This window comes from Trichomonas vaginalis, chromosome III (assembly GCF_026262505.1).
Source record: "Trichomonas vaginalis G3 chromosome III, whole genome shotgun sequence".
Classification (NCBI taxonomy): domain Eukaryota; phylum Parabasalia; order Trichomonadida; family Trichomonadidae; genus Trichomonas; species Trichomonas vaginalis.
Window position 1 is genome coordinate 23,597,540 of NC_067205.1, and position 563,709 is coordinate 24,161,248.

Below are 563,709 nucleotides of genomic sequence, written 5' to 3' on the forward strand. Positions count from 1 at the left end.
ACATTTACGATGAAGAAGTCATGACAAAGCATATACGATGAAGTTTCGACAAATCATTTACGTTCATGTTTGACAAAGCATATACGATGAAATCATGACAAAACATTTACGATGAAGTCATGACAAAACATATACGAAGAAGTTTCGACAAAACATGTACGATGAAATCATGACAAAACATATACGATGAAGTTTTGACAAAACATATACGAAGAAGTCATGACAAAACATAAACGAAGAAGTCATGACAAAACATAAACGAAGAAATCATGACAAAACATTTACGAAGAAATCATGACAAAACATTTACGATGAAGTCATGACAAAACATATACGAAGAAGTTTCGACAAAACATGTACGATGAAATCATGACAAAACATATACGATGAAGTTTTGACAAAACATATACGAAGAAGTCATGACAAAACATAAACGAAGAAATCATGACAAAACATAAACGAAGAAATCATGACAAAACATTTACGATGAAGAAGTCATGAACAAGCATAAACGAAGAAATCATGACAAATCATTTACGTTCATTACGATGAAGAAATCATGACAAAACATGTACGTTCATGTTTGACAAAACATTTACGATGAAGAAATCATGACAAAACATAAACGAAGAAATCATGACAAATCATTTACGTTCATTACGATGAAGAAATCATGACAAAACATGTACGTTCATGTTTGACAAAACATTTACGATGAAGAAATCATGACAAAACATAAACGAAGAAATCATGACAAATCATTTACGTTCATTACGATGAAGAAGTCATGACAAAACATCTACGTTCATGTTTGACAAAACATTTACGATGAAGAAATCATGACAAAACATAAACGAGAGAAATCATGACAAATCATTTACGTTCATTACGATGAAGAAGTCATGACAAAACATCTACGTTCATGTTTGACAAAACATTTACGATGAAGTTTCGACAAAACATGTACGTTCATGTTTGACAAAACATTTACGATGAAGAAATCATGACAAAACATAAACGAAGAAATCATGACAAATCATTTACGTTCATTACGATGAAGAAGTCATGACAAACATCTACGTTCATGTTTGACAAAACATTTACGATGAAGTTTCGACAAAACATTTACACTCATTACGATGAAGAAGTCATGACAAATCATTTACGTTCATTACGATGAAGAAGTCTTGACAAAACATTTACGCTCATGTTTGACAAAACATTTACACTCATTACGATGAAGAAGTCTTGACAAAGCATATACGTTCATTACGATGAAGAAGTCATGACAAAGCATATACGATGAAATCATGACAAAACATAAACGAAGAAATCATGACAAAACATTTCCGATGAAGAAATCATGAAAATTCATGAGGTGAGAAAAGAGGTGAGAAAAGAGGTGAGATCTCACCTCTTCACCTAAACATTATTTTTGGGTCATTTACGCTCATTACGAAGAAATCATGACAAAACATGTACGAAGAAATCATGACAAAATATAAACGTTCATTCCGATGAAGAAATCATGAAAATTCAATGAGGTGAGAAAAGAGGTGAGATCTCACCTCTTCACCTAAAATATATTTTTGTCTGATTTACGCTCATTACGATGAAGAAATCATGACAAAACATTTACGAAGAAGAAATCATGACAAAGCATATACGCTCATTACGATGAAGAAATCATGACAAAACATTTACGATGAAGAAGTCTTGACAAAGCATATACGTTCATGTTTGACACATTCATTTACACTCATTACGATGAAGAAATCATGACAAAACATATACAATGAAGAAATCATGAGATTAGAAATGAGATTAGAAATGAGGTTAGATCTAACCATCTACCCTAAACATTATTTTTAGTCGTTTACGTTCATTACGATGAAGAAGTTTCGACACATTCATTTACGCTCATTACGATAAAATCATCATGACAAAACATATACGTTCATTACGATGAAGAAATCATGAAAATTCAATGAGGTGAGAAAAGAGGTGAGATCTAACCATCTACCCTAAACATTATTTTTGGATCATTTACACTCATTCCGATGAAGAAGTTTCGACAAAACATTAACGATAAAATCATCATGACAAAACATTAACGTTCATTACGATGAAGTGTTCTGATGAAGTCATAACTGCCTTCCTCCTGTGTTGTTGTCTAAATGTCATGTTGTCTCATTTTTTCAGAGAAGTTAAATGACCTGGTAGCACATGGTAACATGGTAGCACCTTCAGTTCTTCAAAAATAATTAATTATTGAATGACCTAAAAACCATTAATGAAAACATTATTTTTGGATCATTTACACTCATTACGATGAAGAAGTTTCGACAAAACATTAACGTTCATTACGATGAAGAAGTTTTGACAAAACATATACGTTCATTACGATGAAGAAATCATGAAAATTCAATGAGGTGAGAAAAGAGGTGAGATCTCACCTCTTCACCTAAACATTATTTTTGGGTCATTTACGCTCATTACGATGAAGAAATCATGACAAAACATTTACGAAGAAGTTTTGACAAAACATATACGAAGAAGTTTTGACAAAACATATACGTTCATTACGATGAAGAAATCATGACAAAACATTTACGAAGAATTTTGACAAAACATATACGTTCATTACGATGAAGTTTATTTCCTGCTGTGTTGTCAAAATGTCATGTTGTCACACTTTTTCAGAGAAGTTAAATGACCGAGTGACACATGGTGACGTAGTGACACCTTCAGTTCTTCAAAAATAAGTCATAACTGCCTTCCTCCTGTTTGTTGTCTAAATGTCATGTTGTCTCATTTTTTCAGAGAAGTTAAATGACCGAGTGACACATGGTGACGTAGTGACACCTTCAGTTCTTCAAAAATAAGTCATAACTGCCTTCCTCCTGTGTTGTTGTCAAAATGTCATGAGTTAAATTACCTGGTGACCGAGTGGCACCTTCAGTTCTTCAAAAATAAGTCATAACTGCCTTCCTCCTGTGTTGTTGTCTAAATGTCATGTTGTCTCATTTTTTCAGAGAAGTTAAATAACCTGGTGACACATGGTGACGTAGTGACACCTTCAGTTCTTCAAAAATAATTAATTATTGAATAACCTGAAACCATGAACGTAAACATTATTTTTGGATCATTTACGCTCATTACGATGAAGTTTTGACACGAAGTGAAGAATTGCACTTCGTCAAAAAAGTGAAGGTTCCCGACGGTTTCAAACCGCCATACTTTACATTTTGTACAAAATATTGTGAGTAAATGAACTCATTATTTTTTGCATCATGACAAAACATATACGAAGAAATCATGACAAAACATTTACGCTCATTACGATGAAGAAGTCATGAAAATTCATGAGGTGAGAAAAGAGGTGAGATCTCACCTCTTCACCTAAACATTATTTTTGGGTCATTTACGTTCATTACGAAGAAATCATGACAAAACCTATACGAAGAAATCATGACAAAACATTTACGATGAAGAAGTCATGACAAAGCATATACGATGAAGTTTCGACAAATCATTTACGTTCATGTTTGACAAAGCATATACGATGAAATCATGACAAAACATTTACGATGAAGTCATGACAAAACATATACGAAGAAGTTTCGACAAAACATGTACGATGAAATCATGACAAAACATATACGATGAAGTTTTGACAAAACATATACGAAGAAGTCATGACAAAACATAAACGAAGAAGTCATGACAAAACATAAACGAAAGAAATCAATGAACAAAACATAAACGAAGAAATCATGACAAAACATTTACGATGAAGTCATGACAAAACATATACGAAGAAGTTTCGACAAAACATGTACGATGAAATCATGACAAAACATATACGATGAAGTTTTTGACAAACATATACGAAAGAAGTCATGACAAAACATAAACGAAGAAGTCATGACAAAACATAAACGAAGAAATCATGACAAAACATTTACGATGAAGAAGTCATGACAAAGCATAAACGAAGAAATCATGACAAATCATTTACGTTCATTACGATGAAGAAATCATGACAAAACATGTACGTTCATGTTTGACAAAACATTTACGATGAAGAAATCATGACAAAACATAAACGAAGAAATCATGACAAATCATTTACGTTCATTACGATGAAGAAATCATGACAAAACATGTACGTTCATGTTTGACAAAACATTTACGATGAAGAAATCATGACAAAGCATAAACGAAGAAATCATGACAAATCATTTACGTTCATTACGATGAAGAAGTCATGACAAAACATCTACGTTCATGTTTGACAAAACATTTACGATGAAGAAATCATGACAAAACATAAACGAAGAAATCATGACAAATCATTTACGTTCATTACGATGAAGAAGTCATGACAAAACATGTACGTTCATGTTTGACAAAACATTTACGATGAAGAAGTCATGACAAAACATGTACGTTCATGTTTGACAAAACATTTACGATGAAGAAATCATGACAAAACATAAACGAAGAAATCATGACAAATCATTTACGTTCATTACGATGAAGAAATCATGACAAAACATGTACGTTCATGTTTGACAAAACATTTACGATGAAGAAATCATGACAAAACATAAACGAAGAAATCATGACAAATCATTTACGTTCATTACGATGAAGAAGTCATGACAAAACATGTACGTTCATGTTTGACAAAACATTTACGATGAAGAAATCATGACAAAATATAAACGAAGAAATCATGACAAATCATTTACGTTCATTACGATGAAGAAGTCATGACAAAACATGTACGTTCATGTTTGACAAAACATTTACGATGAAAAGTCATGACAAAACATGTACGTTCATGTTTGACAAAACATTTACGATGAAGAAATCATGACAAAACATAAACGAAGAAATCATGGACAAATCATTTACGTTCATTACGATGAAGAAGTCATGACAAAACATCTACGTTCATGTTTGACAAAACATTTACGATGAAGTTTCGACAAAACATTTACACTCATTACGATGAAGAAGTCATGACAAATCATTTACGTTCATTACGATGAAGAAGTCTGACAAAACATTTACGCTCATGTTTGACAAAACATTTACACTCATTACGATGAAGAAGTCTTGACAAAGCATATACGTTCATTACGATGAAGAAGTCATGACAAAACATATACGCTCATGTTTGACAAAACATATACTCATGTTTGACAAAACATATACGCTCATTACGATGAAGAAATCATGACAAAACATTTACGAGAAGTAGTGACAAAACATATACGATGAAGAAGTCTTGACAAAACATTTACGCTCATTTTGACAAAGCATATACGTTCATTACGATGAAGAAGTCATGACAAAGCATATACGATGAAATCATGACAAAACATAAACGAAGAAATCATGACAAAACATTTCCGATGAAGAAATCATGAAAATTCATGAGGTGAGAAAAGAGGTGAGAAAAGAGGTGAGAAAAGAGGTGAGATCTCACCTCTTCACCTAAACATTATTTTTGGGTCATTTACGCTCATTACGAAGAATCATGACAAAATATAAACGTTCATTCCGATGAAGAAATCATGAAAATTCAATGAGGTGAGAAAAGAGGTGAGATCTCACCTCTTCACCTAAAATATATTTTTGTCTGATTTACGCTCATTACGATGAAGAAATCATGACAAAACATTTACGAAGAAGAAATCATGACAAAGCATATACGCTCATTACGATGAAGAAATCATGACAAAACATTTACGATGAAGAAGTCTTGACAAAGCATATACGTTCATGTTTGACACATTCATTTACACTCATTACGATGAAGAAATCATGACAAAACATATACAATGAAGAAATCATGAGATTAGAAATGAGATTAGAAATGAGGTTAGATCTAACCATCTACCCTAAACATTATTTTTAGTCGTTTACGTTCATTACGATGAAGAAGTTTCGACACATTCATATTTACGCTCATTACGATAAAATCATCATGACAAAACATATACGTTCATTACGATGAAGAAATCATGAAAATTCAATGAGGTGAGAAAAGAGGTGAGATCTAACCATCTACCCTAAACATTATTTTTGGATCATTTACACTCATTCCGATGAAGAAGTTTCGACAAAACATTAACGATAAAATCATCATGACAAAACATTAACGTTCATTACGATGAAGTGTTCTGATGAAGTCATAACTGCCTTCCTCCTGTGTTGTTGTCTAAATGTCATGTTGTCTCATTTTTTCAGAGAAGTTAAATGACCTGGTAGCACATGGTAACATGGTAGCACCTTCAGTTCTTCAAAAATAATTAATTATTGAATGACCTAAAAACCATTAATGAAAACATTATTTTTGGATCATTTACACTCATTACGATGAAGAAGTTTCGACAAAACATTAACGTTCATTACGATGAAGAAGTTTTGACAAAACATATACGTTCATTACGATGAAGAAATCATGAAAATTCAATGAGGTGAGAAAAGAGGTGAGATCTCACCTCTTCACCTAAACATTATTTTTGGGTCATTTACGCTCATTACGATGAAGAAATCATGACAAAACATTTACGAAGAAGTTTTGACAAAACATATACGAAGAAGTTTTGACAAAACATATACGTTCATTACGATGAAGAAATCATGACAAAAATTTACGAAGAAGTTTTGACAAAAACATATACGTTCATTACGATGAAGTTTATTTCGCTGTGTTGTCAAAATGTCATGTTGTCACACTTTTTCAGAGAAGTTAAATGACCGAGTGACACATGGTGACGTAGTGACACCTTCAGTTCTTCAAAAATAAGTCATAACTGCCTTCCTCCTGTGTTGTTGTCTAAATGTCATGTTGTCTCATTTTTTCAGAGAAGTTAAATAACCTGGTGACACATGGTGACGTAGTGACACCTTCAGTTCTTCAAAAATAAGTCATAACTGCCTTCCTCCTGTGTTGTTGTCTAAATGTCATGTTGTCACACTTTTTCAGAGAAGTTAAATGACCGAGTGACACATGGTGACGTAGTGACACCTTCAGTTCTTCAAAAATAAGTCATAACTGCCTTCCTCCTGTGTTGTTGTCAAAATGTCATGAGTTAAATTACCTGGTGACCGAGTGGCACCTTCAGTTCTTCAAAAATAAGTCATAACTGCCTTCCTCCTGTGTTGTTGTCTAAATGTTATGTTGTCTCATTTTTTCAGAGAAGTTAAATAACCTGGTGACACATGGTGACGTAGTGACACCTTCAGTTCTTCAAAAATAATTAATTATTGAATAACCTGAAACCATGAACGTAAACATTATTTTTGGATCATTTACGCTCATTACGATGAAGTTTTGACACGAAGTGAAGAATTGCACTTCGTCAAAAAAGTGAAGGTTCCCGACGGTTTCAAACCGCCATACTTTACATTTTGTACAAAAATATTGTGAGTAAATGAACTCATTATTTTTTGCATCATGACAAAACATATACGAAGAAATCATGACAAAACATTTACGCTCATTACGATGAAGAAGTCATGAAAATTCATGAGGTGAGAAAAGAGGTGAGATCTCACCTCTTCACCTAAACATTATTTTTGGGTCATTTACGTTCATTACGAAGAAGTCATGACAAAACCTATACGAAGAAATCATGACAAAACATTTACGCTCATTTCGATGAAGAAGTCATGACAAAGCATATACGATGAAGTTTCGACAAATCATTTACGTTCATGTTTGACAAAGCATATACGATGAAATCATGACAAAACATTTACGATGAAATCATGACAAAACATTTACGAAGAAATCATGACAAAACATTTACGATGAAGTCATGACAAAACATATACGAAGAAGTTTCGACAAAACATGTACGATGAAATCATGACAAAACATATACGATGAAGTTTTGACAAAACATATACGAAGAAGTCATGACAAAACATAAACGAAGAAGTCATGACAAAACATAAACGAAGAAATCATGACAAAACATAAACGAAGAAATCATGACAAAACATTTACGATGAAGAAGTCATGACAAAGCATAAACGAAGAAATCATGACAAATCATTTACGTTCATTACGATGAAGAAATCATGACAAAACATGTACGTTCATGTTTGACAAAAACATTTACGATGAAGAAATCATGACAAAACATAAACGAAGAAATCATGACAAATCATTTACGTTCATTACGATGAAGAAATCATGACAAAACATGTACGTTCATGTTTGACAAAACATTTACGATGAAGAAATCATGACAAAACATAAACGAAGAAATCATGACAAATCATTTACGTTCATTACGATGAAGAAGTCATGACAAAACATGTACGTTCATGTTTGACAAAACATTTACGATGAAGAAATCATGACAAAACATAAACGAAGAAATCATGACAAATCATTTACGTTCATTACGATGAAGAAGTCATGACAAAACATGTACGTTCATGTTTGACAAACATTTACGATGAAGAAATCATGACAAAACATAAACGAAGAAATCATGACAAATCATTTACGTTCATTACGATGAAGAAGTCATGACAAAACATCTACGTTCATGTTTGACAAAACATTTACGATGAAGTTTCGACAAAACATTTACACTCATTACGATGAAGAAGTCATGACAAATCATTTACGTTCATTACGATGAAGAAGTCTTGACAAAACATTTACGCTCATGTTTGACAAAACATTTACACTCATTACGATGAAGAAGTCTTGACAAAGCATATACGTTCATTACGATGAAGAAGTCATGACAAAACATATACGCTCATGTTTGACAAAACATATACGCTCATGTTTGACAAAACATATACGCTCATTACGATGAAGAAATCATGACAAAACATTTACGATGAAGTAGTGACAAAACATATACGATGAAGAAGTCTTGACAAAACATTTACGCTCATGTTTGACAAAGCATATACGTTCATTACGATGAAGAAGTCATGACAAAGCATATACGATGAAATCATGACAAAACATAAACGAAGAAATCATGACAAAACATTTCCGATGAAGAAATCATGAAAATTCATGAGGTGAGAAAAGAGGTGAGAAAAGAGGTGAGAAAAGAGGTGAGATCTCACCTCTTCACCTAAACATTATTTTGGGTCATTTACGCTCATTACGAAGAAATCATGACAAAATATAAACGTTCATTCCGATGAAGAAATCATGAAAATTCAATGAGGTGAGAAAAGAGGTGAGATCTCACCTCTTCACCTAAAATATATTTTTGTCTGATTTACGCTCATTACGATGAAGAAATCATGACAAAACATTTACGAAGAAGAAATCATGACAAAGCATATACGCTCATTACGATGAAGAAATCATGACAAAACATTTACGATGAAGAAGTCTTGACAAAGCATATACGTTCATGTTTGACACATTCATTTACACTCATTACGATGAAGAAATCATGACAAAACATATACAATGAAGAAATCATGAGATTAGAAATGAGATTAGAAATGAGGTTAGATCTAACCATCTACCCTAAACATTATTTTTAGTCGTTTACGTTCATTACGATGAAGAAGTTTCGACACATTCATTTACGCTCATTACGATAAAATCATCATGACAAAACATATACGTTCATTACGATGAAGAAATCATGAAAATTCAATGAGGTGAGAAAAGAGGTGAGATCTAACCATCTACCCTAAACATTATTTTTGGATCATTTACACTCATTCCGATGAAGAAGTTTCGACAAAACATTAACGATAAAATCATCATGACAAAACATTAACGTTCATGTTTGACAAAACATATACGCTCATTACGATGAAGTTTATTTCCTGCTGTGTTGTCAAAATGTCATGTTGTCACACTTTTTCAGAGAAGTTAAATGACCGAGTGACACATGGTGACGTAGTGACACCTTCAGTTCTTCAAAAATAAGTCATAACTGCCTTCCTCCTGTGTTGTTGTCTAAATGTCATGTTGTCTCATTTTTTCAGAGAAGTTAAATGACCGAGTGACACATGGTGACGTAGTGACACCTTCAGTTCTTCAAAAATAAGTCATAACTGCCTTCCTCCTGTGTTGTTGTCAAAATGTCATGAGTTAAATTACCTGGTGACCGAGTGGCACCTTCAGTTCTTCAAAAATAAGTCATAACTGCCTTCCTCCTGTGTTGTTGTCTAAATGTTATGTTGTCTCATTTTTTCAGAGAAGTTAAATAACCTGGTGACACATGGTGACGTAGTGACACCTTCAGTTCTTCAAAAATAATTAATTATTGAATAACCTGAAACCATGAACGTAAACATTATTTTTGGATCATTTTAGCGTCATTACGATGAAGTTTTGACACGAAGTGAAAGAATTGCACTTCGTCAAAAAAGTGAAGGTTCCCGACGGTTTCAAACCGCCATACTTTACATTTTGTACAAAAAATATTGTGAGTAAATGAACTCATTATTTTTTGCATCATGACAAAACATATACGAAAAATCATGACAAAACATTTACGCTCATTACGATGAAGAAGTCATGAAAAATTTCATGAGGTGAGAAAAGAGGTGAGATCTCACCTCTTCACCTAAACATTATTTTTGGGTCATTTACGTTCATTACGAAGAAGTCATGACAAAACCTATACGAAGAAAATCATGACAAAACATTTACGATGAAGAAGTCATGACAAAGCATATACGATGAAGTTTCGACAAATCAATTTACGTTCATGTTTGACAAAGCATATACGATGAAATCATGACAAAACATTTACGATGAAGTCATGACAAAACATATACGAAAAGTTTCGACAAAACATGTACGATGAAATCATGACAAAACATATACGATGAAGTTTTGACAAAACATATACGAAGAAGTCATGACAAAACATAAACGAAGAAGTCATGACAAAACATAAACGAAGAAATCATGACAAAACATAAACGAAGAAATCATGACAAAACATTTACGATGAAGTCATGACAAAACATATACGAAGAAGTTTCGACAAAACATGTACGATGAAATCATGACAAAACATATACGATGAAGTTTTGACAAAACATATACGAAGAAGTCATGACAAAACATAAACGAAGAAGTCATGACAAAACATAAACGAAGAAATCATGACAAAACATTTACGATGAAGAAGTCATGACAAAGCATAAACGAAGAAATCATGACAAATCATTTACGTTCATTACGATGAAGAAATCATGACAAAACATGTACGTTCATGTTTGACAAAACATTTACGATGAAGAAATCATGACAAAACATAAACGAAGAAATCATGACAAATCATTTACGTTCATTACGATGAAGAAATCATGACAAAACATGTACGTTCATGTTGACAAAACATTTACGATGAAGAAATCATGACAAAGCATAAACGAGAAATCATGACAAATCATTTACGTTCATTACGATGAAGAAGTCATGACAAAACATCTACGTTCATGTTTGACAAAACATTTACGATGAAGAAATCATGACAAAACATAAACGAAGAATCATGACAAATCATTTACGTTCATTACGATGAAGAAGTCATGACAAAACATGTACGTTCATGTTTGACAAAACATTACGATGAAGAAGTCATGACAAAACATGTACGTTTCATGTTTGACAAAACATTACGATGAAGAAATCATGACAAAACATAAACGAAGAAATCATGACAAATCATTTACGTTCATTACGATGAAGAAATCATGACAAAACATGTACGTTCATGTTTGACAAAACATTTACGATGAAGAAATCATGACAAAACATAAACGAAGAAATCATGACAAATCATTTACTTCATTACGATGAAGAAGTCATGACAAAACATGTACGTTCATGTTTGACAAAACATTTACGATGAAGAAATCATGACAAAACATAAACGAAGAAATCATGACAAATCATTTACGTTCATTACGATGAAGAAGTCATGACAAAACATGTACGTTCATGTTTGACAAAACATTTACGATGAAGAAGTCATGACAAAACATGTACGTTCATGTTTGACAAAACATTTACGATGAAGAAATCATGACAAAACATAAACGAAGAAATCATGACAAATCATTTACGTTCATTACGATGAGAAGTCATGACAAACATCTACGTTCATGTTTGACAAAACATTTACGATGAAGTTTCGACAAAACATTTACACTCATTACGATGAAGAAGTCATGACAAATCATTTACGTCATTACGATGAAGAAGTCTTGACAAAACATTTACGCTCATGTTTGACAAAACATTTACACTCATTACGATGAAGAAGTCTTGACAAAGCATATACGTTCATTACGATGAAGAAGTCATGACAAAACATATACGCTCATGTTTGACAAAACATATACGCTCATGTTTGACAAAACATATACGCTCATTACGATGAAGAAATCATGACAAAACATTTACGATGAAGTAGTGACAAAACATATACGATGAAGAAGTCTTGACAAAACATTTACGCTCATGTTTGACAAAGCATATACGTTCATTACGATGAAGAAGTCATGACAAAGCATATACGATGAAATCATGACAAAACATAAACGAAGAAATCATGACAAAACATTTCCGATGAAGAAATCATGAAAATTCATGAGGTGAGAAAAGAGGTAGAAAAGAGGTGAGAAAAGAGGTGAGATCTCACCTCTTCACCTAAACATTATTTTTGGGTCATTTACGCTCATTACGAAGAAATCATGACAAAATATAAACGTTCATTCCGATGAAGAAATCATGAAAATTCAATGAGGTGAGAAAAGAGGTGAGATCTCACCTCTTCACCTAAAATATATTTTTGTCTGATTTACGCTCATTACGATGAAGAAATCATGACAAAACATTTACGAAGAAGAAATCATGACAAAGCATATACGCTCATTACGATGAAGAAATCATGACAAAACATTTACGATGAAGAAGTCTTGACAAAGCATATACGTTCATGTTTGACACATTCATTTACACTCATTACGATGAAGAAATCATGACAAAACATATACAATGAAGAAATCATGAGATTAGAAATGAGATTAGAAATGAGGTTAGATCTAACCATCTACCCTAAACATTATTTTTAGTCGTTTACGTTCATTACGATGAAGAAGTTTCGACACATTCATTTACGCTCATTACGATAAAATCATCATGACAAAACATATACGTTCATTACGATGAAGAAATCATGAAAATTCAATGAGGTGAGAAAAGAGGTGAGATCTAACCATCTACCCTAAACATTATTTTTGGATCATTTACACTCATTCCGATGAAGAAGTTTCGACAAAACATTAACGATAAAATCATCATGACAAAACATTAACGTTCATTACGATGAAGTGTTCTGATGAAGTCATAACTGCCTTCCTCCTGTGTTGTTGTCTAAATGTCATGTTGTCTCATTTTTTCAGAGAAGTTAAATGACCTGGTAGCACATGGTAACATGGTAGCACCTTCAGTTCTTCAAAAATAATTAATTATTGAATGACCTAAAAAACCATTAATGAAAACATTATTTTTGGATCATTTACACTCATTACGATGAAGAAGTTTCGACAAAACATTAACGTTCATTACGATGAAGAAGTTTTGACAAAACATATACGTTCATTACGATGAAGAAATCATGAAAATTCAATGAGGTGAGAAAAGAGGTGAGATCTCACCTCTTCACCTAAACATTATTTTTGGGTCATTTACGCTCATTACGATGAAGAAATCATGACAAAACATTTACGAAGAAGTTTTGACAAAAACATATACGAAGAAGTTTTGACAAAACATATACGTTCATTACGATGAAGAAATCATGACAAAACATTTACGAAGAAGTTTTGACAAAACATATACGTTCATTACGATGAAGTTTATTTCCTGCTGTGTTGTCAAAATGTCATGTTGTCACACTTTTTCAGAGAAGTTAAATGACCGAGTGACACATGGTGACGTAGTGACACCTTCAGTTCTTCAAAAATAAGTCATAACTGCCTTCCTCCTGTGTTGTTGTCTAAATGTCATGTTGTCTCATTTTTCAGAGAAGTTAAATAACCTGGTGACACATGGTGACGTAGTGACACCTTCAGTTCTTCAAAAATAAGTCATAACTGCCTTCCTCCTGTGTTGTTGTCTAAATGTCATGTTGTCACACTTTTTCAGAGAAGTTAAATGACCGAGTGACACATGGTGACGTAGTGACACCTTCAGTTCTTCAAAAATAATTAATTATTGAATAACCTGAAACCATGAACGTAAACATTATTTTTGGATCATTTACGCTCATTACGATGAAGTTTTGACACGAAGTGAAGAATTGCACTTCGTCAAAAAAGTGAAGGTTCCCGACGGTTTCAAACCGCCATACTTTACATTTTGTACAAAATATTGTGAGTAAATGAACTCATTATTTTTGCATCATGACAAAACATATACGAAGAAATCATGACAAAACATTTACGCTCTTACGATGAAGAAGTCATGAAAATTCATGAGGTGAGAAAAGAGGTGAGATCTCACCTCTTCACCTAAACATTATTTTTGGGTCATTTACGTTCATTACGAAGAAGTCATGACAAAAACCTATACGAAGAAATCATGACAAAACATTTACGATGAAGAAGTCATGAAAAGCATATACGATGAAGTTTCGACAATCATTTACGTTCATGTTTGACAAAGCATATACGATGAAATCATGACAAAACATTTACGATGAAATCATGACAAAACATTTACGAAGAAATCATGACAAAACATTTACGATGAAGTCATGACAAAACATATACGAAGAAGTTTCGACAAAACATGTACGATGAAATCATGACAAAACATATACGATGAAGTTTTGACAAAACATATACGAAGAAGTCATGACAAAACATAAACGAAGAAGTCATGACAAAACATAAACGAAGAAATCATGACAAAACATAACGAAGAAATCATGACAAAACATTTACGATGAAGAAGTTCATGACAAAGCATAAACGAAGAAATCATGACAAAACATTTACGTTCATTACGATGAAGAAATCATGACAAAACATGTACGTTCATGTTTGACAAAACATTTACGATGAAGAAATCATGACAAAACATAAACGAAGAATCATGACAAATCATTTACGTTCATTACGATGAAGAATCATGACAAAACATCTACGTCATGTTTGACAAAACATTTACGATGAATTCGACAAAAATTTACACTCATTACGATGAAGAAGAAATCATGACAAATCATTTACGTTCATTACGATGAAGAAATCATGACAAAACATGTACGTTCATGTTTGACAAACATTTACGATGAAGAATCATGACAAACATAAACGAAGAAATCATGACAAATCATTTACGTTCATTACGATGAAGAAATCATGACAAAACATGTACGTTCATGTTTGACAAAACATTTACGATGAAGAAATCATGACAAAACATAAACGAAGAAATCATGACAAATCATTTACGTTCATTACGATGAAGAAGTCATGACAAAACATGTACGTTCATGTTTGACAAAACATTTACGATGAAGAAATCATGACAAAACATAAACGAAGAAATCATGACAAATCATTTACGTTCATTACGATGAAGAAGTCATGACAAAACATGTACGTTCATGTTTGACAAAACATTTACGATGAAGAAATCATGACAAAACATAAACGAAGAAATCATGACAAATCATTTACGTTCATTACGATGAAGAAGTCATGAAAAACATCTACGTTCATGTTTGACAAAACATTTACGATGAAGTTTCGACAAAACATTTACACTCATTACGATGAAGAAGTCATGACAAATCATTTACGTTCATTACGATGAAGAAGTCTTGACAAAACATTTACGCTCATGTTTGACAAAACATTTACACTCATTACGATGAAGAAGTCTTGACAAAGCATATACGTTCATTACGATGAAGAAGTCATGACAAAACATATACGCTCATGTTTGACAAAACATATACGCTCATGTTTGACAAAACATATACGCTCATTACGATGAAGAAATCATGACAAAACATTTACGATGAAGTAGTGACAAAACATATACGATGAAGAAGTCTTGACAAAACATTTACGCTCATGTTTGACAAAGCATATACGTTCATTACGATGAAGAAGTCATGACAAAGCATATACGATGAAATCATGACAAAACATAAACGAAGAAATCATGACAAAACATTTCCGATGAAGAAATCATGAAAATTCATGAGGTGAGAAAAGAGGTGAGAAAAGAGGTGAGAAAAGAGGTGAGATCTCACCTCTTCACCTAAACATTATTTTTGGGTCATTTACGCTCATTACGAAGAAATCATGACAAAATATAAACGTTCATTCCGATGAAGAAATCATGAAAATTCAATGAGGTGAGAAAAGAGGTGAGATCTCACCTCTTCACCTAAAATATATTTTTGTCTGATTTACGCTCATTACGATGAAGAAATCATGACAAAACATTTACGATGAAGAAGTCTTGACAAAGCATATACGCTCATTACGATGAAGAAATCATGACAAAACATTTACGATGAAGAAGTCTTGACAAAGCATATACGTTCATGTTTGACACATTCATTTACACTCATTACGATGAAGAAATCATGACAAAACATATACAATGAAGAAATCATGAGATTAGAAATGAGATTAGAAATGAGGTTAGATCTAACCATCTACCCTAAACATTATTTTTAGTCGTTTACGTTCATTACGATGAAGAAGTTTCGACACATTCATTTACGCTCATTACGATAAAATCATCATGACAAAACATATACGTTCATTACGATGAAGAAATCATGAAAATTCAATGAGGTGAGAAAAGAGGTGAGATCTAACCATCTACCCTAAACATTATTTTTGGATCATTTACACTCATTCCGATGAAGAAGTTTCGACAAAACATTAACGATAAAATCATCATGACAAAACATTAACGTTCATATTTGACAAAACATATACGCTCATTACGATGAAGAAATCATGACAAAACATTTACGAAGAAGAAATCATGACAAAGCATATACGCTCATTACGATGAAGAAATCATGACAAAACATTTACGATGAAGAAGTCTTGACAAAACATTTACGTTCATGTTTGACAAAGCATATACGCTCATTACGATGAAGAAGTCTTGACAAAACATTTACGATGAAGAAGTCTTGACAAAGCATATACGTTCATGTTTGACACATTCATTTACACTCATTACGATGAAGAAATCATGACAAAACATATACAATGAAGAAATCATGAGATTAGAAATGAGATTAGAAATGAGGTTAGATCTAACCATCTACCCTAAACATTATTTTTAGTCGTTTACGTTCATTACGATGAAGAAGTTTCGACACATTCATTTACGCTCATTACGATAAAATCATCATGACAAAACATATACGTTCATTACGATGAAGAAATCATGAAAATTCAATGAGGTGAGAAAAGAGGTGAGATCTAACCATCTACCCTAAACATTATTTTTGGATCATTTACACTCATTCCGATGAAGAAGTTTCGACAAAACATTAACGATAAAATCATCATGACAAAACATTAACGTTCATTACGATGAAGTGTTCTGATGAAGTCATAACTGCCTTCCTCCTGTGTTGTTGTCTAAATGTCATGTTGTCTCATTTTTTCAGAGAAGTTAAATGACCTGGTAGCACATGGTAACATGGTAGCACCTTCAGTTCTTCAAAAATAATTAATTATTGAATGACCTAAAAACCATTAATGAAAACATTATTTTTGGATCATTTACACTCATTACGATGAAGAAGTTTCGACAAAACATTAACGTTCATTACGATGAAGAAGTTTTGACAAAACATATACGTTCATTACGATGAAGAAATCATGAAAATTCAATGAGGTGAGAAAAGAGGTGAGATCTCACCTCTTCACCTAAACATTATTTTTGGGTCATTTACGCTCATTACGATGAAGAAATCATGACAAAACATTTACGAAGAAGTTTTGACAAAACATATACGAAGAAGTTTTGACAAAACATATACGTTCATTACGATGAAGAAATCATGACAAAACATTTACGAAGAAGTTTTGACAAAACATATACGTTCATTACGATGAAGTTTATTTCCTGCTGTGTTGTCAAAATGTCATGTTGTCACACTTTTTCAGAGAAGTTAAATGACCGAGTGACACATGGTGACGTAGTGACACCTTCAGTTCTTCAAAAATAAGTCATAACTGCCTTCCTCCTGTGTTGTTGTCTAAATGTCATGTTGTCTCATTTTTTCAGAGAAGTTAAATGACCGAGTGACACATGGTGACGTAGTGACACCTTCAGTTCTTCAAAAATAAGTCATAACTGCCTTCCTCCTGTGTTGTTGTCTAAATGTCATGTTGTCACACTTTTTCAGAGAAGTTAAATGACCGAGTGACACATGGTGACGTAGTGACACCTTCAGTTCTTCAAAAATAAGTCATAACTGCCTTCCTCCTGTGTTGTTGTCAAAATGTCATGAGTTAAATTACCTGGTGACCGAGTGGCACCTTCAGTTCTTCAAAAATAAGTCATAACTGCCTTCCTCCTGTGTTGTTGTCTAAATGTCATGTTGTCTCATTTTTTCAGAGAAGTTAAATAACCTGGTGACACATGGTGACGTAGTGACACCTTCAGTTCTTCAAAAATAATTAATTATTGAATAACCTGAAACCATGAACGTAAACATTATTTTTGGATCATTTACGCTCATTACGATGAAGTTTTGACACGAAGTGAAGAATTGCACTTCGTCAAAAAAGTGAAGGTTCCCGACGGTTTCAAACCGCCATACTTTACATTTTGTACAAAAATATTGTGAGTAAATGAACTCATTATTTTTTGCATCATGACAAAACATATACGAAGAAATCATGACAAAACATTTACGCTCATTACGATGAAGAAGTCATGAAAATTCATGAGGTGAGAAAAGAGGTGAGATCTCACCTCTTCACCTAAACATTTTTTGGGTCATTTACGTTCATTACGAAGAAATCATGACAAAACCTATACGAAGAAATCATGACAAAACATTTACGATGAAGAAGTCATGACAAAGCATATACGATGAAGTTTCGACAAATCATTTACGTTCATGTTTGACAAAGCATATACGATGAAATCATGACAAAACATTTACGATGAAGTCATGACAAAACATATACGAAGAAGTTTCGACAAAACATGTACGATGAAATCATGACAAAACATATACGATGAAGTTTTGACAAAACATATACGAAGAAGTCATGACAAAACATAAACGAAGAAGTCATGACAAAACATAAACGAAGAATCATGACAAAACATAAACGAAGAAATCATGACAAAACATTTACGATGAAGTCATGACAAAACATATACGAAGAAGTTTCGACAAAACATGTACGATGAAATCATGACAAAACATATACGATGAAGTTTTGACAAAACATATACGAAGAAGTCATGACAAAACATAAACGAAGAAGTCATGACAAAACATAACGAAGAAATCATGACAAAACATTTACGATGAAGAAGTCATGACAAAGCATAAACGAAGAAATCATGACAAATCATTTACGTTCATTACGATGAAGAAATCATGACAAAACATGTACGTTCATGTTTGACAAAACATTTACGATGAAGAAATCATGACAAAACATAAACGAAGAAATCATGACAAATCATTTACGTTCATTACGATGAAGAAATCATGACAAAACATGTACGTTCATGTTTGACAAAACATTTACGATGAAGAAATCATGACAAAACATAAACGAAGAAATCATGACAAATCATTTACGTTCATTACGATGAAAAGTCATGACAAAACATCTACGTTCATGTTTGACAAAACATTTACGATGAAGAAATCATGAAAACATAAACGAAGAAATCATGACAAATCATTTACGTTCATTACGATGAAGAAGTCATGACAAAACATGTACGTTCATGTTTGACAAAACATTTACGATGAAGAAGTCATGACAAAACATGTACGTTCATGTTTGACAAAACATTTACGATGAAGAAATCATGACAAAACATAAACGAAGAAATCATGACAAATCATTTACGTTCATTACGATGAAGAAGTCATGACAAAACATCTACGTTCATGTTTGACAAAACATTTACGATGAAGTTTCGACAAAACATTTACCTCATTAGATGAAGAAGTCTACAAATCATTTACGTTCATTACGATGAAGAAGTCTTGACAAAACATTTCGCACTCATGTTTGACAAAACATTTACACCATTACGATGAAGAGTCTTGACAAAGCATATACGTTCATTACGATGAAGAAGTCATGACAAAACATATACGCTCATGTTTGACAAAACATATACGCTCATGTTTGACAAAACATATACGCTCATTACGATGAAGAAATCATGACAAAACATTTACGATGAAGTAGTGACAAAACATATACGATGAAGAATCTTGACAAAACATTACGCTCATGTTTGACAAGCATATACGTTCATTACGATGAAGAAGTCATGACAAAGCATATACGATGAAATCATGACAAAACATAAACGAAGAAATCATGACAAAATTTCCGATGAAGAAATCATGAAAATTCATTGAGGTGAGAAAAGAGGTGAGAAAAGAGGTGAGAAAAGAGGTGAGATCTCACCTCTTCACCTAAACATTATTTTTGGGTCATTTACGCTCATTACGAAGAAATCATGACAAAATGTACGAAGAAAATCATGACAAAATATAAACGTTCATTCCGATGAAGAAATCATGAAAATTCAATGAGGTGAGAAAAGAGGTGAGATCTCACCTCTTCACCTAAAATATATTTTTGTCTGATTTAACGCTCATTACGATGAAGAAATCATGACAAAACATTTACGAAGAAGAAATCATGACAAAGCATATACGCTCATTACGATGAAGAAATCATGACAAAACATTTACGATGAAGAAGTCTTGACAAAGCATATACGTTCATTGTTTGACACATTCATTTACACTCATTACGATGAAGAAATCATGACAAAACATATACAATGAAGAAATCATGAGATTAGAAAAATGAGGTTAGATCTAACCATCTACCCTAAACATTATTTTTAGTCGTTTACGTTCATTACGATGAAGAAGTTTCGACACATTCATTTACGCTCATTACGATAAAATCATCATGACAAAACATATACGTTCATTACGATGAAGAAATCATGAAAATTCAATGAGGTGAGAAAAGAGGTGAGATCTAACCATCTACCCTAAACATTATTTTTGGATCATTTACACTCATTCCGATGAAGAAGTTTCGACAAAACATTAACGATAAAATCATCATGACAAAACATTAACGTTCATTACGATGAAGTGTTCTGATGAAGTCATAACTGCCTTCCTCCTGTGTTGTTGTCTAAATGTCATGTTGTCTCATTTTTTCAGAGAAGTTAAATGACCTGGTAGCACATGGTAACATGGTAGCACCTTCAGTTCTTCAAAAATAATTAATTATTGAATGACCTAAAAACCATTAATGAAAACATTATTTTTGGATCATTTACACTCATTACGATGAAGAAGTTTCGACAAAACATTAACGTTCATTACGATGAAGAAGTTTTGACAAAACATATACGTTCATTACGATGAAGAAATCATGAAAATTCAATGAGGTGAGAAAAGAGGTGAGATCTCACCTCTTCACCTAAACATTATTTTGGGTCATTTACGCTCATTACGATGAAGAAATCATGACAAAACATTTACGAAGAAGTTTTGACAAAACATATACGAAGAAGTTTTGACAAAACATATACGTTCATTACGATGAAGAAATCATGACAAAACATTTACGAAGAAGTTTTGACAAAACATATACGTTCATTACGATGAAGTTTATTTCCTGCTGTGTTGTCAAAATGTCATGTTGTCACACTTTTTCAGAGAAGTTAAATGACGAGTGACACATGGTGACGTAGTGACACCTTCAGTTCTTCAAAAATAAGTCATAACTGCCTTCCTCCTGTGTTGTTGTCTAAATGTCATGTTGTCTCATTTTTCAGAGAAGTTAAATGACCGAGTGACACATGGTGACGTAGTGACACCTTCAGTTCTTCAAAAATAAGTCATAACTGCCTTCCTCCTGTGTTGTTGTCTAAATGTCATGTTGTCTCATTTTTCAGAGAAGTTAAATGACCGATGACACATGGTGACGTAGTGACACCTTCAGTTCTTCAAAAATAAGTCATAACTGCCTTCCTCCTGTGTTGTTGTCAAAATGTCATGAGTTAAATTACCTGGTGACCGAGTGGCACCTTCAGTTCTTCAAAAATAAGTCATAACTGCCTTCCTCCTGTGTTGTTGTCTAAATGTCATGTTGTCTCATTTTTTCAGAGAAGTTAAATAACCTGGTGACACATGGTGACGTAGTGACACCTTCAGTTTTCAAAAATAATTAATTATTGAATAACCTGAAACCATGAACGTAAACATTATTTTTGGATCATTTACGCTCATTACGATGAAGTTTTGACACGAAGTGAAGAATTGCACTTCGTCAAAAAAGTGAAGGTTCCCGACGGTTTCAAACCGCCATACTTTACATTTTGTACAAAAATATTGTGAGTAAATGAACTCATTATTTTTTGCATCATGACAAAACAAACATATACGAAGAAATCATGACAAAACATTTACGCTCATTACGATGAAGAAGTCATGAAAATTCATGAGGTGAGAAAAGAGGTGAGATCTCACCTCTTCACCTAAACATTATTTTTGGGTCATTTACGTTCATTACGAAGAAATCATGACAAAACCTATACGAAGAAATCATGACAAAACATTTACGATGAAGAAGTCATGACAAAGCATATACGATGAAGTTTCGGACAAATCATTTACGTTCATGTTTGACAAAGCATATACGATGAAATCATGACAAAACATTTACGATGAAGTCATGACAAAACATATACGAAGAAGTTTCGACAAAATGTACGATGAAATCATGACAAAACATATACGATGAAGTTTTGACAAAACATATACGAAGAAGTCATGACAAAACATAAACGAAGAAGTCATGACAAAACATAACGAAGAAATCATGACAAAACATAAACGAAGAAATCATGACAAAACATTTACGATGAAGTCATGACAAAACATATACGAAGAAGTTTCGACAAAACATGTACGATGAAATCATGACAAAACTTACGATGAAGTTTTGACAAAACATATACGAAGAAGTCATGACAAAAACATAAACGAAGAAGTCATGACAACATAACGAAGAACATGACAAAACATTACGATGAAGAAGTCATGACAAAGCATAAACGAAGAAATCATGACAAATCATTTACGTTCATTACGATGAAGAAATCATGACAAAACATGTACGTTCATGTTTGACAAAACATTACGATGAAGAAATCATGACAAAACATAAACGAAGAAATCATGACAAATCATTTACGTTCATTACGATGAAGAAATCATGACAAACATGTACGTTCATGTTTGACAAAACATTTACGATGAAGAAATCATGACAAAACATAAACGAAGAAATCATGACAAATCATTTACGTTCATTACGATGAAGAAGTCATGACAAAACATTACGTTCATGTTTGACAAAACATTTACGATGAAGAAATCATGACAAAACATAAACGAAGAAATCATGACAAATCATTTACGTTCATTACGATGAAGAAGTCATGACAAAACATCTACGTTCATGTTTGACAAAACATTTACGATGAAGAAATCATGACAAAACATAAACGAAGAAATCATGACAAATCATTTACGTTCATTACGATGAAGAAGTCATGACAAAACATGTACGTTCATGTTTGACAAAAACATTTACGATGAAGAAATCATGACAAAACATGTACGTTCATGTTTGACAAAACATTTACGATGAAGAAATCATGACAAAACATAAACGAAGAAATCATGACAAATCATTTACGTTCATTACGATGAAGAAGTCATGACAAAACATCTACGTTCATGTTTGACAAAACATTTACGATGAAGTTTCGACAAAACATTTACACTCATTACGATGAAGAAGTCATGACAAATCATTTACGTTCATTACGATGAAGAAGTCTTGACAAAACATTTACGCTCATGTTTGACAAAACATTTACACTCATTACGATGAAGAAGTCTTGACAAAGCATATACGTTCATTACGATGAAGAAGTCATGACAAAACATATACGCTCATGTTTGACAAAACATATACGCTCATGTTTGACAAAACATATACGCTCATTACGATGAAGAAATCATGACAAAACATTTACGATGAAGTAGTGACAAAACATATACGATGAAGAAGTCTTGACAAAACATTTACGCTCATGTTTGACAAAGCATATACGTTCATTACGATGAAGAAGTCATGACAAAGCATATACGATGAAATCATGACAAAACATAAACGAAGAAATCATGACAAAACATTTCCGATGAAGAAATCATGAAAATTCATGAGGTGAGAAAAGAGGTGAGAAAAGAGGTGAGATCTCACCTCTTCACCTAAACATTATTTTTGGGTCATTTACGCTCATTACGAAGAAATCATGACAAAACATGTACGAAGAAATCATGACAAAATATAAACGTTCATTCCGATGAAGAAATCATGAAAATTCAATGAGGTGAGAAAAGAGGTGAGATCTCACCTCTTCACCTAAAATATATTTTTGTCTGATTTACGCTCATTACGATGAAGAAATCATGACAAAACATTTACGAAGAAGAAATCATGACAAAGCATATACGCTCATTACGATGAAGAAATCATGACAAAACATTTACGATGAAGAAGTCTTGACAAAGCATATACGTTCATGTTTGACACATTCATTTACACTCATTACGATGAAGAAATCATGACAAAACATATACAATGAAGAAATCATGAGATTAGAAATGAGGTTAGATCTAACCATCTACCCTAAACATTATTTTTAGTCGTTTACGTTCATTACGATGAAGAAGTTTCGACACATTCATTTACGCTCATTACGATAAAATCATCATGACAAAACATATACGTTCATTACGATGAAGAAATCATGAAAATTCAATGAGGTGAGAAAAGAGGTGAGATCTAACCATCTACCCTAAACATTATTTTTGGATCATTTACACTCATTCCGATGAAGAAGTTTCGACAAAACATTAACGATAAAATCATCATGACAAAACATTAACGTTCATTACGATGAAGTGTTCTGATGAAGTCATAACTGCCTTCCTCCTGTGTTGTTGTCTAAATGTCATGTTGTCTCATTTTTTCAGAGAAGTTAAATGACCTGGTAGCACATGGTAACATGGTAGCACCTTCAGTTCTTCAAAAATAATTAATTATTGAATGACCTAAAAACCATTAATGAAAACATTATTTTTGGATCATTTACACTCATTACGATGAAGAAGTTTCGACAAAACATTAACGTTCATTACGATGAAGAAGTTTTGACAAAACATATACGTTCATTACGATGAAGAAATCATGAAAATTCAATGAGGTGAGAAAAGAGGTGAGATCTCACCTCTTCACCTAAACATTATTTTTGGGTCATTTACGCTCATTACGATGAAGAAATCATGACAAAACATTTACGAAGAAGTTTTGACAAAACATATACGAAGAAGTTTTGACAAAACATATACGTTCATTACGATGAAGAAATCATGACAAAACATTTACGAAGAAGTTTTGACAAAACATATACGTTCATTACTATGAAGTTTATTTCCTGCTGTGTTGTCAAAATGTCATGTTGTCACACTTTTTCAGAGAAGTTAAATGACCGAGTGACACATGGTGACGTAGTGACACCTTCAGTTCTTCAAAAATAAGTCATAACTGCCTTCCTCCTGTGTTGTTGTCTAAATGTCATGTTGTCTCATTTTTTCAGAGAAGTTAAATGACCGAGTGACACATGGTGACGTAGTGACACCTTCAGTTCTTCAAAAATAAGTCATAACTGCCTTCCTCCTGTGTTGTTGTCTAAATGTCATGTTGTCTCATTTTTTCAGAGAAGTTAAATGACCGAGTGACACATGGTGACGTAGTGACACCTTCAGTTCTTCAAAAATAAGTCATAACTGCCTTCCTCCTGTGTTGTTGTCAAAATGTCATGAGTTAAATTACCTGGTGACCGAGTGGCACCTTCAGTTCTTCAAAAATAAGTCATAACTGCCTTCCTCCTGTGTTGTTGTCTAAATGTCATGTTGTCTCATTTTTTCAGAGAAGTTAAATAACCTGGTGACACATGGTGACGTAGTGACACCTTCAGTTCTTCAAAAATAATTAATTATTGAATAACCTGAAACCATGAACGTAAACATTATTTTTGGATCATTTACGCTCATTACGATGAAGTTTTGACACGAAGTGAAGAATTGCACTTCGTCAAAAAAGTGAAGGTTCCCGACGGTTTCAAACCGCCATACTTTACATTTTGTACAAAAATATTGTGAGTAAATGAACTCATTATTTTTTGCATCATGACAAAACATATACGAAGAAATCATGACAAAACATTTACGCTCATTACGATGAAGAAGTCATGAAAATTCATGAGGTGAGAAAAGAGGTGAGATCTCACCTCTTCACCTAAACATTATTTTTGGGTCATTTACGTTCATTACGAAGAAATCATGACAAAACCTATACGAAGAAATCATGACAAAACATTTACGATGAAGAAGTCATGACAAAGCATATACGATGAAGTTTCGACAAATCATTTACGTTCATGTTTGACAAAGCATATACGATGAAATCATGACAAAACATTTACGATGAAGTCATGACAAAACATATACGAAGAAGTTTCGACAAAACATGTACGATGAAATCATGACAAAACATATACGATGAAGTTTTGACAAAACATATACGAAGAAGTCATGACAAAACATAAACGAAGAAGTCATGACAAAACATAAACGAAGAAATCATGACAAAACATAAACGAAGAAATCATGACAAAACATTTACGATGAAGTCATGACAAAACATATACGAAGAAGTTTCGACAAAACATGTACGATGAAATCATGACAAAACATATACGATGAAGTTTTGACAAAACATATACGAAGAAGTCATGACAAAACATAAACGAAGAAGTCATGACAAAACATAAACGAAGAAATCATGACAAAACATTTACGATGAAGAAGTCATGACAAAGCATAAACGAAGAAATCATGACAAATCATTTACGTTCATTACGATGAAGAAATCATGACAAAACATGTACGTTCATGTTTGACAAAACATTTACGATGAAGAAATCATGACAAAACATAAACGAAGAAATCATGACAAATCATTTACGTTCATTACGATGAAGAAATCATGACAAAACATGTACGTTCATGTTTGACAAAACATTTACGATGAAGAAATCATGACAAAACATAAACGAAGAAATCATGACAAATCATTTACGTTCATTACGATGAAGAAGTCATGACAAAACATCTACGTTCATGTTTGACAAAACATTTACGATGAAGAAATCATGACAAAACATAAACGAAGAAATCATGACAAATCATTTACGTTCATTACGATGAAGAAGTCATGACAAAACATCTACGTTCATGTTTGACAAAACATTTACGATGAAGAAATCATGACAAAACATAAACGAAGAAATCATGACAAATCATTTACGTTCATTACGATGAAGAAGTCATGACAAAACATGTACGTTCATGTTTGACAAAACATTTACGATGAAGAAATCATGACAAAACATGTACGTTCATGTTTGACAAAACATTTACGATGAAGAAATCATGACAAAACATAAACGAAGAAATCATGACAAATCATTTACGTTCATTACGATGAAGAAGTCATGACAAAACATCTACGTTCATGTTTGACAAAACATTTACGATGAAGTTTCGACAAAACATTTACACTCATTACGATGAAGAAGTCATGACAAATCATTTACGTTCATTACGATGAAGAAGTCTTGACAAAACATTTACGCTCATGTTTGACAAAACATTTACACTCATTACGATGAAGAAGTCTTGACAAAGCATATACGTTCATTACGATGAAGAAGTCATGACAAAACATATACGCTCATGTTTGACAAAACATATACGCTCATGTTTGACAAAACATATACGCTCATTACGATGAAGAAATCATGACAAAACATTTACGATGAAGTAGTGACAAAACATATACGATGAAGAAGTCTTGACAAAACATTTACGCTCATGTTTGACAAAGCATATACGTTCATTACGATGAAGAAGTCATGACAAAGCATATACGATGAAATCATGACAAAACATAAACGAAGAAATCATGACAAAACATTTCCGATGAAGAAATCATGAAAATTCATGAGGTGAGAAAAGAGGTGAGAAAAGAGGTGAGATCTCACCTCTTCACCTAAACATTATTTTTGGGTCATTTACGCTCATTACGAAGAAATCATGACAAAACATGTACGAAGAAATCATGACAAAATATAAACGTTCATTCCGATGAAGAAATCATGAAAATTCAATGAGGTGAGAAAAGAGGTGAGATCTCACCTCTTCACCTAAAATATATTTTTGTCTGATTTACGCTCATTACGATGAAGAAATCATGACAAAACATTTACGAAGAAGAAATCATGACAAAGCATATACGCTCATTACGATGAAGAAATCATGACAAAACATTTACGATGAAGAAGTCTTGACAAAGCATATACGTTCATGTTTGACACATTCATTTACACTCATTACGATGAAGAAATCATGACAAAACATATACAATGAAGAAATCATGAGATTAGAAATGAGATTAGAAATGAGGTTAGATCTAACCATCTACCCTAAACATTATTTTTAGTCGTTTACGTTCATTACGATGAAGAAGTTTCGACACATTCATTTACGCTCATTACGATAAAATCATCATGACAAAACATATACGTTCATTACGATGAAAGAAATCATGAAAATTCAATGAGGTGAGAAAAGAGGTGAGATCTAACCATCTACCCTAAACATTATTTTTGGATCATTTACACTCATTCCGATGAAGAAGTTTCGACAAAACATTAACGATAAAATCATCATGACAAAACATTAACGTTCATGTTTGACAAAACATATACGCTCATTACGATGAAGAAATCATGACAAAACATTTACGAGAAGAAATCATGACAAAGCATATACGCTCATTACGATGAAGAAATCATGACAAAACATTTACGATGAAGAAGTCTTGACAAAACATTTACGTTCATGTTTGACAAAGCATATACGCTCATTACGATGAAGAAGTCTTGACAAAACATTTACGATGAAGAAGTCTTGACAAAGCATATACGTTCATGTTTGACACATTCATTTACACTCATTACGATGAAGAAATCATGACAAAACATATACAATGAAGAAATCATGAGATTAGAAATGAGATTAGAAATGAGGTTAGATCTAACCATCTACCCTAAACATTATTTTTAGTCGTTTACGTTCATTACGATGAAGAAGTTTCGACACATTCATTTACGCTCATTACGATAAAATCATCATGACAAAACATATACGTTCATTACGATGAAGAAATCATGAAAATTCAATGAGGTGAGAAAAAGAGGTGAGATCTAACCATCTACCCTAAACATTATTTTTGGATCATTTACACTCATTCCGATGAAGAAGTTTCGACAAAACATTAACGATAAAATCATCATGACAAAACATTAACGTTCATTACGATGAAGTGTTCTGATGAAGTCATAACTGCCTTCCTCCTGTGTTGTTGTCTAAATGTCATGTTGTCTCATTTTTTCAGAGAAGTTAAATGACCTGGTAGCACATGGTAACATGGTAGCACCTTCAGTTCTTCAAAAATAATTAATTATTGAATGACCTAAAAACCATTAATGAAAACATTATTTTTGGATCATTTACACTCATTACGATGAAGAAGTTTCGACAAAACATTAACGTTCATTACGATGAAGAAGTTTTGACAAAACATATACGTTCATTACGATGAAGAAATCATGAAAATTCAATGAGGTGAGAAAAGAGGTGAGATCTCACCTCTTCACCTAAACATTATTTTTGGGTCATTTACGCTCATTACGATGAAGAAATCATGACAAAACATTTACGAAGAAGTTTTGACAAAACATATACGAAGAAGTTTTGACAAAACATATACGTTCATTACGATGAAGAAATCATGACAAAACATTTACGAAGAAGTTTTGACAAAACATTTACACTCATTACGATGAAGAAGTCATGACAAATCATTTACGTTCATTACGATGAAGAAGTCTTGACAAAACATTTACGCTCATGTTTGACAAAACATTTACACTCATTACGATGAAGAAGTCTTGACAAAGCATATACGTTCATTACGATGAAGAAGTCATGACAAAACATATACGCTCATGTTTGACAAAACATATACGCTCATGTTTGACAAAACATATACGCTCATTACGATGAAGAAATCATGACAAAACATTTACGATGAAGTAGTGACAAAACATATACGATGAAGAAGTCTTGACAAAACATTTACGCTCATGTTTGACAAAGCATATACGTTCATTACGATGAAGAAGTCATGACAAAGCATATACGATGAAATCATGACAAAACATAAACGAAGAAATCATGACAAAACATTTCCGATGAAGAAATCATGAAAATTCATGAGGTGAGAAAAGAGGTGAGAAAAGAGGTGAGAAAAGAGGTGAGATCTCACCTCTTCACCTAAACATTATTTTTGGGTCATTTACGCTCATTACGAAGAAATCATGACAAAACATGTACGAAGAAATCATGACAAAATATAAACGTTCATTCCGATGAAGAAATCATGAAAATTCAATGAGGTGAGAAAAGAGGTGAGATCTCACCTCTTCACCTAAAATATATTTTTGTCTGATTTACGCTCATTACGATGAAGAAATCATGACAAAACATTTACGAAGAAGAAATCATGACAAAGCATATACGCTCATTACGATGAAGAAATCATGACAAAACATTTACGATGAAGAAGTCTTGACAAAGCATATACGTTCATGTTTGACACATTCATTTACACTCATTACGATGAAGAAATCATGACAAAACATATACAATGAAGAAATCATGAGATTAGAAATGAGATTAGAAATGAGGTTAGATCTAACCATCTACCCTAAACATTATTTTTAGTCGTTTACGTTCATTACGATGAAGAAGTTTCGACACATTCATTTACGCTCATTACGATAAAATCATCATGACAAAACATATACGTTCATTACGATGAAGAAATCATGAAAATTCAATGAGGTGAGAAAAGAGGTGAGATCTAACCATCTACCCTAAACATTATTTTTGGATCATTTACACTCATTCCGATGAAGAAGTTTCGACAAAACATTAACGATAAAATCATCATGACAAAACATTAACGTTCATTACGATGAAGTGTTCTGATGAAGTCATAACTGCCTTCCTCCTGTGTTGTTGTCTAAATGTCATGTTGTCTCATTTTTTCAGAGAAGTTAAATGACCTGGTAGCACATGGTAACATGGTAGCACCTTCAGTTCTTCAAAAATAATTAATTATTGAATGACCTAAAAACCATTAATGAAAACATTATTTTTGGATCATTTACACTCATTACGATGAAGAAGTTTCGACAAAACATTAACGTTCATTACGATGAAGAAGTTTTGAAAAACATATACGTTCATTACGATGAAGAAATCATGAAAATTCAATGAGGTGAGAAAAGAGGTGAGATCTCACCTCTTCACCTAAACATTATTTTTGGGTCATTTACGCTCATTACGATGAAGAAATCATGACAAAACATTACGAAGAAGTTTTGACAAAACATATACGAAGAAGTTTTGACAAAACATATACGTTCATTACGATGAAGAAATCATGACAAAACATTTACGAAGAAGTTTTGACAAAACATATACGTTCATTACGATGAAGTTTATTTCCTGCTGTGTTGTCAAAATGTCATGTTGTCACACTTTTTCAGAGAAGTTAAATGACCGAGTGACACATGGTGACGTAGTGACACCTTCAGTTCTTCAAAAATAAGTCATAACTGCCTTCCTCCTGTGTTGTTGTCTAAATGTCATGTTGTCTCATTTTTTCAGAGAAGTTAAATAACCTGGTGACACATGGTGACGTAGTGACACCTTCAGTTCTTCAAAAATAAGTCATAACTGCCTTCCTCCTGTGTTGTTGTCTAAATGTCATGTTGTCACACTTTTTCAGAGAAGTTAAATGACCGAGTGACACATGGTGACGTAGTGACACCTTCAGTTCTTCAAAAATAAGTCATAACTGCCTTCCTCCTGTGTTGTTGTCAAAATGTCATGAGTTAAAATTACCTGGTGACCGAGTGGCACCTTCAGTTCTTCAAAAATAAGTCATAACTGCCTTCCTCCTGTGTTGTTGTCTAAATGTCATGTTGTCTCATTTTTTCAGAGAAGTTAAATAACCTGGTGACACATGGTGACGTAGTGACACCTTCAGTTCTTCAAAAATAATTAATTATTGAATAACCTGAAACCATGAACGTAAACATTATTTTTGGATCATTTACGCTCATTACGATGAAGTTTTGACACGAAGTGAAGAATTGCACTTCGTCAAAAAAGTGAAGGTTCCCGACGGTTTCAAACCGCCATACTTTACATTTTGTACAAAAATATTGTGAGTAAATGAACTCATTATTTTTTGCATCATGACAAAACATATACGAAGAAATCATGACAAAACATTTACGCTCATTACGATGAAGAAATCATGAAAATTCATGAGGTGAGAAAAGAGGTGAGATCTCACCTCTTCACCTAAACATTATTTTTGGGTCATTTACGTTCATTACGAAGAAATCATGACAAAACCTATACGAAGAAATCATGACAAACATTTACGATGAAGAAGTCATGACAAAAGCATATACGATGAAGTTTCGACAAATCATTTACGTTCATGTTTGACAAAGCATATACGATGAAATCATGACAAAACATTTACGATGAAGTCATGACAAAACATATACGAAGAAGTTTCGACAAAACATGTACGATGAAATCATGACAAAACATATACGATGAAGTTTGACAAAACATATACGAAGAAGTTCATGACAAAACATAAACGAAGAAGTCATGACAAAACATAAACGAAGAAATCATGACAAAACATAAACGAAAAATCATGACAAAACATTTACGATGAAGTCATGACAAAACATAATACGAAGAAGTTTCGACAAAACATTGTACGATGAAATCATGACAAAACATATACGATGAAGTTTGACAAAACATATACGAAGAAGTCATGACAAAACATAAACGAAGAAGTCATGACAAACAAACGAAGAAATCATGACAAAAACATTTACGATGAAGTCATGACAAAAGCATAAACGAAGAAATCATGACAAATCATTTACGTTCATTACGATGAAGAAATCATGACAAAACATGTACGTTCATGTTTGACAAAACATTTACGATGAAGAAATCATGACAAAACATAAACGAAGAAATCATGACAAATCATTTACGTTCATTACGATGAAGAAATCATGACAAAACATGTACGTTCATGTTTGACAAAACATTTACGATGAAGAAATCATGACAAAACATAAACGAAGAAATCATGACAAATCATTTACGTTCATTACGATGAAGAAGTCATGACAAAACATGTACGTTCATGTTTGACAAAACATTTACGATGAAGAAATCATGACAAAACATAAACGAAGAAATCATGACAAATCATTTACGTTCATTACGATGAAGAAGTCATGACAAAACATGTACGTTCATGTTTGACAAAACATTTACGATGAAGAAGTCATGACAAAACATGTACGTTCATGTTTGACAAACATTTACGATGAAGTTTCGACAAAACATTTACACTCATTACGATGAAGAAGTCATGACAAATCATTTACGTTCATTACGATGAAGAAGTCTTGACAAAACATTTACGCTCATGTTTGACAAAACATTACACTCATTACGATGAAGAAGTCTTGACAAAGCATATACGTTCATTACGATGAAGAAGTCATGACAAAACATATACGCTCATGTTTGACAAAACATATACGTCATGTTTGACAAAACATATACGCTCATTACGATGAAGAAATCATGACAAAACATTTACGATGAAGTAGTGACAAAACATATACGATGAAGAAGTCTTGACAAAAACATTTACGCTCATGTTTGACAAAGCATATACGTTCATTACGATGAAGAAGTCATGACAAAGCATATACGATGAAATCATGACAAAACATAAACGAAGAAATCATGACAAAAACATTTCCGATGAAGAAATCATGAAAATTCATGAGGTGAGAAAAGAGGTGAGAAAAGAGGTGAGAAAAGAGGTGAGATCTCACCTCTTCACCTAAACATTAATTTTTGGGTCATTTACGCTCATTACGAAGAAATCATGACAAAACATGTACGAAGAAATCATGACAAAATATAAACGTTCATTCCGATGAAGAAATCATGAAAATTCAATGAGGTGAGAAAAGAGGTGAGATCTCACCTCTTACCTAAAATATTATTTTTGTCTGATTTACGCTCATTACGATGAAGAAATCATGACAAAACATTTACGAAGAAGAAATCATGACAAAGCATTATACGCTCATTACGATGAAGAAATCATGACAAAACATTTACGATGAAGAAGTCTTGACAAAGCATATACGTTCATGTTTGACACATTCATTTACACTCATTACGATGAAGAAATCATGACAAAACATATACAATGAAGAAATCATGAGATTAGAATGAGATTAGAAATGAGGTTAGATCTAACCATCTACCCTAAACATTATTTTTAGTCGTTTACGTTCATTACGATGAAGAAGTTCGACACATTCATTTACGCTCATTACGATAAAATCATCATGACAAAACATATACGTTCATTACGATGAAGAAATCATGAAAATTCAATGAGGTGAGAAAAGAGGTGAGATCTAACCATCTACCCTAAACATTATTTTTGGATATTTACACTCATTCCGATGAAGAAGTTTCGACAAACATTAACGATAAAATCATCATGACAAAACATTAACGTTCATTACGATGAAGTGTTTGATGAAGTCATAACTGCCTTCCTCCTGTGTTGTTGTCTAAATGTCATGTTGTCTCATTTTTTCAGAGAAGTTAAATGACCTGGTAGCACATGGTAACATGGTAGCACCTTCAGTTCTTAAAAATAATTAATTATTGAATGACCTAAAACCATTAATGAAAACATTATTTTTGGATCATTTACACTCATTACGATGAAGAAGTTTCGACAAACATTAACGTTCATTACGATGAAGAAGTTTTGACAAAACATATACGTTCATTACGATGAAGAAATCATGAAAATTCAATGAGGTGAGAAAAGAGGTGAGATCTCACCTCTTCACCTAAACATTATTTTTGGTCATTTACGCTCATTTACGATGAAGAAATCATGACAAAACATTTACGAAGAAGTTTTGACAAAACATATACGAAGAAGTTTTGACAAAACATATACGTTCATTACGATGAAGAAATCATGACAAAACATTTACGAAGAAGTTTTGACAAAACATATACGTTCATTTACGATGAAGTTTATTTCCTGCTGTGTTGTCAAAATGTCATGTTGTCACACTTTTTCAGAGAAGTTAAATGACCGAGTGACACATGGTGACGTAGTGACACCTTCAGTTCTTCAAAAATAAGTCATAACTGCCTTCTCCTGTGTTGTTGTCTAAATGTCATGTTGTCTCATTTTTTCAGAGAAGTTAAATGACCGAGTGACACATGGTGACGTAGTGACACCTCAGTTCTTCAAAAATAAGTCATAACTGCCTTCCTCCTGTGTTGTTGTCTAAATGTCATGTTGTCTCATTTTTTCAGAGAAGTTAAATGACCGAGTGACACATGGTGACGTAGTGACACCTTCAGTTCTTCAAAAATAAGTCATAACTGCCTCCTCCTGTGTTGTTGTCAAAATGTCATGAGTTAAATTACTGGTGACCGAGTGGCACCTTCAGTTCTTCAAAAATAAGTCATAACTGCCTTCCTCCTGTGTTGTTGTCTAAATGTTATGTTGTCTCATTTTTTCAGAGAAGTTAAATAACCTGGTGACACATGGTGACGTAGTGACACCTTTCAGTTCTTCAAAAATAATTAATTATTGAATAACCTGAAACCATGAACGTAAACATTATTTTTGGATCATTTACGCTCATTACGATGAAGTTTTTGACACGAAGTGAAGAATTGCACTTCGTCAAAAAAGTGAAGGTTCCGACGGTTTCAAACCGCCATACTTTACATTTTGTACAAAAATATTGTGAGTAATGAACTCATTATTTTTTGCATCATGACAAAACATATACGAAGAAATCATGACAAAACATTTACGCTCATTACGATGAAGAAATCATGAAAATTCATGAGGTGAGAAAAGAGGTGAGATCTCACCTCTTCACCTAAACATTATTTTTGGGTCATTTACGTTCATTACGAAGAAATCATGACAAAACCTATACGAAGAAATCATGACAAAACATTTACGATGAAGAAGTCATGACAAAGCATATACGATGAAGTTTCGACAAATCATTTACGTTCATGTTTGACAAAGCATATACGATGAAATCATGACAAAACATTTACGATGAAATCATGACAAAACATAAACGAAGAAATCATGACAAAACATTTACGATGAAGTCATGACAAAAACATATACGAAGAAGTTTCGACAAAACATGTACGATGAAATCATGACAAAACATATACGATGAAGTTTTGACAAAACATATACGAAGAAGTCATGACAAAACATAAACGAAGAAGTCATGACAAAACATAAACGAAGAAATCATGACAAAACATAAACGAAGAAATCATGACAAAACATTTACGATGAAGAAGTCATGACAAAGCATAAACGAAGAAATCATGACAAATCATTTACGTTCATTACGATGAAGAAGTCATGACAAAACATGTACGTTCATGTTTGACAAAACATTTACGATGAAGAAATCATGACAAAACATAAACGAAGAAATCATGACAAATCATTTACGTTCATTACGATGAAGAAATCATGACAAAACATGTACGTTCATGTTTGACAAAACATTTACGATGAAGAAATCATGACAAAACATAAACGAAGAAATCATGACAAATCATTTACGTTCATTACGATGAAGAAATCATGACAAAACATGTACGTTCATGTTTGACAAAACATTTACGATGAAGAAATCATGACAAAACATAAACGAAGAAATCATGACAAATCATTTACGTTCATTACGATGAAGAAGTCATGACAAAACATGTACGTTCATGTTTGACAAAACATTTACGATGAAGAAATCATGACAAAACATAAACGAAGAAATCATGACAAATCATTTACGTTCATTACGATGAAGAAGTCATGACAAAACATCTACGTTCATGTTTGACAAAACATTTACGATGAAGTTTCGACAAAACATTTACACTCATTACGATGAAGAAGTCATGACAAATCATTTACGTTCATTACGATGAAGAAGTCTTGAAAAACATTTACGCTCATGTTTGACAAAACATTTACACTCATTACGATGAAGAAGTCTTGACAAAGCATATACGTTCATTACGATGAAGAAGTCATGACAAAACATATACGCTCATGTTTGACAAAACATATACGCTCATGTTTGACAAAACATATACGCTCATTACGATGAAGAAATCATGACAAAACATTTACGATGAAGTAGTGACAAAACATATACGATGAAGAAGTCTTGACAAAACATTTACGCTCATGTTTGACAAAGCATATACGTTCATTACGATGAAGAAGTCATGACAAAGCATATACGATGAAATCATGACAAAACATAAACGAAGAAATCATGACAAAAACATTTCCGATGAAGAAATCATGAAAATTCATGAGGTGAGAAAAGAGGTGAGAAAAGAGGTGAGATCTCACCTCTTCACCTAAACATTATTTTTGGGTCATTTACGCTCATTACGAAAGAAAATCATGACAAATATAAACGTTCATTCCGATGAAGAAATCATGAAAATTCAATGAGGTGAGAAAGAAGGTGAGATCTCACCTCTTCACCTAAAATATATTTGTCTGATTTACGCTCATTACGATGAAGAAATCATGACAAAACATTTACGAAGAAGAAATCATGACAAAGCATATACGCTCATTACGATGAAGAAATCATGACAAAAACATTTACGATGAAGAAGTCTTGACAAAGCATATACTTCATGTTTGACACATTCATTTACACTCATTACGATGAAGAAATCATGACAAAACATATACAATGAAGAAATCATGAGATTAGAAATGAGATTAGAAATGAGGTTAGATCTAACCATCTACCCTAAACATTATTTTTAGTCGTTTACGTTCATTACGATGAAGAAGTTTCGACACATTCATTTACGCTCATTACGATAAAATCATCATGACAAAACATATACGTTCATTACGATGAAGAAATCATGAAAATTCAATGAGGAGAAAAGAGGTGAGATTCTAACCATCTACCCTAAACATTATTTTTGGATTCATTTACACTCATTCCGATGAAGAAGTTTCGACAAAACATTAACGATAAAATCATCATGACAAAACATTAACGTTCATGTTTGACAAAACATATACGCTCATTACGATGAAGAAATCATGACAAAACATTTACGAAGAAGAAATCATGACAAAGCATATACGCTCATTACGATGAAGAAATCATGACAAAACATTTACGATGAAGAAGTCTTGACAAAACATTTACGTTCATGTTTGACAAAGCATATACGCTCATTACGATGAAGAAGTCTTGACAAAACATTTACGATGAAGAAGTCTTGACAAAGCATATACGTTCATGTTTGACACATTCATTTACACTCATTACGATGAAGAAATCATGACAAAAACATATACAATGAAGAAATCATGAGATTAGAAATGAGATTAGAAATGAGGTTAGATCTAACCATCTACCCTAAACATTATTTTTAGTCGTTTACGTTCATTACGATGAAGAAGTTTCGACACATTCATTTACGCTCATTACGATAAAATCATCATGACAAAACATATACGTTCATTACGATGAAGAAATCATGAAAATTCAATGAGGTGAGAAAAGAGGTGAGATCTAACCATCTACCCTAAACATTATTTTGGATCATTTACACTCATTCCGATGAAGAAGTTTCGACAAAACATTAACGATAAAATCATCATGACAAAACATTAACGTTCATTACGATGAAGTGTTCTGATGAAGTCATAACTGCCTTCCTCCTGTGTTGTTGTCTAAATGTCATGTTGTCTCATTTTTCAGAGAAGTTAAATGACCTGGTAGCACATGGTAACATGGTAGCACCTTCAGTTCTTCAAAAAATAATTAATTATTGAATGACCTAAAAACCATTAATGAAAACATTATTTTTGGATCATTTACACTCATTACGATGAAGAAGTTTCGACAAAACATTAACGTTCATTACGATGAAGAAGTTTTGACAAAACATATACGTTCATTACGATGAAGAAATCATGAAAATTCAATGAGGTGAGAAAAGAGGTGAGATCTCACCTCTTCACCTAAACATTATTTTTGGGTCATTTACGCTCATTACGATGAAGAAATCATGACAAAACATTTACGAAGAAGTTTTGACAAAACATATACGAAGAAGTTTTGACAAAACATATACGTTCATTACGATGAAGAAATCATGACAAAACATTTACGAAGAAGTTTTGACAAAACATATACGTTCATTACGATGAAGTTTATTTCCTGCTGTGTTGTCAAAATGTCATGTTGTCACACTTTTTCAGAGAAGTTAAATGACCGAGTGACACATGGTGACGTAGTGACACTTCAGTTCTTCAAAAAATAAGTCATAACTGCCTTCCTCCTGTGTTGTTGTCTAAATGTCATGTTGTCTCATTTTTCAGAGAAGTTAAATGACCGAGTGACACATGGTGACGTAGTGACACCTTCAGTTCTTCAAAAATAAGTCATAACTGCCTTCCTCCTGTGTTGTTGTCTAAATGTCATGTGTCTCATTTTTTCAGAGAAGTTAAATGACCGAGTGACACATGGTGACGTAGTGACACCTTCAGTTCTTCAAAAAAAGTCATAACTGCCTTCCTCCTGTGTTGTTGTCAAAATGTCATGAGTTAAATTACCTGGTGACCGAGTGGCACCTTCAGTTCTTCAAAATAAGTCATAACTGCCTTCCTCCTGTGTTGTTGTCTAAATGTCATGTTGTCTCATTTTTTCAGAGAAGTTAAATAACCTGGTGACACATGGTGACGTAGTGACACCTTCAGTTCTTCAAAAATAATTAATTATTGAATAACCTGAAACCATGAACGTAAACATTATTTTTGGATCATTTACGCTCATTACGATGAAGTTTTGACACGAAGTGAAGAATTGCACTTCGTCAAAAAAGTGAAGGTTCCCGACGGTTTCAAACCGCCATACTTTACATTTTGTACAAAAATATTGTGAGTAAATGAACTCATTATTTTTTGCATCATGACAAAACATATACGAAGAAATCATGACAAAACATTTACGCTCATTACGATGAAGAAGTCATGAAAATTCATGAGGTGAGAAAAGAGGTGAGATCTCACCTCTTCACCTAAACATTATTTTTGGGTCATTTACGTTCATTACGAAGAAATCATGACAAAACCTATACGAAGAAATCATGACAAAACATTTACGATGAAGAAGTCATGACAAAGCATATACGATGAAGTTTCGACAAATCATTTACGTTCATGTTTGACAAAACATAAACGAAGAAATCATGACAAAACATTTACGATGAAGTCATGACAAAACATATACGAAGAAGTTTCGACAAAACATGTACGATGAAATCATGACAAAACATATACGATGAAGTTTTGACAAAACATATACGAAGAAGTCATGACAAAACATAAACGAAGAAATCATGACAAAACATAAACGAAGAAATCATGACAAAACATTTACGATGAAGTCATGACAAAACATATACGAAGAAGTTTCGACAAAACATGTACGATGAAATCATGACAAAACATATACGATGAAGTTTTGACAAAACATATACGAAGAAGTCATGACAAAACATAAACGAAGAAGTCATGACAAAACATAAACGAAGAAATCATGACAAAACATTTACGATGAAGAAGTCATGACAAAGCATAAACGAAGAAATCATGACAAATCATTTACGTTCATTACGATGAAGAAATCATGACAAAACATGTACGTTCATGTTTGACAAAACATTTACGATGAAGAAATCATGACAAAACATAAACGAAGAAATCATGACAAATCATTTACGTTCATTACGATGAAGAAATCATGACAAAACATGTACGTTCATGTTTGACAAAACATTTACGATGAAGAAATCATGACAAAACATAAACGAAGAAATCATGACAAATTTTACGTTCATTACGATGAAGAAGTCATGACAAAAATGTACGTTCATGTTTGACAAAACATTTACGATGAAGAAATCATGACAAAACATAAACGAAGAAATCATGACAAATCATTTACGTTCATTACGATGAAGAAGTCATGACAAAACATGTACGTTCATGTTTGACAAAACATTTACGATGAAGAAGTCATGACAAAACATGTACGTTCATGTTTGACAAAACATTTACGATGAAGAAATCATGACAAAACATAAACGAAGAAATCATGACAAATCATTTACGTTCATTACGATGAAGAAGTCATGACAAAACATCTACGTTCATGTTTGACAAAACATTTACGATGAAGTTTCGACAAAACATTTACACTCATTACGATGAAGAAGTCATGACAAATCATTTACGTTCATTACGATGAAGAAGTCTTGACAAAACATTTACGCTCATGTTTGACAAAACATTTACACTCATTACGATGAAGAAGTCTTGACAAAGCATATACGTTCATTACGATGAAGAAGTCATGACAAAACATATACGCTCATGTTTGACAAAACATATACGCTCATGTTTGACAAAACATATACGCTCATTACGATGAAGAAATCATGACAAAACATTTACGATGAAGTAGTGACAAAACATATACGATGAAGAAGTCTTGACAAAACATTTACGCTCATGTTTGACAAAGCATATACGTTCATTACGATGAAGAAGTCATGACAAAGCATATACGATGAAATCATGACAAACATAAACGAAGAAATCATGACAAAACATTTCCGATGAAGAAATCATGAAAATTCATGAGGTGAGAAAAGAGGTGAGATCTCACCTCTTCACCTAAACATTATTTTTGGGTCATTTACGCTCATTACGAAGAAATCATGACAAAACATGTACGAAGAAATCATGACAAAATATAAACGTTCATTCCGATGAAGAAATCATGAAAATTCAATGAGGTGAGAAAAGAGGTGAGATCTCACCTCTTCACCTAAAATATATTTTTGTCTGATTTACGCTCATTACGATGAAGAAATCATGACAAAACATTTACGAAGAAGAAATCATGACAAAGCATATACGCTCATTACGATGAAGAAATCATGACAAAACATTTACGATGAAGAAGTCTTGACAAAACATTTACGCTCATGTTTGACAAAGCATATACGTTCATTACGATGAAGAAGTCATGACAAAGCATATACGATGAAATCATGACAAAACATAAACGAAGAAATCATGACAAAACATTTCCGATGAAGAAATCATGAAAATTCATGAGGTAGAAAAAGGTGAGAAAAGAGTGAGAAAAGAGGTGAGATCTCACCTCTTCACCTAAACATTATTTTTGGGTCATTTACGCTCATTACGAAGAAATCATGACAAACATGTACGAAGAAATCATGACAAAATATAAACGTTCATTCCGATGAAGAAATCATGAAAATTCAATGAGGTGAGAAAAGAGGTGAGATCTCACCTCTTCACCTAAAATATATTTTTGTCTGATTTACGCTCATTACGATGAAGAAATCATGACAAAACATTTACGAAGAAGAAATCATGACAAAGCATATACGCTCATTACGATGAAGAAATCATGACAAAACATTTACGATGAAGAAGTCTTGACAAAGCATATACGTTCATGTTTGACACATTCATTTACACTCATTACGATGAAGAAATCATGACAAAACATATACAATGAAGAAATCATGAGATTAGAAATGAGATTAGAAATGAGGTTAGATCTAACCATCTACCCTAAACATTATTTTTAGTCGTTTACGTTCATTACGATGAAGAAGTTTCGACACATTCATTTACGCTCATTACGATAAAATCATCATGACAAAACATATACGTTCATTACGATGAAGAAATCATGAAAATTCAATGAGGTGAGAAAAGAGGTGAGATCTAACCATCTACCCTAAACATTATTTTTGGATCATTTACACTCATTCCGATGAAGAAGTTTCGACAAAACATTAACGATAAAATCATCATGACAAAACATTAACGTTCATTACGATGAAGTGTTCTGATGAAGTCATAACTGCCTTCCTCCTGTGTTGTTGTCTAAATGTCATGTTGTCTCATTTTTTCAGAGAAGTTAAATGACCTGGTAGCACATGGTAACATGGTAGCACCTTCAGTTCTTCAAAAATAATTAATTATTGAATGACCTAAAAACCATTAATGAAAACATTATTTTTGGATCATTTACACTCATTACGATGAAGAAGTTTCGACAAAACATTAACGTTCATTACGATGAAGAAGTTTTGACAAAACATATACGTTCATTACGATGAAGAAATCATGAAAATTCAATGAGGTGAGAAAAGAGGTGAGATCTCACCTCTTCACCTAAACATTATTTTTGGGTCATTTACGCTCATTACGATGAAGAAATCATGACAAAACATTTACGAAGAAGTTTTGACAAAACATATACGAAGAAGTTTTGACAAAACATATACGTTCATTACGATGAAGAAGTCATGACAAAACATGTACGTTCATGTTTGACAAAACATTTACGATGAAGAAATCATGACAAAACATAAACGAAGAAATCATGACAAATCATTTACGTTCATTACGATGAAGAAGTCATGACAAAACATGTACGTTCATGTTTGACAAAACATTTACGATGAAGAAATCATGACAAAACATAAACGAAGAAATCATGACAAATCATTTACGTTCATTACGATGAAGAAGTCATGACAAAACATATACGCTCATGTTTGACAAAACATATACGAAAAATCATGACAAAACATTTACGCTCATTCATGAAAGAAGTCATGAAAATTCATGAGGTAGAAAAGAGTGAGATCTCACCTCTCACCTAAACATTATTTTTGGGTCATTTACGTTCTTACGAAGAAATCATGACAAAACCTATACGAAGAAATCATGACAAAACATTTACGATGAAAGTCATGACAAAGCATATACGATGAAGTTTCGACAAATCATTTACGTTCATGTTTGACAAAGCATATACGATGAAATCATGACAAAACATTTACGAATGAAATCATGACAAAACATTTACGAAGAAATCATGACAAAACATTTACGATGAAGTCATGACAAAACATATACGAAGAAGTTTCGACAAAACATGTACGATGAAATCATGACAAAACATATACGATGAAGTTTTGACAAAACATATACGAAGAAGTCATGACAAAACATAAACGAAGAAGTCATGACAAAACATAAACGAAGAAATCATGACAAAACATAAACGAAGAAATCATGACAAACATTTACGATGAGAAGTCATGACAAAGCATAAACGAAGAAATCATGACAAATCATTTACGTTCATTACGATGAAAAATCATGAAAAACATGTACGTTCATGTTTGACAAAACATTTACGATGAAGAAATCATGAAAACATAAACGAAGAAATCATGACAAATCATTTACGTTCATTACGATGAAGAAGTCATGACAAAACATCTACGTTCATGTTTGACAAAACATTTACGATGAAGTTTCGAAAACATTTACACTCATTACGATGAAGAAGTCATGACAAATCATTTACGTTCATTACGATGAAGAAGTCTTGAAAAACATTTACGCTCATGTTTGACAAAACATTTACACTCATTACGATGAAGAAGTCTTGACAAAGCATATACGTTCATTACGATGAAAAGTCATGACAAAACATATACGCTCATGTTTGACAAAACATATACGCTTCATGTTTGACAAAACATATACGCTCATACGATGAAGAAATCATGACAAAACATTTACGATGAATAGTGACAAAACATATACGATGAAGAAGTCTTGACAAAACATTTACGCTCATGTTGACAAAGCATATACGTTCATTACGATGAAGAAGTCATGACAAAGCATATACGATGAAATCATGACAAAACATAAACGAAGAAATCATGACAAAACATTTCCGATGAAGAAATCATGGAAATTCATGAGGTGAGAAAAGAGGTGAGAAAAGAGGTGAGATCTCACCTCTTCACCTAAACATTATTTTTGGTCATTTACGCTCATTACGAAGAAATCATGACAAAACATGTACGAAGAATCATGACAAAATATAAACGTTCATTCCGATGAAGAAATCATGAAAATTCAATGAGTGAGAAAAAGAGGTGAGATCTCACCTCTTCACCTAAAATATATTTTTGTCTGATTTACGCTCATTACGATGAAGAAATCATGACAAAACATTTACGAAGAAAAATCATGACAAAGCATATACGCTCATTACGATGAAGAAATCATGACAAAACATTTACGATGAAGAAGTCTTGACAAGCATATACGTTCATGTTTGACACATCATTTACACTCATTACGATGAAGAAATCATGACAAAACATATACAATGAAGAAATCATGAGATTAGAAATGAGATTAGAAATGAGGTTAGATCTAACCATCTACCCTAAACATTATTTTTAGTCGTTTACGTTCATTACGATGAAGAAGTTTCGACACATTCATTTACGCTCATTACGATAAAATCATCATGACAAAACATATACGTTCATTACGATGAAGAAATCATGAAAATTCAATGAGGTGAGAAAAGAGGTGAGATCTAACCATCTACCCTAAACATTATTTTTGGATCATTTACACTCATTCCGATGAAGAAGTTCGACAAAACATTAACGATAAAATCATCATGACAAAACATTAACGTTCATGTTTGACAAAACATATACGCTCATTACGATGAAGAAATCATGACAAAACATTTACGAAGAAGAAATCATGACAAAGCATATACGCTCATTACGATGAAGAAATCATGACAAAACATTTTACGATGAAGAAGTCTTGACAAAAACATTTACGTTCATGTTTGACAAAGCATATACGCTCATTACGATGAAGAAGTCTTGACAAAACATTTACGATGAAGAAGTCTTGACAAAGCATATACGTTCATGTTTGACACATTCATTTACACTCATTACGATGAAGAAATCATGACAAAACATATACAATGAAGAAATCATGAGATTAGAAATGAGGTTAGATCTAACCATCTACCCTAAACATTATTTTTAGTCGTTTACGTTCATTACGATGAAGAAGTTTCGACACATTCATTTACGCTCATTACGATAAAATCATCATGACAAAACATATACGTTCATTACGATGAAGAAATCATGAAAATTCAATAGGTGAGAAAAGAGGTGAGATCTAACCATCTACCCTAAACATTATTTTTGGATCATTTACACTCATTCCGATGAAGAAGTTTCGACAAAACATTAACGATAAAATCATCATGACAAACATTAACGTTCATTACGATGAATGTTCTGATGAAGTCATAACTGCCTTCCTCCTGTGTTGTTGTCTAAATGTCATGTTGTCTCATTTTTCAGAGAAGTTAAATGACCTGGTAGCACATGGTAACATGTAGCACCTTCAGTTCTTCAAAAATAATTAATTATTGAATGACCTAAAAACCATTAATGAAAACATTATTTTTGGATCATTTACACTCATTACGATGAAGAAGTTTCGACAAAACATTAACGTTCATTACGATGAAGAAGTTTTGACAAAACATATACGTTCATTACGATGAAGAAATCATGAAAATTCAATGAGGTGAGAAAAGAGGTGAGATCTCACCTCTTCACCTAAACATTATTTTTGGGTCATTTACGCTCATTACGATGAAGAAATCATGACAAAACATTTACGAAGAAGTTTTGACAAAACATATACGAAGAAGTTTTGACAAAACATATACTTCATTACGATGAAGAAATCATGACAAAACATTTACGAAGAAGTTTTGACAAAAACATATACGTTCATTACGATGAAGTTTATTTCCTGCTGTGTTGTCAAAATGTCATGTTGTCACTTTTTCAGAGAAGTTAAATGACCGAGTGACACATGGTGACGTAGTGACACCTTCAGTTCTTCAAAAATAAGTCATAACTGCCTTCCTCCTGTGTTGTTGTCAAAATGTCATGAGTTAAATTACCTGGTGACCGAGTGACACCTTCAGTTCTTCAAAAATAAGTCATAACTGCCTTCCTCCTGTGTTGTTGTCTAAATGTCATGTTGTCTCATTTTTTCAGAGAAGTTAAATGACCTGGTAGCACATGGTGACGTAGTGACACCTTCAGTTCTTCAAAAATAATTAATTATTGAATAACCTGAAACCATGAACGTAAACATTATTTTTGGATCATTTACGCTCATTACGATGAAGTTTTGACACGAAGTGAAGAATTGCACTTCGTCAAAAAAGTGAAGGTTCCCGACGGTTTCAAACCGCCATACTTTACATTTTGTACAAAAATATTGTGAGTAAATGAACTCATTATTTTTTGCATCATGACAAAACATATACGATGAAATCATGACAAAACATTTACGTTCATGTTTGACAAAGCATATACGATGAAACCTTGACAAAGCATATACGATGAAACCTTGACAAAACATTTACGATGAAGTTTATTTCCTGGACTGTTGTCTAAATGTCATGTTGTCAGTAATTTTAAGAGAAGTTAATTAACCTGGTGACATGGTGACGTAGTGACACCTAAAACCATCTACCCTAAACATTATTTTTGCTGAATTCAGCAACAAAATGAACGAGTGTCAGATGTATGCAAATACCTTTGAATTCATTCATAACGCCTTAGTAAGCTCATAAAATGCTTGTTTTGAGGTCGAGCCACTTTTGGCTTGACCGTATTCTTTCAACCAAAACTCAAGAATTTTCCTGTGTGAATTTTGTATAAAAAGCAACCGTCTGAATTCAGGCGATTGCTATATTCTTCACAAAATGCCTTATAATACTCTTCGTTCTACAAAGCAAGCATATCATTGGTTTGAAAACCAACAGACAAAAGAACTTTTAGAAGAATTTCCTCATATGATTGCTTCCCTCGGAAAACCGAGGGAAGAGATTCCGTATGAAAATTCAAGAGGGTGAAAAAAAGAGGGTAGAAATGAGGTTAGATCTACCCTTCTACCCTAAACATTATTTTTGGGTCATTTACACTCATTACGATGAAGTCATGACAAAACATATACGATGAAGAAATCATGACAAAACATTTATGTTATACAGTAATGTTAGTCATGAATGTTTGTCCTACGTGTTGGCGTTAGTGTTGAAAAATAATGTTTGTCCTACATGAACCCGTACAAGCGTTTGAATTTGTTTATGCATAAGATTACTCTCTTGTTTTCTGTATCTATCATATACTATTGTGAACAGCATGAGATTGAAGTAATGAGTAAAGGAGACTTTGAAACGCTTATGAAAGACAGTAAGGAGGTCATACATGCAATAATGAAATAGTTCATGAGAACAGTGAGGAGGTCATACATGCAATAATGAAATAGTTCATGCAATAATGAAATAGTTCATGAGAACAGTGAGGAGGTCATACATGAGAACAGTAAGGAGGTCATACATGAGAACAGTAAGGATGTCATACATGAGAACAGTGAGGAGGTCATACATGAGAACAGTAAGGATGTCATACATGAGAACAGTAAGGATGTCATACATGAGAACAGTAAGGATGTCATACATGAGAACAGTAAGGAGGTCATACATGAGAACAGTGAGGAGGTCATGAACTTTGTCATGGTCTCTGTCCCTAGTAGTTTTCATTATCTCACAGAATAAATGAAAGTCATACTTTCTATCAGATGAAGCATGCAGATGAACATAATGAAAGTTAGTGAGTTTGCCACGAGTTATGAATAAAATATTGGCATATTAGATGAGATAGCTGATGAAACAGATGAAGATAAATTAAATCTTGGACTTTGCCACACTCTGTCCCTAGTTCCTCAAAATCCTTGACAACATTGCTTAGAAATTTTGGTTCAAAACCTCATCTGATTTTAATCTGTTATGCTACCTGTTAAGTTTCGCGAGATTATAAATGTCATGGAGTTATATAAAAAGGAGGGACAGCTAGCGATACTGGAAGTACTTGTAAGGCTATCTGTTAAGATTGCATGAAATACTAAAAAGTCATGAAATCCATTATCGCTGTGCTAGCTTCACCTTTGATTGAAATGACGACTAAAGTCACTGAAGCAATGAAACAAAAGTTTTTGGTAGAATACATTAAATCAGGAACTATTCCAGAAGGTTTTTACATTCATACTATGAAGGATGGTAGAGTTCAGTTTAGAAAGATAAAGCAACCATTAGATAAAGAAGGAATTTTGAGAAAGATTAAACTTCATGAGGACAACATTGCTTAGAAATTTTGGTTCAAAACCTCATCTGATTTTAATCTGTTATGCTACCTGTTAAGTTTCGCGAGATTATAAATGTCATGGAGTTATATAAAAAGGAGGGACAGCTAGCGATACTGGAAGTACTTGTAAGGCTATCTGTTAAGATTGCATGAAATACTAAAAAGTCATGAAATCCATTATCGCTGTGCTAGCTTCACCTTTGATTGAAATGACGACTAAAGTCACTGAAGCAATGAAACAAAAGTTTTTGGTAGAATACATTAAATCAGGAACTATTCCAGAAGGTTTTTACATTCATACTATGAAGGATGGTAGAGTTCAGTTTAGAAAGATAAAGCAACCATTAGATAAAGAAGGAATTTTGAGAAAGATTAAACTTCATGAGGACAACATTGCTAAACTTAGGAAGAAGTTAGAAGAGTTGGAGAAAGGAAGAGAGTTATAAAGCAATGAATTCAACAGGGTGAAAAAAGAGGTGAAAAAAGAGGTGAGATCTCACCACTTCACCTAAATTTATTTTTGTGCTATGTTTTCATACGTGTGAGGGTGGTGATATCATTTATTTTTAAGTTTATTTTTTATTTTATTTTTATATAAATGACGAAAACTATTGAGATAACAAACTACAACGGTCATGAGTTCAAGAATTTGTTCTTCGTTCCTCGTGAAAATACATTCTATCAGATACGAGGGAGAAAGGGTAAAGGTAGTTTGAGCGTTTATGACAACAAACATAATGGGAGATATATAAAAGCAATAGATACAAACGGTAAGCGTGTTTCATTAGCTTTGTCAAAACTTACTAACATTTATTTTGACAGTGACTTTGACTCTGACGATTGGAGTGACAGCAGCGATACTGAAGAATATGAACTATTGTGTGAAGCACAGCAATGGGAAGAGTTGCAATACTTTTGTAAATGAGAACATTAGTGGGAACGTTAGTGAGAACGTTTATTTTTTCATTAGTGAGGTGAAGTGGTTGGCGGCTTTGTAAATATTTAAGGTTAAGTTAGTGTTGTCGTTTGTGTTGTAAAATATACGTTAACGGTTTTGTAAAGTGTCAAATTCACATATAATGGGTAAGGAGGCGCGCAGTGCCTCCGTACCCAAGATAACCATACTAACTATTATTAGTATCTTCAATAATGAAACCACAATCACACAAAATTTTATAGGTTCCAATGGTTTCTTTTGATATTTTATCTAATAAATCAAAAACTTTATCAACACCCGTGCATTTATTTAAATAATAATTTGTGTAAATATCATGATCTTCTTTCTTAATCGTATTAGTTGCATATGTCACGTTTTTAAGAGCTTTTTTGAATTTTTTGGAATCTAAAGGTGGTGAAAGTAGGATACAGGGGTATTCTTCATTATCAATAAATTGTAACTTATGTTTACGAATAAATTTAGTTCCTTCTTCTGAAAGTGTTTCGTCTATTTCACCATCTAATAAATTTTGTGTTGATTCTGAGACATAATTTTTATATCTTTCTTCATGAGATTTCTGAACTTCTGATTCTGAAGCTGGGATATTCATTAAACCCTCTACTTCATTTTCATTATATTTTTCAACTTCTCTTAATTCCTTAATTTTTTCATCTATTTCATCTCTTATTTTTTTCAGTCTTTCAATTTCATCGTATTCATCATCTTTAATCCGTTCTTCATAATATTCAGGGAAAACATCAGGTTCTTTAGGTTTTTCTTCTTCAGATGTGGGATATAAGAAATTTATAACATCATCTTTATTCATTTTTCCATCATAATCTAAATCATTTAATAACTCGGCAAATTTTTGACAATTTCTTAAATAATATTTATCAACCTCATAACCCACCTCCTCTAATATATCCTTTATTTCCTCGTTTGTGAATCCCAATTTTTTAACGTTGTTAGTTTTGACGCTCATTTCAAACAAAATAAAAAAATAAAATAATAAACATAACTAAGTTTTAATTTTTCGTAAGACATGAATTTCTAATTTCTTTTACCCGTTTATGAGGTCTTTGATTATGACTTCATTGATTCCATTCAGGATTTAAACAATGTTTAATTAATCGTGGAATATCTGACATCATCTATATATAACTTCTTTTATAAAAGATGAAAAAATAAATTATTTTAAAATGATTTTTAAATTTTTTTATTTTTTATTTCATTATGTATGGGCTGAGTGTAAATGTCTTACAATTTTGAAAATTTTTTAAATCTTGATTTATTCAAAAACGTAAGAATAAAAACCGTAAGAATCATACATTTTTTACTTCATATGTTAAAAAAAATGATACAAAATCGCTCGATATTGTATGAATTCTTACGTTTACAAAAAAAGTCACAAAACCCATCCTATCCTACTACTTTTTATTCAGAAGATTTAGAAATAGTTAATGTTAATGCAATAAATATAAAACCAAAAATAATTGTTATAATTTAAATGAAGAAGTAATTTAAAACGATTTTATTTATGATCAAATTTTATATATTTTTTTGGATCAAATCCATTTTAATAGAATTTATATACTATTCATCTATTAGTAAACACTACCGTATATTATTTTTTAAGCTATCTTATTTTTTGAACTTTTATTCAAATCTTTGGTCGCAAGAAGAATTGCATGATAAATAAAAACATTTAATCAAAGTCAATTTTATTTTTCATATTCAAATGGACTGAGTGTTAACATTTAACATTTTTTGCTAATTGTCGTCAAAAATTAGGCGTAAAGCAAAAATTGATATTTCATATGGTTTTATGATAGATAAGCATTATATTCCCACTCATTATATTCGTAAATTTTGAGGTTTATCCTTCGCTTTTAAGATCATTGAATTTGATTTTTATATAAAATAGTTATATATTAGAAAATAATATGAGTTTATGTGATATTATTTTTCAGAAGATTTCATTCTATATGCCTATGAAAAGTACTCTCAAAACTAACTTTTTCCTAATTATAATTAAATCTAGAATATTGTATTATGCTTAGTATTATTTCATTTTTCTCATTCAATTTAGAATTTACAAATGTCAAAAAATTGAGAGCTGTCACTTTTGATGAATTTTTTATCTGTGAAAGAAAAAGCAAATATTTTGATAATCATAAATAAATTGAAATAAATGCAATAGAATTACATTTGATAACCATAATAAATGAGCGTATTATTCAGATGTTTTAACATGATTTCAGCTAAATATTACAAAAAAATAGCAGGGATTTTATTTAGAAGATTTTGAAATAGTTAATGTTAATGCATAAATTGTTTTAGGAATCGAAAGGATGTTCTTGTGTTTGTTGTCTTTCAGACTGTTAGGAATAACAAAAAATGTTAATGGTTGATGTGATGATGTTTTATTAACATCATCAACAACATAAAGATAAATTGAATGAAATACACATGAAATAGAATCAATTCCAATTGATTCGGTGAATGGACGTTGATTATTATCATAAATATAAAATGTTGTTAAATCATTAAATGTTTCTTCATCAAGTGACTAAATAAGTTAAACAGCTTACTGAATATGTAGCTCTTTTTAGAAAACAAACGGTTTGACAAAGATCTTCATGGATACCTTTTGTCTTGATAAAGTATAAAATAGGGCTGTAAACAAATAACACTAATAAAATCTGACTTAATCCCATCAAATAATTTAATTTTTCGCAAGACAATTCAGTATTTTGTACTATATCTTCGCAGATTACCATTTCAACTGCTCTTAGAAATTCTCCAATCATTTGAATCAGAATTAATATGATATCTGATTTCTTAAATTGTGCACGTTCAATTTTGATTTTATTAATTATAATAATAGTGAGTATATCAATAAGAATCGTAGAAAAGATCTCATATCCATATACTTTCTTCTTAAGAATATTTTTTTGATAATTATTAAGGGTGCCCTATAGACGATAGACCACCCTCAGAAAAGCACTTTTAAGGCTATTATATTGAGAACTAGAATCTGGATAATCCATTCATTCGAGTTCTAATAAGGTTAATTTTGTGATGTTTACATTATCGTTATAGGGCACCCTTAAGGAGGCTGTTGAAAAGACTACAATAATTGATCCAATTGAGGTTGAGATATACAATATAGTAAAATTTAATGCAAAACACTCAAACTGATCAAGTATTGCGCATAATGGTATCAATAAATATGTTTTCATTGAAACATTTTTATGAAATTCTTTCACACTAGTTTTCTGTATTATTATATGCGGGAAAATGCATAGTGACATTCCAATGGCCATTACTAAATTTAAAAAATTTGAGGAAGGCTGAATATTCGAGACATAGGTACGTGAATAGTGTGTTAGCACCCCAGTAATTAGGTAAAATGCATAAAACCACCTTCGTTGGAAAGAATTAATATCTAAAATAGGCCCTGTCGATTTTAATAAATTTGACACACTTTGACACAATTTTATTTGGGCGGTGTTAGATCTCTTCCTCTAACGCCAAAACTTTAAAATATTATATCGTTTTTAATTTTTATTCATTGACGGTTTCAGATTTTTCAATTAAGGTTGAAAATGGGTTATACCAATTTTGAGTATTTTAATGAATAATGTTGTCTGAAAGTATCGAATTCACTGTAGGGGTACACTTAAATGCACTTCTGAATTTTAATTCTAATTTGGTCATTGAAAGTTTACTTAAAAATGCATATCTTAAGGTAAGGATGTCAATTTGGAAGAAAAGTGAGAAAATTCCTAAAATGCTAAAAATGAATTTTCCAAACGTATTTTTATACCTCATTTTTTTGATTTTGAAAAAAATTTGGAGAGAAGAACTCTTCGTTTTTGAATTTTGTCACGATGGTTTTAAAGTATATTAGACACATGTATTGATATTACTATTTTTGTATATTTTGAGAGAAAATCCCTAAAAAGTGAGAAAATCTGAGACGGTTTGAGAAAATATATAAACTATTGAAAATTTGAATTAAACTTCTAATTTGGAAAAAAGAAATTTGGAAAGAAGAAAATTCAAAAATCGAGATTTAGACTCAGTATCAAATGGAGAACAAAATGTTTCTTCATATGAAGGAAAAAATTTTCTTGAGAAGAAATAGAATTTTTAAAATTTTATTGTATGTAATAAAATAAACAAATATTAAAATTATTTTTTGATAACAAGAAAATTCCCAACAGAAAATATTTGAGACAAAGAAAAAAAGAAAATTGAAAAATATTACTCTCCTTTACATTTCATGAGATCTTCAATTTATTTTCATAAAATTGACAATTTTATACGTTTAGATGAAAATAAGTGATTTTGCTTGAAATAAAAATTATTGTTTGTTTACAGCTATCAAATAGTTTTTTGCTATTTTGATTAAAATTTGTTAATCAAATTAATAATTTTTTTTCTAAATATCTTAAATATCTGGATCACTCACTGATACGATGAATTAAACGATAAAAATAATACAAACTCAACTAAGTTTCCTCTCTTTCAACCAAAAAATATTATGCAATTTAAATTAAATTGTTTATTCAAAGATAAAACAAAGATAAAGTAATTATAATTATCATATACTTTATGAATAACTCTCTAATTGGATAAGATTTTCGTACAAATATTTTTATTAATATCGATAAGAATATGTTTAACTACTATCACCATATGTCGATAAACGAGAGTAGAGTGATTTTTATCATCGAAACTTTTTAAAAGCTGTAAGCAGGAAGTAATAATCTTGTTTTTTCTGAGTTAGTTGTAGAACTATTGATGCCCGAGTTATCATTGTGATGCAGAAGGATATCAATGTACTGACTGAAGGATATGAATTGAATTGAATTTTATTGAATTTCAATTTGATCAAAATTTGTTGAAATGATATGAATGTGTCAACTTCTGTATCATTCTCCTTCACTCCTTCCTTATTCTTTCGAGAACGAAGCTAGCTCAGCTTTCGCTGAGCGAATTGACACTTTTCATGCCCTAAACGTACATACTCTCAAATTTATCGAAAAAAATTAATACCACCTAAACTAGTATATTCTTATTTTAAATATGATATTATCCTTATATTCCACACTAAAATTCATTTAAATCAACTTTTTTAAAAAGTTCGAATCCTGCGCGTCTCACTTTTTAAATTTTCCAAATGGAAAATTATATTCTCCTAAAGTGAAAACAATTTTCCAAATTGACTTCCTTACTTAAGGTCACAGGAAAAGAATTTTATTATATTTTTTAGCTCAAAATGCAAAAATGAGTATTCGAATTAACAATTTGAAAAATATTTCAAAAAATTTATTCAAACATGGTGAAACAAACAAAAATTAATTAAACTTTGGAAAATCTATCGCAGTAGAAATAATCCGCTTTTTCCCCGATCAATTTACCGACATCTTCAAGTAATTCTGCATTTAGAGTAAATCCTTTATCAATATAATCTAAAATTATATAAGCATTTCCGTAGCTGCATGCTTTTTCAAATATTTGAATTTCAATTGATTCTCTTCTTTTTTCTGAAACTTTGTTTTCTAATAGCCATTCAAAAACATCATTTCTATACTGCTTAAGGGCAATCAGCAGTAGCTTTGATTGAAACTTTTCATCGAAATCTAAAGATAATTTCAAAACTTCTAAAGATCCTCCTTGAATTGCATATCTAATGCATCTATTCATTGGAAACTTATTGATTATCATATACTTAAAGCAGTTAATTGCGCCAAAATAAGCAGCAAACTGTGGATATTCTAATTGTGAGTTTAAATTTGAAGGCTCAAATTCTGAAACACTTGTTAAATTGGTTGGATTAAAATTAATACTATTAGCATGCACCTGGAAAGCAATAAGGTCATCATATTTTAAAGAATATTCAATAGAATTCTTTGGATAACCGTATAAGACGTATTCTGTGAAAATCTTATTGTCTTGAATAATTTTGTAGTGCTTCCAGTTGTCAATAATGTTGAGAATAAATGAATCATGAAAACTTTGAAACAAGACAGGTTCTTTCGATTGTAATTCATTATAGAAAACTTCATACAATGGAACATTATCCATTGTTTTGGGTGGATAAAAATTAATGTAAAAAAGAATTGAATCCCAACTTACATATTCGTCATTGTAAAGTACAAACAGAAAGTGCACATTGAAATAAGGTATTACACTTTCTCTATTATGATTTAAAAGGTTTTTGCTGCAAAAATTGCTTAAAATATCATTAAATTGCTGCGTTTTACTTAATTCGTATAATAATTTGGCGTATTGATGTATAAACAATGTTCTAATATGCGCAATTTCAAATATAAATTTTCTAACGAATCTTTCTTTGACAGTTCCTTCGCTAATAACTTGAGTAACTTCATTCACATTGCTATCCGATAAATCCATGAGTAAGTTTTGAAGAGTTGCTACTTTTTCAAGTTCAGCACGAGCAATTGTAAAATTATCATCCATCCAATATAATTTTGGTAATAAATAATATCATTGAGTTAACTGCAAATCTTAACATTTACTTCATAAGATCATGTCAGAGAAGGATTAAATTTTGAAAATTGAAATTGGCTGACATGTTTGAATATTAGATAAGTAGATAATGCAACTTAGGCTTATATTTATGAATTTAAGTATTTCTTTAAAGGTAATTCCAATCTTTTTCCTATAGCTTTAGGAAAGACCGAACTTTGGATAATATAAGAAGTAAAAACATATATGTAAAGTTTGGTGAGCTATAGCCCAAGAGGAAAGCTATTTTTTTTCCCGAATTATAAACTAAATTTTTAGATTACATAACAAATGATAATATATCATATTTCACTTAAGCTAGTAATAAATTTGCTTGCTTGTGGGTATTCGAACCAAGGAAGTTCAAATACTTTTGTAAAAACTAATAATGCAAAAATTATAAGTAAATAAGCAAAAATTTTCATAATATACTAGTTGGTCCATCCTTTTTCGGATTTGATTCCTTTGTATGCTGTTTCAATGACCCATATAAGTGCAGCAGATACGGCATCAGACACATTAATGGATAAACATGTTGAGTAATAAATGCAACGCATGAAGAATATATTAACAAATACAGAAACAAATAAATATGTAAAGCAACTAAATATTAAGGCGTTAGAAAGACCTAAATTTCTGAAATCCTTACAGAAATCTTCATGGAAAGGATTCTTGCAATTGAGAAAGTTCAAAGGTGGTGCTATTATGAACAAGGTTGCTGATATTTCATATAATCCTGCAATTGAGTTAAATCTTTCGCATGAAATATCATAATTTTCGTATATATATTCAAGAATCAATAACTTAACGGATCTTAAAAGTTCGCATATCAAGTGAATTCCGATTAACATTAGAAATTCACTATGTTCAAAATTTGTGTCATTTTTCGGATCTTTAAAATCAGCAATAAGCACCAACATCATGGCAGCATCCATTAATAAGACTGCAAACAGTTGAAATCCAAATATTTTTTTCTTTAATATGAATTTTTTCGATAAAATAATTACCAAAGTGTCGAATAGGTATAAAATAGAGCCTGTTGAGATAGAAACTTTTTTGATAGTTACACTGAGCACGAGACTTTGAATTAAATCAATCATAGCACAAATTGGAATGAGAAGTAACGCTTTCATTGGAATTTCCTGATAAAATTTTTGATTTTCTCTCTTTCTACGTATCATATCTGGAATTATCGATAAAAAAACAGCAACTGCCATAAATAAATTCAAGAAATTTGGTGTTGATTCGCTATTTGCAATGACTTGATTCATTTGAATGGTCTTACGTGTGCATTGAGAACATACTCTGCAAATGATGTAAAAAATATATGACCAGTTCGTATCAAATGAATTGATTTCAATCACCATTTCTTCAGTCTGATTCCAATTGAATTATCCTCATTTACAATTTCTTTCAATTTATTTTTTGATAATATTTTGATTATCGTTATTTTAATAAAACATAGTGCTGTTCTTGTAAATTAAATTGAAATTTTGAATGGTAAGAATTTCAGATCCACAAAAAAACAATTTAATGATTTTTTTAATAATTGATGATTTTTTTTATTAAAAAAGTTACTTTTTTCAAAGCAATTGAAAAGAAATTTCTTTTAAAAAATGATCGCTTCAAGGATGATATTTCGTTGTTTTAATGATCAATATTCTAATATTTGACTTTTGATTAAACAGAAAACTTTAAAAATTCAAATGTGGTTATTTATATTAATTAATCTTTATTGTTAAATTTAGAGGAAAATCGTCATTTTTAAAATTCAATTGAAATTAATCGTCTTTTTTATTTATTACTCTAGAATTACCCACCCAATTGGGCCTCTAATTTCAATATTAATTAATTTATTAAGCTAAATAAACAAATATAAAAACAATTTATAAAATAACATGGTAAAATAAAAAGATAATAAAAATACTTATCTTGGTGGAAGAAAAGCTCTAACAGAAGCCATTCCCCATTGAATTGGATTGCCACTGCATTTGAGATCGATGAATCCTAAGCATTCATTTCCATCATAAACAGCAATCGGAACAACAGAATTATTAGGATCTGGGAGTTGTTCAGTTGAACTCATATTCAGTTGTAAAGATTTTGTTGCGTAAATTGTTATTTCATCTGTTCCAATGATTGTCAATTCGTCATGATTCCAGTATGCATTTGATAGTTTCACGTGTTCAATCTTGAGACCATCTTTGCATTCTTTGATGCAAAAACATTTCTTTTCTCCGAGAAATTCTTTCCATTTATGATTTTTGTAAATGGAAATGTCATCTCCAAAACTCAGCATCATGCACGAATTGTTAAATGTCGGAGGTACTTCTGATCCAAAGTAAATCGAGTTCTGACTATCAACATGCGCTAAACCAGGAATACTTGGTTCGTTTTGTCTGAAGAAATACTCGATTTGTTTCACCAATGAATTCTTGTCAACAACATCTCCACAAATTGTTTCGATGTAGTTGATGAAATAGTTCTTCCAAAGTTCCCTCAGATTGAAGTCGCCAAAATAATTCTGTTCAAAGAATGAAGTCGCCAAATTAACAGTAGGAATCAACATTTGCATTGGGAATTTGAAATCATTTCTATGACTTAAAATAGAGAAGAAAAGAAGCAAAGGTCCGCAATAATGCAAACATTCATTGACATTTTGAGTAATGAATTCTGAAAGGAAACTAGAAACACCATTATTTGTAAATGGTCTGCTGAAATATCTATAAATTGCATGAGGTAAAATTGGAAGTTTTTCTAAGTCACTTTTTGATGTAAAAATTGCAAAATCAACGAAATTCAAAACGTTTGAATAATAAAGAACAGAATAAATAATCCATTTCGGAAGTGCATCATCAAATAAAATGATCACTCGTGAACCATTTTGTTCACATAAATTGAACAATGATAAAACAAAATCTTCACTTTTTGGAAGTAAAAAAGAAGTCAGAAAATAACATTTTTCAGGATACAACAATCTGGCAATGAAATCAATAGGTAATAAATCATCAACTATGATAATAGAAGGATTATCAGCTTGTGAGTTGAAACTAAATGTTGATTTGCTTGCAGTAATAAAGAAAGTTCTTGGAAAATGTGACAATTTCTGCAAAATATGATTCACAACTTGAGGCAATAAGGGATAAATATTTCTTTCATGGAGTTTAGGAAATTGATCTTCTATTAGGAAATCTTTTGCAGATTTGTATTCGATGAGATATTTCGCTTCGAAATTAGACAAAAATGAAACTCTTTCTTTTGGTTCCAAAAATTCCAAAAAATACAAAATAATTTCTTCTAAATTATTAATCGCTGTTGTCTGATCCATTACTTTTGTATTTTTCAAGTAGTTCTTAATAGTTGATAACAACTGGAACACAGAGAACTTGTTGTTAGCCATTTGTACAACGTTCCTCAACAAATAATTCAACTTAGAAAATTCATTTTTCTTCTTTTCAATTGTATTCATTTCTTTGATGGCTTCATTCAATGATTTATCCAGATTAACGAAACCCTCTAGATTAGATCTTAATTGAAGCATTTTTGTATTGTTTTCGAAGTATTCTGGCCATGATTCATGACTTAATTCAACCAATCTTCGCATTGAAGTCAGAAAATTTGAATTAATACTCGATACATTTCTCAAAGAATGAATTAACTCCGTACAATAAGTTTCATTGACGTAAGAACAAACTAAATGTTCAAAGAATGTTGTATTTTCTAATTTGCTTGCTGAGTAATCATGCAAAATGATGTTTGGATGTTTGAAATCCTGGAGATTTGTGAAAATCAGCAATTTGAATGATAATTCAATTGGTTTTCTTTGTTCTCCATATTGTACATAATGCATTGCTTGTATCTGCAAAGTTATGTGTCTTACGAAATCAATGAATTCATATCCTTTCTTTAAATCATCAATAAACGCAAAAACAATTTTTCCTGATGCAATTGAATTAATCAATTCTTCTTCATAATTATAATCATAAATAATCTTTGTGTTCATTGCATATTCAACTAAAAAATGCTGCAAAGCAATAGATTGTGGATCATAGTAAACATCAATGCAATCATCAATTAAACTATCACTTTCTGATCTAAAGAATAATTGGTCGTAAATAACCAAAGTATTAAACATTTGGGAAGTTCTATCACTTAAATTCCTGGAAGTTAAGTTTGATGATGTGGAAGAACTGAAGTAATTCAATGAACCAGATTTGGAATTATTCAATAAATCAAGTGTAATTCTCTTTTCAATTAATTTGAAAGGAGTGTCAAACTCTTGTAATTCACAATCTTTTAATATTTGATGGCGTTTTTCATATGAAAGAGAACAAATTCCATATTGATAAGCAACTTGAACTGCTGAAAAATTCTTGTTCTTTATGTCAATTCTGGCGGCTTCTGATATAATTGAATCTAAAATTTGTTCTGCACTTTGTAAAGTATTAAATAATTTTCTGACATCATCTTTATCATTTTTCCAAGCAGTTAATAACCAACTTGGACATTCTGTTTGTTCATCCCTTCTCTTCAGAACAGCCATTGCTGAAACATGAGATTCGGATAAACCATCGAGGAACTTATTGTTCAATCTAATTCTGTTTTTAATGTTAGAAATTTCGTTTGAAATTTCATTTTTGGCTTTGTTTTTCTCAACAATTTGTATTACAACAGAGAACCATCTAATGAAATAATCAACAATTTCTATATCTGTTATTGGAGTTATTTCGTTTTCTTTTATAACGAAATTGATCTCCGAATTGTTGTATTTCTGGATTTTACTCGATATCAAAGGATCAATTTTCTCAAGATTTAAATTGAGTAAACTTTCAACAATGTTTGTTTTCGTTCCATCAATTATTGGATCAGGAAAAATGGAAATAGTTACATATCCAAATATGTCTTTGAAAGCATCGCATAAAACGGAGGTTTGATCTCTTTGAGAAATCCATCTCAAAACTTGTCTTTTCTGATTATCAATGTCAATTTTAAGGATAAGTGAAGTGACCACTTTAATTCGATTTGGCAAATTTTGTTCCAAATCTTTTTTGATCAAATCAAGTTTACTTGTGAAATCTTTGATTTGTTCTTCGAAAATTGTGTTCTTCTTTTTAGTTTCTTTGATTTTGATGTCTAATTGTTCTGCTTTCTGTGTTATATCTTCGTCATCATCTTTTGGTAAATCAAAATCAATTTTTGGTCGAAGTGAAGTCAAATTTCCGAAAAATGAAGTAATTGATTGAATTTCTCCAATGAAATCTTGAGTTTTCTCATTCAATAACTTCTGTCTATCCTGTGTGAATTTGTCGTAAATTGACAGATTCAAGTTTGTGTATTTCACGAGTTTATTTACGTAATCATTATTTGCCATTCTTGCTTGGTTCATCAATGATTTGTTTATTTCTAAAACTGGCATCTTCTGGCGGAAAATCAAAGGAATTTTCTCGTAATTGTCTTCACGACAAACAATCAAGAAATTGATGTAACTTTTGAGTGTTTCAAAAGCTTTTTCTAGTGTGAGATTTGTGTTCAAATAATTCTTGAAAATCTGCAAATCTGTCAAATCAAAAACTGTTGAACGAGTTGCGTATTCAGAACAATACAAGAAGAAATACAAAATATCAAACAATTCATCATCAATTTGCGATGCTTCGATAATAAATGTCTTTTTGTTTTTCGTTTGTGAGATATTAACAAGAGAAGTGAAAATTTGTCCATGAGAACTTTTGTCTAAAACAACAAATTCTGTTCCTTTTATTCCAGCGAAAATTTTGTATTCATCTGTTTTAATTATCGTTGGAATTTTTGAAAAAATGACTTCACTTATCAAAGAACCGAAATTGAACTGATAAATGAAATCAGAAACACAGAAATGATTGTTTTGGAACTCAATGACTTCGTTCTCTTGTAATTTGAATACATCAGAAGTATTTTTCAATCCAAAATAAATAGAAAATATTCTTGAAATATCCGAAATTTTTGTCATGTTAAAAGTTAATGACAAAAACTGTTTGACAAAATACAAGTTTTGTTTCTTGAGGAATTCTTTAATATTGTCTAATATTTCGTCATTGAAATGGAACAAATCAACTTGATCAACATCAGCTTCTGTCACTTTTTCCCAACTCAAAAAGTGACAAGGTGCAAAACAAAACTTATTTGGATTTGTTGTTGTAATGATCAATTGGATATTTGATACTCTTACGTATGTGTTTTCTGGTGTTTGAATTGATCTAAAAAGTAAGAAACTTTTGACAAAATTCTTGATTTCAGGTGAACACAACTGATAATCGAAAACAACAATCCAAAGTATTCCTCCTTTCAAGTTTGGTTTGTATTCCATTTGTTTTACAAATTTGAGTTTGTTGAAAACAACTTTATTGATGTTTTGGTTGAAAGGAGAAACGTAAATAAATGAATCCTTTGGTTTTTTGTTTGTTGCCAAGAAACCTTTTGCGAAAGTTCTTTTTCCACATGACATTTCTCCATTAATTACCAAAGGAATTCTTTTTGATAAAATGAAAGACAAAAAGTGTTCATTTTCATCAAAATCAGAATTGAAAGTCTTTTCTATTAACTCTGATAGCAAAATATTTTGTTTTGCTAATTGTCTGAGTTTGTTTAACTTCTTAATCATCAACAAATAAATTGTTTTCTCGTTTTCTTTGTATAAAATCTTCCTTTTTTCGATCAAACTTTCTAAATAAACAATTATTTCGTTGAAATAAGGATTCAAACTCTTCTCTTGTGCCATGATAAACGCTAAGTCTTTTAAGCTGATATCTTCTATAAATAAACCGTTACAACATTTAAGTGTCACTTTTTTATAAACTTCGATACATAACGGTTTATAACCATGAACAAGGAATTTAATTTTTTTGTTTTTTGATTCATTCCAAGAGAAATTTAATTTGTTGATTTGTTCACCGAGAGAAACAAAAAACAAACCAAGGAAATGATAGAAAGATTTTGAAACAATCTTAAGAGATTTCGCATGAACACGTATTGGATTATCTGGCGATTGACTTCTTGGAGAAATAAGTTCATATTCTTGGAACAAATTATTGATTTTTGTCATTGTTTGGATCAAATTATCAGGTAAAATCAAAGAAATTGGATCTTCAAGAGCTCTTACTTCTCCTGTCAAGAAATATTCAGGAAGATTGAAGAAATATCTGTTTTTGTTTTTGATATAAATTTCATTCTTTTGCATTGTTTTGTATATGAAAGGAACAGGATCCAAATTAAAAATCGATTTAGAAATGATGTCTAAATCAAGCTGGTTATTGATTTTCAGTTTGATTTCTTCTCTTATTTCACTTATCTTTTGAACTAATAATTCTTTTGGTTCTTTATTCAGATAAATCGGTCGATATCTTTGTTTCAAATATCCTGGAATTTCGCAATTTTCTGAAAAAGTGACAAGAAATTGTTTCTCAAGTTTTATGTCTTTGAAACAATTGTTGACTTTCACTTGTCTCACATTGTTTTCAATGATTTTATAGAAGTCATTAAAACTCTGTGAAGTGCTGCTTTTCGTGATATTATAAATGATTTTATTGTGAGAAATCAAATCGATTAAATTATCACAATTTTCAGATTCGAAATAAAGATATCCAATGAAATCAGCAAAAACTTTTGACAAATTTCTGTTTGAATTGAAAACTTTTGTTAATAACAATTCGAAATTTGACATGCCAATAAACATTGCGGATAAACCATTTTCTTCTGTGTCAGACAAAGGAATAATAGAAGGATTATCAATCATTTCATATCCATATGTCAATGATTGATTCATATATGAAATTGTGACTAATTCTGCAGAAGCAATTTGAGAAATATTGATCCACAAATGTTTGTTTAACATGAAATCTCTGTTATCCATAATAAAATGGTTTTCTATTTCTGTTGCAATTTCTCTTTGTCTGAGTTTTAATGATATAATGTTGGCGAGTTTTGTTGTAAACTCTGGTTTTCTCTTCATTTCATCTCTTAAGTTTTTGATACTTTCTTCGATTTTTATCCTCAAAAAAGTAAAATCATTTCTTGTGAAATCTTTCAACATTATTTCATTGAGTTGGTTCTTAAAGAAGGCGGATTCTGATACTAATATTGCTTGTAATGGATATTTCTCATATAATTTTGTTAAATCAGTATAATCTCTTGTACTAAAACAATCAGAAATTGATCCTTTCACAGTATTTTTCAGTTCACTTTCTATTTTCATCAATAATTCGGTAAAAGAAAGTTTTGGAACAATGAATTCACTTGAAAACGAATAAGTTTCACCTAATTTATTTGAAATTCCAAGTAATCTTTCGCTGTCTGCCATAGAAATGTGGAATTTCGAAATTGCTGGGAAAATTGGTTTGAAATCATTTTGAGAAAATCTCAAATTCGAACAAGCAATGATTATTCCAATTAATTCATCATCATTACACAAATATAATCTTGGATAAAGCTGTCTCTGTTGGTCTAACAAAGGATGTATCAATTTCATAATAGTTTGGCATCTTTTCTTGCCTTCAATTAAACAATTTACTAATAATTCTCCAATAACATTTTTCTGATCCGTTATCGGCTGATTATCGTCATTTGACACTTTTGTTTTATCTTTATTTCCTGACATTACGAAATCCAAACTTGATTTAGACGAGAATGCTGCTGTATCATCAATTTGTTCATTGAACCTTTTCTCTGGTTCTGGAACTAAACTAAAAACAGTTTGGTTTTTCGAAACTTGACTCATAAAAGTGTCATAAAAATTATTGACAAATTTAAGTTTTTGGAATAAATAAGGATAATGGAAACTTCCAAATAAATTCTTCGTGATACTTAAAACATAAACATAATCTGTTTGAAATGACCTCAAATTTGTCAAAATTTTGATTGCAATGTTTAATTTTTCTGTCCATTCTTTTGATTGTAATCTAATTGAGTCGAAATAATCATTATTCTTAAGTCCTTTCAAGTACAACATGTAGTTCTCGCATATTTGATTTGCATCGTATAAACAAGGAAAAGTAACAATATTTTTGCCAGCCATTTTTGAGTTTACAAATTTAAAACTCAAATTCGAACATTCTTCAATCATTTCGTTGAAATGTTTCATTAAGTTTTCTCTTTGTTGCATTGTTATGATGAAGTCTCTGATCTCATCAACTTTGTTGATAAATACTGGTTTGAGAAATTCTAAAACGAATAAAGGTTTGATTTCAAAAAATTTCAAACCGCAAATATCACAAATATTTGACCATCTGACATCATTCATTTCTATTTTTGAGATTGTTGTGAAAAATGGTAAATACTGAGCGATATTTTCATAAACATATGCCATTTTGTCATACAAAACATGGTTAACAGATCGAAGCTCCCTTTCCGAATAAGAATTAATGAATTCAATCAAAGAAGGTAAGTTACAATCGACCATTCTTTTGTCAATTATCGATTTCAATTTAACAGTAAATTCTTGATAATATTTCCAATGATGCAAAATGACTTTTAAGTCGTTTTCTACTGTCTTTAAACTAGAGAAATCATAATCAGAATAGTTCATTCTACTTGAAACAGAAGTGAAATCTTTAACCATTACTTTGACATTTTCTAAATTTGACAAAGCCTGATTTATATCAGAAATTGCAACTTCAGGAGATTGATTTACATTACAAATAGCGAATTGACGTTTCATTTGGCGTTCTAATGTTTTAATTTTAGAATCAATTTCTTTCTGTTTCTCTTTCAATTCGTTCAAAGCTCTGATTTTTGCTCCTTCCATTAAATTCTGAGCTCTTGTAAGTTTTTTGTCAAATTCGTTTGTTATTTCTTTAACTTCTTCAAGAGATTGACTCAAAACAGGTAACAAAAGTTCCCCGCATTGTATTGCTCGATCAATAATTCCATTAATAATTGTTGTATTTTTGTTTAATTCAGGAATAAAAACAATCGCATTCGAAATATTCAAATTAAACTCGGCAATGTTTTCTAAATTATATCCTTTGAGTTCTAAAGTAGAAATGATATGTTTGACATCTTCAATTATGTTCTCACAAATTGTTCTAAAATTAGAAAACAAGATGGAATTATTATCTTGTATCAAATTATCAGTGATTTCAATTAATTCTTGTTTCAATGTTCTTGCATCCAAAATTATTTTGTTATGATGATAATTCGAATGTAATTTTTTAACAGATTCTTTGAGATTTGTAAAATCTGTCAAATTTTGGACAAATTTTTGAGGATCGTTTACAATTTCCCTCATTTTGTGCCAATTGTTTTTGAATAAATTGATTTGATGTGCAGGTTCTAGATATAACTCACTTGATTTAACAGCATCTTCATAAGAAAATTCGATTTCTTTTCTCATTTCTTCTCTTATGTTTAAAATAATTTTGTTTTTCTCTAAAAATTGACAAACATTTTCACATTTTTGAATTTTGTGTTTTCCTGTTGAATCGATTTTTAAAGGTCTCACGAAACCATCAAATATATTTACTAAGCTCTTGATGTAATTATTAAATAACTCTGTTAAATCTTTGAGAGTTGGACTAAATGAAATTTTTTCGGTTTCGTAAACTAAAAAAACTCTGAAAAAATGTTCTGAATTTTGATTACGAAAAAGATCAAACAACTTATTCATTTCTCGTTCGAACAATGTTGTGAAAACTTCAATCATCATTTTATCACACATTTTCAAGAAGTTTTTTAGATGATTCACATTTGTCAAACAATATTCTGTGTCACTTTTATGTTGTTTTTCAATTTCTCTTTCTGCAGCAATACTTAAAGAAGCCTTATAAGCTAGAGCACCTCCAGCTAATAATGCTTGTGGTATTTTCTCTGCTGTTATGAAATCTATGCTTCTTGGTGTTGTCATGAAATGATATTTGTTATTTATAACAAAACAAAAATCATCTAAAATTTTGTAGATTTTTTTCGATTTTTCGTAAACAAAGTCTTTCAATTCATCAACTTTTGTATCAAATATGTGTTTGACGACATCGAATTCGTGATTGTTCGTGTTTTGTACTAAGAAAAATTCGAGATTATAAAATTCATATAAAATTTTTCGAAATTCTAATAAAGTATTAGGAAATGATGGTCGAGCATTCCAACCTATAACTGAGAAAGTGTTTTTCTGTTTCAAAAACTTCTTTTCTTCTGTCCGAAGTTTCCATAAAAAAAATGTTTTGTAAGTTTTGAATTGGCTGAATAATTGGATCGGTTGCAACATTCCATATTGTATTTTCGATCTTATATATACGTCTATTGGTATAAATTCGGAAGCTCCAGATTGAGAAATTTGAAATACTCCTTTTCTTGAAATTGTTTGATAATCTGTATTGGAAATTGGTGGTGCTTTAACTACATCGAAAGAATATCTGTTTGAATGATCAAGAGATCCGTAATGAAATAAAGTATCGTCTGTTTCAGGATTTGCAGCAGAAAACTGTTGTATAGCTTGCATGTCATCTTTTATATTGTCTGACATTTTAATTGTCCTTCGAAATGAAGTTGATAATAGTATATTTTGCGAATTTTCAATTTTTGGAGTTTCCAAAAACTCTGTTTCTATTTTTCTTAATCTCCGTGCAGTATTTGGTCGTGATTCTTCCTCAATTTCCTTGGTTGGTACTGATTTTGAAGAATGACGCCTTGGATTAAATCTCGTTAGATCGATTTCTTTGATATTTGCCTTGTAATTATGACGTTTTGATGTATATTCTGTCGTTGGAGGTCGAATTTTTACATTTGAACAATGCTCTTTTTGCTTAGATTCAAGATGATATTTGTATTGAGTGGAAGGAAAGAGTTTGTAGAAGGTTTTCTCGGATAAATATGTATTAAAATCATGTTGGGATTTAATTTTCGCGATTAATCTCAATGTTTTCGTAACAGGTTCATATCTTTTATTTTTATTTACGAGGTCAATTAGAAAACTTCGTAGATTTGACCACAGTGATGTTCTGTCTATTGAACTGGATGAAATTTTGACCAGGAAATTCTCAAATTCATAATGCACTTTATCAAGAGAATCATCCATAAATCAAATTGCCCTTAAAAAGAAGAGAATTGTAATAACTCCTGCAATATACATTAAATAATTATATTATTTAGTAAAGAAGTTACCTGCTTCAAAATTTGATCCCAAAAAATTGCTAAGTTTACCTGTTTTCAACAAATATTTGAATATACAGCTTGTTTTGGAATAATTCGTTTGAAAATTGTAATAAAAAACTATCATATTCGCTGAATCAAACCTCTAATTCTTGACGTCGAGAATGGAAAAATAGTGAGAGCAAAGAGCAAGCATTATATTGGTTCATTGATTTAGGTCGAGTATGGGAAAATAGTGAGATCAAAAAAAATTGTGAAGAAAAATTGAGATTGTGGGTCATTCAAGATAAAATGTTCGAAGCCAAGAGAATGGTATTATTTGATGATTTGATTTTACATCATAATTGATTTTCTATTGTGATCCAAAAAAATTGAGAACAGATCCATAAATTTTTGTGAGAATTTTTCAATAGTAAATTTAATTCATTTTTAATGGAAAGTAAGCAAGAATCAGCTGAAGATATTAGATTGGGTAAATTATCTCCGTTTTTAACAATCATGAAACTATGTATGGGTCCTCTCTTGCTCAATATTTTATCCTCATTTCAAGATTCAATTGATCTTTACATCATCAGAAAAGGATTTGGACAAAAAGGAGTTACCATAGTAAGTATAGTAGGAGGATTAAAAGGGATGATGACTGTATTGCCGCAACAATTAAAACGAGTGAACTTCTTGCGAAGCATGAATTCGAAAAAGCAGGAAAATTTTTCGTAGAATTTGTCAGATTTGGTCTTATTTTAGGAATAATTTTACCAATCATATTTATGACAGTCATTCCTAAGTTATTATCGAACATCGGTGTTCAAGATGAATACAGAGAAGAATCAATAAGATATTTATATCCTGCATTTTTTTATTCCTTAATATCATTTATATTTGGTTTCATTAATTGTCAATTATTAGCAATGGGTTATGCAATATTACCTACTCTTATTCAAGTAGTTGCTATTGTACTTACAATTGGAATTGATTTTTTATTTATTTACGGATTTCATGTTACAATTGGTTGGATGAGTTTGGCATCAGTTTTAGGTCCAACACTTGTTTGTTTGTTCATGTTCATGCTATTTGTATTTAATAGATTTTCTGTTAAACCGGTTTGGAAATCATTCTTCCAAAAACCGAGTTCTGACTTTTGGGAAGCACTTAAATTAGCTATTCCAATGATTATCATGATTACTCTTACCTTATCTTGTCCTATTGTTGTATCTGGATTCTTTGTTCAAGCAGCGAAGAATATTAACAAAGAAAAGATCATTACTACTGTTTATTCGACTGCAAACAAAGCATATAATATGTTAGTTGCATGTACAACAGGAGCAATGACAGGTTTTGTTCCAGCAGCAACTTGGGCATACACTAAAAGAGATTACTCAAGAGTTACAAAGTTAGCTTTTAATACTTTGATTCTTCCTGGAATACTTATTGCATCTGTTTGGCCTTTGATGATCTTTAAGCCAAAAACCATCCTCAAAATATGGATTGATGATCAAGAAATGTTAAGTTGGGCTCCAAAGCTAGCTCCAATTGTATTTTACACAATAGTTTTTGATCCATCTTCTTATATTTTATCTATGCTTTTATTGTTAACAAAACATGAAATTCTTTGTTCTTTAGGTATGATTTTAAGGAATGTTGTCTTATTATTAAGTGGAGTAATTTTGTATGAAACAAATAAGTTCAGACCTTGGAATATATTGTATAGCAGCACATGTCAAGATTTAGCATACTTATTAACCAATTTATTATGCGTGTTATTTACAATAAGAAGGCAGAGAAGAGAATTAGATGATTATCAGCAAATTTCTTCTAATCTTTTATCAGAAGAAAATTAAGAATATACAATATCATGCACTATCTCAGACAATATATTAAATAAACATATTTTATATCAAAATTCTTTTATTTCTTATTAATTCCTGTATGGTGCTGTAATATTCATGCAATAATCCCATAGCTTTTGCTCGCGTTCTTCTGTGTATGTTTTCTCATATATTTTATCTTCTCCTTTAGGACCGAAGTACTTTCCTGAAATGCCTTCAAGTGTGGGCGATGTTGCAGCGAATATCTCGGGGTCTGCTGCTTCAGCCATTGTATTATTGAATGGCTTGAACACGGTGTAAAGGAACTTCATTCCGAAGCCTTTTGTTGACTCTCTTCCGAGGTTTGTCGTGGTCGATCCAGGATGGACAAGGTTGAATGTAACATTCTTGATTCCTTGTCTTTCAACTTCTTTTATGAAATGTCTCATTATCCAGATGACATAAAGCTTCGAAAGTCCATAGGATCTTGTGACAGAATAGTTCTTATTCATCTCAAGGTCTTTGAGGTCTGGTTCTCCTCCAAGATTGTGGCTTGCTGATGTTGTAGTTACAACTCTTCCGCTCTTCGATTTCTTGAGTGAATCAAGCAATAGTGTTGTGAGTAAGAAGGGAGCATATGTGTTAATCATCATTGTTTTCTCATAACCTTCTTTTGTAAGCTGTCTCTCTGTTCCAAACTGGGCCCCAGCATTATTAATGAGAACATCAATGTGGTCATATTTCTCTTTGATTTTATCTGCAAATTCCTTGATTGACTTGAAATCTAAGAAATCAGCAAGGAAATAATCGACTTTTTCGTTCCCCGATTCTTTCTTTACTTCCTCATATGCTTCTTTTGTCTTTTCAGGATTTCTACCGTGCATTATGATTGTATGCTCCTGTTTCGCAAGTATTTTAGCGGTATATCTTCCGATTCCATCAGAAGAACATGTGATGACAATAATCTTTGATTGCATCAATAAAAAATGAAGTAAAATTTTTTATTGAATATTTATTTCCCGATATTCATTCTGAAATTTTTCTATATGTTCAGAAAAATTTGAAAGGCAAAAAAAATGAAAAAAATTTTCGTCAATGGCTAGAATAATGTATGCTTTTACATCGACATGATAATTTTATATTTATCCGTTACATTCATTAGTCAATATTCTTTTGAAAACAACTGTGAATTTGTTATTTGACAAAACTAATGCAAAAATAAGAAAGTATTCTAAATGTATCAATATACTAAATGTATCAGTAATCAGTACAAACGCAAGCTAACATGGCAATTAATAAATAAAATCACATTTAATAATCAAACAATATTTTTTAGAAAAAATATCATGGTTTTGATATATCAAATATCATCAATATTAGTACATATCATGTTAAAATTGAAGTTAATACATGTAATTTTAGTGAACTCCTGATGATTCCTTTTAAATTAAGAAAAAAAAAATAAATCAAAGCATAAAATGAAATGCATTAAGTATAGAAATACAATGTTATAAATTAATGAGTCGCCATAAAAAAAAAAAAAAAAAAAAAAAAAAAAAAAGGTAGTGGGGCTCCCAGGCACTTCGTGCCTTCTAGCCCTGAGGATGAATGGTATAATGAAGTTTTTTTTTCTTGGGGTGGGCTTCCAGGCACTTCGTGCCTTCTAGCCCACATAAATGAAGTTTTTATTCGGAAAATTGTTATTCTTTATATAAATGTTTTGTCAAGACTTCTTCGTAAATGTTTTGTCAAGACTTCTTCGTAAAGACTTTGTCAAGACTTCTTCATCGTAAATGTTTTGTCAAGACTTCTTCATCGTAAATATTTTGTTGAGATTTCTTCGTAAATGTTTTGTCAAGACTTCTTCGTAAAGACTTTGTCAAGACTTCTTCATCGTAAATGTTTTGTCAAGACTTCTTCATCGTAAATATTTTGTTGAGATTTCTTCGTAAATGTTTTGTCAAGACTTCTTCATCGTAAATGTTTTGTCAAGACTTCTTCGTAAAATCAGACAAAAATATATTTTATGTTAGAATGTTAGATCTAACCTCTTTTCTAACCTCTTTTCTAACATCGTAGAAAACTCATGATTTCTTCGTAAATGTTTTGTCAAGACTTCATCGTAAAGACTTTGTCAAGACTTCATCGTAAAGACTTTGTCAAGACTTCTTCATCGTAAAGACTTTGTCAAGACTTCTTCGTAAAGACTTTGTCAAGACTTCTTCATCGTAAATGTTTTGTCAAGACTTCTTCATCGTAAATGTTTTGTCAAGACTTCTTCATCGTAAATGTTTTGTCAAGACTTCTTCATCGTAAATGTTTTGTTGAGATTTCTTCGTAATGAGCGTAAATGACCCAAAAATAATGTTTGTGTTAGAATGTTAGATCTAACACGTTTTCTAACATGTTTTCTAACATCGTAGAAAACTCATGATTTCATCGTAAATGTTTTGTCAAGACTTCTTCGTAAATGTTTTGTCAAGACTTCTTCATCGTAAATGTTTTGTTGAGACTTCTTCGTAAAGACTTTGTTGAGATTTCTTCGTAAAATCAGACAAAAATAATGTTTATGTTAGAATGTTAGATCTAACCTCTTTTCTAACCTCTTTTCTAACCTCATGAATTTTCATGAACTTTCTTTACAAAGTCTTTACGATGAAGAACTTTACAAAGTCTCAACAAAACATTGACAAGAAAGTTCATGAGAAAGACTTTACAAAGTCTTTACGATGAAGAACTTTACGAAGAAATCTCAACAAAGTCTTTACGATGAAATCTCAACAAAGTCTTTACGATGAAATCATGAAAATTCAAGAGGGTAGAAAACATGTTAGAAAAGAGGTTAGATCTAACATTCTAACATAAAATATATTTTTATTGAATTCCGTATGAAATTTCATGAGTTTTGTATGTTTTAGACCATGTTAGAAAACATGTTAGAAAAGAGGTTAGATCTAACATTCTAACATAAAATATATTTTTATTGAATTCCGTATGAAATTTCATGAGTTTTGTATGTTTTAGACCATGTTAGAAAACATGTTAGAAAAGAGGTTAGATCTAACATTCTAACATAAAATATATTTTTATTGAATTCCGTATGAAATTTCATGAGTTTTGTATGTTTTAGACCATGTTAGAAAACATGTTAGAAAAGAGGTTAGATCTAACATTCTAACATAAAATATATTTTTATTGAATTCCGTATGAAATTTCATGAGTTTTGTATGTTTTAGACCATGTTAGAAAAGAGGTTAGAAAAGAGGTTAGATCTAACATTCTAACATAAACATTATTTTTATTGAATTCCGTATGAAATTTCATGAGTTTTGTATGTTTTAGACCATGTTAGAAAAGAGTTAGAAAAGAGGTTAGATCTAACATTCTAACATAAACATTATTTTTGGGTCATTTACACTCATTTACGAAGAAATCTCAACAAAGTCTTTACGAAGAAGTCACAACAAAACATCTGTCAAAAACCGCTTTTTAACTTCACTTAAAATGCCACGTAAGCTACGTAAGAATATACGTAAGAGGAAGAGAGCATTGAAACATCCAATAGTAAAACTGACACCACAACAACAGTTGCAACAACAAATGCTGAATGACCCCACTATGTTGCAACAAATGTCAAGCAACCCTATGCTTTTAAACCGAGTTCTTGGGCACAGAGTGGAGGTTTAAGAGCGGCACTTTTAGCGAAAATGGCAGGCTATGGTGGAGCTGCAGACGGAACAGCCTATAACCCTCAAAGTCAAATGAATTGAGTTCACTCAAAAATCAAATAACAGATGTCAAAAAGTCAAACATAGACATACAGAAGCAAATAAGTGAAAAACGAAAAGAAACTAGAATATGACAGACACACAAAGAAACTCAATGAGTTAAACGTAGAGAAAAAGAAGAAAGAAGAACAACTGAAAGAACTAAGTACAGAGGAATATGCGAAAAAAGTGTCAGAAAAAGCAACAGAAGTAGCAAAAATGGAACAAGATGTCATAAATTTGAAAAACCATACTACTCAATATAAAATACTGAAAGATGAAGAGATAAAACAAAAAGCCCTGAAGACATATATGGATAGCGATGAGTATAAAAAAGAAGTTGAAGCAAATGTAAAGGCAGAAAAACTTTTACAGTTGCAAAACCAAACCGTACAGTATGAAAACTTAGCACAAGAAAGTAAAAATAACGACGCGGCTATGCAAAAGGCAATGAAAAGCGCAGAATATATAAAAGCCAACAATGACTGGTTAGATGCCCAAGCCAACGCTAAAGCAGCCCAACTCATAGGGTCAATAAGGACAAAAATACAAGCGGATGAAGACAGTTCAAATGAAGCTTTAACAAATGCTGACTTTAAGAACGCCTTCGAAGCTCTTCATAGTAAGGTGAAACAAGTGAACGACTTCTCATCTGGAAAGAAACTGAAGTCTGAAGGTTTCGACAACGAGTTAAGAGAAGTAGCACAAAATATGACGAAAATAACAGATGCAGCAACGAGACAGGCAGTTCAAAGTGCCTATGACGCCGTTAGAGCAACTGTTGTGAAAAGTCAAGAAAAAGAGTTACAACAGACCAAAACAGACCTAGTAAATGCTTTCTTAAAAACGAAAAGTCAGGTAGGACATTACGCTGCAGATGGAACATATGTGCCAGCTGGTGGAACTTATATACCACCAAACCCTCCAAGAGAAGCACCTGCACCAGGACTACCTAACACATTTACATCGTCACATGGACACAGACACAGGCATGCACAACAACCAGCACAACAACAACAACAACAACCAACACAACAACCACAAACAGAGCAAGGACATAAAAGAAGTAGAGAACAAGGAAACCAAGAATTCTTAAAAATGCTTAAAGAAGAGTGTGGTTTTCCAGATACTGTTGACTTTAGTGACAGATATAAAGAAGCTATTAGAAAGTTCAAGGATGGAAATACTGACCCGAACCTATTTAGCTTTATGGCTCAGCACCAAAACGGATATAATCTCAAACTGGAAAATACAAGCTCGCTAAGGATATGATTTAATAGCATATCATCAAATGACATGGATGAATTTACTCCGAGATATTTGATGTCAGAGCTAAATGACAATTCAACTTCGTCATGAAACGCGTAAAAAATAGAGACGGAACGAAAGAACAAAAGCTTATGAATGCGGATGACGTAGATAGGGAAATTGTTGAAAACGGTCTCGGAATATATGAAATGCCAGCAGATGAGGTACAAGAAACTCACAGGAAGAAGTTCAGATACAACCAGACATGGAAGAAATAGTTCAGCAACAACAGCTAGAAGAGCCTGAAGGAAACGAACAAGTCCCTCCTTTGGAAACTAACTTCACAGAACTAGATGAAGATTTGGAACAGCCGAAAAATCTTGACCCTCAACAAGAGTATGCGGAGAATATGGAATATTTCCAAGAGTCTAAAAAAAAATTCGGCTGACATAGTAGAAGAATATCGAAAAATGTTTGCCGACATACAAAAGACTCCAACATCAGATGAAAATATCCAGCATAGAATGGAAGAACTGAAAAAAAATGTACACAAATACAACAACACCTTTTTACTTACGAGCATTTAACGTTCAATCTTCCGGATGAACTCGGTGAAGATAAAAGGTTAAATTTCAAGAAAACATATAGAAATGAAACATTGTTTAAAGTTCATTCAGAACCTAACCAAGATGGAAACAAACCTACTTTTGTTTCTGCAGACGATGGAACTACAATGAGATGGGGTCATAAAGCTAATCCAGATAGGTGGTTCATAAACTTACAACCACAATTCCAAGAAGTTGTAGACGCAATGGAAGTCAATGGTGAACCAGATATAGCTGGTATTTTAAGCGCGGCTTTAATGCCATTGAAAGATATGAAAGATGCAGATATTTTGGACCAGTATGAAATGAACATGGCTGATGGAAATATAACACCTGACGTTCTAGAACATTTATCTCAAAGAACTACACAGAACCATAGAGATGGTATATTTGGTGAAGAGTTTAGAAAGAAAGTTAGGGAGGGAGAAGGAAGAAACCTATTGTACATGACCTTGCAAACGAAAGTTTACAAAATGTCATAAAAACTTACTTTGCAGGCGATGAATCGAGAAGGGATGAATATTTAAGAAAACTCAAATGGACAGTACCAAATGAAATGTTAGTATTGAAAAACATGTTCCTTGACAAATAAAAACCAACTACAGAAATAAACGACGCAAGACTGAAAGATTGGGTAGAAGCTTTCCCATTCACAAAAGATATAGTTGGTAACATGGAAAGAAAACCAGAATGGCTACAAAAACATATATTTGGAAACGAGCATATTCCATATGGACAGGCACTGTTTGAAGAGCTTGAACCAGAAACTCAGGAAAGAGTCATGAAACAATACGCGAAGACTCAAATACAGACTATGACAAACTCTTTCTAGGATATAGGTTACCTGAGATGGGCGACCAGAGCCAAAAGGCAAAAAGGAATGGAAATTTGCAACATACTAGATGAACATAATGCAAAGATGCAACAACTTCAAGCAGAGGGCAATGAAGGAAAAGAAGAGTTAAAACTCAGTCAGGAAGAAAGTAAAGCTTGGTCCACGTGGGTTCTATTATGACAATATAAATCCAACTATTCTATATTTTACTCATATGAAATGTACGCCGCTCAGAATATAACGCCAACAGTTTTTGGATGCCATGAACGGAAATGTTTCCGAATGGTATAACGAATGCGACAATGCCATTAGAAGGTCAGAAATAGTTCCTGGAACTTACGAATATACAACTGCTGTTTCTTATGGAAACGTAGGTGAGTTGGAGAAGGTTCTTTCAACAACAGTAGATATTGCTTGCGACAGGTTTCATATTATTTCTATTGACAACTCTTTCTTATACGTGGAACAAGACATTGAAATAAAACCTTCTTCCAAGTTGTCTGACAAGAAAGGTTGCAATGGAATTTTCTATGTCGGATACCAATATGCTCCAGAAGTTTTCATGGATATAAGATATATTCTAACTCTGACTTAGTTCAAACAGTAACATGGGCAAACTATGAATGGTTCGCTTTGAGAACTCAGTACAACCACAAGCTAGAGAACAAACAGACCAATATGCAACTATTGAGAAAATAAGAAGACTTGACCCTAACGTTCCAGGAGTTTATGTTGACCTTTCTGGACAAACTGCAGCAGCAGTAACCAAAGTAAAACTGAAACTTAGAGTTCCTTTGTCATCTTTCCTCATCTTCAGGTTTTTAAGATACTTGCCAAACTGGGCAGGAAAAATTTCTATCGAACTTACTCCAAGCAAAAATAACTTAGTCATTGCACCAACACAAGACCCATTCACTCTTACAGAAGTAGTGGGAAACAAATCAAACGTCATTCGCCGAATTTTGCAAAGACAAAGTTGACTTAGACTTTGGTTTCTCAAACCTCAACACTGAAGTAAACTATTATTTCAATGCTGCTGGAACTGCTTGGGACCCAGTTAAGTTCACATGCGAAAAATTTGAATGCAAGAGAATAGAAAGCAGACTTGCAGTCTAATGTTGGACCCAGATATTTCAAATGCTTTAGCTGCCAAATATATTGCAGTTCCACTTATGTTCCCTATACACCAAATATCTGTCAAAGACTTTGCAGGTGAAGTTGGAAACCAAAGTGCTGACCCAGGTGCAAGAACAGATATTGCTTTAACAACTGCAATAAACATGCAGATACTATGTTTGTACTGTTCAGACGAACTATAAATGACTATTCTTGCTTCTACAACCCTGGTATTAAATACCATATAAACATAGATGGCAAATACTATCCAAGAGAAGAATATTCTACAGTTGAGGATATGAGGTCATACAACTTGACATTAGATGCTATGACTTTAACAACAACTTCACAACAACCATTAACCCTGAAATGCAAAGTCTATTATGCCATATGTGAAAGTATGGACTCATACAGGAGCTCAAAAAACTCAATATACAAATGGAACCGTTCAAACTTTTGGCTTGGCATTCCATTTGCTGACTCAGAAGACTTTATGGGTGGTATTTCAACTGTTGGTACAGTTCAAATACAATATACTGGTGACAGAGACGGTCCAGATGAATTGAAAGCAAAGAAGTTTACAAAACCAATAGCACTTTTCACGGAAGATGCTCTTTTGAAGATTCGTTCGATGAAACCTGCTGGAGCTCCTCAGATTGGTATAACGACAGCTTCCATCGAGCAGATTTTGGCAGCAGGTCAGTAAGTTGTTCTTGAACTGACTTCTCTCCGTCAAATATTGACAGTACGCCAGTTTTGACATAAAATTGTATTATAAACTTACCTTTAGAAATATCTGTAAGTTTTGTTGTTATATTTTTGTCTGCTTCAAGAACTTTCACCATTTCAGTTATACCAACTTTCTTTGCTTTATGAAAATATTTTGGTTCAGCAAAGACTGCTATTCTATAACATTTACCATTGTTTGTATAAAGAACTATTCTGTCAATGTATTTGTATTGTTTGTGTGTGTAAACTTTGTTTTGCTTCAATTCGAAGAGATACTCAAATACGTCCATCTTTTTATTCTAAGTAAAATGTCATTTCCGAAAAATAGAAGCGTAAGTGTTTCAAAAGGTTTAATGGCGGTGGCAGATGTGAAGTTAAATTCACCAACTCAAACAAACAGTCAAAGTGTTGTTGTCAATGTCAAAGAAAGAGATGTTGAAGTGGGGAAACCATACGAAGACGAAGATGTAAACAATTGTTCCTGTAAAAGAACCAACATATCCTGAAGTTAACAGAGACTTAAGTTCTGTTGCAGATATTCGAAACGACTACCAACAACTGAAAGACAAACTTCAAACTCAGGAGAGATTTGTCAAGCTTTAAGTATAATGTTAAACTTGGTCGAACACAACCCTGTAAAAAGTGAACTCATATGTCATTGCACCTCATGAAGTTTTGAAAGAACTATTGAAACTTTTGACAGAGGCAGACGATATAAACATCAAAGAAATAGAACCGACATTAGTTGCTGTGGTGTTTCATATAATGCCATTGACAAGATATACGTTATGAAAGGAGGTGAAACGTTGAACTTAAAATATAGTTTCCCAGACGTCATAAAAATATTTGACGACCACAACATTTCATTAAAATTTAGTTGCTAAGTAAATGGCAGAAGACATAGTGGTTTATACTATTACGACTAAAAACCCTGAGTCATATAATTCTATATAACAAACAAACTTACAAAGTCCTCAAGGACGATATTGTAAACTGACCTTAAAACACGATGACGACTAAAGCCTGTTTTGCTCTTTTGACACCAGAAGACTTTGTTGTTGTGAATGGTAAAAAATACTTCTTTGAAGATACTTACTCAGATATACCACCAACAGTTTTGTTGACTTATTTAATACTTTAAGGACGGATGTAACATGTGCTGCAACTAGAGCAGGTTTCATTATGTTTGGATGTCCGACTGAGTTTAGTATAAACGATATGAGCTATAATACAAAACTTATATCTGGTTTTTACTACCAACAGTTTCCTATAACAGGAAAAGGTGTCATACAAGGTCTATCCGTTCCATTGACTTTAAGTACACCTATTTTATATATTGTTTCAAACTTAGGTTCAAAGTGCTATTCGAATATCGACAGAAACTACTATGACCAAAAGATACTCATGCGTATAAACAATACTTTCTCTGCTGGTTTGCCTATTGTTCATTCGAATGCAGAATTTTCAACCTTAGTGAACTCAAACACTTTAGCAAACATAACGTTGACATTAGTCGACGCAAACTTTGTTCCTGTAAAACTTTTATGTCCTATGTATTTGTCAATGACGGCAGAAAGTTTCGAATTGGAAGATGCAACTGGTGAAAGTATTGTACTACAAGAACAACTTCAACAACAAATAGCTCAAGAACAACAAATGCAACAAATGGAACAAATGCAACAACAAAGTCAAGAATAAAAAATAGCTCAAGAATAAAAAAAATCTTTTTTTATTTTATTTGAAATGTACGCTGAGTTTGTTGGAAAAGACTGTTGGGAAACTTGTTTGTTAGATGAGAAATATGAAATTCACTGTTGTGAGTCATTTGAAGTCAGAAACAAAAAGACAAAAAGAGTTTTAAGCGGATGGGAGCGAAATGACGGATATGCTATGATGAGGATGGGTGGAAAAAACTATTTTAAACATATTGTCATTGCAACTCATTTTATACCGAACCCTAACAATCTACCTCTTGTAGACCATATAAACCATATAAGAAACGACAATAGACTTGAGAACTTGCGTTGGGTCACATGTTCTGAAAACAATAAGAACATAGGCAAATTTCGAGATATTGTATTCGAATTTGTCGACGAACTAGAAGATGAAGCAATTGAAATTACAGACTATGGCAAGCATGCGTTTGAGTTTTACTACTACAGCGAAGAACAAGACTCTTTCTACTTTTATACCGGCGTAAACTATAGGAATTACAAGTATATTTACTAAGACGGGCTATGCTCATGTAAACGCTAGAGATACAGATGGAAAATACGTTCGAATACTTCTTAACAAATTCAAGAAGCTATATGGCATACCATTTTAAAACGTTTTTTAAAAAAAATATTTTTTTATCCGATAGAAAAGATGACGAAATATATTTCAGTAAACAAGTACATGTCAGGACTTAAAGAAGAACTAGACCCATTCATATATTTGAATGTTTACTTCTACCATTTTGAAAAGTCTTCATTTGACAAAGTTTGGAACATCGAACCGGTTAAGTTTGCTATTGTGACTAAAAATGGTGCGAAATTTGAAGACTTAGACATAGAAGGTTTGTTAGCAGTCAAAGAAAATTTTGACAGAAGGTTTTCAAACCTTAAAGAAGGCAAAGCATACAAACTTGTTATACCTTATGAACCAAAGAAAGCAGACGACTATGAATATTATGAGTCTAAGATAGTTGAAGTTCAAGGTAAATTGGGTAAAAAGATTTTAGAGTCTAAGCCAGTGTTTGCTCCTAAAGAGGAAGAGAACATTGACATTGACCCAGAAATGTTCTAAAAATAAAATTTTATTTTTACATGTCATATCTCCCCTTCTCTGGCTCTGGCTCTGGCTCTTTCTTCTCTTCTTCTACTTTCTTTTCTTTCTTTTCTTTCTTTTCTCTCTTCTTCTTCTCTGGTGGAGTTATGTCAAACTTCTCAGAACCATATTTATGTAAAAGTTCTTTGTCCTTTAATAGCTCTTCTATTCTGTTTCCTATTTCATCTTCAAGAACAGCGCATGTGTCTTCTTTGCATTCTAAGAACTTTTGTTGGACTTCATCTTTCCAATCGGCGTCATCTCTGTCAACAAGTCTGTCATTGACAAACTTAAAGACTTCTCTGCCTAATGTTTTATGGTTCTTGTCATATTCCCAGAAACAGAACTTTAGAACAAATTCCCCTTTCTTGTTTACACTATGTAAGATTTTATGGTCGACAGATGTTTTGCTGTCGAAAAGCTTGTCTCGAATATAGATAGCGAAATCGCTAGACATTTTCAAAAAGATAAAAATTTTAATTTTTCTAAAAATATGTTAGAAAAAAAGTTTGCTGACATTGACAAGAAATTTGAGAATGTTTTAAACAAGAACAAGAGGAAGTTAGAAAATGCTCAGATAAAACCCATACATGACAAGTTCTTATTTGCTCAGAATGGTATAACAGGTCTAATTGCACCGCCTGGTCGGGTAAGACTTTCACTTATCTTAAAATGGCTGCACAACAACAAGAACTAGATGAGAAGAACCCATTTTATGAGTTAGTTGTCATTTGTAGTACTTCGGGTCAATTTGACCAAACCGTCAATTCGTTCAAAGATATTATAAAAAAGTCTAAGTTAGTATGTATAAAAGACTCTGAGTTGTTAGATTGGATAAAGAAGTACCAAAGAAGAGTTTTGAAGTATAATGCTATAAATGAGTATATAAATTCTAAGTTCAAAGACCCAAATGAGGAAATGCAGAGAATATTAGAGAAGAAACACTTCAGAAACAAACAGAAAGAGATAGAATACATTTCGAAGAAATTGCAATCTTACGATTGGAAGACATACCCTCATAGATGTCTTCTTATCTTAGATGACTTTGCTTCTCATCCTTTGTTAAAGAACAGAGAACAAGATATGTGTCGAATTCTTAAGAAGCTCAGACACTTTAACATCTCAGTTGTCATTTGTGTACAGACAGCAAAGAGTTTAAGTAAGGATGTTAAAAGAATACTTACTGACATTATACTTTTCCCTGGATTGTCCGAAGACGATTTCATGGAACTTATGAAAGAGTCCATGGCAGGTAAGTTTGACAGACATGAACTATGGGAGAAGTACAAAGTCATACAAGACCCTCATACTTCTTTCAGAATTCATATCTACGCAAACAAAGTTCAAATTGTAAAAAGTCAGCAAAAATAAAGAGTGCAATTTACTCTGCTTGTTTGAAGTTGTCAAAATACTCTGTTATTTTTCACTGTTTTCATAGAGTTTTGGCGACTGGGGTTTCTTCCCTACTCGCTGTGCTTCACGATTTTCATACGGAATCTCTATCCTCGGTTTTTCGAGGGTAGCAATCTTATGAGGAAATTCATGAAATTTGGTCATTTTTCAGCAAAAATAATGTTTATGTTAGAATGTTAGATCTAACATGTTTTCTAACACGTTTTCTAACATGGTCTAAAACACACAAAACTCATGAAATTTCATACGGAATTCAGTAAAAATAATGTTTATGTTAGCATGTTAGATCTAACATGTTTTCTAACACGTTTTCTAACATAACTATTTACAAGCGTTTTACATGGTATATGTTGCGATGGTTCATGACTCTAAACAATTTTGTAGCTTCTATTTCTTCTGTCAGTACATCGAATGTTTTAACGATACCGAAAGTTTCTTTATACTTCTTCTTGACATCAGATAGAAGGAAATCTTCTGCAGTTGGATAGTTTTTGTTCAGAAATGCTAACATGTCCATTTTATCTTCTGCTGGCTTTTCTGCTTCTTTCTTTAAGTCTGCATAGTCGTTTCTCATACGTTCTATCTCTTTGACGGAGTAGTTATATTTCCTCATTGCTGCTTTACATTTAGAACATTGCGGGTTCATTTTTGCGTTATATTCTGAAACCTTACCTGCTAAAACAACTAAGGCGTCAATGGTTTTCTTCATCTCGAACATAGCGGGTTTTATTTGTTCGTTCCATACCTTACCCCTACTATCTTTATCTCTTATTTCCCAAACACATTTTGCAACTAACGAAACAAAGTTGTCGTAGGTCTTAAATTCTTCGGATTTGTAAAGGTCAGAGATGTTCTTATATACCATGTCGCAATCTTTGTCCATAACCTTATGGTTGCAATGAAAACCAAGGAATTCATAATTTACCTTTCGTATGAACTTCTTTATTTCTACTGAGTCAGTTGCTTTGACTTCTATTTCGTCAAATTCGGGAATGGTTAGTTTTTGTTGTTGGATTTCAGGCAATTTGGGTAAATGGTCAATAATGTCCTGCATTTCATAAAGATACTGTTCATTTGTTTCATCTTTCGCACTACAGTCTAAATTACTTGTTAAAAGTTCTTGCTTTATCTTCTGGATTTTTGTTTCGAAAGTATATGAAGAAGGAATGAAGTTTTTCATCTCTACTAACATAGATGTTGGATTCATAACTAGCGAGTTTGGTGCTGTTGTTGCTAACATGTTCTTACAATAAAAATAAAAAAATATTTTTTTAAAAAAACCAACTTTATTTTTTATTTTTGGTGTAAATTTCATGAAAATTCAAGAGTTTTAGACCATGTTAGAAAACATGTTAGAAAACATGTTAGATCTAACATTCTAACATAAACATTATTTTTGCTGAAAAAGTGTCATTTTTTCATGTCCGAAGACTCGAAGGTGCAACACTTCCAAAATACCGACGAACTCAGAAGAGCAGCATGGCAGTATCTTCTTGACAACTTCTTTGAGTTCTCCAGGAACACCTTGGAAAATGCTGAAGAACTCCGACACAGAGAATTTGGAGAAATTGCACTCCAATACTACCTTGACAAACAAAGGGTAAACAAAGGGTAAACAAAGGGTAAAATAAGACTAAAAACTTAACGTTTAAAAAGTGACATTTTTAATGAGCTCCGAGTCACCGAGAAAACTTGGTCAGATGTTAGCAGCTTACTTCCCTGAGGAGGATGGAAGCGTTACATACGTAAGGTTCAAAAACAACGAACCTGGAATTGCGTACCAAATTCGCAATTACATGACCATGGAAGAGTACGAAAGGTTCCTACAAGAGAAACCAGCTCTAAACAACTCAGAAAAGAAAGAATAAAAAGTTTAACTCGTAATTGTTTATTTTTTTACTTGTATGGGCAAGCTGCAAGAATGAAGTCGACTATCTCAGTCTTTGTCTTGACCAGTTGGACTGCTCTTGCGAGTACGTCTGTTTTGCGGTCTCCAGCTGGTGTCTGACCTTCGTAATTGCGCATGTTCTTGAGAGCTCCAACTGTAAATGGTTGTAGGATGAAGAGTCTTCAGACTGCTTGAGGTAGTCTTCACGGTCACGAACCGAATCTGTGGTACGAGTCGAATCGGTCGATTTGAGGGAAGAGACTGAAAGCCTGTCGTCTTCCATAGGGGCTGTGGCATAATCTTGCGTAAGCGGTTCAGACCTTCTTCGAACTCTTGGTCTCTCTTCGATTTGGATTGAGATTGGAATTGCTGGGGTGGAGCTTGCTGGAACATCCAAGGGTTGGGGAAGTAAGGCATAGGCTGAGGAGGGTAGTTCGGGAAGCCTTGTGTGGGTAGTAACCTTGAGGTGGAAATTGGTAGTAAATCGGAGGTACTTGCTGGAACTGAGGTGCAGGGGCTGGTGCTTTAGGTTCCTCTGGTTTGGGAATGGGCTCGGTTGGTGGGACGTCGGACATTCGTTTGTGGCTTAACCGTCGGACCACAACGATAAAAATCTCTGCTCCTAGCAGTACTGCTACTGACAGTAGCAGTACTTTTCTGACAGTAGCAGTACTTTTTCTGACAGTAGCAGTACTTTATCGTCGAAACCCTCTCAAATTTTCCTTTTTTACTGCTCGTAGCAGTACTTTTACTGCTCCTAGCAGTACTGCTACTGAACAGTAGCAGTACTTTTACTGACAGTAGCAGTACTTTTTCTGACAGTAGCAGTACTTTTACTGACAGTAGCAGTACTTTTACTGACAGTAGCAATGGTCGAGGTCGAACCTACCGACGAGGCAATTTACCTAATTGAAATTAACGAGCTTGTTAAAGACTTCCTCAGGCAGAATGTAAAAGGCAAGCTTGTTAACTGTTGGATAACGGGAAGGGCTGCCTTGAATCTCGAGACTTCGACTGGAATTCCAATTCAAATACCAGACGGGACAGCCTACGACGACATAAAGCAAGCAAAGAAAGAAGCTCTTCTCAAGTTCTTTGCCAAGCGTCCTTGGATACAACTTCCAACCAGAGAGAACCCTTTCCCAAGAATGAGCCAAATTCTCAAGGGTCTCCTTCACTTCTCGGGTCAGCCGTTCTACATAACCTGTGAAGGCGACATCCAACCAGTTCAGTAAACCTTAACGTTTAGAGTAAAAACATTTTTTCATTTTTTGAATGAAGCAAGTTAAATTCGTCCCACACCAATCTCAATGGACCGATGAAGAGTTTCAAGCTATAGTTGAAGGCGTTGAGAACGACATAGACGGCGAACTTGAAGGAGCTCAAATCACAATTGCAACCAAAATTGCAGAGGTCAAGGAACAGATAGCTCCACTTAAAGCTACCAAAGCTACTCTTGACCTCATGGATAGTTACCGTTTAGATGTCAAGAGTGGAATAAGACAATTAAAATTGAAACTTCTAAACTACGAAGCTATACTCCAAAAGTTAGCAGAAATGAGAAGACTTTACCAGAGCTACTTACATGTAAGGGACTTACCTTCAAGCAGTCCGACCAAAGATGAATTTTCTGACATTGTCCCAATTTTGTCCGAAAGTCAGCTCAGATGTTTTGAACTGCTCCCAACATATCCAGAATATGAACGTTTGCCTGAACTCTTTCGCAATCTCAAAAAACGTTTTTTGGTTCTCATGTTCGAAACTTTTATCGGAAGAGACAACAAACGTTCAGAAGAAGAACAAGATATTATTTTAAACTTGTTGTATGACTTAACCGTCATAACAAGCTTTTTGAAGTAAAACCGTCATTCTCAAACCACTTCATTTTTTCGATGTCCGAACAAGCACCGAAGCCGAACACAATGGCAGATGTCCTTTCAATGTTGCCAGACAAGCGCCCAGTTCAAATTCAAATTTTGAATTTGAAAGCTCATCTGACAAACACCGTTAAGACTCTCCAAAGTAGTCTTATGGAAGAGATGACCAAGCTCAAAGCCGATGTCCTCATGAACCAAGCTTCCAATGAGAAATGCCTGAATGATTTGACGGAAACCTTGCGCATTTACGCGAGAGAGAACCGAGACCTTGCCAGACTCATCTACCGTTTCTTCGAAGAGATAGATGCCATCTGGAAGGTACTCGGAAAGGACAGAACATGCAACACCGTAATTCGTGAGTACCAAATTGAAGAAGGAATTGTCGAGGAAGAAGAGGAAGAAAAGAAACACGAAGAAGAAGAGGAAGAAGATGAAGAAGAGAAACACGAAGAAGAGGAAGTTTGGGCAACCCTTGTTGCCGATGACGCTTACGAAATTTCCCAACCCTACCCATACCAAATCCGCAACAAGGAGACAGGCAAGGTTCTTACCCCAGTCCTCAACAACTTGGGACACTTGAACCTTAACCTTCGGAATCGCGGTTCAATCTCCATGGGCAAGCTTGTCGCAATTCAATGGGTTCCAAATCCAGACAAGAAGACGAGGGTCAGACACATTGACGGTGACAAGCTCAACAACCGTAAGGAGAACCTCGAGTGGTTCTAAGAGTAAAAAAATTTTATTTTAGGGGGAAACCCCAAGTAAATTTAAGTTTTTAGTTGCGTAAGCGGCTTAAATTAATGGTCATTTGCAAAATTAGTTCCTGACCTCTGAATTGAACTCTTTCGTCATCCCAGTTGCGTAGGAGGTCGTCCCAGAGGAGTTGGTAGAATTGCCAATCCAAGGACGATTTGTCCTCCCAGGCATTGAGGATGTACTGCTCGTAGAGTCTCATGACCTCTGCCTTGCACCAGACACCCTCTCCCTTGGAACGTAAGGCTTCTTCGAAGTGCTCGAATGCGATTGGCTGCGGGACCATCCGAAATGACACTTTTTGTCCGTTTGGTCAATGTTTGTGTCTCGTGCCATAGTCGACGAAAATACAAACAAACAGGTTATATATGAGTTTGAGACCAAGAATGGTGTAACTCGACCTGTCCGATTCAAATTCGAATAAAAATTTTTTATTTCATGCAATGTTTAACTATTTCACCATCTTCTTTAACACCCCAGTACTTCCTTTTCGATATTACATGAACTTCGGTGAAAATTTTGTCCAATTTGAATTGACCCATCTTCTCACCGACCATTCCCATTTCAATGAGTTTGTTGTATCCTTCTTCGTTCGTCATGAGTGCGTCAATGTTCTCATAGTAAACCTTCACTTTGGATTTGACCTCAGAGAAGAATTTGTTGTAGTTGTCAAGGACTGCCTTTGCGAACTGAGGGTAAGACCAATGTTCGACAATAGGTTTTAATGTGGTTACTAAGCCACTTTGACCTTGAGTGAATTCGTACTTCAAAACAAAAGGAGAAAACCTTTCAACAAAGTTGTCGACCTTCTCATAATGTTTACTCTTCATCTCTTGAGGTTTTTAATGGAATATCCCCATGTCGAATTCATAAGCAATTTCAGTGTCATTGCGAGTTTGGGGTTTGAAGCTTTCCTAATATCATAGAGTTGTTGTATGACTTTTCCAACTGTATAGTTCCTTCCTGGGAACTCTCCATCTTCGTTTGGAATTCCAGTCGGGATATATTGGACAAACCTCATGTATGCAGCGTTAAGGTCGACATAGTATATCTTTTCATCTGAGTCGAACTTGTCGCAACCAATTGGTCCAGTTTGTGGAAATTCAAGTGAGTCTCTTATCTTCTGAGAAACTTCTCCTGTTATCTCATAAACATCGTCGAAGCAACCTGTTTCATATAAAACCTTCTGACCTAACTCAGATGCTCTCCAATACAATTTGACGTCAATTGGATGTCTCAATGGAAGTTTGTTTATAGCATCTTGAAGTTCTTGCAACCTCATTGGAAGTTCTTCTGGTTCAGGTTGGTATCCGAACAATCCAACTCCTTGTGGAATTGTGTACTTCTTTTGTGCTATAACTTTGTCTGGAACAACTTTTGGTCTTGCTAACAGTGAAAAGTTTGTTTCGTCTTTTGGTACAAAAGTTTCTGTCAGCTTGTCATCTGGAATTGGTTCCAACAAACCTTTCTCGAAAAGAATGTTTACAGCTCTGACAATGTTGCACTTGCCTTTTCCGAACAATGGGTTTGTAAGACTTTCGTTCAACATGAAGTGGTTGTGGACAATTACAATCTTCAACCATGGTAAGTCTTTGTCAACAACATAGTCGTCATGTGAAGAACCTTTCTCAGTCGGAATGTTGACTCGGATATTCACATTTGCCAACGGTGCAATTTTTGACAATTGACCTCTGAGCATGTACCTTGTTTTCACACATGACTCAAGATACTTCATCTTCTCATCTGTAACAAGACCAGAGTTCCTGAGACATGTAAGAATACAAGGTTCATTGACAATTGTTTCGATTGAATTGTAAATTCCATACCTTGTCAAGTCAATGTCAGACTTATTTATGAACGGGAAGTATCCAGCATGTTGTCTGACTGCTTGAGGGTTAGGTTGGTACCATTCGAACTTGACACTTGCAATTCCTTCAATTGCATTCAAAATGTCTGAGTCGGAGTCAACCATTTGTTCTCTCTTTGTAGTCTTGAAAGCGTCAAGAAGCATTGCAGCTGTTGTGACATTGCCATGTGCATAGTAAATATGACCATCTAAATCTGTTACGGTTAGTCTGAGATTGTATCCTTTCTTATTTCCGTCTTGAATTGCAGCAAGTACACCCATGAAGCCTTCTTTGTTCTTTCCTTCGTCAAAGTTTACTGTAAAGGTTCGACCAGATGTAATTTGACTTCTAACTTCACGATACTTCTCATATGCATATCTTGTTCTTTCCATGGGAGCATGTTTGTCTTCACCCTTCCCTTTTTTCCTTCTCAAAGGATGCAATTGTTCGTCATGTTTCCAGTAGAATCTGGCAAAGCCGTCGTGTCCCTCAACTTGAGGCTCAGAAACATCGAAAGGCATGTCCATAAGACGTTCTTCTTCTAACCTCTCGAGTCTGTTTGGATAATTGGCGCGCGCGGTTTCTAAGTCCATCTCGTAGCGAAGACCAGACAGTTTGTCATAGACTTTTATTGGCTTTCCCTTCCTATATTTAAACTTCTTCGAAACTTTCCAACCATATCTTTCTAACTCTGCTTTTATTCTAGCAGACCTTCTGTCCATTCTATATGGGGGCATTTTTATAAAAATAAAAAAATATTTTTTTTCTTTACTTTACATAACCACCTGCTGCCATAAGTCTTTGACGCCAACCCATACCAGCTAATGAAGGTTGACTTGGTTTAGTATTGAAACTAAACTTTGGTTTTGGTTTATCTTCCGTTTTTGGTTTCTCTTCTTCTATCGGTTTTTCGTCACTTTTCGGTTCCTCTGACTTTACCTCACCTGCAGGAACAGTTGTGTCGTCAACATCTTCATAAATATCATATGCCATTTGTTTTTGTTTTCCTTTCAACTTTTTGTGTTTGTTGTAAAGTTTAGAATATTTCGACTCTAAGTCAATGAGATGTTCTATAATGAACTGTTGGTCGGTAAAATATACTTTCCCATCTGTTGTCTCGAAAATTCCTTCAGACTTCAATATTTTATTTGTGAGAGTCTGTTTCTTTTTTGAGATACTAGCCGTTCCATTTCTATGAAAAGTGACTTTGTAGTTAGGGTTTGCATTTCCAGACCTGGCACTTTCTATTATTGAATTTTTCTCTTCATCTGTAAGTTCTTTGACAGGTTTTGACAATGGTTCTGAACTTTTTGTTTGTGGTGTCAAATCTACCGTTTCAACTTCTTCGGTCATTTCATCTCAGTAAAAAATTTTAGTTTGGTTTGTTTTCAACTGGTTGTTTAGGTTTTTTAAGTCGGTCTAAAACTTCTTGAGGTATAGGAAGAACTTGACAAACACGTGGTTGTGTAACTACTGGAAGTCGACAAATCCATCTTGAACCCATTTGTCTCAATGCTGTATTGTTCATTTCATCTCAGTAAAAAACTTTACATTCCCCAAGTTTGAGGTGGTTGCGGTTGGTTATTGTTTACCCACTGTTGTGCATGGTTATATCCTCTGTTAAAGAATCTTTCACCTTGGTCCATATAGTGTCCTGCTTGGTTATAGTAGTCATTTGCTTTGTTATAATAGTTTCCTGCTTGTCTTCCTACATTGTCCATCCATCCTTGAACTTTTCCTCTTGTTTCAGGATTTGGAATAAGATTTGCTGCATCTCGTGCTACATCCCAACCTTTCTGTACAGTTTGTATAATAGGCTGTGCTTTCTCTTTCAGTATACCTAATGTACTCAAAATCTTCCTTCCAATTCCAAATGCACCTCTGGCTAGTGTTCCCACTGCGGGCAAAAATCTGGATGCAACTCCTGCTAATGCGCCAAATAAACCCATTTCTTATGGGTTAAAAAATGACGAATCCAAACAAGGACCCCTATGTTTCTAAGGCAACAAAGAAAGCACTCATGATAAAAATCTTTAGTTCAACACCAAATGCTTGGTTTATGGATATCTTGGAAAACATTCCGAGGTATAGAGAAGATGGACCACCATACTGGCTAATATTTGTTGGTCAAAACACAAGATACTGTGAAGCCATACCATTACAGTCCAAAAATATTTTAGATGTGAAAACTGCTTTGACAATATTCGTTGACAAATACCATCCAACTAAACTGACATCTGACTGTGAAAGTTCTTTCAAATCAGATGATATTAAAAACTATCTGCGTTCAAAAAATGTAAACCAATATTTCATTGTCGACCAAAACCATTCTGCTCTTGGTGTCATTGACAGTTGTATAAAATCTTAAGAGACTTAAACCAACCACAAGGTGGTGAAGCAAATGAAATGTCATATGATGACAAATATAGACACTTCTCCCAGGCAAAGATGAGACAAGTTTTAAATATTTACAATAGCCGTAAACAAAAAGGTTTGGGAAACCACTCCCCTGAAGAAATGAAAAACAACCCCGACTTAGAGAAAGACTATATATTTAATAGTTTAGTCAAAAGAGACAAACAAGAAAGAATGCCAGGCTTCAAACTTAAGAAAGGTGACAAAGTAAAAATAGAAATACCTAAACGCGACCCATATGAAAATACTATTGACTATGACAACAATGGGAACTCGACAGGTACTCACCTTCGTGTTCGTAAAAATAGAAGAAAGTATACAAGAGAATATTATGAAGTTTTAGGCAAACATGGCAAAATGTACAGACTGCAAGCAGAAGATAAAACTACTATTGTCAGACCTCGTTTCAAACTTGTCAAAGTTCAAGGTGGTATACTTTCAAAGACAGTTCCTAACAAATATAAGACAACTCCTGACGAATATGCTAAAGAAGTTGAAAATGACGACTAAGCAATTCTATACCATGCGTAAACTGTCATGTAAGGTGGCATGTAGTCTTTACTTTGTCCCGTTGTTTGTGTATACCCTGAAACGCGATGTGTATGGTTTCCTCCTCCCTCAGTGTTACTCCAGTAACAATCTATAGCAAACTTAACGTTGTCTTTAACATCATATCCTTTACCTTTTGTCATTCCTGACCAATCCCAATATCTATGCTTATGCCAACCTGCTTGAGATGTACTTAAATCTATGTAGTGACTGTGCGCAGGTAAATTTTCACCTGAAATCGTTTTACTTCCTCCTGTTTCCTTTGAAGAGTTTGCACAATACAAAAACCTGTCGACTATTTGAGTCCAAGTTCCAAAACCAAGTACTACTTCTGGTCTGGTAGAGTTCATTGACGTATAAATAGAACCTATAGGATATACTGTTTGAAGTATTTCTGTCTTTAATGTTTGAAGCTCTGTTTTGTCTGCTTTTTTATATAACTTTTCTTCAAGTTCATTTACGTCAGAGATGCTATGTCTATGATATTTTTGTGGGTATGTTCCTTCTGTCCATGCTAAAATACGTTCTTTTGTTGCATCTACATATCCAGCTATCCATGTCGAGTCTGCTTTTGTATTCCTTAACTCTGTAACACCTTTCTCAAGCTCTTTCAACTGTTGTCCATCTTCCATTAAACCTCTGGTATGACTTGAAACCGTTTGTGTCAACATATCTACAGTTTCTTTGTCGGCTTTAAGGTCTAAACATCCTGAAACCCATCCTGTATCAGCTTTAGTTTTTAAAATCTTCGATGTCCGTTCATTGTACCATTCAACCCTTTCTTTAATTTCATTGTCTTTTTCATCCACATATTCCTTATCTGCCTTCTTCACTAACCCACTAGCCAGATATGCTAACTCATCGTCAACATACTCTTTGTCAGCTTTTTTCAACATCCTCTTTTGTTGCATATGTTGCATCTGCTCTGTCATGTTCTTCTTGAACTTTTTCAATGACATACTCTTTGTCAGCTTTGTTGTCAACATCTGCTTTCAAAAGAAGTTCATCTATAGGTTTCTCGTTTAAAGTTCCTTTTGTTGGATTTACACAGACAGTATGGTTCTTACTGTCTTGAAACAGAAACTCGTCTGTCATTGGGTTTATCGTCAGTTTTAAGTTTCCTTCTTTCAATGACTCAGATATCTTAGAATAGTTTGAAAAGTTTGTTGTGTTCTTATTTAGAGCTTGCAAAATGAGTTGTCGGTTGTGTTGTATTTCTCTCATAGACGCTGTTTCTTTCGACATTTTATTCTAGATAAAATATGCTTTCAATAGAAAAAGAAAATTCAAGAGTTGCTACAACTAAACCATTAGATGAACTTTTTACTAACGTAGGTCAAAAGTTTGAGACAGAGACCGTAAAGCATGAAGGCTATCGTTTTGACTACCCACTAAGATGGTTAAGAGACCCATCCGTCACAAAAGCTATTGGCTTTCGTAGAATGAAATTCATTTCAGAAGCCATACATGGTTTCCCATTTACGGTCGCTTTTGAAATTCGATACTATAACAAAGAAAAACGTACGTATGAGAAATTTGAACAGGGAAAACTTTTACAAGTGAATTTGCTTGTAAACTTAGAAACAACTCTTCAAGCTTTTCAAGAAAAAATAAACGATATCTATCTCGAATATGCAAAACAGTACAACATTGACGAAGGAGAGTACCATCTCGATATTATATATGACAGGAAAAATGCAACTGTTAAAATCAATAGAATAGAAGACCTTGGAGAAGACGTTTATATTTCTACAAAATATAACAACTTGGCATGGTATAGATTTTTGAGGATGTTAAATCAGCCTGCAGCATATCCAGTACACCCGAACTTTTATGAAGTCGAAAACCCTAATGGAACATATGAAAATGTTTTCGACTCAGATGCTATTATCGTTCATGCTTCATTTTCTGGCGCACAAAACTCTTTTTTATGCTTGGCAAATGACTTTTACGAAAAACCTACAAAGTTATATGAACCACCAAGTGGAAGTATTTCAGACTTTCAAGTATGGTTTACTACAGATGGAAGAAAAAGAATAATTCCATTATACCATGCGTTTTACTTAGAACTTAGTTTCATATACAACTACTATCGAACGGTAAAAATATAATTTTTTAATACGGTTGAGGTGTTGGATTTGGTTGCCAACTAGACTGTGGTGCAGGTTCAGGCTGTTGTATAACAGGAGCTTGTTCTTCTGGTTCAGGGTCTTTAGGTATAATACCAACAAACTGACCTACTCTTTTACCAATATTTTTGACTCCGTTCCAAATTCCTTTTCCGACAGATTTTATTCCATTCCATATACCTCTTCCAACATTTCGAAAGAAGTTTCCTATCTTACTGAAGAAACCCATTTTACTATATGTAAAAATCTAATGTCCGCCTAGTCTCTTACGTTTCCTGTTGAGTTCCATAGCATTCTTTAACTGGAGCTCATACATTCTGTTTCTCCTCTGGTAGAAAACATATTCTGGGTCAACTCCTGTGTTCGCGTCATCTGCATAAAGTTGTTTATATCCCACTTCAGGGTTTGTATAAAACTCTTTCCATCTCATATTTGCATACCATGGTGGCAAACCTAACGCAGCGTCATTTGACATGGCAGTTTGCATTTGTACATCTGTTGGCACTTGACCATAGTTTGCCATTGCAGTTTGTATTCTAACTTCATTTGGAATATTCTCTGGGTTTGGTTGTCCAGGTTGCTGTGCATTCGCTAAGTTCTGTGCGTCCATTTAATATTAGATAAAAATATCTCTTACGAGTACATATACTGAACATTTGCAGGCATTGGTTCATCTTCATATTCTCTATATCTTTCTGCCACGTCAAATAAGTAAATGACACAATGGAAAAAACCTAAAACAAGTAGTCCTATTTCAAACCACATTTACTTACTAGTAAAATTTCTTTGTTATGACACTTTCTCCAGTTTATAGGACCTCTCTCATATTCTATCTTGTCATATATAAACTCATAGTCATGTATGTCCTCTAACCATCTCATGACACTTTCCAAACCACTTTTATCGGATGTAAAGTAAAAGCATGGATGGTTATGTAAAACGTCTAAAGTTTCTAAAGAGTCTCTCAAAGTCCAGTCTACTTGGTATTGAAAATCCCATGTGTTATAGAACGGCGGGTCCACTATAAAGAAAACATTTTCCTTGTCTTTATATTTTTCATACAACTCTGTCCAATGACATCTCACAAACTCTATACCCTCAATATATTTTTCTATGTCCTCTTTGAAAACATTTGTATAGTTAAGATATAAAACTTTTGACATAAGTGTTTCAATGTCATGAACTCTTATAGCACCACTATATAATAGTCTAGCAGATATACTATCCCAGTCTATATATTCTGCTTTTTTCAAAACCTCTCTCACAATATTTTTCTTATCTAATGGTATACGTTCCATCTTACCTATAGGTATCTTTTCTTTTAACTCTTTCAATATATTGTTTGTGTCTGGTATATGTTTGAGACGGTCCATATAGTTGTCGAAGTCATTGCATATAATCTTTGAGTCTGGGAATATTGTATGGCACAAATGGGATATATAGAAACTTCCACCGAACAAGTCTACAAATGTTAGACCATTCGGTAGTTTCTTAAGTTCTCTCAATAGAATATCTTTACATTTACTCTTATTTCCAAAGAACGGTAACGGTGGTTTTGTAAAATTCATTTATATATAATAATAAAAATGTTTTTCCCTGAAAAGTGACAAAATTTCTTAGGGGCTAGAGGGCACGAAGTGCCTGGAAGCCCCACTGCCTTTTTTTTTTTTTTTTTTTTTTTTTTTCATAATTATATTAAATTTAAATACATTTTTACAATTGAAGATAATTTTTTTTTAATTTTCAAATAGAAAATCCTTTAATGAAAATTGTATTTTTATCATTATCAGCTATTAGTTAATCTTTATCAATTGAAAAGATATCTAAAAAAACGATTCGAACATTTCAAATATTATTAGTTATGATGCTAAACTATCAATAGTGCTATATTTAAAATTATTTTAATTTTTATATCTTTAAATTTGACAAGCAGTCCAGCTTTTCGATGTGATTTATGAGATTATTATATATATATTGCTAATAAGGAATAAAGTTAACTGCTTAAAATCGAATTTTGAGCATGATTTATTTTTGAAATTATTTTATCATTGAATTTTCGGCGATTTAAATGGATCAATCCGCAATATAATATAACTCAAATTGATAAATGCTATTAGTTTAAAAACGATTAAAAATTGCAACCGAAAATGGTCAAAAGTAAGTCACGAAAATATGAAATTTAGATAGCTAATTTGATTTAATTAAAGACGACGAAAAAAATATTTTTAGTCTTATATATATAGCGTATCTATCGGCGCGCGGCTTCGCCGCGCGCCAATATAAGCTGACAACCCATTCATCACAATTTTTGAATAGAATTACCAAACCTTCACAAAATTTTTCAATAAGATTTATGAAAAATCTATTGTCACTTAAAATACTTTAATATAACTTATTATTAAAATACTTTTTTTTGTTGGACTACCTTTCAAATATCTACGATATAAAAAATTTACGCTACAAATTTTTTTCATAAAAAAAATCATTTTTGTTGATGGAATCAAAGATTATTGTCATCACAGGTGCTTCCGATGGTATTGGAAAGTACACAGCAACACAGCTTGCAAAGCAGGGACATACAATCATCATTCATGGAAGGAACCCAGAGAAGACTAAAGCAGCAGCAGAAGAGATCATCAACGAGACAGGAAACAAGAACGTGAAATACTATCTTGCTGACTTCCTTGACTTCACATCCATCAAAGAGTTTGCCGAAAAAGTCAAACACGACTACGATCATATTGATGTTCTAATCAACAATGCAGGTGCACAGTTTGGTAGTGCTCGCGAAACTACCCGTGATGGGCATGAGAAGACTATGATGGTTAATGTCTTTGCACCTTTCATATTAACGCATCTCCTCTTGCCTTCCCTCAGTAAATCACAAGCAGCAAGAGTTGTTACAGTTTCTTCTGCTTCGCACAACATGGGAGGACAACCTGCTCTTGACGACATTGAACTTGAGAAATCATACACTATGCCAAGAGCCTATGGATTTTCAAAGCTTTACGTCATATGGGTAATGAGACACTTCATTAAGTTCGCAAATGAGAAGGGAATTAAAAATATAACATTTAACTGTGTCCACCCAGGATCCACAAATTCTAATCTCGGCCGTGAGTCAACAAAGAACTGGCTCTGGTGGTTCATTTATTTGCTTTGGAAACCAATGATGAATTCAATGGAAGATGCTGCACGTCCAAGCATCACTTGCGCAACATCGAAAGACCTCGAAGGTGTCACTGGAAAATATTATGGTCCAAAAGGTGAAGAAGCTGTTTATGATAAGTTCTACACAGTTGAAAATGAGCAGAAAGTTTGGGATTACTGCATGGATATCACAAAACAATATTTGTAAAAACATTCATTTTTATTGAAACTAAACAATTAATTTGAATTTAATTTTTTTTTCGTAAGGTAATAAACATATGATTCATGATCTTTCTCATTTCTTTCCAAACTATAGTACCATACGAAATTTACTTATCAGCCTATAATACAATCATATTTTCTGAATAAATGATAATAAGAAAAACGTAAAGGTGGCAAAATAAAATTATGTTTATTCTTATTTTTATTTAGTTAAAATAACTGTGCATACAAACTCACCAGTCTTAGGGCAATTTGGATGATTTTCTAACTTGATCATTTCCGTTTTATATCCTTCTGATTCATACTATTCTGCAATAGTTCCAAGAACAATTCCGATATCAAACCATCCATTATTTGGAAATAGTGCAACACCGTTTCCGTTGATGAAAACATGAATATTTGGTTCTTGGAATAAAATTCTGAAGTTATGAGGTTTCATAACACATGGTATCTTATGAAGCCCGAGACAGATGTCAGTTCGCTCTCCAACGTTATCGATCTTCATTGGAAACTCGTATCTGTCAAAGAATTCTTCCTCGTACACACTCTCGCCTCTGAATGATCCAAACCATTTAACAACGGATTCGACCCAACGATCCTCGCCTTCAACGCCAAATGCAAAACCGATGACAACATCATACTTGTTCTCAAAGTACTCGATGGCTTTTGATCTGTTGAAGCCTCCGAACCAGTATGTTGCTATGTCCATGCGAGTCAGTTCAAGAATGCATCGTTCGAACATGTATCCAATCTCTTTATACTGCTCACGTGTCTGGTTTACATCGAGATTTCCCTTCTCGGTGCGCGCAAGAACCCATCCTGCTTCGTTGACAAGCATATTCATTCTTCCGAATCCTGGTGGTGTAACAACAAGTTCAATCTTGTATCCAAGGTTTTTACCTACTGAATTAATCCTTTCAACTGTACTTTCAACAAAATGCTTCTTGCTGTCTTCAAATTCAGCTTTAGTGAATGCACGTGTGCTGTGCCTCCTCTTGAATGCTTCTGGCATTGTCCTAATGTATTCGACACTCATATGTGAGCTTCTTTAATAAAAATGAACTAAAATTTATTTCAATAAAATTTTATTCAAAAAAATTTTTACCCATTCTGTTCAATTTTTCTGAGGTCTATCGAGATATCAATTGAGAAACATAACTTTGCCCAAGCATAATCCCTGATATGTGTATTAAAATAAATAAAATACACAATTTCTATTCAAAGAATCGAATTTTTGTAATTTTTGCTGATCAATAATATTTTAAATCATTTATTATTATTTATTTTAGAAAATGGATGTTTTATGATAATTTATGCAAAGTATATTATATGTATTCGACATGTATATTATATCTGAGTAGATATTTTTTATGATTTGCAATTAATTTAGCTGAAATTGAAAATTATCATAAATCTTATAAGCTTATTAAATTTTAATAATATTTATCAATACAATTTAATGATTAATGTACTATATAATTTATTTTTATTATGAAATTAATCTAATTTATTGGAGTTCAAGTAAATTACTTCTAATTTAATTCATATTTTTATAATTTATATCTATTTTCATGATGTTTCGAGTTAAAATGCAATCATATTTTTTCAAAAAAATTATTTTCATTCAAAATGTTTTACTATCACATCATATGCAATTATTTCCTATGAAAAGCAAAATATTTTCATAAAATAATATTATATTTTTAACATTTTCAATTTGATTTTTGTTACACAATAATATCACAATTTTTCAATATAAAACTAGTGATTTAAAAGTAATGATCTCTATCAAAATAATGTTATTGGCTGATTGATTCAATACAGATTTAGTACATATATTTTTCACATAAATTTGAATTATCGCAATTCAAATATTTGAGAGGGTAAACAAAAATTTTAATAAGTTGACTGAGATTATGTCAACAAAGTTATTTTTATCAATTTTGTAATTCGTTGACTCTCAAATAATATCATTGATAATATGAACAATATAAATTTTATGACAATCATTTTGAAATGATCGTTACCAAATAAAATAAACGATTCTAACAATCCGAATATTATTATTTATAATGCTATTAAGTTAATAGTATTGTTTATGTAATTATTTTTGTTTTTATATCTATAAATTTGATTACCCATCAATCACAATTTTTGAATAAAAATACCCAAACTACACAATTTTTTCAATGAGTTATTCAAAATTAAGAGAAATAGGTAGATTGTGATAAAAAAGATTTTAACGCAAAACCATAATATATTAATTATATGTTAATTATTTGGATAATTTTCAATAAAAACCTCTATTATATCAAAAATTTTTTTCAAAGAAAAATCATTTTTGTTGATGGAATCAAAGATTATTGTCATCACAGGTGCTTCCGATGGTATTGGAAAGTACACAGCAACACAGCTTGCAAAGCAGGGACATACAATCATCATTCATGGAAGGAACCCAGAGAAGACTAAAGCAGCAGCAGAAGAGATCATCAACGAGACAGGAAACAAGAACGTGAAATACTATCTTGCTGACTTCCTTGACTTCACATCCATCAAAGAGTTTGCCGAAAAAGTCAAACACGACTACGATCATATTGATGTTCTAATCAACAATGCAGGTGCACAGTTTGGTAAAGATCGTCAAGAAACAGCTGCGGGTCATGAGAAAACGATGATGGTCAATGTTTATGCGCCATTCCTTTTGACACATTTGTTTTTACCACTACTCCAAAAGTCTCATTCAGCAAGAGTTGTTACAGTTTCTTCTGATTCTTATAAGCTTAGCGGAAAGCCTCTTTATGATGATTTTGAACTTAAAAAGAATTATTCTCTGACAAAATCATATGGATTATCCAAGTTGTACGTAATTTGGATAATGAGACGAGAAAAAAACATAGCACACATTTGCACACATTTTGACACTTTTTCTGACAAGCATCATTCAAATTTGAAGAAAAACCTCTAAATTTCATTCAAATTTCTGTCAAAATGTGTGCAAAATTGAAATAGGCACACATTTTGACATACGATTATTTATATACGTTATTTTAATGGTTTCAGAGAAATCTTCGTTACACATTATTGAAGATTACTCAATATTTAAGTGAATGACTCACTACCACCTGTTTAGAAAAATGGTAGCATAAAATCCAAATGTCACATATATTATTTCTTATTTCATACAAATAAACTTACAATTATAACCTCAACTTGTTTGCAAAGCAGAAACTCAATATAAGCAATCGATCAGTAGTGTATTTAAAAGTCGAATTTAAATTTAAAAATTTATAATCTTATTTCGGAACCAAATAGTATAAATTTAGGACAAAAAGCTACGTGGTGTTGATAACAACTATTAAAATTCAAATATTACTACCATGAACAATACAATGGCTCATATTGATAATTGATAAACGTGCATATAAATTGCATATATCATCAATGTCATTAAGTAAAATACATGTATATAAATAGATTAGAAATATTTTTCGGTTAGAATTAAAATCTATGTAATAAAAAATAAGTTATAAAAATAAATACCGAATTTTTATTTGTAATATAAACTGCTACAATATGCTAGTGTATACAAATGTATTTGTCGTATTGATTTGAAAGATCTTCAACATGGTTCAGATCTAAATTTGAAACTCGTAAAATAAAGCGAATCTTTATTTATAATATAAACTGCTACAATATGCTAGTGTGTACAAATGTATTTGTCGTATTGATTTGAAAGATCTTCAACATGGTTCAGATCTAAATTTGAAACTCGTAAAATAAAGCGAATCTTTATTTATAATATAAACTGCTACAATATGCTAGTGTGTACAAATGTGTTTGTACAAATGTATAACTCTTTGTCAATTGTTATGGCACCTTATAACTTAAAAATCATTTTCATTAACAAATATAAAAAGTGACAATTAATATTTTCATTAAATGCATATTTAATTATCAAAACAATGTCGATTTAGCTTGAATGTTCATTATAAATGTGTAAGTTTAGGAAAACAAAAAATAATTAATTCTCGCAAAGAAACTTATTTTAAAAGAACCTAAACAAAAGTTCATATAATAATAAATCTAAAAATAGATATTAATTTAAACGAAGATAATGAGAGAATGGGGATGTTGTAAAACAATGAGACTTAATGATCAAATAATTAAAATAATAAAATTAATTAAAGGAAAGCTAAAATAGTTTAATGAATTTTTATAGATTGATTACACAATCAATGTTTCTGTGTCAATGTACATCAATCAACATTGTTTCATTGAATTTTGTCTTTCACCAAGAAGATTCAAGAACAAAGTTTTGTAGTTTCAATAGATTGATTACACAATCAATGTTTCTGTGTCAATGTACATCAATCAACATTGTTTCATTGAATTTTGTCTTTCACCAAGAAGATTCAAGAACAAAGTTTTGTAGTTTCAATAGATTGATTACACAATCAATGTTTCTGTGTCAATGTACATCAATCAACATTGTTTCATTGAATTTTGTCTTTCACCAAGAAGATTCAAGAACAAAGTTTTGTAGTTTCAATAGATTGATTACACAATCAATGTTTCTGTGTCAATGTACATCAATCAACATTGTTTCATTGAATTTTGTCTTTCACCAAGAAGATTCAAGAACAAAGTTTTGTAGTTTCAATAGATTGATTACACAATCAATGTTTCTGTGTCAATGTACATCAATCAACATTGTTTCATTGAATTTTGTCTTTCACCAAGAAGATTCAAGAACAAGTTTTCCTCTTTTTCTTTTTTAAATGATTAAAATATTACCTTGCTTCAACTTTACACGTTTTCGTTTACTAAAATTATCTTTTACCTTCACTTATCTTATCATACCCAATTATTCATTTAATTCTATATTTTTCTGACCAAAAATCCTCTCAAATCTCCCTTCTTCTTTCAAAAATTCTATGAGTTTATTCAAATTTCCTTTAAATCTTTGCTAGTCCTTCTATGAGATTCATTCTAAAATTTTTGAAAAAAATTTAAAATTTGCTAAATATATTCTTTATTACTTTGCACTATTTTCCAATTGAAAAATCGTCGATTTTAATCAAATGTAAGATCATAATAATAAAAATTATGAAACTTACCGTGTTTATTAGTAAATTTCAATATGAAGTTGTTATACAAACAGCTGGGACTTTAAATTGAGAAATTGCATAATTCCATCTACAAATTTTGGTCTAGACAATAATCATTGATAAATTATAATATATGTATTATGTGTATTTACATTGCATATATAACAATTTCAATTTCTATATTAAATTGTTATTTGATATCAGCTATATTTGTTCAGGTAAAATGAAGTGTAAAAATATAACTCATGAATTACATATATATATATTATTTTTATTATTAAAATCAAATTCAGATTTATAAATTAAGGTTATTCATTTTTGATATGGTTATCACGCTCAAATATGGAAATAAAATTAAAAAAAGTCAATACTCCTCAAAAAATACATTGTCTATCATTATATCTATATGCTTCCAAAGTATTTCATCTTAAACTAAAGACTTTTATATTACAAAAAGATTCAAAGAAGATACAATTGTTTAATTATGTTAAACATTATTCAGATATGACAATTGAAATAAAAGAGTCAAAAAAGCCTCTAAACTATTTGACAATCCAATAATTTCTTCAACTAAACTATCAAATTTGGAGGATTTAATAAAATGTGGATATGATATGGATATTTCACAAATTGCATTGTTTTCAGCCAGAAATGACATTGATACTGCTATGAAAATACTGAACATGGATTCAATCGAAGAATATGGATATGAACTTAATTGCTTATTAAAACAAGTAAGAGAATTTAGAAGAAGTGATATAAAAGGTCAAATGATTGCAATAAGGACAGATAGCAATGGTAAAAAATACACAGAAGTATTAGCAGAAGGGATTTTTAAAGCAGATAGCGATGTTGATTGATGTACATTGACACAGAAACATTGATTGTGTAATCAATCTATTGAAACTACAAAACTTTGTTCTTGAATCTTCTTGGTGAAAGACAAAATTCAATGAAACAATGTTAATTGATGTACATTGACACAGAAACATTGATTGTGTAATCAATCTATTGAAACTACAAAACTTTGTTCTTGAATCTTCTTGGTGAAAGACAAAATTCAATGAAACAATGTTGATTGATGTACATTGACACAGAAACATTGATTGTGTAATCAATCTATTGAAACTACAAAACTTTGTTCTTGAATCTTCTTGGTGAAAGACAAAATTCAATGAAACAATGTTGATTGATGTACATTGACACAGAAACATTGATTGTGTAATCAATCTATTGAAACTACAAAACTTTGTTCTTGAATCTTCTTGGTGAAAGACAAAATTCAATGAAACAATGTTGATTGATGTACATTGACACAGAAACATTGATTGTGTAATCAATCTATTGAAACTACAAAACTTTGTTCTTGAATCTTCTTGGTGAAAGACAAAATTCAATGAAACAATGTTAATTGATGTACATTGACACAGAAACATTGATTGTGTAATCAATCTATTGAAACTACAAAACTTTGTTCTTGAATCTTCTTGGTGAAAGACAAAATTCAATGAAACAATGTTGATTGATGTACATTGACACAGAAACATTGATTGTGTAATCAATCTATAAAAATTCATTAAACTATTTTAGCTTTCCTTTAATTAATTTTATTATTTTAATTATTTGATCATTAAGTCTCATTGTTTTACAACATCCCCATTCTCTCATTATCTTCGTTTAAATTAATATCTATTTTTAGATTTATTATTATATGAACTTTTGTTTAGGTTCTTTTAAAATAAGTTTCTTTGCGAGAATTAATTATTTTTTGTTTTCCTAAACTTACACATTTATAATGAACATTCAAGCTAAATCGACATTGTTTTGATAATTAAATATGCATTTAATGAAAATATTAATTGTCACTTTTTATATTTGTTAATGAAAATGATTTTTAAGTTATAAGGTGCCATAACAATTGACAAAGAGTTATACATTTGTACAAACACATTTGTACACACTAGCATATTGTAGCAGTTTATATTATAAATAAAGATTCGCTTTATTTTACGAGTTTCAAATTTAGATCTGAACCATGTTGAAGATCTTTCAAATCAATACGACAAATACATTTGTACACACTAGCATATTGTAGCAGTTTATATTATAAATAAAGATTCGCTTTATTTTACGAGTTTCAAATTTAGATCTGAACCATGTTGAAGATCTTTCAAATCAATACGACAAATACATTTGTACACACTAGCATATTGTAGCAGTTTATATTATAAATAAAGATTCGCTTTATTTTACGAGTTTCAAATTTAGATCTGAACCATGTTGAAGATCTTTCAAATCAATACGACAAATACATTTGTATACACTAGCATATTGTAGCAGTTTATATTACAAATAAAAATTCGGTATTTATTTTTATAACTTATTTTTTATTACATAGATTTTAATTCTAACCGAAAAATATTTCTAATCTATTTATATACATGTATTTTACTTAATGACATTGATGATATATGCAATTTATATGCACGTTTATCAATTATCAATATGAGCCATTGTATTGTTCATGGTAGTAATATTTGAATTTTAATAGTTGTTATCAACACCACGTAGCTTTTTGTCCTAAATTTATACTATTTGGTTCCGAAATAAGATTATAAATTTTTAAATTTAAATTCGACTTTTAAATACACTACTGATCGATTGCTTATATTGAGTTTCTGCTTTGCAAACAAGTTGAGGTTATAATTGTAAGTTTATTTGTATGAAATAAGAAATAATATATGTGACATTTGGATTTTATGCTACCATTTTTCTAAACAGGTGGTAGTGAGTCATTCACTTAAATATTGAGTAATCTTCAATAATGTGTAACGAAGATTTCTCTGAAACCATTAAAATAACGTATATAAATAATCGTATGTCAAAATGTGTGCCTATTTCAATTTTGCACACATTTTGACAGAAATTTGAATGAAATTTAGAGGTTTTTCTTCAAATTTGAATGATGCTTGTCAGAAAAAGTGTCAAAATGTGTGCAAATGTGTGCATTTTATCCATCTCTAATGAGACACTTTATCAAATTTACTGCAGCTAAAGGTATCAACAGTATCACATTTAACTGTGTCCATCCAGGTTCAACACCATCAAATCTCGGAAGAGAATCAACCAAATTCTGGTTATTTAGTCTTATCAACTTCCTCTGGACTCCAATGATGAATTCAATGGAAGATGCTGCACGTCCAAGCATCACATGTGAGTTAGTATACATATCTTGTGTACTGAGGCACTGCGCGCCTCCGTACACCACTTAACCTTAAATATTTACAAAACCATTAACATATATTTTTACAACACAAACGACAACACTAACTTAACATTAAATATTTACAAAGCCGCCAACCACTTCACTTCACTAACGTTTTCACAAACGACTTCATTAATGTAAAAAATAAGCGTTCTCACTTACAAAAGTATTGCAACTCCTCCCATTGCTGTGCTTCACATAACAGCTCATAATCTTCTGACTCACTTTCTTCTTCATATAGGTCAAAATCACTGTCAAAATGAATGTTAGTAAGTTTTGACAAAGCTAATGAAACACGTTTACCGTTTGTATCGTATGCTTGTATAAACTTTCCATTCTTCATTCCTTCATAAACGCTCAAACTAACTTTACCCTTTCTCCCTCGTATCTGATAGAATGTATTTTCACGAGGAACGAAGAACAAATTCTTGAACTCATGACCGTTGTAGTTTGTTATCTCAATAGTTTTCGTCATTTACATCCAAATAAAATAAAAAATAAACTTAAAAAATAATGATATCACCACCCTCACACGTATGAAAACATAGCACAAAAATAAATTTAGGTGAAGTGGTGAGATCTCACCTGTTTTCTCACCTGTTTTTTCACCCTGTTGAATTCATTGCTTTATTCCTCACTGTCGTCTGCTTTCTCCAACTCTTCTAACTTCTTCCTAAGTTCAGCAATGTTGTCCTCATGAAGTTTAATCTTCCTTAATATACCTTCTCTATCTAATGGTTGCTTTATCTTTCTAAACTGAACTCTACCATCCTTCATAGTATAAATGTAAAAACCTTCTGGAATAATTCCTGATTTAATGTATTCTACCAAGAACTTTTGTTTCATTGCTTCAGTGACTTTATTTGTCATTTCAATCAAATAAAAATTTTAATATTAAATAAAAATAACGTTATTTTTTCAGTAAGGAAACGCAGGAGTTTTACGATTTATTTGAGGAGTAGGTTCTGGTTTAAATGTTGGAGTCGGTTTAGGAGTTGACTTTTGAACAGGAGTTTGTACTTCCATAGGTTCAGGAGTCATTGAAGGTTTTGCTTGTGAAGGTGTCGGAGTTTGTTTAACTTCAGCTACTTCAGTATTATTTACAACATTTGCTTTATTTCTTTTCAACATCATTACTGCTACTGCTGTAGCTAGCAAACCTAGTGGGAGACCATATCTTATATAAGGACTTGACCAAATGCTATTTTTGACAGGAGCTGGTGGAACACCTAACCTTGGTGAGACTGCTCTTTGCCATTGTGCAGCTCGTAAGAAATATTCAATAGGTGCTCCATAATCGTTTGGTAAAGTTTGTTTCATAAATGGTGAAGGTTCACGAGAGCTTGATGAAGAACTCATTTATAAGCTTTAAAAATAAACGTTCATCCTTTATTCCTCACTGTCGTCCGTGGCTAAGTTATAGTCATCTAATCTTATTATTGGGATTCCATTAGCACGCACCTGAATGGCAAAGCAACAATCCCTCATAAATCCAATAAGTGGCTTTGGTACGTTTTCAGTTGCTAGTTCAATAGGTCCTTTAACAGACAATTTGTATGTTATTGGAGCAGTAGATGTTTGACCTTGCTGGAAGCAAAAGTCCACTTCTGTTGGAAAACCACATAAGAAATGTGTGTTGTCATAGCTATCCCATTTATGTTCCACACTACCATCATCCACCAATGACCTCATAACATCTTCATTAAATCCTATCATATCATTGTTTGTATTGCAGGCGTTCGCAACCATTTCATAAAATACAGGTCCATATGATTTTTCAGGTTCTGCAGGCATATTTCCATAAGCTCCCATGGAAAGCTGAAGATATTTAAACTTAGGGTTCTCAAAATTAACATAATAGTTGTCTTTCTTTCTAAATAGTGCCCAAATACTTTTAACATTAATAGGCGTATAAGCTGCTGTAAATGTTGCACTTGAACTATCTGTATTCTTTGAGAATGAACCATCCATAGGAATCCAATCCATAACTTTAACAGGAAAACATAAAGCCTCGTTTGTATAATGTTCTACAAGTTCTGTATAAATGTTAGGGTCTAAAGAGAATGACTTTTGATGAATGAAACATTCATTAAAATCCATCTTTGTTCGAAATAGTTGCTGGGTTACAGTTGTAATAGTAACTGTTCCACTAGCTTCTACTGCCTTCGTTATCATAGTGAATGGTTCATTCCATGGAACAAATTTATTTGTCGGTGGATTTGAATCTGAAGCAAATGCAACTTTAAGAGTTGGATTGAAAGCAATGATATCATTTACAGATATAGATGTGCATTGTAAGGCGTCGCTACTGAACTTTACTTTAAGCTGAATGTTACCAGCAAATGCAGGAATAAATCTTATAGCTTCTAATGGTAAAAACTTTCTAACAGGAATTCTTAAACGAAGCTTAAAATCAAATGATTTTCCTGCTGTAATTGGACCACTAACAATTTGTCCTGTTCTGCATGTTCCCGAACGACTCCATACATCTTCATGTCGAGTCTTTGAGAAAACATCTACTTTCTTTATTTGTTCGGTAGTTTGTGAGTTTGAAGTTATATATGCTTCTTCTCTTGCGTTGTCTTGAGAATATACGATACGACCATTTGCAAGGATTTGATATCCAGCAACTGCATAGAAAGCGTCATCGAAACCAATCCAAAATCCTGGTGGGTTTGTTTTATTGGAACCTGAACCAATTTCTTTATCTACAATAAATTGACCTTCCATTTTATACGTAATGAATGTATTGTAAAGGTCCAACATATTTTCACCAGGAGGTGAGAGATTGAATGTTACCCATGTGTTATCTTTAGCAGTTCCAGGTTGTGATGGAATCTTTGCGTCAGAATATTTTCTATTAGTGTCACCAATTTGAACTGCATTGTCTATGATATCGAAATATGAGCGAATCTGATGAATATGCTCTGCTGGAGTAAATTCGTTTAGCTGTTCGTTCTGCATGTATTTACTTCAGATAAAAATATCTATTTACTTCATTATTCTCACTCTTCTTCTTGGCATTCGTGGTGGAAGTTGTTTCTTGACATTTTCAATGAACTGTACATTCTCTTTTGTCTCAACTTCTTTCACTGGTGGGTCAGGGTTCTTTGACTCGGTTTGCTTTTCAATGAAATTCACGAACTTTGCAATAAGCTCTTGGTTCGTTATTGAAAGAACATCTGGCTTCTTTTCTTCTTGTTCTATTGACTTTTCAGTTTGAACAGAAGGCTTAACATGGGCTTCGTGGACTTCACCCTTGCCATGCACCTTAATGTTGTCGCTTTCTGCATTCGCTAATGGAACCTTTCTTTTTCTTACATATATTTTACCATCTTTACTCTGACTTACGTAATAGAAAGGATGTTGTATTCCTCTGGCGTCATTTAATATAATAGACTCTCGTTCTGATTTTGACAAGCTCATTTTACATCGGTTAAAGTTTTAATTTTGTTTTTTATCTGCAGTCAAATGACTCAGACAAGCCCTACGGACAAGACCCAAGGGGTCATAGATGTTGAAGCATTGAAGAAAGAAATTCGTGAGCAAATTTTATCCGAACTGAAGGAACAAAAACAAGAACAAAAGCCAGAGAGACCAAAGAGAAAACTTAGTGAAAAACAACTTGCTGCATTAGCTGCTGGAAGACAAAAGAACCCACGTTTGCTGGCGAAGAAAGCTAGAGAAGAAGCTGAAGCAAAAGCTAAAGAAGCTGAAGCAAAGAAAGAGTAAATGGTTTATTTTTATCCGAATTAAATGTATAGACAAATACCTTTAACTGTTGCGTTCAGTAGTGAAAACCCTGACGTCAAAATAAAGGGGAACAGAGTAACGTTTAAGTTTCCAACAGACTGGATTGTGAACATAAATGAAGAGAAGTACATTGGCATAACATCTATGTATATAACACGTGCTTTCAGAAAGGTTGACTTTATACTTCAAGTCGAGATAGAAAATGACGAACAGTCTTTAAGCGCCCAAACATTCACATATACAAATACTTTAAAGACGATACAACATTGTTGCAATGTATGATTTCATTTAATGAGATGTTCGAGAAAAAGTTCAACATTGAAGTACAAACTTTACAGCCTTTACGTGAGTTTCTTGCACAACTGAAAGAAGAAGGTAGTCAGCCACAACTTATAGACTTTCATTATGAATTTAATGAAAATGAAGATGGAACTCATGACTGTCAGTTTGTTATATATTCACCATTCAATGAAGTAGCTAAAAAAAAAGAAAATCCATTACGTATAAGATTTCAAATCTCTGAACCCAATGATGATTTCAAAAATGTTTTCAATTATAATGCAATGCTTCCGAGGAAAAATGAATTTTCAAAGATTGTAACACCTGGCATTTGGATAGAAAGCAAGCTATATTATATTCAAACTTAAGTAAGGGAGTTGAAAATGAGTTCATTGGTCATACAAGAACTTCACCACTTCCTAACCTAAATACTATAAATTAACTGGCTTCAATCGTGAGTTTTGGATAGACATGTTCTCCACTCATGACCATAACTGCCCAGTGTTCTTACCTCCAGACCATAAGGACTGTCTCTACATTGAAGCACAACTCTTAAACTCTACCATCGCAGTATTGTAAATGACCATAACTGCCCAGTGTTCTTACCTCCAGACCATAAGGACTGTCTCTACATTGAAGCACAACTCTTAAACTCTACCATCGCAGTATTGTAAATGACCACATGGGCTTCGCCCTTGCCGCTAGCGGCTTATTTTTATCATGAATGACCTCATTGCTGACAAAAATAAATGACCTCATTCATGACCTCATTGCTGACCTCATTCATGACCTCATTGCTGACAAAAATAAATGACCTCAGAACTTCAACTTACGAATAAAGCTTGTTTTAGTCGTTATTGAGAAGTTAAACTTTTCAGCAAAGCAAGGACTAGAAGACTTACATAAGTCAAATCCAATCTCTTGACCGTCATAAAGTGCTTTATAAAGTTTCATGACACTGAACTCAGAGTCTTTGTCAAATTTTCCTTGCGGAACCATTAAACCTTTATCTTCATTGTAATAGCATTGTATAGCTTCAGGAAACATTTCATTAGCGGTTAAAGCAATAACATCTTGCTTCACGCCTTTCATTCTGCAGTGAAATGCAACTTCATTTAAATCGTTAGTGAGTAAGTCTATGTAAGTCTTCTTTCCACAAAATATTGACTTGTATGCTAAACTTTGTTTCCAGGTGTTATTTCTGCGAAGTCAGAATGGAACTGACCAAGGTTCTTACCAATGAGAACTCTTCCATAACGTTTCTCAAACTCTTCAGCTAAACGAGGGATATCTTCATTGTAGAGATGCATACTGTCGGTGTCGCTATAAAAGATGTCCATTCCTAAGTCCTCAGCAGTACAGAATACTTCACACATTATTCTCTTCGACATAGATAGAATATTAACACCAAGTGGACAGAAGTTAAAGTGTCTGCAAATGCTTTTCGTTAGCTTGAAAATAGTTTTATCTGAACCATCCAAACCTTCGAACTTCACTATATGGTTGTAGTTTCTGATGGCATATCTTATAGCATCTTTGTCATTTACTATGGTTATTTTTGACTCAATAGGAGATAGAATAGTTTTGCCATAAATACTGTTCAGAATGAGCTTTATATTTTCTTGCAAAGGATTTCCTTCTTTCTTATACTTTAACCTTAACTCAAACAACTTCTTTACTTCATCTCTTATTCTCATATCTCTGTTTCCATCGTAATAGTATCCTTGCAACACTTCACATTTGACACCTTGATATTTTATGAGGTCTTGTAATGTTATATGGTCAACATACATGAGACAGCAAGTGTTTGAACTTCTGGGAACGTTAAGTTCTGGATTTAGTTCAGGGTCACAAACTATTAAAGGAAAGTGTCTATGTATTCCAATCTCTGTTATCTTAATGAGAACAAAGAAGCCAGACATAAACTTTTCACCAATGGGTTCCTTTTGGTCGTCATCGAATAAATGCTTTAACAAATATTCAGAACTTAACATCTCATCCTTCAATACTTTTGGAATTCCTTCTAAAGTATACAATCTTGCTATAGCGGATGGATATAATGAAACAGCGTCGAAGTCAGCAATGAGTTTCTTTTTGCTCTTTTGTTTCATGTTATCTGACAGCATACATCTTCCACCTTGAATGCATCTCGAAATAAATTCTCTTGGTTTATTTGAGAGGTCATAAAGATTTCCATTCGGGAAGTACACTCTGTTCTCAAATAATTTGTTAGCAATAGAACAAATACTAACGTAGTCATAAACGTTTAAATCAAACTCTTTCAATATGTCATTGCGGAACTTAACAAAACCTTCTCTTAAAATTCTTACATCTTGTTTGCAATAAAATGTGCTATACTTTTCTAAGTCGAAATGGTTTTCATCTATTCTGCAACCTTTGATGGAATCTATGTTTTTCATGAACGTTTCAATATCTTTTACAAACTTACATGCTTCAGAAATGACACCAGTTCTGTTGTCATTTGCTAACAAAACACTGCTGTAGTAGTTATATGGAAATACTTCTTTCGGTCCTGTTTGTAAGTTAAACATAGCAGGAAATAGTTTAAGCTTCTTATTTATAATACTGTAAGAGTCTTTTATAATAATTGCCCGTCCTTTATATAAACCAGTTATTTGCATTGTTCGTGAACCTTTAATGATGGGAGTTCCTTTCACTTCTGTCATGTGTCTTAAGATGAAGTTTATATCATAGCTGAGGTTATGGAAATATATTAAACTCTTGTCAGGAAGTCGCTCCAAAAATTCTGTTGCACAGTTTTGACCCCATATGCTTTCACTCACTGAACCATCTTCACTGTCATAACAGATGTTAAAAGCTTTATGAAAGCCATCGTACTACACTCAAAGTCAGCAAAGAAAACGTGCTCAGGAATGAACTTGCACTTATTTTTATTTACTTCTTTTGACTCGGCTTTCTTCTTCAGTTGTACACAATACTTTGGAGCATATGTCAAATCTTTAAATGGTGCAAGGTTCTGTTTATATAAGTCAGTCGTATATGTGAAAAGTTCTCCATAAGAAATAGGTTCGAAATATTTGCACTCCCACAATGTTTTCATAACATCCCATAGCGGTGTAGTTCTATCCATGCGAACAATGTATTTATCATCTCTCATTGTATATATTTCATCTGTTTTTCAATGTTCATTCCACCACACTCCTTCAAGATTTCTATATAGTTGCGAATGAAATATGTTGTCATTGGTAATCTTTCGTTTAGCATGTAGTGGTCTTCAACAAGAAGTAAGTCAATAGTTCGAACAGTTTTACATTCTTTTGGTATGTATCTCTTTATTTCATTATGTCTTGAGTCATTGAAGTAACCAATGGTAACATTAAATGCTATACCTGTTGCGTCAGAAATTTCTTGTACTTTACTTTGAGGAAAGTCTCTAACACGAATGACTTCTCTCATGTGGTCAATAGTCTCTCCATCTACTCCAGCCTGAATGCAAGCATAAACGAAACAATTGTCTTCTGTCATAAGTGTTGCAGTTCTTTTGTTCAGTTCATTGAAGATTTGGTAGCGTTCAAGATTTATAGGTAATGTGCAAAGATACTTCCAGAACTGACCGCTTCTCTTCTTATAAAACTTCTTTTCACCATTATCTTTCCAAAAGCTTTCTATAAGTGCTGGGTTTCCTGTTTGCTTAAGAGCTTCCAAAATGGCTTTCTGGTCATTTGTCAGTGTGCTTTCATCTCTATATGGTCTCTTTTTTGGTTTGCCTTTCTTTACATCTGACATCGTTAAGCCTTCATATTCTGTTAAATCATACATCTTTATTTCGGTAAGATTCTTTATGTTTGTCAAGAAGAAGTCATAGTGCATTTCAACAATACCTGCAGCATTTGCTTCTATCTCTGATATAAAGTTCTCCTTCAAGAGCTGATGTAGTAGTGTTCCAATATTATTGAGGTTTAACGTAGAACATTCATACTTTCCACCAAGTTTATAACATACCATCCATCTCTGTTGTGAGTTTATTTTAATTTTCTCTAAGAGTCTCATGAAAACCTTACCGAAATGTTTGTGTAAGTAGTCTCTGTTTGGTTCATCTAAAGCTTCGATGTTAAAGTCAATGAGTCTATTGCCTGACTTCACATTTCTCTTCCTATTCTCTTCATCTTTCTTTAACCATCTCTCACCTTCTTTTGGTTTGTCGTCAATGGAACGAATGACATCGTTAGCTTTACGAACTTGTTCTATAGCACTTTTAAACATCTCTCTTCTCTGTTGTTTCAGTGTGTCGTCTCTTCTTCTTGTTTCACCAACGTTTGCATTTGTTATGTCAAACATCTCTTGACGAACATCATGCGAAAGAGCTTTACGAGTATGACCAACGTTTGCATTTGTTATGTCAAACATCTCACTTACTTCATGAGGTACTGAACGTCTATGATATAAGTCAATAGCAACGTCATTTAAAGGAAATGCTCTTGCATGGACTTCGTCCTCGCCGCGTTGCGGCTTTATGAACTCATGAATTCTATCATAACTTATTGCACCATTATAGTCTTGAATGTCAGCGAGTGCTTTTTTGTTTGTTGCGTAATGCTTTGCAACATCTATATTAGCTTCTGTAAGAAGTTGTTTTATTTCCGAGTGTTCTAACTTAGACAACTTCCGATACATCTTTAGTAGGAAATAAAAAATATTTTTTGAAAAAATTAGATTAGATTTTTTAAGTTATTTTAAAATAATTTAATATTTTTATTTTAATGAAACACATGCAAGATTGCAAGTTCTTTTCATACAATGCTCTCGCTAATGCCATCAAGAATGAGTTCAATAATGCTTCAAATGTTAATGTTATCTTTAACAAGAAGTTTGTGAAAGAATCTAAGTTTGGTCAGTATGTCAGACCATTAGCTATCGTCATTGACCGCAAACGTTATACTTCACAAGAGTTAGCAGTAGTTTTGAAACAAAAGAGTTTCTTCGTGTGAATGTCAAAGATACTCATTATACTGTCATAAAGAACTCTAACATTGACTTCTTCAGTATTGCTTTAAATCTTTCCGAACAGAAAGAATATAAGAAAGGTGAAACAAATGTGAAATATTATCCTTCATCTCTGAAGACAATAACGAACAAAAATGTTATACAGAAATTCTTACCAAAGGTTGAAGAAGCTTCTATTGACATTGACGAAGGAAGTGAAATGGTTGAAGAAATAACCCTGAAGCTATTTAAGCAAAAATATATTTTTGGTTAGTATTCATATGATATTTTACAACAATTCCCCAATGTATAAACTTTTCATACGCTTTTTCATAAGCTTTATATACCTTCAGAAATTTTGCATAATCTTTAGAAGCATTTAGATATTGTTTAAATGCTTTGTATGTCTTCAGAAATTTTGCATAATCTTTTACATGTTGTTCGTTCTCTTCTTCTGTCATGAGTTCCGAATATTCTAAATTCATGTTCTTTCATATGAGATAAAATTTTATAAAAAAAATAAATTAGCTTAGATTTTTTTCATTCTTCCTCTTTGAAGTTATCGAAATACTCTGTTATTTTTTCCTTTAACAATGGTAAGTCTTCTTTGAATGTAAGTATTGTGCAACCTTTGATGTCATAGTGTGTTTGAGGAAGAGTATTTTTGACAATTTCCTTTATTTGCTCATTCGGTGTCATTGAAATCGGTAAGTTTTCACGATAGAACCAGTTTCTGTCAGATTTATATATCTTAGCTAAGTCATAAAAGCTCTTGTTGTTTCTTCTCACTAAATGCAACATAACCATATCTTTCTTCTTCATTTTCCATCTCTTCAGTATATATCATATACTTATAACTCTTTTCCTTTCCTTTTGGTACTGAACGCGGTATTCTTTTCTGTATGCTTTTGTCTTTGGATTCAATGACTTCATCTTTTGCTTGAAGTTTCTTTTCCATCTCTCCACGTTCTGCTTTATATAGTTCATCTAACATCATGAAAATATAACAGGCATAACGAGGTGAAGCCCACATTGCTACAGCGTTTACTAAAAGTCTATGAACATAATAACCTTTCAAACCAGGAGCCAAATTCTTGCGATTTTCGTACGGAATCTCTTCTCTCGGTTTTCCGAGGGAAGCAATCATATGAGGAAATTCTTCTAAAAGTTCTTTTGTCTGTTGGTTTTCAAACCAATGATATGCTTGCTTTGTAGAACGAAGAGCATTCATTATACTTTGCATTTGGTACATGTCATCTTTGACCGAACGAATGAGGCGAAGTTGTTTGTTATATTGTATGTACTCGTATTCTTCATTTATGGCTTCATGAACGATAGCAATTGTTGTGTTCTCTAATGTTGACATTACTGTCTTTACATACAAAATAAAAAAATAAATAAAAATAAAATTAGCGTTATTTTTTCTGAGATAAACACTATTTCTTCACAACATTAAATTTTATCCTGTATGAAATGACTTTAAAAAGATTATTGACTGACTTCGAATACTATCTCATTGACGCACTGACAGACCCTCAAAACTGTGTTGAAAGTTCTTTAAGCTTTAAGATTGAAGGTACGACGCATTTTGTCTTCACTTACGTATTGAAAGAATATGACCGTTATCATAACGAAGTGAATCAAACACTAATAAAATTTGTAGATAAAAAATTGGTTAACAATGAATATTTTAAACGTGAAGACCCAAACACTGCTGGAGATGATGAAGAATACAGACAAGTTATTGAAAAAAATAACGCAAGATTAGATGCAATAGAAAAGAAGTTTAATGAATGTCTTACAAACACGTATGAATATCTTATGCGGTGGGAAGCCAGATGGAAATAAATTTACGTCAAATATGCAATTTATAAAATCTTATGTCGACAGGCTACGTAGCACAGTGGTCTAAGGTGGTGTTATGGGGGTTAGGGTCTGTGGTTCGAACCGCGACAGCGCCGTATTTTCTTATTTTCTTTGTTTGTCTTGTTTGTCGTGAATAAAAAGTGTCATAAAAGTGCTCTATCTTCCACGGGAATAAATAAAAAATTTACTTTATTTCTTCTTTATTTCTTTGTTCCCGTGGAAGAAGGGTTTTGCTGTTTTTCTCAGCCGAAATCAATGATTTTTTCATTTTTGGAATCCTTAGCGAATGAGGAATCTTTTCTCTCGTGGAAGCTTTGACCAAAAATATAATTGAGGTGAAGAGGTGAGATCTCACCTGTTTTTTCACCTGTTTTTTCACCTCTTTTTTCACAAGCGTTTTACATGAATTGTACGATGTATATTTGAAATCCTAAACAATTTCGTAGCTTCTATTTCTTCTGTCAGTATGTCAAAAGTTTTAACAATACCGAAGGTTTCTTTATACTTCTTCTTGACGTCAGACAGAAGGAAATCTTCTGCTGTTGGATAGTTTTTGTTCAGAAATGCTAACATGTCCATTTTATCTTCTGCTGGCTTTTCTGCTTCTTTCTTTAAGTCTGCATAGTCGTTTCGCATACGTTCTATCTCTTTGACTGAGTAGTTATATTTTCTTATTCCTGCTTTACATTTTGAACATTGCGGGTTCATTTTTGCGTTATACATTGAAATAAAACCAGCTAAAACAACTAAAGCGTCAATTGCTCTCTTCATCTCAAACATAGCGGGTCTTATTTGTTCGTTCCATACTTTGCCTCTTCTATCTTTATCTCTTATTTCCCAAACACATTTTGCAACTAATGAAACAAAGTTATCGTAAGTCTTAAACTCCTCAGATTTATATATGTCAGAAATGTTTTTATAAACCATGTCGCAATCTTTGTCCATAACTTTATGGTTGCAATGAAAACCAAGGAATTCATAATTTACTTTACGTATGAACTTCTTTATTTCTACTGAATCAGTAACTTTAACTTCAATTTCGTCGAATTCAGGAATAGTTAGTTTTTGCTGTTGGATTTCAGGCAATTTGGGTAAATGTTCAATAATGTCCTGCATTTCATAAAGATATTCTTCATTTGTTTCATCTTTCGCACTACAGTCTAAATTACTTGTTAAAAGTTCTTGCTTTATCTTCTGGATTTCTGTTTCAAAAGTATATGAAGAAGGAATGAAGCTTTTCATTTCTACTAACATAGATGTTGGATTCATGACTAACGAGTTTGGTGCTGTTGTTGTTTGAATTGTTGTTGTGCCGATTGTTGAAATCATATCTTTTATACAAAATAAAAAAATAAATAAAAATAAAACTAACTTTATTTTTTCTGTCTTAAGGAAATTCATGAAAATTCACGGGGGTGAAAAAACAGGTGAGATCTCACCTCTTCACCTAACATTATTTTTGGTGAAAAATGACCAAATTTCATGAATTTTCACAAAAGACCAAAAATAAACGCTTTACATGTATTTTTCAGCAACTTCGTCAAATAATTTTATAGCTTTATCTATCTCATCTACTTCAAACGTTTCTTTACCTTTCATGGGAGCACCATACCTTTTCTCAAACTTTTCAAGTAGTTCTGTTTCTGCAGCTCTCATATCATTAACGAACACAACCTTGACTCTATTGACTGTAGAGTCATATCTTTGAGTTATATTATATGTTCTTCCTATCTTATATCTCTTTGTATTGAAGTCCTTCGGTTTCTGAACGATGTAAAGTAAGCCTTCACTGCAACGTTCTGAGTCGAATGAACCATAAGTTATGAAGTTATATCCAACAACTGGGTCAATCCATAACAAAACTATTGGTATAAGACTTTTGTCAATGAGATATGCTCTTGTTCCATGAAATGCTACTGATATCATAAGCTCAGGATTTCTTGTCAAAATTTTCTGAGTTGAAGCATTTCTAACCCAGTCGTTTGTTTTCTTTCCAGATGGTGTTATAATGTCTGACAAAGAATATTTGTTGTATTTCTTTGAGTATCTTACGTTTAAATCACCTATTCTAACCACTTTGGTGTCATTGTCTATCTTTCTAACTGTTTCAAACTCAATGTTTGTCATTACTGTCTTTACATACAAAATAAAAATTTTTCTTAGAAAAAATTAGCGTTATTTTTCTAACTAATGAAATTCATTATTTTTGTGCTGAATTCAATAAAAATAAAGTTTATGTTAGCATGTTAGATCTAACATTCTACCCTAAAAATTATTTTTTATTTTTTCTATCTTAAGGAAATTCATGAGAATTCATGAGTTTTTGACGAAGTGCAAAAGTTCACTTCGTGTCATAATGCAAAAAAATAATGCTGAAAACACACAAAATTCATGAGTTTTTGACGAAGTGCAAAAGTTCACTTCGTGTCATAATGCAAAAAAATAATGCTGAAAACACACAAAATTCATGAGTTTTGTGTGTTTTAGACCATGTTAGAAAACAGGTGAGATCTCACCTCTTCACCTAAAATATATTTTGTCTGATTTACATCTAATGAAAAAGTTTAGAAGAATTTTCTTATTCTTTCTGGCATATTTTTGTCTTTCCAGTACTCCCGCTCTAATGGTCCCAGATGTGTTGGCTTCGACTCTCTCAAGTTCTTAGATGGTATAACATCTTCAACACCTCCTTCATATCTTACTTTATAAGTGTCATCGTTTATGTTGTAGTCAAGTATTTCAATAACCACTCCTCGCTTTGCTTCGTCAATGGTTTCAGCAAGTTTGCCATTACTACTTTCAACTAATTTATGACGAGGATAAAACGCAATAGAGTCGTCAGCAGCTTTTATAAGATATCCATTACCTTGCGTAGAGTCTACGATATAATAGTTTCTACTTAACCTTAAACGTTTCTTTGTCAACGGTTTGTCGTCAAGAACTACACGAACTTTTGTACCAGGAATGAGGGTAAATTGTGTTGAATTTCTGATATTTTGTGTTTGGCTTCGTTTCTTTTGTATATACTTTTCTTCTTGTTGTTGTGTCATTGAATTTGGTGTATGTCCTGTTGTAGAATGTGTTGAGGAATTATATACTTCGAGAAAATGTTTCATTGTTTCTTCGGTAAAGTCTCGCTCTTGATTTAAATCTCTGAGCGTTCTTATGAAGCGGTTTATGATGCCGAGTATGTTATGGTTATGGTCTTCAGTAGTGTAGTGAGTTATGTTATGCTTAATGAGAAAATCTGTGATTTCATTGCTGAGATATGCACTGTCTTGGTCTGATGTTAAAGTACTTGGGCTATGTTCTGCTACAAACTTTTGTAAAACTCTTAACACTTCACGAGTTCCTTTATTTTTCATTGGATATGCATATGCTTTACGAGTGTTAACATTAATGAAGATGAGGAATGGTTTATGTCCTCCTTTTCTGCTTTGAATGAGTGTGTCAAATTGGTATGCGTCAGGAGCGTTGGAGTAAATTGGTAAAAAGTAGTCGTAAGGGTTTATTTTTGTTTGATGTACAACATTTTTGTCAAAGAACCTTTTCACTTCAGCTCTGTTAGTAAATCCCCAACTCTTTGCAGCTTCATTGAACTTCTTAAATGACCTCCATGGATGTTGTTCGAATACTTCTTTCAAGCTCATTTATGTAAAGTTAAAGATTTTATTCTAGGCTCAAGCGCGTTCATTGAACGCGGTACCATGCGAATATAGTCACAAATGGTGGCATATAATCTGCACCCGAGCCTGTTGGATTTGTTGTGAAAGTATGTGAATGATTTCCTCCTGGTTCAGTTGGTCGAAAAGTCTTTTTTGCTGCATTGTTATAAGATGGAGATAAAACGTCATTGCCAGCTTCATACTCTGAGTTTTATAATGGGTGGTCTCTTAATGAGTGGCTATGGTCGCCAGAAAAGTTTGTAGTTCCTGTATGAGTGTGGGGTGGAAGGTTTGCTTCAGTAATTTTCTTCGAACCTCCTGTTTGCTTTGAATATCTAGCACAGTATAAGAATTTATATACAATCTGTTCCCCGTACCGAAACCCAGAACTGTTGCTGGATTTATTGAGTTTCATTGACGTATAAATAGAACCTATAGGATATAATGTTTGAAGTATTTCTGTCTTTAATGTTTGAAGCTCTGTTTTGTCAGCTTTCTTATCTAACATTGCTGGTAGTTCATATGCTTCAAAGTTTCTGGCATGATCTTCAATATTCCTGCAACTCTTATCTAAATTGTTAAGAGTATCTTTTACGCTTGTACTTGGATTTTCTAATGGTGCACTTGAACCAAGGTCAAAGTTCAATATTATGTCGTCTGCTCTAACAGTAGTGAAGGATTTATGTGTATGGTTCTTGTCAGCTTTACTGTCTAACATTGCTGGTAGTTCATGTGTTTCAAAGTTTCTGACATGACCTTCAATGTTCATACATTTACTATTTAAGGAGTTTAGTGTATCTTTTTACGCTTGTACTTGGATTCTCTAATGGTGCAGAAACCAAGGATATAGTTCAATATTATGTCGTCTGCTCTAACAGTAGTGAAGGATTTATGTGTAGGTTCTTCTGTCGGCTTTACTGTCTAATGTAGCTTGAAGTTCATTTATATCGGAATGTTGTGTTTATGAGATTTCAAAACTTTGTTCATTGCTTCGAGTTCAACTTTGTCAGCTTTACTTTTAATAGCATCTTCAAACGTTATTTTTGCCTTAACTCTCAAAGTAAATCTTGGTTCAACTAATACACCGTTAACATTGAAAGTAGAGGCATAAATTTCACCGGTATAACCAAATGCTTCTGGTGCTTTAGCTACATCATACTGTACAGTACAGCTTATGTCATAACCTTTAGCACGAATGTATTTATATCTTCTTTCATTAACATTTTTTGTCTTCGCTTCATCACTTCGTGTTAAATATCCATGGTAGTCCGTTATAATCTGTTCGTCTGAAGTTATATAATGAACATGGTTTTTATCTGCTTTACTATTTAATGTAGCTTGAAGTTCATTTATATCGGAGATATTGTGTTATGTTCTTTATCTGCTTTTTCGGCTAATTTTCTCTTCTATCTCATTTATTTCAAGTTCATGCTACCACCACCTCCCGAAGAAGTATTTTCTTCAGCTCTTGAAGAACGTCCACTTCGCCATCTTTGGTGTCAATAATGAGACTTTGAGTTAAAACCTTTCCTGTCTTAATGGATGTTTGTAAAACTTCTTCTTCACCGTGTTCGGGGTCATGGTCGTCATCATATCTTGTGAAATCAGAGATGTTGTCATACATTAAGCATATCTGTCTCAAAAGTTCTGCTATTTGAAACTGGAACGAAAGATATACAGAACTTTCATCATCTCCTAAAGTCAAGTCTGCTTTCTTAAGTATTTCTTGAATGTATGCAATGAGAACAGAGTACCTTGGAAAATATTCGAACAATATTTCATTAGCTGTTGGTTTTGGTGGTTCTTCTGGAGTTTCTGTTGTTTCAGTTCCTTCTGTTGGAGTTTCTGCATCTCTTGACTTCAATGCTCTTGCTCTCAAAGACCTAAATGTTAGAGCACCGGGTTTTACAAAGGACTTTATAAATGCTTTAATAGTTCCTGGTAAGTTATTGTTTAGCATTAAGTAAGTTCCTTATGCTTCCATCATGTACGTCCATAGCACTATGTAAAAAATCTATACTTTTCTTGTAGTCAGCAATAGACTGACTGTGATTTTTTAAAGATTTGTCAATACCTTTAAGCCAATCTTCATGCATGTCTGATACTGAGCCAAGAATATCATTTGCTTCCTTTAGTGTATTTTGTGCTTGTCGTAAAGTATCCAATCCCGTACGTGCATTGTTTGCTATACGTCTTACAGTATCTATTTGACTCCTTGTTTCTTGCATCCAACCAGATAAAGTTTTAATAGTATCCGAACCATTTGAAATGAAGTTCAAAGCATTTTTAACGTCATCTAAAGCTTCTTCACCAAGTACTGCCCATATCTTTCCGATTTGGTATTGAAGAACTCCATATGAAGCAGCTGTTAAACCAGTATTTATAAGGTCCCATATCCATGATTTAGCAGTTTTTCCATCCTTTCCATCCAAACCGTTCTCGCCTTGAGGTCCTTGTATTCCTTGTATTCCTTGTATTCCTTGTGGTCCTTGTGGTCCGGTGTCACCCTTCTCTCCTTTCAGTTCATCTTTATGTTCGTTATAATATTCTAATGTCATAAGGTGTACATCATTACTGCTACCAGCAACGCCGAGAATTTGTTTCTCATTCATGACTAAATTCTTTAGGCATTTAATGTTGTCGTCAAATCGAAAGCTTTTTAACAATTCAATGAGAACATTCAGTACTTTCACTATTGAGGCATCTACTGTAGAATTTATATATTGCACCGTTCCATCATTTATGATGGGAACCTTGCTTGTTGTAATGAATGGGTCATAAGTGTTAAAAGTATCGAAATCAATGACTTTTTTAGTTTTTCCATCGTCAATGACTAAATCATTGCCTTCAATGGTTAAAGTTGAGTTTTCGTTTACTAGTTCATGTGCTCTTCTTGCTTCATTTGTTTCATACGCATATGCAGCAATAGTCATATTTTAATGAGAATAAAATGTTGTTCTATTTGCAAAGTACAGACCCAAACGAATACGGGACAGTAAAGCTACAAACAAACTTAGGTCTTCAGAATGAAGCGCTTGCTTTCAGAGTTGTTGACTTCAATACTATCGCAACTTTTGTCATAACAGATGAAACAGATTTCATGGAGTTTGAAATAGATGACAAAAGAAGTTTTATAACATTTCCTAACAGAGCAGAGTATAGAATAGATAAAATTGCTGGAGTGTTAAATGCTCTCATAAATGAAGAAACTATTGACAACATAGATGTCGAACTCTCTTCTGAGGGAACATTGAAGTTCAGTAGCAAGAAAGAGTTCAAGATAACACGAATGAGTCATAGAGTTCAACTTCTTTTAGGAGCATACCATATGACATTTCCTTTGAAAAGTGTTGACAAAACGATTGAGATGAAATCTGTTCCATATGTATGTTATGGTAATTGTTTGTACATTGAGTCAAAAATAGCTAATGTCACAGGCATTTCAGGAGTTAATAGTAAAGGTTCAGTAGAATATAAATCTTTCTGTTATGCAGTCAATTCAATGTTCATTCCAAACGTTCCTGTCATAGCAACTCATTTAGGTAAATGGGTTCGCATTAGTCCTCATAATTTGAAAGACATGCAATTCAGACTTGTTGACTTTCAAGGAGAGCCTGTAGAACTGAAGGCACCAGTGCGAATGACTGTTGAAGTTGACTTTTTAGAAAATATTAAATGCAACAGCTTACAAGAGAACTCAGAGCTAAAAATATAAAGTATGAATGTTATGTATTAGGTCATGAACTTTGGTTGTTGCTGTTTGATGAAACAAATGAGTTAGTTATGTCAGTCAAGAGAACAGAAAAATATTGTGTTAGTGAAAACTGCACCAAGTCAATAAGATTAGGTTTGCATTATGAAGATGAGTTCGATACTGTTGAAGAAGTTTTGGATAGATATTACAAATTGCTAACTTGAAATTTTTTGACTGACGGCGCAAAGCGCCAAGATGGGCTCAAAGAGCCCTCCTGACTGCTTTAATTTACTAAAACATATTTCAAACAAAGTTTATATTCTGTTGAAAGTTTTGTATACTCGTTCGAATATTTATACTTAAACTCAACTCCTGGAGTACCTGGTGTTTCAATGATGCGGATGTTACCTATTTTCATGAATGGTGGCGTTTGACCACAGCATTCGATTTCAGGGTCGAGATAGTCAATGACACATTGTTTCCCTGTTATTCGTGATATAACATTTTCAAGGTCCTCCTTTGTTAGAATTATTTGGTTCTTGCTTATAAGATTTGTCAAAAGCTTCTTATCGTCTTTGAGTAAAATTGTTTGGTATAACTGAAGAAGGTAATGGTCTACGTTATCTGAAGGATTTGTTTGAACATTTGTGTAAGGGTTGTCGTTGGCTTCTCTTGAAAGAATTTGGTCCAGTGGTGGATACTCTAACTTAACATCTGATGTAGCGTTAGCGTTTGAAGCTGAGTTTAAATTCACGGATTTCAGTTCTGGTTCTTTTTCTTTCAAACACTCTGAACTATAGTTCTTTATGACAATATTGTTTGTCGTTCGTGAGTCAACATTTGATGTTGGTTCAATTGGAACATTAACGGCACCAGCTAAGATGGATTTGCTTCTCATTTCATATAGAATAAAAACCTTTTATATGTATGAAATGAACAATATACTCGACAAGGGTTTTGAATGTAAAGCTAACGAATGAAAATATTGTTGAATTCACTGAGACAGGTGCTGTGTATAAAGATGTAGAACTACTGAACAAAAGAGCTAAGGGAAGAAGCAGGAATATGAACAAAGGGTGGAAGCCTATAAAAATTTATGTCAATGATGGCTCAGGAGGTTCAAACATAAAGTATGCAGAAAGTTATAGAGTTTATGCTCTCAAAGGTGAAAAGCCTTCATTTAAGAACAGCTATTCTAACGCATATCCTCAAAAGCTAACGGATGGGGAAGTGGATGATATGAATGACAGCAAAAATATTAACAGAAATGGCGACAGAGATGCATGGAATTTGTTTACCATCAGTCAATTGAAGGTTAAACTTTAAAACAATGTTGGTCGTTCCCATGGAATATTTTTGACTTTAATGGTATTAGTCATGATATGAATCTCAAGGTATGAACGAGGAGAGATGAGAGACTTATATGCTTCCCAAATTTCTTCAAAAGGTAATGTTATACCTGACTGTTTCCAAATGAGTTCAATATCATAACGTGAGAAACCTTGAAAGATAACGAAGTCAGTTATGAGACGTTTTATGTTTAAAGCTAAAAACCTCCATGTTTGCATAAGTATTGCTACAGTTAAATGGTAATGTCTGACTTTAGTAATGATGTTAGCTAATGGTGAGTCAGGCTTTGACACTAAACCTTTTCCGGCGAAGTCGTCGCAAACGAGCAGAGTGTTTGAAGGATATTTTTTGAAGGGGTATTTTGAAAGTTTTGATAGAATGTAGTTTGTCAGTCGTTTCATATCGTAAACTCCTGAGTATTGACGTAAGTGGTGTTTGTCAATAATTCTTTCCATCTCCTCAGAAGTCTTTTGCATTCCTGACTGTATAAATTCAACGATGGCATAATATTTCCTCTTACGTCGAATGTAACGTTGAAGAAATTCAATGAGTTCACTGTCTGGAACTTTAACGATAGAGGCTTGAACTTTTGACATGAATGTTTTCGCTGTTGAGTCCATAGAGTCTGAAGTTGCTGATATAATGATTTGGTCATAGTAAGAGTCGTTTCCTAAACGCTCTGTTATGAGTATATGACGAATGAGGTTAAATGTCTTACCTGAACCCATCTTTCCACAATAGAAATACACACCATTTGAACAGAATTCATAATCTTTGCTGAAAGGAAGAATGAGAGAAGAGTTAAGTTTGTCTGTAGTTTCATTCATGTCTTCATCTACGTCATGTATTAAATGCTTCATTTTATCTCCATTAAAAATGCAAGTCAGAAATATTCAGAACATAGCACCGAGTCTAACTGACAAGAGTATAAAGATATACTATGAACACGTTATGATGAAACCAACCAAAATTCAAGAAAGTCAGTATACTTATGAATATCCAAGACACTGGGTAGAGTATGTAGGAGGTGAGAAAGCTATTGAAATCAGACAGGTTCGAAGTATTCCAGCAGGAAGGACAATATTATTGAAGAACTTTAATGTTTTGAGGTATAATGATGAAACAAAGAAGCAAGATAGTTTTCCTGTTGCTGTGTATGTGAACTTAGATACAGGAGATGACATGAAAGTTTTTAATACAAAGCTTCAAACGGTAGTGAGAGAACAACTGACTGCGGAAGGGCATCCATTACCTTCAGAAGTTACCATAGCATATAATTTTGAAACAAACTCAATAGATTTTAAAGTCATCTCTGCAAAGAAGTCAGGATTTACATTTAATGAAGCAGATGTATATTCGAATGAAAACTTCAATGCTATTGCATGGTTAGATAATGACGATTGCTTTAAGAAAATCTTTAAATTCAGTGACTCAAAGATGTCAATAGATGACCTTCGTGGAATGTTACCATCGACGTTTACAGTAGAAGGTTCAGCAGGATTGCTTACAAGATTGTCAATTGGTGGTATTTGGTCTCGTGAAAACATTGTTATAAAATCCAGTATAAGTGAATTTGCTGAAGAATCTATATTATGTCTTTCAAACTACATGTATTCGCCGCCGAAGCATTATAGTATAACAAACTTTGTCAGTAAGTTTAACATAAGACTTGTCGAACCTTCTTCAATGAAAGATGTTGTGCTACCTAAAGATGGAAAGGATGGACTCATTATTGAGATGATTTTAATAGCATATTAAATGAGCTTGTTCTTGAAGGTCGTTCATGATGAAATAACAGTTGTAGAAGATGTTAGCAATTGTTCAGATATTTTGAAGCGTATAGATGATATAAGAAAGAAGTTAGATAGACCGCAAAGCGGTGAGGGCGAAGCCCGTGAGAACGCTTATGTTTCATTGACTTTCTCCAGTAACGAGAACTTTTATGAGATAATATTGAAGAGAGATGATTTTAATATGGTGTAAATGGTAGCTTGGGCAGCTTTAGGCGCAATGGGAACAAAAGCATTAGCATTTGGAGCAAAAGCACTTGGAGCTTATGACGCAGTAAATAAAATGAGTGGAGGAAGGTTTTCGAAGACATTAGATGCAAATAAAGGGAAGATTGGAGGCTGGGTTGCAAAGAAGTTAAGATTAAATAAAATAGGGCTCATAAATAAAGCATCCAATTTGGTTGCGACTGAGTCAGAAAATGCTTTAGGAAAGGACGATGAGTTTGCAAAACACGCAAAAGACTTTAATGACCAGATGAAAGGTGAAACAATGCATTTAAATAGAGTCGATGGAACTAAAGAAAATGTTTCTTCTCCACCAGTAGTTCTTCCGTATGGTCCCTATGGAATGTATGGAAACCCTTACGAAAGACCATTTGACCCATTGACTGGTGGAAGTAACTGGTATCATTACGGCCGAAGAAGAAAGATAGTCAAGTTGGAGACAGACGTGAAGAAAGCAACTAAAAAGAAACCAAGGAAGAGAGTTATAAAGCAATGAATTCAACAGGGTGAAAAAACAGGTGAGAAAACAGGTGAGATCTCACCACTTCACCTAAATTTATTTTTGTGCTATGTTTTCATACGTGTGAGGGTGGTGATATCATTATTTTTTAAGTTTATTTTTTATTTTATTTGGATGTAAATGACGAAAACTATTGAGATAACAAACTACAACGGTCATGAGTTCAAGAATTTGTTCTTCGTTCCTCGTGAAAATACATTCTATCAGATACGAGGGAGAAAGGGTAAAGTTAGTTTGAGCGTTTATGAAGGAATGAAGAATGGAAAGTTTATACAAGCATACGATACAAACGGTAAACGTGTTTCATTAGCTTTGTCAAAACTTACTAACATTCATTTTGACAGTGATTTTGACCTATATGAAGAAGAAAGTGAGTCAGAAGATTATGAGCTGTTATGTGAAGCACAGCAATGGGAGGAGTTGCAATACTTTTGTAAGTGAGAGCGCTTATTTTTTACATTAATGAAGTCGTTTGTGAAAACGTTAGTGAAGTGAAGTGGTTGGCGGCTTTGTAAATATTTAATGTTAAGTTAGTGTTGTCGTTTGTGTTGTAAAAATATATGTTAATGGTTTTGTAAATATTTAAGGTTAAGTGGTGTACGGAGGCGCGCAGTGCCTCAGTACACGACTTAACCATACTAACTCATGTGCAACATCGAAAGATCTTGAAGGTGTCACAGGAAAATACTTTGGTCCCAAAGGCGAAGAGCGTCTCTCTGAAAAATATTATACAGAGGAAGGCGAACAGACAGTGTGGGACTACTGCACAAGAATTACAAAAGAATATATTACTAATTAAAATGATATTGAAAGTAAAGAAAATAAATTTTATAAAATTTATTTTATCTCATTGTTTCGTGCCTAAGCTTTAGCGATCCATTTGAGATATGGACATGAAGTCATATGATATGGTCTTCCAATTCTTGGCATATGTTCTCTGAACATTTGGAACCTTGGCTTCATGAATCTTTTAAATTGTGGATGTTTATGTGGAAGAAAGCGACGCCTTATTGGAAAACAATGTGAGGATGTTAAATGGCAAGGTCTTCTTGTTAAGAAACGATGGCGTCTCTGATTATGATGGCAACACCTTATTGGGGATTTAAATTTATGTGTGCAGTTTTGCAATTTCATTGGGCAATGTTTTATTGAACGGTGAGCTTTGTTAAGAGAAAATGTTTCAGGATACAATGGAAAGATTGCTCCATTAATTGGCATAAACTCATCATAGTTTGATTCTGGAGTATACTCATTTCTATGGCCAAAGAGGTACTTCAGTGTTAGTGGGAATGACTGCAATGCTAATAAGAAGTCCATAAATGATAACTTTCAGAATCATCTCAATTTGAAATCCGATGAAATTCGCATAAAATCAATTATAAGAATGTTTTAAATGAAAAAAAAATTTTTCAAAAATGGCAAATGACAATTTTGTTTGAATATAAAAATATGAAAACGTGACGGATCTTGAATCTATAGAAGGAAGCATTTTATCATACTATTATTTAATATTGCGCTTGGGTTCGAGATTGATAATAAAAAAAACTCTTTTGAATTTAAAATTTATAGCAAAAACACCTTTATTATTCTTTCTATTGTTCCCATTCTTCTCTTTTGAGCCAAATCTACTAGATGCTAGTTAAAATTTACGTTCATGATGCAAATAATTATTTGATTTCCAGCATCTAGGTGATTTATTCTTGTAGTACTTTCATTGATTGGAAATAACAGAAAATTATTCCTTTTCTGTGTCACTTTTAAATCAAATGTGAGGCAATAAGTGCTTATATTGCAAATAGTAAAAATCTTAAATCACATCAAAGAATAAGTTGTCAAACCTTAAGACATGTGACTAATTCAGAATATAAAATGCAAACCCTACATCCCAAATTGCATTCAAATGAAAAATGGATAAAGTATTTGATTACATGATGAAAAATTAATACTAATATAATTTCATAAATATGGAAATTGATTTGCATATTAGTTTTTTTTGTTTTTAATAAGTTTGGAAGGTAAATTGCTTGTTTTGAATCTATTTTTTAAATTTAAGATGTTTGAAGATGCTACACACTTTATATCGTATTGTACTTTAATTTTGGATAAGTTTATATTATACCCCTTATTTGATTAACTATGAAAAAAAAATGTAAAGGGTATGTATGCATTTAAAGGGACAGATAGAATCACATTGAAAAGGTAAATTAAAATATATTGAGATAATAGTATAAAATATGAAGATAATATTACTCAATAATAATAACATGTTTATAAACAAAATAAAAGCTACAAAATAAATATAAATATGTTAAAGCTGAATTCTGCATGAGTTAATTCTTGGCTTACAGATCATCATCGATCGATGAGCTGAAATCTTCCTTCTATTTGCCATTTGTAAATTAATATTTTCCCTTCTCTTAATAATAGTAGCAGATGTTTCATGAAACATCGGTAAATCTAAAAGATCTTCGATGGTTGGTCGACAATCCGGATCGAGATTTAAGCAAACTTTAATAATTTGAGCATAAGCTTGATCTTTAATATATTCGAGGCAAGGAGCCTTTGTCATTGAGTTTTGACAAAGAGTATGTCGATCTTTTCCTGGCCATGGTAATCGACCTGTGGCAAGCATGAAAAATGTTACGCCGATTGACCATATATCCGCCTTCAAAGGGTCAACAAGTCTATTGCAAATTATTTCTGGTGCCATAAAAGGTATCGAGCCGCCACAATGGAAATCATGCTCGTTATCATTGTAGATTGAAGACATCCCAAAATCGCAAACTCTAATTCTATCGTATTCATCGATCAAAAAATTACCCGGTTTTATATCTAAATGGGCTATGTTGCAGCGATGGCAAGCGCGCACTGCTTTAAGAATACCGATTGAATACTTTTTGATTTGTTCATCTGTTAAGTTTGGATTCTTTCGTAAAAATCCACCTAAAGATATAGGGCAGTATTCCATGAGCAAGTAGACAGATCCATCATAATAATCATATCCATAAAGGCGGATTATATTCGGATCGTCTACTTGTTTCATGCAATCAATTTCGTTTTGTCTGAATTTTTTTTCGAAAATCGATTTTAAAGCAAACTCTCGTTGATACATTGGGTCATAAACTTTATAAACGACTCCATTACCTCCTGCACCTATAACTTCCCGGAACTCCAAAGATTTTAGCTTTATATATGACTCATCTCTTGCATTCATTTATTTTTAATATTCAATTGAAAAAAATGAGAGGCTTTCAAAATTTCATAAATTATATTTGGGTTAAAATTTTATGAAATTTAATGGAATAGGAATAGCAGAATAAAATATCTAGCTCTCAAAAATTTTATAACGATAGACAACAACAATTGGAAATAAAAGTATATCGTTATTTGCAATTTGTCAATAATATATTGTTCAGGGAATTGAAAAGCATAAACAACAAGTATTCAAAAGTTGTTAACAGCATATGAATGTATATTCATATTATGTTCATAAATAGCAAATAAAAAATTTTTTGAATAGTTTGATAGTTTTTATATAAATGATAATATTTAAGCAATATCTTGTAGTTTATCATTGCATTTTAATAATGATGGATTAGATTTTTCAAAAGTGACATTCAATTTTGAGTGAATATTCAATTTTATAAGACTTGAGAAAATGTCTTCCCATATCCATTTAATGAAAATATCAAATTAATCAAAATAAGTTTATTGATTTTTGAAATTAAGATTAACGATATTATAAGATTGAGATTTTTGTAGGAATTTAGCATATTTTTGCACATTAAAAAGCAAATCTGATGCTTTCGCCTCATTATTTAGGAAAATTGAATTTGATTTCATCATCAAGTTAAGGGTCCACTCTAAGGCCAAATAAGGCCTATCGTCATCCCAAAAATATTGCTCAAGATGGTGTTTTACTAAGACCCAAAACTTAAAAAACACAAAAAAATTAACTTTACTCTTTTGAGATCCTTATCGGATGTGCAACAATTTGATGCAGTATCGCAATTCGAATCCGATTTTTTAATGTAGATGTACTCTAACATTCTTGAAAAAATGCAAAATGATATTAATTAAGCTTTTCATTTCTGTATCATACACGAAACAAAATCATTTATTATACTAAAATTTATCAAAGTTTGAATAATGAAAAAAATAATATCTAAATTTTTACATTGAGTCGGCTATTGATATGGTCAATATTAAATCGTTTAAAAATGGGCATTGGCCAGAATAATACCCACTAAAATACACTTTTTTTTAAATGTTATCAATTTGTTATGGTATATCTTTATGATAATGAATAAAATGCTTATCTTTCATAAGTAAATACATAATTTATGCTGAAACACAAAAAATAACACGAAAATTTTTTGCCAACATTTCAAAACTAAGGATAATGTTTTGAATATATAAACAATAATACTTTGTCTGGAGAATTAAATTTGTGCTATCCAATTGTCAATTCTTTGAATTTTTTATAAAATGCACGATATTCCGACATTAGCCTCTTTAAATATAAACTACATGCATCACAATATTAGTATGAAAAAAAAAAAAAAAAAAAAAAAAAAAAAAAAAAGGTAGTGGGGCTTCCAGGCACTTCGTGCCTTCTAGCCCTGAAGATGTTTAATATTAATGAAGTTTTTTATTCGGAAAATTGTTAGTCTTCTGGGTCGAAAACATTATATATAATGTGTCGCTTTTCACAAATTATATATGTTTTCATGTTTTGTCAAGACTTCTTCGTAAATGTTTTGTCAAGACTTCTTCGTAAATGTTTTGTCAAGACTTCTTCGTAAATGTTTTGTCAAGACTTCTTCGTAAATGTTTTGTCAAGACTTCTTCGTAAATGTTTTGTCAAGACTTCTTCGTAAATGTTTTGTCAAGACTTCTTCGTAAATGTTTTGTCAAGACTTCTTCGTAAATGTTTTGTCATGACTTCTTCGTAAATGTTTTGTCAAGACTTCTTCGTAAATGTTTTGTCAAGACTTCTTCGTAAATGTTTTGTCAAGACTTCTTCGTAAATGTTTTGTCAAGACTTCTTCGTAAATGTTTTGTCAAGACTTCTTCGTAAATGTTTTGTCAAGACTTCTTCGTAAATGTTTTGTCAAGACTTCTTCGTAAATGTTTTGTCATGACTTCTTCGTAAATGTTTTGTCAAGACTTCTTCGTAAATGTTTTGTCAAGACTTCTTCGTAAATGTTTTGTCAAGACTTCTTCGTAAATGTTTTGTCAAGACTTCTTCGTAAATGTTTTGTCAAGACTTCTTCGTAAATGTTTTGTCAAGACTTCTTCGTAAATGTTTTGTCATGACTTCTTCGTAAATGTTTTGTCAAGACTTCTTCGTAAATGTTTTGTCAAGACTTCTTCGTAAATGTTTTGTCAAGACTTCTTCGTAAATGTTTTGTCAAGACTTCTTCGTAAATGTTTTGTCAAGACTTCTTCGTAAATGTTTTGTCAAGACTTCTTCGTAAATGTTTTGTCAAGACTTCTTCGTAAATGTTTTGTCAAGACTTCTTCGTAAATGTTTTGTCAAGACTTCTTCGTAAATGTTTTGTCAAGACTTCTTCGTAAATGTTTTGTCAAGACTTCTTCGTAAATGTTTTGTCAAGACTTCTTCGTAAATGTTTTGTCAAGACTTCTTCGTAAATGTTTTGTCAAGACTTCTTCGTAAAATCAGACAAAAATAATGTTTAGGTGAAGAGGTGAGATTTCACCTGTTTTTTCACCTCATTTCTCACCTCTTGAATTTTCATGAAATTTACACCAAAAATATATTTTAGGTGAAGAGGTGAGATTTCACCTGTTTTTTCACCTAATTTTTCACCCTCTTGAATTTTACACCAAAAATAATGTTTAGGTGAAGAGGTGAGATTTCACCTGTTTTTTCACCTAATTTTTCACCCTCTTGAATTTTCATGAAATTTACACCAAAAATATACTACTAGGGTCATTTACGAAGAAATCTCAACAAAGTCTTTACGATGAAATCTTGACAAAACATAGACAAGAAAGTTCATGAGAAATTAGATGAAGAAATCTCAACAAAGTCTTTACGAAGAAATTCATGAAAATTCAAGAGGTGAGAAATGAGGTGAAAAAAGAGGTGAAATCTCACCTCTTCACCTAAAATATATTTTTGGTGTAAAATTCATGAAAATTCAAGAGGGTAGAAATGAGGGTAGAAAAGAGGTTAGATCTACCCTTCTACCCTAAAATATATTTTTGGGTCATTTACACTCATTTACGAAGAAATCTTGACAAAGTCTTTACGAAGAAGTCACAATAAACATCTGTCAAAAGCCGCTTTTTAACTTCACTTAAAATGCCACGTAAGCTACGTAAGAATATACGTAAGAGGAAGAGAGCATTGAAACATCCAATAGTAAAACTAACACCACAACAACAGTTGCAACAACAAATGCTGAATGACCCCACTATGTTGCAACAAATGTCAAGCAATCCTATGCTTTTAAACCGAGTTGTTGGTGCACAGAGTGGAGGTTTAAGAGCGGCACTTTTAGCGAAAATGGCAGGCTATGGTGGAGCTGCAGACGGAACAGCATATAACCCTCAAAGTCAAATGAATTTGAGTTCACTCAAAAATCAAATAACAGATGTCAAAAAGTCAAACATAGACATACAGAAGCAAATAAGTGAAAACGAAAAGAAACTAGAATATGACAGACACACAAAGAAACTCAATGAGTTAAACGTAGAGAAAAAGAAGAAAGAAGAACAACTGAAAGAACTAAGTACAGAGGAATATGCGAAAAAAGTGTCAGAAAAAGCAGCAGAAGTAGCAAAAATGGAACAAGATGTTGTAAATTTGAAAAACCATACTACTCAATATAAAGTACTGAAAGATGAAGAATAAAACAAAAAGCCCTGAAGACATATATGGATAGCGATGAGTATAAAAAAGAAGTTGAAGCAAATGTAAAGGCAGAAAAACTTTTACAGTTGCAAAACCAAACCGTACAGTATGAAAACTTAGCACAAGAAAGTAAAAATAACGACGCAGCCATGCAAAAGGCAATGAAAAGCGCAGAATATATAAAAGCTAACAATGACTGGTTAGATGCCCAAGCCAACGCTAAAGCAGCCCAGCTTATAGGGTCAATAAGGACAAAAATACAAGCGGATGAAGACAGTTCAAATGAAGCTTTAACAAATGCTGACTTTAAGAACGCTTTCGAAGCTCTTCATAGTAAGGTGAAACAAGTGAACGACTTCTCATCTGGAAAGAAACTGAAGTCTGAAGGTTTCGACAACGAGTTAAGAGAAGTAGCACAAAATATGACGAAAATAACAGATGCAGCAACGAGACAGGCAGTTCAAAGTGCCTATGACGCCGTTAGAGCAACTGTTGTGGAAAGTCAAGAAAAAGAGTTACAACAGACCAAAACAGACCTAGTAAATGCTTTCTTAAAACGAAAAGTCAGGTAGGACATTATGCTGCAGATGGAACATATGTGCCAGCTGGTGGAACTTATATACCAGCTGGTGGAACTTATATACTAGCTAGTGGAACTTATATACCACCAAACCCTCCAAGAGAAGCACCTGCACCAGGACTACCTAAACATTTACATCGTCACATGGACACAGACACAGGCATGCACCAAAACCAACACAACAACCAACACAACAACCAACAGTTCAAAACACTGCACAACAACCAACAGTTCAAAACTGCAGCCACAACCAACAGTTCAAAAACACTGCACCACAACCAACAGTTCAAAACACTGCACAGCAACAACCACAAACAGAGCAAGGACATAAAGAAGTAGAGAACAAGGAAACCAAGAATTCTTAAAAATGCTTAAAGAAGAGTGTGGTTTCCCAGATAGTATTGACTTTAGTGACAGATATAAAGAAGCTATTGGAAAGTTCAAGGATGGAAATACTGACCCGAACCTATTTAGCTTTATGGCTCAGCACCAAAACGGATATAATCTCAAACCTGGAAAATACAAGCTCGCTAAGGGATATGATTTAATAGCATATCATCCAATGACATGGATGAATTTACTCCGAGATATTTGATGTCAGAGCTAAATGACAATTCAACTTTCGTCATGAAACGCGTAAAAAATAGAGACGGAACGAAAGAACAAAAGCTTATGAATGCGGATGACGTAGATAGGGAAATTGTTGAAAACGGTCTCGGAATATATGAAATGCCAGCAGATGAGGTACAAGAAAACTCCACAGGAAGAAGTTCAGATACAACCAGACATGGAAGAAATAGTTCAGCAACACAACAGCTAGAAGAGCCTGAAGGAAACGAACAAGTCCTTCCTTTGGAAACTAACTTCACAGAACTAGATGAAGATTTGGAACAGCCGAAAAATCTTGACCCTCAACAAGAGTATGCGGAGAATATGGAATATTTCCAAGAGTCTAAAAAAAATTCGGCTGACATAGTAGAAGAATATCGAAAATGTTTGCCGACATACAAAAGACTCCAACACCAGATGAAAATATTCAGCATAGAATGGAAGTACTGAAAGAAAATGTACACAAATACAACAACCCTTTTTACTTACGAGCATTTAACGTTCAATCTTCGGATGAACTCGGTGAAAATAAAAGGTTAAATTTCAAGAAAACATATAGAAATGAAACATTGTTTAAAGTTCATTCAGAACCTAACCAAGATGGAAACAAACCTACTTTTGTTTCTGCAGACGATGGAACTACAATGAGATGGGGTCATAAAGCTAACCCGGATAGGTGGTTCATAAACTTACAACCACAATTCCAAGAAGTTGTAGACGCAATGGAAGTCAATGGTGAACCAGATATAGCTGGTATTTTCAGCGCGGCTTTAATGCCATTGAAAGATATGAAAGATGCAGATATTTTGAACCAGTATGAAATGAACATGGCTGATGGAAATATAACACCTGACGTTCTAGAACATTTATCTCAAAGAACTACACAGAACCATAGAGATGGTATATTTGGTGAAGAGTTTAGAAAGAAAGTTAGGGAGGGAGAAGGAAGAGAACCTATTGTACATGACCTTGCAAACGAAAGTTTACAAAATGTCATAAAACTTACTTTGCAGACAATGAACTGAGAAGGGATGAATATTTAAGAAAACTCAAATGGACAGTACCAAATGAAATGTTAGTATTGAAAAACATGTTCCTTGACAAAAATAAAACCAACTACAGAAATAAATGACGAAAGACTGAAAGATTGGGTAAAAGCTTTCCCATTCACAAAAGATATAGTTGGTAACATGGAAAGAAAACCAGAATGGCTACAAAAAACATATATTTGGAAACGAGCATATTCCATATGGACAGGCACTGTTTGAAGAGCTTGAACCGGAAACTCAGGAAAGAGTCATGCAAACAATACGCGAAGACTCAAATACAAACTATGACAAACTCTTTCTAGGAATAGGTTACCTGAGATGGGCGACCAGAGCCAAAGGCAAAAAGGACATGGGAAATTTGCAACATACTAGATGAACATAATGCAAAGATGCAACAACTTGAAGCAGAGGGCAAGTTACCAAAGCGACACCAAAGAAGAAGAGTAGAACAAAGTGAAAGTAGTGAAGAAGTAACTTCATCTAGTGAAAGTAGTGGCAATGAAGGAAAAAGAAGAGTTAAAAACTCAGTCAGGAAGAAAGTAAAGCTTGGTCCACGTGGGTTCTATTATGACATATAAATCCAACTATTCTATATTTTTACTCATATGAAATGTACGCCGCTCAGAATATAACGCCAACAGTTTTGGATGCTATGAATGGAAATGTTTCCGAATGGTATAACGAATGCGACAATGCCATTAGAAGGTCAGAAATAGTTCCTGGAACTTACGAATATACAACTGCTGTTTCTTATGGAAACGTAGGTGAGTTTGGAGAAGGTTCTTCAACAACAGTAGATATTGCTTGCGACAGGTTTCATATAATTTCTATTGACAACTCTTTCTTATACGTGGAACAAGACATTGAAATAAAACCTTCTGCCAAGTTGTCTGACAAGAAAGGTTGCAATGGAATTTTCTATGTCGGATACCAATATGCTCCAGAAGTTTTCATGGGATATAAGATATATTCTAACTCTGACTTAGTTCAAACAGTAACATGGGCAAACTATGAATGGTTCGCTTTGAGAAACTCAGTACAACCACAAGCGAGAGAACAAACAGACCAGTATGCAACTATTGAGAAAATAAGAAGACTTGACCCTAACGTTCCAGGAGTTTATGTTAACCTTTCTGGACAAAATGCAGCAGCAGTAACCAAAGTAAAATTGAAACTTAGAGTTCCTTTGTCATCTTTCCTCATCTTCAGGTTTTTAAGATACTTGCCAAACTGGGCAGGAAAAATTTCTATCGAACTTACTCCAAGCAAAAATAACTTAGTCATTGCACCAACACAAGACCCATTCACTCTTACAGAAGTAGTGGGAACAAATAAAATGTCATTCGCCGACTTTTGCAAAAACAAAGTTGACTTAGACTTTGGTTTCTCAAACCTCAACACTGAAGTAAACTATTATTTCAATGCTGCTGGAGATGCTTGGGACCCAGTTAAGTTCACATGCGAAAAATTTGAATGCAAGAGAATAGAAAGCAGACTTGCAGTCTATATGTTGGACCCAGATATTTCAAATGCTTTAGCTGCCAAATATATTGCAGTTCCACTTATGTTCCCTATACACCAAATATCTGTCAAAGACTTTGCAGGTGAAGTTGGAAACCAAAGTGCTGACCCAGGTGCAAGAACAGATATTGCCTTAACAACTGCAATGAAACATGCAGATACTATGTTTGTACTGTTCAGACGAACTATAAATGACTATTCTTGTTTCTACAACCCCGGTATTAAATATCATATAAACATAGATGGCAAATACTATCCAAGAGAAGAATATTCTACAGTTGAGGATATGAGGTCATACAACTTGACATTAGATGCTATGAACTTTAACAACAACTTCACAACAACCATTAACCCTGAAATGCAAAGTTCTATTATGCCATATGTGAAAGTATGGACTCATACAGGAGGTCAAAAAACTCAATATACAAATGGAGACCGTTCAAACTTTTGGCTTGGCATTCCATTTGCTGACTCAGAAGACTTTATGGGTGGTATTTCAACTGTTGGTACAGTTCAAATACAATATACTGGTGACAGAGACGGTCCAGATGAACTGAGAGCAAAGAAGTTTACAAAACCAATAGCACTTTTCACGGAAGATGCTCTTTTGAAAATTCGTTCGATGAAACCTGCTGGGGCTCCTCAGATTGGTATAACGACAGCTTCCATCGAGCAGATTTTGGCAGCAGGTCAGTAAGTTGTTCTTGAACTGACTTCTCTCCGTCAAATATTGACAGTACGCCAGTCTTAACATAGTATTGTATTAAAAACTTTCCTTTAGAAATATCTGTAAGTTTTGTTGTTATATTTTTGTCTGCTTCAAGAACTTTCACCATCTCGGTTATACCAACTTTCTTTGCTTTATGAAAATATTTTGGTTCAGCAAAGACTGCTATTCTATAACATTTTCCATTGTTTGTGTAAAGAACTATTCTGTCAATGTATTTGTATTGTTTGTGTGTGTAAACTTTGTTTTGCTTCAATTCGAAGAGATACTCAAATACGTCCATCTTTTTATTCTAAGTAAAATGTCATTTCCGAAAAATAGAAGCGTAAGTGTTTCAAAAGGTTTAATGGCGATGGCAGATGTGAAGTTAAATTCACCAACTCAAACAAACAGTCAAAGTGTTGTTGTCAATGTCAAAGAAAGAGATGTTGAAGTGGGGAAACCATACGAAGACGAAGATGGTATAACAATTGTTCCTGTAAAAGAACAACCAACATATCCTGAAGTTAGCAGAGACTTAAGTTCTGTTGCAGATATTCGAAACGACTACCAACAACTGAAAGACAAACTTCAAACTCAGGAGAAGATTTGTCAAGCTTTGGGTATAATGTTAAACTTGGTCGAGCACAACCCTGTAAAAGTGAACTCATATGTCATCGCACCTCATGAAGTTTTGAAAGAACTATTGAAACTTTTGACAGAGGCAGACGATATAAACATCAAAGAAATAGAACCCGACATTGCTTGCTGTGGTGTTTCATATAATGTCATTGACAAGATATACGTTATGAAAGGAGGTGAGACGTTGAACTTAAAATATAGTTTCCCAGACGTTATAAAAATATTTGACGACCACAACATTTCATTAAAATTTATTTGCTAAGTAAATGGCAGAAGACATAGTGGTTTATACTATTACGACTAAAAACCCTGAGTCATATAATTCTATAACAACAAACTTACAAAGTCCTCAAGGACGATATTGTAAACTAACCTTAAACACAATGACGACTAAAGCCTGTTTTGCTCTTTTGACACCAGAAGACTTTGTTGTTGTGAATGGTAAAAAATACTTCTTTGAAGATACTTACTCAGATATACCACCAACAGGTTTTGTTGACTTATTTAATACTTTAAGGACGGATGTAACATGTGCTGCAACTAGAGCAGGTTTCATTATGTTTGGATGTCCGACTGAGTTTAGTATAAACGATATGAGCTATAATACAAAACTTATATCTGGTTTTTACTACCAACAGTTTCCTATAACAGGAAAAGGTGTCATACAAGGTCTATCTGTTCCATTGACTTTAAGCACACCTATTTTATATATTGTTTCAAACTTAGGTTCAAAGTGTTATTCGAATGTCGACAGAAACTACTATGACCAAAAGATACTCATGCGTATAAACAACACTTTCTCTGCTGGTTTGCCTATTGTTCATTCGAATGCAGAGTTTTCAGCTTTAGTGAACTCAAACACTTTAGCAAACATAAACTTAACCTTAGTTGACGCAAACTTTGTTCCTGTAAAACTTTTATGTCCTATGTATTTGTCAATGACGGCAGAAAGTTTCGAATTGGAAGATGCAACTGGTGAAAGTATTGTACTACAAGAACAACTTCAACAACAAATGCAACAAATGGAACAAATGCAACAACAAAGTCAAGAATAAAAAAAATATTTTTTTTATTTTTATAAAAATGTACAGAATAGATGTTTCAGATTTTTATGACTTCCAAGCCTTCAGAAATATGTGTCCATTTAGAGACTATAACAAAGCAGTCGAGAATTTGAAACGTTTAGTCATTTATGTTGACTCTGCCCCAGAATGTTATGTCATGAAAGAATGGGATGTAGTCTTTAACAAACCAAGAGCAACAATAGTTTCAGAACAAGAATGTAGACAGAAACTTAAGAAAATAAAAGTTGTACAAGTTGGCATGAAGATGTTAGATGCTTGGGATATCTTATTGTCAAAGTTAGAAGATTTTTCAGTTCGTGGTATAAAGTTCTATACACCATCTCCAAACTTCTATTCTATCTTCACTGGATATAAATATGAACAAGTAGAATGGAAAGAAAATGTTATAGAAGCTTGGTTAGACCATGTCAAAGAAATTATATGCAATGGAAACGAAAGAGTCTATGAGTATATCTTATGTTGGTTTGCAAACATCTTACAACATCCAAGTGCTAAAAATGAAACTGCTCTCATTGTAATTGGAAAACAAGGAACAGGTAAGAACACTTTCTTTACAGATATTTTGTGCAAACTGTTAGAGGGCTATTCGAACCCGAATATGACAAACTTAGAAAACATCTGCGGTAAATTTAACTCCTCAATAGAGAATATGAAACTTATAGTATGTAACGAACTTCAAAGTATAGATACAACAAAGGTTTTAAACTCAGATGCTTTGAAGAGTCTTATAACAGACAAAGTTGGAGTTGTTGAAAGAAAATATAAAGACCAAAGAGTTTGTGAAAATGTTGCAAATTTCATTATGGTTTCAAACAACGCCGTTCCGATGAAGTTAGAAAGTTCTGACAGAAGATATGTAGTTGTCAGAACGTCAGATTCTCATATGCAAGATACAGAATATTTTGACGCTTTGTCAGAAACTTTGACATCTGACTTTTACAACCACTTGTTCTCATATTTTATGACATTAGATATTTCTAAGTTCAATCCAAGACAAATTCCACATACCGAAGAGAGACAAACATTGTTAGAAGCAAACAAGAGTGTATATGAACTGTTTATAGAAGAAAGCGACTTTGAGTGTTTAGATGAAAGGTCATTGTACGATGAATATAAACAATATTGCCAAGAGTATGGTTATATGACAGCGTCTAAACGAACATTCTTGGCAAATGTCAAAAATCTTTTAGATGTTCAGAACGGCGTATATACAAAGAAAAATTTTTCTGAGTAAATTTTAAAAAAATATTTTTTTATCCGATAGAAAAGATGGCAAAATTCATCTCAGTAAACAAGTACATGACAGAAGTCAAAGAAGAACTAGACCCATTCGCATATTTGAATGTTTACTTCTACCATTTTGAAAAGTCTACATTTGACAAAGTTTGGAACATCGAACCAGTTAAGTTTGCTATTGTGACTAAAAATGGTGCGAAATTTGAAGACTTAGACATAGAAGGTTTGTTAACAGTCAAAGAAAATTTTGACAGAAGGTTCTCAAACCTTAAAGAAGGCAAAGCATACAAACTTGTTATACCTTATGAACCAAAGAAGACAGACGACTATGAATATTATGAGTCTAAAGTTGTAGAAGTTCAAGGTAAATTGGGTAAAAAGATTTTAGAGTCTAAGCCAGTGTTTGCTCCTAAAGAGGAAGAGAACATTGACATTGACCCAGAAATGTTCTAAAAATAAAATTTTATTTTTACATGTCAAATTTCTTTTTCTCTGGAACTGGCTCTGGTTCTTTCTTCTCTTCTTCTACTTTCTTTTCTTCTACTTTCTTTCTTTCTTTCTCTCTTCTTCTTCTTCTCTGGTGGAGTTATGTCAAATTTGGCGCAACCATATTTATGTAAAAGTTCTTTGTCCTTTAATAGCTCATCTATTCTGTTTTCTATTTCATCTTCAAGAACAGCGCATGTGTCTTCTTTGCATTCTAAGAACTTTTGTTGGACTTCATCTCTCCAAGAGGCGTCATCTCTGTCAACAAGTCTGTCATTGACAAATTTTAAGACTGCTCTGCTTAATGTTTTATGGTTCTTGTCATATTCCCAGAAACAGAACTTTAGAACAAATTCACCTTTCTTGTTTACACTATGTAAGATTTTATGGTCGACAGATGTTTTGCTGTCGAAAAGCTTGTCTCGAATATAGATAGCGAAATCGCTAGACATTTCCTAAAAGATAAAATTTTTAATTTTTCTAAAAATATGTTAGAAAAAAAGTTTGCTGACATTGACAAGAAATTTGAGAATGTTTTAAACAAGAACAAGAGGAAGTTGGAAAATGCTCAGATAAAACCCATACATGACAAGTTCCTATTTGCTCAGAATGGTATAACAGGTCTAATTGCACCACCTGGGTCGGGTAAGACTTTCACTTATCTTAAAATGGCTGCACAACAACAAGAACTAGATGAGAAGAACCCATTCTATGAGTTAGTTGTTATTTGTAGTACTTCTGGTCAATTTGACCAAACCGTCAATTCGTTCAAAGATATTATAAAAAAGTCTAAGTTAGTATGTATAAAAGACTCTGAGTTGTTAGATTGGATAAAGAAGTACCAAAGAAGAGTTTTGAAGTACAATGCTATAAATGAGTATGTCAATTCTAAGTTTAAAGACCCAAATGAGGAAATGCAGAGAATATTAGAGAAGAAACACTTCAGAAACAAACAGAAAGAGATAGAATACATTTCGAAGAAATTGCAATCTTACGATTGGAAGACTTACCCTCACAGATGTCTTCTTATCTTAGATGATTTCGCCTCTCATCCTTTGTTAAAGAACAGAGAACAAGATATGTGTCGAATTCTTAAGAAGCTCAGACACTTTAACATCTCAGTTGTCATTTGTGTACAGACAGCAAAGAGTTTAAGTAAGGATGTTAAAAGAATACTTACTGACATTGTACTTTTCCCCGGATTGTCCGAAGACGATTTCATGGAACTTATGAAAGAGTCCATGGCAGGTAAGTTTGACAGACATGAACTATGGGAGAAGTACAAAGTCATACAAGACCCTCATACTTCTTTCAGAATTCATATCTACGCAAACAAAGTTCAAATTGTAAAAAGTCAAGCGTAAAAAATAAAGAGTTCATTTACTCTACTTGTTTGAAGTTGTCAAAATACTCTGTTATTTTTCACGATTTTCATACGGAATCTCTTCTCTCAGTTTTTTCGAGGGTAGCAAGCATATGAGGAAATTCATGAAATTTGGTCATTTTTCAGCAAAAATAATGTTTCGGTGAAGAGGTGAGATTTCACCTGTTTTTTCACCTCTTTTTTCACCTCTTGAATTTTGTATAAAAGATATGATTTCAGGGATTTTTTTTACGAAGTGTCAAAGTTCTCTTCGTCACTCATAACAGTTATATAATGAAATTTGGTCATTTTACTCAGAATTCAGCAAAAATATAATTGAGGTGAAGAGGTGAGAGATTTCACCCATTTTCTCACCTCTTTTCTCACCTGTTTTTTCACAAGCATTTTACATGAATTGTACGATGTATATTTGAAATTCCTGAACAATTTCGTAGCTTCTATTTCTTCTGTCAGTATGTCAAAAGTTTTAACAATACGAAGGTTTCTTTATATTTCTTCTTGACGTCAGATAGAAGGAAATCTTCTGCTGTTGGATAGTTTTTTGTTCAGAAATTCTAACATGTCCATTTTTATCTTCTGCTGGTTTTTCTGCTTCTTTCTTTAAATCTGCATAGTCGTTTCGCATACGTTCTATCTCTTTGACGGAGTAGTTATATTTCCTAATTGCTGCTTTACATTTAGAACATTGCGGGTTCATTTTTTGCGTTATATTCTGAAACCTTACCTGCTAAAACAACTAAGGCGTCAATTGCTCTCTTCATCTCAAACATAGCGGGTCTTAATTTGTTCGTTCCATACTTTGCCTCTTCTATCTTTATCTCTTATCTGCCATACACATTCAGCAACTAACGAAACAAAAGTTGTCGTAGGTCTTAAACTCCCCAGATTTATATATGTCAGAGATGTTCTTATATACCATATCGCAATCTTTGTCCATAAACTTTATGGTTGCAATGAAATCCTAGAAACTCATAGTTTACCTTTCGTATGAACTTCTTTATTTCTACTGAGTCAGTTGCTTTGACTTCTATTTCATCGAATTCAGGAATAGTGAGCTTTTGCTGCTGAATTTCAGGCAATTTGGGTAAATGGTCAATAATGTCCTGCATTTCATAAAGATACTGTTCATTTTTTTCATCTTTCGCACAACAGTCTAAATTACATGTTAAAAGTTCTTGCTTTATCTTCTGGATTTCTGTTTCGAAAGTAATGAAGAAGGAATGAAGCTTTTCATCTCTACTAACATTGAAGTTGGGTTCATGACTAACGAGTTTGGTGCTGTTGTTGCTAACATGTTCTTACAATAAAAATAAAAATATTTTTTAAAAAAACTAACTTTATTTTTTATTTCGGGAAAATTCATGAAAATTCAACGGGTGAGAAAAGAGGTGAGAAAACAGGTGAGATCTTCACCTCTTCACCTAAATATATTTTTGCCGAATTCTGTATAAAATTCATGAAAATTCAACGGGTGAAAAAGGTGAAAAAACAGGTGAGAAAAACGGGTGAGATCTCACCTCTTCACCTAAAATATATTTTTGCTGAAAAAATGACCAAATTTCATGAAAATTCAACGGGTGAGAAAAGAGGTGAGAAAACAGGTGAGATCTCACCTCTTCACCTAAAATATATTTTTGCTGAAAAAATGGTTCATTTACTCACAATATTTTTGTACAAAACGACCCCAAACTTTAACTTCTTTTCTGCAGCTTCTAATGCTATCTTAGCGAGTTCATATTCTCTAAATTCTCTCTTTAAATCTTCTTGTTCCCATTGGTCTAGTTCGTATGGAGAATCTCTATAACCAGAACATATCTCACGTTCATGTTCTATTTGTTTAAGCACATTTTTTCTAACTTCTTGTTCGAACAAAGGTTTTGCATTCTCTACTGTATCTTCAAGTTCTTCTTCATCTAATTTCTCATGAACTTTCTTGTCTATGGAGTCCAGAATTTTTCCAACTGCTATACAATATTTTGGAGAAGCCCACATTGCTATATAGTTTACGAGTCTTGGGTCTACATACATTCCTCTAACCTGTTTTGATTTCATCAGGAATTCCTGCATGAATTTTGTATAAAAAGCAACCCGCTGTTTCCGCGGGTTGGTATATTCTTCACAAAATGCCTTAAAATACTCTTCCCAGGACTTATTTTCCAACAACCTTCTAAAGTCTTTCCTAAACTGCTGACACATCTTTGTTGCATTTATATAACCATCCTTGTCTCTACGTAAGACTTCAATACCGTTGTAAGTGCCTTTTGTGAATGTTTCGCCATTAGATTTGTTCGTGAACGTTTTTGCTTCGACTGACATTTCTGTTTCTTACAATAAAAAATAAAAATATTTTTTTTAAAAAAACTAACTTTTTTTCTGTCTTAAGGAAATTCAAGAGGGTGAAAAAACAGGTGAGAAAACGGGTGAGATCTCACCTCTTCACCTAAAATATATTTTTACTGAATTTAGCAACAACTTTTCTCAATTGGAGCTGTGGCATACTCTTTGCGTAAGCGGTTCAGACCTTCTTCGAACTCTTGGTCTCTCTTCGATTTGGATTGAGGTGGAAATTGGTAGTAATTTGGTGGAGGGACTTGCTGGAACTGAGGTGCAGGGGCTGGTGCTTTAGGTTCCTCTGGTTTGGGAATGGGCTCGGTTGGTGGGACGTCGGACATTCGTTTGTGGCTTAACCGTCGGACCACAACGATAAAAATCTCTGCTACTAGCAGTACTGCTACTGACAGTAGCAGTACTTTTACTGACAGTAGCAGTACTTTTTCTGACAGTAGCAGTACTTTTACTGACAGTAGCAGTACTTTTACTGACAGTAGCAGTACTTTATCGTCGAAAACCCTCTCAAATTTTCCTTTTTACTGCTCGTAGCAGTACTTTTACTGACAGTAGCAGTACTTTTACTGACAGTAGCAGTACTTTTACTGACAGTAGCAGAGATTTTTATCGTCCAACTTTACAAATGTAAACTTATATCGTTCTATTTTCTTCACTAGGGTCTAACACCAAAGTAACCTTACAAATGTAAACTTATATCGTTCTATTTTCTTCACTAGGGTCTAACACCAAAATAACCTTACAAATGTAAACTTATATCGTTCTATTTTCTTCACTAGGGTCTAACACCAAAGTAACCTATGTACATGAAATTTCACTGCATAAAAGGAAAAAACCTGCGCGAATCGGGATTTGAACCGAGGTCTTCGACGCCTTTAACGAGGTAGCCCATACCACTGAGCTATGAGCCGCTTACATATTCACAAAAATAAATTGTTTTCATGAGTTTTCTACGATGTTAGAAAAAAATGTTATTTTCTAATATCTTCACATTCAATACTTTTTCAGCACTTTTCCGTAGTTGTATATGAAAGACAATTCGAGATAAAAGTCATAGTACAATGGTATAATATGCTGCACACCGTTTGTTGTGAACCAAACTTGAAAGTCAGAGAAACTGTTACTAGGTGGTTCGTAGAATTTAGAAGCAAAGTCATAAAAGTCCTTACCAATACATAGAAAACTATTGTTGCTTGAACTGAAACTTGCATGACACATAACATTTTGAGGGTCAAACACGTTTTTATAAACTGTCAAATCTGCTGGTGGAAGTATAAATTTAAATGGACCATCTGGTGGTAATGGTTCGTTCTGGTTTAGTAACCGAAGAAATTGTGCCCAAGAACGTTTGTCTACTTCCCAAAATAAAAACTGTGTATCTCTTGGAGGGTTAATTTCAATCTTTTGAAATGAAACGGTGGAGTTCATCTTGTCATATTCTAGTTTCAGATAGTATGTTCCATTTAGTAAAGAGTCGTATTTTTCTTGAAATTCCCAATAATATTTGTTTATTTGAGTTTGAAAGTCATTTAGAGTTTTCTCAAGACTTTCGTCTGAACGAATTGTAAAGATTCTCATTTCGTCAAATTTGTCTATTAGACCATCATCACCTTTATACTGCCCATGAAAATATACTGCGAACATAAATGCGTTAGTTCTTTTTGAAAACAAAACTCTTCTAAATCCTATTGCCTTTGCATCTGAAGGACTTTGAAGCCAACGAATTGGATAGTCAAACCTGTATGAACGGGATGAAATTTCTTCATCTGAAATATTTCTACCGGCATTTGTAAAGATATAGTCTAACGTTTTGTATCTGCTACTTTGTTCTTTGTTTTTCAACCTGAAGCATTTAATATATGTAAAATATATTGTTTTAAAATGGTATGCCATATAGCTTCTTGAATTTGTTAAGAATATTTGAAACGCATTTTCCATCTGTATCTCTAGTGTTTACATAAGCATAGCCTGCCTTAGTAAAATATATTGTAATTTCCTATAGTTTACGCCGGTATAAAAGTAGAAAGAGTCTTGTTCTTCGCTATAGTAGTAAAACTCAAACGTATGCTCGCCATAGTCTGTAATTTCAATTGTTTCATCTTCTAGTTCGTCGACAAATTCGAATACAATATCTCCAAATTTGCTTTTGTTCTTATTGTTTTCAGAACAAGTGACCCAACGTAAGTTTTCAAGTCTATTGTCGTTTCTTATACGGTTTATGTGGTCTACAAAAGGTAAATTGTTAGGGTTCGGTATAAAATGAGTTGCAATGACAACATGTTTAAAATAGTTTTTTCCACTCATCTTCATAATAGCATATCCGTCATTTCGCTCCCATTCGCTTAAAACTCTTTTTGTCTTTTTGTTTCTGACTTCAAATGACTCACAACAGTGAATTTCATATTTCTCATCTAACAAACAAGTTTCCCAACGGTCTTCTCCAACAAACTCAGCGTACATTTCAAATAAAATAAAAAAATATTTTTTTAAAAATATATTGTTTTAAAATGGTATGCCATTTCATATTTCTCATCTAACAAACAAGTTTCCCAACGGTCTTCTCCAACAAACTCAGCGTACATTTCAAATAAAAATAAAAAAATGTTTTTTTACTTTACTTTACATAGCCACCTGCTACTAGAAGTCTTTGACGCCAACCCATACCAGCTAATGAAGGTTGACTTGGTTTAGTTCCAATACTAAACTTTGGTTTTGGTTTATCTTCAGTTTTTGGTTTCTCTTCTTCTATCGGTTTTTCGTCACTTTTCGGTTCCTCTGACTTTACCTCACCTGCAGGAACAGTTGTGTTGTCAACATCTTCATAAATATCATATGCCATTTGTTTTTGTTTTCCTTTCAACTTTTTGTGTTTGTTGTAAATTTAGAATATTTCGACTCTAAGTCAATGAGATGTTCTATAATGAACTGTTGGTCAGTGAAGTAAACTTTTCCATCTGTTGTCTCGAAAGCTCCTTCAGACTTCAATATTTTATTTGTGAGAGTCTGTTTCTTTTTTGAGATACTAGCCGTTCCATTTCTATGAAAAGTGACTTTATAGTTAGGGTTTGTATTTCCAGACCTGGCACTTTCTATTATTGAATTTTCTTCATCTGTAAGTTCTTTGACAGGTTTGACAATGGTTCTGAACTTTTTTGTTTGTGGTGTCAAATCTAACCGTTTCAACTTCTTCGGTCATTTCATCTCAGTAAAAAATTTTAGTTTGGTTTGTTTTCAACTGGTTGTTGTTGTTTTTTAAGTCGGTCTAAAACTTCCTGAGGTATAGGAAGAACTTGACAAACACGTTGTGTAACTGCTGGAAGTCGACAAATCCATCTTGAACCCATTTGTCTCAATGCTGTATTGTTCATTTCATCTCAGTAAAAAAATTTACATTCCCCAAGTTTGAGGCGGTTGCGGTTGGTTGTTGTTTACCCACTGGTGTGCATGGTTATATCCTCTGTTAAAGAATCTTTCACCTTGGTCCATGTAGTGTCCTGCTTGGTTATAGTAGTCATTTGCTTTGTTTATAGTAGTTTCCTGCTTGTCTTCCTACATTGTCCATCCATCCTTGAACTTTCCTCTTTTCAGGATTTGGAATAAGATTTGCTGCATCTCTGCTACATCCAACCTTTCTGTACAGTTTGTATAATAGGTTGTGCTTTCTCTTTAAGTATACCTAATGTACTCAAAATCTTCCTTCCAATTCCAAATGCACCTCTGGCTATTGTTCCCACTGCGGGCAAAAATCTGGATGCAACTCCTGCTAATGCGCCAAATAAACCCATTTCTTATGGGGTAAAAATGACGAATCCAAACAAGGACCCGTATGTTCTAAAGCAACAAAGAAAGCACTCATGGTAAAAATCTTTAGTTCAACACCAAATGCTTGGTTTATGGATATCTTGGAAAACATTCCGAGAGTTAGAACAGATGGACCTCCATACTGGCTAATATTTGTCGGTCAAAACACAAGATACTGTGAAGCCATACCATTACAGTCAAAAATATTTTAGATGTGAAAACTGCTTTGACAATATTCGTTGACAAATACCATCCAACAAAACTGACATCTGACTGTGAACGTTCTTTCAAATCAGACGATATTAAAAACTATCTGCGTTCAAAAAATGTAACCAATATTTCATTGTCGACCAAAACCATTCTGCTCTTGGTGTCATTGACAGTTGTATAAAAATCTTAAGAGACTTAAACCAACCACAAGGTGGTGAGGTAGATGAAATGTCATATGACGACAAGTATAGACATTTCTCCATGGCAAAGATGAGACAAGTTTTAAATATTTACAATAGCCGTAAACAAAAAGGTTTGGGAAACCACTCCCCCGAAGAAATGAAAAACAACCCTGACTTAGAGAAAGACTATATATTTAATAGTTTAGTCAAAAGAGACAAACAAGAAAGAATGCCAGGCTTCAAACTTCAGAAAGGTGACAAAGTAAAAATAGAAATACCTAAACGCGACCCATATGAAAATACTATTGACTATGACAACAATGGGAACTCGACAGGTACTCGCATTCGTGTTCGTAAAAATAGAAGAAAGTATACAAGAGAATATTATGAAGTTTTAGGCAAACATGGCAAAATGTACAGACTGCAAGCAGAAGATAAAACTACTATTGTCAGACCTCGTTTCAACTGTCAAAGTTCAAGGTGGTATACTTTCAAAGACAGTTCCTAACAAATATAAGACAACTCCTGACGAATATGCTAAAGAAGTTGAAAATGACGACTAAGCAATTCTATACCATGCGTAAACTGTCATGTAAGGTGGCATGTAGTCTTTACTTTGTCCGTTGTTTGTGTATACCCTGAAACGCGATGTGTATGGTTTCCTTCTCCCTGTGTGCTACCCCAGAAACAATTTATAGCAAACTGAACGTTGTCTTTAACATCATATCCTTTACCTTTTTTTCATTGCTGACCAATCCCAAAATCTATGCTTATGCCAACCTGCTTGAGATGTACTTAAATCTATGTAGTGACTGTGTGCAGGTAAGTTTTCACCTGAAATCGTTTTACTTCCACCTGTTTCCTTTGAAGAGTTTGCACAATACAAAAACCTGTCGACTATTTGAGTCCAAGTTCCGAGACCAAGTACTACTTCTGGTCTGGTAGAGTTCATTGACGTGTAAATAGAACCTATAGGATATAGTGTTTGAAGTATTTCTGTCTTTAACGTTGAAGCTTGTTTTGTCAGCTTTGTTGTCATATAAATCTTGAGCAGTGAATTTAACATTGTTTCATCCTTCATGCATAGACATTTCTACATCTAATGTATTTCATCGTCGTTATGTCATCCTCCGATGTTAAACCTTGTGGAAAGTTAGGAGGTTTCCAATTTAATACATCCCCACCAGTTTCTTCAACCGTTTCCCAATATTTTCTATACCAACAGTTGCGAAGAAATCGTGTGTATGTCCAACGTCACTTTTCTTGTTTAAGGTTTCTTGTAAGTTTGTAATATTTGCAATGGTATGTGTATGAGTCTTTTAGAATATTCTTTGTCAGCTCTTGTCACTTCACTTGACATTTTATTGTCAACATATGTTTTATCCGCCTTGTCATCTAACTTTTCTTGAAGTTCATCTACGTCATAGATGTTATGTGTATGGTGTTTTTGTGGGTATGCTCTATCTGTCCATGCGAAAATATAGTCTTTTGTTGCATCTACATACTCTTTGTCAGCTTTCTTTTCAAGGCTAACGTTTAAGTCTGTTATTTCAGATATAGTATGTGTATGTCCAACGTCACTTTTCCTGTTTAAGGTTTCTTGTAAGTTTGTAATATTGCAATGGTATGTGTATGAGTCTTTTTAGAATATTCGTTTTCAGCTCTTGTCACTTCACTTGACATTTTATTGTCAACATATGTTTTGTCCGCTAGTTCAGGATGAGTATGTTCTTGTTGCATATGTTGCATCTGCTCTGTCATGTTCTTCTTGAACTTTTTCAATGACATACTCTTTGTCAGCTTTGTTGTCAACATCTGCTTTCAAAAGAAGTTCATCTATAGGTTTCTCGTTTAAAGTTCTTTTTGTTGGATTTATACAAACAGTATGGTTCTTACTGTCTTGAAACAGAAACTCGTCTGTCAATGGGTTTATCGTCAGTTTTAAGTTTCCTTCTTCAATGACTCAGATATTTAGAATAGTTTGAAAAGTTTGTTGTGTTCTTATTTAGAGCTTGCAAAATGAGTTGTCGGTTGTGTTGTATTTCTCATAGACGCTGTTCTTTCGACATTTTATTCTAGATAAAATATGCTTTCAATAGAAAAAGAAAATTCTAGAGTTGCTACAACTAAACCATTAGATGAACTTTTACTAATGTCGGTCAAAAGTTTGAGACAGAGACCGTAAAGCATGAAGGCTATCGTTTTGACTACCCATTAAGATGGTTAAGAGACCCATCTGTCACAAAAGCTATTGGCTTTCGTAGAATGAAGTTCATTTCAGAAGCCATACATGGTTTCCCATTTACGGTCGGTTTTGAAGTTCGATACTATAACAAAGAAAAACGTACGTATGAGAAATTTGAACAGGGAAAACTTTTACAAGTGAATTTGCTTGTAAACTTAGAAACAACTCTTCAAGCTTTTCAAGAAAAAATAAACGACATCTATATCGAATATGCAAACCAGTATAACATTGACGAGGGAGAGTACCATCTCGATATTATATATGACAGGAAAAATGCAACTGTTAAAATCAATAAAATAGAAGACCTTGGAGAAAACGTTTATATTTCTACAAAATATAACAACTTGGCATGGCATAGATTTTTGAGGATGTTAAATCAGCCTGCATGGTATCCAGTACACCCGGACTATTATGAAGTCGAAAACCCTAATGGAACATATGAAAATGTTTTCGACTCAGATGCTATTATAGTTCATGCTTCATTTTCTGGTGCACAAAACTCTTTTTTATGCTTGGCAAATGACTTTTACGAAAAACCTACAAAGCTATATGAACCACCGAGTGGAAGTATTTCGGATTTTCAAGTATGGTTTACTACAGATGGAAGAAAGAGAATAGTTCCATTATACCATGCGTTTTACTTAGAACTTAGTTTCATATACAACTACTATCGAACGGTAAAAATATAATTTTTTTAATACGGTTGAGGTGTTGGATTTGGTTGCCAACTAGACTGTGGTGCAGGTTCAGGCTGTTGTATAACAGGACTTGTTCTTCTGGTTCAGGGTCTTTAGGTATAATACCAACGAACTGACCTACTCTTTTACCAATATTTTTGACTCCGTTCCAAATTCCTCTTCCTACGGTTTTTATTCCATTCCATATACCTCTTCCAACATTCGAAAGAAGTTTCCTATTCTTCCAAAGAAACCCATTTTACTATATGTAAAAATCTAATGTCCGCCTAGTCTCTTACGTTTCCTGTTGAGTTCCATTGCATTCTTTAACTGGAGCTCATACATTCTATTTCTCCTCTGGTAGAAAAATACTCTGGGTCAACTCCTGTGTTCGCGTCATCTGCATAGAGTTGTTTATATCCCACTTCAGGGTTTGTATAAAACTCTTTCCATCTCATATTTGCATACCATGGTGGCAAACCTAACGCAGCGTCATTTGACATGGCAGTTTGCATTTGTACATCTGTTGGCACTTGACCATAGTTTGCCATTGCAGTTTGTATTCTAACTTCATTTGGAATATTCTCTGGGTTTGGTTGTCCAGGTTGCTGTGCATTCGCTAAGTTCTGTGCGTCCATTTAATATTAGATAAAAATATCTCTTACGAGTACATATACTGGACATTTGCAGGCATTGGTTCATCTTCATATTCTCTATATCTTTCTGCCACGTCAAATAAGTAAATGACACAATGGAAAAAACCTAAAACAAGTAGTCCTATTTCAAACCACATTTACTTACTAATAAAATTTCTTTGTTATGACACTTTCTCCAGTTTATAGGACCTCTCTCATATTCTATCTTTCATATATAAACTCATAGTCATGTATGTCCTCTAACCATCTCATAACGGTTTCCAAACCACTTTTATCGGATGTAAAGTAAAAGCATGGATGGTTATGTAAAACGTCTAAAGTTTCTAAAGAGTCTCTCAAAGTCCAGTCTACTTGGTATTGAAAATCCCATGTGTTATAGAACGGCGGGTCCACTATAAAGAAAACATTTTCCTTGTCTTTATATTTTTCATACAACTCTGTCCAACGACATCTCACAAACTCTATACCCTCAGTATATTTTTCTATGTTCTCTTTGAAAACCTTTGTATAGTTAAGATATAAAACTTTTGACATAAGTGTTTCAATGTCATGAACTCTTATAGCACCACTATATAATAGTCTAGAAGATATACTATCCCAGTCAATATACTCTGCTTTTTTCAAAACCTCTCTGACAGTATTTTTCTTATCTAATGGTATACGTTCCATCTTACCTATAGGTATCTTTTCTTTTAACTCTTTCAATATTTTGTTTGTGTCTGGTATATGTTTGAGACGGTTCATATAGTTGTCGAAGTCATTGCATATAATCTTTGAGTCAGGAAATACAGTATGGCACAAATGAGATATATAGAAACTTCCACCGAACAAATCTACAAATGTTAGACCATTCGGTAGTTTCTTAAGTTCTCTCAATAGAATATCTTTACATCTACTCTTATTTCCAAAGAAGGGTAACGGTGGTTTTGTAAAATTCATTTTATATATATAATAAAAATGTTTTTACCTGAAAAGTGACAGAAAAGTGACAAAACATGAAAACATATATATTTTGTGAAAAGCTCCTGGAAGACCCGTATATAAGAACTTCATTTATACTAAACATCTTCAGGGGCTAGAGGGGCGCAGCCCTGGAAGCCCCACTACCTTTTTTTTTTTTTTTTTTTTTTTTTTTTTTTTTTTTTTTTTTTTTTTTTTTTGTATGTAATGGCATTAAAGCGAATTTCCTAATTTCTTCTCAATTTAATTCCTAGAAAAACTTAGGAATTAATGATTGGAAATAGGTCAAAAAATTCCTAATATAAAATTCATACTTATAATAAAATCAAAATTCGAAAATATCTATTTTTCAAAACACGCATCCAGAAGCAAAAAAAAATAGGAAAAAATCATGTTCTTATAAAACTCGCTGATTTTGCAATTTTTATGTGATTTGAAGTGATAGAATATATTATCATCTTATTAAAACATATACTTCATTGTTACATTCACAAAATATTAATCAGAACACTAGGAAAAGTGGATTTTCGAAAAAAGACGATAACGATTATTTGCAAATCGCCTCTCAATTTTGAGAGACTTTCAATTTTTACAGTGGACCCTTAAAGAAACATTCCAAATTCTTGAGCAAACATAAATTTTAGCAATAATATACTTGTTTTATTGATCTATTTTTCTATTTTCCTGCTGAATTTTTCAAAAACAGTAAACTTTTTTAAAAAAGTTAATTTTTTTTATCTGCAATTACCAAAATTTTCAAAAAAAATTTATTGTCAAAAAGTTCTTATTGAACCTTGGCATAATACATTAATAGGGTAGGGGAACAGTTTCACAAACATTTTATTAATTTCGATAAGAGAATAAAATTAGATTATTGAATTCACGAATTATTTTTGATATGTCATCAATTAAATTAAAACACTCTAAAATCAAACACTATTTCTTCAATTTTGTACAAATTTATTATGCTATTTTTGTCCAGTGATTTTATTTTTCTTTCAATTTAACTCAATAGGATATTTCTTCCTAATATTTAATGTACTTTTAATTTCTCATTAAATAGCTTTTTAAGATATTCTGAAGGTATTCAATCCTCATCACAAAACTTTGTATTCAAAAAAATAATAATCTCACAACACTTTATCCCCGATTCAATTATCGATATCATCAAAACCAAGTTTATTTTATTGCATTCAACCAGCTTGATCATTTTATAATCCAGATGATGTCACTAAAACTGACGCTTTCAAATTATTTGAAATAAAATGAAATGCCCAAAGAAAGTGTTTGGCACCAAATGCGGAGCACTATTTGGATTTCAATTATGCATACTTTTTACATTTGCTGGCGGAACAGTTCTTGCTTATAAACGAAAGCTTTATGGAAATACTTTGCCATTTTTAAATGTTGCAATTACTTACTTTCTAGTCCTAATTTGCAATCTATGGAGATGGGATAAGTCTGAATCTAAGTGGTGGGGATACATATTGGTTGCAATTTTTATTATTGGCGCCGATTGTTTAAATTTACTGGGCTACAACAAGACATCGATTGCATCAGTAATGCTTCTAGTTTCTACAGAGATTTTCTGGGTTGCCCCCTTATCATTCCTCGTTTTTAAAAGGAAAATAAATTGGATTCAATTTCTAGCGATGATTTTAGGCGCTGGAGGCGTTGCTCTTATTATTGTTGCTCAAGGAATTAAAGGCAGCCATTTAATAGGTAATATAATTGCAATTGGTGCTTCAATTTTTTACGCAATTGTCAATGTAACCCAAGAAAAGATAGTTAAAGATGACACAATTGGACTATACTTATGCAGATTTTCATGCGCTGCAGCTCCATTAGCAGCAATATTGAGCGGTTCACTCGAATATAAGACAATTAAAGAATATAAATGGGAATTTTGGTCTATTTTCTTCCACGTTATATACCCAATAATCCTTGCAGGATATTACATGTTCATGCCAATTGTTTTGCAATATTCGAATGCAACTGTGATGATTCTATCTTTTCTTACAACTAATTTCTATTCTTTAGCAATCGATATGTGTCTTTTTGGGAAGCCATTTAGTTGGCTATATCTTGCAGGGTTCTTGTGCATACCTGTTGCGGTTGCTATTTTTGTTTTATGTGAAACCAAATAAAAGAAACCAGAGCTAGATGGATTAGTATCTCAAGAACTATTATCAAATCCAGAATTGATTTATACAGAAACAGATATCAAACAATGATTTTTTGTTTTTATTTATAATAAAGCGGTAAATTGAATATCATCTGTAGTGAACTCAATTTTTAATTGCGAAATATATTGGATTGCATCATTATTTTTTTGAATTGAATTAAAAATCGAAAATGCAAGTAAAATATCTTATTATCAAGAAATAACACATGCCACAAAGAGGAATTTGTAAATTTCAACTAGACATTTTCATTATTTTATTTTTTTTTTTTTTTAAAAAAAGGTACTGATTTTAATAATTGGCACTTTATAACAAACAAACATATAATGTGTATTTAGAAGCTTAAAGCTTGAAATAGCTGGATGTAATGTAAATGTTGTTAGCCGACTGGAAGTAATGTGTTGTATTATATCTGTTGAAAGGGCACATTTCTTTAAGCGATATATTGGATTCTTCATTGGAGCAACTATCTTCACTAGAGAAACTGGAAGAGCAATCACTTGAGAAGAATGAGGAAGAACAGACTGGATTCCATCCCAAATTGGAGTCTGAACTCAAATTGAAGCGATCAGATGATTGGAAGTTCTGGAATGAGTTCATGATTGGAATGAACAATAAAAATATAAAACCGCTATTTCTTATGAAACAGATAAATGGTTTTACAATTCAATTTTTTGTTAGAGAAAATAAATTATATCCTATGCAATCCATTATTATAAATATTCACAAAAAAAAAAAAAAAAAAAAAAAAAAAAAAGGTAGTGGGGCTTCCAGGGCTGCGCCCCTCTAGCCCCTGAAGATGTTTAGTATAAATGAAGTTCTTATATACGGGTCTTCCAGGAGCTTTTCACAAAATATATATGTTTTCATGTTTTGTCACTTTTCTGTCACTTTTCAGGTAAAAACATTTTTATTATATATATAAAATGAATTTTACAAAACCACCGTTACCCTTCTTTGGAAATAAGAGTAGATGTAAAGATATTCTATTGAGAGAACTTAAGAAACTACCGAATGGTCTAACATTTGTAGATTTGTTCGGTGGAAGTTTCTATATATCTCATTTGTGCCATACTGTATTTCCTGACTCAAAGATTATATGCAATGACTTCGACAACTATATGAACCGTCTCAAACATATACCAGACACAAACAAAATATTGAAAGAGTTAAAAGAAAAGATACCTATAGGTAAGATGGAACGTATACCATTAGATAAGAAAAATACTGTCAGAGAGGTTTTGAAAAAAGCAGAGTATATTGACTGGGATAGTATATCTTCTAGACTATTATATAGTGGTGCTATAAGAGTTCATGACATTGAAACACTTATGTCAAAAGTTTTATATCTTAACTATACAAATGTTTTCAAAGAGGACATAGAAAAATATATTGAGGGTATAGAGTTTGTAAGATGTCATTGGACAGAGTTGTATGAAAAATATAAAGACAAGGAAAATGTTTTCTTTATAGTGGACCCGCCGTTCTATAACACATGGGATTTTCAATACCAAGTAGACTGGACTTTGAGAGACTCTTTAGAAACTTTAGACGTTTTACATAACCATCCATGCTTTTACTTTACATCCGATAAAAGTGGTTTGGAAACCGTTATGAGATGGTTAGAGGACATACATGACTATGAGTTTATATATGACAAGATAGAATATGAGAGAGGTCCTATAAACTGGAGAAAGTGTCATAACAAAGAAATTTTATTAGTAAGTAAATGTGGTTTGAAATAGGACTACTTGTTTTAGGTTTTTTCCATTGTGTCATTTACTTATTTGACGTGGCAGAAAGATATAGAGAATATGAAGATGAACCAATGCCTGCAAATGTCCAGTATATGTACTCGTAAGAGATATTTTTATCTAATATTAAATGGACGCACAGAACTTAGCGAATGCACAGCAACCTGGACAACCAAACCCAGAGAATATTCCAAATGAAGTTAGAATACAAACTGCAATGGCAAACTATGGTCAAGTGCCAACAGATGTACAAATGCAAACTGCCATGTCAAATGACGCTGCGTTAGGTTTGCCACCATGGTATGCAAATATGAGATGGAAAGAGTTTTATACAAACCCTGAAGTGGGATATAAACAACTCTATGCAGATGACGCGAACACAGGAGTTGACCCAGAGTATGTTTTCTACCAGAGGAGAAATAGAATGTATGAGCTCCAGTTAAAGAATGCAATGGAACTCAGAAGGAAACGTAAGAGACTAGGCGGACATTAGATTTTTACATATAGTAAAATGGGTTTCTTTGGAAGAATAGGAAACTTCTTTCGAAATGTTGGAAGAGGTATATGGAATGGAATAAAAACCGTAGGAAGAGGAATTTGGAACGGAGTCAAAAATATTGGTAAAAGAGTAGGTCAGTTCGTTGGTATTATACCTAAAGACCCTGAACCAGAAGAACAAGCTCCTGTTATACAACAGCCTGAACCTGCACCACAGTCTAGTTGGCAACCAAATCCAACACCTCAACCGTATTAAAAAATTATATTTTTACCGTTCGATAGTAGTTGTATATGAAACTAAGTTCTAAGTAAAACGCGTGGTATAATGGAACTATTCTCTTTCTTCCATCTGTTGTAAACCATACTTGAAAGTCTGAAATACTTCCACTCGGTGGTTCATATAGCTTTGTAGGTTTTTCGTAAAAGTCATTTGCCAAGCATAAAAAAGAGTTTTGGGCGCCAGAAAATGAAGCATGAACTATAATAGCATCTGAGTCGAAAACATTTTCATATGTTCCATTAGGGTTTTCGACTTCATAAAAGTCCGGGTGTACTGGATATTCTGCAGGCTGATTTAACATCCTCAGAAACCTATACCATGCCAAGTTGTTATATTTTGTAGAAATATAAACGTTTCTCCAAGGTCTTCTATTTATTGATTTTAACAGTTGCATTTTTCCTGTCATATATAATATCGAGATGGTACTCTCCTTCGTCAATGTTGTACTGTTTGCATATTCGAGATAGATATCGTTTATTTTTTCTTGAAAAGCTTGAAGAGTTGTTTCTAAGTTTACAAGCAAATTCACTTGTAAAAGTTTTCCCTGTTTCAAATTTCTCATACGTACGTTTCTCTTTGTTATAGTATCGAACTTCAAAACCGACCGTAAATGGGAAACCATGTATGGCTTCTGAAATGAACTTCATTCTACGAAAGCCAATAGCTTTTGTGACAGATGGGTCTCTTAACCATCTTAATGGGTAGTCAAAACGATAGCCTTCATGCTTTACGGTCTCTGTCTCAAACTTTTGACCGACATTAGTAAAAAGTTCATCTAATGGTTTAGTTGTAGCAACTCTAGAATTTTCTTTTTCTATTGAAAGCATATTTTATCTAGAATAAAAATGTCGAAAGAAACAGCGTCTATGAGAGAAATACAACACAACCGACAACTCATTTTGCAAGCTCTAAATAAGAAACACAACAAACTTTTCAAACTATTCTAAGATATCTGAGTCATTGAAAGAAGGAAACTTAAAACTGACGATAAACCCATTGACAGACGAGTTTCTGTTTCAAGACAGTAAGAACCATACTGTTTGTATAAATCCAACAAAAAGAACTTTAAACGAGAAACCTATAGATGAACTTCTTTTGAAAAGCAGATGTTGACAACAAAGCTGACAAAGAGTATGTCATTGAAAAAGTTCAAGAAGAACATGACAGAGCAGATGCAACATATGCAACAAAAGAACATACTCATCCTGAACTAGCGGACAAAACATATGTTGACAATAAAATGTCAAGTGAAGTGACAAGAGCTGAAAACGAATATTCTAAAAAGACTCATACACATACCATTGCAAATATTACAAACTTACAAGAAACCTTAAAACAGGAAAAGTGACGTTGGACATACACATACTATATCTGAAATAACAGACTTAAACGTTAGCCTTGAAAAGAAAGCTGACAAAGAGTATGTAGATGCAACAAAAGACTATATTTTCGCATGGACAGATAGAGCATACCCACAAAAACACCATACACATAACATCTATGACGTAGATGAACTTCAAGAAAAGTTAGATGACAAGGCGGATAAAACATATGTTGACAATAAAATGTCAAGTGAAGTGACAAGAGCTGACAAAGAATATTCTAAAAAGACTCATACACATACCATTGCAAATATTACAAACTTACAAGAAACCTTAAACAAGAAAAGTGACGTTGGACATACACACGATTTCTTCGCAACTGTTGGTATAGAAAATATTGAAGGAACGGTTGAAGAAACTGGTGGGGATGTATTAAATTGGAAACCTCCTAACTTTCCACAAGGTTTAACATCGGAGGATGACATAACGACGATGAAATACATTAGATGTAGAAATGTCTATGTCATGAAGGATGAAAACAATGTTAAATTCACTGCTCAAGATTTATATGACAACAAAGCTGACAAAACAGAGCTTCAAACGTTAAAGACAGAAATACTTCAAACAGTATATCCTATAGGTTCTATTTACACGTCAATGAACTCTACCAGACCAGAAGTAGTACTTGGTTTTGGAACTTGGACTCAAATAGTCGACAGGTTTTTGTATTGTGCAAACTCTTCAAAGGAAACAGGTGGAAGTAAAACGATTTCAGGTGAAAACTTACCTGCACACAGTCACTACATAGATTTAAGTACATCTCAAGCAGGTTGGCATAAGCATAGATTTTGGGATTGGTCAGCAATGAAAAAAGGTAAAGGATATGATGTTAAAGACAACGTTCAGTTTGCTATAAATTGTTTCTGGGGTAGCACACAGGGAGAAGGAAACCATACACATCGCGTTTCAGGGTATACACAAACAACGGGACAAAGTAAAGACTACATGCCACCTTACATGACAGTTTACGCATGGTATAGAATTGCTTAGTCGTCATTTTCAACTTCTTTAGCATATTCGTCAGGAGTTGTCTTATATTTGTTAGGAACTGTCTTTGAAAGTATACCACCTTGAACTTTGACAAGTTTGAAACGAGGTCTGACAATAGTAGTTTTATCTTCTGCTTGCAGTCTGTACATTTTTGCCATGTTTGCCTAAAACTTCATAATATTCTCTTGTATACTTTCTTCTATTTTTACGAACACGAATGCGAGTACCTGTCGAGTTCCCATTGTTGTCATAGTCAATAGTATTTTCATATGGGTCGCGTTTAGGTATTTCTATTTTTACTTTGTCACCTTTCTGAAGTTTGAAGCCTGGCATTCTTTCTTGTTTGTCTCTTTTGACTAAACTATTAAATATATAGTCTTTCTCTAAGTCAGGGTTGTTTTTCATTTCTTCGGGGGAGTGGTTTCCCAAACCTTTTTGTTTACGGCTATTGTAAATATTTAAAACTTGTCTCATCTTTGCCATGGAGAAATGTCTATACTTGTCGTCATATGACATTTCATCTACCTCACCACCTTGTGGTTGGTTTAAGTCTCTTAAGATTTTTTATACAACTGTCAATGACACCAAGAGCAGAATGGTTTTGGTCGACAATGAAATATTGGTTTACATTTTTTGAACGCAGATAGTTTTTAATATCGTCTGATTTGAAAGAACGTTCACAGTCAGATGTCAGTTTTGTTGGATGGTATTTGTCAACGAATATTGTCAAAGCAGTTTTCACATCTAAAATATTTTTGGACTGTAATGGTATGGCTTCACAGTATCTTGTGTTTTGACCGACAAATATTAGCCAGTATGGAGGTCCATCTGTTCTAACTCTCGGAATGTTTTCCAAGATATCCATAAACCAAGCATTTGGTGTTGAACTAAAGATTTTTACCATGAGTGCTTTCTTTGTTGCCTTAGAAACATAGGGGTCCTTGTTTGGATTCGTCATTTTTAACCCATAAGAAATGGGTTTATTTGGCGCATTAGCAGGAGTTGCATCCAGATTTTTGCCCGCAGTGGGAACAATAGCCAGAGGTGTATTTGGAGTTGGAAGGAAGATTTTGAGTACATTAGGTATACTTAAAGAGAAAGCACAACCTATTATACAAACTGTACAGAAAGGTTGGGATGTAGCACGAGATGCAACAAATCTTATTCCAAATCCTGAAACAAGAGGAAAAGTTCAAGGATGGATGGACAATGTTTCCAGACAAGCAGGAAACTATTATAACAAAGCAAATGACTACTATAACCAAGCAGGACACTATATGGACCAAGGTGAAAGATTCTTTAACAGAGGATATAACCATGCACAACAGTGGGTAAACAATAACCAACCGCAACCACCTCAAAACTTGGGGAATGTAAAGTTTTTTACTGGAGATGAAATGAACAATACAGCTTTAAGACAAATGGGCTCAAGATGGATTTGTCGACTTCCAGCAGTTACACAACGTGTTTGTCAAGTTCTTCCTATACCTCAGGAAGTTTTAGACCGACTTAAAAAACAACAACAACCAGTTGAAAACAAACCAAACTAAATTTTTCTGAGATGAAATGACCGAAGAAGTTGAAACGGTAGATTTGACACCACAAACAAAAAGTTCAGAACCATTGTCAAAACCTGTCAAAGAACTTACAGATGAAGAGAAAAAATTCAATAATAGAAAGTGCCAGGTCTGGAAATACAAACCCTAAACTATAAAGTCACTTTTCATAGAAATGGAACGGCTAGTATCTCAAAAAAGAAACAGACTCTCACAAATAAAATATTGAAGTCTGAAGGAGCTTTCGAGACAACAGATGGAAAAGTTTACTTCACTGACCAACAGTTCATATATAGAACATTCTCATTGACTTAGAGTCGAAATATTCTAAACTTTACAACAAACACAAAAAGTTGAAAAGGAAAACAAAAACAAATGGCATATGATATTTATGAAGATGTTGACAACACAACTGTTCCTGCAGGTGAGGTAAAGTCAGAGGAACCGAAAGTGACGAAAAACCGATAGAAGAAGAGAAACCAAAAACTGAAGATAAACCAAAACCAAAGTTTAGTTTCCAAACTAAACCAAGTCAACCTTCATTAGCTGGTATGGGTTGGCGTCAAAGACTTTTGGCAGCAGGTGGTTATGTAAAGTAAAAAAACATTTTTTTATTTTTATTTGAAATGTACGCTGAGTTTGTTGGAGAAGACCGTTGGGAAACTTGTTTGTTAGATGAGAAATATGAAATGGCATACCATTTTAAAACAATATATTTTTAAAAAAATATTTTTTTATTTTATTTGAAATGTACGCTGAGTTTGTTGGAGAAGACCGTTGGGAAACTTGTTTGTTAGATGAGAAATATGAAATTCACTGTTGTGAGTCATTTGAAGTCAGAAACAAAAAGACAAAAAGAGTTTTAAGCGAATGGGAGCGAAATGACGGATATGCTATTATGAAGATGAGTGGAAAAAACTATTTTAAACATATTGTCATTGCAACTCATTTTATACTGAATCCTAACAATTTACCTTTTGTAGACCATATAAACCGTATAAGAAACGACAATAGACTTGAAAACTTACGTTGGGTCACTTGTTCTGAAAACAATAAGAACAAAAGCAAATTTGGAGATATTGTATTCGAATTTGTCGACGAACTAGAAGATGAAACAATTGAAATTACAGACTATGGCGAGCATACGTTTGAGTTTTACTACTATAGCGAAGAACAAGACTCTTTCTACTTTTATACCGGCGTAAACTATAGGAAATTACAAGTATATTTTTACTAAGGCGGGCTATGCTTATGTAAACACTAGAGATACAGATGGAAAACACGTTCAAATACTTCTTAACAAATTCAAGAAGCTATATGGCATACCATTTTAAAACAATATATTTTTACATATATTAAATGCTTCAGGTTGAAAAACAAAGAACAAAAGCAGCAGATACAAAACCGTTAGACTATATCTTTACAAATGCCGGTAGAAATATTTCAGATGAAGAAATTTCATCCCGTTCATACAGGTTTGACTATCCAATTCGTTGGCTTCAAAGTCCTTCAGATGCAAAGGCAATAGGATTCAGAAGAGTTTTGTTTTCAAATAGAACTAACGCGTTTATGTTCGCAGTATATTTTCATGGGCAGTATAAAGGTTCTGGTGGTCTAATAGACAAATTTGACGAAATGAGAATCTTTACAGTTCGTTCAGACGAAAGTCTTGAGAAAACTCTAAATGACTTTCAAACTCAAATGAACAAATATTATTGGGAATTTCAAGAAAAATACGACTCTTTACTAAATGGAACATACTATCTGAAACTAGAATATGACAAGATGAACTCCACCGTTTCATTTCAAAAGATTGAAATTAACCCTCCAAGAGATACACAGTTTTTATTTTGGAAGTAGACAAACGTTCTTGGGCACAATTTCTTCGGTTACTAAACCAGAACGAACCATTACCACCAGATGGTCCATTTAAATTTATACTTCCACCAGCAGATTTGACAGTTTATAAAAACGTGTTTGACCCTCAAAATGTTATGTGTCATGCAAGTTTCAGTTCAAGCAACAATAGTTTTCTATGTATTGGTAAGGACTTTTATGACTTTGCTTCTAAATTCTACGAACCACCTAGTAACAGTTTCTCTGACTTTCAAGTTTGGTTCACAACAAATGGTGTGCAACATATTATTCCATTGTACTATGACTTTTATCTCGAATTGTCTTTCATATATAACTACGGAAAAGTGCTGAAAAAGTATTGAATGTGAAGATATTAGAAAATAACATTTTTTTCTAACATCGTAGAAAACTCATGAAAACAATTTATTTTTGTGAATATGTAAGCGGCTCATAGCTCAGTGGTATGGGCTACCTCGTTAAAGGCGTCGAAGACCTCGGTTCAAATCCCGATTCGCGCAGGTTTTTCCTTTTATGCAGTGAAATTTCATGTACATAGGTTACTTTGGTGTTAGACCCTAGTGAAGAAAATAGAACGATATAAGTTTACATTTGTAAGGTTATTTTGGTGTTAGACCCTAGTGAAGAAAATAGAACGATATAAGTTTACATTTGTAAAGTTGGACGATAAAAATCTCTGCTACTGTCAGTAAAAGTACTGCTACTGTCAGTAAAAGTACTGCTACTGTCAGTAAAAGTACTGCTACTGTCAGTAAAAGTACTGCTACGAGCAGTAAAAAGGAAAATTTGAGAGGGTTTTCGACGATAAAGTACTGCTACTGTCAGTAAAAGTACTGCTACTGTCAGTAAAAGTACTGCTACTGTCAGAAAAAGTACTGCTACTGTCAGTAAAAGTACTGCTACTGTCAGTAGCAGTACTGCTAGTAGCAGAGATTTTTATCGTTGTGGTCCGACGGTTAAGCCACAAACGAATGTCCGACGTCCCACCAACCGAGCCCATTCCCAAACCAGAGGAACCTAAAGCACCAGCCCCTGCACCTCAGTTCCAGCAAGTCCCTCCACCAAATTACTACCAATTTCCACCTCAATCCAAATCGAAGAGAGACCAAGAGTTCGAAGAAGGTCTGAACCGCTTACGCAAAGAGTATGCCACAGCTCCAATTGAGAGAAAGTTGTTGCTAAATTCAGTAAAAATATATTTTAGGTGAAGAGGTGAGATCTCACCCGTTTTCTCACCTGTTTTTTCACCCTCTTGAATTTCCTTAAGACAGAAAAAAAGTTAGTTTTTTTAAAAAAAATATTTTTTATTTTTATTGTAAGAACAGAAATGTCAGTCGAAGCAAAAACGTTCACGAACAAATCTAATGGCGAAACATTCACAAAAGGCACTTACAACGGTATTGAAGTCTTACGTAGAGACAAGGATGGTTATATAAATGCAACAAAGATGTGTCAGCAGTTTAGGAAAGACTTTAGAAGGTTGTTGGAAAATAAGTCCTGGAAGAGTATTTTAAGGCATTTTGTGAAGAATATACCAACCCGCGGAAAACAGCGGGTTGCTTTTTATACAAAATTCATGCAGGAATTCCTGATGAAATCAAACAGGTTAGAGGAATGTATGTAGACCCAAGACTCGTAAACTATATAGCAATGTGGGCTTCTCCAAAATATTGTATAGCAGTTGGAAAAATTCTGGACTCCATAGACAAGAAAGTTCATGAGAAATTAGATGAAGAAGAACTTGAAGATACAGTAGAGAATGCAAAACCTTTGTTCGAACAAGAAGTTAGAAAAAATGTGCTTAAACAAATAGAACATGAACGTGAGATATGTTCTGGTTATAGAGATTCTCCATACGAACTAGACCAATGGGAACAAGAAGATTTTAAAGAGAGAATTTAGAGAAATGAACTCGCTAAGATAGCATTAGAAGCTGCAGAAAAGAAGTTAAAAGTTTGGGGTCGTTTTGTACAAAAATATTGTGAGTAAATGAACCATTTTTTCAGCAAAAATATATTTTAGGTGAAGAGGTGAGATGTCACCTGTTTTCTCACCTCTTTTCTCACCCGTTGAATTTTCATGAATTTTCCCGAAATAAAAAATAAAGTTAGTTTTTTTTAAAAAATATTTTTTATTTTTATTGTAAGAACATGTTAGCAACAACAGCACCAAACTCGTTAGTCATGAACCCAACTTCAATGTTAGTAGAGATGAAAAGCTTCATTCCTTCTTCATATACTTTCGAAACAGAAATCCAGAAGATAAAGCAAGAACTTTTAACATGTAATTTAGACTGTTGTGCGAAAGATGAAGAAAATGAACAGTATCTTTATGAAATGCAGGACATTATTGACCATTTACCCAAATTGCCTGAAATTCAGCAGCAAAAGCTCACTATTCCTGAATTCGATGAAATAGAAGTCAAAGCAACTGACTCAGTAGAAATAAAGAAGTTCATACGAAAGGTAAACTATGAGTTTCTAGGATTTCATTGCAACCATAAAGTTATGGACAAAGATTGCGATATGGTATATAAGAACATCTCTGACATATATAAATCTGGGGAGTTTAAGACCTACGACAACTTTGTTTCGTTAGTTGCTGAATGTGTATGGCAGATAAGAGATAAAGATAGAAGAGGCAAAGTATGGAACGAACAAATAAGACCCGCTATGTTTGAGATGAAGAGAGCAATTGACGCCTTAGTTGTTTTAGCAGGTAAGGTTTCAGAATATAACGCAAAAATGAACCCGCAATGTTCTAAATGTAAAGCAGCAATTAGGAAATATAACTACTCCGTCAAAGAGATAGAACGTATGCGAAACGACTATGCAGATTTAAAGAAAGAAGCAGAAAAACCAGCAGAAGATAAAATGGACATGTTAGAATTTCTGAACAAAAACTATCCAACAGCAGAAGATTTCCTTCTATCTGACGTCAAGAAGAAATATAAAGAAACCTTCGGTATTGTTAAAACTTTTGACATACTGACAGAAGAAATAGAAGCTACGAAATTGTTCAGGATTTCAAATATACATCGTACAATTCATGTAAAATGCTTGTGAAAAAACAGGTGAGAAAAGAGGTGAGAAAATGGGTGAAATCTCACCTCTTCACCTCAATTATATTTTTGCTGAATTCTGAGTAAAATGACCAAATTTCATATATAACTGTTATGAGTGACGAAGAGAACTTTGACACTTCGTAAAAAAAATCCCTGAAATCATATCTTTTATACAAAATTCAAGAGGTGAAAAAAGAGTGTGAAAAAACAGGTGAAATCTCACCTCTTCACCGAAACATTATTTTTGCTGAAAAATGACCAAATTTCATGAATTTCCTCATATGCTTGCTACCCTCGAAAAAACTGAGAGAAGAGATTCCGTATGAAAATCGTGAAAAATAACAGAGTATTTTGACAACTTCAAACAAGTAGAGTAAATGAACTCTTTATTTTTTACGCTTGACTTTTTACAATTTGAACTTTGTTTGCGTAGATATGAATTCTGAAAGAAGTATGAGGGTCTTGTATGACTTTGTACTTCTCCCATAGTTCATGTCTGTCAAACTTACCTGCCATGGACTCTTTCATAAGTTCCATGAAATCGTCTTCGGACAATCCGGGGAAAAGTATGTCAGTAAGTATTCTCTTTACATCCTTACTTAAACTCTTTGCTGTCTGTACACAAATGACAACTGAGATGTTAAAGTGTCTGAGCTTCTTAAGAATTCGACACATGTCTTGTTCTCTGTTCTTTAACAAAGGATGAGAAGCAAATCATCTAAGATAAGAAGACATCTGTGAGGGTAAGTCTTCCAATCGTAAGATTGCAATTTCTTCGAAATGTATTCTATCTCTTTCTGTTTGTTTCTGAAGTGTTTCTTCTCTAATATTCTCTGCATTTCCTCATTTGGGTCTTTAAACTTAGAATTGACATACTCATTTATAGCATTGTACTTCAAAACTCTTCTTTGGTACTTCTTTATCCAATCTAACAACTCAGAGTCTTTTATACATACTAACTTAGACTTTTTATAATATCTTTGAACGAATTGACGGTTTGGTCAAATTGACCAGAAGTACTACAAATAACAACTAACTCATAGAATGGGTTCTTCTCATCTAGTTCTTGTTGTTGTGCAGCCATTTTAAGATAAGTGAAAGTCTTACCCGACCCAGGTGGTGCAATTAGACCTGTTATACCATTCTGAGCAAATAAGAACTTGTCATGTATGGGTTTTATCTGAGCATTTTCTAACTTCCTCTTGTTCTTGTTTAAAACATTCTCAAATTTCTTGTCAATGTCAGCAAACTTTTTTTCTAACATATTTTTAGAAAAATTAAAATTTTTATCTTTTAGAAAATGTCTAGCGATTTCGCTATCTATATTCGAGACAAGCTTTTCGACAGCAAAACATCTGTCGACCATAAAATCTTACATAGTGTAAACAAGAAAGGTGAATTTGTTCTAAAGTTCTGTTTCTGGGAATATGACAAGAACCATAAAACATTAAGCAGAGAAGTCTTAAAATTTGTCAATGACAGACTTGTTGACAGAGATGACGCCGATTGGAAAGATGAAGTCCAACAAAAGTTCTTAGAATGCAAAGAAGACACATGCGCTGTTCTTGAAGATGAAATAGAAAACAGAATAGATGAGCTATTAAAGGACAAAGAACTTTTACAAAATATGGTTCTGAGAAATTTGACATAACTCCACCAGAGAAAAGAAGAAGAAAGGAAAGAAAGAGAAAAAAAGTAGAAGAGAGAAAGAACCTGAACCAGACCAGTTCCAGAGAAAAAGAAATTTGACATGTAAAAATAAAATTTTATTTTTAGAACATTTCTGGGTCAATGTCAATGTTCTCTTCCTCTTTAGGAGCAAACACTGGCTTAGACTCTAAAATCTTTTTACCCAATTTACCTTGAACTTCTACAACTTTAGACTCATAATATTCATAGTCGTCTGCTTCTTTGGTTCATAAGGTATAACAAGTTTGTATGCTTTGCCTTCTTTAAGGTTTGAGAACCTTCTGTCAAAATTTTCTTTGACTGCTAACAAACCTTCTATGTCTAAGTCTTCAAATTTCGCACCATTTTTAGTCACAATAGCAAACTTAACGGGTTCGATGTTCCAAACTTTGTCAAATGTAGACTTTTCAAAATGGTAGAAGTAAACATTCAAATATGCGAATGGGTCTAGTTCTTCTTTGACTTCTGTCATGTACTTGTTTACTGAGATGAATTTTGCCATCTTTTCTATCGGATAAAAAAATATTTTTTTTAAAATTTACTCAGAAAAATTTTTCTTTGTATATACGCCGTTCTGAACATCTAAAAGATTTTTGACATTTGCCAAGAATGTTCGTTTAGACGCTGTCATATAACCATACTCTTGACAATATTGTTTATATTCATCGTACAATGACCTTTCATCTAAACACTCAAAGTTAGTCTCATCTATAAACAGTTCATATACACTCTTGTTTGCTTCTAACAATGTTTGTCTTCTTCGGTATGTGGAATTTGTCTTGGATTGAACTTTGAAATATCTAATGTCATGAAATATGAGAACAAGTGGTTGTAAAAGTCAGATGTCAAAGTTTCTGCTAAGTCGTCAAAATATTCTGTATCTTGCATATGAGAATCTGACGTTCTGACAACTACATATCTTCTGTCAGAACTTTCTAACTTCATCGGAACAACATTGTTTGAAACCATGATGAAGTTTGCAACATTTTCACAAACTCTTTGGTCTTTATATTTTCTTTCAACAACTCCAACTTTGTCTGTTATAAGACTCTTCAAAGCATCTGAGTTTAAAACTTTTGTTGTATCTATACTTTGAAGTTCGTTACATACTATAAGTTTCATATTCTCTATTGAAGAGTTAAATTTACCGCAGATGTTTTCTAAGTTTGTCATATTCGGGTTCGAATAGCCCTCTAACAGTTTGCAAAATATCTGTAAAGAAAGTGTTCTTACCAGTTCCTTGTTTTCCAATTATAATGAGAGCAGTTTCATTTTTAGCACTTGGATGTTGTAAGATGTTTGCAAACCAACATAAGATATACTCATAGACTCTTTCGTTTCCATTGCATATAATTTCTTTGACATGGTCTAACCAAGCTTCTATAATATTTTCTTTCCATTCTACTTGTTCATATTTATATCCAGTGAAGATAGAATAGAAGTTTGGAGAAGGTGTATAACTTTATACCACGAACTGAAAAATCTTCTAACTTTGACAATAAGATATCCCAAGCATCTAACATCTTCATACCAACTTGTACAACTTTTATTTTCTTAAGTTTCTGTCTACATTCTTGTTCTGAAACTATTGTTGCTCTTGGTTTGTTAAAGACAACATCCCATTCTTTCATAACATAACATTCTGGGGCAGAGTCGACATAAATGACTAAACGTTTCAAATTCTCGACTGCTTTGTTATAGTCTCTAAATGGACACATATTTCTGAATGCTTGGAAGTCATAAAAATCTGAAACATCTATTCTGTACATTTTTATAAAAATAAAAAAAATATTTTTTTTATTCTTGAGCTATTTGTTGCATTTGTTGTTCTTGAGCTATTTGTTGTTGAAGTTGTTCTTGTAGTACAATACTTTCACCAGTTGCATCTTCCAATTCGAAACTTTCTGCCGTCATTGACAAATACATAGGACATAAAAGTTTTACAGGAACAAAGTTTGCGTCAACTAAGGTTAAGTTTATGTTTGCTAAAGTGTTTGAGTTCACTAAAGCTGAAAACTCTGCATTCGAATGAACAATAGGCAAACCAGCAGAGAAAGTGTTGTTTATACGCATGAGTATCTTTTGGTCATAGTAGTTTCTGTCGACATTCGAATAACACTTTGAACCTAAGTTTGAAACAATATATAAAATAGGTGTGCTTAAAGTCAATGGAACAGATAGACCTTGTATGACACCTTTTCCTGTTATAGGAAACTGTTGGTAGTAAAAACCAGATATAAGTTTTGTATTATAGCTCATATCGTTTATACTAAACTCAGTCGGACATCCAAACATAATGAAACCTGCTCTAGTTGCAGCACATGTTACATCCGTCCTTAAAGTATTAAATAAGTCAACAAAACCTGTTGGTGGTATATCTGAGTAAGTATCTTCAAAGAAGTATTTTTTACCATTCACAACAACAAAGTCTTCTGGTGTCAAAAGAGCAAAACAGGCTTTAGTCGTCATTGTGTTTAAGGTTAGTTTACAATATCGTCCTTGAGGACTTTGTAAGTTTGTTGTTATAGAATTATATGACTCAGGGTTTTTAGTCGTAATAGTATAAACCACTATGTCTTCTGCCATTTACTTAGCAAATAAATTTTAATGAAATGTTGTGGTCGTCAAATATTTTTATGTCTGGGAAACTATATTTTAAGTTCAACGTTTCACCTCCTTTCATAACGTATATCTTGTCAATGACATTATATGAAACACCACAGCAAGCAATGTCGGGTTCTATTTCTTTGATGTTTATATCGTCTGCCTCTGTCAAAAGTTTCAATAGTTCTTTCAAAACTTCATGAGGTGCGATGACATATGAGTTCACTTTTACAGGGTTGTGTTCGACCAAGTTTAACATTATACCAAAGCTTGACAAATCTTCTCCTGAGTTTTAAGTTTGTCTTTCAGTTGTTGGTAGTCGTTTCGAATATCTGCAACAGAACTTAAGTCTCTGCTAACTTCAGGATATGTTGGTTGTTCTTTTACAGGAACAATTGTTATACCATCTTCGTCTTCGTATGGTTTCCCCACTTCAACATCTCTTTCTTTGACATTGACAACAACACTTTGACTGTTTGTTTGAGTTGGTGAATTTAACTTCACATCTGCCACCGCCATTAAACCTTTTGAAACACTTACGCTTCTATTTTTCGGAAATGACATTTTACTTAGAATAAAAAGATGGACGTATTTGAGTATCTCTTCGAATTGAAGCAAAACAAAGTTTACACACACAAACAATACAAATACATTGACAGAATAGTTCTTTACACAAACAATGGAAAATGTTATAGAATAGCAGTCTTTGCTGAACCAAAATATTTTCATAAAGCAAAGAAAGTTGGTATAACCGAGATGGTGAAAGTTCTTGAAGCAGACAAAAATATAACAACAAAACTTACGATATTTCTAAAGGTAAGTTTTAATACAATATATTCAAAACTGGCGTACTGTCAATATTTGACGGAGAGAAGTCAGTTCAAGAACAACTTACTGACCTGCTGCCAAAATCTGCTCGATGGAAGCTGTCGTTATACCAATCTGAGGAGCCCCAGCAGGTTTCATCGAACGAATTTCAAAAGAGCATCTTCCGTGAAAAGTGCTATTGGTTTTGTAAACTTCTTTGCTTCAATTCATCTGGACCGTCTCTGTCACCAGTATATTGTATTTGAACTGTACCAACAGTTGAAATACCACCCATAAAGTCTTCTGAGTCAGCAAATGGAATGCCAAGCCAAAAGTTTGAACGGTCTCCATTTGTATATTGAGTTTTTTGACCTCCTGTATGAGTCCATACTTTCACATATGGCATAATAGAACTTTGCATTTCAGGGTTAATGGTTGTTGTGAAGTTGTTGTTAAAGTTCATAGCATCTAATGTCAAGTTGTATGACCTCATATCCTCAACTGTAGAATATTCTTCTCTTGGATATATTTGCCATCTATGTTTATATGATATTTAATACCAGGGTTGTAGAAACAAGAATAGTCATTTATAGTTCGTCTGAACAGTACAAACATAGTATCTGCATGTTTCATTGCAGTTGTTAAGGCAATATCTGTTCTTGCACCTGGGTCAGCACTTTGGTTTCCAACTTCACCTGCAAAGTCTTTGACAGATATTTGGTGTATAGGGAACATAAGTGGAACTGCAATATATTTGGCAGCTAAAGCATTTGAAATATCTGGGTCCAACATATAGACTGCAAGTCTGCTTTCTATTCTCTTGCATTCAAATTTTTCGCATGTGAACTTAACTGGGTCCCAAGCATCTCCAGCAGCATTGAAATAATAGTTTACTTCAGTGTTGAGGTTTGAGAAACCAAAGTCTAAGTCAACTTTGTTTTGCAAAAGTCGGCGAATGACTTTTATTTGTTCCACTACTTCTGTAAGAGTGAATGGGTCTTGTGTTGGTGCAATGACTAAGTTATTTTTGCTTGGAGTAAGTTCGATAGAAATTTTTCCTGCCCAGTTTGGCAAGTATCTTAAAAACCTGAAGATGAGGAAAGATGACAAAGGAACTCTAAGTTTCATTTTACTTTGGTTACTGCTGCTGCAGTTTGTCCAGAAAGGTTAACATAAACTCCTGGAACGTTAGGGTCAAGTCTTCTTATTTTCTCAATAGTTGCATACTGGTCTGTTTGTTCTCTAGCTTGTGGTTGTACTGAGTTTCTCAAAGCGAACCATTCATAGTTTGCCCATGTTACTGTTTGAACTAAGTCAGAGTTAGAATATATCTTATATCCCATGAAAACTTCTGGAGCATATTGGTATCCGACATAGAAAATTCCATTGCAACCTTTCTTGTCAGACAACTTGGCAGAAGGTTTTATTTCAATGTCTTGTTCCACGTATAAGAAAGAGTTGTCAATAGAAATTATATGAAACCTGTCGCAAGCAATATCTACTGTTGTTGAAGAACCTTCTCCAAACTCACCTACGTTTCCATAAGAAACAGCAGTTGTATATTCGTAAGTTCCAGGAACTATTTCTGACCTTCTAATGGCATTGTCGCATTCGTTATACCATTCGGAAACATTTCCATTCATAGCATCCAAAACTGTTGGCGTTATATTCTGAGCGGCGTACATTTCATATGAGTAAAAATATAGAATAGTTGGATTTATATGTCATAATAGAACCCACGTGGACCAAGCTTTACTTTCTTCCTGACTGAGTTTTTAACTCTTCTTTTTCCTTCATTGCCACTACTTTCACTAGATGAAGTTACTTCTTCACTACTTTCACTTTGTTCTACTCTTCTTCTTTGGTGTCGCTTTGGTAACTTGCCCTCTGCTTCAAGTTGTTGCATCTTTGCATTATGTTCATCTAGTATGTTGCAAATTTCCCATGTCCTTTTTGCCTTTTGGCTCTGGTCGCCCATCTCAGGTAACCTATATCCTAGAAAGAGTTTGTCATAGTTTGTATTTGAGTCTTCGCGTATTGTTTGCATGACTCTTTCCTGAGTTTCCGGTTCAAGCTCTTCAAACAGTGCCTGTCCATATGGAATATGCTCGTTTCCAAATATATGTTTTTGTAGCCATTCTGGTTTTCTTTCCATGTTACCAACTATATCTTTTGTGAATGGGAAAGCTTTTACCCAATCTTTCAGTCTTTCGTCATTTATTTCTGTAGTTGGTTTTATTTTGTCAAGGAACATGTTTTTCAATACTAACATTTCATTTGGTACTGTCCATTTGAGTTTTCTTAAATATTCATCCCTTCTCAGTTCATTGTCTGCAAAGTAAGTTTTTATGACATTTTGTAAACTTTCGTTTGCAAGGTCATGTACAATAGGTTCTCTTCCTTCTCCCTCCCTAACTTTCTTTCTAAACTCTTCACCAAATATACCATCTCTATGGTTCTGTGTAGTTCTTTGAGATAAATGTTCTAGAACGTCAGGTGTTATATTTCCATCAGCCATGTTCATTTCATACTGGTTCAAAATATCTGCATCTTTCATATCTTTCAATGGCATTAAAGCCGCGCTGAAAATACCAGCTATATCTGGTTCACCATTGACTTCCATTGCGTCTACAACTTCTTGGAATTGTGGTTGTAAGTTTATGAACCACCTATCCGGGTTAGCTTTATGACCCCATCTCATTGTAGTTCCATCGTCTGCAGAAACAAAAGTAGGTTTGTTTCCATCTTGGTTAGGTTCTGAATGAACTTTAAACAATGTTTCATTTCTATATGTTTTCTTGAAATTTAACCTTTTATTTTCACCGAGTTCATCCGAAGATTGAACGTTAAATGCTCGTAAGTAAAAAGGGTTGTTGTATTTGTGTACATTTTCTTTCAGTACTTCCATTCTATGCTGAATATTTTCATCTGGTGTTGGAGTCTTTTGTATGTCGGCAAACATTTTTCGATATTCTTCTACTATGTCAGCCGAATTTTTTTTAGACTCTTGGAAATATTCCATATTCTCCGCATACTCTTGTTGAGGGTCAAGATTTTTCGGCTGTTCCAAATCTTCATCTAGTTCTGTGAAGTTAGTTTCCAAAGGAAGGACTTGTTCGTTTCCTTCAGGCTCTTCTAGCTGTTGTTGCTGAACTATTTCTTCCATGTCTGGTTGTATCTGAACTTCTTCCTGTGGAGTTTCTTGTACCTCATCTGCTGGCATTTCATATATTCCGAGACCGTTTCAACAATTTCCCTATCTACGTCATCCGCATTCATAAGCTTTTGTTCTTTCGTTCCGTCTCTATTTTTTACGCGTTTCATGACGAAAGTTGAATTGTCATTTAGCTCTGACATCAAATATCTCGGAGTAAATTCATCCATGTCATTTGATGATATGCTATTAAATCATATCCCTTAGCGAGCTTGTATTTTCCAGGTTTGAGATTATATCCGTTTTGGTGCTGAGCCATAAAGCTAAATAGGTTCGGGTCAGTATTTCCATCCTTGAACTTCCAATAGCTTCTTTATATTCTGTCACTAAAGTCAATACTATCTGGAAACCACACTCTTCTTTAAGCATTTTTAAGAATTCTTGGTTTCCTTGTTCTCTACTTCTTTTATGTCCTTGCTCTGTTTTGTGTTGTTGTTGTGCTGGATTTTGAACTGTTGGTTGCTGTGCTGGTTTTGAACTGTTGGTTTGGTTGTTGTTGTTGTGCTGATTTTGAACTGTTGGTTGTTGTGTTGGTTTTGGTGCATGCCTGTGTCTGTGTCCATGTGACGATGTAAATGTTCTAGGTAGTCCTGGTGCAGGTGCTTCTCTTGGAGGGTTTGGTGGTATATAAATTCCACCAGCTGGCACATATGTTCCATCTGCAGCGTAATGTCCTACCTGACTTTTCGTTCTTAAGAAAGCATTTACTAGGTCTGTTTGTGGTCTGTTGTAACTCTTTTTCTTGACTTTTCACAACAGTTGCTCTAACGGCGTCATAGGCACTTTGAACTGCCTGTCTCGTTGCTGCATCTGTTATTTTCGTCATATTTTGTGCTACTTCTCTTAACTCGTTGTCGAAACCTTCAGACTTCAGTTTCTTTCCAGATGAGAAGTCGTTCACTTGTTTCACCTTACTAAAGAGCTTCGAAGGCGTTCTTAAAGTCAGCATTTGTTAAAGCTTCATTTGAACTGTCTTCATCCGCTTGTATTTTTGTCCTTATTGACCCTATGAGTTGGGCTGCTTTAGCGTTGCTTGGGCATCTAACCAGTCATTGTGCTTTTATATATTCTGCGCTTTTCATTGCCTTTTGCATGGCTGCGTCGTTATTTTTACTTTCTTGTGCTAAGTTTTCATACTGTACGTTTGGTTTTGCAACTGTAAAAGTTTTTCTGCCTTTACAGTTGCTTCAACTTCTTTTTTATACTCATCGCTATCCATATATGTCTTCAGGCTTTTTGTTTTATCTCTTCATCTTTCAGTACTTATATCGAGTAGTATGTTTTTCAAATTTATGACATCTTGTTCCATTTTTGCTACTTCTGCTGCTTTTTCTGACACTTTTTTCGCATATTCCTCTGTACTTAGTTCTTTCAGTTGTTCTTCTTCTTCTTTTCTCTACGTTTAACTCATTGAGTTTCTTTGTGTGTCTGTCATATTCTAGTTTCTTTTCGTTTTCACCTATTTGCTTCTGTATGTCTATGTTTGACTTTTTGACATCTGCTATTTGATTTTTGAGTGAACTCAAATTCATTTGACTTTGAGGGTTATAGGCTGTTCCGTCTGCAGCTCCACCATAGCCTGCCATTTTCGCTAAAAGTGCCGCTCTTAAACCTCCACTCTGTGCACCAATAACTCGGTTTAAAAGCATAGGGTTGCTTGACATTGTTGCAACATAGTGTCATTCATAATTTGTTTTCAACTGTTGTTGTGGTTGTCAGTCTTACTATTGGATGTTCAATGCTCTCTTCCTCTTACGTATATTCTTACGTAGCTTACGTGGCATTTTAAGTGAAGTTAAAAAGCGGCTTTTGACAGATGGAACACATACTTTTTCAGTAAGGACATATGAGGTGAGATGTCACCTGTTTTCTCACCTCATTTCTCACCCGTTGAATTTTCATGAATTTCTTCGTAAAGACTTTGTTAAGACTTCTTCGTAAAGACTTTGTCAAGACTTCTTTGTTAAGACTTCTTCGTAAAGACTTTGTCAAGACTTCTTCGTAAAGACTTTGTTAAGACTTCTTCGTAAATGACCAAAAATATATTTTAGGTGAAGAGGTGAGATTTCACCTCTTTTTTCACCTCATTTCTCACCTCTTGAATTTTCATGAATTTCTTCGTAAAGACTTTGTTGAGATTTCTTCATCTAATTTCTCATGAACTTTCTTGTCTATGTTTTGTTGAGATTTCTTCGTAAAGACTTTGTTGAGATTTCTTCGTAAATGACCCTAGTAGTATATTTTTGGTGTAAATTTCATGAAAATTCAGAGGGTGAAAAATTAGGTGAAAAAACAGGTGAAATCTCACCTCTTCACCTAAACATTATTTTTGGTGTAAAATTCAAGAGGGTGAAAAATTAGGTGAAAAAACAGGTGAAATCTCACCTCTTCACCTAAAATATATTTTTGGTGTAAATTTCATGAAAATTCAAGAGGTGAGAAATGAGGTGAAAAAACAGGTGAAATCTCACCTCTTCACCTAAACATTATTTTTGGTGTAAATTTCATGAAAATTCAACGGGTGAGAAATGAGGTGAGAAAACAGGTGACATCTCACCTCTTCACCTAAACATTATTTTTGGTGTAAATTTCATGAAAATTCAACGGGTGAAAATGAGGTGAGAAAACAGGTGACATCTCACCTCTTCACCTAAACATTATTTTGGTGTAAATTTCATGAAAATTCAACGGGTGAGAAATGAGGTGAGAAAACAGGTGAAATCTCACCTCTTCACCTAAACATTATTTTTGGTGTAAATTTCATGAAAATTCAACGGGTGAGAAATGAGGTGAGAAAACAGGTGACATCTCACCTCTTCACCTAAACATTATTTTTGTCTGATTTTACGAAGAAGTCTTGACAAAACATTTACGAAGAAGTCTTGACAAAACATTTACGAAGAAGTCTTGACAAAACATTTACGAAGAAGTCTTGACAAAACATTTACGAAGAAGTCTTGACAAAACATTTACGAAGAAGTCTTGACAAAACATTTACGAAGAAGTCTTGACAAAACATTTACGAAGAAGTCTTGACAAAACATTTACGAAGAAGTCTTGACAAAACATTTACGAAGAAGTCTTGACAAAACATTTACGAAGAAGTCTTGACAAAACATTTACGAAGAAGTCTTGACAAAACATTTACGAAGAAGTCTTGACAAAACATTTACGAAGAAGTCTTGACAAAACATTTACGAAGAAAAGTCTTGACAAAACATTTACGAAGAAGTCTTGACAAAAACATTTACGAAGAAGTCTTGACAAAACATTTACGAAGAAGTCTTGACAAAACATTTACGAAGAAGTCTTGACAAAACATTTACGAAGAAGTCTTGACAAAACATTTACGAAGAAAGTCTTGACAAAACATTTACGAAGAAGTCTTGACAAAACATTTACGAAGAAGTCTTGACAAAACATGAAAACATATATAATTTGTGAAAAGTGAAACATTATATAATGTTTTCGACCAAGAAGACTAACAATTTTCCGAATAAAAACTTCATTTATACTAAACATCTTCAGGGCTAGAGGGCACGAAGTGCCTGGAAGCCCCACTACCTTTTTTTTTTTTTTTTTTTTTTTTTTTTTTTTTTTTTTTTTTTTTTTTTTTTTTTTTTTTTTTTTTTTTTTTTTTTTTTTTTTTTTTTTTTTTTTTTTTTTTTTTTTTTTTTTTTTTTTTTTTTTTTTTTTTCCACAAAAAGAAATTATCCGATGTGATCCAAAAAAATATAAAACCAAAAATAATTGTTATAATTTAAATGAAGAAGTAATTTAAAACGATTTTATTTATGATCAAATTTTATATATTTGAGAAAGGGACAAACTATCCAGTGTCACTTTTCAAAGGAATAAAAAAAATAATAAAGATGGGGAACAGGACAAATTTGCCACACGGCACTTTTTTTAGAAAATTAATGGAGCGGAGCGATACTCTGCTGCAGGAGCCCAAAGGCTCCCAATCATTACGAAAGGGAGCCTCAGGGCTCCTGAGAATCCATCAGCAGAGGCCTTTTCATTTGGCCTCTGCTGATCAAAGATTCGGCGAAGCCATTCTTCGTCTCAGGAGTCCCAAGGCTCCCAATCATTACGAAAGGGAGCCTCAGGGCTCCTGAGAATCCATCAGCAGAGGCCTTTTCATTTGGCCTCTGCTGATCAAAGATTCGGCGAAGCCATTCTTCGTCTCAGGAGTCCCAAGGTCCCAATCATTACGAAAGGGAGCCTCAGGGCTCCTGAGAATCCATCAGCAGAGCCTTTTCATTTGGCCTCTGCTGATCAAAGATTCGGCGAAGCCATTCTTCGTCTCAGGAGTCCCAAGGCTCCCAATCATTACGAAAGGGAGCCTCAGGGCTCCTGAGAAACCTCTTTGAGAAGGTTTTCTTAAAGAAAACCTTCTCAAAGATGATTGTCAGCATTCACTCAAAATCTACCAAGAGTTTCAAAGTTTCAAATCTATCTGAAATGAAGCTTTGAATCTCTTGTATATCTAATTGTAGAGGTACCTTTTCAAAATGTCTTCTATTGATTAAATTTAATCAGTAAAAGTCATTTTGAAAAGGTACATCTCTATAATTGCTATTGAGCATTCACTCTTGGAACCTTGGAGCTCTTGTGTAGTGCATGAAAACTCCAAGATTCTAGCATAAAACATATATCATAGACATAATTTCTTCAAATATAATTTAAGGTTATTTTAAAAAATTAGAAAAGCGTAATTTAAGGTTATTGAAAAAGTGACACCTGGCAAATTTGTCCCGCACTCTATATATTTTTTTGGATCAAATCCATTTTAATAGAATTTATATACTATTCATCTATTAGTAAACACTACCGTATATTATTTTTTAAGCTATCTTATTTTTTGAACTTTTATTCAAATCTTTGGTCGCAAGAAGAATTGCATGATAAATAAAAACATTTAATCAAAGTCAATTTTATTTTTCATATTCAAATGGACTGAGTGTTAACGTTTAACATTTTTTGCTAATTGTCGTCAAAAATTAGGCGTAAAGCAAAAATTGATATTTCATATGGTTTTATGATAGATAAGCATTATATTCCCACTCATTATATTCGTAAATTTTGAGGTTTATCCTTCGCTTTTAAGATCATTGAATTTGATTTTTATAGAAAATAGCTATATATTAGAAAATAATATGAGTTTATGTGATATTATTTTTCAGAAGATTTCATTCTATATGCCTATGAAAAGTACTCTCAAAACTAACTTTTTCCTAATTATAATTAAATCTAGAATATTGTATTATGCTTAGTATTATTTCATTTTTCTCATTCAATTTAGAATTTACAAATGTCAAAAAATTGAGAGCTGTCACTTTTGATGAATTTCTGTTTATTACACTTTCGATTCTGTGTCATAACGAGGTATAAAAATTTCATTTTACAATGAATTTAATGTCTTTTTTAATAATCTTACGTTCTCCATTTAAAAAATTATATTTCTTTTATAGATCCATCATAATTAATGCACACCATTTTAGTACCTCGACCAAAGCATTATAGATATAGCAATCTTAGCAAGTTCCCTGCATATTATGTCGTTATCCTTTAATAAAATCAGATGGAAATTATTCGTTATTACCAAAAGACGAACTTTATCAGAAGCTTTAATATTCTGGTTATCATTCTTTTCAAAGTTCAAACAAAAATCTGAAGATGTTTTAAATTTTTTTCAAAATGTCTAATATTTTTATCCACTCATACTTGTCAAATCATCCTTTATATATTAGCCGCATTTGATACATTTTCTTTTCCGATAAAATCATTTGCTTATGCAAAGGTGGCACATAAAAGGAGTGATGCTCGATATGTCACCTTGGCTTATGCATCTGTCTACATATCACAATCTTATGATTACTTTTCTTATATTTTTGTTTACGAAGTTAGTTGTCAATGTGATGATGTATATTTCATACCTAAATACGCCTCATATATCCGAATACTGTTAGTTTTTTGTGTCCAAATCTAAAAATTAGATCTCCAATAGAGGTAGAAGAAGAATAGGATGGGTTTAGTGACTTTTTTTGTAAACGTAAGAATTCATACAATATTGAACGATTTTGTATCATTTTTTTTAACATATGAAGTAAAAAAATGTATGATTCTTACGGTTTTTATTCTTACGTTTTTGAATAAATCAAGATTTAAAAAATTTTCAAAATTGTAAGACTTTTACACTCAGCCCATACATAAAAAAAATATATTTCATCTTTTATAAAAGAAGCTATATATAGATGATGTCAGATATTCCGCGATTAATTAAACATTGTTTAAATCCTGAATGGAATCAATGAAGTCATAATCAAAGACCTCATAAACGGGTAAAAGAAATTAGAAATTCATGTCTTACGAAAAATTAAAACTTAGTTATGTTTATTATTTTATTTTTTTATTTTGTTTGAAATGAGCGTCAAAACTAACAACGTTAAAAAATTGGGATTCACAAACGAGGAAATAAAGGATATATTAGAGGAGGCGGGTTATGAGGTTGATAAATATTATTTAAGAAATTGTAAAAAATTCGCGGAGTTTTTAAATGAGTTTGATTATGATGGAAAAATGAATAAAAATGATGTTATAAATTTCTTATATCCCACATCTAAAAAAGAAAACAAACCTAAAGAACCTGATGTTTTCCCTGAATATTATGAAGAACGGATTAAAGATGATGATGAATATGATGAAATTGAAATTGAAAGACTGGAAAAAATAAGAGATGAAATAGATGAAAAAATTAAGGAATTAAGAGAAGTTGAAAAATATAATGAAAATGAAGTAGAGGATTTAATGAATATCCCAGCTTCAGAATCAGAAGTTCAGAAATCTCATGAAGAAAGATATAAAAATTATGTCTCAGAATCAACACAAAATTTATTAGATGGTGAAATAGATGAAACACTTTCAGAAGAAGGAACTAAATTTATTCGTAAACATAAGTTACAATTTATTGATAATGAAGAATACCCCTGTATCCTGCTTTCACCACCTTTAGATTCCAAAAAATTCAAAAAAGCTCTTAAAAACGTGACATATGCAACTAATACGATTAAGAAAGAAGATCATGATATTTACACAAATTATTATTTAAATAAATGCACAGGTGTTGATAAAGTTTTTGATTTATTAGATAAAATATCAAAAGAAACCATTGGAACCTATAAAATTTTGTTGATTGTGGTTTCATTATTGAAGATACCAATAATGTTTCATATGAAAGAACAGCACCGAAGGAAGACGAAGTTGAAAGGTCTATACCATTCGTTATTAAGAACATAAAAGATATGAAAACTTATAAACATTATATTTATTCATTTATTTCAGAAAAAATGGAAGCAACCCATAAAACATCTTCTCATCATTTTATAGCTATTCATACATTCCTTTTCAAAGTTGTGAAATTAAATAAGACAGGAATTAGATTTAATGTATCAGGGTACACATTCTTGAGTAAATTAAAATGTATTCGTCACGTCGCGGATGATAAAAATTTATGTGTTCTTAATTCATTTTATGGGCTTTAAAAAATAAACTTTATTTTTATTTATTTTTTAATTTTTTATTCTTACATAAATGAACAAAAACGGAACAGCTAAAATGAATGATAATCAAATTAGAGCAGAAGGTAGAAGGTTATTTAAACGCTTCTATAACATTCCTGATGGTGTTAATCCTAAAACTCGTAGAAGTTATTTAAATGAAGCAATAGATGCATATGAAGGGTTTGACATTTCATCAGAAAGTGAGAGATTAGCGAGAATGTTAAATGTTAATATTGATTTCTATTATTGTGATCCTCAACCAGAAGACGTGGACATAAATAAGGTAGACTTTCCATTAGTGGAATCAATAATGATAGATCCAGAATTTGAAACAGTAAATATTTTATTAACACAGAGTTCATGTGGAAAACTTCACGCTGACAGAATAACAGACGTAGAAGCACTCACCGGCTATAAAGTTTGTCCATTTTGTAAAGAAGAAGTTTTTCTATCCGTGATGACCAGAAAGGAAAAACCAAAGAAGATTTTTAAAGCATTGTGAGAAATGTAAAGAAAATAATGGAGATTAATTCAAGACGTTCAATTGCAAAAGACCAGCAACCATATGCACCACATATTACGAAACAGAAGATATATCAGTGGTTATTAGCTCACAATTTGCAGGAATATTATAAACCGACAAGATATTATATTACTTTTGACTTTGAAACATTAGAGACTAAAGAAGAATTACAACTTTCTGAGTGTGCAACTTTGAATGCTTACTTAAAACCATTCATGGTATCATCAACGGTTAAATTAAATGATAAAACATATACGAGGAATTTTTGCTTAACTTCGAGTGATTCTTTTATTTCTGATTGGATTGAGTTTTTATTTTCAACCTGTTCATTAGTTGCTAAATCAAATATTGAACAATATGAAGAATTATTGAAGTCGCAAACGGTGGGGACTTTGTCTCATACATTAAATGAAAAACAGAAGGAAGCATTTAAAGAACTTCTAGATGAGGAATTCAATAAAGTGAATATCATAGGTTTTAATTCGGGAAAGTTTGATTTAAATTTAATTCTTCGTGATTTAAACACTGCAAAATGGAAAATAAAATCAATGCTGGGTTCATCTTCACAATTTAAGCAAATCATTGTAAAGAAAACAAACGTTCCATATGAATTAAGATTTATTGACATCAGAAATTATATAGCGGGTGGGACATTAGACCAATTCACTCAAGATTTCGGAAACAATAAATCACGTGTTAAATCCTTTTTCCCTTATCAATTCATCACGTGGGAAAATTACGAAGAAGAATTATATAAAGTGGAACCATTCACTCAAGATTCATTTTATTCAGCATTAACTCAAGAAACTATATCAGATAGTGATTATCAAATATATCTCAATGATGCTAAAAATTTTAAGAATAGATTAGAATATTTTATTCATTATTGCAATAAAGATGTTGAAATTATGATTGATCCAATCGATAAAATTATTGAAGAAACATTTGTTTATAAAATTGACACGCTTCATAATCTTTCTTTACCATCGAATGCTTCAATGATTCGTTACGCTTTAGCATATAAAGACTTTAATCCTAATGAAAAATATCCTGAGGAAGAGATAGAATCAGGTTTTGAATTAACGAAAAAGTATTGGAAATATAAAATTGAATCATCTAAGAAACAAGATGAAAAAGCAGAAAGGGATACTAAAAATAATGTTTCAATGGATGATTTTCAATACTATCACGATTTAATCCTTTCATCTAAATGCAAAATGTGTGGTAAAGCGTTTACATATGCAAATAAACCAACATTGGATAGAATCGATAATGAAAAACCACATACCAAAGAAAATTGTCAGTTAATGTGTTGTTATTGTAATGTCGTAAAATCAAATAAAGATGAAGATGTTCAACGTTTAAGAATCAATTTAAGAAATTATGCATTAAAAAATAATTTACCAATGACTTTAGATTCAGTTGAAGCTTATCACATTCTCCGTAATGGAATTACTGGTGGTCTATCAAATGTTCAACATAGAGTAAATCTTAAAGGAATCACGCACATTAATAAACTTTCATATAATCCAGAAACTAAAACTGTATCAAATGAGGACACCACCAACATTATGACTCATTTCGTTGGTGTTGATTTTAATTCATTATATCCTTCATCATTTTCATCTAATCCTCATGATTTCATTCAATATACTGACCATAAAATGTATATGCCGGGAAGATTGAATGGTGTTATCATTTGTGATATAGCAACAAAGAAAGCAAAAGCACTGGGAATTATTAGAAAGAAAAATACTTTATTCGTGGCTGAAGTAAAGGGTCACATTGATGAAAAATACATTAATGATTACATAAACTTTTTACCGATAATAAGAAACTTAGATATTATCACAGATGAAAAACAATTGGTGGTTTTATGTATAATTACATGAAATCAAACAATCTACCAGTTGACCAGAAACAGAGGAAATTAACTCAGTTAGCATCAACACACAACCAATATCAACCATTTTCTTCTTATTATCTTTGGTATCTAATCGACAGATTTCATTTTATCATTGATGATATTCAATCAATTTTAACATTTACTAAAAACACTTGCTTTAATGAATTTGCGAATGAATTTATGAACGAAAGACAAAAGGCTGAATTAGAAGGAAATAAAGGAAAAAGTTTATTTTGCAAGATTTCACTTAATGGATCATATGGTTATGATGCAATGAATACACAAAATTACACAAAGACTAAAATAATGAATGCACAGAAGGCACGCGTTGCATGTATGTCAAATAAGTTTAAAAACATAAGAGAAATAGGAGAGGATACGTATCAACTGATGCTCAAAGATAGATTTTATAGATGTGATTCATGTTTACAAGAGGCATTCTTCACTTTAGATAACGCTAAATACTGGTATTTGGTTTTCATTTATGATTTTATGTATAAATGCATGAATGTTAATCGGTTTCATTTCATTGAAGGTGATACTGATTCATCTTATTGGGCAATCGCTGGCGACCCAAATCTTCCTAACACTCAAGCATTTCAAGCGATTGTAACCGATAAACAATTTTATGATAAAAACATTTTCAAATTCGCACCTTTTGATTTCTTCTGTTTTGATGAGAAATTTAAACCTAAATTAAAGAATAAAGCTGAAGAAAAAGCGCATGAGAAGAAGTTATTGGGTTTAGCAATTGAGAAACAAGGTGATAACATGGTTGCTTTATGCCCCAAGTGTTATACATCATTCAACGGTTCAATTGATGGAAGTGATTTTAAAAAGATTGCACAAAAAATGAAAGGTGTTAGTTTACGACAAAATAAACAATTTACACCTAAAAATTATTTGGATATAATAAATGATAAAGTGATATTTGATGGTCAGAATATTAATTTACAACTTAAAAACGGGTCAATGACTCGCTTAACAATTGGTAAGACTGCATTAACAGGAGCACACACTAAGGCTGTATGTTGTGAAAATGGATGTTGTATGCCATTTATTTAATACAATTTAAAATTTTATTTTTAATGAAATGCCACAGAAGAGACAAAAGGAACCGTTAATAATGGTTTTGATTCTTGATCAAAGAGGTGGGCGCCCTTAAAACACTTATTTTATTTTTATATAAATGGATAATGTACATTTAAAAATTTTAATTGATGATTTAGTACTTAATCAAAATTTTCTTACTTATTATGAATTAAAATCATATCTCCAAAAATATGATGAAAATATAACGGGCGATGATATGGATTATTATTATCATTATTATAAAAATGAAATTTTGAAATATCATGATAAAATAATTTCTAAAATTAAAGACAAAATTAAAAATAATGAATATGCAAAGGGAAAAACTAAATCACAACTTAAACAATTGAAAGATTTCAAAAATAAAGTATTAACAGAAGAAGATATTGATGAATTATATAATTTATATAATCCTGAGCTGCAAAAAACAAAGGTGCAAAACGCCCAGGTCATTCAGACCATAAATGAAGCACAAGCTTTAATTTATGATTCATTAGTTAAACCATATTCAGCCCGACTTTTAAATGAAGATCAACTTTTGGAATTCATCCTTCAACATAAACTCGAAGCGGGAAAGTATATCAAACCTTTATATACAGCATATTTAAAACAAATGAATAGAATACATCCAGAATTAATGAAAGGGGGAATGAAATCCAAAATCAAAGCAGATAAAATTAAACCACTTGCAATACCAAAACCTCCAACGACAGTACCTCCTCCTTCAGTTAATCCTTCATCATTCACTTTATTATATCCATTTCAAACATTAAAGAAGCAAAAAGATTTTAAAAAGGATTTCAAGATATTAAATAAACCAATTGACCCAAAAATTCAACCGTTAAAGGAAAAATTTAGTCGCCCTTCATTTGCACCATATCCATATTCATACGAAATCGATCATTTAGAATATTCAAAAGGAAACGTTACTTATTTATTCGCCATTAACATTAACACTAGATATTTATATTGCATTCCGGTGAAAGGGAAAACAGAACAGGAAACAAGAAGAGTTATACAATACTTATTAGATCATGAAAGAGTAGATAATATAAGGGGTGATGGTGATAAAGGATTTCAGGCAGCTATGGCTCATTATTTCCCACAAATTAATTTTTACTTTTCATCTTCTCCATATACGTTTCATAATAAAATAGTTGATGCGGTAATGAGAACTCTTAGAGATACGTTAGGAGTTAACGGTCAGATATACTGGGATGGAAATCATGACTCCATCATACAACAGTTAGTATATTATTACAATAATACATGGCATAGAACTATAAACATGAAACCAGTGGAAATGAAAAATGATATTTCAAAAGAATGGGAATATATTAGAAAGCAAATGGAAAGGTTAAATGATGTTAAACGTGAACAAATTAATTCGGGGCTCATGAATTTTAAACAAGGGGATAAAGTTTTGATTCATCTCGATTATGGAAAAACTGATAAATCAATGACAAAAAGAAGACGAAGATTTGACACAATAGCTGAATTTGTTAGATATATTAACGGTAATGTATTAGTTGAGGTTAACAATAAATTAATAGAAATTCCGATTTATTTTATTACTCCATTATATTTAAATAATATTTAATTTTTTTATTTCGTAAGAAATGAGTGACAACGAAGCAGCCAAGAGTCCGGACAATGAATATAAAAAGAAACTAAACAAAATTAAATCAAAAATATGCTATTACAAAAAGAAGCCGCAATGTGGTGTGGCTGAAAACGATAAAGAGAGGAAAGAAATAATCGAAAAATTAGAAACTTACCGTTCAATCCTTAAACTGGGTGAAGCAAAAATAAAAGAATTTAATAAAATAAATAAATTGATTGGAAGAGATGAATTTAATAAAGATGAATTTTTAAACTCAATCCAAATTTAATTTTTTCAGTGCTACCATGTTACCATGTGCTACCAGGTCAATTAACTTCTCTGAAAAATGATGACAACATGACATTTTGACAACAACATAGGAGGAAGGTATTTATGAATTATTTTTGAAGAACTGAAGGTGCTACCATGTTACCATGTGCTACCAGGTCAATTAACTTCTCTGAAAAATGATGACAACATGACATTTTGACAACATCACTGGAGGAAGGCATTTATGAATTATTTTTGAAGAACTGAAGGTGCTACCATGTTACCATGTGCTACCAGGTCAATTAACTTCTCTGAAAAATGATGACAACATGACATTTTGACAACAACATAGGAGGAAGGTATTTATGAATTATTTTTGAAGAACTGAAGGTGCTACCATGTTACCATGTGCTACCAGGTCAATTAACTTCTCTGAAAAATGATGACAACATGACATTTTGACAACAACATAGGAGGAAGGCATTTATGAATTATTTTTGAAGAACTGAAGGTGCTACCATGTTACCATGTGCTACCAGGTCAATTAACTTCTCTGAAAAATGATGACAACATGACATTTTGACAACAACATAGGAGGAAGGTATTTATGAATTATTTTTGAAGAACTGAAGGTGCTACCATGTTACCATGTGCTACCAGGTCAATTAACTTCTCTGAAAAATGATGACAACATGACATTTTGACAACATCACTGGAGGAAGGCATTTATGAATTATTTTTGAAGAACTGAAGGTGCTACCATGTTACCATGTGCTACCAGGTCAATTAACTTCTCTGAAAAATGATGACAACATGACATTTTGACAACATCACTGGAGGAAGGCATTTATGAATTATTTTTGAAGAACTGAAGGTGCTACCATGTTACCATGTGCTACCAGGTCAATTAACTTCTCTGAAAAATGATGACAACATGACATTTTGACAACAACATAGGAGGAAGGCATTTATGAATTATTTTTGAAGAACTGAAGGTGCTACCATGTTACCATGTGCTACCAGGTCAATTAACTTCTCTGAAAAATGATGACAACATGACATTTTGACAACAGTTCAGGAAATATGATGCAGCCCAAAAATAAAGTTAGTTTTAAAATTATTTTTATTTTTTTATTCCTATATAAATGACAGCAACAAACAACAACAGCAACTATATCGTTTCTGATGAAAAAGTTATTGATTCATTAGTTGAGGAATTAGTTGTGGCAGAAACTAAAACCCTCAACGAAAGAATTGGTGAAAACATGATTGATTTACATAACTACCTCAAACATGATGGAGGAAGAGGAAGGAAAACTGGTATGGCTTTATTAGTAAATAAAATTTCGAATTTAACGGTTATAGATGTTGATATTAATAAATCGTACAATGATGAACTTAAAGAAACAGTTAGAAAAGACATTTTATCAAAACTTTCGGATAAAGATGTTATCGTTAAAACCGCTTCAGGAGGTCTTCACATTTATTGCAACACTAATTTCTTCTATGCAGTTTCGAACAGAATGATTAAATGTTATTCCTGCAATGATTATGATATTGATATCATGACTTCTATGGATGATTCAAAGCGTTCATTAGTGGTTATGGCTGATTCAAGAGTTCGCATGAATGCAACAGAACCAATCAATACATACTCATTCATTCGTGGAAGTTATGACTCAACATTAACTAGAACAGTGAATGATATATTAAATGATTTGAATATTAAGGTAAAAGTTGAACAGAAGAATGAAGAAATAAAGAGTATAATGAATGAAAACAAAGATGTAAACATTGACGATAAACTTGCCCAGAGCATAGTTGATGGCATCTGTGATTTTGAAGTACATAATGACGGTGGAAACATGAATTTAGAAAAAGAAATAACATTATTCACACTGTTTCAAGCAATTAATTCGTTACCTAATCATTTCATTAATGAAGCATACGATAACGTTTATAACTTCTGCAGTTTAACAGAAAATGCAAAAAGTAATTTGAAAAAGCACGTAGTAGATATGCACATTTAATGACTTCTCCATTTGTTTTGGTGAAGATTCTAAAACTATATCAAAGGAATATTATATGATGAATATGTTTTGCCTTTATTACGTAAGCCAAAAATAACATTTGATATCAAACTTGATGACTCGTTTTGATAACAGATATTAGACGCAAGGCTGAAAATCATCAGTATAAAAACAGTTCTGAAGTAATTGAGGATTTATCACGTGTAATCCATTTTGTAGATTGTGGAAATAAATACTTCATTCAAAAGGACTATAATATCCACGACAAAATGAATCAAATATCATTCGTTCTTCAATCAAACATGAAAGAGTCACTCAAAATGATTAAATTATTTAAAGAAGAAGGTAAAACAATAACAGCATGGGATGTACTATTAAATCAATTGTCTTCATTAACAGTTAAGGGTGTTTGCTTTAAATCTGATTCCCCAGATGTTTTCTCAACGTTTCAAGGTTATAAATACAACATTCCGAAAAGCCTGATTACTCAAAAATTGAGATGTTTATGAATTTCATTAAAGAAGCCATTTGTGATAATAACGATGAAGTGTATAAATACCTTCTCGGCTGGATTGCATCAATGATTCAACATCCTGGAATCAAGAATGAAACAGCAATTATTTTGAAAGGACTTCAGGGAACAGGTAAAAACAGATTTACAGATATTATTTCTGAACTTCTTCGCTGGTTATTCATGTAAAAACATTACCGAAATAGGTGAGCTAACGGGTAATTTCAATTCAGTAGTTGAGAATAAAATGTTTCTTGACTTAATGAACTCAAGAATGTAGGTGAAGATAGACTCGCAAACTTCAACGCTTTGAAATCAATTATTACGGATAATGAGATTAGAATTAATGAAAAGAATCAACCCAGAAGAACAGCACAAAACGTTGCAAACTTCATTTTGGTAACTAATAACGTTTACCCTGTCAAAATTGAAGTTGGAGACAGAAGATATGTAGTTTTAAGAATTAATGGTAAATTCAAGGGTCAATTTGATTACTTCAAGAATTTAATGAATTCATGCACTAAGAATTTATGATAATTTACTGACGTATTTTATCAATTACGACCTTTCATCATTTAATGTACGAATCATTCCGATGACTGAAGCCAAACAAGATTTAATTGAATTATCAACAAATCCTTTAGATGTATGGATAAATACACATTATGATGAATTGTGTGCAGGTATGACATGTAAAAATGCTTTATTCTGCAAACCATCAGACATGAAAGCAAGAATTCCAAATGAGTATTAAGGATAAATGTGATAGGAAACATAGAAAATAGACGATAAACAAACATGGTGTTATGTTTTGAAAGAAGAAATGAAAGGATTATATAAACAGGTTGAACCAAACGATAATGAGGATTCATTTACTGACGATGAAATACCTGTAAATGAAGCTTTATAAAGTATGATTTGAATTTATTTTTGCCTTCCTCCTATGTTGTTGTCAAAATGTCATGTTGTCATCATTTTTCAGAGAAGTTAATTGACCTGGTAGCACATGGTAACATGTAGCACCTTCAGTTCTTCAAAATAATTCATAAATGCCTTCCTCCTATTTGTTGTCAAAATGTCATGTTGTCATCATTTTTCAGAGAAGTTAATTGACCTGGTAGCACATGGTAACACTGGTAGCACCTTCAGTTCTTCAAAAAATAATTCATAAATGCCTTCCTCCTATGTTGTTGTCAAAATGTCATGTTGTCATCATTTTTCAGAGAAGTTAATTGACCTGGTAGCACATGGTAACATGGTAGCACCTTCAGTTCTTCAAAAATAATTCATAAATGCCTTCCTCCAGTGATGTTGTCAAAATGTCATGTTGTCATCATTTTTCAGAGAAGTTAATTGACCTGGTAGCAATGGTAACATGGTAGCACCTTCAGTCTTCAAAAATAATTCATAAATGCCTTCCTCCTGATGTTGTCAAAATGTCATGTTGTCATCATTTTTCAGAGAAGTTAATTGACCTGGTAGCACATGGTAACATGGTAGCACCTTCATTCTTCAAAAAAATTCATAAATGCCTTCCTCCAGTGATGTTGTCAAAATGTCATGTTGTCATCATTTTTCAGAGAAGTTAATTGACCTGGTAGCACATGGTAACATGGTAGCACCTTCATTCTTCAAAAATAATTCATAAATGCCTTCCTCCAGTGATGTTGTCAAAATGTCATGTTGTCATCATTTTTCAGAGAAGTTAATTGACCTGGTAGCACATGGTAACATGGTAGCACCTTCAGTTCTTCAAAAATAATTCATAAATGCCTTCCTCCTATGTTGTTGTCAAAATGTCATGTTGTCATCATTTTTCAGAGAAGTTAATTGACCTGGTAGCACATGGTAACATGGTAGCACCTTCAGTTCTTCAAAAATAATTCATAAATGCCTTCTCCAGTGATGTTGTCAAAATGTCATGTTGTCATCATTTTCAGAGAAGTTAATTGACCTGGTAGCACATGGTAACATGGTAGCACCTTCAGTTCTTCAAAATAATTCATAAATGCCTTCCTCCTATGTTGTTGTCAAAATGTCATGTTGTCATCATTTTTCAGAGAAGTTAATTGACCTGGTAGCACATGGTAACATGGTAGCACCTTCAGTTCTTCAAAAATAATTCATAAATACCTTCCTCCTATGTTGTTGTCAAAATGTCATGTTGTCATCATTTTTCAGAGAAGTTAATTGACCTGGTAGCACATGGTAACATGGTAGCACCTTCAGTTCTTCAAAAATAATTCATAAATGCCTTCCTCCAGTGATGTTGTCAAAATGTCATGTTGTCATCATTTTTCAGAGAAGTTAATTGACCTGGTAGCACATGGTAACATGGTAGCACCTTCAGTTCTTCAAAAATAATTCATAAATGCCTTCCTCCTATGTTGTTGTCAAAATGTCATGTTGTCATCATTTTTCAGAGAAGTTAATTGACCTGGTAGCACATGGTAACATGGTAGCACCTTCAGTTCTTCAAAAATAATTCATAAATGCCTTCCTCCTATGTTGTTGTCAAAATGTCATGTTGTCATCATTTTTCAGAGAAGTTAATTGACCTGGTAGCACATGGTAACATGGTAGCACCTTCAGTTCTTCAAAAATAATTCATAAATACCTTCCTCCTATGTTGTTGTCAAAATGTCATGTTGTCATCATTTTTCAGAGAAGTTAATTGACCTGGTAGCACATGGTAACATGGTAGCACCTTCAGTTCTTCAAAAATAATTCATAAATGCCTTCCTCCTATGTTGTTGTCAAAATGTCATGTTGTCATCATTTTTCAGAGAAGTTAATTGACCTGGTAGCACATGGTAACATGGTAGCACCTTCAGTTCTTCAAAAATAATTCATAAATGCCTTCCTCCAGTGATGTTGTCAAAATGTCATGTTGTCATCATTTTTCAGAGAAGTTAATTGACCTGGTAGCACATGGTAACATGGTAGCACCTTCAGTTCTTCAAAAATAATTCATAAATACCTTCCTCCTATGTTGTTGTCAAATGTCATGTTGTCATCATTTTTCAGAGAAGTTAATTGACCTGGTAGCACATGGTAACATGGTAGCACCTTCAGTTCTTCAAAAATAATTCATAAATGCCTTCCTCCTATGTTGTTGTCAAAATGTCATGTTGTCATCATTTTTCAGAGAAGTTAATTGACCTGGTAGCACATGGTAACATGTAGCACCTTCAGTTCTTCAAAAATAATTCATAAATGCCTTCCTCCTATGTTGTTGTCAAAATGTCATGTTGTCATCATTTTTCAGAGAAGTTAATTGACCTGGTAGCACATGGTAACATGGTAGCACCTTCAGTTCTTCAAAAATAATTCATAAATGCCTTCCTCCTATGTTGTTGTCAAAATGTCATGTTGTCATCATTTTTCAGAGAAGTTAATTGACCTGGTAGCACATGGTAACATGGTAGCACCTTCAGTTCTTCAAAAATAATTCATAAATGCCTTCCTCCAGTGATGTTTGTCAAAATGTCATGTTGTCATCATTTTTCAGAGAAGTTAATTGACCTGGTAGCACATGGTAACATGGTAGCACCTTCAGTTCTTCAAAAATAATTCATAAATGCCTTCCTCCTATGTTGTTGTCAAAATGTCATGTTGTCATCATTTTTCAGAGAAGTTAATTGACCTGGTAGCACATGGTAACATGGTAGCACCTTCAGTTCTTCAAAAATAATTCATAAATGCCTTCCTCCTATGTTGTTGTCAAAATGTCATGTTGTCATCATTTTTCAGAGAAGTTAATTGACCTGGTAGCACATGGTAACATGGTAGCACCTTCAGTTCTTCAAAAATAATTCATAAATGCCTTCCTCCTATGTTGTTGTCAAAATGTCATGTTGTCATCATTTTCAGAGAAGTTAATTGACCTGGTAGCACATGGTAACATGGTAGCACCTTCAGTTCTTCAAAAATAATTCATAAATGCCTTCCTCCTATGTTGTTGTCAAAATGTCATGTTGTCATCATTTTTCAGAGAAGTTAATTGACCTGGTACACATGGTAACATGGTAGCACCTTCAGTTCTTCAAAAATAATTCATAAATACCTTCCTCCTATGTTGTTGTCAAAATGTCATGTTGTCATCATTTTTCAGAGAAGTTAATTGACCTGGTAGCACATGGTAACATGGTAGCACCTTCAGTTCTTCAAAAATAATTCATAAATGCCTTCCTCCAGTGATGTTGTCAAAATGTCATGTTGTCATCATTTTTCAGAGAAGTTAATTGACCTGGTAGCACATGGTAACATGGTAGCACCTTCAGTTCTTCAAAAATAATTCATAAATGCCTTCCTCCAGTGATGTTGTCAAAATGTCATGTTGTCATCATTTTCAGAGAAGTTAATTGACCTGGTAGCACATGGTAACATGGTAGCACCTTCAGTTCTTCAAAAATAATTCATAAATACCTTCCTCCTATGTTGTTGTCAAAATGTCATGTTGTCATCATTTTTCAGAGAAGTTAATTGACCTGGTAGCACATGGTAACATGGTAGCACCTTCAGTTCTTCAAAAATAATTCATAAATGCCTTCCTCCTATGTTGTTGTCAAAATGTCATGTTGTCATCATTTTTCAGAGAAGTTAATTGACCTGGTAGCACATGGTAACATGGTAGCACCTTCAGTTCTTCAAAAATAATTCATAAATGCCTTCCTCCTATGTTGTTGTCAAAATGTCATGTTGTCATCATTTTTCAGAGAAGTTAATTGACCTGGTAGCACATGGTAACATGGTAGCACCTTCAGTTCTTCAAAAATAATTCATAAATACCTTCCTCCAGTGATGTTGTCAAAATGTCATGTTGTCATCATTTTCAGAGAAGTTAATTGACCTGGTAGCACATGGTAACATGGTAGCACCTTCAGTTCTTCAAAAATAATTCATAAATGCCTTCCTCCTATGTTGTTGTCAAAATGTCATGTTGTCATCATTTTTCAGAGAAGTTAATTGACCTGGTAGCACATGGTAACATGGTAGCACCTTCAGTTCTTCAAAAATAATTCATAAATACCTTCCTCCAGTGATGTTGTCAAAATGTCATGGTAGCACATGGTAACATGGTAGCACCTTCAGTTCTTCAAAAATAATTCATAAATGCCTTCCTCCTATGTTGTTGTCAAAATGTCATGTTGTCATCATTTTTCAGAGAAGTTAATTGACCTGGTAGCACTGAAATAAAATTTTGTTATCAGTTATTTTATCATCATTTTATTAAGTTCATCTTTAGTTAATAATTTGAATGGATTCACTAATGTTCCACCTTGAGTCACAACACTCGCCCCGGCTAATTGTGAAGAACCTGGGATAAGTACTCCATGAAATGATTTCATTGGTATCATTAATTTAGAAATAGTTGGCTTAATTAATTTTGTCATTTATGATAAAAATAAAATTGCATAATTTAAATTTTTTCTTTCTCATTTTCTCATTTTCTCACAATATTTTTGTACAAAACGACCCCAAACTTTTAACTTCTTTTCTGCAGTTTCTAATGCTATCTTAGCGAGTTCATATTCTCTAAATTCTCTCTTTAAATCTTCTTGTTCCCATTGGTCTAGTTCGTATGAAGAATCTCTATAACCATAACATATCTCACGTTCATGTTCTAATTGTTTTTCACACGTTTTTCTAACTTCTTCTTCAAACAAATGTTTAGCATTCTCTACTGTATCTTCGAGTTCTTCTTCATCTAATTTCTCATGAACTTTCTTGTCTATGGAGTCCATAATATCTTTGACATAAAATGCATACTTTACTGAGCACCATTCAGCAACAAAATGAACGAGGTCAGGATGTATGTAAATACCTTTGAATTCATTTATAACGCCCTTAGTAAGCTCATAAAATGCTTGTTTTGAGGTTGAGCCACTTTTGGCTCGACCGTATTCATTCATCCAAAACTCAAGAATTTCCCGCATTTTAGCACTATTGAGAAATCTGTTTAAATGGTTTAACTTTCCTGCTTCTCTTGCCATCTTTGTTGCATTAATGTAACCATCCTTGTCTCTACTTAAGACTTCAATACCATTATAAGTGCCTTTTGTGAATGTTTCACCATTAGATTTGTTCGTGAACGTTTTTGCTTCGACTGTCATTTCTGTTCTTACATACAAATAAAAAAATAAATGAAAATAATTTTAAAACTAACTTTATTTTTGGACTGCATCAAATTTCCAGTGATGTTGTCAAAATGTCATGTTGTCATCATTTTTCAGAGAAGTTAATTGACCTGGTAGCACATGGTAACATGGTAGCACCTTCAGTTCTTCAAAAATGTAAGACATTTACGAAACATTAACGTAAACATTAACGATAAAATATATTTCTGCAGTTCATCCGCTACTTCATTACCTAATTAATTACAGACATAAAATATATTTAGTTCATTCAATGAACTCTATACCATGCGAATATAGTCATAAATGGTGGCATATAATCTTTACCCAAGCCTGTTGGATTTGTTGTGAAAGTGTGTGAATGATTTCCTGTGGTTCCACAGAAAATACCCGCGTTTGAATCTACTGGGTCACTTGAAATATCATATCTATCCATTCCCTGTCTATCCGAACCTGCTGCAAGATTTCTATAACCTCTTTTTGTTATTGAATGTGAATGACTACCTGTTGTGTTTGTCGTTCCTGTATGAGTGTGCGGTGGAAGGTTTGCTTCTTTAATTTTCTTCGAACCTCCCGCCGTCTTTGAATATCTAGCACAGTATAAGAATTTGTTTACAATCTGCTTCCATTCACCAAAACCTAAAACACTTGCTGGATTTGTTGAGTTCATTGACGTATAAATAGAACCAACAGGATATAATGTTTGAAGTATTTCATTTTTCATGCTTGTAATCACATCATTTACTTCCGACTTCTTTGCATAATTTTCATCAACATATGTTTTATCCGCTTTAAGGTCTAAACATCCTGAAACCCATTCTGTATCAGCTTTAACTTTAAAAGTCTCCAATGTCCATTCATGATACCGTTCAACCTTTTCTTTAATTTCATTATCTTTTTCATCAACATAAACCAAATTTGCCTTCTTATTTAACTCACTATCCACATATGTTTTATCCACTTTCTTCATTATGTCATTTAGGAAACCTTCTATGAATTCCTCATTTAAATTAAATCTTCCAATCTTCAAAACTTTAGGAAATGCATTTAATGCGTAATATCTCTGTTCTTCTGGTGGAATTGATGTTATATCATCCGTTATTCCTTTAATTTTTGAATTCATAAATAAAATTTCTTTTATATTTGATATCACTGCACCACCTTTGCAAACGAATTCGAAATGGTCATTTTTCAATACTATCTCCAAATCTCATATTTCAACCTTTGCGTTTGTTCTGCGTCTTTGAATTATATGCATATATGGCGTATGTAACGGTTTGAAGGACCTGGGCGCTTTGCGCCTTAAGTTGCTGTGGTTGCTGTTGTTTAATCATTTATTATGATTTAAAAATAAATATTTAATCGCGTATCTCATCAGCTATTTTTTCTATTTGAAATTGCCATAATATTTCATTCATAAATTCTAAATCACAATCAAATAGGTCAGTTATTTCTAAATTTAATATTTGATAAATCTTTTGAATGAAGAATAAATGAATTCCCGGATAATTGAAACGGATATGATAAAGAAAATGTGTTTAAGTTGATGGATAAAAGTTTTGTATTGATGGGTAAGAGTTAGGGTCTAATGTTTGATGTGAAATCTCATTGGGTATTAACTTTATCACATTTGATTAAAATGAAATTGGAACCAGTGTCAGAATACAAAACATCCCCAACATCTTTTTCAAAATTTAATATCCCCAACAATGAACGAAGATGAGGAGTACAAAATTTAATTTTCAGCGGGAATTTAATAAGGTTATTTATTTCATCAAGTTCAAAAAGTTTATCAGGTTTTGATTTAAAATTTTCTTCATACCATACGATAAATGATTCATTTAAATAACTTAAAATCGTGTTAATATCCCATTTCGCTATCACATTATTTATATACATATCATACGTTTTTTCATGGTCATCTTAATAAATGATATATAATCTGAAGGGTCTAAAGAATGGGATTAAATTTACCACTCACAGAAACGAGAGTAACATTATAAATTCCGCTAACTGTTAAATTTAATTCACAGTTATTATTCGAAATAATATTGATAATTGACATTTTTTATTACGATTAAAAATATGGTAAAGCGTTATTTTCCGGTGATAAATAAAACTAGAATAAGATTACCTCAAGAATTCATAAATTCAACGAATAAGAAATTCATTCATGTTATAAATTTTAGTGTTTTCAGAAAATATGAGTCAATGTCATATTCATCAACAGGTTATATTTCACTTCATTCAAATTTAGTTCAATCAAACCCATATAATGACCATTTCATAAGATTTTCAGATGGTATTAAAAATGTAATTGATAGATTTAAAATATGAACAGATTGACAATATCGAATTTTTGGAATTTTGGTTTAAAATATCCCGATGGAAACAAAGAAAGTTAAAGATAAAGCTGATACTATAACAAAAAACAATTACAATGACCGATCCGGATAGTGGGGAACAAAAAGAAATAAAACAAACGATAGAAACTGGTGAAAGGTCAATTATTATTGATTATGATTCAAAGGATTATTATTCAATAATGTTAATGCTTGAATATTAAATAGCCTTAACAAAGAATTTTTCAAGTGATATTTTATATTCATCAACTATTTTATTATAAATATCATTATATGTTAAATGAAGTTCAGTTGTTGTTCCATTCTTTGTTAATCTTAATTGTGCTAATATCCTTTATAGGATTTATTTTTGCAACTGTTCCGCAGCATGAAACCTCATCATCTATTGAAAAATTGAATCTTAACGTCTGAATACCACAACAAAGAATGGCGATAATGTGAATTAATGATTCATAAGGTAAAATAATTAAACCGGATTGATCAATAAATTTATTATTGAATCATAATTATAATTATTATATCACGGTAAATTTTCATTAATTCAGAATTAATGTCTATTTTATATGGGTTCTCGATGTTTGATGAAAGAGGTGGGGGTATGTTGGATAAGTGGGAATTTCAACAGGTTCCTTTACCAGGTTCAGATAAAAATGATTGGGTCTCCATTCTCATGGTTTTCTTCATTCTCCTCATTCTTCGGTAAGTCACGAGTTAATAAAATTTGGTTGAGTTGCTGACCTTGTTAATTCGGGCTAACATTAACTTTAACATTTGAATAATTCTGATTTATCATCATTTACGTTATAACCAACCGTAATCTCTGCTTTTGCGTTAGTGTCTTTTGACTAGTGAAAACTTCTCTCATTTATATTCGAATTAAAAAAATATATTTTAAACTTTTATTTTGCTGGAACTTTTGAATCTATTATTCCCTGTATTTGTTCATGAAGTTGATTTTTAGCTGTTTCATCGAAATTAATAGACCGAATATATTCATTAATTGCATTCTTATAATCATCTGATTCTCAAATTTTCTTTTTCTGATTCCTTAACTAAATCATAAGTTAAACCTCGTTGCTGATATAATGGTTTCTTAATTAAATCTTTGAATGCTTGAGATAAAGCACCTGATGCAATTCTTGCTACTATAATTGGTTGAAATTGATGTTTAAGTTCATCTTTAACATTTGCGAAAACTGGATCAAATAAAGCAACTTTAAAGAATTTCTTAGCTGAAATTTCAGGTCTAATATTTGCATATTGACCATCAAACTGGTTAGAATATCGTGGTAATCCATCCAGTCCCTCTTCAATAGCATTTAATTCTTCATTGAAATAAGAATATGGATTTATGACGGTATGAATTAATTGGACCATTTTCACCTTCTCCAATGTATTGTTTAACAGCTTTTTCCATTTCATCAAATTGCATAGGATAACGTTCATTATATGCTTTACGTTTAGGATAATCAGATATAGTTAATTTATAACCATTTATGACTTTAATATTACCTTGACCATCAGTAACGAAAACTTCATTTATACCATCGGGTTTTCCATTTGGACCCGTAATGTCTGCTTCGTGTGCTTCCAAATTTGGACCATGACGTTTGGCATATGCTTGAGCTTCTGGTAATGTTAAAACGTTTCTCATTTGTTTAACATCTTTTTGAAAGACCAGCAACAATATGAACTAATTCTTTCATTCCATCGGAACTTTCATAGTTCTATTATATGCACCCTTTTTGTTTGTCCCTTGTTTTAATGGAACCTGTAGAAGATTTGCTATTTCTGTCATGTTTAATTATAAATAAAAAATAAAAATTAATTATAAAAAGTTAATCAAATTTAACACTTCCTTTATTTAAATCAACTATTATTTTCCCATGTTCACCTAATTGCTGATATTGTGTGTAAAGTTCATTAATGCTCATTGGTAAATTCACTTGATAAAGCATAACATTCAACTGTTGACGACTAAACCCACTGAAAATGAAAAGTGTTGATAGATTTGATTTAATGTTTGTGCTTAATGCTTTGAAAATATTGAACAGCCATAAAGAATGAACACTGAATGTTCGACATTGAGTTAATAACTGATTAAAATATGATTTCTCATTTGTTATTAGTTTTGATTTACTGCATCATCTAGAAAAATGAGTGAATGCAAAAATTCTTTATCAAAATTTGAAATAGAAAGTGTTTCAAATAATTCATCCGTTGTTTATCAATAATTTTATCCTCTAATCCTTGCTTCTTGATTGTAATATATAATTCTTATACATTAAAAAGTTTTTTAAATAATCTTCTGCTTCTTCTGTGATAAATAAATAATTGGAATTTTGATTAAATGCTTTAAAGATTCAAATGTATCATCTGAAGGTGAACCTGAACGGTTGATATAAATTAACAATGTGAATAGGGGGAAGTGTTAGCAATAATGATAATTTGTTTTAATATCGTTAATGTTTACCTTTATTTTGTTTACCAATTGCTGCAGTGATTGAATTTAAGTAACATTCAGAATATGGAATTTTATTAATTTTTCCTTAGATAGAGCATTTCTATTATCACTCAATGCTTCATTAATCATATCATCTACGTATGTATTATATACTCGCTAATTCTTCATAAGGGGTGGATGAATTTAAATCCATTTAATCAAAAATAAATTTATAATTTAAACATTTCTATTCATCAATATTTCATCATATGAACTTCTATACTGTGGTGTGTACCTGTTGGATGATATTTCAAACCTTCATCCGGTGTCCATGTCCAATATGTAGTCCTAGTAAACCAAACTGAGGAGGATTTGTCACCTTTGAACAGTAAAGTGTCATTTTCACCCTGAATGATTGGATAAGCTTTCACTTGTACTGTAACTTGTGAGTTGAAAGTTTCTAATCCATCAAAGAATATACCCGCTCCATCACGTTGAACTGGAATAGTGCAAAAATGAAGTTTGGTCTTTCCATGTTCTAGCTAATGGCATGCCATCATCTGCATTCAATGGTCTAGTTAATGAGTCCTCGTATTCTTCCGTGCATTCATTCACTCCATCTAAATCAGAAGCTTGAAGCATACGTGTAAAGAATATGTCACCCACCGTGGTCATCGCTTGATCGGGGAAGTTTCTGGAATCTATAGTGACTGAAGACCTCGAAGCATTGGATTTTCTAAACTGTTCTTTGCATTGCATTCTTCGGAAATGTTAACACAACATCTGTAACATTATGAAGAGCGTATGAGAAATCTGAGCTAATACCTTCAGGAGTGATGCAACCTCCATTTAGTGAACGAACGTCAATATGTTGAGCTGGAATCATGAATGGATCTTCCTTACTGAATAAACGTGGTATTGCTTTAACTGATTCTTCAATTAAACCATATCCTGGTGTAATACATTTATCCTCTAAAACTTCCATCTTTGTGCATGAAATAATAACGTCATCAACTGTTGCGTCAGCAGATGTAGCGGCTAAGCTTGTAATTAATTTGGCAGAAAGTCCGATTTGTTGGAATTTGCGATCATATTTATAAACATGATTCATAATCTTTTCATAATTTTCATCAGTTATCTTTTCATAAACGTAATTTTGTAAATCAGCAACTCTTAACGGGTCAACCTGACAAAATACTAAAGTATCCCTGAAAACATAATATTTAAGAATGATATCACCAAATGATTTAGGATAATCATCGAACGCCTGAAATGCTAACAAATCATTTACCGGAATAATCATATCAAAAGTGATATCAACTTCTTTATTCGCGTTCTTGAAAACTTCTGAAGGGTCAATATATTTACCACATACTGAGTTATCATATTTTTGAACATTATTATATAACGAATGAACAAACTTTTTAACTTTCCTTTCTGATTTCGGTTTATATGTTGCAAATGCAAAAGATTCACGGGAGTTAGTATCCCTAAGTCGTGTACTGTGGCACTGCGCGCCTCCGTACACCACTTAGCGGTTTTGACACTTTACGAAACTGGTAACGTATATTTTACAACACAAACACAAACACCAACTTAACCTTAAATATTTACAAAACTATCTGACACATAAACGACTTCACTAACGAACTCACTAACGAATTCACTACCGTCCTCACTAAATAAAAAATAACCTTATTTTTATTTTTTTAAATTTTTTATTTCATTACAAAGACATGTCCGACTACATTTACTATGACTCTTTCCCAGAACGTTTCCGTGAACTATTCAAAACTCAAGTAAAACTGAGAAACATGCATTTTAACAAAGACAGACCCATTGACGATGAAAGAAACCCTGAATATATTACAATCCCTTATGACGCAAAGTTCATTGCATACATTCCTTATGGTCGCAGAGGAACGAAAACTATTTCAACAAAGAACAAAAATTATTTCTGGAGCGATGAAGAAAATTGCCTTATCTACATAAATGCATACTTAAATAAAGCTACATATTGTACAAAAGAAGGTTGGACTGGATTTGAGCTCTACATATACGACGACGATGGAAACAGACGCTGTGTATACCCATACGATAATATGTACCATTGTTTTCATCAAGCATTAAACGAATACATAGTCAGTAAGGGTCTCATTCCTGTTGAGTAGATATGTTATATTTTTGTTCTGTCATTTATATAAAAATAAACTTAAAAATAAAATAAAAATAAACGTTGTCAGAGGTGAAAAAATAATGTTTATGTTAGAATGTTAGATCTAACACGTTTTCTAACACGTTTTCTAACCTGTTGAATTCATTGCTTTATAACTCTCTTCCTTGGTTTCTTTTTAGTTGCTTTCTTTACGTCCGTCTCCAACTTGACTATCTTTCTTCTTCGTCCGTAATGATACCAATTACTTCCACCAGTCAATGGGTCAAATGGTCTTTCGTAAGGGTTTCCATACATTCCATAGGCCATATGGATAAACTGCTGGTGGAGAAGAAACATTTTCTTTAGTTCCATCGACTCTATTTAAATGCATTGTTTCACCTTTCATCTGGTCATTAAAGTCTTTTGCGTGTTTTGCAAACTCATCGTCCTTTCCTAAAGCATTTTCTGACTCAGTCGCAACCAAATTGGATGCTTTATTTATGAGCCCTATTTTATTTAATCTTAACTTCTTTGCAACCCAGCCTCCAATCTTCCCTTTATTTGCATCTAATGTCTTCGAAACCCTTCCTCCACTCATTTTATTTACTGCGTCATAAGCTCCAAGTGCTTTTGCTCCAAATGCTAATGCTTTTGTTCCCATTGCGCCTAAAGCTGCCCAAGCTACCATTTACACCATATTAAAATCATCTCTCTTTCATATTATCTCATAAAAGTTCTCGTTACTGGAGAAAGTCAATGAAACATAAGCGTTCTCACGGGCTTCGCCCTCACCGCTTTGCCGTCTATCTAACTTCTTTCTTATATCATCTATACGCTTCAAAATGTCTGGACAATTGCTAACATCTTCTACAACAGTTATTTCATCATGAATGACCTTCAAGAACAAGCTCATTTAATATGCAATTAAAATCATTCAATAATGAGTCCATCCTTTCCATCTTTGGTAGCACAACATCTTTCATTGAAGAAGGTTCGACAAGTCTTATGTTAAACTTACTGACAAAGTTTGTTATACTATAATGCTTCGGCGGCGAATACATGTAGTTTGAAAGACATAATATAGATTCTTCAGCAATTCACTTATACTGGATTTTATAACAATGTTCTCACGAGACCAAATACCACCAATTGACAATCTTGTAAGCAATCCTGCTGAACCTTCACTGTAAACGTCGATGGTAACATTCCACGAAGGTCATCTATTGACATCTTTGAGTCACTGAATTTAAATATTTTCTTAAAGCAATCGTCATTATCTAACCATGCAATAGCTTTGAAGTTTTCATTCGAATATACATCTGCTTCATTAAATGTAAAACCTGACTTCTTTGCAGAGATGACTTTAAAATCTATTGAGTTTGTTTCAAAATTATATGCTATGGTAACTTCTGAAGGTAATGGATGCCCTTCCGCAGTCAGTTGTTCTCTCACTACCGTTTGAAGCTTTGTGTTAAAAACTTTCATGTCATCTCCTGTGTCTAAGGTTCACATACACAGCAACAGGGAAACTATCTTGCTTCTTTGTTTCATCATTATACCTCAAAACATTAAAGTTCTTCAATAATATTGTTCTTCCTGCTGGAATACTTCGAACCTGTCTGATTTCAATAGCTTTCTCACCTCCTACATACTCTACCCAGTGTCTTGGATATTCATAAGTATACTGACTTTCTTGAATTTTGGTTGGTTTCATCATAACGTGTTCATAGTATATCTTTATACTCTTGTCAGTTAGACTCGGTGCTATGTTCTGAATATTTCTGACTTGCATTTTTAATGGAGATAAAATGAAGCATTTAATACATGACGTAGATGAAGACATGAATGAAACAGAAAACTTAACTTTCTCTCATTCTTCCTTTCAGCAAGGACTATGAGTTCTGTTCAAATGGTGTGTATTTCTATTGTGGAAAGATGGGTTCAGGTAAGACATTTAACCTCATTCGTCATATACTCATAACAGAGCGTTTAGGAAATGACTCATATTATGACCAAATCATTATATCAGCAACTTCAGACTCTATGGACTCAACAGCGAAAACATTTATGTCAAAAGTTCAAGCCTCTGTCGTTAAAGTTCCAGACAGTGAACTCATTGAATTTCTTCAACGTTACATTCGACGTAAGAGGAAATATTATGCCATCGTTGAATTTATACAGTCAGGAATGCAAAAGACTTCTGAGAAGATGGAAAGAATTATTGACAAACACCACTTACGTCAGTACTCAGGAGTTTACGATATGAAACGACTGACAAACTACATTCTATCAAAACTTTCAAATACCCCTTCAAAAAGTATCCTTCAAACACTCTGCTCGTTTGCGACGACTTCGCCGGAAAAGGTTTAGTGTCAAAGCTGACTCACCATTAGCTAACATCATACTAAAGTCAGACATTACCATTTAACTGTAGCAATACTTATGCAAACATGGCGTTTCTTGCTTTAAACATAAAACGTCTCATAACTGACTTCGTTATCTTTCAAGGTTTCTCACGTTATGATATTGAACTCATTTGGAAACAGTCAGGTATAACATTACCTTTTGAAGAAATTTGGGAAGCATATATAGTCTCTCATCTCTCCTCGTTCATACCTTGAGATTCATATCATGACTAATACCATTAAAGTCAAAAATATTCCATGGGAACGACCAACATTGTTTTAAAGTTTAACCTTCAATTGACTGATGGTAAACAAATTCCATGCATCTCTGTCGCCATTTCTGTTAATATTTTTGCTGTCATTCATATCATCCACTTCCCATCCGTTAGCTTTTGAGGATATGCGTTAGAATAGCTGTTCTTAAATGAAGGCTTTTCACTTTGAGAGCATAAACTCTATAACTTTCTGCATACTTTATGTTTGAACCTCCTGAGCCATCATTGACATAAATTTTTATAGGCTTCCACCCTTTGTTCATGTTCTGCTTCTTCCCTTAGCTCTTTTGTTCAGTAGTTCTACATCTTTATACACAGCACCTGTCTCAGTGAATTCAACAATATTTTCATTCGTTAGCTTTACATTCAAACCCTTGTCGAGTATATTGTTCATTTCATACATATAAAAGGTTTTTATTCTATATGAAATGAGAAGCAAATCCATCTTAGCTGGTGCCGTTAATGTTCCAATTGAACCAACATCAAATGTTGACTCACGAACGACAAACAATATTGTCATAAAGAACTATAGTTCAGAGTGTTTGAAAGAAAAAGAACCAGAACTGAAATCCGTGAATTTAAACTCAGCTTCAAACGCTAACGCTACATCAGATGTTAAGTTAGAGTATCCACCACTGGACCAAATTCTTTCAAGAGAAGCCAACGACAACCCTTACACAAATGTTCAAACAAATCCTTCAGATAACGTAGACCATTACCTTCTTCAGTTATACCAAACAATTTTACTCAAAGACGATAAGAAGCTTTTGACAAATCTTATAAGCAAGAACCAAATAATTCTAACAAAGGAGGACCTTGAAAATGTTATCTCACGAATAACAGGGAAACAATGTGTCATTGACTATCTCGACCCTGAAATCGAATGCTGTGGTCAAACTCCACTATTCATGAAAATAGGTAACATCCGCATCATTGAAACACCAGGAACTACAGGAGTTGAGTTTAAGTATAAATATTCGAACGAGTATACAAAACTATCTACTGACTATAAGCTTTGTTTGAAATATGTTTTAGTAAATTAAAGCAGTCAGGAGGGCTCTTTGAGGCCCATCTTGGCGCTTTGCGCCGTCAGTCAAAAAAAAATTTCAAGTTAGCAATTTGTAATATCTATCCAAAACTTTTTCAACAGTATCGAACTCATCTTCATAATGCAAACCTAATCTTATTGACTTGGTGCAGTTTTCACTAACACAATATTTTTCTGTTCTCATTGACTGACATAACTAACTCATTTGTTTCATCAAACAGCAACAACAAAGTTCATGACCTAATACATAACATTCATACTTTATATTTTTAGCTCTGAGTTCTCTTGTAAGCTGTTGCATTTAATATTTTCTAAAAAGTCAACTTCAACAGTCATTCGCACTGGTGCCTTCAGTTCTACAGGCTCTCCTTGAAGTCAACAAGTCTGAATTGCATGTCTTTCAAATTATGAGGACTAATGCGAACCCATTTACCTAAATGAGTTGCTATGACAGGAACGTTTGGAATGAACATTGAATTGACTGCATAACAGAAGGATTTATATTCTACTGAACCTTTACTATTAACTCCTGAAATGCCTGTGACATTAGCTATTTTGACTCAATGTATAAACAATTACCATAACATACGTATGGAAAGATTTCATCTCAATCGTTTTGTCAACACTTTTCAAAGGAAATGTCATATGGTATGCTCCTAAAAGAAGTTGAACTCTATGACTCATTCGTGTTATCTTGAACTCTTTCTTGCTACTGAACTTCAATGTTCCTCAGAAGAGAGTTCGACATCTATGTTGTCAATAGTTTCTTCATTTATGAGAGTATCTATGACTCCAGCAATTTTATCTATTCTATACTCTGCTCTGTTAGGAAATGTTATAAAACTTCTTTTGTCATCTATTTCAATCTCTATGAAATCTGTTTCATCTGTTATGACAAAAGTTGCGATAGTATTAAAGTCAACAACTCTGAAAGCAAGCGCTTCATTCTGAAGACCTAAGTTTGTTTGTAGCTTTACTGTCCGTATTCGTTTGGGTCTGTACTTTGCAAAAGAACAACATTTTATTCTCATTAAAATATGACTATTGCTGCATATGCGTATGAAACAAATGAAGCAAGAAGAGCACATGAACTAGTAAACGAAAACTCAACTTTAACCATTGAAGGCAATGATTTAGTCATTGACGATGGAAAAACTAAAAAAGTCATTGATTTCGATACTTTTAACACTTATGACCCATTCATTACAACAAGCAAGGTTCCCATCATAAATGATGGAACGGTGCAATATATAAATTCTACAGTAGATGCCTCATTAGTGAAAGTACTGAATGTTCTCATTGAATTGTTAAAGAGCTTTCGATTTGACGACAACATTAAATGCCTAAAGAATTTAGTCATGAATGAGAAACAAATTCTCGGCGTTGCTGGTAGCAGTAATGATGTACACCTTATGACATTAGAATATTATAACGAACATAAAGATGAACTGAAAGGAGAGAAGGGTGACACCGGACCTCAAGGACCTCAAGGAATACAAGGAATACAAGGAATACAAGGACCTCAAGGTGAAAACGGTTTGGATGGAAAGGATGGAAAGGATGGAAAAACTGCTAAATCATGGATATGGGACCTTATAAATACTGGTTTAACAGCTGCTTCATATGGAGTTCTTCAATACCAAATCGGAAAGATATGGGCAGTACTTGGTGAAGAAGCTTTAGATGACGTTAAAAATGCTTTGAACTTCATTTCAAATGGTTCGGATACTATTAAAACTTTATCTGGTTGGATGCAAGAAACAAGGAGTCAAATAGATCTGTAAGACGTATAGCAAACAATGCACGTACGGGATTGGATACTTTACGAAAACACAAAATACACTAAAGGAAGCAAATGATATTCTTGGCTCAGTATCAGACATGCATGAAGATTGGCTTAAAGGTATTGACAAATCTTTAAAAAATCACAGTCAGTCTATTGCTGACTACAAGAAAAGTATAGATTTTTTACATAGTGCTATGGACGTACATGATGGAAGCATAAGGAACTTACTTAATGCTAACAATAACTTACCAGGAACTATTAAAGCATTTATAAAGTCCTTTGTAAACCTGGTGCTCTAACATTTAGGTCTTTGAGAGCAAGAGCATTGAAGTCAAGAGATGCAGAAACTCCAACAGAACCTACAGAAGGAACTGAAACAACAGAAACTCCAGAAGAACCACCAAAACCAACAGCTAATGAAATATATGTTCGAATATTTTCCAAGGTACTCTGTTCTCATTGCATACATTCAAGAAATACTTAAGAAAGCAGACTTGACTTTAGGAGATGATGAAAGTTCTGTATATCTTTCGTTCCAGTTTCAAATAGCAGAACTTTTGAGACAGATATGCTTAATGTATGACAACATCTCTGATTTCACAAGATATGATGACGACCATGACCCCGAACACGGTGAAGAAGAAGTTTTACAAACATCCATTAAGACAGGAAAGGTTTTAACTCAAAGTCTCATTATTGACACCAAAGATGGCGAAGTGGACGTTCTTCAAGAGCTGAAGAAAAATACTTCTTCGGGAGGTGGTGGTAGGCATGAACTTGAAATAAATGAGATAGAAGAGAAATTAGCCGAAAAAGCAGATAAAGAACATAAACACAATATCTCCGATATAAATGAACTTCAAGCTACATTAAATAGTAAAGCAGATAAAAATGAACTTGACGCAATGAACAAAGTTTTGAAATCTCATAAACACAACATCTCCGATATAAATGAACTTCAAGCTACATTAAATAGTAAAGCGGACAAGAACCACGTTCATTATATAACTTCAGACGAACAGATTATAACGGACTACCATGGATATTTAACACGAAGTGATGAAGCGAAGACAAAAAATGTTAATGAAAGAAGATATAAATACATTCGTGCTAAAGGTTATGACATAAGCTGTACTGTACAGTATGATGTAGCTAAAGCACCAGAAGCATTTGGTTATACCGGTGAAATTTATGCCTCTACTTTCAATGTTAAGGTGTATTAGTTGAACCAAGATTTACTTTGAGAGTTAAGGCAAAAATAACGTTTGAAGATGCTATTAAAAGTAAAGCTGACAAAGTTGAACTCGAAGCAATGAACAAAGTTTTGAAATCTCATAAACACAATATCTCCGATATAAATGAACTTCAAGCTACATTAGACAGTAAAGCTGACAAGAACCATACACATAAATCCTTCACTACTGTTAGAGCAGACGACATAATATTGAACTATACCCTTGGTTCAAGTGCACCTTTAGAGAATCCAAGTACAAGCGTAAAAGATACACTAAACTCCTTAAATAACAAATGTATAAATATCAAAGGTCATGTCAGAAACTTTGAAACATATGAACTACCAGCAATGTTAGATAAAAAACCAGACAAGAACCATACACATGATTTCTTCACAACTGTTGCTATAGAAAGTATTGAAGGAACGGTTGAAGGAACTGGTGGGGATGCATTATATTGTAAACCTCCTAACTTTCCACAAGGTTTAACATCGGATGACGACATAACGACGATGAAAAACATTAGATGTAAAGATGTTTATGTCATGAAGGATGAACATAATATTAAATTCACTGCTCAAGATTTATATGACAAGAAAGCAGACAAAACAGAGCTTCAAACATTAAAGACTCAGATTCTTCAAACATTATATCCTATAGGCTCTATTTATACGTCAATGAACTCAACAAATCCAGCAACAGTTTTAGGTTTTGGTACATGGCAGCAGATTGTAGACAAATTCTTATACTGTGCTAACTCTTCAAAGCAAACAGGAGGTTCGAAGAAAATTACTGAAGCAAACCTTCCACCGCACACTCATACAGGAACTACAAACACAACAGGTAGTCATTCACATTCAATAACAAAAAGAGGTTATACAAATCTTGCAGCAGGTTCGGATAGACAGGGAATGCATAGATATGATATTTCAAGTGACCCAGTAGATTCAAGCGCAGGTATTTTCTGTGGAACCGCAGGAAATCATGCCCATACTTTCACAACAAATCCAACAGGCTCGGGTGCAGATTACATGCCACCATTTGTGACTGTATTTGCATGGTACCGCGTTCAATGAACGCGCTTGAGCCTAGAATAAAATCTTTAACTTTACATAAATGAGCTTGAAAGAAGTATTCGAACAACATCCATGGAGGTCATTTAAGAAGTTCAATGAAGCTGCAAAGAGTTGGGGATTTACTAACAGAGCTGAAGTTAAAAAGTTCTTTGACAAAAATGTTGTACATCAAACAAAAATAAACCCTTACGACTACTTTTTACCAATTTACTCCAACACTCCTGACGCATACCAATTTGACACTCTCATTCAAAGCAGAAAAGGAGGACATAAACCATTCCTCATCTTCATAAATGTTAACACTCGTAAAGCATATGCATATCCAATGAAAAATAAAGGAACTCGTGAAGTTTTAAGAGTTTTGCAGACGTTCGTGGCAGAACATAACCCAAGTACTTTAACATCAGACCAAGACAGTGCATACCTCAGCAATGAAATCACAGATTTTCTCATTAAGCATAACATAACTCACTACACTACTGAAGACCATAACCATAACATACTCGGCATCATAAACCGCTTCATAAGAACGCTCAGAGATTTAAACCAAGAGCGAGACTTTACCGAAGAAACAATGAAACATTTTCTCGAAGTATATAATTCCTCAACACATTCTACAACAGGACATACACCAAATTCAATGACACAACAACAAGAAGAAAAGTATATACAAAAGAAACGAAGTCAAACACAAAATATCAGAAATTCAACACAATTTACCCTCATTCCTGGTACAAAAGTTCGTGTAGTTCTTGACGACAAACCGTTGACAAAGAGACGTTTAAGGTTAAGTAAAACTATTATATCGTAGACTCTACGCAAGGTAATGGATATCTTATAAAAGCTGCTGACGACTCTATTGCGTTTTACCCTCGACATAAATTAGTTGAAAGTAGTAATGGCAAACTTGCTGAAACCATTGACGAAGCAAAGCGAGGAGTGGTTATTGAAATACTTGACTATAACACAAACGATGACACTTATAAAGTAAGATATGAAGGAGGCGTTGAAGATGTTATACCATCTAAGAACTTGAGAGAATCTAAACCAACTCATCTGGGACCATTAGAGCGGGAGTACTGGAAAGATAAAAACATGCCAGAAAGAATAAGAAAATTCTTCTAAACTTTTTCGTTGGATGTAAATCAGACATGAATGAGAACAGTCATGTATTATTAATGGTACCATTTATTTTTGTCATAAATTTACACCAAAAATAATGTTTAGGTGAAGAGGTGAGATGTCACCTCTTTTTTCACCTCTTTTTTCACCTCTTGAACTTTTTATAACATTCGGTCATAACTTCATCAATTTCATTTAAATCACGATTTAAAAACTCATTGACTTCATCTTCAACCGTGTCATCTTGTAATAAGAATATTTTCTTTAGTTTCATGTCAACATCCCGAACAGCACAAAGGATAAAATCATATTCATTTCTTCCGTTAAACATACTTTTTCTTTCTCGTTCATCGTTAAATAAATTATTGAAAATATAAACAGCGGTGTAAAAGTTATGTACTGTGTTAAATGTTGAAGCTTCACCTATTTTAGATTTTAGGATTCTTTTAGTAAGTAAATTGTTATCGTTCTTTCTCTTTTCCTTATCGTTCATGTCGAATCTGTCGAACCACATATCCTGTATTTCATCGAATTTACGAACTATAGAATCCGTCATTTCCCTGGTTAATGAGGGGTAATCATTATTAATTTTTTCATATAATTTGTCCATATGATTTTCATCGACGTTTCCGGAAAGCATTTAATTAAAGCAAAAATATATTATAGGTGAAGAGGTGAGATGTCACCTCTTTTCTCACCTCTTTTTTCACCCCAGTTTTTCACAAGCGTTTTACATGAATTGTACGATGTATATTTGAAATCCTAAACAATTTCGTAGCTTCTATTTCTTCTGTCAGTATGTCAAAAGTTTTAACAATGCCGAAAGTTTCTTTATATTTCTTCTTGACGTCAGATAGAAGGAAATCGTCAGCAGTTGGATAGTTTTTGTTCAGAAATGCTAACATGTCCATTTTATTTTCTGCTGGCTTTTCTGCTTCTTTCTTTAAGTCTGCATAGTCGTTTCGCATTCTTTCTATCTCTTTGACGGAGTAGTTATATTTCCTAATTGCTGCTTTACATTTAGAACATTGCGGATTCATTTTTGCGTTATATTCTGAAACCTTACCTGCTAAAACAACTAAGGCGTCAATGGTTTTCTTTAACTCAAAAGCAGTTGGTCTTATCTGTTCGTTCCATATTTTACCTCTTCTATCTTTATCTCTTATCTGCCATACACATTCAGCAACTAACGAAACAAAGTTATCGTAGGTCTTAAACTCCCCGGATTTATATATGTCAGAAACATTCTTATATACCATGTCGCAATCTTTGTCCATAACCTTATGGTTGCAATGAAATTCTAGAAACTCATAGTTTACCTTTCGAATGAACTTCTTTATTTCTACTGAGTCAGTTGGTTTCACTTCTATTTCATCGAATTCAGGAATAGTTAGTTTTTGATGCTGAATTTCAGGTAGTTTAGGTAAATGGTCAATAATGTCCTGCATTTCATAAAGATACTGTTCATTTGTTTCATCTTTCGCACTACAGTCTAAATTACTTGTTAAAAGTTCTTGCTTTATCTTCTGGATTTTTGTTTCGAAAGTATATGAAGAAGGAATGAAGCTTTTCATCTCTACTAACATAGATGTTGGATTCATGACTAACGAGTTTGGTGAAGTTGTTGTGGACAGAGTCCCGCCGTTCGCGGCTTGAATTGTTGTTGTGCCGATTGTTGAAATCATATCTTTACATACAAAATAAAAAAATAAATAAAAATAAAACTAACGTTATTTTTCTATCTTAAGGAAATTCATGAAAATTCACGGGGTGAGAAATTAGGTGAGAAAACGGGTGACATCTCACCTCTTCACCTATAATATATTTTTGGTCATTTACACTCATTTACGAAGAAGTTATGACAAAGCATTTACGAAGAAGTTATGACAAAGCATTTACGAAGAAGTTATGACAAAGCATTTACGAAGAAGTTATGACAAAGCATTTACGAAGAAGTTATGACAAAGTCACGAGGGTGAGAAATTAGGTGAAAAAAGAGGTGACATCTCACCTCTTCACCTATAATATATTTTTGGTCATTTACACTCATTTACGAAGAAGTTATGACAAAGTCACGAGGGTGAGAAAACAGGTGAAAAAAGAGGTGATATCTCACCTCTTCACCTAAATTATATTTTAGGTCAAAGCTTCCACGAGATAAAAGATTCCTCATTCGCTAAGGATTCCAAAAATGAAAAAATCATTGATTTCGGCTGAGAAAAAACAGCAAAACCCTTCTTCCACGGGAACAAAGAAATAAAGAAGAAATAAAGAAGAAATAAAGTAAATTTTTTATTTATTCCCGTGGAAGATAGAGCACTTTTATGATACTTTTTATTCACGACAAACAAGACAAATAAAGAAAATAAGAAAATACGGCGCTGTCGCGGTTCGAACCACAGACCCTGACCCCTCCATAACACCACCTTAGACCACTGTGCTACGTAGCCTGTCGACATAAGATTTTATAAATTGCATATTTGACGTAAATTTATTTCCATCTGGCTTCTCACTGCATAAGATATTCATACGTGTTTGTAAGACATTCATTAAACTTCTTTTCTATTGCATCTAATCTTGCGTTATTTTTTTCAATAACTTGTCTGTATTCTTCATCATCTCCAGCAGTGTTTGGGTCTTCACGTTTAAAATATTCATTGTTAACCAATTTTTTATCTACAAATTTTATTAGTATTTGATTCACTTCGTTATGATAACGGTCATATTCTTTCAATACGTAAGTGAAGACAAAATGCGTCGTACCTTCAATCTTAAAGCTTAAAGAACTTTCAACACAGTTTTGAGGGTCTGTCAGTGCGTCAATGAGATAGTATTCGAAGTCAGTCAATAATCTTTTTAAAGTCATTTCATACAGGATAAAATTTAATGTTGTGAAGAAATAGTGTTTATCTCAGAAAAAATAAAGTTAGTTTTTATTTTATTTATTTTTTTATCCTGTATGTAAGAACAGTAATGTCAACATTAGAGAACACAACAACTGCTATCGTTCATGAAGCCATAAATGAAGAATACGAATACATACAATATAACAAACAATTGAGACTCATTCGTTCAGTCAAAGATGATATGTATCAAATGCAAAGTATAATGAACGCTCTTCGTTCTACAAAGCAAGCATATCATTGGTTTGAAAACCAACAGGCAAAAGAACTTTTAGAAGAATTTCCTCATATGATTGCTTCCCTCGGAAAACCGAGGGAAGAGATTCCGTACGAAAATCGCAAGAATTTGGCACCTGGTTTGAAAGGTTATTATGTTCATAGACTTTTAGTAAATGCTGTAGCAATGTGGGCTTCACCTCGTTATGCTTGTTATATTTTCATGATGTTAGATGAACTATATAAAGCAGAACGTGGAGAGATGGAAAAGAAACTTCAAGCAAAAGATGAAGTCATTGAATCCAAAGACAAAAGCATACAGAAAAGAATACCACGTTCAGTACCAAAAGGAAAGGAAAAGAGTTATAAGTATATGATTTATACTGAAGAGTTGGAGAAAGAAGAAGATAGAGATATGGTTATGTTGCATTTAGTCAGAAGAAACAACAAAAGCTTTTACGACCTTGCTAAAATATATAAATCTGACAGAAACTGGTTCTATCGTGAAAACTTACCGATTTCAATGACACCGAATGAGCAAATAAAAGAAATTTCAAAAATACTCTTCTCAAACACACTATGACATAAAGGTTGCACAATACTTACCTTCAAAGAACTTAACATTACTGAAGGAAAAAATAACAGAATATTTCGATAACTTCAAAGAGGAAGAATGAAGTCACGACAACATTAACGAAGAAGTCACGACAACATTAACGAAGAGAGAATGAGGTGAAAAAAAGAGACCAAGGGTCAGAGCCGCAAAGCGGCTAGGGTGATATCTCACCTCTTCACCAAAAATATATTTTTGGTTAAATAGCTTCAGGGTCAATTTCTCAACCATTTCACTTCCTTCGTCAATGTCAATTGAAGCTTCTTCAACCTTTGGTAAGAACTTTTGTATAACATCTTTGTTCGTTATTGTCTTCAGAGATGAAGGATAATATTTCACAGATGTTTCACCCTTCTTATATTCTTTCTGTTCGGAAAGATTCATAGCAATACTGAAGAAGTCAATGTTGGAGTTCTTTATGACAGTATAGTGTGTATCTTTGACATTCACGAAGAAACCCTTTTGTTTCAAAACTACTGCTAACTCTTGTGAAGTATAACGTTTGCGGTCAATGACGATAGCTAATGGTCTGACATACTGACCAAACTTAGATTCTTTCACAAACTTCTTGTTAAAGATAACATTAACGTTTGAAGCATTATTGAACTCATTCTTGATGGCAGTAGCGAGAGCATTGTATGAAAAGAATTGCAATCTTGCATGTGTTTCATTAAAATAAAAATATTAAATTATTTTGAAAAATAACTTAAAAAAAATCTAATCTAATTTTTTCAAAAATATTTTTTTATTTCCTACTAAAGATGTATCGGAAGTTGTCTAAGTTAGAACACTCGGAAATAAAACAACTTCTTACAGAAGCTAATATAGATGTTGCAAAGCATTACGCAACAAACAAAAAAGCACTCGCTGACTTCATTAAAGACTATAATGGTGCAATAAGTTATGATAGAATTCATGAGTTCATAAAGCCGCAACGCGGCGAGGACGAAGTCCATGCAAGAGCATTTCCTTTAAATGACATTGCTATTGACTTATATCATAGACGTTCAGTACCTCATGAAGTAAGAAGAGAGATGTTTGACATAACAAATGCAAACGTTGGTGAAACAAGAAGAGCTGTACCTCATGAAGTAAGAAGAGAGATGTTTGACATAACAAATGCAAACGTTGGTGAAACACGAAAGAGAGATGACACACTGAAACAACAGAGAAGAGAGATGTTTAAAAGTGCTATAGAACAAGTTCGCAAAGCTAACGATGTCATTCGTTCCATTGACGACAAACCAAAAGAAGGTGAGAGATGGTTAAAGAAAGATGAAGAGAATAGGAAGAGAAATGTGAAGTCAGGCAATAGACTCATTGACTTTAACATCGAAGCTTTAGATGAACCAAACAGAGACTACTTACACAAACATTTCGGTAAGGTTTTCATGAGACTCTTAGAGAAAATTAAAATAAACTCGCAACAGAGATGGATGGTATGTTATAAACTTGGTGGAAAGTATGAATGTTCTACGTTAAACCTCAATAATATTGGAACATTACTACATCAGCTCTTGAAGGAGAACTTTATATCAGAGATAGAAGCAAATGCTGCAGGTATTGTTGAAATGCACTATGACTTCTTCTTGACAAACATAAAGAATCTTACCGAAATAAAGATGTATGATTTAACAGAATATGAAGGCTTAACGATGTCAGATGTAAAGAAAGGCAAACCAAAAAAGAGACCATATAGAGATGAAAGCACACTGACAAATGACCAGAAAGCCATTTTGGAAGCTCTTAAGCAAACAGGAAACCCAGCACTTATAGAAAGCTTTTGGAAAGATAATGGAAAAAGAAGTTTTATAAGAAGAGAAGCGGTCAGTTCTGGAAGTATCTTTGCACATTACCTATAAATCTTGAACGCTACCAAATCTTCAATGAACTGAACAAAAGAACTGCAACACTTATGACAGAGGACAATTGTTTCGTTTATGCTTGCATTCAGGCTGGAGTAAATGAAGAAACTATTGACCACATGAGAGAAGTCATTCGTGTTAGAGACTTTCCTCAAAGTAAAGTACAAGAAATTTCCGATTCAACAGGTATAGCATTTAATGTTACCATTGGTTATTTCAATGACTCAAGACATAATGAAATAAAGAGATATATACCAAAAGAATGCGAAACTGTTAGAACTATTGACTTACTTCTTGTTGAAGACCACTACATGCTAAATGAAAGATTACCAATGACAACATACTTCATTCGAAACTATATAGAAATCTTGAAGGAGTGTGGTGGAATGAACATTGAGAAACAGATGAAGATTTATACAAAGAGAGAAGATAAATATGTAGTTCGTTATGATAGAACAACACCGCTATGGGATGTTATGAAACATTGTGGGAGTGCAAATATTTCGAACCTATTTCTTATGGAGAACTTTTCACATATACTACTGACTTATATAAACAGAACCTTGCACCATTTAAAGATTTGACATATGCTCCAAAGTATTGTGTACAACTGAAGAAGAAAGCAGAGTCAAAAGAAGTAAATAAAGCTAAATGTAAATTCATTCCTGAGCACGTTTTCTTTGCTGACTTTGAGTGTAGCACAGACGGCTTTCATAAAGCTTTTAACATCTGTTATGACAGTGAAGATGGTTCAGTGAGTGAAAGCATTTGGGGTCAAAACTGTGCAACAGAATTTTTGGAAAGACTTCCTGACAAGAGTTTAATATATTTCCACAACCTCAGTTATGACATAAACTTCATCTTAAGACACATGACAGAAGTGAAAGGAACTCCCATCATTAAAGGTTCACGAACAATGCAAATAACTGGTTTATATAAAGGACGGGCAATTATTATAAAAGACTCTTACAGTGTTATAAATAAGAAGCTTAAACTATTTCCTGCTATGTTTAACTTACAAACAGGACCGAAAGAAGTATTTCCATATAACTACTACAGCAGTGTTTTGTTAGCAAATGACAACAGAACTGGTGTCATTTCTGAAGCATGTAAGTTTATCCATGATGCAGATACATTCATGAAAAACATAGATTCCATCAAAGGTTGCAGAATAGATGAAAACCACTTCGACTTAGAAAAATAGCACGTTTTACTGCAAACAAGATGTAAGAATTTTAAGAGAAGTTTTGTAAAGTTCCGCAATGACTTATTGAAAGAGTTTGATTTAAACGTTTATGACTACGTTAGTATTTGTTCTATTGCTAACAAATTGTTTGAGAACAGAGTATACTTCCCGAATGGAAATCTTTATGACCTCTCAAATAAACCAAGAGAATTTATTTCGAGATGCATTCAAGGTGGAAGATGTATGTTGTCAGATAACATGAAACAAAAGAGCAAAAAGAAACTCATTGCTGACTTCGACACTGTTTCATTATATCCTTCAGCTATAGCAAGACTTTATACTTTAGAAGGTATTCCAAAAGTATTGAAGGAAGAAATGTTAAGCACAGAGTATCTCATGAGACATTTATTCGATGATGACCAAAAGGAACCCATTGGTGAAAAGTTTATGTCTGGCTTCTTTGTTCTCATTAAGATAACAGAGATTGGTATACCCAGACACTTTCATTTAATAGTTTGCGACCCTGAACTAAATCCAGAACTTAACGTTCCAAGAAGTTCAAACACTTGCTGTCTCATGTATGTTGACCATATAACATTACAAGACCTCATAAAATATCAATGTGTCAAATGTGAAGTGTTGCAAGGATACTATTACGATGGAAACAGAGATATGAGAATAAGAGATGAAGTAAAGAAGTTGTTTGAGTTAAGGTTAAAGTATAAGAAAGAAGGAAACCCCTTACAAGAAATTATAAAACTCATTCTGAACAGCATTTATGGCAAAACTATTCTATCTCCTATTGAGTCAAAAAATAACCATAGTAAATGACAAAGATGCTATAAGATATGCTATAAGAAATTACAACCATATAGTGAAGTTCGAAGGTTTGGATGGTTCAGATAAAACTATTTTCAAGCTAACGAAAAGCATTTGCAGACACTTTAACTTCTGTCCACTTGGTGTTAATATTCTGTCTATGTCAAAACGTATTATGAATGAAGTATTCTGTACTGCAGAGACATGGGACTTCAAATCTTTTACCAGGATACCGACAGTATGCACTTATATAATGAAGACATCCCAAAGCTTGCAGCAGAGTTTAAGAAGAGATATGGTCGCGAACTTATAGGAAAGAACCTTGGTCAATTTCATAGCGACTTTGCAGAAATAACACCTGGAAAACAAGTTTAGCTTATAAAAGTATTTTCTGTGGAAAGAAGACCTACATAGACTTACTCACTAACGATTTAAATGAAGTTGCATTTCACTGCAGAATGAAAGGCGTGAAGCAAGATGTTATTGCTTTAACCGCTAATGAAATGTTTCCTGAAGCTATACAATGCTATTACAATGAAGATAAGAACATTCACATACCTGTTGGAACATATGACAAAGACTCTGAGTTCAGTTTAATGAAACTTTACAAAGCACTTTATGATGGTCAAGAGATTGCATTCGACTTATGTAAGTCATGTCAACCTTGCTTTGCTGAAAAGTTCAACTTTTCAATAACGACTAAAACAAGCTTTATTCGTAAGTTGAAGTTCTGAGGTCATGGGCTTCGCCCTTGCCGCTAGCGGCTTATTTTTGTCAGCAATGAGGTCATTCGTGATAAAAATAAAGCTAGCGTAGATTTTACAATACTGCGATGGTAGAGTTTAAGAGTTGTGCTTCAATGTAGAGACAGTCCTTCCCATCTGGAGGCAAGAACACTGGACATTTATGGTCATGAGTGGAGAACATGTCTATCCAAAACTCACGATTGAAGCCAGTTAATTTATAGTATTTAGGGTTAGGAAGTGGTGAAGTTCTTGTATGACCAATGAACTCATTTTCAACGCCTTTGGCTATATTAGAGTAAAGTATTGCTTGCTTTCTATCCCAAATGCCAGGTGTTACAATCTTTGAAAATTCATTTTTCCTCGGAAGCATTGCATCATAATTGAAAACATTCTTAAAATCATCACTTGGTTCGGAGATTTGAAATCTTATACGTAATGGATTTTCTTTCTTTTTAGCGACTTCATTGAATGGTGAGAATACAATGAATTGACAGTCATGTGTTCCATCTTCATTTTCATTAAATTCATAATGAAAGTCTATAAGTTGTGGCTGACTACCTTCTTCCTTCAGTTGTGCAAGAAACTCACGTAAAGGCTGTAAAGTTTGTACTTCAATGTTGAACTTTTTCTCGAACATCTCATTAAATGAAATCATACATTGCAACAATGTTGTATCGTCTTTAAAGTATTTGTATATGTGAATGTTTTGGGCGCTTAAAGACTGTTCGTCATTTTCTATCTCGACTTGAAGTATAAAGTCAACCTTTCTGAAAGCACGTGTTATATACATAGATGTTATGCCAATGTACTTCTCTTCATTTATGTTCACAATCCAGTCTGTTGGAAACTTAAACGTTACTCTGTTCCCCTTTATTTTGACGTCAGGGTTTTTCACTACTGAACGCAACAGATAAAGGTATTTGTCTATACATTTAGTTTGGATAAAAATAAACCATTTACTCTTTCTTTGCTTCAGCTTCTTTGCTTTTTGCTTCTTCTCTAGCTTTTTTCGCCAGCAAACGTGGGTTCTTCTGTCTTCCAGCAGCTAATGCAGCTAGTTGTTTTTCACTAAGTTTTCTCTTTGGTCTCTCTGGCTTTTGTTCTTGTTTTTGTTCCTTCAGTTCGGATAAAATTTGCTCGCGAATTTCTTTCTTCAATGCTTCAACATCTATGACCCCTTGGGTCTTGTCCATATGACTTGTCTGAGTCATTTGACTGTAGATAAAAAACTAACTTAAAACTTTAACCGATGTAAAATGAGCTTGTCAAAATCAGAGCGAGAGTCTATTATATTAAATGACGCAAGAGGAATACAACATCCTTTCTATTACGTAAGTCAGAGTAAAGATGGTAAAATATACGTAAGAAAAAGAAAGGTACCATTAGCGAATGCAGAGAGCGACAACATTAAGGTGCATGGCAAGGGTGAAGTCCACGAAGCCCATATAAAACCTTCTGTTCAAACTGAAAAGTCAATAGAACCGAAGAAAAGAAGCCAGATGTACTTTCAATAACGAACCAAGAGCTTATTGCAAAGTTCGTGAATTTCATTGAAAAACAAACCGAGTCAAAGAACCCTGACCCGCCAGTGAAAGAAGTTGAGACAAAAGAGAATGTACAGTTCATTGAAAATGTCAAGAAACAACTTCCACCACGAATACCAAGAAGAAGAGTGAGAATAATGAAGTAAATAGATATTTTTATCTGAAGTAAATACATGCAGAACGAACAGTTAAACGAATTTACTCCAGCAGAGCATATTCATCAGATTCGCTCATATTTCGATATCATAGACAATGCAGTTCAAATTGGTGACACTAATAGAAAATATTCTGACGCAAAGATTCCATCACAACCTGGAACTGCTAAAGATAACACATGGGTAACATTCAATCTCTCACCTCCTGGTGAAAATATGTTGGACCTTTACAATACATTCATTACGTATAAAATGGAAGGTCAATTTATTGTAGATAAAGAAATTGGTTCAGGTTCCAATAAAACAAACCCACCAGGATTTTGGATTGGTTTCGATGACGCTTTCTATGCAGTTGCTGGATATCAAATCCTTGCAAATGGTCGTATCGTATATTCTCAAGACAACGCAAGAGAAGAAGCATATATAACTTCAAACTCACAAACTACCGAACAAATAAAGAAAGTAGATGTTTTTTCAAAGACTCGACATGAAGATGTATGGAGTCATTCGGGAACATGCAGAACAGGACAAATTATTAGTGGTCCAATTACAGCAGGAAAATCATTTGATTTTAAGCTTCGTTTAAGAATTCCTGTTAGAAGATTCCTTCCATTAGAAGCTATTCGATTTATTCCAGCTTTTGCAGGAAACATTCAGCTTAAAGTAAAGTTCAGTAGCGACGCCTTACAATGCACATCTATATCTGTAAATGATATCATTGCTTTCAATCCAACTCTTAAAGTTGCATTTGCTTCAGATTCAAATCCACCGACAAATAAATTTGTTCCATGGAATGAACCATTCACTATGATAACGAAGGCAGTAGAAGCTAGTGGAACAGTTACTATTACAACTGTAAACCAGCAACTATTTCGAACAAAGATGGATTTTAATGAATGTTTCATTCATCCAAAGTCATTCTCTTTAGACCCTAACATTTATACAGAACTTGTAGAACATTATACAAACGAGGCTTTATGTTTTCCTGTTAAAGTTATGGATTGGATTCCTATGGACGGTTCATTCTCAAAGAATACAGATAGTTCAAGTGCAACATTTACAGCAGCTTATACGCCTATTAATGTTAAAAGTATTTGGGCACTATTTAGAAAGAAAGACAACTATTATGTTAATTTTGAGAACCCTAAGTTTAAATATCTTCAGCTTTCCATGGGAGCTTATGGAAATATGCCTGCAGAACCTGAAAAATCATATGGACCTGTATTTTATGAAATGGTTGCGAACGCTTGCAATACAAACAATGATATGATTGGATTTAATGAAGATGTTATGAGGTCATTGGTGGATGATGGTAGTGTGGAACATAAATGGGATAGCTATGACAACACACATTTCTTATGTGGTTTTCCAACAGAAGTGGACTTTTGCTTCCAGCAAGGTCAAACATCTACTGCTCCAATAACATACAAATTGTCTGTTAAAGGACCTATTGAACTAGCAACTGAAAATGTACCAAAGCCACTTATTGGATTTATGAGGGATTGTTGCTTTGCAATACAAGTAAGACAGTCAGGCATACCAATAATAAGACTTGACGACTATAACTTAGCAACTGACGACAGTGAGGAATAAAGGATGAACGTTTATTTTTAAAGCTTATAAATGAGTTCTTCATCAAGCTCTCGTGAACCTTCACCATCTATGAAACAAACTTTACCAAACGATTATGGAGCACCTATTGAATATTTCTTACGAGCTGCACAATGGCAAAGAGCAGTCTCACCAAGGTTAGGTGTTCCACCAGCTCCTGTCAAAAATAGCATTTGGTCAAGTCCTTATATAAGATATGGTCTCCCACTAGGTTTGCTAGCTACAGCAGGAGCAGTAATGATGTTGAAAAGAAACAAAGCAAATGTTATAAATAATACTGAAGTAGCTGAATTTGAACAAACTCCGACACCATCGCCAAAACCAACGTCAAAATCAACGCCTTCACAAACAACACCTTCAATGACTCCTGTTCAAAAGTCAACTCCAAAACCGACTCCAACATTTAAACCAGAACCTACTCCTCAAATAAATCGTAAAACTCCTGCGTTTCCTTACTGAAAAAATAATGTTAGTTTTATTTTATTTGAACATTTTATTTAGAGTAAAATGACGACTAAAGTCACTGAAGCAATGAAACAAAAATTTTTGGTAGAATACATTAAATCAGGAGCGGTTCCAGAAGGTTTTTACGTTCATACTATGAAGGATGGTAGAGTTCAGTTTAGAAAGATAAAGCAACCATTAGATAGAGAAGGTATATTAAGGAAGATTAAACTTCATGAGGACAACATTGCTGAACTTAAGAAGAAGTTAGAAGAGTTGGAGAAAGGAAGAGAGTTATAAAGCAATGAATTCAACAGGGTGAAAAAACAGGTGAAAAAAGAGGTGAGATCTCACCACTTCACCTAAATTTATTTTTGTGCTATGTTTTCATACGTGTGAGGGTGGTGATATCATTAATTTTTAAGTTTATTTTTAAGTTTATTTTTTATTTTATTTTTATATAAATGACGAAAACTATTGAGATAACAAACTACAACGGTCATGAGTTCAAGAATTTGTTCTTCGTTCCTCGTGAAAATACATTCTATCAGATACGAGGGAGAAAGGGTAAAGTTAGTTTGAGCGTTTATGAAGGAATGAAGAATGGAAAGTTTATACAAGCATATGATACAAACGGTAAGCGTGTTTCATTAGCTTTGTCAAAACTTACTAACATTTATTTTGACAGTGACTTTGACTCTGACGATTGGAGCGACAGCAGCGATACTGAAGAATATGAACTATTGTGTGAAGCACAGCAATGGGAAGAGTTGCAATACTTTTGTAAGTGAGAACGTTTATTTTTTACAGTAGTGAGGTGAAGTGGTTGGCGGCTTTATAAATATTTAAGGTTAAGTTGGTGTTTGTGTTTGTGTTGTAAAATATACGTTAACGGTTTTGTAAAGTGTCAAATTCACAAGTATTGCGTACGGAGGAACGCAGTGCCTCCATACACGACTTAGGGATACTAACTCACGGGCGCAATCCATCTGAAGATAACCGGCATCACCTCTTTCGGTTTCTACTTCTAATTGTTTAAAGCTTTGATTTGATGATTTGTAACCAACGAATAAACGCATGCATTTAAAAGCGGCATCACATGTGAAAGCTTTATTTGAAACTAGAGTTGCTTTAACTTTGCGTTTAATATATGTGTCACCTAATTGGTTCACATCATGAGCTGGGTTTGTAATTCTTAAATGAGTTTGTTTATCATCAAAATATGGAGCATCAGAGTCATAGCATGAACTTTCAAGTTCTCTATAATATCTTCTACCGTCATTCTTTGCGAATATTTCATTTATCTTTTCGAATGAATGAAATACATTTCCATTAATTGGTTTAGTGTTTGGCACTAAATAGTTAGTCGTCATTTATTAATAAATAAAAAATCAAAATTAAAAGATGAAAATGAATTTTTAATTTTAATGAAATAATCAACTATGGCTGCAGGTATATTTAAGAAACTGTGGGATAGAGTAAAAAGAGGAGCGAGTAAAGTTTGGGAAACATTGAAGAAGGGAGCAAATTGGATATTTAAGAATAAAGAAGCAATTAGTGACATTGCTGAATCAATAACACCAAAAGCTGCCCCAATAAGAGAAGTTTTAAATAAAGGAGAAAAAGTTTATCAAAGACTACAACCGATACTAAGATAAAAATAATATTTATTTATTTTTCCACTATCTACCTCCTATTTTATTAAGTATTCCTTCAGCAATTCCACCAACTGCGTTACCTGCTTGTGCTCCCATCGCCGGATTACCTGCTTTAGTACCTAATACTCCACCTATGATAGTTCCTGCCGTTTTCGCTACTGGTGCCAAAAAGTTTGCAACGGGTTTAATAATCTTTTTATGAACCCAACCCGCAACTTTCTTAATTCCATCCCATAATTTTTTAAAGAATCCTGCCGCCATTTCTGATTTAATATTAATTAAAAAATATATTTTATCACTTATATTCTAATTTTTATTTAATGATAAATGAAACCGATTTTAAAACTAAATGAAACAGAGGAAGAAATAAGTGAAAATGTTCAACAAAAAATAAACGTTGTTAAACCAATTACTGAAATAAAATTTTTTTCATCTGTTGAAGAATTTAATGACTATTATGCCAATAATAAAAAATTATTTGAAGAATTGACAACGTGTAAATTGAATAAAATGTTTAAAGTTGATGGATTCAAAATTTCAAAAATAAAAGGAGTGGTTAGTTTGAAATCTATTCCTCAATCAAGAATCACCTCATTAATGAAAATTGATGATTTAACAAAAAGAATAGAAGAGATTGAAGAAAGAATGAATCAAATAATTGATTTCATAAATTCAAATAATCATTAGTTTCTAATTTCTTTTACCCGTTTATGAGGTCTTTGATTATGACTTCATTGATTCCATTCAGGATTTAAACAATGTTTAATTAATCGCGGAATATCTGACATCATCTATATATAGCTTCTTTTATAAAAGATGAAATATATTTTTTTATGTATGGGCTGAGTGTAAATGTCTTACAATTTTGAAAATTTTTTAAATCTTGATTTATTCAAAAACGTAAGAATAAAAACCGTAAGAATCATACATTTTTTTACTTCATATGTTAAAAAAAAATGATACAAAATCGTTCAATATTGTATGAATTCTTACGTTTACAAAAAAAGTCACTAAACCCATCCTATTCTTCTTCTAGAGGTTCATATTTTATTTATGCGAACAATTGTTTTCAAATTATAACACTTTAAAGAAAAACTATGTTATGAAATTGTAGTCAAAATTTTTTTAGTTCTTTTTGATGAATTCTTTTGATTTTGAACTTACTCGAAAAGAAGTTATTTCTGATTTCAATTGCACTGGGAACATTTATGAATATCGAAAATTCCATACCAAGCTTATTTTCATAAGAAATGAAAAAGATTTTAACTTGTTTTCAGCAAATTTCCTAACACTACTTGACAACAACATTGGAATTGCGCATATGACCGAACATCTTACACTTTCAGGTTCAGAAAGATATCCTATCCCAAATTTATTTTTTGAATTACAAAAGAAAAGCATATCCAAAAACATGGGCGCCGAGACAAACAGAGAATTCACATCGTATTACTTTTGCTCACCAATAGAACAAGACTTTATGAACATTTTAGATGTTTATCTCGATTGTCTTTTTCATCCTTTGTTATCAAAATTTGACTACATGAGAGAGTGTCATTGTTTTAAGTTCGAAGATAATGACAAAGAGAAAGAGCTCAAGCACACAGGAGTGATATATAACGAGCAATTAGGAAAAGATAATTTGAACATTTTAAAATATTTGTATCCAGATTCAAATTCATTTTTTAATCCTGGTGGAGAAACACAAGAAATTCCAAAAGCAAGATTAGAACAAATCAGAGAATATCACGCTAAATATTACCATCCATCAAATGCTTACTTCATAGTTGTTGGAAATATCGACATCAATAAAGTTTTGGAAAAAATTTCTCATTCAATCCAGAAATTTGAAAAAATTGACAAAATTTTTGATCAAAAACGTTTTATTTCAAAAGATTTCGAAAAAAGGAAAAGAATAACAGTTGATGTACAAAGAAATAGTAAGAATTACACATTCAGTTTAATGTTTCGCGGCCCTTTTGTTTCTGATTTAAATGCCACAGAAGATGTGAATGATGTTTTGTCACTTTTGTATCCAAATTTACAAAAATCTCTATCAGAAATAGGAGCTCAATGCTCAGTTTATCTAAATGATGATAGTTATCAAACAACAATATTTATAAATGTAAAAGTTCATGATAAAAGAAATAAAGAAGCAGCTGAAAAGATGATATATGATGAATTTGAAAAGTTCTATCAAAATGGGTTTGACAAAAATTATTTTGAAAGATTGTTAGAAAAATTAAGAAGTTTTGACAAAACTATTAAGAGAGACACTATTGAAGAAATTATATTACCTTGGATTCATGGTGCTGATCCATTTGATTTTTTCAAAATTACTGAATTTATCGAAAAAAGTAAAGCAAAAATGATGCAAGAAAAATACTATGGAAACATTGTTAAAAAATATTTAATTGATAACAAAAACGTTGTTTATCTTGAGTACAATATTGTTGACGATCTTAATGAAAAAGAAAATGAATTAATTAAAACAGAACTCAAAAATATGAAAAGCAAAATGACAGATGATATGAAAAACAAAATTGTTGAAGATGGAATATTTTATGAGAATGAATTAAAGAAAGAAAAGCATTTGGAACTATTACCATCTCTTTCTGCAGTTGAATTTTCTAGTGATATTAACTTTGTTTCTCCTTCTTATCAAGCAGAATCAATTAAGATATTTTCAAATGAAACAAATGGTAAAACAATAGTACAGATTTTGTTGCAAATACCCGATGATATGGAGAATCTTCATTATTTAACTTTTATTCCTTCCATTTTCCAGTTTTTAGAATGCGGAAATCTTAAACCAGGTGAACAAGAGAAGTTAATTAAAAACAGATTAGAAGGATTACAAATCAACAATGACTTCCTTTATGATTTCAAAGATAACAAATATCATCATTATTTAACTTTTTGTTCAAAGTTTTTGTATCAAAACTCATCAGATTTTGTTAATTTATTGGATAGTATGATCAACCAAATTCATTATGAGAGAACAGAAGAAATTGAAGGATTTTATGAAATGATGAAAGAAAACTTGGAAAGGATAGGACATAATTTAGAAAGAACTAATGCAAAGAATGATGTTTTATCAAAAATTGATGAAGATTATCAATTATTCTTCAAAGGAAGTTTCTCGAAATATAGTTTATCTAAGTTGAAAGAATTGTTTAATGGAGATATTTCAAAGTTTTTAGCTGAATTTCAAACTGTTTTTCATCAATTTATCTCGAATTCTAAGTTAAGAATTCTTATTAGTTGTGAAGAAATGTTTGTTGAACAATCAATATCGATTTCCAATCATATAATTGAAGTCTTCAAGAAAATGCCAAAAACTGAATATAAGGTCACTAAAAATTCAACAAAAATTGATATGAAGGAATATGATTTTATTTCAAAAACGAATGAAAGAACTAGTAACACTTATTTATTTATTACACTTCCAAATAGAGACGTAATCACAAACTTAAAATCAAAGATTTTAGTTTTAATTGCAGAAGGTGAATGCATCTTCGAAAGTGTTAGAGCAAAATATGGATGTTATACAACAGGAATTCTCAAGACAAATTATCCAGTTTTATGTTTCATTACTATGAAAGGAATGAATCCTTTCCAAGAGATCCAAGAAATGAAAAATATCCTTTCAAAATCCAAGCTTTTTATTACAGAAGATTCCTTAAACAATGCAAAGATAAACATTCTTCTTGATATGAAATCAAAAGAACAAAAATCTGCATTAACAGGTTTAAGTAATGCAGTAGAAAATATTGACGAAGAATCGTTTAAAGAGATTATTAACATTTATAGTCATATAACTCTCAAAGAAATGATTGATTTTTGTAATATCTTGAACCAACAACAATTTTATTCCTTAGTCGAAACAAATGATACCAATCTTGTTATCTAAAATCTTACTGTTTTTATATTTTGAATATTTCATTCTTTTTTCATCAGCTAAATTGAAAAGAGCTTGAAGCGTTGGTTCAATATAATACTACTCGAACAGTTGCTTGACATATGAACAATTTGATTATACAGCATTTCCAGCTCAGTTTTATTTGATCTATTTAAGGAACCTCTATATTTTAATAAGCGAGAATACATCTTATTGCTAATATAAAAGTCGCTTATCAGTAGAATTCAATGACTTATAAAATTTTGCCACTTTTTCAAATGGATTTAAAAGAGATTTATGAATGTATTGATTTGTTTTGTACCGACAGAAACTTTAGAAATGAATGTGATTCAGACCAAATTCTTGAATATTCAGGCAATTCTAAAATTAATTCCGTTACTTCAAATGAAATTTGATGATGATTTAACCAGATTTATTCTTGCACAACAGATGAAAGCAATATCAATAGACCGTGCTAATGCATTCAATATTATTGATTCAATTGGAAAACTATTAAATATCCCAATAATTTCTGAAGCATGTCAAGTAATTAGAGCTGATGACCAAAATCTAAATAATGAAAGTGATATTTTAATATTGCCAGATAAATTTATGATTCCAAATAATGACCAAAATTTAGTTAATTATGAGGAAAGAATTGATGAAAATGATAATTTAAGAGAACCAACAACAAAGGTGCAAAGCATTATTAAAAGAAAACGAGAAATCATCCAAATTCTTCCTGATGAAATATTAAATCTCAGATTTCAATTCAGAAATCACAACAAGTTGCACCAAGTGATATAACAAAGACAGAAATAAAACCGAACGAAATTATTCCGCGTTTGGAAAATAATCACCAAGAATTTAATGAAAAATTAGTAGAAAATAAGAATACTAATGAAGTTGTCAGTCCCAAAGATATAGAATTAGAACTTCCAACATTATCAAGGAAAGAAACATCAAATCAACAAATATCAGAAACAAATTTATCAAAAATTAAAGAAAACAAGGCGAAAATGATTGAGCCTGGAAATTTTGCATTAAATTTAGAGATTAAAACTGAAAGTAAAAATGTTACTAACGAAAAAGATCCGAAAACTCAGGAAAAGAAAACTAAATCAAATTTCCCAGAAAAATTCAGAGAGTTTGTTGCCGAAGATCAAAGTAATACAAGAGATGATAATGAGAAAACCAATACACAATTTCCAGAAAAATTTAGGGAGTTTGTTGCAGAAGATCAAAGTAATTTAAATAATTCTCAACCATCAGAGAAATTTAAAGAAATTGCTGCTAATAATGGAAACAAGACAAGAGAACAAGAAAAGAAAATTAATTCTCAACCATCACATAAATTTAAGGAATATATTGCTGAAGATGGAGATAAAATAAAAGTACAAGAAAAGAAAACAAACACTCAATTTCCAGAAAAATTTAAAGAATTTGTTGCAGAAGATGAAAACAATATTAAGAAAACTAACTCTCAATCTCCTGAAAAGTTTAAGGAATACGTTGCTGATGATGAAAACAAAATAAAAGATCAAGAGAAGAAACCTAAAAAAATTCAACCAGTTTCAGCTGATTCTAACAAACCAAAATCATCAGAGAAACCTAAAACAAGGAAAGAAGAAAAACCAAAGAAGAATGAATCAACAACTTCTTCTAAAGATGGTCAACCAAAAAAGGAGGAAAAACTTTCTTTCAAAGAATGGATACCAGAAAAAGAAAATAAGACTACTCAATCTACAGAACCAAAGAGAAAAGAAGAAAAGAAAGCCAAAACTCCTAATTTTGATGAGTGGGTTGCTCCCCAGCCAAACAGTTGTGTTCTTGATCCAAAAAAGCTCAAATCAAAGAAATGATTTCGTTGGTTAGTTATTAAATCAATTGCTAATGAGCATATAGTTATACAACAGAATAATATAATATATCTTGATGATTAGATCTTAGTCTATCAATCAATTTTAAATAATATTTTGTTATTGTATGTAAAAAATAGATCTATGCTTCGTAATCATATTATAAAGCAAGTATAATAATCAAATATATTAATTATTTTGTTTAATTAAGGATTTGTTGAAATAAATTTTACATGCTGGCTTGTAAGAGAGTTATTGATCATAATTTACATATAATACAAGAAACTAAACCTATATATTATGACTTTTAATCACTATTCCGAGTTTGTGATTTTGCTTTTTATAATCGTTGGATGCAAGTTATTTGGCATTTACTATTTCTTTGGCTGCACCTTTTATAGGTGCATGCTATTAATATAGTAATATTAGAAATTAAAAATAAGTTAAAAATATCGTTCATGTTTAACCAAAATTTCAACTCATGCATCTATCTCTTATGCAATATTATACTATTCTTCTAATTAAATTTCCCAAACGCCCATCATTTTTTCAATAAACAAATTTTGAAGATATCTTCACAAATCGGAATGATTTTCTCTGAAAAAATGTTATGATTAATAATAACAAAACTCTTTATTTCATACAAATATACATATGGGTTACAATTCTAAATCTATTCAAATTTTCTGAGGACTAATAAAAATTGAGAGAAATTCAAGTATTGGTCAGTAAAGAAAAATATCAACTATCAATTATTGATATGACGGTATTCAATTATAATTACACAAAATCTGATGCTAATCCTGAGATTATATTAATTCTTTTGTTGTAAAATAAAGAATTAAAATAATAATTTCTTTGAAACAATGCATCGATCTGCTGTACGAACGTATCTCTACCGAAATGAGTCTAGATTAAATAAAATTGTATAATAATAACGTTAGATATTCTGATAAAATCTAACGATTTTGAGAAAATCAATTCAATTTTTGAGGGAAATGACTTGAAAAATCTGTTCTGAGCACTGTCAACGTAATTAACAATGGATAATACCTATAGTACTAGCTAATAATCAGGTTATTATGCATTATCCGACCAAAGATTATTGAGAGGATCATAATTAATGCGTCCTTGGCATTTCAGTGACATTAGAACGGCTCTTAAACGTCGTAAGAATGGTAGTCTCGAGAAGTTGCCTGGGTCATTTGAATGACTATGCATAGATTCGGATATTTTTATAAATTCTACAGGATGGCCTATTTCATGAATATATTCATAGACATTTTCATCAAATATTGGCCGATATTCTAATTCTTCATCATTTTTTGATTCATTTTTTTCTGAATTATTTTCATTTTTTTCTATATATTCTGGTAAACTATCTTCATGATCATTTTGAATTGGCTGATATTTACTATTCTTTCTTAATTTAGTATTAAGCATCCATTCATGGGGTTTATTGGGGTTTTCTATAAATAAATGGCGACCTTTTCTTTTAATCGTGCAATTCAGCCTTACAACACGAATACTTGGTTCAATGAGAACACCTCGTCTGGAATATTTATTGATTATATCCCACTTTTTCTTGATAAAATCTAATATGCATTCTTCAGATGCGGAACCACCCATACTATTGATACAGTACATCATTGCTACCTGCAACGATGATGATTCTTTCCATATTGAACCAGAATATTCTTCAAGGGGATGAATGAAGTTGAGAAAGGATTCCTCTCCCGTATAAATTTGTCTGGGTGGACCTGATGATGATTGGCCAGCTTTTCTCCTTGGAGGCATCTTTGGTCAACCCTCTAAAAGATCCCTAGAAAAAAAAGTATCTTTCTGAAGTTCTCAATTACATTCAATTTTTATTTTCAATTGTTAAATTTTATTCGATTGTTCCACAGCTATATTCAATTAATTAAATATAAATTACGTGTCTTTTCAAAAATGTCAATTTTTTTTGTCAACACGTTCAGTTTATTCCTCTGTTTGACAATCCCTTTCAGAAATGATGGAGAATGGAAGCCACACCACATTGGTGATGATTCCTCAAGTTATATTTCTTAAAAATTTTAACTTTCCTTAAGAAATCAGAAGAATATAGTGGTCATATAATTGGATTATATCAATCATTCCGAGTCATTTCGCATTAACTTTTCATACAAGTCCATTTACACTTCATTTCAGAACAATTTGGCTAGGGAACCTCGCGACATTTCGTTACATATCGGTATTCAATGAATCAAATCAATAGATATCTTATCAATCGGATCCTTTACGATCAAAAATTATTCTTGGACGAAATGATGATCAATGAACATAGCTGTACCGATAAAATTATATTTCATGATAAAAAGACTAATGAAATTGTAAGAATATTTATCATGAAATATATTGGGTATATTATATTAATGATATTGATTGACATCAATTTCATTAACAGCGATATCGTTTTGAATAGAGATTAAGAAAGTTGTCGAAATTTCATTAAGAAATAACGATTTCTTGGATTTATCTGGACCTCAAATTAACGAACTTGTCAAAGAGTTGGTATCTACGTATTCAAGAAATAAGACAGAGCTTTCATTCCAAGAATTCCATAACATGGTATCTAATGCAACAGGTGTTATCGAGGCATTTGATATTGATACAGATCGTCTTTGTGAAAACTAAGTTATCTGCTCTTTATTTGTTGTTAACGTATATTAATAATAGTAAAAATATTAAAATTATAGATCAATTATATAACCATTTTAGCTCATTTCATGTTCGTTAGCAGTTCAGATATATTTCAATAAGAATTGATCTAATTTCCCTAAAAAATATTTTAAATCTTTTGTATGCAAGCTCTCGATTCTAGTATTGAATCAACATATGGGGGATTAAAATGTGCAAAAAGTTATACATATCATTTCATTCATATTAATAAAATTCCAAAAATATATCAAGAATAAATAATAGTATATTGGTCACATTAGCACAAGGACTCATGTAGCCAAAGCATTCTAGCAACATCATCAATCAAATAGTGAATGGAGGATTGATCATTGCGCTCAAGTTTGAATTCAAAATTTTGTTCTAATTTTATATAGGATCGGTGAAAATTCTTTTCCTACATAAAGGCATTTGTATGCAAACAATGCACTCATACAGAAGAAGATCCAAAAAACATATGGCGACTTTATTATAAAGGAATTGATCCTCCAAACGTTATCAATTCAGGTGAGATCAAACAAGTCACTGTTTCTGACAAGAAATGTTTCGCATACATCTGTACATTCACTAAACTCCAAAGCAGAGCAATTGAATTCAATAGCATTACGGATTATTCGATTTTACTTTGCGAAAACTCTTTTTACAAAGATCCTGGAAACGTATACATTAATAGCGCTAATAAAAATGATATTATTATTAAGGGTTTCGTTTTGCGAAAAAAACATACAATACGCAATTTCGCTAAAAAACATTTAGCTAGCAATTTCGACCTTTGACTCCACTCAAGACGTCACTTTTTTAATTTTGCGGTATCATATTTTTGGAAAATCTTTATGAATATTATATAAAAAGTCTCTTTAATATCTATATTTCAGATTTTTATCGATTTTTAAAGTTTTTGCGAAAAGTATTCAATTATTTTTGCTATTTGGTCGGGTAAATGTCAGATTTGCGACATTTTCTGATATGATATTCAGATTCTACGTTGATAATAATGCTTATAGAACCCTCTTGCTATTGTGTCAAAATTGCGAAACCGATAGCAAAAATATCTCGCAATATCAAAATTGAGATATTGAGTGAATTATGCATTATAGAGATTAAAAATCTGATTTGTGAAAACATCTAAAAAAAAAAAAAAAAAAAAAAAAAAAAAGGAAGTGGGGCTTCCAGGCACTTCGTGCCTTCTAGCCCTGAGGATGTTTTGTCAAGACCCAAGAGGAGGACCGAACCCCAGCCGACCAGCCGTTGACTTTTTTGTCATGATTTCATCGTAAATGTTTTGTCAAGACTTCTTCGTAAATGTTTTGTCAAGACTTCTTCGTAAATGTTTTGTCAAGACTTCTTCGTAAATGTTTTGTCAAGACTTCTTCGTAAATGTTTTGTCAAGACTTCTTCGTAAATGTTTTGTCAAGACTTCTTCGTAAATGTTTTGTCAAGACTTCTTCGTAAATGTTTTGTCAAGACTTCTTCATCGTAAATGTTTTGTCAAACTTCTTCGTAATGAGCGTAAATGACCAAAAATAATGTTTATGTTAGCATGTTAGATCTAACACGTTTTCTAACATGTTTTCTAACATCGTAGAAAACTCATGATTTCATCGTAAATGTTTTGTCAAGACTTCTTCGTAAATGTTTTGTCGAAACTTCTTCGTAAATGTTTTGTCATGATTTCATCGTAAATGTTTTGTCGAAACTTCTTCGTAAATGTTTTTGTCAAACTTCTTCGTAATGAGCGTAAAGGACCCAAAAATATAATTTATGTTAGAATGTTAGATCTAACATGTTTTCTAACATGTTTTCTAACATGGTCTAAAACTCTTGAATTTTCATGAATTTTCATGATTTCATCGTAAATGTTTTTGTCAAACTTCTTCGTAAATGTTTTGTCGAAACTTCTTCGTAAATGTTTTTGTCAAACTTCTTCATCGTAAATGTTTTGTCAAGACTTCTTCGTAATGAGCGTAAAGGACCCAAAAATATAATTTATGTTAGAATGTTAGATCTAACATGTTTTCTAACATGTTTTCTAACATGGTCTAAAACTCTTGAATTTTCATGAATTTTCATGATTTCATCGTAAATGTTTCGACAAAACATAGACAAGAAAGTCTTGACAAAACATAGACAAGAAAGTCTTGACAAAACATAGACAAGAAAGTCTTGACAAAACATAGACAAGAAAGTCTTGACAAAACATTTACGATGAAGTTTGACAAAGTCTCAACAAAGTCTTTACGATGAAGTTTGACAAAACATAGACAAGAAAGTTTTGACAAAACATGTACGATGAAACCTTGACAAAAACATATACGAAGAAGTCTTGACAAAACATATACGATGAAATCATGAAAATTCAAGAGTTTTAGACCATGTTAGAAAACATGTTAGAAAAGGTGTTAGATCTAACATTCTAACATAAAATATATTTTTGGGTCCTTTACACTCATTACGATGAAGTCTTGACAAAACATTTACGAAGAAGTCTTGACAAAACATTTACGATGAAATCATGACAAGATAGAATATGAGAGAGGTCCTATAAATCGGAGAAAGTCTCATATAAACATCTGTCAAAAGCCTCTTTTTAACTTCACTTAAAATGCCACGTAAGCTACGTAAGAATATACGTAAGAGGAAGAGAGCATTGAAACATCCAATAGTAAAACTAACACCACAACAACAGTTGCAACAACAAATGCTGAATGACCCCACTATGTTGCAACAAATGTCAAGCAATCCTATGCTTTTAAACCGAGTTGTTGGTGCACAGAGTGGAGGTTTAAGAGCGGCACTTTTAGCGAAAATGGCAGGCTATGGTGGAGCTGCAGACGGAACAGCCTATAACCCTCAAAGTCAAATGAATTTGAGTTCACTCAAAAATCAAATAACAGATGTCAAAAAGTCAAACATAGACATACAGAAGCAAATAAGTGAAAACGAAAAGAAACTAGAATATGACAGACACACAAAGAAACTCAATGAGTTAAACGTAGAGAAAAAGAAGAAAGAAGAACAACTGAAAGAACTAAGTACAGAGGAATATGCGAAAAAAGTGTCAGAAAAAGCAGCAGAAGTAGCAAAAATGGAACAAGATGTTATAAATTTGAAAAACCATACTACTCAATATAAAGTACTGAAAGATGAAGAGATAAAACAAAAAGCCCTGAAGACATATATGGATAGCGATGAGTATAAAAAAGAAGTTGAAGCAAATGTAAAGGCAGAAAAACTTTTACAGTTGCAAAACCAAACCGTACAGTATGAAAACTTAGCACAAGAAAGTAAAAATAACGACGCAGCCATGCAAAAGGCAATGAAAAGCGCAGAATATATAAAGCTAATAATGACTGGTTAGATGCCCAAGCCAACGCTAAAGCAGCCCAGCTTATAGGGTCAATAAGGACAAAAATACAAGCGGATGAAGACAGTTCAAATGAAGCTTTAATGAATGCTGACTTTAAGAACGCCTTCGAAGCTCTTCATAGTAAGGTGAAACTAGTGAACGACTTCTCATCTGGAAAGAAACTGAAGTCTGAAGGTTTCGACAACGAGTTAAGAGAAGTAGCACAAAATATGACGAAAATAACAGATGCAGCAACGAGACAGGCAGTTCAAAGTGCCTATGACGCCGTTAGAGCAACTGTTGTGGAAAGTCAAGAAAAAGAGTTACAACAGACCAAAACAGACCTAGTAAATGCTTTCTTAAGAACGAAAAGTCAGGTAGGACATTATGCTGCAGATGGAACATATGTGCCAGCTGGTGGAACTTATATACCACCAAACCCTCCAAGAGAAGCACCTGCACCAGGACTACCTAGAACATTTACATCGTCACATGGACACAGACACAGGCATGCACCAAAACCAACACAACAACCACCTCCACAACCAGCACAACAACCACCTCCACAACCAACAGTTCAAAACCCTGCACAAACAGAACAAGGAAACCAAGAATTCTTAAAAATGCTGAAGGAAGAGTGTGGTTTCCCAGATACTGTTGACTTTAGTGACAGATATAAAGAAGCTATTAGAAAGTTCAAGGATGGAAATACTGACCCGAACCTATTTAGCTTTATGGCTCAGCACCAAAACGGATATAATCTCAAACCTGGAAAATACAAGCTCGCTAAGGGATATGATTTAATAGCATATCATCCAAATGACATGGATGAATTTACTCCGAGATATTTGATGTCAGAGCTAAATGACAATTCAACTTTCGTCATGAAACGCGTAAAAAATAGAGACGGAACGAAAGAACAAAAGCTTATGAATGCGGATGACGTAGATAGGGAAATTGTTAAAAACGGTCTCGGAATATATGAAATGCCAGCAGATGAGGTACAAGAAACTCCACAGGAAGAAATAGTTCAGATACAACCAGACATGGAAGAAATAGTTCAGCAACAACAGCTAGAAGAGCCTGAAGGAAACGAACAAGTCACTCCTTTGGAAACTAACTTCACAGAACTAGATGAAGATTTGGAACAGCCGAAAAATCTTGACCCTCAACAAGAGTATGCGGAGAATATGGAATATTTCCAAGAGTCTAAAAAAAATTCGGCTGACATAGTAGAAGAATATCGAAAAATGTTTGCCGACATACAAAAGACTCCAGCACCAGATGAAAATATTCAGCATAGAATGGAAGTACTGAAAGAAAATGTACACAAATACAACAACCCTTTTTACTTACGAGCATTTAACGTTCAATCTTCGGATGAACTCGGTGAAAATAAAAGGTTAAATTTCAAGAAAACATATAGAAATGAAACATTGTTTAAAGTTCATTCAGAACCTAACCAAGATGGAAACAAACCTACTTTTGTTTCTGCAGACGATGGAACTACAATGAGATGGGGTCATAAAGCTAATCCAGATAGGTGGTTCATAAACTTACAACCACAATTCCAAGAAGTTGTAGACGCAATGGAAGTCAATGGTGAACGAGATATAGCTGGTATTTTAAGCGCGGCTTTAATGCCATTGAAAGATATGAAACATGCAGATATTTTGGACCAGTATGAAATGAACATGGCTGATGGAAATATAACACCTGACGTTCTAGAACATTTATCTCAAAGAACTACACAGAACCATAGAGATGGTATATTTGGTGAAGAGTTTAGAAAGAAAGTTAGGGAGAGCGAAGGAAGAGAACCTATTGTACATGACCTTGCAAACGAAAGTTACAAAATGTCATAAAAACTTACTTTGCAGGCGATGAATCGAGAAGGGATGAATATTTAAGAAAACTCAAATGGACAGTACCAAATGAAATGTTAGTATTGAAAAACATGTTCCTTGACAAAATAAAACCAACTACAGAAATAAACGACGCAAGACTGAAAGATTGGGTAAAAAGCTTTCCCATTCACAAAAGATATTATTGGTAACATGGAAAGAAAACCAGAATGGCTACAAAAACATATATTTGGAAACGAGCTTATTCCATATGGACCAACTCTGTTTTGAAGAGCTTGAACCAGAAACTCAGGAAAGAGTCATGCAAACAATACGCAAAGACTCAAATACAGACTATGACAAACTCTTTCTAGGATATAGGTTACCTGAGATGGGCGACCAGAGCCAAAAGGCAAAAGGACATGGGAAATTTGCAACATACTAGATGAACATAATGCAAATATGCAACAACTTCAAGCAGAGGGCAATGAAGGAAAAAGAAGAGTTAAAAACTCAGTCAGGAAGAAAGTAAAGCTTGGTCCACGTGGGTTCTATTATGACATATAAATCCAACTATTCTATATTTTTACTCATATGAAATGTACGCCGCTCAGAATATAACGCCAACAGTTTTTGGATGCTATGAATGGAAATGTTTCCGAATGGTATAACGAATGCGACATGCATTAGAAGGTCAGAAATAGTTCCTGGAACTTACGAATATACAACTGCTGTTTCTTATGGAAACGTAGGTGAGTTTGGAGAAGGTTCTTCAACAACAGTAGATATTGCTTGCGACAGGTTTCATATTATTTCTATTGACAACTCTTTCTTATACGTGGAACAAGACATTGAAATAAAACCTTCTGCCAAGTTGTCTGACAAGAAAGGTTGCAATGGAATTTTCTATGTCGGATACCAATATGCTCCAGAAGTTTTTATGGGATATAAGATATATTCTAACTCTGACTTAGTTCAAACAGTAAACATGGGCAAACTATGAATGGTTCGCTTTGAGAAACTCAGTACAACCACAAGCTAGAGAACAAACAGACCAATATGCAACTATTGAGAAAAAAGAAGACTTGACCCTAACGTTCCAGGAGTTTATGTTAACCTTTCTGGACAAACTGCAGCAGCAGTAACCAAAGTAAAACTGAAACTTAGAGTTCCTTTGTCATCTTTCCTCATCTTCAGGTTTTTAAGATACTTGCCAAACTGGGCAGGAAAAATTTCTATTGAACTTACTCCAAGCAAAAATAAACTTAGTCATTGCACCAACGCAAGACCCATTCACTCTTACAGACGTAAAGGGAGCAAATCAAACGTCATTCGCCGAATTTTGCAAAGACAAAGTTGACTTAGACTTTGGTTTCTCAAACCTCAACACTGAAGTAAACTATTATTTCAATGCTGCTGAACTGCTTGGGACCCAGTTAAGTTCACATGCGAAAAATTTGAATGCAAGAGAATAGAAAGCAGACTTGCAGTCTATATGTTGGACCCAGATATTTCAAATGCTTTAGCTGCCAAATATATTGCAGTTCCACTTATGTTCCCTATACACCAAATATCTGTCAAAGACTTTGCAGGTGAAGTTGGAAACCAAAGTGCTGACCCAGGTGCAAGAACAGATATTGCCTTAACAACTGCAATGAAACATGCAGATACTATGTTTGTACTGTTCAGACGAACTATAAATGACTATTCTTGTTTCTACAACCCTGGTATTAAATATCATATAAACATAGATGGCAAATATTATCCAAGAGAAGAATATTCTACAGTTGAGGATATGAGGTCATACAACTTGACATTAGATGCTATGAACTTTAACAACAACTTCACAACAACTATTAACCCTGAAATGCAAAGTTCTATTATGCCATATGTGAAAGTATGGACTCATACAGGAGGTCAAAAACTCAATATACAAATGGAGACCGTTCAAACTTTTGGCTTGGCATTCCATTTGCTGACTCAGAAGACTTTATGGGTGGTATTTCAACTGTTGGTACTGTACAAATACAATATACTGGTGACAGAGACGGTCCAGATGAATTGAAGCAAAGAAGTTTACAAAACCAATAGCACTTTTCACGGAAGATGCTCTTTGAAGATTCGTTCGATGAAACCTGCTGGGGCTCCTCAGATTGGCATAACGACAGCTTCCATCGAGCAGATTTTGGCAGCAGGTCAGTAAGTTGTTCTTGAACTGACTTCTCTCCGTCAAATATTGACAGTACGCCAGTTTTGCATAATATTGTATTATAAACTTACCTTTAGAAATATCTGTAAGTTTTTGAAGTTATATTTTTGTCTGCTTCAAGAACTTTCACCATCTCGGTTATACCAACTTTCTTTGCTTTATGAAAATATTTTGGTTCAGCAAAGACTGCTATTCTATAACATTTTCCATTGTTTGTATAAAGAACTATTCTGTCAATGTATTTGTATTGTTTGTGTGTGTAAACTTTGTTCTGCTTCAATTCGAAGAGATACTCAAATACGTCCATCTTTTTATTCTAAGTAAAATGTCATTTCCGAAAAATAGAAGCGTAAGTGTTTCAAAAGGTTTAATGGCGATGGCAGATGTGAAGTTAAATTCACCAACTCAAACAAACAGTCAAAGTGTTGTTGTCAATGTCAAAGAAAGAGATGTTGAAGTGGGGAAACCATACGAAGACGAAGATGGTATATACAATAGTTCCTGTAAAAGAACAACCAACATACCCTGAAGTTAGCAGAGACTTAAGTTCTGTTGCAGATATTCGAAAACGACTACCACAACTTAAAGACAAACTTAAAACTCAGGAGAAGATTTGTCAAGCTTTAGGTATAATGTTAAACTTGGTCGAACACAACCCTGTAAAAGTGAACTCATATGTCATTGCACCTCATGAAGTTTTTGAAAGAACTATTGAAACTTTTGACAGAGGCAGACGATATAAACATCAAAGAAATAGAACCCGACATTGCTTGCTGTGGTGTTTCATATAATGTCATTGACAAGATATACGTTATGAAAGGAGGTGAAACGTTGAACTTAAAGTATAGTTTCCCAGACGTCATAAAAATATTTGACGACCACAAACATTTCATTAAAATTTATTTGCTAAGTAAATGGCAGAAGATATAATGGTTTATACTATTACGACTAAAAACCCTGAGTCATATAATTCTATAACAACAAACTTACAAAGTCCTCAAGGACGATATTGTAAACTGACCTTAAACACGATGACGACTAAAGCCTGTTTTGCTCTTTTGACACCAGAAGACTTTATTGTTGTGAATGGTAAAAATACTCCTTTGAAGATACTTACTCAGATATACCACCAACAGGTTTTGTTGACTTATTTAATACTTTAAGGACGAGTGTAACATGTGCTGCAACTAGAGCAGGTTTCATTATGTTTGGATGTCCGACTGAGTTTACTATAAACAATAATGAGCTATAATACAAAACTTATATCTGGTTTTTACTACCAACAGTTTCCTATAACAGGAAAAGGTGTCATACAAGGAATGTCTGTTCCATTGACTTTAAGTACACCTATTTTATATATTGTTTCAAACTTAGGTTCAAAGTGTTATTCGAATGTCGACAGAAACTATTATGACCAAAAGATACTTATGCGTATAAACAATACTTTCTCTGCTGGTTTGCCTATTGTTCATTCGAATGCAGAATTTTCAACCTTAGTGAACTCAAACACTTTGGCAAGTATAACGTTGACATTAGTTGACGCAAACTTTGTTCCTGTAAAACTTTATGTCCTATGTATTTGTCAATGACGGCAGAAAGTTTCGAATTGGAAGATGCAACTGGTGAAAGTATTGTATTACAAGAACAACTTCAACAACAAATAGCTCAAGAACAACAAATGCAACAAATGGAACAACAAAGTCAAGAATAAAAAATAATATTTTTTTTATTTTTATAAAAATGTACAGAATAGATGTTTCAGATTTTTATGACTTCCAAGCATTCAGAAATATGTGTCCATTTCGAGACTATAACAAAGCAGTCGAGAATTTGAAACGTTTAGTCATTTATGTCGACTCTGCCCAGAATGTTATGTTATGAAAGAATGGGATGTTGTCTTTAACAACCTAAAGCAACAATAGTTTCAGAACAAGAATGTAGACAGAAACTTAAGAAAATAAAAGTCGTACAAGTTGGCATGAAGATGTTAGATGCTTGGGATATCTTATTGTCAAAGTTAGAAGATTTTTCAGTTCGAGGTATAAAGTTCTATACACCTTCTCCAAACTTCTATTCTATCTTCACTGGATATAAATACGAACAAGTAGAATGGAAAGAAAATATTATAGAAGCTTGGTTAGACCATGTCAAAGAAATTATATGCAATGGAAACGAAAGAGTCTATGAGTATATCTTATGTTGGTTTGCAAACATCTTACAACATCCAAGTGCTAAAAATGAAACTGCTCTCATTATAATTGGAAAACAAGGAACTGGTAAGAACACATTCTTTACAGATATTTTGTGCAAACTGTTAGAGGGCTATTCGAACCCTAATATGACAAACTTAGAAAACATCTGCGGTAAATTTAACTCTTCAATAGAGAATATGAAACTTATAGTATGTAACGAACTTCAAAGTATAGATACAACAAAGGTTTTAAACTCGGATGCTTTGAAGAGTCTTATAACAGACAAAGTTGGAGTTGTTGAAAGAAAATATAAAGACCAAAGAGTTTGTGAAAATGTTGCAAACTTCATTATGGTTTCAAACAATACTGTTCCGATGAAGTTAGAAAGTTCTGACAGAAGATATGTAGTTGTCAGAACGTCAGATTCTCATATGCAAGATACAGAATATTTTGACGACTTAGCAGAAACTTTGACACCTAACTTTTACAACCACTTGTTCTCATATTTCATGACATTAGATATTTCTAAGTTCAATCCAAGACAAATTCCACATACCGAAGAAAGACAAACATTGTTAGAAGCAAACAAGAGTGTATATGAACTGTTTATAGATGAGACTAACTTTGTGTCATTAGATGAAAGGTCATTATATGATGAATATAAACAATATTGTCAAGAATATGGTTATATGGCAGCTTCTAAACGTACATTCTTGGCAAATGTCAAAAGTCTTTTAGATGTTCAGAACGGCGTATATACAAAGAAAAATTTTTCTGAGTAAATTTTAAAAAAATATTTTTTTATCCGATAGAAAAGATGACGAAATTCATCTCAGTAAATAAGTACATGACAGAAGTCAAAGATAAGTTAGCTCCATTCGCATATTTGAATGTTTACTTCTACAATTTTGAAAAGTCTTCATTTGACAAAGTTTGGAACATCGAACCTGTTAAGTTTGCTGTTGTTAGAAAAAGTGGTGCAACTTTTGAAGACTTATACATTGACGGTTTGTTAGCAGTCAAAGAAAATTTTGACAGAAAGTTCTCAAAACTCGAAGAAGGTAAAGCATACAAACTTGTTATACCTTATGAACCAAAGAAAGCAGACGACTATGAATATTATGAGTCTAAGATAGTTGAAGTTCAAGGTAAATTGGGTAAAAAGATTTTAGAGTCTAAGCCAGTGTTTGCTCCTAAAGAGGAAGAGAACATTGACATTGACCCAGAAATGTTCTAAAAATAAAATTTTATTTTTACATGTCAAATTTCTTTTTCTCTGGAACTGGTTCAGGTTCTTTCTTCTCTTCTTCTACTTTCTTTTCTTCTACTTTCTTTTCTTTCTTTTCTCTCTTCTTCTTCTTCTCTGGTGGAGTTATGTCAAATTTGGCGCAACCATATTTATGTAAAAGTTCTTTGTCCTTTAATAGCTCTTCTATTCTGTTTTCTATTTCATCTTCAAGAACAGCGCATGTGCCTTCTTTGCATTCTAAGAACTTTTGTTGGACTTCATCTTTCCAATCGGCGTCATCTCTGTCAACAAGTCTGTCATTGACAAATTTTAAGACTTCTCTGCCTAATGTTTTATGGTTCTTGTCATATTCCCAGAAACAGAACTTTAGAACAAATTCACCTTTCTTGTTTACACTATGTAAGATTTTATGGTCGACAGATGTTTTAGAGTCAAAAAGTTTGTCTCGAATATAGATAGCGAAATCGCTAGACATTTTCTAAAAGATAAAAATTTTAATTTTTCTAAAAATATGTTAGAAAAAAAGTTTGCTGACATTGACAAGAAATTTGAGAATGTTTTGAAGAAGAACAAGAGGAAGTTAGAAAATGCTCAGATAAAACCTATACATGACAAGTTCTTATTTGCTCAGAATGGTATAACAGGTCTAATTGCACCACCTGGGTCGGGTAAGACTTTCACTTATCTTAAAATGGCTGCACAACAACAAGAACTAGATGAGAAGAACCCATTCTATGAGTTAGTTGTTATTTGTAGTACTTCGGGTCAATTCGATCAAACCGTCAATTCGTTCAAAGATATTATAAAGAAGTCTAAGTTAGTATGTATAAAAGACTCTGAGTTGTTGGATTGGATAAAGAAGTACCAAAGAAGAGTTTTGAAGTACAATGCTATAAATGAGTATATAAACTCGAAGTTTAAAGACCCAAATGAGGAAATGCAGAGAATATTAGAGAAGAAACACTTCAGAAACAAACAGAAAGAGATAGAGTACATTTCGAAGAAATTGCAATCTTACGATTGGAAGACTTACCCTCACAGATGTCTTCTTATCTTAGATGACTTTGCTTCTCATCCTTTGTTAAAGAACAGAGAACAAGATATGTGTCGAATTCTTAAGAAGCTCAGACACTTTAACATCTCAGTTGTCATTTGTGTACAGACAGCAAAGAGTTTAAGTAAGGATGTAAAGAGAATACTTACTGATATCATACTTTTCCCTGGATTGTCCGAAGACGATTTCATGGAACTTATGAAAGAGTCCATGGCAGGTAAGTTTGACAGACATGAACTATGGGAGAAGTACAAAGTCATACAAGACCCTCATACTTCTTTCAGAATTCATATCTACGCGAACAAAGTTCAAATTGTAAAAAGTCAAGCGTAAAAATGTAAGTGTTTAGTCTTAGTCTGTTGTGGTGCTGGGGCTGTCGGTTCTTCTGGCTTTGGAATGGACTCGGTTGGTGGTACGTCGGACATTCGTTTGTGTCCTGTCGGAAGGAAGGACTTTTCCTGTTGGAAGGAAAAACTTTTCCTGTCGGATGGAAAAAATTTTCCTGTCGGATGGAAAAAATTTTCCTGTCGGATGGAAAAAAGTTCTCAATTTTCGAAAATTTGAATGGTTTACGGACGGACAACTGGAAAAATTTTTCCTGTTGGAAGGAAGGACTTTTCCTGTTGTCGGGAAATTTTTTTCTTGTCGGATGGAAGGACTCGGAATGTCGGATGGAAGGACTCGGAATGTCGGAAGGAAGGACTCGGAATGTCGGAAGGATTTGACGAGGCAATCTACCTTATAGAGCTACCTGAGCCATCTTTGGTGTCAAGCTTGAAAAATAAAGAGTGCATTTACTCTACTTGTTTGAAGTTGTCAAAATACTCTGTTATTTTTTCCTTTAACAATGGCAAATCTTCTTTGAATGTAAGTATTGTACAACCTTTCATATCATAGTGTGTTTGAGGTAACGTATCTTGAACTATCTGTTTCACATCTTCATTTGGGGTCATTGAAATCGGTAAGTTTTCGCGATAGAACCAATTTCTGTCAGATTTGTAAATCTTAGCAAGGTCGTAAAAGCTTTTGTTGTTTCTTCTGACTAAATGCAACATAACCATATCTCTGTCTTCTTCATTTTCCATCTCTTCAGTGTAAATCATATACTTATAGTTCTTTTCCTTTCCTTTTGGTACCGAACGTGGTATTCTTTTCTGTATGTTTTTGTCTTTTGCTTCAAGCTTGTTCTCTAGCTCTTCACGTTCTTGTCTATGAATTTCGTCAAGAAGTTTACAAACATACCATGAATAGCGAGGTGAAGCCCATTGTGCACATTATTTACAAGAAGTCTATGTACATACCAACCTCTCAAACCATTTGGCAATTTTTCACGATTTTCATAGAGTTTTGGCGACTGGGGTTTTTCTCCCACTCGCTGTTCTTCACGATTTTCAGAAAAAAGTATGTCTCGCTGTGCTTCATTTAATAGTTCAATAGTGCTTTGGTTCCTAAACCAGTCTTTAGGAAGCTTAGTATCTGGTGCAAAACATGCTGTCAAAATACTTTGCATTTGGTACATGTCATCTTTGACCGAACGAATGAGACGTAACTGTTTGTTATACTGAACCCACTCGTATTCTTCACTTATGGCTTCATGAACGATAGCAGTTGTTGTGTTCTCTGTTGTTGACATATCTGTCTTTACATACAAAATAAAAAAATAAAAAAAATAAAATTAGCGTTATTTTCTATCTTGTATAAAAGACCAAAAATAAACGCTTTACATGTATTTTTCAGCAACTTCGTCAAATAATTTTATAGCTTTACCTATCTCATCTACTTCAAACGTTTCTTTACCTTTCGTGGGAGCACCATACATTTTCTCAAACTTTTCGAGTAGTTCTGTTTCAGCAGCTCTCATATCGTTAACAAACACAACCTTAACTCTATTGACTGTACTGTCATATCTTTGAGTTATATTATATGTTCTTCCTATCTTATATCTCTTTGTATTGAAGTCCTTCGGTTTCTGAACGATGTAAAGTAAGCCTTCACTGCAACGTTCCGTATCGAATGAACCATATGTTATGAAGTTATATCCAACAACTGGGTCTAACCATAACAAAACTATTGGTATAAGACTTTTGTCTATAAGATATGCTGTAGTTCCATAGAATCTTACCGATATCATAAGCTCAGGATTTCTTGTCAAAATTTTCTGAGTAGAAGCATTTTTAACCCAGTCGTGGGATGTTTTCTTTCCTTCAGATAGTGTTAAAATGTCTGACAAAGAATATTTCTTGTATTTCTTTGAGTATCTTACGTTTAAATCACCAATTCTAACCACCTTGGTCTCATTGTCTATCTTTTTAACTGTTTCAAACTCAATGTTTAACATTTCTGTTCTTACATACAAAATAAAAAAAAAATAAAAAAAACTAGCTTTTATTTTCTATCTGTATCTTAAGGAAATTCATGAAATTTGGTCATTTTTTCATGATTTTCATAGAGTTTTGGCGACTACTTTTCTTACGTACTCGCAATTTTTCACTGTTTTCGTACGGAATCTCTTCTCTCGGTTTTCCTCGGGAAGCAATCTTATGCCATTTTACTCAGATTTTTGTGCTGAATTCAGCAAAAATATTTTATGTTAGAATGTTAGATCTAACATGTTTTCTAACACGTTTTCTAACATGGTCTAAAACACACAAAACTCATGAAATTTCATACGGAATTCAGCAAAAATATATTTTAGGTGAAGAGGTGAGATTTCACCTCTTTTTTCACCTCTTTTTTCACCTGTTATTTTATAAGCGTTTTACATGAATTGTATGATGTATATTTGAAATCCTAAACAATTTCGTAGCTTCTATTTCTTCTTTTAGTACATCGAATGTTTTAACGATACCGAAAGTTTCTTTATACTTCTTCTTGACGTCAGATAGAAGGAAATCGTCAGCTGTTGGATAGTTTTTGTTTAGAAATGTCAACATGTTCATTTTATCTTCTGCTGGTTTTTCTGCTTCTTTCTTTAAATCTGCATAGTCGTTTCGCATACGTTCTATCTCTTTGACGGAGTAGTTATATTTCCTCATTGCTGCTTTACATTTAGAACATTGCGGATTCATTTTTGCGTTATATTCTGAAACCTTACCTGCTAAAACAACCAAGGCGTCAATGGTTTTCTTCATCTCAAAAGCTGCTGGTTTTATCTGTTCATTCCATATCTTACCTCTTCTATCTTTATCTCTTATCTGCCATACACATTTTGCAACTAACGAAACAAAGTTGTCGTAGGTCTTAAATTCTTCGGATTTATATATGTCAGAGATGTTCTTATATACCATATCGCAAATCTTTGTCCATGACTTTGTGGTTGCAATGAAATCCAAGAAACTCATAGTTTACCTTTCGTATGAACTTCTTAATTTCAACTGAGTCAGTTGCTTTGACTTCAATTTCTTCAAATTCTGGAATAGTGAGTTTTTGTTGTTGTATTTCAGGAAGTTTAGGTAGATGGTCAATAATATCCTGCATTTCATAAAGATACTGTTCATTTGTTTCATCTTTCGCACTACAGTCTAAATTATTTGTTAAAAGTTCTTGCTTTATCTTCTGGATTTTTGTTTCAAAAGTATATGAAGAAGGAATGAAGCTTTTCATCTCTACTAACATTGAAGTTGGGTTCATAACTAACGAGTTTGGTGCTGTTGTTGCTAACATGTTCTTACAATAAAAATAAAAAAAAATATTTTATAAAAAACTAAAATATATTTTTTATCTTAAGGAAATTCATGAAAATCCAACGGGTGAGAAAACAGGTGAGAAAACGGGTGACATCTCACCTCTTCACCTAAAATATATTTTTGTCTGATTTACGCTCATTACGAAGAAGTTTCGACAAAACATTTACGAAGAAGTCTTGACAAATTCAAGAGGGTGAAAAAACAGGTGAAAAAAGAGGTGAAATCTCACCTCTTCACCTAAACATTATTTTTGGTGTAAATTTCATGATTTTCATGAGTTTTCTACGATGTTAGAAAAGAGGTTAGAAAACATGTTAGATCTAACATTCTAACATAAATTATATTTTTGGTGTAAAATTCATGAAAATTCAACGGGTGAATTTTATATAAAAAGCAACCCGCCGTTTTCCGCGGGTTGGTATATTCTTCACAAAATGCTTGTTTTGAGGTCGAGCCACTTTTGGCTCCACCTCTTTTTTTCAACCAAAACTCATTTTTCAATACTTTTTCAGCACTTCTCCGTAGTTATATATGAAAGACAATTCGAGATAAAAGTCGTAGTACAATGGAACAATATGTTGCACACCATTTGTTGTGAACCAAACTTGAAAGTCAGAGAAACTGTTACTCGGTGGTTCATAGAATTTAGAAGCAAAGTCATAAAAGTCCTTACCAATACAAAGAAAACTATTGTTGCTTGAACTGAAACTTGCATGACACATGACATTTTGAGGGTCAAACACGTTTCTATAAACTGTCAAATCTGTTGGTGGGCGTATAAACCAGAACGGACCGTCAGGTGGTAATGGTTCGTTCTGGTTTAGTAACCGAAGAAATTGTGCCCAAGAACGTTTGTCTACTTGCCAAAATAAAACTGTGTATCTCTTGGAGGGTTATTTTCAATCCTTTGAAATGAAACGGTGGAGTTCATCTTGTCATATTCTAGTTTCAGATAGTATGTTCCATTTAGTAAAGAATCGTATTTTTCTTGAAATTCCCAGTAGTATTTGTTTATTTGAGTTTGAAAGTCATTTAGAGTCTTCTCAAGACTTTCGTCTGAACGAACTGTAAAGATTCTCATTTCATCAAATTTGTCTATTAGACCATCATGACCTCTATACCGCCCATGAAAATATACTGCGAACATAAATGCGTTAGTTCTTTTTGAAAACAAAACTCTTCTAAATCCTATTGCCTTTGCATCTGAAGGACTTTGAAGCCAACGAATTGGAAAGTCAAACCTGTAAGCACCGGATGAAATTTCTTCATCTGAAATAGTCCTACCAGCGTTTGTAAAGATATAGTCTAACGGTTTTGTATCTGCTACTTTTGTTCTTTGTTTTTCAACCTGAAACATTTAATATATGTAAAAATATACTGTTTTAAAAAACGTTTTAAAATGGTATGCCATTTCATATTTCTCATCTAACAAACATGTTGTCTGACTGCTTGAGGGTTAGGTTGATACCATTCGAACTTCACGCTTACAATTCCTTCAATTGCATTCAAAATATCTGAGTCGGAGTCAACCATTTGTTCTCTCTTTGTAGTCTTGAAAGCGTCAAGAAGTTGTGCGGCTGTTGTGACATTGCCATGTGCATAGTAAATATGACCATCTAAATCTGTTACGGTTAGTCTGAGATTGTATCCTTTCTTATTTCCGTCTTGAATGGCAGCAAGTACACCCATGAAGCCTTCTTTGTTCTTTCCTTCGTCAAAGTTTACTGTAAAGGTTCGACCAGATGTAATTTGACTTCTAACTTCACGATACTTTTCATATGCATATCTTGTTCTTTCCATGGGAGCATGACCATCCTCTGCACTACCTTTTTTCCTTCTCAAAGGATGCAATTGTTCGTCATGTTTCCAGTAGAATCTGGCAAAGCCGTCGTGTCCTTCAACTTGAGGCTCACTAACATCGAAAGGCATGTCCATAAGACGTTCTTCTTCTAACCTCTCTAGTCTGTTTGGATAATTTGCGCGTGCTGTTTCCAAGTCCATTTCGTAGCGAAGACCAGACAATTTGTCATAGACTTTTATGGGTCTTCCCTTCCTATATTTAAACTTCTTTGAAACTCTCCAACCATATCTTTCTAACTCTGCTTTTATTCTAGCAGATTTTCTATCCATTCTATATGGGGGCATTTTTATAAAAATAAAAAAATATTTTTTTCTTTACTTTACATAACCACCTGCTGCCATAAGTCTTTGACGCCAACCCATACCAGCTAATGAAGGTTGACTTGGTTTAGTTTGGAAACTAAACTTTGGTTTTGGTTTATCTTCAGTTTTTGGTTTCTCTTCTTCTATCGGTTTTTCGTCACTTTTCGGTTCCTCGGGCTTTACCTCACCTGCAGGAACAGTTGTGTCGTCAACATCTTCATAAATATCATATGCCATTTGTTTTTGTTTTCCTTTCAACTTTTTGTGTTTGTTGTAAAGTTTAGAATATTTCGACTCTAAGTCAATGAGATGTTCTATAATGAACTGTTGGTCAGTGAAGTAAACTTTTCCATCTGTTGTCTCGAAAGCTCCTTCAGACTTCAATATTTTATTTGTGAGAGTCTGTTTCTTTTTTGAGATACTAGCGTTCCATTTCTATGAAAAGTGACTTTATAGTTAGGGTTTGTTTTCCAGACCTGGCACTTTCTATTATTGAATTTTTCTCTTCATCTGTAAGTTCTTTGACAGGTTTTGACAATGGTTCTGAACTTTTTGTTTGTGGTGTCAAATCTACCGTTTCAACTTCTTCGGTCATTTCATCTCAGTAAAAAATTTTAGTTTGGTTGTTTTCAACTGGTTGTTTAGGTTTTTTAAGTCGGTCTAAAACTTCCTGAGGTATAGGAAGAACTTGACAAACACGTTGTGTAACTGCTGGAAGTCGACAAATCCATCTTGAACCATTTGTCTCAATGCTGTATTGTTCATTTCATCTCAGTAAAAAATTTTACATTCCCCACGTTTGAGGTGGTTGCGGTTGGTTGTTGTTTACCCACTGTTGTGCATGGTTATATCCTCTGTTAAAGAATCTTTCACCTTGGTCATGTAGTGCCCTGCTTGGTTATAGTAGTCATTTGCTTTGTTATAGTAGTTTCCTGCTTGTTTTCCTACATTATCCATCATCCTTGAACTTTTCCTCTTGTTTCAGGATTTGGAATAAGATTTGCTGCATCTCGTGCTACCTCCCAACCTTTCTGTACAGTTTGTATAATAGGTTGTGCTTTCTCTTTAAGTATACCTAATGTACTCAAAATCTTCCTTCCAATTCAAATGCACCTCTAGCTATTGTTCCCACTGCGGGCAAAAATCTGGATGCAACTCCTGCTAATGCGCCAATAAAAACCCATTTCTTATAGGGTAAAAAATGACGAATCCAAACAAGGACCCCTATGTTTCTAAGGCAACAAAGAAAGCACTCATGATAAAAATCTTTAGTTCAACACAAATGCTTGGTTTATGGATATCTTGGAAAACATTCCGAGGTATAGAGAAGATGGACCACCCATACTGGCTAATATTTGTCGGTCAAAACACAAGATACTGTGAAGCCATACCATTACAGTCCAAAAATATTTTAGATATCTTAGCAGCTTTGACAATATTCGTTGACAAATACCATCCAACTAAACTGACATCTGACTGTGAAAGTTCTTTCAAATCAGATGATATTAAAAACTATCTGCGTTCAAAAAATGTAAACCAATATTTCATTGTCGACCAAAACCATTCTGCTCTTGGTGTCATTGACAGTTGTATAAAAATCTTAAGAGACTTAAACCAACCACAAGGTGGTGAGGTAGGTGAGATGTCATATGACGACAAGTACAGACACTTCTCCATGGCAAAGATGAGACAAGTTTTAAATATTTACAATAGCCGTAAACAAAAAGGTTTGGGAAACCATTCCCCCGAAGAAATGAAAAACAACCCTGACTTAGAGAAAGACTATATATTTAACAATTTAGTCAAAAGAGACAAACAAGAAAGAATGCCAGGCTTCAAACTTAAGAAAGGCGACAAAGTAAAAATAGAAATACCTAAACGCGACCCATATGAAAATACTATTGACTATGACAACAATGGGAACCCGACAGGTACTCACCTTCGTGTTCGTAAAAATAGAAGAAAGTATACAAGAGAATATTATGAAGTTTTAGGCAAACATGGCAAAATGTACAGACTGCAAGCAGAAGATAAAACTACTATTGTCAGACCTCGTTTCAAACTTGTCAAAGTTCAAGGTGGTATACTTTCAAAGACAGTTCCTAACAAATATAAGACAACTCCTGACGAATATGCTAAAGAAGTTGAAAATGACGACTAAGCATTTCTATACCATGCGTAAACTGTCATGTAAGGTGGCATGTAGTCTTTACTCTGTCCCGTTGTTTCCGAATATCCTGTAATGCGATGTGTATGGCTTCCTCCTCCTGAGTGTCATCCCAGTAACAATTTATAGCAAACTTAACGTCGTCTTTAACATCATATCCTTTACCTTTTGTCATTCCTGTCCAATCCAATATCTATGCTTATGCCAACCTGCTTCAGCTGTAGTTAAATTTATGTAGTGACTGTGTGCAGGTAGGTTTTCACCTGAAATCGTTTTACTTCCACCTGTTTCCTTTGAAGAGTTTGCACAATACAAAAACCTGTCGACTATTTGAGTCCAAGTTCCAAAACCAAGTACTACTTCTGGTCTGGTAGAGTTCATTGACGTATAAATAGAACCTATAGGATATACTGTTTGAAGTATTTCTGTCTTTAATGTTTGAAGCTCTGTTTTGTCTGCTTTTTTATATAACTTTTCTTCAAGTTCATTTACGTCAGAGATGCTATGTCTATGATATTTTTGTGGGTATGTTCCTTCTGTCCATGCGAAAATACGTTCTTTTGTTGCATCTACATATCCTTTTATCCATGTCGAGTCTGCTTTTGTATTCCTTAACTCTGTAACACCTTTCTCAAGCTCTTTCAACTGTTGTCCATCTTCCATTAAACCTCTGGTATGACTTGAAACCGTTTGTGTCAACATATCTACAGTTTCTTTGTCGGCTTTAAGGTCTAAACATCCTGAAACCCACCCTGTATTGGCTTTACCTTCTAAAATCTTCGATGTCCGTTCATGGTACCATTCAACCCTTTTATAATTTCATTGTCTTTTTCATCCACATATTCCTTATCTGCCTTCTTCACTAACCCACTAGCCAGATATGCTAACTCATCGTCAACATACTCTTTGTCAGCTTTGTTGTCAACATCTGCTTTCGTTGCATATGTTGCATCTGCTCTGTCATGTTCTTCTTGAACTTTTTCAATGACATATTCTTTGTCAGCTTTGTTGCCAACATCTGCTTTCAAAAGAAGTTCATCTATAGGTTTCTCGTTTAAAGTTCCTTTTGTTGGATTTATACAAACAGTATGGTTCTTACTGTCTTGAAACAGAAACTCATCTGTCATTGGGTTTATCGTCAGTTTTAAGTTTCCTTCTTTCAATGACTCAGATATCTTAGAATAGTTTGAAAAGTTTGTTGTGTTCTTATTTAGAGCTTGCAAAATGAGTTGTCGGTTGTGTTGTATTTCTCTCATAGACGCTGTTTCTTTCGACATTTTTATTCTAGATAAAATATGCTTTCAATAGAAAAAGAAAATTCTAGAGTTGCTACAACTAAACCATTAGATGAACTTTTTACCAATGTCGGTCAAAAGTTTGAGACAGAGACCGTAAAGCATGAAGGCTATCGTTTTGACTACCACTAAGATGGTTAAGAGACCCATCCGTCACAAAAGCTATTGGCTTTCGTAGAATGAAGTTCATTTCAGAAGCCATACATGGTTTCCCATTTACGGTCGCTTTTGAAATTCGATACTATAACAAAGAAAAACGTACGTATGAGAAATTTGAACAGGGAAAACTTTTACAAGTGAATTTGCTTGTAAACTTAGAAACAACTCTTCAAGCTTTTCAGAAAAAATAAACGATATCTATCTCGAATATGCAAAACAGTACAACATTGACGAAGGAGAGTACCATCTCGATATTATATATGACAGGAAAAATGCAACTGTTAAAATCAATAGAATAGAAGACCTTGGAGAAGACGTTTATATTTCTACAAAATATAACAACTTGGCATGGTATAGATTTTTGAGGATGTTAAATCAGCCTGCAGAATATCCAGTACACCCAGACTTTTATGAAGTCGAAAACCCTAATGGAACATATGAAAATGTTTTCGACCAAGATGCTATTATTGTTCATGCTTCATTTTCTGGCGCCCAAAACTCTTTCTTATGCTTGGCAAATGACTTTTACGAAAAACCTACAAAGTTATACGAACCACCAAGTGGAAGTATTTCAGACTTTCAAGTATGGTTTACTACAGATGGAAGAAAGAGAATAATTCCATTATACCACGCGTTTTACTTAGAACTTAGTTTCATATACAACTACTATCGAACGGTAAAAATATGATTTTTTAATACGGTTGAGGTGTTGGATTTGGTTGCCAACTAGACTGTGGTGCAGGTTCAGGCTGTTGTATAACAGGAGCTTGCTCTTCTGGTTCAGGGTCTTTAGGTATAATACCAACGAACTGACCTACCCTTTTACCAATATTTTTGACACCGTTCCAAATTCCTCTTCCGACGGTTTTTATTCCATTCCATATACCTCTTCCAACATTTCGAAAGAAGTTTCCAATACTACTGAAGAAACCCATTTTACTATATGTAAAAATCTAATGTCCACCTAGTCTCTTACGTTTCCTTCTGAGTTCCATAGCATTCTTTAACTGGAGCTCATACATTCTATTTCTCCTCTGGTAGAAAACATATTCTGGGTCAACTCCTGTGTTCGCGTCATCTGCATAAAGTTGTTTATATCCCACTTCAGGGTTTGTATAAAACTCTTTCCATCTCATATTTGCATACCATGGTGGCAAACCTAACGCAGCGTCATTTGACATGGCAGTTTGCATTTGTACATCTGTTGGCACTTGACCATAGTTTGCCATTGCAGTTTGTATTCTAACTTCATTTGGAATATTCTCTGGGTTTGGTTGTCCAGGTTGCTGTGCATTCGCTAAGTTCTGTGCGTCCATTTAATATTAGATAAAAATATCTCTTACGAGTACATATACTGAACATTTGCAGGCATTGGTTCATCTTCATATTCTCTGTACTTTTCTGCCACGTCAAATAAATAAATGACACAATGGAAAAAACCTAAAACAAGTAGTCCGATTTCAAACCACATTTACTTACTAATAAAATTTCTTTGTTATGACACTTTCTCCAGTTTATAGGACCTCTCTCATATTCTATCTTGTCATATATAAACTCATAGTCATGTATGTCCTCTAACCATCTCATAACGGTTTCCAAACCACTTTTATCGGATGTAAAGTAAAAGCATGGATGGTTATGTAAAACGTCTAAAGTTTCTAAAGAGTCTCTCAAAGTCCAGTCTACTTGGTATTGAAAATCCCATGTGTTATAGAACGGCGGGTCCACTATAAAGAAAACATTTTCCTTGTCTTTATATTTTTCATACAAATCTGTCCAATGACATCTCACAAACTCTATACCCTCAATATATTTTTCTATGTCCTCTTTGAAAACATTTGTATAGTTAAGATATAAAACTTTTGACATAAGTGTTTCAATGTCATGAACTCTTATAGAACCACTATATAATAGTCTAGCAGATATACTATCCCAGTCTATATATTCTGCTTTTTTCAAAACCTCTCTCACAATATTTTTCTTATCTAATGGTATACGTTCCATCTTACCTATAGGTATCTTTTCTTTTAACTCTTTCAATATTTTGTTTGTGTCTGGTATATGTTTGAGACGGTTCATATAGTTGTCGAAGTCATTGCATATAATCTTTGAGTCAGGAAATATTGTATGGCACAAATGAGATATATAGAAACTTCCACCGAACAAATCTACAAATGTTAGACCATTCGGTAGTTTCTTAAGTTCTCTCAATAGAATATCTTTACATCTACTCTTATTTCCAAAGAAGGGTAACGGTGGTTTTGTAAAATTCATTTTATATATATAATAAAAATGTTTTTTCCTGAAAAGTGACAGAAAAGTGACAAAACATTTACGAAGAAGTTTCGACAAAACATTTACGAAGAAATCATGAGTTTTCTACCCTCTTGAATTTTCATGAAATTTACACCAAAAATATATTTTATGTTAGAATGTTAGATCTAACATGTTTTCTAACATGTTTTCTAACATCGTAGAAAACTCTTGAAAATCATGAAATTTACACCAAAAAATAATGTTTATGTTAGAATGTTAGATCTAACCTTCTACCCTAAATTATATTTTTGGGTCCTTTACGCTCATTACGATGAAATCATGACAAAACATTTACGATGAAGAAGTTTCGACAAAACATTTACGAAGAAATCATGAGTTTTCTACGATGTTAGAAAACATGTTAGAAAACGTGTTAGATCTAACATTCTAACATAAACATTATTTTTGGGTCATTTACGCTCATTACGAAGAAGTCTTGACAAAACATTTACGTTCATGTTTGACAAAACATTTACGAAGAAGTCTTGACAAAACATTTACGATGAAATCATGACAAAACATTTACGATGAAGAAGTTTCGACAAAACATTTACGAAGAAATCATGAGTTTTTTACGATGTTAGAAAACATGTTAGAAAACGTGTTAGATCTAACATTCTAACATAAACATTTTTTTGGGTCATTTACGCTCATTACGAAGAAGTCTTGACAAAACATTTACGAAGAAGTCTTGACAAAACATTTACGAAGAAGTCTTGACAAAACATTTACGATGAAATCATGACAAAACATTTACGATGAAATCATGACAAAAAAGTCAACGGCTGGTCGGCTGGGGTTCGGTCCTCCTCTTGGGTCTTGGGAAAAATTCTTAGGGCTGGAAGCCCTCCGAATAAAAACTTCATTTATACTAAACATCTTCAGGGCTAGAAGGCACGAAGTGCCTGGAAGCCCCACTACCTTTTTTTTTTTTTTTTTTTTTTTTTTTCATCTCATCAGTTTCTAGCTAATTCAAAAATCTTTACTATCTTATTCGATTAAAATGAAAAGGGAATAGTTTCATTATGCTTTAAATGACAGCCTTATAATATAATCATAGTTTTCGCTCAATATGCAGCATTTTTTTCGAAATCTATGGTCAATATCCTAAATACTGATTGCTTTGCATTCATATCTCTTACATTTTCTATACCCACATCACTATTCATTGCTATTCCTATCTTTTTCATTTTTGTTTGTTTCTCATAATTTCTCAAAAAACATGATAACTTGATATTTGTAAATATCATACTTTATAACGTAAATAAGAACTTGACCTATTAAGAAAAGCAGTAATGAAAAGAAAATCTGAAATTCATAAAAATTACAAGTTTCTGATGACAATTAGCTTAATTAAACCAGGTACAAGATTATATAATTGTATTTTCTATCCAATTATCCATATAATATCTTATCCAGAAAAAATAACTTGATCAATACCAAATGATTTTTTAACTAGTAAATAAAGTATTTTCTTTACACACACATTGTATATCATAGTTTTTTTTTGGTTTCGCAAAACATCCAAAAACAAATATGCTATAAAAGTGACAATTTTAGCAAAACGAAACCCTTATTATTATTGACAAATTTTGCTCATATGAAAGTAAATCTTCTTCAAATGGTCACTTTACGTATTTCGAAGGCGACATCAACAGTACAATCCTCCACGGTTCAATTTGCAATGGAGGGAACAGTGCTGTAGACAGAGGAATGATTTACCAGCACCAAGGTTTTTCATCACTTTCAAAAACAAACTTTTCTAACTGTAATTCAAAATGGTCAGCAGCTTTTGACTATTATGCTCTTCAATCAACTACAAATGTTTCATTTTGTAATTTTGAGAATTTAGAAGCAGATCTGATTATCACACAGATTACCCATTATAATGGAACAATTTCAAGGTGTAATTATATAAATAACTCTCAAAGAGAATTTGGATGTGGGATAGTTGATAGTGCTAATAATAAAGTTGCCTCAAAATCTCGATTGAAAGACATTGAATTTAGTTTTGAGAAGACTGTTTTTCATTTTGAGAATTATTAATTAGCATATAATTATAATCATATTGTATGAAGTTATCAATTCTCTTAAATTTTGAAAGCTTAAGAAATTTAAAAGTACAAACAAATATATATTATTAAAATAATGGTATTGATCAATTTGAAAAATTTTGAAATTTTGAATACGAATTTTAATGTAAACTTTAATAGTTGTAACAGAATAGGAAACATCACAGATGGCAAATTAGATTAATGAAAAGTTGGAATTTTTTCAATAAAATTTTATTCATGAAAAAAGATGCATGAAATACAATAATAGTAATATAGATACGTTATACAACATGTTACATAAGTGATCACTATAAGCATAATAGCTTTAAACAAAATAATCATATCAAAATTTGTATCTGTAAGCAGCAAGAGTGTTATATCCTAATATTAAGTGTAACTACTTATTAGACAATGAATACAATATAATGCATTGATTAATAGGCTAAAGAAAAAAAATTATATCCTTCAATTTGGACAATCCGAAATTTTTCTTAATTAATTGAATTACATATACATTAATTTACAATTAAGTGATATCAGCGATAAACTTATATGCACGTTTAACTTTATCAGATTTCAAATGAAAACATGGATTTCATTGCATGTTTTTCAACACTAGCTCCAGAAAAATGATACAAAGATGAATAAATAGTAATGTCCCTAAAATAAGGTACAAAACAAAAAATTATCAACAATATACTTAATTTCGGCTATTATGATAAAAAGTGAATATGTCAAAAAAATTTATTCCATCATCTTGTTATCTGTACCTCACCACGGACTAATATGAAGAGAGATCAATTTCCAAAATTTTACCAAAAAGAGATTAGGCCTAATTTTTATTCAATTAAATTGTTAAACATTTAAATTCATAAAAATTACAAGTTTCTGATGACAATTAGCTTAATTAAACCAGGTACAAGATTATATAATTGTATTTTCTATCCAATTATCCATATAATATCTTATCCAGAAAAAATAACTTGATCAATACCAAATGATTTTTTAACTAGTAAATAAAGTATTTTCTTTACACACACATTGTATATCATAGTTTTTTTTTTGGTTTCGCAAAATAATTTGAAAATTTATTCAATTAAATTGTTAAACATTCATTTGGTCTAAGGGTTTCGTTTTGCTAAAATTGTCACTTTTATAGCATATTTGTTTTTGGATGTTTTGCGAAACCAAAAAAAAACTATGATATACAATGTGTGTGTAAAGAAAATACTTTATTTACTAGTTAAAAAATCATTTGGTATTGATCAAGTTATTTTTTCTGGATAAGATATTATATGGATAATTGGATAGAAAATACAATTATATAATCTTGTACCTGGTTTAATTAAGCTAATTGTCATCAGAAACTTGTAATTTTTATGAATTTCAGATTTTCTTTTCATTACTGCTTTTCTTAATAGGTCAAGTTCTTATTTACGTTATAAAGTATGATATTTACAAATATCAAGTTATCATGTTTTTTGAGAAATTATGAGAAACAAACAAAAATGAAAAAGATAGGAATAGCAATGAATAGTGATGTGGGTATAGAAAATGTAAGAGATATGAATGCAAAGCAATCAGTATTTAGGATATTGACCATAGATTTCGAAAAAAATGCTGCATATTGAGCGAAAACTATGATTATATTATAAGGCTGTCATTTAAAGCATAATGAAACTATTCCCTTTTCATTTTAATCGAATAAGATAGTAAAGATTTTTGAATTAGCTAGAAACTGATGAGATGTTTTCACAAATCAGATTTTTAATCTCTATAATGCATAATTCACTCAATATCTCAATTTTGATATTGCGAGATATTTTTGCTATCGGTTTCGCAATTTTGACACAATAGCAAGAGGGTTCTATAAGCATTATTATCAACGTAGAATCTGAATATCATATCAGAAAATGTCGCAAATCTGACATTTACCCGACCAAATAGCAAAAATAATTGAATACTTTTCGCAAAAACTTTAAAAATCGATAAAAATCTGAAATATAGATATTAAAGAGACTTTTTATATAATATTCATAAAGATTTTCCAAAAATATGATACCGCAAAATTAAAAAAGTGACGTCTTGAGTGGAGTCAAAGGTCGAAATTGCTAGCTAAATGTTTTTTAGCGAAATTGCGTATTGTATGTTTTTTCGCAAAACGAAACCTTTAGCCAATCTTTATGATTTGTTATACAGATACTAGATCTACTACTCCCAAAAACAATTCATTTTTTGAATGGCCCCCTTTTTTAGGTTTTCCTTTTATGAAAAATGCCAATATTATACGATTATTAATATATTTATTTTTTTGTTCTCAATAAAAGTATTCAAAAGTCAATATAAACCATTCAAAATTGAGAGGAAACTCATTAAGAGGCTCGGAATTCGAGTAGTGAGGAAGGGTAAATTTTGAGAGCCAAAATTTCAAATCCCCTCAATATTTCAAAGCCCTTCTACTTAGATTTTGTGACTACCTTAGAATTGATGTTTTAGATTCATTTTTCCAAAAAAATCGACTAAACGGAAAAGGTGATTTGTTTGATTCATATTATGGATTTATTAATATTTTTCGATGTATTATTGATGTATTTTCATCGTCGGGATCTGTTTATTCATCAGAAATGACAACAGCTTCATTTTGGAATGACTTAAAGTTCATTGGTATCAGTCCATGCACAGGAGAATTACCAATACTACAAAATGTAGATAAAAAAGGTTCAAATTTCGATGATTTTAAATTATTTTCATTGATGAACCTTGTGGATGAAAGAGTTAACACTTCATAAATTCTATTTAGTAAAACAAAAGAAAATAAAATAAAAATTAAAATTATTTTTTCAACATAGACATCTGTTGCTGCATATAAGTCAATACTGCAGTAGATGTCTCAGGAACAGAGTCAGGATTCATTTGTTGTCTGTTCTGTTGCGTTGAAAAAGGAAGATTTTGGTTAGAACTCTGCGGAACAAACATTTGAGGGGTTTGTTTGGTTGGCCAAATCGGAATAACGTTCTGTTTCTGGCCAGAACTTGTTTTTGAATTTGCCAACTCAACAATTCTTCTTTGGAGTGGATTTCCAATAGAATTTGATGGAACAAGGTTTGCAAGCTTCGAAGAATAAGCGTTGTTGCTTGTTGGATTCGCAGAAAGGTTTGATTGAATTAATATTCTTTCTATCGCGTATTTTCCGAACAAATTAAAGATCTTTTTAGACATTCCTGTTAATCTGATCATCTCTATCTCAGTTGTCGGCTTTTGTTCGACAATTTTCTTTAATAAGTCGATTTTCAGGACTTTATCAGGTTCTATTCTACTCATATCAGCAACTTGTGCTCTAAGTTCGTTGAGGCTCTTATACAAAGCATTGTTTTCAGGGGAAAGCGAATCTTCTGGGTATTCTTCGATAATATACTGAATATTATCTTTGTAAGCGAACATTTCGCCGGGAATATAATACTCTATCTTTCCATTTGGTATTTCCTTGAACTTTTTTGTGATTACGTCGCCTTGTTCCAATTTATGTAATAAAAGATCGAAAATTCCATTTGAAGTCTTCAATTCCCCACCACTTCCGAACTCAATCATCTGGTAATCGCATGAATCTTTTATAGATTTCGAGGAAATTCCATAAAAAATTTTTTCCAGATGTTTTTTCGTCGCGAAAGGGGAAGTTCGACCTCTTTTCCTGTAGATATTGTTCACGATATTCGCTATAGCAATTGCGAACCGATTCATGACCCTTGGAACTGGTTTTCCTCGAATCGAAGATAATCTACAGTTATCACACATTTCGTGGCATTCTTCTGGGTTGAACTGTTCACCAAAGTATTGTAGCAACAAGGATCTTCTACAATCTTTCTTGTTCAAACAGTATTCTTCCATTTTATATAACATATCAACTTTATTTCGATCCAATTCCTGAGAACCAGGAGTATTTTCACATATAATATACAGAAGTTTATCAATATCAGCGGAACTGTATAATAATATACAATCTGTCTTTTTTCCGTCTCTTCCGCTTCTTCCGGCTTCCTGGTAGTATTCTTCGATTGATTTCGGGATGGAATGATGTATAACGAATCTTACATCTGGTTTGTTGATCCCCATTCCGAAAGCTAAAGTCGCAACAACAATATTTATTTCATTTCGCATCCATCGGTCCTGCGTGTCCTTCCTGTGTTCCATGTCCATCTTCCCATGGTAGTGAAGCGTTCTAAGACCTCTTTGGTTCAAATAAATCGACATTTCTTCGGTTGTTCGTGTTGTCATGCAAAAAATGATTCCAGAAGCATTGTCGTAGCCTTTCTGGTATATCCAGTTGACGATCTGGTTGTAACAACCTTCAGTAGTCCCTTCTTTCGCATGTACTTCGAAATTTATATTTGGTCGATTAAAAGTTTGATGGAAAATCTCAACATTCTTCATGCAAAGTTGTTCGTAACAGTCTTCTATGACCTTCTGTGTTGCTGTCGCCGTCAAAGCCATGAGAGGAACTTCTGGATAGTTTTCTCTCACTTTTCCGATCTGCATGTAGTCTGGTCTGAAGTCGTGGCCCCAATGGGAGACACAATGGGCCTCATCGACAACAATACGAGTCAATTTGTTTTGACTATAAATATCATTCAAAAATTGTGAGACATTTCCGCTTAGATTCAGCTTTTCTGGGGTCATGTAAAGGAATCTGACTCTTCCTTGCTTGGCTTCATTCAATATCTTGCTCTCTTCCTCTTGTTTCGTTTCATAATTTATTAATTCAGCTTGGATGTTCAATGATTTCAACTGATCGACTTGATCCTTGATGAGAGATAACAAAGGGGATATAACCAATGTAACGCCACCTTGTACCATTCCTGTCAACATATAACATAAAGATTTTCCTCCGCCAGTCGGCATCAGAATGAAGACATCGTTACCTCTGACGGCTGCTGCAATCGCTGGAAGCTGTACACCGCGAAATGAATCATGGCCAAACACATTTTTGTTCACTTCATTCAAAACATTGATATATTCATCGGGAAGTCCATAATTGTTCGATTCGTTGTAAATTGATTGGTCGGGGAAGTCCTGATTTTGGTTTGATTGATTATTTGTTGATAATGATTGATTTGAAGTGTTTGAACTAGTTAAACTATTGTTTGTCGTTGAATTCTGTCCAAAAACACTTTTATTATCATTTATTTTATTTTCTGTATTAAATTGCTGATTTGATATCTGATTCAATCTATTTTGACTACTTAATGATTTGATATCATTATTTTGAAGATTTTGATTAAAAATATTTTTATTTTCATAATTTTGAATCTGATCATAATTTTGTTGATTATATTTACTAATATCATCATTACGACTGTAATTTCTATTTATCTGATTAAAAATATTTTTATTATCATAATTTTGATTTTGATCGTAATTTTGCTGGTTATATGTATTTAATTCATTTGAAGTATTGTAATTTTGATTCTTCTGATTAAAAATATTTTTATTATCATAATTTTGATTTTGATCATAATTTTGCTGGTTATATGTATTTAATTCATTTGAAGTATTGTAATTTTGATTCTTCTGATTAAAAATATTTTTATTATCATAATTTTGATTTTGATCATAATTTTGCTGGTTATATGTATTTAATTCATTTGAAGTATTGTAATTTTGATTCTTCTGATTAAAAATATTTTTATTATCATAATTTTGATTTTGATCATAATTTTGTTGATTATATGTATTTAAATCATTAATACTATTAGAATTCTGATTATTCTGGTTTAAGAAATTTTTAATATTATTTTTTTGATTTGAGTCATATAATTGTTGATTCATAGGTTGATTGATTTTGTTGATACCATTTTTATTATCCAAATTAAGATTATTTTGATTTTGATGAAAATCAGTATTTTCTTGCAAAACTTGGTTTTCGTGTTGATAATCCTGTCTGTCTGATTGCTTTGTATCAACAATTACAATATCATCCGAGTCTTCATTGAATTTCTGTTGAAAATTGAGAGAATTTATCAAATCCGGTTTCTTTGGAGGGTCAATTTTTATCATACTTTGACGTTGTTCTAATGTTTTGTAATGAGTAAGTAATTTGTCTTCAATATTCAATATCTGTAAGTAAGCTTTCTTTCTCTCATCTCTGTACATTGGAATATCTGCGTAATTTTGATTTTGGACACATTCTTTGATACAATTGTTGATTTGTTCAAGATATGACTGTAATTTAAACAAATTCTCCTCATGAATGTGATAAGTATCATCTAACTCGATTGATTTCTTATTTGTTTCATTTTGTGGTGGAATTATTGGTTTTATTTCTTGTTGTATTGGTTCTTGTGTATAATTACTTGATGATTTTGAGTATTCATTTGATGCTTCTTGCTGTGTGTCAACGTATTCTGAATCTGAAGAAAGATAACTAAAATTTGTTTCTTGAACTGGAGGTTGAGGTAATGTTCGAGAAATAAACGAAGATATAGTTTGATTGGGATTAGGTTTATCTGATTCATCATCTGAATCATCTATAACAATTGCTTCTGATTGTTTGTAATTCGGTTTTTGCTGTTGATTGTTGAATAAATTATCTTGTCCAGCAGATCTATTCTGACCAAAAGGTGATGTGTAACTCCGGTCCACCATCATATTGACATGAGGTGTCCCATCATTCAACATTAAAAAATTAGAAAAAAATATTGACCATCTTAGTAAAGCTAAAGCAGTGTCATACAGTTCAAATTATATTATTTCTCTTGATTTTCTTCTGAGAGATTTTTGAATTCTGGAAAAAATACCGAAAATATATTAGATCAATTTTACTATAATTCAAATAAGTGTCTTATGTATCTTTTATTTATCATAAGATTTTGGAATAAAACTGTTTTTGAAAAGTATTGATTTTAAATCAAGGTTTATTAACCTATTGTCAAGTGAAAACAAGATTAAGATGAAATTTAATGTTTAATGTGACGTAATATCAACAATTTCCTCAAGATATTTTTTTGTTTTGAATAAAAGTTGCAATTGAATAAAATGGACATAGGTTAGAATTTGTTTGGTAGTGCCTATTCCAATAACGAAGTAAATTGTTGAGCTGAAGCCTTCAATTATTGGATGAAAATTTTGTTGCCAATCGCTGATTTGTTCTTCTGAATAAGACTATCAAGATTAAAGGAAATTCTTCATTCCAACTTTTGCAAAAAATTTTTGACTATAGAAGCAATTTTTTTTACCAATAATGAGTAGTCAATATAAAATAAGTGATCTATTCGAATCTATAATGCTTACAAAGACTATTACACTTGGTAGATTCGTTCTAGGACCAATAGAGAACAATGTTTACTTACTTAAATTGACAAACAGAGTTCTTTTAGTTGATCCAACATGTCAAGGAAAGGAACTTGCCGATTACATCAAAACAACATATCCAGCTGACAAAGTAGACATTTATCTCACACATGGTCATTGGGATCATATTGGTGCAGTACCAGAATTATGTGATATTTTCCCAGATTTAACAATTTACGCTTCTTCTAAAGATGAGCCTTTATACACAAATCCAGAATACAATGGGTCAGGTCATACCAGACATAGTTTTGATATAAGCAAATATTTGGACAGAATGAAATTTGTTGATAAAATGAATTCATCTAAACTTGTCATTGATGATATAGAGTTCGAGGTCTTCGAAACACCAGGACATACACCAGGAGGAGCATGCCTTTATAACAAACAAGAAAAATTACTATTTTCTGGTGATACTCTTTTCAAAGACTCCATTGGCAGATCTGATTTCCCCTATGGCGATGGAAGACAGCTTGTTAGTGGAATTGTTAACAATTTGATGAAACTTCCTGATGATACCGTTGTTTTCCCTGGACATGGCGATTCTACAACAATTGGCGAAGAAAGAAAGTATAATCCATTCATAAGAAGATATAAGAACCTCTAAAAATCAGTTCAAACTTATTTTATTTTGAGTTTCTCCCTTTTTATCAAAATTTTATAACGCAAATTATTTTTTGTTGCCATTTTGTTCTGAAAATACTTAAAAAATTGTCATATCCAATCATTTTATGGAAGATTTTTCTTAAATTTTTCAAATAATGAAAGATAACATAATATATATTACTCCTATACATTAAAACCAATCACCGTTAATATAATTCCTCTTATCTACGAGCCAAAATACTAGAATCTATATATCTCTAAAATTCAAAGCGACAACATGTATTCATTTTAGAATATCGTTTATGTAAACCTCTATGTTGATACATTATCCATGTTCTCAAATGTTTCTATAATGAAAAATGTCAATCAAATTGAAATTTAACTAAAATATCATATGTTTATTCTAATAAAATTATTAGATGCATTAAATATAACATTACTCGGCCCAAATGTAATATAAATAACAATAAAAAAGGATATTAGCAATAATTTCAAATCAAACTGTAACTTGTTCAGAAATATCTGTCTGGTGTTGACCTTGTGATTCATCAGGAGAGTAGACTGAATATAGTTGATTGGTGCTTTGAGGAAATACAAGTAAAACATTCTGTCCGTAATTTTCTGCTTGATTTGAAGTACAAAATGCTGGTTTATCTGCATATACAGGAACCTCATCAATTTTTACTGTGTTATTTTCAATCACGTAATTTTCATTCCCATGATCATTATTACACAATGCGTGGTATAGCATAACACCTGCTATAATGCATAGAGATAATATGCACAGTTGAAATAGGATTCCCCATGTTGTTCCAAAGATAAGGTGGAAGACTGACATTTGAAATGATTTTACACCTTTTCAAAATATAAAATCTTTCTGTCCATATATTTTAGTGGGAATTTTTAAACAAAAGAATATTTCAAAACATAAAATTTGCTTGGCAATTTTTTGAATGGAAAATAATCGGAAGATTTTATCCATTCAATAGTTGTTTATTTTGAAGTAAAAATAATTGTTATTTCTGAGGCAATGAGTTTTTGGACTCATTCCCTGTACCAGATTTTACTTTTATAAACGATCAACTCATGCAGAAGAAGATCCAAAAAACATATGGCGACTTTATTATAACGGAATTGATCCTCCAAGCGTTATATATTCAGGTGAGATCAAACAAGTCACTGCATCCGACAAGAAATGTTTCGCATACATATGTACATTCACTAACCTCCAAAGAAGAGCAATTGAATTCAATAGCATTACAGATTATTCGATTTTACTTTGCGAAAACTCTTTTTACAAAGATCCTGGAAACGTATACATTAATAGCGATAATAAAAATGATATTATTATTGACAAATTTTGTTCATATGAAAGTAAATCTTCAACAGATGGTCACTTTACATATTTCGAAGGCAACATCAACAGTACAATCCTCCAAGGTTCAATTTGTAATGGAGGGAACAGTGCTGTAGACCGAGGAATGATAGATCAAGGCAATGGTAATTCGTATCTTTCAAAAACAAACTTTTCTAACTGTATTTCAAGGTATTCAACAGCTGTTTATTATTGGTATACTATAGCGATAATAAATATTTCATTTTGTAATTTTCAAAATTTAGAAACAACTACAAATATCAATCAGTTCGGCTACTGCAATGTAAATGTTGAAAGATGTAATTATGTAAACAATTTTCAATCTGAATCTAATATTGGATTAATTTGGCTTGAAGGCTATAATCTTCATATTTTTAATTCAGTTTTCAAAAATAACAGATTTCAATATTTGTTCAGATCCAATAATAAAATTTATTTACATCATTGTAATATTGATGATTTAACCACTTCTGGAGCTGTTTATACATCAGAAATGGCAACTGCATTATTTATGAATGACTTACAGTTTATTAGAATAGATCCTTGTGAAGGTTCTATACTAATTGTACAAAATATTGATAAAAAAGATTCTATCCTGAAAGATCTTGAATTAATTTCATTAATTAATATATTTTTATAATACAAATAATAAAAATATAATATAATTTACATAAACATATGATTTTTAATAGTAGTATATGTTGAAGGGTTTTGTGACTTTTTTTGTAAACGTAAGAATTCATACATTTTTGAGCGATTTTGTATCATTTTTTTTTACATATGAAGTAAAAAATGTATGATTTTTACGGTTTTTATTCTTACGTTTTTGAATAAATCAAGATTTAAAAATTTTCAGAATCGTAAGAAATTTTCACTAAACCCATACATAATGAAATAAAAAAAAATTAAAAAAATAAAAAAATAAACTTTAAAAATTCATGTCTTACATTTTTTGAATAATTTATTTTTTTAATTCGTAAGAAAATGAGTGGATCAAGATTCGTAACCGTCAATCAATTAACGGATGCTCTTTCACCAATTCTTGAAAATGTTAAACAAGTAGATGTTTATTTCGATGATTATGTAGAAAGTTTATATTATAAAGGTAAGTTTAATATTAAACCTATCGCTTTTGCATTTGATAATAAATTAATTGAAAATGCAAAAATTTGGGAATTAATTCCGAATATTGAATTTATAACAAATATTAATGATAAATGGTTTAAACGAATTCCAACCACAAAAGTTCTTTGTAAATTAATGATCAAAACTGAGGAAAAAGAATTTAACGGGTTTAAATATCATCCAAATAAAGTTTCAGAACTAGAAAATGAAAAACTTCAGAAAAAATTAAACGATAGACTTTCAAATGATCGTATTGAAAAAATAAATAAACTAGCAGAAGTTGCATTTAATAATGAAATATTTGATGAATATAACCTTGAACTCAGTGATGGACTTTAAGGACCTGGGCTCAACGAGTCATGATTTATGAAATCAATTATTTGATTCATTCGCTCTTCAATAATTTCTATTCTTTTTGTTAAATCATCTATTTTCATTAATGAGGTGATTCTTGATTGAGGAATAGATTTCAAACTAACCACTCCTTTTATTTTTGAAATTTTGAATCCATGACCCTCCGGGTCTTGGACTCTGTCCTCAACTTTAAACATTTTATTCAATTTACATGTTGTCAATTCTTCAAATAATTTTTTATTGTTAGCATAATAGTTATTAAATTCTTCAACAGATGAAAAAATTTTTATTTCAGTAATTGGTTTAACAACGTTTATTTTTTGTTGAACATTTTCACTTTCATTTATTTCTTCCTCCTCTGTTTCATTTATTTTTAAAATCGGTTTCATTTATCATTAAATAAAAATTAGAATATAAGTGATGAAATATATTTTTTAATTAATATTAAATCAGAAATGGCGGCAGGATTCTTTAAAAAATTATGGGATGGAATTAAGAAAGCTGCAGGTTGGGTTTATAAAAAGGTTATTAAACCTGTTGCAAACTTTTTGGCACCAGTAGCGAAAACGGCAGGAACTATCATAGGTGGAGTATTAGGTACTAAAGCAGGTAATCCGGCGATGGGAGCACAAGCAGGTAACGCAATTGGTGGAATTGCTGAAGGAATACTTAATAAAATAGGGGGTAATAGTGGAAAAATAAATAAATATTATTTTTATCTTAGTATCGGTTGTAGTCTTTGATAAACTTTTTCTCCTTTAATTAAAATTTCTCTTATTGGGGCAGCTTTTGGTGTTATTGATTCAGCAACGTCACTAATTGCTTCTTTATTCTTAAATATCCAATTTGCTCCTTTCTTCATTGTTTCCCAAACTTTATGCGCTCCTCTTTTTACTTTATCCCACAGTTTCTTAAAGATCCTGCAGCCATAGTTGATTATTTCATTAAAATTAAAAATTCATTTTCATCTTTTAATTTTGATTTTTTATTTAATAATAAATGACGACTAACTATTTGTGCCAAACACTAAACCGATTAATGGAAATGTATTTCATTCATTCGAAAAGATAAATGAAATATTCGCAAAGAATGACGGTAGAAGATATTATAGAGAACTTGAAAGTTCATGCTATGACTCTGATGCTCCATATTTTGATGATAAACAAACTCATTTAAGAATTACAAATCCGGCTCATGATGTGAACCAATTAGGTGACACATATATTAAACGCAAAGTTAAAGCAACTCTAGTTTCAAATAAAGCTTTCACATGTGATGCCGCTTTTAAATGCATGCGTTTATTCGTTGGTTACAAATCATCAAATCAAAGCTTTAAACAATTAGAAGTAGAAACCGAAAGAGGTGATGCTGGTTATCTTCAGATGGATTGCGCCCGTGAATCTTTCGCATTTGCAACATATAAACCAAAATCAGAAAGGAAAGTTAAAAAGTTTGTTCATTCGTTATATAATAATGTTCAAAAATATGATAACTCAGTATGTGGTAAATATATTGACCCTTCAGAAGTTTTCAAGAAAGCAAATGAAGAAGTTGATATCACTTTTGATTTGATTATTCCGGTAAATGATTTGTTAGCATTTCAGGCGTTCGATGATTATCCTAAATCATTTGGTGAAATCATTCTTAAATATTATGTTTTCAGGGATACTTTAGTATTTTGTCAGGTTGACCCGTTAAGAGTTGCTGATTTACAAAATTACGTTTATGAAAAGATAACTGATGAAAATTATGAAAAGATTATGAATCATGTTTATAAATATGATCGCAAATTCCAACAAATCGGACTTCCTGCCAAATTAATTACAAGCTTAGCCGCTACATCTGCTGACGCAACAGTTGATGACGTTATTATTTCATGCACAAAGATGGAAGTTTTAGAGGATAAATGCATTACACCAGGATACGGTTTAATTGAAGAATCAGTTAAAGCAATACCACGTTTATTCAGTAAGGAAGATCCATTCATGATTCCAGCTCAACATATTGACGTTCGTTCACTAAATGGAGGTTGCATCACTCCTGAAGGTATCAGTTCAGATTTCTCATACGCTCTTCATAATGTTACAGATGTTGTGTTAGCATTTCCGAAGAATGCAATGCAAAGAACAGTTTTAGAAAATCCAATGCTTCGAGGTCTTCAGGTCACTATAGATTCCAGAAACTTCCCCGATCAAGCGATGACCACAGTGGGCGACATATTCTTTACACGTATGCTTCAAGCTTCTGATTTAGATGGAGTGAATGAATGCACGGAAGAATACGAGGACTCATTAACTAGACCACTGAATGCAGATGATGGCACGCCATTAGCTAGAACATGGAAAGACCAAACTTCATTCTTATGCACTATTCCAGTTCAACGTGATGGAGCGGGTATATTCTTTGATGGATTAGAAACTTTCAACTCACAAGTTACAGTACAAGTGAAAGCTTATCCAATCATTCAGGGTGTAAATGACACTTACTGTTCAAAGGTGACAAATCCTCCTCAGGTTTGGTTTACTAGGACTACATATTGGACATGGACACCGGATGAAGGTTTGAAATATCATCCAACAGGTACACCACCACAGTATAGAAGTTCATATGATGAAATATTGATGAATAGAAATGTATAAAATTATAAATTTATTTTTGATTAAATGGATTTAAATTCTGAAGAATTAGCAGGAGTATATAATACATACGTAGATGATATGATTAATGAAGCATTGAGTGATAATAGAAATGCTCTATCTAAGGAAAAATTAATGAAAATTCCATATTCTGAATGTTACTTAAATTCAATCACTGCAGCAATTGGTAAACAAAATAAAGGTAAAACATTAACGATATTAAAACAAATTATCATTATTGCTAACACTTCCCCCCATTCACATGTGTTAATTTATATCAACCGTTCAGGTTCACCTTCAGATGATACATTTGAATCTTTAAAGCATTTAATCAAAATTCCAATTATTTATTTATCACAAGAAGAAGCAGAAGATTATTTAAAAAACTTTTTAATGTATAAAGAATTATATAATACAATCAAGAAGCAAGGATTAGAGGATAAAATTATTGATAAACAACGGGATGAATTATTTGAAACACTTTCTATTTCAAATTTTGATAGAGAATTTTTGCATTCACTCATTTTTCTAGATGATGCGGTGAAATCAAAACTAATAACAAATGAGAAATCATATTTTAATCAGTTATTAACTCAATGTCGACACATTCAGTGTTCATTCTTCATGGCTGTTCAATACTTCAAAGCATTAAGCACAAACATTAAATCAAATCTATCAACACTTTTCATTTTCAGTGGTTTTAGTCGTCAACAGTTGAACGTTATGCTTTATCAAGTGAATTTACCAATGAGCATTAATGAACTTTACACACAATATCAACAATTAGGTGAACATGGAAAAATAATAGTTGATTTAAATAAAGGATGTGTTAAATTTGATTAACTTTTTATAATTAATTTTTATTTTTTATTTATAATTAAACATGACAGAAATAGCAAATCTTTTACAGGTTCCATTAAAACAGGGGACAAACAAAAAGGGGGGTGTGTATAATAGAACTATGAAAGTTCCTGATGGAATGAAAGAATTAGTCCACATTGTTGCCGGTCTTCAAAAAGATGTTAAACAAATGAGAAACGTTTTAACATTACCAGAAGCTCAAGCATATGCCAAACGTCACGGACCAAATTGGGAAGCACACGAAGCAGACATTACGGGTCCAAATGGAAAACCTGATGGAATAAATGAAGTTTTCGTTACTGATGGTCAAGGAAATATTAAAGTCATAAATGGGTATAAATTAACAATGACGGATTATCCTAAACGTAAAGCATATAATGAACATTATCCTATGCAATTTGATGAAAATGGAAAAGCTGTTAAACAATACATTGGAGAAGGTGAAAATGGTCCAATTAATTCATACCGTCATAATCCATATTCTTACTTCAATGAAGAATTAAATGCTATTGAAGAGGGACCGGATGGATTACCACGATATTCTAACCAGTTTGATGGTCAATATGCAAATTTGAGATCTGAAATTCCAGCTAAGAAATTCTTTAAAGTTGCTTTATTCGATCCAGTTTTCGCAAATGTTAAAGATGAACTTAAACAGCAATTCCAACCAATTATAGTAGCAAGAATTGCATCAGGTGCTTTATCTCAAGCATTCAAAGATTTAATTAAGAAACCATTATATCAGCAACGAGGTTTAACTTATGATTTAGTTAAGGAATCAGATAAAAGAAAATTTGAGAAATCAAATGATTATAAGAATGCAATTAATGAATATATTCGGTCTATTAATTTCGATGAAAATGCTAAAAATCAACTTCATGAACAAATACAGGAAATAATAGATTCAAAAGTTCCAGCAAAATAAAAGTTTAAATATATTTTTTTATTCGATTATAAATGAGAAGACGTTTCACTAGTCAAAAGAACACTAACGCAAAAGCAGAGATTACGGTTGGTTATAATGTAAATGATGATAAATCACGAATTATTCAAAATGTTAAAGTTAATGTTAGTCCTGAATTAACAAGGTCAGCAACTCAACCAAATTTATTAACTCGTGACTTACCGAAGAATGAGGAAGAGCAAAATAAAGAAGATGGAGACCCAATCATTTTATCTGAACCCGGTAAAGAACCTGTTGAAATTCCCACTTATCCAACATACCCAGCACCACTTGATAACCCATATAAAATAGACATTAATTCTGAATTAATGAAAATATATCGCGATATCATAATTAATAATTATGATTCAATAATAAATTTAATTGATCAATCTGGTTTAATTATTTTACCTTATGAATCATTAATTCACATTATCGCCATTCTTTGTGATGTTCAAGATTCAGACGTTAAGATTCAATTTTTCATAGATGATGAGGTTTCATGCTGCGGAACAGTTGCAAAAATAAATCCTATAAAGGATATTAGCACAATTAAGATATCAAAGAACGGAACAACAACTGAACTTCATTTAACATATAATGATATTTATAATAAAATAGTTGATGAATATAAAATATCACTTGAAAAATTCTTTGTTAAGGCTATTTAATATTCAAGCATTAACATTATTGAATAATAATCCTTTGAATCATAATCAATAATAATTGACCTTTCACCAGTTTCTATCGTTTGTTTTATTTCTTTTTGTTCCCCACTATCCGGATCGGTCATTGTAATTGTTTTTGTTATAGTATCAGCTTTATCTTTAACTTCAATCTTTTTTCCATCAGGATATTTAAACCAAAATTCCAAAAATTCGATATTGTCAATCTGTTCATATTTTAATCTATCAATTACATTTTTAATACCATCTGAAAATCTTATGAAATGGTCATTATATGGGTTTGATTGAACTAAATTTGAATGAAGTGAAATATAACCCGATGATGAATATGACATTGACTCATATTTTCTGAAAACACTAAAATTTATAACATGAATGAATTTCTTATTCGTTGAATTTATGAATTCTTGAGGTAATCTTATTCTAGTTTTATTTATCACTGGAAAATAACGCTTTACCATATTTTTAATCGTAATAAAAAAATGTCAATTATCAATATTATTTCGAATAATAACTGTGAATTAAATTTAACAGTTAGTGGAATTTATAATGTTACTCTCGTTTCTGTGAGTGGTAAATTTAATCCCATTCTTTTAAACCCTTCAGATTATATATCATTTATTAAAGATGACCTTGAGCCGCATAGCGGGGTCGTAGACCTAAAAACATATGATATGTATATAAATAATGTGATAACGAAATGGGATATTAACATGATTTTAAGTTATTTAAATGAATCATTTATCGTATGGTATGAAGAAAATTTTAAATCAAAACCCGATAAACTTTTTGAACTTGATGAAATAAATAACCTTATTAAATTTCCGCTGAAAATTAAATTTTGTACTCCTCATCTTCGTTCATTGTTGGGGATATTAAATTTTGAAAAAGATGTTGGGGATGTTTTGTATTCTGACACTGGTTCTAATTTCATTTTAATCAAATGTGATAAAGTTAATACCCCAATGAGATTTTCACATCAAACATTAGACCCTAACTCTTACCCATCAATACAAAACATTTTATCCATCAACTTAAACACATTTTCTTTATCATATCCGTTTCAATTATCCGGGAATTCATTTATTCTTCATTCAAAAGATTTATCAAATATTAAATTTAGAATAACTGACCTATTTGATTGTGATTTAGAATTTATGAATGAAATATTATGGCAATTTCAAATAGAGAAAATAGCTGATGAGATAACAGATTAAATATTTTTAAATCATAATAAATGATTAAACAACAGCAACCACAGCAACTTAAGGCACAAAGCACCCAGGTCCTTCAGACCATTACATACGCCACATATGCATATAATTCAAAGACGGCAGAACAAACGCAAAGGTTGAAATATGGAGATTTGGAGATAGTATTGAAAAATGACCATTTTGAATTCGTTTGCAAAGGTGGTGCAGTGATATCAAATATAAAAGAAATTTTATTTATGAATTCAAAAATTAAAGGTATAACGGATGATATAACATCAATTCCACCAGAAGAACAGAGATATTACGCATTAAATGCATTTCCTAAAGTTTTGAAGATTGGAAGATTTAATTTAAATGAGGAATTCATAAAAGGTTTCCTAAATGACATAATGAAGAAGGCAGATAAGGGATTTGTGGCTAGTGAATTAATGAAGAAGGCAGATAAGGGATTTGTGGCTAGTGAATTAATGAAGAAGGCAGATAAGGAATATGTTAATGAAAAAGATAATGAAATTATAGAAAGGGTTGAATGGTATCATGAACGGACATCGAAGATTCTTAAAACTAAAGCTGATACAGGATGGGTTTCAGAATGTTTAGACCTTAAAGCAGATAAAACTTATGTTAACAATGAGTTAGAGAAGAAGGCAGATAAGGAATATGTGGATAGTGAGTTAGCAAAGAAAGCAGATATATCATTTGTTAACGATGAGTTAGCAAAGAAAGCAGATATATCATTTGTTAACGATGAGTTAGCAAAGAAAGCAGATATATCATTTGTTAACGAAATATACCAAAGTTTAGTTGGAACAAAAAATATTGAAACTATTGTTGGCGACTTTTCTGTCAATGAAGAAAACAAATATTTTAGATGGGAGTTTGTACAGTCCTTAAGAAATGGTATACGGTATAAACTCATTCCGAAAAATAACAATGAAATGTATGTAGGCTATATAAAGAATAATGGCACACAAGTTAAAGTTCCATTAGACAACAACTGCTACTTAAACTTATATGGAGACGAACAAAAGAAATATTTAAGAGTTTATGAAATGACGGATATGACAGATATGACATTGTCTAACGTAGCTCCAGCACCGTATTATTATGACTATGGTGTTGACGCACATGTAGACCCAAAAAAGCAAACATTATATTTAGAATATTATAGATATAAAAGATATAATGCAATAGAAAAAACGAGAATAGTATACTATTATGAAGATGACAAAAATAAATATTATAGTCAAGATTTTACATACCCTGAAAACATAAGATTATATTATAAAAAATATTCTGACACAAACCAGAAGAAACCCGAAATAGTTACACTATATTTTAAGTTCAAAAGAGACAATCCTATAATATCTCATATGTTTGATTTAATGAACCCAGTAGGTTTCTATTTATACATCTATGGATGTGAGAGGTCCTCAAGCAATGTTTGGTGTTGGTGCATGGGAACAAATAGTCGACAGTTTTTGTATTGTGCAAACTCTTCAAAGGAAACAGGGGAAGTAAAACGATTACAGGTGAAAATTTACCTGCACACAGTCACTACATAGATTTAAGCACATCTCAAGCAGGTTGGCATAAGCATAGATATTGGGATTGGTCAGGAATGACAAAAGGTAAAGGATATGATGTTAAAGATGATGTTAAATTTGCCATAAATTGTTACTGGAGTGACACTCAGGGAGAAGGAAACCATACACATCGCGTTTCAGGATATACGCAAACAACGGGACAAAGTAAAGAATACATGCCACCATTTATGACTGTATTCGCATGGTATAGAGTTCAATGAACGCTCAATGTTTGTGAAACAAACTTTAGGAGCTCCAAAAGAGCAAACGACATAATTTAAATTTTTATTTTTATCATAAATGAATACCCCACAAGCTCAAAATTTACCACGAATCATAACAAGGGAGGAAATGATAAAAATGATGCAAGAACATGTTAAAAATAACAAACCACTAAAATTGAGAAAATGTGGTTATGCAGTAATGATGGAAAGAGAGATGTTGTCGAAGAGGAATAAAAATTAAATTTGGATAGAGTTTAAAAATTCATCTTTATTAAATTCATCTCTTCCAATCAATTTATTTATTCTATTAAATTCTTTTTATTTTGCTTCACTCAGTTTAAGGATTGAACGATAAGTTTCTAATTTTTCGATTATTTCTTTCCTCTCTTTATCGTTTTCAACCCCACCGCATTGTGGCTTCTTTTTGTAATAGCATATTTTTGATTTAATTCTGTTTAGTTTCTTTTTATATTCATTGTCTGGACTCTTGGATGCTTCGTTGTCACTCATTTCTTACGAAATAAAAAAAATTAAATATTATTTAAATATAATGGAGTAATAAAATAAATCGGAATTTCTATTAATTTATTGTCAACTTCAACTAATGCATTACCGTTAATATATCTAACAAATTCAGCTATTGTGTCAAATCTTCGTCTTCTTTTTGTCATTGATTTATCAGTTTTTCCATAATCGAGATGAATTAAAACTTTATTCCCTTGTTTAAAATTCATGAGCCCTGAATTAATTTGTTCACGTTTAACATCATTAACCTTTCCATTTGCTTTCTAATATATTCCCATTCTTTTGAAATATCATTTTTCATTTCCACTGGTTTCATGTTTATAGTTCTATGCCATGTATTATTGTAATAATATACTAACTGTTGTATGATGGAGTCATGATTTCCATCCCAGTATATCTGACCATTAACCCCTAACGCATCTCTAAGAGTTCTCATTACCACATCAACTATTTTATTATGAAACGTATATGGAGAGGATGAAAAGTAAAAATTAATTTGTGGGAAATAATGAGCCATAGCTGCCTGAAATCCTTTATCACCATCACCCCTATATTATCTACTCTTTCATGATCTAGTAAGTATTGAATAGCTCTTCTTGTTTCCTGTTCTGTTTTCCCTTTCACTGGAATGCAATATAAATATCTGGTGTTAATGTTAATGGCAAATAAATAAGTAACGTTTCCTTTTGAATATTCTAAATGATCGATTTCATATGAATATGGATATGGTGCAAATGAAGGGCGACTAAATTTTTCCTTTAACGGTTGAATTTTTGGGTCAGTTGGTTTATTTAATATTTTGAAATCCTTTTTAAAATCTTTTTGTTTCTTTAATGTTTGAAATGGATATAATAAAGTGAATGATGAAGGATTAACTGAAGGAGGAGGTGGTTTTGGTGTTGCAAGTGGTTTAATTTTATCTGCTTTGATTTTGGATGATAAAGTTTTGGATTTCATTCCTTCCTTCATTAATTCTGGATGTATTCTATTCATTTGTTTTAAATATGCTGTATATAAAGGTTTAATATACTTTCCCGCTTCGAGTTTATGTTGAAGGATGAATTCCAAAAGTTGATCTTCATTTAAAAGTCGGGCTGAATATGGTTTAACTAATGAATCATAAATTAAAGCTTGTGCATCATTTATGGTCTGAAGGACCTGGGCGTTTTGCACCTTTTGTTTTTGCTCCTTTTGCTTTTGCGGCTCAGGATTATATAATTTATATAATTCATCAATATCTTCTTCTGTTAATACTTTATTTTTAAAATCTTTCAATTGTTTAAGTTGTGATTTAGTTTTTCCCTTTGAATATTCATTATTTTTAATTTTGTCTTTAATTTTAGAAATTATTTTATCATGATATTTCAAAATTTCATTTTTATAATACGAATAATAATAATCCATATCATCACCCGTTATATTTTTATTATATTTTTGGAGATATGCTTTTAAATCATAATAATCAAGAAAATTTTGATTAAATACTAAATCATCAATTAAAATTTTTAAATCTGTGTTATCCATTTATAAAAAATAAAATAAATGTTTTAAGGGTGCCCACCTCTTTGAATCATAGTACAAAACCATTATTAACGGTTCCTTTTGTCTCTTCTGTGGTATTTTATTAAATAAATGGCATACAACATCCATTTTCACAACATACAGCCTTAGTGTGTGCTCCTGTTAATGCAGTCTTACCAATTGTTAAGCGAGTCATTGACCCGTTTTTAAGTTGTAAATTAATATTCTGACCATCAAATATCACTTTATCATTTATTATATCCAAATAATTTTTAGGTGTTAATTGTTTATTTTGTCGTAAACTAACTCCTTTCATTTTTTGTGCAATCTTTTTAAAATCACTTCCATCAATTGAACCGTTGAATGATGTATAACACTTGGGCATAAAGCAACCATGTTATCACCTTGTTTCTCAATTGCTAAACCCAATAACTTCTTCTCATGTGCTTTTTCTTCAGCTTTATTCTTTAATTTAGGTTTAAATTTCTCATTAAAACAAAAGAAATCAAAAGGTGCGAATTTGTAAATGTTTTTATCATAAAATTTTTTATCGGTAACAATTGCTTGAAATGCTTGAGTGTTAGGAAGATTTGGGTCGCCAGCAATAGCCCAATAAGATGAATCAGTATCACCTTCAATGAAATGAAAACGAACATTCAATGCATTTATACATAAAATCATAAATGAAAACCAAATACCAGTATTTAGCATTATCTAAAGTGAAGAATGCCTCTTGTAAACATGTATCACATCTATAAAATCTATCTTTAAGCATCACTTGATACGTATCTTCACCTATTTCTCTTATGTTTTTAAACTTATTTGACATACATGCAACGCGTGCCTTCTGTGCATTCATTATTTTATCTTTGCGTAATTTTGTGTATTCATTGCATCGTAACCATATGATCCATTAAGTGAAATCTTGCAAAATAAACTTTTTCCTTTATTTCCTTCTAATTCAGCCTTTTGTCTTTCATTCATAAATTCGTTCGCAAATTCATTAAAACAAGTGTTTTTAGTAAATGTTAAAATTGATTGAATGTCATCAATGATAAAATGAAATCTGTCTATTAGATACCAAAGATAATAAGAAGAAAATGGTTGATATTGGTTGTGTGTTGATGCTAACTGAGTTAATTTTCTCTGTTTCTGGTCAACTGGTAGATTGTTTGATTTCATGTAATTATACATAAAACTGCCAATTGTTTTTTCATCTGTGATAATATCTAAGTTTCTTATTATCGGTAAAAAGTTTATGTAATCATTAATGTATTTTTCATCAATGTGACCCTTTACTTCAGCCACGAATAAAGTATTTTTCTTCTTAATTATTCCCAATGCTTTTGCTTTCTTTGTTGCTGTATCACAAATGATAACACCATTCAATCTTCCCGGCATATACATTTTATGGTCAGTATATTGAATGAAATCATGAGGATTAGATGAAAATGATGAAGGATATAATGAATTAAAGTCAACACCAACGAAATGAGTCATAATGTTGGAAGTGTCCTCATTTGATACAGTTTTAGTTTCTGGATTATATGAAAGTTTATTAATGTGCGTGATTCCTTTAAGATTTACTCTATGTTGAACATTTGATAAACCACCAGTAATTCCATTACGGAGGATGTGATAAGCTTCAACTGAATCTAGAGTCATTGGTAAATTATTTTTTAATGCATAATTTCTTAAATTGATTCTTAAACGTTGAACATCTTCATCTTTATTTGATTTTACGACATTGCAATAACAACACATTAACTGACAATTTTCTTTGGTATGTGGTTTTTCATTATCGATTCTATCTAAGTTGGTTTATTAGCATATGTAAACGCTTTACCACACATTTTGCATTTAGATGAAAGGATTAAATCGTGATAGTATTGATAGTCATCCATTGAAACATTGTTTTTAGTATCCCTTTCTGCTTTTTCATCTTGTTTCTTATATGAATCAATTTTATATTTCCAATACTTTTTTGTTAATTCAAAACTTGATTCCACATTTTCTTCTTCTGGATATGTTTCGTTAGGATTGAAGTTCTTATATGCTAACGCGTAACGAATCATTGATGCATTGATGATAAAGAAAGATTATGAAGCATGTCAATTTTATAAACAAATGTTTCTTCAATAATTTTATCAATTGGGTCAATCATAATTTCAACGTCTTTATTGCAATAATGAATAAAATATTCTAATCTATTCTCAAAATTTTTAGCATCATTGAGATATATTTGATAATCTGAATCGGATATTGTTTCTTGAGTTAATGCTGAATAAAATGAATCTTGAGTGAATGGTTCCACTTTATATAATTCATCTTCGTAATTCTCCCATGTGATGAATTGATAAGGGAAAAAGGATTTAACACGTGATTTATTGTTTCCGAAATCTTGAGTGAATTGGTCTAATGTTCCACCCGCTATATAATTTCTGATGTCAATAAATCTTAATTCATATGGACAGTTTGTTTTCTTTACAATGATTTGCTTAAATTGAGAAGAAGAACCCAGCATTGATTTTATTTTCCATTTTGCAGTGTTTAAATCACGAAGAATTAAATTTAAATCAAACTTTCCCGAATTAAAACCTATGATATTCACTTTATTGAATTCCTCATCTAGAAGTTCTTTAAATGCTTCCTTCTGTTTTTCATTTAATGTATGGGACAAAGTCCCCGCCGTTTGGTCCGTTTGCGGCTTCATTAATTCTTCATATTGTTCAATATTTGATTTAGCAACTAATGAACAGGTTGAAAATAAAAACTCAATCCAATCAGAGATGAACGAATCACTTGATGTTAAGCAAAAATTCCTCGTATATGTTTTATCACGGTCTACGACCTCGCCGCTTCGGTCTGAAAGACCTTCAGGACTCAAAGAGTCCGTTTGCGGCTTTATTTTGACAGTTGATGATACCATAAATGGTTTTAAGTAAGCGTTCAAAGTTGCACACTCAGAAAGTTGTAATTCTTCTTTAGTCTCTAATGTTTCGAAGTCAAAAGTAATATAATATCTTGTTGGTTTATAATATTCCTGCAAATTGTGAGCTAATAGCCATTGATATATCTTCTGTTTCGTGATATGTGGTGCATATGGTTGTTGTGTGTTTTGCAATTGAACGTCTTGAATTAATCTTCCATTATTTTCTTTACATTTCTCACAATGTTTTAAAAATCTTCTTTGGTTTTTCCTTTCTGGGTCATCACGGATAGAATATACTTCTTCTTTGCAAAAGGGGCAAACTTTATATCCTGTGAGTGCTTCAACGTCTGTAATTCTGTCAGCGTGAAGTTTTCCACATGGACTCTGTGTTAATAAAATATTTACTGTTTCAAATTCTGGATCTATCATTATTGATTCCACTAATGGAAAGTCTACCTTATTTATGTCTACGTCTTCTGGTTGAGGATCACAATAATAAAAATCAATATTAACGTTTAACATTCTTGCTAACCTCTCACTTTCTGATGAAATGTAAACCTTCATATGCATCTATGGCTTCATTTAAATAACTTCTACGAGTTTTAGGATTAACACCATCAGGAATGTTATAGAAGCGTTTAAATAACCTTCTACCTTCTGCTCTAATTTGATTATCATTCATTTTAGCTGTTCCGTTTTTGTTCATTTATGTAAGAATAAAAAATTAAAAAATAAATAAAAATAAAGTTTATTTTTTTTAAAGTCCAGGGCTAAAGTCCATAAAATGAATTAAGAACACATAAATTTTTATCATCTGCGACGTGACGAATACATTTTAATTTACTCAAGAATGCGTACCCTGATACATTAAATCTAATTCCTGTCTTATTTAATTTCACAACTTTGAAAAGGAATGTATGAATAGCTATAAAATGATGAGATGATGTTTTATGGGTTGCTTCCATTTTTTCTGAAATAAATGAATAAATATAATGTTTATAAGTTTTCATATCTTTTATGTTCTTAATAACGAATGGTATAGACTTTTCAACTTCGTCTTCCTTCGGTGCTGTTCTTTCATATGAAACATTATTGGTATCTTCAATAATGAAACCACAATCGCATAAAATTTTATATGTACCAATTGTTTCTTTTGATATTTTATCTAACAAATCAAAAACTTTATCAACACCTGTACATTTATTTAAATAATAATTTGTGTAAATATCATGGTCTTCTTTCTTAATCGTATTTGTTGCATATGTTACATTTTTCAGTGCTTTTTTGAATTTTTCAGAATCAAGAGGAGGTGAAAGTAATATACATGGATAATCTCCATCGTCAATAAATTGTAACTTATGTTTATGAATAAATTTTGTGCCTTCTTCTGAAAGTGTTTCATCTATTTCACCATCTAATAAATTTTTAGTAGATTCCAAAAAGTAATTTTTATATCTTTCTTCATGAGATTTTTGAACTTCTGATTCTGAAGCTGGGATATTCATTAAACCCTCTACTTCATTCTCATTATATTTTTCAACTTCTCTTAATTCCTTAATTTTTTCATCTATTTCATCTCTTATTTTTTCCAGTCTTTCAATTTCATCATATTCATCATCTTTAATCCGTTCTTCATAATATTCAGGGAAAACATCAGGTTCTTTAGGTTTTTCTTCTTCAGATGTGGGATATAAAAAATTTATAACATCATCTTTATTCATTTTTCCATCATAATCTAAATCATTTAATAACTCCGCGAATTTTTGACAATTTCTTAAATAATATTTATTAACTTCATAACTCGCCTCCTCTAATATATCCTTTATTTCCTCGTTTGTGAATCCCAATTTTTTAACGTCGTTAGTCTTGACACTCATTTTCTTACGAATTAAAAAAATAAATTATTCAAAAAATGTAAGACATGAATTTTTAAAGTTTATTTTTTTATTTTTTTTATTTTTTTTTATTTCATTATGTATGGGTTTAGTGAAAATTTCTTACGATTCTGAAAATTTTTAAATCTTGATTTATTCAAAAACGTAAGAATAAAAACCGTAAAAATCATACATTTTTTACTTCATATGTAAAAAAAAATGATACAAAATCGCTCAAAAATGTATGAATTCTTACGTTTACAAAAAAAGTCACAAAACCCTTCAACATATACTACTTTTAATTCATAAATCAACAAAATAAAAAACAAATAAATATTAAATTTCTGAATCATAACTAATTTGAATTCATCTATTTCGTGTGGTTCTACTTCTGGTGTTTCTGAATCATATTCAACATTGTTCTTGTGTCTCATATACAAAGCAAAACAAACAATTCCAATGACAACTAACAAGAAGAAACAAGCAATTCCAACAAACATAAATGTATATTTCTTTTGACTTGATTTTTCAGCTGATTCAGAATTAGCATTATCCGAATTTCGTGTTTCAACTATTGATTGACCATCCTCAATTTTGATTGTTCTTGCTGGTGTTTGTATTGGTGATTTGTCTGGTGTAATAAATGGAGTATATTCAGATGTTGAAATTGGAGATTTCTTTGGTGTCATTGGAATTGTTTCTACAGGTGTCAACAAAGGAGTTATAGAAAGCGTATCATAAGGTGTCTCTACAAATGTCTTAAAAGGAGACATATGTATTGTAGCTATTGGTGTCTCTTTGGAAGTATATTCTAATGTAGAATAAGGAGTAACATCAAATGTAACAAAAGGAGTCATTGGAATTGTTTCATAAGGAGTTTCCATGTCTGTATATCTGATTGTTTCATAAACAGTTTCAAAAGGTGTAGGCATGAAAGTAGGAGAAGGAAAAGGTATTGGAGGAGGCAATCTAATAATATACAAAGTTATATAAAATGTTACTTCAACATTTTCAAATCTTGTTAATGAAAAATATTATGTTCCTTCTGAAGATCTAAACATATTTGTAAATGCTGCTTGATATTGTTGTAAAGGAGTTACAGCTCTTGCGTAATTGTTAAGAGAACTAGTTTTATCCATTGAAAATGTCAATGATGTATAAAGATTTCCGGATCTTCTGTTTGTAAAAATAATATTAAATTCACAAAATTCAGGGATATCAAAATAAAGATAAGTATTTTCATTTGGTTTTGCAGTTATTGTTGTTGTTTGAACTTGTCCCCAATTCCATGCAAACTCAAATTCTATTCTCGAACTATAAGTGTTCTCTGCTAAATGTGTAATTGGAATCTGACAATATGTACCTCTCAAATTTTTAGGACATTGACAAAAACCGTTTTCATCATGCTCATAACCGCTGCAATTACCAGGAACATTTGTTTTACTTATTTCAAGTAATTCTAAAGGATTTGTTGTGGTGTCAGATGTGTCAAAACCGCCCAAAATTGAGAGAGCAAATTCAATTTGTTCTGGATAATCATAATTCACGAAATTATTAGAATAAACATGAATAGTTATATTCTGTGGATCAACATCATACAACAAAACTTTTTCATTCACTGACAATTCTTCTTGATATTTGTTATAAAAGTTTCCTGTAAAAACTGATCCATTTTCTAAAACAACAACAAGATTCAAGTCAACATTCAATGAAACATAACCATTCGGTTCAATATCATAAGGAATATCATTATAACTCATTGTTACAGCTAATTTGGATTTCTTCGTCAATGTCAAATTATAAACTTTATGATCCTTTTTGGCAATTTTTTGTTTATCTAAAAATCTGACACCAAAATCAGAAAAACCTAAACCTTCTGTTATATTTGGAACACCATAGCCGCTTTTCACATTCCATATATCATTAGTCAATGGTTTTGCGCAGTTAATCAATATAGACTTAATCAAATACGATGTCGGCGAAATCGAGTTATCCAAAGTTTTTTGAAAAGTTGGATAAAAACCTTCAACAAAAAATTGTCTGATCAAAGAAATCAAACCACTACATAATGCAACGGAAACAGATGTTCCTGACATTTTCGTTAATGAATTATAATCTAAACTTTCCGATCCTTTCTTAGCAGAAATTATTTCTTCACCTGGTAATAAAATATCTGGTTTTTTAGTTCCAATAACTGTCAATCCAGGAGCACTGAAACTTGCAACATTTAATGTGGAATTATCTATAGTAAATGAAAGATTAATCTCCGTTAAATTTTTTAATGATTCAAAGTCACTTTGATTGTCGACGATTAAAACGGTTTTGTCGGTTATTGATTGACAACTTTGATTATTATAAATGACTATTTGAGAAACAGTTGTTTCAAGGCATTCATCACTTATTCTTGCTCCATTTTCGTTTTCTTCAGTAGACAAAGGAATTTTTTCTAAACTTTTTCTGTATTTTACAATTGAATAGTTTACGTCCAAAATTTTTGCCAAAATTTGATTATTTATAAAAATTGTTGATTGTGATTCGATTTTAGCTGAATTCAGTTGTGAAAGTGATCCAACAGTTAGTACATTATTTGCATCAGAAGGTGTGACAACAATTGATTCTTCTCCTGCAGGAAAAACGATGTTTATTTCTGGATTTTCATAACAAATTTTGTTTAAATATGAAGAATTATCGAAATCAACACAATCGAAAACCCAGCTGTTTGAAAATATATGAGAGTCTATTTCTTTCATTGTTTGGATGATTTCGCTGAAATTTTCTGTTGAATTATATAAATTCATTTCTACAACGTGGGGTTTTGAGTTATAAGCAATACATTTGTAAAGATCATTGATACCACTATGATCGTATGGATTTCCTGAGATTAAACCGGCCATAAATGTTCCGTGAATTTGATCAGAATTTTCGTTCGAGTAATTATCGTATCTGATGATTTTTCGATGGTTATTATTAGTTACTCCTACTTCAACTGTTTGTTGCTGATCATAGAAGTAAGAATGATGTAAATCAACGCCATTATCTTGTATTGTAATAATTTGATTGAAACCATCAATGCCGAGATCGGACAATACACGAGGGACTTCAAAATAACCATTGTAATCAGAGAGATAATCCTTTCCGCTCTCAATATATCCAACAGCATATCTGGCTTGAAGTTTTGCTTGTTTTGAAGATTGGATTTCACGTACAATGCTTTGATTTATGATGCTGTCTATTTCATTTTGCGTAAGACTGTTGCATTCAAAATATTCAAATTTAATTTTTTGACATTTTGCATTTGGTTGCCATGTATCATCTGCTATTACTGTAAATTTATTATTTTTGTTTGAGTTTAAGAAATTTAAAGTTTTCTTTGGATATCTCGTAAATTTCAATGGAAACTCTTGTTTTAAAGCTGTTATTTGTTCATCTGAAATGTATGATAAGTACTTGCTCGGTGTAATATAATGCTCTTTTCTAAAGATTGAGGAAAATTTTGTTTGTAGAGAATTTGATACTGGATTAAAATCTTTTGTTTCGGCATAGTACCATCCACCAGTTAGCTCTTAATTCCTCCCAGTGAGAATGCTAGTCAACGCCGAGAGGAACATTAAAGATTTATAACAAATGATTTTCAAATGTTTACAAAAGTCTTAAATTTAACATTTTCTAAAATCATATTAACATATTAGTATTGAATAAATATTGTTTTACACTTAACCACTTATTTGAAAAGTTTAAATTTTTTTCTTATTTAAACATATCAATTAAATCTTCTATATAGTACAATTTTGCGTTTTGCTACTTTTCAAAGTACATTCAAAAAATCAACAAATTTCTCTCGATTTCCATTTTTTAAATAGATGTATTTCTCGTTATTGATAGTTGCTATTATGATTATGCTTGGTTTTTATTCTCCATAACCATCCCAAGTGATTAATTCTATGATATTTTAATATCATTACTAAAGCAGCCAGAATCTATAAGAATTGGACATACTGAACAGATATTTGCTAAATAAATCAAGACAGAAAGGTGATAAAAAGAGATTTTATAAAAAAAAAATTTATTCAAAACAATAGAATAGAATTAATATTATCGATTATAAGGAAGTGTTTCTTTGGAGCACAAATACATTAGTTTTTTGAAATACATTCTAATTAATGCTCTGATTTTCTTTGAATGAACAAAAGCGAAATAAAATACCAAAGCAGCAATAATATAAATACCATAATTAATATGGTAATTGTTTGTATTAATATCAGGTGAATTTGGAGTCATTGAAGGGCTAATTGTTTGTTTTGGAGTTCTATTCAGTGATAGAGAGGGAGATGGTGTTTGTTTTGGTATATAGAAACCAAATTTGTCCGCTATTGACAAAAATCCATCAACATTTTCTAAAATTGTTGATTTATTAGATTCTGATTCATATAAAACAGCAGCAGGAAGTTTCCCTTCAGCTAAATTGAATAATTTGAGGACTTGATCGGTTCCAAATGCAGAAGAATGGAACATTCTGCATTGAGGAGACAAAAGTGGGTAGTATTTGTTAAACTCTGTGTAATCCGTGGATGTTGAGATATAAATCAATATCTTGGGTCCTAATTTCTTTATTTTTTCTAAGGTAATGTTAAATTCTGTAAAATTATTGCTTTCAACGAAATTTCTAATGGAATCAACTGTGTAGTTTTCGGTTAAATAAATTATATTATCGAAATCTGTCTGAAAACTTATGTTTTCTGGTTTTGTACGATTAATATAAAAATTATATTTTGAAACGTCAAGATTTCTGATTGCAAATCGGACTTTATTCAATAAATTGTATGAATATGGTGGATAATTAAAGAGGAATGAAGGTATTTTGCGAATTCCTTCGTTTTGATATTCAATTAAAGGATTGAAAACGTATTTTTCATAAATTGTAAAGCCATGGTTGAAAAGATAATCTATATCATTCTTCATATGATCCGGAACTTTTGTTCCATTGTAAGTCGTGATATAAGTTGGATAAGCGTTGACTGAAAATTCAGAGCATTTTTCATGATATTTCTCGCAATTGAAGTCATAAAATCCAATTTTAGTGTCATTTTCGAAATATTCTGATACTTTGAGGAATTTTGGATGTTGTTCTTGACAATGATGACACCATGGAGAAAAAAACATGCCAAGGTGTGGAATATCAGTGTGTTTATTTAAATACTCTGTAATGTTTGATTCATTTAAATAAACACGAAAGCCAAGAGTAAACAAAATCATTGTTCAATTTTACTTAGGGGTGATCACATGAAATCCCCTGCAATAAAAATAGTCGCCAATTTCTTTTGAGAAAGAATGATTTGACTTAAAGATCCAAACTAATACGTCAGATCTAATATAACTGTTAGCATGAACATTATATCTTTAAATTTTGAATGGGGAAATCTGATTTTTTGATAACTCAGAAATTTTAAATGGAAACTATGATGTATACATAAATCAGAAAATTGGATTCATTATATGATATCAAATATATAATATATACATTTTAACTTAATATTTTACCTTTCTCAAACTCTTGCTTAACAATTAAATTAGTAAATAAAAATTTTTCATGACTGATATTTATCCTTATAGAGGATATAGTGAGAGTGTAAGTTTAGGAAAAGGAACATATCTGTTTGAATGTTATGGAGCAGAAGGTGGAAATAATGATAAAGTTCTTGGTGGGAAAGGATCATATATCTCAGGTGTTCTATATAATGATGAAAATAATAAAGAATTGACTATTTCTGTTGGAGGTCAGGGTTCTGAATTTGTAAAAAATACTGCAAATTCAAATTTAGGCGGTTTTCCAGATGGAGGATCTAGTGGAAGAAACAATGTTAAAGTAAATGAAGGTGGTAGTGCTGGAGGTGGTGGATCTAGCTCTATCTATATGGATAACATACCAATCATTGTTGCAGCAGGTGGATCAGGTGCTGCAGGCAACTGCCCAGGAGCTCCAGGAGGAAATCTTAATAATGCATATAATTATTCTAAATATAATGTCTTAACAAATGTTATCATTCCTTCTGATTCCCAATGTGATATAAGTGTTAAAACATATTATAGCCAAATTCCACCAAGCGGGTATGGAGGTGGATATCCATGCGGAATAAAAGCAAAACAATCATATATTTCATTGTCTTATGGTGCTGTTTCAACAAGTGGAATGTCATACATTTATATAGATAAAATTAGACTTGTTTCTATGAATGATGGAACTACACCATAGGGATGCGTTAAACACGCCATTTGACCGGGCGTACATTTTTTTGTTCGCCCAAAAATTTCGCCATTTGAGAAATTCAAAAATTAAAAATAAAATTTTAATCTTGATTTTTTTATTTTCGTGATTTTTTTGAAACTTACATAAGCGATGAAATACTTTTTTTAAGTAATCGTTTATTATATATAAATATATCTTAATAAATTTAATTCCTTAAGGTAGAGCGTGTTCAAATTTAAAATCTCATACAATATTTTCTTAATGGCGTATTTTTCTGAGGTCGCCCAAATAAAGGCGAATTCAAAATTGAGAACTCCAAGGCGTATGGCGAGTATTCAAAAAGTACGCCACTTACAAAATATTGAATGTGGATTATCAATTTTTTGGCGTTTTCAATTTCAAATTTTGATATTTATGTTTATTTTATTTAGTATAATGCTAAGAATTAAAATATAAAATTCATAGAATTTTTTCTTTGAAAATATTTTACATTTTTATTAGACCACTCCTAGACTAGTCATCAGGTTATCCTCAGATCATCCTCAGACTACTCCTTATCAGATTACTCATCATCCTCAGACTACTCCTTAGACCCCTCCTCATCAGACTACTCCTCAGATCTTCCTCATAAGACTCCTCCTCAGATCTTCCTCCTGAGACTACTCTTCAGACTACTCCTTAGAGTCCTCCTCATCAGACTAGTCCTGAGACTAGTCCTCAGACTACTCCTGAAACTACTCCTCAGATTATCCTCAAACTACTCCTCGGTCTAATCCTCAGACTCCTCCTCAGATTATGCTCAGATTATCTTCAAACTCCTCAGATTATCCTCAGACTACTCCTCAGACTACTCCTCAAACTACTCCTCAGACTACTCCTCGGTCTAATCCTCAGACTCCTCCTCAGATTATCCTCAAACTCCTCCTCAGACTACTCCTCAAACTCCTCAAACTACTCCTCAAACTCCTCAGATTATCCTCAAACTCCTCCTCAGATTATCCTCAAACTCCTCAGATTATCCTCAAACTCCTCCTCAGATTATTCTCAAACTCCTCCTCAGATTATCCTCAAACCCCTCCTCAGATTATCCTCAAACTCCTCCTCAGATTATCCTCAAACTCCTCCTCAGATTATCCTCAAACTCCTCAGACTACTCCTCAAACTCCTCAGATTATCCTCAAACTCCTCAGACTACTCCTCAAACTCCTCAAATTATCCTCAGATAACTCCTGAAACTACTTCTCAGACAACTCCTCAGATTATCATCAAACTCCTCAGATTATCATCAAACTCCTCCTCAGATTATCCTCAAACTCCTCCTCAGATTATCCTCAAACTCCTCAGATTATCCTCAAACTCCTCCTCAGATTATCCTCAAACTCCTCCTCAGATTATCCTCAGACTCCTCCTCAGACTACTCCTCAAACTCCTCAGACTACTCCTCAAACTCCTCAGATTATCCTCAAACTCCTCAAATTATCCTCAGACTACTCCTCAAACTCCTCAGACTACTCCTCAAACTCCTCAGACTACTCCTCAAACTCCTCAGATTATCCTCAAACTCCTCAGACTACTCCTCAAACTCCTCAAATTATCCTCAGATAACTCCTGAAACTACTTCTCAGACAACTCCTCAGATTATCCTCAAACTCCTCAGACTACTCCTCAAACTCCTCAGATTATCATCAAACTCCTCCTCAGATTATCCTCAAACTCCTCCTCAAACTCCTCAAACTCCTCCTCAGACTACTCCTCAAACTCCTCAGACTACTCCTCAAACTCCTCAGATTATCCTCAAACTCCTCAGACTACTCCTCAAACTCCTCAAATTATCCTCAGATAACTCCTGAAACTACTTCTCAGACAACTCCTCAGATTATCCTCAGACTCCTCCTCAAACTCCTCAAACTCCTCCTCAGATTATCCTCAGACTCCTCCTCAGACTACTCCTCAAACTCCTCAGACTACTCCTCAAACTCCTCAGATTATCCTCAAACTCCTCAGACTACTCCTCAAACTCCTCAAATTATCCTCAGATAACTCCTGAAACTACTTCTCAGACAACTCCTCAGATTATCATCAAACTCCTCAAACTACTCCTCGGTCTAATCCTCAGACTCCTCCTCAGATTATCCTCAGATTATCACTTTACATATATATCGATAACTAAATAATTACTTATTATACTTTCTTTATTTTTTTTTAATTTTAAAATAATATTAATATATCTTTCTACGTTTAATGATGAAAAGAGAAAGAGGAGTAAAAAGAGGAAAGAGAAAAGAAAGAGAGAGAGAGGAAAAAAAAGAGAAAGAAAGAAAGAAAGAAAGAAGAAAAAAGGACGGCGATAATTTTGTATTGTTTTGTTATTCGGCCGAATGGCGGGTACGAAGTAGCCGCCATTCGGCCCCAAAAATGGCGTATTATTCTATTTTTAAACGGTCATAGCGTAAAACCGTCGCATCCCTACTACACCATTCGGAAGACTAGGTAACGGAGAAATAAGAATTTCTAACTATTGCTCAGATGCAAATTGTGAAGATTGTGCTCAAAACAAAAACTATTGTTCTCATTGTAAAGAAGGTTACGGCGTGAATTCTAAAGGTACTTGCCAAGAGAATTTAAATTGCAATGGTGTCATTCAAGATGAAGTTTGCAAAGATCAGTGTGATTCTGGATATTATGAAGATGAGAATAAAAATTGCATCAAATGTGATCAAGTCATGCAAGGGAATTTATGTCAAGCGGAATGTAACAGTGGATATTATGAAGATGGGAATAAAATATGCCTCAAATGTGATCAAGTCATGCAAGGGAAATCCTGTCAAGAAAAATGTGATTTAACATACTATTCAGACCAAAAAAATATATGTCAGAAATGTCCAGAGCACTGTGATATTTGTTCAAATCAATCTACATGTACAAAATGTTCAATTAATTATGTCTTGCAAGGAGATTCATGTGAAACCAAATGTGATGATCATTGGTTCAATTCTTCAAATGTATGTTCAAAATGTTCTTCAAATTGTTCCAAATGTGAAGGAATGGCAAATAATTGCACTTCATGCAATGGAGATCTCGTACTTCAAGGATCAGTTTGCAAAGAGAACTGTGATAGTCATTACTTTAAGAATGGAAAAAGATGCGAAGAATGCGATATTAATTGCTTGGAATGCAATGGCAAAGGTATAAACAATTGCACAAAATGCAATAATGATACATTCTTAGAAAATCAAAATTGTAAAACTTCCTGTAGCAATAGTAAATATGGAAATATCACAACCAATACATGTGATTCATGCCCCAATCGATGCAAAACATGTAATTCACTCTCTAATTGCACTAAATGCGTTAAAGGATTTCATTTATCATCAGGTAATTGTAACTTTTTGGCATCACAGCCATATGATATTTATCAAATCTCTAATTTCAATAAAAAAGTGTTTAAATATCGTCATGAATAAAAATACCCGATTTAATCTTCTTCACCCTAAAAAAAAAAAAAAAAAAAAAAAAAAAAAAAAAAAAAAAAAAAGGTAGTGGGGCTTCCAGGCACTTCGTGCCTTCTAGCCCATAAGAAATTTTACCCAAGAGGAGGACCGAACCCCAGCCGACCAGCCGTTGACTTTTTTGTCATGATTTCATCGTAAATGTTTTGTCAAGACTTCTTCGTAAATGTTTTGTCAAGACTTCTTCATCGTAAATGTTTTGTCAAGACTTCTTCATCGTAATGAGTGTAAATGACCCAAAAATAATGTTTATGTTAGAATGTTAGATCTAACACCTTTTCTAACATGTTTTCTAACCTCATGAAAATTCATGAATTTTCATGAATTTTCATGAATTTCATCGTAAATGTTTTGTCAAGACTTCTTCGTAAATGTTTTGTCGAAACTTCTTCGTAAATGTTTTGTCATGATTTCATCGTAAATGTTTTGTCGAAACTTCTTCGTAAATGTTTTTGTCAAACTTCTTCGTAATGAGCGTAAAGGACCCAAAAATATAATTTATGTTAGAATGTTAGATCTAACATGTTTTCTAACATGTTTTCTAACATGGTCTAAAACTCTTGAATTTTCATGAATTTTCATGATTTCATCGTAAATGTTTCGACAAAACATAGACAATAAAGTTTTGACAAAACATAGACAAGAAAGTTTTGACAAAACATAGACAAGAAAGTTCATGAGAAATTAGACAAGAAAGTCTTGACAAAACATAGACAAGAAAGTCTTGACAAAACATTTACGAAGAAGTCTTGACAAAGTCTCAACAAAGTCTTTACGATGAAGTTTGACAAAACATAGACAAGAAAGTTTTGACAAAACATTTACGAAGAAGTCTTGACAAAACATGTACGAAGAAGAAGTTTCGACAAAACATATACGATGAAATCATGAAAATTCAAGAGTTTTAGACCATGTTAGAAAACATGTTAGAAAACATGTTAGATCTAACATTCTAACATAAACATTATTTTTTGGTCCTTTACACTCATTACGATGAAGTCTTGACAAAACATTTACGAAGAAGTCTTGACAAAACATTTACGATGAAATCATGACAAGATAGAATATGAGAGAGGTCCTATAAACTGGAGAAAGTGTCATATAAACATCTGTCAAAAACCGTTTTTTACTTCACTTAAAATGCCACGTAAGCTACGTAAGAATATACGTAAGAGGAAGGGAGCATTGAAACATCCAAAAGTAAGACTAACACCACAACAACAGTTGCAACAACAAATGCTGAATGACCCCACTATGTTGCAACAAATGTCAAGCAACCCTATGCTTTTAAACCGAGTTATTGGTGCACAGAGTGGAGGTTTAAGAGCGGCACTTTTAGCGAAAATGGGCAGGCTATGGTGGAGCTGCAGACGGAACAGCTTATAACCCTCAAAGTCAAATGAATTTTGAGTTCACTCAAAAATCAAATAACAGATGTCAAAAAGTCAAACATAGACATACAGAAACAAATAAGTGAAAACGAAAAGAAACTAGAATATGACAGACACACAAGAAACTCAATGAGTTAAACGTAGAGAAAAAGAAGAAAGAAGAACAACTGAAAGAACTAAGTACAGAGGAATATGCGAAAAAAGTGTCAGAAAAAGCAGCAGAAGTAGCAAAAATGGAACAAGATGTTTATAAATTTGAAAAACCATACTACTCAATATAAAGTACTGAAAGATGAAGAGATAAAACAAAAAGCCCTGAAGACATATATGGATAGCGATGAGTATAAAAAAGAAGTTGAAGCAAATGTAAAGCAGAAAAACTTTTACAAGTTGCAAAACCAACCGTACAGTATGAAAACTTAGCACAAGAAAGTAAAAATAACGACGCAGCCATGCAAAAGGCAATGAAAAGCGCAGAATATATAAAAGCTAATAATGACTGGTTAGATGCCCAAGCCAACGCTAAAGCAGCCCAGCTTATAGGGTCAATAAGGACAAAAATACAAGCGGATGAAGACAGTTCAAATGAAGCTTTAACAAATGCTGACTTTAAGAACGCCTTCGAAGCTCTTCATAGTAAGGTGAAACTAGTGAACGACTTCTCATCTGGAAAGAAACTGAAGTCTGAAGGTTTCGACAAAGAGTTAAGAGAAGTAGCACAAAATATGACGAAAATAACAGATGCAGCAACGAGACAGGCAGTTCAAAGTGCCTATGACGCCGTTAGAGCAACTGTTGTGGAAAGTCAAGAAAAAGAGTTACAACAGACCAAAACAGACCTAGTAAATGCTTTCTTAAAAACGAAAAGTCAGGTAGGACATTATGCTGCAGATGGAACATATGTGCCAGCTGGTGGAACTTATATACCAGCTGGTGGAACTTATATACTAGCTAGTGGAACTTATATACCACCAAACCCTCCAAGAGAAGCACCTGCACCAGGACTACCTAAAACATTTACATCGTCACATGGACACAGACACAAGCATGCACCAAAACCAACACAACAACCAACAGTTCAAAATCCAGCACAACAACAACCAGCACAACAACCACCTCCACAACCAGCACAGCAACCGACAGTTCAAAACCCTGCACAACAACAACCACAAACAGAGCAAGGACATAAAAGAAGTAGAGAACAAGGAAACCAAGAATTCTTAAAAATGCTTAAAGAAGAGTGTGGTTTCCCAGATACTGTTGACTTTAGTGACAGATATAAAGAAGCTATTAGAAAGTTCAAGGATGGAAATACTGACCCGAACCTATTTAGCTTTATGACTCAGCACCAAATGGGATATAATTTCAAACCTGGAAAATACAAGCTCGCTAAGAGATATGATTTAATAGCATATCATCCAAATGACATGAACGAATTTACTCCGAGATATTTGATGTCAGAGCTAAATGACAATTCAACTTTCGTCATGAAACGCGTAAAAAATAGAGACGGAACGAAAGAACAAAGGCTTATGAATGCGGATGACGTAGATAGGGAAATTGTTGAAAACGGTCTCGGAATATATGAAATGCCAGCAGATGAGGTACAAGAAACTCCACAGGAAGAAATAGTTCAGATACAACCAGACATGGAAGAAATAGTTCAGCAACAACAGCTAGAAGAGCCTGAAGGAAACGAACAAGTCACTCCTTTGGAAACTAACTTCACAGAACTAGATGAAGATTTGGAAACAGCCGAAAAATCTTGACCCTCAACAAGAGTATGCGGAGAATATGGAATATTTCCAAGAGTCTAAAAAAAAATTCGGCTGACATAGTAGAAGAATATCGAAAAATGTTTGCCGACATACAAAAGACTCCAACACCAGATGAAAATATTCAGCATAGAATGGAAGAACTGAAAAAAAATGTACACAAATACAACAACCCTTTTTACTTACGAGCATTTAACGTTCAATCTTCGGATGAACTCGGTGAAGATAAAAGGTTAAATTTCAAGAAAACATATAGAAATGAAACATTGTTTAAAGTTCATTCAGAACCTAGCCAAGATGGAAACAAACCTACTTTTGTTTCTGCAGACGATGGAACTACAATGAGATGGGGTCATAAAGCTAATCCTGATAGGTGGTTCATAACTTACAACCACAATTCCAAGAAGTTGTAGACGCAATGGAAGTCAATGGTGAACCAGATATAGCTGGTATTTTAAGCGCGGCTTTAATGCCATTGAAAGATATGAAAGATGCAGATATTTTGGACCAGTATGAAATGAACATGGCTGATGGAAATATAACACCTGACGTTCTAGAACATTTATCTCAAAGAACTACACAGAACCATAGAGATGGTTATATTTGGTGAAGAGTTTAGAAAGAAAGTTAGGGAGGGAGAAGGAAGAGAACCTATTGTACATGACCTTGCAAACGAAAGTTTACAAAATGTCATAAAAACTTACTTTGCAGACAATGAACCGAGAAGGGATGAATATTTAAGAAAACTCAAATGGACAGTACAAATGAAATGTTAGTATTGAAAAACATGTTCCTTGACAAAATAAAACCAACTACAGAAATAAATGACGAAAGACTGAAACATTGGGTAAAAGCTTTCCCATTCACAAAAGATATTGTTGGTAACATGGAAAGAAAACCAGAATGGCTACAAAAACATATATTTGGAAACGAGCTTATTCCATATGGACAAGCTCTGTTTGAAGAGCTTGAACCTGAAACTCAGGAAAGAGTCATGCAAACAATACGCGAAGACTCAAATACAAACTATGACAAACTCTTTCTAGGATATAGGTTACCTGAGATGGGCGACCAGAGCCCAAAGGCAAAAAGGACATGGGAAATTTACAACATACTAGGTGAACATGAGGCAAAGATGCAACAACTTGAAGCAGAGGGCAAGTTACCAAAAGCGACAGCAAAGAAGAAAAGAAAGTGGTGAAAGTAGTGAAGAACAAAGTGAAAGTAGTGGCAATGAAGGAAAAAGAAGAGTTAAAAACTCAGCCAGGAAGAAAGTAAAGCTTGGTCCACGTGGGTTCTATTATGACAAATAAATCCAACTATTCTATATTTTTACCCATATGAAATGTACGCCGCTCAGAATATAACGCCAACAGTTTTGGATGCCATGAATGGAAATGTTTCCGAATGGTATAACGAATGCGACAATGCCATTAGAAGGTCAGAAATAGTTCCTGGAACTTACGAATATACAACTGCTGTTTCTTATGGAAACGTAGGTGAGTTTGGTGAAGGTTCTTCAACAACAGTAGATATTGCTTGCGACAGGTTTCATATAATTTCTATTGACAACTCATTCTTATACGTGGAACAAGACATTGAAATAAAACCTTCTGCCAAGTTGTCTGACAAGAAAGGTTGCAATGGAATTTTCTATGTCGGATACCAATATGCTCCAGAAGTTTTCATGGGATATAAGATATATTCTAACTCTGACTTAGTTCAAACAGTAACATGGCAAACTATGAATGGTTCGCTTTGAGAAACTCAGTACAACCACAAGCTAGAGAAACAAACAGACCAATATGCAACTATTGAGAAATAAGAAGACTTGACCCTAACGTTCCAGGAGTTTATGTTAACCTTTCTGGTTCAGATGGAAATGCTGTCACTAAAGTAAAACTGAAACTTAGAGTTCCTTTGTCATCTTTCCTCATCTTCAGGTTTTTAAGATACTTGCCAAACTGGGCAGGAAAAATTTCTATCGAACTTACTCCAAGCAAAAATAACTTAGTCATTGCACCAACGCAAGACCCATTCACTCTTACAGACGTAAAGGGAGCAAATCAAACGTCATTCGCCGAATTTTGCAAAGATAAGGTTGACTTAGACTTTGGTTTCTCAAACCTCAACACTGAAGTAAGGTATTATTTCAATGCTGCTGGAACTGCTTGGGACCCAGTTAGGTTTACATGCGAACAGTTTGAATGCAAGAGAATAGAAAGCAGACTTGCCGTTTATATGTTGGACCCAGATATTTCAAATGCTTTAGCTGCCAAATATATTGCAGTTCCGCTTATGTTCCCTATACACCAAATATCTGTCAAAGACTTTGCAGGTGAAGTTGGAAACCAAAGTGCTGACCCAGGTGCAAGAACAGATATTGCTTTAACAACTGCAATGAAACACGCAGATACTATGTTTGTACTGTTCAGACGAACTATAAATGACTATTCTTGTTTCTACAACCCTGGTATTAAATATCATATAAACATAGATGGCAAATATTATCCAAGAGAAGAATATTCTACAGTTGAGGATATGAGGTCATACAACTTGACATTAGATGCTATGAACTTTAACAACAACTTCACAACAACCATTAACCCTGAAATGCAAAGTTCTATTATGCCATATGTGAAAGTATGGACTCATACAGGAGCTCAAAAAACTCAATATACAAATGGAGACCGTTCAAACTTTTGGCTTGGCATTCCATTTGCTGACTCAGAAGACTTTATGGGTGGTATTTCAACTGTTGGTACAGTTCAAATACAATATACTGGTGACAGAGACGGTCCAGATGAATTGAAAGCAAAGAAGTTTACAAAACCAATAGCACTTTTCACGGAAGATGCTCTTTTGAAGATTCGTTCGATGAAACCTGCTGGGGCTCCTCAGATTGGCATAACGACAGCTTCCATCGAGCAGATTTTGGCAGCAGGTCAGTAAGTTGTTCTTGAACTGACTTCTCTCCGTCAAATATTGACAGTACGCAGTTTTGACATAAAATTGTATTATAAACTTACTTTAGAAATATCTGTAAGTTTTGAAGTTATATTTTTGTCTGCTTCAAGAACTTTCACCATTTCAGTTATACCAACTTTCTTTGCTTTATGAAAATATTTTGGTTCAGCAAAGACTGCTATTCTATAACATTTACCATTGTTTGTATAAAGAACTATTCTGTCAATGTATTTGTATTGTTTGTGTGTGTAAACTTTGTTCTGCTTCAATTCGAAGAGATACTCGAATACGTCCATCTTTTTATTCTAAGTAAAATGTCATTTCCGAAAAATAGAAGCGTAAGTGTTTCAAAAGGTTTAATGGCGGTGGCAGATGTGAAGTTAAATTCACCAACTCAAACAAACAGTCAAAGTGTTATTGTCAATGTCAAAGACAGAGATGTTGAAGTGGGGAAACCATACGAAGACGAAGATGGTATAGCAATTGTTCCTGTAAAAAAGAACAACCAACATATCCTGAAGTTAGCAGAGACTTAAGTTCTGTTGCAGATATTCGAAACGACTACCAACAACTTAAAGACAAACTTAAAACTCAGGAGAAGATTTGTCAAGCTTTAGGTCTAATGTTAAACTTGGTCGAACACAACCCTGTAAAAGTGAACTCATATGTCATCGCACCTCATGAAATTTTGAAAGAACTATTGAAACTTTTGACAGAGGCAGACGATATAAACATCAAAGAAATAGAACCCGACATTGCTTGCTGTGGTGTTTCATATAATGTCATTGACAAGATATACGTTATGAAAGGAGGTGAAACGTTGAACTTAAAGTATAGTTTCCCAGACGTCATAAAAAATATTTGACGACCACAACATTTCATTAAAATTTATTTGCTAAGTAAATGGCAGAAGACATAGTGGTTTATACTATTACGACTAAAAACCCTGAGTCATATAATTCTATAACAACAAACTTACAAAGTCCTCAAGGACGATATTGTAAACTAACTTTAAACACAATGACGACTAAAGCTTGTTTTGCTCTTTTGACACCAGAAGATTTTATTGTTGTGAATGGTAAAAAATACTCCTTTGAAGATACTTACTCAGATATACCACCAACAGGTTTTGTTGACTTATTTAATACTTTAAGGACGAGTGTAACATGTGCTGCAACTAGAGCAGGTTTCATTATGTTTGGATGTCCGACTGAGTTTACTATAAACAATATGAGCTATAATACAAAACTTATATCTGGTTTTTACTACCAACAGTTTCCTATAACAGGAAAAGGTGTCATACAAGGAATGTCTGTTCCATTGACTTTAAGCACACCTATTTTATATATTGTTTCAAACTTAGGTTCAAAGTGTTATTCGAATGTCGACAGAAACTACTATGACCAAAAGATACTTATGCGTATAAATAACACATTCTCTGCTGGTTTGCCTATTGTTCATTCGAATGCAGAATTTTCAACCTTAGTGAACTCAAACACTTTGGCAAGTATAACGTTGACATTAGTTGACGCAAACTTTGTTCCTGTAAAACTTCTATGTCCTATGTATTTGTCAATGACGGCAGAAAGTTTCGAATTGGAAGATGCAACTGGTGAAAGTATTGTATTACAAGAACAACTTCAACAACAAATAGCTCAAGAACAACAAATGCAACAAATGGAACAACAAAGTCAAGAATAAAAAAATAATATTTTTTTTATTTTTATAAAAATGTACAGAATAGATGTTTCAGATTTTTATGACTTCCAAGCCTTCAGAAATATGTGTCCATTTCGAGACTATAACAAAGCAGTCGAGAATTTGAAACGTTTAGTCATTTATGTCGACTCTGCCCCAGAATGTTATGTTATGAAAGAATGGGATGTTGTCTTTAACAAACCAAGAGCAACAATAGTTTCAGAACAAGAATGTAGACAGAAACTTAAGAAAATAAAAGTTGTACAAGTTGGCATGAAGATGTTAGATGCTTGGGATATCTTATTGTCAAAGTTAGAAGATTTTTCAGTTCGTGTATAAAGTTCTATACACCTTCTCCAAACTTCTATTCTATCTTCACTGGATATAAATACGAACAAGTAGAATGGAAAGAAAATGTTATAGAAGCTTGGTTAGACCATGTCAAAGAAATTATATGCAATGGAAACGAAAAGGTTTATGAGTATATCTTATGTTGGTTTGCAAACATCTTACAACATCCAAGTGCTAAAAATGAAACTGCTCTCATTATAATTGGAAAACAAGGAACTGGTAAGAACACATTCTTTACAGATATCTTATGCAAACTGTTAGAGGGCTATTCGAACCCTAATATGACAAACTTAGAAAACATCTGCGGTAAATTTAACTCCTCAATAGAGAATATGAAACTTATAGTATGTAACGAACTTCAAAGTATAGATAACAAAAGTTTTGAACTCAGATGCTTTGAAGAGTCTTATAACAGACAAAGTTGGAGTTGTTGAAAGAAAATATAAAGACCAAAGAGTTTGTGAAAATGTTGCAAATTTCATTATGGTTTCAAACAATGCTGTTCCGATGAAGTTAGAAAGTTCTGACAGAAGATATGTAGTTGTCAGAACGTCAGATTCTCATATGCAAGATACAGAATATTTTGACGACTTAGCAGAAACTTTGACATCTGACTTTTACAACCACTTGTTCTCATATTTTATGACATTAGATATTTCTAAGTTCAATCCAAGACAAATTCCACATACCGAAGAGAGACAAACATTGTTAGAAGCAAACAAGAGTGTATATGAACTGTTCATAGATGAGACTAACTTTGAGTGTTTAGATGAAAGGTCATTGTACGACTCGTATAAACAATATTGTCAAGAGTATGGTTATATGACAGCTTCTAAACGTACATTCTTGGCAAACGTCAAAAGTCTTTTAGATGTTCAGAATGGTGTATATACAAAGAAAAATTTTTATGAGTAAATTTAAAAAAAATATTTTTTTATCCGATAGAAAAGATGACGAAATATATTTCAGTAAACAAGTACATGTCAGGACTTAAAGAAGAACTAGACCCATTCACATATTTGAATGTTTACTTCTACCATTTTGAAAGTCTTCATTCAGCAAAGTTTGGAACATCGAACCAGTTAAGTTTGCTATTGTGACTAAAAATGGTGCGAAATTTGAAGACTTAGACATAGAAGGTTTGTTAGCAGTCAAAGAAAGTTTTGACAGAAGGTTTTCAAACCTTAAAGAAGGCAAAGCATACAAACTTGTTATACCTTATGAACCAAAGAAAGCAGACGACTATGAATATTATGAGTCTAAAGTTGTAGAAGTTCAAGGTAAATTGGGTAAAAAGATTTTAGAGTCTAAGCCAGTGTTTGCTCCTAAAGAGGAAGAGAACATTGACATTGACCCAGAAATGTTCTAAAAATAAAATTTTATTTTTACATGTCATATCTCACCTTCTCTGGAACTGGCTCTGGTTCAGGTTCTTTCTTCTCTTCTACTTTTTTCTCTTTCTTTCCTTTCTTCTTCTTTTCTGGTGGTGAGACGTCAAATTTCTCCGAACCATATTTCTGTAAAAGTTCTTTGTCCTTTAATAGCTCTTCTATTTTGTTTTCTATTTCATCTTCAAGAACAGCGCATGTGTCTTCTTTGCATTCTAAGAACTTTTGTTGGACTTCATCTTTCCAAGAGGCGTCATCTCTGTCAACAAGTCTGTCATTGACAAATTTTAAGACTTCTCTGCTTAATGTTTTATGGTTCTTGTCATATTCCCAGAAACAGAACTTTAGAACAAATTCACCTTTCTTGTTTACACTATGTAAGATTTTATGGTCGACAGATGTTTTGCTGTCAAAAAGTTTGTCTCGAATATAGATAGCGAAATCGCTAGACATTTTCTAAAAGATAAAAATTTTAATTTTTCTAAAAATATGTTAGAAAAAAAGTTTGCTGACATTGACAAGAAATTTGAGAATGTTTTAAACAAGAACAAGAGGAAGTTAGAAAATGCTCAGATAAAACCTATACATGACAAGTTCTTATTTGCTCAGAATGGTATAACAGGTCTAATCGCACCACCTGGGTCTGGTAAGACTTTCACTTATCTTAAAATGGCTGCACAACAACAAGAACTAGATGAGAAGAACCCATTCTATGAGTTAGTTGTTATTTGTAGTACTTCTGGTCAATTTGACCAAACCGTCAATTCGTTCAAAGATATTATAAAGAAGTCTAAGTTAGTATGTATAAAGGATACTGAGTTGTTAGATTGGATAAAGAAGTACCAAAGAAGAGTTTTGAAGTACAATGCTATAAATGAGTATATAAATTCGAAGTTTAAAGACCCAAATGAGGAAATGCAGAGAATATTAGAGAAGAAACACTTCAGAAACAAACAGAAAGAGATAGAATACATTTCGAAGAAATTGCAATCTTACGATTGGAAGACTTACCCTCATAGGTGTCTTCTTATCTTAGATGATTTCGCCTCTCATCCTTTGTTAAAGAATAGAGAACAAGATATGTGTCGAATTCTTAAGAAGCTCAGACACTTTAACATCTCAGTTGTCATTTGTGTACAGACAGCAAAGAGTTTAAGTAAGGATGTTAAAAGAATACTTACTGACATTATACTTTTCCCTGGATTGTCCGAAGACGATTTCATGGAACTTATGAAAGAGTCCATGGCAGGTAAGTTTGACAGACATGAACTATGGGAGAAGTACAAAGTCATACAAGACCCTCATACTTCTTTCAGAATTCATATCTACGCAAACAAAGTTCAAATTGTAAAAAGTCAAGCGTAAAAATGTAAGTGTTTTAGTCTTAGTCTGTTGTGGTGCTGGGGCTGTCGGTTCTTCTGGCTTTGGAATGGACTCGGTTGGTGGTACGTCGGACATTGTCTTGAAACAATAAAAGACTTGTCTTGAAAAAGTAAAAGACTTGTCTTGAAACAATAAAAGACTTGTCTTGAAAAAGTAAAAGACTTGTCTTGAAAAAGTAAAAGACTTGTCTTGAAAAAGTAAAAGACTTGTCTTGAAAAAGTAAAAGACTTGTCTTGAAAAAGTGAAAGACTTGTCTTGAAAAAGTACGGGTATCGTCTGAAATCAAGACCACTGTTCTCAAATTTGAGAACTTTACACCAAAAAATTTCTTGAAAAATAACGGGTCTTGTCTTGAAAAAGTAAAAGACTTGTCTTGAAAAAGTAAAAGACTTGTCTTGAAAAAGTAAAAGACTTGTCTTGAAAAAGTAAAAGACTTGTCTTGAAAAAGTAAAAGACTTGTCTTGAAACAATAAAAGACTTGTCTTGAAAAAGTAAAAGACTTGTCTTGAAACAATGACCGACATAGACCCAGCAGATGAGGCAATTTACCTTATAGAGCTACCTGAGCCATCTGAAGTCAAGCTTGAAAAATAAAGAGTTCATCTACTCTACTTGTTTGAAGTTGTCAAAATACTCTGTTATTTTTTCCTTTAACAATGGCAAATCTTCTTTGAATGTAAGTATTGTACAACCTTTAATATCATAGTGTGTTTGAGGTAACGTATCTTGAACTATTTGTTTCACATCTTCATTTGGTGTCATTGAAATCGGTAAGTTTTCGCGATAGAACCAATTTCTGTCAGATTTGTAAATCTTAGCAAGGTCGTAAAAGCTTTTGTTGTTTCTTCTGACTAAATGCAACATAACCATATCTCTGTCTTCTTCATTTTCCATCTCTTCAGTATAAATCATATACTTATAGTTCTTTTCCTTTCCTTTTGGTACCGAACGTGGTATTCTTTTCTGAAGGCTTTTGTCTTTTGCTTCAATGACTTCATCTTTTGCTTGAAGTTTCTTTTCCATCTCTTCACGTTCTTGTCTATGAATTTCATCTAACATCATGAAAATATAACAAGCATAACGAGGTGAAGCCCACATTGCTACGGCATTTACTAAAAGTCTATGTACATACCAGCCTCTCAAACCAGGAGCCAAATTCTTGCGATTTTCGTACGGAATCTCTACCCTCGGTTTTCCGAGGGTAGCAAACATATGAGGAAATTCTTCTAAAAGTTCTTTTGTCTGTTGGTTTTCAAACCAATGATATGCTTGCTTTGTAGAACGAAGAGCATTCAAAATACTTTGCATTTGGTACATATCGTCTTTGACTGAACGAATGAGACGTAACTGTTTGTTATATTGTATGTACTCGTATTCTTCATTTATAGCTTCATGGACTATAACTGTTGTTGTGTTCTCTGTTGTTGTGTTCTCTGTTGTTGACATATCTGTCCTTACATACAAAATAAAAAAATAAATAAAAATAAAACTAACTTTATTTTTTCTATCTTAAGGAAATTCATGATTTTTGGTCATTTTTCAGCAAAAATATATTTTAGGTGAAGAGGTGAAGCCCACATTGCAACAGCATTTACAAGAAGTCTATGTACATAATATCCTCTCAAACCATTTGGCAAATTTTTACGATTTTCATGAGTTTTAGGCGACCCAGATAAAAGTCGGGCTCGCTGTGCTTCGCTCAAAAGTTCTTGTGTGCTTTGGTTTTTGAACCAATCGTCTGTATGTTTGGTATCTGGTGCAAAACATGCTGTCAAAATACTTTGCATTTGGTACATATCGTCTTTGACTGAACGAATGAGACGGAGTTGTTTGTTAAACTGTATGTACTCATATTCTTCATTTATAGCTTCATGGACTATAACTGTTGTTGTGTTCTCTGTTGTTGACATATCTGTCCTTACATACAAAATAAAAAAATAAATAAAAATAAAACTAACTTTATTTTTTCTGTCTTTCACAAAAGACCAAAAATAAACGCTTTACATGTATTTTTCAGCAACTTCGTCAAATAATTTTATAGCTTTATTTATCTCATCTACTTCAAACGTTTCCTTACCTTTTATGGGAGCACCATACATTTTCTCAAACTTTTCAAGTAGTTCTGTTTCTGCAGCTCTCATATCGTTAACGAACACAACCTTGACTCTATTGACTATACTGTCATATCTTTGAGTTATATTATATGTTCTTCCTATCTATATCTCTTTGTATTGAAGTCCTTCGGTTTCTGAACGATGTAAAGTAAGCCTTCACTGCAACGTTCTGAGTCGAATGAACCATATGTTATGAAGTTATATCCAACAACAGGGTCTAACCATAACAAAACTATTGGTATAAGACTTTTGTCTATAAGATATGCTGTAGTTCCATAGAATCTTACCGATATCATAAGCTCAGGATTTCTTGTCAAAATTTTCTGAGTAGAAGCAATTCTAACCCAGTCCTTCGGTCTCTTTCCAGATGGAGAGAAAATGTCTGACAAAGAATATTTGTTGTATTTCTTTGAGTATCTTACGTTTAAATCACCTATTCTAACCAATTTGGTGTCATTGTCTATCTTTCTAACTGTTTCAAACTCATTGTTTGACATTTCTGTTCTTACATACAAAATAAAAAAAATATTTTATAAAAAACTAACTTTATTTTTTCTATCTTAAGGAAATTCATGATTTTCATAGAGTTTTGGCGACCAGGATTTCTTACCTACTCGCTGTTCTTCACTGATTTTCATGAGTTTTATGCAAGACCGAAAAAAAACGGTCTAGAGAAATTTCATGATTTTCATAGAGTTTTGGCGACTAAGGTTTCTTACCTACTCGCTGTTCTTCACTGTTTTCGTACGGAATCTCTTCTCTCAGTTTTCCGAGGGAAGCAAGCATATGCCATTTTACTCAGATTTTTGGTCATTTTTCAGCAAAAATATATTTTATGTTAGAATGTTAGATCTAACATGTTTTCTAACATGTTTTCTAACATGGTCTAAAACATACAAAACTCATGAAATTTCATACGGAATTCAGTAAAAATAATGTTTATGTTAGAATGTTAGATCTAACATGTTTTCTAACACGTTTTCTAACATGGTCTAAAACACACAAAACTCATGAAATTTCATACGGAATTCAGTAAAAATAATGTTTATGTTAGCATGTTAGATCTAACATGTTTTCTAACACGTTTTCTAACATAACTATTTACAAGCGTTTTACATGGTATATGTTGCGATGGTTCATGACTCTAAACAATTTTGTAGCTTCTATTTCTTCTGTCAGTACATCGAATGTTTTAACAATGCCGAAGGTTTCTTTATATTTCTTCTTGACATCTGAAAGAAGGAAATCGTCAGCTGTTGGATAGTTTTTGTTCAGAAATGTCAACATGTCCATTTTATCTTCTGCTGGTTTCTCTACTTCTTTCTTTAAGTCTGCATAGTCGTTTCTCATTCTTTCTATCTCTTTGACGGAGTAGTTATATTTCCTCATTGCTGCCTTACATTTAGAACATTGCGGGTTCATTTTTGCGTTATATTCTGAAACCTTACCTGCTAAAACAACTAAGGCGTCAATGGTTTTCTTCATCTCGAACATAGCGGGTCTTATTTGTTCGTTCCATACTTTGCCTCTTCTATCTTTATCTCTTATTTCCCAAACACATTTTGCAACTAATGAAACAAAGTTGTCGTAGGTCTTAAATTCTTCGGATTTGTAAAGGTCAGAGATGTTCTTATATACCATGTCGCAATCTTTGTCCATAACCTTATGGTTGCAATGAAATCCTAGAAACTCATAGTTTACCTTTCGTATGAACTTCTTTATTTCTACTGAGTCAGTCAGTCCGACTTCTATTTCATCGAATTCTGGAATAGTGAGTTTTTGTTGTTGGATTTCAGGTAGTTTAGGCAAATGGTCGATGAGGTCCTGCATGTCGTAAAGATACTGTTCATTTGTTTCATCTTTCGCACTACAGTCTAAATTACTTGTTAAAAGTTCTTGCTTTATCTTCTGGATTTTTGTTTCAAAAGTATATGAAGAAGGAATGAAGCTTTTCATCTCTACCAACATTGACGTAGGATTCATGACTAAAGAGTTTGGTGAAGTTGTTGCTAACATGTTCTTACAATAAAAATAAAAAAATATTTTTTTAAAAAAACTAACTTTATTTTTTATGTTTTTTGTGAAAGTGTCAAAATTCATGAATTTCGAGAGTTTTCTACGATGTTAGAAAACGTGTTAGAAAACATGTTAGATCTAACATTCTAACATAAACATTATTTTTGGGTCTTTTACGCTCATTACGAAGAAGTCTTGACAAAACATTTACGAAGAAGTCTTGACAAAACATTTACGAAGAAGTCTTGACAAAACATGTACGAAGAAGTCTTGACAAAACATTTACGAAGAAGTTTCGACAAATTCAAGAGTTTTAGACCATGTTAGAAAACATGTTAGAAAACATGTTAGATCTAACATTCTAACATAAACATTATTTTTGCTGAATTCTGTATAAAACTCATGAGTTTTCTACGATGTTAGAAAACATGTTAGAAAAGAGGTTAGATATACCCATCTACCCTAAAATATATTTTTGTCGAAAAAAATGGTTCATTTACTCACAATATTTTTGTACAAAACGACCCCAAACTTTTAACCTCTCTTCTGCAGCTTCAAATGCTATCTTAGCGAGTTCATATTCTCTAAATTCTCTCTTTAAATCTTCTTGTTCCCATTGGTCTAGTTCGTATGGACAATCTCTATAACCAGAACATATCTCACGTTCATGTTCTATTTGTTTTTCATGCATTTTTCTAACTTCTTCTTCGAACAAAGGTTTTGCATTCTCTACTGTATCTTCAAGTTCTTCTTCATCTAATTTCTCATGAACTTTCTTGTCTATGGAGTCCAGAATTTTTCCAACTGCTATGCAATATTTTGGAGAAGCCCACATTGCTATATAGTTTACAAGTCTTGGGTCTACATACATTCCTCTAACCTGTTTGATTTCATCAGGAATTCCTGCATGAATTTTGTATAAAAAGCAACCCGCGGGTTGGTATATTCTTCACAAAATGTTTGTTTTGAGGTCGAGCCACTTTTGGCTCCACCGTATTCTTTCAACCAAAACTCAAGAATTTCCCGCATGAATTTTGTATAAAAACCAACCGTCTGAATTCAGACGGTTGCTATATTCTTCACAAAATGTTTACGTTTAGTTTACGAAGAAGTCATGACAAATTCATGAGGTGAGAAAACAGGTGAAAAAAGAGGTGAGATGTCACCTCTTCACCTAAAATATATTTTTACTGAATTTAGCAACAACTTTCTCTCAATTGGAGCTGTAGCATACTCTTTGCGTAAGCGGTTCAGACCTTCTTCGAACTCTTGGTCTCTCTTCGATTTGGATTGAGGTGGAAATTGGTAGTAATTTGGTGGAGGGACTTGCTGGAACTGAGGTGCAGGGGCTGGTGCTTTAGGTTCCTCTGGTTTGGGAATGGGCTCGGTTGGTGGGACGTCGGACATCTGTTTGTGGCTTAACCGTCGGACCACAACGATAAAAATCTCTGCTCCTAGCAGTACTGCTACTGACAGTAGCAGTACTTTTACTGACAGTAGCAGTACTTTTTCTGACAGTAGCAGTACTTTTACTGACAGTAGCAGTACTTTTACTGACAGTAGCAGTACTTTATCGTCGAAAACCCTCTCAAATTTTCCTTTTTACTGCTAGTAGCAGTACTTTTACTGCTCGTAGCAGTACTTTCTGACAGTAGCAGTACTTTTACTGACAGTAGCAGTACTTTTTTCTGACAGTAGCAGTACTTTTACTGACAGTAGCAGTACTTTTACTGACAGTAGCAGTACTTTTACTGACAGTAGCAGTACTGCTAGTAGCAGAGATTTTTATCGTCCAACTTTACAAATGTAAACTTATATCGTTCTATTTTCTTCACTAGGGTCTAACACCAAAGTAACCTATTACATGAAATTTCACTGCATAAAAGGAAAAAACTTGCGCGAATCGGGATTTGAACCGAGGTCTTCGACGCCTGTAGCGAGGTAGCCCATACCACTGAGCTATGAGCCGCTTGCATATTTTTAAGTAAAATATAGTATATTTGTCATACAGTGAAGGATGACCAAACTTAAAAAAAATAAAGTTAGTTTTATTTTTTTCTATCTTAAGGAAATTCATGAAAATTCAAGAGGTTAGAAAAGAGGTTAGAAAACAGGTTAGATCTAACCTTCTACCCTAAACATTATTTTTCAATACTTTTTCAGCACTTTTCCCTAGTTATATATGAAAGACAATTCGAGATAAAAGTCATAGTACAATGGAATAATATGTTGCACACCATTTGTTGTGAACCAAACTTGAAAGTCAGAGAAACTGTTACTAGGTGGTTCGTAGAATTTAGAAGCAAAGTCATAAAAGTCCTTACCAATACATAGAAAACTATTGTTGCTTGAACTGAAACTTGCATGACACATAACATTTTGAGGGTCAAACACGTTTCTATAAACTGTCAAATCTGTATGCTCGGGATGAAATTTCTTCATCTGAAATAGTCCTACCAGTATTTGTAAAGATATAGTCTAACGGTTTTGTATCTGCTACTTTTGTTCTTTGTTTTTCAACCTGAAGCATTTAATATATGTAAAAATATATTGCTTTTAAAAAATGTTTTAAAATGGTATGCCATATAGCTTCTTGAATTTGTTAAGATATAGTCTAATGTATTTTCCATCTGTATCTCTAGCGTTTACATAAGCATAGCCCGCCTTAGTAAAACATACTTGTAATTTCCTATAGTTTACGCCGGTATAAAAGTAGAAAGAGTCTTGTTCTTCGCTATAGTAGTAAAACTCAAACGTATGCTTGCCATAGTCTGTAATTTCAATTGTTTCATCTTCTAGTTCGTCGACAAATTCGAATACAATATCTCGAAATTTGCTTTTGTTCTTATTGTTTTCAGAACGAGTGACCCAACGTAAGTTTTCAAGTCTATTGTCGTTTCTTATACGGTTTATATGGTCTACAAAAGGTAGATTGTTAGGGTTCGGTATAAAATGAGTTGCAATGACAACATGTTTAAGATAGTGTTTTCCACCCATCTTCATAACAGCATATCCGTTATTTCGCTCCCATTCGCTTAAAACTCTTTTTGTCTTTTTGTTTCTGACTTCAAATGACTCACAACAGTGAATTTCATATTTCTCATCTAACAAACAAGTTTTCCAACAGTCTTTTCCGACAGACTCAGCGTACATTTCAAATAAAATAAAAAAATATTTTTTTAAAAAATGTTTTATTTCATGCAATGTTTTACTTCTCATCTAACAAACAAGTTTCCCAACAGTCTGTTCCAACAAACTCAGCGTACATTTCAAATAAAAATAAAAAAATATTTTTTTCTTTACTTTACATAACCGCCTGCTGCCATAAGTCTTTGACGCCAACCCATACCAGCTAATGAAGGTTGACTTGGTTTAGTTCCAATACTAAACTTTGGTTTTGGTTTATCTTCAGTTTTTGGTTTTTCTTCTTCTATCGGTTTTTCGTCACTTTTCGGTTCCTCTGACTTTACCCCACCTGCAGGTATGGTTGTGTCGTCAACATCTTCATAAATATCATATGCCATTTGTTTTTGTTTTCCTTTCAACTTTTTGTGTTTGTTGTAAAGTTTAGAATATTTCGACTCTAAGTCAATGAGATGTTCTATAATGAACTGTTGGTCAGTGAAGTAAACTTTTCCATCTGTTGTCTCGAAAGCTCCTTCAGACTTCAATATTTTATTTGTGAGAGTCTGTTTCTTTTTTGAGATACTAGCCGTTCCATTTCTATGAAAAGTGACTTTATAGTTAGGGTTTGTATTCCAGACCTTGCACCTTCTATTATTGAATTTTCTCTTCATCTGTAAGTTCTTTGACAGGTTTTGACAATGGTTCTGAACTTTTTGTTTGTGGTGTCAAATCTACCGTTTCAACTTCTTCGGTCATTTCATCTCAGTAAAAAATTTTAGTTTGGTTTGTTTTCAAACTGGTTGTTTAGGTTTTTAAGTCGGTCTAAAACTTCTTGAGGTATAGGAAGAACTTGACAAACACACGTGGTTGTGTAACTGCTGGAAGCCGACAAATCCATCTTGAGCCCATTTGTCTCAATGCTGTATTGTTCATTTCATCTCAGTAAAAAAATTTTACATTCCCCAAGTTTGAAGCGGTTGAGGTTGGTTGTTGTTTACCCATTGTTGTGCATGGTTATATCCTCTGTTAAAGAATCTTTCACCTTGGTCCATGTAGTGCCCTGCTTGGTTATAGTAGTCATTTGCTTTGTTATAGTAGTTTCCTGCTTGTCTTCCTACATTGTCCATCCATCCTTGAACTTTTCCTCTTGTTTCAGGATTTGGAATAAGATTTGCTGCATCTCGTGCTACATCCCAACCTTTCTGTACAGTTTGTATAATAGGTTGTGCTTTCTCTTTAAGTATACCTAATGTACTCAAAATCTTCCTTCCAACTCCAAATACACCTCTGGCTATTGTTCCCACTGCGGGTAAAAATCTGGATGCAACTCCTGCTAATGCGCCAAATAAACCCATTTCTTATGGGTTAAAAATGACGAATTCAAACAAGGACCCCTATGTTTCTAAGGCAACAAAGAAAGCACTCATGGTAAAAATCTTTAGTTCAACACCAAATGCTTGGTTTATGGATATCTTGGAAAACATTCCGAGGTATAGAGAAGATGGACCACCATACTGGCTAATATTTGTTGGTCAAAACACAAGATACTGTGAAGCCATACCATTACAGTCCAAAAATATTTTAGATGTGAAAACTGCTTTGACAATATTCGTTGACAAATACCATCCAACAAAACTGACATCTGACTGTGAAAGTTCTTTCAAATCAGATGATGTAAAAATATCTGCGTTCAAAAAATGTAAACCAATATTTCATTGTCGACCAAAACCATTCTGCTCTTGGTGTCATTGACAGTTGTATAAAAATCTTAAGAGACTTAAACCAGCCACAAGGTGGTGAAGCAAATGAAATGTCATATGACGACAAATATAGACACTTCTCCATGGCAAAGATGAGACAAGTTTTAAATATTTACAATAACCGTAAACAAAAAGGTTTGGGAAACCACTCCCCCGAAGAAATGAAAAACAACCCTGACTTAGAGAAAGACTATATATTTAATAGTTTAGTCAAAAGAGACAAACAAGAAAGAATGCCAGGCTTCAAACTTCAGAAAGGTGACAAAGTAAAAATAGAAATACCTAAACGCGACCCATATGAAAATACTATTGACTATGACAACAATGGGAACTCGACAGGTACTCACATTCGTGTTCGTAAAAATAGAAGAAAGTATACAAGAGAATATTATGATTTTAGGCAAACATGGCAAAATGTACACACTGCAAGCAGAAGATAAAACTACTATTGTCAGACCTCGTTTCAAACTTGTCAAAGTTCAAGGTGGTATACTTTCAAAGACAGTTCCTAACAAATATAAGACAACTCCTGACGAATATGCTAAAGAAGTTGAAAATGACGACTAAGCAATTCTATACCATGCGTAAACTGTCATGTAAGGTGGCATGTAGTCTTTACTTTGTCCCGTTGTTTGCGTATACCCTGAAACGAAATGTGTATGGTCTCCTCCTACCTCAGTGTTATCCAAGTAACAATTTATAGCAAACTGAACGTTGTCTTTAACATCATATCCTTTACCTTTTGTCATTCCTGTCCAATCCCAATATTTATGCCTATGCCCACCTTCTCGAGATGTAGTTAAACTTACGTAGTGACTGTGCGCAGGTAAATTTGCACCTGAAATCGTTTTACTTCCACCTGTTTCCTTTGAAGAGTTTGCACAATACAAAAACCTGTCGACTATTTGAGTCCAAGTTCCAAAACCAAGTACTGTTTCTGGTCTGGTAGAGTTCATTGACGTATAAATAGAACCTATAGGATATACTGTTTGAAGTATTTCAATCTTTAATGTTTGAAGCTCTGTTTTGTCAGCTTTTTTATCATATAAATCTTGAGCAGTGAATTTAACTTTTTTTTCATCCTTCATGACATAAACATCTTTACATCTAATGTCTTTATCCGATGTTAAACCTTCTGGAAAGTTAGGAGGTTTAAAATATAATCCACCCCCACCAGTTTCTTCAATCGTTCCTAAAATACTTTCTATACCAACAGTTGAGAAGAAGCTATGTGTATGTCCAACGTCACTTTTCCTGTTTAAGGTTTCTTGTAAGTTTGTAATATTTGCAATGGTATGTGTATGTCCAACGTCACTTTTCCTGTTTAAGGTTTCTTGTAAGTTTGTAATATTTGCAATGGTATGTGTATGGTTCTTATCCGCTTTAAGGTCTAAACATCCTGAAACCCACCCTGTATTGGCTTTACCTTCTAAAATCTTCGATGTCCGTTCATTATACCATTCAACCCTTTCTTTAATTTCATTGTCTTTTTCATCCACATATTCCTTATCTGCCTTCTTCACTAACCCACTAGCCAGATATGCTAACTCATCGTCAACATACTCTTTGTCAGCTTTCTTTTCAACATCCTCTTTTGTTGCATATGTTGCATCTGCTCTGTCATGTTCTTCTTGAACTTTTTCAATGACATACTCTTTGTCAGCTTTGTTGTCAATATCTGCTTTCAAAAGAAGTTCATCTATAGGTTTCTCGTTTAAAGTTCTTTTTGTTGGATTTATACAAACAGTATGGTTCTTACTGTCTTGAAACAGAAACTCGTCTGTCAATGGGTTTATCGTCAGTTTTAAGTTTCCTTCTTTCAATGACTCAGATATCTTAGAATAGTTTGAAAAGTTTGTTGTGTTCTTATTTAGAGCTTGCATAATGAGTTGTCGGTTGTGTTGTATTTCTCTCATGGAAGCAATATCTTTCGACATTTTTATTCTAGATAAAATATGCTTCCAATAGAAAAAGAAAATTCAAGAGTTGCTACAACTAAACCATTAGATGAACTTTTTACTAATGTCGGTCAAAAGTTTGAGACAGAGACCGTAAAGCATGAAGGCTATCGTTTTGACTACCCATTAAGATGGTTAAGAGACCCATCCGTCACAAAAGCTGTTGGCTTTCGTAGAATGAAGTTTGTGTCTGTAGAAGATAAAAGTTTTCCATTTATTGTAAGGTTTCATATAGATTATATATCTGAAGGGAAACGAAAAATGTGGGAAGAAATTGAGCTAATACAAGTTGACCTTTCATCTTCTCTACAGACTGCGTTAAAAAATATAGAAGATAAAATAAATTCATGTTATGCAAAATATGCTGATGAATATGCAAATACCGAGAGCACACTTTATGTGAGAATTGTATATGACAAACAAAATTCACAAGTGTCATTTCAAATCTACGAAGACAATCCAAAGAAAGACGAACAAATATATACAGAATTCACTGCAATGTCATGGTATTATTTGCAAAGAATGTTAAATCAGAAAGTCGAACTTCCTTTAGCAAATATTTACAGTCGATATGCAAGAGATGAACCATATTTATTTAAAGATGTTTTCGACCCAGCTGCTATTATTGTTCATGCTTCATTTTCTGGCGCCCAAAACTCTTTCTTATGCTTGGCAAATGACTTTTACGAAAAACCTACAAAGTTATACGAACCACCAAGTGGAAGTATTTCAGACTTTCAAGTATGGTTTACTACAGATGGAAGAAAAAGAATAATTCCATTATACCATGCGTTTTACTTAGAACTTAGTTTCATATACAACTACTATCGAACGGTAAAAATATAATTTTTTAATACGGTTGAGGTGTTGGATTTGGTTGCCAACTAGACTGTGGTGCAGGTTCAGGCTGTTGTATAACAGGAGCTTGTTCTTCTGGTTCAGGGTCTTTAGGTATAATACCAACAAACTGACCTACTCTTTTACCAATATTTTTGACTCCGTTCCAAATTCCTCTTCCTACGGTTTTTATTCCATTCCATATACCTCTTCCAACATTTCGAAAGAAGTTTCCTATCTTACTGAAGAAACCCATTTTACTATATGTAAAAATCTAATGTCCGCCTAGTCTCTTACGTTTCCTGTTGAGTTCCATAGCATTCTTTAACTGGAGCTCATACATTCTGTTTCTCCTCTGGTAGAAAACATATTCTGGGTCAACTCCTGTGTTCGCGTCATCTGCATAAAGTTGTTTATATCCCACTTCAGGGTTTGTATAAAACTCTTTCCATCTCATATTTGCATACCATGGTGGCAAACCTAACGCAGCGTCATTTGACATGGCAGTTTGCATTTGTACATCTGTTGGCACTTGACCATAGTTTGCCATTGCAGTTTGTATTCTAACTTCATTTGGAATATTCTCTGGGTTTGGTTGTCCAGGTTGCTGTGCATTCGCTAAGTTCTGTGCGTCCATTTAATATTAGATAAAAATATCTCTTACGAGTACATATACTGAACATTTGCAGGCATTGGTTCATCTTCATATTCTCTGTACTTTTCTGCCACGTCAAAGAAATAAATGACACAATGGAAAAAACCTAAAACAAGTAGTCCTATTTCAAACCACATTTACTTACTAGTAAAATTTCTTTGTTATGACACTTTCTCCGATTTATAGGACCTCTCTCATATTCTATCTTGTCATATATAAACTCATAGTCATGTATGTCCTCTAACCATCTCATAACGGTTTCCAAACCACTTTTATCGGATGTAAAGTAAAAGCATGGATGGTTATGTAAAACGTCTAAAGTTTCTAAAGAGTCTCTCAAAGTCCAGTCTACTTGGTATTGAAAATCGTATGTGTTAAAGAACGGCGGGTCTACTATAAAGAAAACATTTTCCTTGTCTTTATATTTTTCATACAACTCTGTCCAATGACATCTCACAAACTCTATACCCTCAATATATTTTTCTATGTCCTCTTTGAAAACATTTGTATAGTTAAGATATAAAACTTTTGACATAAGTGTTTCAATGTCATGAACTCTTATAGAACCACTATATAATAGTCTAGCAGATATACTATCCCAGTCTATATATTCTGCTTTTTTCAAAACCTCTCTCACAATATTTTTCTTATCTAATGGTATACGTTCCATCTTACCTATAGGTATCTTTTCTTTTAACGCTTTCAATATATTGTTTGTGTCTGGTATATGTTTGAGACGGTCCATATAGTTGTCGAAGTCATTGCATATAATCTTTGAGTCTGGGAATATTGTATGACACAAATGGATATATAGAAACTTCCACCGAACAAATCTACAAATGTTAGACCATTCGGTAGTTTCTTAAGTTCTCTCAATAGAATATCTTTACATCTACTCTTATTTCCAAAGAACGGTAACGGTGGTTTTGTAAAATTCATTTATATATAATAATAAAAATGTTTTTTCCCTGAAAAGTGACAGAGAAGTGACAAAACATTTACGAAGAAGTCTTGACAAAACATTTACGAAGAAATCATGAGTTTTCTACCCTCTTGAATTTTCATGAAATTTACACCAAAAATATATTTTATGTTAGAATGTTAGATCTAACATGTTTTCTAACATGTTTTCTAACATCGTAGAAAACTCTTGAAAATCATGAAATTTACACCAAAAAATAATGTTTATGTTAGAATGTTAGATCTAACCTTCTACCCTAAATTATATTTTTGGGTCCTTTACGCTCATTACGAAGAAGTCTTGACAAAACATATACGAAGAAGAAGTTTCGACAAAACATTTACGAAAAATCATGAGTTTTTCTACGATGTTAGAAAACATGTTAGAAAACGTGTTAGATCTAACATTCTAACATAAACATTATTTTTGGGTCCTTTACGCTCATTACGAAGAAGTCTTGACAAAACATTTACGTTCATGTTTGACAAAACATTTACGAAGAAGTCTTGACAAAACATTTACGATGAAATTCATGACAAAACATTTACGATGAAGAAGTTTCGACAAAACATTTACGAAGAAATCATGAGTTTTCTACGATGTTAGAAAACATGTTAGAAAACGTGTTAGATCTAACATTCTAACATAAACATTATTTTTGGGTCATTTACGCTCATTACGAAGAAGTCTTGACAAAACATTTACGATGAAATCATGACAAAACATTTACGATGAAATCATGACAAAACATTTACGATGAAATCATGACAAAAAAGTCAACGGCTGGTCGGCTGGGGTTCGGTCCTCCTCTTGGGTCTTGGGAAAAATTCTTAGGGCTGGAAGCCCTCCGAATAAAAACTTCATTTATACTAAACATCTTCAGGGCTAGAAGGCACGAAGTGCCTGGAAGCCCCACTACCTTTTTTTTTTTTTTTTTTTTTTTTTTTTCCTAATTGAAAAAAAAAAAAAAAAAAAAAAAAAAAGGTAGTGGGGCTTCCAGGCACTTCGTGCCTTCTAGCCCCGTTGATGTTTAGTATAAAATGAAAGTCTTTACGAAGAAGAACTTTACAAAACATAGACAAGAAAGTTCATGAGGAAGTCTCAACAAAGTCTTTACGATGAAGAACTTTACAAAACATAGACAAGAAAGTTCATGAGGAAGTCTCAACAAAGTCTTTACGATGAAGAACTTTACAAAACATAGACAAGAAAGTTCATGAGGAAGTCTCAACAAAGTCTTTACGATGAAGAACATTACAAAACTTCATCGTCAATGAGTGTAAATCAGGCAAAAATATATTTTAGGGTAGAAGGGTATATCTAACCTCTTTTCTAACCTCTTTTCTACCCTCTTGAATTTTCATGAAATTTACACCAAAAATATATTTTAGGGTAGAAGGGTATATCTAACCTCTTTTCTAACCTCTTTTCTACCCTCTTGAATTTTCATGAAATTTACACCAAAAATATACTACTAGGGTCATTTACGAAGAAATCTCAACAAAGTCTTTACGATGAAGTCTTGACAAAGTCTTTACGAAGAAGTCTCAACAAAGTCTTTACGAAGAAGTCTTAACAAAGTCTTTACGAAGAAATTCATGAAAATTCAAGAGGGTAGAAAAGAGGTTAGAAAAGAGGTTAGATATACCCTTCTACCCTAAAATATATTTTTGGGTCATTTACACTCATTTACGAAGAAATCTCAACAAAGTCTTTACGAAGAAGTCTCAACAAAGTCTTTACGAAGAAGTCTCAACAAAGTCTTTACGAAGAAATTCATGAAAATTCAAGAGGGTAGAAAAGAGGTTAGAAAAGAGGTTAGATATACCCTTCTACCCTAAAATATATTTTTGGGTCATTTACACTCATTTACGAAGAAATCTCAACAAAGTCTTTACGAAGAAGTCACAATAAAACATCTGTCAAAAACCGTTTTTTACTTCACTTAAAATGCCACGTAAGCTACGTAAGAATATACGTAAGAGGAAGAGAGCATTGAAACATCCAATAGTAAAACTGACACCACAACAACAGTTGCAACAACAAATTATGAATGACCCCACTATGTTGCAACAAATGTCAAGCAATCCTATGCTTTTAAACCGAGTTGTTGGTGCACAGAGTGGAGGTTTAAGAGCGGCACTTTTAGCGAAAATGGCAGGCTATGGTGGAGCTGCAGACGGAACAGCCTATAACCCTCAAAGTCAAATGAATTTGAGTTCACTCAAAAATCAAATAACAGATGTCAAAAAGTCAAACATAGACATACAGAAGCAAATAAGTGAAAACGAAAAGAAACTAGAATATGACAGACACACAAAGAAACTCAATGAGTTAAACGTAGAGAAAAAGAAGAAAGAAGAACAACTGAAAGAACTAAGTACAGAGGAATATGCGAAAAAAGTGTCAGAAAAAGCAGCAGAAGTAGCAAAAATGGAACAAGATGTCATAAATTTGAAAAACCATACTACTCAATATAAAATACTGAAAGATGAAGAGATAAAACAAAAAGCCCTGAAGACATATATGGATAGCGATGAGTATAAAAAAGAAGTTGAAGCAAATGTAAAGGCAGAAAAACTTTTACAGTTGCAAAACCAAACCGTACAGTATGAAAACTTAGCACAAGAAAGTAAAAATAACGACGCGGCTATGCAAAAGGCAATGAAAAGCTCAGAATATATAAAAGCTAAATGACTGGTTAGATGCCCAAGCCAACGCTAAAGCAGCCCAACTCATAGGGTCAATAAGGACAAAAATACAAGCGGATGAAGACAGTTCAAATGAAGCTTTAACAAATGCTGACTTTAAGAACGCCTTCGAAGCTCTTCATAGTAAGGTGAAACAAGTGAACGACTTCTCATCTGGAAAGAAACTGAAGTCTGAAGTTTCGACAAAGAGTTAAGAGAAGTAGCACAAAATATGACGAAAATAACAGATGCAGCAACGAGACAGGCAGTTCAAAGTGCCTATGACGCCGTTAGAGCAACTGTTGTGAAAAGTCAAGAAAAAGAGTTACAACAGACCAAAACAGACCTAGTAAATGCTTTCTAAGAACGAAAAGTCAGGTAGGACATTACGCTGCAGATGGAACATATGTGCCAGCTGGTGGAACTTATATACCACCAAACCCTCCAAGAGAAGCACCTGCACCAGGACTACCTAACACATTTACATCGTCACATGGACACAGACACAGGCATGCACCAAAACCAACACAACAACCAACAGTTCAAAACCCTGCACAACAACCAACAGTTCAAAACCCTGCACAACAACCACCTCCACAACCAGAGCAAGGACATAAAATAAGTAGAGAACAAGTAAACCAAGAATTCTTAAAATGCTTAAAGAAGAGTGTGGTTTCCCAGATACTGTTGACTTTAGTGACAGATATAAAGAAGCTATTGGAAAGTTCAAGGATGGAAATACTGACCCGAACCTATTTAGCTTTATGGCTCAGCACCAAAACGGATATAATTCAAACCTGGAAAATACAAGCTCGCTAAGGGATATGATTTAATAGCATATCATCCAAATGACATGGATGAATTTACTCCGAGATATTTGATGTCAGAGCTAAATGACAATTCAACTTTCGTCATGAAACGCGTAAAAAATAGAGACGGAACGAAAGAACAAAGGCTTATGAATGCGGATGACGTAGATAGGGAAATTGTTGAAAACGGTCTCGGAATATATGAAATGCCAGCAGATGAGGTACAAGAAACTCCACAGGAAGAAGTTCAGATACAACCAGACATGGAAGAAATAGTTCAGCAACAACAGCTAGAAGAGCCTGAAGGAAACGAACAGTCACTCCTTTGGAAACTAACTTCACAGAACTAGATGAAGATTTGAACAGCCGAAAAATCTTGACCCTCAACAAGAGTATGCGGAGAATATGGAATCTTTCCAAGAGTCTAAAAAAAATTCGGCTGACATAGTAGAAGAATATCGAAAAATGTTTGCCGACATACAAAAGACTCCAACATCAGATGAAAATATTCAGCATAGAATGGAAGAACTGAAAAAAAATGTACACAAATACAACAACCTTTTTACTTACGAGCATTTAACGTTCAATCTTCGGATGAACTCGGTGAAGATAAAAGGTTAAATTTCAAAGAAAACATATAGAAATGAAACATTGTTTAAAGTTCATTCAGAACCTAACCAAGATGGAAACAAACCTACTTTTGTTTCTGCAGACGATGGAACTACAATGAGATGGGGTCATAAAGCTAATTCGGATAGGTGGTTCATAAACTTACAACCACAATTCCAAGAAGTTGTAGACGCAATGGAAGTCAATGGTGAACGAGATATAGCTGGTATTTTAAGCGCGCTTTAATGCCATTGAAAGATATGAAACATGCAGATATTTTGGACCAGTATGAAATGAACATGGCTGATGGAAATATAACACCTGACGTTCTAGAACATTTATCTCAAAGAACTACACAGAACCATAGAGATGGTATATTTGGTGAAGAGTTTAGAAAGAAAGTTAGGGAGAGCGAAGGAAGAGAACCTATTGTACATGACCTTGCAAATGAAAGTTTACAAAATGTCATAAAAACTTACTTTGCAGACAATGAACTGAGAAGGGATGAATATTTAAGAAAACTCAAATGGACAGTACCAAATGAAATGTTAGTATTGAAAAACATGTTCCTTGACAAAATAAAACCAACTACAGAAATAAACGACGCAAGACTGAAAGATTGGGTAAAAGCTTTCCCATTCACAAAAGATATTGTTGGTAACATGGAAAGAAAACCAGAATGGCTACAAAAACATATATTTGGAAACGAGCATATTCCATATGGACAGGCACTGTTTGAAGAGCTTGAACCAGAAACTCAGGAAAGAGTCATGCAAACAATACGCGAAGACTCAAATACAGACTATGACAACTCTTTCTAGGATATAGGTTACCTGAGATGGGCGACCAGAGCCCAAAGGCAAAAAGGACATGGGAAATTTACAACATACTAGGTGAACATGAGGCAAAGATGCAACAACTTGAAGCAGAGGGCAAGTTACCAAAGCGACACCAAAGAAGAAGAGTAGAACAAAGTGAAAGTAGTGAAGAAGTAACTTCATCTAGTGAAAGTAGTGGCAATGAAGGAAAAAGAAGAGTTAAAAACTCAGTCAGGAAGAAAGTAAAGCTTGGTCCACGTGGGTTCTATTATGACATATAAATCCAACTATTCTATATTTTTACTCATATGAAATGTACGCCGCTCAGAATATAACGCCAACAGTTTTGGATGCTATGAATGGAAATGTTTCCGAATGGTATAACGAATGCGACAATGCCATTAGAAGGTCAGAAATAGTTCCTGGAACTTACGAATATACAACTGCTGTTTCTTATGGAAATGTAGGTGAGTTTGGAGAAGGTTCTTCAACAACAGTAGATATTGCTTGCGACAGGTTTCATATTATTTCTATTGACAACTCATTCTTATACGTGGAACAAGACATTGAAATAAAACCTTCTGCCAAGTTGTCTGACAAGAAAGGTTGCAATGGTATTTTCTATGTCGGATACCAATATGCTCCAGAAGTTTTATGGGATATAAGATATATTCTAACTCTGACTTAGTTCAAACAGTAACATGGGCAAACTATGAATGGTTCGCTTTGAGAAACTCAGTACAACCACAAGCTAGAGAACAAACAGACCAATATGCAACTATTGAGAAAAGAAGACTTGACCCTAACGTTCCAGGAGTTTATGTTGACCTTTCTGGACAAACTGCAGCAGCAGTAACCAAAGTAAAACTGAAACTTAGAGTTCCTTTGTCATCTTTCCTCATCTTCAGGTTTTTAAGATACTTGCCAAACTGGGCAGGAAAAATTTCTATCGAACTTACTCCAAGCAAAAATAACTTAGTCATTGCACCAACACAAGACCCATTCACTCTTACAGACGTAAAGGGAGCAAATCAAACGTCATTCGCCGAATTTTGCAAAGACAAAGTTGACTTAGACTTTGGTTTCTCAAACCTCAACACTGAAGTAAACTATTATTTCAATGCTGCTGGAACTGCTTGGGACCCAGTTAAGTTCACATGCGAAAATTTGAATGCAAGAGAATAGAAAGCAGACTTGCAGTCTATATGTTGGACCCAGATATTTCAAATGCTTTAGCTGCCAAATATATTGCAGTTCCACTTATGTTCCCTATACACCAAATATCTGTCAAAGACTTTGCAGGTGAAGTTGGAAACCAAAGTGCTGACCCAGGTGCAAGAACAGATATTGCTTTAACAACTGCAATGAAACATGCAGATACTATGTTTGTACTGTTCAGACGAACTATAAATGACTATTCTTGCTTCTACAACCCTGGTATTAAATACCATATAAACATAGATGGCAAATACTATCCAAGAGAAGAATATTCTACAGTTGAGGATATGAGGTCATACAACTTGACATTAGATGCTATGAACTTTAACAACAACTTCACAACAACCATAAACCCTGAAATGCAAAGTTCTATTATGCCATATGTGAAAGTATGGACTCATACAGGAGGTCAAAAAACTCAATATACAAATGGAGACCGTTCAAAACTTTGGCTTGGCATTCCATTTGCTGACTCAGAAGACTTTATGGGTGGTATTTCACTGTTGGTACAGTTCAATACAATATACTGGTGACAGAGACGGTCCAGATAACTGAGAGCAAAGAAGTTTACAAAACCAATAGCACTTTTCACAGAAGATGCTCTTTGAAGATTCGTTCGATGAAACCTGCTGGGGCTCCTCAGATTGGCATAACGACAGCTTCCATCGAGCAGATTTTGGCAGCAGGTCAGTAAGTTGTTCTTGAACTGACTTCTCTCCGTCAAATATTGACAGTACGCCAGTTTTGACATAAAATTGTATTATAAACTTACCTTTAGAAATATCGGTCAGTTTTTGTTATATTTTTGTCTGCTTCAAGAACTTTCACCATTTCAGTTATACCAACTTTCTTTGCTTTATGAAAATATTTTGGTTCAGCAATATTGCTATTCTATAAACATTTTCCATTGTTTGTGTAAAGAACTATTCTGTCAATGTATTTGTATTGTTTGTGTGTGTAAACTTTGTTTTGCTTCAATTCGAAGAGATACTCAAATACGTCCATCTTTTTATTCTAAGTAAAATGTCATTTCCGAAAAATAGAAGCGTAAGTGTTTCAAAAGGTTTAATGGCGATGGCAGATGTGAAGTTAAATTCACCAACTCAAACAAACAGTCAAAGTGTTGTTGTCAATGTCAAAGAAAGAGATGTTGAAGTGGGGAAACCATACGAAGACGAAGATGGTATAGCAATTGTTCCTGTAAAAGAACAACCAACATATCCTGAAGTTAGCAGAGACTTAAGTTCTGTTGCAGATATTCGAAACGACTACCAACAACTGAAAGACAAACTTAAAACTCAGGAGAAGATTTGTCAGGCTTTGGGTATAATGTTAAACTTGGTTGAGCACAACCCTGTAAAAGTGAACTCATATGTCATTGCACCTCATGAAGTTTTGAAAGAACTATTGAAACTTTTGACAGAGGCAGACGATATAAACATCAAAGAAATAGAACCCGACGTTAGTTGCTGTGGTGTTTCATATAATGTCATTGACAAGATATACGTTATGAAAGGAGGTGAAACGTTGAACTTAAAGTATAGTTTCCCAGACGTCATAAAAATATTTGACGACCACAACATTTTCATTAAAATTTACTTGCTAAGTAAATGGCAGAAGACATAGTGGTTTATACTATTACGACTAAAAACCCTGAGTCATATAATTCTATAACAACAAACTTACAAAGTCCTCAAGGACGATATTGTAAACTGACCTTAAACACGATGACGACTAAAGCCTGTTTTGCTCTTTTGACACCAGAAGACTTTGTTGTTGTGAATGGTAAAAATACTTCTTTGAAGATACTTACTCAGATATAACCACAACAGGTTTTGTTGACTTATTTAATACTTTAAGGACGGATGTAACATGTGCTGCAACTAGAGCAGGTTTCATTATGTTTGGATGTCCGACTGAGTTTAGTATAAACGATATGAGCTATAATACAAAACTTATATCTGGTTTTTACTACCAACAGTTTCCTATAACAGGAAAAGGTGTCATACAAGGTCTATCCGTTCCATTGACTTTAAGCACACCTATTTTATATATTGTTTCAAACTTAGGTTCAAAGTGCTATTCGAATGTCGACAGAAACTACTATGACCAAAAAGATACTCATGCGTATAAACAACACTTTCTCTGCGGTTTGCCTATTGTTCATTCGAATGCAGAGTTTTCAGCTTTAGTAAACTCAAACACTTTAGCAAACATAACTTAACCTTAGTTGACGCAAACTTTGTTCCTGTAAAACTTTTATGTCCTATGTATTTGTCAATGACGGCAGAAAGTTTCGAATTGGAAGATGCAACTGGTGAAAGTATTGTATTACAAGAACAACTTCAACAACAAATAGCTCAAGAACAACAAATGCAACAACAAGCTCAAGAATAAAAAAATATTTTTTTTATTTTTATAAAAATGTACAGAATAGACGTTTCAGATTTTTATGACTTCCAAGCGTTCAGAAATATGTGTCCATTTAGAGACTATAACAAAGCAGTCGAGAATTTGAAACGTTTAGTCATTTATGTCGACTCTGCCCAGAATGTTATGTCATGAAAGAATGGGATGTTGTCTTTAACAAACCAAGAGCAACCATAGTTTCAGAACAAGAATGTAGACAGAAACTTAAGAAAATAAAAGTCGTACAGTTGGTATGAAGATGTTAGATGCTTGGGATATCTTATTGTCAAAGTTAGAAGATTTTTTCAGTTCGTGTATAAAGTTCTATACACCATCTCCAAACTTCTATTCTATCTTCACTGGATATAAATACGAACAAGTAGAATGGAAAGAAATGTTATAGAAGCTTGGTTAGACATGTCAAAGAAATTATATGCAATGGAAACGAAAAGAGTCTATGAGTATATCTTATGTTGGTTTGCAAACATCTTACAACATCCAAGTGCTAAAAATGAAACTGCTCTCATTATAATTGGAAAACAAGGACTGGTAAGAACACTTTCTTTACAGATATCTTATGCAAACTGTTAGAGGGCTATTCGAACCCTAATATGACAAACTTAGAAAACATCTGCGGTAAATTTAACTCTTCATAGAGAATATGAAACTTATAGTATGTAACGAACTTCAAAGTATAGATACAACAAAGGTTTTAAACTCAGATGCTTTGAAGAGTCTTATAACAGACAAAGTTGGAGTTGTTGAAAGAAAATATAAAGACCAAAGAGTTTGTGAAAATGTTGCAAATTTCATCATGGTTTCAAACAACGCCGTTCCGATGAAGTTAGAAAGTTCTGACAGAAGATATGTAGTTGTCAGAACGTCAGAAGCTCATATGCAAGATACAGAATATTTTGACGACTTAGCAGAAAACTTTGACACCTAACTTTTACAACCACTTGTTCTCATATTTCATGACATTAGATATTTCTAAGTTCAATCCAAGACAAATTCCGCATACAGAAGAGAGACAAACATTGTTAGAAGCAAACAAGAGTGTATATGAACTGTTCATAGATGAGACTAACTTTGAGTGTTTAGATGAAAGGTCATTGTACGATTCATATAAACAATATTGTCAAGAGTATGGTTATATGGCAGCGTCTAAACGTACATTCTTGGCAAATGTCAAAAATCTTTTAGATGTTCAGAACGGCGTATATACAAAGAAAAATTTTTCTGAGTAAATTTAAAAAAAATATTTTTTTATCCGATAGAAAAGATGACGAAATATATTTCAGTCAACAAGTACATGACAGAAGTCAAAGAAGAACTAGACCCATTCGCTTATTTGAATGTTTACTTCTACCATTTTGAAAAGTCTACATATGACAAAGTTTGGAACATCGAACCCGTTAAGTTTGCTATTGTGACTAAAAATGGTGCGAAATTTGAAGACTTAGACATAGAAGGTTTGTTAGCAGTCAAAGAAAATTTTGACAGAAAGTTCTCAAACCTTAAAGAAGGCAAAGCATACAAACTTGTTATACCTTATGAACCAAAGAAGACAGACGACTATGAATATTATGAGTCTAAGATAGTTGAAGTTCAAGGTAAATTGGGTAAAAAGATTTTAGAGTCTAAGCCAGTGTTTGCTCCTAAAGAGGAAGAGAACATTGACATTGACCCAGAAATGTTCTAAAAATAAAATTTTATTTTTACATGTCATATCTCACCTTCTCTGGAACTGGCTCTGGCTCTTTCTTCTCTTCTTCTACTTTCTTTTCTTTCTTCTCTCTCTTCTTCTTCTTCTCTGGTGGAGTTATGTCAAACTTCTCAGAACCATATTTTTGTAAAAGGTCTTTGTCCTTTAATAGCTCTTCTATTCTGTTTTCTATTTCATCTTCAAGAACAGCGCATGTGTCTTCTTTGCATTCTAAGAACTTTTGTTGGACTTCATCTTTCCAATCGGCGTCATCTCTGTCAACAAGTCTGTCATTGACAAATTTTAAGACTCTCTGCTTAATGTTTTATGGTTCTTGTCATATTCCCAGAAACAGAACTTTAGAACAAATTCCCCTTTCTTGTTTACACTATGTAAGATTTTATGGTCGACAGATGTTTGCTGTCGAAAAGCTTGTCTCGAATATAGATAGCGAAATCGCTAGACATTTTCTAAAAGATAAAATTTTTAATTTTTCTAAAAATATGTTAGAAAAAAAGTTTGCTGACATTGACAAGAAATTTGAGAATGTTTTAAACAAGAACAAGAGGAAGTTAGAAAATGCTCAGATAAAACCCATACATGACAAGTTCCTATTTGCTCAGAATGGTATAACAGGTCTAATCGCACCACCTGGGTCGGGCAAGACTTTCACTTATCTTAAAATGGCTGCACAACAACAAGAACTAGATGAGAAGAACCCATTCTATGAGTTAGTAGTCATTTGTAGTACTTCTGGTCAATTTGACCAAACCGTAAATTCGTTCAAAGATATTATAAAAAAGTCTAAGTTAGTATGTATAAAAGACTCTGAGTTGTTGGATTGGATAAAGAAGTACCAAAGAAGAGTTTTGAAGTACAATGCTATAAATGAGTGTCAATTCGAGGTTTAAAGACCCAAATGAGGAAATGCAGAGAATATTAGAGAAGAAACACTTCAGAAACAAACAGAAAGAGATAGAATACATTTCGAAGAAATTGCAATCTTACGATTGGAAGACATACCCTCATAGATGTCTTCTATCTTAGATGATTTCGCCTCTCATCCTTTGCTTAAGAATAGAGAACAAGATATGTGTCGAATTCTCAAGAAGCTCAGACACTTTAACATCTCAGTTGTCATTTGTGTACAGACAGCAAAGAGTTTAAGTAAGGATGTAAAGAGAATACTTACTGATATCATACTTTTCCCTGGATTGTCCGAAGACGATTTCATGGAACTTATGAAAGAGTCCATGGCAGGTAAGTTTGACAGACATGAACTATGGGAGAAGTACAAAGTCATACAAGACCCTCATACTTCTTTCAGAATTCATATCTACGCAAACAAAGTTCAAATTGTAAAAAGTCAAGCTTGAAAATGTAAGTGTTTGAGTCTTAGTCTGTTGTGGTGCTGGGGCTGTCGGTTCTTCTGGCTTTGGAATGGACTCGGTTGGTGGTACGTCGGACATTGTCTTGAAACAATAAAAGACTTGTCTTGAAAAAGTAAAAGACTTGTCTTGAAAAAGTAAAAGACTTGTCTTGAAAAAGTAAAAGACTTGTCTTGAAACAATAAAAGACTTGTCTTGAAAAAGTAAAAGACTTGTCTTGAAAAAGTAAAAGACTTGTCTTGAAAAAGTAAAAGACTTGTCTTGAAAAAGTAAAAGACTTGTCTTGAAAAAGTACGGGTATCGTCTGAAATCAAGACCACTGTTCTCAAATTTGAGAACTTTACACCAAAAAATTTCTTGAAAAATAACGGGTCTTGTCTTGAAAAAGTAAAAGACTTGTCTTGAAAAAGTAAAAGACTTGTCTTGAAAAAGTAAAAGACTTGTCTTGAAAAAGTAAAAGACTTGTCTTGAAAAAGTAAAAGACTTGTCTTGAAAAAGTAAAAGACTTGTCTTGAAACAATGACCGACATAGACCCAACAGATGAGGCAATCTACCTTATAGAGCTACCTGAGCCATCTTTGGTGTCAAGCTTGAAAAATAAAGAGTGCATTTACTCTACTTGTTTGAAGTTGTCAAAATACTCTGTTATTTTTTCCTTTAACAATGGCAAATCTTCTTTGAAGGTAAGTATTGTACAACCTTTCATATCATAGTGTGTTTGAGGTAACGTATCTTGAACTATTTGTTTCACATCTTCATTCGGTGTCATTGAAATCGGTAAGTTTTCGCGATAGAACCAATTTCTGTCAGATTTGTAAATCTTAGCAAGGTCGTAAAAGCTTTTGTTGTTTCTTCTGACTAAATGCAACATAACCATATCTCTGTCTTCTTCATTTTCCATCTCTTCAGTATAAATCATATACTTATAGTTCTTTTCCTTTCCTTTTGGTACCGAACGTGGTATTCTTTTCTGAATGCTTTTGTCTTTTGCTTCAAGCTTGTTCTCTAGCTCTTCACGTTCTTGTCTATGAATTTCGTCAAGAAGTTTACAAACATACCAAGCATAACGAGGTGAAGCCCACATTGCAACAGCATTTACTAAAAGTCTATGTACATAATATCCTCTCAAACCGTTTGGCAATTTTTCACGATTTTCATGAGTTTTAGGCGAGTAAGATTTTTTACTTACTCGCTGTTCTTCACTTTTTTCAGAAAAAAGTATGTCTCGCTGTGCTTCGCTCAAAAATTCTTGTGTGCTTTGGTTCCTAAACCAGTCTTGTGGTTTCTTAGTGTCTGGAGCAAAACATGCTGTCAAAATACTTTGCATTTGGTACATGTCGTCTTTGACCGAACGAATGAGACGGAGTTGTTTGTTAAACTGAACCCACTCGTATTCTTCATTTATAGCTTCATGGACTATAACTGTTGTTGTGTTCTCTGATGTTGACATATCTGTTTCTTATATACAGGATAAAAAAATAAATAAAAAAAACTAGCGTTATTTTTTCTATCTTGTATAACAGTTATATAATGAAAAAGTGTCATTTTTTTCAGCAAAAATATATTTTAGGGTAGAAGGGTATATCTACCCCGTTTTCTACCCTCATTTCTACCCTCTTGAATTTTCATGATTTCATCGTACATGTTTTGTCAAACATGAACGTATATGTTTTGTCAAGACTTCTTCGTAAATGTTTTGTCAAGACTTCTTCGTAATGAGCGTAAATCAGACAAAAATATATTTTAGGGTAGAAGGGTATATCTACCCCGTTTTCTACCCTCTTTTCTACCCCAGTTATTTTATAAGCGTTTTACATGGTAAACATTGTGAATTCGTGAAATTCTAAACAATTTCGTAGCTTCTATTTCTTCTGTCAGTACATCGAATGTTTTAACAATGCCGAAAGTTTCTTTATACTTCTTCTTGACGTCAGATAGAAGGAAATCTTCTGCTGTTGGATAGTTTTTGTTCAGAAATGTCAACATGTCCATTTTATCTTCTGCTGGTTTCTCTACTTCTTTCTTTAAGTCAGCATAGTCGTTTCTCATACGTTCTATCTCTTTGACGGAGTAGTTATATTTCCTCATTGCTGCTTTACATTTAGAACATTGTGGGTTCATTTTTGCGTTATATTCTGAAACCTTACCTGCTAGTATGACTAAGGCGTCAATTGCTCTCTTTAACTCAAAAGTTGCGGGTTTTATCTGTTCATTCCATATCTTACCTCTTCTATCTTTATCTCTTATCTGCCATACACATTTTGCAACTAACGAAACAAAGTTATCGTAGGTCTTAAATTCTTCAGATTTGTATATGTCAGAGATGTTCTTATATACCATATCGCAATCTTTGTCCATGACTTTGTGGTTGCAATGAAATCCAAGAAACTCATAGTTAACCTTTCGTATGAACTTCTTTATTTCTACTGAGTCAGTTGCTTTGACTTCTATTTCATCGAATTCTGGAATAGTAAGCTTTTGTTGTTGTATTTCAGGAAGTTTAGGCAAATGGTCTATAATATCTTGCATTTCATAAAGATACTGTTCATTTGTTTCATCTTTTGCAGTGCAATCTAAATCTCCTTGGAGAAGTTCTTGCTTTATCTTCTGGATTTCTGTTTCGAAAGTATATGAAGAAGGAATGAAGCTTTTCATCTCTACTAACATTGAAGTTGGGTTCATGACTAACGAGTTTGGTGCTGTTGTTGCTAACATGTTCTTACAATAAAAATAAAAAAATATTTTTTGGTGGGACTACCTTTATTTTTTATTTCGGGAAAACTCATGAGGTTAGAAAACATGTACGAAGAAGTCTTGACAAAACATTTACGATGAAATCATGACAAAACATTTACGATGAAATTCATGACAAAACATTTACGAAGAAGTCATGAAAATTCATGAAAATTCAAGAGGGTAGAAAAGAGGGTAGAAAAGAGGTTAGATATACCCATCTACCCTAAAATATATTTTTGGGTCATTTACGCTCATTACGAAGAAGTTTCGACAAAACATTTACGATGAAATTCATGAAAATTCAAGAGGGTAGAAAAGAGGTTAGAAAAGAGGTTAGATATACCCTTCTACCCTAAAATATATTTTTGTCGAAAAAAAATGGTTCATTTACTCACAATATTTTTGTACAAAACGACCCCAAACTTTTAACTTCTTTTCTGCAGCTTCTAATGTTATCTTAGCGAGTTCATATTCTCTAAATTCTCTCTTTAAATCTTCTTGTTCCCATTGGTCTAGTTCGTATGGAGAATCTCTATAACCAGAACATATCTCACGTTCATGTTCTATTTGTTTTTCATGCATTTTTCTAACTTCTTCTTCAAACAAAGGTTTTGCATTCTCTACTGTATCTTCAAGTTCTTCTTCATCTAATTTCTCATGAACTTTCTTGTCTATGGAGTCCATAATTTTTCCAACTGCTATACAATATTTTGGAGAAGCCCACATTGCTATATAGTTTACAAGTCTTGGGTCTACATACATTCCTCTAACCTGTTTGATTTCATCAGGAATTCCTGCATGAATTTTGTATAAAAAGCAACCCGCCGTTTTCCGCGGGTTGGTATATTCTTCACAAAATGCCTTAAAATACTCTTCCCAGGACTTATTTTCCAACAACCTTCTAAAGTCTTTCCTAAACTGCTGACACATCTTTGTTGCATTTATATAACCATCCTTGTCTCTACGTAAGACTTCAATACCGTTGTAAGTGCCTTTTGTGAATGTTTCGCCATTAGATTTGTTCGTGAACGTTTTTGCTTCGACTGACATTTCTGTTCTTACAATAAAAATAAAAAAATATTTTTTGGTGGGACGTCGGACATTCGTTTGTGGCTTAACCGTCGGACCACAACGATAAAAATCTCTGCTACTAGCAGTACTGCTACTGACAGTAGCAGTACTTTTACTGACAGTAGCAGTACTTTTTCTGACAGTAGCAGTACTTTTACTGACAGTAGCAGTACTTTTTCTGACAGTAGCAGTACTTTTACTGACAGTAGCAGTACTTTTTTCTGAACAGTAGCAGTACTTTTACTGACAGTAGCAGTACTTTTTCTGACAGTAGCAGTACTTTATCGTCGAAAACCCTTCAAATTTTCCTTTTACTGCAACTAGCAGTACTTTTACTGACAGTAGCAGTACTTTTACTGACAGTAGCAGTACTTTTACTGACAGTAGCAGTACTTTTACTGACAGTAGCAGTACTTTTTCTGACAGTAGCAGTACTTTTACTGACAGTAGCAATGGTCGAGGTCGAACCTACCGACGAGGCAATTTACCTAATTGAAATTAACGAGCTTGTTAAAGACTTCCTCAGGCAGAATGTAAAAGGCAAGCTTGTTAACTGTTGGATAACGGGAAGGGCTGCCTTGAATCTCGAGACTTCGACTGGAATTCCAATTCAAATACCAGACGGGACAGCCTACGACGACATAAAGCAAGCAAAGAAGGAAGCTCTTCTCAAGTTCTTTGCCAAGCGTCCTTGGATACAACTTCCAAACAGAGAGAACCCTTTCCCAAGAATGAACCAAATTCTCAAGGGTCTCCTTCACTTCTCGGGTCAGCCGTTCTACATAACCTGTGAAGGCGACATCCAACCAGTTCAGTAAACATCTCATTTTCACTTCACTTTTTTATGTTTTTTGTGAAAGTGTCAAAAATAAATTTTTTACTTCATGCAATGTTTTATTTCTGTGCCGTCTTCAAGTATGCCCCAGTACTTACGCTTGGAGAGGACATGAACTTCGGAAAATACCTTATCTAGCTTAAAACAGCCCATCTTCTCACCGACTAAACCCATTTCAATGAGTTTGTTGTACCCTTCTTCGTTCGTCATGAGTGCATCGATGTTCTCGTAGTAAACCTTCACTTTGGATTTAACCTCTGAGAAGAATTTGTTGTAGTTGTCAAGGACTGCCTTTGCGAACTGAGGGTAAGACCAATGTTCGACAATAGGTTTTAATGTGGTTACTAAGCCACTTTGACCTTGAGTGAATTCGTACTTCAAAACAAAAGGAGAAAACCTTTCAACAAAGTTGTCGACCTTCTCATAGTGTTTACTCTTCATCTCTTGAGGTTTTTTAATGGAATACCCCCATGTCGAATTCATAAGCAATTTTAATGTCATTGCAAGTTTGGGGTTTGAAGCTTTCCTAATATCATACAGTTGTTGTATGACTTTTCCAACTGTATAGTTCCTTCCTGGGAACTCACCATCTTCGTTTGGAATTCCAGTCGGGATATATTGGACGAACCTCATGTATGCGGCGTTAAGGTCGACATAGTATATTTTTTCATCTGAGTCGAACTTATCGCATCCAATCGGACCAGTTTTTGGAAATTCAAGCGAGTCTCTTATCTTCTGAGAAACTTCTCCTGTTATCTCATAAACATCGTCGAAGCAACCTGTTTCATATAAAACCTTCTGACCTAACTCAGATGCTCTCCAATACAATTTGACGTCAATTGGATGTCTCAATGGGAGTTTGTTTATAGCATCTTGAAGTTCTTGCAACCTCATTGGAAGTTCTTCTGGTTCAGGTTGGTATCCGAACAATCCAACTCCTTTTGGAACTGTGTACTTCTTTTGTACTAGAACTTTGTCTGGAACAACTTTTGGTCTTGCTAACAGTGAAAAGTTTGTTTCGTCTTTTGGTACAAAACTTTCTGTCAGCTTGTCATCTGGAATTGGTTCCAACAAACCTTTCTCGAAAAGAATGTTAACAGCTCTGACAATGTTGCACTTGCCTTTTCCGAACAATGGGTTTGTAAGACTTTCGTTCAACATGAAGTGGTTGTGGACAATTGCAATCTTCAACCATGGTAAGTCTTTGTCAACAACATAGTCGTCATGTGAAGAACCTTTCTCAGTCGGAATGTTGACTCGGATATTCACATTTGCCAACGGTGCAATTTTAGCCAATTGACCTCTGAGCATGTACCTTGTCTTCACACATGACTCAAGATACTTCATTTTCTCTTCTGAAACAAGACCAGAGTTCCTGAGACATGTAAGAATACAAGGTTCATTGACAATTGTTTCAATTGAATTGTAAATTCCATACCTGGTTAAGTTAATGTCAGACTTGTTTATGAACGGGAAATACCCAGCATGTTGTCTGACTGCTTGAGGGTTGGGTTGGTACCATTCGAACTTCACGCTTGCAATTCCTTCAATTGCATTCAAAATGTCTGAGTCGGAGTCAACCATTTGTTCTCTCTTTGTAGTCTTGAAAGCGTCAAGAAGTTGTGCAGCTGTTGTGACATTGCCATGTGCATAGTAGATATGACCATCTAAATCTGTTACGGTTAATCTGAGATTGTATCCTTTCTTATTTCCGTCTTGAATTGCAGCAAGTACACCCATGAAGCCTTCTTTGTTCTTTCCTTCGTCAAAATTTACTGTAAAGGTTCGACCAGATGTAATTTTACTTCTAACTTCACGATACTTTTCATATGCATATCTTGTTCTTTCCATGGGAGCATGTGCATCTTCACCCTTCCCTTTTTTCCGTCTCAAGGGATGCAATTGTTCGTCATGTTTCCAGTAGAATCTGGCAAAGCCGTCGTGTCCTTCAACTTGCGGTTCATTAACATTGAAAGGCATGTCCATAAGACGTTCTTCTTCTAACCTCTCTAGTCTGTTTGGATAATTTGCACGTGCTGTTTCTAGGTCCATTTCGTAGCGAAGACCAGCCAGTTTGTCATAGACTTTTATGGGTCTTCCCTTCCTATATTTAAAATTCTTCGAAACTCTCCAACCATATCTTTGCAACTCTGCTTTTATTCTAGCAGATTTTCTATCCATTCTATATGGGGGCATTTTTATAAAAATAAAAAAATATTTTTTTCTTTACTTAACATAACCTCCTGCTACCATAAGTCTTTGACGCCAACCCATACCAGCTAATGAAGGTTGACTTGGTTTAGTTTGGAAACTAAACTTTGGTTTTGGTTTATCTTCAGTTTTTGGCTCACCTTCTTCTATCGGTTTTTCGTCACTTTTCGGTTCCTCGGGTTTTACCCCACCTGCAGGAACAGTTGTGTCGTCAACATCTTCATAAATATCATATGCCATTTGTTTTTGTTTTCCTTTCAACTTTTTGTGTTTGTTGTAAAGTTTAGAATATTTCGACTCTAAGTCAATGAGATGTTCTATAATGAACTGTTGGTCAGTGAAGTAAACTTTTCCATCTGTTGTCTCGAAAGCTCCTTCAGACTTCAATATTTTATTTGTGAGAGTCTGTTTCTTTTTTGAGATACTAGCCGTTCCATTTCTATGAAAAGTGACTTTATAGTTAGGGTTTGTATTTCCAGACCTGGCACTTTCTATTATTGAATTTTTCTCTTCATCTGTAAGTTCTTTGACAGGTTTTGACAATGGTTCTGAACTTTTTGTTTGTGGTGTCAAATCTACCGTTTCAACTTCTTCGGTCATTTCATCTCAGTAAAAAATTTTAGTTTGGTTTGTTTTCAACTGGTTGTTGTTGTTTTTTAAGTCGGTCTAAAACTTCCTGAGGTATAGGAAGAACTTGACAAACACGTGGTGGTGTAACTGCTGGAAGTCGACAAATCCATCTTGAGCCCATTTGTCTCAATGCTGTATTGTTCATTTCATCTCAGTAAAAAAATTTACATTCCCCACGTTTGAGGCGGTTGCGGTTGGTTGTTGTTTACCCACTGTTGTGCATGGTATATCCTCTGTTAAAGAATCTTTCACCTTGGTCCATATAGTGCCCTGCTTGGTTATAGTAGTCATTTGCTTTGTTATAGTAGTTTCCTGCTTGTCTCCTACATTGTCCATCCATCCTTGAACTTTTCCTCTTGTTTCAGGATTTGGAATAAGATTTGCTGCATCTCGTGCTACATCCCAACCTTTCTGTACGGTTTGTATAATAGGTTGTGCTTTCTCTTTAAGTATACCTAATGTACTCAAAATCTTCCTTCCAACTCCAAATACACCTCTGGCTATTGTTCCCACTGCGGGTAAAAATCTGGATGCAACTCCTGCTAATGCGCCAAATAAACCCATTTCTTATGGGTTAAAAAATGACGAATCCAAACAAGGACCCCTATGTTTCTAAAGCGACAAAGAAAGCACTCATGGTAAAAATCTTTAGTTCAACACCAAATGCTTGGTTTATGGATATCTTGGAAAACATTCCGAGGTATAGAGAAGATGGACCACCATACTGGCTAATATTTGTTGGTCAAAACAAAGATACTGTGAAGCCATACCATTACAGTCCAAAAATATTTTAGATGTGAAAACTGCTTTGACAATATTCGTTGACAAATACCATCCAACAAAACTGACATCTGACTGTGAAAGTTCTTTCAAATCAGACGATATTAAAAACTATCTGCGTTCAAAAAATGTAAACCAATATTTCATTGTCGACCAAAACCATTCTGCTCTTGGTGTCATTGACAGTTGTATAAAAATCTTAAGAGACTTAAACCAACCACAAGGTGGTGAAGCAAATGAAATGTCATATGACGACAAATACAGACATTTCTCCATGGCAAAGATGAGACAAGTTTTAAATATTTACAATAGCCGTAAACAAAAAGGTTTGGGAAACCACTCCCCCGAAGAAATGAAAAACAACCCTGACTTAGAGAAAGACTATATATTTAATAGTTTAGTCAAAAGAGACAAACAAGAAAGAATGCCAGGCTTCAAACTTAAGAAAGGCGACAAAGTAAAAATAGAAATACCTAAACGCGACCCATATGAAAATACTATTGACTATGACAACAATGGGAACTCGACAGGTACTCACGTTCGTGTTCGTAAAAATAGAAGAAAGTATACAAGAGAATATTATGAAGTTTTAGGCAAACATGGCAAAATGTACACACTGCAAGCAGAAGATAAAACTACTATTGTCAGACCTCGTTTCAAACTTGTTAAGGTTCAAGGTGGTATACTTTCAAAGACAGTTCCTAACAAATATAAGACAACTCCTGACGAATATGCTAAAGAAGTTGAAAATGACGACTAAGCAATTCTATACCATGCGTAAACTGTCATGTAAGGTGGCATGTAGTCTTTACTCTGTCCCGTTGTTTGCGTATACCCTGAAACGCGATGTGAATGGATTCCTCCTACATCAGTGTTATCCCAGTAACAATTTATAGCAAACTTAACGTCCTCTTTAACATCATATCCTTTACCTTTTGTCATTGCTGACCAATCCCAAAATCTATGACTATGCAAACCTGCTTCAGATGTACTTAAATTTACGTAGTGACTGTGCGCAGGTAAATTTGCACCTGAAATCGTTTTACTTCCACCTGTTTCCTTTGAAGAGTTTGCACAATACAAAAACCTGTCGACTATTTGAGTCCAAGTTCCAAAACCCAGAACTGTTTCTGGTTTGGTAGAGTTCATTGACGTGTAAATAGAACCTATAGGATATAGTGTTTGAAGTATTTCTGTCTTTAATGTTTGAAGCTCTGTTTTGTCAGCTTTTTTATCTAACTCATCGTTAACATATGTTTTGTCAGCTTTTTTATCTAACTCATCGTTAACATATGTTTTGTCAGCTTTCTTATCATATAAATCTTGAGCAGTGAATTTAACATTGTTTTCATCCTCCATGACATAGACATTTCTACATTTAATGTCTTTCATCGTCGTTATGTCTTCATCCGATGTTAAACCTTGTGGAAAGTTAGGAGGTTTCCAATTTAATACATCCCCACCAGTTCCATCAGGTTCTTCAACCGTTCCTGCAATATTTTCTATACCAACAGTTGCGAAGAAATCGTGTGTATGTCCAACGTCACTTTTCTTGTTTAAGGTTTCTTGTAAGTTTGTAATATTTGCAATGGTATGTGTATGAGTCTTTTTAGAATATTCGTTTTCAGCTCTTGTCACTTCACTTGACATTTTATTGTCAACATATGTTTTGTCTGCTAGTTCAGGATGAGTATGTTCTTTCGTTGCATATGTTGCATCTGCTCTGTCATGTTCTTCTTGAACTTTTTCAATGACATACTCTTTGTCAGCTTTGTTGTCAACATCTGCTTTCAAAAGAAGTTCTTTTATAGGTTTCTCGTTTAAAGTTCCTTTTGTTGGATTTATACAAACAGTATGGTTCTTACTGTCTTGAAACAGAAACTCGTCTGTTAAAGGGTTTAATGTCAGTTTTAAGTTTCCTTCTTTCAATGACTCAGATATCTTAGAATAGTTTGAAAAGTTTGTTGTGTTCTTATTTAGAGCTTGCACAATGAGTTGTCGTTGTGTTGTATTTCTCTCATAGACGCTGTTTTCTTTCGACATTTTTATTCTAGATAAATATGCTTTCAATAGAAAAAGAAAATTCAAGAGTTGCTACAACTAAACCATTAGATGAACTTTTTACTAATGTCGGTCAAAAGTTTGAGACAGAGACCGTAAAGCATGAAGGCTATCGTTTTGACTACCCATTGAGATGGTTAAGAGACCCATCCGTCACAAAAAGCTGTTGGCTTTCGTAGAATGAAGTTCATTTCAGAGCCATACATGGTTTCCCATTTACGGTCGCTTTTGAGTTCGATACTATAACAAAGAAAAAACGTACGTATGAAAGAAATTTGAACAGGGAAAACTTTTACAAGTGAATTTGCTTGTAAACTTAGAAACAACTCTTCAAGCTTTTCAAGAAAAAATAAACGATATCTATCTCGAATATGCAAAACAGTACAACATTGACGAAGGAGAGTACCATCTCGATATTGTTTATGACAGGAAAAATGCAACTGTTAAAATCAATAGAATAGAAGACCTTGGAGAAGACGTTTATATTTCTACAAAATATAACAACTTGGCATGGTATAGATTTTTGAGGATGTTAAATCAGCCTGCAGAATATCCAGTACACCCGAACTTTTATGAAGTCGAAAACCCTAATGGAACATATGAAAATGTTTTCGACTCAGATGCTATTATAGTTCATGCTTCATTTTCTGGTGCACAAAACTCTTTTTTATGCTTGGCAAATGACTTTTACGAAAAACCTACAAAGCTATATGAACCACCGAGTGGAAGTATTTCAGACTTTCAAGTATGGTTTACTACAGATGGAAGAAAGAGAATAGTTCCATTATACCATGCGTTTTACTTAGAACTTAGTTTCATATACAACTACTATCGAACGGTAAAAATATAATTTTAATACGGTTGAGGTGTTGGATTTGGTTGCCAACTAGACTGTGGTGCAGGTTCAGGCTGTTGTATAACAGGAGCTTGTTCTTCTGGTTCAGGGTCTTTAGGTATAATACCAACGAACTGACCTACTCTTTTGCCAATATTTTTGACTCCGTTCCAAATTCCTCTTCCGACAGATTTTATTCCATTCCATATACCTCTTCCAACATTTCGAAAGAAGTTTCCTATTCTTCCAAAGAAACCCATTTTACTATATGTAAAAATCTAATGTCCACCTAGTCTCTTACGTTTCCTTCTGAGTTCCATAGCATTCTTTAACTGGAGCTCATACATTCTATTTCTCCTCTGGTAGAAAACATACTCTGGGTCAACTCCTGTGTTCGCGTCATCTGCATAGAGTTGTTTATATCCCACTTCGGGGTTTGTATAAAACTCTTTCCATCTCATATTTGCATACCATGGTGGCAAACCTAACGCAGCGTCATTTGACATGGCAGTTTGCATTTGTACATCTGTTGGCACTTGACCATAGTTTGCCATTGCAGTTTGTATTCTAACTTCATTTGGAATATTCTCTGGGTTTGGTTGTCCAGGTTGCTGTGCATTCGCTAAGTTCTGTGCGTCCATTTAATATTAGATAAAAAATATCTCTTACGAGTACATATGCTGAACATTTGCAGGCATTGGTTCATCTTCATATTCTCTATATCTTTCTGCCACGTCAAATAAGTAAATGACACAATGGAAAAAACCTAAAACAAGTAGTCCTATTTCAAACCACATTTACTTACTAGTAAAATTTCTTTGTTATGACACTTTCTCCAGTTTATAGGACCTCTCTCATATTCTATCTTATCGTATCTAAACTCATAGTCATGTATGTCCTCTAACCATCTCATGACACTTTCCAAACCACTTTTATCGGATGTAAAGTAAAAGCATGGATGGTTATGTAAAACGTCTAAAGTTTCTAAAGAGTCTCTCAAAGTCCAGTCTACTTGGTATTGAAAATCCCATGTGTTATAGAACGGCGGGTCCACTATAAAGAAAACATTTTCCTTGTCTTTATATTTTTCATACAACTCTGTCCAATGACATCTCACAAACTCTATACCCTCAATATATTTTTCTATGTTCTCTTTGAAAACATTTGTATAGTTAAGATATAAAACTTTTGACATAAGTGTTTCAATGTCATGAACTCTTATAGCACCACTATATAATAGTCTAGCAGATATACTATCCCAGTCAATATACTCTGCCTTTTTCAAAACCTCTCTGACAGTATTTTTCTTATCTAATGGTATACGTTCCATCTTACCTATAGGTATCTTTTCTTTTAACTCTTTCAATATTTTGTTTGTGTCTGGTATATGTTTGAGACGGTTCATATAGTTGTCGAAGTCATTGCATATAATCTTTGAGTTTGGGAATACGGTATGGCACAAATGAGATATATAGAAACTTCCACCGAACAAGTCTACAAATGTTAGACCATTCGGTAGTTTCTTAAGTTCTCTCAATAGAATATCTTTACATCTACTCTTATTTCCAAAGAAGGGTAACGGTGGTTTTGTAAAATTCATTTTATATACAATAAAAATGTTTTTTTCCTGAAAAGTGACAGAAAAGTGACAAAACATGAAAACTACTCGGTTAAGGTTTTTGACAGATGTTTTATTGTGACTTCTTCGTAAAGACTTTGTTGAGATTTCTTCGTAAATGACCCAAAAATATATTTTAGGGTAGAAGGGTATATCTAACCTCTTTTCTAACCTCTTTTCTACCCTCTTGAATTTTCATGAATTTCTTCGTAAAGACTTTGTTAAGACTTCTTCGTAAAGACTTTGTTGAGACTTCTTCGTAAAGACTTTGTTAAGACTTCTTCGTAAAGACTTTGTCAAGACTTCATCGTAAAGACTTTGTTGAGATTTCTTCGTAAATGACCCTAGTAGTATATTTTTGGTGTAAATTTCATGAAAATTCAAGAGGGTAGAAAAGAGGTTAGAAAAGAGGTTAGATATACCCTTCTACCCTAAAATATATTTTTGGTGTAAATTTCATGAAAATTCAAGAGGGTAGAAAAGAGGTTAGAAAAGAGGTTAGATATACCCTTCTACCCTAGTAGTATATTTTTGGGTCATTTACACTCATGAACTTTCTTGTCTATGTTTTGTTAAGATTTCTTCGTAAAGACTTTGTTGAGATTTCTTCGTAAAGACTTTGTCAAGACTTCATCGTAAAGACTTTGTCAAGACTTCTTCATAAAGACTTTGTCAAGACTTCTTCATAAAGACTTTGTCAAGACTTCATCGTAAAGACTTTGTCAAGACTTCTTCATAAAGACTTTGTCAAGACTTCTTCATAAAGACTTTGTCAAGACTTCTTCATAAAGACTTTGTCAAGACTTCTTCGTAAAGACTTTGTTGAGATTTCTTCGTAAATGTTTTGTCAAGACTTCTTCGTAAAGACTTTGTTGAGATTTCTTCGTAAATGTTTTGTCAAGACTTCATTTATACTAAACATCTTCGGGGCTAGAGGGCACGAAGTGCCTGGAAGCCCCACTACCTTTTTTTTTTTTTTTTTTTTTTTTTAATTGTTTATAAAACCCTAAATCGGTGATTTATAAATGCTGAAATTATTAAATTGCCACTAAGTGAAAAAGTGGAGAAATTTCAATTGCTTACAATATTTGAATTCTTAGTCAAAGGGATTTATTTAAGATGTGGTGTTACATATTTATATATCAGCTTTATCAGTTCATAAAATATTGTAATATTAAATAAATTTTTGTGAATAAAACAGATGAAATCAAATTAGCATTAAGACATTTCTTGACCAAATGCCATAGACACTTATCCATTTAAAGGGTTTAGTGAGAAAGTAAGTTTAGGGAAAGGAACATATCTGTTTGAATGTTATGGAGCACAAGGTGGAAATAATGATAAAGTTTCTGGTGGGAATGGATCATATATCTCAGGTGTTCTATATAATGATCAAAGTAATAAAGAATTCACTATTTCTGTTGGATGCAAAGGCTCTGACTTTATAATAAATACTGCAAATTCAAATTCAGGTGGTTTTCCAGATGGAGGATCTAGTGGAAGAAACAACTATAAAGTAAAAGAAGGTGGTAGTGCTGGAGGTGGTGGATCTAGCTCTATCTATATGGATAACATACCAATCATTGTTGCAGCAGGTGGATCAGGTGCTGCAGGCAACTGCCCAGGAGCTCCAGGAGGAAACCTTGATAATGCATACAAATATAAATCAGGAAATGTCTTAACAAGCGCAGATATTCCTCCTGATTCACAATGTGATACAACTGTTGAAATATATAGAAGTGAAATTCCACCAAGTGGCTATGGAGGTGGATATCCATGCGGAATAAAAGGTTATGGATCAACAATTTCACTTTCATATTTGGCTGTTTCAACAAGTGGGATGCCATATATCAACGAAAATAATATGAGACTTGTTTCTATGAGTGATGGAACTACATCATCCGGAAGAATCGGTAACGGCGAAATAAGAATTTCTATCTATTGCTCAGATGCAAATTGCGAAAATTGTGTTGAAAACAAAAACTATTGTTCTCATTGTAAAGAAGGTTACCGCGTGAATTCTAAAGGAACTTGTGAATATATCTGTGATGGTGTTATTCAAGATGATGTTTGCAAAGATAATTGTGATTCTGGATATTATGAAGATGAGAATAAAAAATGCATCAGACAGGAAGTTCAAATCAATATTCCAAAAACACGCCTTTTTAAAAGAAAAATACCAAGACTGAAGTTTTTCCTTATAAATTTGAAAACTCATGTAACTAGTAATAGGAATCATACCTTAACCTAACATTTTTGACGGCTTTTTGATGAAAAAATTATAATTGAAAACGCAAAACTCTTCTATTTGAAATGGTGAGGAGTGTAAATACAAATGGTGCATAAAGAATTAACTAAATCAAAAATATTGAGGTATTGGTGAAAATATTGAAAAGTTAATGATTGTTTAGAATGAAATCAATGTATTCACGGAAAAATTAAGGTGAATAAGCAAAAGCGATGATGAGTTCTTTCTTTTCAAGAAATAATAGAGCTTCAGGGGGTAAAGGTTCATATATCTCTGCTGTTATCTATAATGATAATAAAGATAATCAATTTCGTCTTTTGGTTGGTGGTAAAGGTACTGATTTTGTTGCAAATTCAGCGAATGGATTTCATTCAAATTCAGGGAGTTTTCCCGATGGTGGTGATAGCGGTGATTCTAGTTATGATCTTGGAAAATCAGGAAGTGCAGGTGGAGGAGGCTCCAGCTCAGTCATTTTTAACAATATATTAATTCTTTCTGCTGCAGGTGGTTCAGGTGCCTCAGGATCTTACAAAGGCGCACCTGGAGGAGACCTTCAACATGCATATAAATATGAATATGATCCGGGTGTTAAAGCTTATCTATTAAAACCAACTGACATTTCATGGAAATTACAATGCGAAAAAAGTTCAACAGAAAGATATACTAAATTTCCACCAAGTGGATTTGGAGGTGGCAATCCATGCGGAGATCGAGGTGAACCAGTAGATGCTATCGGTGACACATACAAATCTGTTTCAACAAGTGGAAGGTCTTTTTACAACCCAACTTTTATGAGACTTATACGTGTTCTTACTGGATCTCGTAATGGTAAAACAATTGAAAGTGGTTATATTAAAATCTCTAATTATTGTTCAGATAAAAATTGTTACAATTGCTATGAAAATCGAACTAATTGCACACTATGTAAAGAACGATATTCACCAAATTCAGAAGGAAAATGTGAATGCACAGGTGCTATTCAAGATGAAATTTGTCAAGAACAATGTAATAGTGGATACTTTCCAGATGAATCAAAAACATGCCAGAAATGTCCTAATCATTGTAAAACATGTAATTCACTCTCTAATTGTACTAAATGTGATAAAGGATATCATTTATCATCAGGCAATTGTAACTATTTGGCATCACAACCATATGATATTTATCAGATCTCTAATTTCAATAGAAAACTCATCGAAACTCGTGAAATAAACAATTTCTTTATTAATTCAATTTTTTACTTGCTATCCAATTTCTCCATCTTCCGATAATAATAAATGTTCTCTGACAGGGAAAAAGAACATATTTGGAATTGAATTTCGGCCATTTTTAGAATTCTTTTTGGTAACTTTTGAAGGATAGAGACTTTATAAATTCTTCCAATTTTGTTGCTGGCCTTCAGTCAATGAATGTTATCAATCAGCAGAAAATTGTATATTAACGGATCTCGTATGAAACTTGTGAAAGATAATCAAACAGCCGAATAATTTACTAAATTTTAACCTAATGCTTATTGGTCTGGTCTGGTTCTTGTATTTCGCTTTCAGTTGAAAAATTTTGTATTTCATTCTCACTCATACCGGAAGCATAACCGTAAATTATATATTTAATACTAATGAGTATAAATATTCATATCAAATAGCACATAAATTCTTCAACATTCTATTTATGGATATTTTTATTCATTTTTACATAATCTTGGTATTATGTTGACATATTTGGGTTTCACCACAAATCCGAACAAGGCCTTTTTAAGTTTAATGATGAAACAGTCTAAAATATGAATTCTACAAGAAGATCGATTAAACAGTATAAAATCACGATTATTTAAAATAGAATTTTCTTAATTGTATGATAACTCGTTCAACATGAAGTTTCAAAGTTTTTGATTTGTTTTAGATGTATTTGATGTGGTCAAAGGTAAAATGAATTTTGTCTTTACTCAATTTAAAATGATTAGAATCAAAAATTGATTGAAATTACATTCAGAAACATTTAACTTGCCACTGACATTTTGTTATGGATGAAGAATATAATAATATTAAGAAAATAAGTATAAAAAAACAAACATATTTAAAATAAGATACAAAAAGATATAAAATACATAAAATCATGGTTTTGAAGAATGAATCTTTTCTTGGCGTGTTGAAACACGTAAAACAAGTTTTGGAAGATTGAGAAGTTGTGGATTGACTTTTGTTGAAAAGTTGATGTTTCGTGACGTGTTTTGTTTTTGATTAGGAATTCTGTCGATTCTTGTAGTCGATTTATTTCGAATAAGATTGTCTTCTTGAATGTCTTTCTTAATGTTAACATTGTGAAGTTTGTAAATCAGTGGTTTCTTATCAATGTTTCGTTGTGATTTCAGCTGTGAAATTTCAAGTCGTTGTTTGTTATGAAGATTTTCAATTTCAATTCGATTTCGTTCTTCTTTCTTATGAACTGCGTTGTCAAATGCACGTTGCATGATTTCTCCTGCATTACGTTCTTCTTCACATCGAATGATATCAATAGTCTTCTGAAGTGATGATGCACTATCGAACTGGTTATGAATAACAAGATATTCGAGTTGTTTCATAAGAGAAAGTAAGCGAGCCGATGGACGATTGTACATTCGAACTTTGTGTTCGGATGACCACTCTGTTTCGAGATCTTTAAATTCTTCTTCATGTGTTTTAAGAAGTATTTCTTCTTGTTCTTTATGTTTATGTTCTAATTCTTTAAGCATCTCTTTCGTTTTCTTGTCAAATAATGTTATTTCTTCTTTAATGTTTTTAATACTTTCTTCTCGTCGCTTTTTCTTTTCATGCTCAATTTCTTGATGAATCTCGTTTCGTCGTTTGTTTTCAACATAGTTAATTGCACGTTGGATTTTCATACTTTCATCAAACTTTCGTTCATCTGAAAATGAATTTCGTTCTTCTTCTAATTTGTTAAGTAATGTATCGTATTCTTCTTGTGTAACTTTACTTGAAATCTTTCTCTTCATTGATTGTTCTTTCAATTCATTAATTCGTGTTTCATTGACTGTAGATTCATTTCGATAAACAACTTTTCGTCGTTTATGAACTCCCGGACGATGTTTTCCACTATTTTGTGTGTTTTCTGGTTCATGGATTGATTTGACTTCTGATTTATGAACCATGTTTGAAATTCGTTTTTTCAAATTGAATTCATTTGTATTTTTCGTTTCTTTTCTTGGTGGTTCTCTGATTTCGTGCATTTTAGATGTTTCTGGTTCACGAATTTCGCTCTCTGTAGTGAAAAATTTGGTTTCGATTTTATTTTTATCATTTATATTTGTATTTTGATTTGACTCGTTGTTTTTATCTATAGTTTCTGTAGATTTGTTCGTATCATCATCAATTTGTAAAATTTTTGGATCAATTTCTGTAATGTTTGGAGAATCGTGAATTTGTGGTGTCACATTGAGATTTTCATCATCAACATGATATGATACTGGTTTATTTTGGTTATTATCTTGTATTATTAATTTCGGAGGGTTATTTGTTGATTTTTCTTTTTCTTTCTGAGCAGATTTTCGTTTTCCCATCAAATTCTCTTTGTTCTCTTCTTCGTAAGAATATTCTTCCTCTTCATCTGAGTAATATTCATATTCATCAGAAAAATATGAGTAAGATGAATCGTTTTGCTTTGACTTTTTATTTGCATGTCCTTTGTCAGGCGTATTTCTCGTATTTACGCTTTTCTCCATTAAAAAATATTCTCACTAAAAAAATTTCAAACGTAAATTTTGTCACTTTTCATCAATCAAAAAAATAAAAATCTAAAATCTTTTGTCACTTTTACGGTAAATTTTTTATAAAATATGAAATCAAGAACAGATAATGACCTAAGTGCGCCATTAATGGCCGGTTTCACCAATTCAAATAATCTAGAATTGGTTGAATTTCCAGGATATACTTCATATCATGAAACAAAATGTTGCTGTTGTAAAAAATACACAATTCATCCGAGTCGTGAAGTATTCTTTGGCCATTGGAAATTCTCATGGTTTGCACCATTATCAGTACTTACACTAATCCTTTCAAGCTATATTTACAATTTAATTGTAATACTTTACAATTTACCAGACGTGCCCAAATTTATATGCGGTATTATTCTTTCTTTAATAATGATATTATATATTTGGAGTTATTTTTCAATTATTATTATCGGACCTGGTTATTTTCCTTTTTATTACTCAGGCATTGCATCAAAGAAGTTAACTACCCCATTCCCTCCAGGAGTTTCAGGTGTTAATGATAGTCCTGCAGGTTATATTTCGAATTCTGAACAGCATTTGTATGCAACTACTAATATCAAGCCAAATCGATCTATTCTTGCCAAATCAGCAAGAAGAATAATCATTAGACCAGATCATATGTGCGTATGGGCAGCTTCCTGGATTGGAAAACTTAATATGAAAAGTTTTATTTTATTTACAATGTATGGATTCATTTACTGCTTAGTTTTGGTTGGAATAACAATTGCAGGAGCAATTATACAAAGAAAATCCATTGTTAAACTCGTATTTAACATTTTATGGATTCTTGTTGGCTGCGGATTTGGTTATTGGCAATTTAGCTTGTCACTGCAATCGATTATTAATATGAGAAAAGGCAGAACAACGTGGGAAATTTGGAATAAAATTGATCCACTTAAATTTGATCGATCTGTTAAAGAAAACGTTGCAGATGTATTTGGAAAGAATCCTGGTTTGTTTGGATATATATTCCCAACAAATCCTTTCAAAGGTTTATCAAATCTCGAATTAGTCGAAAAATATGCAAACTACTATACTGCATAAGTTTATATCATCTTGTTTTGTATGTTACTAAAGTGTATATACTAATTAACTCCTATGTTTTACTAAAATTTAATGTGCCCCAAAATTAGCTAAAAAAATTTAGCAAATCGTGGAAAAAAGCTTTTTCAGCTGCTCCTAAGATTCTATGCACAAAAAACAAGTTCACACATAATCGCATAGTACCAGTCATTATAACCAATCAAGATCGAAGGTTAAAACTTTTGTTATAAATATAAATATTTTTACAATTTGGCAGTTCTGAGACAATTCTGGGGTTAGAACGCATTAAAATGAATGTTCTACCATGATCCCAGTATTATCTCTTCAAAATCGAAGCTAGAAAAATTATTTTTCCAAACGCTTGCATTCTATTACAAATTGATTTTATTATATCTCTGTTATACATAAACATATTTTAAACAATTACCTTGTTCTAACACAATAATTTTTAGATACTTCTTAAGAATTAGGCTTATACTTATAATTTATTGAGATATTTCTATTCCACATCAATCAAGATATGGATGACGATATTAAATGCATAGTTTCTATTAAAGATTACATTTGATTTATTTGAAATTAATTTTTTGATCATTATGTTTTTGTATTTTAATAAAAGAGTTAACAAGAACTATATTATTTGAATCTATTTTCATCTAAAACATCAGAATTTTGAAAGAATAATTTTATACAATACTTCAATAAGCATTGTAAGCACGATCATATCAAACCCATATATCTATGCATGCACATAATATTATATCTGCTGTGATCTAGTTCCTAAATGCATATATATTTTATTTGATATCGAATACTTACAAACATCCGGTTCAATCTAATATAGGAATATCTTTTAATTCATCAACAAAATTTAATTGTCGGCAACACTCTCCTGTATAATAAAGATACAATTAAAAATTATATATATAATACAAATCTAAGAACCATGAATCCCGAATAGCAATGTATAGTCAAACAAATGTTTTTTCATAAACACAATAAATATTATACTATCTTGATTTAAAATTATATTTTTGGCATTTGAAATTGAATCATTTTGAAATGTATAGATTCTGTTGCTTTTAATGGATGCATGATACATTATATGATGAGTATCAAGTAAATCTAAACTGGTTTATCAACAATTAATGGTAATGAAGAAAATCTGAAAAATAATTTAACATCAATAGGATATTTGGTGAAACAATTATTAAACAGAATTAAACTTAAGAATTCAACTATATTTATCATAAAAATATCTATGAAAATTTACTTTAATATGTTTCTAGATACATTTTCATGAAAATCCACGCTAAAACAGTCTAGCGTTATTTGAAGGTCCTACGAACAGGATCTCGACGGATATAATATTGAATACATGTGTAGATACATACATACGAAATACTAATAAAAATTATGCTTATTAAAAAATATGATAAAATATTTCTTCTAAAGTTTTTCTTTTATAGATTAATACATAATGTTAATCTATATTGTATATCATTTGATCATTCAAAAGGAATAATAATATCAAATTAAAATTAGATCATTGTTTTTTCTAAGTAAGAATGTCAAACATTGAAAACAATGTTTATTTTATATCATTCATAAACTAATTATACAATAAATATTTCCATTTATGCATCTTATTTTCTGCATTTAATAAGATCACAACATATTTGACTAAGATTAATAATTTAGTGTATTAAATCTATGTAAGTTCTGGGTATTTGTGATTCAGACACTTTTTCATGTAAATTGCGGATTATTACAAAGAATCTTATTATAATGTATTAACTTTTGAGATATTTTGAGGAATTATTTGTATATATCAATCATAATTAGGCATAAAATGAGATTTGTCATATAGATATCTATGAAAAATGACTTCAATATGTTTCTAGATACATTTTCATGAAAATCCACGCTAAAACAGTCTAGCGTTATCTGAAGGTCCTACGAACAGGATCTCGACGGATATAATATTTGATGCATGTGTGGATACATATACATGAAAATTTAATAAAACTCCCTCTGTTTCAAATATTGAAATATATTATCTATCATAAAAATCTTATATTACTTAATGTATTATGTTGTATGTTAACATTGACATTAGATATCAATATTTTGATATGATATCATTTTAATTAAAAAATAAATTTGAATACATTGTCAGCAAAGACTTTTGACTAATAAAATAATAAATACATTATTAAGTTAAAATTGATATTATAATATAATAAGAAGTTTGATGAAATATTTTATCATATTTTTTAATAAGCATAATTTTTATTAAGTTTTCATGTATATGTATCCACACATGCATCAAATATTATATCCGTCGAGATCCTGTTCGTAGGACCTTCAGATAACGCTAGACTGTTTTAGCGTGGATTTTCATGAAAATGCATTAAGGAAAAAATATACCGATCTGGTTTTGAACCTTCAACCTCTACGACAAAAAAACGGTTCCACGCTAAAATAAAATCCACGCTAAAAACCCCCCGTACTGTTTTTTGAGAGAAAATAACCGTTTTTAGCTGGCAGATTTTTATATGAACAAGCAGGGGATATTAAGAATTTTGAATTGAAACTGCATAAACAAAATCGATTGTATCTAATAAGGATGCTAAAAGTGGGGAACGATAAGGAAATTGAGAGCTCCCCCCCCTCCCGGTGAATCCCCACAGTGGGGAAAACAAAAATAAAAAACTAGGTTTTTTTAGTCATTTTATTTTTTTGGAAGGAAAAAATGAAGAAAAAGCGCAATTTATACGAGTTAAATATAAGTATTTTAGCTATTCTAGCTATATACTATGTTTTTTCCTAATTTTAATTTTCTCCGCTTCGCGGAAATATTTTTGGATCCCCACTTTTGCAAAAGTGGGGAAATTCAATTTTTTGAGAGAATTGTGGGAAAACCGTTCCCCTTCACTTTGGGTTATGCAAAAACTAGCATTCTGTAATTGATAGAGCCGCAAGAGTATCACTTTGACCGAGGGGGAACTTATCCCCGGAGGTTTGGTGCGGTCAAAAACGATCTTCTAGTTGGACGCATATAATTTTCAAATTCTGAATTTGCGGTCCATGATTCAAATATCATAATAGTCAGCTTAGCAAAAATAAATCACACGTTTTTTGTCTCACGATAGCTTCATTTTATTTATTTTCAATACAAAATCCTTAAAAAAATACTAAACAGCTATGATTATATTCAAATATATAAACAACATTTACTAATTCTTCATGTATTTTGCGCTCTCATCTAAAATTTGGCTTAATGTCATAGAATTTGGGACTTTCTTATGAGTAATGGTATTAAGTTTTTACTAAGCAGACATTTACAAAGCTAAAATTATTTATTTTCAATCTAATGCTTGATCTTTTACCTATAAAAATTCGATAATGAGTGATTTTTTCTTTTTTTAGTCAAAATACAAGTATGAATCTGTAATAAAATTTCATGGTCATATGAACGATGATAAAGTTATAAGCCAAAAGAGTGATAAAAGTGTAAAATTAAATTTTATAAGTCTAGTATAGCTCTGAGAATACTTTATCGAAAGTACTCGAGAGCTAAACAAAATTGGCGTTAAGATTAAGGAAACGATGCCCAAATTTTGGCGAATTAAAATATAGATAATGAAATAAACTTGTTGTACGCTAAATTTATAATGAGACGTCTTTGTTAATGTCTGCTATGTCAAGATATCCAAGTGGATCTGATGGTATATATAGCAGGAATGCATTTTAATTTATAGTTAAAACCGTTTTTATCGTTTTTATTTCATATCACATGACTGTACCTCCAATAAATTTTTTCCCCGTCGATTTGTAAAGTTCCCCACTTTTAGCATCCTTATATCTAATGAGATTTATGATTAAACAAGGCATAGTGAAGGAAAAGTGACAAAACTTTAGATTTTTGTCAATTTTTTTGTCATAAAATGTTATGGTTTTTGCTCGATGAATGTTTACCATTGCATCTATCCATCAATGAAAATTAATACGATGGTGATTCTCAAGATGATGGATATAAAAGGATTCAGTAAACTCAATTCATATCATTTCAGGAACAAATGAATTTGGATTCTTTTCGGAATGATGAATTTTTTACAATTTGAGTAACGACTAAATTTGTAACACTAAAAAATCGAACATAAGTTTTACTCATATTCCAATGTAAAGCATAATTGCAATTTTTTTTTTTTGAAAAATGCAGAAGAGAAGAAAAGAGCCAATTTTTTTATCGTTTACTAATCAACAGTGTAGGTGTTAAATACTTAACAAAAAGAAAATTTTTGCATATGGATAATGAACAAATTTTATTTTCTTTGTTTGGTAACACTAATAATACTATTTCAAAGTTGCCTTCACATGGACTCAAATCAATGAACTTTAAATTATTCTTAAATGAACTTTCTCCTCTTTCTGATGTATCAACATTTCCAATAGATGAATAAGAATCAATACTACATTGATGGATATAAATTTGTCCATCACCGTCTGTTCTAAATAACTTTCCTTTGTTAAACTGAGGATTGTTTTGAAAAGTTGAATAGAAAATATCAAGTCTACCATCGTAAACATAAACTATCCCAAAATATTCTTCATCTTGAGAATTATTTACATAATTGCATCGGTATATTCTTCCTGGAGAAAAAGAAAACGTAGTAATCAATCTGCTAGCTGCTTTTAAATTCTCAAAATTACAAAATGAAATATTTAATGTTGGTTCAACTTCAACATATTCAAAACCTGCATTTTGTCTTGAAATACAGTTAGAAATGTTTGTCTTTGAAAGTGATCCAAAACCTTTTTTCTGGTAAATCATACAATATACTGAATTATCTCCTCCATTACAAATTGATCCTTGGAGGATTGTACTGTTGATTTCGCCTTTGAAATAAGTAAATTGGCCTTCTGAGGAATGAGATTGGCTTTCAAATGAACAAAATTTATCAATAATAATAGCATTACTATGAATACTTTGAATATGTACTGTACCTGGACCGCGTAAAGTAACAGTTTCGTAAAGTAAAATCGAGAAATCAATTGTTTGTTCGAATTGAACTGCTATATCTTGTAGGTTGATGAATTTGCAGATGTATGCAAAGCATTTGTTATCTGTTGCTGTGACTTGTTGAACTTCACCTGTAAAGATTGAAGAAGGAGGATTAATTCCTTCATAATAAAGATGCCAAATACTATTTGTAACTTCTTCGCCATGAACATATTTCTTCAAAATAACTAATTTGAACTTGGAAAAGAGTCAAAAAGACAATAATTAATTTAAAAAATAAAGTGGGGGTAACACTAAAATAATATAGTGCTCCCAAATTGATTAAAAATACTGAGTAAATACATGCGATTGCAAAATATATATCATTTTCCGATATTAAATCTCATAAAAATTATTTTCTATTTTGATTTTTTCCCAATTCAATTTTTGTCAAAAACGATGAATCAAGAAGTGAAATTCTTAGGAATTGCCCACACTTCTTTTAAAACAGTACCAGAAGTACCAAGATGCGCAAAAGATTGTACAGAAGAGAGTACGGTCACTTTTTATCCAGAATATTCTGATTGTTTAGTTGGTTTAGAAAATTTTTCTCATGTTTTTGTTTTCGCATGGATGCATCAATCGGACCGCGATTTACAACTTGTTAGACCACATTTCGGAGCAGCAAAGAAAGATATTGGCGTTTTTGCAACTAGATCTCCAGCAAGACCAAATCCAATTGGCATGACTCTTGTTAAGGTCAACAAAATAGAAGGAATTACGCTTTATGTTACAGGTCTCGATCTTTTAGATGGAACGCCTATTATTGATATCAAGAAATACGATACCACACTTGATACTCCCGATATGTAATTCTTAGTTTTACTATCCAAATAAAGTTTATATCCTCTATATGATTTCATACTTGCTTGAAAAGATTTTTTTCTTTCATATCAACCAAATAAGTTAATATGACTAATGAAAACAAATTCTCATCAAAATTTATGTAATAAGCAAGCAATTATATTAGCAAAATTTGAAAATAGGAATGAAAATTTCTCAGATTTTGGTAAAATGAATACAAGATTAGGAAATTATATATGTTAGAATGAGGATAAACTAATTCTCATATGTAATAAGTGATTTAATTGATTTTTATCTTGATTGAAATTATCAAAAGTGACAATAAATTGAGATTGCGGTTTATCCAAGAGAAAAAAAAAATTTTAAAAATGATCTTTGGCTTAGTTTATAGTTCCTTTTCAGCACCACGCTGGCCTTCATCATATACATTAAAGGGAACCTGGAAAGTTCCATATACAAACTTGAGCAATCACCTTGTCGTTGTTCAAGAACCAACTCGTCAGTATATCAACGAGCATAATGGCTTATTACAAATCTGGAACACTGGCCCAGAGCAGCATTTCCATCGTAAAATTGTTGCAGCTGATAATGACACGATTTGCTTCGGCTGGGATGATGATCAACCATGGACAATCGATTTTACAGAGTTTTTACCAGATCTTTCAGAATACAAATTACAAGATGGCACATATACATACAATGGACACCTTTGCAACATGTGGAGCAAAGTTATTAATGGTCCAAAGACTCAGACATGGGAAATGTACATAGAAGTCGGTACAGGCAAGCCAATTGCTTATAAGGCTCATGCTATTTCAATTTATCACTCACATTACGACGTTTATATCCTTGAAATTGATGAATTCGCTCCAGAAGCTGCTGTAGGTGTTTGGAGCATCCCAAGCATCTGCGACAATCCAAAGCAAAACGATCCATACCCAGGCTCGATGTACGATCTCTTCTTCCCCAAGAAAAACGTAAATACCTACGCAAATCAAGTCAAATCGACAAAATCATACCAGACAACTACACAAAACAGATTCTCACACATGACACCATCCGACTGGCTCAAATCCATCAAGCGATCTACAAATGCCAAACCATGGTACGATGATGAAGATCCATTATGGGATCAGTGCACATTATTCAAGGGCAGCAAGGATTTCGTACCTCCTGAGAGCTTCTCATGGCGCGATCAGCCCAATATTGTCACTCCTCCAAGAGATCAAGTCGCATGCGGATCATGCTGGGCCTTTGGAACAGCCGGACTCCTTGAATCAGCCTTTGCCATCAAGACAGGCAAGTTACGTCCGGTTTCTACGAACCAAATCATGGATTGCAGTTGGGATGCCAGAAATTACGGTTGCCAGGGCGGTGAAATTGGTCCATCCTTAACCTCCTTCATGAATAAGTCCATGAAGATCGCTACAGAGAAGTCATATCCGTACATGGGAGTATCCGGACTTTGTAATTCGAAGCCAGAGGAGTATCTCGGCCGCGTTAAGAGTTGTTTCCACGTGGAGAAGAAGAGGAACGCTGTTAAAGAGGCTTTGTACAAGTTCGGACCATTGGGAATTTCGATTAATGTAATTGAAGACATGGCTCTGTACACAGGCGGTGTTTTCGACGAAGAAGAGTGCACTGGCGCTGATGATGACTTGGTCCACATCGTTCAGTTGACAGGATGGAGAGTTATTGACGGAAAAGAAGCTTGGGAAGTCAAAAACTCTTGGTCTACAAACTGGGGTGATGAAGGATACATTTATATACAGTCTGAAGTACAGGAGAAGAACTGTGGTGTAACATCTAGAGCTGTTGGTGTAATTGTTGAATAATTTTTTAATTTTTTTAAATGGCAATACTTTTTTATTGCCATTTTTATTCAATATCTCAATAAATAAGTATATTTTATTTTATTTCATTTTTTTTACTTCTCAATTTTTTCCGAGAGTTCTATCAATTTTTCATTAAGATATTTTTCCGAAATCAACCTCATTAAGAGATCTAGATATTTCATAAAAATCTGGAAAGGTTTGAATTGAAAATTTTCATAAAATATAAATTCCAAAAATTTTCAAATAGGACTGAATCACTGGATCCATTGGAATTATAAAAAGGATTGTACAGGGAAGAAAAATTCATCGTGAAGATCATAATAGTATTTGGTTTCATTATTATGCGGGAATTAGCCCTCCATCTGAAGTTTTTCAGGGTAAAAACCTGAATGTCACAGCAAACAAGAGCAGGTGTTTCATATACATATGTATATTCACTAATATACAAGACAGAGCCATCAATTTCGAATCTATTTCAGATCTTTCGGTTTTACTTTGCGAAAACGTTTTCACCAATGGTCCAGGTACAATTTATTTATCTAGTTCTAATAAAAATAGCATTATTGTTGATAAATTTTGTTCATTTGAAAGTAAAACTTCAGATAAGGGCCACTTTACTTATTTCAAAGGCAATATCCACAGTAGAATCCTCCAAGGATCAATTTTTAATGGAGGAAATAGCTCTGCAGATCAAGGAATGATTCACAGTGAAAATGGTCTTTCATCTCTTTCGAACACAAATATTACTAACTGCATAGCCAAATTTTCCTCTGCTTTTTGGTTTTATTCTGTTCAATCAACAACAAAAGTTTCATTTTGTAATTTTGAAAATTTAGAAGCAATATATCAAATTATCACTCGGTTTTCTCTTTGTAATGGAAAAATTGAAAGGTGTAATTATATAAATAATTCTCAACGAAATCTAGATGATGGATTGGTTTATATTCACTATCATAGACTTGATATTTTGGATTCAGTTTTCAAAAACAATCGAATGAATAACCGTGGATCGTTATTTTATGCATATGATGGAGGAAAGCTTTATATATTTCGATGTAATGTTGATAGTTATTCAGCTTCGAGTTTATTTGATGGAATTGTTGATAATTCAAGTATATCAACTGTTTCATTTTCTAATAACTTAAAGTTCGATGGATTGATATTATGTGAAGGAGATATTATAATATTTTATCCACGAATCAAAGAAAAGAATATATGTTCATTATGTTCCTGCAGATATTTCTTGTTTAGAAAATATTTTGTATCTTTTTTGTTAACAAGTAAAAAGTAAAAATAATAAAGCTATTATGTTAAAAGTGCATCATTTTCTGACATGCCCTCAATTTTTGACATCTCAAATTTTATGTCAAAACCTTTTTTGCCATTCCTCCTTTCAAATATACGCCTGTAACTGGCACAAATTTGTTCAATTGTGCCGGTTTGCAAAACCCTACTTAGTAAGAACAGTTTATAAGTTCAAAATGATTCTCCGAATTTGGTAATAGTAGAAGAGCTATAGAATGAATATTTCGGAATTTAGACTCGAAAACATAAAATGGAATAAAAGTAATAAGCAATAATTATCATTTACTAATTAATTGAAGAAAATCAGGAGGAATATGAAATAGAGTGAGGTCTTCTTCTGAAAGTGAAAGTTTTTCATATCAATAAGAAAGTAATAAATCAATGATTGATTTGTTTTGACGAACAGCTGCCCAAAATAATGCATTTTGAATGAAGTCGTTCGATATTTGATGAATTGGAACTTTGTGTTCAATAAGGATTTGAACAATTTCTGTGTTGTTCTGTTTCGTTGCATGAAGATAATAATCTGGGATGATAGATTCACGTGATTGTGGACCATTAGATTGTTTGAGATTGATAGTTCTTGGAGTGAAATATCCATCAAGTAATTTATATTTTTCCATGAATTCGAGAAGTAATCGAACACATTCTGAAGAATTCATTTTAATTGATTTAATAAGCCAATTATCATATTCATCCGGAATATTTTCATAATAATCTTCACAATGAAAATCAAGATTTTTCAAGATATAAATGCAAACACTTTCATTTTCAACCTGTAAAGATTTTGACAAGCAGGTAAGAATTCCATATGAATTTAAAATGTCAAGTGAGTGATTTTTCATGAAATAAAGAAATCCAGAGAGTTTTTCGTCGTTATTAATTAACAATTCAAGATTTTCTGTAATGAATTCTTCATCGGAATGGTCAATCAAAAAATATAATGATCGAAAATCACTACATAATTTTAATGTACTTAACATGATTCGTGCACCATGTTCAACAAGAACCTTAACAATTTCGAAATTGCCATTCATAGAATGATAATCAAGAAGTGTTTTACAATTATCGCTTCCTACTGCTAAAGATTTGCCACCATTTTCTAAAATGAGTTGATATGCTTCAATGATATCATGTTTTGCTTCATCCATAACATTGTAATAATTGTATTTTGGATTATTACCTAATTCATATTCATCATCATTATCTTCTTCTTCTTTGGATGGCTTTTTATGGTAATAATAAGCAACCCATGAGCCTTTTTTCCTATATTTCAATTCTTCTTTCAGTTCTTTTCTGAATAAAATAACTTTTTTGTCAAGAAGATATTTAATTAAATCAATATGTCCATTTAAAAATGCAAATTTCATGAGATAAAAGCCATTATTTTCTTTTAGATCAACTTCATTGTTTTTCTGGCTTAAAGTCATAAAGATGTTCATTGCTTGTAAAGAATGAATTAAATAATTTTACATTGAAAATTTGGAAATGATCAAATATGTATTTCATCTCTTCAAGGCCACAATATTTCAAAACAAAATTTATCTTTGGAAAAAAGATCTTTCGTTCTAAGAAAAATTTCATTAAATCCATATTCTGTAAAACTTTCTGTATTTCTTCGCGCGAAATTTCAAAGCGAGTTGATGGGTTTCGTTGAGTTAATTGATAAACCTTTTCATAAATTTCAAGATCATGATTATTTTGACAAACTAAATATGATAAAGGATGCATGAAATATTGATCACAATATCTTAATCCTAAATCATACAAAATGTTGAAATAATCATATCTTTCGTTCATTAAACAATCAGAGATAATTGATTTGTATGAGTCTTCTTGCCCTGAATATAAATGTCTATTTGGCTCTGCTGTTATCAAATTGTATTTAACCATGTATTCAAGAATTGTTTTGAATTTTGATTCATAATAAACAAAAATTAAATTATAATAATCTAAACAAAGATTGTTTTCTAAACAGAATAGAATGGATTTAATATTTGATAACTTGACTATTCTAACTTTTTTTGTTGATAATTTTCAAGAAGCCATGTAATTAAATCTGAATTTCGTGATTTAAATGCATCTGATAAACAGCTATCATATTTAATACCCTTTTGTTCAAATAATCGTATAATCTCAAGGTTTCCTGTTGAAATGACTTTATATGGTAAAATAAATTTAGAATACACGTCTTCGTTCATGAATTCGTCAAATTTGTTGCTAATAAGTAAATATTTGATAATGTTAATTGATGGTTTATCGAATAATGATTTGAAATAAGATTTTTGTTTGAAAATATCATAATATTGTTGAAATTTTGAAACATCATCATTAGGTATGATTTGTCTTAATTCTTCTATTGGTTCTCATTCTAATATTCTTAGAGTATTGTAGCTTTTTTCAAGTTTAGGAGGAATAATAACAGTTATTCCAGTGTTAGTTGCTGTAAAATAGATTTTTGCAGTCTTTGTTCTGATTATCGGATGGAAAATATTGTTGAGAGTTCGAAGTATTTGAAAATGCAAGTTATCAGAATTTGATTCAATTTCTTTGCCATCGATAAACAATTCGAGCAGGTATTTGAAATTGTCTTCCTGTGTTTCACCAGGACCATCTGTAATGAAATTTTGATAGAAATTGACTGTTTCTTCAAAATTTTCTGAGTTTAAGTTAAAGTAATGAGTTTCTTCTTTATACAAAAGTTGAAATGGTTCTGGGATAACAACATCATTGATGTTTTTAATCTTTAAATCTTCATAAACAATGTCATCATTTCCCATTTCGAAATTTTTGTGGCACATAGAAAAAAATTCATAACATATAAATAATAGACTAACAAACTATTTTCATCTGGATTGCACTCTATTGGCTTTCAAATAATATTCTTAATCGGGAATTAGTGGAATAAAGATAATTCTAAAAGATTTTATTAGGTTCTTTGTTCCAAAATTTGAAATTTATAATAAGATTTTATAACTAGGACAAATTAATTTTATAATAGAGTGAGATCTTCTTCTGAAAGAGAAAGTTTTTCATATCCATAGAGAAATAATTCGTTTATAATTGCTTATTTTGAATACTTTTATAAAGGAAAAGTTTTTCATTATTTGAAAGAAATAATTAAATTTTATTTATTAATTAACTTAATTAGATCTGGATTAGCATTGAATGACTTGATGTCTTCTTCTTGAACATCAATCTTTCTATAGCCATATTCAAGTAGTAAATTGATTACATCAGCATTACCACGAACAGCGGCCCAAAATAATGCATTGTTGAAGAAGTCTTCAGAATGTTCAATAAGTAACCTTACAACTACTGTGTTATTCTGTTTCGCAGCACGAAGATAATAATCTGGAACAACAAGACGTGATCGATCATAACCGGTTTTAAAGATATAGATATCTGCAGGCTCAAAGAAATGTTCAACCATTCGACTCTTTTCCATGACATCTAAAAGCATTCAGACCAATTCTGTTGAATTCATTTCTACTGCATTAACAATCCAATGTTCATTTTCATCTGGGAAATAATCAAGGTCATCTTTGTCTTTAATCTCAATATTTCTCAAGATATAAATACAAACACTTTCATTTTTGACTAACAATGCTTTCGACAAACAATTTATAACATCGTACATGGAGATATCTTTTAATGGATGTGTCTCCAGGTAATAAAAGAAACCTGATGGACGGCCATCTCTATTAATAATAACTTCAAGATTGTTTGAAAGTCAGTTCGTTTTCGCGTTATCAATTAAGCAGTAAAAAGAATTATAATCTTTGCATTTTTCGAATGTTGTTTCTGTGATTTTCGCACCATGTTCAGCAAGAATTTTAACAATTTCAAAGTGTCCTTCATAAGCATGATAATCAAGAATTGTTTTAAAACCATCTTTTCCACGTGCATTTGCATTACCGCCATTTTCTAAAATGAGTTCAAAAGCTTCAATATTAGTGTGAATTGAATTATCCATAACATTGTAAAAAATAAATTTTGGATCATCAAACTCCTCATCGTAATTTTCTTCTTTACTTTCTTGTCCATAATATCTATTCCAATTATATCTTTTGTTGAAATCATAAAAGTCATTTTTATCTTTGCAAGTTAACATTACGTATTTATCAAGAAGGAATTTCATTAATTCAATATGTGCGTGATAAAATGCATTCTTCATTAAATTAAATCCGTTCTTATCTTCTAATTTAACTTGATAATTTCTAATGATATAAAATATCAATTCTGACTTAAAACAAAGGTTTCCTCTATCAGCAAAAATTTCGTTAAACTTCTTTAGATGGAAACTTTGATCAAATACATATTTCATTTCTTCAACACCACAATATACCATAATATCTTCTAACTGCGGATCATATATTTTCCGTTCTACGAAAAACTTCAACAAATCCATATTTGATAAAATTTTTGGAAATGCATAATCTAATAATTCAAAACGGGCATGTGAGCTTCTTTGCGTCATTTGATAAACCTTTTCATAAAGATCAAGATCAGAAACATCATAATAAACCAAATATGATAAAGGGTTTTGGAAATTACCATTAAAATAACATAATCCTAAATCAAATAAAATGTTGAAATAATCATATCTTTCGTTTTGTAAACAATCGGCAATAATTGATCTGTTTGCATCTGCTTTATCCAGTGATATATCATGTTCTACTTGTAATAAACCATCATTGTATTTAACCATGTATTCAAGAATTGTTTTGAATTTTGATTCATAATAAACAAATATTAAATTATAATAATCTAAACAAAGATTGTTTTCTAAACAGAATAGAATGGATTTAATATTTGATAACCTGACTCTATTAACCTTTTTTGTTGATAATTTTCAAGAAGCCATGTAATTAAATCTGAATTTCGTGATTTAAACGCATCTGATAAACAGCTATCATATTTAATGCCCTTTTGTTCAAATAATCGTATGATTTCAAGATTTCCTGATTTAATAGCATTACAATAAAAATCTATTAATTCAAATCTGGAAAATTTCGTTAAATCGTCAAAATCGTTGTTAATAAGTAAATATTTGATAATGTTAATTGATGGTTTGTCAAATAACATTGGCAGAAACCTGTAATAATAAATTGGTTCGGATTTGTCAAAATGTTGCTGAAATTTTGATACATCATCACTAAGTATGATTTGTTTTGACTCGGATGGTGGTTTTCGTTCCCTCATTTCTGGTTTTGGATACTTTTCTGCAACTTTAGGGGGAAATTCAACATTTATTCCAGCACAAACTGCCATATCATAGAATTCTATACCTTTTGCTTTGATAGTTGGTTTAAAAATATTATTGAGAGTTTGTATCATTTGAAAATGTAAATTATCTGTATACGTTTCAATTAATTCGCCATCAGTGAACAATTCGAGTAGGTATTTGAAATTGTCTTCCTGTGTTTCACCAGGACCATCTGTAATGAATTTTTGATAGAACTTGACTGTATCTTCAAAATTTTCTAAGTTTAGGTTAAAGTAATGTGTTTCTGCTTCATACAAAAGTTGAAATGGTTCTGGAATAACAACATCATTGAAGTTTTTGATCTTTAAATCTTCATAAACAATTTGATCATCTTTTTCCATTCTGAACATTTGTTTTTTTGGAGGAATTTTCTATATAACTTTGATCAGTTACTAGTATTTATTACAAATATATATATATTTTATAATCAAACCAAAGATTTTTAAATAAGAATTTCAATATCAAAATTCTTATTGTTAGTAAAGATTAAATACTCATTGTTTAATAAATTCCCTCATTTTTCCAGCAAAATTTTGTTATTCAATTAAAAAATATTAATGAATATGCCTTTTTACATTAATTATCCTTAGAAGAGGCCCGTATGATTTTGTATGGTACATAACCCTAATTCTGAAGATATTCAGCTACTGAATTATATTCATTTCTTTTTGCCCAAGTGAATGCGGTATCTCCACTTTTATCTTTAGCTTCTTTATCGGCCCCAACTGAGATAAGATATTGAACAACATCTATATGGCCATCTATTGATGCCCAGATGAGTGGAGTATTTCCGTCATTATCCTTTCCTTCTTTATCGGCCCCAACTGAGATAAGATATTGAACAACATCTATATGGCCATTTTGTGATGCCAAGATGAGTGGAGTTTTTCCGTCATTATCCTTTCCTTCTTTATTGGCCCCTGCAGAGATAAGGCATTTAACAATTTCAAGAAAGCCATAATATGATGCATTCATGAGTGGAGAGATTCCATCCTCGTTCTTAGCGTTTATATTAACTTCAACAGAGATTAGATATTTAGCACTTTCAAGATGGCCTCTCGCTGAAGCCATAGCGAGTGGAGTCGTCCCATAATAGTTTTTTGCTTCTTTATCGGCTCCTTCAGAGATGAGATATAGGGTGTCCAAAGGTGCGTTTAGCACAGCGCTCTATATGAGACTATTAAAGGAGATATATGCTGATTATAAATATATAATAAAAAATATGAATATATGTATATGATGAGTATGTTGTATTTTGGCGCCATGCCGGGATATAAAATGAATTTTGAGACAAGAGGCGGTTTCGCGGGAAATTTTGGCGGGATTTTTTTCATTTTTTTAATGAATCATAAAGAAAACATCCTCGCTCTTGCCAAAAAATGCAAAGACTGTAAAAAAATCTACGAGACATTGGTAAAATGCTTCGGTATGGATGCTCCTAGCTATTCCACTGTAACGTATCATGTTAGGATGTATCACTTCATGAACAAAAAGGCGCCCATCATAAAAATTGACAAAAAATCGCCGGATCAAAGAAAAATCAAAGCAATTCTTCAAGCGCTAGATGAAGACCCAAGAGCATCACTCAGAAGGATAGAGGAGATGACAAAGATACCACGTACAACAGTCAGTTATTATCTGCACAATTATTTGAACTACAAACTAGCGTATACACGTTGGGTTCCGCACAACCTTAATTCAGTTCAAAAAAAATCTAGAGTCCAATCTTCGAAAGAGCTCCTCTCTATATTGGGTGCGTATCAATCCAAGAAGTTTCGCTTTTTAGTAACAGGGGACGAGTCTTGGTTTCAAAATGCAACAGAAGCCAAAATCATGTGGATCCCGAAGGATGAAAATCCGCAAACATTCCCGAAGAAAAAAATTGACACACCAATGATTATGTTGTCGGTTTTTTGGGGCGTGAATGACATCATCGCAATTGATATTCTTCAAAAACCTAATACGATGAATTCTCAGTATCTAATTGACAATGTTCTTACTCAAATTATCAATTCTGATGGGTTTGAGAAATCCAAATAACAAAAACAAAAGTTTGCAATTCATTTTGATAATTCAAGAGTTCACAAAAGTCATAAGGTAATGAATTACTTGGTGGAAAACAATGTCAAAGTTGTTCCAAACCCAATTTATTCACCTGATATTGCACCCTCTGACTTTTATTTATTCGGCACGCTAAAAAAAGAGAGCTGAAGGACGCGAATTCGCGAGTCCAGATGATCTTGAAAATTTTGTAAGAGAGCAATTTGAGCAATTTTCTCATGATGATTTAAAGCGTGTCTTTCGAGCCTGGATCGATCGCTGCGAACGCGTGATTGAATCCAATGGTGATTATATTTAAATAAACTTTATATATATGTAACTTGTTTATTTCTATTCGCAGTATTCAGGTTTGTGCTTCTTATATACGAAAAAAAGAGATCTGACATTGTGTCAGATCTCAGTAAAAGTGACATTTACATGTCAAAAAAATAGAATGAGTTTAAGTAATTAAAATTGAGGGTGAGAGTAGTATTGTATGAAATAATATCTCTCACCCTCCAATTCATCCTATGGCGCCGAAAAAATTTTGGTGAAATGCGACCACATTTCACCAAAATTTCTCGGCGCCATATAGAGAACTAGAGCCTGTGAGGTACTGATACTATCCATGTACCTCGCAGGCTCTAGTTCCAAGCCAAAATGGCTAAAAATTGCCCGCAATTGTTCACATTGCGGGCAATTTTTAGCCATTTTGGCTGGGAATTGGAGGGTGAGAGTAGTATTGTATGAAATAATATCTCTCACCCTCCAATTCATCCTATGGCGCCGAAAAAATTTTGGTGAAATGCGACCACATTTCACCAAAATTTCTCGGCGCCATATAGAGAACTAGAGCCTGTGAGGTACTGATACTATCCATGTACCTCGCAGGCTCTAGTTCCAAGCCAAAATGGCTAAAAATTGCCCGCAATTGTTCACATTGCGGGCAATTTTTAGCCATTTTGGCTGGGAATTGGAGGGTGAGAGTAGTATTGTATGAAATAATATCTCTCACCCTCCAATTCATCCTATGGCGCCGAAAAAATTTTGGTGAAATGCGACCACATTTCACCAAAATTTCTCGGCGCCATATAGAGAACTAGAGCCTGTGAGGTACTGATACTATCCATGTACCTCGCAGGCTCTAGTTCCAAGCCAAAATGGCTAAAAATTGCCCGCAATTGTTCACATTCCCATCTTTTGTTGGTAAGACGAAGAATATGAAATAAATTATGAAGAAGATAATGATGAATAAAATATCACTTTTTATATTTTTGACACGTAAAGTTGTCACTTTTCTGTCAAACTGTTTTTATCGTTTTCGTATATAACATGCTAAACACACCTTTGGACACCCTATATTTAATAATTTCAAGATGACCATTAGCTGATGCATGATGGAGCATAGTATTTCCATTTTTATCCCTACCATTTATATTGTCGCTAAAAGAGCTAAGAAATTCAACAATATTAAGATATCCTCTAATTGCAGCATTTATAAATGGAGTATTTCCAAAATTATCTTTAGTATATTTATCCGCACCAGAAAAATATAGAAATTTAACAACTTCAAAATGACCATTAGTTACTGCACATAATAGTGGAGTATTTCCTGAAGAATCTTTAGCTTCTATATTAGCTTTGGCATTAATAAGGATTTTAACTACTTCAAGATGACCATTTAATGATGCCCAGTGGAGTGGGGTTTTCTTCTCTAAACCCCTTGGCTCTTTATAACAATTGCACTCAACAAGAGATTTAACAAGGTTTAGGTTTCCTTTTTCACATGCAACGAGAAGTAATTGGTTTTGATGATCTTTCGTAATATGTTTTTTATATACTATTGAAAATGTTTTTTGATCACCATTGGATGAGCATTTTGTCAAAAATTCGTATATGCAGTCAAAATCATTAAAATATTCAATAACTTCATATTTGCCTTCTTCTGATGCCAAATCAGCTGCTATTTTTCCATCATTATTCTTAGCTTTTGGATCAGCTCCGGCATCGATAAGATATTTAACGATTTCAAGATGACATTCTTGTGAGGCCCACATGAGAGGAGTATCTCCATTATTATCCTTAGCTTCTTTGTCAGCACCAACAGAGATAAGGTATTTAACGACTTCAAGATAATTTTCATATACTGCAAAAAAGATTGGAGTATTTCCGTATTTATTCTTTTCGTTTATATTGCAGCCACTTTCAATGAGAGATTGCACAAATCTGAGATTACCTTTGGCACAAGCAACATGAAGTACATTTCCCTCGGAATTATTTTCCTTTTTCCATAGACCTTCTTCGCAAGCTTTTGAAATGATGTTTTGATTACCCTGTGCTGAATTTTCATCAAGGAAAGTGTAAACACTTTCAAAATCATCAGAATTCTTTAATTCTAAAATTTTTGATAAAATCTCCTCACTGACTTCAGGGACTTTATTCTTTTTCGTTTTTCTTTGGAAGAGTCGCTTGAATATGCTCGTTTTTTCTTTGCCTTGTTTAGATTGCGATTCATTTGGTTTAACTTCTTTCTGACTCATTTAATTATTTTAATATCACAAATAATTGAATTCAATATAAAATTGTTAAGATAAAAGATATTATATAATAATATTAATTTGATACAGTACATGCTAATTAATGAAAATGTGTCAAAATCAATATCATTCAATTTAAATGGTCGAATTTCTCAAAAAATAAAATGGTAACTTAAATAATTTTGTGAGATATTCTCTTCATTTTTTACATAAATGACGACCTTACTTTATAATAAATCAAATAGGACTACTATTTCTCGATTCGAAATAATAAATTTTACATGTGCTATCTCTATGTGAATTATATAATAACTTTATATGTAGATACCAATTTAATATTTATTTTCTAAATTTTAGAGTTTTTCCGACATAATTTTTTTTAAAAAAATGAATTTTCAAATAGAAAAATCTAAAAAATAAACTTACAAGCAAAAACGATGGTTTACAATTCTTGTGAATTTGTATGCTTTGAATTTACAAACACTTAACATAATATAGAAAAATGAAGTCTAAGCCGAGACTTCCAAATGTTAGTGGCCCAACTTTGAAACACAAAACGGTTTGATAATGGAATTTTTTTGAGAAATCTAAGAAAAAATTGTATAACTAAACTTTTTTCATATATATTTTGTCGGTTCTCAAATTATTTTGAATACAATGAGAAAGCATTCAATTTTGTAATCCATTCAAACAAGAATTCAAAAACAGTGTAATTTTTGAGACGAGGTGAAGCGGAGTCTAAAAATATATGCTGTTTTTTTTAAAAAAAATTGGACAAAAAGCCTAAAACTGTTAAGAATTCATATTTTACTCGTATATATGAAAATATCGATCTAATTTTCTCTTATTTTATCAATAAGGATTTCCGTTAAATAAAAAGAAGATTCTTTCATTTAAAAAATACCTTATTTCTTTTGGAGATTTATGTCTAAATATATATAGGAATGCTTTTGGATTAAAAGAAATATAATTATCCAAGATGTATTTCATGTCTTCAAAGCTACAATATGTTAAAACTTCTTTTAACTGACCTGTAAATATTTTTCTTTCATAGAAAAATTTCAATATTTCCATTTTTGGAAAGATTTTTTTTTGTATGACTAATTTGAAAATTCAAACTTTGTAAAAACATTTCTTTCTGTAAAATCATATACCTTTTCATAAAAAAAAAAAAAAAAAAAAAAAAAAAAGGTAGTGGGGCTTCCAGGGGCTGCGCCCCTTCTAGCCCCTAAGAAATTTTGCCCAAGACCCAAGAGGAGGACCGAACCCCAGCCGACCAGCCGTTGACTTTTTTGTAGAGCACTCAAAATAGTATAACTTTGTCCGGACAAGTAAGGGTCTATCGTCGCTACAGGAAAAGTTACGGGCGTTCCAAGGAAGTATACTTTGAGAAGCCTTTTCTCCCTTATAGAATGAGATAGGACGGTTATTTTACAAAACTGACAACACTTTGACCGAGTAGTTTTTTGTGCTGAACAAAAAGTGTCATATAAACATCTGTCAAAAGCCGCTTTTTAACTTCACTTAAAATGCCACGTAAGCTACGTAAGAATATACGTAAGAGGAAGGGAGCATTGAAACATCCAATAGTAAAACTGACACCACAACAACAATTGCAACAACAAATGCTGAATGACCCCACTATGTTGCAACAAATGTCAAGCAATCCTATGCTTTTAAACCGAGTCATTGGTGCACAGAGTGGAGGTTTAAGAGCGGCACTTTTAGCGAAAATGGCAGGCTATGGTGGAGCTGCAGACGGAACAGCTTATAACCCTCAAAGTCAAATGAATTTGAGTTCACTCAAAAATCAAATAACAGATGTCAAAAAGTCAAACATAGACATACAGAAGCAAATAAGTGAAAACGAAAAAAAACTAGAATATGACAGACACACAAAGAAACTCAATGAGTTAAACGTAGAGAAAAAGAAGAAAGAAGAACAACTGAAAGAACTAAGTACAGAGGAATATGCGAAAAAAGTGTCAGAAAAAGCAGCAGAAGTAGCAAAAATGGAACAAGATGTTTTAAATTTGAAAAACCATACTACTCAATATAAAGTACTGAAAGATGAAGAGATAAAACAAAAAGCCCTGAAGACATATATGGATAGCAATGAGTATAAAAAAGAAGTTGAAGCAAATGTAAAGGCAGAAAAACTTTTACAGTTGCAAAACCAAACCGTACAGTATGAAAACTTAGCACAAGAAAGTAAAAATAACGACGCGGCTATGCAAAAGGCAATGAAAAGCGCAGAATATATAAAAGCCAACAATGACTGGTTAGATGCCCAAGCCAACGCTAAAGCAGCCCAACTTATAGGGTCAATAAGGACAAAAATACAAGCGGATGAAGACAGTTCAAATGAAGCTTTAACGAATGCTGACTTTAAGAACGCCTTCGAAGCTCTTCATAGTAAGGTGAAACTAGTGAACGACTTCTCATCTGGAAAGAAACTGAAGTCTGAAGGTTTCGACAAAGAGTTAAAAGAAGTAGCACAAAATATGACGAAAATAACAGATGCAGCAACGAGACAGGCAGTTCAAAGTGCCTATGACGCCGTTAGAGCAACTGTTGTGAAAAGTCAAGAAAAAGAGTTACAACAGACCAAAACAGACCTAGTAAATGCTTTCTTAAGAACGAAAAGTCAGGTAGGACATTACGCTGCAGATGGAACATATGTGCCAGCTGGTGGAACTTATATACCACCAAACCCTCCAAGAGAAGCACCTGCACCAGGACTACCTAGAACATTTACATCGTCACATGGACACAGACACAGGCATGCACAACAACCAGCACAACAACCACCTCCACAACCAGCACAACAACCAACACAACAACCAGCACAGCAACCAACAGTTCAAAACCCTGCACAACAACAACCACAAACAGAGCAAGGACATAAAAGAAGTAGAGAACAAGGAAACCAAGAATTCTTAAAATGCTTAAAGAAGAGTGTGGTTTCCCAGATACTGTTGACTTTAGTGACAGATATAAAGAAGCTATTAGAAAGTTCAAGATGGAAATACTGACCCGAACCTATTTAGCTTTATGGCTCAGCACCAAAACGGATATAATCTCAAACCTGGAAAATACAAGCTCGCTAAGGGATATGATTTAATAGCATATCATCCAAATGACATGGATGAATTTACTCCGAGATATTTTGATGTCAGAGCTAAATGACAATTCAACTTTCGTCATGAAACGCGTAAAAAATAGAGACGGAACGAAGAACAAAAGCTTATAATGCGGATGACGTAGATAGGGAAATTGTGAAAACGGTCTCGGAATATATGAAATGCCAGCAGATGAGGTACAAGAAACTCCACAGGAAGAACTAGTTCAGATACAACCAGACATGGAAGAAATAGTTCAGCAACAACAGCTAGAAGAGCCCTGAAGGAAACGAACAAGTCACTCCTTTGGAAACTAACTTCACAGAACTAGATGAAGATTTGGAACAGCCGAAAATCTTGACCCTCAACAAGAGTATGCGGAGAATATGGAATATTTCCAAGAGTCTAAAAAAAATTCGGCTGACATAGTAGAAGAATATCGAAAAATGTTTGCCGACATACAAAAGACTCCAGCACCAGATGAAAATATTCAGCATAGAATGGAAGTACTGAAAGAAAATGTACACAAATACAACAACCCTTTTTACTTACGAGCATTTAACGTTCAATCTTCGGATGAACTCGGTGAAAATAAAAGGTTAAATTTCAAGAAAAACATATAGAAATGAAACATTGTTTAAAGTTCATTCAGAACCTAACCAAGATGGAAAACAAACCTACTTTTGTTTCTGCAGACGATGGAACTACAATGAGATGGGGTCATAAAGCTAATCCGGATAGGTGGTTCATAAACTTACAACCACAATTCCAAGAAGTTGTAGACGCATGGAAGTGAATGGTGAACCAGATATAGCTGGTATTTTAAGCGCGGCTTTAATGCCATTGAAAGATATGAAAGATGCAGATATTTTGGACCAGTATGAAATGAACATGGCTGATGGAAATATAACACCTGACGTTCTAGAACATTTATCTCAAAGAACTACACAGAACCATAGAGATGGTATATTTGGTGAAGAGTTTAGAAAGAAAGTTAGGGAGGGAGAAGGAAGAGAACCTATTGTACATGACCTTGCAAACGAAAGTTTACAAAATGTCATAAAAACTTACTTTGCAGGCGATGAATCGAGAAGGGATGAATATTTAAGAAAACTCAAATGGACAGTACCAAATGAAATGTTAGTATTGAAAAACATGTTCCTTGACAAAATAAAACCAACTACAGAAATAAACGACGCAAGACTGAAAGATTGGGTAAAAGCTTTCCCATTCACAAAAGATATAGTTGGTAACATGGAAAGAAAACCAGAATGGCTACAAAAACATATATTTGGAAACGAGCTTATTCCATATGGACAAGCTCTGTTTGAAGAGCTTGAACCAGAAACTCAGGAAAGAGTCATGCAAACAATACGCAAAGACTCAAATACAGACTATGACAAACTCTTTCTAGGATATAGGTTACCTGAGATGGGCGACCAGAGCCAAAAGGCAAAAAGGACATGGGAAATTTGCAACATACTAGATGAACATAATGCAAAGATGCAACAACTTCAAGCAGAGGGCAATGAAGGAAAAAGAAGAGTTAAAAACTCAGTCAGGAAGAAAGTAAAGCTTGGTCGGAGTGGGTTCTATTATGACATATAAATCCAACTATTCTATATTTTTACTCATATGAAATGTACGCCGCTCAGAATATAACGCCAACAGTTTTGGATGCTATGAATGGAAATGTTTCCGAATGGTATAACGAATGCGACAATGCCATTAGAAGGTCAGAAATAGTTCCTGGAACTTACGAATATACAACTGCTGTTTCTTATGGAAATGTAGGTGAGTTTGGAGAAGGTTCTTCAACAACAGTAGATATTGCTTGCGACAGGTTTCATATTATTTCTATTGACAACTCATTCTTATACGTGGAACAAGACATTGAAATAAAAACCTTCTGCCAAGTTGTCTGACAAGAAAGGTTGCAATGGAATTTTCTATGTCGGATACCAATATGCTCCAGAAGTTTTCATGGGATATAAGATATATTCTAACTCTGACTTAGTTCAAACAGTAACATGGGCAAACTATGAATGGTTCGCTTTGAGAAACTCAGTACAACCACAAGCTAGAGAACAAACAGACCAGTATGCAACTATTGAGAAAATAAGAAGACTTGACCCTAACGTTCCAGGAGTTTATGTTGACCTTTCTGGACAAACTGCAGCAGCAGTAACCAAAGTAAAACTGAAACTTAGAGTTCCTTTGTCATCTTTCCTCATCTTCAGGTTTTTAAGATACTTGCCAAACTGGGCAGGAAAAATTTCTATCGAACTTACTCCAAGCAAAAATAACTTAGTCATTGCACCAACACAAGACCCATTCACTCTTACAGAAGTAGTGGGAACAAATAAAATGTCATTCGCCGACTTTTGCAAAACAAAGTTGACTTAGACTTTGGTTTCTCAAACCTCAACACTGAAGTAAACTATTATTTCAATGCTGCTGGAGATGCTTGGGACCCAGTTAAGTTCACATGCGAAAAGTTTGAATGCAAGAGAATAGAAAGCAGACTTGCAGTCTATATGTTGGACCCAGATATTTCAAATGCTTTAGCTGCCAAATATATTGCAGTTCCACTTATGTTCCCTATACACCAAATATCTGTCAAAGACTTTGCAGGTGAAGTTGGAAACCAAAGTGCTGACCCAGGTGCAAGAACAGATATTGCTTTAACAACTGCAATGAAACATGCAGATACTATGTTTGTACTGTTCAGACGAACTATAAATGACTATTCTTGTTTCTACAACCCCGGTATTAAATATCATATAAACATAGATGGCAAATATTATCCAAGAGAAGAATATTCTACAGTTGAGGATATGAGGTCATACAACTTGACATTAGATGCTATGAACTTTAACAACAACTTCACAACAACCATTAACCCTGAAATGCAAAGTTCTATTATGCCATATGTGAAAGTATGGACTCATACAGGAGGTCAAAAAACTCAATATACAAATGGAGACCGTTCAAACTTTTGGCTTGGCATTCCATTTGCTGACTCAGAAGACTTTATGGGTGGTATTTCAACTGTTGGTACTGTACAAATACAATATACTGGTGACAGAGACGGTCCAGATGAATTGAAAGCAAAGAAGTTTACAAAACCAATAGCACTTTTCACGGAAGATGCTCTTTTGAAGATTCGTTCGATGAAACCTGCTGGGGCTCCTCAGATTGGCATAACGACAGCTTCCATCGAGCAGATTTTGGCAGCAGGTCAGTAAGTTGTTCTTGAACTGACTTCTCTCCGTCAAATATTGACAGTACGCCAGTTTTGACATAATATTGTAAGATAAACTTACCTTTAGAAATATCTGTAAGTTTTGAAGTTATATTTTTGTCTGCTTCAAGAACTTTCACCATTTCAGTTATACCAACTTTCTTTGCTTTATGGAAATATTTTGGTTCAGCAAATATTGCTATTCTATAACATTTACCATTGTTTGTGTAAAGAACTACTCTGTCAATGAACTTGTATTGTTTGTGTGTGTAAACTTTGTTTTGCTTCAATTCGAAGAGATACTCGAATACGTCCATCTTTTTATTCTAAGTAAAATGTCATTTCCGAAAAATAGAAGCGTGAGTGTTTCAAAAGGTTTAATGGCGGTGGCAGATGTGAAGTTAAATTCACCAACTCAAACAAACAGTCAAAGTGTTGTTGTCAATGTCAAAGAAAGAGATGTTGAAGTGGGGAAACCATACGAAGACGAAGATGGTATAACAATAGTTCCTGTAAAAGAACAACCAACATACCCTGAAGTTAGCAGAGACTTAAGTTCTGTTGCAGATATTCGAAACGACTACCAACAACTTAAAGACAAACTTAAAACTCAGGAGAAGATTTGTCAGGCTTTGGGTATAATGTTAAACTTGGTCGAACACAACCCTGTAAAAGTGAACTCATATGTCATTGCACCTCATGAAGTCTTGAAAGAACTATTGAAACTTTTGACAGAGGCAGACGATATAAACATCAAAGAAATAGAACCCGACATTAGTTGCTGTGGTGTTTCATATAATGTCATTGACAAGATATACGTTATGAAAGGAGGTGAAACGTTGATCTTAAAGTATAGTTTCCCAGACGTCATAAAAATATTTGACGACCACAACATTTCATTAAAATTTACTTGCTAAGTAAATGGCAGAAGACATAGTGGTTTATACTATTACGACTAAAAACCCTGAGTCATATAATTCTATAACAACAAACTTACAAAGTCCTCAAGGACGATATTGTAAACTAACTTTAAACACGATGACGACTAAAGCCTGTTTTGCTCTTTTGACACCAGAAGACTTTGTTGTTGTGAATGGTAAAAAATACTTCTTTGAAGATACTTACTCAGATATACCACCAACAGGTTTTGTTGACTTATTTAATACTTTAAGGACGGATGTAACATGTGCTGCAACTAGAGCAGGTTTCATTATGTTTGGATGTCCGACTGAGTTTACTATAAACGATATGAGCTATAATACAAAACTTATATCTGGTTTTTACTACCAACAGTTTTCCTATAACAGGAAAAGGTGTCATACAAGGTTTGTCTGTTCCATTGACTTTAAGTACACCTATTTTATATATTGTTTCAAACTTAGGTTCAAAGTGCTATTCGAATGTCGACAGAAACTACTATGACCAAAAGATACTCATGCGTATAAACAACACTTTCTCTGCTGGTTTGCCTATTGTTCATTCGAATGCAGAGTTTTCAGCTTTAGTAAACTCAAACACTTTAGCAAACATAAACTTAACCTTAGTTGACGCAAACTTTGTTCCTGTAAAACTTTTATGTCCTATGTATTTGTCAATGACGGCAGAAAGTTTCGAATTGGAAGATGCAACTGGTGAAAGTATTGTACTACAAGAACAACTTCAACAACAAATAGCTCAAGAACAACAAATGGAACAAATGCAACAACAAAGTCAAGAATAAAAAAAATATTTTTTTTTATTTTTATAAAAATGTACAGAATAGACGTTTCAGATTTTTATGACTTCCAAGCGTTCAGAAATATGTGTCCATTTAGAGACTATAACAAAGCAGTCGAGAATTTGAAACGTTTAGTCATTTATGTCGACTCTGCCCCAGAATGTTATGTCATGAAAGAATGGGATGTTGTCTTTAACAAACCAAGAGCAACCATAGTTTCAGAACAAGAATGTAGACAGAAACTTAAGAAAATAAAAGTCGTACAAGTTGGTATGAAGATGTTAGATGCTTGGGATATCTTATTGTCAAAGTTAGAAGATTTTTCAGTTCGTGGTATAAAGTTCTATACACCATCTCCAAACTTCTATTCTATCTTCACTGGATATAAATACGAACAAGTAGAATGGAAAGAAAATGTTATAGAAGCTTGGTTAGACCATGTCAAAGAAATTATATGCAATGGAAACGAAAGAGTCTATGAGTATATCTTATGTTGGTTTGCAAACATCTTACAACATCCAAGTGCTAAAAATGAAACTGCTCTCATTATAATTGGAAAACAAGGAACTGGTAAGAACACTTTCTTTACAGATATCTTATGCAAACTGTTAGAGGGCTATTCGAACCCTAATATGACAAACTTAGAAAACATCTGCGGTAAATTTAACTCTTCAATAGAGAATATGAAACTTATAGTATGTAACGAACTTCAAAGTATAGATACAACAAAGGTTTTAAACTCAGATGCTTTGAAGAGTCTTATAACAGACAAAGTTGGAGTTGTTGAAAGAAAATATAAAGACCAAAGAGTTTGTGAAAATGTTGCAAATTTCATCATGGTTTCAAACAATGTTGTTCCGATGAAGTTAGAAAGTTCTGACAGAAGATATGTAGTTGTCAGAACGTCAGATTCTCATATGCAAGATACAGAATATTTTGACGACTTAGCAGAAACTTTGACACCTAACTTTTACAACCACTTGTTCTCATATTTCATGACATTAGATATTTCAAAGTTCAATCCAAGACAAATTCCACATACCGAAGAAAGACAAACATTGTTAGAAGCAAACAAGAGTGTATATGAACTGTTTATAGATGAAACTGACTTTGTGTCATTAGATGAAAGGTCATTGTACGATTCGTATAAACAGTATTGTCAAGAATATGGTTATATGGCAGCTTCTAAACGAACATTCTTGGCAAATGTCAAAAGCCTTTTAGACATACAGAACGGCGTATATACAAAGAAAAATTTTTCTGAGTAAATTTTAAAAATATATATATTTTTATTTTATTTGAAATGTACGCTGAGTTTGTTGGAGAAGACCGTTGGGAAACTTGTTTGTTAGATGAGAAATATGAAATTCACTGTTGTGAGTCATTTGAAGTCAGAAACAAAAAGACAAAAAGAGTTTTAAGCGGATGGGAGGGAAATGACGGATATGCTATGATGAAGATGGGTGGGAAAAACTATTTAAAACATGTTGTCATTGCAACTCATTTTATACCGAACTCTAACAATTTACCTTTTGTAGACCATATAAACCATATAAGAAATGACAATAGACTTGAAAACTTGCGTTGGGTTACTCGTTCTGAAAACAATAAGAACAAAGGCAAATTTGGAGATATAGTATTCGAATTTGTCGACGAACTAGAAGATGAAACAATTGAAATTACAGACTATGGTAAGCATACGTTTGAGTTTTACTACTATAGCGAAGAACAAGACTCTTTCTACTTTTATACCGGCGTAAACTATAGAAAATTACAAGTATATTTTACTAAGGCAGGCTATGCTTATGTAAACACTAGAGATACAGATGGAAAACACGTTCGAATACTTCTTAACAAATTCAAGAAGCTATATGGCATACCATTTTAAAACGTTTTTAAAAAAAATATTTTTTTATCCGATAGAAAAGATGATGAAATTCATCTCAGTCAACAAGTACATGTCAGGACTTAAAGAAGAACTAGACCCATTCGCTTATTTGAATGTTTACTTCTACCATTTTGAAAAGTCTTCATTCAGCAAAGTTTGGAACATCGAACCAGTTAAGTTTGCTATTGTGACTAAAAATGGTGCGAAATTTGAAGACTTAGACATAGAAGGTTTGTTAGCAGTCAAAGAAAGTTTTGACAGAAGGTTTTCAAACCTTAAAGAAGGCAAAGCATACAAACTTGTTATACCTTATGAACCAAAGAAAGCAGACGACTATGAATATTATGAGTCTAAGATAGTTGAAGTTCAAGGTAAATTGGGTAAAAAGATTTTAGAGTCTAAGCCAGTGTTTACTCCTAAAGAGGAAGAGAACATTGACATTGACCCAGAAATGTTCTAAAAATAAAATTTTATTTTTACATGTCAAATTTCTTTTTCTCTGGAACTGGTTCAGGTTCTTTTTTCTCTTCTTCTACTTTCTTTTCTTTCTTCTCTTCTACTTTCTTCTTCTTCTTCTCTGGTGGAGTTATGTCAAACTTCTCAGAACCATATTTATGTAAAAGTTCTTTGTCCTTTAATAGCTCTTCTATTCTGTTTCCTATTTCATCTTCAAGAACAGCGCATGTGTCTTCTTTGCATTCTAAGAACTTTTGTTGGACTTCATCTTTCCAATCGGCGTCATCTCTGTCAACAAGTCTGTCATTGACAAATTTTAAGACTGCTCTGCTTAAGGTTTTATGGTTCTTGTCATATTCCCAGAAACAGAACTTTAGAACAAATTCACCTTTCTTGTTTACACTATGTAAGATTTTATGGTCGACAGATGTTTTGCTGTCGAAAAGCTTGTCTCGAATATAGATAGCGAAATCGCTAGACATTTTCTAAAAGATAAAAATTTTAATTTTTCTAAAAATATGTTAGAAAAAAAGTTTGCTGACATTGACAAGAAATTTGAGAATGTTTTAAATAAGAACAAGAGGAAGTTGGAAAATGCTCAGATAAAACCCATACATGACAAGTTCCTATTTGCTCAGAATGGTATAACAGGTCTAATTGCACCGCCTGGGTCGGGTAAGACTTTCACTTATCTTAAAATGGCTGCACAACAACAAGAACTAGATGAGAAGAACCCATTCTATGAGTTAGTAGTCATTTGTAGTACTTCGGGTCAATTTGACCAAACCGTCAATTCGTTCAAAGATATTATAAAAAAGTCTAAGTTAGTATGTATAAAAGACTCTGAGTTGTTAGATTGGATAAAGAAGTACCAAAGAAGAGTTTTGAAGTACAATGCTATAAATGAGTATATAAACTCGAAGTTTAAAGACCCAAATGAGGAAATGCAGAGAATATTAGAGAAGAAACACTTCAGAAACAAACAGAAAGAGATAGAATACATTTCGAAGAAATTGCAATCTTACGATTGGAAGACTTACCCTCATAGATGTCTTCTTATCTTAGATGACTTTGCTTCTCATCCTTTGTTAAAGAACAGAGAACAAGACATGTGTCGAATTCTCAAGAAGCTCAGACACTTTAACATCTCAGTTGTCATTTGTGTACAGACAGCCAAGAGTTTAAGTAAGGATGTAAAGAGAATACTGACTGACATTATACTTTTCCCCGGATTGTCTGAAGACGATTTCATGGAACTTATGAAAGAGTCCATGGCAGGTAAGTTTGACAGACATGAACTATGGGAGAAGTATAAAGTCATACAAGACCCTCATACTTCTTTCAGAATTCATATCTACGCAAACAAAGTTCAAATTGTAAAAAGTCAAGCTTGAAAAATGTAAGTGTTGAGTCTTAGTCTGCTTGTGGTGCTGGGGCTGTCGGTTCTTCTGGCTTTGGAAGGCATTCAGGAAGAGGAACGTCAGTCATCCGTTTGTGTCCTGTCGGAAGGAAAAATTTTTCCTGTCGGATGGAAGGACTTTTCCTGTCGGATGGAAGGACTTTTCCTGTCGGAAGGAAGGACTTTTCCTGTCGGAAGGAAGGACTTTTCCTGTCTGAAGGAAAAATTTTTTCTGTCGTTCGACCAAAAAGTTCTCAATTTTCGAAAATTTGAATGGTTTACGGACGGACAACAGGAAATTTTTTTCCTGTCTGAAGGAAAATTTTTTCCAGTTGTCGGGAAATTTTTTTCCAGTTGTCGGGAAAATTTTTTCCTGTCGGAAGGAAAATTTTTTCCTGTCGTCGGGAAAATTTTTTCTTGTTGGAAGGAAGGACTTGGAATGTCTGAAGGAAGAACTTGGAATGTCGGAAGGAAGGACTCGGAATGCCAGAAGGATTTGACGAGACAATTTACTTTATAGAGCTACCTGAGCCATCTGAAGTCAAGCTTGAAAAATAAATGGTTCATCTACCCTACTTGTTTGAAGTTGTCAAAATACTCTGTTATTTTTTCCTTTAACAATGGCAAATCTTCTTTGAAGGTAAGTATTGTACAACCTTTCATATCATAGTGTGTTTGAGGTAACGTATCTTGAACTATTTGTTTCACATCTTCATTCGGTGTCATTGAAATCGGTAAGTTTTCGCGATAGAACCAATTTCTGTCAGATTTGTAAATCTTAGCAAGGTCGTAAAAGCTTTTGTTGTTTCTTCTGACTAAATGCAACATAACCATATCTTTATCTTCTTCATTTTCCATCTCTTCAGTATAAATCATATACTTATAGTTCTTTTCCTTTCCTTTTGGTACCGAACGTGGTATTCTTTTCTGAATGCTTTTGTCTTTTGCTTCAAGCTTGTTCTCTAGCTCTTCACGTTCTTGTCTATGAATTTCGTCAAGAAGTTTACAAACATACCAAGCATAACGAGCTGAAGCCCACATTGCTACAGCATTTACAAGAAGTCTATGTACATAATATCCTCTCAAACCGTTTGGCAATTTTTCACGATTTTCATAGAGTTTTGGCGACTGGGTTTTTTTACCTACTCGCTGTTCTTCACTGTTTTCAGAAAAAAGTATGTCTCGCTGTGCTTCGCTCAAAAGTTCTTGTGTGCTTTGGTTCCTAAACCAGTCTTTAGGAAGCTTAGTATCTGGTGCAAAACATGCTGTCAAAATACTTTGCATTTGGTACATATCGTCTTTGACCGAACGAATGAGACGGAGTTGTTTGTTAAACTGAACCCACTCATATTCTTCATTTATAGCTTCATGGACTATAACTGTTGTTGTGTTCTCGGTTGTTGACATATCTGTCCTTACATACAAAATAAAAAAAATATTTTAAAAAAACTAACGTTAACTTTATTTTTTCTATCTTAAGGAAATTCATGATTTCATAGAGTTTTGGCGACCCCGAAGGAAGTCGGTCTAGAGAAATTTCACTGTTTTTCGTACGGAATCTCTATCCTCGGTTTTTCGAGGGTAGCAATCTTATGCCATTTTACTCAGATTTTTGTGCTGAATTCAATAAAAATATATTTTAGGGTAGAAGGTTAGATCTAACCTGTCTTCTACCCTCTTTTCTACCCCAGTTATTTTATAAGCGTTTTACATGGTAAACGTTATTTTTACATGTATTTTTCAGCAACTTCGTCAAATAATTTTATAGCTTTATCTATCTCATCTACTTCAAACGTTTCTTTACCTTTCGTGGGAGCACCATACATTTTCTCAAACTTTTCAAGTAGTTCTGTTTCAGCAGCTCTCATATCGTTAACTAACACAACCTTGACTATATTGACTGTACTGTCATATCTTAGAGTTATATTATATGTCCTTCCTATCTTATATCTCTTTGTATTGAAGTCCTTCGGTTTCTGAACGATGTAAAGTAAGCCTTCACTGCAACGTTCCGTATCGAATGAACCATATGTTATGAAGTTATATCCAACAACTGGGTCTAACCATAACAAAACTATTGGTATAAGACTTTTGTCGATGAGATATGCTGCAGTTCCATAGAATTTTACCGATATCATAAGCTCAGGATTTCTTGTCAAAATTTTCTGAGTAGAAGCAATTTTAACCCAGTGGTTTGTTTTTTTTCCAAATGGAGATAAAATGTCTGACAAAGAATATTTGTTGTATTTCTTTGAGTATCTTACGTTTAAATCACCTATTCTAACCACTTTGGTGTCATTGTCTATCTTTCCAACTGTTTCAAACTCAATGTTTGACATCTCTTTCTTTAAGTCAGCATAGTCGTTTCTCATACGTTCTATCTCTTTGACGGAGTAGTTATATTTCCTCATTGCTGCTTTACATTTTGAACATTGCGGGTTCATTTTTGCGTTATATTCTGAAACCTTACCTGCTAGTATGACTAAGGCGTCAATTGCTCTCTTTAACTCAAAAGTTGCGGGTTTTATCTGTTCATTCCATATCTTACCTCTTCTATCTTTATCTCTTATCTGCCATACACATTCAGCAACTAACGAAACAAAGTTGTCGTAGGTCTTAAACTCCCCAGATTTGTATATGTCAGAGATGTTCTTATATACCATATCGCAATCTTTGTCCATGACTTTGTGGTTGCAATGAAATCCAAGAAACTCATAGTTAACCTTTCGTATGAACTTCTTTATTTCTACTGAGTCAGTTGCTTTGACTTCTATTTCATCGAATTCAGGAATAGTGAGTTTTTGTTGCTGAATTTCAGGCAATTTAGGCAAATGGTCAATAATATCCTGCATTTCATAAAGATACTGTTCATTTGTTTCATCTTTCGCACTACAGTTTAGATCTCCTTGGAGAAGTTCTTGCTTTATCTTCTGGATTTCTGTTTCGAAAGTATATGAAGAAGGAATGAAGCTTTTCATCTCTACTAACATTGAAGTTGGGTTCATGACTAACGAGTTTGGTGCTGTTGTTGCTAACATGTTCTTACAATAAAAATAAAAAAATATTTTTTTAAAAAAACCAACTTTATTTTTTATTTCGGGAAAACTCATGAGGTTAGAAAACATGTACGAAGAAGTCTTGACAAAACATTTACGATGAATTCATGACAAAACATTTACGATGAAATCATGAAAATTCAAGAGGGTAGAAAAGAGGGTAGAAGACAGGTTAGATCTAACCTTCTACCCTAAAATATATTTTTGGGTCCTTTACACTCATTACGATCAAGAAGTCTTGACAAAACATTTATGAAGAAGTCTTGACAAAACATTTACGAAGAAGTCATGAAAATTCAAGAGGGTAGAAAAGAGGGTAGAAGACAGGTTAGATCTAACCTTCTACCCTAAAATATATTTTTGTCGAAAAAAAATGGTTCATTTACTCACAATATTTTTGTACAAAACGACCCCAAACTTTTAACTTCTTTTCTGCAGCTTCTAATGTTATCTTAGCGAGTTCATATTCTCTAAATTCTCTCTTTAAATCTTCTTGTTCCCATTGGTCTAGTTCGTATGGAGAATCTCTATAACCAGAACATATCTCACGTTCATGTTCTATTTGTTTTTCATGCATTTTTCTAACTTCTTCTTCAAACAAAGGTTTTGCATTCTCTACTGTATCTTCAAGTTCTTCTTCATCTAACTTCTCATGAACTTTCTTGTCTATGGAGTCCATAATTTTTCCAACTGCTATACAATATTTTGGAGAAGCCCACATTGCAATATAGTTTACGAGTCTTGGGTCTACATACATTCCTCTAACCTGTTTGATTTCATCCGGAATTCCTGCATGAACTTTGTATAAAAAGCAACCCGCCGTTTTCCGCGGGTTGGTATATTCTTCACAAAATGCCTTAAAATACTCTTCCCAGGACTTATTTTCCAACAACCTTCTAAAGTCTTTCCTAAACTGCTGACACATCTTTGTTGCATTTATATAACCATCCTTGTCTCTACGTAAGACTTCAATACCGTTGTAAGTGCCTTTTGTGAATGTTTCGCCATTAGATTTGTTCGTGAACGTTTTTGCTTCGACTGACATTTCTGTTCTTACAATAAAAATAAAAAAATATTTTTTGGTGGTACGTCGGACATTCGTTTGTGGCTTAACCGTCGGACATTGTCTTGAAACAGTACAAATATTGTCTTGAAACAGTACAAATATTGTCTTGAAACAGTACAAATATTGTCTTGAAACAGTACAAATATTGTCTTGAAACAGTACAAATATTGTCTTGAAACAGTACAAATATTGTCTTGAAACAGTACAAATATTGTTCTGAAACAGTGCAAATATTGTTCTGAAACAGTGCAAATATTGTTCTGAAACAGTACAAATATTGTTCTGAAACAGAAAATTTTTCTCACAAATTGAGAGCTTTTACGGGAAATTTGTTCTGAAAAAGCACAAGTATTGTTCTGAAAAAGTACAAGTATTGCTCTGAAACAGTACAAGTATTGTTCTGAAAAAGTACAAATATTGTTCTGAAGCAGTGCAAATATTGTTCTGAAGCAGTGCAAATATTGTTCTGAAGCAGTGCAAATATTGTTCTGAAACAGTGCAAATATTGTTCTGAAACAGTGCAAATATTGTTCTGAAACAGAAAATTTTTCTCACAAATTGAGAGCTTTTACGGGAAATTTGTTCTGAAAAAGCACAAGTATTGTTCTGAAAAAGCACAAGTATTGTTCTGAAAAAGTACAAGTATTGCTCTGAAACAGTACAAGTATTGTTCTGAAAAAGTACAAATATTGTTCTGAAGCAGTGCAAATATTGTTCTGAAGCAGTGCAAATATTGTTCTGAAGCAGTGCAATGGACAACATCGAGCCACATTCAATACTTTTTCAGCACTTTTCCGTAGTTGTATATGAAAGACAATTCGAGATAAAAGTCATAGTACAATGGAATTATATGCTGCACACCGTTTGTTGTGAACCAAACTTGAAAGTCAGAGAAACTGTTACTAGGTGGTTCGTAGAATTTAGAAGCAAAGTCATAAAAGTCCTTACCGATACATAGAAAACTGTTGTTGCTTGAACTGAAACTTGCATGACACATGACATTTTGAGGGTCAAACACGTTTCTATAAACTGTCAAATCTGCTGGTGGAAGTATAAATTTAAATGGACCATCTGGTGGTAATGGTTCGTTCTGGTTTAGTAACCGAAGAAATTGTGCCCAAGAACGTTTGTCTACTCCCCAATATAAAAACTCTGTATCTCTTGGAGGGTTAATTTCAATCTTTTGAAATGAAACGGTGGAGTTCATCTTGTCGTATTCTAGTTTTAGATAGTATGTTCCATTTAGTAAAGAGTGGTATTTTTCTTGAAATTCCCAGTAGTATTTGTTCATTTGAGTTTGAAAGTCATTTAGAGTTTTTTCAAGACTTTCGTCTGAACGAACTGTAAAGATTCTCATTTCGTCAAATTTGTCTATTAGACCACCAGAACCTTTATACTGCCCATGAAAATATACTGCGAACATAAATGCGTTAGTTCTATTTGAAAACAAAACTCTTCTAAATCCTATTGCCTTTGCATCTGAAGGACTTTGAAGCCAACGAATTGGATAGTCAAACCTGTATGTTCGGGATGAAATTTCTTCATCTGATATTGTCCTACCAGCATTTGTAAAGATATAGTCTAATGGTTTTGTATCTGCTACTTTTGTTCTTTGTTTTTCAACCTGAAGCATTTAATATATGTAAAAATATATTGTTTTAAAATGGTATGCCATATAGCTTCTTGAATTTGTTAAGAAATATTCGAACGTGTTTTCCATCTGTATCTCTAGCGTTTACATAAGCATAGCCATCCTTAGTAAAACATACTTGTAATTTCCTATAGTTTACGCCGGTATAAAAGTAGAAAGAGTCTTGTTCTTCGCTATAGTAGTAAAACTCAAACGTATGCTCGCCATAGTCTGTAATTTCAATTGTTTCATCTTCTAGTTCGTCGACAAATTCGAATACTATATCTCGAAATTTGCTTTTGTTCTTATTGTTTTCAGAACAAGTGACCCAACGCAAGTTTTCAAGTCTATTGTCGTTTCTTATACGGTTTATATGGTCTACAAAGGGTAGATTGTTAGGGTTCGGTATAAAATGAGTTGCAATGACAACATGTTTAAAATAGTTTTTTCCACCCATCCTCATAATAGCATATCCGTCATTTCCCTCCCATTCGCTTAAAACTCTTTTTGTCTTTTTGTTTCTGACTTCAAATGACTCACAACAGTGAATTTCATATTTCTCATCTAACAAACAAGTTTCCCAACGGTCTTTTCCGACAGACTCAGCGTACATTTCAAATAAAATAAAAAAATATTTTTTTTAAAAAATGTTTTATTTTAAAATGGTATGTCATTTCATATTTCTCATCTAATTTCTCATGAACTTTCTTGTCTATGTTTTCTCATGAACTTCTTCATCTAATTTCTCATGAACTTTCTTCATCTAATTTCTCATGAACTTCATCGTCAATGTTTTGTAAAGACTTCTTCATCTATGTCTTCCCAACGGTCTTCTCCAACAAACTCAGCGTACAGTTCAAATAAAAATAAAAATATACTGTTTTCTTTACTTTACATAACCGCCTGATGCGATAAGCCTTTGACGCCAACCCATACCAGCTAATGAAGGTTGACTTGGTTTAGTATTGAAACTAAACTTTGGTTTTGGTTTATCTTCAGTTTTTGGTTTTTCTTCTTCTATCGGTTTTTCGTCACTTTTCGGTTCCTCTGACTTTACCTCACCTGCAGGAACAGTTGTGTTGTCAACATCTTCATAAATATCATATGCCATTTGTTTTTGTTTTCCTTTCAACTTTTTGTGTTTGTTGTAAAGTTTAGAATATTTCGACTCTAAGTCAATGAGATGTTCTATAATGAACTGTTGGTCAGTGAAGTAAACTTTTCCATCTGTTGTCTCGAAAGCTCCTTCAGACTTCAATATTTTATTTGTGAGAGTCTGTTTCTTTTTTGAGATACTAGCCGTTCCATTTCTATGAAAAGTGACTTTGTAGTTAGGGTTTGTATTTCCAGACCTGGCACTTTCTATTATTGAATTTTTCTCTTCATCTGTAAGTTCTTTGACAGGTTTTGACAATGGTTCTGAACTTTTTGTTTGTGGTGTCAAATCTACCGTTTCAACTTCTTCGGTCATTTCATCTCAGTAAAAAATTTTAGTTTGGTTTGTTTTCAACTGGTTGTTGTTGTTTTTTAAGTCGGTCTAAAACTTCCTGAGGTATAGGAAGAACTTGACAAACACGTTGTGTAACTGCTGGAAGTCGACAAATCCATCTTGAACCCATTTGTCTCAATGCTGTATTGTTCATTTCATCTCAGTAAAAAACTTTACATTCCCCACGTTTGAGGCGGTTGCGGTTGGTTGTTGTTTACCCACTGTTGTGCATGGTTATATCCTCTGTTAAAGAATCTTTCACCTTGGTCCATATAGTGTCCTGCTTGGTTATAGTAGTCATTTGCTTTGTTATAATAGTTTCCTGCTTGTCTTCCTACATTGTCCATCCATCCTTGAACTTTTCCTCTTGTTTCAGGATTTGGAATAAGATTTGCTGCATCTCGTGCTACCTCCCAACCTTTCTGTACAGTTTGTATAATAGGTTGTGCTTTCTCTTTCAGTATACCTAATGTACTCAAAATCTTCCTTCCAACTCCAAATACACCTCTGGCTATTGTTCCCACTGCGGGCAAAAATCTGGATGCAACTCCTGCTAATGCGCCAAATAAACCCATTTCTTATGGGGTAAAAAATGACGAATCCAAACAAGGACCCCTATGTTTCTAAAGTGACAAAGAAAGCACTCATGATAAAAATCTTTAGTTCAACACCAAATGCTTGGTTTATGGATATCTTGGAAAACATTCCGAGGTATAGAGAAGATGGACCACCATACTGGCTAATATTTGTCGGTCAAAACACAAGATACTGTGAAGCCATACCATTATGGTCCAAAAATATTTTAGATGTGAAAACTGCTTTGACAATATTCGTTGACAAATACCATCCAACAAAACTGACATCTGACTGTGAAAGTTCTTTCAAATCAGATGATGTAAAAAACTATCTGCGTTCAAAAAATGTAAACCAATATTTCATTGTCGACCAAAACCATTCTGCTCTTGGTGTCATTGACGGTTGTATAAAAATGTTAAGAGACTTAAACCAACCACAAGGTGGTGAAGCAAATGAAATGTCATATGACGACAAATATAGACACTTCTCCATGGCAAAGATGAGACAAGTTTTAAATATTTACAATAGCCGTAAACAAAAAGGTTTGGGAAACCACTCCCCCGAAGAAATGAAAAACAACCCTGACTTAGAGAAAGACTATATATTTAATAATTTAGTCAAAAGAGACAAACAAGAAAGAATGCCGGGCTTCAAACTTCGGAAGGGTGACAAAGTAAAAATAGAAATACCTAAACGCGACCCATATGAAAATACTATTGACTATGACAACAATGGGAACCCGACAGGTACTCACATTCGTGTTCGTAAAAATAGAAGAAAGTATACAAGAGAATATTATGAAGTTTTAGGCAAACATGGCAAAATGTACACACTGCAAGCAGAAGATAAAACTACTATTGTCAGACCTCGTTTCAAACTTGTCAAAGTTCAAGGTGGTATACTTTCAAAGACAGTTCCAAACAAATATAAGACAACTCCTGACGAATATGCTAAAGAAGTTGAAAATGACGACTAAGCAATTCTATACCATGCACAAACTGTCATGTAAGGTGGCATGTATTTTTTACCTAGTCCTGTAGATGTTGTTGTAAAAGTATGTTGGTGGTTTCCTCCTGGTTCAGTTTGTCGAAAAGTCTTTTTTGCTGAATGGTTATAATCTGGAGATAAAACGTCATAGCCAGCTTCATACTCTGAGTTGTATAATGGGTGGTCTCTTAATGAGTGGCTATGGTCGCCAGAAAAGTTTGTTGTACCAGAATGACTATGTGGTGGCAAGTTGTCGACAGATATCGTTTTACTTCCACCTGTTTTCTTTGGAGTGTGTGCACAATACAAAAAACTTTCGAGTATTTGAGTCCAAGTTCCAAAACCAAGTACTACTTCTGGTCTGGTAGAGTTCATTGACGTATAAATAGAACCAACCGGGTAAATGGTTTGAAGTATTTCTGTCTTTAATGTTTGAAGCTCTGTTTTGTCTGCTTTCTTGTCATATAAATCTTGAGCAGTGAATTTAATATTATTTTCATCCTCCATGACATAAACATCTCTACATCTAATGTATCTCATCGTCGTTATGTCGTCATCCGATGTTAAACCTTGTGGAAAGTTAGGAGGTTTACAATATATTGCATCCCCACCAGTTTCTTCAACCGTTCCTTCAATACTTTCTATAGCAACAGTTGTAAAACTTGTATGTGTATGGTTCTTGTCTGCTTTCTTCTCTAACTCATCGTTAACATAAGTTTTATCTGCTTTAAGGTCTAAACATCCTGAAACCCATCCTGTATCGGCTTTACTTTTTAAAATCTTCGATGTCCGTTCATGGTACCAGTCAACCCTTTCTATAATTTCTTTATCTTTTTCATCCACATATTCCTTATCTGCCTTCTTCACTAACACACTAGCCATAAGTCCCTTATCTACTTTCTCCTCTAACTCACTGTTGACATATGTTTTGTCAGCTTTCTTTTCAAGGCTAACGTTTAAGTCTGTTATTTCAGATATAGAATGTGTATGTCCAACGTCACTTTTCCTGTTTAAGGTTTCTTGTAAGTTTGTAATATTTGCAATGGTATGTATATGAGTCTTTTTAGAATATTCGTTTTCAGCTCTTGTCACTTCACTTGACATTTTATTGTCAACATATGTTTTGTCCGCTAGTTCAGGATGAGTATGTTCTTTCGTTGCATATGTTGCATCTGCTCTGTCATGTTCTTCTTGAACTTTTTCAATGACATACTCTTTGTCAGCTTTGTTGTCAACATCTGCTTTCAAAAGAAGTTCATCTATAGGTTTCTCGTTTAAAGTTCCTTTTGTTGGATTTACACAGACAGTATGGTTCTTACTGTCTTGAAACAGAAACTCGTCTGTCATTGGTTTATTCGTCAGTTTAAGTTTCCTTCTTTCAATGACTCAGATATTTAGAATAGTTTTGAAAAGTTTGTTGTGTTCTTATTTAGAGCTTGCAAAATGAGTTGTCGGTTGTGTTTTATTTTCTCATAGACGCTGTTTCTTTCGACATTTTTATTCTAGATAAAATATGCTTCAATAGAAAAAGAAAAATTCAAGAGTTGCTACAACTAAACATTAGATGAACTTTTTACGATGTCGGTCAAAAGTTTGAGACAGAGACCGTAAAGCATGAAGGCTATCGTTTTGACTACCCATTGAGATGGTTAAGAGACCCATCCGTCACAAAAGCTGTTGGCTTTCGTAGAATGAAGTTCATTTCAGAAGCCATACATGGTTTCCCATTTCGGTCGCTTTGAAATTCGATACTATAACAAAGAGAAACGTACGTATGAGAAATTTGAACAGGGAAAACTTTTACAAGTGAATTTTGCTTGTAAACTTAGAAACAACTCTTCAAGCTTTTCAAGAAAAAAATAAACGATATCTATCTCGAATATGCAAAACAGTACAACATTGACGAAGGAGAGTACATCTCGATATTATATATGACAGGAAAAATGCAACTGTTAAAATCAATAGAATAGAAGACCTTGGAGAAGACGTTTATATTTCTACAAAATATAAACAACTTGGCATGGTATAGATTTTTGAGGATGTTAAATCAGCCTGCAGAATATCCAGTACACCCGAACTTTTATGAAGTCGAAAACCCTAATGGAACATATGAAAATGTTTTCGACTCAGATGCTATTATAGTTCATGCTTCATTTTCTGGTGCACAAAACTCTTTTTTATGCTTGGCAAATGACTTTTACGAAAAACCTACAAAGCTATACGAACCACCAAGTGGAAGTATTTCAGACTTCAAGTATGGTTTACTACAGATGGAAGAAAGAGAATAATTCCATTATACCACGCGTTTTACTTAGAACTTAGTTTCATATACAACTACTATCGAACGGTAAAAATATAATTTTTTAATACGGTTGAGGTGTTGGATTTGGTTGCCAACTAGACTGTGGTGCAGGTTCAGGCTGTTGTATAACAGGAGCTTGCTCTTCTGGTTCAGGGTCTTTAGGTATAATACCAACGAACTGACCTACTCTTTTTACCAATATTTTTGACTCCGTTCCAAATTCCTCTTCCTACGGTTTTTATTCCATTCCATATACCTCTTCCAACTCTTCTGAAGAAGTTTCCAATACTACTGAAGAAACCCATTTTACTATATGTAAAAATCTAATGTCGCCTAGTCTCTTACGTTTCCTGTTGAGTTCCATAGCATTCTTTAACTGGAGCTCATACATTCTGTTTCTCCTCTGGTAGAAAATATTCTGGGTCAACTCCTGTGTTCGCGTCATCTGCATAAAGTTGTTTATATCCCACTTCAGGGTTTGTATAAAACTCTTTCCATCTCATATTTGCATACCATGGTGGCAAACCTAACGCAGCGTCATTTGACATGGCAGTTTGCATTTGTACATCTGTTGGCACTTGACCATAGTTTGCCATTGCAGTTTGTATTCTAACTTCATTTGGAATATTCTCTGGGTTTGGTTGTCCAGGTTGCTGTGCATTCGCTAAGTTCTGTGCGTCCATTTAATATTAGATAAAAATATCTCTTACGAGTACATATGCTGAACATTTGCAGCATTGGTTCATCTTCATATTCTATATCTTTTCCACGTCAAATAAGTAAATGACACAATGGAAAAAACCTAAAACAAGTAGTCCTATTTCAAACCACATTTACTTACCAATAAAATTTCTTTGTTTGACACTTTTTCCGGTTTATAGGACCTCTCTCATATTCTATCTTATCGTATCTAAAATCATAGTCATGTACGTCCTCTAACCATCTCATAACGGTTTCCAAACCACTTTTATCGGATGTAAAGTAAAAGCATGGATGGTTGTAAAACGTCTAAAGTTTCTAAAGAGTCTCTCAAAGTCCAGTCTACTTGGTATTGAAAATCCCATGTGTTATAGAAACGGCGGGTCCACTATAAAGAAAACATTTTCCTTGTCTTTATATTTTTCATACAACTCTGTCCAATGACATCTCACAAACTCTATACCCTCAATATTTTTCTATGTTCTCTTTGAAAAATTTGTATAGTTAAGATATAAAACTTTTGACATAAGTGTTTCAATGTCATGAACTCTTATAGCACCACTATATAATAGTCTAGCAGATATACTATCCCAGTCAATATACTCTGCCTTTTTCAAAACCTCTCTGACAGTATTTTTCTTATCTAATGGTATACGTTCCATCTTACCTATAGGTATCTTTTCTTTTAACTCTTTCAATATTTTGTTTGTGTCTGGTATATGTTTGAGACGGTTCATATAGTGTCGAAGTCATTGCATATAATCTTTGAGTCAGGAAATATTGTATGGCACAAATGAGATATATAGAAACTTCCACCGAACAAGTCTACAAATGTTAGACCATTCGGTAGTTTCTTAAGTTCTCTCAATAGAATATCTTTACATCTACTCTTATTTCCAAAGAAGGGTAACGGTGGTTTTGTAAAATTCATTTTATATATAATAAAAATGTTTTTTCCTGAAAAGTGACAGAAAAGTGACGGGGGGCTAGAGGGCACGAAGTGCCTGGAAGCCCCACTACCTTTTTTTTTTTTTTTTTTTTTTTTTTTTATAAAAATCGAGATCATAGTTATCATTTTCAACTAAATAGCAAAGATGATGAGTGTATATTAGATCTGCAAAACATAATCCTAAATCATAAAAAATGTTGAAATAATCATATCTTTTGTTTTTCAAACTGTCAGAAATTATTGATCTATTAGTTTTATTTCTTGAGAAATCTAAAGATTCTTCTTGGAATCCAATGTGCTCGTATCTTGTAAAAACTTCAAGAACAGATTTAAATTTACATTCATAATATAATCTGTAGAGATTAAAATAATTGTTGCAAATATTGTTCTCTAAACAGAAAATGATGACTCTAACATTGGAAAATTTTACATGATCAACAATTGATTGTTGATAATTTTCAAGAAGCCAATCAAGTAAATCGAAATTTCGAGAATTCAAAGCAAATGGTAATGTATCATCATAATTAACACCTTGTCGTTCAAGTAATCGTATTAATTCTGTGTTTCCTGATGAAACGGCCATCATTAACAATTCTGGATTGAGAAGTTGTTCTTTATTGTACTCACTGTCTGGGTCTTCGTTAAGAATAATGTATTTGATAATGTTAATTGATGGTTTCACAAAAATTTCGCGGAGAACATAATATTAAGGTTTTGAATTGTCATTAAGAATGTATTGTTGAAATTTTGACACATCATCGTTTCGGATTATTTGTATTAGTTCGTCTGATATATCATTCTCTTCGTCATCAGAGGAATCAAAAATTTTTTCTTCCTCTGGATATGAAACATCTATGCCTGCTTTGCGTGCCAACTTATAGTTATTCGTGTTGTTCGTACTTAGTTCAGGTTTGAAGATCTTGCCGAGAGTTTGAAGAATCCGAAAGTATAAGATATCAGAATCTGATGAATCTTTTTTGAAGAATTGAAATATGTATTGGAAGTTATCGTTGGGTGTTTCTCCTGGACCTTCACGGATAAACTGTTCGAAGAATTTAGTTGTTTCTTCAAAATTTTCTTCGTTAAGTGAATAAAAATGATCTTCAAAAGCAAGCAGTGGTTCAAATGCCTTCGGAATAACAATATTTTTAATGCTTTTGATCTTTAGTTTTTCATAAATAATGGGTTTTTTGTTCATTTTTTCAAATTACAAATTCTTCGCGTGACTTTTTCCCTCAATTTTTGAAAAAGTCGGCGCGAAAAATTTGATTCTTTTGATCTTCAAAATTATTGGAATCGAATTTTGTAAAATTCGATTCCAATAATTTTGAAGTGAAAAAAGAATTTTAATTTCTATGGAAATAAGTTTACCCAAATAGAAATCCATCAAAACGTGTTAAATTTATTTTTAGAAGTCAAATTTACTAGTTGTCGTATTTTTCAAACTAAATAAGGAATTTTTAAAATCGAATAATTTTATTTACTAATTAACTTAACAAAATCAGGGTGGATATGAAATGTTGTGATATCTTCTTCTCGAAGATCAAGCTTTTCATATCCATATTCAAGTAATATATGAATGATTTCTGAATTACAATGAATGGCTGACCAAAACAAAGCATTGTTGTAATAATCGTCAAATTCATGATTAATTGGAACTTTGTATTCAATAAGGATTTTAATGATTTCTATGTTATTCAGTTTAGCAGCATGAAGATAATAATCAGGCAATTCAATTGCACGATAAAAACAAACTCTACTTTTGGGCTTTGGTTTGAAGTATCCTTCAATCAAATGACTCTTCTCCATGATTTCTAAAAGCAATCTAAGGCATTCTGGTATGTTCATGTCTACAGCATTAATTAGCCAATGTTCTGTATCTTCTGGAAAATCTTTGAGATTTATTTTGTCTGAAATCTCTATATTTTTCAAAATGAAAATACAAACACTTTCATTTTTGACTTGGAAAGCTCTTGACAAGCATTTAAGAAGATAACTTGGAAAATAGTCTTTGATTGAATGATTTCTAAAATAATAAATGAAGCCGGATGGACGTGTATCTTGATTAATTAATATTTCTAGACTGTCTTCTAGTAAGAAATCACCTGCATGATCAATCAAGTAGTAAAGAGATCTATCATCTTTACAATCATAGAATGTGTTTTTTGTGATTCTAGCACCATAATCAACAAGAATCTTTACAATTTCGAAATTTCCTTTCATAGCATGGTAATCAAGAAGAGAAACTGTATCAATATCTCCTTTAGCTCTTGCCTTTCCACCATTGTCCAATAATAATTTATAAGCTTCAGCATTGGTATGTTTAGCCTCATCCATAACATTATGAAAAATATATCTTGGATCATCAAATTCATCTTCATATGATTCTTCTTCCTCTTCTTCTTTAGTATGATTGTAGTAATAATAAGATTCTCTCGATTTTTTCTTGTATTCATAATCTGGATTGGCTTCTTTTCTGATTAATGTTACGCCTTGATCAAGAAGATATTTAATTAAATCGATTTATCCTTTAGAAAATGCATACTTCATTAAATCAAATCCATCTGTTTCTTTAAGATCAATTTTGAAGTTTTTAAGAACATAATCAACCAATTCTGGTTTTAGTTCCTCAGAAACATAACGCGAAAATAGTGATAGAAAATCCTTGGCAGTAAAAGATACATTATGGTTGAAGAGAAATTTCATTTCTTCGATGCCACAGTATGACAAGATCTGATCAAGCCTAGCAGAAAAAAATGTTTCTTTGGTAGAAAAATTTCAATAATTCCATATTTGACAAGATTTCTTTGACATCATTTTTTATTAATCTGAATTTGGTTGATGGGTTTCTTAGTGGATACTGATAGATCTTTTCATAAAAATCTAGATCGTAGTTCTTTGCTTCAATAACATATGAAATTGGATGCCTAAAAGTTTCAGCAGGATATCGTAATCCTAACTCATAAAAAATATTGAAATAATCAAATCTTTTGTTACTTAAAGCATGAGAAACAATTGATTTTTCTTCATCACTATCATTTGAATAACTTTTAGGTTCTTCATGAATCAAATTGAGTTTGTATGTGGCAAAAAATTCAAGAACAGATTTGAATTTACACTTATAGTAAAATTCATATAAATTATAATAATTTGTGCAAATATTGTTCTCTAAACAGAAAATAATTGCCCTTATGTTCGATTTTGTTAAGCTTGATATCTTTTCATGCTGATAATTCTCAAGAATCCAATCAATTAAATCTGGATTTCGAGAAATTAACGCGTCATATAAACCATTATCATAATTAGCACCTTGTTGTTCAAGCAATCTTATTAGTTCAATGTTTCCTGATGAAACTGCAATAAAATGATATTTATTTATTCCAAAACATTCTTCTTTAAATTTTCCTGCTAAATCTTCGTTAATAAGTATGTATTTAATAATATTCATAGGTTGCTTATAAAATATTTTAATCATAATAGAGAAATCAAATTTTGATATGTGATGATCATCAATAAATTGCTGAAATTTTGATACGTCATCGTTAAGAAGGAACTTCGTATTTGATGAGCTCTTTTACAATTTCTGTGTTATTCATTTTAGCTGCATGAAGGAAATAATCTGGAATAACAAATGAGGCAGGTTCAATATCATTATCTTCATTGTCAGAGTAAAAGCCACAGTAAGCTTCTTCTGGATCGAAATATCCATCTAAATATCTAGTTGTTTTCAATGCAGCCAAAATTAATTTCACACAGAAAGATGAGTTTATATCTACAGCTCTAATAAGCCATGAATATGCCTCATCAGGCATAGAATCGATATCTTCTTCATCTTGAATCACAGCATTATTCAATATGTAAATACAAATTGCTTCATTTTTAACTTTCAAAGCTTTCGTCAAACATTTAAGAAGTTTGTATAAAGAGATTTCTTTGATTGGATATTTCTTTGTGAAATAAAGAAATCCGGATGGTTTTTTATCATCTTCAATCAATTCTTCAAGAAGATCTTCAATTTGTTCTTTTTCCGAATTCTCTATCAAGCAATTCATTGTTTTAGAATCTTTGCAATGATTAAATGAATATTTCGTAACCTTTGTTCCATGTTCTAAAAGAAGTTTAACAATTTCTGTGTTTCCTTTTGAAGCATGATAATCAAGAAGAGTTTTGCATTTTCCTGATCCTTTTGCAATTGCTTTTCCTCCTCTTTCTAAGATGAGTTTATAAGCTTCCAAATTATTATGTGTTGCTCCATCAAGAACATTATAAACTTTAAGTCTTAAATCATCGAAATCTTCATCATAAACTTCATCTTCATCTTTTTCATCACCGAGATGAATATAAACAGTTCTAGGATTATAAAAATCTTTGTTTTCTTCTTTAATTACGAGTTTAACACCTTTATCAAGAAGACAATTCATTAAATCAATGTTTTCCGACGAAAAAGCAAACTTCATTAAATTAAATCCATTGTTTTTCTCTAAACTAACACTATTGTTTTCAAGAATATATTTAATTAATTCCGGTTTAAAAAGTAAAGTAAATTGATCAAAAAATGAAAATAATGAGTTAAACTCATTGACATCGAAAGCATGAAGATGAGAAAAAGCATAATTCATTTCTTCTATACCACCAGATGAAAGAATTTCTCTTAATCCAATGTCAGTAATCAGTTTCTTTTCAACAAAAAATGTCAAAATTTCTAAATTTGACAAAATTTCTTGAATTGTTTTTCTTGAAAACGTGAAACGTGTTGAAGGATTTCTTTGTATGAACTGATAAACTTTTTCATAAAGTTCAGGGTCATAATTCTCAACCAAATAAGTTAAAGGTTGCGTAACAAATCTGTCTGGAAAAATTAATCCTAAATCATAAAAAATGTTGAAATAATCAAATCTCTTGTTTTTCAAAGTGTCAAGAACTATTTCAGATGAATCTATTTGTTGGAAATCAAGTTTGTATGTAGCAAGAAATTCAAGAATAGATTTGAATTTCGATTCATAAAAAATTTTGTAAAAATTATAATAATTCGTACAAATATTGTTTTCTAAACAGAAAATAAGGGATCTAAGGTTCGAAATATTGATCTTTTTGACCTTTTCTTGTTGATAATTCTCAAGAATCCAGTTAATTAACTCATAATTTCGAGATTTAAAAGCATCTGATAAAAAGTTGTTGTAATTAGCACCGTTTTGTTCAAGTAAGCGTATAAGTTCGATGTGTCCTGATGAAACTGCTTTGCTTAAGTTAGATTTTTCAAATAATTCTGATTTATTGAATTTTTCGAGTGAATTTCCGCTGATCAATATGAATTTGAGAATGTTTAATGATGGTTTTTTGAATATTCTCCTCTTTAATGTGTAAGAATAATCATAATTGTGGGTTTCAATATATTGTTGAAATTTGGAGACATTGTCGTCGTATATGAGCTGTGTGAACTCATCTGGTTTGCGTTTTGGTCCAATTTCTTGTTTAATTATACTTTCCCTAAGTTCGTAAGGAATTGAGACATCAATACCTGCATCAGAGGCTTTCGAATATATAAGTATGTCATCTGATCTGATTAGTGGTTTGAAAATTTGTCTGAGGGTTTGGATGATATTAAAATGTAAATTATCTGTATGAGATTGCATTAATTTTCCATTGACAAATAATTCTAGTAAGTATTTGAAATTGTCATTTTGAGTTTCACCGGGGCCATCTGTAATAAATTTTTTGAAGAAATTGATTGAATCTTCGAATTTTTCTTGGTTTAGGTTAAAATAGTGATCTTCGACTTGCAATAATAGCTCTAATGCTTGAGGGATCACAACCTCGCCGAAGTTTTTGATCTTTAAATTATCATAAACAATAATATTTTCACTCATAAGAATTTGATTTAGTTCATCAGGAAGAAATTACTATATGATAACAATATGTTCATAAACAATAACAGTTGTTAAAATAAACTTAAAAATTCTTTTCAGTTGATTCTTATAACTCAAATATCATAAATTGCAACTCTCTGCTTCAATAAAGACGTTTGTACAGGAGAAATTGAATTCAATTAGATAGTCTAATGGAAATTTGGAATTTTATATTTGTAATTACAAATTTAGATTATCTGGACAAGAATGATAAATTTCTATAAACAAGCCAATGTTTGTTCAAAAAAAAAATAAATAAAAAAATAAATAAAAAAAAAAGAATTTGAGATGAAATTAACGTTCTACTCAAATTTTAGAACTTGTTATTCTTTCGGCAGAATAACTTTAGTCCACTTAGAAGCGAAGTTTTCTTCTGATGGCTTCCTTACCAGCTCCGATAAGGATTGGGCGATAGATTTCTGTCCAGTCACTGTTTGTTTCTTCCTCTTGGAAACCAAGCTTCTTTCTGAGGGCTTCTGTAACAGCATCGATAACGATTGGGCGATAGATTTCTGTCCAGTCACTGTTTGTTTCTTCCTCTTGGAAACCAAGCTTCTTTCTGAGGGCTTCTGTAACAGCATCGATAACGATTGGGCGATAGATTTCTGTCCAGTCACTGTTTGTTTCTTCCTCTTGGAAACCAAGCCTTCTTCTGAGGGCTTCCTTACCTGCTCCAATAAGGATTGGGCGGTAGATTTCTGTCCAGTCGCTGTTCTCTTCCTCTTGGAAACCAAGCTTTCTTCTGAGGGCTTCCTTACCTGCTCCAATAAGGATTGGGCGATAGATTTCTGTCCAGTCGCTGTTCAATTCGGATACTGGAGACATGACCCATGGTTTTCGGTAAGGAGGCATGACGCATGGTCTTGGGTAAGTCCTTATGACCTTTGAAAGGCTGCTTGTTGTAAGTGCAAAGAACATTTTGATTTTATTTTCCTCAAAAAAATTCAATATTTGAGAGGTGATAAATTAAGATAGAATAATATTGATTCTTCAGCAAAAATAAAGAAATTTACGAAAATAAGATTTTGTTAATATTGTCAGCCTGACGTCATTTGTCGGCAAAAAATAATCTGAAAATTTATTCAATTAAATTGTTAAACATTCATTTGGTCTAAGGGTTTCGTTTTGCTAAAATTGTCACTTTTATAGCATATTTGTTTTTGGATGTTTTGCGAAACCAAAAAAAAAACTATGATATACAATGTGTGTGTAAAGAAAATACTTTATTTACTAGTTAAAAAATCATTTGGTATTGATCAAGTTATTTTTTCTGGATAAGATATTATATGGATAATTGGATAGAAAATACAATTATATAATCTTGTACCTGGTTTAATTAAGCTAATTGTCATCAGAAACTTGTAATTTTTATGAATTTCAGATTTTCTTTTCATTACTGCTTTTCTTAATAGGTCAAGTTCTTATTTACGTTATAAAGTATGATATTTACAAATATCAAGTTATCATGTTTTTTGAGAAATTATGAGAAACAAACAAAAATGAAAAAGATAGGAATAGCAATGAATAGTGATGTGGGTATAGAAAATGTAAGAGATATGAATGCAAAGCAATCAGTATTTAGGATATTGACCATAGATTTCGAAAAAAAATGCTGCATATTGAGCGAAAACTATGATTATATTATAAGGCTGTCATTTAAAGCATAATGAAACTATTCCCTTTTCATTTTAATCGAATAAGATAGTAAAGATTTTTGAATTAGCTAGAAACTGATGAGATGTTTTCACAAATCAGATTTTTAATCTCTATAATGCATAATTCACTCAATATCTCAATTTTGATATTGCGAGATATTTTTGCTATCGGTTTCGCAATTTTGACACAATAGCAAGAGGGTTCTATAAGCATTATTATCAACGTAGAATCTGAATATCATATCAGAAAATGTCGCAAATCCGACATTTACCCGACCAAATAGCAAAAATAATTGAATACTTTTCGCAAAAACTTTAAAAATCGATAAAAATATGAAATATAGATATTAAAGAGACTTTTTATATAATATTCATAAAGATTTTCCAAAAATATGATACCGCAAAATTAAAAAAGTGACGTCTTGAGTGGAGTCAAAGGTCGAAATTGCTAGCTAAATGTTTTTTAGCGAAATTGCGTATTGTACGTTTTTTTCGCAAAACGAAACCCTTATTTGGTCATTAATATTATTTTATAATCAGTGCAGTTATTCGATAAAATAGCCATGATCACGAAATAAATCTGCCTGACAAAATCAACCAAAACCTTAGTATGGAAAATCGTTACTACATTTCTATTGAACAAGTGTTTGTCCAACTGCGGCACATGTTCGTTTTGAACAAAGTGAAAATTTATATAATGGTATCGTTAAATTCATTATAAAAAGTTTGTTGTATAGCATCGAACAGCTAATTTATCCGTGCAAATGCATTGTTATTGCATAAAATGCCATTTTGTAACTAAAATGTTCAAGAACAAGAATATATGTCTATTTTTTCAAATTTAATAAACTAACTTTCATTGCTTAAGTCTCTAGAGCTTACTTTCTCCAAGAAATTTGGGGAAATCTCCCTGAAAAGTTTGGAAATTGGAAAAAAAAATGTAAATTTGAGTTTAAGAAGAAAGGTAAAGTTTGAATAGAAATAACTAAAATTATTATTTAAAAAAGCGAATTAAATAAAACAAACAAATAAAAAATAAAAATTAAATATAACAATTTCCTTAATCTGGATTAGTATTAATCTTGAATGGCATCTTCTTTGGAATCAACGTCATTCTTCTTTTGTGAACAAACATAGATGGATCTGTTTGTGAGAAAGCAGGGCTTGAACCACTGTCAAACCTTGATACAGTCAATCTAAACATGCTTGTGTCCTGTTGCGAAGGTTTGAAGGCTTCGGAAGGAGGAGAATATTCCGAAATTTCGAAAGATTCGGGTCTTGCTGACGAAAGAAGCATTGCTATATCATCTAACTTCTTAGATGCAGCAATAACGTAAGGTTTAACAGCTTCTTCGACCATTGGATTTGCGCCATAAGTTAATAATGCGTCAACAACGTAAACGTGGTTATAAAAAGTGGCATAGTCAAGGGCTGTCCACATTCCTCTGTCCATTTTATCGATCATTTCTGGACAATTCATGGCAATTAAGCAAACAATTGGAGGAGATCCAACAATTGAAGCCGCTTGCAAGGCTGTAAGTCCATCGGGTAGATCTTGATTAATTTCTCCGGTCAAAACTGCTTTAAGGATCTGTGGTGCCACTGAATTTTGAATTGCGGATCTCAAATCAACGGGATCCTTCGAGATAAACTCCAAATCAACGTATTTTCTCTTAATGAATGCTTCACGCTCTTCCTGTGTTGAATCCGGATTGATTTTGTCGACAACATTGGCTTCAAGAATTTCATTCAGTCCTTTGTTGCCAATTGCTTTAAGTAATTCCATGCAATAAAGATCATTGGTGTCCATAGTCAACGATCTGATCCTTGAAACCGACATTGGAAGAGATCTATGAATTCCTGCACATTTAGAACACAAAATCGCTCCTTTGTTGGTAATAATCCAATCAGAATCCCTTGCACCACAATCTGCGCATGTAGAAGTGTTGTTTTCTTTAAGACGGGCTGATTCCATATCTTGTGACATGAATTTTGAGGAAATTTGCGATTGTATGGTAGCTATCCATTTATCGCGATCGTATAATGATGGTGCTTGTAACACAATGTTCTTGTTTTTCGAGATAATCGTTAAACAGTTTGGTTTATCGTCTAAATCGAATGGTTTGACGTTGCAATACTCGAGTTGGAGGGTCCAGAGTGGTTTGGCGCATGTTGCAGGTGATGTGGAAGCTGCAAAGAAGCCATCTCTGCTCATACAGAATAATTTGTCCCAAGAAGATCCGAAAACGCTTGTTTTACGCCATAAGTAACCTTGTATTTCGGATTTAGGTGTTCCTTGGTATGGCTGATCAAGAATTCCGTAGTATTGAGGTATTAAATCTTCCACAGTTTGATGGAAAGCTGTATTTTCGAACATCTTTTGCGCAATGGCTTCATTTGATTGGGTGATCTTCTCGGAAACGATTTGGATGTCTCCCATCTCTAATTTCGCTAAACGATTGATTTGTGAAGCTAATTCGTTGTATACAGAGGCGGAATAACTTATTAGTAAACTGCCAATAAGATTCGCATATCTCGATTCTGTTACATCGAGCTGCAAAATGTATTCGCAAAATGCGTGAGAAGATTGCTTATGTAATTCCATTAGCTTCTGACGCTTATCTGTAGTATCACGGCTTTTCTTTGGCGGGTTTGCTAATTTATCGTAAGCTTCGGTAAATTTCCCATGAATTTGAACATACGAAGCTTTGGACTTCTTCATCATCGAAATATCGTGTCTAATAAATGATTCAACTGGTATATGCATTGCTGATTCTACGTGATTTAAATGGCTCAAAACAATTGAGTTCATTGTGATGATTGAGTTACATAAGCTTGAATATTGAGCGTTAATAGCAACAATATCAATTTGAGACATTACATTATGAAGATCTGATATGGCCTGTGCAAATTTCTTGCCAGAGGAAATATAATTTTTTATAAATTTTGACATTTCTTGAAGTTGTGTTGTTGTTTGCTTAATTCGTTGATATCTATTAATTTGCTCATTGTCATAAAGTGGATCCATATGTAAGTATTGTGGGAATTCTATCTCGTTTGTATTTGCATTCATTTTTTCTGAAAAAAAAAGTTTTTTTTTTATGCACCTTATATTGGATATTGGAATATTATATTGGTTTCAGTATATATAGCATATCACTAGTCATTTTATGCAGAATTAAAAAGATTTCACAGTCAAAAAGCTGAGTCTTCATGGCATCCTTCTCTTTTTGGAATTTCGGATTTAAAGAAGAATGGAATTTAGAACGAATCTCATAACAGAGAGACCGAAACTATCAGATTTTTATATGAATTATTAAAAATTGCAGCATAAATCTATAAATCTTCTATTGTGTGGTTTTGTATGCACATTGTGTGGTATACGTGAGATTGTTCATTTAAAGTGTGTAATTTCAGAAATTATGGCGTTAATAGCTATATTTCTTAGAATGTATCGTGTTGAATGGTAAAGCAAACATCTCTATTTTAAGGTTCAAAGACTTAGAATCTTAAATCATTAGTTCATTCCAGAAATTTCAAAAGACTCAACTTATTCGTGATAGATTCCAAGCTTTGGAAGATTAAGATGGAATTACCTCCTAGCAAGCATAATTGTTGCCGGTATTAAATTCATGAAAAAGGATAAAAACTATTCCGAAAAATCTTAATTTGCATACAAATCATTTATGGTGATATAAAATATTACCAAAAATAATTGTTATAATTTAAATGAAGAAGTAATTTAAAACGATTTTATTTATGATCAAATTTTATATATTTTTTTGGATCAAATCCATTTTAATAGAATTTATATACTATTCATCTATTAGTAAACACTACCGTATATTATTTTTTAAGCTATCTTATTTTTTGAAATTTTATTCAAATCTTTGGTCGCAAGAAGAATTGCATGATAAATAAAAACATTTAATCAAAGTCAATTTTATTTTTCATATTCAAATGGACTGAGTGTTAACATTTAACATTTTTTGCTAATTGTCGTCAAAAATTAGGCGTGAAGCAAAAATTAATATTTCATATGGTTTTATGATAGATAAGCATTATATTCCCACTCATTATATTCGTAAATTTTGAGGTTTATCCTTCGCTTTTAAGATCATTGAATTTGATTTTTATAGAAAATAGTTATATATTAGAAAATAATATGAGTTTATGTGATATTATTTTTCAGAAGATTTTGTGTTCTTCTTCAAAATTTTATTTTTTTATTAAAAAGAATCTTTACAAAATATACATTTACTTTAATTAATATTTAAAAACGTGCTCTATCAAAAGTTCCAAAAATTCAATATTTTAGCTTTTCTGAGGTGTCACTTTTGATGAATTTCTGTTTACAATACCTGTTTTGGCCGCCTTAAAAATTGCTAAATTTACAAGAAAATTTTGAGAGAAAAAATTGAAAATTATCGTTTTTTCATCTGACAAAACCGTCACCTTTACTTTTCTTCCGCATTTACTTGGAATGTGCTCGAAGTTTTGCAAGTCTATGATCCAGACATACGTTTCTGCAGCTCTTGGTTCTGTTGTCTCAAACGCTGTTGTTCGTGGCATTTCTGGTGCCCAAACACCAATTGATTGGGCAGGTGTTGCTATTGGCGGCCTTCAGACAGGTACAGCTTTCATTTCATACCCAGTTGCTCTTAAGATCCTCTCTGATCACTGCGAATCCTTCAAGAAGGATCTTGAATCACCAAATGGCAACAAGGCCAAGGTTTACATCCTCGGTGGTGCTCTTGGCGCTGCTATCATTGCAGTTGTCAACTTCCCACTCAGCAAGCTTAACCAGGCTCGCCAAGGAAAGTGCGAAAAGAAGGGATGCTGCGCTTGCAACTTCGCAAAAGGAATGGCAGGAACATTCGTTGATCAACTTGGTGCTTCGATTGGCTTCGCTGCTACAAACAATACATTAGGACCAATGATTCCAGTTCCACACAACTCATTCCTTGCCTACCTCCGTGCTAACTCACTTGTTCAGATCTCCAACGTCGGTGGCAAGTTACTTTCATATCCAATCCTTGCTTATCGCCATGGAGCAACACTTCCAGGATTACTTGGCGGATACTTCAGAACAGCACACGGACCATGGATCACTGGTGATGCCTGCAACTTCTTCAAGGGAGTTTTCACATGCATTCTCGAGTAAATTTATAATTTTTAAAAAATTGAAAATTAAAATGTTTTTTATTTTATATTGTATAAACAACACAAAATCATGACTCTATGTAAAAGTACATTGAAAAAAAATAGAATTTTAAATTCTCACCGACAAATTATAAAAAGAAAGTATTTGTATTGATTTCAAATAATGCATATCATTCAAAGATAAAAAGAATAAGCTAAAAATGATTTATACATTTAGTCAATGAGGGTTTTGTATTTAGCACATTGTCAATGAGGGTATTTTGAAAATTTATTCATTTTAACTTTATTTTGAACTCTGAACAATATCTGCATAGTATCAATGTCTTTGCAGAGTATAATCCGTGATGTTAAAAATGTTTAAGACAAGGCTATTGATGAATAATCAATTTAAAATTTATTTGATTCTTGAAACCCTAATTTGTCATGATTATATACTTTAAAATTTCTCAATTATAATTGACTCTTAGAATTGATGCAGCAAAATGATAAGAAATTAGATCTTTAGAGATAATTAGATTTAGATATTTCAAACAACGATACTATAATTGTCCATTACCAGAAATGGTTTATGTGAAAAATTCAATTTAAATAAAATCTTCAAGTAACAAATAATGAATCCAAAATTTTTGAATAACTTAGTTTTCTCATGGTAATATTTGCAAATTGACCAATATTAAAATAACTAAATAAACAAATATGAATATTTTAGATCTTGAGTCATTTCTACATATGTTGACTACATTGATACAGTTCCACTATTGACATTGTTAAAACAATTAGCAATAAGGTTGTGAAAAATAGCATTTGTTATGATAAGCTTTGTTTGTACTCTAGACATGTAGTAAATAATAGCTGTATCATGAAATTGAATCACAATTCGACGAAATATTTTATGGCGATCTAAATTTATTTTGTCAGAAAATTACGATCAAATTGTGGAAATTTGGAAATTGCTTGTTTGGGGTGATAATATAAATAACAAGTTTAAACAATATGGTACCTTACTATCAAATGGTTAATTATCGGAATTTTTCAAAGATTGGTTTGAAAAGTGGATCGAACTTTTTTATAGAGAAATTTTGTAAACTTCTCAATTATATTTAAAACCTATTAAAATGAAATCATCTTAAATACTCTGTTGTTGTGATTTGTTAAAAGTTGGATCAAAATAATAATTGAATTTACGATATTTCAATAGTCTTTTTAATGATTTTGAGAGAATAATTACGATCATCAGATTTTTGAAGAATCATATTATTTTATTATAACGTTAAGTATTGGAATATAATGCATCTAATTTTTTGATTTGATAAAAATTAATTTAACCGTGCATTTATAAAAATTTTGAGAAGAAATAAATCTGAAATAAAAATACTTCATTTTAGATAAATAGAGAATGAGTTGCTGCTCGTGCTTGGCAAGAACAATAATAGGATTAGTAAACTTGATCATCCTAATAGTGATGGCTGTTATCCTTTACTTCAGTTGGGATCAGATTAAACAAATCAAGATTGACGAGATCAAGAGTTCGAAGAAAGTTCTCATATATCAGGCGATAACCCAAAAGTCGAACTATCTCAAAATTGTTTTGTGTATAATTGCAAATTCAATAACATGAAAGAGAGAGCAATCAGTTTGAATGAAAAAGCCAATTTCAAGGTTCTAATCTACGAAAATGTTTTTTACAAAGGCTCTGGTACAATGTTCTTCCATGATGTATATGACAGCATTGTTGTTGTTGATAAATTCTGTTCACTCGAAAATTATAATCTCACTGAAGGCCAATTTGTAGATTTTCATTCAAGTATAAACGCTACAATCACCCGAGGATCAATTTTAAATGGAGGGAGTACAGCTACTTCAACTGCTATGATTGTTCAAAATTATGGCGATTCAGTCCTGTCGTACACAAACATAACGCATTGTTACTTGAAACAAGATGCTGCTTTTGTTTATGGAAACGTTCAGAGCTCAGCCAATATTTCGTACTGTCAAATTGAAAAAATAGACTCAGACGATAGGTTATCAACGATAGATAATTGTTTAGGATATATTGAAAGAAGCCATTATTTAAATAACACTCAAAATGCATCAGATAAAGGAATAATTACTGTGAATATACAAACGCTTGAAATCTATGATTCTCTTTTCTTGAACAACCAACAGAATGAGATAGGTTATTTATTTGATGCAGATGATTACGGAAGTATTACTATTTGCCGATGTTTTATTCAACAAGATATAAATTATTGGAATGATAGTAGTATATGTGGACGGGTTGTGTGACTTTTTTTGTAAACGTAAGAATTCATACAATATTGAACGATTTTGTATCATTTTTTTTAACATATGAAGTAAAAAATGTAAGATTCTTACAGTTTTTATTCTTACGTTTTTGAATAAATCAAGATTTAAAAATTGACTTCTTACGTAAAATTAAAACTAAGTTAAATTTATTTTTTTATTTTTTTAATTCGTAAGAAAATGAGTGGATCAAGATTCGTAACCATCAATCAATTAATGGATGTTCTTTCACCAATTCTTGAAAATATTAAACAAGTAGATGTTTATTTCGATGATTATGTAGAAAGTTTATATTATAAAGGTAAACATAATATTAAACCCATTGCTTTGCATTTGAAATAAATTAATTGAAAATGCAAAAATTTGGGAATTAATTCCAGATATTGAATTTATAACAAATATTAATGATAAATGGTTTAAACGAATTCGAACAAAAGTTCTTTGTAAATTAATGATCAAAACTGAGGAAAAAGAATTTAACGGGTTTAAATATCATCCAAATAAAGTTTCAGAACTAGAAAATGAAAAACTTCAGAAAAATTAAACGATAGACTTTCAAATGATCGTATTGAAAAAATAAATAAACTAGCAGAAGTTGCATTTAATAATGAAATATTTGATGAATATAACCTTGAACTCAGTGATGGGTTTTAAGGACCCGGGCTCAACGAGCCATGATTTATGAAATCAATTATTTGATTCATTCTTTCTTCAATAATTTCTATTCTTTTTGTTAAATCATCTATTTTCATTAATGAGGTGATTCTTGATTGAGGAATAGATTTCAAACTAACCATCCTTTTATTTTTGAAATTTTGAATCCATCAACTTTAAACATTTTATTCAATTTACATGTTGTCAATTCTTCAAATAATTTTTTATTATTAGCATAATAGTCATTAAATTCTTCAACAGATGAAAAAATTTTTTTTTTTCAGTAATTGGTTTAACAACGTTTATTTTTTGTTGAACATTTCACTTTATTTATTTCTTCCTCCTCTGTTTCATTTATTTTTTAAAATCGGTTTCATTTATCATTAAATAAAAATTAGAATATAAGTGATGAAATATATTTTTTAATTAATATTAAATCAGAAATGGCTGCAGGATTCTTTAAAAAATTATGGGATGGAATTAAGAAAGCTGCGGGTTGGGTTTATAAAAAAGGTTATTAAACTGTTGCAAACTTTTTGGCACCAGTAGCGAAAACGGCAGGAACTATCATAGGTGGAGTATTAGGTACAAAAAGCAGGTAATCCAGCGATGGGAGCACAAGCAGGTAACGCAATTGGTGGAATAGCTGAAGGAATACTTAATAAAATAGGAGGTAAATAGTGGAAAAATAATATTATTTTATCTTAGTATCGGTTGTAGTCTTTGATAAACTTTTTCTCTCTTTATTTAATATTTCTCTTATTGGGGCGGCTTTTGGTGTTATTGATTCAGCAATGTCACTAATTGCTTCTTTATTCTTAAATATCCAATTTGCTCCTTTCTTCATTGTTTCCAAACTTTATGCGCTCCTCTTTTTACTTTATCCCACAGTTTCTTAAATACCTGCAGCCATAGTTGATTATTTCATTAAAATTAAAAATTCATTTTCATCTTTTAATTTTGATTTTTTTATTTAATAATAAATGACGACTAACTATTTGGTGCCAAACACTAAACGATTAATGGAAATGTATTTCATTCATTCGAAAAGATAAATGAAATATTTGCAAAGAATGATGGTAGAAGATATTATAGAGAACTTGAAAGTTCATGCTATGACTCTGATACTCCATATTTTGATGATAAACAAACTCATTTAAGAATTACAAATCCAGCTCATGATGTGAACCAATTAGGTGACACATATATTAAACGCAAAGTTAAAGCAACTCTAGTTTCAAATAAAGCTTTCACATGTGATGCCGCTTTTAATGCATGCGTTTATTCGTTGGTTACAAATCATCAAATCAAAGCTTTAAACAATTAGAAGTAGAAACCGAAAGAGGTGATGCTGGTTATCTTCAGATGGATTGCGCCCGTGAATCTTTCGCATTTGCAACATATAAACCAAAATCAGAAAGGAAAGTTAAAAAGTTTGTTCATTCATTATATATAATGTTCAAAAATATGATAACTCGGTATGTGGTAAATATATTGACCCTTCAGAAGTTTTCAAGAAAGCAAATGAAGAAGTTGATATCACTTTTGATATGATTATTCGGTAAATGATTTGTTAGCATTTCAGGCGTTCGATGATTATCCTAAATCATTTGGTGATATCATTCTTAAATATTATGTTTTCAGGGATACTTTAGTATTTTGTCAGGTTGACCCGTTAAGAGTTGCTGATTTACAAAATTACGTTTATGAAAAGATAACTGATGAAAATTATGAAAAGATTATGAATCATGTTTATAAATATGATCGCAAATTCCAACAAATCGGACTTCCTGCCAAATTAATTACAAGCTTAGCCGCTACATCTGCTGACGCAACAGTTGATGACGTTATTATTTCATGCACAAAGATGGAAGTTTTAGAGGATAAATGCATTACACCAGGATACGGTTTTAATTGAAGAATCAGTTAAAGCAATACCACGTTTATTCAGTAAGGAAGATCCATTCATGATTCCAGCTCAACATATTGACGTTCGTTCACTAAATGGAGGTTGCATCACTCCTGAAGGTATTAGCTCAGATTTCTCATACGCTCTTCATAATGTTACAGATGTTGTGTTAACATTTCCGAAGAATGCAATGCAAAGAACGGTTTTAGAAAATCCAATGCTTCGAGGTCTTCAGGTCACTATAGATTCCAGAAACTTCCCCGATCAAGCGATGACCACAGTGGGCGACATATTCTTTACACGTATGCTTCAAGCTTCTGATTTAGATGGAGTGAATGAATGCACGGAAGAATACGAGGACTCATTAACTAGACCACTGAATGATGATGATGGCACGCCATTAGCTAGAACATGGAAAGACCAAACTTCATTCTTATGCACTATTCCAGTTCAACGTGATGGAGCGGGTATATTTCTTTGATGGATTAGAAACTTTCAACTCACAAGTTACAGTACAAGTGAAAGCTTATCCAATCATTCAGGGTGTAAATGACACTTACTGTTCAAAGGTGACAAATCCTCCTCAGGTTTGGTTTACTAGGACTACATATTGGACATGGACACCGGACGAAGGTTTGAAATATCATCCAACAGGTAACCACCAGTATAGAAGTTCATATGATGAAATATTGATGAATAGAAATGTTTAAAATTATAAATTTATTTTTGATTAAATGGATTTAAATTCTGAAGAATTAGCAGGAGTATATAATACATACGTAGATGATATGATTAATGAAGCATTGAGTGATAATAGAAATGCTCTATCTAAGGAAATTAATGAAAATTCCATATTCTGAATGTTACTTAAATTCAATCACTGCAGCAATTGGTAAACAAAATAAAGGTAAAACATTAACGATATTAAAACAAATTATCATTATTGCTAACACTTCCCCCATTCACATGTGTTAATTTATATCAACCGTTCAGGTTCACCTTCAGATGATACATTTGAATCTTTAAAGCATTTAATCAAAATTCCAATTATTTATTTATCACAAGAAGAAGCAGAAGATTATTTAAAAAACTTTTTAATGTATAAAGAATTATATAATACAATCAAGAAGCAAGGATTAGAGGATAAAATTATTGATAAACAACGGGATGAATTATTTGAAACACTTTCTATTTCAAATTTTGATAGAGAATTTTTGCATTCACTCATTTTTCTAGATGATGCAGTGAAATCAAAACTAATAACAAATGAGAAATCATATTTTAATCAATTATTAACTCAATGTCGACACATTCAGTGTTCATTCTTCATGGCTGTTCAATACTTCAAAGCATTAAGCACAACATTAAATCAAATCTATCAACACTTTTCATTTTCAGTGGGTTTAGTCGTCAACAGTTGAACGTTATGCTTTATCAAGTGAATTTACCAATGAGCATTAATGAACTTTACACACAATATCAGCAATTAGGTGAACATGGAAAAATAATAGTTGATTTAAATAAAGGAAGTGTTAAATTTGATTAACTTTTTATAATTAATTTTTATTTTTTATTTATAATTAAACATGACAGAAATAGCAAATCTTCTACAGGTTCCATTAAAACAAGGGACAAACAGAAAAGGGTGCATATTATAATAGAACTATGAAAGTTCCAGATGGAATGAAAGAATTAGTTCATATTGTTGCTGGTCTTCAAAAAGATGTTAAACAAATGAGAAACGTTTTAACATTACCAGAAGCTCAAGCATATGCAAACGTCATGGACCAAATTGGGAAGCACATGAAGCAGACATTACGGGTCCAAATGGAAAGCCTGATGGTATAAATGAAGTTTTCGTTACTGATGGTCAAGGTAATATTAAAGTCATAAATGGGTATAAATTAACTGTATCTGATTATCCTAAACGTAAAGCATATAATGAATGTTATCCTATGCAATTTGATGAAAATGGAAAAGCTGTTAAACAATACATTGGAGAAGGTGAAAATGGTCCAATTAATTCATACCGTTATAATCCATATTCTTATTTCAATGAAGAATTAAATGCTGTTGAAGAGGGACCGGATGGATTACCACGATATGTTAATCAGTTTGATGGTCAATATGCAAATATTAGACCTGAAATTTCAGCTAAGAAATTCTTTAAGTTGCTTTATTCGATCCAGTGTTCAATGAACAGAAAGAAGCAATGAAAGCAGAATTTAAACCAATTCAAGTGGCAAGAATTTCTTCATCTTCACTTTCAGAAGCGTTCAAGGAATTGATAAAGAAACCACTTTATTCTCAACAAGGTTATAACTTTGATTTAATTAAAGAAAGTGATAAACGTAAATTAGAAAAATCAGATGGTTTTAAGAATGCATGTAATGAAATGATTAAAGATATTGTAAATGATAAATAAGACTGGAAGAAACTCAAAGCAATATCAATAACATAATTGGTGCAGTTACAAAGAAAGTATAAGCAAACAATGATGAACCTTGGATATTACCGTAAACAACTAAATAAAACTTTAAATATATTTTTCTTTTTTTTATTCAATTATAAATGAGAAGACGTTTCACAAGTCAAAAGAACACTAACGCAAAAGCAGAGATTACGGTTGGTTATAACGTAAATGATGATAAATCACGAATTATTCAAATGTTAAAGTTAATGTTAGTCCTGAATTAACAAGGTCAGCAACTCAACAAATTTATTAACTCGTGACTTACCGAAGAATGAAGAGAATGAAGAAAACCATGAGAATGGAGACCCAATCATTTTATCTGAACCCGGTAAAGAACCTGTTGAAATTCCCACTTATCCAACATACCCTTCACCTCTTGATAACCCATATAAAATAGACATTAATTCTGAATTAATGAAAATTTACCGTGATATAATAATTAATAATTATGATTCAATAATAAATTTAATTGACCAATCCGGTTTAATTATTTACCTTATGAATCATTAATTCACATTATCGCCATTCTTTGTGATGTTCAAGATTCAGACGTTAAGATTCAATTTTTCATAGATGATGAGGTTTCATGCTGCGGAACAGTTGCAAAATAAATCCTATAAAGGATATTAGCACAATTAAGATATCAAAGAACGGAACAACAACTGAACTTCATTTAACATATAATGATATTTATAATAAATAGTTGATGAATATAAAATATCACTTGAAAAATTCTTTGTTAAGGCCATTTAATATTCAAGCATTAACATTATTGAATAATAATCCTTTGAATCATAATCAATAATAATTGACCTTTCACCAGTTTCTATCGTTTGTTTTATTTCTTTTTGTTCCCCACTATCTGGATCGGTCATTGTAATTGTTTTTGTTATAGTATCAGCTTTATCTTTAACTTAATCTTTTTTCCATCAGGATATTTAAACCAAAATTCCAAAAATTCGATATTGTCAATCTGTTCATATTTTAATCTATCAATTACATTTTTAATACCATCTGAAATCTTATGAAATGGTCATTATATGGGTTTGATTGAACTAAATTTGAATGAAGTGAAATATAACCCGATGATGAATATGACATTGACTCATATTTTCTGAAACACTAAAATTTATAACATGAATGAATTTCTTATTCGTTGAATTTATGAATTCTTGAGGTAATCTTATCCTAGTTTTATTTATCACTGGAAATAACGCTTTACCATATTTTTAATCGTAATAAAAATGTCAATTATCAATATTATTTCGAATAATAACTGTGAATTAAATTTAACAGTTAGCGGAATTTATAATGTTACTCTCGTTTCTGTGAGTGGTAAATTTAATCCCATTCTTTTAGACCCTTCAGATATATATCATTTATTAAAGATGACCATGAAAAAACGTATGATATGTATATAAATAATGTGATAGCGAAATGGGATATTAACATGATTTTAAGTTATTTAAATGAATCATTTATCGTATGGTATGAAGAAAATTTTAAATCAAAACCTGATAAACTTTTTGAACTTGATGAAATAAATAACCTTATTAAATTCCCACTGAAAATTAAATTTTGTACTCCTCATTTTCGTTCATTGTTGGGGATATTAAATTTTGAAAAAGATGTTGGGGATGTTTTGTATTCTGACACTGGTTCCAATTTCATTTTAATCAAATGTGATAAAGTTAATACCCAATGAGATTTTCACATCAAACATTAGACCCTAACTCTTACCCATCAATACAAAACATTTTATCCATCAACTTAAACATATTTTCTTTATCATATCCGTTTCAATTATCCGGGAATTCATTTATTCTTCATTCAAAAGATTTATCAATATTAAATTTAGAGTAACTGACCTATTTGATTGTGATTTAGAATTCATGAATGAAATATTATGGCAATTTCAAATAGAAAAAATAGGTGATGAGATAACGGATTAAATATTTATTTTTAAATCATAATAAATGATTAAACAACAGCAACCACAACAACTTAAGGCACAAAGCACTCAGGTCCCTCAGACCATTACATACGCCATATATGCATATAATTCAAAGACGGCAGAACAAACGCAAAGGTTGAAATATGGAGATTTGGAGATATAGGGTGTCCAAAGGTGCGTTTAGCACAGCGCTCTATATGAGACTATTAAAGGAGATATATGCTGATTATAAATATATAATAAAAAATATGAATATATGTATATGATGAGTATGTTGTATTTTGGCGCCATGCCGGGATATAAAATGAATTTTGAGACTAGAGGCGGTTTCGCGGGAAATTTTGGCGGGATTTTTTTCATTTTTTTAATGAATCATAAAAGAAAACATCCTCGCTCTGCAAAAAAATGCAAAGACTGTAAAAAAATCTACGAGACATTGGTAAAATGCTTCGGTATGGATGCTCCTAGCTATTCCACTGTAACGTATCATGTTAGGATGTATCACTTCATGAACAAAAAGGCGCCCATCATAAAAATTGACAAAAAAATCGCCGGATCAAAGAAAAATCAAAGCAATTCTTCAAGCGCTAGATGAAGACCCAAGAGCATCACTCAGAAGGATAGAGGAGATGACAAAGATACCACGTAAACAGTCAGTTATTATCTGCACAATTATTTGAACTACAAAATATATACAGGTATCCGCACAACCTTAATTCAGTTCAAAAAAATCTAGAGTCCAATCTTCGAAAGAGCTCCTCTCTATTTGGGTGCGTATCAATCCAAGAAGTTTCGCTTTTTAGTAACAGGGGACGAGTCTTGGTTTCACTATGCAACAGAAGCCAAAAATCATTTGGATCCGAAGGATGAAAATCCGCAAACATTCCCGAAGAAAAAAATTGACACACCAATGATGATGTTGTCGGTTTTTTGGGGCGTGAATGGCATCATCGCAATTGATATTCTTCAAAACCTAATACGATGAATGCTCAGTATCGAATTGACAATGTTCTTACTCAAATTATCAATTCTGATGATTTGAGAAATCCAACAACAAAAACAAAGTTTTGCAATTCATTTTGATAATTCAAGAGTTACAAAAGTCATAAGGTAATGAATTACTTGGTGGAAAACAATGTCAAAGTTGTTCCAAAACCCAATATTCACCTGATATATGCACCCTGACTTTTATTTATTCGGACGCTAAAAAAGAGAGCTGAAGGACGCGAATTCGCGAGTCCAGATGATCTTGAAAATTTTGTAAGAGAGCAATTTGAGCAATTTTCTCATGATGATTTAAAGCGTGTCTTTCAAGCCTGGATCGATCGCTGCGAACGCGTGATTGAATCCAATGGTGATTATATTTAAATAAACTTTATATATATGTAACTTGTTTATTTCTATTCGCAGTATTCAGGTTTGTGCTAAACACACCTTTGGACACCCTATAGTATTGAAAAATGACCATTTCGAATTCGTTTGCAAGGGTGGTGCAGTGATATCAAATATAAAAGAAATTTTATTTATGAATTCAAAAATTAAAGGAATAACGGATGATATAACATCAATTCCACCAGAAGAACAAAGATATTACGCATTAAATGCATTTCCTAAAGTTTTGAAGATTGGAAGATTTAATTTAAATGAGGAATTCATAGAAGGTTTCCTAAATGACATAATGGAGAAAGCAGATAAGGAATGTGTTGCTGCTGCGTTAGAGAAGAAAGCGGATAAGGAATATGTTAACGAAAAAGATAATGAAATTAAAGAAAGTGTTGAATGGTATCATGAATGGATATCAAAGATTTTAAAAACTAAAGCTGATACAGGATGGGTTTCAGGATGTTTAGACCTTAAAGCGGATAAGGAATATGTTAATGATGAATTAAAGACTAAGTTAGAGAAGAAAGCAGATAAGGAATATGTTAACGAAATATACCAAAGTTTGATAGGAACAACGAAAAATATTGAAACTATTGTTGGCGACTTTTCTGTCAATGAAGAAAATAAATATTTTAGATGGCAGTTTGTACACTCCTTAAAAAATGGTATACGGTGGAAACTCATTCCGAAAAATAACAATGAAATGTATGTAAGTTATAAAAAGAATGATGACACACAAGTTAAAGTTCCATTAGACAACAACTGCTACTTAAACTTATATGGAGACGAACAAAAGAAATATTTAAGAGTTTATGAAATGGTAGATATGACATTGCCTGACCCAGCTCCAGCACCATATTATTATGACTATGGAGATGATGTCAGAACACCACATGTAGATGAACAAAAGTTAACATTATATTTAGATTATTATAGATATAAAAGATATAATGCAATAGAAAAAACGAGAATAGTATATTATTATACAGATGACAGAAATAAATATTATAGTCAAGATTTTACCTACCCTGAAAACATAAGATTATATTATAAAAAATATTCTGACACAAACCAGAAGAAACCTGAAATAGTTACACTATATTTTAAGTTCAAAAGAGACAATCCTATAATATCTCATATGTTTGATTTAATGAACCCAGTAGGTTCTATTTATACATCTATGGATGCAAGAGGTCTCAAGTAATGTTTGGTGTTGGTGCATGGGAACAAATAGTCGACAGGTTTTTGTATTGTGCAAACTCTTCAAAGGAAACAGGGGGAAGTAAAACGATTTCGGGTGAAAATTTACCTGCACACAGTCACTACATAGATTTAAGTACATCTCAAGCAGGTTGGCATAAGCATAGATATTGGGATTGGTCAGGAATGACAAAAGGTAAAGGATATGATGTTAAGACGACGTTAAGTTTGCTATAAATTGTTACTGGGATGACACTCAGGGAGAAGGAAACCATACACATCACGTTTCAGGATATACACAAACAACGGGACAAAGTAAAGAATACATGCCACCTTACATGACAGTTTACGCATGGTATAGAGTTCAATGAATGAACTAAATATATTTTATGTCTGTAATTAATTAGGTAATGAAGTAATGGATGAACTACAGAAATAAATGTTTACGTTAATGTTTATGTTAATGTTTTCAGGTCATTCAATAATTAATTATTTTTGAAGAACTGAAGGTGTCACCAGGTCACCATGTGTCACCAGGTCATTTAACTTCTTTTAAAAAATGAGACAACATGACATTTAGACAACAACACAGGAGGAAGGCAGTTATGACTTATTTTTGAAGAACTGAAGGTGTCACCATGTTACCAGGTAATTTAACTCATGACATTTTGACAACACAGGTTATTCAATAATTAATTATTTTTGAAGAACTGAAGGTGTCACCAGGTCACCATGTGTCACCAGGTCATTTAACTTCTTTTAAAAAATGAGACAACATGACATTTTGACAACATCACAGGTTATTCAATAATTAATTATTTTTGAAGAACTGAAGGTGTCACCAGGTCACCATGTGTCACCAGGTCATTTAACTTCTCTGAAAAAATGAGACAACATGACATTTTGACAACATTTACGAAAATTTGATGCAGCCCAAAAATAAAGTTAGTTTTAAAATTATTTTTATTTTTTTATTCCTATATAAATGACAGCAACAAACAACAACAACTATATCGTTTCTGATGAACAAGTTATTGATTCATTAGCTGAGGAATTAGTTGTGACAGAAACTAAAACCCTCAACGAAAGAATTGGTGAAAACAAGATTGATTTACATAACTACCTCAAACATGATGGAGGAAGAGGAAGGAAAACTGGTACAGCTTTATTAGTAAATAAAATTTCAAATTTACGATTATAGATGTTGATATCAATAAATCATACAATGATGAACTTAAAGAAACAGTTAGAAAAGACATTTTATCAAAACTTTCGGATAAAGATGTTATCGTTAAAACCGCTTCAGGAGGTCTTCACATTTATTGCAACAACTAATTTCTTCTATGCAGTTTCGAACAGAATGATTAAATGTTATTCCTGCAATGATTATGATATTGACATAATGACTTCTATTGATGATTCAAAGCGTTCATTAGTAGTTATGGCTGATTCAAGAGTTCGCAAGAATGCATCAGAACCAATCAATACATACTCATTCATTCGTGGAAGTTATGATTCAACATTAACCAGAACAGTAAACGATATATTAAATGATTTGAATATTAAGGTAAGAGTTGAACAGAAGAGCGAAGAAATAAAGAGTATAATGAATGAAAACAAAGATGTAAACATTGACGATAAACTTGCCCAGAGCATAGTTGATGGCATCTGTGATTTTGAAGTACATAATGATGGTGGAAACATGAATTTAGAAAAAGAAGTTACATTATTCACACTGTTTCAAGCAATTAATTCGTTACCTAATCATTTAATTAATGAAGCATACGATAACGTTTATAATTTCTGCAGCTTAACAGAAAATGCAAAAAGTAATTTTGAAAAAGCACGTAGTAGATATGCACATTTAATGACTTCTCCATTTGTTTTGGTGAAGATTCTAAACTTTATCAAAAGGAATATTATGATGAATATGTTTTACCTTTATTACGTAAGCCAAAAATAACATTTGATATCAAACTTGATGACTCGTTTTTGATAACAGATATTAGACGCAAGGCTGAAAATCATCAGTATAAAAACAGTTCTGAAGTAATTGAGGATTTATCACGTGTAATCCGTTTTGTAGATTGTGGAAATAAATACTTCATTCAGAAAGATTACAACATACACGACAAAATGAATCAAATATCATTCGTTCTTCAATCAAACATGAAAGAGTCACTCAAAATGATTAAATTATTTAAAGAAGAAGGTAAAACCATAACAGCATGGGATGTACTACTAAATCAATTGTCTTCATTAACCGTTAAGGGTGTTTGCTTTAAATCTGATTCCCCCGATGTTTTCTCAACGTTTCAGGGTTATAAATACAACATTCTTGAAAAGCCTGATTACTCAAAAATTGAGATGTTTATGAATTTCATTAAAGAAGCCATTTGTGATAATAACGATGAAGTGTATAAATACCTTCTCGGCTGGATTGCATCAATGATTCAACATCCTGGAATCAAGAATGAAACAGCAATTATTTTGAAAGGACTTCAGGGAACAGGTAAAAACAGATTTACAGACATTATTTCTGAACTTCTCGCAGGTTATTCATGTAAAAACATTACTGAAATAAGTGAGCTAACGGGTAATTTCAACTCAGTAGTTGAAAATAAAATGTTTCTTGTACTTAATGAACTCAAGAATGTAGGTGAAGACAGACTCGCAAACTTCAACGCTTTGAAATCAATTTATAACGGATAATGAGATTAGAATTAATGAAAAGAATCAACCCAGAAGAACTGCTCAGAATGTTGCAAACTTCATTTTCGTAACTAATAACGTTTACCCTGTCAAAATTGAAGTTGGAGACAGAAGATACGTAGTTTTAAGAGTTAATGGTAAATTCAAGGGTCAATTTGATTACTTCAAGAATTTAATGGATTCATGCACAAAGGAATTTTATGATAACCTTTTAACATATTTTATGCAATATGACCTTTCATCATTTAATGTACGAATCATTCCGATGACTGAAGCCAAACAAGATTTAATCGAGTTATCAACAAATCCTTTAGATGTATGGATAAATACACATTATGATGAATTGTGTGCAGGTATGACGTGTAAAAATGCTCTATTCTGCAAACCATCAGACATGAAAGACAAGAATTTCCAAATGAGCATTAAGGATAAATGTGATAGGAAACAGGTAAGAATAGATGGTAAACAAACATGGTGTTATGTTTTGAAAGAAGAAATGAAAGGATTATATAAACAGGTTGAACCAAACGATAATGAGGATTCATTTACTGACGATGAAATACCTGTAAATGATGCTTTATAAAGTATGATTGGAATTTATTTTTGCCTTCCTCTTTTTCGTACTTGTGTTGTCAAAATGTCATGTTGTCTCATTTTTTAAAAGAAGTTAAATAACCCGGTGACATGGTGACATGGTGACACCTTCAGTTCTTCAAAAATAATTCATAACTACCTTCCTCCTGTGATGTTGTCAAAATGTCATGTTGTCTCATTTTTTAAAAGAAGTTAAATGACCTGGTGACACATGGTGACCTGGTGACACCTTCAGTTCTTCAAAAATAATTAATTATTGAATAACCTGTGTTGTCAAAATGTCATGAGTTAAATTACCTGGTAACATGGTGACACCTTCAGTTCTTCAAAAATAAGTCATAACTGCCTTCCTCCTGTGTTGTTGTCAAAATGTCATGTTGTCTCATTTTTTAAAAGAAGTTAAATGACCTGGTGACACATGGTGACCTGGTGACACCTTCAGTTCTTCAAAAATAATTCATAACTGCCTTCCTCCTGTGTTGTCAAAATGTCATGAGTTAAATTACCTGGTGACATGGTGACACCTTCAGTTCTTCAAAAATAATTCATAACTACCTTCCTCCTGTGATGTTGTCAAAATGTCATGTTGTCTCATTTTTTAAAAGAAGTTAAATGACCTGGTGACACATGGTGACCTGGTGACACCTTCAGTTCTTCAAAAATAATTAATTATTGAATAACCTGTGTTGTCAAAATGTCATGAGTTAAATTACCTGGTAACATGGTGACACCTTCAGTTCTTCAAAAATAAGTCATAACTGCCTTCCTCCTGTGTTGTTGTCAAAATGTCATGTTGTCTCATTTTTTAAAAGAAGTTAAATGACCTGGTGACACATGGTGACCTGGTGACACCTTCAGTTCTTCAAAAATAATTCATAACTGCCTTCCTCCTGTGTTGTCAAAATGTCATGAGTTAAATTACCTGGTGACATGGTGACACCTTCAGTTCTTCAAAAATAATTCATAACTACCTTCCTCCTGTGATGTTGTCAAAATGTCATGTTGTCTCAAACTTTAGAACGGCATAATTTAAATTTTTATTTTTATCATAAATGAATACCCCACAAGCTCAAAATTTACCACGAATCATAACAAGGGAGGAAATGATAAAAATGATGCAAGAACATGTTAAAAATAACAAACCACTAAAATTGAGAAAATGTGGTTATGCAGTAATGATGGAAAGAGAGATGTTGTCGAAGAGGAATAAAAATTAAATTTGGATTGAGTTTAAAAATTCATCTTTATTAAATTCATCTCTTCCAATCAATTTATTTATTCTATTAAATTCTTTTATTTTTGCTTCACTCAGTTTAATGATTGAACGATAAGTTTCTAATTTTTCGATTATTTCTTTATCGTTTTCAACCTCACTGCATTGTGGCTTCTTTTTGTAATAGCATATTTTTGATTTAATTCTGTTTAGTTTTTTTTATATTCATTGTCTGGACTCTTGACTGCTTTGTTGTCACTCATTTCTTACGAAATAAAAAAAATTAAATATTATTTAAATATAATGGAGTAATAAAATAAATCGGAATTTCTATTAATTTCTTGTCAACTTCAACTAATGCATTGCCGTTAATATATCTAACAAATTCAGCTATTGTGTCAAATCTTCGTCTTCTTTTTGTCATTGATTTATCAGTTTTTCCATAATCGAGATGAATTAAAACTTTATCCCCTTGTTTAAAATTCATGAGCTCCGAATTAATTTGTTCACGTTTAACATCATTTAACTTTTCCATTTGCTTTCTAATATAGGGTGTCCAAAGGTGCGTTTAGCACAGCGCTCTATATGAGACTATTAAAGGAGATATATGCTGATTATAAATATATAATAAAAAATATGAATATATGTATATGATGAGTATGTTGTATTTTGGCGCCATGCCGGGATATAAAATGAATTTTGAGACAAGAGGCGGTTTTGCGGGAAATTTTGGCGGGATTTTTTTCATTTTTTTAATGAATCATAAAGAAAACATCCTCGCTCTTGCAAAAAAATGCAAAGACTGTAAAAAAATCTACGAGACATTGGTAAAATGCTTCGGTATGGATGCTCCTAGCTATTCCACTGTAACGTATCATGTTAGGATGTATCACTTCATGAACAAAAAGGCGCCCATCATAAAAATTGACAAAAAATCGCCGGATCAAAGAAAAATCAAAGCAATTCTTCAAGCGCTAGATGAAGACCCAAGAGCATCACTCAGAAGGATAGAGGAGATGACAAAGATACCACGTACAACAGTCAGTTATTATCTGCACAATTATTTGAACTACAAACTAGCGTATACACGTTGGGTTCCGCACAACCTTAATTCAGTTCAAAAAAAATCTAGAGTCCAATCTTCGAAAGAGCTCCTCTCTATATTGGGTGCGTATCAATCCAAGAAGTTTCGCTTTTTAGTAACAGGGGACGAGTCTTGGTTTCAATATGCAACAGAAGCCAAAATCATGTGGATTCCAAAGGATGAAAATCCGCAAACATTCCCGAAGAAAAAAATTGACACACCAATGATGATGTTGTCGGTTTTTTGGGGCGTGAATGGCATCATCGCAATTGATATTCTTCAAAAACCTAATACGATGAATGCTCAGTATCGAATTGACAATGTTCTTACTCAAATTATCAATTCTGATGAGTTTGAGAAATCCAAACAACAAAAACAAAAGTTTGCAATTCATTTTGATAATTCAAGAGTTCACAAAAGTCATAAGGTAATGAATTACTTGGTGGAAAACAATGTCAAAGTTGTTCCAAACTCAATTTATTCACCTGATATTGCACCCTCTGACTTTTATTTATTCGGCACGCTAAAAAAGAGAGCTGAAGGACGCGAATTCGCGAGTCCAGATGATCTTGAAAATTTTGTAAGAGAGCAATTTGAGCAATTTTCTCATGATGATTTAAAGCGTGTCTTTCAAGCCTGGATCGATCGCTGCGAACGCGTGATTGAATCCAATGGTGATTATATTTAAATAAACTTTATATATATGTAACTTGTTTATTTCTATTCGCAGTATTCAGGTTTGTGCTAAACACACCTTTGGACACCCTATATATTCCCATTCTTTTGAAATATCATTTTTCATTTCCACTGGTTTCATGTTTATAGTTCTATGCCATGTATTATTGTAATAATATACTAACTGCTGTATGATGGAGTCATGATTTCCATCCCAGTATATCTGACCGTTAACCCCTAACGCATCTCTAAGAGTTCTCATTACCGCATCAACTATTTTATTATGAAACGTATATGGAGAGGATGAAAAGTAAAAATTAATTTGTGGGAAATAATGAGTCATAGCTGCCTGAAATCCTTTATCACCATCACCCCTGATATTATCTACTCTTTCATGATCTAGTAAGTATTGAATAGCTCTTCTTGTTTCCTGTTCTGTTTTCCCTTTCACCGGAATGCAATATAAATATCTAGTGTTAATGTTAATGGCAAATAAATAAGTAACGTTTCCTTTTGAATATTCCAGATGATCAATTTCGTATGAATATGGATATGGAGCAAATGAAGGTCGACTAAATTTTTCCTTTAATGGTTGAATTTTCGGGTCAATTGGTTTATTTAATATCTTGAAATCCTTTTTAAAATCTTTTTGCTTCTTAAATGTTTGAAATGGATATAATAAAGTGAATGATGAAGGATTAACTGAAGGAGGAGGAGGTACTGTCGTTGGAGGTTTTGGTGTTGTAAGTGGTTTAATTTTATCTGCTTTGATTTTGGATTTCATTCCTTCCTTCATTAATTCTGGATGTATTTTATTCATTTGTTTTAAATATGCTGTATATAAAGGTTTGATATACTTTCCCGCTTCGAGTTTATGTTGAAGGATGAATTCCAAAAGTTGATCTTCATTTAAAAGTCGGGCTGAATATGGTTTAACTAATGAATCATAAATTAAAGCTTGTGCATCATTTATAGTCTGAAGGACCTGGGTGTTTTGTTCCTTTGGTTTTTGTGGCTCAGGATTATATAAATTATATAATTCATCAATATCTTCTTCTGTTAATACTTTATTTTTGAAATCTTTCAACTGTTTAAGCTGTGATTTAGTTTTTCCCTTTATATATTCATTATTTTTAATTTTGTCTTTAATTTCAGAAATTATTTTATTATGATATTTCAAAATTTCATTTTTATAATATGGATAATAATATTCCATATCATCACCCGTTATATTATTATTATATTTTTGGAGATATGCTTTTAAATCATAATAATTAAAAATTTTTGATTAAGTACTAAATCAGCAATTAAAATTTTTAAATCTGTGTTATTCATTTATATAAAAATAAAATCAATGTTTTAAGGGTGCCCACCTCTTTGATCAAGAATCAAAACCATCATTAACGGTTCCTTTTGTCTCTTCTGTGGTATTTTATTAAATAAATGGCATACAACATCCATTTTCACAACATACAGCCTTAGTGTGTGCTCCTGTTAATGCAGTCTTACCAATTGTTAAGCGAGTCATTGACCCATTTTTAAGTTGTAAATTAATATTCTGACCATCAAATATCAATTTATCATTTATTATATCCAAATAATTTTTAGGTGTTAATTGTTTATTTTGTCGTAAACTAACACCTTTCATTTTTTGTGCAATCTTTTTAAAATCACTTCCATCAATTGAACCATTGAATGATGTATAACACTTAGGACATAAAGCAACCATGTTATCACCTTGTTTCTCAATTGCTAAACCCAATAACTTCTTCTCATGTGCTTTTTCTTCAGCTTTATTCTTTAATTTAGGTTTAAATTTCTCATCAAAACAGAAGAAATCAAAAGGTGCGAATTTGAAAATGTTTTTATCATAAAATTGTTTATCGGTAACAATTGCTTGAAATGCTTGAGTGTTAGGAAGATTTGGGTCGCCAGCGATTGCCCAATAAGATGAATCAGTATCACCTTCAATGAAATGAAAACGATTAACATCCATGCATTTATACATAAAATCATAAATGAAAACCAAATACCAGTATTTAGCATTATCTAAAGTGAAGAATGCCTCTTGTAAACATGTATCACATCTATAAAATCTATCTTTGAGCATCAGTTGATATGTATCTTCACCTATTTCTCTTATGTTTTTAAACTTATTTGACATACATGCAACGCGAGCCTTCTGTGCATTCATTATTTTAGTCTTTGCGTAATTTTGTGTATTCATTGCATCGTAACCATATGATCCATTAAGTGAAATCTTGCAAAATAAACTTTTTCCTTTATTTCCTTCTAATTCAGCCTTTTGTCTTTCGTTCATAAATTTGTTCGCAAATTCATTAAAACAAGTGTTTTTCGTAAATGTTAAAATTGATTGAATGTCATCAATGATAAAATGAAATCTGTCTATTAGATACCAAAGATAATAAGAAGAAAATGGTTGATATTGGTTGTGTGTTGATGCTAACTGAGTTAATTTCCTCTGTTTCTGGTCAACTGGTAAATTGTTTGATTTCATGTAATTATACATAAAACTGCCAATTGTTTTTTCATCTGTGATAATATCTAAGTTTCTTATTATCGGTAAAAAGTTTATGTAATCATTAATGTATTTTTCATCAATATGACCCTTTACTTCAGCCACGAATAAAGTATTTTTCTTCTTAATTATTCCCAGTGCTTTTGCTTTCTTTGTTGCTGTATCACAAATGATAACACCATTCAATCTTCCCGGCATATACATTTTATGGTCAGTATATTGAATGAAATCATGAGGATTAGATGAAAATGATGAAGGATATAATGAATTAAAGTCAACTCCAACGAAATGAGTCATAATGTTGGTGGTGTCCTCATTTGATACAGTTTTAGTTTCTGGATTATATGAAAGTTTATTAATGTGCGTGATTCCTTTAAGATTAACACGATGTTGAACATTTGATAGACCACCAGTAATTCCATTACGGAGAATGTGATAAGCTTCAACTGAATCTAAAGTCATTGGTAAATTATTTTTTAATGCATAATTTCTTAAATTGATTCTTAAACGTTGAACATCTTCATCTTTATTTGATTTTACGACATTGCAATAACAACACATTAACTGACAATTTTCTTTGGTATGTGGTTTTTCATTATCTATTCTATCCAATGTTGGTTTATTTGCATATGTAAACGCTTTACCACACATTTTGCATTTAGATGAAAGGATTAAATCGTGATAGTATTGATAGTCATCCATTGAAACATTGTTTTTAGTATCCCTTTCGCTTTTTCATCTTGTTTCTTATATGATTCAATTTTATATTTCCAATACTTTTTTGTTAATTCAAAACTTGATTCCACATTTTCTTCTTCTGGATATGTTTCGTTAGGATTGAAGTTCTTATATGCTAACGCGTAACGAATCATTGATGCATTCGATGATAAAGAAAGATTATGAAGCATGTCAATTTTATAAACAAATGTTTCTTCGATAATTTTATCAATTGGGTCAATCATAATTTCAACATCTTTATTGCAATAATGAATAAAATATTCTAATCTATTCTTAAAGTTTTTAGCATCATTGAGATATATTTGATAATCTGAATCGGATATTGTTTCTTGTGTTAATGCTGAATAAAATGAATCTTGAGTGAATGGTTCCTTTTTATATAATTCATCTTCGTAATTCTCCCATGTGATGAATTGATAAGGGAAAAAGGATTTAACACGTGATTTATTGTTTCCGAAATCTTGAGTGAATTGGTCTAATGTTCCACCCGCTATATAATTTCTGATGTCAATAAATCTTAATTCATATGGACAGTTTGTTTTCTTTACTATGACTTGCTTAAATTGAGAAGAAGAACCCAGCATTGATTTTATCTTCCATTTTGCAGTATTTAAATCACGAAGAATTAAATTTAAATCAAACTTTCCTGAATTAAAACCAATGATATTCACTTTATTAAATTCTTCATCTAAAAGCTCTTTCATTGCTTCCTTTTGTTTCTCATTTAATGTATTCATTAATTCTTCATATTGTTCAATATTTGATTTAGCAACTAATGAACAGGTTGAAAATAAAAACTCAATCCAATCAGAAATAAAAGAATCACTCGAAGTTAAGCAAAAATTCCTCGTATATGTTTTATCATTTAATTTAACCGTTGATGATACCATGAATGGTTTTAAGTAAGCGTTTAAAGTTGCACACTCAGAAAGTTGTAATTCTTCTTTAGTCTCTAATGTTTCGAAGTCAAAAGTAATATAATATCTTGTTGGTTTATAATATTCCTGCAAATTATGTGCTAATAGCCATTGATATATCTTCTGTTTCGTAATATGTGGTGCATATGGTTGTTGTGTGTTTTGCAATTGAACGTCTTGAATTAATCTTCCATTATTTTCTTTACATTTCTCACAATGTTTTAAAAATCTTCTTTGGTTTTTCCTTTCTGGATCATCACGGATAGAATATACTTCTTCTTTGCAAAAGGGGCAAACTTTATATCCTGTGAGTGCTTCAACGTCTGTTATTCTGTCAGCGTGAAGTTTTCCACATGGACTCTGTGTTAATAAAATATTTACTGTTTCAAATTCTGGATCTATCATTATTGAATCCACTAATGGAAAGTCTACCTTGTTAATGTCTACGTCTTCTGGTTGAGGATCACAATAATAGAAATCAATATTAACATTTAACATTCTTGCTAACCTCTCACTTTCTGATGAAATGTCAAATCCTTCATATGCATCTATGGCTTCATTTAAATAACTTCTACGAGTTTTAGGATTAACACCATCAGGAATGTTATAGAAGCGTTTAAATAACCTTCTACCTTCGGCTCTTATTTGATTATCATTCATTTTAGCTGTTCCATTTTTGTTCATTTATGTAAGAATAAAAATTAAAAAATAAATAAAAATAAAGTTTATTTTTTTAAAGTCCGAGACTCAGAGAGCCCAGGGCTAAAGTCCATAAAATGAATTAAGAACACATAAATTTTTATCATCTGCGACGTGACGAATACATTTTAATTTACTCAAGAATGCGTACCCTGATACATTAAATCTAATTCCTGTCTTATTTAATTTCACAACTTTGAAAAGGAATGTATGAATAGCTATAAAATGATGAGATGATGTTTTATGGGTTGCTTCCATTTTTTCTGAAATAAATGAATAAATATAATGCATACGTTTTCATATCTTTTATATTCTTAATAACGAATGGTATAGACCTTTCAACTTCGTCTTCCTTCGGTGCTGTTCTTTCATATGAAACATTATTGGTATCTTCAATAATGAAACCACAATCACATAAAATTTTATAGGTTCCAATTGTTTCTTTTGATATTTTATCTAACAAATCAAAAACTTTATCAACACCTGTACATTTATTTAAATAATAATTTGTGTAAATATCATGGTCTTCTTTCTTAATCGTATTTGTTGCATATGTTACATTTTTCAGTGCTTTTTTGAATTTTTCAGAATCAAGAGGAGGTGAAAGTAATATACATGGATAATCTCCATCGTCAATAAATTGTAACTTATGTTTATGAATAAATTTTGTGCCTTCTTCTGAAAGTGTTTCGTCAATATCACCATCTAATAAATTTTTAGTAGATTCCAAAAAGTAATTTTTATATCTTTCCTCATGTGATTTTTGAACTTCTGATTCTGAAGCTGGGATATTCATTAAACCCTCTACTTCATTCTCAGCATTTCTCAATTCCTTAATTTTTTCATCTATTTCATTTCTTAATTGTTCCAATTTCTCAATCTCATCGTTATAATATTCATCTTGTTTAATTTTTTCTTCAAAATATTCAGGGGGTGTTTCAAGGCTCTCTGAGCCCAGGTCCTCTGGACCATAAAGAGGAATATTCTCCTGTTTTTCAACTTTTTTGGGATATAAATATCTCATTATAGCCTTTTTAGTAATTGGTCCGTTATATTTAAATTCATTCAACAATCTGGAAAACTCTTTCACATTCTGCATATATGTTGGATAAGAACCGTCTCCAAAATTTTCTAAAATATTTTCTAATTCTGAATTAGTGAACTTTAAAGATTTCAATGAATTAGTTGTTATACTCATTTATCATTAAATAAAAAATAAAAAAATAAATTTAACTTAGTTTTAATTTTACGTAAGAAGTCAATTTTTAAATCTTGATTTATTCAAAAACGTAAGAATAAAAACTGTAAGAATCTTACATTTTTTACTTCATATGTTAAAAAAAATGATACAAAATCGTTCAATATTGTATGAATTCTTACGTTTACAAAAAAAGTCACACAACCCGTCCACATATACTACTAATGATGAAATAAGCGATAAATTTGAAATAACTGATAAAAGACCATGAAAATTTACTAATGACCTTTGGTTTGATGGTGCAATTACTTGTTATTCACCAATCAAATATAAACAGAGCGAACAAAAGAAATTCCGGGACATGCATGCAAAGGCTGCTTTGTTTATTAGCATACGCTTTTCTTCTTCTTGAAATTGATTTTAATAAAAATTATTGTTTTTTGTTTCTTATGCAATGCTTTAAACAAGCTCGAAGTCCTATTAAATGTCTATATTTAGAGGGGAAAAGTGAAACTAACTCTAAATTCAACAAAAATATATATTCAATTTCAGAGTTTAAGTCTTTAAAACTTATATTCCCAAATTATTATTAGAACATAGCAGAAAGTTTGAATTGGAGACAAAATATGTATTTGATTCAGAATCATTTTAAAAGAATTTATAGATGTAATGTTTTGGTGAAGTAAATGTTTTATGTGTCCATTTATATTGTATGAGTGGATCTCAATTAACCGAATTTTGAATTAATATGTCTTGAAAAAAAGTTCAAATTAATTTTCCCAAATTTGTAAAAGGTTTGAAATCATAGTGATACAAACATATGCTAAACAAATTAAATCATAAAAGATTTTTCTTTGATTCCTTGATAATAAGCAAATTTTGAAATAATAATTATATAAATTTGCTCCATTTTGAATAACATTGGTTGCCTAACTCTAACTACTTCAAGTCATCATGATAATATTATTTAAAATGCAAAATTATGTGCTAATATTATTATTTCAAAACAAATACAATTACCTTCTTATTAACAGTAATTGATGAAGTATTAGATGTATTTAGCTGATTCATCTAATAACAAAGTATTATGCATTTTGTAAATAAATCATTTTTGGGGAAAACTTTTATCAGGAAACTGCATTTTCGATCGTATTTTGATAATAAGTGAAATAAAATGATCACTGTCCATTGTCATATTAATACATGTTGGTCATAAATTTTACTATCAAATGGTTGATAAAGAGGATTTTTCAAAAGATATCATTGAAAAATCGATCGATAAATTTGAAAAAGAAAATTGTAAACTAATCAAAAGGATTAAAAAGATAAAATAAAAGAATTTGTTGGGAAAATAATTTTTTGGATATTAATTCAAAAATCTAAGAAATTGATGGCAAACCCAAATTTTAGCTAAAAGTGACAGGGGAAAAAACGTTTAGTATTAAAAAAAAAGACCGATGAGAGCTTCGTTCGAAATATAGAGGGAACTGAGAATGCGCAACCATTCTCAGGGAATATTGGATGCTATTCCCGTTCCCTCTGTATGGAAAATTGAGGTTTTCAAAGGGAGTTAAAATAATATCAAATTTATACTAATTTACTTCAAAATACAAAAGTATTTGACAGCTAAAATTAGTTACTTTAGCAAGCCTATCAATACCCTTTTACGATTATTGTTACTTTTTCGAAATAAAAGTAAAAACAAATTTATAATAATTTACTTCAAAATACAAAAGTATTTGACAGCTAAAATTAGTTACTTTAGCAAGCCTATCAATACCCTTTTACGATTATTGTTACTTTTTCGAAATAAAAGTAAAAACAAATTTATACTAATTTACTTCAAAATACAAAAGTATTTGACAGCTAAAATTAGTTACTTTAGCAAGCCTATCAATACCCTTTTACGATTATTGCTACTTTTTCGAAATAAAATAAATTTATTATCAAAAACCTTTTTTTAGTAAAAATAAACGAAATTTTTTACCTTATGAACTTTTGATGGAAATATGCAAATTTAAAATAATAAAGAAAGCCGCGAGCGAAGCGATCGGCTTAGTTCGAAGATTTTGATTCAAATCTTTGCTGATCTGTAATTCGCGGAAGCCGCAAGCGAATCGAGCGGCTTAGGTCTAAGATTTTGATTCAAATCTTTGCTTATATTCCTTAAATTCTTTATGAAACTCGCAACAGCTCCATAAAAAATTTTAAATTCTAAACTGTCGAAATTACCGATCGGTAATCACACCCTTCACGGGTGTGTCACTTTTAGCTAAAATTACCCCTACTCGAAATTGATTTTGAGTATCCGATAATTCATAAGAATTTTATTTTGAAAAGATATTTACGATCATGAATAACATTTTTTAATGTTGAAACTCGCCGCATCTATGAATGATCAGATGTATAGCATTATAATGCTTTGAGGTTAATAAAGCACGTTAAAATTTAATTTTAAAAAAAATTGAGAAGAAATAAAACCGAAATAAAAATACTTCATTTTAGATAAATAGAGAATGAGTTGCTGCTTGTGCTTGGCAAGAACAATAATAGGATTAGTAAACTTGATCATCCTAATAGTGATGGCTGTTATCCTCTACTTCAGTTGGGATCAGATTAAACAAATCAAGATTGACGAGATCAAGAGTTCGAAGAAAGTTCTCATATTCGTCATTGTTGTTGTTGCGATAATCGCAATAACATGCATCATCGGTTTCTTCTTGTTGTGTTGTGATAGCAAGTGTTTCAGGATGACGTATGCAATATTATACTTCATCATCGTCATCGCTGAGATCGTTTTAGTCTACTTCACAGTCAAAGCATTCCCAAAGATTATCGATGACACAGAAGATTGGTGGAACGAGAACAAAGGGAAACAAAGTGTCAAAGATATTGAATCAGACTTAGAATGCTGTGGATTCAAGACGGCATACAACGCAGCCGAGATGGCAAACTGCGGATATCAACAAAACAATACATCAAACTCGACTGATAATAACATAACAGATACAAACTCAACTGAGAATAACACAACAGGAAACGTACAAACTTGTTATAACAAGATTGATGAAAACTTGAACAAGTCGAAGAAAGGCTTGAAGATTGCAGGAATCGTCGTCATCGTTGTTCAAGCACTCCTCCTCATCTACTCAATCTGGTATGGCTGCTGCTACAAACGCCACAAGAAAGACAAAAGCAGTTCAACATCTTCTTCATAATTAACTCAGATGAGTTAATGTATTTATTAAATATTATATTTAAGAAAAAAAAAAGATTTGATTTTTCATTATTGATTCGGAGAATTCCAATGTATAAGGAATCAAATCAATAAAATAGTAACCCAAATAGCATGAAAATTTTAATAATTGAGAAATAACTAATATGTCTAGTTATATAGCACTTAATTTTGTTGTAATGAAATATTTATATTGCACCTTCACATGGATAAATTCCCATAAATTTTATATCATTTTCGAATGAATATATCAAATCACACTCAATAAATTTGGATTATTAATAATGTTAATTGATGTTTTGACTTGTATGTATTGATTTAAGATATATTCCAGCATAAATTGCATATATTTACTGAAAAAATTCCATAAAGAAGATCTGGATTTTTGACTTTGTCTTTGGGGGGCGAGCTTGCGAGCCCCAAAAAAAGAAAAAACCGTAACGGTGAGCTCACATTTCGGCATAGTTTAAGTCTAGGTTTTGCATTTTAAAATGTTTGTTACCTTATCTTCTTTCAAAAAGTGGCAAAAATTTGTTTGAAATTTGAAAAAGATATTTTTATTTGCATAAATGACATTCAACTAAGCTGTAGCATGATTCTTTTGCATGCTCTAGTTTTTTTCTCAGTTCAATCTCCTTCCATACTCTTGCTTTTACCAGTAAGATCGCACCAAAATTCTCAAAATTTAAGATCTCCAAATTTTATGTCCAACTCCAATTATCAAACGCCCTCATTAACGCCACTCATAGCCATCTTTCATGCATGAGAAATTGTTATGAGAAGATTTTTTACGGCTAATTATCTGATTCAATTCAGATCAATACTCAAAGCCCCATTATTTATTTATAAATCCTTGTTTGTCGCCTATGCGAATAAAAATTCTTTTTATATTTTAAACAATTTTTTTCACTTTGGAAGGAGAAAGGTGACTAACATTTTAAAAATGCAAAAACCAACTAAACTATTCCAAAATATTATCTTCAATAGCAAACAATAATCCGTACAAGCATATTATATACACCTCCGTGGTGAGTTATAGTTTTTGGTGCATCTAATTTGTGCTTATCTCTTACTTGTGATGTAAACTTCTCAAAATTTGATGTAGGCAAGACGATAAGTATTTTTTGATAACATGTCAAGTTTTGAGCAATCAAGAAATGAAATTGGATGCGTTTTTAGGGACATTAAGCCAATTGAAGTATTTGAATACCCAAATCAAGCATCTAAAATCATTTGGAGTGTAAATTCCAATAATATTTTACAAATATCTTCACAAATTATAGAATTCATTACAAATAACAAAATATCTATTCAAATGTCGCTTCGCTTGATTGATGGTATTTCACTTGTTCGTGTTAAAGATATTAAAATATTAACAGAACTTTACCAAAAGATATTAAACGAATTTTCATGCATCATCAAACCAAACAATGAGAAATTGGCTACGCTTCTACACTATAAAGGTTTCAAATTTGAAAACTTCGAACCTAAAATGAAAGAAGAAGAAATTATGAATTTATATTCAACAGAATCTCCTTTATACTATATTGCATGGGATAAAGTCGATGATCTTAAATCTAAATTCCCAAATCTTGATATTAATAATGTAATAGATCATAAAATCATTCCACTTGATTGTGCAATTAAATATGGATCAGAACTGTGCTTCAATTTCTTTAAAAATTTAGGTGCTGAATACACTAATGAATCGGAAAAATATGCAGTTCAAGGCGGAAATGAGAACATTTTTATGCAAATGATAGAAGATGGCAAATCATTTAATAACATGATTAGTACAGCATTGGATTATCGGAACTATGAAATTGCTGAATATCTTAAATCAAATTTTGCACAAACTCCAGATTCAATAGCAGAAAGCATGTATTTCGTAAATTATGACGTTGCATCTTATTTACTTACTAATGGAGAAGATATTAACAAATGTTATATTCTCTTTCTTTTCCTATTTAACATTGATTTATTGGATTCTCTTTCTTTTCATATTTATCATTGTTTGATATTATTCTCTTTCTTTTCCTATTTAACATTGATTTATTGGATTCTCTTTCTTTTCATATTTATCATTATTTGATATAATTCTCTTTCTTTTCATATTTATCATTGTTTAATACAATTCTCTTTCTTTCCATATTTGTCATTGTTTTGTATGATTCTCTTTCTTTTCATATTTATCATTGTTTTGTATGATTCTCTTTCTTTTCATATTTATCATTCTTTTATAGAATTTTAGTTCTTTTCATATTTATCATTGTTTAATACAATTCTCTTTCTTTCCATATTTATCATTGTTTAATACAATTCTCTTTCTTTCCATATTTATCATTGTTTAATACAATTCTCTTTCTTTCCATATTTGTCATTGTTTTGTATGATTCTCTTTCTTTTCATATTTATCATTGTTTAATACAATTCTCTTTCTTTTAATATTTATCATTGTTTTATTGTATTCTTTTTCTTTTCATATTTATCGTTGTTTTATCATATTATTCTTCTTTTCATATTTATCATTGTTTTATCATATTATTTTACTTTTAATATTTATCATTGTTTTATATAATTCTCTCAATATTAATGAATATCCTCTTAGTATTGCAATCAAAATGAATTCAATAGAAATTGTCAAACTCTTAGTTGAACATGGTGCTGATGTTAATATGAAAATTATTCTTTTTCTTTTTAATATATATCATTGTTTTATGGAATTCTTTTTCTTTTCATATTTATCATTGTTTTATGATATTATTTTTCTTTACATATTTATCAATGTTTAATATAATTCAATTTCATTTCATATTTATCAATACTTTATGGAATTCTCTTTCTTTTCATATTTATCATTGTTTTATTATATTATTTTACTTTTCATATTTATCATTGTTTTATGATACTATTTTTCTTTTCATATTTATCATTGTTTTATGATATTATTTTTCTTTACATATTTATCATTGTTTTATCATATTATTTTACTTTTAATATTTATCATTGTTTTATATAATTCTCTCAATATTAATGAATGTCCTCTTAGTTTTGCAATCAAAGCGAATTCAATAGAAATTGTCAAACTCTTAGTTGAACATGGTGCTAATGTTAACATGAGACTGATTCTTTTTCTTTTAATATTTATCGTTGTTTTATCATATTATTCTTCTTTTCATATTTATCATTGCTTTATCATATTATTTTACTTTTTATATTTATCATTATTTTATGAAATTCTCTTTATTTCCACATTCATCAATGTTTAATATAATTCAATTTCATTTCATATAAAGGTAACTAAACTCCTTTCGCCGATCCGATTTGCTCCATATTTAAAATATAGCTTGCATATGTAGAAGAAAAGCTAATTTTGAAGTACGCCCGAAATCCACCAACAGGATTTCGAGCTACTAAAAAGGTACTTTTAAATGTGATTTTTTTTATAAAAAATTAAATTTATTTTAAGATCAGACTAAAAACTAATTTTATGGAAAATCTATATCGACAAATTTATTACTTATTGGGTATATAGATTTTTTGATTATGGCGATTATGTCTGATATGCTTCCAATAAGCCAAAACACATTTCATACAGATTTCTATAAAAGGTATCTTTATTATAGAAGTGTAAGCTATATCTGTTTGTTTTTTTATTATAACAAATTCAAAATTCTCTTATAAGGACTAGATGAAATCTGTATTATTAAATCATTAGCTAAATGAAGGTTCAAATAGAAAGTAAATATCAATTTATATGATACTGAAACCAAATAGTTCTTTTAATAAAAGATAACACGCTGAAAATTATTGAGTATTTGCAAATCTCAAAAATCTATTGGTGAATTTGGCTCAACTTTTAAAATTATAACATCCATATCAAATCAGAAAAGCAGACAAAAATTAAAGCCAAACCTATCGGCCAATTTTTTTTGATATTTTGATTTTTGAGGTATACTTTTAAAAGTGGATTTAAAGCACTTATGAAAAAACATTAACTTCTGTCGTTATGATTATTGATTTAGACAATAATGATTTTAATCTTTGATTATCAAAACACTAAAGTCATCTTTTTAACATTTGCTTGGTAGCATTAACTCAAGTCTAAAGTACTATTTTATGTGGCACTCTTAGAATTTTTGTATTCATTGTACACGCTGAAATAGTACCATTAAAGTTATGGCGGACTTTCAAAAAATAGTTTGGTCACCTTTTTTCATATTTATCAATACTTTATGGAATTTTCTTTCTTTTCATATTTATCATTGTTTTATTATATTATTTTACTTTTCATATTTATCATTGTTTTATCATATTATTTTACTTTTAATATTTATCATTGTTTTATGATATTATTTTTCTTTTCATATTTATCATTGTTTCACGAAATTCTCTCAATATTAATGAATGTCCTCTTAATATTGCAATCAAAATGAATTCAAAAGAAATTGTCAAATTCTTAGTTGAACACGGTGCTATGAATATTGATGTAATATATTGATATAAAATATCGTAATGTCAGAATTAGTAGTGAAAACTTTTCGATTTTGTTAGGTCGGCTTTTTGCAATTTCTTTTCAATGCCTTCATTCGACTTTGCTTATTTTGCGTTTTTTTGGGCCTATAGATAGTTCAAAATCATTATAGCGCATTCTATAATATCAAATTATTATAAAATCTCTCTTTCAATTATATTAAGCTTGTCCAGAATGTCCAAAATAAAAAGAATCCTCACCTAGAATCTTCGGATTTATCAAAATAATTATTTTATTTCATTATTACTTGTAAATTTGTTAACCTTGTCAAGTATAGCAAAGGGTATTATTATTTTAGTAAATTTGCATGTTAATTAGTGCAGAAATAAAGAAATGATGACAATTCTTTTGTTTCATACAAAAACTAAATATATGGTAGATGCTATGCGTATCACATCAATATAATAACAAAATTTTAAAATATACTCATATATTCACAAAAATTGTTATCTGTAAAATATAATGATAGTGCTTTAAAGATATGAGCAGATAAATATGAAAAAAAATAAGAAATAAGAAATAATAATAAAAAATAAGGAAGAAAAAAAGCCATTTGAGGACTGATTGCCTCTAATTATAAATTGATGTGTATTTTGTCCGAGAGCGATTTGAATAAGATGAAGAAAGGCTTGATGATTGCAGAAATCATCGTCATCGTTGTTCAAGCACTCCTCATCTACTCAATCTGGTATGGCTGCTGCTGCAAACGACTCAAGAAAGACAAAAGCAGTTCAACATCCTCTTCATAATTAAATCAGATGAGTAAATGTACCTATATTAAATATTATATTTTAAAGAATACTGAATTTTTCATTATTGATCCGAATTTCCCATGTATAAGGAATCAAATCAATAAAATCTTTATTTTAGAAGTCTAAATGGCATGAAGACTTTAATAACTGAGAAATAACTTATATGGCGAGTTATATGGCATTTAATTTTGTTGTCATGAAAGATTTTTATTGCACCTTCACATGGATAAATACCGATAAATTTTATATCATTTTCAAATGAAGAGGTCAACTTATACTCATTGATATTCTTGTCATGTGTTGCCTTCCCAGAATTTTGATCAAGATAGCATCTTTTAATGTCCGCCTGGCCATAAAATATATATTGAGCTCTATTAAGGCGGAATATTGAATCTAAAACTTCATAACCACATTGAACAAATGTAAGTACTCCAGCAAAAATATTTGCCTGTAAATTATTTATATAATTGCACCTTTCGGCCCGCCCATGTACAAATCTAAAATTAGAAACTGTATATGGTGAATCCAATTTCTCAAAACAACAAAATGAAACATTATAAAATGGTTCACATGATTCAATATTAAAAGCTGTTGTACTGGATGATTCGCAGTTAGTAAAGTTTGTATATGAGAGAGATGAGTTACCTTCATACTGGTAAATCATAGCATAATATATGGAGCTGTGACCGCCATTACATATTGATCCCTGTTGTATTGTACTATTGATGTTGCCACTGAAATAAGTAAATTGTCCTGAAGCAGGACTATAACTTTCACATGAGCAGAATTTATCGATTACAATGTTGTTCTGATTATCACTTTTAATAAACACTGTTCCTGGTCCTTTGGAAAAAGAGTTTTCGAAGAGTAAAATTGAATAATCTGAAATATTTTCGAATTTGATTGCTCTATCTTGTCTTTTAGTGAACGAACAGATGTATGTGAAGCATTTGTTTTCTGAGACTGTAATAATCTTGTTCTCACCTGAAATGACTTCAGGAGCTTCGATGTTTTTATAGTAAAGAGACCAAATATCTGTGACATTTTCTCCTTTATTAAGATACCGCCCATATATTATTAATTTTATGGCTTAAGTGTGCGCACGCTACCAATTCCCAATAATAAAATTTTGACTATTCAATTTTGATATACAACCCCCTCTCAAAAAAATTATATATACTACGATTATTTTTGATTCAAATGCTGTTCGGCATTAGAAGCAAAAATAATCATAATCAAGATAATTCCAATTTTATATACTTTTTGGGCGCTAAAGCGCCTGTAAAAAAGTATACAAAATTGTTAAATTTGAATAAATGTAAAGTTTATTCATGTAATTTTTAAAGGTACAGACACTTTATAACCTTAAGGTTTCAAAAATGTTGAGGTATTTTAAACAGCCCTAAGTGATTATCTATTGTCAGAAAAGTATTTTAAAGATCAAAATATATGTTATTCCTTGTTTTTCACGTTTTTTTCAAAAAACAGGAAGATATAATTCGAATTTAAAATCAGACTCGCTCTTTTGACAAAAAGCTTGGCAATCATATAGGCAATATTCGAAAAGTATATTATGTATCAGAAAATCAATATGTTAAAATCCAAAATTTCAAATCTCAAAATCTGTTAATCAAATCTCCTTGAAATGCCGCACATGTATCACCACATCTATGTATACATGCATACTGAAATCTAACAAGAATTGTTAAAGATAATTATTAGATTTTAACTTATTTGAGGTATTTAATATGAAAAAAGTTTTGTTTGAGTGTAACATCAGCATGCATTGTATTGCATGATATGATCAGAAATGTAGCCGCATTTCTCCATCTGAATATAATTCTTGATTCAATTATATTTTATTTTGAATGTCATTTCTGTTAGTGTTATGCGATAGAAAGCTTTAAGAATGGAATATGAAGTATAAGACACATGTTTGAATGAATTATTGAGAATTTGGATCACCCCTAAATTGACAAATTGTGAGCAAAATTAATTTATATGCTAATAAATATGCATTTCAACCGTTATAATTTCGCAAAATGAGGCGATCTCAAGCCAAAATTTAATTACAATGATTTGTGTAATAACAATTATATACAAATGTGGATATTATCTTGCTTAAAAATTCAAGAATCATCATATTTTTGAGATTTCCAAATTATATTATTTTGCAGAATGGAGTTAGAACCTAGAATTCATAACTTAAGCTCCTTATATGAATCGAAGAACATGTATACAAATAGTTTATTTGTATTCAGACTCGTAAGAGTCGAATAGCTTCTAATCAAGGTAAAATTTTTCTGAAAATTATTCAATTTTAATAATTACATAAATAAGCATCTCATTACCATATTTTTCATTTTAAACAGCATTCAAAAATATTCTAATCAAACGATTTTCAAATTGAATTTTTGAAAAGGAAGAATTGAAATTTTAAAATCATATTCAAAGATACTTATTTATTTGCTATGTGTGCTTTCCTCAAAATTAGTCGATTAATAATACTGACTCCTTCTGAAATTTCAAATGAATTGAATCATTTTGAGAGAGTCTTTACGATCAACAAATGCATAAATTAACGTGTTAATTACTGTATTTTAATATACAGGTTTGAATATGCACAATCACAGTTTCTTTCAAATGTCAAGCGTTCAAATATAATCCACTGACTTCACTTTAAATCAAAGCATGGGTTGCTGTTCGTGCTTAGCTAGAACAATCATAGGATTAGTAAACATGATTGTGCTTATTGTAATGATAGTTATTATTTGCTTCAGCTGGGATCAGATAAAGAAAATCAATATTGATGAAGTACATAGCTCTAAGAATGTACTCATATTCGTCATTGTAGTTATTGCTTTCATTGCGCTCACATGCATCATTGGTTTCTTTATGTTTTGTTACAATAAAAGCAAATGTTTCAGAATCACATATGCAATATTGTACTTAGTTGTAGTTATCATTGAAATCGTCTTGATCGCTTGCTCAGTGAAGGATTATCAAACAATTTTGGAAGATGCTGAAACGTGGTGGATCGAAAACGAAGGAACACAAGATGTAAAAGATGTCGAATCGGATTTGGAATGCTGCGGATTCAAAGTGCCATATAATGCTACAGAAATGGAAAACTGTGGATATCAGCCGACTAATTCATCAAATATTGAAACTTGTTACAATAAGATTGACGAAAAGTTGAAAAAGTCAAAGAAAGGCATACAGATTGCAGGAATTGTCATTCTTATAATACAAGCACTTCTTCTTATTTATTCTCTCTGGTATGCCTTCTGCTTTAATTCTTGTAAAACTGAGAAAGTTAGCTCATCATCTTAACATGCACTAAACTGCATCAATGATTAAAAAAAAGTTTTTTATTAATAATTTCTTTTTTGTTATTAACTTTCTATTACCTGGCACAAGTGTTTTATCTTTCTTTTCTTTCATCTAAATATCCTAATATTTTCTTTTTTAAACAATAATTGCTGGGATAAATATGAATTATTCTTTGAATTTATTGAGAACCTAAATATTTTAAAGATGATATCCCAGAATTAATTTTCACTTTCAAAGAATTAAATGTATAAATTGAAGCAAATGCTAGAGAAATGTATGCCATATCTTTATATTCATAATGAATATAAAACCAAAATTACTAAATAAAAAAAATAATATTTACAAACAAATATAAATAAAAAAAATATAAATATAAATTATGTTAGAGAGTATTCAATTATCTTTCCAGTTGATGTTGCAACGCAAACAAGAGGTAATGTCTGATGGAAAGACACGATGCAGCCATTTCCTGATTCCTTCAAAACACTGATTACATCACCATCAAGAGTCAACAATTTTGGTGGAGATTCCTGAGAAGAAATGCACATTACAGGGGAATATCTATGGCTGTCGAAAGAGAAAACAGACTTACTATCTGTTGAGTAAACTTCATGGAGATTTCCAAGATTATTTCCAATAACAACATGACCTTCACTGTCGCATATAACAAAGATATTTGAGTCATCTTTGTTTGTAGAAACAACAGAGTTTATCTTGAAAACTTGTTTCTGTTGAGGATCAGCAGTTATATCCAAAACCCTTGACGACGAAGAAGTATCAGAAGAAATAGAAACATCCAAAACAATTAATCTTCCATGCGAGAAACCAACACAAACATTTTCACTCATACAAATCACAGACATTGCTGTAGAATGTTCATTATCATGGTTACTTAATGTATTCCATTCTCCTTTCAACAATTTAGTAAATGGATCGAAACTTCTTATCGATCCGCAGTTTCCTCTAATACTTACAATGTTTCTGCCGCAAATATCAACGAATTCTGGGATGTGGCTATTCGCGTATCCATCAGATCTAAAACTAATCATTGGATAATTCGTTTTCATGTTCCATCCGTAAATACTTCCATTATCTACACCAATAAACAAATAAGTATCATTCTCAAATGTGTTATTCGCGAAAGAAAAACTCGTAATTTTAACATGCCCGAGTTCCAAAACTTTTTCAACATTGTTTTCATATAAAACAACTACTTTTCCATCCTTAAAACCAAGTGCTAAAACCAATGTCAATTTATCATAACATATAATTGTTGGCTGCTCATTAAATTCGTATCTATGCTTACTAACAACTTTATAATTACTTAAATGCTCAACAGCAGCAGGTGGCAATCCACACAAACCAGTTTCTTCGAAATAAATCGGATGCAAACCTCGTTTCGAAGTTTGTTTCATAAACAACTTATATAATGAATCTCCTCCACTTTCTATGGAAGCTTCTTTCAGTTCTTCCTCAATCTCCCTTTGTATTAAAATAGGTGTCGGCGGCGGAGAAAATGAAGGAAAATTCAAAGGAGCACTGCTACAATTTTGAGAAAAATTGTGAGTTTTCGGTTTGATACAAATTAATTTTGATGTATTTGTTTTCAAACTCTGACAAACTTTTGAAACTGAAGGATGCGGGTCATCACTTAAGAACTCACAAAGAAACAAACCACTGCTTACGAATACTTCCAAATATTCTTTATCACGTTTAACTTTGTTCAAATACTCACAAACATTTTTGAAAATATTAAATCTTTCCAAACCAACGTTTTCATGATCTTCATCAAGTTTAAACCATCTAGAAAGTAAAGAACCAAACAACTGATGCGCCATTAAACCATTAGGAATATGATCTATTACTTTTTCCCTGTAAATCGATAAAAACCTTGTCAAAAACAAAGAAAAATTATATCGAACTAAATAACTACAATCAAAACCGCATTTCACGGATAATCCGAATAAATCAACATTAATAAAGTCTTGGCCACTCTGTAACAAACAAGGTAAAAGAGATAATGATGCTGCACGTACATATTCAGAGTTATGATAAACAAATGATGCTGCTTGTATATGTAATCCGAAATTATAAAATGAATTAATGTCTAAACCGTAATTATCGAACATTCTTCTCTCTAATATCAATAACCACATCGTTAAATCACTGTTCGATGTTTCTAGAAGGGTTCTTAATTTAATTAAAAACTCATTTCGTGTGGAAAACTGGCGAACACAGTCATTATGAGGGAGAAGTGTTGCTACAATGGATGCTATCAATGGTTTGATGTCTTTGTCGGTGATTTCATCATCAAAAAGTACTTTTTCAAGGATAATTAAATCATTTGAAGGAGATATCTCTAAAATATAGTTCTGATTCTGTTCAAATAGAGTGACAAGTAAATAACTGATCGATTTGAACGTGTCTGGATCAGATTTGTAATCAAAATTAATGAAATAAGAAAATAAAATATCAAAATGCGCAATTTTCGCAATTTCTTCTCTGTTTTGTTGCGACAATGACGCGTAGTTGGCAAGAAGCCTGATGGATTGGTTCTTCAGCTCTTTGTTCTCTGGAAAATGGAATAATAATACTAAATTCGCAATACTTGACTTTTCTTTGGTCGGACACTGAAGAATATTCGTAAAAGTGGACAAAGCGCGGTTGTATAAGTCAATATCTGAATTCAAATACGTTCCATTGGAAATAATTGTAAGATCTAGCGTTGTTCGCCATTGTTGCCACAAGGGATGGCCGGAAAGGTCCGGAATATGTGGATGGCAGATAGGATGTACTTGGTATAAGTGTAAAAGGTACTGTGCCAATAAATAATTTCGGAATAATGCGGAAGTTAAGGGATCAGATCGGAAATAGCCTTTGTATTGATCGATTGGTAATATATCTGCTGCGATAGCGTCTGTTATTGCGTCTAATGTCTTCTGTAACGATGAATGTAAATTTGATTTCTCATCTAAAAGGTTTAGATCGATATCTCTGAGGAGAAACATATCTGTAACTAACGTAGTCCTGTAATATTGTAGGATATGACAGAGAACTGCTGTTTTTGTCGGTGTCAATAAAACAGATGTCAAAAAATCATGAGGTAAATGGGGATCTGATGGTAAAGATTCGTTCTCCCCTGTAGCACAAAAGCAAATGTAGTCTTTCCATGGATGGTTGTTTGGGCTTTGGCCAAAATGAATCGTTGCTGTTTCTTCTAGAGTCGGTAATACTGTTGCGGCGTGGCTGCAATCAAAGATGAACCAAACTGGAGGTCCGAGATTCTCGAATAATGTCTTGATTGGGTAATCTACGAAAGTATTTGTTTTTTTGTCTAATGCTTTAATGTTTTCTGTTATGCGTGGGAATCCAAAACCTATGTAATGAAATAATATGCGACCTTGACCAACATTTGTCCTAAGAGAATTTGCATTTGACAATTTATCAATTGTAGGTGCAACTTGAAAAAACATTCGTAACACTTTTCGATAGTTTGAATATTTTTCGTGCATGTAATCTTGGAGATATGCTGAGAAATCGCTTGGTAATATATTTGACATATTCCGCCACATATAAAGCATTGGTTTACGTGAAAAATAGTCTGAATCTGGCTGTGGGAAGAGATTGGACTGAGAGCACATGAGGTATACGCAATCAACTTTCTGAGGCAATTGAGGATTTTGTAAAAAAATAGGCTTATTTAAATCCGCAATATTATAATCTTCATCTGATGGCTCAGGATATGTTGTTAATTTTGTTTCTGAAAGATTCTGAAGCTTAAATAAAGAAGTAAAATGATCAATTGGATTGCTGATGATATTATGAGCTTCCAATCCCTCAATATCTGATCCTGAATCACTATACTCCAATGATGAGGATTCACTAAAATCTTGAAGCCCTACAATAGAGCTTCTTGGCAAAGTCATTTTAGAAAAAATTCCCAAGAATAAAGATATCTGTTTTTTATGATGATATCAAGATAATATGCTTAGTAGTTTTTATGATCATCTGGATAAGAAGTCTGTTCCAATTAAAATTAGTGCGGAATTATTTTCATGCTGAGTTGTCAATTTTACTAATGGATATATACTTATCTCATGTTGGGAAACGCATATACATGGAATCGCTGATATTTCTGATATTTCAAAGATTTTTAAAGGTTTTTGACGTTATATATTCATTTATGATATTCTTTTTCTTTTTTACATATATCATTTCTTTATGAAATTCTCTTTCTATTCACATCTCTCATTATATTTATGAAATCTAGTTTATTTTCAGATATATTATTGCTTAATTGGATTCTCATTTCTTTTATATTAATCATTGTTTTATAGAATTCTCTTTATTTTAATATCTGTTATCATTTTATTGCATTTGTATTCTTTTCACATCTATTGTTATTTTATAAAATTCTTTTGCTTTTAAGATATGTTATTATTTCATAGAATCCTCTTGCTTTTCATATTCATTATTGTCTAATTGGGCTCTCTTCCTTTTTATATTAATCAATATTTAATAGAATTCTCTTTAATCTTATGTCCAATGCTGTTTTATAGAATTCTCTTTCATATCATATCTATCATTGTTTTCTGAAATCCTATTCATATTAATGAAAGCCCTTTAAGGGTGCACACGAGAGGATCATGTAAACTTCAGAATTTAGAACCTTATTTTTAGGCATTATCTTGGCTACCTATTTAGGCTCGAAAAGCTAAAAATATCAAAAAATACAACTTGACTCCATTATGACCCTTTCATGGAGGTAGTTTTTATCCGCTAGTATTTTCCCTTTGAATCTCTTTACAATTCGAAATCAAATTCAAAACTCAGTAGAAGAAAGGAAGAATCGACTTACTACGGTTGTAATACGAATAAATACATATATTTAATTATTTTTCTTTACATAATAATTGTTTGAAGCTCATATTCGATCAAATTTTTAAATAAAAACATTAAAATGTTGAAAATGTTCATATATTTTAATAGGGTTTTGGCACTTTATTGAGGAATTACTACATACATAGTCGAACTGAACTTGATATTTTGAAATTTAAATTATTTATCAAAATTAAAATTTAACTTGAAATTTATAATTATTTAGTCATATTTTGCATAATTCTAAGTAGATTTTGTAAAAAATCAAGAAAGAAAAATTTTAACGTGGTTTATTTTTTCTTTTTTATAATAATACATATTATTATATAATTAACATATTCATAATGTTTCACCCTTTCAAAAATATAATCCTCCTCCTCTCAAATAAACGTACATACGGGTGCACCCTTAAAAAAAGTTCCAAAATTAATAAATGTTCTTAAATGTAAATTTCTGCATGATAGAGGCTTGTTTAGACCATGAAATTGATGATAGGTTCAAAAAAATATATGTTCTCTATTAAAATAATTGAAGTTTTTGATAAAATCATCATTAAAGAAGTTTCATTGTATGTGTGGTTAATGCAGTAATGATTAAAAATAGATAATTGCTATTTTTTAAAAATATTTTTAATACAATTAAATGAAACCAAATGTAATTGTTCAGTTCCGAATTGTATAAAATAATATAGAATTTAATTGCTATTTTTTTCAGATATCTAATTTCCTTTAATGTCACTTTTACGATAATTTATATAGAGATAATTGAATATATCTGAATAAAGAAATAAAAATTCAGGAAAAGGACCGTGGAATATTGTTTAGTATAATGTCTAACTTATTGATAAATCTTATTGTGAAAAATTGAAAGAATAAGGATAAATTTTTATACGATTATTGGATAAAAGTTTATGGGATAGTAAAATAATAAGAAAACGTAGGATAAAATTTGATCAAAAGTTTTGAAAGGGGTGAAGTTCAATAATCATGGAAAAGAAATCGTTAGCATAATTAGGATAATTAGAAATTTTAGAGGAGATGGGTTCGGACAGATAAATTTTGAAAATATAATTTGGCTACAATGTAAAATGCTGTTCAGAGATTTGTGATAAAAAAGATAGATATGATCTAGTAATCATAATGGTACAAAAATAAGCCTAATGAGAATTGAAAATTCTCAATAATATTGAAAAGAAAAAATGATCCCTTGTTCAATTTTTGATATCATTATCGTTTATACAATATTATCAAACTTATAGAACTACATGGGTATAGCAATATATCAAAATTTTCAGATATATCTTTTCGTAAAATAGAAAATTGAATCATAGAAAATTGAGAATTGTCAAAACGATGACATTTTATAAACTAAATATTCCATCGTATTTATCATATTCTTTCTTATAGACTTAATTACAATTTAGAATATTTTTTGATAGCCGATTCTATAATCTCATTCAATTAATACATTGAATCATTTCCCAAAAAAAACAAAACACTTTATTATCAATTTCCTCAATGGTAGTTAGACCCGAATTTATTTTTAACAATTTTCAATTACTCATAAAATTTGACAATGCATATCTTTATTCTATCTATAACACTAATGGCATTTTTTACAAATATTCGTCGATGACGCGAATCCGCATATGCATTAATAAATTAATAATTGGCAATATTATAATATATATTTATCGGCAACGAATTCCTTAAAATGGCTTCATCTTAGTTTTGAATTAGTTTGTGAGCTCATTCAATATATTCAATACATAGTAAAATTTATGAGGAAAATTCAATTAGCTATTGAATTGAATTGAATGCTTCTCTCAATCTGACCGATGGCGGTTTTGTTTTATTATTAATAATGAAGGATGAAACAGTCCTGCGTAAATCACATCCAAGGGAGAAATTCACTCATGAAGAGGATAACAAGATCCTCAAGCTTGTACAGAGATACGGAGAGAACGACTGGAAGAAAGTCGCATCCAAAATGAAAGGTCGTAATGTCAGACAGTGTCGTGAAAGGTTCAAAAACTACTTATCTCCCAACATTGATTGGAGTGGCTGGTCAGAGGATGAAGATAAGCAATTAATTGAAAAATACAGAGAAATGGGTCCAAAATGGAAAGTTCTTTCCAGCTTTTTCCCCAAGAGAACAGAGATCATAGTTAAAAATAGAATGAACAAAATTTTAAGGAAAATTAATAAAGGTAAATATAGAAACACCATGATGCCTGAATACTCCAATCCACAGGCTTCTCACCAAGATGCCAAAAGTGAAGAGGATTATGCCTTGAATCAGTTGGAATTGGAATTCCGCAAGGCTAGAAAATCATTTTTCGAAGTTGCAGGTATTACTCGCAATGATTTTGACCCCAACTTCGAAATCTTGGATACTCCAGAATTTGTCTACTAATTGTTTTGTAAATGTATGTCTATTGGTTATATAATCAACAAAATTCCGCTTCTAATAATGTGTCAAAAATATTATTCAAACAAAAAGTGGCAACAAAATTCTGAGCATATTGATATAATCTTTTTTTAAGAGTTTTTTTAAGAAATAAAGGTTATATTCATAAATAAGATATAACTGTATTTTAATCTGAATTATTATGAAACCTTGAATTTCGGGAGAAATAACCGTTTATTAAGTTTTTTTACGAGCTTTTCAGTTATATTTGGTCGGATTCTGGAAGACAAGTTATATATCCGGTCTTACCGTTTGGTAACTATGTAAACCTCTTATTCTGAAAATTGAACTTCAACCTCATCATAATATTTCTATTAGCAAACAGCACCATATCATCATAACAATATCTTACTTTCTGTTATTTCTATAGGTGTCTGTGTTTTTGCTATTAGTTATTTTGAACTCCTTACAGAAGGACAAGAGAAATCCAATCAGAGTGTCGAAATAAATATCTGAGTGTATTCTAAATGGGAATACAAAATAGTTTGATTTGTCTATTAAAAATGCATCCTTTTGTTCTATGCTTTTATCTGATACAAATTTGTTTCTAATCAGTAAACTCTTAAAAAATCGGTATAATAAAATAACTAGAAATTAATTAATATATTGAATTCCAGAAACTTACGCTGCATTTCAGGTGAAAAAAGATCGTTCAATGAAATAAATGTAGCGAATGGGATGATTTCTAAGCTAAAATGCTTTTTTAGACTCAGAGATATTCCATATTGGTTGTTTCGCTTGACCACGGCTCGATCGTTCTAAGCAATGAAATTCAAAATACCGAAAGGTGTTAGTTTCATTAGAAATACTTAACTGTTATATAATAATATGAGATTTTTATAAAGATCTTTTACTTATAGACAATTTTGTTGTAATATTCGTCATCGACTGCTTCAAGCCATTCAGTAGAAGAATTTTCAGCGAAAGGCTGGATTGATATGTGAGAGAACCATGTGTCCTTTCTAGCGCCATGCCAATGCTTTACTTCTGGTGGGATATCCACGACATCTCCTGGTTTGAGAGGAACTACATCCTTTCCTTCCTCTTGGTACCAACCATAACCACTTGTGCAGAGTAATGTCTGTGGAACACCATGATGGATATGCCAATTGTTTCTGCATCCTGGTTCAAAGGTAACATTGAAAATTCCAGCGCCTTTTGTGGATAGCGCACTTACGTAGCTTTGGCCTATGAAGTATTTAGCGTAAGCATCGTTTGGTGCACCCAAATCAAATTGTCCCAAATAAGGTCTTTCCTTCTTTGGAGCTCCTTTTGGTGTATATCTGATCCAAAGTCCGCCAGCACCAAGTTTGTCGACGGCCTTCAGTTCAAATTCAATAGGAGTTCCCTTTGGGAAGTATGGAGATCTTTCAAAAAGTGTCACCGCATCATTAGAGCCATCAGCGACGGCTGTGAGGCAGACAGAGAGCTCATCAACGATGCCCGCATTGAGGAATGACCAGTTGATGATACCGCCGCCTTGAACACTAATGACTTTGATGTTGAATTTTTCTTTCAACTTCTGTACGAGTAATTTCCAATCCATTTCTTCTTTTCCTGCAATGACATAGGAAATCTGATGTCTTCTGAGGTAGTTCTTGTATTGTGGTGTTGCCTTTTCTGTTAAAACTTCGATGATATGAGCTGGAGGGCGAACATCGTATTGAAGGGAGTTCTCTTTCCATGCAAGTCTTCCTGATGGATCAACAGCGACAAGATATTGCTTGTCCTTTGTCTCTGCGACAAAATCGCCATCTGGAACTTCTGTTTCGTTCTGATTTAACTCTGGAACAGCAAAGTTTGTGAAGTTTTCATCGAATGTTTTACGTCCACAAAGCCATGCATCTGGTTTGTAGGTTTCTGATGTCCATTCGTATTCTTTGCCAACAACAGAAGCTGCTTCTGTATCAAAGAATGAGCCATTGATCTTGCCATCTAAGGCTGTCATCATATGTATGTAGATGAAAGGTCTCTCTTCAGTCATTTTTGAGAAATGAGGTGAAAATTTTGAAGATTTTGAAAATTCTACGATGTGAATTCACACCAATTGAAGATGATTTATGGGGAAATGTTTAAATGAAAAATAATATATTTCATGAAATAGTCTTATTGTTGCTACCAATGTTGAAAATAATCGAAAGATTAAAATTTGATAAAATTAATATCGGACATAGACAAGCATTATATGGTCGTATATGTTACTTAGTTGATTTAAACCTGATTGAATGCATGAGTAGCTTCTAGAAAATAAAATTAAACTCGGAAGAGCAAATGGAGAGTAATATAGAAAATTTATAAGTGATCTCATGATGTAATGTAATTTTTATAAGGTCTATAACACAATTTATTTATCAATGACAGAAAGTCTAGCTTGAAAATTTATATCAAGTAAATATGATAATTGGAGCCATGAAATTGCGATAAATATATTTCAAAATAGAACAACAAATAATAGGAAGTGATAAAATTCAATGAATGGCTTAAAAACATCAATATTTCAACAAACACGACATCTATTTGCATGGGTTAGGACATATTAAACAATACTAAGGAGCTAACATATAAATTGGCACTGATTACTGTTGGAGTAATTAAAAAATATAGAATTAAAATAACAAAATATAATTCCCTTATATATTTGGTTTGATTTTCTGTAATAAAATATTATAATTCATAAAAAGAAAACATTCTGTCTATTTATAATTTTATAATTTTTCCAATATTTTTTCAAAATTCAAAAAATGAATTTGATTTTTAAGATTTTACTGTTTAAATTTTCGATTTTGAAAAAAATTTGGAAGACTAAACTCTATCTTTCTCAATTTCGTGGGCGCACTGCTAAAATGTAGATATAGTACATTTATTTCCCAGAGGAGTAATAATGATTATGGTGTGATTGAGGAATATGGATTTGTTTATTCAATAAAATACAAAGGTTTGAAGAAATATGAAACAACAAAAAACTCTATTTTCATTTATTATAGAAGAAAACCAGTATAATGTTCAGTTTGAGCTGTATTATAAAAAAATATTTCGTTACATTAATGAAGAACTTAGTATAATTAGACAATATGGGATATTTCCACCAAGTGAGAAAGCGGAAACTCATATTAACTTATAGATTTCCAATAAGTAAATGAATTATTTCTAGAAATGCTTGGTAAAAAGTAAAAAAAGTAAGTAAATTTGTAGTAATATAAAGACCGAAAATTTAGAAGCACTTGCGGTGGACGATGGATGGGCCAGCCTCGTCGTATTCCTCCTTGGTGATAACCATCTGTGGGAATGTAGCGAGGGAAGCAAGGATGGAGCCACCGACCCAAACGGCGTACTTACGCTCTTCTGGGGCGACGATCTTGACCTTCATTGTTGGTGGAGCAAGAGCTGTGATTTCCTTGTCAAGACGTTCGGCGATGCCCTGGAACATTGTTGTGCCACCAGAAAGAACGATGTTAGCGTAGAGATCCTTACGAACATCGATATCGCACTTCATGATGGAGTCGAAGAGTGTCTTGTCGATACCATCGTATTCCATACCATCGAAGTATGGCTTGAAGAGCATTTCTGGGCAGCGGAAGCGCTCATTGCCGATTGTGATGACGTTGCCATCTGGAAGTGTGTAGTTGACGTTGATGGAGGAGTCTGTAGCGGCCTTCTCCATTTCAGCATCGAAGTCGAGGGCGACATAGCAAAGCTTCTCCTTGATGTCACGAACGATTTCCTTTTCGGCTGTTGTGTTGAAAGCATTGCCACGCTCTGTGAGAAGCTTGACCATCCAGGCTGTGAGATCACGGCCAGCGAGGTTAAGTCTCATGATGGCGTGTGGAAGGGAGTAACCTTCGTAAATTGGAACTGTGTGGGAAACACCATCACCAGCATCGAAAACGATACCTGTTGTACGGCCAGAGGAGTAGAGAGAAAGAACGGCCTGGATGCCGACATAGAAGGATGGGACGTTAAATGTGTCGAACATGAGGGAGATCATTTTCTCACGGTTAGCCTTTGGGTTGAGTGGGGCTTCTGTAAGAAGAACTGGGTGCTCTGTTGGGTCAACACGAAGTTCGTTGTAGAATGTGTGGTGCCAGATCTTTTCCATATCATCCCAGTTGTTGACGATACCGTGTTCAATTGGGTACTTGAGGATGAGGACACCAGCCTTGGAGCAAGCTTCATCACCAACGAAGACATCCTTGGCGTTGCCACCAACTAATTGTTGTTTGTACTTTGGACGGCCGACAACGGATGGGAAAACAGAGCGTGGGGCTTCATCACCAGAGAAGCCAGCCTTGCACATACCAGAGCCATTATCGATAACGAGTGTCTGAACGTCTTCTTCAGCCATTCCAGAAAAATGAAGTGACTTTTGAAATGGGCAATATTCTCACGTCACTTCCATTCAATTTGGGAAACCTTCTGTCTTTTGTCCCATTTAGTAACTTTTGTGACTGGTTACAGTTCAACTTTGTTTTTGTCTTATTCAATTTTGTATTAGAATGATGTCCAGATAAATTTGATCCACTTGATGAACTTTGTTATTGAGAATTTTGATTTTTTACGGTTAGATGATAATAGCAATCATGCAAGAATATTGTGTGTATAAAAAGATCTTATGAAATCACGGATTGAATTTATTCAACATTTTTTCCAAATTCAATTCACTTGAAAATCATATAACATTAAAGCGAACATGAAACAATTTCATACCATAATAATACGATTCCAAAGGTTTAAATGATTTACTGTTATATTGAAAAATCATGCGTTTTCATACATGTATCATATACCAATGATCTATACATATGAAATATAGATTGCTTTTTACAGATGTTAATTAGTTAACCTTCAAGATATACACTTTCAAGTTCGATGAGTAATCAGAACTCTTAAATATTTGACATATTAATCCATACACATTTTATATTCATTTCTGAGAGACATCAGCTTATAATGTGCAAATTTGTATTTCCTTATTTGTTATTGAATATTAAGGTCTAACCAAGACCCCAAAATATAACAATAGTGGTAGGGTATATTACGAAAGTCTGAATGTTACTCTATACCATTTTTTTTTTAAAATATCGACTGACCAAAATTTTATTTGGCGAATGCACATATCACCATATAAATAATCATATAATCAAGAATAGTTTTTCACTCTGAAAGATGAGAATTGCTACTATTTAGTGAATCGGAACAACAAAGTTAAATAAAAACTTTAAAATTAATTAAATATTATTGCAGCATCAGATTAGCACCATATTTTCGATATGATTTCAGAGTGGGAGTTTTTATAAAATTTCCTTACTGATAGTAATTTCAATTGCATATAAATCAAATTGAATTCAATTAAATTTTAATTGCGTAATTATTTAAATTAATTAAAAATACAAATTTCCTTAAAATAAATGCACGTTTATTGTGACAATTCAATTTTCCCCTTACAAATATTTTCTCATCACATAACAATATACAATATTCTGGAGTCAAATGAATAAATTATATTCAAAAACTCAGTTCTCAAAAGTTTTATATAGTTCAAAACCTTCAATTAATTATTCTTTGTCATTGATATTTATATTATAATTCATTAAAATTGCAATAACTCATAATTGAATTGTTCTCTCAAAATGTGAGCCTTTGTTAATTGTAAACCATTCTAAATATTGAGTAACCAACGAAAAAAAAGACACCCAAAGTTTTCCAAAAAACTATAGTTCCATGTATGCAGTAATACAGCCTTTTTTCTTATCAAATTTTTTTAAGAAGGTATTTTCAGAAATCATTCAAATCATTATGGCTGATAATAACAGCGATCAATCATTGAGTTCTCACGATGAGGTTCAAGATCCAGAAACCCCATACGAAGAACCTCCAAAAGAAGAATCCAAACAAGAAGAAAAACCAGACAAAGTCGAAGGTTCAATTGACCAAAAAGAAGAGGATGACTCTAAGAAGTCAGGATTCTTCAAATTCGATAAAATTACTGAAATTAAAGGCGTTTTGACTCTTAATTTCAAGGAACCTGATCCAGCTTATCTCGAATTATGGGGAACACCACGTTCCTTCACAGAAGAGAAATTCGCAAACCACTTCGTTGTCAAGAGAAAATGGACACAAATCACATTCTCTATCGTATTTTGGATTAATTTAATCCTTGCCCTCATTTTATTCGCATTCACAGATCCAGCTGCCAGAAACAAGCCATTTGAATACAAAGGTCAAGTAATCCCAGCTAAGAATCTCCATTTAGTCGCACTTTATAGTGTTGGCACCTCTGTAGTACTTTGTGCTTTCATTATTTGTCTTCTCCTTATCATCCCTGGCCTCTTTATATGGTGGACCTTCTTATTTGCTGTATTTACATGGGCTGTTATCCTTGTTTTGATCATTATTGGCGGAAATCTCGCTAGCCAGATCTCATTCTCCGTCATTGTTGTTGCCTTCCCAGCACTGTTCGTCTTAAAGATCTGCGGAAAGGTCAAATTCAGCACATGTGTCCTCAAATCGGCCATTCTCGTTGCAAGAAAGTATCCATCTACATTTTTATTCACATTCTTAATGATTTGCGCCCAAACAGGTATCAACTACCTTTACGATATTGGTGTTACAGCTGCCTACTATCATAACATCTCTCCTGGGGTCTACATCTACGCTATTTGGTCATATTTCTTCATTACAGCTACCCTTCGTAACTACGCATACACCGTTGTTGCTGGTGTTGCCTCCTGCTGGTACTTCCTTAACGGCAGCCCACACATGCCACCAGCTCCTCTGATTGTCTCCATCAGACACATGACTGGTCCCACATTTGGCCCAGTTTGCCTCGGCGGCCTCATCCAGTCATTCTGCGATACAATCAACCAGCTCAACGATACACCAGGATCCTCACCAATCTACTGCATTGTTAAATGCATCTGTATGGTCGTCAAATGCATGGTTACTGTTTTCATGGGCATCATCAACAGATTCGCGCTCATCTACTGCGCCATGTTTGGTGTTGATACACAGAACGCGACAAAGAGATGGTACCAACAAAAGTCAAGAAAGATGGTCAACCAATGCATTTTACATACAGTTTTACAGGCAACATTCGATACAGATGCATGGATTTCATCATCACTTTGCGGTGCTGTTGCTTCTTATTTCGCTTACAAGAAGTTCGGAAAAGGATCATCAGAGTTCAACTTCGCAACAGTTACAGGAACATTCTTCGGAAAACAGGCAATCACTTTGTTGTCTGCTCCAATCATCACAATGTCTGATGCTTTGTTTGTTGGTTTCGGCGAAGCTCCACAGAGATTGGACTCTGGCGCTTCTGAGATTATGGATTTGTTTGATGAGGAAAACAAGCAGCTCTTCAGAAAGGAAATCGATGAACAACTTAATGGTCCTGATGAGAAGAAGTTCTGCTGCTGCTAAAATCAATAAATTTTTATTTCTATGTCGTTATAAAAATTAGTATTTTTTTTTCTCCAAATGAACAAATTTTAGAAAGGTTGACTTCTATTCATTGAAGAATTATCCTTTTTGACTTACTAATGGTTTTATGTGATTCCCATCACATAAAAATATCACCTTTCAGCTACTACAACACAGCATTTTGATCATTTCTTCCACAGTTTTTTCTTGCTTTCGACATTTTTTTTGGGAGATTGTATGTATAAATTTTTGTAATTTCTTTTTGAGTTTAGAAGTATTTTTTTCCCATCTAAGAATGGAGATGAACTTTATCTCAATACTAGGCAACAAAGTGAAGGTGGATTACAATTAATTCCTTAACACCTTACATTAAACTAAATTACATCAAAAAAATTGCACCATTCATGCCATTATAGCTAGTTATTTTTTACTCATTCAAGTGGATTTTTTTTTAATTTTCAAAATGACTTAACAAATTCTAAGAATTCCTTTGCCTCATATAAGTCTATTACATCATGGTCATATCAATCTAACTCATCTACACGACTCAAATTTCCATTTGGAGGATTATTTTTCATGACATAATCTAAGGGGTACACTAACAAAAAGGATTTCTTCTGCATTCGAAATTTTTTTTTGAGTCGGAAAATTTTAGATCATTGTTTGCTGAAAACTCAGTGTTAGAAGAATATGTGTGATTAGATATTTTAAATTCTTAACAGTATTTCATTAGAGATGAGCTCAGTTTTACTTCAAATTCCTTGAAATTTATGAGATCAAATAAGATTTCGGTCATCAAGATATTATCTTACGCGATTATGCATTAATAGCCTCATATGAGATGATAAAATACATCACATCCCAAAATACTCATAATTTTTTGAGTTTAAATTTTATCAAAAAAATTGCGATTATATCAAAGCTTCATGGGATTAATATTTATTCAAACAACGAAAAATAGTTCATGGGATTAGTACCCATAACTAAATTCTTGTGGATCAGAATTTGAATCATCATAAAAATCAATTGTTGGAAGTGGATTGGAGTTGATACATGAGACATAATCAAGATTTGTCGGTTCATAAGTGAAATCTTGCTTTTGTTCTTCAATTTCGATTTCATCAATTGAACTGTCGACGAGAATAAGTTCAATAGTGTTGGATGAGTTATTGGAGCATGTTCTGATCTCTCCGTTAACAGATTCCATGATATTGAAAGAATTATCTTGCATTCTGTTAAGAAGATCAAGCATTGACTCGTCAAATGGGTTATGTAACCTTTCAATGTTTTCCAAGACCTTGGATAAGAAGTGCGAAACTTCTGGAGAGACTTTGGCTAAAGCTTTTAACATCGGAGAATCAATGTAACTTCTGATCTCTTTGGTTGCCTTTTTCATAACATCTGGCTGCATACTGGCAAAATATGATGCCAATGAACTGATCTCTAACAACAATCTCTTGGGATCATGAAGAAGGAAAGAGTCAAAATTCTTGACAAATAAGAACAAAACAGATGCATGGGTGATGCCGAGATCCGAAAGACTAATGTGATCACTTAGAATTTGTCCATTATAAATAAGAACCATATTTTTGGTTGGAGCTGAGAGTTGGTTGAACATTTCGTCCTTAACCTCTGCTACTGTTAGTGGCTCTTCAAATGGGATGAAAAAATCATGATTGGGGAGCATACGCACGATGTAACAATTCATTGAAAACTAATTTGCAAAATTTTGAATAAAGGTATTTCAATTTTTTGTATTTTTTGTATTTGATAATAATTATTAGACTTATTCCGTATATATAAAAGTTATTAATATTTAAGAGAATTTTGAAAATTTAGGTTCCATTTTGAAAGCGAGATCATATTTTGAAAGGAAACATTACAGTTCGAAATTTATATATATCGAATGCTAATTAATATTTTATTTAATATTTCTAGGTTGGTCACTTTGTGATTGAGAAAAATTGAAAGATCTCAGAATTCTTTTTACGTCCAATTGATTTAAAAAAAATCGAGATATTATGCATTAAAACACGAAGTAAGTACAATCAGAAATAAATAATTCGAATTTTCTAAAATTCAAATGCAGAACAAATTTCCTATTTACTTATATGGAGATAATAGTATAGATTCGGAATTTTCATCCAAATAGAAAATTCGTTCTTATTTCAAAATTTCAATTGTTTTATTTTGCTCAATTGGAATTTCTAAACTCTAAATTTTAAGCAAAGGTGAAATATCAATGAAAAAGATTTCCTTAACTGCAAAAATAAGAATTTTGAATTTTGTTTGAATCTGCTTGTTATTACCTCGAATAATATGCATTGATTTACACTCTTGAAAGTCTATTCATGCAGGAATCTAGACTTGAAATAAAGTTCTAATTGAAGTAATTTCGTATTGATTTCGAGATCTTCTGACTTATAAATTTAAAAAATTTTGGCCTACAAACCGTACATATTGTCCTCTCATTCAACCGAATAAAAATATTAGGTATCATGAAGCTTGTGATTTCTTTGATCAAAAAAATCGATATTAGTTTCAAACATGAGAGTAGAAAAAGAATCTTGAATAAAATTATTAGTATCCTCAATTAATAAAAAAAGTAATCAATGGTTATTAAATATATAACTAATATGACTGTGACTATAATTCATCAAATAATTTGAAAGAATGTTATTCAAAAATTGATTTGATTGAAATTGAAAATCTAATTAATTTAATTATATATTAGTCAATTATTAATAATTTAAGATAAACTTTTTATGTATCAATTTTTAATCAAAATTTCTTTTATGTAAATTTAATATATATAGATTACTCGATTTCAAATAAATTTATTAAACTTGTCGTTAAACATTTCAGATATTTACATTTTATAATTTTAACATTCAATTTTAAATTTGCCAATATTTTACTATTTGAAACATCTAATAATTAGAGTATATTTGTTAAATTTTTTTGATGACTTTCATCTCAATTGTTAGAATGAATATAGTTATATCGTCTAAGGTGTTTATTCATTATTCAACACTAATTTTTTTAAAAAAGATTGTTGTAACGTCGGAAAAATAACTCCGTAGCATAAATTTAACTTGTAGCACCCGTATTTTTCAATAAAACTGGGTTATTTTTGATAGCCATACTACTCTACATCTGTTTATATGCATACAGCCGTGATGATACATGAAAATTCCAAACCTAAATTCTTAATTTCAAGATAATCATCAAAACTCAAGTTTGTATAATAAGCGTAGATATTGCATGCTTATCCAATATCCTCTTAATACATATAAAACATTTTGGTTAACTCGGCAAATTGAAGTTAATAAGAATCTAATTTTTGAGATATCGTTGGTAAAATCACCCCAAATTTCACCAGTGTGGAGCTCATCTGATATAGAGCAAATTCTATTTCAAAAGTTTGCTCATTTGTATTCAAAAATTCCTCTGCTACAAGTTAAAATTCCCACTTTTGGGTTATTTTTTCGACGTTAATCTATGAAATATTAATTAGCTTCAAACAATAAATTTAATTATATTATTTACAAAACAATTTAATTGGCCTCTTCGAATCCAAATGGGGTATCATTAAATTCGTTTACATCCCAATAGGAATCAAGATCGAGTGGGCCTTTAGTTTTGAGTGCATCTGTTATTAGCTCATCAAACATCTTATCTGTTGGCATTTGAGATATCTGGATTGGTAGCTCTGCTTTGGTTAAAATCTCAACCTTTGGTATTTCTTTGATTTGAGCTTTAGGTTTGTCTTTTTCTGCAAGTAACTGCTTACAATGGTTCTTGACCTGGACAACAGTATGGTTAGGGAATGAAGTTTGGATGACGTTCCACTTTTTGCCAAAATCGTGATACTTCTGCATTAATAATGCATTTTCTTCTTCTGTCCATTCTTTGCTTGCAGCATGCTTGCAGAGGACGTGCCGCCATCTATCTCTGCATTGTTGTACATTTCTACCTGGCATCAATGATGCAATTGTTACCCAATTAGTATGCTTACATTCTGTAATTAGATAGGTTAGTAGCTTATCTTCTTCATGGGAAAACTTCACTGACTTGAACTTACGTTTCTCTTCTGACATTAAAAAATTATAATAAAAAGGAGATTTTAAATGATTCAATTTTTTGTGACAACAGATTTTAGATTTTCAATACTTTGATTTAAAGATTTGAAACAAACGTCAAAATTTGTGTTAAAATGTCTTTTAAATTTTGATCGAATGCGGATATTAATAATATGCTACTTTCATCTCGTAGAATCAGAACGATAATTTCGTAAACTTAACAATTTGGAAATGAGAGCTTACGGTTTTTCCCTGCTTTCAATTTTTCATTTAAAATTTTGAAATTGATTTTAAATCGGATTATTAATTAAGTAATATAATTCTTAAAAATTATAAAAATAATTTGTTATTTCTCAAATTATCATGTTATAGACCGAAAATAGATTTTTTCGGTTTTCTCTTCAAATAATTGAAAGAATGATACTATTATAGGTTTATTATATTATATAGCATATAATCATGCTATAGCCGAAAATTATAAGTTTTGAGAAGATTGAATATAACACAAATAAATTTGAATGTAAGTTAAATTGCTTGTTGTTTTTAATATCTATTTAATGAGAAATCCAATATTGCAAAATTCAAATTGAATGATTGAAAGAACAGAAAAAGTCATTCTTTTCAATTTCGAATATGTTTCATTGTATTTATAATTATATGGCAAATAAGATATTTAAACTTGATTTTTGAAGGAAAATTCACAAAATTGAATAAATTTAAATAATTTTTATTCAAAAATAAACTAGTTATTTGAGTTTAATACTAATTATCTATTCAAACTACAAAGTTTGTAATTTAAAATATTTTGTGAGATCAGATTGAATTAATTCAAGGTTCTTTTTAATTAATATTCATGACCATATTACGCATTTTCGAACATTCTAAACCAAATATATAAAAATGGGAGACGAATGTTAAATTTGCTAGACATGGGGGAGTTGTCTGCAAAGTTTTAGCTCTTATCTCTAACAAAAAATTAATTTTTAAAAAAATGACCGAATACGTTTCACAGCGAGAAAAAAATAAAAGTCAAGATAGAATTTTCTAGACATAAAGAAGTTGTTTACCGAGTTTTAGCTCTTATCTCTAACAAAAAATTAATTTTTAAAAAAATGACCGAATACGTTTCACAGCGAGAAAAAAATAAAAGTCAAGATAGAATTTTCTAGACATAAAGAAGTTGTTTACCGAGTTTTAGCTCTTATCTCTAACAAAAAATTAATTTTTAAAAAAATGACCGAATACGTTTCACAGCGAGAAAAAAATAAAACTGTACACTGATTTTCATTTTCATTTCCAGTCACTTTACTTATTATTTTTTCTTTTTTTCATTTTAATTATAAATTATTTCATAATACGTTTATTTACGTTACCATTTTCTTTATTCTTTTGAATTCCATACTAGACACTTATAGAATATTTTGATTGTTAACGTACTTCATTAGAATGAATCCTTACAAAGGGTATGTCGATCGAATTTACCTAATTGGTATTTCCAATCAGATTGAAGAAGGTAAAATGACATGGGAAGAAGCTTGCACCCATGTTCCCATCGCCCCAACCCTTCAATCAAATGATTTCAAATATTTAGATGTTTCAAAATCTTTTTTACAAAATCAATTTAGCTTACAGAATATCCCATTGCCTAAAGGCAAGAAAGGTCGTAGGGTCAATCCCTACGACCAAATCAAAGCTCTTGCTGTGATACATGACCACTGGGCCTTTCCCTGTGGTCAAACAAAACAATGGAAACGTTTGAAATTACAACAAATTGATGTATCTTATAGAGAAGTACGCAGATACTTCAAAGAAAATCATTTCACCAAGACGCGATTAGAGCATGCCGGGCCAGAAACAGCAGTAAGATATTGGGCGCTTTCACCCAATCTTATCTGGCACGCAGATGTTCATTATTTTAGGGGTGTTCGTGGACAGTATATTTATGGCATAATCGACGATTTTAGCCGCAAAGTCCTAGCGTGTATACAAATACCAGATATGCTGGCAGCGACGACAGCGAACGTTGCGGCTTCCGCTTCATTGAATTTGGCGCCCCTTATTGTTTCTGGACCGACAACGGTTCAGAAAATAGGGGCGCCTTTCAAGATCTACTTGATCTTTGGGCGTCCAATGGCGGCATACAGACTCTCATTCTCCCTACCAAAATGGGAAGATTGAGAGATTCTGGCCGACATTGGAGCGCTGCCAAAGCATTCAGGCCATTCCTGCCTTTATTTGGGAGTACAATAATAACACACCGCATGAAGATCTCCCAATTAATCCATTAACTGGAACAAATTACACGCCAAATCAAATGTATCAGCTGAAACCGAAATACACAAATGCAGATACAGAAAGGTTGTGGCAAATATGGGATACAGATACAGGCATGACCGCTGTTGACACATTCACAGCGTAATAATAAACATAATTTTTTAATTTCATTTTTAACAAGTTTTTTAAATGTATGTAATGAATAATTCATTAGAATATGATAATGCACATTGTAACAGAATAGAACAATCACCAAATTTTTTTTGAAATTAAAAAATAAAAGTAAAAAGTATAAAGTAATCTAACCAAAAAAGATATTTAAAAGAATTTTGGAAAAAACAGAATAAGGATAATGATATTATTTTAGATACACAATCGATGTACTGAAGAATAATCCGGTAAAATGATGATATAAAATTAGAATATTTTACAAGTAGCTAAAAGAATAAAACTATAATATAAAATAAATGAAGTTTAATGAAACAATAAAGGTTAAATAAATAATAAAGATTTTTATTTTATATCAGTATTGAGAAGAAGTAACAGCTGACACTTGGTAGACAACTTCTTTATGTCTAGAAAATTCTATCTTGACTTTTATTTTTCTCGCTGTGAAACGTATTCGGTCATTTTTTTAAAAATTAATTTTTTGTTAGAGATAAGAGCTAAAACTCGGTAAACAACTTCTTTATGTCTAGAAAATTCTATCTTGACTTTTATTTTTTTCTCGCTGTGAAACGTATTCGGTCATTTTTTTAAAAATTAATTTTTTGTTAGAGATAAGAGCTAAAACTCGGTAAACAACTTCTTTATGTCTAGAAAATTCTATCTTGACTTTTATTTTTTTCTCGCTGTGAAACGTATTCGGTCTTTTTTTTAAAAATTAATTTTTTGTTAGAGATAAGAGCTAAAACTCGGTAAACAACTTCTTTATGTCTAGAAAATTCTATCTTGCCTTTTATTTTTTTCTCGCTGTGAAACGTATTCGGTCATTTTTTTAAAAATTAATTTTTTGTTAGAGATAAGAGCTAAAACTCGGTAAACAACTTCTTTATGTCTAGAAAATTCTATCTTGACTTTTATTTTTTTCTCGCTGTGAAACGTATTCGGTCATTTTTTTAAAAATTAATTTTTTGTTAGAGATAAGAGCTAAAACTCGGTAAACAACTTCTTTATGTCTAGAAAATTCTATCTTGACTTTTATTTTTTTCTCGCTGTGAAACGTATTCGGTCATTTTTTTAAAAATTAATTTTTTGTTAGAGATAAGAGCTAAAACTCGGTAAACAACTTCTTTATGTCTAGAAAATTCTATCTTGACTTTTATTTTTTTCTCGCTGTGAAACGTATTCGGTCATTTTTTTAAAAATTAATTTTTTGTTAGAGATAAGAGCTAAAACTCGGTAAACAACTTCTTTATGTCTAGAAAATTCTATCTTGACTTTTATTTTTTTCTCGCTGTGAAACGTATTCGGTCATTTTTTTAAAAATTAATTTTTTGTTAGAGATAAGAGCTAAAACTCGGTAAACAACTTCTTTATGTCTAGAAAATTCTATCTTGACTTTTATTTTTTTCTCGCTGTGAAACGTATTCGGTCATTTTTTTTAAAAATTAATTTTTTGTTAGAGATAAGAGCTAAAACTCGGTAAACAACTTCTTTATGTCTAGAAAATTCTATCTTGACTTTTATTTTTTTCTCGCTGTGAAACGTATTCGGTCATTTTTTTAAAAATTAATTTTTTGTTAGAGATAAGAGCTAAAACTCGGTAAACAACTTCTTTATGTCTAGAAAATTCTATCTTGACTTTTATTTTTTTCTCGCTGTGAAACGTATTCGGTCATTTTTTTAAAAATTAATTTAATGTTAGAGATAAGAGCTAAAACTCGGTAAACAACTTCTTTATGTCTAGAAAATTCTATCTTGACTTTTATTTTTTTCTCGCTGTGAAACGTATTCGGTCATTTTTTTAAAAATTAATTTTTTGTTAGAGATAAGAGCTAAAACTCGGTAAACAACTTCTTTATGTCTAGAAAATTCTATCTTGACTTTTATTTTTTTCTCGCTGTGAAACGTATTCGGTCTTTTTTTTAAAAATTAATTTTTTGTTAGAGATAAGAGCTAAAACTTTGCAGACAACTCCCCCATGTCTAGCAAATTTAACATTCGTCTCCCATTTTTATATATTTGGTTTAGAATGTTCGAAAATGCGTAATATGGTCATGAATATTAATTAAAAAGAACCTTGAATTAATTCAATCTGATCTCACAAAATATTTTAAATTACAAACTTTGTAGTTTGAATAGATAATTAGTATTAAACTCAAATAACTAGTTTATTTTTGAATAAAAATTATTTAAATTTATTCAATTTTGTGAATTTTCCTTCAAAAATCAAGTTTAAATATCTTATTTGCCATATAATTATAAATACAATGAAACATATTCGAAATTGAAAAGAATGACTTTTTCTGTTCTTTCAATCATTCAATTTGAATTTTGCAATATTGGATTTCTCATTAAATAGATATTAAAAACAACAAGCAATTTAACTTACATTCAAATTTATTTGTGTTATATTCAATCTTCTCAAAACTTATAATTTTCGGCTATAGCATGATTATATGCTATATAATATAATAAACCTATAATAGTATCATTCTTTCAATTATTTGAAGAGAAAACCGAAAAAATCTATTTTCGGTCTATAACATTAACAAAATTGAATAGAATTGAATTTGATGTAAAATTTTTTCGGATGTCTTATAATTGTTTTATGCTTTATTTTTTAAAATCAGATCTTTAATTTGATTCTACTCATCCTTGCCTTATTTATTTTTCTTAAGGGTGCACACGAGAGGATCATGTAAACTTCAGAATTTAGAACCTTATTTTTAGGCATTATCTTGGCTACCTATTTAGGCTCGAAAAGCAAAAAATATCAAAAAATACAACTTGACTCCATTATGACCCTTTCATGGAGGTAGTTTTTATCCGCTAGTATTTTCCCTTTGAATCTCTTTACAATTCGAAATCAAATTCAAAACTCAGTAGAAGAAAGGAAGAATCGACTTACTACGGTTGTAATACGAATAAATACATATATTTAATTATTTTTATTTACATAATAATTGTTTGAAGCTCATATTCCAACAAATTTTTAAATAAAAACATTAAAATGTTGAAAATGTTCATATATTTTAATAGAGTTTTGGCACTTTATTGAGGAATTACTACATACATAGTCGAACTGAACTTGATATTTTGAAATTTAAATTATTTATCAAAATTAAAATTTAACTTGAAATTTATAATTATTTAGTCATATTTTGCATAATTCTAAGTAGATTTTGTAAAAAATCAAGAAAAATTTTAACGTGCTTTGTTTTTTCTTTTTTATAATAATACATATTATTATATAATTAACATATTCATAATGTTTCACCCTTTCAAAAATATAATACTCCTCCTCTCAAATAAACGTACATACGGGTGCACCCTTAAACGATTATAATTTCGTAAAATTTTCACCAAGTCTCTCATTTTACCACAATTATGAGCACACTGTTTTCTCCATTAGTCATTGATAAAAGAAAACATCTTTTTAACCCATTAATTTCAATATTTTCTTATGATGGTTTTATCAACATTTATTTATTCTTTTATTATTATTTTTTAATTTAATTTCACATAAACTCTCGATACCTCTACGATCAAATCCAAAATATTTCATTTACAAATCTGATCTCACCAAAAGTATTGTATTTTCAACCATATTAAGAGACTTATCAATTCCTTGTTAGCTTGTATTCAAAGATTCACTCTTGATTTCTCGAGACATATTATATCATTTTGAGAATTAACTGACTCAAATGTTCTTGCATAAAATAAGTTTCAATAAACTTATTATGCTATAATTACACCTCATTTGCATATATCTTTTTCTCTAGTGAGTTAATATTTTATTTCTGAAATTTTGAACTTTCAAATGTTTTCCAACTCTTCAACTGATTAACGATTATACTCCAGCCATTCTTATTGAAATGCCAAATAGGATCCTATTTGAACAATCAATTTATTGAACCTTACGAAAAACCATAGAGAATCGTGTGGACTACAGCAATCTTGCATATCGATAATTACATAAGACAAAGAAATCTTAATTCTAATTAGTATCATTCAATTTTCAGAAAGGCACCACTGAGGCTTGTTTGATTACAAAATATTAAAAAGTGACACCGATCATAGTCTCAAAATTTAAAAGGTTTTTGCCAAGCTGTGATGTTTCTACATCATACTTAAGAAATTCAGTTGATCAAAATGAAGCAGTTAATATCACTGGATATAATGGAATTTCTATTGGCTTTTCTCCTATTCGCAAAGGAAATCCATATTTTGAAGCTCAAAGTTATTCTGGGAAAGGAAATTTCGTTGTTGGTTTCAAAATAGGCTCTTCACAAATACTTGTATCCCCTAAGGGAGAAAAGACATTTTATGTATATGATTATGTTTGGAGATTCACTGATGAATCTTTACATCAGAATAGCACAAATTATTATTTCCATCTAAAACACTCATTTCCAACAAATGAGACAATTGGTGTCGGTCTTTGCATCGAAAATAAAACATTTGTCGTTGTACATAATGATACCTTTGAAGTAGTTAATATTCACTATGATGACAACAGCCAAGTGGTCCCTATTGTACGTGAAATACAGGTTGACAATACTTGGGATAATATATCTTTTAATTTTGGAACAAAATTTCCTTTTAAGTATAATTTTCCTGGATTTAGTCCTTTTTGTTTAGCCCAACATTTATGTATTCCGACATATCAAAACAGACTTATTCAATCTTTAAATCTAGGTCTAATTGCTGTTTTTATCTTGTTATAATTTTTTAATCTAAACTTTGTTAATTCCATATTTGTTTTTCCAGTAATAGCCCTTAAATTATCCATTTCTTTTATGTATATTTCTTATTTGAAATTTTCATATTGATTTTTGAATATCAAAGACAATAATATTCATCATCTAATTACTTGTACTAAACAATCAAAGATGAACTTTTTATCAATTTGTTAATTTTCAAATTGCTCAATATTTTGAAAATTTCGATAGCTCATTTGAATGGAAACTTGGTTTCCCAAAAATTAAACTAAATGGATATTCATATATCAAATTCTTCAGGCATGGAGAAAGTGTCAATCCCGATCACGCTCTGAAAATTCCATTTCCCATTACCTTGTTGACGAATCAAAAGGGATTGAAAATGTCAGTATTGCTACTACACATAACACAAAAATATACACATTTTTCAATCCTTGCAAAGGCAAGCTTGATTGCACACCCTACAGAATATATCTCACCAAAGGCGAATACAAATTCGAGCTTTGGGGATCAGGACAAATCAATAATAGTAATGCAGGGTACGTCTCTGGGTATATAACATTACGTGAAGGCAGACAATTTTATTTACTTATCGGAATTCATAACGGAACTTTTAATTCAGTTATTCCAGATAAAATACCAAAGCAGTATGGAAACGGTGCTAGTGATATTCGTCTCTACTATAACGATGATTATTCCTAAAAAATAAACACATGAAAATGCTTATTTCAAAGTGATAAATTTCAAGATTTTAATATTAAATAAAGATAAAATTTTATTTATCAGAGCTATTAATTCAACAGGATAATGTAATAATTTTAATGAGAACAAAAATGGTATCATGCTGTTCCCTCATAATCATATACGAAATTATCATAAGCAAATATGCATCCAGGATGCCGGCATCAAAAACGACACCAAGTTCTGGAATCATATAACATGGCGTATGTCCTTTCTCACTACAATGAAAGCCAATGGAGCCAAGGCAATGAATTTTCATGTTCAGAAATGTCATTTTTCTCAACAAATTTCGATACATTTAAATCATTGTTACTAGATATTTTTCAAATAAATAAATTATTCCAGAATGGGATTTACGATATCATTTTATCAATTTTTCAATTCTCCGATTATTTTCTATAAATTGAATTGACATTTGCCTATTATGAACACAGCATGATGCTAATGGATTGGCAAACAATTTCCAAGTTATTGCGAAAAATAAATAAATAAAATTAATTGTCTATTGATATAAATCCGATCGTCGGAAAGAAACAGAATTTCCTCTCAAAGAGAATTATACACAATTGCTTAAATGGAGATTGATTGAGCTGTTTGGTAGTCGACTTGTTCATAATCCTTTCAACGGACGAATTAAAACATAGCAAATACTATTAGTTGTTTAATCATTCTTTATAAGGAAGTGATTGATCAATGCAAAGTTATAAAATTTACCATAATGATTGAAACAACTTGATAACTTCTACATTAAACAATTTTTTGCATATAAATCATAATGATATAAAGAATCATATCTTTTTATCATCTCGATAACATCAGAAATCCAAGTTGTTCACTTGATTTTTTTTTGGTTTTTTACGCCAAAATCCGTTTTTTATTATCGATTAAGCCCATGAAGACTAATCCATTTTAATTACAATGTCATTTTTGATTCTAAATTTGGAGAACTTTTTATCGTTGATGTAAAAATTTCGATGAATATGTTTTTCTTTCTTTTTTCGTGGATTCAACTTGCAAAATGTGACGACATCAATCCAATGGTCGAAAAATGTGACTTTCAAGCCTTTCTAGATAAAAAATCCACTTCAGAAACAAAACAAATAATAAAAAATTCAATTTTCGAAATGTACAATATTAAAAGTGATCTACAAATACGTTTTATTGGTGATGAAATCAAATTCTTATCTAATGTAGACCGTAAATCATATATTTATTCACTTCATTTATCATCTAGTAATGAAATCGACATCAATGTTACAAATAACATTAACATTGAATTTAGTAGCAAGCATGTATCCCAAACTATCCATGATTTAACATTCAATCTGATTTTAAATTCTCAATCAACAGTTCATTTCGTTGATCAAACATGGGATATACCGAATGTCAAAATTAGCATCAACCAACATAATCATACAAAATACATTATAGATAGTGAAGTATTTCCGTTTGATATCAGCTGTACTCGCTATATGCAAACAAACTTTTCAATTCTGAAGCCTACAATCACTTTTTCAGGACAAATGAATACGATTTGCGATTACAGATTTGATTGCAAGCAACCAAATACAAAAGTAATTTTTAAATCGATTTCAATGGATACTGGTGATAGTGTATTCACTTTAACAAACGGAAAAGCCATTTTCTATGATACCTACATGGTTCGCACTTCAATAATCTTCGATTGTCCGAAAGTTACAATTTATAAATTAAATTCAATTTACTCAGCATTTTACGGAAACATAATCAACGGAGGAGATAAAAGTACATGGATTGTACATGTTGCCCAAGCAAAACTCTATCATTTTAAGGCAGTTGAGATGAATAACGTAAATATCGACATAAACTATGGAGGAGACATAGCGACATTGGAAAGAGGTGATCCTATAAGAGTTATTCAGACAAATAAAACTTCTTCGATAAAATATAACTTTAAATATCTTCCGGCAATGATTAATGGATCAGCTGTAAGATATGCACAAATAGAAGAATACGGAAATATGATCAATCACATAATAAAACCTATGAAACTTTCAAGAAAAGTCGATAATACAAAGTTCTGTGTAGTTTCATCGGATTTACCTACTACGGATATTAATATCAGCCAATACAAAGACATTTGCCCTCAAAATACAGAGATTTTGACTTCATTTGATATGAAAAATAATCCGGATTCACTTTTAGGCTTTGAAAACAACATGATTACAATATACCTTGTACCTAATGATAAATCAGATGTTTTCTATTTCAATAATTTCACAAAATGTTCAAAAAGAATAAATATTCTTCCAGCAAAGAAATCTACACAAGAACTATGCACAATATCAATTGATGATGACGATACTTTCAGTTCTATCACTATTCGCAATTGTAAAATAATTATTCCAAATGTATTACATGTAAACGAAATAGGACTTGATTACTGCAACTGCAATCTCGTTGATCACATTCGTGCCCAAAAATTAACCGTTAATTCCTATTTTTATTTGAAAATAAATTCTGCACAAATTGAATCAGCAAAGATCAAGGTTACAGCAAACAAATTAACATTTACTTCTAGTTATATCGAAACAGACACGTTTCAGGCCTTTATAAGCACTAACAACAATCTTGAACTAATTTTGAATTCAAACTGCGAATTAAACCTTCAAGGCGAGGCAATTGCATATACAGTTCTATCTGCATCTTCCTCTGAACGTAAAGTTTCGTTTGTAAAAGGTTCTGAACTACTTATTTCAAAAGTTGACGTAAAATCAACATTTGTCGCAAATGTAGCCACAAATATCGCACAAACAGTGAATGCCTATGGTAAAATCATTGTTAATCAAGGTCAGAACTTTGAACAAAAAGAAATAATTTTTTATGAAGGAGGAAGAATCAATTCTTCATCGACAATCAAGGCAGAAACAGTTGGAATCAACACACACGCAAGCATCCTTGTGAATCCAGACTCTTATCTCGAATCTAAAACCATGAAATTCATGACAGTTCTACTTTACAACCATTCAAATCTAAAATCAAAGGAATTGAATGTTTTGAAAGGTTCTTATGCTGACATAGCAAGTATTTATGATTTAGAGAGTATAATATTTGATATTACACCTAATTCTGTTCCATTTTTGAACATCCAACAAAAAATTGAATCAAATTCAACAATTTCTATTGATATTCACTATGATGATTCAAATCTATCAACATATAATACAGGAACAGATCCTTTTGTTAAGTTCTTTTGCTTCCCAAGTAAATATAAAAACCAAATTAAGTTAAATTTGTCAACAAAGAAAGTTTTTGCAAAATTTGTTGATAATAATGACCAAACATGTGCACAATTGATAAGTAACACGAAACAGAAGCAGCTAATTAAAGCACTGATCATTTTGTTCAGTGTTGTTGGATTAATTATTATAGTTTTAATTGTTGTTTTAGTTTTGATGAAAAGAAGAGTTTTCAAGAAAGATGATCCTTCAATGTTCCAGTCAATACTCACTGATGAGGCTGGAAATACAGGATCATCAATGCAATATTGATACTTTTTTGAAAAGCATCATTTAAAAAAATAATGTATATTGATATATTTTTAAAGCTTTTTTCAGAGGATCCATTTTAAGATTGCCTTGACGCCCCTATGACATGACATTCAAATCCTTGATTTGAGCGAGAAATTAACGTTTCTTTCCCCATATGTTTTGCTGAAAAAATTTTCGATCTCATTAAAAACTTCTAATCAAAGTTTCACAAATATAAGTTACCTAATATAACAAAAGTTTATGAGTATGAAATCAGAATGTCGGTATCTCCTTTTGATCCCTAGATGCGATGGGGGTTTCCTGCCTCAATATATTATGACTTGGTATAACATGCACATATAAAATAATAAATCAAAAATGAAAAATGTGTTTTATCTCACTATGAAATTAACTTTATAAGTTCGAGAGTGTCAAAAAAGTCAGATCCTATTGACACTTTCCTTCATCCTCTCAATTTTTTTGACAAAAAACTCGCCATATCATCAAATCCTATTAGTTCCTTTTTGAATGTATTGATACATGTGGGCAAATTCCTCTAGACTACAAGTGTAGCTTTACATGGAAACCATACAGTGGTGATATTTTTCATGGAAAAAATTATCAACTTTTTTTTTTGAAATTTTGAGATTCTCAATAGATGGTGCCTACATGTTGGGGCGTTCGTTGAGAATCTCATTGTATTATCTTCATTTTCTACAAAATTAGTATCTCGTTGAAAATTATCACATGGAACTAAAGCCAATTTTAAATTGTTGAAATCAATTTTTTTTATTTATTTTTATTTTGATTGAAATGCAACCTAATTCAAATGATGTTTTTGCTGAAATTTCTAGAGTCAAATTGACTATTAAAGGATATCAGAAACAAATAGCATCAAAACGTTCAGAAATTCAGAAATTAAAATCTCAAAATATAAAATATCAACAAAAACTTCAAAAAACAGTCGAATTAGATATGAACAATTTCGTAAATTATAATATTACCGCTATGGGACAAGCCCATGTTGAAAAATTATACGAAAAGAAGCAGATAATTGAAAATCTAGAAAAAGAATTCAAAAAATTGGAAGAACAATGCAACAATAGAAGACTAATAGTTACACAACATAAAAATGAAGGATTTGCAACAACAAAAAAGATTGATTTTAATAAAACTAAAACAAATACAACAAGAGCAATCAATAATACTTCAAAAATCGAAAAATCTTATGATAAAATACATCAACTAGATAAAAAGATCGAAGCTAAATCAAATTACGTCAAAAATTTGCAATCAAAAATTTCATCTTTAGCAATTCAACAATTTCAGACAAAAGAATCAGATGACCCAGAAACATTACTACTAATAAATGATATACGAAAAGCAAAACTCGAAATTGAAAAAACAAATAAAAATATCGAAGATCTTCAATTGAGCATGAAATACCAGGAGAACCCTCAAGATATTCCAATAGACATACAATATATAGATGAAAATGATGCAGAAGATATTCAAGAACAGCTAAAATCAATGCAAAATGAAATTGATTTTATAGAAAATGAAACTCATCAAACAGAACTTGAAATAGAACAACTTTTGGAGAATTACGAAGAATTATCCAATCATTACAGGTTTATATCTTCATTACCAAAAACTAATAAAAATATTCAAATTAATGAAAATGTAAGCGTCCAAAATTTAGTGAACCAAGTTAAAAAACTTGCTAAGATCAAGTCTACAAAGCCAATTGATTCAAAAACAGAGTTATTAAAAGAACAAAACAATTGTAAAAAATTAGAAGAACAAATCGAGCAGAAGAAGCGACTCCTGACTTACAAAATCGCCCAGCTTTATAAAACAAAGTTCCAGACGAAGCAAAAAATAGAAAATGCAAAAAATAAGATAAAAGAACTTGAAAATAGGATTAAATAGATTAACCGAATCAAGTTAACTATTATATCTCTACCTTTCAATTGATTATGCAGTTTCAAAAACATTTTCTTAGATTTTCAGAAATGTCCGTTGAAGTTGATAAATACTAATGCAGAAATGTGTTGCCTTTGTTGATATTAACATAGTGTTTGATATAATTATGGAGTTAAACAAATTTGTTTCTACTCTTCATTTCATTTTTTTTTTGAGCAATGTTTTTAGAGTTATTTAACCATTTGAAATCAATTGACTACGCGAAATACACATTGGTTGCATATTTTTAAAGATTTTTACATAAAAGAATGATCGCCTCATTTGTGTTGACTTAATTCTACTAAATAGCAATAAATTTATTTTTATTTTTCATTCTGAAATCGCAACCTTTGGAAAGATTTCTTTGAATAATAAGATATCTTCCTATTGCTCGGATTTGAAAACAACAATTACAGTTTGAAGCCTTGCGATTTTCAATATCCCCATAACTTATCGATATTATACATCTCCATAACGTATTGTAAACAGATATATCAATAATAGGGATAAAAAAAATTAATAAATTAATAAAATGAAATCAAAGCATGATTATTAAATACAAATGCAACGTAAGGATTTCTCCAAAGAAATTTTGTCGATTTGAGATATTTGAAATTGAGAGATATAATAAAATAGTTTTCAAATAGATTCATGAAATGTTTAATAAGTAGTTAACAAAAACAATAATATGGATAGTTACGCAGCTAGTATTTCCGAATAATCAATGGTTTCTAAAACAACATGGTTCTTTTTGATTACAATTGAGGGGAGATTTCCTCGCTGGAGGATATCAAACGTATGAGGAATATGACTTTTCATTTTGTTCCAGTCTAGAGAGTTTACAGAAAAGGATATGAAATCTGGTAATTCTAATTGAGCAGGTTTTTGGGTTTTATTTGAATTTTTATAATTTGGCAAAATGAACAAATTGTTGGGTTGAGCTGAGGAAGTCGTATTTTGACCTTGAAAAAAATATGGATTGTTGGCAAAATAAGATGAAGGAAGAGTCATATCAAGATTCGCTTTTGGATTTGAAAGGCTCTTGTTACGCTCATTTGAATCAATCGTTTGAGCTTTTGTTTCAGCCATGAAAAATGAATTATGTAGAACAGCAGTGAATTTTTAAGAGAAAGGCACGTTGAATTTAACAAAGGAAGAATTTTCTAATGTTAACTTTCGGGGTTATCGTATTTGGAAAATTAGTGGCAAATTTTTTGAAAAAACTCTCAAAATATTGAAAGTGTTTATAATATTAATTGTTAGTCGTTTTACATTTTAAATTTTACACTTTGGTTATATAATTATCAAAAATAGAAGTAAAATTTATTCAAATTTAGCGGCAAGCATATGCATTGAAAAATATCAATTATGCAGCGCAAAGATTTCATCTATGCTAGATAAGAACAATTAAAATATAGTTGAAAATTCAAAAAATTAGTTTTCTGAATTTCAATTACAAACTTATTTCCTGTGACCAATTATCATTCATATGATTTATTAATCCATATTTTATTAATTAAATTCATTTTTAATTAATTATTACAAAATTGTCTATGCCGAAGATAGTTATTTAAGTATTTTCCTAATATTACTTTTTTAAAAAACTATTTTAATTAACCCAAGATTTTGAAACTATATCGTTACATATTTTGAGAGCGAAACTTTCCGATTGTGTTTTGAAAATTAATATTTTTGAGAACATCTGTCAAAACTAGTTGTTAATTAATGTTCTTTTAAAAATTATTTTAATAATTTTTATAATTTTCGAGAATTAAGAAAGTAAATTGAATCCAAAAAATCAGAGATTAATTTTAATTAGATCAAGAAACAATCCACTTTCTCTCTATTTTAATTCCAAATATTATTTTCAATTTGTTGAACTAAATTTATTCAATGAGATTTAACAAAAGTATAATAAATGATTTTACGTTACTCAAATTTATAAATCCATTCATATTAATCTTTTCCTTTATTTCGAATAATTCAAGACATTTTTTTCTTTTCAATTATTACATTATCAATAACCATATAATAATGAATTCACAATCATTGATATATCTTTCTGATTCTTTGAGCTTTTAAGATAGAAGATCACTATGCTACATCCAGTCATATATCAACCTTCTTGTACAAATAAATTTATTAAACTAATATTGATAATTTTTTTATTCATTTTCTCAACTGACATAATTTAATTATTCAAATTATAAACATAAGACCCAGTAGAATTACATCTAAAGTTTCGCGCTAACTGCTTGATATTTTTTTTGAAAAAAGGCTTTTAGTTTTTAAAACATTTAAAATTCCTTTTTATGACTTATGTGAACTGTAAAATCAATTTTTACCATTGATTTAATCATTTATATTTTTATTCTTATTGCAACAATTATGTAATTAACATATCAGAATTACCTCATGTAGCTGGCTACGCAAACGATTTTAATGATTATTCCTAATTTTGATTATATCAACATTTTTTAGAACATTTTTGTATTTTTTATTTAACCATGTGGCACTCACGCTATACTACATTTGAGATGATCAAGCACTTTGTTTGCAGAGAAATTTAAATTTCAAATTTTGCAATTCACGATTATACATTTTTGATAAGTTTTCCAGTTACAATTTCGACTGTGATGAACTGATCATACTTCAATATCCATATAATTTTTAGTTTCATTGAAAATTTTTGTATTCAATACTATCAATCTACATTTCATGTTATACAACCTTATGTATATCATTTTATTCAAGAAAATTCAAATCTGATCCGAACATAATTTTGAGAGGAAATCTGATTCAATAAATTTAAGCTAAAATGATTTCAAATATATAGTTTTAATCACAAGATTATATCGTCGGATCAGAAACGAGAGAAAATTGTTAATTTAGAAAATTGAGAGAGGAGTTATTAGCTAATGCCCAAAAATATTTTAGTTATTTTTCACAAATATAATCAAAATTTCGAAAAAAGAGTCTCCCTGACGGATCTTTGGCAGATCGTAAACTATTCAAAAACGCATCCACAAAATAGCAGCATATATATACAGCTTACTTTGTCTAAAATATGATTATTTTCAATAATTTTTACATGATCTTCCTGATTCAAAATTTATTTTTAATCATGGATTCCAAACCAACATTTTGCCAAAAAGGAATTAGGAAGTGCAAATGGACCGAGAAGGAAGATCAAATTCTCATTGATGCTGTACAAGGACAATATAGTTTTTCCTGGGCAGAAATTGCAAATAAGCTTCCTGGTCGTACTGGCAATCAATACAGGGAAAGATGGATTACTAACCTGTCCCCTTCTATAAACAGAAAACCGTGGTCCAATGAAGAAGATTTATTACTTATTAAAATGCAAAATCAGATAGGAAATAAGTGGTCATATATGACTCGTGCATTCAAGGGAAGAAGTTCAATATCCATTAAAAATCGATGGAAATGGATCTTGAGAAATATCATTCAACCAACTAAGAGAGGACAATCGAATCAAACACCTAAGAAGCAGGAAGAAGATAAAGAGATTAATCCCATATTATTAATCCCGCCAATGGAAAAAATACAAAATGAAGAAGATAGTTCGAATGAAATTGCTGTCTTAAAGATACCAGATCTCATCTTAGATAACAGCTCTCAAGAGAAGACACCAAGAAGGTTCTTTAATTTAATTTACTATAGTGATGACGTATACAGACCTCGTTCACTATTGTAAAAATATTATTTGATTGAAACCTTGTTAAAATGATTATTTCTATGTAATAAAAACCAATTTGTAACATTTGCCATTCATATTTTTTATTAAAATAATATTTTCGATCAAATTATTCAAAGTACACCCACCAGCATTACAGCAAAATTCAATTCCACTATGCCCAATAAAAGCTTTTTCATATTTGATAATCCCTCAGGCAAAGGCGGATGTTTTTTTTATTAAAATTTAATCGTAGATATTATTGCTTTGTTTCAAAATTCTGAAAGCAAAATAGCAGAGAATTAAATTTATCTTTTTTTTAAAGGCGTGTTTTCAAATAAAAAAAAAATTATTATTTTTTTTTTAATTTAACTAAAAAGTTAATTTAGAAGTATCTTCTGTCACAGACATGGATTGTGACACCTCTGTGTGTGACCTTGTTAGCCTCACGAGCATTAGCAGTGCAAATGTCAACGTGCTTGCCCTTGATGGCACCACCAACGTCACATGCCCAGAAGACGACTGGGGATCCGTATCTGTAGTATCCATCGATGTTAACGACGGAGCGAAGTGGAATGATGCTTTTATCAACGGCAAGTGAGACATAGTTTGAACTGCCTGCCATGTACATCTGGAGTGTCTTAAGTGGGTTTCCTAAGCAATCGAAATATCCGCCTTCCATTGGGCTATCGTCTGGATAATAACCTGTGGTGTAGTAGTTCGTGTCAGTCCAGCATCCATTTGTAGATGGAACAGCTTGCTTTGGCATTCTCATCTTTCTGGCATGCCTTAAGCTTCTGCAGGATGCAATAGAGAAGAAAATTCCCAACATTGTATCTGACAATTAACCGCCAGATTCAAATAAAATCTGATTTGGATTGAGCTAATTACAATAACCGTTTCAAATAAATTATATCTGCTTTGTTCTATTATTCTGGATTGGTATTTTCATGCTAATAGTCAAATTATTCAAAAATTTGAGATCTGAAATTCTCAGATCTATAAAACTGTTTAAAATATATTCTCCAACTACGTAAGATGTTATTGGCTTTTTTTTTGAGTGAACCTTTTTTTTTGAATAAATTCAATAAGGATACTTGATTGAATGTAGTTCTCTCATAGTTATAATTTATTTCAATGAGCTGATTAATTCCCTTCACGAAAAACGGAATTAACTTAATGTTTTTGAGAAATTATGTTCAATTTCTTATTTAATCATGACGAAAGTGTAATTCAGCTGGAGAGAACTCTACAGTATAGATATATAATCTATAATGATCATTCATTGTGAAAGAATTTAAAAAAATATAATCAAAAATCCAAAAATATTGATCATCATATAATATTTAATATAAACACATTCATTAAAAGGATTTCTAATCTAGTTGTTATATATTATTTTTGAATAATTTCATAATTGAATGCCTTTTATCTCATTTTAGTATGCTTTGAGTCCATTATTACTTATTTAGCGAGAAAATGATCAAATTTTTAATCGTAATTCTTCAAATAAATATGGAGAAATTGCGATGTCAAAAAATCAAATCTGCCAAAAATTAACAATAGAAGCGGTTTAACTCAAAATTTGAGTTTTGAATACATTACACGAATTTATTATCTGCCAGTGAATCTGATTTATTGTTTATATCACTCTAATTAGTAAGATTTATCAATTCAAAAATTAAAAAAAGCGGGATTTCCGATCACAACTGATCAATTTTATATTAATTGCCCTTATTAATTAGGATACTTTCATAATAAAGTATAAATAATGACAATTGTAATTGTCAAAAACTATCCGATCTGATCACTCTAAAGAACTTCGTATTATTACTACAAAGCGTTATTGTAACCTTTAACTATTGTAACGAATGCTTTTATGAATTTTTTTCATTAGTTCATGTTGTAATGAAATAAGCACTGATTCAAATTGAAGTACTGCCTTCTTTATTGATCTTTGCGCAATTTGCAATAGGAAATTCACCAACATATCTTTTATTTATCAATAAAATTATTTTTTATTATTTAAGCACTTCCTATACACACTCACCATATCATCTGTTCCGTAGTAACACCTTTTTGAGTAGTATTTTATACGAATATTTACTTTGAAAAAAATATATTTTCGAAAAATTTGATGGTAAGATTGAGCTTATTTCTCATTCATCTCATAGATTGAGGAAATTGATGTTTATGAAATTAGACATAGATCATTAGAATAAAATTTACTAAAGTTCTAGGTCCTTTATTTCAGAATTCCTTAGCATGCATAAATTATGTGAAAAAGGAATTGGTTTTCGAGTGAACTCTATATGTTTATATAAATTAGTTTTTTTGGGAATTTTCTCAGTCTATATAACTAGTTTTACACTCGAAATGCATAATCACAGAATACAAATGGTTTAACCATTATAGCTCTAGACTTATAGATGATTTCCAAAGCAAAAATCTCATAAAAATTTTTTTTTATTAAAATCAAATTAAATGTTTATTTAAATCAATTATCCTCGCTTTTATTCATCAGATCAATCATATCCTTGCAGACTGCTTCAACTTCATCAACTCTTTCGTAAGGAATGAAGAGATAGTCAAACACGAAAAATGAGCCTTTTTCTGACTCAGAAATTCCACAAGAATATCTTCCAGAAATGTGTGTTAAACATGTTTTTGCTCCCAACTCTTTTCCAACAGCAATCGCTTGTTTTACAGTGCTATGACAGACTTCTTTAGCTTTATCTGCTTTGTCTTCATCGTAAGTTGCTTCATGAACTAATAAATCACATTTTCCAACTGTTTTCACGTATTCATCTTCTTGATTTTTGTCTCCAGTGAATGAAAATCTGTATTTTCCATCAATTTCAACTAATATAGCATGCGAACCTGGACAATGATTAACAGGAATACTTGTTACAACATTATTGCCAACTGTAACGGTTGTTGTATCTCTATTTACGTAATTTACATAAAACTTTTGGTATTTTTCATAATATTTAAGCTCATCTATCAGAATTTGATCTGCCTGAACAATTATTTCTTCATTTGTTAACTTACTTCGTTCAGATAATAATTTATGAACTCCAAAAGTATGATCTCCATGGATATGAGTGACAAATACCATTTTAATCTCTTTAAGAAGCTGTTCTGTAACAGTTTTACCGTATTTTCTGCAGAGTTGGCCATAATAATCTTCTCCAGGATCGATTGCAATGACTCCTGACTTAGTATGAAGCATAAGACCAGTAACATTCCTCATGCTTGATGGTTGTCTAGCTCCTGTTCCAAGGAAAGTGACGCCAAAAGTTTCAAATTTTGGATATTCTCCTTCAACTTCGTTTTCTTGAGTCTTTGGAGCGAATTCAAGTTTCTTCTTATCTAAAGGAGCCAATCTATATACATCTGATTGGGAAATTACTGTATAAATACTAGGAATTTCTTCGGATTTTGATGAAGAAGTCAAAGGAGCTAAGAAATCTGGGTGTAGCTTGGCACACTCTTGGTAAATGTTATATATTTGCTGATAACTAACAGAATTATTTGTGTTAAAAGCAAAATTAGTTTTGACTTTTGAAAAGAAATCTACGTATTCTGGATTAGTCAGCAAATCATTATTGGTGAAGTGAATAACATAGTTGTATTTTGTTAAATCTTTGATGAGTTTAAGATCATTTAATGATCTCGCGTCAATTACTAAGAAATTATCACCTGGCAATGAGTCTGTCATGCAATCAGAAGAATTAATAACAGTGCCATTATCTAAAGTTATTGATTCCCCATTGGCTAATTTTCGGAAAAGAGGACCAGGAGGGACACCAAGTTTTTTAGCTTTATCAGGCAAAAACTTTCCGGGATATGATCTTAATTGGATATCAAATGCAATTGTTTCTGTTAATTCAATAGTTTTTACAGTTAGATTTTCATCAGAATAGAAATCAGATATTTCAGGCAAATATTCGGGTGTATCCTTATATGCAAAATCACAGAGAAGTTGTTCCTTGAGACCTTTTGGACCAATTAATTTTGGAACAACAAAATTTTCAGAGCTAAGCATAGTGAAAATCATGCCTAAAAAGCCACCTGTTGAATTTTCATCCAAACTTGTCATGAAGGCAGCTTTGATTTTTGATACTTTCCATCTATGATCCATGAAAACTCTCTGAGTTCCGTCTGGAACATTAAAAATATATGAACCATTATCAAATTGGATGAAGAAAGATGGGCTCGTATCACTCGTTCGATGACATGCAAAGCATATTTCTATCTTCATTAAAAAATAACCAAATAAAAAAATTTTAATGTTGATAGGAGAAAAAAATGATATACCAAAAAAATTCATCAACATTTTTTCTTTGGGGAAATAAAACACTTGATGTATTCACTTATGAGATTCATTTTAGTAGCAAAAAACATAGTGATGCAATCTAGTGGGTGATGCAAATGCAAAATGTTTTTTTCTAGCAACATAAGATATGTATAGATTTGAAAACTAAGATTTCACTGAGTCAATGACTCATACCTCAATATCATATGATGAGACAAAATGGAAAAATTGAAATTTTCAATCGAAAACAACAATATTTATGCATTAATAATAAGGCATTAATAAAGCAATGAATACCCTGGGTGATTTATAATACGTATATTGAAATCCAATTTTCACCTCATTGTAAATTTTTTGTTGCCGTAAAAGTGACATTATTAAAAACATTGTTTTGAATTTTTTTAGTTTATAATTCAATTGATATATAAAGGTGCATTGTGTTTAGAATTTATATTGAAAATGAATTCAGATAAAATTTCTAAATTGAATTGCTTGGAGAAAAGATGAATCTAGCATATGAAAGATATTTATGCAAAATTTAGACTTGAGCGTAAAAATTTCTCATTTGAAAAAATGTCAAGATTGATTTTTGAAGGCGAAAGATTAAAAGAAAATAGTCTAAAATTTTTAATTAAAAATATATCTCTGAACGAAATGATAACTACTCTATATAATGAAAAAACATGACAAAAATTGAATGTATATAGTTTTGTGAGTCTGTAAGCGGTTTTGTTTTCCTATAATCCGGAGGAAAATACTTTATGCATTAATAAATCAACTTGTCAAGATAAATATTTTGTGAGAAAATTTGCGGTTGGATTTCATTGAATTTATAAATCATGGAAGGTGTAGCAACTACTCGAATTCCTTTCGAATCAACACAGTCTAAGCCATTTCTCAAAACATTTACCTCTAATCCAGCCCAAATCGCAAAACGACTAAACAGGCCTTCGTGTCCTTGTAATACAATACGTTCATTCGTCTCTCCATCAACACATCCTGTCGCTATCCTCTTTAAATCATCATCTAATAACTCTCTTGTTTCTACCAACAAGAGATCTATCCCTATTGTAATTAATAGTGCCTAATTTGTTTATAAATGTTAGTAATTTTGTTGTTTTACATTACTACTTTTTTTCTTTTTATCTAATTTCATTCATTTTTCTTTTATGTCGACTTATTCTTGAAGACTATATCGAATTCTGCAGAATTCGTGAAAAATAATAAAGTTATAGAATAAGCATTTACATTTAGGATCATCATTCGGCTTAGTTTTTTTTAATTCCTGATTTTTTTTTTTGATATAATATTTTTTTGATTTTTTTTTCAATTTATCATTATCAAACAAGTTAATAAATGAACGATTTTTGATTTATAAATACATATTTTCTCATTATAATTACTTTTCTGTGATTTATTATTAAAAATTATATAAAATCTTAATTTTTTAGCAATATTACGAATAACGGTTGTCAAGGACCTAAAACTTATCTCTGGATATTTTCCCTTGAATTTAAATTTAATAAGTTGGAAATATTTTTATAATATCAAAATTTATTACTTTCCAATTGTAGGGCTGTACAAGATTTAAAAAAACATTGCCGGGTTACCGTAGAGGCCTAAAAAAATCGCGCCTCGGCGGCAAGCCGCCTCGGCATTAAGAATGCGCATCTAAATTTTTATATGTCCTTCTTTCTTTTATTTTTCCCTTCCCTTCCTTTTCTTTTTCTTTTTTTCCCTCCTCTTGCTCTCATTTACCTTTTTTTTCCTTTCTCATCATTTTTCAAAATTTAAAATTTTTATCAAAAATCTTGCCTATAAAAGCAGATTATGGAACCTTTTAATGCCTCTTAATCAATATTATACAGCATAAAGCATATTAAATGAAAGTAATTACGTATAAATTTATTTTATTATCTTATTTATTAATTCTTTAGCATGTATTGTTTAATATTAACTTTTCTGTACATTAAATATGATATCTCCAAAGTATGAATGCCTTGTAACGAAACGAAAACTTAATTTTATGTTGAATATTTGTCACAAACATTAGATTATTAAAATATATGTTGGATATCCCTTAGTATGAGACTTCATGACTCTTGTTGTCTAACGTGAGCTTTGGATTGCAAGCTTGCTACAGCACATAAGTATTCTGTGGTTAAAAAACCACATGAGCTTTAAAAACTATAAAACCAAAAATAATTGTTATAATTTAAATGAAGAAGTAATTTAAAACGATTTTATTTATGATCAAATTTTATATTATTTTTTTGGATCAAATCCATTTTAATAGAATTTATATACTATTCATCTATTAGTAAACACTACCGTATATTATTTTTTAAGCTATCTTTTTTTTTGAACTTTTATTCAAATCTTTGGTCGCAAGAAGAATTGCATGATAAATAAAAACATTTAATCAAAGTCAATTTTATTTTTCATATTCAAATGGACTGAGTGTTAACATTTAACATTTTTTGCTAATTGTCGTCAAAAATTAGGCGTAAAGCAAAAATTGATATTTCATATGGTTTTATGATAGATAAGCATTATATTTCCACTCATTATATTCGTAAATTTTGAGGTTTATCCTTCGCTTTTAAGATCATTGAATTTGATTTTTATATAAAATAGTTATATATTAGAAAATAATATGAGTTTATATGATATTATTTTTCAGAAGATTTCATTCTATATGCCTATGAAAAGTACTCTCAAAACTAACTTTTTCCTAATTATAATTAAATCTAAATATTGTATTATGCTTAGTATTATTTCATTTTTCTCATTCAATTTAGAATTTACAAATGTCAAAAAATTGAGAGCTGTCACTTTTGATGAATTTCTGTTTATTACAGCATTGTTATTAATAATGAAAAATAAAGCTTATTTCAATGAAAATTGTTCTGCAAATTTATTTCACTTTTGACCTCACTTTTTCCGTAATTCAATTTTTTTACTTTTAATATTTTAGATCTTCATAATATCATTTGAAAAATTAACCATATAAAAAAATCAAGTTATCAATTCACTTTTTCCGTAATTCAAAAATCAAAAATATAAATAATATATCTTTTTATCAAATATTATTATTATATTCTATGAAAAATGAGGTCCGGAAATTTTGCGGATTCCCGTAACTCAATTTTACGGAAAAAGTGCAGTAAACTATTCAAAATACGGAAAAATTGGTGTAAACTAATGATTTTACGGTAAAATCACGGAAAGTCCCGGAAGAATATATGTGCCTATATGAAATTATACAAAAATGAATCAAACGCATTTTAAAAGATTGTTCTTGTATTATAAATGCTATTCGCAGATTTATTAGTTGAAGAAAATTACCAAATTTTTGCCGATTTACAAAAAATGATTTACAAAGCATATTTTTATAAGGCTTTAAAAATCTTTAAAATGTGACCGGTGACGGAAATCCATGGTAACCAACCGCGGTTCCCGTTTGGAATGCCATATCCAATTGACAATAAATAAGTAAATTTTTAAAGCATAAGCATCAATTCAAGCAGAGATGTATTAAAATCATTTTTTTTAATTTCATTTTTATTCTAATGATTGAACTGAACTGTATGAACCAGAACCTCATGCTGTTGCATGCTAAGTAGTGTCAATGTGTAAACCTCTCAATTTTATCGTCGGGGAAGCAACACAATTCCCTCAAAAATATTGAAAAAATATAGAAAATAAAATGAATTAAGATGTACTTAAAATGAGAAATAGATTATGATATTAGATTTTAGAAAAAACAGACTTTTGATATAACTTTTGAGAATCTCATATAAAAAAAAAGCATTTAAAAATAAATTTAAATATCTTATTTATTTTACTATTGTAAATATATTCTGAGATTTTTAGGAAAAACACTTTTCATAAGTATTCAATATTTGAAAATACGCTCCAAAAAAGAATAGATTCTTTTATATTCGCTTATATAAAAGGAGACTCTCTATCAGATGCGAATGCATGAATTCAGCACCTCTGATAGAGAGTTTCCTCTTATATAAGCGGATCTTTTTCATGAGTTATTGTTAATATAAAAACATAAAAATCTACCAATATGAGAAATTAAACCCTGCGAGGCACCAGTCTAGAACTGGCGCTTCGCAGGGTTTAATTTCTCTTGACAAATGACAAAACTTGTTCGCAATTGTGAACCATTGCGAGCAAGTTTGCCAGATATCTGGAAGGAATTGCTCCTTATGATATATGCATTGTAACTGTATATATCATAAAGAGCAATTCCTTCAATTAAACGCAAAAACTTTGGTGCAATCGTTGCTGATTGCACCAAAGTTTTCGAACTTTCCCGAGGGAATTGGAGGGTGAGAGATACATAGTCTATCTATGTACCTCCCACCCTCCAAATCCCACTCTAAATGGGAGAAACTTTGTTCGCATGTTATCTTATTCAAACAAAGTTTCTCCCATTTAGAGAAGGAATAGGAGCCTACCAGGCACTGATATATAATCAGTGCTTTGTAGGCTCCTATTCCTAATAAAAATTTGAAAACTTTGGAGCATTTGATTATTGTATTTTGTCAAGAGAAATTAAACCCTGCGAAGCGCCAGTTCTAGACCGGTGCCTCGCAGGGTTTAATTTCTCATATTGGTAGATTTTTATGTTTTTATATTAACAATAACTCATGAAAAAGATCCGCTTATATAAGAGGAAACTCTCTATCAGAGGTGCTGAATTCATGCATTCGCATCTGATAGAGAGTCTCCTTTTATATAAGCGAATATAAAAGAATCTATTCTTTTTTGGAGCGTATTTTCAAATATTGAATACTTATGAAAAGTGTTTTTCCTAAAAATTTAATATAATGCTTAGCACAATATATAAAATTAAAATATCTATAATTATTTTCTATATCACACTTTTCATTACACCTTGAAAAGTCTTCTCAAACTCTATTTTTAATTATTTTTTAGATATATCTCAAGTGTGATTATTCAAAAACTCATATAGACTATATTTATTTTTTCCTTCAAAAAATTATATGAGAATCTCAAATTAACTTTCAAATTTTTTATTTTAAAAACATATTAAGAATCATATTTTAAGATACTTTTTCGCCCAAAAAATAATCGTACTTCCTCGACGATTAATAGGCTCTCAATTTCTATCGTTGACACTACTTAGCATGCAACAATGCCACATATATTTTGTTGTAATAGCATTAGTTTCTCATGCTAAACTCTATTTCTTCACTCCTGGAAACTGAGTTTGAATGATGGTTGTGACTGAAAATTTCCGAAACAAAGAAAATTGAAAGACTATATGAAAACTCAACTTTTTATTTTGAATGCTGGCTGAGGTAACAAGCTGCTAAACAGTTAGGCAAGATTTTAATCTTTTTTTCCGGATAACAATATTAACCGCCAAGACCATATCCACCTTCACAATAAAAACCGACTTTTGCCAGTCAACGAAAAATTAAAAATGAAATATTTTTATTAGTTTAATGATAAATCAAATACATGGTTTAGATTTGACAACGGCTGAAAATTTAACCGTAATTTGATCAAATAAAATGTTAGCTTGTCTCTTATGCGTTGCTAAGGTCAAGAGACTCCCAACAACTGATGAATTCCGCCGCAGGATTCCAGACTTCAAGAGGCCACGTATTGATGCCCCAATCCGTAGAGTTCACAGACACCATCATCATCACCATACAGCCCAAAAAGCAGAACAGAACTGGGCTTTACCACCTCTTCCACCACCACCAGTACTCCCACCTCTTCCACAAATCCCTCTTCCACCAGCTCCAGTACTTCCACCACTCCCAGTTCCAAAGCTTCCAACACTTCCACCACTCCCAATTCCAAAACTCCCAACACTCCCACCACTTCCATTCCCAGTTCCAGGCCCAGCTCCAGCCCCAATTCCAATCCCAGGACCAGTCCCAGTTCCAGGACCAGCTCCAGCTCCAGCTCCAGGAATTGTTAATGATGATCAAATGAGAAGAATGGGATAGTCAAATTACAACCTCGGTGGTTGTAACGGAATGAACGCTCTTTGCGACCGCGGTGCCAGCTGCGACGAAGTTACACGCCGCGTCAATGGTGGTTACAACGGCCTTGCTGATCGTCGCGCCAAGTATCAGCTTGCTTGCACCATCTTCTAAAACTATAGTTAAGCTACAACATTTTAACTATTATGACCTAATTATTTTTTCTCTGGAATATATATAGAATTGAAATATCATGGAAATAATTTCAAGAAATATTGCCTTTTCTTTGTTAAACATATAAGGAACCACGGTCAGTCTTCATCATTGATCTTAATTGCACAATAATGTTTCAATATATTTACGAAATAATTTTAATTTACGTTCTATCATTAAGGTAAGGCATATTTATAAGCATCATCTGCCATTGATACCAAATTATGCTTCTCTTATGTTTATATCATCATTGGGCGGAAAAACATTACGTTTCATATGTTAATAATTATTACTGAAAAAACATTAGCAAAACATTGGCAATCAATTTGAGCGAATTCAATCTTTCATTTGATAAACTGACATTATTTGACAATTCCAATTTCAGATTAATAATTGGAAAATAAAGCTCAGATTCATTCAATTAACTTAAATATATCATCTTATATTTGATATATTCCATAAATTCTTTCAAAATATGATCGGCATGACACAAAGTGATTACATTTTCAAATAAAATAAGTTCCTAACACTTTGATATCTTACAACATTTAAATCAATATTGATACATCAATTCAAAATACTCTTATATATATTCAATTGAGTGAACACAATTCAATGAGTTCTATCAAAAATAATAATATCAATTCATATTTATTTCTCCCCAATAAATTACATATTCTCTAACTATTTCGCTAATGAAACTGCTGACAAATGTAAAACATCAAATCGACAAGTATTAACGACATCTAGAAATGCTTATATTTTCGCTTCAAATTTTGAAATTGTAGGAACTAATGATCTAGAAACTTTCGAAGGGATGCATGATGGTGTAATATAGTTAGTGTTTCTGATAATATGCAATATGAGTATCTATCTGATTATCAGCGTCCAATCTTTTTATATCGAGGTTTAATTACTTTCAAATTAAATAATATTTCAAAAATGCAACTTGGATATTGTAGCGGGTTTGCAATCGAATCAGATGTAGATTTTCCTATTGACATTGGCGAGGGCAATATTTCTTATATTAATTTAGTTGATTTATATTCATGGGGAACAATCGTTGAATTTAAGAACATAAATGGAACAATTAAATACATAAATATAAATCATTGCAGAGATGAATACGCAGAAGATCTCAGATATTTCAATCTTGTAAATAGCAAGATTAAATGTCAGTATCTGGCTGTTTATAACTGTTACAATGACTTTAAATGGGATGGAATCTATATTTATAGCTATTCATCTGATACTTCCATTTTGATGGTAGAAAATTATTATCTTCAAGAGAGTTATGTTGTTGACAAAAATTGGGCAACAGATAGAATCAATGAATCTACAAGCTTCTTAACTACTTATTTTGATGATTTCGCACGTATTAAGTTAATTTCTGATTATAATAAAATTACAGGAATGGTAGATGCTAGTTATCCATATTTTAGGAAGAAATTCAGCATCTTCAGAAATAGAAGAAGACAATTTTATATAGGGTGTCCAAAGGTGTGTTTAGCACAAACCTGAATACAGCGAATAGAAATAAACAAGTTACATATATATAGGGTGTCCAAAGGTGCGTTTAGCACAGCGCTCTATATGAGACTATTAAAGGAGATATATGCTGATTATAAATATATAATAAAAAATATGAATATATGTATATGATGAGTATGTTGTATTTTGGCGCCATGCCGGGATATAAAATGAATTTTGAGACAAGAGGCGGTTTCGCGGGAAATTTTGGCGGGATTTTTTTCATTTTTTTAATGAATCATAAAGAAAACATCCTCGCTCTTGCAAAAAAATGCAAAGACTGTAAAAAAATCTACGAGACATTGGTAAAATGCTTCGGTATGGATGTTCCTAGCTATTCCACTGTAACGTATCATGTTAGGATGTATCACTTCATGAACAAAAAGGCGCCCATCATAAAAATTGACAAAAAATCGCCGGATCAAAGAAAAATCAAAGCAATTCTTCAAGCGCTAGATGAAGACCCAAGAGCATCACTCAGAAGGATAGAGGAGATGACAAAGATACCACGTACAACAGTCAGTTATTATCTGCACAATTATTTGAACTACAAACTAGCGTATACACGTTGGGTTCCGCACAACCTTAATTCAGTTCAAAAAAAATCTAGAGTCCAATCTTCGAAAGAGCTCCTCTCTATATTGGGTGCGTATCAATCCAAGAAGTTTCGCTTTTTAGTAACAGGGGACGAGTCTTGGTTTCAATATGCAACAGAAGCCAAAATCATGTGGATCCCGAAGGATGAAAATCCGCAAACATTCCCGAAGAAAAAAATTGACACACCAATGATGATGTTGTCGGTTTTTTGGGGCGTGAATGGCATCATCGCAATTGATATTCTTCAAAAACCTAATACGATGAATGCTCAGTATCTAATTGACAATGTTCTTACTCAAATTATCAATTCTGATGAGTTTGAGAAATCCAAACAACAAAAACAAAAATTTGCAATTCATTTTGATAATTCAAGAGTTCACAAAAGTCATAAGGTAATGAATTACTTGGTGGAAAACAATGTCAAAGTTGTTCCAAACCCAATTTATTCACCTGATATTGCACCTCTGACTTTTATTTATTCGGCACGCTAAAAAAGAGAGCTGAAGGACGCGAATTCGCGAGTCCAGATGATCTTGAAAATTTTGTAAGAGAGCAATTTGAGCAATTTTCTCATGATGATTTAAAGCGTGTCTTTCAAGCCTGGATCGATCGCTGCGAACGCGTGATTGAATCCAATGGTGATTATATTTAAATAAACTTTATATATATGTAACTTGTTTATTTCTATTCGCAGTATTCAGGTTTGTGCTAAACACACCTTTGGACACCCTATATAAAGTTTATTTAAATATAATCACCATTGGATTCAATCACGCGTTCGCAGCGATCGATCCAGGCTTGAAAGACACGCTTTAAATCATCATGAGAAAATTGCTCAAATTGCTCTCTTACAAAATTTTCAAGATCATCTGGACTCGCGAATTCGCGTCCTTCAGCTCTCTTTTTTAGCGTGCCGAATAAATAAAAGTCAGAGGGTGCAATATCAGGTGAATAAATTGGGTTTGGAACAACTTTGACATTGTTTTCCAACAAGTAATTCATTACCTTATGACTTTTGTGAACTCTTGAATTATCAAAATGAATTGCAAACTTTTGTTTTTGTTGTTTGGATTTCTCAAACTCATCAGAATTGATAATTTGAGTAAGAACATTGTCAATTAGATACTGAGCATTCATCGTATTAGGTTTTTGAAGAATATCAATTGCGATGATGCCATTCACGCCCTAAAAAACCGACAACATCATCATTGGTGTGTCAATTTTTTTCTTCGGGAATGTTTGCGGATTTTCATCCTTCGGGATCCACATGATTTTGGCTTCTGTTGCATATTGAAACCAAGACTCGTCCCCTGTTACTAAAAAGCGAAACTTCTTGGATTGATACGCACCCAATATAGAGAGGAGCTCTTTCGAAGATTGGACTCTAGATTTTTTTTTGAACTGAATTAAGGTTGTGCGGAACCCAAACGTGTATACGCTAGTTTGTAGTTCAAATAATTGTGCAGATAATAACTGACTGTTGTACGTGGTATCTTTGTCATCTCCTCTATCCTTCTGAGTGATGCTCTTGGGTCTTCATCTAGCGCTTGAAGAATTGCTTTGATTTTTCTTTGATCCGGCGATTTTTTGTCAATTTTTATGATGGGCGCCTTTTTGTTCATGAAGTGATACATCCTAACATGATACGTTACAGTGGAATAGCTAGGAGCATCCATACCGAAGCATTTTACCAATGTCTCGTAGATTTTTTTACAGTCTTTGCATTTTTTTGCAAGAGCAAGGATGTTTTCTTTATGATTCATTAAAAAAATGAAAAAATCCCGCCAAAATTTCCCGCGAAACCGCCTCTTGTCTCAAAATTCATTTTATATCCCGGCATGGCGCCAAAATACAACATACTCATCATATACATATATTCATATTTTTTATTATATATTTATAATCAGCATATATCTCCTTTAATAGTCTCATATAGAGCGCTGTGCTAAACGCACCTTTGGACACCCTATATTTTTTTCTCTTTTTTCAGATTTTTATGAAGAAAAAAATTAGAGATTTATATAAAGGTATTGTCTTGTTTGTTGTAATGTTGATTAAATTTTATTTGCGGATAATTTTCGATTTCATTCTTTTTATTGAAGAATTTACACATTGATATTGAAATATATTGAAGCCAATGATTAACGATTTGTCAGGAAAGCTGCTAAAACATTTAATTTTTTTTAAAATTTGAAGTAGTAGGATAGGATGGGTTTTGTGACTTTTTTTGTAAACGTAAGAATTCATACAATATTGAACGATTTTGTATCATTTTTTTTGACATATGAAATAAAAAATATATTTATTTATAAACCATTAAAAAAATTAAAGTTATTTTTAAAATAATTTATTTTTTTATTCTTACATAAATGACCCAACAAGTAAAACCAGATAAAATAGATTATCGAATTTTAGAGGATGGTGTTCCTGTTTATATTCAAAGATTTAAAGGGAAGCAATATTATAGAATTGTTAATCCTGAATACATAAAACATTTATTTAAAAAGGAAGACTGTGAATTATTAAACGTTAATGAATATGAAATCAATAAATCAAAATTGAAATATAAATATATTGGAAGTGATGAAAGATGCAAAGATAAAGATAAAGTTTATACAGTTTCATATAATGAATGGAAAACCAATAAGATAAGAAAACATTTAGGAGATTATGGGAAATGTTCTGAATTCTTCAAATCTAGTATGTACGAGAGAGTAAAAGAAATTAGAAATAATTATTTTCATGAATGAAAAATAAACTTTAAAAATTAATGTCTTACATTTTTGAATAATTTTTTATTTTTAATTCGTATGAAATGAGTGAATCTAAATTCGTGACTGTGAATCAATTAATGGATAAACTTTCACCAATTCTCACCCAGGTTAAACAAGTAGACGTTTATTTTGATGATTACATACAAAGTTTATTTTATAAAGGTAAGTTTAATATTAAACATATTGCTTTTGCATTTGATGGTAAATTAATCGAAAATTCAAAAATTTGGGAATTAATTCCGGATATTGAATTTATAACAAATATTAAGGATAAATGGTTTAAACAACAAAACCACCTCACTAAAGTTCTTTGTAGATTAATGATTAAAACTGAGGAAAAAGAATTTAACGGGTTTAAATATCATCCATGTAAAATTTTAGAACTTGGTAACGAAAAACTTCAGAAAAAATTAAACGAAAGACTATCAAAAGATAAAGTTGAAAGAGTAAATAAACTCGCTAAAGGTAATGGTAATGATGAAGATGAATTTGATGAGTTCAACATTGAACTTTAAGAAACTAATGATTATTTGAATTTATGAAATCAATTATTTGATTTATTCTTTCTTCAATCTTCTATTCTTTTTGTTAAATCATCAATTTTCATTAATGAGGTGATTCTTGATTGAGGAATAGATTTCAAACTAACCACCCCTTTTATTTTTGAAATTTTGAATCCATCAACTTTAAACATTTTATTCAATTTACATGTTGTCAATTCTTCAAATAATTTTTTATTATTAGCATAATAGTCATTAAATTCTTCAACAGATGAAAAAATTTTTGTTTCAGTAATTGGTTTAACAACGTTTATTTTTTGTTGAACATTTTCACTTTCATTTATTTCTTCCTCCTCTGTTTCATTTATTTTTAAAATTGGTTTCATTTATCATTAAATAAAAATTAGAATATAAGTGATGAAATATATTTTTTAATTAATATTAAATCAGAAATGGCGGCAGGATTCTTTAAAAAATTATGGGATGGAATTAAGAAAGCTGCGGGTTGGGTTTATAAAAAGATTATTAAACCCGTTGCAAACTTTTTGGCACCAGTAGCGAAAACGGCAGGAACTATCATAGGTGGAGTATTAGGTACTAAAGCAGGTAATCCGGCGATGGGAGCACAAGCGGGTAACGCAATTGGTGGAATTGCTGAAGGAATACTTAATAAAATAGGGGGTAGATAGTGGAAAAATAAATTATTTTAAAATTATTTTTATCTTAGTATCGGTTGTAGTCTTTGATAAACTTTTTCTCCTTTATTTAAAATTTCTCTTATTGGGGTAGCTTTTGGCATTATTGATTCAGCAACGTCACTAATTACTTCTTTATTCTTAAATATCCAATTTGCTCCCTTCTTCAATGTTTCCCAAACTTTACTCGCTCCTCTTTTTACTCTATCCCACAGTTTCTTAAATATACCTGCAGCCATAGTTGATTATTTCATTAAAATTAAAAAATTCATTTTCATCTTTTAATTTTGATTTTTTATTTATTAATAAATGACGACTAACTATTTAGTGCCAAACACTAAACCAATTAATGGAAATGTATTTCATTCATTCGAAAAGATAAATGAAATATTCGCAAAGAATGACGGTAGAAGATATTATAGAGAACTTGAAAGTTCATGCTATGACTCTGATGCTCCATATTTGATGATAAACAAACTCATTTAAGAATTACAAATCCGGCTCATGATGTGAACCAATTAGGTGACACATATATTAAACGCAAAGTTAAAGCAACTCTAGTTTCAAATAAAGCTTTCACATGTGATGCCGCTTTTAAATGCATGCGTTTATTCGTTGGTTACAAATCATCAAATCAAAGCTTTAAACAATTAGAAGTAGAAACTGAAAGAGGTGATGCCGGTTATCTTCAAATGGATTGCGCCCGTGAATCTTTCGCATTTGCAACATATAAACCAAAATCAGAAAGGAAAGTTAAAAAGTTTGTTCATTCGTTATATAATAATGTTCAAAAATATGATAACTCAGTATGTGGTAAATATATTGACCCTTCAGAAGTTTTCAGAAAGCAAATGAAGAAGTTGATGTCACTTTTGATATGATTATTCCGGTAAATGATTTGTTAGCATTTCAGGCGTTCGATGATTATCCTAAATCATTTGGTGATATCATTCTTAAATATTATTTTTCAGGGATACTTTAGTATTTTGTCAGGTTGACCCGTTAAGAGTTGCTGATTTACAAAATTACGTTTATGAAAAGATAACTGATGAAAATTATGAAAAGATTATGAATCATGTTTATAAATATGATCGCAAATTCCAACAAATCGGACTTCCTGCCAAATTAATTACAAGCTTAGCCGCTACATCTGCTGACGCAACAGTTGATGACGTTATTATTTCATGCACAAAGATGGAAGTTTTAGAGGATAAATGCATTACACCAGGATACGGTTTAATTGAAGAATCAGTTAAAGCAATACCACGTTTATTCAGTAAGGAAGATCCATTCATGATTCCAGCTCAACATATTGACGTTCGTTCACTAAATGGAGGTTGCATCACTCCTGAAGGTATCAGCTCAGATTTCTCATACGCTCTTCATAATGTTACAGATGTTGTGTTAACATTTCCGAAGAATGCAATGCAAAGAACAGTTTTAGAAAATCCAATGCTTCGAGGTCTTCAGGTCACTATAGATTCCAGAAACCCCGATCAAGCGATGACCACAGTGGGCGACATATTCTTTACACGTATGCTTCAAGCTTCTGATTTAGATGGAGTGAATGAATGCACAGAAGAATACGAGGACTCATTAACTAGACCACTGAATGATGATAATGGCACGCCATTAGCTAGAACATGGAAAGACCAAACTTCATTCTTATGCACTATTCCAGTTCAACGTGATGGAGCGGGTATATTCTTTGATGGATTAGAAACTTTCAACTCACAAGTTACAGTACAAGTGAAAGCTTATCCAATCATTCAGGGTGAAAATGACACTTACTGTTCAAAGGTGACAAATCCTCCTCAGGTTTGGTTTACTAGGACTACATATTGGACATGGACACCGGATGAAGGTTTGAAATATCATCCAACAGGTACACCACCACAGTATAGAAGTTCATATGATGAAATATTGATGAATAGAAATGTTTAAAATTATAAATTTATTTTTGATTAAATGGATTTAAATTCATCCACCCTTATGAAGAATTAGCAGGAGTATATAATACATACGTAGATGATATGATTAATGAAGCATTGAGTGATAATAGAAATGCTCTATCTAAGGAAAAATTAATGAAAATTCCATATTCTGAATGTTATTTAAATTCAATCACTGCAGCAATTGGTAAACAAAATAAAGGTAAAACATTAACGATATTAAAACAAATTATCATTATTGCTAACACTTCCCCCTATTCACATGTGTTAATTTATATCAACCGTTCAGGTTCACCTTCAGATGATACATTTGAATCTTTAAAGCATTTAATCAAAATTCCAATTATTTATTTATCACAAGAAGAAGCAGAAGATTAAAAAAACTTTTTAATGTATAAAGAATTATATAATACAATCAAGAAGCAAGGATTAGAGGATAAAATTATTGATAAACAACGGGATGAATTATTTGAAACACTTTCTATTTCAAATTTTGATAGAGAATTTTTGCATTCACTCATTTTTCTAGATGATGCAGTGAAATCAAAACTAATAACAAATGAAAATCATATTTTAATCAGTTATTAACTCAATGTCGACACATTCAGTGTTCATTCTTCATGGCTGTTCAATACTTCAAAGCATTAAGCACAAACATTAAATCAAATCTATCAACACTTTTCATTTTCAGTGGGTTTAGTCGTCAACAGTTGAACGTTATGCTTTATCAAGTGAATTTACCAATGAGCATTAATGAACTTTACACACAATATCAGCAATTAGGTGAACATGGAAAAATAATAGTTGATTTAAATAAAGGAAGTGTTAAATTTGATTAACTTTTTATAATTAATTTTTATTTTTTATTTATAATTAAACATGACAGAAATAGCAAATCTTCTACAGGTTCCATTAAAACAAGGAACAAACAAAAAGGGTGCATATAATAGAACTATGAAAGTTCCTGATGGAATGAAAGAATTAGTTCATATTGTTGCTGGTCTTCAAAAAGATGTTAAACAAATGAGAAACGTTTTAACATTACCAGAAGCTCAAGCATATGCCAAACGTCAAGGTCCAAATTGGGAAGCACACGAAGCAGACATTACGGGTCCAAATGGAAAACCTGATGGTATAAATGAAGTTTTCGTTACTGATGGTCAAGGTAATATTAAAGTCATAAATGGTTATAAATTAACTGTATCTGATTATCCTAAACGTAAAGCATATAATGAACGTTATCCTATGCAATTTGATGAAAATGGAAAAGCTGTTAAACAATACATTGGAGAAGGTGAAAATGGTCCAATTAATTCATACCGTCATAATCCATATTCTTATTTCAATGAAGAATTAAATGCTATTGAAGAGGGACCGGATGGATTACCACGATATTCTAACCAGTTTGATGGTCAATATGCAAATATTAGACCTGAAATTTCAGCTAAGAAATTCTTTAAAGTTGCTTTATTCGATCCAGTTTTCGCAAATGTTAAAGATGAACTTAAACAGCAATTCCAACCAATTATAGTAGCAAGAATTGCATCAGGTGCTTTATCTCAAGCATTCAAAGATTTAATTAAGAAACCATTATATCAGCAACGAGGTTTAACTTATGATTTAGTTAAGGAATCAGATAAAAGAAAATTTGAGAAATCAGATGATTATAAGAATGCAATTAATGAATATATTCGGTCTATTAATTTCGATGAAACAGCTAAAAATCAACTTCATGAACAAATACAGGGAATAATAGATTCAAAAGTTCCAGCAAAATAAAAGTTTAAATATATTTTTTTTATTCGAATATAAATGAGAAGACGTTTCACTAGTCAAAAGAACACTAACGCAAAAGCAGAGATTACGGTTGGTTATAACGTAAATGATGATAAATCACGAATTATTCAAAATGTTAAAGTTAATGTTAGCCCTGAATTAACAAGGTCAGCAACTCAACCAAATTTATTAACTCGTGACTTACCGAAGAATGAGGAGCAAAATAAAGAAGATGGAGACCCAACCATTTTATCTGAACCCAGTAAAGAACCTGTTGAGATTCCCACTTATCCAACATACCCAGCACCACTTGATAACCCATATAAAATAGACATTAATTCTGAATTAATGAAAATTTACCGTGATATAATAATTAATAATTATGATTCAATAATAAATTTAATTGATCAATCCGGTTTAATTATTTTACCTTATGAATCATTAATTCACATTATCGCCATTCTTTGTGATGTTCAAGATTCAGACGTTAAGATTCAATTTTTCATAGATGATGAGGTTTCATGCTGCGGAACAGTTGCAAAAATAAATCCTATAAAGGATATTAGCACAATTAAGATATCAAAGAACGGAACAACAACTGAACTTCATTTAACATATAATGATATTTATAATAAAATAGTTGATGAATATAAAATATCACTTGAAAAATTCTTTGTTAAGGCTATTTAATATTCAAGCATTAACATTATCGAATAATAATCCTTTGAATCATAATCAATAATAATTGACCTTTCACCAGTTTCTATCGTTTGTTTTATTTCTTTTTGTTCCCACTATCCGGATCGGTCATTGTAATTGTTTTTGTTATAGTATCAGCTTTATCTTTAACTTCAATCTTTTTTCCATCGGGATATTTAAACCAAAATTCCAAAAATTCGATATTGTCAATCTGTTCATATTTTAATCTATCAATTACATTTTTAATACCATCTGAAAATCTTATGAAATGGTCATTATATGGGTTTGATTGAACTAAATTTGAATGAAGTGAAATATAACCGTTGATGAATATGACATCGACTCATATTTTCTGAAAACACTAAAATTTATAACATGAATGAATTTCTTATTCGTTGAATTTATGAATTCTTGAGGTAATCTTATTCTAGTTTTATTTATCACTGGAAAATAACGCTTTACCATATTTTTAATCATAATAAAAATGTCAATTATCAATATTATTTCGAATAACAACTGTGAATTAAATTTAACAGTTAGCGGAATTTATAATGTTACTCTCGTTTCTGTGAGTGGTAAATTTAATCCCATTCTTTTAGACCCTTCAGATTATATATCATTTATTAAAGATGACCATGAAAAAACGTATGATATGTATATAAATAATGTGATAACGAAATGGGATATTAACACGATTTTAAGTTATTTAAATGAATCATTTATCGTATGGTATGAAGAAAATTTTAAATCAAAACCTGATAAACTTTTTGAACTTGATGAAATAAATAACCTTATTAAATTCCCGCTGAAAATTAAATTTTGTACTCCCATCTTCGTTCATTGTTGGGATATTAAATTTTGAAAAAGATGTTGGGGATGTTTTGTATTCTGACACTGGTTCCAATTTCATTTTAATCAAATGTGATAAAGTTAATACCCCAATGAGATTTTACATCAAACATTAGACCCTAACTCTTACCCATCAATACAAAACATTTTATCCATCAACTTAAACACATTTTCTTTATCATATCCGTTTCAATTATCCGGGAATTCATTTATTCTTCATTCAAAAGATTTATCAAATATTAAATTTAGAATAACTGACCTATTTGATTGTGATTTAGAATTTATGAATGAAATATTATGGCAATTTCAAATAGAAAAATAGCTGATGAGATAACGGATTAAATATTTATTTTTAAATCATAATAAATGATTAAACAACAGCAACCACAACAACTTAAGGCACAAAGCACCCAGGTCCTTCAGACCATTACATACGCCATATATGCATATAATTCAAAGACGGCAGAACAAACGCAAAGGTTGAAATATGGAGATTTGGAGATAGTATTGAAAAATGACCATTTCGAATTCGTTTGCAAAGGTGGTGCAGTGATATCAAATATAAAAGAAATTTTATTTATGAATTCAAAAATTAAAGGAATAACGGATGATATAACATCAATTCCACCAGAAGAACAGAGATATTACGCATTAAATGCATTTCCTAAAGTTTTGAAGATTGGAAGATTTAATTTAAATGAGGAATTCATAGAAGGTTTCCTAAACGACATAATGAAGAAAGCGGATAAGGAATGTGTTAATAGTGAGTTAATGAAGAAGGCAAATTTGGTTTATGTTGATGAAAAAGATAATGAAATTAAAGAAAGGGTTGAATGGTATCATGAATGGACATCGAAGATTTTAAAAACTAAAGCTGATACAGGATGGGTTTCAGGATGTTTAGACCTTAAAGCGGATAAGGAATATGTTAATAGTGAGTTAATGAAGAAGGTAGACAAAACAGAGCTTCAAATATTAAAGACTGAAATACTTCAAACATTATATCCTGTTGGTTCTATTTATACGTCAATGAACTCAACAAATACAGCAACAGTTTTAGGTTTTGGTGAATGGAAGCAGATTATAGACAAATTCTTATACTGTGCTAGATATTCAAAGACGGCAGGAGGTTCGAAGAAAATTAAAGAAGCAAACCTTCCACCGCACACTCATACAGGAACGACAAACTTTTCTGGCGACCATATACACTCATTAAGAGACCATCCATTATACAACTCAGAGTATGAAGCTGGCAATGATGTTTTATCTCCATCTTATAACAATGCAGCAAAAAAGATTTTTCGACAAACTGAACCAGGAGGAAATCATACACATACTTTCACAACAAATCCAACAGGCTTGGGTAAAGATTATATGCCACCATTTATGACTGTATTTGCATGGTACCGAATGAACTAAATATATTTTATGTCTGTAATTAATTAGGTAATGAAGTAGCGGATGAACTGCAGGAAATATATGTTTACGTTAATGGTTTCGGTTATTCAATAATTAATTATTTTTGAATAACTGAAGGTGTCACTACGTCACCATGTGTCACTCGGTTATTTAAATTCTCTGAAAAAATGAGACAACATGACATTTTGACAACAGTGACGGAGAGTTCAATGAACGCTCAATGTTTGTGAAACAAACTTTAGAACGGACTGAAAGTCCTGAGCTCCAAAAGAGTGAACGGCATAATTTAAATTATTTTTTTATTTTGTATGAAAGAACAGAAATGTCAGTCGAAGCAAAAACATTCACGAACAAATCTAATGGCGAAACATTCACAAAAGGCACTTATAATGGTATTGAAGTCTTACGTAGAGACAAGGATGGTTACATTAATGCAACAAAGATGTGTCAACAGTTTAGGAAAGACTTTAGAAAGTTGTTGGAAAATAAGTCCTGGGAAGAATATTATAAGGCGTTTTGTGAAGAATATAGCAACCGCCGGAATACAGACGGTTGGTTTTTATACAAAATTCATGCAGGAATTTCTGATGAAATCAAACAGGTTAGAGGAACGTATGTAGACCCAAGACTTATAAACTATATAACAATGTGGGCTTCTCCAAAATATTGCATAGCAGTTGGAAAAATTATGGACTCCATAGACAAGAAAGTTCATGAGAAATTAGATGAAGAAGAAGTTGAAGATACAGTAGTGAATGCTAAACCTTTGTTCGAACAAGAAGTTAGGAAAATGCACGAAAAACAATTAGAACATGAACGTGAGATATTTTATGGTTATAGAGATTCCCCATACGAACTAGACCAATGGGAACAAGAAGATTTAAAGAGAGAATTTAGAGAATATGAACTCGCCAAGATAGCATTTGAAGCTGCAGAAAAGAAGTTAAAAGTTTGGGGGGCCGTTTGTACAAAAATATTGTGAGTAAATGAACCATTTATTTTTGTCATTAACGACCAAAAATATGTGTTTACGTTAATGGTTTCGTCATGATTTCATCGTTAATGATTTCGTCATGTTATCGTCATGGTTTCGGTTATTCAATAATTAATTATTTTTGAATAACTGAAGGTGTCACTACGTCACCATGTGTCACTCGGTTATTTAAATTCTCTGAAAAAATGAGACAACATGACATTTTGACAACAGTGACGGAAATATGATGTTATCGTCATGGTTTCATCGTTAATGCTTCATCAAACTTAAACGTTAATGGTTTCATCATGTTATCGTCATGGTTTCATCGTTAATGGTTACGTTAATGTTTACGTTAATGTTTACGTTAATGGTTTCAGGTTATTCAATAATTAATTATTTTTGAAGAACTGAAGGTGTCACTACGTCACCATGTGTCACTCGGTTATTTAAATTCTCTGAAAAAATGAGACAACATGACATTTTGACAACAGTGACGGAAATATGATGCAGCCCAAAAATAAAGTTAGTTTTAAAATTATTTTTATTTTTTTATTCCTATATAAATGACAGCAACAAACGACAACAGCAACAGTGACTATATCGTTTCTGATGAAAAAGTTATTGATTCATTAGCTGAGGAATTAGTTGTGGCAGAAACTAAAACCCTCAACGAAAGAATTGGTGAAAACATGATTGATTTACATAACTACCTCAAACACGATGGAGGAAGAGGAAGGAAAACTGGTATGGCTTTATTAGTAAATAAAATATCAAATTTAACGATTATAGATGTTGATATCAATAAATCGTACAATGATGAACTTAAAGAAACAGTTAGAAAAGACATTCTATCAAAACTTTCGGATAAAGATGTTATCGTTAAAACCGCTTCAGGAGGTCTTCACATTTATTGCAACACTAATTTCTTCTATTCAACCTCGAACAGAATGATTAAATGTTATTCCTGCAATGATTATGATATTGATATCATGACTTCAATGGATGATTCAAAACGTTCATTAGTGGTTATGGCTGATTCAAGAGTTCGCAAGAATGCAACAGAACCAATCAATACATACTCATTCATTCGTGGAAGTTATGATTCAACATTAACTAGAACAGTAAACGATATATTAAATGATTTGAATATTAAGGTAAGAGTTGAACAGAAGAACGAAGAAATAAAGAGTATAATAAATGAAAACAAAGATGTAAACATTGACGATAAACTTGCCCAGAGCATAGTCGATGGCATCTGTGATTTTGAAGTACATAATGACGGTGGAAACATGAATTTAGAAAAAGAAGTTACATTATTTACACTGTTTCAATCAATTAATTCGTTACCTAATCATTTAATTAATGAAGCATACGATAACGTTTATAACTTCTGCAATTTAACTGAAAATGCAAAAAGTAATTTTGAAAAAGCACGTGGTAGATATGCATATTTAATGACTTCTCCATTTGTTTTGGTGAAGATTCTAAAACTATATCAAAAGGAATATTATGATGAATACGTTTTACCTTTATTACGTAAGCCAAAAATAACATTTGATATCAAACTTGATGACTCGTTTTTGATAACAGATATTAGACGCAAGGCTGAAAATCATCAGTATAAAAACAGTTCTGAAGTAATTGAGGATTTATCACATGTAATCCGTTTTGTAGATTGTGGAAATAAATATTTCATTCAAAAGGACTATAATATCCACGACAAAATGAATCAAATATCATTCGTTCTTCAATCAAACATGAAAGAGTCACTCAAAATGATTAAATTATTTAAAGAAGAAGGTAAAACAATAACAGCATGGGATGTACTATTAAATCAATTATCCTCATTAACTGTTAAGGGTGTTTGCTTTAAATCTGATTCCCCCGATGTTTTCTCAACGTTTCAGGGTTATAAATACAACGTTCTCGAAAAACTAGATTACTCAAAAATTGAGATGTTTATGAATTTCATTAAAGAAGCCATTTGTGATAATAATGATGAAGTGTATAAATACCTTCTCGGCTGGATTGCATCAATGATTCAACATCCTGGAATCAAGAATGAAACAGCAATTATTTTGAAAGGACTTCAGGGAACAGGTAAAAACAGATTCACAGACATTATTTCTGAACTTCTCGCTGGTTATTCATGCAAAAACATTACTGAAATAAGTGAGTTAACGGGTAATTTCAATTCAGTAGTTGAGAATAAAATGTTTCTTGTACTTAATGAACTCAAGAATGTTGGTGAAGACAGACTCGCAAACTTCAACGCTTTGAAATCAATTATTACGGATAATGAGATTAGAATTAATGAAAAGAATCAACCCAGAAGAACTGCTCAGAATGTTGCCAATTTCATTTTCGTAACTAACAATGTTTACCCTGTCAAAATTGAAGTTGGAGACAGAAGATACGTAGTTTTAAGGGTTAATGGTAAATTTAAGGGTCAATTTGATTATTTCAAGAATTTGATGAATTCATGCACAAAGGAATTTTATGATAATTTACTGACGTATTTTATGCATTACGACCTTTCATCATTTAATGTACGAATCATACCAATGACTGAAGCCAAACAAGATTTAATTGAATTATCAACAAATCCTTTAGATGTATGGATAAATACACATTATGATGAATTGTGTGCAGGTATGACGTGTAAAAATGCTCTATTCTGCAAACCATCAGACATGAAAGACAAGAATTTCCAAATGAGTATTAAGGATAAATGTGATAAGAAACAGAGAAGAATAGATGGTAAACAAACATGGTGTTATGTTTTGAAAGAAGAAATGAAAGGATTATTTAAACAGGTTGAACCAAACGATGATGAGGATTCATTTACTGACGATGAAATACCTGTAAATGAAGCTTTATAAAGTATGATTGGAATTTATTTTTGCATTAATCCCCCCACCAGTGTTGTCAAAATGTCATGTTGTCTCATTTTTTCAGAGAATTTAAATAACCGAGTGACACATGGTGACGTAGTGACACCTTCAGTTATTCAAAAATAATTCATAAGTGCCTTCCTCATGAATCCCCCACCAGTGTTGTCAAAATGTCATGTTGTCTCATTTTTTCAGAGAATTTAAATAACCGAGTGACACATGGTGACGTAGTGACACCTTCAGTTATTCAAAAATAATTCATAAGTGCCTTCCTCATGAATTCCCCACCAGTGTTGTCAAAATGTCATGTTGTCTCATTTTTTCAGAGAATTTAAATAACCGAGTGACACATGGTGACGTAGTGACACCTTCAGTTATTCAAAAATAATTAATTATTGAATAACCGAAACCATTGACGATAACATAACTGATAAAAAAATTTTATTTTTATATAAATGAATACCCCACAAGCTCAAAATTTACCACGAATCATAACAAGGGAGGAAATGATAAAAATGATGCAAAAACTAATTAAAAACAACAACAAACCACAAAAACCGAGAAGATGTGGTTATGCAGTAATGATGGAAAGAAGAACCCAGAAGGGTTCGGGAAACCATTGACGGAAGAGGAATAAAAATTAAATTTGGATTGAGTTTAAAAATCCATCTTTGTTAAATTCATCTCTTCCAATCAATTTATTTATTCTATTAAATTCTTTTATTTTTGCTTCACTCAGTTTAAGGATTGAACGGTAAGTTTTTAATTTTTCTATTATTTCTTTCCTCTCTTTATCGTTTTCAACCCCATCACATTGTGGCTTCTTTTTTTTGTAATAGCATATTTTTGATTTAATTCTGTTTAGTTTCTTTTTATATTCATCGTCTGGACTCTTGGATGCTTCGTTGTCACTCATTTCTTACGAAATAAAAAAATTAAACATTATTTAAATATGATGGAGTAATAAAATAAATCGGAATTTCTATTAATTTATTGTTAACCTCAACTAATGCATTACCGTTAATATATCTAACAAATTCAGCTATTGTGTCAAATCTTCGTCTTCTTTTTGTCATTGATTTATCAGTTTTTCCATAATCGAGATGAATCAAAACTTTATCCCCTTGTTTAAAATTCATGAGCCCCGAATTAATTTGTTCACGTTTAACATCATTTAACCTTTCCATTTGCTTTCTAATATATTCCCATTCTTTTGAAATATCATTTTTCATTTCCATTGGTTTCATGTTTATAGTTCTATGCCATGTATTATTGTAATAATATACTAACTGCTGTATGATGGAGTCATGATTTCCATCCCAGTATATCTGACCGTTAACCCCTAACGCATCTCTAAGAGTTCTCATTGCCGCATCAACTATTTTATTATGAAACGTATATGGAGAGGATGATAAGTAAAAATTAATTTGTGGGAAATAATGAGCCATAGCTGCCTGAAATCCTTTATCACCATCAGCCCTGATATTATCTACTCTTTCATGATCTAGTAAGTATTGTATAGCTCTTCTTGTTTCCTGTTCTGTTTTCCCTTTCACTGGAATGCAATATAAATATCTAGTGTTAATGTTAATGGCAAATAAATAAGTAACTTTTCCTTTTGAATATTCCAGATGATCGATTTCGTATGAATATGGATATGGTGCAAATGAAGGGCGACCAAATTTTTCCTTTAACGGTTGAATTTTTGGGTCAGTTGGTTTATTTAATATTTTGAAATCCTTTTTAAAATATTTTTGCTTCTTTAATGTTTGAAATGGATATAATAAAGTGAATGATGAAGGATTAACTGAAGGAGGAGGTACTGTCGTTGGAGGTTTAATTTTATCTGCTTTGATTTTGGATGATGAAGTTTTGGATTTCATTCCTCCTTTCATTCCCCCTTTCATTCCCCCTTTCATTAATTCTGGATGTATTCTTTTCATTTGTTTTAAATATGCTGTATATCAAGGTTTGATATACTTTCCTACTTCGAGTTTATGTTGAAGGATGAATTCCAAAAGTTGATCTTCATTTAAAAGTTGGGCTGAATATGGTTTAACTAATGAATCATAAATTAAAGCTTGTGCATCATTTATGGTCTGAAGGACTTGGGCGTTTTGCACCTTTTGTTTTTGCTGCTCAGGATTATATAAATTATATAATTTATCAATATCCTCTTCTGTTAATACTTTATTTTTGAAATCTTTCAATTGTTTAAGTTGTGATTTAGTTTTTCCCTTTTTATATTCATTATTTTCAATTTTGTCTTTAATATTAGAAATTATTCTATCATGATATTTCAAAACCACATTATTATATAATGGCCAATAATATTCCATATCATCACCCATTATATATGGATCATATTTTTGGAGATATGCTTTTAAATCGTAATAACTGAGAAAATTTTGATTAAATACTAAATCATCAATTAAAATTTTTAAATCTACATTATCCATTTATATAAAAATAAAATAAATGTTTTAGGGGTGCCCACCTCTTTGATCAAGAATCAAAACCATTATTAACGGTTCCTTTTGTCTCTTCTGTGGCATTTTATTAAAAATAAAATTTTAAATTGTATTAAATAAATGGCATACAACATCCATTTTCACAACATACAGCCTTAGTGTGTGCTCCTGTTAATGCAGTCTTACCAATCGTTAAGCGAGTCATTGACCTGTTTTTAAGTTGTAAATTAATATTCTGACCATCAAATATCACTTTATCATTTATTATATCCAAATAATTTTTAGGTGTTAATTGTTTATTTTGTCGTAAACTAACACCTTTCATTTTTTGTGCAATCTTTTTAAAATCACTTCCATCAATTGAACCGTTGAATGATGTATAACACTTAGGACATAAAGCAACCATGTTATCACCTTGTTTCTCAATTGCTAAACCCAATAACTTCTTCTCATGTGCTTTTTCTTCAGCTTTATTCTTTAATTTAGGTTTAAATTTCTCATCAAAACAGAAGAAATCAAAAGGTGCGAATTTGAAAATGTTTTTATCATAAAATTGTTTATCGGTAACAATTGCTTGAAATGCTTGAGTGTTAGGAAGATTTGGGTCGCCAGCGATTGCCTAATAAGATGAATCAGTATCACCTTCAATGAAATGAAAACGATTAACATCCATGCATTTATACATAAAATCATAAATGAAAACCAAATACCAGTATTTAGCATTATCTAAAGTGAAGAATGCCTCTTGTAAACATGTTTCACATCTATAAAATCTATCTTTGAGCATCATTTGATATGTATCTTCACCTATTTCTCTTATGTTTTTAAACTTATTTGACATGCATGCAACGCGTGCCTTCTGTGCATTCATTATTTTAGTCTTTGCGTAATTTTGTGTATTCATTGCATCGTAACCATATGATCCATTAAGTGAAATCTTGCAAAATAAACTTTTTCCTTTATTTCCTTCTAATTCAGCCTTTTGTCTTTCGTTCATAAATTCGTTCGCAAATTCATTAAAACAAGTGTTTTTAGTAAATGTTAAAATTGATTGAATATCATCGATGATAAAATGAAATCTGTCTATTAGATACCAAAGATAATAAGAAGAAAATGGTTGATATTGGTTGTGTGTTGATGCTAACTGAGTTAATTTTCTCTGTTTCTGGTCAACTGGTAGATTGTTTGATTTCATGTAATTATACATAAAACCGCCAATTGTTTTTTCATCTGTGATAATATCTAAGTTTCTTATTATCGGTAAAAAGTTTATGTAATCATTAATGTATTTTTCATCAATGTGACCCTTTACTTCAGCCACGAATAAAGTATTTTTCTTCTTAATTATTCCCAGTGCTTTTGCTTTCTTTGTTGCTGTATCACAAATGATAACACCATTCAATCTTCCCGGCATATACATTTTATGGTCAGTATATTGAATGAAATCATGAGGATTAGATGAAAATGATGAAGGATATAATGAATTAAAATCAACACCAACGAAATGAGTCATGATGTTGGAAGTGTCCTCATTTGATACAGTTTTAGTTTCTGGATTATATGCAAGTTTATTAATGTGCGTGATTCCTTTAAGATTTACTCTATGTTGAACATTTGATAGACCACCAGTAATTCCATTACGGAGAATGTGATAAGCTTCAACTGAATCTAAAGTCATTGGTAAATTATTTTTTAATGCATAATTTCTTAAATTGATTCTTAAACGTTGAACATCTTCATCTTTATTTGATTTTACGATATTGCAATAACAACACATTAACTGACAATTTTCTTTAGTATGTGGTTTTTCATTATCGATTCTATCCAATGTTGGTTTATTTGCATATGTAAACGCTTTACCACACATTTTGCATTTAGATGAAAGGATTAAATCGTGATAGTATTGAAAATCATCCATTGAAACATTATTTTTAGTATCCCTTTCTGCTTTTTCATCTTGTTTCTTATATGATTCAATTTTATATTTCCAATACTTTTTCGTTAATTCAAAACTTGATTCTATCTCTTCCTCAGGATATTTTTCATTAGGATTAAAGTCTTTATATGCTAAAGCGTAACGAATCATTGAAGCATTCGATGATAAAGAAAGATTATGAAGCGTGTCAATTTTATAAACAAATGTTTCTTCAATAATTTTATCAATTGGGTCAATCATAATTTCAACATCTTTATTGCAATAATGAATAAAATATTCTAATCTATTCTTAAAATTTTTAGCATCATTGAGATATATTTGATAATCACTATCTGATATACTTTCTTGAGTTAATGCTGAATAAAATGAATCTTTCGTGAATGGTTCCACTTTATATAATTCTTCTTCGTAATTTTCCCACGTGATGAATTGATAAGGGAAAAAGGATTTAACACGTGTTTTATTATTTCCGAAATCTTGAGTGAATTGGTCTAATGTCCCACCCGCTATATAATTTCTGATGTCAATAAATCTCAATTCATATGGAGCGTTTGTTTTCTTTACAATGATTTGCTTAAATTGTGAAGATGAACCCAGCATTGATTTTATTTTCCTTTTTGCAGTGTTTAAATCACGAAGAATTAAATTTAAATCAAACTTTCCCGAATTAAAACCTATGATATTCACTTTATTGAATTCCTCATCTAGAAGTTCTTTAAATGCTTCCTTCTGTTTTTCATTTAATGTTTGCGACTTCAATAATTCATTGTATTGATTCATATTTGATTTAGCAACTAATGAACGGGTTGAAAATAAAAACTCAATCCAATCAGAAATAAAAGAATCACTCGAAGTTAAGCAAAAATTCCTCGTATATGTTTTATCATTTAATTTAACCATTGATGATACCATGAATGGTTTTAAGTAAGCGTTCAAAGTTGCACACTCAGAAAGTTGTAATTCTTCTTTAGTCTCTAATGTTTCAAAGTCAAAAGTAATATAATATCTTGTTGGTTGATAATATTCCTGCAAATTGTGAGCTAATAACCACTGATATATCTTCTGTTTCGTAATATGTGGTGCATATGGTTGCTGTGTCTTTTGCAACTGAACGTCTTGAATTAATCTTCCATTATTTTCTTGAAAAAACCAGAATTTTCGAAAAAGTGACACCAACTATTAAAGTTATTTTATTACTAGATTTATTTACAAATTATAAGATAATATCATTAACCGAATATATTTTTAATATAAATAAAAAACTTTTTTTATACAAAAAATTACAATCAATCGATAAATATTAGGCAAAATCGCAACCGAATTTTTAAATCTAGATTTTGATGATAAATTGTGATTTTTAGCTTAAATCGCGATTTTTTAAAAATCGCGAACAGAATTTTTTCGCGATTTATTAATAAATCGCGATTTGAACGATAAATTTCGATTTTTTTAAAAAATCGCGATTCGGGAAAAAATTGCGACTTTTTGAAAAATCGCGAACTTTCAAAAAAATCACGTCCTTAATTTTGGTCTTTTTCGGAGTGATAAGTCGTCCTTTAAGTAATATTTTTTTTCTCGAATTGCTAATTGAAAAATTAAATTCGAGAAAAGAGATTACAATAGTATTGTATGGACTATAATCCTACTACTATAACACTTTTTTTGTGAAAATCACACTTTTTTAAAAAAAGATATCAAATTGAAAAAAATTATTCTTATATTTACTTATACTGTAGGGCACATTCATTGGTTATGAAAATCACATAGTATGAATACTCAATCCCAAATATCTTAAAAAAATATTCTAAAATATTAGACTCGATTTTAGCAATTGTATTCTAATCATAATATAATGCCCGAGTATATTATATAAATAGAACAAATATTAGTAAATTCAATTTTTTTTTCAGATCGCAAATTATCTAATACAAATATTCATAAAAATCACATACAGTATATTTGCATTCAGTGTCAAATATAATAGCTATCTAATACTTTCGAAAAATTGAGCTTTTGAATATTTTATAAAATTTCTGGTCCAAAAATTGTGCTTTCACAATATTATGATGATATCTATAATAATTAGACTACAAATATAAATTGTATAATAAAAAATCAAAATTTGCTTTTGATATCTCAAATCTCGATATGAGATATTCAATGTCAAATCAAAGTATTCATAATTAACAGATTTGTATCGTGAATGCTTTCGTTTTGCTTAATACACAATTATGCATGACAAGTGTGTGTGGCTACACAATTCTTTCCGTCCGAAGCGGAGAATTGTGAAGTTTACACCGCATTTCACGGATAATATAATGGAAAACGATTTTCATGGAATACTATTTTTATTAATAGCTTAATAAATGAGCGAGTCTGATAGATATATGTTACGCAAGATATATCCATAGAGAAGTGTTTAAGTATAAAACAATGCGTTATACGTTATATGTAGGATATAGATGGTTTTTCTCCATTGAGAATTTTGTCATGTGAAAAATCTCTTTTTTAGCTATGATAAAAATACTTTTTATATACTATTATATCTCAGTTGATATTGATTCAACATTCTTATTTCACATGATAATATAATAGTATATGTAGCGAGGTATTATATTCTCTTGTGATTTCGATCTATTAATGCTCACACAAAAAATTCGCTACATCAAAATTTCCTCGGAAAATTTCACTTTTGCTGCTTTGATTCAACTTTGATGTCCAATGAATACTCAATAAAACTCGAAACTCTGATCATGGAGATCTATCATCACATATATAATTATATTGCTTAAATATGTGTATAAATTGTATTTTGGATTTTTCGGATTAAAAAAGGTTAAAAGTGTCATATTGATATAATTCACATTTTTGATTTCGTTACTTAGAAATGAGAATTGGTCAATAATTTATTATCCATTTGTAATTATAAAGTGTTTTAATGTATTGTGAGTTCATTTAATTAGGTTTAACTATAATATAAAAATAAATAATCACAATAATAAGTATTTAATTAAAAATGAGTATATTCAGAGATAATGCAGGTTCTTTTAGTTATTATTTAGGAGGTTTTATTTAGTTAACAACAAATTAAAATAAATATATTAAGGAATGCGTATCAACAATTTTAACATTAATGGAGGTAGATCAACAATATTAATAATGGGAGTGGGTCAATAATTCAAATACTGGAAATGGCTTAACAATGTTTATTATGGATATGGTTCAACAATGTTTATTATGGAGCTGGATCAACAATGCAATTAATGGAGGTAAATTAACAACGTCAATAATAGTAGTGGATAAGCAACTCAAATACTGGAAATGAATCAACAATGTTAGTGATGGAAGTGGATCAACAATGTAATTATTGGAAGTGTATCAATGTTAGTAATGATTGTCAAAATTCGTTTGAAATGTATTAACAAATAAGATGTCAAACCGCAAACCGTTGTCACATTTCAAACAAATTTTGACAATCATTACTAATATTGCTTTTATTACAATTATTTCAATAATATCCAATAATATCTTTCAGGTGAACAAAAATAAAATATCCAATCAACTCATATCATGTCAAACCGCAAACCGCCGTCACTTTTCAATCATTTTTGACATTAGCAAATATTAAAAAAATATTTTTATTATTTAATATTTTTTTATGTTGAATAAAAATTATATTAATATAAAAGATATTTTTTTACTCAATATAAGTTGGCGCTATCACTCTCTGAAGCTGAATCTGTGTAATTATATGCATCTGTTGTTTCATCCATGCTGTCTAAGTCAAGGAAATCCCATTTTTCTGCGCCTTTACGAAGTGGCCTCCTGTACAAGAGTTTGTTTGTCAAGCCAGCGCACATGCCAAATGTTTTGTGATAAAAAGTGAGATCATTATCAACATGTAAGGGCCACTTTCCTCCAATTACTCTCCAATATTGTTTGAGTCTGGAGAAGTAATTTTCCACAATTATTCTGCTGCTTGACAATTTTTTATTGAATGTCTTCTGCTCAGCAGTTAATTCGCTATTTTTTCTGCGCTTGTATGGAATTAATGCCCATGGAATAATTTGATGAATTCCTTGATAGCCAGAGTCTGCCAAAAGGACTGGTATTTGATCGATTTCTGCTTTCATCTTATCTGCTTCTGCTTTTAATTTGCTTATCAATGTGTTGGATTTCCTAAACAAATGAAAATCATGTCTCTTTCCTCTGATTGGTTTGGAATAATGTAAAAGAAATCCTTTTGGGCTTACAAAGCACTGAGTTTTGATGCAGCATATTTTATGTTTGCCTGAATAATATTTTTCTTGATTGGCACTTCTGGGTATCTCTTGAACTGTGGCATCAAGTGCTCCCAACATATAAGGATATTCTTTTGATTTTTCGCGATCATCCCATTTAATAAATGATCGCCATTTCACATATTCTCGGCCGATTTTAGAACCAATTGCATCGATCACATCAATGATAATTTGCCTTGTGTGTGTCTTTTTGATACCGAATTTATCGGCCAATTCTTCGAATCCAGGAGCGTGTTTAAGCCATGTTAATGTAATTAATAAACGTGCTTCCATTGAAACCCTAGTATTCTTATAATGATGTAATTCAATTGAAGGGATGAAAAGTCTTATAAGATCTCGAAAATCTTTGCACGTAAGATTTGTTAATTTAATTAATGTATTATTATCGTCATTGTGTAAAATTTCTTCTATTCTTATTTTAAGTGGTTCTTTTTGTTTTTTTGGAGGATCTGGAATTATTGGAGCGTCAGCAAAAGTGGCGATGTAATCGATTTCCCTTTGAGCAAAAAATGCTATTGGATCATCTGTATCTTGAAGTGGTTCAGGATTTGGTACGGGCGTGGTATTTTGATGTGGTGGATCAATTTGTACGGGCGTGGTATTTTGATGTGGTGAAATACTCTGTGCAGGCGCAGTATTCTGATGTGATGAATGACTTTGTACAGGCGTAGTACTTGGAGCTTGGGTCCTCTGTGATGCTGATTGAGCAGCTCTTTGGCTTGAGGACGAATGACCTTTTTTCTTATTCATAAATGAAGTCAAATGCTCTTTCTTGAAAATTTGAATTATTTTACAATTTTTCTAAAGATATATAAAATTTCAATAGGCATACAATATTTCAATAGACATATATGATTTCAATAGACCTATAAGAATTCAATTAACATATATTATTTCAGTAAGGTGGAGATTTGTTCAACTCATGTTCAATATTATAAAATATATATCATTGTGAATATAACACCTATAAAATATAAAATTATCAGATGATTTTAAATTAAATTGTAAGCAAATAGTTCGATATTCTAGAATGAAATGGCTGCCGATGACTTCTTGATAATGATTTCGCCTGTGATAAATCGATAAAACGCCATCGAAGCCATCGATATGCACTAGTTCTGGATGTAAAGTGGAAAATTATAGTATAACTTATATTGCTGATGACTCGTAAATGGACAAAATATATTTTATTCGAATGGATGTTAGTTTTTATGATATTTCTATTATACTATATATGTCAAATCATTGTATAATATATATATAAGATAAATAGCCCGAATTTTTTTTTATAAAAAAAGTGTTTTTTCAAATTTAATAATAAATATTTTATTCTGCTTATAAATCATATTGTCTTGTAATATTTGATAAAATTATCACTGAATTCTTAATTAGTTTTTTTAAAAATATCAATTTTGATTTATTGGACTTGAAAATATTTTATTTATATTATAAATCATATTATCATTTAGTGTTTATCAAAATTATGGTTCTTCGTTTTGTAGCTATATTTTGAATGACAATAGAAAAAAAAATACTAGAAACTAAATATGTATTTAATTTTATAAGTAAAAATTCACATAATGATAATATATTTGTGAAGTTTATTTGAAGAAACGATTTTTATTAATTCAATTTTCATTATAGCATTATTTAGGTGAAGTGCTCTCAAATTGTGAGCCAGACAAATGTTTAATGGCTGCAATAAAGGAACATAGCTCAGGTGCGTTTGCATTGAATATTTATCGTTTTGATTTCACAAAACATCGTTGCGTTTAATCAAAAATTTGATTAACTTAATAAATTTAAAGATTAAGCGATCTCATTTTAACACAATCGGTAAATTCAATACGTCTATGAAACAAAGCCATAATTTCTCGTAGTATAAAATATTTGATAAAATTTTATCGCTTACAGAGGTGGAATTAAAGGGTGAGAGATATATAGATAGACTATATATCTCTCACCCTTTAATTCCCTATACAAAGTTCGAAAACTTGGGTGCAATCAGATCTGATTGCACCCAAGTTTTCGAACTTCATGTAAAGAATTGCTTGCTATGATGTACTGATCATGAATCAGTACATCATAGCAAGCAATTCTTCATCTTAAATATATTTTTCTTAATCAATACATAACTTGTTCGCAATTTGGTTTTAGACGCTATATTTTAATCTAATTTCGATTTTTTATAAAATCGCGTACTTCTAATAAAACGCGATTTCAAAAACAATCGCGATTTTTTTCTGTTCGCAATTTTTCAGAAGTTCGCGATTTTATAAAAAATCGAAATTTTTCTTTGCGATCGAGATTTAAAAATTCGGTTGCGATTTTGCCTATTATAAAACATTTATTCCAAAAAGATTAAGTAATAGGTGGGATCCTGCATATAATATAATTTTATGTCATAAAGTTTACAAATTTTAGATGGACCACAGTGAGAATGTGAGTGGTTAATTTAAAGGTGGTCTGATAAAGAAATCGAAGCTTACTCAACACAGCATGAAGCAGTTTCTAATACACAATCTTACTAGTGGTGTTTCGGTCGCCAGCGCTCTCATAGGGGTGCTGATTTCAAAAACCACTACTTCAAATTATTCAACAATACTCAATGCAGCATGAAGCAGCTACTACTGCTGTATCTTACTGGTAGTGTTTTGGTCGTTGGCTCTTGCACAGTCTCTCAGATTTTCAAAATTTTTTTCAACACTATCTTGTTTCGCTCTCAGAAAGCTATCCTACAAAGACATCGAAGCTTACTCAACACAGCATGAAGCAGTTTCTAATACACAATCTTACTAGTGGTGTTTCGGTCGCCAGCGCTCTCATAGGGGTGCTGATTTCAAAAACCACTACTTCAAATTATTCAACAATACTCAATGCAGCATGAAGCAGCTACTACTGCTGTATCTTACTGGTAGTGTTTTGGTCGTTGGCTCTTGCACAGTCTCTCAGATTTTCAAAATTTTTTTTTTCAACACTATCTTGTTTCGCTCTCAGAAAGCTATCCTACAAAGACATCGAAGCTTACTCAACACAGCATGAAGCAGTTTCTAATACACAATCTTACTAGTGGTGTTTCGGTCGCCAGCGCTCTCATAGGGGTGCTGATTTCAAAAACCACTACTTCAAATTATTCAACAATACTCAATGCAGCATGAAGCAGCTACTACTGCTGTATCTTACTGGTAGTGTTTTGGTCGTTGGCTCTTGCACAGTCTCTCAGATTTTCAAAATTTTTTTTTCAACACTATCTTGTTTCGCTCTCAGAAAGCTATCCTACAAAGACATCGAAGCTTACTCAACACAGCATGAAGCAGTTTCTAATACACAATCTTACTAGTGGTGTTTCGGTCGCCAGCGCTCTCATAGGGGTGCTGATTTCAAAAACCACTACTTCAAATTATTCAACAATACTCAATGCAGCATGAAGCAGCTACTACTGCTGTATCTTACTGGTAGTGTTTTGGTCGTTGGCTCTTGCACAGTCTCTCAGATTTTCAAAATTTTTTTTTCAACACTATCTTGTTTCGCTCTCAGAAAGCTATCCTACAAAGACATCGAAGCTTACTCAACACAGCATGAAGCAGTTTCTAATACACAATCTTACTAGTGGTGTTTCGGTCGCCAGCGCTCTCATAGGGGTGCTGATTTCAAAAACCACTACTTCAAATTATTCAACAATACTCAATGCAGCATGAAGCAGCTACTACTGCTGTATCTTACTGGTAGTGTTTTGGTCGTTGGCTCTTGCACAGTCTCTCAGATTTTCAAAATTTTTTTTTCAACACTATCTTGTTTCGCTCTCAGAAAGCTATCCTACAAAGACATCGAAGCTTACTCAACACAGCATGAAGCAGTTTCTAATACACAATCTTACTAGTGGTGTTTCGGTCGCCAGCGCTCTCATAGGGGTGCTGATTTCAAAAACCACTACTTCAAATTATTCAACAATACTCAATGCAGCATGAAGCAGCTACTACTGCTGTATCTTACTGGTACTGTTCTTCGCTTCTTACTATCAACTCTAAAACTAGTTTGATGTATTATTTATTCATATATAAATATATACATATATAAAATATATACATATATAAATATATACATATATAAATATATACATATATACATATATAAATATATACATATATAAATATACATATATATAAATATACATATATATAAATATACATATATATAAATATACATTATATAAATATACATATATATAAATATACATATATATAAATATACATATATATAAATATACATATATATAAATATACATATATATAAATATACATATATATAAATATATAAATAACAAAATACAATCAAAAAATAGTGTTTGGAAATTTAAGGTTAAGTGTCACTTTTTCGTAAATTCTACCACACTCCTGTTTCGTAATATGTGGTGCATATGGTTGCTGTGTCTTTTGCAACTGAACGTCTTGAATTAATCTTCCATTATTTTCTTTACATTTCTCACAATGCTTTAAAAATCTTCTTTGGTTTTTCCTTTCTGGATCATCACGGATAGAATAAACTTCTTCTTTACAATATGGACAAACTTTATAGCCGGTGAGTGCTTCTACGTCTGTTATTCTGTCAGCGTGAAGTTTTCCACATGGACTCTGTGTTAATAAAATATTTACTGTTTCAAATTCTGGATCTATCATTATTGATTCCACTAATGGAAAGTCTACCTTATTTATGTCCACGTCTTCCGGTTGAGGATCACAATAATAGAAATCAATATTAACATTTAACATTCTCGCTAATCTCTCACTTTCTGATGAAATGTCAAACCCTTCATATGCATCTATTGCTTCATTTAAATAGCTTCTACGAGTTTTAGGATTAACACCATCAGGAATGTTATAGAAGCGTTTAAATAACCTTCTACCTTCTGCTCTAATTTGATTATCATTCATTTTAGCGGTTCCGTTTTTGTTCATTTATGTAAGAATAAAAAAAAAATTAAAAAATTAAAAAATAAAGTTTATTTTTTAAAGCCCATAAAATGAATTAAGAACACATAAATTTTTATCATCTGCGACGTGACGAATACATTTTAATTTACTCAAGAATGCGTACCCCGATACATTAAATCTAATTCCTGTCTTATTTAATTTCACAACTTTGAAAAGGAATGTATGAATAGCTATAAAATGATGAGAAGATGTTTTATGGGTTGCTTCCATTTTTTCTGAAATAAATGAATAAATATAATGCTTATACGTTTTCATATCTTTTATGTTCTTAATAACGAATGGTATAGACCTTTCCACTTCGTCTTCCTTCGGTGCTGTTCTTTCATATGAAACATTATTGGTATCTTCAACAATGAAACCACAATCACACAAAATTTTATAGGTTCCAATGGTTTCTTTTGATATTTTATCTAATAAATCAAAAACTTTATCAACACCTGTGCATTTATTTAAATAATAATTTGTGTAAATATCATGATCTTCTTTCTTAATCGTATTAGTTGCATATGTCACGTTTTTAAGAGCTTTTTTGAATTTCTCAGAATCGAGAGGGGGTGAAAGTAGGATACAGGGGTATTTTTCATTATCAATAAATTGTAACTTATGTTTATGAATAAATTTTGTACCTTCTTCAGAAAGTGTTTCGTCTATTTCACCATCTAATAAATTTTGTGTTGATTCTGAGACATAATTTTTATATCTTTCTTCATGAGATTTCTGAACTTCTGATTCTGAAGCTGGGATATTCATTAAACCCTCTACTTCATTTTCATTATATTTTTCAACTTCTCTTAATTCCTTAATTTTTTCATCTATTTCATCTCTTATTTTTTCCAGTCTTTCAATTTCAATTTCATCATATTCATCATCATCTTTAGTTAGTATCCCTAAGTTGTGTACGGAGGCACTGCGAGCCTCCTTACCCATTATATGTGAATCTGACACTTTACAAAACCATTAACGTATATTTTACAACACAAACGACAACACTAACTTAACATTAAATATTTACAAAGCCGCCAACCACTTCACTTCACTAACGTTTTCACAAACGACTTCACTAATGTAAAAATAAACGTTCTCACTTACAAAAGTATTGCAACTCCTCCCATTGCTGTGCTTCACATAACAGCTCATAATCTTCTGACTCACTTTCTTCTTCATATAGGTCAAAGTCACTGTCAAAATAAATGTTAGTAAGTTTTGACAAATGTAATGAAACACGTTTACCGTTTGTATCGTATGCTTGTATAAACTTTCCATTCTTCATTCCTTCATAAACGCTCAAACTAACTTTACCCTTTCTCCCTCGTATCTGATAGAATGTATTTTCACGAGGAACGAAGAACAAATTCTTGAACTCATGACCGTTGTAGTTTGTTATCTCAATAGTTTTCGTCATTTATATAAAAATAAAATAAAAATAAAATATAAAAATAAACTTAAAAATTAATGATATCACCACCCTCACACGTATGAAAACATAGCACAAAAATAAATTTAGGTGAAGTGGTGAGATCTCACCTCTTTTTTCACCTCTTTTCTCACCCTAGCCGCAAAGCGGCTCTGACCCTTTGGGTCTGTTGAATTCATTGCTTTATAACTCTCTTCCTTTCTCCAACTCTTCTAACTTCTTCCTAAGTTCAGCAATGTTGTCCTCATGAAGTTTAATCTTCCTTAATATACCTTCTCTATCTAATGGTTGCTTTATCTTTCTAAACTGAACTCTACCATCCTTCATAGTATGAACGTAAAAACCTTCTGGAATAATTCCTGATTTAATGTATTCTACCAAAAACTTTTGTTTCATTGCTTCAGTGACTTTAGTCGTCATTTCAATCAAATAAAAATGTTCAAATAAAATAAAAATAACGTTATTTTTTCAGTAAGGAAACGCAGGAGTTTTACGATTTATTTGAGGCGTAGGTTCTGGTTTAAATGTTGGAGTCGGTTTAGGAGTTGACTTTTGAACAGGAGTTTGTACTTCCATAGGTTCAGGAGTCATTGAAGGTTTTGCTTGTGAAGGCGTTGGTGTTGACGTTGGTTTTGACGAAGGTGTTGGAGTTTGTTTAACTTCAGCTACTTCAGTATTATTTATAACATTTGCTTTATTTCTTTTCAACATCATAACTGCTCCTGCTGTAGCTAGCAAACCTAGTGGGAGACCATATTTTATATAAGGACTTGACCAAATGCTATTTTTGACAGGAGCTGGTGGAACACCTAACCTTGGTGAAACTGCTCTTTGCCATTGTGCAGCTCGTAAGAAATATTCAATAGGTGCTCCATAATCGTTTGGTAAAGTTTGTTTCACAGATGGTGAAGGTTCACGAGAGCTTGATGAAGAACTCATTTATAAGCTTTAAAAATAAACGTTCATCCTTTATTCCTCACTGTCGTCAGTTGCTAAGTTATAGTCGTCAATCTTATTATTGGTATGCCTGACTGTCACTTGATTGCAAAGCAACAATCCCTCATAAATCCAATAAGTGGCTTTGGTACATTTTCAGTTGCTAGTTCAATAGGTCCTTTAACAGACAATTTGTATGTTATTGGAGCAGTAGATGTTTGACCTTGCTGGAAGCAAAAGTCCACTTCTGTTGGAAAACCACATAAGAAATGTGTGTTGTCATAGCTATCCCATTTATGTTCCACACTACCATCATCCACCAATGACCTCATAACATCTTCATTAAATCCTATCATATCATTGTTTGTATTGCAAGCGTTCGCAACCATTTCATAAAATACAGGTCCATATGATTTTTCAGGTTCTGCAGGCATATTTCCATAAGCTCCCATGGAAAGCTGAAGATATTTAAACTTAGGGTTCTCAAAATTAACATAATAGTTGTCTTTCTTTCTAAATAGTGCCCAAATACTTTTAACATTAATAGGCGTATAAGCTGCTGTAAATGTTGCACTTGAACTATCTGTATTCTTTGAGAATGAACCGTCCATAGGAATCCAATCCATAACTTTAACAGGAAAACATAAAGCCTCGTTTGTATAATGTTCTACAAGTTCTGTATAAATGTTAGGGTCTAAAGAGAATGACTTTGGATGAATGAAACATTCATTAAAATCCATCTTTGTTCGAAATAGTTGCTGGGTTACAGTTGTAATAGTAACTGTTCCACTAGCTTCTACTGCCTTCGTTATCATAGTGAATGGTTCATTCCATGGAACAAATTTATTTGTCGGTGGATTTGAATCTGAAGCAAATGCAACTTTAAGAGTTGGATTGAAAGCAATGATATCATTTACAGATATAGATGTGCATTGTAAGGCGTCGCTACTGAACTTTACTTTAAGCTGAATGTTTCCTGCAAAAGCTGGAATAAATCGAATAGCTTCTAATGGAAGGAATCTTCTAACAGGAATTCTTAAACGAAGCTTAAAATCAAATGATTTTCCTGCTGTAATTGGACCACTAACAATTTGTCCTGTTCTGCATGTTCCCGAATGACTCCATACATCTTCATGTCGAGTCTTTGAGAAAACATCTACTTTCTTTATTTGTTCGGTAGTTTGTGAGTTTGAAGTTATATATGCTTCTTCTCTTGCGTTGTCTTGAGAATATACGATACGACCATTTGCAAGGATTTGATATCCAGCAACTGCATAGAAAGCGTCATCGAAACCAATCCAAAATCCTGGTGGGTTTGTTTTATTGGAACCTGAACCAATTTCTTTATCTACAATAAATTGACCTTCCATTTTATACGTAATGAATGTATTGTAAAGGTCCAACATATTTTCACCAGGAGGTGAGAGATTGAATGTTACCCATGTGTTATCTTTAGCAGTTCCAGGTTGTGATGGAATCTTTGCGTCAGAATATTTTCTATTAGTGTCACCAATTTGAACTGCATTGTCTATGATATCGAAATATGAGCGAATCTGATGAATATGCTCTGCTGGAGTAAATTCGTTTAACTGTTCGTTCTGCATGTATTTACTTCAGATAAAAATATCTATTTACTTCATTATTCTCACTCTTCTTCTTGGCATTCGTGGTGGAAGTTGTTTCTTGACATTTTCAATGAACTGTACATTCTCTTTTGTCTCAACTTCTTTCACTGGCGGGTCAGGGTTCTTTGACTCGGTTTGTTTTTCAATGAAATTCACGAACTTTGCAATAAGCTCTTGGTTCGTTATTGAAAGTACATCTGGCTTCTTTTCTTGTTCTATTGACTTTTCAGTTTGAACAGAAGGTTTTATATGGGCTTCGTGGACTTCACCCTTGCCATGCACCTTAATGTTGTCGCTCTCTGCATTCGCTAATGGAACCTTTCTTTTTCTTACATATATTTTACCATCTTTACTCTGACTTACGTAATAGAAAGGATGTTGTATTCCTCTTGCGTCATTTAATATAATAGACTCTCGTCTGATTTTGACAAGCTCATTTTACATCGGTTAAAGTTTTAATTTAGTTTTTTATCTGCAGTCAAATGACTCAGACAAGCCCTACGGACAAGACCCAAGGGGTCATAGATGTTGAAGCATTGAAGAAAGAAATTCGTGAGCAAATTTTATCCGAACTGAAGGAACAAAAACAAGAACAAAAGCCAGAGAGACCAAAGAGAAAACTTAGTGAAAAACAACTAGCTGCATTAGCTGCTGGAAGACAAAGAACCCACGTTTGCTGGCGAAAAAGCTAGAGAAGAAGCAAAAGCAAAGAAGCTGAAGCAAAGAAAGAGTAAATGGTTTATTTTTATCCAAACTAAATGTATAGACAAATACCTTTATCTGTTGCGTTCAGTAGTGAAAACCCTGACGTCAAAATAAAGGGGAACAGAGTAACGTTTAAGTTTCCAACAGACTGGATTGTGAACATAAATGAAGAGAAGTACATTGGCATAACATCTATGTATATAACACGTGCTTTCAGAAAGGTTGACTTTATACTTCAAGTCGAGATAGAAAATGACGAACAGTCTTTAAGCGCCCAAAACATTCACATATACAAATACTTTAAAGACGATACAACATTGTTGCAATGTATGATTTCATTTAATGAGATGTTCGAGAAAAAGTTCAACATTGAAGTACAAACTTTACAGCCTTTACGTGAGTTTCTTGCACAACTGAAAGAAGAAGGTAGTCAGCCACAACTTATAGACTTTCATTATGAATTTAATGAAAATGAAGATGGAACTCATGACTGTCAATTCATTGTATTCTCACCATTCAATGAAGTCGCTAAAAAGAAAGAAAATCCATTACGTATAAGATTTCAAATCTCTGAACCAAGTGATGATTTTAAGAATGTTTTCAATTATGATGCAATGCTTCCGAGGAAAAATGAATTTTCAAAGATTGTAACACCTGGCATTTGGGATAGAAAGCAAGCATATTTACTCTAATATAGCCAAAGGCGTTGAAAATGAGTTCATTGGTCATACAAGAACTTCACCACTTCCTAACCCTAAATACTATAAATTAACTGGCTTCAATCGTGAGTTTTGGATAGACATGTTCTCCACTCATGACCATAAATGTCCAGTGTTCTTGCCTCCAGATAAGGACTGTCTCTACATTGAAGCACAACTCTTAAACTCTACCATCGCAGTATTGTAAAATCTACGCTAGCTTTATTTTTATCACGAATGACCTCATTGCTGACAAAAATAAAATGACCTCAGAACTTCAACTTACGAATAAAGCTTGTTTTAGTCGTTATTGAAAAGTTGAACTTTTCAGCAAAGCAAGGTTGACATGACTTACATAAGTCGAATGCAATCTCTTGACCATCATGAAGTGCTTTGTAAAGTTTCATTAAACTGAACTCAGAGTCTTTGTCATATGTTCCAACAGGTATGTGAATGTTCTTATCTTCATTGTAATAGCATTGTATAGCTTCAGGAAACATTTCATTAGCGGTTAAAGCAATAACATCTTGCTTCACGCCTTTCATTCTGCAGTGAAATGCAACTTCATTTAAATCGTTAGTGAGTAAGTCTATGTAGGTCTTCTTTCCACAGAAAATACTTTTATAAGCTAAACTTTGTTTTCCAGGTGTTATTTCTGCAAAGTCGCTATGAAATTGACCAAGGTTCTTTCCTATAAGTTCGCGACCATATCTCTTCTTAAACTCTGCTGCAAGCTTTGGATGTCTTCATTATATAAGTGCATACTGTCGGTATCCTGGTAAAATATTTGAAGACCCATGTCCTCTGCAGTACAGAATACTTCATTCATAATACGTTTTGACATAGACAGAATATTAACACCAAGTGGACAGAAGTTAAAGTGTCTGCAAATGCTTTTCGTTAGCTTGAAAATAGTTTTATCTGAACCATCCAAACCTTCGAACTTCACTATATGGTTGTAATTTCTTATAGCATATCTTATAGCATCTTTGTCATCTACTATGGTTATTTTTGACTCAATAGGAGATAGAATAGTTTTGCCATAAATGCTGTTCAGAATGAGTTTTATAATTTCTTGCAAAGGATTTCCTTCTTTCTTATACTTTAACCTTAACTCAAACAACTTCTTTACTTCATCTCTTATTCTCATATCTCTGTTTCCATCGTAATAGTATCCTTGCAACACTTCACATTTGACACCTTGATATTTTATGAGGTCTTGTAATGTTATATGGTCAACATACATGAGACAGCAAGTGTTTGAACTTCTTGGAACGTTAAGTTCTGGATTTAGTTCAGGTCGCAAACTATTAAATGAAAGTGTCTGGGTATATACCAATCTCTGTTATCTTAATGAGAACAAAGAAGCCAGACATAAACTTTTCACCAATGGGTTCCTTTTGGTCGTCATCGAATAAATGTCTCATGAGATACTCTGTGCTTAACATTTCTTCCTTCAATACTTTTGGAATACCTTCTAAAGTATAAAGTCTTGCAATTGCTGATGGATATAATGAAACAGTGTCGAAGTCAGCAATGAGTTTCTTTTTGCTCTTTTGTTTCATGTTATCTGACAACATACATCTTCCACCTTGAATGCATCTCGAAATAAATTCTCTTGGTTTATTTGAGAGGTCATAAAGATTTCCATTCGGGAAGTATACTCTGTTCTCAAACAATTTGTTAGCAATTGAACAAATACTAACGTAGTCATAAACGTTTAAATCAAACTCTTTCAATAAGTCATTGCGGAACTTTACAAAACCTTCTCTTAAAATTCTTACATCTTGTTTGCAGTAAAACGTGCTATATTTTTCTAAGTCGAAGTGGTTTTCATCTATTCTGCAACCTTTGATGGAATCTATGTTCTTCATAAATGTATCTGCATCATGGATAAACTTACATGCTTCAGAAATGACACCAGTTCTGTTGTCATTTGCTAACAAAACACTGCTGTAGTAGTTATATGGAAATACTTCTTTCGGTCCTGTTTGTAAGTTAAACATAGCAGGAAATAGTTTAAGCTTCTTATTTATAACACTGTAAGAGTCTTTTATAATAATTGCCCGTCCTTTATATAAACCAGTTATTTGCATTGTTCGTGAACCTTTAATGATGGGAGTTCCTTTCACTTCTGTCATGTGTCTTAAGATGAAGTTTATGTCATAACTGAGGTTATGGAAATATATTAAACTCTTGTCAGGAAGTCTTTCCAAAAATTCTGTTGCACAGTTTTGACCCCAAATGCTTTCACTCACTGAACCATCTTCACTGTCATAACAGATGTTAAAAGCTTTATGAAAGCCATCCGTACTACACTCAAAGTCAGCAAAGAAAACGTGCTCAGGTATGAATTTACATTTAGCTTTATTTACTTCTTTTGACTCTGCTTTCTTCTTCAGTTGTACACAATACTTTGGAGCATATGTCAAATCTTTAAATGGTGCAAGGTTCTGTTTATATAAGTCAGTAGTATATGTGAAAAGTTCTCCATAAGAAATAGGTTCGAAATATTTGCACTCCCACAATGTTTTCATAACATCCCATAACGGTGTTGTTCTATCATAACGAACTACATATTTATCTTCTCTCTTTGTATATATTTTCATCTGTTTTTCAATGTTCATTCCACCACAAGCTTTGAGAATTTCTTTATAGTTTCGAATGAAGTATGTTGTCATTGGAAGTCTTTCATTTAGCATGTAGTGGTCTTCAACAAGAAGTAAGTCAATAGTTCTAACAGTTTCGCATTCTTTTGGTATATATCTCTTTATTTCATTATGTCTTGAGTCATTGAAATAACCAATGGTAACATTAAATGCTATACCTGTTGCGTCAGAAATTTCTTGTACTTTACTTTGAGGAAAGTCTCTAACACGAATGACTTCTCTCATGTGGTCAATAGTTTCTTCATTTACTCCAGCCTGAATGCAAGCATAAACGAAACAATTGTCCTCTGTCATAAGTATTGCAGTTCTTTTGTTCAGTTCATTGAAGATTTGGTAGCGTTCAAGATTTATAGGTAATGTGCAAAGATACTTCCATAACTGACCGCTTCTCTTCTTATAAAACTTCTTTTCACCATTATCTTTCCAAAAGCTTTCTATAAGTGCTGGGTTTCCTGTTTGCTTAAGAGCTTCCAAAATGGCTTTCTGGTCATTTGTCAGTGTGCTTTCATCTCTATATGGTCTCTTTTTTGGTTTGCCTTTCTTTACATCTGACATCGTTAAGCCTTCATATTCTGTTAAATCATACATCTTTATTTCGGTAAGATTCTTTATGTTTGTCAAGAAGAAGTCATAGTGCATTTCAACAATACCTGCAGCATTTGCTTCTATCTCTGATATAAAGTTCTCCTTCAAGAGCTGATGTAGTAATGTTCCAATATTATTGAGGTTTAACGTAGAACATTCATACTTTCCACCAAGTTTATAACATACCATCCATCTCTGTTGGGAGTTTATTTTAATTTTCTCTAAGAGTCTCATGAAAACCTTACCAAAATGTTTGTGTAAGTAGTCTCTGTTTGGTTCATCTAAAGCTTCGATGTTAAAGTCAATGAGTCTATTGCCTGACTTCACATTCCTCTTCCTATTTTCTTCATCTTTCTTTAACCATCTCTCACCTTCTTTTGGTTTGTCGTCAATGGAACGAATGACATCGTTAGCTTTGCGAACTTGTTCTATAGCACTTTTAAACATCTCTCTTCTCTGTTGTTTCAGTGTGTCGTCTCTTCTTCTTGTTTCACCAACGTTTGCATTTGTTATGTCAAACATTTCTTGACGAACATCATGCGAAAGAGCTTTACGAGTATGACCAACGTTCGCATTTGTTATGTCAAACATTTCTCTTCTTACTTCATGAGGTATTGAACGTCTATGATATAAGTCAATAGCAACGTCATTTAAGGAAATGCTCTTGCATGGACTTCGTCCTCGCCGCGTTGCGGCTTTATGAACTCATGAATTCTATCATAAGTTATTTCACCATTATAGTCATTGAGGATGTCAGCGAGTGCCTTTTTGTTTGTTGTGTAATGTTTTGCTACTTCTATGTTAGCTTCTGTAAGAAGTTGTTTTATTTCCGAGTGTTCTAACTTAGACAACTTCCGATACATCTTTAGTAGGAAATAAAAAAATTTCTTAGAAAAAAATTAGATTAGATTTTTTTAAGTTATTTTTCAAAATAATTTAATATTTTTATTTTAATGAAACACATGCAAGATTGCAAGTTCTTTTCATACAATGCTCTCGCTACTGTCATCAAGAATGAGTTCAATGGTGCTTCAAACGTTAATGTTATCTTTAACAAGAAGTTTGTGAAAGAATCTAAGTTTGGTCAGTATGTCAGACCATTAGCTATCGTCATTGACCGCAAACGTTATACTTCACAAGAGTTAGCAGTAGTTTTGAAACAAAAGGGTTTCTTCGTGAATGTCAAAGATACTCATTATACTGTTATAAAGAACTCCAACATTGACTTCTTCAGTATTGCTTTAAATCTTTCCGAACAGAAAGAATATAAGAAGGGTGAAACAAATGTGAAATATTATCCTTCATCTCTGAAGACAATAACGAACAAAGATGTTATACAGAAATTCTTACCAAAGGTTGAAGAAGCTTCTATTGACATTGACGAAGGAAGTGAAATGGTTGAAGAAATTGACCCTGACGTCATTTAAGCAAAAATATATTTTTGTTCATTCTTCCTCTTTGAAGTTATCGAAATATTCTGTTATTTTTTCCTTCAGTAATGGTAAGTCTTCTTTGAAGGTAAGTATTGTGCAACCTTTGATGTCATAGTGTGTTTGAGGAAGAGTATTTTTGACAATTTCTTTTATTTGCTCATTCGGTGTCATTGAAATCGGTAAGTTTTCACGATAGAACCAGTTTCTGTCAGATTTGTAAATCTTAGCAAGGTCATAAAAGCTTTTGTTGTTTCTTCTGACTAAATGCAACATAACCATATCTTTATCTTCTTCATTCTCCAACTCTTCAGTATAAATCATATACTTATAGTTCTTTTCCTTTCCTTTTGGTACTGAACGTGGTATTCTTTTCTGTATGCTTTTGTCTTTGGATTCAATGACTTCATCTTTTGCTTGAAGTTTCTTTTCCATCTCTCCACGTTCTTGTCTGTGAAGTTCGTCAAGAAGTTTGTAAATATTCCAAGCATAACGTGGTGAAGCCCACATTGCAACTGCATTTACTAAAAGTCTATGAACATAATATCCTCTCAAACCGTTTGGCAATTTTTCACGGTTTTCATAGAGTTTTGGCGACTGGGATTTTTTACCTACTCGCTGTTCTTCACTGTTTTCAGAAAAAAGTACGTCTCGCTGTGCTTCACTTAATAGTTCTATGGTGCTTTGGTTCCTAAACCAGTCTTTAGGAAGCTTAGTATCTGGAGCAAAACAAGCCGTCAAAATACTTTGCATTTGGTACATGTCATCTTTGACCGAACGAATGAGTCTCAATTGTTTGTTATACTGTATGTATTCGTATTCTTCATTAATGGCTTCATGAACGATAGCAGTTGTTGTGTTCTCTGATGTTGTCATTACTGTCTTTACATACAGGATAAAAAAATAAATAAAATAAAAACTAACTTTATTTTCTGACTTTCACAAAAGACCAAAAATAAACGCTTTACATGTATTTTTCAGCAACTGCGTCAAATAATTTTATAGCTTTATCTATCTCATCTACTTCAAACGTTTCTTTACCTTTCGTGGGAGCACCATACATTTTCTCAAAAACTTCAAGCAGTTCTGTTTCAGCAGCTCTCATATCATTAACAAACACAACCTTGACTCTATTGACTGTACTGTCATATCTTTGAGTTATATTATATGTCCTTCCTATCTTATATCTTTTTGTGTTGAAGTCCTTCGGTTTCTGAACGATGTAAAGTAAGCCTTCACTGCAACGTTCCGTATCGAATGAACCATATGTTATGAAGTTATATCCAACAACTGGGTCTAACCATAACAAAACTATTGGTATAAGACTTTTGTCTATAAGATATGCTCTTGTTCCATGAAATGCTACTGATATCATAAGCTCAGGATTTCTTGTCAAAATTTTCTGAGTTGAAGCAATTCTAACCCAGTCCTGCGGTCTCTTTCCAGATGGAGATATAATGTCTGACAAAGAATATTTGTTGTATTTCTTTGAGTATCTTACGTTTAAATCACCTATTCTAACCACTTTGGTGTCATTGTCTATCTTTCCAACTGTTTCAAACTCAATGTTTGTCATTTCTTTCTTTAAGTCTGCATAGTCGTTTCTCATACGTTCTATCTCTTTGACGGAGTAGTTATATCTCCTCATTGCTGCTTTACATTTAGAACATTGCGGGTTCATTTTTGCGTTATACATTGAAATTTGACCTGCTAGAACAACTAAAGCGTCAATTGCTCTCTTCATCTCAAACATAGCGGGTCTTAGTTGTTCGTTCCATACTTTGCCTCTTCTATCTTTATCTCTTATTTCCCAAACACATTCAGCAACTAACGAAACAAAGTTGTCGTAGGTCTTAAATTCTTCAGATTTATATATGTCAGAAACATTCTTATATACCATATCGCAATCTTTGTCCATAACTTTATGGTTGCAATGATATCCTAGAAACTCATAATTTACCTTTCGTATGAACTTCTTTATTTCTACTGAGTCAGTTGCTTTGACTTCAATTTCGTCGAATTCAGGAATAGTTAGTTTTTGATGCTGAATTTCAGGTAGTTTAGGTAAATGGTCGATGAGGTCCTCCATTTCATAAAGATACTGTTCATTTGTTTCATCTTTCGCACTACAGTCTAAATTACTTGTTAAAAGTTCTTGCTTAATTCTTTGTATTTCTGTCTCAAAAGTATATGAAGAAGGAATGAAGCTTTTCATCTCTACTAACATTGACGTAGGATTCATGACTAACGAGTTTGGTGCTGTAGTTGTGGACAGAGTCCAGCCGTTCGCGGCTTGAATTGTTGTTGTGCCGATTGTTGAAATCATATCTTTTATACAAAATAAAAAAATAAATAAAAATAAAACTAATTTTATTTTTTCTATCTTAAGGAAATTCATGAAAATTCAAGACCCTTTGGGTCTCGCCGCTTAGCGGCTGAGGTGAGAAAACAGGTGAGAAAACAGGTGACATCTCACCTCTTCACCTATAATATATTTTTGTCTGATTTACATCCAACGAAAAAGTTTAGAAGAATTTTCTTATTCTTTCTGGCATGTTTTTATCTTTCCAGTACTCCCGCTCTAATAGTCCCAGATGAGTTGGTTTAGATTCTCTCAAGTTCTTAGATGGTATAACATCTTCAACGCCTCCTTCATATCTTACTTTATAAGTGTCATCGTTTATGTTGTAGTCAAGTATTTCAATAACCACTCCTCGCTTTGCTTCGTCAATGGTTTCAGCAAGTTTGCCATTACTACTTTCGACTAATTTATGTCGAGGGTAAAATGCTATGGAGTCGTCAGCAGCTTTTATAAGATATCCATTACCTTGCGTAGAGTCTACGATATAATAATTTCGACTTAACCTTAAACGTTTCTTTGTCAACGGTTTGTCGTCAAGAACTACACGAACTTTTGTTCCAGGAATGAGGGTAAATTGTGTTGAATTTCTGATATTTTGTGTTTGACTTCGTTTCTTTTGTATATACTTTTCTTCTTGTTGTTGTGTCATTGAATTTGGTGTATGTCCTGTTGTAGAATGTGTTGAGGAATTGTAAACTTCGATGAAATGTTTCATTGTTTCTTCGGTAAAGTCTCGCTCTTGATTTAAATCTCTGAGAGTCCTTATGAAGCGGTTAATGATACCGAGTATGTTATGGTTATGGTCTTCAGTAGTGTAGTGAGTTATGTTATGCTTAATGAGAAATTCTGTGATTTCGTTGCTGAGGTATGCACTGTCTTGGTCTGATGTTAAAGTACTTGGGCTATGTTCTGCTACAAACTTTTGTAAAACTCTTAACACTTCATGAGTTCCTTTATTTCTCATTATATACGCAAAAGCTTTGCGAGTGTTAACATTTATGAAGATGAGGAATGGTTTATGTCTTCCTTTTCTGCTTTGAATGAGAGTGTCAAATTGGTATGCGTCAGGAGTGTTGGAGTAAATTGGTAAAAAGTAGTCGTAAGGATTTATTTTTGTTTGATGTACAACATTTTTGTCAAAGAACCTTTTCACTTCAGCTCTGTTAGTAAATCCCGAACTCTTTGCAGCTTCATTGAACTTCTTAAATGACCTCCATGGATGTTGTTCGAATACTTCTTTCAAGCTCATTTATGTAAAGTTAAAGATTTTATTCTAGGCTCAAGCGCGTTCATTGAACTCTATTCCATGCAAATACAGTCATAAATGGTGGCATATAATCTGCACCCGAGCCTGTTGGATTTGTTGTGAAAGTATGGACATGATTTCCTCCTGATTCAGTTGGTCGAAAAGTCTTTTTTGCTGCATTGTTATAAGATGGAGATAAAACGTCATTGCCAGCTTCATACTCTGAGTTGTATAATGGGTGGTCTCTTAATGAGTGGCTATGGTCGCCAGAAAAGTTTGTCGTTCCTGTATGAGTGTGCGGTGGAAGGTTTGCTTCAGTAATTTTCTTCGAACCTCCTGTTTGCTTTGAATATCTAGCACAGTATAAGAATTTATCTACAATCTGTTCCCACGTACCGAAACCCAGAACTGTTGCTGGATTTGTTGAGTTCATTGACGTATAAATAGAACCTATAGGATATAATGTTTGAAGTATTTCTGTCTTTAATGTTTGAAGCTCTGTTTTGTCAGCTTTCTTATCTAACATTGCTGGTAGTTCATATGCTTCAAAGTTTCTGGCATGATCTTCGGTATTCCTGCAACTCTTATCTAAATTGTTAAGAGTATCTTTTACGCTTGTACTTGGATTTTCTAATGGTGCACTTGAACCAAGGTCAAAGTTCAATATTATGTCGTCTGCTCTAACAGTAGTGAAGGATTTATGTGTATGGTTCTTGTCAGCTTTCTTATCATATAAATCTTGAGCAGTGAATTTAATATTTTTCATCCTTCATGACATAAACATCTTTACATCTAATGTTTCTCATCGTCGTTATGTCGTCATCCGATGTTAAACCTTGTGGAAAGTTAGGAGGTTTACAATATAATGCATCCCCACCAGTTTCTTCAACCGTTCCTTCAATACTTTCTATACCAACAGTTGTGAAGAAATCATGTGTATGGTTCTTATCTGCTTTCTTATCTAACATTGCTGGTAGTTCATGTGTTTCAAAGTTTCTGACATGACCTTCGATATTCATACATTTGTTATTTAAGGAGTTTAGTGTATCTTTTACGCTTGTACTTGGATTCTCTAAAGGTGCACTTGAACCAAGGTCAAAGTTCAATATTATGTCGTCTGCTCTAACAGTAGTGAAGGATTTATGTGTATGGTTCTTGTCAGCTTTACTGTCTAAAGAAGTTTGAAGTTCATTTATATCGGAGATGTTGTGTTTATGAGATTTCAAAACTTTGTTCGTTGCGTCAAGTTCAACTTTGTCAGCTTTACTTTTAATAGCATCTTCAAACGTTATTTTTGACTTAACTCTCAAAGTAAATCTTGGTTCAACTAATACACCATTAACATTGAAAGTAGAGGCATAAATTTCACCGGTATAACCAAATGCTTCTGGTGCTTTAGCTACATCATACTGTACAGTACAGCTTATGTCATAACCTTTAGCACGAATGTATTTATATCTTCTTTCATTAACATTTTTTGTCTTCGCTTCATCACTTCGTGTTAAATATCCATGGTAGTCCGTTATAATCTGTTCGTCTGAAGTTATATAATGAACGTGGTTTTTTTGCTTTTTCGGCTAATTTCTCATTAACATCATTCACTTCTAATTCAACTCTTCCGCCAGAACTCTTATTATCATTAATCTTTTTCATTAATTCGGTAATTACGTCATAAAGACTATATTCTGTTTTCGGTTTTGTAAATAATGAGTCAAAATTTCTTTTCATCATTACATCGCTGACATTAATGATATCACCAATTCCTTTTTCATTTATTCTCTTCATTAATTCTGCAATAATGACGAATATATAATCTGTTAATTTATTCTCTTCATCGAGGGTTATAGAATGTTTTGAAATTGAATCATTAACTCCTCTAAATAAATCAATAACTTCAGGATACACGTTTTTAATGTCTTGAATAACCCGACCAGTATCCTCGCCACTATGTGGCTCTGAGCCCGTTGGGCTCTGTTGTTCATGTTCTTCGTTCCCGTCGTTACGTGGTTTTATATCTCTAACCATCATCAACGCAGCCATAACCGGAGGGTTTGTTGCTACCTGTTCGAAAATCCGTCCGTTATGTATGGTATATCTAAATAATTTCTTTGTGTTTGTTAAAACATTTGAAACAAGTCTTTTAAAACCATCTACAAAATTTCCTGTTTCACCTAATGTTCTTGCAGCATTTACAAGCTCACCCATTCCCGCTTTTGACCCCAAAAACGTCCATATTGCATTTATTTCACTCTGTATAGTTGTCCATTCAGCGAAACTAACACCCGCATTCGCTAAGCTGAAAATGAAATTCAGTGGATCGAACTTAATTCCACCTTCTTTTTCAATTTCAACGAACTCACTAACATGAGATTTTAAATATTCTTTCGTTAAAATTGTTTTCCCCGATGTTATGTCATTAACGAAACTATCACCGTCAAAAGTTAACGAATTCAATTTCGTCGTTGATGCTTTTATTTCATACACCGCTTTATCGATAGTTTTTGGCTCACCTTCTTTAGAAGCATATGAAACATTAATGAATGAATTATATGTATTCGTGAATGAGTTAAAATCAATGATTTTCATTAATGACGCCTTTAATGATTCATTAACTGTTGAATCCCTTAAAGTAATTAATGAACTGTCATGGGCTTCGCCCTGGTCGCTTCGGTCTGAAAGACCTTCAGGACTCAAAGAGTCCGTTTGCGACTTTATGAAAGGTACACTGCAAACCGTCGAGTTTGGATCAAATGCTGTAGTTGGTGCAGGAATATTAATGATATAAGTCATTAAATCATTAAGTGACGTAAATAATGTTGTCGTTTTTGATTTAATTTCTTTAGCATCTGTTATATATGGTAATTTTATTTCTGTAGTTTCTGAATTAAAGATATTCGCTAAAATGTTTTGTAAACTGTTTTGAACAGCAGTATAAACCGTTGAATCCGGAACTCTTACGATTTCACCGTCCTTAATAAAAGGCATTGCACATGGTGTAGTGCTTGGGTCAAATCTTTCGGGATTATAATTCAACATATATTCTAATGCTTCATATACAGACTTATATACTGTTGTGTCGTTCTTCATGACAACTTCACCATTTACAATGAATGGCATTGTACATGGAGTTAAAATAGGGTCAAACTTTTCATAGTCCTTCCATGTTATGTATTTCTCGGTATTTCCATCACTGATAACAATATATTTGTCAGTAAGTGTGAGAGAGTATTGACCAAAATATAAACGTTTAGCTCTGTCAGCTTCATACGCATATGCAGCAAAGTCATATTTTAATGAGAATAAAATGTTGTTCTATTTGCAAAGTACAGACCCAAACGAATACGGAACAGTAAAGCTACAAACAAACTTAGGTCTTCAGAATGAAGCGCTTGCTTTCAGAGTTGTTGACTTCAATACTATCGCTTCATTCGTTATAACAGATGAAACAGATTTCATGGAGCTTGAAATAGATGGAAAGAAGCACGAAATAAGATTTCACAATAATGTAGAATATAAGATGGAAACATTAGCTGGAGTGTTAAATGCTCTCATAAATACTACAATAAACAAGGATAACGAAGAAAACTTAATGAATGTTAAACTTATTGCAGGAGTTTTGAAGTTCAGTTATGCGAAGGAGTTTAAGATAACACGAATGAGTCATAGAGTTCAATTGCTTCTGGGAGCATACCATATGACATTTCCTTTGAAAAGTATTGACAAAACGATTGAGATGAAATCTGTTCCATACGTATGTTATGGTAATTGTTTATACATTGAGTCAAAAATAGCTAATGTCACAGGTATTTCAGGAGTTAATAGTAAAGGTTCAGTAGAATATAAGTCTTTCTGTTATGCAGTCAATTCAATGTTCATTCCAAACGTTCCTGTCATAGCAACTCATTTAGGTAAATGGGTTCGCATTAGTCCTCATAATTTGAAAGACATGCAATTCAGACTTGTTGACTTTCAAGGAGAGCCTGTAGAACTGAAGGCACCAGTGCGAATGACTGTTGAAGTTGACTTTTTAGAAAATATTAAATGCAACAGCTTACAAGAGAACTCAGAGCTAAAAATATAAAGTATGAATGTTATGTATTAGGTCATGAACTTTGGTTGTTGCTGTTTGATGAAACAAATGAGTTAGTTATGTCAGTCAAGAGAACAGAAAAAGGCGTCAAAGGCGCCGAGCGCAAAGCGCTATATTGTGTTAGTGAAAACTGCACCAAGTCAATAAGATTAGGTTTGCATTATGAAGATGAGTTCGATACTGTTGAAGAAGTTTTGGATAGATATATAAAATTGCTTTAATTTACTAAAACATATTTCAAACAAAGTTTATATTCTGTTGAAAGTTTTGTATACTCGTTCGAATATTTATACTTAAACTCAACTCCTGTAGTTCCTGGTGTTTCAATGATGCGGATGTTACCTATTTTCATGAATGGTGGCGTTTGACCACAGCATTCGATTTCAGGGTCGAGATAGTCAATGACACATTGTTTCCCTGTTATTCGTGATATAACATTTTCAAGGTCCTCCTTTGTTAGAATTATTTGGTTCTTGCTTATAAGATTTGTCAAAAGCTTCTTATCGTCTTTGAGTAAAATTGTTTGGTATAACTGAAGAAGGTAATGGTCTACGTTATCTGAAGGATTTGTTTGAACATTTGTGTAAGGGTTGTCGTTGGCTTCTCTTGAAAGAATTTGGTCCAGTGGTGGATACTCTAACTTAACATCTGATGTAGCGTTAGCGTTTGAAGCTGTGTTTAAATTCACGGCGCCATGCTCATGATGGGCTCTTTGAGCCCTCCCGACTTAAGTTCTGGTTCTTTTTCTTTCAAACACTCTGAACTATAGTTCTTTATGACAATATTGTTTGTCGTTCGTGAGTCAACATTTGATGTTGGTTCAATTGGAACATTAACGGCACCAGCTAAGATGGATTTGCTTCTCATTTCATATAGAATAAAAACCTTTTATATGTATGAAATGAACAATATACTCGACAAGGGTTTGAATGTAAAGCTAACGAATGAAAATATTGTTGAATTCACTGAGACAGGTGCTGTATAAAGATGTAGAACTACTGAACAAAAGAGCTAAGGGAAGAAGCAGGAATATGAACAAAGGGTGGAAGCCTATAAAAATTTATGTCAATGATGGCTCAGGAGGTTCAAACATAAAGTATGCAGAAAGTTATAGAGTTTATGCTCTCAAAGGTGAAAAGCCTTCATTTAAGAACAGCTATTCTAACGCATATCCTCAAAAGTAACGGATGGGGAAGTGGATGATATGAATGACAGCAAAAATATTAACAGAAATGGCGACAGAGATGCATGGAATTTGTTTACCATCAGTCAATTGAAGGTTAAACTTTAAAACAATGTTGGTCGTTCCCATGGAATATTTTTGACTTTAATGGTATTAGTCATGATATGAATCTCAAGGTATGAACGAGGAGAGATGAGAGACTTATATGCTTCCCAAATTTCTTCAAAAGGTAATGTTATACCTGACTGTTTCCAAATGAGTTCAATATCATAGCGTGAGAAACCTTGAAAGATAACGAAGTCAGTTATGAGACGTTTTATGTTTAAAGCAAGGAAACGCCATGTTTGCATAAGTATTGCTACAGTTAAGTGGTAATGTCTGACTTTAGTTATGATGTTAGCTAATGGTGAGTCAGGCTTTGACACTAAACCTTTTCCGGCGAAGTCGTCACAAACGAGCAGAGTGTTTGAAGGATACTTTTTGAAGGGGTATTTTGAAAGTTTTGACAGAATGTAGTTTGTCAGTCGTTTCATATCGTAAACTCCTGAGTATTGACGTAAGTGGTGTTTGTCAATAATTCTTTCCATCTCTTCTGAAGTCTTTTGCATTCCTGACTGTATGAACTCTACAATAGCATAATATTTTCTCTTACGTCGAATGTAACGTTGAAGAAATTCAATGAGTTCGCTATCTGGAACTTTAACGACAGAGGCTTGAACTTTTGACATAAATGTTTTCGCTGTTGAGTCCATAGAGTCTGAAGTTGCTGATATAATGATTTGGTCATAATATGAATCTTGACCTAAACGTTCTGTTATAAGAATATGACGAATGAGGTTAAATGTCTTACCTGAACCCATCTTTCCACAATAGAAATACACACCATTTGAACAGAACTCATAGTCCTTGCTGAAAGGAAGAATGAGAGAAGAGTTAAGTTTGTCTGTAGTTTCATTCATGTCTTCATCTACGTCATGTATTAAATGCTTCATTTTATCTCCATTAAAAATGCAAGTCAGAAATATTCAGAACATAGCACCGAGTCTAACTGACAAGAGTATAAAGATATACTATGAACACGTTATGATGAAACCTACCAAAATTCAAGAAAGTCAGTATACTTATGAATATCCAAGACACTGGGTAGAGTATGTAGGAGGTGAGAAAGCTATTGAAATAAGACAAGTTAGAAGTATTCCAGCAGGAAGACAATATTATTGAAGAACTTTAATGTTTTGAGGTATAATGATGAAACAAAGAAGCAAGATAGTTTTCCCTGTTGCTGTGTATGTGAACTTAGACACAGGAGATGACATGAAAGTTTTTAATACAAAGCTTCAAACGGTAGTGAGAGAACAACTGACTGCGGAAGGGCATCCATTACCTTCAGAAGTTACCATAGTATATAATTTTGAAACAAATGCAATAGATTTTAAAGTCGTCTCTGCAAAGAAGTCAGGTTTTACATTTAATGAAGCAGATGTATATTCGAATGAAAACTTCAAAGCTATTGCATGGTTAGATAATGACGATTGCTTTAAGAAAATATTTAAATACAGTGACTCAACGATGTCAATAGATGACCTTCGTGGAATGTTACCATCGACGTTTACAGTAGAAGGTTCAGCAGGATTGCTTACAAGATTGTCAATTGGTGGTATTTGGTCTCGTGAGAACATTGTTATAAAATCCAGTATAAGTGAATTTGCTGAAGAATCTATATTATGTCTTTCAAACTACATGTATTCGCCACCGAAGCATTATAGTATAACAAACTTTGTCAGTAAGTTTAACATAAGACTTGTCGAACCTTCTTCAATGAAAGATGTTGTGCTACCTAAAGATGGAAAGGATGGACTCATTATTGAGATGATTTTAATAGCATATTAAATGAGCTTGTTCTTAAAGGTCGTTCATGATGAAATAACTGTTGTAGAAGATGTTAGCAATTGTTCAGACATTTTGAAGCGTATAGATGAGATAAGAAAGAAGTTTATGAATGAGAATGTTTATGTTTCATTGACTTTCTCCAGTAACGAGAACTTTTATGAGATAATATTGAAGAGAGATGATTTTAATATGGTGTAAATGGTAGCTTGGACAGCTTTAGGCGCAATGGGAACAAAAGCATTAGCATTTGGAGCAAAAGCACTTGGGCTTATGACGCAGTAAATAAAATGAGTGGAGGAAGAGTTTCGAAGACATTAGATGCAAATAAAGGAAGATTGGAGGCTGGGTTGCAAAGAAGTTAAGATTAAATAAAATAGGGCTCATAAATAAAGCATCCAATTTGGTTGCGACTGAGTCAGAAAATGCTTTAGGAAAGGACGATGAGTTTGCAAAACACGCAAAAGACTTTAATGACCAGATGAAAGGTGAAACAATGCATTTAAATAGAGTCGATGGAACTAAAGAAAATGTTTCTTCTCCACCAGTAGTTCTTCCGTATGGTCCCTATGGAATGTATGGAAATCCTTACGAAAGACCATTTGACCCATTGACTGGTGGAAGTAACTGGTATCATTACGGACGAAGAAGAAAGACAGTCAAGTTGGAGACAGACGTGAAGAAAGCAACTAAAAAGAAACCAAGGAAGAGAGTTATAAAGCAATGAATTCAACGGGTGAGAAAAGAGGTGAAAAAAGAGGTGAGATCTCACCACTTCACCTAAATTTATTTTTGTGCTATGTTTTCATACGTGTGAGGGTGGTGATATCATTAATTTTTAAGTTTATTTTTATATTTTATTTTTATTTTATTTTTATATAAATGACGAAAACTATTGAGATAACAAACTACAACGGTCATGAGTTCAAGAATTTGTTCTTCGTTCCTCGTGAAAATACATTCTATCAGATACGAGGGAGAAAGGGTAAAGTTAGTTTGAGCGTTTATGAAGGAATGAAGAATGGAAAGTTTATACAAGCATACGATACAAACGGTAAACGTGTTTCATTACATTTGTCAAAACTTACTAACATTTATTTTGACAGTGACTTTGACCTATATGAAGAAGAAAGTGAGTCAGAAGATTATGAGCTGTTATGTGAAGCACAGCAATGGGAGGAGTTGCAATACTTTTGTAAGTGAGAACGTTTATTTTTACATTAGTGAAGTCGTTTGTGAAAACGTTAGTGAAGTGAAGTGGTTGGCGGCTTTGTAAATATTTAATGTTAAGTTAGTGTTGTCGTTTGTGTTGTAAAATATACGTTAATGGTTTTGTAAAGTGTCAGATTCACATATAATGGGTAAGGAGGCTCGCAGTGCCTCCGTACACAACTTAGGGATACTAACTTCTTTAATCCGTTCTTCATAATATTCAGGGAAAACATCAGGTTCTTTAGGTTTGTTTTCTTTTTTAGATGTGGGATATAAGAAATTTATAACATCATTTTTATTCATTTTTCCATCATAATCAAATTCATTTAAGAACTCCGCGAATTTTTGACAATTTCTTAAATAATATTTATCAACTTCATAACCCGCCTCCTCTAATATATCCTTTATTTCCTCATTTGTGAATCCTGAATTTTTAACATCGTTAGTTTTGACGCTCATTTCATACAAAATAAAAATAAATTATTCAAATCATTAATTTCATAAATTCATTTAATCATTAGTTTTAATTTCTTTTCTTTTTCTCGTTTATGACTCCATTGATTATGACTTCATTGATTCCATTCATGATTTAAACAATGTTTAATTAATCGTGGAATATCTGACATCATCTATATATAGCTTCTTTTATAAAAGATGAAATATATTTTTTATGTATGGGCTGAGTGTAAATGTCTTACAATTTTGAAAATTTTTAAATCTTGATTTATTCAAAAACGTAAGAATAAAAACCGTAAGAATCATACATTTTTTACTTCATATGTTAAAAAAATGATACAAAATCATTCAATATTGTATGAATTCTTAATTTCTTTTACTCATGAAAATAATTATTTCTAATTTCTTTTACTCTCTCGTACATACTAGATTTGAAGAATTCAGAACATTTCCCATAATCTCCTAAATGTTTTCTTATCTTATTGGTTTTCCATTCATTATATGAAACTGTATAAACTTTATCTTTATCTTTGCATCTTTCATCACTTCCAATATATTTATATTTCAATTTTGATTTATTGGTTTCATATTCATTAACGTTTAATAATTCACAGTCTTCCTTTTTAAATAAATGTTTTATGTATTCAGGATTAACAATTCTATAATATTGCTTCCCTTTAAATCTTTGAATATAAACAGGAACACCATCCTCTAAAATTCGATAATCTATTTTATCTGGTTTTACTTGTTGGGTCATTTATGTAAGAATAAAAAAATAAATTATTTTAAAAATAACTTTAATTTTTTTAATGGTTTATAAATAAATATATTTTTTATTTCATATGTCAAAAAAAATGATACAAAATCGTTCAATATTGTATGAATTCTTACGTTTACAAAAAAAGTCACAAAACCCATCCTATCCTACTACTATTTGATTTTATATTTTATCATATTTACAAATTAACAAAAAGAAACAAATGTTAACGCATTACCGAACAATTTATCATGTTGATATTAATTACAATGAAAAATTATTTTTTTCATTTTTGATATTTTCGAAAAAAAAACCAAACAAGTTTTACTTCTTCATACTGATAACAGTATTGATGAAGTGGAAAAGCTTCGTAAGAGAAGATTTTCTTGTATCGTATTTTGTTGTATCATGAGGCCCATTTTTGAAATCAACGACCTCAATATGAGTATCTGGAAATCGTTCTTTCATAGATTTGGCCCAGTTAATGTTATTTATAGGAATAACAAGGTTATCAATCATTCCCTGAATGAATAACATATGTAAACCAGTCGGATATAGATTATCGTTATCTTTACAAAAGTTCATGGCCTCAAATACTGATTTCAAGAGATAAGGAGTGATATATTTGTTAACGTAAGGAGATTGGAGCACCATCTCTTTATACCCATCATGGTAACATGATTTCCTTACATCTAATCCAGTATCTAGTTGTAAACTCGGATAGATTAAATTTGAAATTGTTAAAAACGATTTCATTACGATATTTTGCTTTAAAATACCAGTAGTTTCAAGCCAAGGCGCATGCAATATAATACCCGCAAGCATATTTACTTCTGTTGAATGTTTAAGTGCGAATGTTAAAGCAGCTAATCCTCCTAACGAATGACCCATAAGGAATATGGGTTTAGAAGGATATAGAATTGCGGCATATTGTATGAGTTCTTTCGTTTCTTCGATTATTTCCCAAACTGTTGTGTAAGAACGAATTCCTGGCGATTTTCCGTTACCTAAATGATCTGTGGCTAGTGCAGCTCCTTTATGATTTGGTATTTCTCTTAAAAAATTGGCATTAAAAGCAACACAATTGCACAAACCGTGTAAAAATAATAAAATGTAGTCTGGTTCGCCATCGTTACAACGCCAATGGCATCCACAGACATGGGATTTTCCAACAGGAAGTTCAAATTCTTCGCCATCGAAATCTCCTGACCAATTTACTCCATTTATATCCATAAGATTTTATTTTTGATAGCTAAAAAGTGACAAAATTTTTAACTCACATTCATTACAGATTAAATTTACTGTGATGTCTCAATGTACTCATATATATTTCGTAATTTCTCTCAATATTTGATACATGGAAGATCAATTCTTATAACTTTTTTTCATTGATATTTGCACCATGTGAAATAAGAAGTTCTATTGTTTCTTTACTATTATTAATTGTTGCATAATAGAGTACGGTTCTTCCATCTTTATCTTTTTCATTGATATTTGCACTATAGTAGTAGGATAGGATGGGTTGTGTGACTTTTTTTGTAAACGTAAGAATTCATGCAATATCGAGCGATTTTGTATCATTTTTTTTAACATATGAAGTAAAAAATGTATGATTCTTACGGTTTTTATTCTTACGTTTTTGAATAAATCAAGATTTAAAAAATTTTCAAAATTGTAAGACATTTACACTCAGCCCATACATAATGAAATAAAAAATAAATCATTAAAAAATTAACATTAATTTTAAAATAATTTATTTTTTATCTTTTATAAAAGAAGCTATATATATAGATGATGTCAGATATTCCGCGATTAATTAAACATTGTTTAAATCCTGAATGGAATCAATGGAGTCATAATCAAAGACCTCATAAACGAGAGAGTAAAAGATTCACTACCATAATGAAATAAAAAATAAAAAAATAAACTTTAAAAAATTCAATGTCTCAGAATCAACATTGAACTTTAAGGATACCCTTACATTGCGTAGTTAGAAAGAGAATATGATATTGTCATGATTGCTAAAGTTTTAGGCTCCAGAAATGAATATACATCAAACTGAAACAATTGATAAATTGAATGAACTTTTGAGAGGTTCTCAAATAAAAAAAATTATCTAATTTTTTACAATATTACTATTATTTTATCCACATATGTATATATAGTAATTTGAGAAAACTTTTAGGAAAAAATAAGTTTAATAAAAATCTGAATTTTACTTGTTGTGGGATTGTTATTAATTGACACTCCAGACGTATTACTAATAGTTATGCGTATGCAATTAAAGTATTTCTGATGGACAAAATGTGAGATTTATATCAGATAATTCATTTCTACTATTAAGTTATTCATTTATGAGTTTGCACTTATTCGCACTAAATAAATAACTATTAAAAATTGTTTTAATTAATTGACACCATATAATAGAGTGAATTTTGTTTGATCAAACAACAATAGATGATAGATATAAAGCCAAGAAACTTGCTATTAATATGCTCTACTTGCTATTTCAATGTAAGTATGATATTTTCTAAATGTTTCGTTCAGATAACTTAGATATATTAGTCAAAATTTGAAATTTTAATAGCACATATATTAAAAATAATTATTATTCATAAAAGATTAATGAAATAGTAAAAAAAATCAATCAAATTATAAAAATACAACATTTAGAAGAATTCTTATTATCCTTCAAAAAGTCAGTATTTCTGCTGTAATTTTCTACAACATGTGTAGTTATTGCACTTTGTCTATGGATTTGTATATATGTTATATATAAATTATATATCTAAACTGCCCATAAGTGCAATTTTTATATAAATTGTTTATTTCTTTAACAATTTCATATGAAATATGCTTTTTAAGCGTATCAAAGCTGTGTTCTTAATGTGCATGGATATATCAAGAAAAATGTCGAAAAAAAATGTGAATTCACAAATTCACTGAATTTTCACTGTTTTTTGAATTTTGCTACAGCACTAATATTAAATAATACTAAAATCTTCTGTCTTTGTAAAAGAATAAATTCTGACAAAAAGTGCTCGTTTAAATTTAATGATCATCTGTATGACTAAGTGGTAAAAAGTGTTTATGACCAAAAAAGGGTTACATGCTTAGTCTATTTTTCTGACAGGATACTCTAGATTTACATGATCTCTATTTCATATCTCCGTTTTTAGATTCTTCGACAGATTTTATGATAGAAAACCAAGATTAACAAATTTCCGGCATGTTAATGAAGAAATCTGCAGCTACCCTCAATATTATTTCAATAATCAGTATCGTTTCTCTTACAATTTATTTTTTTCTCAATAATTTAACAAGAAATAACAATACACACTTGGTTTTACGTATAAAAGCTAAGTGTCGAACTTAATCAACTTTACTTACTTAGCAAATGAATATTTTTGTGGTTGCGAGTTCTGAATGCTGAAGTTTTAGATTTCTCTATAAATGATATCATTGCACTTACAATGTTGTTCCAGCCTATCGCATAAATCATAGAAAATCCAAAAAAAAAAATAATATAAAGAAAATTCATGTCATGAAGTTCAAAAAATACCGTGTAACATTAAAATTTGTTATGCATAATACATTTTAGCTATTATTGATTTTTTTTAATTTTCGAGAAATTGAATGGTGAGTCCGATAGAGAAATTTTTAAAAATCCTAGTGCCTCATAGAAGTAATTTCCCTCGTCTCCCATACTTCCAAATGTATGCATATGACATAAACTTTTATGCATTACACAAATGGCCAATAATATCTATAGAGTAAAAAATTAGAAATTTAATTTTTTTATATGATAGTTATATTTCAGATTTGCGAGCGTAACTTTTTTCTCCATGGCATACTTGTTTTAAGAGCAAATGATCAAAATCGTCCTTCAATTATTGAAGGAGCTGATATCTTTTGAAAATTGAATTGAAAGGGTATTCAATTTTCAAATTTCCTCTCAATTTTGGAAACATATCAACTCTATGAATTAACAATTATGTGCCTTCACAGTTTATCAGTCATATAAGGTGCTTATAAAGAAAAAAGTTACGCTCGCAAAATATGTTTTTATATAGATTTCACATAAAATAATTATGTAATTTCTAAAAAGAATATTTTTGTTCTTGGATATTAAAGTGTATTGTAGTTTAAAAAGTTTTAAATATGTTGCTAAAATTTCAGGTTTATAGCTCATGTCTAGCATGACTTCTTCGTATGCGCAAAAAATCTGACACGTAAGGGTATCCTTAAGAAATTAATGATTATTTGAATTTATGATATCAATTATTTGATTTATTCTTTCTTCAATCTCTTCTATTCTTTTTGTTAAATCATCAATTTTCATTAATGAGGTGATTCTTGATTGAGGAATAGATTTCAAACTAACCACCCCTTTTATTTTTGAAATTTTGAATCCATCAACTTTAAACATTTTATTCAATTTACACGTTGTCAATTCTTCAAATAATTTTTTATTGTTAGCATAATAGTCATTAAATTCTTCAACAGATGAAAAAATTTTTATTTCAGTAATTGGTTTAACAACATTTATTTTTTGTTGAACATCTTCACTTTCATTAATTTCCTCCTCCTCTGTTTCATTTATTTTTAAAATTGGTTTCATTTATCATTAAATAAAAATTAGAATATAAGTGATGAAATATATTTTTTAATTAATATTAAATCAGAAATGGCGGCAGGATTCTTTAAAAAATTATGGGATGGAATTAAGAAAGCTGCGGGTTGGGTTTATAAAAAGATTATTAAACCCGTTGCAAACTTTTTGGCACCAGTAGCGAAAACGGCAGGAACTATCATAGGTGGAGTATTAGGTACTAAAGCAGGTAATCCGGCGATGGGAGCACAAGCAGGTAACGCAGTTGGTGGAATAGCTGAAGGAATACTTAATAAAATAGGAGGTAGATAGTGGAAAAATAAATATTATTTTTATCTTAGTATCGGTTGTAGTCTTTGATAAACTTTTTCTCCTTTATTTAATATTTCTCTTATTGGGGCAGCTTTTGGCGTTATTGATTCAGCAACGTCACTAATTGCTTCTTTATTCTTAAATATCCAATTTGCTCCCTTCTTCAATGTTTCCCAAACTTTACTCGCTCCTCTTTTTACTCTATCCCACAGTTTCTTAAATATACCTGCAGCCATAGTTGATTATTTCATCAAAATTAAAAATTCATTTTCATCTTTTAATTTTGATTTTTTATTTAATAATAAATGACGACTAACTATTTGGTGCCAAACACTAAACCGATTAATGGAAATGTATTTCATTCATTCGAAAAGATAAATGAAATATTCGCAAAGAATGACGGTAGAAGATATTATAGAGAACTTGAAAGTTCATGCTATGACTCTGATGCTCCATATTTTGATGATAAACAAACTCATTTAAGAATTACAAATCCGGCTCATGATGTGAACCAATTAGGTGACACATATATTAAACGCAAAGTTAAAGCAACTCTAGTTTCAAATAAAGCTTTCACATGTGATGCCGCTTTTAAATGCATGCGTTTATTCGTTGGTTACAAATCATCAAATCAAAGCTTTAAACAATTAGAAGTAGAAACCGAAAGAGGTGATGCCGGTTATCTTCAGATGGATTGCGCCCGTGAATCTTTCGCATTTGCAACATATAAACCAAAATCAGAAAGGAAAGTTAAAAAGTTTGTTCATTCGTTATATAATAATGTTCAAAAATATGATAACTCAGTATGTGGTAAATATATTGACCCTTCAGAAGTTTTCAAGAAGCAAATGAAGAAGTTGATGTCACTTTTGATATGATTATTCCGGTAAATGATTTGTTAGCATTTCAGGCGTTCGATGATTATCCTAAATCATTTGGTGAATCATTCTTAAATATTATGTTTTCAGGGATACTTTAGTATTTTGTCAGGTTGACCCGTTAAGAGTTGCTGATTTACAAAATTACGTTTATGAAAAGATAACTGATGAAAATTATGAAAAGATTATGAATCATGTTTATAAATATGATCGCAAATTCCAACAAATCGGACTTCCTGCCAAATTAATTACAAGCTTAGCCGCTACATCTGCTGACGCAACAGTTGATGACGTTATTATTTCATGCACAAAGATGGAAGTTTTAGAGGATAAATGCATTACACCAGGATACGGTTTAATTGAAGAATCAGTTAAAGCAATACCACGTTTATTCAGTAAGGAAGATCCATTCATGATTCCAGCTCAACATATTGACGTTCGTTCACTAAATGGAGGTTGCATCACTCCTGAAGGTATTAGCTCAGATTTCTCATACGCTCTTCATAATGTTACAGATGTTGTGTTAACATTTCCGAAGAATGCAATGCAAAGAACAGTTTTAGAAAATCCAATGCTTCGAGGTCTTCAGGTCACTATAGATTCCAGAAACTTCCCCGATCAAGCGATGACCACAGTGGGCGACATATTCTTTACACGTATGCTTCAAGCTTCTGATTTAGATGGAGTGAATGAATGCACGGAAGAATACGAGGACTCATTAACTAGACCACTGAATGATGATAATGGCACGCCATTAGCTAGAACATGGAAAGACCAAACTTCATTCTTATGCACTATTCCAGTTCAACGTGATGGAGCGGGTATATTCTTTGATGGATTAGAAACTTTCAACTCACAAGTTACAGTACAAGTGAAAGCTTATCCAATCATTCAGGGTGAAAATGACACTTACTGTTCAAAGGTGACAAATCCTCCTCAGGTTTGGTTTACTAGGACTACATATTGGACATGGACACCGGATGAAGGTTTGAAATATCATCCAACAGGTACACCACCACAGTATAGAAGTTCATATGATGAAATATTGATGAATAGAAATGTTTAAAATTATAAATTTATTTTTGATTAAATGGATTTAAATTCATCCACCCCTTATGAAGAATTAGCAGGAGTATATAATACATACATAGATGATATGATTAATGAAGCATTGAGTGATAATAGAAATGCTCTATCTAAGGAAAAATTAATGAAAATTCCATATTCTGAATGTTACTTAAATTCAATCACTGCAGCAATTGGTAAACAAATAAAGGTAAAACATTAACGATATTAAAACAAATTATCATTATTGCTAACACTTCCCCCATTCACATGTGTTAATTTATATCAACCGTTCAGGTTCACCTTCAGATGATACATTTGAATCTTTAAAGCATTTAATCAAAATTCCAATTATTTATTTATCACAAGAAGAAGCAGAAGATTATTTAAAAAACTTTTTAATGTATAAAGAATTATATAATACAATCAAGAAGCAAGGATTAGAGGATAAAATTATTGATAAACAACGGGATGAATTATTTGAAACACTTTCTATTTCAAATTTTGATAGAGAATTTTTGCATTCACTCATTTTTCTAGATGATGCAGTGAAATCAAAACTAATAACAAATGAGAAATCATATTTTAATCAGTTATTAACTCAATGTCGACACATTCAGTGTTCATTCTTCATGGCTGTTCAATATTTCAAAGCATTAAGCACAAACATTAAATCAAATCTATCAACCCTTTTCATTTTCAGTGGGTTTAGTCGTCAACAGTTGAACGTTATGCTTTATCAAGTGAATTTACCAATGAGCATTAATGAACTTTACACACAATATCAGCAATTAGGTGAACATGGAAAAATAATAGTTGATTTAAATAAAGGAGTGTTAAATTTGATTAACTTTTTATAATTAATTTTTATTTTTTATTTATAATTAAACATGACAGAAATAGCAAATCTTCTACAGGTTCCATTAAAACAAGGAACAAACAAAAAGGGTGCATATAATAGAACTATGAAAGTTCCTGATGGAATGAAAGAATTAGTTCATATTGTTGCTGGTCTTCAAAAAGATGTTAAACAAATGAGAAACGTTTTAACATTACCAGAAGCTCAAGCATATGCCAAACGTCATGGTCCAAATTGGGAAGCACACGAAGCAGACATTACGGGTCCAAATGGAAAACCTGATGGTATAAATGAAGTTTTCGTTACTGATGGTCAAGGTAATATTAAAGTCATAAATGGTTATAAATTAACTGTAATCTGATTATCCTAAACGTAAAGCATATAATGAACGTTATCCTATGCAATTTGATGAAATGGAAAAGCTGTTAAACAATACATTGGTGAAGGTGAACATGGTCCAATTAATTCATACCGTCATAATCCATATTCTTATTTCAATGAAGAATTAAATGCTATTGAAGAGGGACCTGATGGATTACCACGATATTCTAACCAGTTTTGATGGTCAATATGCAAATATTAGACCTGAAATTTCAGCTAAGAAATTCTTTAAAGTTGCTTTAATTCGATCCAGTTTTCGCAAATGTTAAAGATGAACTTAAACAGCAATTCCAACCAATTATAGTAGCAAGAATTGCATCAGGTGCTTTATCTCAAGCATTCAAAGATTTAATTAAGAAACCATTATATCAGCAACGAGGTTTAACTTATGATTTAGTTAAGGAATCAGATAAAAGAAAATTTGAGAAATCAAATGATTATAAGAATGCAATTAATGAATATATTAAGTCTATTAATTTCGATGAAAATTTGAGAAATCAACTTCATGAACAAATACAGGGAATAATAGATTCAAAAGTTCCAGCAAAATAAAAGTTTAAATATATTTTTTTATTCGAATATAAATGAGAAGACGTTTCACTAGTCAAAAGAACACTAACGCAAAAGCAGAGATTACGGTTGGTTATAACGTAAATGATGATAAATCACGAATTATTCAAAATGTTAAAGTTAATGTTAGCCCCGAATTAACAAGGTCAGCAACTCAACCAAATTTATTAACTCGTGACTTACCGAAAAAGGAGGAGGAGCAAAATAAAGAAGATGGAGACCCAATCATTTTATCTGAACCCGGTAAAGAACCTGTTGAAATTCCCACTTATCCAACATACCCCCCACTCTTTCATCAAACATCGAGAACCCAGGAATCTACGATTCCAGTCGCAATGCGCCATATAAAATAGACATTAATTCTGAATTAATGAAAATTTACCGTGATATAATAATTAATAATTATGATTCAATAATAAATTTAATTGACCAATCCGGTTTAATTATTTTACCTTATGAATCATTAATTCACATTATCGCCATTCTTTGTGATGTTCAAGATTCAGACGTTAAGATTCAATTTTTCATAGATGATGAGGTTTCATGCTGCGGAACAGTTGCAAAAATAAATCCTATAAAGGATATTAGCACAATTAAGATATCAAAGAACGGAACAACAACTGAACTTCATTTAACATATAATGATATTTATAATAAAATAGTTGATGAATATAAAATATCACTTGAAAAATTCTTTGTTAAGGCTATTTAATATTCAAGCATTAACATTATCGAATAATAATCCTTTGAATCATAATCAATAATAATTGACCTTTCACCAGTTTCTATCGTTTGTTTTATTTCTTTTTGTTTCCCACTATCCGGATCGGTCATTGTAATTGTTTTTGTTATAGTATCAGCTTTATCTTTAACTTCAATCTTTTTTCCATCGGGATATTTAAACCAAAATTCCAAAAATTCGATATTGTCAATCTGTTCATATTTTAATCTATCAATTACATTTTTAATACCATCTGAAAATCTTATGAAATGGTCATTATATGGGTTTGATTGAACTAAATTTGAATGAAGTGAAATATAACCTGTTGATGAATATGACATCGACTCATATTTTCTGAAAACACTAAAATTTATAACATGAATGAATTTCTTATTCGTTGAATTTATGAATTCTTGAGGTAATCTTATTCTAGTTTTATTTATCACTGGAAAATAACGCTTTACCATATTTTTAATCATAATAAAAATGTCAATTATCAATATTATTTCGAATAACAACTGTGAATTAAATTTAACAGTTAGCGGGATTTATAATGTTACTCTCGTTTCTGTGAGTGGTAAATTTAATCCCATTCTTTTAGACCCTTCAGATTATATATCATTTATTAAAGATGACCATGAAAAAACGTATGATATGTATATAAATAATGTGATAACGAAATGGGATATTAACATGATTTTAAGTTATTTAAATGAATCATTTATCGTATGGTATGAAGAAAATTTTAAATCAAAACCTGATAAACTTTTTGAACTTGATGAAATAAATAACCTTATTAAATTCCCGCTGAAAATTAAATTTTGTACTCCCCATCTTCGTTCATTGTTGGGGATATTAAATTTTGAAAAAGATGTTGGGGATGTTTTGTATTCTGACACTGGTTCCAATTTCATTTTAATCAAATGTGATAAAGTTAATACCCCAATGAGATTTTTACATCAAACATTAGACCCTAACTCTTACCCATCAATACAAAACATTTTATCCATCAACTTAAACACATTTTCTTTATCATATCCGTTTCAATTATCCGGGAATTCATTTATTCTTCATTCAAAAGATTTATCAAATATTAAATTTAGAATAACTGACCTATTTGATTGTGATTTAGAATTTATGAATGAAATATTATGGCAATTTCAAATAGAAAAAATAGCTGATGAGATAACGGATTAAATATTTATTTTTAAATCATAATAAATGATTAAACAACAGCAACCACAACAACTTAAGGCACAAAGCACCCAGGTCCTTCAGACCATTACATACGCCATATATGCATATAATTCAAAGACGGCAGAACAAACGCAAAGGTTGAAATATGGAGATTTGGAGATAGTATTGAAAAATGACCATTTCGAATTCGTTTGCAAAGGTGGTGCAGTGATATCAAATATAAAAGAAATTTTATTTATGAATTCAAAAATTAAAGGAATAACGGATGATATAACATCAATTCCACCAGAAGAACAGAGATATTACGCATTAAATGCATTTCCTAAAGTTTTGAAGATTGGAAGATTTAATTTAAATGAGGAATTCATAGAAGGTTTCCTAAATGACATAATGAAGAAGGCAAATTTGGTTTATGTTGATGAAAAAGATAATGAAATTAAAGAAAGGGTTGAATGGTATCATGAATGGACATCAAAGATTTTAAAAACTAAAGCCGATACAGGATGGGTTTCAGGATGTTTAGACCTTAAAGCGGATAAAACATATGTTAACGATGAGTTAGAGAAGAAGGTGGATAAGGAATATGTGGCTAGTGAATTAAATAAGAAGGCAAATTTGGTTTATGTTGATGAAAAAGATAATGAAATTAAAGAAAGGGTTGAATGGTATCATGAATGGACATCAAAGATTTTAAAAACTAAAGCCGATACAGGATGGGTTTCAGGATGTTTAGACCTTAAAGCGGATAAAACATATGTTAACGATGAGTTAGAGAAGAAGGTGGATAAGGAATATGTTAACGAAATATACCAAAGTTTGATAGGAACAAAAAATATTGAAACTATTGTTGGTGACTTTTCTGTCAATGAAGAAAATAAATATTTTAGATGGCAGTTTGTACACTCCTTAAAAAATGGTACACGGTGTAAACTCATTCCGAAAAATAACAATGAAATGTATGTAGGCTATATAAAGAATGATGGCACACAAGTTAAAGTTCCATTAGACAACAACTGTTACTTAAACTTATATGGAGACGAACAAAAGAAATATTTAAGAGTTTATGAAATGGCAGATATGACATTGCCTGACCCAGCTCCAGCACCATATTATTATGACTATGGAGATGATGTCAGAACACCACATGTAGATGAACAAAAGTTAACATTATATTTAGATTATTATAGATATAAAAGATATAATGCAATAGAAAAAACGAGAATAGTATATTATTATACAGATGACAGAAATAAATATTATAGTCAAGATTTTACCTACCCTGAAAACATAAGATTATATTATAAAAATATTCTGACACAAACCAGAAGAAACCTGAAATAGTTACACTATATTTTAAGTTCAAAAGAGACAATCCTATAATATCTCATATGTTTGATTTAATGAACCCAGTAGGTTCTATTTATACATCTATGGATGCAAGAGGTCCTCAAGTAATGTTTGGTGTTGGTGCATGGGAACAAATAGTTGACAGGTTTTTTGTATTGTGCAAACTCTTCAAAGGAAACAGGAGGAAGTAAAACGATTTCAGGTGAAAATTTACCTGCACACAGTCACTACATAGATTTAAGTACATCTCAAGCGGGTTGGCATAAGCATAGATATTGGGATTGGTCAGGAATGACAAAAGGTAAAGGATATGATGTTAAAGACGACGTTAAGTTTGCCATAAATTGTTACTGGAGTGACACTCAGGGAGAAGGAAACCATACACATTTCGTTTCAGGATATACACAAACAACGGGACAAAGTAAAGATTATATGCCACCATTTATGACTGTATTTGCATGGTATAGAGTTTATTGAATGAACTAAATATATTTTATGTCTGTAATTAATTAAGTAATGAAGTAATGGATGAACTGCAGAAATATATTTTATCGTCAATGGTTTTGGGTTATTCAATAATTGTTTATTGAGTTTTGGATGAAAGAATACGGTCGAGCCAAAAGTGGTTCAACCTCAAAACGAGCATTTTATGAGCTTATTAATGGTGTTATGAATGAATTCAGTCCAAAAATAATTAATTTCATTAGTTTTAAAATTATTTTTATTTTTTATTTTGTATGTAAAGACAATAATGTCAGTCGAAGCAAAAACATTCACGAACAAATCTAATGGCAAAACATTCACAAAAGGCACTTATAACGATATTGAAGTCTTACGTAGAGACAAGGATGGTTACATTAATGCAACAAAGATGTGTCAGCAGTTTAGGAAAGACTTTAGAAAGCTGTTGGAAAATAAGTTCTGGGAAGAGTATTATAAGGCATTTTGTGAAGAATATAGCAACCGCCGGAATTCAGACGGTTGCTTTTTATACAAAATTCATGCGGGAATTTCTGATGAAATCAAACAGGTTAGAGGAACGTATGTAGACCCAAGACTTATAAACTATATAACAATGTGGGCTTCTCCAAAATATTGCATAGCAGTTGGAAAAATTATGGACTCCATAGACAAGAAAGTTCATGAGAAATTAGATGAAGAAGAACTCGAAGATACAGTAGAGAATGCTAAACATTTGTTTGAAGAAGAGTTGGAAAAATGTGTGAAAAACATTAGAACATGAATGCGAGATATGTTATGGTTATAGAGATTCTTCATACGAACTAGACCAATGGGAACAAGAAGATTTAAAGAGAGAATTTAGAGAATATGAACTCGCTAAGATAGCATTTGAAGCTGCAGAAAAGAAGTTAAAAGTTTGGGTCCTTTTGTACAAAAATATTGTGAGTAAATGAACCATTTATTTTTGTCATTAACGACCAGAAATATGTGTTTACGTTAATGCTTCGGGTTATTCAATAATACTTTATTTTTGAAGAACTGAAGGTGTCACCAGGTCACCATGTGTCACCAGGTCATTTAACTTCTTTTAAAAAATGAGACAACATGACATTTTGACAACATCACAGGAGGAAGGCAGTTATGAATTATTTTTGAAGAACTGAAGGTGTCACCAGGTCACCAGGTAATTTAACTCATGACATTTTGACAACACAGGAGGAAGGCAGTTATGAATTATTTTTGAAGAACTGAAGGTGTCACCAGGTCACCATGTGTCACCAGGTCATTTAACTTCTTTTAAAAAATGAGACAACATGACATTTTGACAACATCACAGGAGGAAGGCAGTTATGAATTATTTTTGAAGAACTGAAGGTGTCACCAGGTCACCAGGTAATTTAACTCATGACATTTTGACAACACAGGAGGAAGGCAGTTATGAATTATTTTTGAAGAACTGAAGGTGTCACCAGGTCACCATGTGTCACCAGGTCATTTAACTTCTTTTAAAAAATGAGACAACATGACATTTTGACAACATCACAGGAGGAAGGCAGTTATGAATTATTTTTGAAGAACTGAAGGTGTCACCAGGTCACCAGGTAATTTAACTCATGACATTTTGACAACACAGGAGGAAGGCAGTTATGAATTATTTTTTGAAGAACTGAAGGTGTCACCAGGTCACCATGTGTCACCAGGTCATTTAACTTCTTTTAAAAAATGAGACAACATGACATTTTGACAACATCACAGGAGGAAGGCAGTTATGAATTATTTTTGAAGAACTGAAGGTGTCACCAGGTCACCAGGTAATTTAACTCATGACATTTTGACAACACAGGAGGAAGGCAGTTATGAATTATTTTTGAAGAACTGAAGGTGTCACCAGGTCACCATGTGTCACCAGGTCATTTAACTTCTTTTAAAAAATGAGACAACATGACATTTTGACAACATCACAGGAGGAAGGCAGTTATGAATTATTTTTGAAGAACTGAAGGTGTCACCAGGTCACCAGGTAATTTAACTCATGACATTTTGACAACACAGGAGGAAGGCAGTTATGAATTATTTTTGAAGAACTGAAGGTGTCACCAGGTCACCATGTGTCACCAGGTCATTTAACTTCTTTTAAAAAATGAGACAACATGACATTTTGACAACATCACAGGAGGAAGGCAGTTATGAATTATTTTTGAAGAACTGAAGGTGTCACCAGGTCACCAGGTAATTTAACTCATGACATTTTGACAACACAGGAGGAAGGCAGTTATGAATTATTTTTGAAGAACTGAAGGTGTCACCAGGTCACCATGTGTCACCAGGTCATTTAACTTCTTTTAAAAAAATGAAGACACATGACATTTTGACAACAGTCCCTGGAAATATGATGCGTCCAAAAATAAAGTTAGTTTTAAAATTATTTTTATTTTTTATTCTATATAAATGACAGCAACAAACAGCAACAGCAACTTCATCATTTCTGATGAACAAGTTTATGATTCATTAGCTGAGGAATTAGTTGTGGCAGAAACTAAAACACTCAACGAAAAGAATTGGTGAAAACAAGATTGATTACATAACTACCTCAAACATGATGGAGGAAGAGGAAGGAAAACTGGTATGGCTTTATTAAGTAAATAAAATTTCAAATTTAACGATTATAGATGTTGATATCAAATAAATCATACAATGATGAACTTAAAGAAACAGTTAGAAAAGACATTTTATCAAAACTTCGGTAAAGATGTTATCGTTAAAAACTGCTTCAGGAGGTCTTCACATTTATTGGCAACACTAATTTCTTCTATTCAACCTCGAACAGAATGATTAAATGTTATTCCTGCAATGATTGATATTGATATCATGACTTCTATGGATGATTCAAAGCGTTCATTAGTGGTTATGGCTGAATCAAGAGTTCGCAAGAATGCATCAGAACCAATCAATACATACTCATTCATTCGTGGAAGTTAGATTCAACATTAACCAGAACAGTGAATGATATATTAAATGATTTGAATATTAAGGTAAGAGTTGAACAAAAGAACGAAAAATAAGAGAATATATGAATGAAAACAAAGATGTAAACATTGACGATAAACTTGCCCAGAGCATAGTTGATGGCATCTGTGATTTTGAAGTACATAATGATGGTGGAAACATGAATTTAGAAAAAGAAGTTACATTATTCACACTGTTTCAAGCATTAATTCGTTACCTAATCATTTGATTAATGAAGCATACGATAACGTTTATAATTTCTGCAATTTAACTGAAAATGCAAAAAGTAATTTTGAAAAAGCACGTAGTAGATATGCACATTTAATGACTTCTCCATTTGTTTTAGTGAAGATTCTAAAACTATATCAAAAGAATATTATGATGAATATTTTTGCCTTTATTACGTAAGCCAAAAATAACATTTGATATCAAACTTGATGACTCGTTTTTTGATAACAGATATTAGACGCAAGGCTGAAAATCATCAGTATAAAAACAGTTCTGAAGTAATTGAGGATTTATCACGTGTAATCCGTTTTGTAGATTGTGGAAACAAATACTTCATTCAGAAAGATTACAACATACACGATAAAATGAATCAAATATCATTCGTTCTTCAATCAAACATGAAAGAGTCACTTAAAATGATTAAATTATTTAAAGAAGAAGGTAAAACAATAACAGCA

The 563,709-nt window shown here is 32.2% G+C and overlaps 188 protein-coding genes and 57 pseudogenes across 245 annotated transcripts, besides 45 other annotated features; 123 read left to right on the forward strand and 122 right to left on the reverse strand.

Moving 5' to 3' along the window:
* Positions 1-49,132: 49,132 nt before the first annotated feature.
* On the reverse strand, positions 49,133-49,405 carry TVAGG3_0751940 (uncharacterized protein; the record flags this gene model as incomplete). Its single annotated transcript, XM_001292578.1, has 1 exon — positions 49,133-49,405. One exon carries the CDS (start codon positions 49,403-49,405, stop codon positions 49,133-49,135), a length of 273 nt encoding a protein of 90 aa, XP_001292579.1.
* A 371-nt stretch (positions 49,406-49,776) lies between these two features.
* TVAGG3_0751950 (uncharacterized protein) lies at positions 49,777-50,010 on the forward strand (the record flags this gene model as incomplete). The annotated part of the gene is made up of 1 exon (XM_001292577.1): positions 49,777-50,010. One exon carries the CDS (start codon positions 49,777-49,779, stop codon positions 50,008-50,010), a length of 234 nt encoding a protein of 77 aa, XP_001292578.1.
* A 205-nt stretch (positions 50,011-50,215) lies between these two features.
* Positions 50,216-50,452, forward strand: TVAGG3_0751960 (uncharacterized protein; the record flags this gene model as incomplete). Its single annotated transcript, XM_051245282.1, has 1 exon — positions 50,216-50,452. One exon carries the CDS (start codon positions 50,216-50,218, stop codon positions 50,450-50,452), a length of 237 nt encoding a protein of 78 aa, XP_051091869.1.
* Positions 50,453-51,498: 1,046 nt separating this feature from the next.
* Positions 51,499-52,004: a mobile genetic element.
* A 1,907-nt stretch (positions 52,005-53,911) lies between these two features.
* Positions 53,912-54,051: a mobile genetic element.
* A 2,262-nt stretch (positions 54,052-56,313) lies between these two features.
* Positions 56,314-57,435, reverse strand: TVAGG3_0751990 (spectrin binding; the record flags this gene model as incomplete). Its single annotated transcript, XM_001304780.1, has 1 exon — positions 56,314-57,435. One exon carries the CDS (start codon positions 57,433-57,435, stop codon positions 56,314-56,316), a length of 1,122 nt encoding a protein of 373 aa, XP_001304781.1.
* A 479-nt stretch (positions 57,436-57,914) lies between these two features.
* Positions 57,915-58,849, reverse strand: TVAGG3_0752000 (solute carrier family 35 member F6 family; the record flags this gene model as incomplete). Its single annotated transcript, XM_001304779.1, has 1 exon — positions 57,915-58,754. One exon carries the CDS (start codon positions 58,752-58,754, stop codon positions 57,915-57,917), a length of 840 nt encoding a protein of 279 aa, XP_001304780.1.
* A 561-nt stretch (positions 58,850-59,410) lies between these two features.
* TVAGG3_0752010 (dynein heavy chain family protein family) lies at positions 59,411-69,523 on the reverse strand (the record flags this gene model as incomplete). The annotated part of the gene is made up of 1 exon (XM_001304778.1): positions 59,411-69,523. The coding sequence occupies one exon, from the start codon at positions 69,521-69,523 to the stop codon at positions 59,411-59,413; it is 10,113 nt and encodes a 3,370-aa protein (XP_001304779.1).
* A 501-nt stretch (positions 69,524-70,024) lies between these two features.
* On the forward strand, positions 70,025-71,473 carry TVAGG3_0752020 (multidrug resistance protein YPNP-related family; the record flags this gene model as incomplete). The annotated part of the gene is made up of 1 exon (XM_001304777.1): positions 70,506-71,435. The coding sequence occupies one exon, from the start codon at positions 70,506-70,508 to the stop codon at positions 71,433-71,435; it is 930 nt and encodes a 309-aa protein (XP_001304778.1).
* A 39-nt stretch (positions 71,474-71,512) lies between these two features.
* On the reverse strand, positions 71,513-72,379 carry TVAGG3_0752030 (oxidation-reduction process; the record flags this gene model as incomplete). Its single annotated transcript, XM_001304776.1, has 1 exon — positions 71,513-72,379. The coding sequence occupies one exon, from the start codon at positions 72,377-72,379 to the stop codon at positions 71,513-71,515; it is 867 nt and encodes a 288-aa protein (XP_001304777.1).
* Positions 72,380-76,682: 4,303 nt separating this feature from the next.
* On the forward strand, positions 76,683-76,865 carry TVAGG3_0752040 (protein of unknown function, DUF4106 family; the record flags this gene model as incomplete). The annotated part of the gene is made up of 1 exon (XM_051245283.1): positions 76,683-76,865. The coding sequence occupies one exon, from the start codon at positions 76,683-76,685 to the stop codon at positions 76,863-76,865; it is 183 nt and encodes a 60-aa protein (XP_051091870.1).
* Positions 76,866-78,131: 1,266 nt separating this feature from the next.
* Positions 78,132-85,161: a mobile genetic element.
* Positions 80,712-81,400, forward strand: TVAGG3_0752060 (annotated as a pseudogene). Its single transcript has one exon. A coding segment is annotated over exon 1 (689 nt).
* On the forward strand, positions 82,070-82,489 carry TVAGG3_0752070 (protein of unknown function, DUF4108 family; the record flags this gene model as incomplete). The annotated part of the gene is made up of 1 exon (XM_051245284.1): positions 82,070-82,489. One exon carries the CDS (start codon positions 82,070-82,072, stop codon positions 82,487-82,489), a length of 420 nt encoding a protein of 139 aa, XP_051091871.1.
* Positions 82,506-82,967, reverse strand: TVAGG3_0752080 (uncharacterized protein; the record flags this gene model as incomplete). Its single annotated transcript, XM_051245285.1, has 1 exon — positions 82,506-82,967. One exon carries the CDS (start codon positions 82,965-82,967, stop codon positions 82,506-82,508), a length of 462 nt encoding a protein of 153 aa, XP_051091872.1.
* On the forward strand, positions 83,429-83,881 carry TVAGG3_0752090 (protein of unknown function, DUF4106 family; the record flags this gene model as incomplete). Its single annotated transcript, XM_051245286.1, has 1 exon — positions 83,429-83,881. The coding sequence occupies one exon, from the start codon at positions 83,429-83,431 to the stop codon at positions 83,879-83,881; it is 453 nt and encodes a 150-aa protein (XP_051091873.1).
* On the reverse strand, positions 84,249-84,977 carry TVAGG3_0752100 (organellar and viral DNA polymerase type B; the record flags this gene model as incomplete). Its single annotated transcript, XM_051245287.1, has 1 exon — positions 84,249-84,977. One exon carries the CDS (start codon positions 84,975-84,977, stop codon positions 84,249-84,251), a length of 729 nt encoding a protein of 242 aa, XP_051091874.1.
* A 429-nt stretch (positions 85,162-85,590) lies between the features above and the next one.
* Positions 85,591-85,791, forward strand: TVAGG3_0752110 (uncharacterized protein; the record flags this gene model as incomplete). Its single annotated transcript, XM_051245288.1, has 1 exon — positions 85,591-85,791. The coding sequence occupies one exon, from the start codon at positions 85,591-85,593 to the stop codon at positions 85,789-85,791; it is 201 nt and encodes a 66-aa protein (XP_051091875.1).
* A 208-nt stretch (positions 85,792-85,999) lies between these two features.
* TVAGG3_0752120 lies at positions 86,000-86,386 on the reverse strand (annotated as a pseudogene). The gene has a single exon. A coding segment is annotated over exon 1 (387 nt).
* Positions 86,387-87,086: 700 nt separating this feature from the next.
* Positions 87,087-88,414, forward strand: TVAGG3_0752130 (annotated as a pseudogene). Its single transcript has one exon. A coding segment is annotated over exon 1 (1,328 nt).
* A 49-nt stretch (positions 88,415-88,463) lies between these two features.
* TVAGG3_0752140 (uncharacterized protein) lies at positions 88,464-88,727 on the reverse strand (the record flags this gene model as incomplete). Its single annotated transcript, XM_051245289.1, has 1 exon — positions 88,464-88,727. One exon carries the CDS (start codon positions 88,725-88,727, stop codon positions 88,464-88,466), a length of 264 nt encoding a protein of 87 aa, XP_051091876.1.
* Positions 88,728-88,866: 139 nt separating this feature from the next.
* Positions 88,867-101,635: a mobile genetic element.
* On the reverse strand, positions 88,873-90,009 carry TVAGG3_0752160 (annotated as a pseudogene). Its single transcript has one exon. A coding segment is annotated over exon 1 (1,137 nt).
* TVAGG3_0752170 (uncharacterized protein) lies at positions 90,042-91,010 on the reverse strand (the record flags this gene model as incomplete). The annotated part of the gene is made up of 1 exon (XM_051245290.1): positions 90,042-91,010. A coding segment is annotated over one exon (969 nt), but the record flags the coding sequence as incomplete, so codon positions are not given.
* TVAGG3_0752180 (phage tail repeat-like family) lies at positions 91,057-91,641 on the reverse strand (the record flags this gene model as incomplete). Its single annotated transcript, XM_051245291.1, has 1 exon — positions 91,057-91,641. The coding sequence occupies one exon, from the start codon at positions 91,639-91,641 to the stop codon at positions 91,057-91,059; it is 585 nt and encodes a 194-aa protein (XP_051091878.1).
* TVAGG3_0752190 (uncharacterized protein) lies at positions 91,661-91,816 on the reverse strand (the record flags this gene model as incomplete). The annotated part of the gene is made up of 1 exon (XM_001319351.2): positions 91,661-91,816. One exon carries the CDS (start codon positions 91,814-91,816, stop codon positions 91,661-91,663), a length of 156 nt encoding a protein of 51 aa, XP_001319386.2.
* On the forward strand, positions 92,695-93,213 carry TVAGG3_0752200 (uncharacterized protein; the record flags this gene model as incomplete). The annotated part of the gene is made up of 1 exon (XM_051245292.1): positions 92,695-93,213. The coding sequence occupies one exon, from the start codon at positions 92,695-92,697 to the stop codon at positions 93,211-93,213; it is 519 nt and encodes a 172-aa protein (XP_051091879.1).
* TVAGG3_0752210 (uncharacterized protein) lies at positions 94,515-95,363 on the forward strand (the record flags this gene model as incomplete). Its single annotated transcript, XM_001304774.2, has 1 exon — positions 94,515-95,363. One exon carries the CDS (start codon positions 94,515-94,517, stop codon positions 95,361-95,363), a length of 849 nt encoding a protein of 282 aa, XP_001304775.1.
* TVAGG3_0752220 (serine threonine-protein phosphatase family) lies at positions 95,368-95,610 on the reverse strand (the record flags this gene model as incomplete). Its single annotated transcript, XM_001304773.2, has 1 exon — positions 95,368-95,610. One exon carries the CDS (start codon positions 95,608-95,610, stop codon positions 95,368-95,370), a length of 243 nt encoding a protein of 80 aa, XP_001304774.2.
* Positions 95,629-95,991, reverse strand: TVAGG3_0752230 (uncharacterized protein; the record flags this gene model as incomplete). The annotated part of the gene is made up of 1 exon (XM_001304772.2): positions 95,629-95,991. The coding sequence occupies one exon, from the start codon at positions 95,989-95,991 to the stop codon at positions 95,629-95,631; it is 363 nt and encodes a 120-aa protein (XP_001304773.1).
* TVAGG3_0752240 (phage tail repeat-like family) lies at positions 96,131-96,949 on the reverse strand (the record flags this gene model as incomplete). The annotated part of the gene is made up of 1 exon (XM_051245293.1): positions 96,131-96,949. The coding sequence occupies one exon, from the start codon at positions 96,947-96,949 to the stop codon at positions 96,131-96,133; it is 819 nt and encodes a 272-aa protein (XP_051091880.1).
* On the forward strand, positions 97,876-98,739 carry TVAGG3_0752250 (oxidation-reduction process; the record flags this gene model as incomplete). Its single annotated transcript, XM_001304771.2, has 1 exon — positions 97,876-98,739. The coding sequence occupies one exon, from the start codon at positions 97,876-97,878 to the stop codon at positions 98,737-98,739; it is 864 nt and encodes a 287-aa protein (XP_001304772.1).
* TVAGG3_0752260 (NADH Oxidase domain-containing protein) lies at positions 99,058-99,765 on the reverse strand (the record flags this gene model as incomplete). Its single annotated transcript, XM_001304770.2, has 1 exon — positions 99,058-99,765. The coding sequence occupies one exon, from the start codon at positions 99,763-99,765 to the stop codon at positions 99,058-99,060; it is 708 nt and encodes a 235-aa protein (XP_001304771.1).
* Positions 101,636-106,882: a mobile genetic element.
* Positions 106,883-106,884: 2 nt separating this feature from the next.
* Positions 106,885-107,133, forward strand: TVAGG3_0752280 (oxidation-reduction process; the record flags this gene model as incomplete). The annotated part of the gene is made up of 1 exon (XM_001304768.1): positions 106,885-107,133. One exon carries the CDS (start codon positions 106,885-106,887, stop codon positions 107,131-107,133), a length of 249 nt encoding a protein of 82 aa, XP_001304769.1.
* Positions 107,134-107,142: 9 nt separating this feature from the next.
* Positions 107,143-129,812: a mobile genetic element.
* Positions 108,045-108,485, reverse strand: TVAGG3_0752300 (repellent protein 1 family; the record flags this gene model as incomplete). The annotated part of the gene is made up of 1 exon (XM_001304765.1): positions 108,045-108,485. The coding sequence occupies one exon, from the start codon at positions 108,483-108,485 to the stop codon at positions 108,045-108,047; it is 441 nt and encodes a 146-aa protein (XP_001304766.1).
* Positions 108,516-109,112, reverse strand: TVAGG3_0752310 (uncharacterized protein; the record flags this gene model as incomplete). Its single annotated transcript, XM_051245294.1, has 1 exon — positions 108,516-109,112. The coding sequence occupies one exon, from the start codon at positions 109,110-109,112 to the stop codon at positions 108,516-108,518; it is 597 nt and encodes a 198-aa protein (XP_051091881.1).
* On the reverse strand, positions 109,254-110,090 carry TVAGG3_0752320 (uncharacterized protein; the record flags this gene model as incomplete). The annotated part of the gene is made up of 1 exon (XM_051245295.1): positions 109,254-110,090. A coding segment is annotated over one exon (837 nt), but the record flags the coding sequence as incomplete, so codon positions are not given.
* On the reverse strand, positions 110,118-110,552 carry TVAGG3_0752330 (uncharacterized protein; the record flags this gene model as incomplete). Its single annotated transcript, XM_051245296.1, has 1 exon — positions 110,118-110,552. One exon carries the CDS (start codon positions 110,550-110,552, stop codon positions 110,118-110,120), a length of 435 nt encoding a protein of 144 aa, XP_051091883.1.
* Positions 110,598-110,858, forward strand: TVAGG3_0752340 (uncharacterized protein; the record flags this gene model as incomplete). Its single annotated transcript, XM_051245297.1, has 1 exon — positions 110,598-110,858. The coding sequence occupies one exon, from the start codon at positions 110,598-110,600 to the stop codon at positions 110,856-110,858; it is 261 nt and encodes an 86-aa protein (XP_051091884.1).
* TVAGG3_0752350 lies at positions 111,975-112,549 on the reverse strand (annotated as a pseudogene). The gene has a single exon. A coding segment is annotated over exon 1 (575 nt).
* TVAGG3_0752360 (organellar and viral DNA polymerase type B) lies at positions 112,827-113,800 on the reverse strand (the record flags this gene model as incomplete). Its single annotated transcript, XM_051245298.1, has 1 exon — positions 112,827-113,800. A coding segment is annotated over one exon (974 nt), but the record flags the coding sequence as incomplete, so codon positions are not given.
* On the reverse strand, positions 114,601-115,531 carry TVAGG3_0752370 (annotated as a pseudogene). The gene has a single exon. A coding segment is annotated over exon 1 (931 nt).
* Positions 115,901-116,375, forward strand: TVAGG3_0752380 (annotated as a pseudogene). Its single transcript has one exon. A coding segment is annotated over exon 1 (475 nt).
* Positions 116,753-117,354, reverse strand: TVAGG3_0752390 (annotated as a pseudogene). The gene has a single exon. A coding segment is annotated over exon 1 (602 nt).
* Positions 118,377-118,934, reverse strand: TVAGG3_0752400 (organellar and viral DNA polymerase type B; the record flags this gene model as incomplete). Its single annotated transcript, XM_051245299.1, has 1 exon — positions 118,377-118,934. The coding sequence occupies one exon, from the start codon at positions 118,932-118,934 to the stop codon at positions 118,377-118,379; it is 558 nt and encodes a 185-aa protein (XP_051091886.1).
* TVAGG3_0752410 lies at positions 119,505-119,851 on the reverse strand (annotated as a pseudogene). The gene has a single exon. A coding segment is annotated over exon 1 (347 nt).
* Positions 120,915-121,639, reverse strand: TVAGG3_0752420 (integrase core domain containing protein family; the record flags this gene model as incomplete). The annotated part of the gene is made up of 1 exon (XM_051245300.1): positions 120,915-121,639. A coding segment is annotated over one exon (725 nt), but the record flags the coding sequence as incomplete, so codon positions are not given.
* Positions 121,680-122,779, reverse strand: TVAGG3_0752430 (annotated as a pseudogene). Its single transcript has one exon. A coding segment is annotated over exon 1 (1,100 nt).
* On the reverse strand, positions 123,514-124,587 carry TVAGG3_0752440 (annotated as a pseudogene). The gene has a single exon. A coding segment is annotated over exon 1 (1,074 nt).
* TVAGG3_0752450 (uncharacterized protein) lies at positions 124,605-125,229 on the forward strand (the record flags this gene model as incomplete). Its single annotated transcript, XM_051245301.1, has 1 exon — positions 124,605-125,229. A coding segment is annotated over one exon (625 nt), but the record flags the coding sequence as incomplete, so codon positions are not given.
* TVAGG3_0752460 (uncharacterized protein) lies at positions 125,892-126,246 on the reverse strand (the record flags this gene model as incomplete). Its single annotated transcript, XM_051245302.1, has 1 exon — positions 125,892-126,246. A coding segment is annotated over one exon (355 nt), but the record flags the coding sequence as incomplete, so codon positions are not given.
* TVAGG3_0752470 (protein of unknown function, DUF4107 family) lies at positions 128,682-129,209 on the forward strand (the record flags this gene model as incomplete). Its single annotated transcript, XM_001299001.1, has 1 exon — positions 128,682-129,209. The coding sequence occupies one exon, from the start codon at positions 128,682-128,684 to the stop codon at positions 129,207-129,209; it is 528 nt and encodes a 175-aa protein (XP_001299002.1).
* On the forward strand, positions 129,354-129,674 carry TVAGG3_0752480 (uncharacterized protein; the record flags this gene model as incomplete). Its single annotated transcript, XM_001299002.1, has 1 exon — positions 129,354-129,674. The coding sequence occupies one exon, from the start codon at positions 129,354-129,356 to the stop codon at positions 129,672-129,674; it is 321 nt and encodes a 106-aa protein (XP_001299003.1).
* Positions 129,813-130,094: 282 nt separating the features above from the next.
* On the reverse strand, positions 130,095-130,550 carry TVAGG3_0752490 (uncharacterized protein; the record flags this gene model as incomplete). The annotated part of the gene is made up of 1 exon (XM_001299003.1): positions 130,095-130,550. The coding sequence occupies one exon, from the start codon at positions 130,548-130,550 to the stop codon at positions 130,095-130,097; it is 456 nt and encodes a 151-aa protein (XP_001299004.1).
* A 932-nt stretch (positions 130,551-131,482) lies between these two features.
* On the reverse strand, positions 131,483-132,447 carry TVAGG3_0752500 (MAP kinase kinase protein; the record flags this gene model as incomplete). Its single annotated transcript, XM_001299004.1, has 1 exon — positions 131,542-132,447. One exon carries the CDS (start codon positions 132,445-132,447, stop codon positions 131,542-131,544), a length of 906 nt encoding a protein of 301 aa, XP_001299005.1.
* Positions 132,448-133,788: 1,341 nt separating this feature from the next.
* Positions 133,789-156,669: a mobile genetic element.
* Positions 135,664-136,661, forward strand: TVAGG3_0752520 (annotated as a pseudogene). Its single transcript has one exon. A coding segment is annotated over exon 1 (998 nt).
* Positions 137,324-138,285, forward strand: TVAGG3_0752530 (annotated as a pseudogene). Its single transcript has one exon. A coding segment is annotated over exon 1 (962 nt).
* Positions 138,555-138,932, forward strand: TVAGG3_0752540 (annotated as a pseudogene). Its single transcript has one exon. A coding segment is annotated over exon 1 (378 nt).
* Positions 139,307-140,282, forward strand: TVAGG3_0752550 (protein of unknown function, DUF4106 family; the record flags this gene model as incomplete). The annotated part of the gene is made up of 1 exon (XM_051245303.1): positions 139,307-140,282. A coding segment is annotated over one exon (976 nt), but the record flags the coding sequence as incomplete, so codon positions are not given.
* Positions 141,490-142,278, forward strand: TVAGG3_0752560 (uncharacterized protein; the record flags this gene model as incomplete). The annotated part of the gene is made up of 1 exon (XM_051245304.1): positions 141,490-142,278. The coding sequence occupies one exon, from the start codon at positions 141,490-141,492 to the stop codon at positions 142,276-142,278; it is 789 nt and encodes a 262-aa protein (XP_051091891.1).
* Positions 142,307-143,542, forward strand: TVAGG3_0752570 (uncharacterized protein; the record flags this gene model as incomplete). Its single annotated transcript, XM_051245305.1, has 1 exon — positions 142,307-143,542. One exon carries the CDS (start codon positions 142,307-142,309, stop codon positions 143,540-143,542), a length of 1,236 nt encoding a protein of 411 aa, XP_051091892.1.
* TVAGG3_0752580 (protein of unknown function, DUF4108 family) lies at positions 143,578-143,997 on the forward strand (the record flags this gene model as incomplete). The annotated part of the gene is made up of 1 exon (XM_051245306.1): positions 143,578-143,997. The coding sequence occupies one exon, from the start codon at positions 143,578-143,580 to the stop codon at positions 143,995-143,997; it is 420 nt and encodes a 139-aa protein (XP_051091893.1).
* On the reverse strand, positions 144,014-144,482 carry TVAGG3_0752590 (annotated as a pseudogene). Its single transcript has one exon. A coding segment is annotated over exon 1 (469 nt).
* TVAGG3_0752600 (protein of unknown function, DUF4106 family) lies at positions 144,519-145,111 on the forward strand (the record flags this gene model as incomplete). Its single annotated transcript, XM_051245307.1, has 1 exon — positions 144,519-145,111. A coding segment is annotated over one exon (593 nt), but the record flags the coding sequence as incomplete, so codon positions are not given.
* TVAGG3_0752610 lies at positions 145,789-146,351 on the reverse strand (annotated as a pseudogene). Its single transcript has one exon. A coding segment is annotated over exon 1 (563 nt).
* TVAGG3_0752620 (uncharacterized protein) lies at positions 147,117-147,730 on the reverse strand (the record flags this gene model as incomplete). The annotated part of the gene is made up of 1 exon (XM_051245308.1): positions 147,117-147,730. A coding segment is annotated over one exon (614 nt), but the record flags the coding sequence as incomplete, so codon positions are not given.
* Positions 147,851-148,086, reverse strand: TVAGG3_0752630 (annotated as a pseudogene). The gene has a single exon. A coding segment is annotated over exon 1 (236 nt).
* Positions 148,754-149,612, reverse strand: TVAGG3_0752640 (annotated as a pseudogene). Its single transcript has one exon. A coding segment is annotated over exon 1 (859 nt).
* On the reverse strand, positions 149,637-150,220 carry TVAGG3_0752650 (annotated as a pseudogene). The gene has a single exon. A coding segment is annotated over exon 1 (584 nt).
* Positions 150,375-150,599, reverse strand: TVAGG3_0752660 (phage tail repeat-like family; the record flags this gene model as incomplete). The annotated part of the gene is made up of 1 exon (XM_051245309.1): positions 150,375-150,599. One exon carries the CDS (start codon positions 150,597-150,599, stop codon positions 150,375-150,377), a length of 225 nt encoding a protein of 74 aa, XP_051091896.1.
* TVAGG3_0752670 lies at positions 151,562-152,342 on the forward strand (annotated as a pseudogene). Its single transcript has one exon. A coding segment is annotated over exon 1 (781 nt).
* A 1,087-nt stretch (positions 156,670-157,756) lies between the features above and the next one.
* On the forward strand, positions 157,757-158,638 carry TVAGG3_0752680 (transmembrane transporter protein; the record flags this gene model as incomplete). Its single annotated transcript, XM_001297035.1, has 1 exon — positions 157,757-158,638. The coding sequence occupies one exon, from the start codon at positions 157,757-157,759 to the stop codon at positions 158,636-158,638; it is 882 nt and encodes a 293-aa protein (XP_001297036.1).
* A 763-nt stretch (positions 158,639-159,401) lies between these two features.
* Positions 159,402-181,982: a mobile genetic element.
* Positions 160,559-160,921, forward strand: TVAGG3_0752700 (uncharacterized protein; the record flags this gene model as incomplete). Its single annotated transcript, XM_001297036.2, has 1 exon — positions 160,559-160,921. The coding sequence occupies one exon, from the start codon at positions 160,559-160,561 to the stop codon at positions 160,919-160,921; it is 363 nt and encodes a 120-aa protein (XP_001297037.2).
* On the forward strand, positions 160,940-161,182 carry TVAGG3_0752710 (serine threonine-protein phosphatase family; the record flags this gene model as incomplete). Its single annotated transcript, XM_001303362.2, has 1 exon — positions 160,940-161,182. The coding sequence occupies one exon, from the start codon at positions 160,940-160,942 to the stop codon at positions 161,180-161,182; it is 243 nt and encodes an 80-aa protein (XP_001303363.2).
* On the forward strand, positions 162,772-163,578 carry TVAGG3_0752720 (phage tail repeat-like family; the record flags this gene model as incomplete). Its single annotated transcript, XM_051245310.1, has 1 exon — positions 162,772-163,578. One exon carries the CDS (start codon positions 162,772-162,774, stop codon positions 163,576-163,578), a length of 807 nt encoding a protein of 268 aa, XP_051091897.1.
* Positions 164,553-164,955, forward strand: TVAGG3_0752730 (uncharacterized protein; the record flags this gene model as incomplete). Its single annotated transcript, XM_051245311.1, has 1 exon — positions 164,553-164,955. A coding segment is annotated over one exon (403 nt), but the record flags the coding sequence as incomplete, so codon positions are not given.
* TVAGG3_0752740 lies at positions 166,704-167,353 on the forward strand (annotated as a pseudogene). The gene has a single exon. A coding segment is annotated over exon 1 (650 nt).
* Positions 167,981-168,217, forward strand: TVAGG3_0752750 (uncharacterized protein; the record flags this gene model as incomplete). Its single annotated transcript, XM_051245312.1, has 1 exon — positions 167,981-168,217. One exon carries the CDS (start codon positions 167,981-167,983, stop codon positions 168,215-168,217), a length of 237 nt encoding a protein of 78 aa, XP_051091899.1.
* On the forward strand, positions 168,337-168,994 carry TVAGG3_0752760 (annotated as a pseudogene). Its single transcript has one exon. A coding segment is annotated over exon 1 (658 nt).
* Positions 169,160-169,727, forward strand: TVAGG3_0752770 (organellar and viral DNA polymerase type B; the record flags this gene model as incomplete). Its single annotated transcript, XM_051245313.1, has 1 exon — positions 169,160-169,727. A coding segment is annotated over one exon (568 nt), but the record flags the coding sequence as incomplete, so codon positions are not given.
* TVAGG3_0752780 lies at positions 170,467-171,157 on the reverse strand (annotated as a pseudogene). Its single transcript has one exon. A coding segment is annotated over exon 1 (691 nt).
* On the forward strand, positions 171,374-171,772 carry TVAGG3_0752790 (annotated as a pseudogene). Its single transcript has one exon. A coding segment is annotated over exon 1 (399 nt).
* Positions 173,560-173,835, reverse strand: TVAGG3_0752800 (uncharacterized protein; the record flags this gene model as incomplete). The annotated part of the gene is made up of 1 exon (XM_051245314.1): positions 173,560-173,835. The coding sequence occupies one exon, from the start codon at positions 173,833-173,835 to the stop codon at positions 173,560-173,562; it is 276 nt and encodes a 91-aa protein (XP_051091901.1).
* Positions 174,429-174,885, reverse strand: TVAGG3_0752810 (annotated as a pseudogene). The gene has a single exon. A coding segment is annotated over exon 1 (457 nt).
* On the reverse strand, positions 176,910-177,874 carry TVAGG3_0752820 (protein of unknown function, DUF4106 family; the record flags this gene model as incomplete). Its single annotated transcript, XM_051245315.1, has 1 exon — positions 176,910-177,874. A coding segment is annotated over one exon (965 nt), but the record flags the coding sequence as incomplete, so codon positions are not given.
* Positions 181,983-182,202: 220 nt separating the features above from the next.
* Positions 182,203-182,262: a mobile genetic element.
* Positions 182,209-182,234: a mobile genetic element.
* Positions 182,263-183,152: a mobile genetic element.
* A 560-nt stretch (positions 183,153-183,712) lies between these two features.
* Positions 183,713-183,749: a mobile genetic element.
* Positions 183,750-184,734: 985 nt separating this feature from the next.
* Positions 184,735-204,918: a mobile genetic element.
* Positions 184,814-185,670, forward strand: TVAGG3_0752880 (uncharacterized protein; the record flags this gene model as incomplete). Its single annotated transcript, XM_051245316.1, has 1 exon — positions 184,814-185,670. A coding segment is annotated over one exon (857 nt), but the record flags the coding sequence as incomplete, so codon positions are not given.
* TVAGG3_0752890 (DNA/RNA polymerases family) lies at positions 188,361-189,423 on the forward strand (the record flags this gene model as incomplete). Its single annotated transcript, XM_051245317.1, has 1 exon — positions 188,361-189,423. A coding segment is annotated over one exon (1,063 nt), but the record flags the coding sequence as incomplete, so codon positions are not given.
* TVAGG3_0752900 lies at positions 192,489-193,502 on the forward strand (annotated as a pseudogene). Its single transcript has one exon. A coding segment is annotated over exon 1 (1,014 nt).
* Positions 199,323-200,000, reverse strand: TVAGG3_0752910 (uncharacterized protein; the record flags this gene model as incomplete). Its single annotated transcript, XM_051245318.1, has 1 exon — positions 199,323-200,000. One exon carries the CDS (start codon positions 199,998-200,000, stop codon positions 199,323-199,325), a length of 678 nt encoding a protein of 225 aa, XP_051091905.1.
* Positions 200,293-201,355, reverse strand: TVAGG3_0752920 (annotated as a pseudogene). The gene has a single exon. A coding segment is annotated over exon 1 (1,063 nt).
* Positions 204,919-205,569: 651 nt separating the features above from the next.
* On the reverse strand, positions 205,570-206,130 carry TVAGG3_0752930 (uncharacterized protein; the record flags this gene model as incomplete). The annotated part of the gene is made up of 1 exon (XM_051245319.1): positions 205,570-206,130. A coding segment is annotated over one exon (561 nt), but the record flags the coding sequence as incomplete, so codon positions are not given.
* A 176-nt stretch (positions 206,131-206,306) lies between these two features.
* Positions 206,307-229,001: a mobile genetic element.
* On the reverse strand, positions 207,899-208,825 carry TVAGG3_0752950 (annotated as a pseudogene). The gene has a single exon. A coding segment is annotated over exon 1 (927 nt).
* TVAGG3_0752960 (uncharacterized protein) lies at positions 210,088-210,705 on the forward strand (the record flags this gene model as incomplete). The annotated part of the gene is made up of 1 exon (XM_051245320.1): positions 210,088-210,705. A coding segment is annotated over one exon (618 nt), but the record flags the coding sequence as incomplete, so codon positions are not given.
* On the forward strand, positions 211,748-213,072 carry TVAGG3_0752970 (annotated as a pseudogene). Its single transcript has one exon. A coding segment is annotated over exon 1 (1,325 nt).
* TVAGG3_0752980 lies at positions 213,402-214,436 on the forward strand (annotated as a pseudogene). The gene has a single exon. A coding segment is annotated over exon 1 (1,035 nt).
* TVAGG3_0752990 lies at positions 214,845-215,696 on the forward strand (annotated as a pseudogene). The gene has a single exon. A coding segment is annotated over exon 1 (852 nt).
* Positions 216,963-217,611, reverse strand: TVAGG3_0753000 (organellar and viral DNA polymerase type B; the record flags this gene model as incomplete). The annotated part of the gene is made up of 1 exon (XM_051245321.1): positions 216,963-217,611. A coding segment is annotated over one exon (649 nt), but the record flags the coding sequence as incomplete, so codon positions are not given.
* On the forward strand, positions 218,900-219,289 carry TVAGG3_0753010 (KilA, N-terminal/APSES-type HTH, DNA-binding family; the record flags this gene model as incomplete). Its single annotated transcript, XM_051245322.1, has 1 exon — positions 218,900-219,289. A coding segment is annotated over one exon (390 nt), but the record flags the coding sequence as incomplete, so codon positions are not given.
* Positions 224,625-225,064, reverse strand: TVAGG3_0753020 (uncharacterized protein; the record flags this gene model as incomplete). Its single annotated transcript, XM_051245323.1, has 1 exon — positions 224,625-225,064. A coding segment is annotated over one exon (440 nt), but the record flags the coding sequence as incomplete, so codon positions are not given.
* On the forward strand, positions 226,781-227,566 carry TVAGG3_0753030 (uncharacterized protein; the record flags this gene model as incomplete). Its single annotated transcript, XM_051245324.1, has 1 exon — positions 226,781-227,566. The coding sequence occupies one exon, from the start codon at positions 226,781-226,783 to the stop codon at positions 227,564-227,566; it is 786 nt and encodes a 261-aa protein (XP_051091911.1).
* Positions 227,597-228,043, forward strand: TVAGG3_0753040 (repellent protein 1 family; the record flags this gene model as incomplete). Its single annotated transcript, XM_051245325.1, has 1 exon — positions 227,597-228,043. One exon carries the CDS (start codon positions 227,597-227,599, stop codon positions 228,041-228,043), a length of 447 nt encoding a protein of 148 aa, XP_051091912.1.
* Positions 229,002-229,470: 469 nt separating the features above from the next.
* Positions 229,471-229,686, forward strand: TVAGG3_0753050 (uncharacterized protein; the record flags this gene model as incomplete). Its single annotated transcript, XM_001300221.1, has 1 exon — positions 229,471-229,686. The coding sequence occupies one exon, from the start codon at positions 229,471-229,473 to the stop codon at positions 229,684-229,686; it is 216 nt and encodes a 71-aa protein (XP_001300222.1).
* Positions 229,687-230,824: 1,138 nt separating this feature from the next.
* On the forward strand, positions 230,825-233,596 carry TVAGG3_0753060 (metallopeptidase protein; the record flags this gene model as incomplete). Its single annotated transcript, XM_001300222.1, has 1 exon — positions 230,825-233,596. The coding sequence occupies one exon, from the start codon at positions 230,825-230,827 to the stop codon at positions 233,594-233,596; it is 2,772 nt and encodes a 923-aa protein (XP_001300223.1).
* A 327-nt stretch (positions 233,597-233,923) lies between these two features.
* On the forward strand, positions 233,924-234,391 carry TVAGG3_0753080 (uncharacterized protein; the record flags this gene model as incomplete). Its single annotated transcript, XM_001300223.1, has 1 exon — positions 233,924-234,391. The coding sequence occupies one exon, from the start codon at positions 233,924-233,926 to the stop codon at positions 234,389-234,391; it is 468 nt and encodes a 155-aa protein (XP_001300224.1).
* A 212-nt stretch (positions 234,392-234,603) lies between these two features.
* On the forward strand, positions 234,604-235,446 carry TVAGG3_0753070 (uncharacterized protein; the record flags this gene model as incomplete). The annotated part of the gene is made up of 1 exon (XM_001300224.1): positions 234,604-235,446. The coding sequence occupies one exon, from the start codon at positions 234,604-234,606 to the stop codon at positions 235,444-235,446; it is 843 nt and encodes a 280-aa protein (XP_001300225.1).
* A 5,317-nt stretch (positions 235,447-240,763) lies between these two features.
* TVAGG3_0753090 (protein of unknown function, DUF4106 family) lies at positions 240,764-241,294 on the forward strand (the record flags this gene model as incomplete). Its single annotated transcript, XM_051245326.1, has 1 exon — positions 240,764-241,294. A coding segment is annotated over one exon (531 nt), but the record flags the coding sequence as incomplete, so codon positions are not given.
* A 314-nt stretch (positions 241,295-241,608) lies between these two features.
* On the forward strand, positions 241,609-242,607 carry TVAGG3_0753100 (protein of unknown function, DUF4106 family; the record flags this gene model as incomplete). The annotated part of the gene is made up of 1 exon (XM_051245327.1): positions 241,609-242,607. A coding segment is annotated over one exon (999 nt), but the record flags the coding sequence as incomplete, so codon positions are not given.
* Positions 242,608-243,096: 489 nt separating this feature from the next.
* On the forward strand, positions 243,097-243,372 carry TVAGG3_0753110 (protein of unknown function, DUF4106 family; the record flags this gene model as incomplete). The annotated part of the gene is made up of 1 exon (XM_051245328.1): positions 243,097-243,372. One exon carries the CDS (start codon positions 243,097-243,099, stop codon positions 243,370-243,372), a length of 276 nt encoding a protein of 91 aa, XP_051091915.1.
* Positions 243,373-244,005: 633 nt separating this feature from the next.
* Positions 244,006-259,228: a mobile genetic element.
* TVAGG3_0753130 (uncharacterized protein) lies at positions 247,539-248,534 on the forward strand (the record flags this gene model as incomplete). The annotated part of the gene is made up of 1 exon (XM_001283218.2): positions 247,539-248,534. The coding sequence occupies one exon, from the start codon at positions 247,539-247,541 to the stop codon at positions 248,532-248,534; it is 996 nt and encodes a 331-aa protein (XP_001283219.2).
* On the forward strand, positions 248,570-248,989 carry TVAGG3_0753140 (protein of unknown function, DUF4108 family; the record flags this gene model as incomplete). Its single annotated transcript, XM_001300225.1, has 1 exon — positions 248,570-248,989. The coding sequence occupies one exon, from the start codon at positions 248,570-248,572 to the stop codon at positions 248,987-248,989; it is 420 nt and encodes a 139-aa protein (XP_001300226.1).
* Positions 249,006-249,476, reverse strand: TVAGG3_0753150 (uncharacterized protein; the record flags this gene model as incomplete). The annotated part of the gene is made up of 1 exon (XM_001284447.2): positions 249,006-249,476. One exon carries the CDS (start codon positions 249,474-249,476, stop codon positions 249,006-249,008), a length of 471 nt encoding a protein of 156 aa, XP_001284448.2.
* Positions 249,513-250,388, forward strand: TVAGG3_0753160 (protein of unknown function, DUF4106 family; the record flags this gene model as incomplete). The annotated part of the gene is made up of 1 exon (XM_001300227.1): positions 249,513-250,388. One exon carries the CDS (start codon positions 249,513-249,515, stop codon positions 250,386-250,388), a length of 876 nt encoding a protein of 291 aa, XP_001300228.1.
* Positions 250,850-251,688, reverse strand: TVAGG3_0753170 (annotated as a pseudogene). The gene has a single exon. A coding segment is annotated over exon 1 (839 nt).
* TVAGG3_0753180 (organellar and viral DNA polymerase type B) lies at positions 251,776-252,153 on the reverse strand (the record flags this gene model as incomplete). The annotated part of the gene is made up of 1 exon (XM_001300229.2): positions 251,776-252,153. A coding segment is annotated over one exon (378 nt), but the record flags the coding sequence as incomplete, so codon positions are not given.
* On the reverse strand, positions 254,239-254,888 carry TVAGG3_0753190 (annotated as a pseudogene). Its single transcript has one exon. A coding segment is annotated over exon 1 (650 nt).
* TVAGG3_0753200 (uncharacterized protein) lies at positions 255,167-255,676 on the reverse strand (the record flags this gene model as incomplete). The annotated part of the gene is made up of 1 exon (XM_051245329.1): positions 255,167-255,676. The coding sequence occupies one exon, from the start codon at positions 255,674-255,676 to the stop codon at positions 255,167-255,169; it is 510 nt and encodes a 169-aa protein (XP_051091916.1).
* TVAGG3_0753210 (phage tail repeat-like family) lies at positions 255,917-256,141 on the reverse strand (the record flags this gene model as incomplete). The annotated part of the gene is made up of 1 exon (XM_051245330.1): positions 255,917-256,141. The coding sequence occupies one exon, from the start codon at positions 256,139-256,141 to the stop codon at positions 255,917-255,919; it is 225 nt and encodes a 74-aa protein (XP_051091917.1).
* On the forward strand, positions 257,106-258,065 carry TVAGG3_0753220 (uncharacterized protein; the record flags this gene model as incomplete). Its single annotated transcript, XM_051245331.1, has 1 exon — positions 257,106-258,065. The coding sequence occupies one exon, from the start codon at positions 257,106-257,108 to the stop codon at positions 258,063-258,065; it is 960 nt and encodes a 319-aa protein (XP_051091918.1).
* A 989-nt stretch (positions 259,229-260,217) lies between the features above and the next one.
* On the reverse strand, positions 260,218-260,460 carry TVAGG3_0753230 (serine threonine-protein phosphatase family; the record flags this gene model as incomplete). Its single annotated transcript, XM_051245332.1, has 1 exon — positions 260,218-260,460. One exon carries the CDS (start codon positions 260,458-260,460, stop codon positions 260,218-260,220), a length of 243 nt encoding a protein of 80 aa, XP_051091919.1.
* A 5,920-nt stretch (positions 260,461-266,380) lies between these two features.
* TVAGG3_0753240 (DNA helicase RECQ family member family) lies at positions 266,381-270,567 on the reverse strand (the record flags this gene model as incomplete). Its single annotated transcript, XM_001307055.1, has 1 exon — positions 266,728-270,567. One exon carries the CDS (start codon positions 270,565-270,567, stop codon positions 266,728-266,730), a length of 3,840 nt encoding a protein of 1,279 aa, XP_001307056.1.
* A 254-nt stretch (positions 270,568-270,821) lies between these two features.
* On the forward strand, positions 270,822-272,161 carry TVAGG3_0753250 (hydroxyacylglutathione hydrolase protein; the record flags this gene model as incomplete). Its single annotated transcript, XM_001307054.1, has 1 exon — positions 271,172-271,843. The coding sequence occupies one exon, from the start codon at positions 271,172-271,174 to the stop codon at positions 271,841-271,843; it is 672 nt and encodes a 223-aa protein (XP_001307055.1).
* Positions 272,162-272,286: 125 nt separating this feature from the next.
* TVAGG3_0753260 (uncharacterized protein) lies at positions 272,287-272,775 on the reverse strand (the record flags this gene model as incomplete). Its single annotated transcript, XM_001307053.1, has 1 exon — positions 272,339-272,680. The coding sequence occupies one exon, from the start codon at positions 272,678-272,680 to the stop codon at positions 272,339-272,341; it is 342 nt and encodes a 113-aa protein (XP_001307054.1).
* Positions 272,776-274,201: 1,426 nt separating this feature from the next.
* Positions 274,202-274,868, forward strand: TVAGG3_0753270 (protein of unknown function, DUF4108 family; the record flags this gene model as incomplete). The annotated part of the gene is made up of 1 exon (XM_001307052.2): positions 274,202-274,681. One exon carries the CDS (start codon positions 274,202-274,204, stop codon positions 274,679-274,681), a length of 480 nt encoding a protein of 159 aa, XP_001307053.1.
* Positions 274,869-275,695: 827 nt separating this feature from the next.
* TVAGG3_0753280 lies at positions 275,696-277,335 on the forward strand (annotated as a pseudogene). The gene has a single exon. A coding segment is annotated over exon 1 (1,640 nt).
* Positions 277,336-277,473: 138 nt separating this feature from the next.
* Positions 277,474-289,669: a mobile genetic element.
* On the forward strand, positions 278,294-279,051 carry TVAGG3_0753300 (uncharacterized protein; the record flags this gene model as incomplete). Its single annotated transcript, XM_051245333.1, has 1 exon — positions 278,294-279,051. A coding segment is annotated over one exon (758 nt), but the record flags the coding sequence as incomplete, so codon positions are not given.
* TVAGG3_0753310 (uncharacterized protein) lies at positions 279,151-279,807 on the forward strand (the record flags this gene model as incomplete). Its single annotated transcript, XM_001307048.1, has 1 exon — positions 279,151-279,807. One exon carries the CDS (start codon positions 279,151-279,153, stop codon positions 279,805-279,807), a length of 657 nt encoding a protein of 218 aa, XP_001307049.1.
* Positions 289,670-289,894: 225 nt separating the features above from the next.
* Positions 289,895-293,406, reverse strand: TVAGG3_0753330 (bifunctional inhibitor/lipid-transfer protein/seed storage 2s albumin superfamily protein family; the record flags this gene model as incomplete). Its single annotated transcript, XM_001307046.1, has 1 exon — positions 289,902-290,630. One exon carries the CDS (start codon positions 290,628-290,630, stop codon positions 289,902-289,904), a length of 729 nt encoding a protein of 242 aa, XP_001307047.1.
* Positions 293,407-293,766: 360 nt separating this feature from the next.
* On the reverse strand, positions 293,767-295,184 carry TVAGG3_0753340 (cell redox homeostasis; the record flags this gene model as incomplete). The annotated part of the gene is made up of 1 exon (XM_001307044.1): positions 293,791-294,951. One exon carries the CDS (start codon positions 294,949-294,951, stop codon positions 293,791-293,793), a length of 1,161 nt encoding a protein of 386 aa, XP_001307045.1.
* A 56-nt stretch (positions 295,185-295,240) lies between these two features.
* Positions 295,241-296,007, forward strand: TVAGG3_0753350 (serine-type endopeptidase protein; the record flags this gene model as incomplete). Its single annotated transcript, XM_001307043.1, has 1 exon — positions 295,286-295,948. The coding sequence occupies one exon, from the start codon at positions 295,286-295,288 to the stop codon at positions 295,946-295,948; it is 663 nt and encodes a 220-aa protein (XP_001307044.1).
* A 431-nt stretch (positions 296,008-296,438) lies between these two features.
* On the forward strand, positions 296,439-298,104 carry TVAGG3_0753360 (uncharacterized protein; the record flags this gene model as incomplete). Its single annotated transcript, XM_001307042.2, has 1 exon — positions 296,738-297,175. One exon carries the CDS (start codon positions 296,738-296,740, stop codon positions 297,173-297,175), a length of 438 nt encoding a protein of 145 aa, XP_001307043.1.
* A 778-nt stretch (positions 298,105-298,882) lies between these two features.
* Positions 298,883-299,134, forward strand: TVAGG3_0753370 (uncharacterized protein; the record flags this gene model as incomplete). The annotated part of the gene is made up of 1 exon (XM_001307041.1): positions 298,883-299,134. The coding sequence occupies one exon, from the start codon at positions 298,883-298,885 to the stop codon at positions 299,132-299,134; it is 252 nt and encodes an 83-aa protein (XP_001307042.1).
* A 3,767-nt stretch (positions 299,135-302,901) lies between these two features.
* Positions 302,902-321,138: a mobile genetic element.
* On the forward strand, positions 303,963-305,321 carry TVAGG3_0753390 (annotated as a pseudogene). The gene has a single exon. A coding segment is annotated over exon 1 (1,359 nt).
* On the forward strand, positions 307,316-308,548 carry TVAGG3_0753400 (annotated as a pseudogene). Its single transcript has one exon. A coding segment is annotated over exon 1 (1,233 nt).
* On the forward strand, positions 308,584-309,002 carry TVAGG3_0753410 (annotated as a pseudogene). Its single transcript has one exon. A coding segment is annotated over exon 1 (419 nt).
* TVAGG3_0753420 (uncharacterized protein) lies at positions 309,019-309,474 on the reverse strand (the record flags this gene model as incomplete). Its single annotated transcript, XM_051245334.1, has 1 exon — positions 309,019-309,474. The coding sequence occupies one exon, from the start codon at positions 309,472-309,474 to the stop codon at positions 309,019-309,021; it is 456 nt and encodes a 151-aa protein (XP_051091921.1).
* On the forward strand, positions 309,511-310,386 carry TVAGG3_0753430 (protein of unknown function, DUF4106 family; the record flags this gene model as incomplete). Its single annotated transcript, XM_051245335.1, has 1 exon — positions 309,511-310,386. The coding sequence occupies one exon, from the start codon at positions 309,511-309,513 to the stop codon at positions 310,384-310,386; it is 876 nt and encodes a 291-aa protein (XP_051091922.1).
* TVAGG3_0753440 (uncharacterized protein) lies at positions 311,008-311,463 on the reverse strand (the record flags this gene model as incomplete). The annotated part of the gene is made up of 1 exon (XM_051245336.1): positions 311,008-311,463. One exon carries the CDS (start codon positions 311,461-311,463, stop codon positions 311,008-311,010), a length of 456 nt encoding a protein of 151 aa, XP_051091923.1.
* TVAGG3_0753450 (organellar and viral DNA polymerase type B) lies at positions 313,620-314,348 on the reverse strand (the record flags this gene model as incomplete). Its single annotated transcript, XM_051245337.1, has 1 exon — positions 313,620-314,348. The coding sequence occupies one exon, from the start codon at positions 314,346-314,348 to the stop codon at positions 313,620-313,622; it is 729 nt and encodes a 242-aa protein (XP_051091924.1).
* Positions 315,705-315,941, reverse strand: TVAGG3_0753460 (uncharacterized protein; the record flags this gene model as incomplete). The annotated part of the gene is made up of 1 exon (XM_051245338.1): positions 315,705-315,941. One exon carries the CDS (start codon positions 315,939-315,941, stop codon positions 315,705-315,707), a length of 237 nt encoding a protein of 78 aa, XP_051091925.1.
* TVAGG3_0753470 lies at positions 317,834-318,416 on the reverse strand (annotated as a pseudogene). Its single transcript has one exon. A coding segment is annotated over exon 1 (583 nt).
* TVAGG3_0753480 lies at positions 318,436-318,593 on the reverse strand (annotated as a pseudogene). The gene has a single exon. A coding segment is annotated over exon 1 (158 nt).
* Positions 321,139-321,900: 762 nt separating the features above from the next.
* On the forward strand, positions 321,901-322,224 carry TVAGG3_0753490 (uncharacterized protein; the record flags this gene model as incomplete). The annotated part of the gene is made up of 1 exon (XM_051245339.1): positions 321,901-322,224. One exon carries the CDS (start codon positions 321,901-321,903, stop codon positions 322,222-322,224), a length of 324 nt encoding a protein of 107 aa, XP_051091926.1.
* A 4-nt stretch (positions 322,225-322,228) lies between these two features.
* TVAGG3_0753500 (serine threonine-protein phosphatase family) lies at positions 322,229-322,471 on the reverse strand (the record flags this gene model as incomplete). Its single annotated transcript, XM_051245340.1, has 1 exon — positions 322,229-322,471. The coding sequence occupies one exon, from the start codon at positions 322,469-322,471 to the stop codon at positions 322,229-322,231; it is 243 nt and encodes an 80-aa protein (XP_051091927.1).
* Positions 322,472-322,489: 18 nt separating this feature from the next.
* Positions 322,490-322,852, reverse strand: TVAGG3_0753510 (uncharacterized protein; the record flags this gene model as incomplete). The annotated part of the gene is made up of 1 exon (XM_051245341.1): positions 322,490-322,852. One exon carries the CDS (start codon positions 322,850-322,852, stop codon positions 322,490-322,492), a length of 363 nt encoding a protein of 120 aa, XP_051091928.1.
* A 2,929-nt stretch (positions 322,853-325,781) lies between these two features.
* On the forward strand, positions 325,782-326,419 carry TVAGG3_0753520 (protein of unknown function, DUF4106 family; the record flags this gene model as incomplete). Its single annotated transcript, XM_051245342.1, has 1 exon — positions 325,782-326,419. A coding segment is annotated over one exon (638 nt), but the record flags the coding sequence as incomplete, so codon positions are not given.
* A 1,580-nt stretch (positions 326,420-327,999) lies between these two features.
* Positions 328,000-344,932: a mobile genetic element.
* TVAGG3_0753540 lies at positions 328,200-329,038 on the forward strand (annotated as a pseudogene). The gene has a single exon. A coding segment is annotated over exon 1 (839 nt).
* Positions 329,071-329,823, forward strand: TVAGG3_0753550 (annotated as a pseudogene). The gene has a single exon. A coding segment is annotated over exon 1 (753 nt).
* Positions 333,667-334,086, forward strand: TVAGG3_0753560 (protein of unknown function, DUF4108 family; the record flags this gene model as incomplete). The annotated part of the gene is made up of 1 exon (XM_051245343.1): positions 333,667-334,086. One exon carries the CDS (start codon positions 333,667-333,669, stop codon positions 334,084-334,086), a length of 420 nt encoding a protein of 139 aa, XP_051091930.1.
* On the reverse strand, positions 334,103-334,375 carry TVAGG3_0753570 (uncharacterized protein; the record flags this gene model as incomplete). The annotated part of the gene is made up of 1 exon (XM_051245344.1): positions 334,103-334,375. A coding segment is annotated over one exon (273 nt), but the record flags the coding sequence as incomplete, so codon positions are not given.
* TVAGG3_0753580 (uncharacterized protein) lies at positions 335,370-335,558 on the reverse strand (the record flags this gene model as incomplete). Its single annotated transcript, XM_051245345.1, has 1 exon — positions 335,370-335,558. The coding sequence occupies one exon, from the start codon at positions 335,556-335,558 to the stop codon at positions 335,370-335,372; it is 189 nt and encodes a 62-aa protein (XP_051091932.1).
* Positions 336,285-336,928, reverse strand: TVAGG3_0753590 (KilA, N-terminal/APSES-type HTH, DNA-binding family; the record flags this gene model as incomplete). The annotated part of the gene is made up of 1 exon (XM_051245346.1): positions 336,285-336,928. A coding segment is annotated over one exon (644 nt), but the record flags the coding sequence as incomplete, so codon positions are not given.
* On the reverse strand, positions 337,328-338,193 carry TVAGG3_0753600 (organellar and viral DNA polymerase type B; the record flags this gene model as incomplete). The annotated part of the gene is made up of 1 exon (XM_051245347.1): positions 337,328-338,193. A coding segment is annotated over one exon (866 nt), but the record flags the coding sequence as incomplete, so codon positions are not given.
* On the reverse strand, positions 338,602-338,976 carry TVAGG3_0753610 (uncharacterized protein; the record flags this gene model as incomplete). Its single annotated transcript, XM_051245348.1, has 1 exon — positions 338,602-338,976. The coding sequence occupies one exon, from the start codon at positions 338,974-338,976 to the stop codon at positions 338,602-338,604; it is 375 nt and encodes a 124-aa protein (XP_051091935.1).
* On the reverse strand, positions 340,163-342,301 carry TVAGG3_0753620 (DNA/RNA polymerases family; the record flags this gene model as incomplete). The annotated part of the gene is made up of 1 exon (XM_051245349.1): positions 340,163-342,301. One exon carries the CDS (start codon positions 342,299-342,301, stop codon positions 340,163-340,165), a length of 2,139 nt encoding a protein of 712 aa, XP_051091936.1.
* Positions 342,347-342,931, reverse strand: TVAGG3_0753630 (phage tail repeat-like family; the record flags this gene model as incomplete). The annotated part of the gene is made up of 1 exon (XM_051245350.1): positions 342,347-342,931. One exon carries the CDS (start codon positions 342,929-342,931, stop codon positions 342,347-342,349), a length of 585 nt encoding a protein of 194 aa, XP_051091937.1.
* A 2,486-nt stretch (positions 344,933-347,418) lies between the features above and the next one.
* TVAGG3_0753640 (phage tail repeat-like family) lies at positions 347,419-348,042 on the reverse strand (the record flags this gene model as incomplete). The annotated part of the gene is made up of 1 exon (XM_051245351.1): positions 347,419-348,042. The coding sequence occupies one exon, from the start codon at positions 348,040-348,042 to the stop codon at positions 347,419-347,421; it is 624 nt and encodes a 207-aa protein (XP_051091938.1).
* A 1,777-nt stretch (positions 348,043-349,819) lies between these two features.
* On the forward strand, positions 349,820-350,506 carry TVAGG3_0753650 (serine-type endopeptidase protein; the record flags this gene model as incomplete). The annotated part of the gene is made up of 1 exon (XM_001306262.1): positions 349,820-350,506. One exon carries the CDS (start codon positions 349,820-349,822, stop codon positions 350,504-350,506), a length of 687 nt encoding a protein of 228 aa, XP_001306263.1.
* A 212-nt stretch (positions 350,507-350,718) lies between these two features.
* On the forward strand, positions 350,719-351,774 carry TVAGG3_0753660 (serine-type endopeptidase protein; the record flags this gene model as incomplete). Its single annotated transcript, XM_001306263.1, has 1 exon — positions 350,719-351,774. One exon carries the CDS (start codon positions 350,719-350,721, stop codon positions 351,772-351,774), a length of 1,056 nt encoding a protein of 351 aa, XP_001306264.1.
* Positions 351,775-352,607: 833 nt separating this feature from the next.
* On the reverse strand, positions 352,608-354,232 carry TVAGG3_0753670 (uncharacterized protein; the record flags this gene model as incomplete). The annotated part of the gene is made up of 1 exon (XM_001306264.1): positions 352,614-354,218. The coding sequence occupies one exon, from the start codon at positions 354,216-354,218 to the stop codon at positions 352,614-352,616; it is 1,605 nt and encodes a 534-aa protein (XP_001306265.1).
* A 65-nt stretch (positions 354,233-354,297) lies between these two features.
* Positions 354,298-356,064, forward strand: TVAGG3_0753680 (cysteine S-palmitoyltransferase protein; the record flags this gene model as incomplete). Its single annotated transcript, XM_001306265.1, has 1 exon — positions 354,333-355,313. The coding sequence occupies one exon, from the start codon at positions 354,333-354,335 to the stop codon at positions 355,311-355,313; it is 981 nt and encodes a 326-aa protein (XP_001306266.1).
* Positions 356,065-359,270: 3,206 nt separating this feature from the next.
* On the forward strand, positions 359,271-361,236 carry TVAGG3_0753690 (tRNA (adenine-N6-)-methyltransferase protein; the record flags this gene model as incomplete). Its single annotated transcript, XM_001306266.1, has 1 exon — positions 360,778-361,191. The coding sequence occupies one exon, from the start codon at positions 360,778-360,780 to the stop codon at positions 361,189-361,191; it is 414 nt and encodes a 137-aa protein (XP_001306267.1).
* A 283-nt stretch (positions 361,237-361,519) lies between these two features.
* Positions 361,520-363,103, forward strand: TVAGG3_0753700 (cysteine protease family C1-related family; the record flags this gene model as incomplete). The annotated part of the gene is made up of 1 exon (XM_001306267.1): positions 361,551-363,017. One exon carries the CDS (start codon positions 361,551-361,553, stop codon positions 363,015-363,017), a length of 1,467 nt encoding a protein of 488 aa, XP_001306268.1.
* Positions 363,104-364,583: 1,480 nt separating this feature from the next.
* On the reverse strand, positions 364,584-367,133 carry TVAGG3_0753710 (uncharacterized protein; the record flags this gene model as incomplete). The annotated part of the gene is made up of 1 exon (XM_001306268.1): positions 364,682-365,764. The coding sequence occupies one exon, from the start codon at positions 365,762-365,764 to the stop codon at positions 364,682-364,684; it is 1,083 nt and encodes a 360-aa protein (XP_001306269.1).
* Positions 367,134-367,449: 316 nt separating this feature from the next.
* TVAGG3_0753730 (uncharacterized protein) lies at positions 367,450-367,785 on the reverse strand (the record flags this gene model as incomplete). The annotated part of the gene is made up of 1 exon (XM_001306269.1): positions 367,450-367,785. The coding sequence occupies one exon, from the start codon at positions 367,783-367,785 to the stop codon at positions 367,450-367,452; it is 336 nt and encodes a 111-aa protein (XP_001306270.1).
* Positions 367,786-368,055: 270 nt separating this feature from the next.
* On the reverse strand, positions 368,056-369,033 carry TVAGG3_0753720 (uncharacterized protein; the record flags this gene model as incomplete). Its single annotated transcript, XM_001306270.1, has 1 exon — positions 368,056-369,033. The coding sequence occupies one exon, from the start codon at positions 369,031-369,033 to the stop codon at positions 368,056-368,058; it is 978 nt and encodes a 325-aa protein (XP_001306271.1).
* Positions 369,034-369,110: 77 nt separating this feature from the next.
* TVAGG3_0753740 (protein ubiquitination) lies at positions 369,111-369,941 on the reverse strand (the record flags this gene model as incomplete). Its single annotated transcript, XM_001306271.1, has 1 exon — positions 369,111-369,941. The coding sequence occupies one exon, from the start codon at positions 369,939-369,941 to the stop codon at positions 369,111-369,113; it is 831 nt and encodes a 276-aa protein (XP_001306272.1).
* Positions 369,942-370,215: 274 nt separating this feature from the next.
* On the reverse strand, positions 370,216-370,662 carry TVAGG3_0753750 (ankyrin repeat, PH and SEC7 domain containing protein SECG-related family; the record flags this gene model as incomplete). The annotated part of the gene is made up of 1 exon (XM_001306272.1): positions 370,216-370,662. The coding sequence occupies one exon, from the start codon at positions 370,660-370,662 to the stop codon at positions 370,216-370,218; it is 447 nt and encodes a 148-aa protein (XP_001306273.1).
* A 63-nt stretch (positions 370,663-370,725) lies between these two features.
* Positions 370,726-372,008: a mobile genetic element.
* Positions 370,822-371,950, forward strand: TVAGG3_0753770 (annotated as a pseudogene). Its single transcript has one exon. A coding segment is annotated over exon 1 (1,129 nt).
* Positions 372,009-372,173: 165 nt separating the features above from the next.
* Positions 372,174-372,282: a mobile genetic element.
* A 141-nt stretch (positions 372,283-372,423) lies between these two features.
* Positions 372,424-372,532: a mobile genetic element.
* A 141-nt stretch (positions 372,533-372,673) lies between these two features.
* Positions 372,674-372,782: a mobile genetic element.
* Positions 372,783-372,902: 120 nt separating this feature from the next.
* Positions 372,903-372,966: a mobile genetic element.
* A 2,481-nt stretch (positions 372,967-375,447) lies between these two features.
* Positions 375,448-395,860: a mobile genetic element.
* On the forward strand, positions 376,839-377,111 carry TVAGG3_0753830 (protein of unknown function, DUF4106 family; the record flags this gene model as incomplete). Its single annotated transcript, XM_051245352.1, has 1 exon — positions 376,839-377,111. The coding sequence occupies one exon, from the start codon at positions 376,839-376,841 to the stop codon at positions 377,109-377,111; it is 273 nt and encodes a 90-aa protein (XP_051091939.1).
* TVAGG3_0753840 lies at positions 378,931-380,538 on the forward strand (annotated as a pseudogene). Its single transcript has one exon. A coding segment is annotated over exon 1 (1,608 nt).
* On the forward strand, positions 381,970-382,254 carry TVAGG3_0753850 (uncharacterized protein; the record flags this gene model as incomplete). The annotated part of the gene is made up of 1 exon (XM_051245353.1): positions 381,970-382,254. One exon carries the CDS (start codon positions 381,970-381,972, stop codon positions 382,252-382,254), a length of 285 nt encoding a protein of 94 aa, XP_051091940.1.
* On the forward strand, positions 382,284-382,908 carry TVAGG3_0753860 (uncharacterized protein; the record flags this gene model as incomplete). Its single annotated transcript, XM_051245354.1, has 1 exon — positions 382,284-382,908. A coding segment is annotated over one exon (625 nt), but the record flags the coding sequence as incomplete, so codon positions are not given.
* On the forward strand, positions 383,555-384,139 carry TVAGG3_0753870 (His-Me finger endonucleases family; the record flags this gene model as incomplete). Its single annotated transcript, XM_051245355.1, has 1 exon — positions 383,555-384,139. The coding sequence occupies one exon, from the start codon at positions 383,555-383,557 to the stop codon at positions 384,137-384,139; it is 585 nt and encodes a 194-aa protein (XP_051091942.1).
* Positions 384,616-385,077, reverse strand: TVAGG3_0753880 (uncharacterized protein; the record flags this gene model as incomplete). Its single annotated transcript, XM_051245356.1, has 1 exon — positions 384,616-385,077. The coding sequence occupies one exon, from the start codon at positions 385,075-385,077 to the stop codon at positions 384,616-384,618; it is 462 nt and encodes a 153-aa protein (XP_051091943.1).
* Positions 386,562-387,401, reverse strand: TVAGG3_0753890 (KilA, N-terminal/APSES-type HTH, DNA-binding family; the record flags this gene model as incomplete). Its single annotated transcript, XM_051245357.1, has 1 exon — positions 386,562-387,401. One exon carries the CDS (start codon positions 387,399-387,401, stop codon positions 386,562-386,564), a length of 840 nt encoding a protein of 279 aa, XP_051091944.1.
* TVAGG3_0753900 (organellar and viral DNA polymerase type B) lies at positions 387,876-389,032 on the reverse strand (the record flags this gene model as incomplete). The annotated part of the gene is made up of 1 exon (XM_051245358.1): positions 387,876-389,032. A coding segment is annotated over one exon (1,157 nt), but the record flags the coding sequence as incomplete, so codon positions are not given.
* Positions 389,670-390,095, reverse strand: TVAGG3_0753910 (KilA, N-terminal/APSES-type HTH, DNA-binding family; the record flags this gene model as incomplete). The annotated part of the gene is made up of 1 exon (XM_051245359.1): positions 389,670-390,095. A coding segment is annotated over one exon (426 nt), but the record flags the coding sequence as incomplete, so codon positions are not given.
* On the reverse strand, positions 392,633-393,217 carry TVAGG3_0753920 (phage tail repeat-like family; the record flags this gene model as incomplete). The annotated part of the gene is made up of 1 exon (XM_051245360.1): positions 392,633-393,217. The coding sequence occupies one exon, from the start codon at positions 393,215-393,217 to the stop codon at positions 392,633-392,635; it is 585 nt and encodes a 194-aa protein (XP_051091947.1).
* TVAGG3_0753930 (uncharacterized protein) lies at positions 393,409-393,810 on the reverse strand (the record flags this gene model as incomplete). Its single annotated transcript, XM_051245361.1, has 1 exon — positions 393,409-393,810. One exon carries the CDS (start codon positions 393,808-393,810, stop codon positions 393,409-393,411), a length of 402 nt encoding a protein of 133 aa, XP_051091948.1.
* Positions 393,921-394,787, forward strand: TVAGG3_0753940 (uncharacterized protein; the record flags this gene model as incomplete). Its single annotated transcript, XM_051245362.1, has 1 exon — positions 393,921-394,787. One exon carries the CDS (start codon positions 393,921-393,923, stop codon positions 394,785-394,787), a length of 867 nt encoding a protein of 288 aa, XP_051091949.1.
* A 1,301-nt stretch (positions 395,861-397,161) lies between the features above and the next one.
* On the reverse strand, positions 397,162-397,299 carry TVAGG3_0753950 (serine threonine-protein phosphatase family; the record flags this gene model as incomplete). The annotated part of the gene is made up of 1 exon (XM_001330488.2): positions 397,162-397,299. One exon carries the CDS (start codon positions 397,297-397,299, stop codon positions 397,162-397,164), a length of 138 nt encoding a protein of 45 aa, XP_001330523.2.
* Positions 397,300-399,454: 2,155 nt separating this feature from the next.
* TVAGG3_0753960 (uncharacterized protein) lies at positions 399,455-399,946 on the reverse strand (the record flags this gene model as incomplete). Its single annotated transcript, XM_001330490.1, has 1 exon — positions 399,455-399,946. The coding sequence occupies one exon, from the start codon at positions 399,944-399,946 to the stop codon at positions 399,455-399,457; it is 492 nt and encodes a 163-aa protein (XP_001330525.1).
* Positions 399,947-400,224: 278 nt separating this feature from the next.
* TVAGG3_0753970 (uncharacterized protein) lies at positions 400,225-401,085 on the reverse strand (the record flags this gene model as incomplete). The annotated part of the gene is made up of 1 exon (XM_001330491.1): positions 400,225-401,085. The coding sequence occupies one exon, from the start codon at positions 401,083-401,085 to the stop codon at positions 400,225-400,227; it is 861 nt and encodes a 286-aa protein (XP_001330526.1).
* Positions 401,086-402,290: 1,205 nt separating this feature from the next.
* On the reverse strand, positions 402,291-404,615 carry TVAGG3_0753980 (spectrin binding; the record flags this gene model as incomplete). The annotated part of the gene is made up of 1 exon (XM_001330492.1): positions 402,291-404,615. One exon carries the CDS (start codon positions 404,613-404,615, stop codon positions 402,291-402,293), a length of 2,325 nt encoding a protein of 774 aa, XP_001330527.1.
* A 241-nt stretch (positions 404,616-404,856) lies between these two features.
* Positions 404,857-405,572, reverse strand: TVAGG3_0753990 (uncharacterized protein; the record flags this gene model as incomplete). The annotated part of the gene is made up of 1 exon (XM_001330493.1): positions 405,009-405,572. The coding sequence occupies one exon, from the start codon at positions 405,570-405,572 to the stop codon at positions 405,009-405,011; it is 564 nt and encodes a 187-aa protein (XP_001330528.1).
* Positions 405,573-407,330: 1,758 nt separating this feature from the next.
* TVAGG3_0754000 (GTPase activator protein) lies at positions 407,331-409,382 on the reverse strand (the record flags this gene model as incomplete). Its single annotated transcript, XM_001330494.1, has 1 exon — positions 407,370-409,382. One exon carries the CDS (start codon positions 409,380-409,382, stop codon positions 407,370-407,372), a length of 2,013 nt encoding a protein of 670 aa, XP_001330529.1.
* Positions 409,383-410,631: 1,249 nt separating this feature from the next.
* Positions 410,632-410,667: a mobile genetic element.
* Positions 410,668-410,786: 119 nt separating this feature from the next.
* On the forward strand, positions 410,787-411,473 carry TVAGG3_0754020 (uncharacterized protein; the record flags this gene model as incomplete). Its single annotated transcript, XM_001330495.1, has 1 exon — positions 410,793-411,473. The coding sequence occupies one exon, from the start codon at positions 410,793-410,795 to the stop codon at positions 411,471-411,473; it is 681 nt and encodes a 226-aa protein (XP_001330530.1).
* A 1,613-nt stretch (positions 411,474-413,086) lies between these two features.
* On the forward strand, positions 413,087-413,758 carry TVAGG3_0754030 (uncharacterized protein; the record flags this gene model as incomplete). The annotated part of the gene is made up of 1 exon (XM_001330496.1): positions 413,087-413,758. The coding sequence occupies one exon, from the start codon at positions 413,087-413,089 to the stop codon at positions 413,756-413,758; it is 672 nt and encodes a 223-aa protein (XP_001330531.1).
* Positions 413,759-418,301: 4,543 nt separating this feature from the next.
* On the forward strand, positions 418,302-418,826 carry TVAGG3_0754040 (uncharacterized protein; the record flags this gene model as incomplete). The annotated part of the gene is made up of 1 exon (XM_051245363.1): positions 418,302-418,406. The coding sequence occupies one exon, from the start codon at positions 418,302-418,304 to the stop codon at positions 418,404-418,406; it is 105 nt and encodes a 34-aa protein (XP_051091950.1).
* Positions 418,827-420,926: 2,100 nt separating this feature from the next.
* Positions 420,927-422,214: a mobile genetic element.
* Positions 421,023-422,134, forward strand: TVAGG3_0754060 (annotated as a pseudogene). Its single transcript has one exon. A coding segment is annotated over exon 1 (1,112 nt).
* A 230-nt stretch (positions 422,215-422,444) lies between the features above and the next one.
* Positions 422,445-423,058, forward strand: TVAGG3_0754070 (phage tail repeat-like family; the record flags this gene model as incomplete). The annotated part of the gene is made up of 1 exon (XM_051245364.1): positions 422,445-423,058. A coding segment is annotated over one exon (614 nt), but the record flags the coding sequence as incomplete, so codon positions are not given.
* A 194-nt stretch (positions 423,059-423,252) lies between these two features.
* Positions 423,253-435,791: a mobile genetic element.
* TVAGG3_0754090 lies at positions 423,536-423,720 on the forward strand (annotated as a pseudogene). The gene has a single exon. A coding segment is annotated over exon 1 (185 nt).
* On the forward strand, positions 424,335-425,086 carry TVAGG3_0754100 (annotated as a pseudogene). Its single transcript has one exon. A coding segment is annotated over exon 1 (752 nt).
* Positions 426,456-426,644, forward strand: TVAGG3_0754110 (uncharacterized protein; the record flags this gene model as incomplete). Its single annotated transcript, XM_051245365.1, has 1 exon — positions 426,456-426,644. One exon carries the CDS (start codon positions 426,456-426,458, stop codon positions 426,642-426,644), a length of 189 nt encoding a protein of 62 aa, XP_051091952.1.
* Positions 428,417-429,720: a mobile genetic element.
* TVAGG3_0754130 (Mariner transposase) lies at positions 428,513-429,640 on the forward strand (the record flags this gene model as incomplete). Its single annotated transcript, XM_051245366.1, has 1 exon — positions 428,513-429,640. One exon carries the CDS (start codon positions 428,513-428,515, stop codon positions 429,638-429,640), a length of 1,128 nt encoding a protein of 375 aa, XP_051091953.1.
* TVAGG3_0754150 lies at positions 429,686-430,962 on the reverse strand (annotated as a pseudogene). Its single transcript has one exon. A coding segment is annotated over exon 1 (1,277 nt).
* TVAGG3_0754160 (DNA/RNA polymerases family) lies at positions 431,302-432,145 on the reverse strand (the record flags this gene model as incomplete). Its single annotated transcript, XM_051245367.1, has 1 exon — positions 431,302-432,145. A coding segment is annotated over one exon (844 nt), but the record flags the coding sequence as incomplete, so codon positions are not given.
* On the reverse strand, positions 434,762-435,718 carry TVAGG3_0754170 (uncharacterized protein; the record flags this gene model as incomplete). Its single annotated transcript, XM_051245368.1, has 1 exon — positions 434,762-435,718. The coding sequence occupies one exon, from the start codon at positions 435,716-435,718 to the stop codon at positions 434,762-434,764; it is 957 nt and encodes a 318-aa protein (XP_051091955.1).
* A 1,319-nt stretch (positions 435,792-437,110) lies between the features above and the next one.
* Positions 437,111-438,008: a mobile genetic element.
* Positions 438,009-438,234: 226 nt separating this feature from the next.
* Positions 438,235-438,936, forward strand: TVAGG3_0754190 (tetraspanin family; the record flags this gene model as incomplete). The annotated part of the gene is made up of 1 exon (XM_001330497.2): positions 438,235-438,936. The coding sequence occupies one exon, from the start codon at positions 438,235-438,237 to the stop codon at positions 438,934-438,936; it is 702 nt and encodes a 233-aa protein (XP_001330532.2).
* A 1,140-nt stretch (positions 438,937-440,076) lies between these two features.
* On the forward strand, positions 440,077-441,637 carry TVAGG3_0754200 (protein ubiquitination; the record flags this gene model as incomplete). Its single annotated transcript, XM_001330498.1, has 1 exon — positions 440,086-441,045. The coding sequence occupies one exon, from the start codon at positions 440,086-440,088 to the stop codon at positions 441,043-441,045; it is 960 nt and encodes a 319-aa protein (XP_001330533.1).
* A 608-nt stretch (positions 441,638-442,245) lies between these two features.
* Positions 442,246-443,167: a mobile genetic element.
* A 904-nt stretch (positions 443,168-444,071) lies between these two features.
* On the forward strand, positions 444,072-444,236 carry TVAGG3_0754220 (uncharacterized protein; the record flags this gene model as incomplete). Its single annotated transcript, XM_001330499.1, has 1 exon — positions 444,072-444,236. The coding sequence occupies one exon, from the start codon at positions 444,072-444,074 to the stop codon at positions 444,234-444,236; it is 165 nt and encodes a 54-aa protein (XP_001330534.1).
* A 2,694-nt stretch (positions 444,237-446,930) lies between these two features.
* On the forward strand, positions 446,931-447,572 carry TVAGG3_0754230 (tetraspanin family; the record flags this gene model as incomplete). Its single annotated transcript, XM_001330500.1, has 1 exon — positions 446,931-447,572. One exon carries the CDS (start codon positions 446,931-446,933, stop codon positions 447,570-447,572), a length of 642 nt encoding a protein of 213 aa, XP_001330535.1.
* Positions 447,573-447,925: 353 nt separating this feature from the next.
* Positions 447,926-451,738, reverse strand: TVAGG3_0754240 (regulatory-associateD protein of MTOR family; the record flags this gene model as incomplete). Its single annotated transcript, XM_001330501.1, has 1 exon — positions 447,950-451,498. One exon carries the CDS (start codon positions 451,496-451,498, stop codon positions 447,950-447,952), a length of 3,549 nt encoding a protein of 1,182 aa, XP_001330536.1.
* Positions 451,739-452,200: 462 nt separating this feature from the next.
* Positions 452,201-452,858: a mobile genetic element.
* Positions 452,859-454,269: 1,411 nt separating this feature from the next.
* On the forward strand, positions 454,270-455,039 carry TVAGG3_0754260 (RNA polymerase II transcription regulator recruiting protein; the record flags this gene model as incomplete). Its single annotated transcript, XM_001330803.2, has 1 exon — positions 454,314-454,865. The coding sequence occupies one exon, from the start codon at positions 454,314-454,316 to the stop codon at positions 454,863-454,865; it is 552 nt and encodes a 183-aa protein (XP_001330839.1).
* A 730-nt stretch (positions 455,040-455,769) lies between these two features.
* TVAGG3_0754270 (cupin domain-containing protein family) lies at positions 455,770-457,182 on the reverse strand (the record flags this gene model as incomplete). The annotated part of the gene is made up of 1 exon (XM_001330804.1): positions 455,770-456,903. One exon carries the CDS (start codon positions 456,901-456,903, stop codon positions 455,770-455,772), a length of 1,134 nt encoding a protein of 377 aa, XP_001330840.1.
* A 922-nt stretch (positions 457,183-458,104) lies between these two features.
* TVAGG3_0754280 (actin) lies at positions 458,105-459,283 on the reverse strand (the record flags this gene model as incomplete). The annotated part of the gene is made up of 1 exon (XM_001330805.2): positions 458,131-459,261. One exon carries the CDS (start codon positions 459,259-459,261, stop codon positions 458,131-458,133), a length of 1,131 nt encoding a protein of 376 aa, XP_001330841.1.
* A 1,429-nt stretch (positions 459,284-460,712) lies between these two features.
* TVAGG3_0754290 (choline transmembrane transporter protein) lies at positions 460,713-462,365 on the forward strand (the record flags this gene model as incomplete). Its single annotated transcript, XM_001330806.1, has 1 exon — positions 460,713-462,338. The coding sequence occupies one exon, from the start codon at positions 460,713-460,715 to the stop codon at positions 462,336-462,338; it is 1,626 nt and encodes a 541-aa protein (XP_001330842.1).
* Positions 462,366-462,663: 298 nt separating this feature from the next.
* TVAGG3_0754300 (ubiquitin-like family) lies at positions 462,664-464,070 on the reverse strand (the record flags this gene model as incomplete). Its single annotated transcript, XM_001330807.1, has 1 exon — positions 463,309-464,046. One exon carries the CDS (start codon positions 464,044-464,046, stop codon positions 463,309-463,311), a length of 738 nt encoding a protein of 245 aa, XP_001330843.1.
* Positions 464,071-465,158: 1,088 nt separating this feature from the next.
* On the reverse strand, positions 465,159-466,506 carry TVAGG3_0754310 (RNA polymerase II transcription regulator recruiting protein; the record flags this gene model as incomplete). Its single annotated transcript, XM_001330808.2, has 1 exon — positions 465,896-466,438. The coding sequence occupies one exon, from the start codon at positions 466,436-466,438 to the stop codon at positions 465,896-465,898; it is 543 nt and encodes a 180-aa protein (XP_001330844.1).
* Positions 466,507-466,786: 280 nt separating this feature from the next.
* Positions 466,787-467,624: a mobile genetic element.
* Positions 467,625-467,938: 314 nt separating this feature from the next.
* On the forward strand, positions 467,939-468,708 carry TVAGG3_0754330 (annotated as a pseudogene). Its single transcript has one exon. A coding segment is annotated over exon 1 (770 nt).
* Positions 468,709-470,562: 1,854 nt separating this feature from the next.
* Positions 470,563-471,403: a mobile genetic element.
* A 134-nt stretch (positions 471,404-471,537) lies between these two features.
* Positions 471,538-472,191: a mobile genetic element.
* A 3,112-nt stretch (positions 472,192-475,303) lies between these two features.
* On the forward strand, positions 475,304-477,861 carry TVAGG3_0754360 (uncharacterized protein; the record flags this gene model as incomplete). The annotated part of the gene is made up of 1 exon (XM_001330809.1): positions 475,446-477,851. One exon carries the CDS (start codon positions 475,446-475,448, stop codon positions 477,849-477,851), a length of 2,406 nt encoding a protein of 801 aa, XP_001330845.1.
* A 752-nt stretch (positions 477,862-478,613) lies between these two features.
* TVAGG3_0754370 (uncharacterized protein) lies at positions 478,614-480,904 on the forward strand (the record flags this gene model as incomplete). The annotated part of the gene is made up of 1 exon (XM_001330810.1): positions 478,644-479,762. The coding sequence occupies one exon, from the start codon at positions 478,644-478,646 to the stop codon at positions 479,760-479,762; it is 1,119 nt and encodes a 372-aa protein (XP_001330846.1).
* A 2,015-nt stretch (positions 480,905-482,919) lies between these two features.
* TVAGG3_0754380 (RNA polymerase II transcription regulator recruiting protein) lies at positions 482,920-483,568 on the forward strand (the record flags this gene model as incomplete). Its single annotated transcript, XM_001330811.2, has 1 exon — positions 482,920-483,513. The coding sequence occupies one exon, from the start codon at positions 482,920-482,922 to the stop codon at positions 483,511-483,513; it is 594 nt and encodes a 197-aa protein (XP_001330847.1).
* A 263-nt stretch (positions 483,569-483,831) lies between these two features.
* On the reverse strand, positions 483,832-484,342 carry TVAGG3_0754390 (3D domain-containing protein; the record flags this gene model as incomplete). The annotated part of the gene is made up of 1 exon (XM_001330812.2): positions 483,878-484,324. The coding sequence occupies one exon, from the start codon at positions 484,322-484,324 to the stop codon at positions 483,878-483,880; it is 447 nt and encodes a 148-aa protein (XP_001330848.1).
* A 1,498-nt stretch (positions 484,343-485,840) lies between these two features.
* On the reverse strand, positions 485,841-487,757 carry TVAGG3_0754400 (3'-tRNA processing endoribonuclease protein; the record flags this gene model as incomplete). Its single annotated transcript, XM_001330813.2, has 1 exon — positions 485,990-487,636. The coding sequence occupies one exon, from the start codon at positions 487,634-487,636 to the stop codon at positions 485,990-485,992; it is 1,647 nt and encodes a 548-aa protein (XP_001330849.2).
* A 635-nt stretch (positions 487,758-488,392) lies between these two features.
* On the forward strand, positions 488,393-489,098 carry TVAGG3_0754410 (uncharacterized protein; the record flags this gene model as incomplete). The annotated part of the gene is made up of 1 exon (XM_001330815.1): positions 488,650-488,898. One exon carries the CDS (start codon positions 488,650-488,652, stop codon positions 488,896-488,898), a length of 249 nt encoding a protein of 82 aa, XP_001330851.1.
* A 280-nt stretch (positions 489,099-489,378) lies between these two features.
* Positions 489,379-489,573: a mobile genetic element.
* A 1,058-nt stretch (positions 489,574-490,631) lies between these two features.
* Positions 490,632-490,668: a mobile genetic element.
* A 1,296-nt stretch (positions 490,669-491,964) lies between these two features.
* Positions 491,965-492,351: a mobile genetic element.
* Positions 492,352-493,365: 1,014 nt separating this feature from the next.
* Positions 493,366-493,809, forward strand: TVAGG3_0754450 (uncharacterized protein; the record flags this gene model as incomplete). Its single annotated transcript, XM_001330816.1, has 1 exon — positions 493,366-493,809. One exon carries the CDS (start codon positions 493,366-493,368, stop codon positions 493,807-493,809), a length of 444 nt encoding a protein of 147 aa, XP_001330852.1.
* Positions 493,810-493,839: 30 nt separating this feature from the next.
* TVAGG3_0754460 (chitinase family) lies at positions 493,840-493,959 on the forward strand (the record flags this gene model as incomplete). Its single annotated transcript, XM_001330817.1, has 1 exon — positions 493,840-493,959. The coding sequence occupies one exon, from the start codon at positions 493,840-493,842 to the stop codon at positions 493,957-493,959; it is 120 nt and encodes a 39-aa protein (XP_001330853.1).
* An 868-nt stretch (positions 493,960-494,827) lies between these two features.
* On the forward strand, positions 494,828-495,519 carry TVAGG3_0754470 (uncharacterized protein; the record flags this gene model as incomplete). The annotated part of the gene is made up of 1 exon (XM_001330818.2): positions 494,854-495,519. One exon carries the CDS (start codon positions 494,854-494,856, stop codon positions 495,517-495,519), a length of 666 nt encoding a protein of 221 aa, XP_001330854.1.
* Positions 495,520-495,554: 35 nt separating this feature from the next.
* Positions 495,555-498,094: a mobile genetic element.
* On the forward strand, positions 495,651-496,777 carry TVAGG3_0754490 (annotated as a pseudogene). The gene has a single exon. A coding segment is annotated over exon 1 (1,127 nt).
* TVAGG3_0754510 (uncharacterized protein) lies at positions 496,870-497,262 on the reverse strand (the record flags this gene model as incomplete). The annotated part of the gene is made up of 1 exon (XM_051245369.1): positions 496,870-497,262. The coding sequence occupies one exon, from the start codon at positions 497,260-497,262 to the stop codon at positions 496,870-496,872; it is 393 nt and encodes a 130-aa protein (XP_051091956.1).
* A 3,371-nt stretch (positions 498,095-501,465) lies between the features above and the next one.
* Positions 501,466-512,332: a mobile genetic element.
* TVAGG3_0754540 (uncharacterized protein) lies at positions 503,001-503,589 on the forward strand (the record flags this gene model as incomplete). The annotated part of the gene is made up of 1 exon (XM_051245370.1): positions 503,001-503,589. A coding segment is annotated over one exon (589 nt), but the record flags the coding sequence as incomplete, so codon positions are not given.
* Positions 505,737-506,789, forward strand: TVAGG3_0754550 (keratin-associated protein family; the record flags this gene model as incomplete). The annotated part of the gene is made up of 1 exon (XM_051245371.1): positions 505,737-506,789. One exon carries the CDS (start codon positions 505,737-505,739, stop codon positions 506,787-506,789), a length of 1,053 nt encoding a protein of 350 aa, XP_051091958.1.
* TVAGG3_0754560 (uncharacterized protein) lies at positions 507,112-507,771 on the forward strand (the record flags this gene model as incomplete). Its single annotated transcript, XM_051245372.1, has 1 exon — positions 507,112-507,771. One exon carries the CDS (start codon positions 507,112-507,114, stop codon positions 507,769-507,771), a length of 660 nt encoding a protein of 219 aa, XP_051091959.1.
* On the forward strand, positions 508,329-509,937 carry TVAGG3_0754570 (Prim-pol domain family; the record flags this gene model as incomplete). The annotated part of the gene is made up of 1 exon (XM_051245373.1): positions 508,329-509,937. A coding segment is annotated over one exon (1,609 nt), but the record flags the coding sequence as incomplete, so codon positions are not given.
* On the forward strand, positions 509,979-510,647 carry TVAGG3_0754580 (uncharacterized protein; the record flags this gene model as incomplete). The annotated part of the gene is made up of 1 exon (XM_051245374.1): positions 509,979-510,647. One exon carries the CDS (start codon positions 509,979-509,981, stop codon positions 510,645-510,647), a length of 669 nt encoding a protein of 222 aa, XP_051091961.1.
* On the reverse strand, positions 511,300-511,575 carry TVAGG3_0754590 (uncharacterized protein; the record flags this gene model as incomplete). Its single annotated transcript, XM_051245375.1, has 1 exon — positions 511,300-511,575. The coding sequence occupies one exon, from the start codon at positions 511,573-511,575 to the stop codon at positions 511,300-511,302; it is 276 nt and encodes a 91-aa protein (XP_051091962.1).
* Positions 512,333-513,242: 910 nt separating the features above from the next.
* TVAGG3_0754600 lies at positions 513,243-514,127 on the reverse strand (annotated as a pseudogene). Its single transcript has one exon. A coding segment is annotated over exon 1 (885 nt).
* A 215-nt stretch (positions 514,128-514,342) lies between these two features.
* Positions 514,343-515,216, reverse strand: TVAGG3_0754610 (DNA/RNA polymerase superfamily; the record flags this gene model as incomplete). The annotated part of the gene is made up of 1 exon (XM_051245376.1): positions 514,343-515,216. A coding segment is annotated over one exon (874 nt), but the record flags the coding sequence as incomplete, so codon positions are not given.
* Positions 515,217-516,368: 1,152 nt separating this feature from the next.
* Positions 516,369-521,315: a mobile genetic element.
* Positions 516,370-521,701: a mobile genetic element.
* Positions 521,264-521,476: a mobile genetic element.
* A 1,997-nt stretch (positions 521,702-523,698) lies between the features above and the next one.
* On the reverse strand, positions 523,699-524,322 carry TVAGG3_0754650 (uncharacterized protein; the record flags this gene model as incomplete). Its single annotated transcript, XM_051245377.1, has 1 exon — positions 523,699-524,322. The coding sequence occupies one exon, from the start codon at positions 524,320-524,322 to the stop codon at positions 523,699-523,701; it is 624 nt and encodes a 207-aa protein (XP_051091964.1).
* Positions 524,323-525,234: 912 nt separating this feature from the next.
* Positions 525,235-546,596: a mobile genetic element.
* On the reverse strand, positions 525,956-526,192 carry TVAGG3_0754670 (uncharacterized protein; the record flags this gene model as incomplete). Its single annotated transcript, XM_051245378.1, has 1 exon — positions 525,956-526,192. The coding sequence occupies one exon, from the start codon at positions 526,190-526,192 to the stop codon at positions 525,956-525,958; it is 237 nt and encodes a 78-aa protein (XP_051091965.1).
* On the reverse strand, positions 526,241-526,711 carry TVAGG3_0754680 (repellent protein 1 family; the record flags this gene model as incomplete). Its single annotated transcript, XM_051245379.1, has 1 exon — positions 526,241-526,711. One exon carries the CDS (start codon positions 526,709-526,711, stop codon positions 526,241-526,243), a length of 471 nt encoding a protein of 156 aa, XP_051091966.1.
* TVAGG3_0754690 (uncharacterized protein) lies at positions 527,037-528,312 on the reverse strand (the record flags this gene model as incomplete). The annotated part of the gene is made up of 1 exon (XM_051245380.1): positions 527,037-528,312. A coding segment is annotated over one exon (1,276 nt), but the record flags the coding sequence as incomplete, so codon positions are not given.
* On the forward strand, positions 528,816-529,730 carry TVAGG3_0754700 (annotated as a pseudogene). The gene has a single exon. A coding segment is annotated over exon 1 (915 nt).
* Positions 530,006-533,581, reverse strand: TVAGG3_0754710 (annotated as a pseudogene). Its single transcript has one exon. A coding segment is annotated over exon 1 (3,576 nt).
* On the reverse strand, positions 534,436-535,296 carry TVAGG3_0754720 (uncharacterized protein; the record flags this gene model as incomplete). Its single annotated transcript, XM_051245381.1, has 1 exon — positions 534,436-535,296. One exon carries the CDS (start codon positions 535,294-535,296, stop codon positions 534,436-534,438), a length of 861 nt encoding a protein of 286 aa, XP_051091968.1.
* Positions 535,844-536,746, reverse strand: TVAGG3_0754730 (organellar and viral DNA polymerase type B; the record flags this gene model as incomplete). The annotated part of the gene is made up of 1 exon (XM_051245382.1): positions 535,844-536,746. A coding segment is annotated over one exon (903 nt), but the record flags the coding sequence as incomplete, so codon positions are not given.
* Positions 536,946-538,031, reverse strand: TVAGG3_0754740 (integrase core domain containing protein family; the record flags this gene model as incomplete). The annotated part of the gene is made up of 1 exon (XM_051245383.1): positions 536,946-538,031. One exon carries the CDS (start codon positions 538,029-538,031, stop codon positions 536,946-536,948), a length of 1,086 nt encoding a protein of 361 aa, XP_051091970.1.
* Positions 538,072-538,554, reverse strand: TVAGG3_0754750 (phage tail repeat-like family; the record flags this gene model as incomplete). Its single annotated transcript, XM_051245384.1, has 1 exon — positions 538,072-538,554. One exon carries the CDS (start codon positions 538,552-538,554, stop codon positions 538,072-538,074), a length of 483 nt encoding a protein of 160 aa, XP_051091971.1.
* TVAGG3_0754760 (uncharacterized protein) lies at positions 540,146-541,064 on the reverse strand (the record flags this gene model as incomplete). Its single annotated transcript, XM_051245385.1, has 1 exon — positions 540,146-541,064. A coding segment is annotated over one exon (919 nt), but the record flags the coding sequence as incomplete, so codon positions are not given.
* On the forward strand, positions 541,333-542,109 carry TVAGG3_0754770 (uncharacterized protein; the record flags this gene model as incomplete). Its single annotated transcript, XM_051245386.1, has 1 exon — positions 541,333-542,109. The coding sequence occupies one exon, from the start codon at positions 541,333-541,335 to the stop codon at positions 542,107-542,109; it is 777 nt and encodes a 258-aa protein (XP_051091973.1).
* TVAGG3_0754780 lies at positions 542,336-542,985 on the reverse strand (annotated as a pseudogene). Its single transcript has one exon. A coding segment is annotated over exon 1 (650 nt).
* TVAGG3_0754790 lies at positions 544,259-545,188 on the forward strand (annotated as a pseudogene). The gene has a single exon. A coding segment is annotated over exon 1 (930 nt).
* A 115-nt stretch (positions 546,597-546,711) lies between the features above and the next one.
* Positions 546,712-546,988: a mobile genetic element.
* A 688-nt stretch (positions 546,989-547,676) lies between these two features.
* Positions 547,677-548,846, reverse strand: TVAGG3_0754810 (acylglycerol lipase protein; the record flags this gene model as incomplete). The annotated part of the gene is made up of 1 exon (XM_001298980.1): positions 547,938-548,846. One exon carries the CDS (start codon positions 548,844-548,846, stop codon positions 547,938-547,940), a length of 909 nt encoding a protein of 302 aa, XP_001298981.1.
* A 3,711-nt stretch (positions 548,847-552,557) lies between these two features.
* TVAGG3_0754820 (uncharacterized protein) lies at positions 552,558-552,773 on the reverse strand (the record flags this gene model as incomplete). Its single annotated transcript, XM_051245387.1, has 1 exon — positions 552,558-552,773. The coding sequence occupies one exon, from the start codon at positions 552,771-552,773 to the stop codon at positions 552,558-552,560; it is 216 nt and encodes a 71-aa protein (XP_051091974.1).
* Positions 552,774-553,905: 1,132 nt separating this feature from the next.
* Positions 553,906-562,993: a mobile genetic element.
* TVAGG3_0754840 lies at positions 555,371-555,901 on the forward strand (annotated as a pseudogene). Its single transcript has one exon. A coding segment is annotated over exon 1 (531 nt).
* Positions 556,305-556,643, forward strand: TVAGG3_0754850 (uncharacterized protein; the record flags this gene model as incomplete). Its single annotated transcript, XM_051245388.1, has 1 exon — positions 556,305-556,643. One exon carries the CDS (start codon positions 556,305-556,307, stop codon positions 556,641-556,643), a length of 339 nt encoding a protein of 112 aa, XP_051091975.1.
* On the forward strand, positions 558,599-560,032 carry TVAGG3_0754860 (annotated as a pseudogene). Its single transcript has one exon. A coding segment is annotated over exon 1 (1,434 nt).
* On the forward strand, positions 560,307-560,807 carry TVAGG3_0754870 (annotated as a pseudogene). Its single transcript has one exon. A coding segment is annotated over exon 1 (501 nt).
* Positions 562,994-563,709: the final 716 nt, after the last annotated feature.